General features: G+C 48.7%; 6 protein-coding genes and 3 long non-coding RNA genes across 31 annotated transcripts; 5 read left to right on the top strand and 4 right to left on the bottom strand.

Moving 5' to 3' along the window:
* Positions 1–28,540: 28,540 nt before the first annotated feature.
* Positions 28,541–74,596, bottom strand: UAP1 (UDP-N-acetylglucosamine pyrophosphorylase 1). 11 transcript variants are annotated; one of them, XR_006707032.1, is made up of 13 exons: positions 74,348–74,578; positions 65,976–66,305; positions 55,430–55,634; positions 52,970–53,145; positions 50,970–51,142; positions 46,276–46,469; positions 45,222–45,362; positions 43,969–44,157; positions 42,810–42,860; positions 38,252–38,318; positions 36,871–36,986; positions 33,014–34,776; positions 28,541–32,774 (listed from the first exon to the last, which is right to left on the bottom strand). XR_006707032.1 is itself a non-coding variant. In XM_045456608.1 (12 exons), the coding sequence occupies exons 2-11, from the start codon at positions 66,253–66,255 to the stop codon at positions 36,894–36,896; spliced, it is 1,569 nt and encodes a 522-aa protein (XP_045312564.1). In that variant the 5' UTR covers positions 66,256–66,305; positions 74,348–74,578; the 3' UTR covers positions 36,407–36,661; positions 36,871–36,893. The 11 variants fall into 11 exon arrangements, 8 of the variants coding, with proteins under 8 accessions (XP_045312564.1, XP_045312568.1, XP_045312563.1 ...); XR_006707033.1 differs by having other exon boundaries at positions 42,810–42,857; XR_006707034.1 differs by lacking the exon at positions 42,810–42,860 and having other exon boundaries at positions 74,348–74,590.
* Positions 74,597–78,251: 3,655 nt separating this feature from the next.
* LOC123586955 lies at positions 78,252–103,732 on the bottom strand. The gene is made up of 3 exons (XR_006707035.1): positions 99,590–103,732; positions 81,587–81,709; positions 78,252–78,564 (listed from the first exon to the last, which is right to left on the bottom strand). It is a non-coding gene; the product is annotated as an uncharacterized LOC123586955 (long non-coding RNA).
* A 1,055-nt stretch (positions 103,733–104,787) lies between these two features.
* UHMK1 (U2AF homology motif kinase 1) lies at positions 104,788–123,569 on the bottom strand. 2 transcript variants are annotated; one of them, XM_045456616.1, is made up of 8 exons: positions 123,113–123,569; positions 121,399–121,691; positions 120,444–120,635; positions 118,060–118,154; positions 114,060–114,136; positions 113,811–113,909; positions 111,413–111,501; positions 104,788–106,915 (listed from the first exon to the last, which is right to left on the bottom strand). In XM_045456616.1, the coding sequence occupies exons 1-8, from the start codon at positions 123,378–123,380 to the stop codon at positions 106,769–106,771; spliced, it is 1,260 nt and encodes a 419-aa protein (XP_045312572.1). In that variant the 5' UTR covers positions 123,381–123,569; the 3' UTR covers positions 104,788–106,768. The 2 variants fall into 2 exon arrangements, with proteins under 2 accessions (XP_045312572.1, XP_045312573.1); XM_045456617.1 differs by lacking the exon at positions 111,413–111,501.
* A 22,491-nt stretch (positions 123,570–146,060) lies between these two features.
* SH2D1B (SH2 domain containing 1B) lies at positions 146,061–172,537 on the top strand. Its single transcript, XM_045456606.1, has 4 exons — positions 146,061–146,328; positions 165,345–165,408; positions 167,797–167,962; positions 169,898–172,537. The coding sequence occupies exons 1-4, from the start codon at positions 146,165–146,167 to the stop codon at positions 169,933–169,935; spliced, it is 432 nt and encodes a 143-aa protein (XP_045312562.1). The 5' UTR covers positions 146,061–146,164; the 3' UTR covers positions 169,936–172,537.
* Positions 172,538–185,928: 13,391 nt separating this feature from the next.
* Positions 185,929–470,250, bottom strand: LOC123586948 (carboxyl-terminal PDZ ligand of neuronal nitric oxide synthase protein). Of its 9 annotated transcripts, none has more exons than XM_045456603.1 (12): positions 470,006–470,250; positions 392,798–392,869; positions 269,461–269,553; positions 257,935–257,993; positions 227,702–227,810; positions 218,641–218,782; positions 211,897–212,063; positions 210,097–210,276; positions 202,973–203,138; positions 201,378–201,768; positions 188,054–188,350; positions 185,929–187,069 (listed from the first exon to the last, which is right to left on the bottom strand). In XM_045456603.1, the coding sequence occupies exons 1-12, from the start codon at positions 470,108–470,110 to the stop codon at positions 186,595–186,597; spliced, it is 2,256 nt and encodes a 751-aa protein (XP_045312559.1). In that variant the 5' UTR covers positions 470,111–470,250; the 3' UTR covers positions 185,929–186,594. The 9 variants fall into 9 exon arrangements, with proteins under 9 accessions (XP_045312559.1, XP_045312550.1, XP_045312552.1 ...); XM_045456594.1 differs by having other exon boundaries at positions 188,054–188,360; positions 201,616–201,768; positions 257,935–258,008; positions 470,006–470,248; XM_045456596.1 differs by having other exon boundaries at positions 188,054–188,360; positions 201,616–201,768; positions 470,006–470,247.
* Positions 192,997–195,938, top strand: SPATA46 (spermatogenesis associated 46). Its single transcript, XM_045456604.1, has 3 exons — positions 192,997–193,104; positions 194,344–194,457; positions 195,308–195,938. The coding sequence occupies exons 1-3, from the start codon at positions 193,002–193,004 to the stop codon at positions 195,826–195,828; spliced, it is 738 nt and encodes a 245-aa protein (XP_045312560.1). The 5' UTR covers positions 192,997–193,001; the 3' UTR covers positions 195,829–195,938.
* LOC123586951 lies at positions 329,936–332,130 on the top strand. The gene is made up of 2 exons (XR_006707031.1): positions 329,936–330,935; positions 331,966–332,130. It is a non-coding gene; the product is annotated as an uncharacterized LOC123586951 (long non-coding RNA).
* Positions 470,251–470,726: 476 nt separating the features above from the next.
* LOC123586950 lies at positions 470,727–472,155 on the top strand. The gene is made up of 2 exons (XR_006707030.1): positions 470,727–470,941; positions 471,908–472,155. It is a non-coding gene; the product is annotated as an uncharacterized LOC123586950 (long non-coding RNA).
* Positions 472,156–510,319: 38,164 nt separating this feature from the next.
* OLFML2B (olfactomedin like 2B) lies at positions 510,320–546,963 on the top strand. Of its 4 annotated transcripts, none has more exons than XM_045456590.1 (8): positions 510,320–510,754; positions 513,126–513,389; positions 515,632–515,739; positions 528,299–528,475; positions 533,626–533,851; positions 535,791–536,303; positions 545,253–545,429; positions 545,889–546,963. In XM_045456590.1, the coding sequence occupies exons 1-8, from the start codon at positions 510,578–510,580 to the stop codon at positions 546,488–546,490; spliced, it is 2,244 nt and encodes a 747-aa protein (XP_045312546.1). In that variant the 5' UTR covers positions 510,320–510,577; the 3' UTR covers positions 546,491–546,963. The 4 variants fall into 4 exon arrangements, with proteins under 4 accessions (XP_045312546.1, XP_045312549.1, XP_045312548.1 ...); XM_045456591.1 differs by having other exon boundaries at positions 510,341–510,754; positions 535,794–536,303; XM_045456593.1 differs by lacking the exon at positions 515,632–515,739 and having other exon boundaries at positions 510,338–510,754; positions 535,794–536,303.
* Positions 546,964–561,581: the final 14,618 nt, after the last annotated feature.

The raw sequence follows: 561,581 nt of genomic DNA, 5'->3' as shown, positions 1-561,581 counted from the left end.
TCATAGCTGATGGTGCTAGAATACATGTTCATATGGTATGTGCTTTGCTGACAATCAAGTGTGTGTGTTCACGTGAAGAGGAAAGATGTTCAGAGGGTGGGAAAGAGTCAATTCTCAGGTTTTCAGGGATGGAAGTCTTATTATCCATATGGAGAATCATCTACGTCATTTTCCTTCCCATCCTTCCCCCCCCCCCGAAACCCCTCCCTGTGTCACTGTTTCTTAGTACATCCACTAGAGAAAGAATGAGAAATTAAAAAAAAATTTTTTTTAACATTTATTTATTTTTGAGAGACAGAGAGAAACAGAGCATGAACGGGGAGGGGCGGAGAAAAAGAGAGAGAATCCGAAGCAGGCTCCAGGCTCTGAGCTGTCAGCACAGAGCCCCACGTGGGGCTCGAACTCATGAACTCATGTGGGCTTGAACCCACAAACTGTGAGATCATAACCTGAGCCAAAGTCAGATGCTTAACCGACTGAACCACCCAGGCGCCCAAGAAATGAGAAATTTTTTTAAAATGAAAATCATTCTGGAGGCACCTGGGTGGCCCGGTGGGTTAAGCGTCCGACTCTTGATTTCCGCTCAGGTCATGACCTCACGATTCGAGGGATCAAGCCCCGCACTGGGCTCCGTGCTGACAGCGTGGAGCCTGCTTAGGATTCATTCTCTCTCTCTCTCTCTCTCTCTCTCTCTCCCTCGCTCTCTCCCTCAGTCTCTGCCCCTCCCCCACTCACTCTACCTCTCTCTCTCTCCTCTCTCGAAGTAAATAAACTTTAAAGAACATTAGAATCCCTCTGCCTGTGACTCTTGCGTGGATGGGGCGAAAAGTCAGGCGAAGAGGAAGTCGAGGTTAATGGCCGAAATGAGGCTCTTAGTCGCCTGTGTTTTTAGCAATGCCGCGTGTGCTGGTTCGCAGTTCGTGGAGTGCTTTCACAGACATGACTTCATCGGATCCTCACACATCACCCGTACGCGCTCGTTGCGGATATTAATATCCTCGTTTTACAAATAAGGAAACCGAAGCCCAGGGAAGGAGCAATGGACTGCAGGGTGTTTGCTGGTGGACGTGTGTGGATTGTCACTGCTCTTTCTGCCCATTTAACACTAGCACCAAACCCTCTCAGAGCCTCTAAGACTCCATCTACACCCGCTTCTAGTGAACCGGGTTATCTGGTTTCCCTGCCTGATTTCCTGTTCTTCCACGTCCTTCTAAACCGTGGAGAGAGAACAACACATCCTCACCTCGGCAGAAATTCTGAGATCAGGGTGTGAGTGTGTTTGGGGGGGGGGGGGGTGCAAAACCAGGCACAGCAACTCAGAAACGCAGCTCGGCTCCCTGTCCCCCGATGAGAGGGAGGGCTACGAAAAGAGCTTTTAAAACAATGACTTTCACATCCTCCTCCCGGGAACAGAACCCTTCTCCAGGCTCAAGGCTGGAAACCTAAACCGTCCGGGTGAGATAGGAAAGCAGCCTACTTTCCAGTGTCCCCAGGGAACAGGATCTCTCGACAGCCTGAGTGTTGATCAACACCGGTGTCGAAAGTCCTGCTTTCCATCTGTCCTGAACCTCCCCTGCCCCCACTGGTGAGGGAGCCCCCCCCTGGCGGGCGCTCGCAGCGACTTAAACTGCCCCCACCAGCTCCTCAGGCACACCTGCACGCATTTCGGAGCAGAGTGGACTCAGAGAAGCCGTGTTTTGTTCCACACTGGGGGCCCAGTTTGGGGCAATCACCTTCTACATGATGATAACCCTCTTCATGAAATCTGATGGCCCTCAGCTGTCTCGCTTCCAGGCTGGGGCCTTTTCTGGCGTCTGGGAGAGAAACAACATGATCCCCACCGACTGCGCTGTTAGGGATCCAAGAAGCTTGGGACCTCAAGGGACGTTTAGTTCATTGGAGTCTTGCTTTTGAGGGATTCATCCTTCCTTCCTCATGTGCCTCGACGGCATCGGGAAGTCTGAGAGGTTCATATCTGTGAGCTCCTGTTGGGAAGGAGCCTCTCTATTATTATTAAATATATTTTATCCTCTAAAACATCTCCCTTTAGAGACTCTGTTTGCTTCGTGTCCTATCATTCAGCTCTCAAAGCATAACTCCATCCCATCGCCCTGAGTTACACCATAAACACCACCTCTCTGTTTCTAATACACAACATATTTCAAAGCAGAAAGGAATTTATAGCGCCAATGTTATTTTTCCATGTACAATTCCAGTTTGGAATGTCCAGCAGGGCTCGAATTGCCTTTCAAGATAAAGACCAGATCCTGATTCTATGTAATCCTTGCGTGCTTCTGGGAAGGCTCAGATGTTCGTCTTATGGATGGAATATGCATTCTCCAGGGCCCATCATGCCCCCGAGAGGAACCATTTACGCCAAGCCAGTCTCCGACAGAATTCTGCAGTGGCCTTTTGCCAACGTTCTCACAACCCGAGAGGCAAGTTTCAGTCCTGGGACCCGTGCAACACAGAGCAAGGGCAAGTCCTTCTACCCTGACCTCGGGTGCACAGTATGCTGGAAGGAGCCTTGGAGGTCAACCAGCCTAGTCCCCTGGTTTCATAGCTGAGCCTCAGCACAGTAAAGTGACTTGTCCAAGGTCACACAATACAGGAAAGAAAAGCACAGCAAAACAAAACAAAACAAAACAAAACAAAACAAAACAAAACCATCTCTCTTAAGTCCCCATCCATTAGTCTTCCCAAAACATCATGCAATTGCACAAAATACTTTTTATTTCAAACATTTAAGAGATCTGAGCCAACAAAATAAACAGGAAAAAAATAGGTAAAGCATCCCTAGGCCAATGCGGGGTTCCAGGAGTGGCCGGATGGGAATGGAGTCTACAGGAGATCACCCCGTGGGATGGATGTCAGCAGTCTCTGAGAACACAGATCAAGTCCTGAGGGCTCTCGTTCTTTGCTTAGCCTGTGGGGAGCCCATTTCTTCAACAGAATGAAGGTTAGAGGTAGAATTTTTTTTTTTTTTTTTCACAAGAATGCTGGAATATGCTTCAGAGACATCTGGCAGAAGAGAATGGAGACATGGGTTCTGAGTCTGCATCCTTCCCACCCCCTACTGTGGACGATCCCTGGATCCTCCCCTGCAGAGTCAGTCTTCCTCCCTTCCCCCACCTTGTTAGAACCACTCCCAGCCCGAAGTGAGAAGATCCGGCTCATCTGTCTGGGATTAAAGACTTAACATCTGGCCATGGCCCCGATTCCAAGTTTTATCAACGTTCCTGAGGCCCAGGATAGTAAATACTTATAGGTCTGCTCAATCCACAGTGACCTCAGTGCTGGCCCTCCCTTATAGGGGCGTGCTACCAGACTCCGTGCTCATATTACATAACCTCCACTTCCATGGCCATAATTGCAAATCCAATCTGGACTAGTTTCACGGAAGGAGGAGATACTGACTTTACAACCGTAAGCGGTCATTTCTCTGCATTGCATGGACTGTCAAAGCAAAGACAGCTGGTGTGCAGGAAGAAAAGAATGAAGCCAACGTGCAGAAAATGCAAAAACAAGTCAGAATCCTAACAGGTTTCTAGTTTCCAGGCCCAAGGTCTTCCCAAGGTCAGTGTGCTCTTCCTATTCTTGGATCCCATAAGACACTCTGCAGCTATCAGATGCATTCTCGTGTGTTCTTTAAATTATGTCAGGTGGGCTTCTGTAACTTGACATCACACCCCTTTCAGATTTCTGTAGAGGCACCTCTTCTGTCAAATTAACTACAAGGTAGGTGTCCTTATTCCAGTTACAACAGACAAGGAAACCAGCTCAGAGACTCACACAGGCATGCCCAGTACCTGTGGTTCTCTGTTGACCAACTAACTTGCCTGGGTTCCTGAGCATTACCTTTCTCTCAAGTTCTGTCCTCTGAGGTCTACTCTTACATCCATCTAGGATCAAGTCAGGAAAACAGACCCCACACTAGGGATTTCAACAAAAAAGATTTAATAAAAGGAATGGATCACATAGGTGATGGAGGGCTGACTAATCAGAAAAAATAACTGCAAAACGAGCTACCACCTGAAGGCTAGGGGATAAAACAAAAAGATCCTGTGACTGTAATTTGCAGAGAGCCAACTGCAACATCCCAGAGAAGAGTGCAGAAGAATGGATTAGGGCTAAGAGACAACAGGCAAATTGCCATGCCTATTTCTACGCACTTGTCGGAGACACTCTCTCCACTCACGACCAGCCTCTTTACATTGCCACCCATGTGTGTCCTTCTTCCTTAAATGCCAGCCTTGGCTGTGCCATCGAAACTTTCTTTCAATTGCCGTATCTGGTGCAGTGGACCAGGTCCCAGTTCAGTGGTTCAGTGGTTCACCATTACTCTCCACAAGGTGTTTCTAGTCCCGTAATTGTCTTTCCTTGTGGTGTATCAGAGTATTGCTGACCTCATAAAATGAATTTGGAAGTGTTCTCTCCTATTCTATTTTATGGAAGAGTTTGAGAAGGGTTGGCATTAGTTCTTTAAATATTTAGTAGAATTCACCAGTGAAGCTATCTGGCCCCAGGCTTTTTTCTTTGTTGGGAGGTTTTGATTACTGATTCCATCTCCATACTTGTCATTGATCTGTTCAAACTTTTTTTTTAATTTTTTATGTTTATTTATTATTAAGAGACAGACACAGAGCGTGAGCAGGGGAGGCTTAGAGAGAGGGGGAAGACACAGAATCTGAAGCAGGCTCTAGGCTCTGAACTGCCAACAGAGAGCCCGACGCGGGGCTCGAACCCACGAACTGTGAGATCATGACCTGAGCCGAAGTTGGTCGCCCAACCGACTGAGCCACCCAGGTGCCCCTCAAACTTTCTATATCTTCATGATTCAGTCTTGGTAGGTTGTATATTTCTGAGAATATATCCATTTCTTCTAGGTTGTCCAATTTGTTGGCAATATAATTGTTCACAGTAGTCTCTTATTTCTGTCTTTGCTTTTCTTTAGTATCAGTTGGAATGTTTCAAATTTTATTTGAGTCTTTTCTTAGTCTAGCTAAAGGTTTATCAATTTTGTTTATCTTCTCAAAAAAACCAACTCTTAGTTTCATTCAAATTTTTAATTGTTCTCCTATTCATGATTTCACTTATCTCTGCTCTGATTTTTATGATCTCACCCCTCCTACTAACTTTGGGCTTAGTTTGTTCTTTTTTTTTTTCCCCCTAGGACTTTGAAGTGTAAAGTTTAGCTGTTTATTTGAGACCTTTCTTTTTTCTTAATGGAGGCATTTATTGCTATAAATCCCCCTCTTAGAACTGCTTTTGCTGCATCCCATAAATGTTGGTATATTTCCATTTTTGTTCTTCTTGGGGTATTTTTTATTTTCTTCTTGATTTCTTTTTTGAACCATTCATTGTTCAAGAATATGTTGTTTAATTTCCACATGTTTGTGAATTTTCCAATTTTCCTCCTGTTATTGACTTCTCTTTCATACACTTCAGTCAGAGAAGATACTTAACACAACTTTAATCTTCTTAAATTTGTTAAGACTTGTTTTGTAGCCTAACATATGATCTATTCTGGACAACTGATCTGTGTGAGTTTAAGAAAAATGTATATTCTGCTGTTGTTAGACAAAATGTCCTATATATGCCTGGTAGGTCCGTTTGGTCTATGGTGTTGTTCAAGTCTGCTGTTTCCATATTGATTTTCTGTCTGGATGATCTATCCATTATTGAAAGTGACAGTTTTTTTTACTTAAAGTCTATTTTGTATAATACAATTATAGTCACCCAGGCTCTTTTTTGGTTACTATTTGCATAAAATACCTTTTATGTCCTTTCTATGTGATAAGTTGTTTTTCTCTGGCTGCTTTCAAAATTCTCTTTGTCTTTGACTTTTGCCAATTTAGTTTTAAAATATCTCAATGAAGACTTCTTCATGTGCACTCTATCTGGGGTTCTTTGGGCATCAGGAACCTGAATGTTCATTTCCCTCTGCAAATCTGGGAAGCATGTCTTTCTTTCTTCTTTCTTTCTTTCTTTCTTTCTTTCTTTCTTTCTTTCTTTCTCTTTCTTTCTTTCTTTCTATTGAAGAATGGTTGACATACAATGTTGCATTAGTTTCAGGTGTACAACATAGTGATTCAACATGTCTTTACATTATGTTATGCTCACCACAAATGTACCTACCATCTGTCCCCATATAATGCTATGACAATAACATTGGCTATGTTCCCTGTGCTGTACCTTTCATACCTGTGACTTATTCATTCCATAACTGGGAGCCTGTACCTCCTACACCTTTCACCCATTTTGACCATTCCCTCAATCTCTCCCCTCTGGCAACCATAGTGTGCTCTCTGTATTTATGGTCTGCTTCCACTTTTTTTGTTTGTTTTGTTTTTTTAATTCCACATATAAGCGAAATCATATAGCATTTGTCTTTCTCTAACTTATTTCACTTAGCATAATAACCTCTAGGTCCATCCATGTTGTCACAAATTACATGATCTCATTCTTTTTTTTTTAAGGCTGAATAATATTCCATCATATATATACCACATCTTCTTTATCCATTCATCTATCAGTGGACACTTGGATTCCTTCCATATCTTGACTATTCTAAATAATTATGTAATAAACATAGGGGTGCATATATCTTTTCCAATTAGTGTTTTTGTTTTCTCTGGGTAAATAGCTACTAGTGGAATTACTACATCATGTGGTATTGCTATTTTTAATTTTTTGAGGAATCTCCATTCTGTTTTCCACAGTGGCTGCACCAATTTATATTTCCACCAACAGTGCATCAGAGTTCCTTTGACCTCTACATCCTTGTCAACACTTGTTACTTCTTTGACATTATTTCTTTAAATAAGCTTTCTGTCCCTTTCTCATTCTCTGCTCCTTCTGGGACTCCCATAATGCATAGATTAGTTCTTTTGCTGCTGTCCCACAAGTCATGTAGACTTTCTTCTCTTTCCTATTCTTTTTGTTCCTCTAATTGGATAATTTCAAATAACTTGCCTTCCTGTTTGCTGATTCTTTCTTCTGCATGATTAAGTCTGCTGTTGAAACTCTCTATTGAAGTCATTGCATTCTTCAGCTCCAGAATTTGTTTGGTTCTCTTTTATGATTTCCATTTCTTTGTTAAACTTTTCATTTTGCCCATGTATTGATCTACTGATTTCATGTAGTTGTCTGTATTCTCTTGTTGCTCACTGAGCTTCTTTATTACGAATTCTTTGGTAGCCATTTATGGCTATTTCTTTAAGGTTGCTTACTGGAGTTTTATTAGTCTCCTTGGGTGGTATCATGTGTGACTAATTCTTTCTTTTCTTTTCTTTTCTTTTCTTTTTCTTTTTCTTTTCTGAGAGAGAGAGCAGGCAGGGGAGGGGCAGAGAGAGAGGGAGAGAGAGAGAATCCCAAGTAGGGTCCACACTGTCAGTGCAGAGCCAGACGTGAGGCTCAAACCCACGAACCATGAGATTATGACCTGAGCTGAAATCAAGAGCCAGATGCTTAACTGACTGACCCACCCAGGTGCCCCACATTTACCTAATTCTTAATGACCCATGTAGTCTCGCATTGATGCCTGTGCCTTTGAAAGGCAGACACCTCTTCCAGTCTTCACAGACGAGTTTTGGCAGATCTTTTCCTGCTGGGTCTCTGGGCTGATGAGATTACCTCCAGAATTATGGGCAAGCAGAGCTGGAGCCAGGTCTTGTGGCTGTGGTGGGGTGTGTAGTCAAGTCTGCAGCTGGCAGGTCTTTTACGGGGGGCGAAGTTGGGCATGGCTCCTGCCTACGCATGCACCCATCAGATGGCTGATCTCTGAGGATTAATCTCTGAGGATTAATCTCTGAGGATTAATCTCTGAGGATTACAGGGTTTAAATCCAGTGTCTGCCATTTTGCCCCAATCTTTATTGAGGTATAATTGACAAATTTCAAAAAATGTATATATTTAAGGTACATGTCGTATGTTTTGACATACATGCATCAGAAAATGCCACAATCAAGCTAATTAACATATCCATCACCTCACACAGTTACTTGTGTGTGTGTGCATGTGTGTGGTGAGGACACTTAAGATACACCCCTTAACAAATCTGAAGTATACAATACAGTATTGTTAACTACATTCACATTACCATACATTGGATTTCCAGAACTCACATATCTTATGCAATTGAAACTTTGTTCCCCTTGACCTATTGCCTCCTGCCTATTCTGCCACATAGTAACTATGACATTTGGGCAGGACTTTTACCAAAATTCTCACAATGAGCAAAGCGAGTTTCCATTCTAGGGTCCCATGCAACATAAGAAGAAGCCATTCTACCCATGACCTAGACTTTTGATGCCTCAGTTTTGTCATCTGTAAAATGGAAATATTAATAGTATCTATCCTGTGGAAACGTTAATAGGAATGTTATGAGTTAGTACATGTCAAGAGTTTATAATAATGCCAGCATTCCTCAGCATTAGCCATTATGATCATTATAATTATACCATTATATGTTATCTTTATAATTATTATTCCTAAGTGCAATGGTCCATCTGTTCACTTCAGGCTCCCATCTTCCATTTATTTCAATCCTACACAAATCTAAGTTCATCAGAGTGTCTTAATTCTCCCTCAACTGTTAACTGCTTCTACCTGGAAACTATTAAACAATTACTTTCCTAAATAATTCCAATAAGCCACAAGAGCCTCCTCCAGAAAATTTCCCAAGAAAGAAAAGAAAGTTGTTCTACACAGTTACAGAGGATGATGACTAACTGGAATCTCCTAGCTTCTCCAGGAAACCCTCCCACAGAGGTACACTGGCAGTGAACCTTGTTCCAGTGCCCCTGACTAACATAGTTCCTGCCCCGCTCCTCCCACCTCTGCTTTGAATAGTCAAGCAAGTATCTCATCCACCAGCCTCAAAACCTCTCAAAAGTTGGTGTTATGTCTTATCCATCTTTATATCCCCAGCAACTTCAGCTCACAGAGAATGATCTGTGTGAGACTGAGAAGAATCTATATTCTGCTGCTGTTGTATACAATGTCCTGTATACGCCAATTTACAAAAAAAGGTTTCATAGGAATGCTCTCAGATAGTGGAGGTTACATGTACATAGAAAAAGGTAGGCTATCAAGAAAATCAGGAAAAGTCAAAAGCACTGCACAATTAAGGCTTATATTGCATAACCATAAATATTTCTCTTTTGAGTCATACTTGAACCTCATTGATCCCAGCTTCTCCCCACACATACTCTGTTCTGTTCTATAGAAGAGGAAATCTGAGGCTCGGAAAGAATGAGTAATCTGGCCTCAGGTCGTTCTGGTCAATAACAAGACAGAATTAGGACCCAGGTATCTTGATTCCCAATCCAGTGGAAAGAAACCATCTCATTTAAAAAAAAAAATGCTGTAAATATGACCCAACCATTTGATCAAAATCTGAAGTGATTTATCAAAAGAATACGTGGGGCACACAGAGAAGTTAAGAGGTGAAGCTTACTGAGGACCAACTACACTGAACTAGATTATCTCTCAATCTTAATTCTCCAGCAGTTTTATTTCTATTTTGAAATTGGTTTAAAAGACATTGTCTCTAGAAACAACTGACAAAATATCCCAATCTGAAACACAATATTATATAATTATAATCATATCCTAAAATGTACATTTGGAAATCATGTCACAAAGAAAAGGAAGTTTTAAAAAGCAACCACACACACACACACAAAACTCACTGTGGGGTTATAAAAATAAAATATTAGTTAAGCTTTTAATTTTCCACTTTCAAATTTCACCAAATGATATGATACAATTTCAGTGTGTCCTTTGTTGTACTAACATCTCTGTTACCTATGGAAAGCTAGATGAGTATGTTTCAGTCAGAGATTGAGATATATCTTTCTCAGATATATTAGACAAAATTTGGTAAACCAATAGGTCAGATTATGTTTCTGATTAAACAGCTTGCTGGTTAAATATAGGACTTAAACCAGCAGCAGATTACCCGTGGTTTGCTATTGTTTGGTTCTTCACAAAGAAGCAATTATTTGAGAAACCAGGGATGGAAAAAAGAAAGGAAGACTGTTTTTAGAATAATATAAAGGGAGTTAATTTGTAGTTTTCACAGAAAAGAAGAATCAGATCAAAATAAAATTGGTGCTCTGGGTTTGGGGACCTAAACAGCTCAATATAAAAAAAGAAAGGGAATACAGAAATGTGAAACTATCATCATAACTCCAGTTGCACATTTGAAAAAAATAAGGAAAAATGTCTAAAAAAGAACTTTTATTTGGCCTCCCAACTGAAAAATGATATTTTCATTATGCTTTCAGTCAAAGGTTGATTTGTAAATACTAGGTAGAGTTTTGCTCCATGAGTTAAACAGCTTTTTCCTATGGAGAATCTTCTGGAGAGTATAGGAAGTAAGAAAAAGAATCTCTTGGGAAATTTTTAAATGATGGCAGAGATAGAGGGCCCTGGGTCTCATCTCTTGCATTTCTATAGGATGAAGCAAAGTTCTACTTCCAACTTCACCACTCATTAAATCCTTTTTGGTTCGTCCACCTAAGTCAAGGAAGATGAACAGAGACTCAAAGAATCATGGTCCTTAGCTAACCACTGGTTATAAATTATTCTGGTCTGAACCACAAAATTTGATACCTCAGCTTTACCAATAAAAATAGTACCCTATAAGAACAATGCCTGGATATGTTTAAGGAAACTGTCAAGGCAGAAATTTATTTGTATCTGCTAAATGGTAACCTTTAAACATAAGATATATGGATGTGTCACCATCCACCGGTTTCTAGTCTCTCCAAAAATCAAAGTCACTGGGATCACTCATGAGATCTTTTTTTTATGTGTGCTTTTTTATGCTAAAACTCCAGGTTTTGAGGTTAGGTTCATAAGCCTTGAGACATGATTATAAAAGCACTTGCTTGTGTGGGATGTGTTGTGATGTGTTATGACCAGGAGGAATACTAATGTGGCAATCCAACATTTCAAAAACCAATTTAGACATTTCAAGGTGATATATTTACATGCATTTCCATGCCTTTCCACCTGAGTTTGCATCCGAAAGTTAGAAAAAGGAGAAGCTCTTTCAGAATGGTGGAGTAAGCATGCCTCCCAAAATCTGCTCCTCCAGAAAAGCAAAAGAGCACTGGGCAAAGGGTCAAAATGAACTTTCTCAAAACTCGGGAAATTAACCAAAGGCTTATACCCATCTGAGGAGCATTTATTTGAAGAAAAAATAGCTGAATCTAGGTAAGAAACTAGGTGAGGTTTGGGGAGTTTTAACTTACTCTATTCTCAACCCCTTCTGCCCAGCTCTGCAGTAGCCTTTAAAACAAGCAGCCTCAAAACCATGTTGTCAATTGTCAAAAACAGTCAATGGCGGGGTGCCTGGGTGGCTCAGTCGGTTGAGCATCCGACTTCGGCTCAGGTCATGATCTCACGGTCTATGAGTTCAAGCCCTGCGTCGGGCTCTGTGCTGACAGCTTGAAACCTGGAGCCTGCTTTGGATTCTGTGTCTCCCTCTCTCTCTGCCCCTCCCCCGTTCACGCTCTCTCTCTGTCAAAAATAAATAAACATTAAAAAAAAATTTTTCTTTTAAAAAACAGCCAATGGCAATGGTTTAATGTTGCAATGATGTAAGGCAGCAATACCAGTTGGGGCAAAAAAAGAGGCTGGCCAAAAAAAAAATTAAAAGGAAAATGTGGGTGTGCTGTGACCATAGAAGACCTTGCAAAGTCCCAATGTATTTCTGGTGATGTAGGAGGCCCCATACATATGTCTGTAGGCATACTCGGAAAAAATCTGAAAAAGATTTCAGCTCTCACCTCTGGCCAACCTTGAAGTTCTGTGCAAGTAGGAAGTGAAGACTAGGAAGTCTTGTGAACTGCTGGCCAATGCATTGAAGGTGGGCTCCAAGACAAAACCCCTCCATACAGGTGGGAGACTTCCTGGTTCAAAGTATTTTTTTAAAATCCCTCTCTGATCATTGACTGACCACTAAGTTAATATAGCAGAGACTCCAGTGGCCACACACACAAAGAATACAGACTGTAGAATTAGTCAGGAAAAGTCACTAAACAAACAAACCGCAACAACAAAAAACTACAACAAACCCTTGGGAGGGAGGGATGCTGACTGCTATATTGCCACAGTGTATTATGTGATTTGTACAATTTAAAAAATAGAAAGACACATGCATACAACCAGGAAAGGGGAGCCCACACAAGGAAAAAATGCAGTCAACAAAAACTATCCCTGAGAAAAACCATGTGTTGAACTTACTAGTCAAAGACCTTAAATCAGCTACTATAAATATTTTCTAATAACTACAGGAAATCATACCCAAAGAATTAAAAATATGAAAACAATGTCTGACCGAAGAGATAATAGAAATAAAGGGGTAGAAGCTATTAAAAAAAAAAAAAGAACTAAGAAGAAATTCTGGAGTTAAAAAGTGCAACAACTGAAATAAAAAAATCATGAGAAGGGCTAAACAGAAGACTTAACCTGGCAGAAGTAAGAATCAGTGAACTTGAAAATAGATCAATTGTGATTACCCAGTCTGGGAAACATAAAGAAAAGAAAAAGAGAAAAAGCAACCAAGCCTCAGACCTGCGGCACACTACCGAGTGTACTAGCGTATGCATGATGGCGGCCATGGAAGAAAAGGAAGGAGGAAAGAGCAAAAAAGAAGATATGAACAGGGGTGCCTATGTGGCTCAGTCAGTTGAACATCCAACTCTTAATCTCAGCTCAGGTCTTTATCTCAGGGTCATGAGTTCAAGCCCCACATCAGGCTCCACACTGGGCATGGAGCCTACTTAAAAAAAAAAAAAAAAAAAAAAAAAAAGAATGTATGTTCTTGGGTATTATTTGTTCATATATATATATATATATAAACAAATAATACCCAAGAACATACATTTAATGACAAACATTAATCTACACAGCCAAGATCAAAGAACTCCAAGGAGAATAAATCTATATGTATCTATACCTAGATACATCATAGTAATACTGTAGAATGCCCAAGACTTTTAAAACAGAATTTGAAAGCATCAACAGAATAATGACCCACCATAACAAGAGATCTAAATTAAGATTACATGTTGATTCCTCATTTGATACCATGGATGGCAGAAGGCAGGGGGATAACATATTTAATGTGCTGAAACAAGAGATTGCAACCAAGAATTTTATGTCCTGCAAAACTATCCTTCAAAAAATGAAGGAAAAACTAAGACACTGCCAGATTTTTTTTTAACTGAAAAAAATCATTGCTAGCAGATGTTCTCTGTAGGAAATACTAACAGGAGTCCTTCACCCTCAAATGAAAGGACTCTACATAGAAACTTGAATCCTTATGAAGAAATAAAAAGCATTGGTAAAAGTAACTACACAAGTATATAGGAAAACAGTATAAATGTATTTTTAAAACACTTTTCTCTTCCTGATTCAGACAACAACTGCATAAAGCAAGAGTTATAAAAATGTGTTGAGAGGTTTATATTTTATTAAGATATAACTTGGGTAGATAAGACAGCAGAAAGGAGTGGGCAAGGAGATGAAAAGAAAGCTTTTATAAATTAAAAATATATTTCAGTAGAAGAACTCTACAGATGAGAAAGTTAAAGAAACTGTGAACACAGAGCTAAAAGTCAAAGAGACATAAAATAAATACTTAAGTCAAAGTCCAGAAAAGGAAAACATCTAACCAAAAGGTGGTCCTGGGGCACCTGCAGTGGCTCAGTCAGTTAAGCATCAGACTCTTGATTTTGGTTCAGGTCATGATCTCATGGTTCATGAGATCGAGCCCCACATGGGGCTCTGCCCTAACATCATGCAGCCTGCTTGGGATTCTCTTTCTCCTTCTCTCTGCCCCTTCCCCATCTGTGCTTTCTCTCTCTCAAAATGAATAAATAAATAAAAAGTGAATGAATGAATGAGTGAATGAATGAATAGCCATCCAGAAAGAGCAAGGAAATCAAGAGGAGGTGGATGGTAATTAGGTTCCACTTCCTGGAGGAGAAAATATCTACATATTTTACTTGAAATTCTTCTCTAAGAAAGATTGTCTCTTCTTCTCTGTTTATTTAATTTCTTATTTACTTACATACTTATGTATATATATATATATATATATACATATATATATATAATTTTTTTTTTTTTAGAGAGAGAGAGAGAGAAAGTGGGCAAGAGGAGCAGAGGGAGAGAGAATCCCAATCAGACTCCTCACCCAGTGTACAGCCTGACATGGGGCTGCATCCCACAACCCTGGGATCATGACCTCAGCTGAAATCAAGAGTCAGATGTTCAACCAACTGAGCCACCCAGGTGCCCCACTTACATACTCATTTATTCATATCAGTATGAACTCATGTATAGTTACTTCACACTGTAGGTTATAGTCCTATACTGCATTATTTAGTTACTCCAATTATTCCAGCTTTGACCATTAAGAGCTCTTTCAAGGTGACTCCTGTGTTGCTTTGGCATGCCCCATCCTTTTGGTTGCTTGTGCACTTCCTTACTGGTACTACAAGATGCCCCAGGCTCATCTGTGGTTTCTCTGCCCCAGCCATAGCATCAGCTGTTTCTCCAAGGAACCCTTGGGAATGGTATTTGGAAACCGAGATCTGGATACTGGGTACGCTTATTGCTACTGGGTCTACCGTACTTTTATAAGTTTCATGTATCCACATTTTGTGCTTTCTTTTATAGCTATAAAAAGACTCTAATCTTTGCCTCAATCCTGGGACTACTCAAGATCTTATAGCAACCTCAATCTCTGCAGTTGCTACTGAGAAGGTATTTTTTAGTACCTTTCCCATGAGTATAAATATTAACTTTTCTTCTCAAATGTTATTACTAGCACACTACTCCTTAAAATTTATCTCTACAAAGGAATTTTGTTTGTACTTTGAATTTTTTTTCTTAGAAAGTTGGCATATGACGTTCTTCATTTATCATTCACTCCTGGGGTGCCTGGGTGGCTCAGTCAGTTGGGTGGCTCAGTCAGTTGGGTGTCCAACTTTGGCTCAGGTCATGATCTCACGGTTTGTGGGTTTGAGACCCCCATTGGGGTCTGTGCTGACAGCTCGGAGCCTGGAGCCTGCTTCAAATTCTGTCTCCCTCTCTCTCTCTCTGCCCCTCCCCTGCTCATGCTGTCACTCTCTCTCTCCAAAAATAAACATTAAAAAAATTATAATTCACTTCTAATTCCTCTCTGGGTCAAACTGCCCTCATTCATTCATCTGGTTTCTCTAAAAAGACATTCCTTTTCCTTCTAAACTACTAAGAGGCAGCAAACAAAAAGGTTTTATTTTGTCTTGTTTTGTTTTCAATAAAGATTTCTTTAGAGACTCCCAACACCCAAATCTCTATTTCTGAAAATACACAATTAAGAAATTCTTTCTCTGACTTAAAGTTCTGTCCACTGCTAAGATATAAACACAATACTTGCTAACTAAATGTGGTGGATTGACCACATGGGAAAGGAGGCACAGTGAACAGGGATTTCCACAAACTTTAGGAAGATAAATTAGATTGGGGATTGTTAACTCTCTTAGCAGAGCAGAAGTTTCATTAAAATTCAAGTGCCCACACAGGGAGAGATGGATGAGAAGTGGGCCACGTGGTCCCCCTGGGGCCTTTGAGACGTGGGGCTGCTGAGCCCTGCAGGGCCAAGCAGGCAGGGAGGAGGAGCAGGGCTCACAGGAGAGTTAGACTCTCCTCCACGACACACAGAACCTTCAAGATTGTCAGTACTGGGGCATCTGGGTGGCTCAGTCAGTTAAGGGTCCGACTGCAGCTCAGGTCATGATCTCCCAGTTCGTGGGTTCAAGCCCCACACTGGGTTCTGTGTTGACAGCTCGGAGCCTGGAGCCTGCTTTGGATTCTGTGTCTCCCTCTCTCTCTGCTCCTCCCCCACTCAAGCTCTGTCTCTCAAAAATAAACAAACATTTTTTAAAAATTTTTTTAAAAAAGATTATACCCAGCAAACGATCTAGCAAGTGTGGCATTAAATTAAAATACTTTAAAGTATGCCAGGACTCAACAAATTTATGTGTCACGCACCCTTATTTCAGAAGGTACTGGAGTATGTGCTCCATCACCACAGAGGAGTAAGCCAACGAAGCCGACATTCAGAGAATCCAACGTAGAAAAGGTGCCAAAGGGAAAACCTGAACGAAAGCCGTGGAGCAGGCTTACAGAACACCCAGCTCAAGTGGGAGTACAGAGAAAAGTGGAAGGGAAGGGATGTCTGCTGTGTTTGAACATTTTGAAAATACAATTGCTTTGCAGTTGATAGATCTTTTGGGTCATTTGCATCGAATAGCAGTAGGTTAATAGACAGCTAAGCAAGTAGGCAAAAGGAGGAAATTATTAACTGTAAGCTAAACAAAAAGTTGTATATATACAGAAAGCATAATCATAGTATACTATCTCAAGCAATTGTGGGATGCATTTGTATACTCGAATACTGCAAATGCTAATATTGACTTGATCGATTAGTGTGCTATAATCATACAGAGAGGTTATTAGCAGGATGAAGGAAGACAGTAAGAGAAGGTACTAGAAAGCTAAGCCCTCATCCACCATACAGAAACTTAATAATGCCTAAAACTGACAAAGAAATCATAGGATATACATATGAAAATATGGAAACACATACATAAAATATATACATGTATAATATATATGAAAATATGGAAATAAATACCAGAAGAAAAAACTACGAGAATAATATAAAGTGATTACTTCTAGGCAACAGGACTGGGAGAAGGTTGAGTATGAGTGGGGCAGGGGATTAGTATTTTTTAAATAATCCTTTTGGGATTTAATTTTCTAAACACATCAAGAGAGGTAACAAAATTAAATCTGTCAAGTAACACTTTAGTACTAATGAATTTATCAGACCCTTTTTTTCAAATGGACTTTGTTGGAGTGAAATCCAACACTAATTTCTTTTTAAGTTCTGAGAGAGAGAGAGAGAGAGAGAGAGAATCCAAAACAGGCTCCGCACTGTCAGCACAGAGCCCAACTCAGGGCTCAATCTCAGGAACCATGAGATCATGACCTGAGCCAAAATCAAGACTCAGATGTTTAACTGACTGAGCCACCCAGGCGCCCTGGAAGTTTCACTAATTTCTATAATCCATACTGTTGGCAGTCTTTCTCGGACTGGGTCCTGGGCCCTGTCTTACCCTGCCCATTCTTATCTTAGTCTACTGTCTCTCTCATCCACACCAAGACCTTTCATTACTCTTAATAAATCAGTGGCCCCTAAATTCTAACTCCAGCTCAGATCCAGAATCTAGTGTGAATTTTGTCACTAACTAGAATTGTGACCTTCAGGCAGTCACTTTTCTTTGGCCCTCGGCTGCCTCTCCTGTAAAATGAAATGCTCGGACAAAGTGATCTCTGAGGCCTTCGGCACACGGGAGTGGTGACAATGAAGAGAGACACATGCATGTGGGCCAAGCTGGGGCGGGACCCCTCCTGAAATGTTGATCTACAGTGGAAAGTGGGCTCATGGCGCAATCGTGCTGGCATTCTGGGATAAGCAGACAGAGCCCGACATTCTAGAACCTCCGGTTCCCAGTTTTGTCCTAATGAGTGAGCATTTGAAACTGCTGCCCTCTACTGCACAGAAATAAGCCTACCAGGAAGGCTAGAGGGGCCTCCAGCGACTACAGCCAGCCTGGACGAGGCCCCCAGGGAGGCGGTTAACTCACAGGAAGCAGCTATAACACACGCAGAGAAGAAGTGAGAAATCCAGCCAGAAAAATCTGCTTAAGCAAATACATTCTGTTCCGGGGCTTCAGCTATGACCTCATTACTATCAAGTGTCTCTGCCTCCAGCCCCCCTTACAGCAGGGCAGACTAAGGTGGGACAGGCAGGGCCAAGAGCCACTGTCACGTGCCAAAGTACTGGGACAGCTTCAGAAACAAGTCCCCCAGAGGGCCACTGTCGGACGGCCTCCGAAATATGGATACAAGGATAGAAGAGTGAGGCAAAAACAGGTTTTCCTAATAGATGCTGGTCCACAGAGGGGTCTTTAATTGGGTCATCATTTGGATATTCTCATCTCTCTGAGACTAGACCCCTACACAAAGCTGTTAGTCTTACAACTTTATTCTCTGCAGTGGTGAAGTTTTCAACTTTCACCTGCAACCCAGGTCACAAATTGTAGGCTGTGTCTTTTTCTTTTCAATCCCCAGCAGCATATTACCAAGATTCCCATCCCATTTCCCAACAACTCAATAAATGGGACTGAACAGAATTTAGTGTCCTCGGGCCCTTTGCTCTGGGACTGACGAGGGCCAAGTGCAGCCTGCCAAGTGCACTGCCCCTCAGTATGTCTTTTATGAGCAGTGGACAGATGTGTGCTGAGAATACAATGAAGGGAGGGAGACAAGTATGAGAAAAACTTTTCCACTGAAACAATTATGCTTATCTAAATATAGCCCGATTCTACTCTCAGATGTTGATTAGTTATTCCCAGAACTGCTCTTTGGTGTTCCCTGCAGCCACACACAAACACACACACACACACACACACACACACACGCACGCACGCACGCACACACACACTTTCCTATAAATAAGAGAAAATGTAGCAAAGGCTCATGAACAGTAACTGACTTGGGGCTGGTGTTGCATAACCTTGTCGTGATTCCCCTTACTTCACAGTAACCTGAGCATGGCTCTCGTGGCAGCCATCTGGTGCCGACATCATCTGGTCTCTCTCTTGGGGTGCTTATGACCCTTCCTGCTTTGAGACTGCAGACCAAACCAATCTCCTACCAAGTTGCCTTTCACTTGAAGCTCTGCCTGCTTCAGTTTCCATTCCCCCTCGACCTTGAGAGCAACACACAACTATTTCTTTCCCTTTCTCTTTCAAAATCTGTGCTTGGTGGATCCAGCATTTTTCAGAATGATGTTGGGCTCGGGGGGAGGGGTACGAGGAGGCAGACAACAGAGTAATTAAAATCACAGATTTTTAGAGTCAGATTGACTTGGGATTTTAACCCCTACTGGGCCATCCACTAAAGTTATGGAATTATGGAATTGTAGGTAAGTTGTTTAAACTTTCTCTTTGATCACTGGATTATTTTTAAGTGTATTTTAAAACTTCAAAATACACAGGAGAGCAAAGTCCCTATTTTTCTTCTGAGGCATAATTTCAAAAGTAAGGGGCGCCTGGGTGGCTCAGTCAATTAAGCATCTGACTCTTGATTTCGGCTCAGACCATTATCTTAACATTCCTGAGTTCGAGCCCCATGTCGGGCTCTGGGCAGATAGTGCAGAGCCTGCTTGGATTCTCTCACTCTTCTCTCTTTGCCACTCCCCCATTCACTCGCTCTCTCTCAAAATAAACAATTTTTTTTAAATGAACAAATCTTAAGCATTCAGCTTAAATTTTAACAAATACATGCACATCTGTAACCACCACTCATCAAAATGTAGAGTATTTCCAGCACTCACCAAGCTCCGTAACTCAGTAGATATCCCTTCCATAGATATTACTATTCTGACCTTTTTCAGCAGACTCCTTTTGCTAATTCTTGATCATCATATATAAATGGAATAGTATAGTGTGCACCCTTGTGTCTGTTTTTTTTTTATTACTTAAAAAAAATTTTTAATGTTTATTTTTCAGAGCTAGAGACAGAGCACGAGCAGGGGAGGGGCAGAGAGAGAGGGAGACACACACAACCTGAAGCAGGCTCCAGGCTCCAAGCTGTCAGCACAGAGCCTGACGCAGGGCTAGAACTCACAAACTGTGAGATCATGACCCGAGCCAAAGTCGAAGGCTTAACCGACTGAGCCATCCATGCACCCCATGTCTGACTTCGTCTTCCAACATTATTGCTAGGCAACATGGTCGATTTATGTGTAACTTTTGAAGAACCTTCTAAACTATTTTTCAACATGGCGGCACCATTTCATACTGGCACCAGTCAACATATAAGAGTTCCACATCCCTGCCAACTTTTACTGTGGTCAGTTCTTTTAATTCTATTAGATGTGACCTGGTGTCTCATTGTTCGGTTTTCATTTCCATTCCCATAATAACTTAATGATGCTCAGCATCTTTTCATGGACTTTTCTGCTATCAATATACCTTCAATACATCTTCCTTTCTGACGTATCTGCTCTAACTGTCCATTTTAAAAGATAGGTTGTTTTCTTTTTATTGAGTTTTGAGAGTTCTTTATGTATTCTGGAAACAAGTTGTTTACCAGATATGTGATGTGCAAACATTCTCTAACAGCCTATGGCTTATCTTTTCATGCTCTTAACTGCCTGGCAATGAACAGAAGTTCTTGGTTTTAATACATTTTTGGTGTTTTCTTCTATGGATTATACTTTGGTGCTATATAAGACATTTTGGTCTAACCACAGGTCACAAGACATTCACCTGTTTTCTTCTAGAAGTTTTATAGTTTTAGGTGTTACATTTAGGTCTGTGATCCATTTTGAGTTAATTTTTACGTGTAGAACAAAGAATAGATACAAGTTTACTTTTTTTTTGCCTATGGATATCTAATTGATATCCAGGATATCAAATTATCCTGGATCAAATTATCCAGGATAATTTGTTAAAAAAGACTATTCTTTCTCCACTGAAATGCCTCAGCACCTTGTTGAAAATCTTTTGACTATCTGCGTGAGGGTCTACTTCTAGACTCTATTCTCTTATTGATCTATTTGTCTACTTGTCATTATTACCATACTATCTTGATTACTGTAGCTTTATAATAAGTCTTAAAATCAGGCACAAGTTCTCCATCTTTGTTATTCTTCAAAGTCATTGAGGCTTTACATTTCCATATGCACTTCAGAATATTGTTAATTTCTGCAAAAAAAAAAAAAGTAAATTAAAGGCTGCCAGGATAGATATTAATTGGGATTAAGTTGAACCTATAGATCTTTTCATGTGTCTGTTAGCCATCTGGATGTCTTCTTTGGAAAAGTGTCTATTCGTGTCTTTTGCCCATTTCTTCACTGGATTATTTGTTTTTTTGGGTGCTGAGTTTGATAAGTTTTTTATAGATTTTAGATACTAACCCTTTGTCTGATATGTCATTTGCAAATATCTTCTCCCATTCCATCAGTTTTACTGACTGTTTCCTTCACTGTGCAGAAGCTTTTTATCTTGATCAGGTCCCAATAGTCCATTTTTGCTTTTATTTCCCTTGCCTCTGGAAACATGTCAAGTAAGAAGTTGCTGTGGCCTAGGTCAAAGAGGTTGTTGCCTGTTTTCTCCTCTAGTATTTTGACGGCTTCCTGTCTTACATTTAGGTCTTTCATTCATTTTGAGTTTATTTTCATGTATGGTGTAAGAAAGTGGTCCAGTTTTCCCAGCACCATTTGCTGAATAGGCTATCTTTTTTCCATTGGATATTCTTTCCTGCTTTGTCAAAGATTAGTTGCCCATACGTCTGTGGGACCATTTCTGGGTTTTCTAATCTGCTCCATTAATCTATGTCTGTTTTTGTGCCAGTCTTGATGATTACAGCTTTGTAATAATACAGCTTGAAGTCCGGAATTGTGATGCCTCCAGCTTTGTTTTTTTTCAGGATTGATTTGGCTATGTGGTGTCTTTTCTGGTTCCATACAAATTTTAGACTGATTTTTCTAGCCCTGTGAACAACGCTGGTGTTATTTGTCATTTAAATATTTTAACAATATTTGTTCTTCCAATCCATGAGCATGGAATGGAATGTTTTTCCATTTCTTTGTGTCTTCTTCAATTTCTTTTATAAGCTTTCTATAGCTTTCTTTTATCTCTTTGGTTAGGTTTATTCCTAGATGTCTTATAGTTTTGGGTGCTATTGTAAATAGGATCGATTCCTTGATTCTTCTCTCTGCTGCTTTGTTACTGGTGTATAGAAATGCCACAGATTTCTGTACATTGATTTCATATCCTGAGACTTTGCTGAATTCATATATCAGTTCTAGAAGTTTTTTGGTGGAGCCTTTTGGATTTTCCATGTAGAGTATCATTTCATCTTCGAAGGGTGAAAGTTTGACATCTTCCTTGCCAATTTGGATGCCTTTCATTTCTTTGTGTTGTCTGATTGCTGACGCTAGGACTTCCAGTACTATTCTGAACAACAGTGGTGAGAGTGAACATCTGTCGTGTTCTGACCTTAGGGGGAAAGCTCTGAGTTTTTCCCCATTGAGGATATTAGCTGTGGGTCTTTCAATATGGCCTTTATGATGATGTTGAGGAATATTCCTTCTACTTCCTTGAGGGTTTTTTGTTTTGTTTTGTTTTTATCAAGAATGGATGCTGTATTTTGTCAAATGGTTTTTCTGCATCTATTGACAGATCATATGCTTAACCTTTCTTTTATTAATGTGGTATATCACATTTGTTGATTTGTGGATATTGAACCAGCCCTGTAACCCACTTGATCATGTGAATAATTCTTTTAATGCACTGTTGAATTCGATTTGCTAGTATCTTGTTGAGAATTTTGCATCCAGTTTCATTAGGGATGTTGGCTTGTAATTCTCCATTTTAGTGGGGTCTTTAGTTTTGGAATCAAGTTAATGCTGGCTTCATAGAATGAGTTTGGAAGTTTTCCTTCCATTTCTATTTTTTGGAACAGTTTGAGAAGAATAGGTATTAACTCTTCTTTAAATATCCGATAGAATTCTCTTGGGAAACCATCTGGCCCAGGACTTTTGTTTGTTGGGAGATTTTTGATTACTGACTCAACTTCTTTGCTGGTTATGGGTATGTTCACATTTTCCAGTTCTTCCTGTTTTAGGTTTGGTAGTGTGTGAGTTTCTAGGAATTTGTCCATTTCTTCCAGATTGCTCATTTTGTAGCATATAATTTTTCATAGTACTCTCATAATTGTTTGTATTTCTGTGGTGTTGGTTGTGACCTCTCCTCTTCCATTCGTGTTTTTTATCTATTTGGTTCCTCTCTTCTTTTTGATAAGTCTAGGTAGGATTTTATCAATTTTGTTTATTCTTCCAAAGAACCAGCATTTAATTTCATTGTTCTGTTCTACTGGGATTTTTTTGTTCGTTTCTATATCGTTTATTTCTGCTGTAATTTTTATTATTTCCCTTCTTCTGCTGGCTTTGGGCTTTATTTGCTGCTCCTTTTCTAGCTCCTTCAGGTGTAAGGTTAGGTTGTATATTTGGGACCTTTCTTGCTTCTTGAGATAGGCCTGAATTGCAATGTAGTTTCCTCTTAGGACTGCCTTTGCTGCAATCCATAGGTTTTGGACTGTCACATTTTCATTTGTTTCCATGTTTTTTTTTTTTTTCATTTCTTCTTTAATTCCTGGGTTAATCCATTCATTCTTTAGTAGGACATTCTTTCATGTATTTGAGGGTTTTTCTTATGGTTGATTTCAAGTTTCATAGCGTTGTGATCTGAAAATATGCATGCTATAATCTCCATATTTTTGTACCTGTTGAGGGCTGATTTGTGACCCAGTATGTGATCTGTTCTGGAGAATGTTCTATGTGCACTCAAGAAGAATGTGTATTCTGCTGCTTTAGAATGAAATGTTCTGAATATATCTGTTAAGTCCATCTAGTCCAGTGTGTCATTCAAAGTCATTGTTTCCTTGTTGATTTTCTGCTTAGCTGATCTGCCCATTGCTGTAAATTGGGTATTAAAGTCTCCTACTATTATGGTATTATTATAAATGAGTTTATGTTTGTTATTGATTTATATATTTGGGTGCCTCCAAGTTGGGGGCATAAATATTTACAATTGTTAGATCTAGATGGATGATAGACCCCTTAATTATGATAAAATGCCCTTCTTCATCTCTTGCTGCAGTCCTTTTTTATTTATTTATTTATTTTAAGAGAGAGAGAGAGTGGGGAGGGGGAAGGACAGAGAGAGAGGGAGAGGGAGAATCCAAAGCAGGCTCCATGCTTTCAGTGCAGAGCCAGATGCAGGGCTCAAGTTCATAAACTGTGAGACCAAAACCTGAGCAGAAATCAAGAGTTGGACACTTAACTGACTGAGCCACCCAGATGCCCCACAGTCTTTATTTTAAAATCTAGTTTTACTGATGGCCGCCTGGGTGGTTCAGTTGGTTAAGCATCTGGCTTTGGCTCAGGTCATGATCTCATGAGTTCGTGAGTTCAAGCCCCACATCAGGCTCTATACTGACAGCTCAGAGCCTGGAGCCTGCTTCAGATTCTGTGTTTCCCTCTCTCTCTTTGCCCCTCCCTCGCTCATGCTCTGTCTCTTTCTCTAACACTGAAAAAAAAATAACATTTAAAATCTAGTTTGTCTAATGTAAGTATAGCTACAGCAGCTTCCTTTTGACATCCATTAGCATGACAGATAGTTCTCCATCCCCTCACTTTCAATCTGCAGGTGTCTTTAGGTCTCAAATAAGTCTCTTGTAGGCAGCATATAGATGGATCTCTCTCTCTTTTTTAATCCATTCTGATACCCTATGTCTTTTGATTGGAGCATTTAGTCCATTTACATTCAGTGATTATTGAAAGATATGAATTTAGCGCCATTGTATTACCTGTATAATTGGTGTTTCTGATGATGTTCTCTGGTCCTTTGTAGTCTTTGTTGTTTTAGTCTTTTCTGTTTTTCTCCACTCAGAGTCCCCCTTAAAATTTCTTGCAGGGCTGGTTTAGTGGTCAGAAACTCCTTTAGTTTCTTTTTGTCTGGGAAACTCCTTATCTCTCCTTCTACACAGATTAATTTTCAAATGTTAAGTCAACCATGCAATTCTAGGATAAACTCCACTTTGTTGTGGTACATCATCCATTTTATAGATCACTGGATTTGACTTGCTAAAAATTTGTAAAGGCCTTTATACCTATGTTTGTGGTAGCCAGCCTTTAAGATGATCAGCCCAATTACCTCTGCTTCTCTTGAGTTGACCAATACAATAATGTAGAAGAGTTGCTATATCACTTCTGACACATTAGCTTATAAAAGACACGGTGGCTTCTATCTTGCTTGCTCTCTCTCTCACTTGGGTCACTCACGCTGAGAAAATCCAGCTTCCATGTCATGAGCTGCCCTATGCAGAGGCCCACATGGCAAATGAACTAATAAGGCCTTTTGCCAACAGCCAAATGAGTGAGTTTAGCATCAGATTCTCCAGCCCTAGTCAAGCCTACAAATGACTGACACCTTGGCTGACTGACTGCAACCTCATGAGAACCTGAGCCAGAACCATCCAGCTAAGCCATTCCATGGATTCCTAATCCCCAGAAACTGTAAAAAAAAATTAAGGGGGCTGTTTTCAGCAATTCAAAAATAATAATAATAATGCAGACACCATTACACAGGAAGTTTGATCCTTTCAGGTCTTGCTTTTAAGCTTTGTTAGGTTGGACAGGAACCGCATTTAATCTAGGTAGGCCCTTTCTTAGTACAACCCAACACCATGTGAATTACGAGGATTTCCACTCCACACGCTGTTCTATTTTTTTCAAATGGTTTTTCCTCAGCCTCAAGTGTTTTGTTTTTTACCATTAAAAAACTTTTTTCTTATTGAAGTACAGTTGATAGACAATATCCCATTTTTAGGTGTACAATATAGTGATTCAACAATTCAGACAGAAAAAGACAAATGCCACATGATTTCACTTATATGTGGAATCAAATAGTTTCTTTCCACACATGTATGCTGATCACACTCAACTGAATATTCAAAGGGGTGCTTTTGCAGATCTCCAGCCTTTTCTCTGCGCACCCTCTCTGTTCTCTAGTATGCTACCCTATGACCTCTAAGCCACCTTGGCTTCCCCAAGCTCCTACCTCCACCCTCTCAACACAGGGAGACTGCCAGATATTTCCTGGTTCCTCTGTGTTATGGTATGGCCTGAAAATTCTCTCCAGGCAGCAAGTTGGGACAACCATAGGGCTTGTTCCATTTGTGCCCTGTCTTCCAGGGATCACAGACCTTCACTGCCTTATGTCCAATGTCTTTTGTGCCATTGTTTCATTTGTTTTTTTCTGGTTTATCAGTTGGGAGGGGCAAATCCAGCCTCTGTTTATTCTGTCTTCGTGAGAAGTGGAAGTTACAATAAGTTTCCCTTAAACTCCAGAGAAATAGAACCAACAGGATGTGAGTATATAAATTTATTTTAAGGAATTAGCTCATGGAATTTAAGTCAAAAATCTGCAGGGTAGGCTGGCAGGCTGAACATTCAGGGAAGAGCCAGTGTTGCAATTCAAGTTCAAGGGCCATCAGCTAACAGAAATCCTTCTTGCCCGGGAAAGGTCAGTCTTTGTTCTGCTAAGGCCTTCAACTGATTTGATAAGGCCCACCTACATAGTGAAGGCCAATCTGTTTTATTCTAAGTCAAACAATTTAAATGTTATCCAAAACCCCCTCAGAGAAACATCTGGAATAACATTTGACCAAATATCTGGGCACCATGGCCCAGCCAAGTTGACACACAAAATTAACCATCACAGTAATATTTTTAAAATAAATAATTACATTGTTAGGAACCAAGATTTTCAGCTTAAAAGAGACACAAACAAAATCAAAGTAGTACCTTATTTTTTAAAATTGGAATTATCAGTTTATACTGATGTCTTTTTTTGTTTTTTTGTTTTTTTTTGTTTGTTTTTGTTTTCAAAACAAAATGGGGCACCTGGGTGGCTCAGTTGGTTAAGTGTCCGACTCTTGATTTTGGCTCAAGACATGGTCTCATGGTTGAGATCAAGCCTGTCAGGCTCCACGTTAAGTGTGGAGCCTGCTGAAGATTCTCTCTCTCTCTCTCTCTCTGCCCCTCTCTCCTATTCATGCTCTCTCCCTCTAAAAAAAAAAAAAAAAAAATCGTTTAATATATTTTTTAGCTTGGTCCTGTAAAAAGGCCTAAAACCTCTGGCAATACATATTCCTAGTGCCCACGTTATAGTATCTAAATACCATATCCTATTAAAAGGAACCAAAGCTTCTTGGAGAAATGGCTTCCTTTGACAAGTTGGACTCTTTCCAGTACGGGTACCACTGAGTACTTCTCTCATTTAAAGGCGACCCCTGTGGAGTGTGTAAGAATCATCCACACTTAACTTGCATGAGGTTGAGTCACAGACTCTGGGAGCACAGAGACAGGAGTGTGAGGACCACAGTTCCTAGAAACTGACTCCTGGCACATCCCCTAACTACAGTCATTATTTACACTCTCATCCCAGAGCAGACTGGATCTTTCTAGAATGTAGTCTCAGTCCTTCAGTCCAAGAGTGTAGGCTTGATTTCACAAGTAAATTTGGATTTACAAATCTAAATTTTCATTGCACGGTTTCCCCTAAAGTCAGAAAAGTAAAATGTGTCACAATAAATTAGTTCATAAATGTATTTTATAAAACATCTAAATCAGTATTCAAAAAAACAAGTATCTGTCTAGAGTAGGGCTGGAAATGTTTAAGTTGATCCTGAAACATAAAGAAGCTACAAAAAAATATTGGAGTTATGTCAGGACACAGGAGCCAATTCAAAGGGCTCACTGGCCCAAACTAATAATGACTGTAACGCATGGAAACACATCAACCATCAAAAATCACTGAGTTCATAATAATATTCAGGATTAGGGAGGGCTTCACTGGCCACCTCTGGAGAGAGCTGGGGCAGAGCTCACTATTCTGGAAACTGGTAAAGATTCAAGGATTTAGACTGTTTTTGCTGTACTAGGTAAACAAACAATTGATGGAAATATTTCTTTATAAAGAATTCTTGCTAATCAGTACAAAAGAAGTGGTAGGAAAATCTCATTTTTCAGCCCCTAATGAAATAATGGATCTTGGAAACAAGACTCAGTAGCTGTTAAGACATTAGATGAAAGGTTGGAGGGGGCTTTAAAATGGCTGGATTGGGCTGACAATACCTACAGAGGCAGAACAAACGATCTTTAAGAAAGCTAATTAGGGGTGCTTGGGTGGCTCAGTCGTTTAAGCGTCCCAACTCTACCTCAGCTCAGCTCATGATCTCATGGTGGTTTGTGGATTCAAACCCCATGTGGGACTGTCAGCGGGGAGCCTGCTTGGGATTCTCTCTTTCCTTCTCTCTCTGCCCCTCCCCAACTCACGTCTGCATTTTCTCACTCTCTCTCTTTCAAATAAACATTTTTTTAATTAAAAAAAAATGCCAATCTTCACATCATGGACACACGCCTTCTAGTGAGATTCAATAGGAAATACACAGAACCATCTAGAAAGTGGTTTTTATGGGGGAAAAAAAATGAATCTGAATCTGATCAAGTCTCAGACACAACTAGTTTTCAAGAAATATGGAAGATAGAGGAAAATGTTAACATGGAAATGAAATCCAAAATCTACAAGACTGGAAACATTACCAGTTTTTTCTAAAGAAATAAATATTAAAAAAAAAAAAAAGGACATGCACAAGTTAAAACCATCTAAGAAACATCACAAAAGCAGTTAAGTGGACTTTAAACCCTGATCCAAATAAATCAATACTAAAAAGGCATTTATGTGATACTTGGGGACATTTGAACACTCGTGGGATCATATCAGATGACATCTTCATCCATTCAGGCTGATATAACAAAAATGTCACAGACTGAGGGACTTCAAAACAGAACTTTATTTCACACGGTACTGATGGCTGGGAAGTCCAAGATCACGGAAGATTTGGTGTCTGGTGAGTTTCTGCTTCTTGATTCACAGATGGATGGTGGTCATCTTGCCATATCCTCCAAAGGTGGAAGCGGTAAGGGAACTCTCGGGGTCTCTTTTATAAGTACACTGATTCTATTTATGAGGACTCCACCTTCGTGACCTAATCACCTCCCAACCCACCTTCTAGTATTATCACATTGGGTTAGCATTCAACATAGGAACTGAGGGCGGGGGTGGGGGGACCACAAACATTCAATGCATGGCAGATGACAAAAGGAATCATTATTAATTATTAAGGTTTTTAAGTTGTGTGGATACACACACACACACACACACACACACACACACACACACACCTAGCTCTTAGATGTATACTGCAGTATTACATCCAACACGATGAACTGATTATGAAATAATTCCATGGGGGCATTGGAGGTGGGAATTAAATGAAACAGGATTAGCCGAAGTTAATTGTTAGAAACTAAGTAACAGAGGGCTGTTATTCTGTTCTCTACTCTTGTGTATATTTAAAATTTTTAAATAAAAAAAAATGAAAAAGAGTAAGTCTCTGGATTCAGACATTGGGTTCAATTTCCAGCCCTGCTTCTTACTAGTTTATGGACTGGACAACAGAAGTTCATACTTCATAGGAAAGTAGTAAGGATTCAATGAGACAATGTAGATAAAGTGCTTCAAGCAATGCCCAGCACACGGTTAAGTGCCATCGTAAGGTATTAGCCATGGTATCTTTACTTGATACTCACTATGTTATGTTCAGGAGATTTAATGTCTTTGTCACAATCCCCATCAAAATACCACCAGCATCTTTCACAGAGTGAGAACAAACAATCCTAAAATTTGTATGGAACCACAAAAGACCCCACATAGCCAAAGCAATCCTGAAAAAGAAAAGCAAAGCTGGGGGCATCACAATTATGGATTTCAAGCTGCATTACAAAGCTGTAATCATCAGACAATATGATATTGGCACAACCACAGACACATAGATCAATGGAACAGAATACAAAACCCAGAAATGGACCCACAACTATATGGTCGACTAATCTTTGACAAAGCAAGAAAGAATACCCAATGGAAAAGAGACCATCTCTTCAAATGGTGTTGGGAAAACTGGACAGCAACATGTACAAGAATGAAACTGGACCACTTTCTTACACCATACACAAAAATAAATTCAAAATGGATCAAAGTCCTAAATGTGAGACAGGAAACCATCAAAATCCTAGAGGAGAACACAGGCAGTAACCTCTGTGACCTCAGCCATAGCAACTTACTAGACACATCTCCAGAGGCAAGGGAAACAAAAGCAAAAATGAACCACTGGGACTTCACCAAGATAAAAGCTTTTGCACACTGAAGGAAACAATCAACAAAACTAAAAAGCAGCCTGTGGAATGGGAGAAGATATTTGCAAGTGACATCTCAAGTAAAGGGTTAACATCCAAAATCTATAAAGAACTTATCAAACTCATCACCCAAAAAACAATTAATCCAGTGGAGAAATGGGCAGAAGATATGAATAGACACTTTTCCAAAGAAGACATCCAGATGGCTAACAGACACATGAAAAAAATGTTCAACATAACTCATCATCAGGGAAATACAAATCAAAACCATGATGAGATACCACCTCACACCTGTAAGAATGGCTAAAATTAACGACACCAGAAACAACAGGTATTGGCGAGGATGCAGAGAAAAGGAAACCTTCTTGCATTGTTGGAATGAAAACTGGTGCAGCCACACCAGAAAACAATATGGAGGTCCCTCAAAAAGTTAAAAGTATAATTACCCTACGATCTAGCTATTGCACTATTAGATATTTACCCAAAGAATATAAAAATACAGATTCGAAGCGGTACATGCAACCCAATGTTTATAGCCACACTATCAACAATAGCCAAACTATGGAGAGAGCCCAAATGTCCGTCAACTGATGAATGGATAAAGATGGTACGTATGTGTACATACACACACACACACACACACACACACACACACAAATGGAATATAATTCAGCCATCAAAAGGAATGAAATCTTGCCATTTGCAACAATGTGGATGGAGCTAGAGTGTATTATGCTAAGGAAAATAAGTGAGTCAGAGAAAGACAAATATCGTATGATTTCACTCATATGTGGAATTTAACAAAAAAACAGATGAACATATGGGAAAGGGAAAAAGAAGACAGAGGGAAACAAACCCTAAGAGACTCTTAAATACAGAGAACAAACTTCAGCGTTGCTGAAGGGAAGGTGGGTGGGGGATGAGCTAAACGGGTGATGGGTACTAAGGAGGGCACTTGTGATGAGCACCGGGTATCACATGTAAGTGATGAATCACTGAATTCTCCTCCTGAAACCAATATCGCACTGTATGTTAACTAACTAGAATTTCAGTAAAAATTTTAAAAAATGATAGTAATAATCTCTTTGTCAAATTTCAGACCTCTTAGAAGTACATAAATTAGGAGAAATTTTAAACTTTAAAAGGAAATTTATCAAGTCCCATTTCGATCTCATACACATCACCTACGTTAGTCTATATTTTGCTGTATAGAATATGTACGAGTTCTACACATCATTCTGTACAACAAAACTAAACAAAACAAAAAAATGTGCCCACTAGAAAAAAATCTAAGAAGGAACACTTTCTGAGAAGAATTACTGAGATAGAAATGAGAGAGCTGATGTGGAAACAGTGAGTCACACAACTATAATAATAGACTTTCTGTTCTTACGTTGTCTTCTAACTCGGTTCAGAAGTTTGAAAACACTATGTCTACATAAACATATTTGGTGTCACCACTGACTCACTGAGCTTCTGGCAAGCCTCTTAGCCTCTCATCTTTAAGAGGGAGTAAGCAGATACTAATTCGTATATTCCACCAGAGGACTCCTGTTCAGCCTCGCAGAAAGGCTTTCGTACCAGACATTTGCTTCACACATCCCTCCAAATTAAGACATTATCATGCATCGCAAAGGAGGAAGCTCCAAGTAATGGCCAAGGTGAGAGATAACAGCATACAAAGACCACGGTGCCTTACACTCCAATGGTGCGCTGTCCACACTCCGTTATCTGAAGGTACGTCTACACTCTGCGGACCTCATCACAGCCAATGTTACCTCTGAGTTCTCTCACAGAAGCACCTAACTGGTCAATGTGAATACGCTTGGTTTATTCATCCTTTGAGACTTTATAAAGGATAAAACTTTTTATCATAAAATTACTAAGAATGCATCATCCAAAAATTTATGAAATACAGAAGAAAAACCCACCCATAATGCCATCACCTTACCACATTTTTACTTTTTATTTCTCATTCAGACTAAACTCCTATTTTTATTTATTTTTTATTTTACAGAGGGTGAGCGAGCGGGGTAGAGGAGAAGAGGGAGAGAGAATCTCAAGCAGGTTCCACAATCAGTGTGAGCCCAATGTGGACGCCATCCCACAATTGTGACATCGTGAATGGGGCCAAAATCAAGAGCCAGACGCTCAACTGACTGAGCCACCTAGGCGCCCCTGAAACTCTTATTTTTAAACCAAATTATTCCTTAACTTTGTTTCCCCTACTACCCTCACTCTAGCTGGAAGAAACGCTCTGAATTGGAGAGGGATAAAATTTAAGAAGAACCCAGTGTAGGGTGGCTCTTTCTAGCAATCTGAGGCGTTTGCAAAGTGGAATCGTCCCCAGGATGCATGTTCCCTGGCCCTGCCCACCTGTTTGTGCTTCTGTTTGCGCTCTTCCTCTCAAATGATATGTTCTTCATCTTTGGCCTCCCTTGTCTGATTTTTCAAAGCCAGAACACATCCAGACTCTTGTTCCCCTCACCCTTCGCTAAGTCTCTACCCGCAAGTCAGTGATTCTCACTCCTAAATGCTTGCTAGAATCATCCAGTGCTTTTTTACAAATTAGGTACCCAGGCCTTCCACCAGACTGAGAATCACAATCTCTAGAACTGGAGTTGTTTTTGTTTTTTTGTTTTTTTTTGTTTTTTTTTTAAATCTCTCCAAGCAATCCAGAGAATCCAAAGGGTTTAGAAACCATTGTCCTTCGCAAGTACAAGCGTCCAGGTCAGGTCTCTCTAGCTCCGTCTTCTACTCTTACCACCACCGCCACCATTCCCTCCGTCTTTTAAAGAATAAAGCTCACCTGGGGCGCCTGGGTGGCGCAGTCAGTTAAGCGTCCGACTTCAGCCAGGTCACGATCTCGCGGTCCGTGAGTTCGAGCCCCGCGTCGGGCTCTGGGCTGATGGCTCAGAGCCTGGAGCCTGTTTCCGATTCTGTGTCTCCCTCTCTCTCTGCCCCTCCCCCGTTCATGCTCTGTCTCTCTCTGTCCCAAAAATAAATAAACGTTGGGAAAAAAAAAAAAAAAAAAAGAATAAAGCTCACCTAAGCCAGATCTATTTGGTGTCTGGCTTCCCCTATTCTTGCTCTACACACACGGGCCTGTTTCCCCTAGGGTATGTTCTTTTTGGTACTGCCCCTGACCTTTTGGTTAGCCTTCTTAGAGCAATGGTTCCCAAACTTTGGTATACATCGGAATCACCTGGAGGGCGTGTCAGAATAGAAGTTTCTAGGCCCCACCCACAAATGCATAACGGAGTGATTCTGAGAATGTGTGTTTCTAACAAGTTTCCAGGTGACACTGATGTACCCGGTCAGGGGACCACACTTGGAAAAATCACCGTTACAGGTCTGCTCACCTGGCAACTGGATGCGGCTAAGTAACCCCTCCTCCCCACAATCGCCAACTCCCATTAATAATCCATATCTGAATCACAATACACGTTTGATTTTAAGGCAACTAAATCCAATAGAATCAGAGCCAAATTATTTGAGAGCTTACTATGAGCGAAACATGGTTCTGATGAGTAAAAACCTCACTGGTCTTTCATAAGACATGGTAGAACTATTAAGGTATGTCTTCTTGTTGGAACAGAAACTTCTGACCCTAACATCCCCTCTCTCAAGATAACAGGGTTTGTCGTGGAGAAGTTCTGCCGTACCAAACTCCAGTCCATAACGATGACCCTTGTTCACCTCCCACTGACCTTGCTTCCTTGCATTTTGGTACTAAATCATCCTTGCGTTATTTAAGGGGGTTACTTTTATCCCCTGAACCAGAACGCAAGCCGTGTAAGGAGAGGGCTCTGTGCTTTTATCCCAGGGAGTGCTGGGCATGTGACAGGCACTCAGACCTCTTTGGCTGACTCACTCCATCACTTCCCAGCATGCCTTTCCCAAACTGGGGCTCTCTGGAGGGCCATGAACTGCAAAAGCATCAGTCTCGTCTAGTAGGAAACTACACTTCCAAGTCAACTGAATGGCTTGTGTTTTAGTCACTCTCTTGGATTATGTGTTTGTCCTCGCCTCGTTTTACCTAGATAACTGAGATCTGACTGTGCCGTGATGAATCACCAAGAGGAAACACTGCAGATAGTAAGCTGCGGTTAGCAATGAACCCACGTTGTTACCAATAACAATTCAAACTGGGGAAAAGAAGGGCTAGATTGAACATAAAATTATTTTTGTTCATCTTTCTGTAGATATCCCTAGTAATTCCTTTTTAGATACCAAAACTGCATCAATTTCAAGAAGCAAGAGGGAAATTGAGGAACAAAAATCAAATATTCAAATAACACAGCCTATTTGGCTTATATGTTCATCTGTGACTATCAGTAAAGTTATTAACATACTTGCAAGGGTGATTTCAATGACACTCAAAGTGATTATTAACTCTCATGTAAATTCTACCACACTGTTGCCAAATGAGTCTAGTTCATGTTTTTATAACCATTTTACCCAATTCTGTATTTTCTGAATTAGAACAATTATTTACCAAGGACTTGTAAAGGTGTATAATGCAGCCACCTCGTAACGTCACAGCTCAGTGGCTCCCAGACCCTTTGCTCTCACTGCACCCAGTGTCCCTCAGCCGCCGCTCCTCTCCAGTAACACCACTGCCCCCATCCTGCCCATCCTCCCCTTCCTGAAATTAGCCATAGGAGCCTAAAGATGGGGAGAGAGGAAACCGCAGATGAAGGTCCAGGAAAAAGGAAATGAAGCGTACCATTCAGGTGCTAACGCTGAGCAGTTCTGTCCTCACAATCCACTCGGAGCCCGTTCTGATGGAGAACTCAAACCTCACAAATCTGAGAAACGGAATGGATAACAATAGCAAAACTGGGCTGTTATTGAAAGGAAAGAGAAAATACGCTGGACACACTATCTAGACCTTAGCACAAAAAATAAATTTAGATAGATATAAATATTACATACTTTATAGGGCACCTGGGTTGGCTCAGTCGGTTAAGCGTCTGACTTCGGCTCAGGTCACGATCTCACAGTTTGTGAGTTCGAGCCCCGCATCGGGCTCTGTGCTGACAGCTCAGAGCCTGGAGCCTGCTTCAGATTCTTGTCTCCCTCTGTCTCTGCCCCTCCCTTACTCACTGTCTCTTTCTCAAAAATAAATAAACATTAAAAAAATATGTATTACATGCTTTCTTTAAAAAAGTAACTCTTAAAATTTCTCCTTTTAGAGAAAAGCCCCACCTATAATATTCCATCTTGTGACCACTTGTCAGTAAAAGATAAAATTTACTAATTTCTTCTCTAGACCTAGTTTTTAGAATTTTTCATTTATCCAGATGTTAAATTTTATGCTTTGGTCAAGACTTAAATGCTCTATAAAATGCATTTATAGAGCTCAATATTTTCATGCAAACTCCATCTTAACCTAGAGAATGCTTCCTTTTTTTTTTAATGTTTATTTTTGAGAAACAGAGTGAGAGAGCGAGCGAGGTGGGGGGAAGGGGCAGAGAGAGAGGGAGACAGAGAATCAGAAGCAGGCTCCACGCTGCCAGCACAGAGCCCAACGCAGGGCTCAAACTCATGAACTGTGAGATGGTGACCTGAGCCAAAGTCAGACACTTAACCGACTGAGCCACCCAGGCGCCCCAAGAACCCTTCCTAATGGCCACTGAACTATGCCCCATATCTTAAGGACCCACCTCTGTTTGCTCATCCTCTAGATGGAAAGAAAAAAAAAAAAAAACCTGCATGCTAGTGATTAACTTGTCTGGGGAAACACCAGAACCATGTTCTTCTGAATTTCTGAGAGCTACCAAATATGTGGGTAAAAGAGAACAAACCAATGACGTGAAACAAAGTTTCCCCGCCTTCACAGTACTGACATCGTGGGCCAGATCACCCTTTGGTGCAGGAGGCCACCCTGTGCGCTGCGAGTCCAGCGGCATCCCTGGTCCCTCTCGCTCACTCCTAGCCGGTGTCACCCCCCCACCCTCCTAGTGGTGACACTGCCGAAAGCCTTCCCAAGCAGCAAATCGTCTCTGGTTCAGAGTCATTGTTATAAAGTGGCAGGAGGACGAAGTCCAAAGACAAACATTCATCTAAAAACCGCTGCTGCGGGGATACCTGGGCGGCTCAGTCGTAAGCGTCGGACTCTTGATTTTCTACTCAGGTCACGATCTCATGGGCTCGTTGAGTCTGAGCCCCGTGTCAGACTCTACGCTGACACACCAGAGCCTGCTTGGGATCCTCTCTCTCCCCTTCTCTCTGCCCCTCCCTTGCTCGCTTGCTCTCAAAATAAATAAACTCAAAAATAAATAAATAAATAAATAAATAAATAAATAAATAAATAAATAAATACCACGAGGCTGCAATTTCCTGGAATTGCCAATTTGGTTTTCTGCATTATGGCCAAGTTTCTCCCAAGTTTCATGTTTTTCTAGCAGAATAATTTCCTCAAGGTACAAATGCCACTCCAGAGACAGGAAGAAAAGTTTATTTGACTGTCCAATTATTTTCTTAAAAAAATTTAATTTCTGATAAAATAAAACACACTTTTAGTACCGTAGAAAGCTTTTGACACATACGAGGCCATTATTATTACTATGTACAACTTCAAAAACAAATGTTTCCAGCTCCAAGTACAGTGATGTTGAACACCCTGACTATGCCCCAGCTGTAGGAAATTTCCTGGTTGGCCAACGTCTTCCTTGGCTCGGAAAACAAAGTCTACAATTGAAAAATAGAAGTAAGACCTTCAGTGAGGTGAGAATCATAAAAATGCTTTCTGGAGTTCAGTCATCTGGATCCTGGGGAACACGCGGGAGTTGTAAGAGTTCAACAAGCGAAAGGAAACCCCGTGGACATTCACGGGTGAGTATTCCAGGAGAGGCCCTGAGGTTCACAGTTGCTCTCTCAAAAGTAAAAGCTATTCTTACTGTGGTGGAACTTAGTCTCCAGTTCATAGGCCGTTCTTCACCAGCTCATGGACTCCGTTCTCATCAATGATTAAAGGCGCGTGGAATTCTTTATCTGCCACGTAACTTTCTATTCCCTGAAAGAAGGGTTGGAATCAAACACAGAAAACCAGCAGGCGCTAGTCATACGATGCAGGACGCCATGACTATACCAAAGATTTAAAGCATGGATGCCAAAAAGTGGGGTTGAGATGCAGAATTTAAAAGTCGGTAAAAATCTACTTAGTATACTTTTTAAACTGAGCTTACTGACCGATTTACAGAAGCGTAAAACAAATAACAATGAAAGGAAAATTACTCTGATTATAATTCTTGAAGTAAGTAAGGTGTTAATCATTCTTCCTATCATCATCAACCAACAGAGTCAACTTTCTCAGCAATGTGGCTGTCTCTGATGCTGGAGCTAAGCAATCTGACAAGGGTCTCCAGGAAAAATATCACATATTAGAAGAGGAGAAACCCCTAAATCCCCCAGTCCTGAAAGTGAGAGTACCAAGTATACGAACAAAACCACCCTTGGGGAGAAAAAAGTACACTGCATTTTAAAAAGCCAGATAGCCCCCAAACCCAGAGAACAATCTGACAGTGGCCAGAGGGGAGGGGTCTGGGGGGGGGGAGGGGGAGCAAAATGGGTGAAGGGGAGTGGCAGGTGGAGGCTTCCAGCTATGGAAGAAGTAGGTCATGGGATGAAAGGTCCAGCAGAGGGAGCACAGCCAAGGGCACGGCGGTAGTGCCCTATGGTGACAGACGGCAGCTACACCTGTGAGCACAGCAGAACGTACAGACCTGCTGACTCACAAGCTGTGCACCTGAACACAATGCAACACTGGGTGTCAGCTATATTTCAATTAAAAAACAAAAGAGCTGGATAACTTATCTTAAAAAAAAAGCCAACTGTTTTCAAAGACCACCGCATTTCAATGTGTAAATGAAATGGACTAACTATTAAACATTCTGTTTGTGGCAACTAACCCCATTGTGGGACAGACGCAAAGCCGTAACAGGAATTCTCAAAGAGAAGAATTTGGAACAAATGCAACCTCTTTTCTCATTCCCAGGATGAGCAGCGCAGAACACTTAAACATAAAACAGTATCAGAATCAGAGACGCCTGGGCGGCTCAGCTGGTTAAGCATCCGACTTCAAGTCAGGTCACGACCTCGCGGTTCTTGACTTTGAGCCCCCCTTCAGATCCTCTGTCCCCCTCTCTCTCTGCACCTCCCCGACTCGCGCACATGCTCTCGTTCTCAACAATACACATTTTTAGTTAAAAATAAATAAATAAAAACGGTATCAGAATCCTACTTTTCAAAGAATAAGAAGACAAGGAAAATCAGACTTACTTCTCCAGCATAGGAGATAAGAGGAGAGATTTCACACTGAATTGGTACATCGTTGGCATCCTTCAAGCTAAGAAAACAAAGCAGACATGTTGAAGGCTCTGCGTCTCATGTTACTGCCAGAGTGAAAGTACAGACCACCCCTTCCCTCTGAGAAGCTTGCAGGTAACCGAACTCTCCCAGTGAAGCAAACAGAACAGCCGCTACCCTGATGGCCACCAGATTCCCTGAGGATTAAGGTAACGTGAACTTGTCATGGTCCAGAAGACACTATGGGGGGCGAAGGCCAGTAATGACCGGCAGATCTTCAAAGCACTTCACCTGTATCGTCACACGTATCCCTCTAGCGCACATCTCATCTTTTACCATGGTTAAGTTTGAATGTCATAAAGAAGGGACTATTTATGGACTATATACTATAGAATATATACTACAGTCCAGGCCCGCTAAGTACTCTGAATCCTTCATATTTCACCTTAATCCTGACCACGACCTTGAGAGTTAAGTACTCTCAAGTAAGTACTAACATGGACAAGCATTCTAAAGCTGTACCGTCCAACATACATTGGCCACCTGCCACTTGCAGTTCCTTAAATTTAAATTTTTGAAATTAACTAAAATTCTAAGATTCAGTTCCTTGGTCACAAAACCCACATTTCAAGTGCTCAGTAGCTGTGAATGGCTAATGACTGCCCAATCAGATGGCACATAGAACATTTCCTTCACTACAGAAAGTTCTACTGGACAGCGCTGTTCTAAAGGTCAGTTATTTCCCGGTATACATTTTCCGTGCAATCCAAACCTCCTGGATTAGCTGAGCTGATTCATTTGATGTTTCAAAGTGCTTCTCTGCTACTTTCACCAAAGTCTCTTTTCCAAGAGCTAAGGCAGAATGCAACCCAAGCAAAGACAAGGCCAAAGTCACCATTTGCTTCCCCTAGGTCACATTCTAACATATATATAGCTACTCGATCCTGAGTTTCTAAAAGTTTCTAAAGTTTTTAATGTAAAAGTCAATAAGCAGTGTTTTTAATATGCTTAAAGGCATGAGACCTCTCTCTAGGTTTTTCCACCGGTAGGACTGAGAGCACACAAAAACTAGTCTTTCACAACCTCAAATGGCAGCTTTCCTTTGTTTTACCAAATATGTATCCGAAGCTTTGGCGGAGTCAAAATCACAGGGCGATGCCCAAGCTTCCTTTTCTACACAGAACCATGTGGGGGCACCTGGGTGGCTCAGTCAGTTGAGCACACATCCACCTTCAGCTCAGGTCATGATCTCACAGTCCGTGACTTTGGGCCCCACCTTGGGCTCACTGCTGCCAGCCTGTCAGCACAGAGCCTGCTTGGAATCCTCTGTCCCCCCACCCCCTGCCCCTTCCCTACTTGTGACCTCTCAAAAACAAATAAATATTAAAAATAAAGAAACAGAACCATGTGGCTTGAGTTCAAGGTGTTCTAGATCCTTCTCCAGCTTGCCCTGCTACTTTTCACTCAAACCAGCCAGCTGCACACACTTTGGATTATTCCAAGTCATTCTCAACCATGTCAAATAAAAATCTGGACTATCCAAATTATACCCATCCTCCAAGATTCAGCACAAGCCCCAACCTTCCCTTGACCACTGCATCTCGTAGTGATTGCTCTCATTTATTTATACCAAAAAAATATATATATATGAGAGACGTCTGCTAGGTCACTGCCTCCTAAATAATAATAATTACTTATGTCATACATTTAACACATTAACACACACTGCCTAATGATGTTACTTAACTTTTATGCATCTTGACCTCCCAGTAGGCTTAAGAAAGGACCCTTTTCTCTTGTGAAAACTACTGCAGTAATGAAGGTCTGTGAGCAGGCCTACAAAGGTTTGCTGGCTGAACGAATAAATGAAGTACGGAGGTAGATGGCTGACAGACTAATTTGGAGAAAAGACGAATTTAAAAAATAGGGCACACATCTATCCAGATCTGTGTCAGATTCTATCAAAAGAGCTCAAGAAATCTGGTCCCGACCCTCCGGGGCAGCTCGGAGTCATATTAAACCATATGGGAAAAACAAGGACCCGTCTCACTGATGAGAGGCACACAACAGCCCCGTCCCACCAGAACCCGTGAGGAATTTGACGTCTGCCACGATCAGAAGGTGGTTTTGGACCCAAGGAACATATAGCTGACCTAAATGTAACTTCTCTTCACGTACCACAAAGAAAAGAAAGCCACTTTGAATAAAGCTGGATGCCCAGAAGGAGGAAAGACAGAAGCTCCCATCACCAAATGCAAAATCGCAGGAGATCGGCAACTTAAACCAGTGACAGTACTGTTCCCCAAGTCTTTGGCCAAGAGTACTTTTGGTAACTAACTGCTCCATAGGGGTTAAGATGAAAGCTAGAACTAATGTCACCTGGTCAAAACTCAGCACCTTGTTTCCATTCTTTCAGAGTATCTCCCAGCTGTTTCCTTTATACAAAATACCTCCTTGTCACCTCTCACTTGCAAGTAATCTTTTTCTACTCACTTGAGGACACCCTTTAGAGAGAAGAATTTCAGCAGGAACAATTTTATTTCTAAGTCCACGATCTCACTGGGGGCTCAACTTTGATTTCAGTTTAATTATTCTACAAATGGCTAAAAGGACGTCACTGGGGAGACACGTACTATATAAAAGAACCCGAACAAGAAATAGTGTTTAAAACATTTGTATCTCAACGGAGGTAGCTGGCTGCTGATTTCAGCTCTGTCATTAAGAAACTATTTCACTTTCTGAGGTTAAAAGCTGTGGCTCAGGGTGCCTGGGTGGCTCAATCGGTTAAGCCTCTAACTTTGGGACAGGTCATGAACTCAGCTCATGAGTTCAAGCCCCACGTCGGGCTCTCCACTCTCGGCACAGAGCCTGCTTCAACGCCTCTGTCTCCCTCACTCTCTGCCCCTCTTGTGTGTGTGTGCTCTTTCTTGCTCCCTCAAAAAACATACATTAAAAAAAAAAAAAAAAAGGCTGTGGCTCAGTGAGAAAGATATTTTGGGTCAAAACTCTATTTCTTAAATTATAAAAGCACCTTGCTCCTGCAGCGCCTGGGTGGTTCAGCTGGTTAAGCGAGTGACTTCGGCTCAGGTCATGATCTCACCGTTTGTGAGTTCGAGCCCCACATCAGGCTCTGCACTAACAGCTCAGAGCCTGGAGCCTGCTTTGGATTCTGTGTCTCCCTCTCTCTCTGCCCCTCCCCTGCTTGTCTGTCTCAAAAATAAATAAACGTTTAAAACAAATAAAATAAAATAAATAAATAAAATAAAAGCACCTTGTTTCCATATTTTAAAAATGATGGATGGGGCAGAAAATAACACAGTGTTCTGCATCTTGGTTCCCAAAGGCATGAAGGGCAACAGTCACCTTTGGTTCCTATAAGAAACTAGCCAGATCTGTGATCCCACTTCCTTGTCTACGGGCAAGGAGACACCGACACCGACAGGGACCCATCTCCATAGGGAAAAGGTGAGTGACACAGGCAGGAAAAAAAGGAAAAACAACCACAAGGACGAAAAAGATATCACATCCCTGTGGCTACTTCTTTTTAAAAAAAATTTTTTTTTAATGTTTATTTATTTTTGAGACAGAGAGAAACAGAGCAGGAACGGGGGAGGGTCAGAGAGAGGAAGACACAGAATCTGAGCAGACTCCGAGCTATCAGCACAGAGCCCAATGTGGGGCTCGAACTCACAGACTGTGAGATCATGACCTGAGCCGAAGCCAGACGCTCAACCAACTGAGCCACCCAGGCATCCCCCCCACCCGTGGCTACTTCTCAGATAACTCTCATCTCCAGATCCTCCACCCTGTACGTTTCCCAAATTATCTTCAACGCTTAAAACTTCTAACTAAATAACTTTTCAGACGTAGCAAGAACACCAGACTGCCTCTTTAGCTATAAGGATAATGGCTTTTGCAAACGCTATCAATACCCCGATGAGAGAGGATATGTGTTACTTCTAGCTGCAAATTATCTGCCATTCAGACAAAAAGCTTCTTTCTTTGGGCGCAGGATAAGAACTGACTAAAATTAACACACAAAATTAACACACGGAAGGGAGCTGTTAGTATGAGAAAACACTAAAAGAACAGTTTTCTCTATGTTAAGAGCCATCCGATACATCGGAGGCCGCCAGCTTTATACTGAGAGCACATCTCCAATTCAGTGAGACACCTCTTCAGAATGCTCTTCTTATCTAGCTGATGCTGGGGTCTCAACTTGCTCTCCCGGCCTGGAACTTGCCCAAGGCCTTACCCATCACTAGTGGATCTGTCACTACAGACTCAAACATCCACGTCAGATTCTCTAGTAGAGCATGCTCCCCACTGCCAGCATGCACGGAGACTCTGAGTTAGTGTCATCCCGACAGATACCGGCCACCAAGTAAGCGCAGGACACCCCCACCAAAGCTTCAACCATCCACCCGCCCCGGACCACCAAAGGGCAGAGCACTAAAGCTACAAACGCCAGTTAGTATGGAGGGAAGCACAGCCCCGTCACCATGCACTGCGGGCAGGCTGGGATATTTACTTGAGATTGACATCAGTTGTGATGGTCTCTGACTTCCCATTTGTAGCACTGCTATGTAGGAATAAATAAGCATTAATGGGAATGGAAAACAAATCAAACAATAACAATGAAGTGGAAATGCAAAATATACTTGACTGAAAGGCATGTCGATGTATGGTAAATTATAAACTTGGCAAAGGAAATCGGAAGGGGTAAAAAAAAAACTCAACGGCCAGCGACGAAGCATGAAGGACAACTGACGGGCCACAGAGCAAATCTGTTGACGAGACAGAGCCTGAATGTGGCTCCGGGCTGTGACACAGCCCAGCCCCGGCCCTGCTGGTAAAAGCACGCTCACGGACCAGTCAGCTGGCGGATGTTCTAACGTTCCCCAAGGCATTCTAGCGCTTTTGAGCATGCAGCCGGCCATTTTATCCGTTACGAACATAAATTACACGGCAGCCTGTTTTGTACGTAAGTGCACAAATATCAAATGAGTTTGAAGGGGGTAATTCTAGGTGCCGGTGAGGGTTTGATCATAAAATTCAAGAGTTAGCTTGAAAGTGCTTTCTCTTAGACTTAAATAGCTAAAAGTGCCTTCTTTTTTCTAACTTTTAAATCCCAAAACATGTCTCAAGTTTGAGTATCAGTGAATGCCAGTGCCACCCCCTTCCTTTCCCGGCGCCTCCCCCAGTGACCGTGAAGGAGCCGCGGTCGGAGGGGCAGCGGGCCGACATCTCATAGGTCGCATGTGGGTGGCGGGTCTCTGGCGGGAAGTGGCAGGTGGGGAGTCTCACAGATGGCACAAGTAGTGAGGCCACGGGCACGAGAGTGGCAACAAGCAGTGCTCTCACTCTGCGGTGCAGTGTGCCCCCGGCGGGCTTTACCCATATGGCATGCCAACAGGATTCCCTCCTGACCGCCCTTCAGCAAGAGTCATACACGGACAGGGTGGACGCGTATCCAAAACGAGAGATTCAGAAGTGATTCCTCTTTAATGGGAAGAAAAGCTATCACTCTCTTTGTAACGGGCAAAAGCCACCATACACTGGGAACTGCCCACGTCAATACTATGCTTTTTGAAAAAACATCTAGGAACAGTCAGAGGGAGAGGAGAAAGGCCCGAGGAGACAAAGTCCAGGAAGCGTCCACACACACGAGATCAGACACACTGACTTACCGAGGAATGGCTGGGAGGCGAGAGCCGTTTTCGTCTATGAAGTGGCCCCCCGCGTTGAGGACCCAGCAGTGATGAAGGGACAGCAGGGCGTGTCGCGCGGTAGTAGGATTGTCCTTCCCGTTCTGACTGTCCGCGTTCTTCAGCGGGGAAAACTCATCTTCACGTAGTACTTCATACACCACAAACTTCCTGGAGTGGAGCCATACAGGAACCACTTTATCACAAAGTTTAAAACTGCAAACACAGCTGTGATCCGTCTACACAGCTAAGCCCTGGTCCTCAACAGCTGGTCTTAACCTGATTCCAGACGAACACTGAAAGAAATCCTGCTCGTCCCTAGACTAAAGCTGGAATTCTTTTCTCCAATGCAAAAATGAGAAATTATTTTCACCCCAAACTACAAAACACTTCATCTTAAGTCAGAAAGGTCAGAAATCTTAATGCAAAACCCATGAGTATCTGTTCTGGGGGTGGGGAAGGGGGAGGCAAAAAAAGATGCCTTAGAAGCCCACAGGGGAAGATGAATCTTATACAGCTAATTCGTCTTCTGCATTTGTACACTGGCCAAATTCAGAGCCACATACCTCAGCCTCAAATGTGATCTCTGATGGAGAGCTATAGAATCTAAAGTCATGTTCTCCGAAACACGTACTTATAGGTCAGTAAGACAGCCTACGCACAAACTGGGCCAATTCCCTAGCTCAACCTTTTAGTCTCTTAGCCAAAGTAAGTGACAATTTTAACAAAATTTAACAATTTTGCAGGAGAGTCAGACAATGGACTAACGGGTGTAAAGAAAACATACAGGTTGGGGCGCCTGGGTGGCCCAGTTGGCTGAGCGTCCGGCTTCAGCTCAGGTCATGATCTCACGGTTTGCGAGTTCGAGCCCCGCGTGGGGCTCTGTGCTGACGGCTCGGAGCCTGCAGTCTGTTTCAGATTCTGTGTCTCCCTCTCTCTCTGACCCTACCCCGCTTGTGCTCTGTCTCTCTCTCTCTCAAAAATAAATAAACATTAAAATTAAAAAAAAAAAAGAAAAAAGAAAGAAAGAAACCATACGGGCAACTCAAATCATACTCCCAGGTTGGCGCTTTGAGAGAAGGATAATGAGTCTCGACAGGACACTCACAGCCACAACGCCACACCTCACATACATGCTCCCGACTGTTTGCTGAAAACAGCGTCCTGGCCTAACGGAGTGAAAAGCAACATTTCAAGACCTGTAGCTAATCTTACTGGTGCTGCTGAAAACATACTTTGCAAACTGGAAGATGTCAAAGACGAATTTTTCCATCTTTATTCCATTTGGTTTGTCTGGCTTAATTAACTGCCCCTGGGAATCCACGTAGGGAATCTTCTTTTGAGCCACATGGTGCTGCAACTGAGGTTCATAAATACTGAGTAGGGGGAAAAAAAAAAAAAAGACATAATCACTTTCCGAAGTTAAAATGCCAGAAAATCCGATAATCACACTCAGGCACAAATGCACCCACAACCTTGCTAAGACTGTCAAAGTGAAGCGCATCTGGGAAGTTTCGGTTCATGTTTAAATATGAAGTGAACAGATTTCCCTATCCACCTCCTTAGTTTGAAAAGAATCCAGTAACGATCTCCACGTTTAAGAGCACACACCACAGCTCACACCAATGTCTCTCCCGGTTTCCATGTCTTCCAAAAAAGGTTCTGTTCTTTGCCCCAACTTTCCCAACCGAGAGCCCCTGAAGTGTGGAATGGGAAGATGAGGATTGACAGTTGTTATGGACAAATCAACCAACACAGCTACAAAGCGCAGAGTGGAACGGGAGATATTGTGGAACTGGAGTCGATACCCTACAGTAAAGCTCAGGAACTTTTTGAGAAGTAAACCATCATCATGAATGTCTAAAAGCTATCACATGAAGCAGACAGTGAGAAGGTCCTTCCCTTAACAGACCGATGGATTAAAGAAGCTTCTGATGTTATGCTTTTATCCCACCATGCTGATTTCCACCCAGGCCTCTGGTTCTTTTCCCTACTGGTTCCTGAATGCTAGTCTGGGAGCCAGCTAAAATTGGGCGGGCAGCTTTTCAAAACTAGATGACCTGCGTCCACCAGCAGGAATTCTGAGGCCCTAGACGCAGGGCAGACAGGCTCCTAGAGATGTGCACCCTATCATGTGAAAACAACAACAATGTGAGATAAATTTCCACTTGATGAGGGTGATCTTCAGGGGAGAAGATGAATTCCACAGAAAAAGGACTTGGGGTGTCTTCCTCCTTCTCAAGTGACTTAGTTCCTGAGTAATGACAGAAGAATCTATCTTGCTCATACTTGACAACATCTCTCAGAAACGGGACAGTGAAGAAGTGGTTGGCAATGTTCCCCGCGTTGAACAGCAGTCGCCCGTCCGAGCTTCGTTTCTGAGCTGTTGCCAGGGAGATCTCACTATATTCCACCACCTGGTAGACTCCGTCCACTCGGCAAACCACTCCCACGGGCTCCGTAGGGTTCGTTTTCTCTACCACCTGCCCAAAGAAAGACAGCAGCAGGAAAAGGAATATAATCAAATGCGACATTGGAGATTTGCCATTTTCAAAAGCCACATCTACAGTTTTGCTTATATTGTCTTTAAGGCATTAAGTCAAAAGGAATCTCTAACTGCAGACCACCACCTACCCATCTTTATATTCTTTGACAGACTACTGTCCAACTGGAAATGAAGTAAATTATCTCCTTCCTGTTTATCACCTAACTAAACCATGGAATAGAAATGCCGTCACACACACACAGCCCAGAGGAAATCACATTTGACTGGGAATAATTAAATGAGGAGTCTACTTCCCCACAAATACCTTATTTTAATTAATTTACCCTTAACGACACTCAACGGTTGAGAATAAATGAAATGAAATTTCTCTGGGATTCATTAATACAAACATAAGGCATTTGGTCTCTCATTTTGTATTGCCTGAATCATTATTTCATTTGAAAATGGTGCTTCTTTTGTTTTCATTCATGAATACAGCATGTTCCTTGTTTTTCCAGGAGTTGGCGAGGAGATAGGGGGCGTCAAGGCAGGCAGGTCACTGGGATCTGGCTCCAACTTCAATCAGAAAAGCCTGCCCAATACTTATCTGTTTTGCATGTTAGACTTTGTCTGAAGTTGATTCTATGCTTTAAAGAAAGTTTGAAAACCAGTGACTTGATCATCTATCAATGGTTCTAGGCTGGGGGGAGCTGAGAGAAAGGTGTATACCTAAATCACAGGAAAATGTAGAATATGTAATTTAAGAAGAAAAAAAAAAACCCTCACAAGTGATTGTGATACCCCACCACCCTAATCCAACACATCACTGACCTAAATGAAATGTTCAGAAGAAAATTACGTTAAGCACTGTGTGAGATGCGCTAAAATAAAATCAAGATTCAGACGAGATGAATACCCGACAGAAGATTCAAACAACGGGAAGGTTTTAAAGAGACTGCTGTCTGCCCTGTTCAACTAGCAATCCAGCATGCTTTGGAGTAGTTTGAAAAATCTGTCCCCAAACTAAAAAGTCTATCCTAAGCATACATGAAATCCACATCAATAAAGTTAAAACTTTTCCTCCGCAATTGATTTCTTAAAATAAACCCGGCCAGCGGCAGTCTCCTCCAGACAACTAAAGCCACCATTGAGGACTTCGTTTACACAGCAATTACAGCGACAGGCGCAGAGTCTAGCTCGGTGAGGCAGGGCTACCGGGCACGGAAGTCCGCTGTGTGGTTTCACTGTTTGCCACCCTGAAAGGAGCACACTGTTCAATTTTCTACCAAGGAAGTGGATTACACTGGGGGGAAACATACAACAAAATGATTTCCATCAATCACAGGCCTATGTGCAATTCTAATCTCTCAACCCCTCACCCTCACCACCTCCACAGTTGGGGGTCTCACTAGACACGGAATTTGGAATGGAGTCCTCTCGCTCCCATTTAAACCTACACACACACACACACACACGATTTTCCAGTCACCTCTGTGTGCCCCTACTCCGACCAGCCATAGAGAACAAACCTGAGCACATTCACACTTTACGGTTCCCAAGCGTTAATCTGTCAGTGAAAGATGTACTTCTATGACAACTCTTGACCCTCCAAATATTACAAAAGTCTAGATTACAGAAGAATGCATTTGCAAACTGCGTAAACGGAAAGTCAGTTTCCATTACACAGAAAGTTATACAGCACAAAATTAAGAAGTTTGCTTGACTTTCTCCAAGGGAAATCCTGAAAAGCTGAGTTTGAAGTACCACTCCAAGCTCCAAGTTCAAGCTCAAAGCTCAAGCAACTGCTCTACAGAGTGACGACCTCCAGTTAACAATGGTTCCTGCCCTGTTAGCGCTGGGCTTCTGCAAACCACCGCTCTGAGTCTTTTCTCAAGGTTCCCACTCCATGAAAAATACTGAATTCCTGAATTCACAAAGATGGGAGCCTTTTAAAGAAGTAATGAAAAGAATTCCACTACCACACTATGAATAACTCCCTAATTCAGATGTTCGTAAAAATATATCTCGACATCTTGGTTTTCAATTAAAACAAAAAGGGTGGGAGGGCAGATTACATAAAGGCTTTCTGCCATTTCTAAAAGTTTTTAACATACACCCAGTCTTACCGCAATTTGACAACGGAGTAGTCCATCTGACTACATAGTCACTCACTGAGTGACTTCTGCATTATGTTCCAGACACAGAACTAAGCAGGAGGACTCAGAGTCCTGGAGAACCCACAGGTGGTGGTGAAGAGGGACAGGTTATACCTGTATCTCTGTGTGACCAGTATACTCACAAATAGTAGCACATCTAATTTCAAGGTTTTTAAGCTGTCGGCAAAAACGTAATCACTCCAAAGAGTTTGGTTTTATAATGTGATAGCATACTACAACTAGGAGTTGGGGAATGTGAATTCTAATCCTGTTTCTGTGAATGGGGATGAATGACCTTGAGCCTGGAGCTCACTTAGAACTGGGCCTCAGAGTGCTCGTTTCTGTGATCAAAGGGGCTGATGAGATGATCTCTGAGGTTCTTTCCAGGTTCACCACTCGGATCGTATAGAATTTAAATTGACCTGAAGCCCAGAGCAGCAAAATTAAAGTTTCTGTTTTAGAAGGAAGAGTGACACCAAGCGGAGCAAAGTCAGAAATACAGTCTAGTTATTTTTTTTTTTTTTAAGGCTCAGCTACTTAAAATGCCCTGTTTCTATTATAATTTAATAATCATTTACAATACAGTGCAGATACTCATACAGTATTAAAACAGAGAGAGGTCTTAAATAACAGAACCAACTTTCTATTTTCAGAGTCTAGAAGAGTCTTACTGGGGTCTACCAGTTTAATTTCTCTAAACCCGCACTGGTAAATTTAAAACTTCAGCTTTTATGGCTTTGCATTAGATTTACAGATTAATTTTAAGAGAAATGACATCTTTATAATAGAAAATATCTCAAACCAAAGCTAAGATATGCTTTTTATGGTATGCTTTTTAAATCCAAATATTTCAAATTTACATCTAATCTGTTTGTGTCAGAAGCCTGTATTATATAGCTTTTGCTTTTGGCAGAAAGGTCTTCCCTTCATGTATTTTTTTCTTCTAACATTTTTATGGGTTTTTTTTTATATTTAACTTTGTAATCCATTTGAAACTGATTTGGTATGAGCTTTGAGGATGAGATTTTACTTTATTTTCAGCCAGTTATCTCATTCATTTCCCCCACCGATCTGAAATGCCATGTGTTTACATACAGCGTCCTTACGTGTACATGGATTGATTTCTGACTGCTCTATTCTGTTCCATCAATCCGTCACTCTACTCTGGTTTCAGGACTCTTTTTTTTATGTACAACCCATTTTAATACCTGGTAGACTGTCTCCAACCCTCCTCCCTCCTTCTCACCTTCTCTCAGCATTTTCCTGGCCATATTTACATGTTTTTTCCAAAGTTTACGATCATTTTGTTAAGTGTCCCCCAAATAGTCTCACTGGGACTTTGACCAAAATTGTGTTATACTTTAATTTGGTGAGAACTGATACTTTTATAGATTTCCAGAAAACAAGTATTGGTATTAATATTTTTAAATCTTTCGCAGTGTTTTCATGTTCTCTATTTTTTCCTAGAAACACGACACGTTTTGTTCACTGCCACATAGGCATGCCTCCTATATCATCATCTGTGCAACTAAAACAATGTTGAAAAGAAAGTGGCAAGACCAGTCTTGTCACATGGCGATACAGACCTCCCCGCTTTTTCCCACCCACCCCGTCTATCTTAATATTAATGTGTTATGTTGATGGCTGTCAAGCAGTTAACAATCTCCTTCATTGCCCTTCTCTGCACATTTCCATCTTAATCATAAGATTACCACGAGGTAGCTTGTCAAATGCCTTGCTGAAATCTACATCTGCTATTCCCACCATACTTCCCTTCCTCCTACTCCAGCAACTTTGTCACTGGAAGAAAGTAGGTTAATCTGATCAAATACAACTTGATATTTTTTTAACTTTTTTTAATGTTTATTTCTGAGAGAGAGAGAGAGAGAGAGAGAGAGAAGGCGCAAGTAGGGGAGGGGCAGACAGAGAGGGAGACAAAGAATCAGAAGCACGCTCCAGGCTCTGAGCTGGCAGCACAGAGCCCGACATGGGGCTCAAACCCACGAAGTGCAAGATCATGACCCGAGCCGAAGTTGGACACTTAACCCACTGAGCCACCCAGGCGCCCCAAACACAGCTTGATATTAACGAATCCATCCCAGGCCTAGTGATGATCATTCACTTTCCCAGTACTTAACAAATCATCCACACACAAGCACAGAACATTATTTCAAGAACCAAAAGCTGCCAATTTAAGAGAAAAAGTAGGTGGGGGATAATTTAGTTACTGGAGAGAGAGAAAATATTCCAATCACCCTAATAATTCTAGTTTGAGTCCTGGAATATACATTCTGACAGAGCAAATCCACCTAGAGCCTCGCTACGGTTGGGAAAGGTGTTACCTTTGCACCACAATCTGCTCCTTTCTGGATGCAGAAGCCAATGAACCGGGGGTCTGCCACTTTCACTAGGATGTTGTCAACACAGTAGACGTGAATGCTCCAAATGCCTCTCTGTTCCATGTCCTCCACGATATTCTGGGCTGCAAGCGCCCGATAAAGACCACCATTCCCATCTGGGAAATAAAAGAGCCCATTAGTAGCACACCAAAACCCATTCAGAAGGTACCCCCAAACTGTTACCTGGGTTAATGCCGTCAAACTGGGGTGAAGAGCTCTGAAAAGCAGTTTTACATCACAGTGTCAAGAAAAGTATCCGTAAGGAAGAATGGGGGTGTCAAAATATTAGACTACATGACTGTGAAAGTAATCTAGCAGAACTGAGAGAATAACATTAATGCAGGGCCAGGCAACCCAAAGACCATACTTCTCTTTTTAACTCAGCCCTTTTAACCATTTAGCCCATAATACATTGGGAAATGTAAAATTATTTATCAAGTAATGATGATTTCATCACATCTCAAGCGTTGCTAATATTTGTACGATTCAAGTTAGCTCTGTGTTTACAGCGCCATCACTGACAATTTCCCCCATCTCAAAAATAAAAATACATGAGCATATTATACCAAATAACTCATTAGGAAACCAGGTTAATATGAAGGTCAGATTTAAAACAAATATAGGTAAAAGCCTCTTCTTTCACATCTATTTTTAGTGCTGCTTTAATGTACTTCTTCCATCAACACTCGCAGCCTCAGCTTGAAAAACTGGACAACTCTGGGGCACCTGGGTGGTTCAGTCAGTTAAGCGTCCAACTTCGGCTCAGGTCATGATCTCGTGGTTTGTGGGTTCGAGCCCCGCGTCAGGCTCTGTGCTGACCGCTCAGAGCCTGGAGCCTGCTCTGGATTCTATGTCTCCCTCTCTCTCTGCCCCTCCCCTGCTCTTTCTCTCTCTCTCAAAAATAAATAAACATCAAAAAAAAATTTTTTTTTAATTGGACAACTTCACAAAAATAAAGCTAAAAATAAAGTGTTCCATAATTAAGAAGGAAAGAAAGCATTAAGATGACACAAAAATCTATGACTGGAGACTACCACCGTTAACACTATTATTTGTCCCCTTTCAACCTTTCCTCCAAGCAAAGATTCACATAGATATGAATCTGTCCACACGATTATTTTCTAGTGGGGATCACAGTCAGGGTCGCTGCATGTGTCTACACTGGCAGCGTGCCGACGGGTCTAGGATCCTCTAGCAGGCTGCAGCGGGCACACGCCACCTGCAGGCGCTCAGAGCGGTGGCCCAGCCATACTGGGCATGCAGCGTCACGCTTCCCATCGAAAGTTAACCTGAAACTACTTCTCTGTGTCATTTAGGTCTCCACAGTTGTTTTAGGACAGTTTGAGAACCATTACTATCGATAAACGACAATTTAACCTCTTATTTATGAAACAGCAAACGGTTCCCAATCTTTCACTACGAGAAGTAATGCAGCCATGAACTCTGCTGATGTAAAACACTGGGCAAAGACACCGAGTACCCCGCACGCTGCCCAAGTTGCTCTCGCGGGCAGACATTCACACTGTGACAGTGTACCATGTCACCCGCTGGTATTTTCAGTTTTTTTAAATCATTACCAAATGGGGATACAATTTTAAATATGAATTAAACATTGATTTTTTTAAATCCAAATCACTGGGGTGCCTGGGTGGCTCAGTCGGTTAAGCATCCGACTTCAGCTCAGGTCATGATTTCATGGTCCATGGGTTCAAGCCCCACATCAGGCTCTGTGCTGACAGCGTGGAGCCTGGAGCCTGCTTCGGATTCTGTGTCTCCCTCTCTCTCTGCCCCTCCCCCACTCATGCTCACATGCGCGCGCACTCTCTCTCTCTCAAAAATGAATACACATTTTAAAAACTTTTTTAAAAAAAGGAAGAAAACCAAATGGAAGGACTTACGTTACTACCATTTCTAGTCACCCTTAAATAAGCATGCTTACAAACCTGGAGCCATAGAAACCTTGTTCTTGTCTTCCAAAATAATCTTCCCATCAAAACTCATAGCAGGGAGCATTCCCTGCTGAAAAAAGATTACATTCTCTTTTTTCAAACCAAAGTACTTGTGCTTTGTGAAGAATTCCTTTGTAGATTCCATTGTTCTGCCACTGGTCATTATATACCTTGCAAGAGAAAAGTAGACCTTCTAAGCCATAGGGTCATGTGAATCAGGGCACAATTCAATCTTGTCTATTTTCTAAGCTAAAAAAAAAAAAAAAAATCACTGAGCACACTGCCTCTTTGTTCTGACCTCCTTCATCCTCTTCCTGGATAAGGGAGCATTAGCGGCTACCCATGGGGAATTTCTTCCAGTAATTTCATCAACCTTTACATGTAAAATACGTCTATGTGACAATATTACACGTACCTCCTGCAACAGAGAGCCTGTAACTGGTTTAAATAAACATTTTAGAACTCTGTGAAAGGTATATTCTAAATTTAAAACTCCTGTTGTAAATAAATAGGGAGAAAAGGGTAAATGTAATACAGTGTGATGATCTCTTTTGGTTCTTTTCACTAAAGTTTTGAAATGTAATCTGGGCTCTGCTCACCCTCCATTTAAAATCATAAAAGTGTAATTATACTCTCTGTTTTCACAAAAATCCAACCCCCGCTAGTATGGCAAAGGAGAAAAAAACCCTATCTAAAACCACAATTAGTGACTATAGTAGCTCCTGCCCTTACTAAAATGTAAACCACATACATATAAGGAGGGATTTTTGTCCGTTTTGGTTGCTGGTCTATCCCCAGTACCTAGAAGGAGGTATGCAGTATCTGTTGAATGAATAAAGAAAATGGTATAATTTCCCACCATACTAGGTATCTGTCTACTTAACAAATTATCCTGGGTATTTTGAACTTTGACTACAAAGAGGTGGCTAAATCACTCTGCAGCAGAAAAGCACAGAGATCCTGAGCTGTGAGGAAGAAGAGGGAAGAAAATCCAACACGATGGTGGGAACCAGGGCCTTAAACAGAATACCGGCCACTCAGAACACAGACGTCCCGCAAAACCCCCCGAAGGACTCAAGATGAAATAAACAGTTTATGGCCAATACTCATCTTGAGAAGAGCTAGCAAAGCTGGGAAATTTACCAACAGCCTATTTTTAAAGGCATCACAGAGCTACAGAAGCAACATGGATGGGAACTAAAATTCCAGACAGTGAGAATCTTTCCAAGAGGGGCTAAGGATACGCAGCTGCTGCCTTTTCCTGGGGGTATTTGCCGACTTGGGATACAGGCTAGTGGTAGGAACTCCAGCTTGGACCAGGCAGAAGGAGAGAGAAACCAACAGAGCTTTGGTTGGGTCACATGGGGCTAAAATAACAAGATCAGGGACTTGAGGGATCTCAAACACACAGCTGGTTTCCCCCTCAAAATGTATTTGCAAAGCTGCTCTGGGAAAGAGATTTAAGAGCCAAATCAAAAACTTTTACAAAGCAGAGCAGAATTTCCCATAGTCTCTTGGTGCTCAGGACACCGACACTGGCCAGCAGGCCCTGGGGATCCAGCATGGCCCCCAGCAGAGAAATCAGTGGGGCTTTCAGCTGGTGTTGTGTGGGAAGGGTGGGCTGTGGGGAGAGCGAGATAGCCTGGTACTTAAGGATAGGGGTTTCTAAACTGTGAGAACTCCTGGAGTGCCCAGAGCAGCGACTAAAAATAGACTTGTATCACATCATCATGAAATTTCAGATGCCGTAGATAAGAAGAGACCTTAGATGCTGGCCGGGGGGGGGGGGGGGGGGGGGGGTGTGCAGGGAGAGACCAGGAAACAGAATGACAATGGACCTGTCAACAACAATGATGGAAACAACACAGCAAGACCTTCAAATTTCAGAGGGAAACGGATTTTCAATTAGAAATTTATACATAGCGGGGCACCTGGGTGGCTCAGTCATTTAAGCATCTGACTTTGGGTCAGGTCATGATCTTACGGTTTGTGGGTTCGAGCCCCGCATCGGGCTCTGTGCTGCCAGCTCAGAGCCTGGAGCCTGCTTCCGATTCTGTGTCTCCCTCTCTCTCTGCCCCTCCCTTGCTCGTGCTCGCTCTCTCTCACTCTCTCTCACACACACAAAATAAATTTAAAAAATTTCTTTAAAGAAATTTATAGTCAAACTACCAATCAGTATCAAGTTTCTTTTTCTACACTGAGAAAACCCAATGAGTCCCTAGAGGTACTCAGGTAGGGATGTAAAAGTCGGAGGTGAATATATGTTGTGCATTAAGGCTACAATGATCATCTATCTAATTATACTACAGATTACTTTTAGACAGTAAATTACAGCTCCTGGGAAAACCATTAGTAACAGGAAACATGTCTGCTTATGAATAAAGTCTACGTGTATTTTGAATATCATAGACCAATACATGTTCACACACTCTCCCTTAATGAGGCATATCTTACCATGGAATGATACATTTGCTGCCATGGTATTTTTCAGCTAACTGTTGAAGCTTCAGGATACGCTCCGCCTGAATCTGAAAAAGCGTCTTGTGAGACGGCAAACCAACATCATACATTCCCTTGGGATATGCAACACCAAGTCTCGTCCCCTGCCCGCCAGCTAGAAGGAGAACTGCCACTTTGTTCTGAGAAATCTGGAAAAGTCCTGGAAAAGAAAACACTTGTATCACAAAACCTCCATAATTCAGCATTTAGGATTTCTCATATAAAAAGTAGCAGCAAAGAATCACCCTATTTGCCTAAGGCAAAAAGAACAAGAAATAATCATCAATAACTATAGCTATCTTGTTAATGAAAACATTTTTACTATTAAAAAATTGTAGAACTCGGGGGGCACCTGGGTGGCTCAGGTCATGATCTCACAGTTCATGAGTTCGAGCTCCGCATCGGGCTCTGTGCTGACAGCTCAGAGCCTGGAGCCTGCTTCGGATTCTGTGTCTCCCTCTTCTCTGCCCCTCCCCCACTCACACTCTGTCTCTCTCAAAAATAAATATACATCAAAAAAAAAATTTTTTTTTAATTATAGAACTCAACCAGACACCAAATAATGAATAATATGCTTTAATGAGTTAATAACTTTTTTTCCAGTAACATCACAAGGCAAAGCCCAACAGAAGGTCTTACAAGTACCTGACCACTTATTAGATGTGGCAAGTCAAGAGAAAGGATAAAAGAAGATACCCAGGCTTCAGGATAAATGATGATGGTACTAAATTACCTCCAGCCCTATAAATCGATCAGTAATAAACAATTAACTCATCAATGAGCATGCAAACTTACCAGACACACCAACCTCCAGTAAATGTACAGAAAAGAAACCCGCAGGAAAGCAAGGCAGTATGGTCGTCAAGAAGGCAGGACGCCTGGGTTTGCAACCTAACTCAACTGAAAAAGCTTAGAGGATCTGGCTGCAAAAAGGCAGCAGGAGGCTGTGGGGGGTGATGGAAATGTTCTATATCTTGACTGGGGTGGAGGTTACATGAGTGTATAAATACGGCGAAAGCTCCTAAAACTAGTGCATTTGATTGTATGTAATTATTCATTAACAGAATGGATTAAGATGCACCTGTGTTGGAGGATTTTTAAGGGCCATCTACACCAGCTCACAAGAATGTGAAACTCAGTCTTTCTGTTGATGATTTAGTTCTGTTGCCTGCAAGCCTGTCGGTCTTCATCAGCTGAATACTCAGCAGTAGGTAAGAACCAAACATAACGCCTGGATAAGAATATTATTCTCTGAATTAAAGTAATTCAAGATGGATTTAAGATCCAAATGCAAACACGTAAAACTGTAAATGTTACTAACCACAGAGGCTCTCGGTTTGAATTTAAAACAAAAAAACCAAAAACAAAATCTTGCCCTCTGTGGTTTCTAAGAGCCATCTCATTATGCGAAGCCCGGACCAGGTCAGCATCACAAGGCAAAGGAGCTTGTGGGGAGAGGCAACACAGAAGCTGGGTCTCTGGGAAGCGAGAAAAGCCGGAAAATGCCAGATGAGATAAAGCAATGGTTGATGGGTTTTGTTCTTGTTTTCTGAATCTCACACTTGCCTTAAAATCCTCAGACCTGTGCACAAAGCTTGTCACTACCCAGAACTGCACACCGGCCCAGAGAGAGCAGTGGTAGCCAGCATCTATTATTATTATTTTTATATCCCTAGTGACACAGGTTTGTCTGATTCACCAACTTTGTCTTTACACTTTTGATGTATTAATGAGGCCTTCCGAAAGCTAATATGCTAGTATATCAAGAACGTAAAGAAATATTCTAAACAAATCCACTGTAAAATCCAAACTTTCCCCAGTCCTAATTCTACAACCTATCTTCAGTAGGAAATACGTATAACCCAAGGATAGGATACAGCAACTATCCAGCTATCAAAAAACTTAAAAGGACATTGGATATCCCCATAACTTTCACTTCTGATGTGAAGCTAACCTCAGCTACCCGAGACCTAATTTTCTCTCTTGCTTCCTTGCCCAGAGACAGAACTGTCTTTTTTTTTTTTTTTTTTTTTTTAATGTTTACTTTTGAGAGAGACGGAGACAGAGCACAAACAGGGGAGGGGCAGAGAGAGAGAGGGAGACACAGAATCTGAAGCAGGCTCCAAGCTGTCAGCACAGAGCCAGATGCGGGGCTCCAACTCACGAACCTGGAGATCATGACCTGAACCAAAGTCGGAGGGGCCGACTAAGCCACCCAGGCGCCCCCAGAACTGTCTTTTTATACTCTCCATGGCATTTCATTGTACCCTATCAGAGTCTGATAATAAGATCTGGAGTAACATGAGACCCTAACTAGTAACCGTAATCGAAGAGGTAGGTCTAATTTCCCCCACGTCAGAGATAACAGGCTCAGAAAAATTAAAGGTCTTGCCCAAGGTCACAACACTAGGAAAGCTGAATAAGGCTTGGAACCTCACCCTGTATTCGCCACGCACTACACTGCCCCCAGCCTCTCTCTTCACACCCAAACACTGAACAGATAGATACATTACAGCGCCGTAATTTTTAGGGTGTAAACTTCCCTTCCTATCTCTTTCTCGCCCTTCTCTTTTCCACTGAATTCATGAGAAGTGCACTTTTTTTTTTTAATCTCTCTTACCTACCACCCCACAAGGAAAAGCCGCAGGGTCGAGCCCCACATTCTCCAAAATTTGCCAAACACTGACATCTCTAACAGCACCCCACATCTGTGTCCCCCTGAAGCAAGCACCACAGCCCCCAATGTAACAAAGACTGAGATGAAGTGAAGCATTCCGAAGGGAGCAGGGACAACACAAGGCAGGTTTGAAAACGGTTTTACATTTGGTTATTCCCTGAGCTATCAAAGAAACCACGGTTTCTAGGGAAGAAATTTAATTCTGCTGTCACTGACCCAAAAAGCATTATTTTAATGAAATACAGGGCCATAATCCCTTACACCTAATTCCGTGGGTCAGATTTGCTGACTCTTGACTTCAGCTCAGATCATGATCCCACGTTTCAAGGGTTTGAGCCCCGCATCAGGCTCTGCACTGGAGCCTGCTTGGGATTCTCTTTCTCTCCCTCTCTCTCTGACACATGTGTGCATGCTCTCTCTCTCTCAAAAAAAAAATAAACTTTATCAAAAAAAAAAAAAAAAGATCTGCTTCAGAAGGCAGAACTCTTCAAACTGTAGAAAATGAAATATAGTATATACACAGCATTCTATGTTACCTCCAGCAAATCTGAGACTGGACCCTGTAATCCCATTAAGTGGGATAAATAAAGTTCATCAATAGTTTTGTGTCTGTTCGGGGCGCCTGGGTGGCTCAGTCAGTTAAGCGTCCGACTTTGGCTCAGGTCATGATTTCACGGTTCGTGGGTTCAAGCTCTGCATCGGGCTCTGCGCTGACAGCTCAGAGCCCAGGGCCTACTTCAGATTCTGTGTCTCCATTTCTCTCTGCCCCACCCCTGCTCACACTCTGTCTCTGTCTGTCTCTCAAAAATAAATGTTGAAAAAAAAAAAGTTTCATGTCTGTTCAAGTTTGGTTTTGCTGCAAACCAGGCTTTGCACCATTTCAGAACTGCAGATAAATAACTTTGGTCTGTCAGAACCCTCACATACCTCCAAAGGTGTCAGAATCAGAAATATTTCTAAACATCTTCAAAAAAAGTCCCAGATAAATATTGTGGACACAGAGGCCTTTGTTCTCTTTGTCGTATTTATTTTCTTCACGGAGCACATGTGTTTTAAGTTGTTTCATTGTTAATGTGGCTCTAGTCCTCCTTTCTGATGTCTTTCTTTTATCTTCAGTCCCAAGGTCAATTATCTCCCTCAGCCACCTTGCCCATGAATGGTAAGAGACTGCTCCCGGAGCCAGCCCCAAGTCCCAGCCCCAAGTCCCAGCCCCATGTCCCAGCTCAGGTCACCTGATGACCACCCAACACCTACCAGTGCTTTCCACAGGCTCTAACCAGTTATCGCAGTATCACGGTCTACACTTCTCTCTTCCCTGGATGAGTTCCCTAAAGCACTGCTTCATTCCAGTTCTCCAAAGTGTTCAGTTTTACAGCTCTCTACACAGCAGCTCACAATGGCCTCCTTCTTTATTCAAATACATGCTTCCTAAGCCCCAGCCTGCCATGCTTTCTTCAATCTTTTTCCCGTCTGCAGACCTGATTACCCATCCCATCACTGTGACCGAATAGCAGCACTGAGATTATGCCCGCGGGGTGTACGACCGTGGGCGGATCCACGTTCAAGTCTCATCTCCGTGGGACCACAGCTCTTCCAATGAGTTACAACACAATCCGCACGTATTTACAATAAACAGGTTTCTGCCTTAACCTCTTCCTGCTTATGCATCTCACTGATGAGCAGAGAAAAACGTGAGGACAGAAAGAAGCCCGTAGACCAGCTGCATTTCAAGAACCAAACGCAGCTACAGATGCTGAGAGCAGTATCAGATCGTGCGTTCGCTGGCTGAAGCCCTTCTCCACCTCAGCTGCGTCACTGCAATAAAAGTGCAATGTTTAAAAAGTGTGTATGGGGCGCCTGGGTGGCTCAGTCGGTTAAGCATCCAACTTCGGCTCAGGGCATGATCTCGTGGTTCGTGAGTTCGAGCCCCGCGTCAGGCTCCGTGCTGACAGCTCAGGGCCTGGAGCCTGCTTCTGATTCTGTGTCTCCTCATCTCTCTGCCCCTCCCCTGCTCATGCTCTGTCTCTCTCTGACTCTCAATAATAAATAAACGTTAAAAAAATTTTTTTTTAAGTGTGTAACACATAAATTAGTATCTGTCTTACAATGACAGATAAAACACTGCTTGAAATTAAGCGGGCCAATAAAATTAGGTAAGCTGTTTAGTTACGTGGCAAGAATACTTGATTTCCAACTGTTTTTGTCACAGCATAAATTTTACGTGGGCACCGCTGCACCTATCGGAAAAATGTTAATTATTAATGTACTTAGCCCATGTGACGATTAGGAAGTTATGAGCTTCTATCCCCAAACTTCTTATGCAGAAATATAGACAAAAAAGGAGAAAGTATCATCTCTCCATCCTTCTACTGCAGGGCATTTAATGACTTTCCCACAGAGGGGACCTAGTACAGACCAAATCAGAGGCTTAAAAAAAAGAAAATCAAGCCTGAACGAGCAGTTGCCAGGGCTGGAGGACATCACTCTCCTTGGAGAGTCAGGTGTCATAGGCCCAACGGCCTGAGAACTCTTCCTGCTAACATTTATTTATTTATTTATTTTTTAATTTTTTTTTTCAACGTTTTTTTTGGTTATTTTTTGGGACAGAGAGAGACAGAGCATGAACGGGGGAGGGGCAGAGAGAGAGGGAGACACAGAATCGGAAACAGGCTCCAGGCTCCGAGCCATCAGCCCAGAGCCCGACGCGGGGCTCGAACTCACGGACCGCGAGATCGTGACCTGGCTGAAGTCGGACGCTTAACCAACTGCGCCACCCAGGCGCCCCTCTTCCTGCTAACATTTATAAGAAACAAAGAGCAGGGTGTACAGCAGCCTGAAATAGGTCAAACGCTTCCTGGATAACTTCCGGCTTGGACTAGTTCCTCTCACACACTCTGACTTGGGCACGCGCCCGAAACAAGGAGGACAGCACAGGTGCAGGCGAGGCAAAGCACCTGCCAGAACTTTCCATCTAAACTGTCAGCACTCCCAGGACGATGAGTCAGGTAAACAGGCTATTCGACAAGTAGAAATAAAGGAAGACTATCCAAGAAAGTTACTCGAAAAGATATTTTAAGTCTTTAACTTTTCAGAATAGTAAAACTATTACTTGGGAGATTAACCATTTCCCAAAAATGTCAAGTACAAAAAGCAGACTAATAAGGGAAACCGCTATTTGAACCGGTTTTAGGTACTGGGAGGATTATTGTGAATCTCATTAGGAATAAGAATAGCATCGTGAGTAGCAGGAGAATATCTGTATACACAGAGATGAATACTGAACTCAATCAGGGTAAAAATAACATGATGTTTGAGATTTCTCTTAAAGTATTACAGCAAAGAAAAAGAAAAGGAGAGATAGATGGAGGAAGAGTAGCAAAATTTTGGTATTAAACAAGGTGATACATATATGAGAGTTCGTCATACTGTTTTCATCTCTAAATATTTGTTTCAAAATATGCTTGAAACTTTTCATGACAAATTCATAAACAAGCCTCAAAATTACACACAAACCATAATCCCAATGTGTGTGTGTACATAAGAAAATACAATCAAATAATACTAGTGAGTATTTATCTCTGACTTGTGGGATGGCAGAGATTTGTATTTTTTCCTTTATAATTTTTAGTTATTTTTCCAATTTCTCTAAAATAAGCATGTTGCTTTTAGTCTTTTTAATGTTTATTTATTTGTTTTGAGAGAAAAAGAGTGCAAAAGCTGGGGAGGAACAGAGAGAGAATCCCAAGCAGGCTCCATGCTGCCAGGGCAGAGCCCTACGTGGGGCTTGATCTCATGAACCGTGAGATTATGACCTGAGATGAAATCATGAGTCAGCCGCTTAACTGACTGAACGACCCAGGTGCCCCGGTACGTGTTACTTTTAAAATAAAACAAATCTACTGATAATATCACTGCACTAGATTCCAGAAAACATAGGAGGTAATGTTATGAATATATTTTTCTGAACACAGTGCTACAGTAGAGAAGCACCATTCAGATTGATTTTATAAATGTCTCACAGGCAAAAGAGGCTAATACTAGATATTAATAGGCTATTATAAAAGTGGAAGACTCTTTTGTGCTCGGTTTAAGCACACATTTCTTTGATAAAGATGATTCTTTTCATCAAGCAAACATATTTTCTCAACGTATCTTTACTAAAATGACATTCTCATAGAAGTTGCTAATTACTTCTCTCTCCAGATCTCAGCTTTGTAAAAGAGAAATTTTTCAGTTACTCCTCTACATTCCATTTTCTACAACTGGCCGGAACACCTTAAGAACTAAATTAAAGGGGGGCACCTGGATGGTTCAGTCAGTTGAGTGTCTGACTTCAGCTCAGGTCATGACCTCATGGCTCGTGAGTGCTGGGCTCACTGCTGTCAGCTCACAGCCTGCTTCAGATCCTTCGTCCCCCACCCCCTGTTCCTCCCCTGCTCACATGCTCTCTCTCAAAAATGAATAAACATTAAAAAAAAAAAAAAAAGAATTAAAGGGGTGCCTGGCTGGCTCAGTCAGTAGAGCATGCGACTCTTTTTTTTTTTTTTTAAATGTTTATTTTTGAGAGAGAAAGAGAGAGAGAGGGAATGAGCGGGGGAGGGGCAGAGAGAGAGGGAGACCCAGAATCCAAAGCAGGCTCCAGGCTCTGAGCTATCAGCACAGAGCCCGATGCGGGGCTCAAACCCACAATCTGCAAGATCGTGACCCGAGCCGAAGTCGGATGCTTAACAGACTGAGCCACCCAGGCGCTCCTGGAGCATGCCACTCTTGATCTCAGGATTGTAAGTTCAAACCTCACACTGGGTGTAGAGATAATTTAAAAATAAAATCCTAAAAAAAAAAAAAAAAAAAAAAAAGAGATGAAATTAGAATCCGATCTCTCTTCAACAAAAAGCACAGTGGTCACTTATGTATCGATCCTTCAGAAATAATTTTCCACCCTAGGTGCGAAAATGTCCATCTTCGTGTCAGTAACCACCAGACATTCTGAAAACACTGTACAATGCTTTAATCTCCCCCATCCTAAGGAGGGGAAGCAGGGGGCATTGTCTTTGACACAACTGCCAGGATCTTCCTCCTATCTGAAATATAATGATTAGAATCTCCCCAATGGCAACCAATCTCTTCCCCTTGATAACTTACTGCAAAAACTTTACTTTGTGATCAATTTGCACACACGTGGAAGTTTCTGGCTAGTGAATGAAGAGCGACAAAGTCTCCTTCTTCACCCCTACTGTTTAAACCACAAATAAGTATCGTTCCCTTGACAGTCAGCCAAAAGGCAGTTTGTTTTGTACTTGCTTGTAGTGTAGTTGGTTCCAATAGTTCCAGATTTCAGTTTAAATGGAAAGTCATACGTGTAGACTACTAGTCCCACGGATTCCGGCAAAAAGATCATAAAGAAGACTCCAGTTATAGGAGGCTTTGATCGCTGCCCATGGTCCCCATTACATAAAGTCAAAGCTCTGGCTTTTCCATAAAAGTTACTTGGAAGACTTCATCTGCGTAAAATCACAAAGAGAAATCTAGGCAGCTGGGATACCTGAGGGTATAAAGAGCCCCGCGTGACTTCTGCTCCGTTGTAGTAGCCTTTTTGAAACCCAGGGATGGAAGCAGAGGATTAATGAGCCCAGGGTTGGTAAAGGCCAGAGGATCACTACAGCTCCCCATTCAGAAGGATCCACCAGGAAGTCACTCTCTCACAGCTTAGTGGCAGAGCCCTATTCTAAAAAGAGAGGTTAGCCAACACCGAGCACTTCAGATCTAAAAGGGCACCTCTTAGAGACCACCCAATTATTTTCAGTATTTTTTAAATAAAACTTCGTGTAAAGATCAAATACATAAAACATGTCAAAGGAGAACTGCTCTTAGTGGGGAGATGAAGGCATTAGAGACCAAGCTGCTTAGTATCCATTCCCCACCACCCCCTCCCCCCCCCCGCCACATGAGAAGTCTCCCCAGCAGTGGAACCCCTTCCAAACACAGTTTGGAAATCAGTGAATGTGTATGCCCAGAGAAAGATATGGAGAGGTATACAGAGGTTGATGATGGCAATCATCTTTCTTTTTTGTGGGGGCAGGGAATGCCAAAGAACGCAAGACAAAATAGGGGTGCCTGGGTGGCTCAGTCAGTTAAGCGTCCAACGGCAGCTCAGGTCAGGAACTCGCGGTTCGTGAGTTCGAGCCCCGAGTCAGGCTCTGTGCTGACAGCTCGGAGCCTGGAGCCTGCTTCAGATTCTGTGTCTCCCTCTCTCTCTGCCTCTCCCCTGCTTGCTCTCTCTCTCTCTCTCTCTCTCGATCTCGATCTCTCTCAAAAAAAAATAAACATTAAAAAAAAATTTTTTTAATAGCAACAGTATGGTACAAGTACAGACTACAAGACTGTATCTACAATATTATTACACATCTATAAAAGTAAATATACATATAATCAAGTACTAGGTGACAATGTGAGCAAATAAAAATAGATTTGATAAGATTTAGGGCAATTTCTCTGCAGTGTTTCTGTTATTTTCATATGTAATAAAGTAACATTTTTTAAAAAGGAAAAAAAAAAGTATCAGCCGCATCTGTTCATTCCAGAGTTGAGGAAATGAGGTTTGACAAGGAGCATGTACAAACACTCGAGGGCCGAGCTGTACCATGTAGTCAACTCTTACTCACAGAGGGGCAGCGGCCTACAAAAACCACAGCTCTTAACTCCACCAAAAATGGCACACTTCGGCTATTCTGCCATTCTGAAGGGCAGAAGTAGAACTAGCTATGGGGACAGACGTTATGATACACTTTAGGAGAAGAAACACTGAGACGATGCAACTAACATTTATCAACCAACGTGTGACTGCAAAACCCCGTTCTAAATGCGGCGCAATGTACATGGGCAAGGAGGACACGGGCTGTTCTTTAGGAGTCTACTATGTAACGTCGAAGACAGACACAAACAGCTCGTAATCTAAGAAAGAACGGAAGCAAAGCGAAACACGAACAAGGAACTCCAACATGGCTCGCTGAAGAAGTCATGATCAAGGAACCTTAAAGAATGAGGACACGTTGTCCACACGGCAGAGCCACCACACTGCACAGCACAGCTCGGGGAGATGGCCTTTCAAGGTGATCCAGCCACACAGAGAAGGGGCAGAGGCCGGTCCAAGGTGCTTCTTTTTAGAAGCGCAAGCAAAGAGCAGGAAAGACATAACATTCAGGGAGAGGTGAATTATTTGGTCCAGCTAAGATGTGTGGGACAGGAGGCATGGATGGAAGTACAGGAGACCAGGCTGGAAACACGGGCTAGGGAAGGTTTTTAGAGTAAACCAGCATAAACTGAAACATTTAACTTGTGCTTCAGGATGGGAAATGTAGAAGAAGCATGGAAATGAGCAAAGAGACTAGAGGCACATCAACACTTGAATGAGAAGACCGGGGAACGGCAATGAGAAGGGGGGTGGGATGACGCTGCAGAAGTCTGGGCAACATCATCTGTCACTTTCTGATCAGTCACCTGGTTGAAGGGAAGAGGAGAGTCCGAATAATAATTACATGATCCGGCTACTTTAATACCGCTGGTGTAGCTCATTACAAACTTACTTAATTATTTATGTTTATTTATGTTTGAGAGAGAAAGACAGCAGGAGAGGGCAGAGAGAGAGGGACACAGAGAAAATCCCAAGCAGGCTCCATGCTGCCGGCACAGAGCTCCACGAGGGGTTCGAACTCACAAACCGTGAGATCACAACCTGAGCTGAAATCAAGAGTCGGACGCTTAACCAACTGAGCCCCCCAGGCGCCCCTCATTACAAACTCTAAAATGAACATTCCATGCCCATACCTTCACTCTCCCAGGCTTGCAGCCGATCTTGGTCCCTGGTGGCACTGCCCAACACCTCTCGAGGGACAGGTTCCATGCGGGCATCCATTTTCTCTTGCTGAGACGACTGGTTAAATCCTTCAATGGCCTTCTGGAAAAAGAAGTTCAGCTCCTCAAAGTTCATGGCCTGGAGCTCTGCATAAAGTTCTACCTGTTGGGCTTCATCCAGCTCATTCCAGAACTGTAGCAGGTGTTCCTGTCCAGCTTTGGACAACCTGACTTTGAGATCATTAACATTCATAATGCTCTGGTGGTGGTGAAGACAGAGGTATAATCTCTGGGCCTGTAAACCTACAAGAAAAGAGGAATCAACAGCAGGTCAAAGTCCAACCTCAAAACCAGAGCTTTTCCTACTACAAATAAGTACATTAAAGAACACTTGATATTAAAGAAGTTAACTTCTGCCTTTCCCTCACAAGATTTGTGACAGATCCAACTTGTAAAGAGGTAAACAAACATTTCTCCAAAGAAGACATCCAGATGGCCAAGAGATACGCGAAAAGATGCTCGGCAGCACTCTACGTCAGGGAAACGCAAATCAAAAGTACAGTGAGATATCACCTCACACCAGTCACAATGGCTAAAACAGAAAACACAAGAAACACAAGTGTTGGTGAGGGTGAGGAGAACCCTTCCTTGTGCACTGTCGGTGGGAATGCGAACTGGTGCAGCCACTGTGGAAACAGTATGGAGGTTCCTCAAAAAGATAAAATACAACTACCCTATGGCCCAATAATCACACTTCTGGGTATTTACCCAAAAAATAGAAAGCCACTAATTCAAAGGGATACATGCACCTTATGTTTACTGTAGCATTACCTACAACAGCCAAATTATGGAAGCAGCTCAAGCGTCCATCCACAGATGAATGGAGAAAGGTGTGGTGGGGCGTGCGTGTATACATAAGTATATATAATGAAACGTTATCCAGCCATTTGCAACAACACGGATGGAGCTAGAGAGTGTAACACTAAGCCAAATCAGTCAGGCAGACAAAAACAAATATCATATGATCTCACTCATATGTGCAATTTAAGAAACAAAACAAACAAGCAAAGGGGAAAAAAAGAGAGAGACACACACAAACCAAGAAACAGGCTCTTTCTTAACTGAAGAGAACAAACTGATGGTTACCAGAGGGGAGAGGGGTGAGGGGATGGATGAAATAGGTGATGGGGATTAAGGAGGACACTCATTGTGGGACGCCTGGGTGGCTCAGTCGGTTAAGCATGTGACTTCGGCTCAGGTCATGATCTCGTGGCTCATGAGTTTGAGTCCCTCAGTGGGTCTCTACTGTCAGCTCAGAGCCCACTTCAGATCCTCTGTCCCCCTCTCTCTCTGCTCCTCCCCTGTACGTTCTACCTCTTTCAAAATAAATAAATAAACTTAAGGGGGAAAAAAAGGAGTGCATTTGTCATGATGAGCACATGATGAGTACAGAATTATTGAATCATATCGTACGCCTGAAACTAATATAACACTGAATGTTAACTATACTGGAATTAAAATTTGTTTAAATAAAAATAAATGAAAAACTTGGAAGACAATAATCATTAGTATTACATACCAAGTACTGTACTAAGAATTTTACCTATGTGGTCTCATTTGATTTTTGCCAGCTATACAACACAGGTACTGTTATCTTGATTACTTTACCAGGGAGGAGACTGAGGCACAGAGAGGCAACACAACAGGGCCAACAGGCAGAGCAGGGATATGAGCCCAGGCGGTCTAATTCCAGGGTACACACTCTGACTAGCCCACTCAGTTGCCCCTGACCATGAGCTCCCACTGAAAGAACACCTGACTTCTTAATACACCAACTGTTCTCCTTTTTGCACTAATGATGGAAATGATTCTGTTGTATTCAGAATATAACAAAATTCAAGATGGGACTACCTATAATCATGAAAAATACGTTTTATTTCAATAACAACTTCTAGAGAATTTCTCTACTAAGAATTGAACCCTAAAGGGACAAGCAATGCACACATATCAACAGATAAGACCATGTAATATATATAGCAAAATGTTAAAGTGCGTAGTACTAAACAAAACCAGAGGAAGAAGAAATATTTAGTCTTGCCTACTACTACTTGCCTACTACAGATAAATGTAAGAGAAGGCAGGCATTGTCTAGAAAGAGTTCACAAAGGACGCATGATCAGCTGTATCTCAAGGGCTCGAGCAGATTACAGATAAGATGAGAAAGCGAGCAGGACAGGCATGTGTGACAGAGCAGTAAAGAAGCTGGAGCTTTCTGCAGAATGATGGGAAGTGATGGAGGGCAGGGCTAAACCACGAAAGCCTCAACCCAAGCGAAGGGATTTAGACCTAACAGTAACGAGATGCCAACAACGGATTACTCAAAGGGCAGTGTCACCATACTTCAGAGAAAGAGCAATAGCATAAAACAGATGGTAAGGAGGGACAACGAGAAGCAGGAAAACAAGTTCAAAGACAATCACAGGGATAGAAGGCCAAAGATCTGAACCAGACTAGTTGCAAAGGAAATAAGTGGAAAGGGGAAAACTTTGAGGGTCGCTGTAAAGAATCATCACCCCCTTACAACTGCTTAGAAGTGAAGGACGGGAAAGACAGGTACCGAAGAAACAGCCCGCTACCTTCTACCTTCAGAACAGTGGTAGGTAATATACATGGTAGTTCAGAGCAATATTCTGGAGTTCCGCTCAGTTACTTAATGTCCCTGGGCCTCACCTGGATTAATGACGGGATCTATCTCATCAGGACTCTTAAACCAAACACCATTTACAAACTCAGATGCAGACAACCTCCAGTAGGGTTCCCTGAGGTGGTGATCACACCGCCCACCGCTCGCATAGCGCTTATGACGGTACAATACTAATTGCTTTACGGATGCTTATGCAGTTAACCCTCAAAACAAGGCTAAGGTACAGCTACTGGGATTACTTTACAGAGGAAGTACTGTGCCACAGAGATAACTTGCCTGAGGTCCCAAACTAGTGAAGTGATTGAGCCCGGATTCAAACCCTGACAACCTGATTCTTAAATTCACACTCTTAACCGTTATGCTATATGGCCTCTCAGGAGAAAGACTGTGAACGTGAGCGTGTGTGTGTGTGTGTGTGTGTGTGTGTGCGCGCGCGCGCACGCGCGCGCGTGTGTAAAAGAGGGGAATAGTGAGAGAGAGAGTACATTATTTGTATTTTATTCAGAAATACAGACACAACTGATGTTCTGACACCTCACTTTGCAGAAAAGAGTTCACAAACCAACAGCGTGCAGAAAGAAAATGCACAGGACAGGGAGATGAGGAACTTCACAGCATGAGTAAAGACGTCAATTTAAAAAGCATTATTACATAAAAAGTCATTGGTATTGGCAATCGGTATTGAGCATGTTAACCCAAACCAGAAAATTCTCAGTAGCCAGTGCCCACTCCAGAATAAATTCAGGAAAGGTATTATCATCCCAAAGAAGACAGGCACATAGCCTCTATAATTTTTTCTTTAAATAAGGTGCCCTCTCAAAGTGAACCGAAAGACTGGCTTCCTGATTCTTCTTATAAAATCAACTTCAAATTAGATTAGCACATAAGATTGAGTGACTTATATTCCCCACTTTTATTTGGGGTTTGTTATTTAGATTTACTTCAGGGATGTAATGTTTCAAGGGTGAAATGAATGGTACTACTTACGAAACGCACTCTACAAGTTACCAACAATTCCTAACGAAATTAAGGCTTCCATATGAAACAAAAATGAAACCTTATTATCAGGGTAGGACACAATTCTACCTGCTGTCACCTAAGACCTTCATCCTTACCTCCAAGAACTTCCTTTAGACTCTCCTATGTACCGAAATCTCACTCATCCTTAAAGGCCTGCCTCACATACTCTAGCTTCATTCAAGCGAATCTTTATTGATTAAGGAATCAAACAGAACTGACTTTTATTCCTGGCTCTACTGCTTAGGCCAAGTCATAGATAGCTTCGACTCTGTTATCTGCATCTGCAAAATGGGAACAATAGAATTTTCTTCACCAGGTTCGGAGGCGTAAGTGAAATTACAACCAATGAGAAAACGAGGCTCAAAGAGATTAAGTAATTTGCCCAAGGCTACTTACCCAGTAGGTAGAAAATCAGGAATTTTAACCCAGATAAACCTGACTCCGATGCCTATGATCTTTCCATCAGACAATAATAACTTCCATACACAGAGGAAAGAGAAAGAATTCAACCCAAGGTCTCATTTAAGAGGGTCAGTGTAACTGGTAGAAACTGGGCTCAGTCAGCAGGGCTGAGTCCAGACCCCCGCGCCACTATTTCCTAATTCTGTGACCTTGAGCAAGTTACTTAACTTCTCTGTGCCTCAATTTTCCTCGTCTGTAAAATGAGGATAAAAACAGTACTCACCTCTAAGGTTGAGAGGATTCCTGAATTCAAATGAAAAGCATTTAACACATAAAAAAGCCCTCCATGAATGTCATCAGCTACTATTATAAAAGTGAAACTGCGCTCCAGACCACCGACTACAGCCTCCAGAACTGGAGGAGAGCTGCTGAGTCGGGCACTGTGGGAGAAAAAGAAGTCTGCCAAAAGTGCAAGAGGAAGAAGAAATTCCAGCCAGTGGGAAGAGCACGAAAAACGGCTCTGGTAAATAACCGTATTCAAGGAACAAGGCACAGTGTTGGGAAATGGGCGGATGAGGCTGAACTTGTCTCAGCGCTACTTCCACTGAGAGACAGATGACGAGCCTACCCTCCAACGAACAGGCTGCTGCTGAAAGTTTCCTTTTCACATGCAAAGATACATCAGTAGACAGTTTATGGAGGAACATTATTTCACGGTCACGTGCCATTGTTAATTCCCTGAATAGTTAACGAGCACTCACTGTCTGCCAGGCGCTCATGTAGGTGACACAGACACGGCAACGCACAAGGTGACAATGCGCATGCCGCGTTCCAGTACGAGGGACAGGCATAAAACGTCAGGCAGACGTGGGCTAAGGGGTGAAAGCCCAACAAGGTGATGGGGGGTATTTTAAATGGGGTAGTTGGGGAGGACCTCTGGGACATCTGACAGTCCGTACGAATGAAGAGAGAGCAAGCAAGTCAGAATCCTGGAGAGGAACATTCTAGGGACAGGAAGCTGTAATTGCAGCAGTTGTAAAACAGCAACGTGTGACGTACATGGAACAGCAAGGTCAACACAGCAGGAGCAGAGTGAGCCCCAGTGACTGAGGCGGACGGACACTGAGCAGATCAAGTAGGCCCTTGGGGTCAAAGTAAAAACTTCGGGTTTGAGGAAGCCACTGGGGAATGTGGAGCAGGCGAGCATCATGGTCTGACTGAAGTCTCAGAAGGATCATTCCATTCCAAGGTGGGGGGGAAAGACTAATAGATGGCAAAAGTAGAAGCAAGCAGATGGTTGGTGTCTCAATCAGCCGGGCGTCTGATTCCGGCTTAGGTCATGATCTTGCTGTTTGTGAGTTCGAGCCCCACATCAGGCTCTTATGCTGACAGCTCAGAGCCTGGAGTCGGCTTCAGGGAGATTCTATATCTCCCTTGCTCTCTGCCCCTCCTCCCACTCATCTCTGTCTTTCTCTCTCTAAAATAAATAAATATAAAAAATTTTTTTAAAGAAACTTCCACAATAGTCTAGATGAGATGACACTGGCTTAGAGCAGTGATGAAATGTGGATTCTAATCCTACAGGATTCGGTAATGGATGGAATGTGGAGACAGAGAGAAAGCTAGGAATCCAGCAAAGAGGACTCTTGAGTGGTGGTGCCATTTGCTGAAGTGGGGAACAGTAGGAGGGGGGCAGGTTTAGGACTAGGTGCCTAGAGTGGGGGAATCAATACTTCACTTTTGGTTACGTTAAGTTCAAGATGCCTATTAGACATCCAAATAGAAATGCCGAGGAGACAGCAGAATGTAGTAGTCTAAAGTTCAGAGGTACTACTGGAGCTAAAGATAAAACTTCCAAGGTCATCACCATACATGATATTAAGTTATCAAACGAAAGAGATCCCTGGCAAGTGTAGACAGATTAAAAAAAAAAAAAAAAAGTTAGAAGACTGAGCCTTGGCCACGCATTAGGAGATTAAACGGCATTTCTGTTGATTGATCAAAGGTTTCAACAGACATAACATTATTTTTTAATTAAAAAAATACATCATGTAGGGGCACTGGGTGGCTCAGTAGGTTAAGCTCAGGTCATCTCATGGTTGAAGAGTTCGAGCCCCACCTGGGGCCCTGAACTGACCATGCCAGAGCCTGCTTGGGATTCTCTCTCTGCCCATCCCCCCCTCGCTCGCTCTCTCTGCCCATCCCCCACTCGCTCGCTCTCTCTCAAAATTAACAAATTTTGAAACTTAAAAAAAATACATCAAGTAAACAAACAAAAAAAAAAAACCAGACAGTTGAGAGAGTTTTACATCAAACCATTTTCCAAGGAATGGGGGCCTTGGTCGCATCTATACTACGGTATTTAAAGGAGCTCCAGATGTAAAGGAGCATACTGTAGTGGGAAGATCAGGGAACCATGTAACTGAGGACCTGGGAGTCTTAGTTCTTGGTCCCTCCCCATCACTTGATCCTGTGTAAATCGTTCCACCTCCCTGGGTACACATTTCCTCATGAAGACGATAGAACCAGCCTTCCTCACACACCCTCAAAGGAGAGGCAAGAGTGGAGAGACCTCTGCCTATTAAAACACATATGCAAACATAATATTATAACATTTTAAGATATAAATCAATCTTTTCCTAAAAAAGTCACTAGACAGCCATCCACCTTCAGATGCCTGGGAAAAATGGATCCATGCAAATAAGACAACTATAGGTTACATTTTCCCCCCTATAAGTTAAACTGTGATCCCTGGCCATAGACCACCACTGGTGGTCTGCAAAGGTTGACAAGATCACAAGTGCCAAGTTATATAACTGTGTAAATGCTCCCGACAGAACAATCATACTTGGGTTTTGAGTAAGAATAATTTATCCATGGGTTTTTTTGAAGCAAAAAAATAACCACAAAAATAGTAGCTTTTTCCCCAATGATTCTGGTAAGAGAGAAGTGTGGATGTGTGTGTGATGGTAAGCAGTCGTAAATACAAGAGTTAGACCAGGATTTTTATTTTTACAAGTCTGAAAAAGTTAAGGATCTGCTGTAGAAATTATGACAGAATTTGGTATATGCCCATAGCCTAATACATCTGCATCAAAAACAATGACAAATTTGGTAAAACTCTGCCATTATCAAATATACCTTTATTAGAATTTACATGCCACTATGAAAGAAATTCCTCTCCTTTTCTGGTCTCCTTCCTGCCCCTATCTCCGCTGCTATATTATGCCCCCCAAAATTGATAAGTAAACTTCTTAGAACTTTAGAAAAACAGCCTTGGACTTGAGCCATAACCACTGAATCCTATAAATGCTTGGCGGCACACCCTACGGAGTCTTTCTTAATCCCAGCTAAGTGAGCCAACTCACCAACAGTCAGGGTACAGAAACTGCCTTCAGCTTCCTGTAAACCCCTGGTCCACACCTAAAAATTTCACCTTAAAAGTCCTTAAACGAAAAGCACTGCATAATGACATCCTATTACCATCATCGCTGCTACCTGATTTCACGTTTCACAAACCGGGCACAAATAAACATAGAAGAGCATCAGGCCAAACTTAATAAAATCTTCAGGAAGCCATATGTTCAGCACATGTGTGCTCTCAGCCCTCCAATCCCCACCCTCCTGCCTGGCCAAGCCCGGGGAAAGCCCGCAATCTCCACCCTCTCCCACTACCAGCATTCAAACCAGCCAACCAACCAACCAACCAAAAGGGGCAAGCAGGCTTTGTCCCCCGCTCACGTCCCCCCGCAGGTGTCTCCACTCCTCCCGTCAACGCCCTCAGAATTCTCTCCCTCTCATATGCCAGCCAGCCCGCCCCCTTCCCAGCGGACAGTTCCAACGACCGCTTGTCCCCACCCCGCGGTCCCCGAGCTCGCCGAATCTGTCCGCAAGGCCCCGGCCGCAGAACCTCAAGGCTCCCGCCCCCCATCCAGGTGAGGCCCACTCCCCGCCGCTCAACAAACCCCCGACTGCAAGCACTGCCCCATCCGGGTCCCCCCCCCAAAGCCGGGGGAGGGGCGCCCTCCCCAGCGGGGTCTCCGAGCTCGCGAAGCGCCTGCGGGTCGCGCGGGGCGGACTCCTCCGCCAGGGCCAGGTTCGGGCGCCGAGCACGACGTGGCCCCAGGAGCGTGCGCGTGGTGGGGCCGGGCCCCCGGCGTCCCCTCCAGGCTGGCGGGTGGCGGGGGAAGGAGACCCGACTGGGCGGGGAGCCGCTCACCTCCCTCAGCGTGATCGCGGCTCCGCCCGGCTCCGGCTCCGTGCAGCCACTCCTAGGCGTCCCGCGCCAGCTCCGAATATATACCCTCATCCGGGGGGCCGGGGCGGCGGGGCGGGCCGCGAGCTGGCCCCGGAGAGCGCGGCCCCGGCCACCCCGCCCCTCTCTCGCAGCGACGAGTGGCTGCCGGCGCCGGGAGGAGCCGCCACCGCCCGCCCGGACACGTCAGCGCCGCAAGCGCCGGCGTTGACGCCGGCGCCGGGGGGCGGGGCCTGGCCGGAGGCGTGGCCTTTGCGTCAGCATTCCCTGGCCCAATGGGGACAGCGCTGGGAACCCGGTCCGCAGGCAGCCTCGCCCCTCGGCGCGCAGCGGGCGGGGAGAGGTGTGCGCAGCGTCAGCTGTGGGACGTGACCGGAGCCCCGGGGCTGTCGCTCACCCCCTGCTCTGAGCGCCCTGGCGTCACCGGCTGGTCCCGCGAGGTAACAGCCCGCGGCTCCTGGTCCTCGCCTGGCCCTGGCTCGGCCGCACCCCGTAAGCACAAGCGGATCGCGGAGTTGGGCGGAGAGCGGTGTCATCCAGCAGCTGGTGGATTTCCGACCGCCCGTGCGGCGGGTCGCGAAATGTGGACGTCGCTCCGCACGGACCCTGGAGGGCGGACCTGGGGCACCCTCCGACCTTGGGCTGGCCTTGTTTCGTCTCGGGTTCGCCGGATGCCCGGAAGGGCCCCGACTGGCCTGCTGCTTTATGGCATTTTAGGTCCCCAGCGCGGGAAGCCAGGCCCGCTTACTTTTGCACAGTCACGAAAAGAGAGGACTTAGGTAATGAAAAGCGCGCTAGTGAGAATGAGCCCAGGCGTCCGTTTTGTGTGATGGTGCACTCAACCTCCTCAGTATTCGACACGAAACTGTTGGTTGCTGGATGACCTTCATGACCATTGCACAGCCGCCGTTTATAATTGCCTGTTGCATACCGTCAGTCCTGTTACATACCTGATGTGGGTGTACACATGGCAGTTTATATGCTCAGCCCTGGGCTCCTAAAAGCTGCGTTTACATTTTGAGCTGCATTGCGCTTTGCACGGTGTTGCAAGAAGTCCAAATGTTGAGAATAAAAAAAACAAAACAAACAGATATAACATAGCACCTTACATAAAGAATATCAGGCATTCGGGTGCCTTTCTTCTACCTTATCAAGTACCAGGGTCTTTTCATTAACTTTGTCGTTTGCACAATCATCCACCACTTTAAGTAACTGAAAAAAAGTAATGCTGGTAGATTCATATTTAGGAGCTAGAATATTCTCCATTTTTCATGATCCCAGAATGTCATCCATTTATTTGAAAGATTTATAGTATAGTCGTTAAGAGCAGGGGATCTGAAGACAGAATTCCAGCTTGTTTATTGAGTGTGATCTTTGGCAAGTTCATTAACTCATGCATCAATTTTCTCACCTATAAAATAGAAACAATAATAGAAATGCCCTTAGGGTTGTTGTAAGGATTGAACCAGTGAATACAAGCAAAGAGTATAGAACAGAGTGAATGAACACTAATAAACATCAGTGATTGTTATTTGAGTGCTTACTCTATGTCAGTTGCTAGTTCTAGGTCCTGGATACCTTTCCATAGTATCACCATTGCATCTTGTTATTTGGATTCCCAGTACCATAAGGAACATTTCTCTCAAATCCTTCATAACTGAGAAGAACAAATTCACTCCCATTAATACGCTCAGGTTCCACTTAAAGAGACCTAGAAGCCTAACCACAATGACGTAACTGAATATAGATAGCATTGTGACCTTAAATGAAAGGAAGAGAATTTGCACAGTTGCTTTCTAAAAATATACTAATTGTCAGGCGCCTGGGTGGCTCAGTGTTTTGAGCATCAGACTTCGGCTCAGGTCATGATCTAGTGGGTGGTGAGTTCAAACCCCACGTCAGGCTCTGTGCTGACAGCTCAAATATAAATAAACATTAAAAAAAACATTAAAAATAAACATTAAAAATTTTTAAAAATATACTAGTTGTTACTCTCCCATGTTTCTACTCCCTGACAAATATAGGAGAGTTTAGAAAAATGCAAACTGGGAGATGCAGATTCAAAATCACAGTTCAGGGGCGTCTGGGTGGCTCCGTCGGTTAAACATCCTACTTCGGCTTGGGTCATGATCTCACGGTCTCACGGTCTGTGAATTCGAGCCCCGAGTCAGGCTCTGTGCTGACAGCTTAGAGCCTGGATCCTGCTTGGGATCCTGTGTCTCCCTATCTCTCTGCCCCTCCCCAGTTCGCACTCTGTCTCTGTCTCTGATTCTCAAAAATAAATAAACATTTAATATATATATATTATATATATATCACATATATATATATCATATATATATATATATGATATATATATATCACATATATATATCACAGAACCTCAGAGGCTATGTGTCAGCTTAGAAACTCTTAACCTCAATTTTCTGCTTATAAAATGAGGATAATACCTACTTCACATGGGTGTAGCACAAATTAAATGAGAAAGAATCTAAGAGTGTCTGGAGTATGACGGGCATTCTATACATCTTTGATGAATGAATGAATAAAGAGCAAAATCATTATTAAAGAGTCCTTTAAATATAAAAGGTAGCATTGGGGCCCAGCACAGTGTTTTCAATGAACTATTATAAAATCAAATTTTTACTTTTACCCTTTCTGCTCAATTTTTTTCCTACTTACTATGCATAAGAAGGGCCTTAATCTCATCTCGCCAGATAAACATCCAGAAACTTGTTACTCTGAAGAGCTATTTCTGTCCTTTAAGGTGTTTTTTATATACAGCTGATCCTTGAACAAAGAGGTGGTAAGGGGCACCGACATCGCAGGCAGCGAAATCCTCATATAACTTTGACTCCCCAGAAACTTAACTAATTCAAGGTTCAACTGTACATGGTCCTTTAGGAGACAATAGCACCCAAATTAAAAAATTCAGAAGGGCATACAAAAGAAGGTCTTATGTTTGGGTCTTTTAGGGACAATGGGATTATAGTACTTTTTATATTCTTTTGGATGCTTTTTTTTTTCTAAAATGTTCCCCAAATTCCTAAATTTTTTCTAACTTTTTTTTTTAAACCTCTAAAGTGAAAAGTATTTGATAATTAGAAGAGTATATTTTTCTTTTAATTTCAGAAAAGCAGGTATGCTGGGGCTCCTGGGTGGCTCAGTCGGTTAAGTGTCCGACTTCAGCTCGGGTCATGATCTCGCGGTTTGTGGGATCGAGCCCCGTGTCGGGCTCCGTGCTAACAGCTCAGAGCCTGGAGCCTGTCTCAGATTCTGTGTCTCCCAGTTTCTCTGCCCCTCCCCTGCTCACACTCTGTCTTTCTCTGTCTCTCGATAATAAATAAATGTTAAAAAAAATTTTTTTTTAAAAGAAAAAAGCAGGTATGCTACTTAACAACTAAAAGAACCCGCTTGTTTTTCACGCAATTGTGTGGGACATGAGCCCACCTGTCCACACTTTCCTGTGTTGTACAACCAAGGATGAGCCACCCAGATTTTTCAAACAGTGGACTGGATTAGTGGGGCACCTCCAAAGGTGTCCTCCCTCTTTGCCCTGAATGCAAGGGCCTCCGCTAGGTCACTGAACTTCCAAAAGGACGCAGGTTCCTTCTCAGAAGTACATCCAATCACCAGGAGAGTCTGGCTCAAAGAAAAGTTCCATAAAGTAGGTCTGAGCATTCATGAGATCACTGTTTCCAAGAGACAAACACATGGGCGGTGGAGGGATTAGGGCTTTGACTTTCCTGTTGACAGCTTCCTAGGACATGAGTACTTGTTCCCCCAGGAGATCATCCCGACTTACTCAGCTCACCACTCCTCCCAAGCCCTAACTTTTCTGTAGCACAGGGTGTGCTTCAAAATACTGTGAAAGAACAGATACATCCTGTTCGATGACTTTTTTTTTTTACTGAAAGTACAGCCCCTCAAAACCGACTGCAATCGAGGAAGTACGAAAATAACAAAGTGGAATGAGCTGGGGAGAAAGTAAACAAGAGGGTGTTGGTGTGCAATTAAGTATGGAGACGTACAGCCTCAGTATTCCGCCTTAAGAAGGTCTGTATGATGCAGGAGAGTGGACTTGACATTCCTTTGCGGTGCTGTTGGCTAGAGATTATCCGGTCCACCTCCCTTAATTCACAGATAAGGAAACCAAATCTCCCAAAAGTGAAGTGGTTTCCCTAAGGACAGAATAGAATTAATAGGTAATTAAGAAGCAAGATTAGAAGTCAGCCGTCTATTGCTATGTAATGATACGAATGTCTCACTACCATTAGGGACCCTGGGTCAAATATTTAATGCCTACTTTGGGGGGCCCATTGGAGTGGATCTTTCTAATGCACAGTTGTACTATCCCCAGGGGAAATCCCTCAGAAACTTAGCCCGAAGTGGCTTCTGACCTACACTGAAACCAGAACCTTAACATAGTTTGTTCCAAATCTGCCCCCCACCCCACCTATGGCTGCATGACCTTTAACACCACGGTTTCTCAGTTGTGAAGGATTTTTTCAAAATGTGTCTTCTCAGCTCTACTGGTAAGGGCTGCAGGTTTGGATCTACTGTGCATTTTGTCTCCCAGGCTTCTCAGCTCACTATGCAGGACCCACAAAGGTCTATCACAAGTCATTAGTGTTGGCGATGTCTCCGATCACCTATTCTTTCTTTAGGAATCTACAACAGATGAAATTTGCTTTATATGTTCCAGGTAAATAAGGAAAAGATAAAATGGGACATCGCCTCCAAGAAATCGCAGGCACAGCAAGTCCCTCCTCATTTTTTTTTTTTTTTTTTTTTTTTTGTTCCAGGCTCCACAACTCCATTTGGCCTGTGTTACTTCGTGTTAATAGAAGAAAGACCCCGTATCTCAGTGAAAGTCTCTGAAAGTGCCAAATGGCTTGGTTTAGAAATGGAGTTACAAAAATATAGACTCGAAACTTGGGTGGCGCCTGGGTGGCTCAGTTGGTTGAGCGTCCGACTTCGGATCAGGTCATGATCTCACGGTCTGTGAGTTCGAGCCCCGCGTCCGGCTCTGTGCTGACAGCTCAGAGCCTGGAGCCTGCTTCGAGTTCTGTGTGTGTGACTCTCTCTCTCTCTCTCTCTGCCCCTCCCCGACTCGTGCTCTCTCTCTCTCAAAAATAAGTAAACATTAAAAACAAAGTTAAAAAAAAAAAGGGTTCTCTGACCTGCTGGGTAATTATTTCCTGTGTCATTGATTCACTGACTTTGTTTTTGACTTAACATAATAGAGAAGAGTATGGACTTGGAAGGCAGAGAGCATGAGTCTGAGTCCCGGCTCTGTAGTTACTTAGCTGAGAGGTCTTAGAGGTGTTCATTGATATCTCTGTCCAGTCTCCTCCCGTAATGGAGATAATAGTTGGGCCTACCTACTAGGGTTGCTGTGGGGATTAATATTTTTAAAGTGCTTAGAATAGTTTCTGACTCAGAATAAAAACTCTTAAGTTTCAAAAAAAAAATACTATTTCCTGGGGTGCCTGGGTACCTCGGTCACGTAAGCATCTGACTCTTGATTTCGTCTTGGGTAACGATCTCACAGTCATGACATAGAACCCCATATCAAACTCCATGATGGGCTTGGAACCTGCTTGGGATTCTCTGTCTCTCGCTCTCTCTGCCTTTCTGCGCCTCCCAGCTCACTCCCTCTCTCAAAAAGATAATAAATAAATAAATAAATAAATAAATACTGTTTCCTAAGTTTGGCTTACTGGGTATCAGGTATTGAGAATTGGATGGTGTGCCAGACAGACTCTAAGGTGACACCCATGATTCCTGCCTCCTGGATTGTATAATCCCTTCCCCTTGAGCATGGGAAGGACCTGTGACTTGCTTCTAACTAACTAAGGAGAAGGTGATGGATGTCACTCCCGTGAATACATTATGCTATATGACAAAAGTAATGGGTCCCATAACTGGGTTACATTAAGACTTCTTGCTACAGGACTCACTTTCACTCTTTGGCTGGGCCTTAATGAAACAAAATGTCATGAAGCGAACTGCCTACAGAGAGGCCCATGTGGCAGGAAACTTCACACATCTTCCAGGGCTGACAGTGGCCTTGAACTGGCAAAAATAGAGGCAAACAAATAACCCCCCTGGAGTTTTCAGTCCTACAAGGAAATAAATTCTGCCACGACCTGAGTGTTGGAAGTGGATTCCATCCCAATCTAGCCTCCGGATGAGAATGCGGCCCAGCTGATACCTTGAGTGCAGTCCCGTGAGCCCTGGACGCAGAAAACCCACCTAAGCCCCGGCTGGTATTCTGACTGCAGCTTTTTGAGAGACCCTGAACCAGAATAGGTTGGAGAAAAATGTGCGACCATTCTGACTGGTCTCACTTTAAATTCATAACCACTATGCCAATACTAGACACTATCTGCCCTTGTCCACTCATGTTGCCTTTCTTCTAGGTGACTATTTCACACACGTTGTCTCTCAGAACTCTCTGATTACCTTGTACCCCACATTCACTCTTAGCTCTGATATTCTTGCTTCTCCTCATTGAGAAAACAGAGAACTTGCACAAGCCCTTGCCACCCCATCCATTCATCTCCCTCTACTATGCCCATATTTTTATTTTATCTCCAAGTATTGGGAATAAACAGTCCGTGGTCCTGTCCCCCACCTATGAGCCACAGCCCATCTCCTCCTGCTGACCCAAGGATATCACTCCAGGATGTGGCTTGCTAATAGGTATCTCAAAATTAACATGTCTAACTCAACTTCTGCTCTATTCCTATTATTCCTACACCACTCCCTCTCCCTCCAAAAAACCCAATTTCTTTCAATCTTCCTTATCACTATAGTAGTTCCATGGTCATGGTTGCTCAGGCCAAAAACCTGAGATTCATCCTTGGCACTTTCTCTCATCTGGGATCTGATCCACATAGATCCTATGGGCTCTGTCTTCGGCGTGGACACAGAATCCCACCAGTTCTGCCCATCACCTTCTCCCATTCTGGTCCAGTCACCATCACTGCTTACCTGGATCGTGGCAGTAGCCGCCTCCCAGCAGGCCTCTTTGCTTCTACCCTTGCCCCTCTTCAGGCCGTTCTCAATGGAGTAGCCAGAACGATCTCTGCTCAAAGCCCTCCCATGGCTTCCCATGTCAGTTGGAATAAAATGCAACATGGTCAAACAACCCACAAAGTCTGACAGGGTCTCCCCTACACACACTTTTCTCCTGACCTTTTCCCTTTGTGTTCTCCATATCCTGCCCTGGCTTCCCAGACTCTAGTCACACTGGAGCTTAAAATTGGTCCCGAGAGTGGTGGGAAGTTTCTGATGAGTTCTCTAAGCCATCTTCTCTGCCTGTAGAGTGGGGCAAGAGATAGAAGCTGTCAAAGGCCTGCACACCAGGCTCTTATGTTATACAGTTGTTGTGATGAGCCTTGCTGACACCCCAGCAAGGGCACAAAGGACCTCTTTGCACAGCTGGTATTGCTTGAAACTCCTTTCTTATTTTCCTTTTTGTAGTGAAAAAAAAAAGAGTAAAAGCAGAAAATTCAAATATTAGAAATTTTTAGTATTTTTAGAAGTTTTTCTTTTTTTAAATTTTTTAAATGTTTATTTACTTGAGAGAGAGCGTGCACGCGCAAGTGAGGGAGGGGCCGGGAGAGAGAGAGAGAGGAAGACACAGAATGGGAAACAGGCTCCAGGCTCTGACCTGTCAGCACAGAGCCTGACACAGGACTCGAACTCAGAAACGGCAAGATCATGACCCAGGCCAAAGTCAGACGCTTAACTGACTGAGGCACCCAGGTGCCCCTAGAAGCTTTTTCTTAATTTTATTACACAAGTATTGCAAACATTAAAATTCAGAATACGTAAAAGAGAGAAGGCAGGAGGGGAGGGAGGAAAGTCAGGGGGAAGGAAAGCAGCGGAGGGAAGAGGGAGAGACAGAGGAAGGAAGGAAGACAAAGGTAGAGAGAAAAGGAAATGAAAATTACCCCAAGGGCCTGCCACATAAAACAGTTCCTATTCACAATGATGGTTCTAAGTACTATTTATTTATTTATTTATTTATTTACTCATTCATTCATTTAGCGTGCATCAGTGGGGGAGGGGCAGAGAGAGAGGGAGAGTCCCAAGCAGGCCCCGTGCTGTCAGTGCAGAGCCTGACTCAGGGCTTGATCCCACAAACCATGAGATCATGGGTCGGTTACTGACGCCCCTGTGGTTCTCAGTACTTCTTAAACTACCACCACCCTCACCCGGCCCAGGAGACCAGGAGGGGCAGCACCTTCTCAGAAAGTTGGATTTCACGTGGCCTATCACACCCCGCCCTAGCTGAGCTCATGTCTCACCGCCAAGTTTTAGAGCAGACACCCTGGAGTTTGCTTACAAACCCATGACTCTTGTGGCATTTCCCTGGAGTAACTTCTGACTAGCATGTCTTGGCCATAAGGCTGCCATTAAAAGAGATTCTTTTCTTGATAGGAAAAGAGTAAACACAGTTGTGCTGTATTTTCTGCAGTCATACTGAATAAGCGATAAAATATAAACAGGTCACCCAAGAACAGAACAAATCCTTTCCACTCTTCCACTCGCAAAAATCCATCGTTAAACGACATCGTGATACGATTCTACTGATACCCGTGTGTTTTTATTTTATTTTTTTTGAGAGGGAGAGTGTGCGTGCAAGCGTGCACAAGTGGGGAGGGGCAGAGAGAAAATCCCAAGCAGGCTCTGCACTGTCAGCACAGAGCCCGATGCGGGGCTCGAACTCACAAACGGTGAGGTCACGACCTGAGCGGAAATCAAGAGTCCAACGCTCAACCGACTGAGTCACCCAGGCAACCCCCGTTTGTGTTTTTTAAAGGCTGGTGTGTTCTTTTATTTACGTGTCACTGAATATACTTTTCTATTAATATTAGCTTTTATCAGGTTCTGTTATCACTATTATTTTTTAAAGTTGTGATATTTTGTTTGGAACTCCCTTTTTATTAAATAACTGTTTAAAGACTGTTGTTTATTGTTAGCTACAAAAGACAGGTTTAGGCCACAATTTGGTACACAGAAATAGTGATTTGCTAAAAAGTAATTTAGAAAAATGAAAATATAAATGGAACTTAGCAAATGGCAGTTGGTGAGTCACATGATTATAGCTGGTTTCCATTGTTTTTAGGATGAAGAAAGCAAGCATCAAATTAACCCAACAATGTAAATTATTTCCAATTATGCACTTGAAAGTGTTCTGACCACAAAAATTAAGAGCATTTTCTGATAATTATTTTGGCCATTTTTTTTTTCATCACCCATTTTCTTCACAGTCCAATAAAAGCATCTATGAACTATGTGCTAAACACGATTTACTGTTATAAGATGGGCAGATTTCCAGGGGCGCCGGGGTTGGTCGGTTAAGCGTCTGACTTTAGCTCAGGTCATGATCTCACGGTTCGTGGGTTCGAGCCCCGCGTCGGGCTCAGTGCTGACAGCGCGGAGCCTGGAGCTGCTTCGGATTCTGTGTCTCCCTCTCTCTCTGCCCCTCCCTCACTCACGCTCTCTCTCTCTCTCTCTCTCTCTCTCTCTCTGTCTCTTTCTCAAAGATAAACATTAAAAAAAAAAAAAAAAGAAGGGCAGATTTCCAGAATTTCAATATTAAACAAATGGACTTGACATTTGCTAAGCACAGTGAAGGACATTTTGGACAAATTAAGTCCAAAATTTGCTTAAATGATGTATGCAAATCCTTTAGTAATTTATAAACTAAACTATAGATAAATTTCCATTATTTCTTAGGTGCTTAGAAACATGAAGTGACTTTTTCCTGTGGATTCTCCCACCCCACGTCACCTCCTTACAGCCTGAAGTACATCTTTTCTACTTCTTGAAGCAGGCCAGCTAGCAACAGTTTCTCTAGGACTTTTTTTTTTTAACTGGGAATATGTTTATGTTTTTACTTTTATTTTTTTTAATGTTTATTTATTTTTGAGAGAGAGTGAGAGCGAGCACACGTGGAGGAGGGGCAGAGAGAGATGGAGAGAGAAGGAGAGAGAATTCCAGGCAAGCTCTGCACCACCAGCATAGAGTCCCACGCGGGGCTGGAACCCGTGGGTTGTGAGATCATGACCTGAGCCAAAGCTAAGAGTCGGTCGCTCACCCGACTGAGCCACCCAGGCGCCCCTATCTGGGGATATATTTTTTTTTAATATGAAATTTATTGTCGAATCGGTTTCCATACCACACCCAGTGCTCATCCCCACAGGTACCCTCCTCCATGCCCATCATCCACTTTCCCCTTTCCCCCACCCCCCATCAACCCTCAGTTTTTTCTCAGTTTTTAAGAGTCTCCTACTATAGATGCTGGAGAGGATGTGGAGAAATGGGAACCCTCTTGCACTGTTGGTGGGAATGCAAATTGGTGCAGCCACTCTGGAAAACAGTGTGGAGGTTCCTTAAAAAATTAAAAATAGATCCATCCTAGGACCCAGCAATAGCACTGCTAGGAATTTACCCAAGGGATACAGGAGTACTGATGCATAGGGGCACTTGTACCCCAATGTTTATAGCAGCACTCTCAACAATAGCCAAATTATGGAAAGAGCCTAAATGTCCATCAACTGATGAATGGATAAAAAAATTGTGGTTTATATACACAATGGAGTACTACGTGGCAATGAGAAAGAATGAAATATGGCCCTTTGTAGCAACGTGGATGGAACTGGAGAGTGTTATGCTAAGTGAAATAAGCCATACAGAGAAAGACAGATACCATATGGTTTCACTCTTATGTGGATCCTGAGAAACTTAACAGAAACCCAGGGGGAGGGGAAAGAAAAAAAAAATGAGGTTAGAGTGGGAGAGAGCCAAAGCATAAGAGACTCTTAAAAACAGAGAACAAACTAAGGGTTGATGGGGGGTGGGAGGGAGGGGAGGGTGGGTGATGGGTATTGAGGAGGGCACCTTTTGGGATGAGCACTGGGTGTTGTATGGAAACCAATTTGACAATAAATTTCATATATTGGAGAAAAAAAAAAGAGTCTCCTATGGTTTGGCTCTCTCCCTCTCCAACTTTTTTTTTTCTCCTTCCCCTCCCCCATGGGTTTCTGTTAAGTTTCTCAGGATCCACATACGAGTGAAACCATATGGTATCTGTCTTTCTCTGTATGACTTATTTCTCTTAGCATAACACTCTCCAGTTCCATCCACGTTGCTACAAAAGGCCATATTTCATTCTTTCCCATTGTCACGTAGTATTCCATTGTGTATATAAACCACAATTTTTTTTTTTAGATTTTTTTTTAATGTTTATTTACTTTTGAGAGAGAGAGAGAGAGAGAGAGCACAAGTTGAGGAGGGGTAGAGAGAGAGAGGGAGACACAGAATCCGAAGCAGGCTCCAGGCTCTGAGCTGTCAGCACAGAGCCCGACGCAGGGCTCGAACTCACGAACCGTGAGATCATGACCTGAGCGAAGTTGGATGCTTAACCGACTGAGCCACCCAGGCGCCCCAAAACCACAATTTCTTTATCCATTCATCAGTCGATGGACATTTAGGCTCTTTCCATAATTTGGCTATTGTTGAAAGTGCTGCTATAAACACTGGGGTACAAGTGCCCCTATGCATCAGCACTCCTGTATCCCTTGGGTAAATTTCTAGCAGTGCTATTGCTGGGTCATAGGGTAGATCTATTCTTAATTTTTTGAGGAACCACCACACTGTTTTCCAGAGTGGCTGCACCAGCCAGGCTTCTCAAAAAGAAAAGGGAGATGACTCAAATAGATAAAATCATGAATGAAAACGGGATTATTACAACCAATCCCTCAGAAATACAAGCAATTACCAGGGAATACAATGAAAAATTATATGCCAACAAACTGGACAACCTGGAAGAAATGGACAAATTCCCAAACACCCACACACTTCCAAAACTTAAACAGGAAGAAATAGAAAACTTGAACAAACCCATAGCCAGGGAAGAAATTGAATCAGTTATCAAAAATCTCCCAACAAATAAGAGTCCAGGACCAGATGGCTTCCCTGGGGAATTCTACCAGACATTTAAAGCAGAGATAATACTTATCCTTCTCAAGCTGTTCCAAAAAATAGAAGGGGAAGGAAAACTTCCAGACTCATTCTATGAAGCCAGCATTACTTTGCTTCCTAAACCAGACAGAGACTCAGCAAAAAACAGAACTACAGGCCAATATCCCTGATGAAGATGGATGCAAAAATTCTCAATAAGATACTAGCAAATTGAATTCAACAACATATAAAAAGAATTATACACCATGAGCAGGTGGGATTCATTCCTGGGCTACAAGGCTGGTTCAACATTTGCAAATCAATGAATGTGATACATCACATTAATAAAAGAAAAGAACCATATGATCCTGTCAATCGATGCAGAAAAAGCATTTGACAAAATTCAGCATTCTTTCTTAATTAAAACCCTCGAGAAAGTCGGTATAAAAGGAACATACTTAAACACCGTATCTGGGAATATTCTTCACGTGCCTTCATTTTTTGAGGTATAACTCTTGCAGCATAAGAAGGCCACCCATTTATGTCTGAGCAAATCTGCTAAGTGTAGGGATAATGCCATTGGATGTGGGTTTCTCACTTTCCACCCAAAACGAAGCAGCTCCCTCCAGCCCTAAGGCTTTCATAGCCACCCCGCCTCAGTCACTGCAGAATCAAGAGGGCTGGGAAGGGAAGCACCACCCACCCCCTCCCCAAAAACACAGCAGACGCACACTGTGTGTGCAGAAGCTCAGCAGAGTCTCCTAAATAAATGCTTCTTTTTTTTTTTTTTTTTTTTTTTTTCAACGTTTTTATTTTTGGGACAGAGAGAGACAGAGCATGAATGGGGGAGGGGCAGAGAGAGAGGGAGACACAGAATCGGAAACAGGCTCCAGGCTCTGAGCCATCAGCCCAGAGCCCGACGCGGGGCTCGAACTCACGGACCGCGAGATCGTGACCTGGCTGAAGTCGGACGCTCAACCGACTGCGCCACCCAGGCGCCCCAATAAATGCTTCTTAATTTGTTTTTTTTTCTTCACTCTTTTCCCAGAGCCCTGAAATAATTGTGTTTCAAAATTCTTGTCTACTTTTAAAGTTGTTTTAGGGGGGGGGAAGGATTTGCTGCTTGAAATGCTGCTCTCTGAATAATACAGAATAGATTCTCAAAGGGTGTAACTCTTAGAACAGCCACTGATTTATAATTTTGGCTGCTCAGGGCAGCAATGGAGATGCTCCCATCCTATCAAAGAAGGTTATTGCTCTAGAATGCTCATTTTTACTTGGTTTTTCTTGCCGGAAGTTCCTTTTTTATCAGAGATAATAGGGGGCTTACATTTACTGAGCAAATACCAGGTTACTGGCATGATACATTCTCACATGTACAATTTCTCTTTGAAATAATGATTTTAGGGGCGCCTGGGTGGCTCCGTCGGTTGGGCGTCCGACTTCAGCTCAGGTCATGATCTCACGATTTGTGAGTTCGAGCCCCGCATCAGACTCTATGCTGACAGCTCAGAGCCTGGAGCCTGCTTCAGATTCTGTGTCTCCCTCTCTCTCTGCCCCTCCCACGCTCATGCTCTGTCTCTCTCAAAAATAAATAAAACATTAAAAAATTTTAAATAAATAAAAATAATGGTTTTAAGCTTTTTATAACATATAAATGCAATATGTACTTGGTTTTTTTTTAATGTTTATTTACTTATTTTGAGAAAGAGTGCGTGTCAGCAGGGTAGGGGCAGAGAGAAAGGGAGAGAGAGAGTCCCAAACGGGCTTCTGCACTGCCAGCACAGAGCTCAACATGGGGCTAAATCTCACAAACCATGAGATCATGCCTGGAGCAAAAACCAAGAATCAGGTGCTTAACCGACTGAGCCACCCAGGCATCCCAATATGTACTTTTTTTTTTTTAATGCTTATTATTTATTTTTTGAGATAGAGAGACAGAGCGCAAGCAGGGGAGGGACAGAGAGGAGAGGGAGACACAGAATCTGAAGTAGGTTCCAGGCTCTGAGCTGTCAGCACAGAGTCCGATGTGGGGCTCGAACCCACAAATAGTGAGATCATGACCTAAGCCGAAGTCAGACGTTTACCCGGCTGAGTCACCCAGGTGCCCCTCCCTGGTAAGAAGTTTTTTTTTTTCATGGGAAGAATTCTTGTTCTTAAGGCTTATACCTAGGATCATAATCATCCCATCTAGAATACATATATTTTTAAATTTGGTGGCCCTTTTTATTAGAAACAATGTCTTCGGATGGGAAATATCCAAATGGGAAATACAACTTTCCTATATCATCCAAATTCGCTGAACTAGAAAGCGAGGTAGCCAGCAGGCTCAGGCAGGACGTGCCGCTGGGCTGCTAACTCAGCGTCACCAGCCCAACCTGCCCTCTTCTACCGGTGGCCTTGGAGCATTCATCGGGTTGTTAAGTTACTGGACTTACCCTTTACTGAGAAGTTTATTTTTCCATAAAAAGGCTGTGGTTTCAAGTTGCTACGGAACTTGGGAAGGGCAGAACACCAAGGGGTGCGGGAGTAATGAGGGGCCCATGAACTCGGGCCACCACGAGGTTGAGACGCGTCACAGTCAGATCCAACTCATGCCCGTCATTCCCAGCCTCTTGCTTTCCCTTGGAAACTAGAAAATTAATGTCCCAGATCATGTTCCTGGAACTCAAAGAAATACCATGAGTAATGAGCAAGTGTGAATTTTATCAAAGAAATGTAGTCAATCTACGTGGAGCATACGGACGTGGGGCGCACCCAGGAAATCATTCGGTTTCATTGAAGCCGGTGGTGAAAAGTATAATTACAGAGAGACTTAGGGTTTGAAATTCAGGCCACCCTGGGGATAGACTGAAGGAGGCCACAGGATTTTACTCCTGACATATTAAACAGCTTCAGAACCATTTGGCCCCCACAGGGTTAGGGATAGGGTTAGGGTTAGGGTTTTAGGATTAGGGTTAGGGTTAGGGTTTTATGGTTAGGGTTAGGGTTTTAGGGTTAGGGTTAGGGTTTTAGGGTTAGGGTTAAGGTGTTACAGTTAGGGTTAGGGTTTTAGGGTTAGCGTTAGGGTTTTAAGATTAGCGTTTTAGGGTTAGGTTTAGGGTCAGCGTTTTAGGATTAGGGTTAGGGTTAGGGTTAGGGTTAGCCCACACCTACATCCACAGTGAAATATTCCTTGTCAATTAATCATAGCCCCCTTACTGAGTTTCTCATTTGTAGTGATAGTCTTCTTTCACCTTTTCACAGAGCTTTACGTTATAATGTAAATGAAGGGTTCATTGTCTTGGAAGGAAAATATACTCTTACCATCCCAAGCCAGAATCTCGTCCAAATCCACACGTAATACTGAGTGTCATATTGTATTCATGAGGTTAACTATAATATATTCTCATTTTCTTACTTAATAAAATGTTGGCAGGTGCCATATTTATTTTTCCCCACAACCTGAAAGAGTCAACGATATATATTTTATATTTTAATTATTGTTTGATAGGCTTGAAAATTTAATGAAAAGATTTAAAACAGCTATAACAGTCAGAACGAAGCACAGAGATTTTACAACTGTGTTTCCAGATCCTTTGTAGTTGACACTATTTCCACAGTTGCAAATAGAAATGGGTTTTTTTTTTTTAATGTAATGTTGTTAGAAATGAAAAGTATAGGGGCGCCTGGATGGCTCAGTCTACTAAGCTTATCTTGATTTCGGCTCAGATCATAATCTCACAGTTGGTGGGATCAAGCCCCGTGTGGGGCTTCTCGATGCCCTTATGGAGCCTGCTTGGGATTCTCTCTCTCTCCCTCTCTCTCTCTCTCTCTCTCTCACTGCCCCTCCTCTGCTTTCTCTCTCTCCCTCTCATAAATAAATAAACATTAAAAATAATAATAAAAAGTATGGATTTTCTAAAATTCCCTGCTCTTTGGGATTTTCCTTCTATCAAATGTGGTCAGGGTGACCTGTGTAATCAAACCAACATGGTCAGACAAATAGAGCTAGCACTGTAGGGAAAAAGTTCTAAAAAGATCAACTTGCAGCCAGAAAGGATCAGAGTAACTCGGGGGATGAGGAGAACGAGGCAAAGAGGGAAGAAAACCCACCTCGCTCCGGTGTCCCATGTGAACTGGCACATTCGGTCAGCACAGTGTCGGGGCACGAATGCAATTATTATCTCTCACAAACGAGGAGACCAAGGCTTGCAGTCTTTAAGCAGCTGTGATGGGGTCTCTCCTTCAAAATGACAGATGAGTCATAGGGTCCCTTTAGCACTCGAATGTGCCTTACTGTCTTCACTTCCTAGTCACTTCCTCAGTTCTGTCAGTCTGTCTGCCTCACACACACACACACACACACACACACACATACGTTTGGCATCTGATCATTTCTGTCTTTCACCTTAGTAACTTGGTCTTTGTAAGTCAGCAAATGGCCCTAATGCCCTGTCCAAAAAGATATTGGGGAGGGGGGCGGGGGAATAGCATTAAAAAGAACAGGCATTAAAATTGAAAAGAACCTTCCATTCCTTCCTTCATCCTTGACCATCTACGTCCACTTGTGATGCTAACCAATGTTGTGCGGGCGACCAGCCCTTGCCAGACCTTCCTTGTTGCCTAACGATTAGCCACGTAGCTGACTTCCCTGCCCTCTCCTTTGGAGAGGAAGACGAAGATAGTTGTGTCATGTGCATGAACAGATACCCGAATAATGGATGGAAGCCATTGCGAGGGGCAGAATTACAATTCGCCAAAGCCACAGAAGTGACCCTCAAAACACCACGTTGGAACAGCCTAGCTCAGGGGCTATAGCTGCACGTTACCCATCATCAAAGCACTGACGTCTAAGTTCTCTTTCTTGACTATAATCTGAAAGTCAGATCCTGTCCTTGAGGGGTACACAGCAATGATAAGACAGTGTTTTGTTTTGTTTTCCACACTTTTTAAGTTTACTTATTTATTCTGAGAGAGACAGAGAGTGCGAGCAGGGGAGGGGCAGAGAGAGAGGGAGAGAGAGGATCCCAAGCAGGCTCAGCACCGCCGGCACGGAGCCCAGTGCAGGGCTGGAACTCCCGAACTGCGAGATCTTGACCTGAGCTGAAACCGAGTCAGTCGCCCAACGGGCTGAGCCACCCAGGCGCCCCGAGACAGTGTCTCTCCACGAGCTGGGAGCCGCTCTGATTCCAAGTGTTGAGGGGGAACGCTTCGTCCCCACTCCGGATGCTCTGTGTGGCTGCTCCTCACACCCCTCTGCTCATTTCCGGAGGAACAGCCGTGAACTGACTGGTCGAGCGGGGAGGGGTGTGCCTAACTCTCGGTCCTGCAGATGTCAACCATCGGGTAAGCTTAGCAGCAGGTGCCCTGCACCTGTCGGGGGGAGGGGGGCTGTCACTGCGTGTTAGGTCTGTGAAAGTCTCTGGTGCAACACCAGGAAGCTTGCTGTAGCCACGCACCGAACCTACACTCTCCAGCTGTGCTCTCAGCAAACAGGAGCCATTTGGTCTCCACTGGCCTGACGACGTCACACCAGGAAGCTCAGGACTCGGCTCAGAGGGGAGGGGTATCTCTTTTGGGTCTCTTCGTTTTTTTAGCTCCCTCATCCCCTGGCAGAAGTGATTCTAGCATTCTCATTATCACAGATGTCCTTTTCTCTACAAGATGAGTAAGACAGTCACTGCTCTTGAGGTTCTCACACTAGGAAGGGGAAGAAACAGAGAAATGTTATTTAGTGTGAAGAAATTCTGATGGAGGCAGAGCGCAAGAGTGGACGGGGCCTGAACGAAGGAGTGGTTGACCGGGCCGGGCAACCACCAGGTTACAAAGATCGCGGTAGGCGGGCTGATTCTGAAAGGGCGAGCGGTTGTTGGCCAAGCAGTGACGCGCAGAAACAGGGAGCACTCTCGGTGGGTCCTGAGACCCAGGGCAAAGCTGGGGAGGAGTGGGCAGGGCATACGGACAAGAGGTTGGCAAGCATGGGAAGCAACTGGCATGCATGTTAAAAACACAGACGACCGGGGCGCCCGGGTGGCTCAGTCGGTTAAGCGTCCGACTCTTGGTTTTGTTGCATCCACACGACTCCTGAAACAGAATGCTACGGGCACCAGTGACAGTCACAACAAAGTTTATTACAACGAGAGGCAAGGCCAACCGATCGGGACCAACACTCTTGATAGACAAGAGTGTGGCCCCAAACAGCCGGGGTACAGAGTTTTTAAAGCTGACCACATCGTTTTATCATTACCTGGGAACAGAACAGAGAAACAGTTCCCAGATGAGTTAGAAACAGTTGCCAGATGAGTCAGAAACAGTTATCGAATGAGGTGATTATTTTAGACTTTCTGCCGCTAAGTTGCAACCAGTGGATCTCCTTGACCTTGTCTCTGATGCTCTTTTTCTGAGCTTTTGTTTCCTTCCTTGGTAAAGCCTGATTCACAAGAGTATGAAGTATGATTTACAAGAGTAAAAGCAAGGCTGTTATCTTTTGACCTTCAGTGTCAGAACAAAGTTGTCATTTTTCAAGCTAAGCGTTAAGCCCTACACTATAATTTAACCCTTACACTTTCAGCTCAGGTCACGATCTCGAGGTTCTTGAGTTCGAGCCCTGCATCAGGCTCCACGCTGACAGTGCAGAGGCTGCTTTGGATTCTCTCTCTCTCTCTCTTTCTGCCCCTCCCCTGCTCATGCTCTCTCTTTCTCAAAAATAAACACACACACACACACACACACACACACACACACACACACACACAACCAAAGGGCACCTGGGTGGCTCGGTCGGTTAAGCATCTGACTCTTGATTTTGGCTCACATCATGATCTCACAGTCATGAGATCAAGTCCCTCATCGAGCTCTGCACTGGGCACGGAGCCTGCTTAAGATTCTCTCTCTTTTTCCCTCTCTCTCTGCCCTTATGCTGCTCACGTATGGGGTCTCTCTATATATAAAAAAACAAGACAGAACAAAACCACAGATGACCAGGCTCTACCACAAATTTACAATGCCAGAAGGAGTAACCGGGAATGTGTGTTTTTCATCAGCACCCCAGATAATCTTTTGATCCAGAAAGTTTGGGAATCACTGCCTACATTGGAGGCACTGAAGAGCTTCAAGACATAGAGGAATCTGATCGGAACAGGATTGTTAGCTCTGTTGGCACAGCGGAGCTCGAAGGCAGGAAGTGCTCTGTAATAGTTTAAACAAGAGACAGTGAGGGTCCAAAACACGCTGCTGACAATGGGTACAAAGTTCAACGACAAAATTTAAGAGATATTTAAGGTGTGAGGGGCACTGGGTGGCTCATCCGGCTAAGCGTGAGACTCTTCATTTCAGCTCAGGTCACAATTTCACGGTTGGTGGGATCGAGTCCCAGGTCAGGCTCTGGGCTGACAACACGGAGCCTGCGTGGGATTCTCTCTTCCTCTCTATCTGCCCCTGCCTCACTCTCACTCTTTCTCAAAATAAATAAATAAACTTAACAAAAAATGTTAAAAGATATTTAAGGTGTTGCCTGGGCAGCACTTAGCTGACTGCATGCTGACCGTGAGGGAGACACAGAGGTCGCCTACGTTTCTGATGCAGGGCGCTAGGTGAATGGGCTATTACCGGGAGAGAGTATAGTCGACGTAAGTCTTGAGTTAGATATCTCCCTAGCTAAGGGGCAATTGTCCCTTCTGTGAGCACCATCCCCTCTCCAAAGGAAGAGTCCACAATAATCTTTGCAGAGTGTAGTTCAATATCTGGTCATAGCTTATTGATCTAGAATGGACACTTAAAAACCTTGTGCCAATTAAATACTGTCTTCTGGTAATTTGCGACTGGACCTACAGAAAGCCAGAGTTTTTAACTGCGGCTGGAATTTTAACTGTGGGTGGGCAACCGCACTCCATCAGTGGATGGAGAAGCAGAGGGAAGAGAGCAGTATAATAATAGAATTAGCAGGAAGAGGAGGGGGAGGAGGAGAATAACGCAGGCACACCCCCAAAAGAGCAGAGAGGAAGAAACGAATCAGAGAGCGCCCCGGCACCTTCCCAGTTTCTGGTTCCTACCCCTGCGTGAGACCTGGCTACACTGTGACCTTTGTCCTCCGTAAACTCAACTGTGGCCTCATATAAATGCTTTGGGTTTTGATATATTCAACTCTGCTAGTACTCTGCAACAACTATGGTTTTTTGCCCCACAGGCATAAAGACAGCATTTGGGGTTGGGTCCTATCGAGATTTTAGGGGTCCACAAGTCATTCGAATGGAATCATCCAGTAAGATGTTTGACATGTCAGTCATGGGATGAAATAATCTTTTGCCTGTGCTTGGCATAAAAGTTGAAGCTAAATGAGAAGGACTATGGTCACCTAGACCATAAGAAAGAGCATGAGGAAAGAGATAAAAAATAGAAGCTATCTAGACACTACAACGATTGTAGAGGAAAGTTAAAGACTTGCTATTCCTGACGGAGTAAGAAATGGCCCTTTGGCTATTGTGGCTAAAAACAGAATTTTCCCTAGCTCTTAGAATTACTGAGTATGATCAAGGTCCATACACATTATGATTAATCTAATAATACCAGAAGTAATGAGTAATGACAGACATCATTAGAGAGAAACCTCCACATTCGATGTGACACACTCATATTATTCCAAGCGAGCCACAGCTGTGCTCACGCCCTCCTTTTCTTTCGGGAACAACCAACCCCGAGTGGGCCACTTTGATGACCCCACCACCGACTTCCCAGAAGGCAGAGACGCAGGATGTAAGACAACAAATGGGGACCAGAATGCCTCATGGAGTCAAAAACTTTCCCGCACCTCATAAATCAGCAGCGGTCCTGAGGTTTTGTCTGGGATGGTTTCCAAACATGGGGTAAGTATTATTTGTCATGGAACTCTGTGTACCGGAAAGTTCATTTTGTTACTAATGATCACTGGGACATTTGTCAATTTATGATGGTTCGTTGGATCCTACTTTCTCTTTCCTTTTCCTCTTAAGGTCACATATTCCAATTAAAATATCTTTTTAGAAGTTTGGGCCCTGAAACATATACCATTCCTCTGCCCCAACATCCATACTTAGTGACACAGTGAAAAGACAGGAAGGGGACACCAGGGTGGCTCAGCCGGTTAAGCGTCTGACTCTTAGTTTCGGCTCAGGTCACGATCTCACAGTTCGTAGGTTTGAGCCCCTGCTTGGAATTCTCTCTCTCTGCCCCCTACTCCACTCGTGTTCTCTCTCTTTCAAAATAAATAAATAAACTTAAAAATTTAATCTTACAAAAAAAAAAAGACAGGAAGGAAAATGCCGTTTTTTCCAAATTTTCTTTGAGCATGGAACTTGTAAGAAAAAAATGTAATTAGAAACAGCATTTTTAAAAAATCTATCATGGGTCTGTCTGTACGTGGTTAGCAATGAACGTATTAAATTTTCAGTGCATCGTCATGAAAAGAGTTGGTTAACTTTTGTATATTTACTATTTTGTCAGGCATGTTCAGGTACTTAGTAACCATACATCTGCTTTTGTCTGGGGCGCCTGGGTGGCTCAGTCAGTTAAGCATCCGACTTCGGCTCAGGTCACAATCTCAAGGTTCGTGGGTTTGAGCCCCGCATCGGGCTCTGTGCTGACAGCTCGGAGCCTGGACCTTGCTTCAGGTTCTGTGTCTCCCTCTCTCTCTGCCCCTCCGCCGCTCATGTTCTGCCTCTCTCTCTCTCTGTCAAAAATAAACATTAAAAAAAAAAAAAAAAACAAACTTAAAAACAATAAATCTGCTTTCATCTGCAATCGTAACTGGGAGATGCAAATGACAACATATACAGTCAATATTGTCTCCCCCAAGAAAACGCCTTTTTAAAGAAGAGCTAGACTTATTAAATTGCAAGGATAGGGACCTTTAGTTATACAATCCAAACTAGGTTTTCCCAAAGTATTCTACAGAACACTAACATCCCACAAATTTTAAATAGACGTTACATACACAAGAGTCTTGCCTGGGTCCCAGGTAGGGGAAAAAGGTTATAAAAGATTGAGACAATGGGGGAAAAAGGGATACAAAGTGGGCACTGGGTATTTCTGTATCGATGCTAAAATCTGAGGCTGTGATAAGGTATCACGGTTCACAGAGGGCAATGTCTACCGGCAGGAGAGGCATACTGAACTCTTTGACTTGGGGGTCAAATGTCGGGATACCGGCAACTTTCAAATAGTTCAGGGAAAAAGGGTTATATTTACCTATGGACATAAACGGGAAAGAGCAAGAGATAAAACAAATGTGGCAAAACGTTAACAATAAGGGAATCTAGGCGAAGGGTGTTTGGAATCCATTGGTACTATGCTTCCAACTCTTCGTTTAAATAGGCTTCTGTTCAAGACTGCCCTGATGGGGCGCGGGGGGTGCCTCAGTGGGCTAAGCATCCGGCTTTGATCTTGGTTCAGGTCATGATCTCATGGTTCGTGAGTTCAAGCCCCACATCAGGCTCCACACAGATAGAGAAGCCTACTTAAGATTCTCTCTCCCTCCCTCTCTCTCTCTCTGTCCCTCCTCTGCTCATACTTTCTTTCTCAATCAATCAATCAATCCCCCGCAATTCTTAAAGCTTCATCTTCGACAGGTTATTACAAAATCTCAACTTTATCGGGGCGCCTGGGTGGCTCAGTCAGTTGGGCGCCCGACTTTGGCCCAGGTCGCGATCTCACAGTTCGTGAGTTTGAGCCCCGCATCAGGCTCCGTGCTGACAGCTCAGGGCCTGGAGCCTGCTTCAGATTCTGTGTCTCCCACTCTCTCTGCCCCTCCCCAGCTTACACTTGCACTATCTCTGTCAAAAATAAAAAAACTTAAAAAAAAAAAAATTCAAAATCTCAACTTTATTTATTTTCCTCAATGTGTCACTGATCTCTCTTTAAAGGATCATGGTCTTAAAAATGTAGATGTTCTAATTGTAAAGTAGCTATCTTTTGCTTCTGGTCTGGTATTTTCCAACGGGAAAAATCACTACGCTCCCCCTGCTTTACAAGTTCAATTGAACAGGTTTGTTTAGAGGTCCGTGTCCCATGAGCCAGTGGCCCGATCTTCGTAACTCTGGGAGACATCTGATTTAGCTGGTATTTAAATGTGCAGCCTTCATCACTTACTTTCCTTTGAACTGATCTGAGTATTACTTTTATTTCATATGTAAATGAAGATATTAAAACATAACAGATATTATATGTAATTTCTAAAACACAGGCAGATATAATTTATTAATGTAATACTAGGTATAGTACATGGAAAATGGACCTTTGAAAATGGGTTAATAATTATGTGTTGCAAATCCCCTCACATTCCAACCTGTAAGTTGAGAAGTCTTATTAAAAATTGCAGAATGGTGGAGAAAACTAGAAATTACAATAAAACACCGCATGTTTTTAATTTTTTTGTGTGATGTTTGTTTATTTTTGAGAGAAGGAGAGAGAAAGTGAGAGTGCGAGTGGGGGAGGGGCAGAGAGACAGGAAGATAAGAGTCTGAAGCGGGCTCCAGGCTCCACACTGTCAGCACAGAGCCAGATGTGGGGCTTGAACCCACGAACTGCGAGATCATGACCTGAGCCAAAGTCAGACGCCCAACCGACTGAGCCACCCAGGTGCCTCAACACTGCATGTGTTTCAACTGGAAAGTTGCTTATTAGCAAATTCACTATACTCATATTAAGAAGGGACTCGAGGATTTCGACTGTTCAGATACGCAATGTTTTTTAGTGTTTATTTTTGAGAGAGAGACAGAGACGGAGTGCGTGTGGAGGAGGGACAGAGAGAGGGAGAGAGAGGATCCAAAGCAGGCTCTGAGCTGTCCGCACAGAGCCCGAGGAGGGGCTCGAACCCCTGAGCCGTGAGATCCATGACCTGAGCTGAAGTCAGATGCTCAACCGACTGAGCCACCCAGGAGCCCCAGATACGGAAGTTTAAGCAGATGGGAAGGTAGACAGTGACAACCGAGCAGTTTTAAAAGATTAACCTGATTTCATCACACAGACCACCGGCAGGGACACAGAGCCGAATGGCATTTTACTAAGAGGCTCTATGTACGGCAGAGAGCCTGGGGCTTGCAGAAGTACGGGTCATCCGGTATAGACGAAGGGTAGAGTAGAAGTAGGGACAGAGACGGGAGACGCAGGATTTATAGGTGCAGCCCGATTGTGAAGTCTCACGTGCCAACCTAAGGGGAATTAGGGGTGACTCTGAGGGCGAACGGGAGTGGCCCGATCAGGCTTTCTTCATCGGGAAGACGGTCAGCTCTACGAAGGAGGGACTGGAGGACACGAGACCGGACCTGGGGAGCCTGTAAGAAGCCACGGGAAGGAGAACAGATCAAGAACTAGCCTAAGTGGTAGGAGAGGAAGGGAAAGACGATCTGAGAGGAGTCGCCAGGTTGACTGGAAGGTGATCCGACAGGGGGAGGTACGACCAACCCCAGGAAGCAAGAGAATCTAAACGGTTCCCCAACCGTAAAAATGGAAGGAACACTGGCTACCCTCCTCACGGGATTGTCGCGACGACCAAGGCGGGGCGAGGGGTGGGGGTGGCAACACGCTAAAACCATTTAGTACAGACCCTGGCAGGAAGTTAAGTGCTCAGTTACCACCATTGCCGCAGCCATCAGGGAGAAGGGGGATTGAGAACGAGTCCCAGGCGGCGCTGGGGTCCGGCCTGCTTGACTCCAGTCCTACAACCGAGGCCGTGGTCTCCACACCAGCAGCCGCAGCCGCCGCGTCACCTGGGGATTTGTTAGAAACGCACATTCTCGGGCCCCCCCGAGAACTACGGTCGTCATCTAGGGCTGGGGTCCGGCAATCCGTAATCCAACAAGCCCTCCCAGGTGACTCGTTCCACGGGTCAAGGGTGCAGTTGTGGATTTAAACGTTCATTTTCTCTGGTCCGTCTGAGCTCTTTAACTTCTAGTAGGGTGTGCCTCTCGATAGCACCTTTCACCTGAACTGCCGTCCGGACCGGACCAGTCTGGAGGCTTCCTGAAAGGGCGATGCTCGCAGACAGACCAGGGTGTGACCACCGCTCCTAAATCTTACGAGAAACTGGGCGAGTTTGCGTAGTTGCGAGTTTGGGGCCTGAGGCTCCATCTATAAACTACCTAAAACAGCACCATCGTCTAGGAGACGCTCCTAACTGATGACGGGATTACTGTTGAACCTACTATTTCATTTGATTCCAGTATAAAAACAATGGCAAGAAAATACTGCTACTGTCAGAAATTAAGTCACCTGTCACTCGATGAAAGCCGTCCGACTTGAGAAAAGAACCAAGATCAGAACACCAATCTTCCAACTAAGAATTCTGCTTCCTTCCAGGAGAGAAGCCTGTTTCTACGGTATCAAGAACATGTATTCCAAAATGAAAAGTTACATTTCAGCCCCATCACGCTACTTCTGTAAGTGAAAAACCATCTTCTTCAGAAATGGTTGAGGCTACATGGCAATTTCTCAATGGTAGCTCCTAGTAAAAATGAAACCCCCAAATAAGCGTATTTACCTATTATCTAAACTGGATTATTTACACTAAATGCAGGAATAGTTGAAATGAAAACACAACTCCTTTATTTTTAAGCTTTATTTTATCACCCTTATCAAACACACATCAGAAAGCATATCAACAGTGCATCTTACGGTAAGTCAGTTTACAACAAAACTGAACAAGGCAATTGTGTTTACAGAAAAAGTTTTCGGCAAAAAACTACGCAACACGGTCCATTGAAACGCAGTGTCCATACTTTTTAGGTATATAGGAAAGTGAAAAATAAAAGTTCTTTGCTACTCAGCAAGAAAAAACAAGTTTAAAAGACTTGAGTAGGAATCAGGAATTTAGGGATTCCAGAAAAGGACTTCTTGGTACTGATACACATCTACATTTATAGTCCCGTTTAGTTATTAAAAGAAAAAAAAAAAAAACACCAAAAACAAAACCCAACCAACAAAAACTCACAAATAATAAGACATCACCAAGGACAGGGAACCACAGTGCCAAGAAATGCCAAGACCGATATGCTACTGAAAACCTGGTAGAAATGTTACAGACTGTTCACTGTGTACTGTAATATCCTTGTAGATCCGAGGTGGAGGTAAACCAACAGGAGAGAATACTCCTTTGAACTGGCTTTGGTTTGAGTGATCTTTCACATTCTGTCCCACCAAACCTTCTTATCCAAAACACGGCAAGTGCAGGTTTCTGAGGGAAAAGAGTAGCAGATGATAACCTTCACAACCAACCACTCCAGTGCCGACAGAGGAAGCCATCGACTGTTAAAATCTACTGATCGTGACCGGATTTCGAAGAGTGACCAATGGGTAACAAAGTTTTTCCCTTTTTGGGAAAAAATATCCCTTCGGCCCCACATTTGACACTGGTAAGAGGATATAAAGGAATGTTAAACCATTTAAGATTTTCTCAATAAAGACTTAAGAGTGAAAGAGTCAATCCTGCTGGAAAAGACAGAACAGCTTCACTCTGCAGAGTAAGTATTCTACAGAGATGCAGCTGAACTTTTTTCTTTAATTATAATAAATAATCATGACTTACTTCCATAAGGTGCTAGAACGTTGCGGCTGGTGCATACTAATACCCCCTGTACCCAACGTGCAAAGGGAAATGCAGAGATGCTTAATCCCCGGTTTCTTTCCGATCCTTGATCTGCACGACTGTTGATGTATATCAAAGACACAAAAACTGGAGTTTAAATATTTGTTTTTAAAAATTAAGCCAAACTGAATATGGATATTTAATCTGGGTTTATAAACTCTAAAAATAATTTTCTGGGGAGACAACGATGAGGAATGTGTAGGAAACGCAATGTTCTACTCTATGCTACCTGGATTTTTCAAAATAAATGATCACTTTTAGATCATAAGCTACATGGGAGATTACTAACACCAGTAAGGAAGCCATTTTCCTCCCCTCGCCTCTTTTATTCCTTTTCTTTCTCTTCTTGACTCTTAAATTTGGCAGATTTCTGACAACCCACGCTAACAAAATCACACAGCGATACAGAATTCCAACAACCGAAGAGATTCTGCATCCGTACGCATGATTTACAACACCTCACCACGTCTGCTTTTAACACAGTCCTGACTTTGTGAGTACCAGTAAGAGGGGAGCCTGGAAGGGAAGGCAGCTGCAAACTGGGAGACAGTGACTAGATATAATTCTCTTGCTGACAGTCAAGGGTCTAACAAAATAAGCTCTCTTCTGCACAACAAGGATTAATGGTCGGGTAAGGCAAGCAAGATAGAATGCTTCTCTTTGCCTCTAAATGAAAGTACTGGGAACCTAGGTCATAAAACACACACCAGTTTCCTTTAGGGTACTGTGGAAGTTACTCTGTTGAATAGGAAATAACACCCGGGCAGTCATCTGATCAGTTTCCCATGAATCCCAGCATTTATGGGGATATAAACATAACCGCACGATTACGACAAGTCTCTGAAAAGCACAAACACAGCGAATTTAAAACATTAATCCTCATAAGCAATATAAGGGACAACAAAAGTGCTGAGCTGTATATAGGAAGATGAATAAAAACTTTACATCAGGAAAACAAAAGCTGCATAAACTCTCTATCTTATATCCTGAAGATCACCTTAATTACCACCTATAAAATATACAATTTCCTAAATGCTCTCTGGTTTATAGATATTTCTTTTATAGCCCATTTCTCCTATAAAATTGCAGCAAAAATAGTTACAACTGTTTATCTCCTTCTTAAATACCCACAGTACCTGTTGATTACATGCCACTGTGTCAATCTACTGATCATCCTACAATTAAAAACAACAGTGAAAAACACTGAGGTGGGAGAGGTGGCTAAGGGAACAAAACACAACGTCCTGCATGATCAGGCAGAGAAGCAGCTAACCTTAAACAAAACAAATTCTTCAAATTTCTGGATACTCTAAAAATGGAAATATGCATGTTCCCCTGTAACTAAGAAAATGTAACTTATCCAAATACACCACAAGAGGTTCAGAAGAGTTCCACGTTATAGAGACTCAACATCTTCCCACTCATGGTGAAAGCTTACTAGTAACACTCACTTGGAAAGACTACCATCTCAAGTAAAGGTGCCTTACTGAGCACCTGAAGAAGAAATGGAAATTCCTTTGAGCTAATCATGACCAAAAGCTGGTCGGCGTGTGACCATACCTGCCAGGAAATAAATTCTATCAGAGAGCGAGAGCAGTAGGATTTGAAGGAGAGCAGAAGGAACCTAGCGTTAAAAATGGAACGAGGTCCCAGGAAGAATTAGATTCTGCCAGCTAACTCTGGCTTTCCATCATATGCAATATTGGGGGGAAAAAATCAAATATGAATAGTTTCACACATACATAAAAAGGTAAACCAAGGACATTCTGGACTTTTATACTATGTGACTCCATCCAAAAGTTCTTCCAAGGAAAAGGCAGAGGTGCAAGAAATTAGCATCATCTGGGAGCTTTCACCCAAATGAGTTTTAGTATTTTCCAGGAAACACAAGGCACTTGCTTAATTCTTTGACTGTCTACACACCCACCAGACTAAAATTTAGTCGTGATACGATTCCATCTGTACCCTAATCTGAATAAAGCCACCTAGCATGGACCCTTGCATAAAACTCTAGGGGAAACACACAGTGAGAGTGTCTCTCCCACGCCCTCACCCAGTAACTATGTTATTGTAATTACCATCAGTTCCTCTGGCGCTGATTTTCATAATAAATTACACCAACTGAAATGTCATGCTGAGGAGGAAAACGGACGGTAGAAATGATGTAAGATACGCCTAATAAAGTCAGAACACAAGACCTGAGAAGAAAATGATGACAAAATGGGAGTTCCCTGCCTCTGATGAACACACCCAAAGGAGCCAGGAGGCAGCACCAGAGTGCCAGGACTGTTTCGGTTATTCCAGAAGGGTAACTGATGCCCTGAGCAGGGGGTAAGCCCAGCGTGATAAAACCGAAACAAACCTTATGGCCATAGTCTCTCTTCGACTTCCTCCACCTGGCAGCATGGTTTCTGGCAGCCGGCACTCCCTATCACAAATCTGCTCAGAGGTTAAAATATCAGTAGAAGGAACATGAATCTAGAAGGCAAGTTAAGAATTCAAGGATATTTTTTTCCTTTAAAGGTTAATTTAATGTATCTCTGCACGCTTTAGCAGCTGGAGTACCAAAAGGAAGGCAATACTTGTCTCAGTGAAAACAAGGGAAAGGAGGAGCAAACCTGTATTTTACGGTTTTTTGTTCTAAAAGCAGCCAGTTTGGGCTCAAGGCGGAACAGAGAGGGAATGCCTCTACAGAGTTGCTACACGGATGGCCACAAAAAAGGGGAGACATCCAGTGGTAACAAGGGCAATCTCTTACTGCAAGAGGGCAACTTTATTTTTATTTATTTTTTTAACACAGGAATAATAAATAAAATGCAGCCAATTATCTTTTAACGAGGTGTGTCTGACTCCACCTGCTCTCCTAGAAAGAGAGCATTCAAGTTTTCAAAGTGGCTAGCTGGCCACGTCCCCCAAATGTTTCCAAAGGACCAAAGATTTCCTCCAGATAATCAGTTTATATGTCTCTTCTGGGCCAAGAGTGTATCGTGACGATACCACAGAATAATGAGGAACCAGCAAGGCAAGAGGGAAGGAAGCAGAGACACTAACTTAGGGAAAGAAAAACTACCTGAGATAAAATTTGCCCGAAAGAGTAAGGTTTAAGTGACAAAAAGCCGCACCTCTTTACCCTACCTCTCAAAAAGAAAATTCCTAGCTTTTTAATAACTTCGAGGAATCAAAATGTGTGTATATATTTCACCCTAAAAGAATCATAAAAATCGCATCTTTTGATAATATTTGGTTCAGGTTTGAGAAAGACAGTAAGATTAAACTTCTTACAGTATTGGGGGAGGGAGGGAGGATCTGCAAACGTCATCTTTGGTAGTAATGGGCTAAAAGCTATAAAATCACAATTTACATCACAGGAGGCATCTTTTTTCAATTTGGTGGCTTTAATATAAAATATTTAATTCAATGCACGGTACTCAGGCTCCTCAATTAGTCCCTTGGCCCCCTGAAAATCTAGTTAGGATCTTCTGTAATAAAGTTCTACAGTGTTAAACACCACGTATGGGTATGAATACACTGGCAATAAGAGGACGAAGAATGCCGCGAACTTCAGCATCACGACGCTAGCAGCACATGGCATCGCCAAGCTTAGGAGCCTCCCTGCAGTTTATTTGTGAGGGTTTCTTCTTTGTGGGGGTGGAGGCGGATGAGAAGGGTACAGGTGCCGACCTGGGATGCCTGCTCTTAAAAGAATTCACTTGGATTCCATGTTCATCGGCATGCACAGAAGGACCTGGCGTTTTTAATCACCACGGAAGCTGCTACCCACATAAACATTTATGTTTCAGGAACGTTTACCTTTCCAGAGTACTGGTTATACTCTCTTGAACTTGTATTTGAAAACAAACCAGCTAATCAATTTCTGAGACGGCCAGAATGAAAAACAACACATCTTCCTTCTAAGGGCACTTACGATTTAATCTTCCCTCGGGGACGATGCCACAAGGCCTTCAGGCAATTCATAAATCCGCCTCTTTATACCAAATTCGGCTTCGTAATAAACATTAAGGGAGAGTCCTGAATAATTATGATAACTGTAAATAACTCAAATGTCAAATAGCAAGTGTTTGAATAGGGTAAAAGAATCCTTCCTCTAAAATGTAAATTCTTAGCTGGGCTCTCGTTCACACACACACACTGTACGAAGCGGCTCCCAGCAGGGAAAGCTACTAAAGGCTTTTTCCTTAGGAAAAAACATTTTTAATTTCATTTAGATAAGGAAACAAGAAAAAAATTCATAGCCTGTATCCCCCTTTTTTTTTTTTTTTTTTTTTTTGTATAATCAGTGCTTTAAAAAGGTTTCCCAAGTTTTAAACCTTTAAAGTCAACCTACCATAACGTGGGAGGAATCCATGATTACCACTCCTAAAACCACGTAATCAACCCATGTCCACGAAAGCGTGCACACGAGCATCCTGTGCTCAGGGACACAATGGATTGCTGTAAATCCTTTCATGAATTCTTGATGAGTTTTTCTTCCTTTCTCCCTCCATCTTATGAGAGCTACACTTTTTTCCTAACTTCCCTGCAGTCAGAAGCCAGACGGTCTGGGATGCCACCCCTCTGGCTTTCCTTCGACCACGAAGGCAGGCAAAGAATGGGGAAAAGGCAAAGTAGTAGAGGGAGGACGATGGCAGAGAAAGAGAGGAAGGAAAACAAGAATCCCGGATTATCCACTTTCTCTTTGCCTAGTTTTTTTCTTTCCCTTTCCCTTCACTGAACATCTAATTCTTTCTTTTTGACCCACTTCAATTTCCATCATAGTAAACAGAACTCGATCTTGAGAAATCTTACAATGATCACAGGAGATTCAGTACAGAAAAGATGAGCTAATACAGGTTCTAAAGGAGCCTGGAGGATGGGGCAAGATACGCGTAGCAAAACTTTTGCTTCGTTCCAACCAATTTAAGAGTTTCAGTTTAACCCAGTCTAGACTCATTTGTTCTGAGCCTCTCAGGAATGAACTATTTTCTCATTTACATTCTATGAGACCAACTCTCAAAAAACATATATCCTAAGTCTTACAGACATGAAACAGCTAGGAAAGAGACAGGTACAGACTGTATGAGCTCACAAGACTCACACTAGAAAGCACGCCGACTCAAATCTCCTGTAGTCTTTCACTCCCGCACACTCACTCAAACATACAAACTAGACATAAAAATTGTGCAAGATCAAGCATCAGCTATTTTAAAAGCCTTAATTAAAAAAAAAAAAAAAAAGTAGATAGGCTCACTGCAGTTTCTTTAAAGGAATATTCAGGACTACAGTACTCCTTTAAAAAAATTCATAACTCAGTGTTAAGAACACAGTAGGTAATTGCTGCTGGACAATCACTTAACAATTACTGGGAACATCCAGTGCCAGCTATGAGTATCAGTGATAAGGAAGAACCACCTGACAACATAAAGGAATAATCTGGAAGTGATGTCACCGACTCTAACAAACTTGTTAATGTTCACTATGACATGATATTATTCATCCTTGCTTCATGATCATGTGAAATAATTAGTATCTTTTTAGGTTACATACTGAAGAGCAGCACTTGGCCTACTGCACAAAACAAAAGGTTGCCCATATGGATGCTCTAAAACCCCTCAATGTATAGCTGAGAGGTCTTGTCCTACTCAGCGCCAAATGTTTGCAAGGCAGTCATTGCTTGAGCACGTTAGTAGGATTAAATAAATGTACAAAGTGTTCCCTTAAACTGGTAAGGGGGTACTTCTGCATTCAGATGTAGAATACAATAACCCAGGAAATGGAGGAGAAACAGGAAAGAGTCCTCAGGTTACTGATTAAAGCAAAGTTTGGTACAGATATCCCCTCTTGTAGGCACTCAGCGGGTAGAATGTGGCCACAACAAACTTCCCATCAAACATCCTTCCAGTCAGTAATTTCTGAGCAGCTTTGGAATCACCGGCATTGGCATACTCCACAAAGACCTGTAAGAGGACACAGAAAAGTGGCTTCAATCCCATCAAGACTGCTTTCAAACAGGGCTTCTTCAACTCCAGGGAACACGCACGGGTCATTTAGGGCACACGTAGGGATCACACCTCGTTACAACGCAGATGTGGTTGCTGGAGCTCTAAGGTGGGCCTGAGTCTCTACAACAGACTCCCAGGGGCGCCTGGGTGGCTCAGTGGGTTAAGCATCCAACTCTTGATTTCAGTTCAGGTCATGATCGCATGGTTTGTGAATTCAAGCCCCACACTGGGCTCTGTACTGACAGTGCAGAGCCTGCTTGGGATTCTCTCTCTCTCCCCTTCTCTCTGCCCCTCCCCCATGCACTCTCTCTCAAAATAAACAAATAAAGGGGCGCCTGGGTGGCTCAGTTGGTTAAGCATCCGAAAGGTCATGATCTCATGCCCCGTGAATTTGAGCCCCACGTCGGGCTCTGTGCTGAGAGCTCAGAGGCTGGAGCCTGCTTTGGTTTCTGTCTCCATTTCTCTCTGCGCTTCCCCCACTTGCTCACTCTCACTCTCTCTCTCTCTCAAAACACTTAAAAAAAAAAAACCTTAAAAATAAATAAATAAACTTTAAGTAAATAGACTCCCAGGTGATGCCAATGCTGCTGGTCCACAGACCACATTTTTTTTTTTTATTTTTTTTTTTTAAATTTTTTTTTTTTCAACCTTTATTCACTCTTGGGACAGAGAGAGACAGAGCATGAACGGGGGAGGGGCAGAGAGAGAGGGAGACACAGAATCGGAAACAGGCTCCAGGCTCTGAGCCATCAGCCCAGAGCCCGACGCGGGGCTCGAACTCACGGACCGCGAGATCGTGACCTGGGTGAAGTCGGGCGCTTAACCGACTGCGCCACCCAGGCGCCCCCACAGACCACATTTTTGAGCATGGTTTAGAATATTTCCCTAACTCAGTTCCATTCGGAAAAATCCACAGAAGACAAGTTGGGTGAAAAGTGTACATCCGTTTGCCATGTTCAGAGGTCAAAGAGAGGGCCGAGCAGCCCGGAGACCAGGTGTGCTCCCACGGTGTCTCAAAGACAACCTACGCGTTCAGAAGCGGCGGGAGGTAAACCTGGTCACGATACCTACAAGACTCGTAGGAACCGTGACTACAATAAGGAAGAGTTTTAAAACTAGGTAATTTCCTTTCCCAGAGCCTCAGATTTCCTGAGACAGGTAGAGGGTACAGCCTAATAACTTATGTTCTTTTTGATGATCCAAAGTAAAAGTTACTGGGAGACGAAATAATTTGAAATGATATGTCCTCAATTACCCACGAATTTGTGAACCAGAAAAAGAACAGCCTCATCCTCCTCAGTTACTCGCTCGTTTGTTAAGTCAACAGTCTTCAAACTGGGGTGCGAGCATCCTAGACACTCAGACTCTCAAAGGGAAACCAAAAATAGGCCATCTGAAGGAAATCAATTTCCAGAGTCTCAGCATTCTCTTATACCTGCTCCTAAAATTGGATCCACCAAGAAGTTCAAGGCAGATTCTCCTTTTCCATTTCCCCTTCCCACTTGACAAAGGTGCTTCGGAAGGGTATAGAAACCTCCAGGGCATGAAAAGAGACAATTCCAAATATAGTACTTTTGAACTGAATCTTCCTCCATGGGTAAACAAAGCACTATGCCCAGCCTGTGACTGCTCACTCCCCCCCCCTCCATTTTTTTATGTTTATTTTACTTGTGAGAGACAGACAGACAGACACCCAAGCAGGCTCCATGCTGTCGGCACAGAGCCCACTGTGGGGCTTGAACTCATGAAGCCATGAATGAGATCATAACCTGAACCGAAACCAAGAGTCAGACACTTAATGGACTGAGCCACCCAGGCACCCGAGTACCAGTTAGCTCTAGTGACATAGGCCTTTGCATTGAACACAAAAGAAAGTTAAAAGATGATGTCCAATGACAATGCAGCTCTTTCTGATTTTTTTTAACCTGATTCTCAGTAACTTCCAAGTCCACACACCAGCGTTCAGTGAGCAGACGTGCACTTCCAGAAGGAGAGCCATGCTCTCTGTGATGCTCCTGGCTTCACAGGTAACCGACCTCCAGTTTTATACATTGCAACATTCCAAACTAAAGAGGAAAAACATTTTTATAATTTACTATGAAATTAGATAACTATATCAATTTAATCTTGACTACTTTTTCTAATTACAAGACGCATTCCATAGTTTAGATTTTAGTGACTTTTATAACATTCTTTAAAAAAACAAACAGTATCGTTAGTTTGAATCGATTATTTGAATGAAGACTGACTTTGCCAACCAGGTAACAGACGTATCAATAACCTACAGAAAGGGGCGCCTGGGTGGCGCAGTCGGTTAAGCGTCCGACTTCAGCCAGGTCACGATCTCGCGGTCCGTGAGTTCGAGCCCCGCGTCGGGCTCTGGGCTGATGGCTCAGAGCCTGGAGCCTGTTTCCGATTCTGTGTCTCCCTCTCTCTCTGCCCCTCCCCCATTCATGCTCTGTCTCTCTCTGTCCCAAAAATAAATAAACGTTGAAAAAAAAAAAAAAATTTTAATAACCTACAGAAGTTCCACCCGAGATTCCACGAGTCTATCGGCTATTTTCATTCTCCTCTAAATGTCAGCGAGAGCTTGTTAACACAGCATATTTCCTCTCGCTGACGAAGATCTGTTTTTCCATATCATCTGAAGGCTGGATGCTTCTTACCCAAAAACATTCCTCCTGTTTCTCTATTCTGTGCCTTCCATCTCATACTGACTGCTGAGGTTCATGTCGAGTCAGATCACGTTAGCCCTTAGTTCAAAATCTCCAAAGACCTTCCCCGCTGGTTTAGAGTAAAGGTGTCTGGAGTCCCACGAGGCTCACTGCCCCTGATCTGCCCCTCCATTAAGGCAGACGTGCTGTAATGCCCCCTCTTTCTCACTCTGCTGGAGCTACACCAACCTCCTCAAAGCTGCCAGGCAAGTTCAGGGCCTTGAAACTTGCTGTTCCCTCTGTCTGGAACTCTTTTCCTCATCCCCTTTGTCTTTCAACTCAAATGTAACTTCAGCTTGCCCCTCCCTACCACCCAACAGAAAACTGCACCCCCCGACACACACACACACACAGAGCAACACACACACACACACACACAGAGCACTCCTTAAACCTCTTCTCCTTAGACCTTTTCTCCACAGCACTTATGGCTACATATCCTTGTGTCTGGTTGTGTCACTATTGTATCCCCCGGCCCAGAACATAATAATACGTGCTCAATAAATACTCCTTGACTACACAAACAGCAATGATGCATTTAGTATGCTCCTGACCCTGAAAGAGGTAAATGTTGTTACTACTACCTTGGCAATGATTTTTCGCTAAGATCCGAGCGAAATGTCTTTCATTCCTTTTTTCAGTTGCCAAGAATTTTCATATAATATTGAACCAAAAGATAAAAGTAATAATCCAGGAGCGCCTGGGTGGCTCAGTTGGTTAAGCATCCGACTTAGGCTCAGGTCATGATCTCACAGTTCATGAGTTCGAGCCCCACGTCGGGCTCTGTGCTGACAGCTCAGAGCCTGGAGCCTCTGTTTCTTCGGATTCTGTTTCTCCCTCTCTCTCTCCGCCCCTCCCGTGCCTCTCTCTCTCAAAGATAAGTAAAAACATTAAAAAAGAAATTAAAAAAAAAAATCCACAACCAGAGGTGACTTCACCCAGCAGGGGACATGTGGCAGTGCTGAGAGACACTTCTGATTGCCACAGCTGCAAAGGGGGGTGGGAGGAAGGCATCCGCTGGGTAAGGGTTGGGACGCTGCTAAATACCTATAGTGCACGTGACAGCTCGCCCAACGAAGGACTATGCAGCTCAAGCGTCAATGGCGTCGAGGCTGAGAAACCCTGAATAAAATAATCCTCTGTTCCAGAAAAGCAGAAATACTACAGGTAGAAGAAAGATCTTCAAAAGACTTCTCTAATAATCTTAGTCAAAAATTTTTGAATCGTAGTTTTAGCCTGTACATTTCATAGATGAAAAAACTAAGGATCATCGTCACAAAGCTGGTCACACGGAGACTGGAACTCAGGTTTCAGGATTCTCGGGCGGTGAACTTTCCTTCTTTAAATTGGCACCAATAATTCCATTATAATGAGACCCTAACCTAAATGGTTTCCTCACCCTACCTAATCGGCACAAAGTAGGCCACGGTATTTCTGTAGCTGACCGTGACCTAAATTAGCCTATGGTACAGCTCGTGTCACTGGTGCTCACAACGGCTCAAAAGTAGATTTTATACTTTTGAAGAGAAAAGTTGTAACTGATTAAAAAAAAAATGCACGCCTAGTGCAGAACCTTTGGAAAAAAGCAAAAAGTATAAGAAAATAAGAACATCCATAATGCAAAACTCATAATTTCTAGCAACGTTTCTGGGTACATCTTTCGACAGAACTAAACAACATTTGTTCAGAATTTTAGTGATCTCTGAGTAATTCTGAAATTATGAAAACGTCCACTTACTTGTCCCCTGCCAGGATTTTCCTTTGGAACAAGGAGAGAGACCACTGGTCCATATTTTTGACACTCCTCTTTTACATCTTCTACAACATCTGATTATGAAAACACATTACAGTAACCACATTGCTGAATTACTAAGCACTCATTATTTAAAAACTTTAAATCATCAAAGAATTCAGGAATCCGTACCTAAGTAATGAGGTCATTTTCTACACCTTCTAAAATTAAGCTTAAGGATAATATAAACTCAAAGCATTTAATACTTTTCCAATTGCTTTTTTCTTCCCCTTCCTGAAGACAACAAAAATTATCAGTTTCTTCTGTATCCTTCCCTAAATATTATTAAGCTTATACAAGCAAATATGATCATATATGCTTTTTTTCTAAGTAAAAAATTCCAATCTTGCCTTTTTTTTTTTTGAAGTTCATTTTGAGAGAGAGAGTGAACAAACAGGGAAGGAGCAGACAGAGAGGCAGAGAGAAAGAGAGACAGAGAGACAGAGAATCCCAAGCAGGCTCCACACCGGCAGCATGGAGCCTGATGCGGGGCTCAAACTCACAAACCGTGAGATCATGACCGGAGTCGAAATCAGAAGCTTACTGACTGAGCCACCCAGGTGCCCTCACTGTGTGGTTTTAATGAGCATTTCAGTAGATGAGAATGAAAGATAGGAGACCGACTCACATACCCTTTACTGTAGTATCCAACTATATCCTTTACCCACTATTTACTGGGCCAACTTGTAAGAGCTCTGTGTTAAGAGCTATTAAGTTAAATAATTTTTCCCTTTATTCTCTTGATTTGGAATCTCGATCTTAATCCTGATTTGGAATTTATTTTGGTCTAAAAGGGAAGGTTTAAATCCAACGTCCTGTCCCACCCCCACCCAGATTCCAAGACAGTTGTCCCAATACATAGGATTTCTAGCTAAGCAAATTTATCTAACACTAGTGAGCGTTACCTGATGACGACCTTACTAATCAGAGCTAACAAAGGTATTTAATGCTACTATGTTGTCTGTGACACTTTAGTTCATGAGATTCTTAAACACTAAGATTTAATAGCAACGTGTAAACACTCGATGTATTTACGTGCAGGAATAAAGCGTTATACAACAAAATACAAAGAAAAGAGGAGGCGTAATATGCCCAAGATATATTCAAGAAAGCCCAAGCCTGAGTTTTACAAACAAAACTAGGAGACGGAAGTAGGTGCTGAAGACAGTAAGTAGATCGGCACGAAGGACGTAAGTGGTATTACCAAGAGATTATTTAGAGCCCCTGGTACATCATGACCTGATTAAAACAATGTTGAAGGCAAGACTATTCTTTCCGATTAGCAGGCATCCTGAAAAGCTGAGGCTGCAGATTCTCACAACTATTACAGATTCAAACAAATTACACTTGTGTCATTCGTCAAATAATGACATAGAGCCCAGGGACATAAAATAATTTACCCTTAAAGGCACAGTGTGATCAAGTTAGCTTTATCTGTAACGGTTTTAATTTTCCACAAAGAAAATGTTTACTATGAAACAACTGGTATTTTTAAATTGGGTCCTGCTTGAGCCCATTCACTGCTCTGCTTCCACAACACTCTTTCTAAAACAGAAGTCTGACTGTATCACTCCCCTATTTTAACTTTTTCATGGCTCTTTATTGTATTCAACCGAACACAAATATTTATTGAGTACTTATTTCATAAGCCAGGGACTGTTCTATCCCTGAGGTATAGGTTCTCTTGTGTCATATTCCAGTGTTACTGTCTCTGGGATAAAATCCAAATTCTTTAACACAGCAAATGAGTTTGTTATAGATCTGTATTCCTGGCTATTTCTTCAGCCTTGATTGACTGCTCCCCAATAAACATCCTAAGATACAACCACACCAAACAGTTTGTTATTCTCAGAACATGCCACGTTTTCTCTCATCTCTCACCTTTATGCCATTTCCTCATCAATCCCTCAACTCTTAGCCAAGCAAGTCCGGTTACTAACAAGGCTCAGCCATCACCTCCACAGAGACACCCTCACGGGTCACTCAACCTGGGTTAAGTACCTCTCCTCTCTGCCTCTGTACATTACCCCACTTTCCGATTTATCAAAACTGTAAGCATTTGTTGACATAAATGTTTCTTGCAGGGGTGCCTGGAGGGCTCAGTCAGCTGGGCATCTGACCCTTGATTTCGGCTCTGGTTATATCTCATGGTTCGTGGGTTCAAGCCCTGCATCAGGCTCTGCGCTCACAGCGCAGAGCCTGCTGGGGATTCTCTCTCTCTGCTCCTCCCCCATTCGTGCGTGCTCTCTCTCTCTCTCAAAATAAACAAATAAATATGCTTTATAAAGAGTTAAAAAAAAAAAAGATACGAAAAAAATTAAAATGTAATTTAGGAAGCAGTTACCTTCATACTCCTCTTCATTCTCGAGATAATCATCATCCAGCACATTCAGTAGCCTTAGCACTGGAGTTGGAAGCATCACCAGATCTTCAATATGAGGGGCTGTTGAGGTTCATACAACATGGTTAAGTGTAAACTCCCCCAAATGAATGGATGAACACTAGGCAAAGGAGCATGGGAACAGAATGTAAGTGAGTTCTGATGTCTGACCGTCAAATGACCAAGGAAGAAACAAAGACGCAGGCAGCTTACCGAAAGGAATGCTAAAGAAGGGGCTGCACAGTGCCATCTCAGCAGGGATTCTTCTGCCTGGGTCGTCGTGAAGCATGCTAAACACACAGACAGGGATCTTTGTGACTATCGTCAAGTCTTAAGAAAACGGAACCACTGAAGACAATTAAAATGTCTAATGTTCACCGCAACATTAACTATGTCAGCATGGCTTCCTGGAGCATTCATCTACAAAATACATGAATGCTGTTTGCAAGTAAATGGTTCAATAACTCATGATACATACCTAGGACACAATATTATGTTTCGATTATTTATTATTTTTTTTTTTTATTATTTTTTTTTTTTTAATTTTTTTTTTTTCAACGTTTATTTATTTTTGGGACAGAGAGAGACAGAGCATGAACGGGGGAGGGGCAGAGAGAGAGGGAGACACAGAATCGGAAACAGGCTCCAGGCTCTGAGCCATCAGCCCAGAGCCCGACGCGGGGCTCGAACTCACGGACCGTGAGATCGTGACCTGGCTGAAGTCGGACGCTTAACCGACTGCGCCACCCAGGCGCCCCGATTATTTATTATTTTTTGAGAGACAGCGCACACCCCCAAGTGAGGGAGGAGCAGAGAGGGAGACAGAGAATCCCCAAGCAGACTCTGCCCATTAGCGCAGACCCTGACACGGGGCTCGAACTCACGAACCGTGAGATCATGACCTGAGCCAAAATCAAGAGTCAGACGCTTAACCGACTGAGCCACCCAGTCACCCCCAGATACAACTATTTTTCAAATGGAGGAAGAATGGGAAAAGCATACGCAAAAATAACCATTCTTAGTAATCTTCCTAGAATATTATTATCCTGAGACTGTTTTAATATAAGGTGGAATAAAGCAAATGAGTAATTATAAAATATTCTAACATTCCCCTTGTCCTTAAGAACCAGAATTCCTGACATAGAAAGAGAAAGAGATGTGAAATAAAAGTTACATAAAACTGTGGTCTTGAATTTGAATGTGGAATATTCATATGAACTCTGTCCACTTAAAAGGCCTAGAAACAATGACCATCCCAGTAGCAACGAGTATTCCCACACAATTTCTTTTAATGTTTATTTACTTATTTTGAGAGAGAGAGAGAACCAGCAGGGGAGGGGCAGAGAGAGAGGGGGACAGAAGATCCAAAGCCGGTTCTGCATCGTTTCTCGGCCTTTCGGCTAAGATCAGGTGCAAAGCAGGCTTTACGCTGACAGCAGAGAGCCAGATGCGGGACTCGAACTCACGAACTGCGAGATCATGACCTAAGCAGAAGTCGGAAGTTTAACCAACTGAATCTCCCAGGCACCCCAGCAATGAGTATTCCCAAAACTCAGATTGTGGTTTTAAAATACTACTTCCTACTAAAAGAAATCAGGCTTCTCGGAGAAATGGCTATTTCCAGGTCTGGGGCAGGAAATGTAGAAGATGAATTGGGAACATCTTGTTACACCAGATAGCAAGGAAGCTATAAAAGATAATAAGGTCAGGGGCACCTCAGTGGCTCAGTTGGTTAAGTTTCCAACTTTGGCTTAAGTCATGATCTCACGGCTTATGAGTTCGAGCCCCACATCAGGCTCTGTGCTGACAGCTCAGAGCCTTGAGCCTGCATCAGATTCTGTCTCCGTCTCTCTCTGCCCTTCCCCTGCTCATGCACAATATAAACATTTCTATCTCTCAAATATAAACATTTCTAAAAAATTGAAAAAAAAAAAAGATAATAATGTCTGCAAAATCCAACTTACACATGCTGACATTCATCAAAGATGGGCAATTTTAGCTTCAATTAGGATAAGAACTGCAATGGGTTGCAGTTACCAAATAATGATACTTTGAACTTTCAAAAGGGAATGATCCCCTTTGGAGGATGACAGAGAATCAACGCATTATGAAAACCAGTAAATAGAGAATCAAGCATTTACTTTGTCTTTGGTTAACCAAATGAAGCACGAAGGACAGAATAAGAACATCACCATTCTACAAACCCTAAGAAAGTAATGGATCTGAGCACTGAATGGTAACAGTTTCTAATAGCTACGTTATGCGCCTCCTTAATGAAAAAACACAATACTATCTGTAGTCTTGCTCCCCCCCACACACCAAATCAACCCTCTAGATACAACTACCAATTTACAAGAAATAAACAGATATTCATTAAACTATACCAGGATAACACTGTCAGCAAAATGCAGACTGTGGACAGCTATAGCAAGCCAACAACCCAATAAATAAGGGAACAACAAGTAAATAAGGACAAAGTGGGGTAGGAAATGGAAAAGGACCTTTCAGATTAAAAGAAATTTAAAAAGGATTTTTTTAGAAGAGCAGCACTAAACCATAGTGTTTAAAGATGCATACTATAATGAAAACAAGGAAGTAATTGCCATAATAGTCAGGGTAGTGGCTGCTTTTAAGGAGGAAGAAGGGTTTAAGATTAGAATGGGGACAGAAGATTTCTGGGGTAGCTAGCAAAGTTCTATTTCTTGACCTCAATGATAGATACAACAGTATTCCTAAGGATTCATTAAGTTACACATTTGTTTTCAGTATCTGTGTTCTATTCTACAATAAAAAAGGTTCAAATAATTTGCATGCGTACATAGCAAAATATGTGGGAAAATACCGAAAAGAAATATACCAAGTGCTAACACTAGAAAGTAGGTTTATAATTTTTATTTTGCTGATCACAATTCTCTGAAGCTTCCAAATTTAGTATTTGCTTGTTGTACAATCAAGGGGAAAAAAATCCCAAAGTCAATCCCAGAATTACATGATCTGATCTGACTTCCAAGTTACAACCTATTACACAGTCTCACAATGCCATCTTTTCTATGAAAAATGCAACTTGTAAATCTAATACCAATCAGATAGTAACAGCTATTTAAAACCAATTTGTAAAACACACACACACACACACACACACACACACACAAATAAGTGCAAGTAAAATTGTAAGTCCTTATCTGGGTAAATTCTGTGGACTGTAATGTTAATTTCCTGGTTTTGATATTGCACTACAGTTATGTAAGATGTTACCACTGGGGGAAACTGGGTGAAGAGTACACAGACCTCTTTGTAACATTTTTGCAACTTCCTTTGAATCTGTAATTATTTCAAAATAAGAAGCTGTAAAAAAAAAAAAAAAAAAAACCAAAAACCCAAAACCTACTTGGAAGGTGGTAGGGTTAATATTCTAAAGAAAGAATACTGACTTGATCAAAAGATCTACTCTTTTGCAACACAGTAATTATCTTGTTCATTTCTGGCCCATAATGAGAGAAACGTGAAAAACCAACTACCTGATAATACACATGATGTCTTATTTTAAAATATCTAATGTCTTGGACCTACTCAGGAAACAAAACCATTATCTCTGTCCCCACAGTTTTCCACGGTAATTATTTAAAGTATAATGCATAGCTACCTTATTTTAAACGCTTTTTGGTTTAAAAGCGTTTTGGTCCAAAAGCAAACTCAGTCTTTAGTTAATAAACACTCTCTTTAAAAACCTACTTTCGGGGGGCGCCTGGGTGGCTCAGTCGGTTGAGCGTCCGACTTCAGCTCAGGTCATGATCTCGCGGTCTGTGAGTTCGAGCCCGGCGTCGGGCTCTGGGCTGACAGCTCAGAGCCTGGAGCCTGTTTCAGATTCTGTGTCTCCCTCTCTCTCTCTGACCCTCCCCCGTTCATGCTCTGTCTCTCTCTGTCTCAAAAATAAATAAACGTTAAAAAAAAAAAATTTTTTTTTAAAACCTACTTTCAAAAAGACCCTAGAAGAAACAAACAAAAAACAAACAAAACCCTAATTTCCATCAAGTATACAGGACTGCCAGAGCTACAAGAGGACCGACGTACGGCTGCCGACAAGAGCCTCTACGCGATCACCAGAAATAATGTAAATCCTGTCAGTAAAAGCAAACAAGCAAACAAACAAAAAAACCCCACATTCATGTGGTACGTGTACACATTTAAGAACTTTAAAGTGCACATAACGTACCTTTTGATAAGGTCTCTTAGGTGATAGGCTGGAATTGCGGCATTCACCACGGCTTTACTGGCAAATATGTGATCGATAATAGCAGAACTGTTTGCCTAAAAAAAGAGAGAGAAGACTTCCTTTAGTTATTCCGCTCAGTCTGTATTTACTGAGTACCAGGCACACAGCACTGTACTATTTGGTAGGTAAAACGCAACAGAAAACACTTCTGAGGGCTTACCACCTGAATGTGCGTAACTCTGAGCTTCTAGAGGAGGAACTTTTTTTTCTCTATTCTCAGCACCCAGCATAGTACCTGGCACTCTCTATGAATATTTACTAGATGAACAAACACGAACAAATGCCAAAGCAACCACATAAGAACATAGTTTAATACAAAGTGAGACAATGAATGTGTGACAGTTGGGCTGGAGTGTCTTGGTGAGGAGTCTTTAACTGGTTCTCAGATACAAATAATTATGAAAAGAAAGCAACGTGTATTTAAAATCTGGACCTGCCATATTCATAGTTTAAATCCTGGGGAACGTTATGAGTTCTCAGAAGGTGGAAGTGTAGACACGAGTAAAAAGGCCTGATAACATCCTTATCACTAAAATTTTCTGAATACTTACTACAGGCAACATGCTATGCTAAGAAGTGGTATCATTTATTTTTTAACCTCAACATTTCTGTGAGAAAAATACTATTATTATCCTCGATTTACAGAAAGTACACGGTGGTTCAGTTGCCCTAAATAACTTAGAAAGCAGCGGAGGCAAGATACGAATAGTTTGTCTTCAGAGCCCAGACTCATACTCGTTTGGCAATTTTGCCTCCACAGAAGGTGATTAAAATACAAAATACTGTTTTTATTTAGGAAGGGTGAACACGGGATTTTATTAACGCACATCATGCCTCCAACTTGCATACAAAATGCCTGAATGTGACCTAGTTCTGATCAGCTCTGGACCAAGCAGATACAGCGTAACGGTCTCAAAGACAGTCAAAACTAACACAAGGATGGGGCGCCTGGGTGGCGCAGTCGGTTAAGCGTCCGACTTCAGCCAGGTCACGATCTCGCGGTCCGTGAGTTCGAGCCCCGCGTCAGGCTCTGGGCTGATGGCTCGGAGCCTGGAGCCTGTTTCCGATTCTGTGTCTCCCTCTCTCTCTGCCCCTCCCCCGTTCATGCTCTGTCTCTCTCTGTCCCAAAAATAAATAAACGTTGAAAAAAAAAAAAAATTAAAAAAAAAAAAAAAAACAAAAAAAAAACTAACACAAGGAATTGATCTGTATCTGGGATAGCACCGAACAAAGACTGCTGAGCCTCTTGATTGTCTGAAAGTACCGACGTGCAACAATGACTCTGGTTTTACTTGCATGGCAGCATTTTTTGCCAAAAGTAAGCATTAGGTACACCCGCAAGACCGTGAAAGCATTCCTTCCACGGATACTTCCGGAAATAGAAGACTAGGGGTTGAGAAGAAATAAACCCTATGTGGTACAAGAGCCATTCACAAACTATGTATTACAAGATACTCAAAAACACTTGTTGCATAATATCAGAACCAGTGATTCCTAAACATGGTATTATTTATCAAACCTCTAGCCTAAAGGGGAATGATACCCTCACAACACTGCAGCCCCACAGTACGTTTGAAAACACAGTTAATTCCTAAGTTACGAACATACATAAAGTTCATTCTTATGCCAAGGATTTGGAATTTAGAACTCATGTTTCCACAACAACAATGCTCTAAGCAGCACTCACTTTACCGGCATAGTTCATATATGGAACATAAGTAAATCTAAAACACTGTGGAACTGAGCACGTTCAGAACACTAAACTCTGCCTAGGAAGAAGAGTATGGGGCCCAGGTCTGAACATCCAGGTGTACGATCTGCCCCAAGTGGCTTATACGTCTGTGCCTCCAGTTTGTCATTTGCAAAAGAATGACCAATATGCTCTCTGATGATCCACACAGAACTGCGGGGAAATTCAGCGAGGCTGTGCATTAAAATACTATGAGGCATTAACTATAAACCTTTATGTAAACATCATTTCACTTATAACGTACTGTTGCATTAGTAATAGTTCAGGATGTAATATAACTAAATTACTAAACAGAAATCCCTTCTGCCTTTTTGGAAAAATGCATGTATTCATTTTATCGAGCACTTTCCTGGTAGTCTAGGCACCGGGCCCCAGGCTAAGATCAGCAGGCGTGCAATACTCACGAGCACATCTGTATCTATGAGAATAAATAGTAGCACTTAAGGCACCGAAAACGCAGGAAGAGGAGGACGTGAGAGATGAAGTAAAGAGAGGCCCCGGTGAGACTCATTATAAACTGCGTGCTTTTAAGTTGGAATTAAGGATCCCGGACGAAAGCACTGGTGCAGTTTACCTTCCATTCCTGAGATCTGACCGTATGTTTCAGTTTCATTCCTGAGAACATTTCCAGTAAAATGATTCCTAGGCTCCAGAGATCCACGGCTGAGGTGCACTCCGTGTCACTCTGCAGGCCGGCCTGGGCCAAGCAATTCTGCAGCTCTGCTTCTGGAGCCCGGTACCCGTCTGTCTGAATATACTTCACATCCTGAAGAAGAGGGTAAGTATCGCGACCAATAAAAGACTGTTCACTTTCCTGCCATCTCTACCACGTATTTACTTCTCTAAACGTGTAATAAACCACTGCCAAACCATTTGCCAAACCAAATTTTTAGTCCTTGCCGACCCTAGTTATTTGGTTCATTAACTGGGCAGTTCTCACAGGCAAACTGCACGCTTTCCACACAGCTGCTCATTTCTTTAGATAATCTCTTGCCTGTTGGGCACTGCTGATAAATAAGAACACTCTGCAAAGAGCTGACAAACCGTGGAGAACGGAGGGTCTGCCAGAACTGTCACATGCGTTCTGCCACGAGCCCCAACGCTGGGGACGCCAGTGATAGTAATGACCTGTTCGGTCCCCCACCTAACCCAAATACACGTCCTTTTTTTCACATGGGGGCAACGAAATTCTTTTTATTTGCGTGACCCCAAGCCACTTCAGTATTTTAGAAATATCTCTAAGAGTCAGGGCGCCTGGTTGGCTCAGTTGGTTAAGCTTCTGACTCTCGGTTTCAGCTCAGGTCACGATCTCACGGTGGCGTGGATTCGAGCCCCCTGTGGGGCTCTGCACTGACAGTGCAGAGCCTGCTTGCGATTCTCTCTCTCTCCCCCTCTCGCTCTTTACCCCTTCCTCCCTCCCTCCCCCCACTCTCTCAAAATAAATAAACTTAAATAAAATTAAAAAAAAAAGAAAAAAGAAATACTCTAAGTGTCTACCAAAGCACTCCTATTATTAAAGTATTTCTTACCTGATTGCCTTCTTTGAAGCTAAGTCCAAAGTCAATGAGTTTAAAACATTCATTCTCTGCACTCCACAATATGTTCCGTGGTTTGAGGTCTGCATGGACATAACCCTCATGGTGAAGAAAAGCAAGGGCCTCCAGAACATCCCTGGCACAATGCTGTATCATCCACATAGAACAACCCTGATGACTGGAATATAAAAGCAATTCCGAAACACTGACATCCAGGAGTTCAAGCAACAGACAGCGTGATGGCACATTCGGAGAGAAATGGATTGTAAAAACTCCATACAAAGTCACTAAAAAAAAGAAACAAATTATAATGCTTTCAAAACCAGACTCAGAATAAGTTGCAACACAGATAACTGCAGAACAAATTTGGGATACCCTAGATAAGGAGAACTCTGATGAGCAATCGAGCTTCCACTGTAATTTCTTTTTCCCCAAAATAAGATTTTTTTTGGCAACTGGATTATTTTAAAATGAGAAAATCTTCAACAGCTCATTACTGTTCAAAGATATTAAAGACGGCACATTAATTCAAACTGTATCACTAAGCATTCAGTGATGGGTGAATATGCACTCAGGGTACCAAGCAAAAATGATTAAAAGTAAAATCCAAATATTATGGATTCTTAAGACAGATGTGACACCATGTGAAAACAAAATTGCAGATTGGTTCTTGATCCAAAACAGCACTCTGGGGTTACAGGTCAAGGGTAAAGCATCTGATCGCAATATAGTACTCTATAATCTAAATATTAAAAACAGAATAAACAAATAACATTTAAAAGAGATTGAAAAGGCTTTCAAGATGACAACTTAACCTAATCTTGCAAAGACGCAACAAGTCCTTAAGCTTGCAAAAACTGCAAAATAATTTCCCTCTCAAATACCAGGGTTATATACATCATCTAACAAGCTTTAAAAAGGGGGGGGGGGGGCGGGGAGGCAACACTAGTGGTGAAGAAATTCTTCTCCAAAATGGTAATATGAAAAAGGTCACTCTTCAAATTACGTATCGATTATGCTTGCCGGGAAGTAAGGCATTTATTTATTAGCCAAAGCTCTAACTAACTATATACACTCTGTTAACGTAAGGACAGCCAAGGCTGTTTTCACAGATCGATCATCAGTAATCATTACCTATCTTACCTATCTTATATTCTCAATACCTAAATCGTGCAACATAGACTTACCAGGGTAAAAGTATAACGTGTTCCTAATTCTCATACTTCCATAAGGGATCCTATGTTAATACTGAGTCATTTCTCCCAAATCCATGCTAAGTATGTACCAGGTAACATCTGTATGAGTTAACAGCATTTATCACAAGCCCGAGAAGTATTTCTCATCTTGCACTGGTATGCGAAGATTCAAAAATTTCCATACAAGACATGAGACATCTAGCAAAGATGGGCCTCCTTTCACTAGGAAAGATAACTCTATGCTGATAAGTGCAGCATTTTCTGATGAGACCCGAAGCAAAGCAGAACTTAACTGAGCATCTATTACGTGACACTGGGCTAGGCAGACCACCAACTCCACCCTCCTGCAGACAGAGTGAAGGGGGATGGGAAAAGGGCCAGGATCGGGGGACGAGAGGGCCAGGCCCACGCCTCCCGCCTTAAGGACAGAAGACGGAACGCCAGGCTGAGAGAGGGGGTGTACCACCGGGCCGGGACCTGGGCAAGAAGGGAAGGGAGGCGGCGGCAATTACCGATGTTCCTGTGACCCTGCAATTGCTCCAGCGCCGCCCTCTCTTTGCGGAAACCATACTCGGCGGCCGAGGCCGCAGCGCCGGTGGTTCCCGGCGGTAAGAACTGCTTGAGGGCGCCGGGGGGCGAGCCGGGAGTGCCGCAGCAGCGCACCCGATACACCGAGGCCGAGGAGCCGCTCCCCAGGCGGCTCTGTACCTGCCACAGCCGCCCGAAGGCTTCCAGAAACCGCGGCGGCTCCGCGCCCCACGCGCAGCCGGACCCCGCCATCGGTGCGGACGGAGGGCGCTGGCACGGGAGCTGAGGCGACGCCCGGGGCAGGCCGGCAGGGCCCGCGGTCACATCCCCGCCTGCCGGACCAGCGGCTCCGCAGGGAGGGGCCTGCAGCCGCCTCGCCGACTGCCGAGACCTCAAGCCGCCATGACACCGGAAGCCGAGAGCGCCGGGCTCCAGAAACCGGAAATGCAGGAAGAGCCAATCGAGCAGGCCCGAGGAGGCGGGCCCAGAAGGGGCGGGTCTAGAGCTGAGCGGAGGAATTAGGTTTTGGAGAAAAGTCTGGAGCCTGAGCTGCTCAACTCTGCGGGGTGCTCCCTGCTTCTCAGGCCGACGCTAAGTGCCTTCACGAACGTTTCCTGAAACTGAGACTGGTCCTTTTTCTTGCGGAGGCGCGTCCCTCACCACTGGGACCCTTAGGAGAATAAAACCCAGCCTACGTTTCTCCTAGACGGCAGCCCAAGGGAAATAGCGCGGTTACTGCAGGAAGGGGTTTGTCACGGCCCCCACCCCCTTGCCTGTGATCGGAGCAGGCACAGTTCTGGAAGCCCAGGCTCCGTGCCCCTTAGTCCACCTTGCCTGTGACTGCCTCATCAAAATGCATCTGCCCTGGGCGAGGCTGGACCTTATACAAATTTTTACGTTTTATGTATTCATTCTCTTGTCATTTAATAAATGTCTAGTAAGTAACATTTAGCAAATATCAGGAGTATCAATCCACAAACTGAGGTGTGCAATAAATGTAGCCTTCCCTATTTTTCTGTCGTTCAACTTTCCCTATTTCAAGCTCCATTCAGTTGGGGTGGCAGAATTGAGTTTCAGACAATTTACCCCCATCTCCTTTTGCTCAGGTGTTGTCTAAGTTCCCAGGCGGGTCGGGTGGCTTATGTGGTGCAAAGTGGAGAGGCTGAGGACCCATCTGCTCTTTGGTAACCTGGGTCATCACCTTGTCTGCTTGCTGCTGAGATGGGCCTTATTTCTGTCTACACGGCCCTTTTGGGGTCTGGAGTAGGGAGAACTATGCATTCTCCCGCAATTTCTAACAAGCATTTTTCTCTATGGGTAAAGTCCATACTAATCTTGGGTTCTTGAAATACAAAAAAAAAAAAAAAAAAAAAAAAACCAGAAAACAAAAAACAACTCACAGGCTTCTGCTAAGGCAATGAGCACAGCTGTTTATCTGCTCGTATAAAGGGAAGAGAGGGGTACCTCGGTGGCTCAGTCTGTTAAGCACTGGACTCTTGATTTCGGCTGGGGTCATCATCTCACTGTGGGTTCAGCCCTGCATCAGGCTCTGCACTGGGAGCCCACCTGGGATTCTCTCTCTCTCTCTCTCTGCCCCCCTCCCCGCCCCCGCTCACGCGCCCTCTCTCTCTCTCTCTCTCTCTCTCAAAATAAATTCTCTTACACTGTGATGTCTTCTCATTGCTCCTTTGCTGACATACAAGGTAAAGGAACTAAATTGTATGATTGAGCCACATTCAAAAGTGGTACCCCACCAACAGAGCCACCCAGGCACCCCCTATTTACTGCTGTTTTAAATTGCTAAGTTTTGGAGTAATTTTTTAGTAATAAAAGACTATAAACTAGAAAGGAATAAATAATTAATATCTGCAAAACTTAATCTTATTACAGATTTTTTTTGTAGACAAGTTGCATACATTTATGCTCTAATTAGCAAAGAGTACATCACTTGTAATACCCATATCAGTATAAGGCATTATTATTAAAATTTTGTCTTTTTAATTTTATAAGCAAGAAATATTTTGATGCAATTCTGTGGTTCTTATTAGAGTATATGTTTTTCTTTTTCTTTTTTTAAAATTTTTTAGTGTTTTTATTTATTTTTTAGACAGAGAGAGACAGAGCATGAGCAGGGGAGGGGCAGAGAGAGAGGGAGACACAGAATCTGAAGCAGTCTCCAGGCTCTGAGCTATCAGCACGGAGCCTGACGCGGGGCTTGAACTCACAGACTGTGAGATCATGACCTGAGCTGAAGTCAGACGCTTAACTGACTGAGCCACCCAGGCGCCCTGAGTATATCTTTTTCATACTTTTACTAAATATTTTTACTTTCTCTCCTGTAAATTTTCCTGCAGGATCCACCTGGTAGATTTCCTTTTTCCCTGTTAGTTTCCCTCACTCCTGTTGTCTTTCTGCTTAGATTCTCTTCTTTCCATGAGGTTGGAAAACACCAGAGAATCACTTGGAATTCTAGTCTGTAACTGAAGAGAATCCACTGCCCCTCTCCAACCCATTCTTTCTTCTCTTATGAACAGTATCTCTTTGCAATGTGCTATGTATAGATTGAATATTTGTGTGACCTCCCCCCCTAAAAGAATTCTTGTGTTGAAACTCAACTCTAATCCCTAATGTGATCATGTTTGGAGATGAGGGTTGGGGAGGTAATTAGACCATTAGAGTAGAACTCTCATAATGGGATTAGTCCCTTTATAAAAAAAGATACCAGAAATCATGTTTCTACTCTCTACTCTCCACTGATGTGGGAAACAGAAGCAGGAGGAAATGGTAGATAAAATTAAATTTCCTTCTAATCTGAAGCCCACTGACAAATACTTGAGGCCTGCAAAGTAGGACATTCTTCCTGGAACTCGAAAGTGTCTAACGTCAATCCCTTGCTAGAGGGAAAAACAACCTTGGCTTGACAATAGCAGAGGCCTGCATGATCCTCAGAGCCTTCTTTAGCATATGAAAGCCCTTGTGGAAACTTCCCTTGCCTTTACCTCCCCGCAGATCCCAAGTATATAATCAATCACTCCTCACAATCCCGGGGTAGCTCTTTCTGCCCATGGGTCCCATCCCGGTGCTTTAATAGAACCACCTTTCCGCACCAAAGATGCCTCAAGAATTCTTTCTTCGCCAGCAGCTCTGAACCGCAGCACTTCAAACCACATGCTCCACCATTGAAGACACTATGAGAAAAGGGCTCATCTGTAAATCAAGAAGAGAACCTTCACCAAGAACCCAGCTGTGCTGGTGATGTGGTTTGGAGTGTTGGGGCTCGGAGCTGATGGCCAAGAAAAGGGTGGTTTTATTAAAGCATGGGGACAGGACCCACGGGCAGAAAGAGCTAGCTGCACTGGGGTTGTGAGTGATGAGGTCTTGGGGTGATGGTGGGGTGGTCCGGAGCTAATGGCCAAGAAAGAAGAATTCTTGAAGACGTCTTTGGTGCAAAAAGGTGATTTTTTATTAAACCACGGGGACAGGACCCGTGGACAGAAAGAGCTGCACTGGGCTTGTGAAGGGTGGCTAGTTTTCCCTTTCTTTCGGGTTTCTGCACAAATGTCACTGAATCGGTGAGGCCTTTCCTGGCCACTCTAACACAAATCGGCAATTCCTTATGTCCCTGGATTTCCCTGTTATCCTTACATTGCTTTCCTATTTACCTATAGCATTTTTATTTAGCACAGTATATATTTTCTTCCTTCCTTCCTTCCTTTCTTTCATTCTTATTAGTAGATTTCTCTGCCTAAAATGTAAGTTTGATGAGGACAGCTTGGTGTGTGTTCACAGCTGTATTTCCAGTGCCTACAACAGTGTCTGGCACATAGTAGGCACTTAGGAAATATTTTTTATTTAATTTAATTTAATTTTAATTAAAAAAAATTTTTTAAGGTTTGTTTTGAGAGAGGCAGGCAGACAGAGCACGAGCAGGGGAGGGGCAGAGAGAAAGGTAGACACAGAATCAGAAGCAGTTTCCAGGCTCCACGCTGTCAGCACGGAGCCTGACACGGGGCTTGAACCCACGAGAGTAAACGGCCTGTCGTTGGGGTTGCGAAAGAACAAGTAAGATTCCCAAGGAAAAGTTCGGTCTGCTCCTGGGGTCTGAGGCTTTATCTGGGACTTTATTTCATCTCATCCCGCCCCGTGCTGATTGAGGTGAGAACTTCCTGCACAAGGGATTCTCAGGTGACAGACACTGGAGGGCTGGGTGACAGTGGGGGTGCAGTTTCCATCCGGAGCCTTGGCTCCGAAGGAAGCCCTAAGTCCCCTCTGGAATGCCAGTCTGTCCCTTTCTGTATTCAAGGGACGGGTCAAGTGTAGGACTGTGCTGTGGGGCGAAGTCTTTCCTGGCATACCAGGGCAATGAAATGTTCGTTAAGATTTGCTTTCCCCCACGGAACCAGTCTTTTTTCTTTGTACCTCCACCCTCCTGGTTTGCTACTTTGCTGTCAAGCAGATCAAGCAGAAGCGTCTGTAACATCTGAAGGGAGGACCTGGGCCCACGGCCATGCCCTGCAGGACCCTGGCCCTGGAGCCTTCTCCTAGGCAAGGAAGCCCACAGCTTCTCTCATCCTCAATCCTGGACCATGACTCTTCCCTAAAGGACTGAAGGACACGGCAGGATGAAATGGAAAGGCAGATGGGGAAGCGAAGGTGATTGGGAAAGAGGAGGCCGAAGAAAAGAGGACTAGGCAGATCAGGCCATTCATTTCATGCTCTTCCTTCCTTCCCTTTCTCTCCCAGCACCGAGGAATCCCACAAAAGCCACATTTACAGACAACGCCTTCTGCAGAATATGGACTTTACAACCTCTCTGCTCTATTCTCCACCTTCTGGCAGGAGAGTTAATAAACAGAAGAGATGACCAGCAAAACTAAGGAAAATCCTTGATAATCCAGAAACTGCACAACCATTCCATGCAATTAAGAATTGTCTCGGATGCCTGAGTGGGGCAGTCGCTGAAGCGTCTGACTCTTGATCTTGGCTCAGGTCATGATCTCACGTCATGTGAGATGAAGTCCCGCATCGGGCTCTGAGCTGAGCTGACAGTGCACAGCTGTCAGTGGGATTCTCTGTCCCTCTCTCTCTCTGCCCTACCCATCTCACAGTAAATAAATAAACTTAAAAAAAAAGGGGGGGGATTGTCTCCAGATTCAAAAGTGTTGTGTTTTTTATTTTTAAGTTTATTTATTTGAGAGAGAGAGCATGAGCACGAGTGGGGGAGGGGCAGAGAGAGAACCCAAGCAGGTTCCACACACTGTCAGCCCAGAGCCCGACTTGGGGCTCGAGCTCACCGTGAGATCACGACCTGAGCTGAAGTCAAGAGCCAGACACTTAACCAACTGAGCCACCCAGGTGTCCCCAAAGTGTTGTGTTTTTATTCCTGATCTTGAAATAGTGAAAGTTCACAACAGACATGTATAAACTCAGATTCTTTCATCATCTGTCACTGTTTTACTTCGTGTCACAGACTAACTGCCTTAATTAGTAATTTGCACTAAGAGCTGCAATGTTATTATTTCAAGCAGTTTTCCCCTAAAAATTTAAGATTCTACTTATGAATTATCATTCTGGTTCTTATAGCCTGAGCAAGTTTCCATTAAATCCTTTCTGCTTCATCGGTACAGGTATGATGTTAAGGTCCTAATCCTGACTATGTTAGTATGTCCTAATATAATATGAGTACTATATATTTTAATACTGTATCTTTAAAAAAAAGTTTTTTTAAGTTTGTTTATTTATTTTGAGAAAGAGAGAGAGCAGGGGAGGGGCACAGAGGCAAGAAAAGAGAGAATCCCAAGCAGGGTCTGGGCTGTCAGCGCAGAGCCTGATATGGGGCTATGATCCCATATACCATGAGATCATGACATGGGCCCACATCAAGAGTCAGACATGTAACTGAGCCACCCAGGGGCCCCAGCACTCTATCGTTTGTTTTTTTTTTTATGTTTATTTTTGAAGGAGAGAGAGAGAGAGACCGAGCGTGAATGGGGGAAGTGGAGAGAGAGAGGGAGACACAGAATCCGAAGGGGCTGCAGGCTCCGAGCTGTCAGCACAGAGCCCGACGCGGGGCTCGAACTCATGAACTGCGAGATCATGACCTCAGCCAAAGCCGGTCGCTTCACCGACTAGGCCACCCGGGGCGCCCCTGTGCTCTTTCAATAGATTTTCATATTGTATTAATTCTTTGGCGGGGAGGGATGGATGCAGAGAGAGATTAGTAGGTTGAGGGGTTTTAGTGTCTGTTTGGGTCACTCTGGAGCTGTGTAATAATATAAAGTATTGATAGGAGGCAAAGAAACCCGACTGCTGTGCAGTGGAAGATAGTAGACTTTCACTCCACCCACCACCTGCCAGTTCTCACGAGAAACAGCGGTGACAATTGTCGTCTGCAGCCTGACTTCCCTTATTACTTAAAACACAAGACCATGGGGCGCCTGGGTGGCGCAGTCGGTTGAGCGTCCGACTTCAGCCAGGTCACGATCTCGCGGTCCGTGAGTTCGAGCCCCGCGTCGGGCTCTGGGCTGATGGCTCAGAGCCTGGAGCCTGTTTCCGATTCTGTGTCTCCCTCTCTCTCTGCCCCTTCCCCGTTCATGCTCTGTCTCTCTCTGTCCCAAAAATAAATAAACGTTGAAAAAAAAAATTAAAAAAAAAAAAAACACAAGACCCTTTGATTCGTTTCCTTCCCTCCTGACATATTTGTGATAACTTTTTACTTCTTTTTGCCTCTTGAGTCGAGATTTAATATTCCTAATGAATATCACAGATTTTGCCTTATTTCATAGCGATAGAATAGATTATTCCTCTCTGAATATTTTTACATATATTAAGCACTCTTTATAGTCTCTTTTTGAGCATTTAACGCATAGCTGAGCTAATCTTGATTTTTGAAGGTATCATCTGTATGCAACAGATTTGTGGTAAGACTTGCATAATTTAAAAGTCCTATGAGTTGAAACTCATTTTCCCACAGAAGTAGAAGTAAAGTGGGAATATACACATTTAGGGGACATAAATCCACAACTCTCACCATGTGATTTTGTATTAAGGCTGCTTTGTCTGTTATCATCATTATCTCTAGAATTTAGTAGAGCCCTTTCTTCCAAGTTAGCAGTATTTTTGTCACATCGAGTGGGCATGCCCGTATTATTTCGTCTTCACTCATTTCTTCCCCACAGTGGCTAGTGTTTCAGGATCCCTTTACTCTAGTGCAAATTACTGAAGTGTTAGAAGAACTTAAAAGTATTTTAAACTATGCATTAGTAAATGCTGACATAAAAATCATAGGAATAGGAATGCATCGTAAAGAATGATGTCAGATCAAGAAACAGGAACTCTGAATGATTATGGATTAAGGAAGAAAAAAATATATGGTATTTTATTACGAATAGTTTTGTAAAGATGGCTGCTGACACTGATTCAGTTACTCAACTACCGTGGCAAGCTCCTGGGCTCTTTCCGTTTTCCCCGGGGCATTTTCAGTGGGTCAGTTTTTGCCCTTGGGCTTGTTCTTTCCTCAGTGCCAAAGTCTGCTCCCTCTCTGGGCACATCTTTCCCTGAGAGCATTCAGAAGCAGGCAGCAGGGATGTGGCCAGGGTAGTCAGAGACCTCTCTTGCACAATTTTCTCCTCTTTTATCGGGGAATAAAATATTTTTAACTAAACGGCCCAAACTAACTTACGAACCAATCACCGGTGAAGGAAGAATACTACTGTCCTTGATGCAGCGCAGGTATGATTCATCCCCTGGAACTTGCATAATGCTTACGGGAATAAAATCAGGTTTCTATTAGAAAGGAAAAGGAGGAGGATAGTACTTGGGCAGGCAACAAATAGCGTATGCGACCTCCGTGTACCATGTACCATAGAGCTTCACATCATATTTCAATTATTTATTGCTCCGTAACCTAACACTTTAAGAGGTAGGGGCTTAAAACAGCAGCGTACTCTTACTTCTCCTGGTTCCGAGGGTTGACGAGTAGTTCTTGCCTGGGGGTCCCTCCTATGGTTGCAATGAGAGAGCAGGTGAGTCTGACACCTCGGATGTTGGGAACAGCTGGAGCTAGGAGCATCTGTCTCCAAGTGACACAGATGGGCCGCGTCACGGTCTGACAGTCTCAGGACAGCCGAACGGTTTCACAGTGACTGGTTACCTCCTGCACAAATATTCCAAGAGATCTAGTTGGAAGCCGCAAGGCTTCTTAGGACCTAGCTTTGAAAGTCATACCGTGTTACTTCGACTGTATTTTGTTGTCAAAGCAGCCACACTGCAGCTCAGATTCAAAACGTGACAGTTTTGTAATGGACTGAAGTTTGCATTCGCCCCCGGTTCACATGTTGAAACCCTAACTGATAACGTGATGGTGTCAGGGGTTGGGGTCTTTGGGAGGTTGGTTAGGTCATGAGGAGCTCAGGAGTATAATGACTGCGCCCTAGAGAAGAGACCCCAGACAGCTCTCACCCCTTTTGTCTTGTGAGGGCACATCGAGAAGACTGCCATCTATGAGTCAGGAAGTGGACTTTCACCAGACACCGAACGTCCAGCATCTGGATCTCAGACGTCCTGTCTCCAGATCTGTGAGAAATAACTTTTTATTGTTTAAGCCACTCTGTCCATGGCATTTTTGTTAGAGCAGCCCTAGGGGACCAAGACAGGGTGACAAAGTATGGCAAGGGATGGCTGATATCTTCAATATGCTGGCTAATAGAACCTCCCAACGTAGCACTCGCATGAACACGGTTTGTGATTCATGTTCATTGGTGTTGTAATTGTCCAACTGTTGATGAATCTTTCCAATTTAGAGAGATTTACACTGATTGAAGTTTTAGAGAATATTTAATCATTCATGGCATACTCTTTAATTCGCACTGTTCAAACTATCATTTTGGGGCAGCGCCTGGGTGGCTCAAACTACTATTTTGGGGGGCACCTGGGTGGCTCAAACTATTATTTTGGGGGGCACCTGGGTGGCTCAGTCGGGTAAGCTTCTGGCTCCTGATTTCGCTCAGGTCATGATCTCACAGTCCATGGGATAGGGCCCCCACATGGGGCTCTGTGCTGGTGGTATGGAGCCTGCTTGGGATTCTCTCTCTCCCTCTCTCTCTGCCCCTCCCTTACTTGCTCACTCTTGTTCTCTCTCTCTCAAGATTAAAGAAAAAATATACATATATCTATCTATATATATATTTAAGTTTGTTTATTTTGAGAGAGAGAGAAAGCACGATCGGGGAGGGGCAAGAGAGAGGGAGAGAATCCCAAACAGGCTCTGCGATGCCAGTGCAGGGCTCAACACCTAACACGGGCCCCAAACCACTATTCAAAATATTATTAAATATAATCTCACTACATTTCGTATGCAACTCAACAGTGTAGCCTTTTCGGAGTTTTCTTTTTTTTTTTTTTTTTTTTATTTAAAAAAAAATTTTTTTTTTCAACGTTTATTTATTTTTGGGACAGAGAGAGACAGAGCATGAACGGGGGAGGGGCAGAGAGAGAGGGAGACACAGAATCAGAAACAGGCTCCAAGCCATCAACCCAGAGCCTAACACGGGGCTCGAACTCACAGACCTCGAGATCGTGACCTGGCTGAAGTCGGATGCTTAACCGACTGCGCCACCCAGGCGCCCCCGGAGTTTTCTTATCTCCTTTCCCTCCTGTTTTGTTTGCTTGTTTGATTGATTGATTGATTGATTTGCATATCATTGGGTACAAGGAAGGGGGCTGAGAGGCTGCCTGGGGGATGGGTTGGGTGAAAAGGCACTCTGGGGAATCTGAACATTTAAATGGATTTCTGTTACTTGCTGTGGAGCGTTCGATGTAGACCTCTCCTCCTCCACCTCCTCTGCCAAGTCTTCAGTAAATTCGACTTTGTTCACTGCTGCTTTCTTATGAGTGAGCGTTGATTTGGGCAGGGAAGTGCATTGGCAAAACTGTTGCAATGTTGCTTTCTAGGGTCACGTGGGGCAGTGCTGGGGAAGGACGGGAACCCCAGGTGGGATGGGGGCCAGTGGTGGTGGTTGGGGGCTTGCAGGCAGAGGAGGTCATGAAAAAGTATGTCCCTAGGAATTTACAGAAACTTTACAGAACTTTCCTCAGGGCATGATCTTGGGGAATTGAGGTAATTCTACCTAAATTTCAAGTGCTGGGGAGGGGTCCACCGCAAGCTGGGTTAGCTACTGGAGTGACTCCTATGTTAGCCAATCAGACAGCTGCATTGGCCCTGAAGTCCCCACGCAAAATAACATTTTACACTTGGGAGAAACCCCTTAGATTTCTATCAGTAGTAGTGCGTTTGGGTAGATTGAGTAACTAATTTAGGCAATGGCCTCCTGTGCAGAAAACCTCTTAGAAGTAGCCGTGCTGACCACTCATTCTCTCCAGTAAATCAAACAGATTTGCTGAACAGCTGCATTAAACATGTCTTTTTATTTTCTGTACCCTAATATTTAAAAAAAAACTTTTTTTTTAAATTTTTTTTTTTAACATTTATTTATTTTTGAGACAGAGAGAGACAGAGCATGAACGGGGAAGGGGCAGAAAGAGAGGGAGACACAGAATCGGAAACAGGCTCCAGGCTCCGAGCCATCAGCCCGGAGCCCGACGCGGGGCTCGAACTCACGGACCGTGAGATCGTGACCTGAGCTGAAGTCGGACGCTTAACAGACTGCGCCACCCAGGCGCCCCTAAAAAAACCTTTTTTAACGTTTATTTATTTTTGAGAGAGAGACAGAGCATGAGTGGGAGAGGGGCCGAGAGAACGGGAGACACAGAATCCGAAGCAGGCTCCAGGCTCTGAGCTGTCAGCACAGAGCCCGATGTGGGGCTTGAACCACGAACTGTGAGATCATGACCTGAGCCGAAGTCAGACGCTCAACCGACTGAGCCACCCGGGCACCCCTGTATTCTGAAATTTTGACATTGAGGGCCTTGCTGACCTTGGAGGACTGTCCCTCCCAGGACTAGCCAATTGCTAGAGGTAGGAAACAGCTCGCTCCTCTTTTCAAATGCAAACCGGCCAATCCAGAACCAGTACCCTTAATCCCTTTCTTTATTTCACTAATCACCCCGGAGCCAGGTGTCAGAGAGGAGAGCCTGGCAAAATCCCTCTGGCCCGGAGATGCTGAAACGATTCAAACCAGCCCCTCTTACACCCACTGTCCCTTCCTTGTCTATCCCGTCCCAGGGAAATCACAATAAAGACTCGGGCCTGTGGTTCCTTGTCTTTCTCTGGCATGAACGACCTGTGCCGTATATTCCCCCGCGTCCCCCTGCTCTGCCTGCCACAGAGGGCATGACCCCTCCCCTGGGAACTGTGAGGACTGTAGTGGTTTTCAGCAGCAATTGTCTGCTGCTCTGTGAGCCTTACCGAACCTCAGTTGTCCATGAGCACGCTTGATACCAGACTTGGATGCACCAGATTCCTCAGGTACCCGGGATCACAAGGAATCAACACACTTTTCCCAGGAGAATCCACATCATCGGGCGGTAAGAACCTGCAACTGCCTGGAAACCTGAGAAAGGGGGAGACTGGCAGAGATCAGAGCACTTGTGGGGTGTGTGTGCTATGTGTGTATGTGGGGGTACGTGTGTGTGCATGGTGGGTATGTGTGTGTGCTGTGTTGTGTATGTGCGTGTACCACTTTCTCAGCTCTCCCCACACCTCTCAGAGCATTTCTCGGGGGGTCCTGGAGATGCTAGAAGGGCTGTCGCCTGCCCGAGGCTGCTGGGCAGGGATGTCAGGAGATATCTCCCGTAGGGTTCAAGGCTGTGCAGGTGCAGATCTGGTCCAGGTTGCAGAGGCTGAAGAGTCAGTAAAGACAGGCTCTTCCTGGGACACAGACCACCCCCCGCCCCAGGCCCACTGGCATCCACCTGCATGTATGATCTCTTCTCCTCCCTTCAAGGAACCCTCTAAGATAGGACCCTTTTCTCAAAGACACTGGATTCCAGTATAAATGGAGGCCCTCTTAGCCATCCTATTGGAAGCAATAGTGTCTAGAAACTGAAAAGAGCAAACAGGGGCCTCTCTAGGCCATCCTAGAGGAAGACGACTTAGAAATGAAGGGAAAAGAACCACAACAACGATCCCAGACAGTTCTGGAGACTCTTCTAATCCCAGCCCCTGAGACACTAAATGGAAAAAGAAACAGGTCATTTGAGGTTACTGAACCATCAGCCAAGGTCCACCCATAGGTGAGTTTTGGTCCCTGAGACAAATCCCTTGTCTTTTCTGGAGTTTCTCTGAGGGCCTTGGGGTTCACTTCTGCAGTTTGCATTTAGGTGGAACTCATTTCTTAAGCCAGCCAGTGGTTTAGAAGAGGAAGAAGGAGATGAAAGGAGAGGCAGAGGGGAGTAAAATTCATGTCCTGCCTGGAACCTCAGGGTGTGGCCTTCCTTATATATAAATAAGTTCATGGCAGGAGCACCCAGGTGGCTCTGTCGGTTGAGCCGTTGAACGTCTGACTCTTGATTCCGGCTCAGGTCGTGATCCCAGGGTCATGGGATCAAGCCCCATGTTGGGCTGAGCGTGGAGCCTGCTTGGAATTCCCTCTGCCCCTCTCCCCCGCTCTCACTCACTTTCTCGCTCCCTCTCTCTCTAAAATAAAAAAGAAAAGAAAAGAAATAAGGTCATGGCAGATGTAATTAATTAACATGAAGTCATAGTGGAGTTAGATGGGTCCTTAAGCCAACGTGGTGTCCCTGAAGAAGACGAGAGGAGACGGGGGAAATAGAACCCCATGTGAAAACACACAGGGAGAACACCTTGGATGACAGAAGCAGAGTTTGGAGCGATGTGTCCACAAGCCAAGAAATGAAGGATTTCTGGCAAACACCAGAGGCTAAAAGAACGTGGAAAGATTCTTATGGGTTCCGGGGGGGCATGGGCCTCACAATACCTCGGTTTCAGACTTCTAACTTCTGTCAGAAAATACATTTCTGCTGCTTTCAGCCACCCAGTTTTTGGCACTTTGTCATGGTGGCCCTAAGAGATTACCACAGGGAGGAAACAAGATTTTGGACCCACTGGCCATGTCAGTGAAACCGAGGGGCCACTTTCAGTAAGAGTCATTCAGTCCCCAAGGCCCGAGGGGACCTTCCCAAACTTTTCATCAGTGATGTATGTCCCTTATATCCCCTTGTACTGAAGACCCTCAGAGTGAAATGAGAGAATGTTCTAGAGGTCTTTGAAGTGCTGTGGGCCCTTTGGCACAATTGGAATGCACAACTTGGGGACCGTCTGTAGTCTATGGGTATCACTCATGCTGACGTTTGCCGTTTTTCTTCTTCTGGTCTGATGAGGGCGAGAGATAGAAACCTAAGACACCAGGGGCGCCTGGGTGGCTCAGTCAGCTAAGCATCCGACTTCGGCTCAGGTCACGATCTCACGGCTTGTGAGGTCAAGCCCTGCGTCGGGCTCTGTGCTGTCAGTGAGGAGCCTGCTTCAGTTCGGTTCCTGGCTCCCTCTCTCTCTCTCTGGCCCTCCCTAGCTCGTGTTTTCTGTCTCAAAAAATAAATAAAAACATCAACAAGTTGAAAGAGAGAAAAAGAAACCCAAGAAACTAGGCGATGGTATTAAGCCGCTCTCCTGCGGGAGCCTTTGGGCAGGGGGGCGGGGGACGAGATGCCAGCTCCTCCAGACTCCTGTGCCCTGCAGGAGGGATTCAGGTTGTGAAGTGATGTTTCCTGGAAGCTCAGAAAGTAAACTTGTACAAGACCGTCGCTTGCTACCCTCCCTCTCACCCTGGAGCCCTGAGAAATGTCAGACGAGAAGCCACTATTCGCAGTCGGGACGTGGCCTGGCCGGCGCTGGCAGTGGCCAATAAGTATAATCGCCTTCCTGCTGAGATCTCTCAGGGGGTGCATCCCTGCTCCCCATCTCAGGGGCTGGGCTTCTACCGAGGGCCAGCAAACTCAGCTTCTCGACAGAGAAGACGAGACCCTGCCACACGCCCAGGCAGCAAGGCAGATATCTGCCATTTCCTTGGGCTGACAACCACCAAATTTTGTTTTCTCTTCTCATGGTCCCAGACACTTGCCTTGGTATCTTCTTTCAACTCTGGTTCTTCCTTCGGTCATGTCCCTGATGTGAAAACTGAATAACAACCCCCCGAAGTCCTGGATCCTGCGTCTATGTTAAGTTCCTTGACAAAAAGAACTTTGCAGATGGAATGAAAACTGACTGCTGATCAGTTGACCTTGAAGGAAGGAGGGTATCCTGGATTGTTTGGAGGGGTCCAATGTAATCCCAGGAGCTCACAAAAGTAGGAGAACACAGTTGGTGGTTAGAGATCGGCGGTAGAGGAGGGAGGCAGAAGAGAGGTTTGAAGTGTGGGACAGACTTGACCTTCCAATGCTGATTTTGAGGATGGAGGAAAGAAGTCACAAGCCAAGATATAGGGGAAGGCTCTAGAATCTGAGACTAGTCCTCAACTGACAGCCAATAAGAAACTGGGTTGCCATTCCCACAACTGTGTGAAGCTGAACTCCACAACCGTCTAAATGAGCGGGCACGTAGACTCCCCTCCCAGAGCCTCCAAGAAGGAACACAGGCTGACGTCTTGATTTTGGCCTTGTGAGACGCTGAGTGGAGACCCGGTCAAGCCTGCCAGACTTCTGACCCAAGGAGACTGAGATAATGAATTCGTGTTGTTTTCAGGCACTGCGTTGGTGGTAATTTGACAGTGGCGATAAAAAACGAATCGACTTAAGGCATCCGGCTCCCTCAGGAAGTAAACCCAGGTTTCTCCTGTGGAGAGTGAGGTAGATTTCCTAACCTTTTCTCACCCTACTCACTGGCCTTTACGTTGAAGAGGATGATCCTCTTTATTGCAAATTAGCCCAGCAACCAAGCCTTGTTGCAGGAAGAGGGTTTCAACCTGCTTCTTTCACGGTGCTCCAAGAAGACTCAAGCCTGTTCACTTAAACCAAGTTGCATGGAAAAAAATAAAGCTGCCTAACGTTTACTTGCATAATGAGCAAACTTCCTGATCATACCTTCGCCCGAAATTTATACTCACCAAGTTTACCTTTTATGTTTGATTGGAGTCTCTTAGACCCTTTTGAGATTTTTGTTTGCACTCTTTGGGGATTTCTTTTTCACTTTGTTGGCTCCTAAATATCGCAATTGTAAAATAAAGTGAAGCATATAAGATAGTTAAACATATAAGATACTTAAAGCAGTGAAATGAGTATACAGTTAACCCTTGAACAATATGAGGGTTGGGGGTACTGACGCCGCCCTCCACCCCATGCAGTCAGAATCCAAATATAACTTTTGGTTCCCCCAAACTTAATTACTAATAGCCTACCATCAACCTGAAGCCTTACCTGTAACATAGACAGACGATTAACACTTGTTTTGTATGCTTCTATGTGTTACACATGATCTTCTTACAATAAAGTAAGCTAGAGAAAAGAACATGTTATTAAGTAAATCATAGGAAAGAGAAAATACATTTATGGTATGGTACTTACTTTTTTTTTAATGTTTATTCATTTATTATTTTTTAAAGAGAGAGAACACAAGTGGGGGAGGGGCAGAGAGAGGGAGAGACACAGAATCTGAAACAGGCTCCAGGCTCTGAGCTGTTAGCTCAGAACCCGATGCGGGCCTCGAACCCACGGACTGTGAGATCATGAGCTGAGCCGAAGTCAGATGCTCAGCCAACTGAGCCACCCAGGCCCCCCTAGTACTTGCTGTTTTAACGAAAAAGTATGCACATATATGAGTGGAAGAGCGCAGTTCAAACCCATGCTGTTCAAGGTCAACTGTACCGTCTGTATTCACCTCTTAAATAGCTCAGAAGTTTACCTCTTATTTATTTTTTTTTTAATTTTTTTTAACCTTTATTTATTTTTGAGACAGAGAGAGACAGAGCATGAACAGGGGAGGGGCAGAGAGAGAGGGAGACACAGAATCTGAAACAGGCTCCAGGCTCTGAGCCATCAGCCCAGAGCGCGACGCAGGGCTCGAACTCACGGACCGCGAGATTCGTGACCTGAACCGAAGTCGGCCGCTTAACCGACTGAGCCACCCAGGCGCCCCAGAAGTTTACCTCTTAAATAGCTCAGTGAGTCGTAGGTACACTCATGCTAATTTAACATCTAGCTGTTCTTTTCAATAATCAATAGTTATAACATGGCTTTTAAAAACTTATTTAAAGAATGATATCAGGAAGAATGAGGTCTAATCTGTGGAGAGGGTCATCAGGGAAGCTGATAGTTCAAGGTTGGAGGAAATCAAAAAGTAGTGGGAGTTCAACATGGTTGTGGAAACATTTACACGCTATTCGTAGATGGTGCGATTACATTCCAACGGCTAATGAATGACAATGACAGATGAATAAGTAATTTTAATTCCAAAATCAACGGAGATAGTATTTAAGCTAATTAAAAACCCCAATGCCATACGTCTGTGTATCTACTAGGATCCCTTTTGCTGCAACAATGAGTCCCAATTCAAATGCTTAAACAGGAAGGAAATTTATTCTCCAGCCTGACTGGAAGTCCAGAGGAGAGGTAGGTTCTTGGGTCAGATGGTAAAGAGGCTCAACGTCATTGTCAAGGACCCAGATTGTCTCTCTGTCTACTTTGCCCTTCTTAGCAGCCAGTCCGGCTCCTACAGTCCCAGGATGGTTGCCAAAGGTATGTTAACTAACTGGAATTTAAGCAAAAACTTTTTAAAAAAATGACAAAAAGCCCTAAAACAAGAGTGTAGCCAGACCTAAGAAATCACTGGATCTGGGAAATAAAAATCCACAGAGAACCTAAGTAGGACTGTCTCTCTCTTTTTCTTTTTTCTTTCTTTCTTTTTTTTTTTTTTTTTTTTTTTTGAGATATAACTGTTTTGTTGAGATATAATTGACATGCAGCATAGTGTAAGTTTAAGGTGGACAGCATAAGGACTTGACTTACGTATGTTGTAAAAGGATTGCTGCCAGAAGCCTAGTTAATATCCATCATCCCATAGACACACACACACACACACACACACACACACACAGAGGAAAAGAAAAAATGTCTTTTCCTTGTGATGAGAACCTTTAGGATTTACTCTCCTAACAACTCTCCTATGTACTGCACAGCAATGTTAGAGATGGTCACCATGTTGTACATCACACCCCCAGTACCTACTTATCTTGTAACTGGAATTTTGTACCCCCCTTCATGTGATTTGCCCACCCCTTACTTTTGGTAACCACCAATCTGATCTCTTTTTCTGTGAGGTTTTTTTTTTTTTTCCCCCTGAGGTTCCATATATGAGTGAGATCATACAATATTGGACTTTCTCCGCCTGACTCATTTCACTTAGCATAGCGCCCTCAAGCTCCATCCATGTTGTTGCAAATTAGAAGAGTTACTTCTTTTTTATGGCTGACTAATATTCCACTGTGTATATATACCACATCACCTGCATCCATTCATCTGTTGATGGACGCTGATGTTCTTTTCACGTCTTGGCTACTGTAAATAATGCTGCAATGAACATGGGGACGCAGATGTCTTTTCAACATACTGATTTCATCTCCTTCAGATATATATCCTGGAGTTCAATTCCTGGATCATATGGTCATTCTATTTTTAATTTTCTGGAGAACCTCCACACTGCTTTCCATAGTGGTTGTAGCAATCTATATCCCCACCAATAGTGTACAAGGATTCCTTTTCCTCCACAGGCTCACCAGATCTGTTATCTCTTGTCTCTTTGATGATGGCACTTCTAACAGGTGTGAGGTGATACCCTGTGGTTTTGATTAACGTTTCTCCAATGGTTAGTGATGATGAGCACCTTTTCATGCACCTGTTGGCCATTTGTATATATTTTTTTGAAAAAAAAAATGTTTGTGAATGTAAGCAGCCACTCTGGAAAACAGTATGGAGTTTCCTCAAAAAACTGAAAATAGAACTACCCTATGACCCAGCAACTGCACTACTAGGCATTTATCCACGGGATACAGGTGTGCCGTTTCAAAGGGACACATGCACCCCGATGTTTATAGCAGCACTATCGACAATAGCCAAAGTATGGAAAGAGCCCAAATGTCCATCGATGGAGGAATGGATAAAGAAGATGTGGTATATATATATATACAATGGAATATTACTCGGCAATCAAAAAGAATGAAATCTTGCCATTTGCAACTACATGTATGGAACTGGAGGGTATTATGCTAAGTGAAATTAGTCAGTCAGAGAAAGACAAATATCATATGACTTCACTCATATGAGGAATTTAAGATACAAACAGATGAACAGAAGGGAAAGGAAACAGAAATAATATAAAAACAGGGAGGGGGACCAAACAGAAGAAACTCATAAAAACTCAGGAGCACAAACTGAGGGTTACTGGACGGGTTATGGGAGGGGGGGATGGGCTAAATGGGTAAGGGACACTAAGGAATCTACTCCTGAAATCATTGTTGCACTATATGATAACTAATTTGGATGTAAATTTGAAAAAATTAAAAATTAAATTAATTTTTTTTAAAAAGAAAACATTGCCTATTTAGGTCCTTTTCCCATTTTGAAATAGGATTGGTTGGGTTTTTTGCTGTTGAGTTGTATGAATTCTTTATATATTTGGATATTAATTCCTTATTAGATATATGGTTTGCAAATATATTGTCCCATTCAGTAAGTTGTCTTGGTAGGACTGTCTCTTGATTCGGCTTCTCTCCATGAGTCTACTTCTTTCTTCATTTTGTGGACCAATTCTCTCTCTTCTCCTGTCTGCTGGGTCCACAGCAAAAAAAAAAAAAAAAAAAAAAAAAAGTACCCATTTATAGCCATTCCTAGAACTCGTTTCCATTCTTATCCCCACTCTCCATCTCCTGTGCCTCCCTCTCGTTTCTTAATTTCCTCCAAATTCCTTGGTTAGGGTCTTGGACTAGCGCATCTTGGATCAGAAGCCTACCATTGGTCCAATCAACTATGGCTAAAGGGTTGGAGTCATGTTCCACAAAACTTGACAATAGGCTTTGATTGTCATTGATGAAAGGAAGGGGAGTCCATGTAAGAAATTAAAGATGTTGGGGCACCTGGGTGGCTCAGTGGCTCAGGTCATGATCTCCTGGTTCTTGAGTTCAAGCCCTGCATTGGGCTCCATGCTGGCAGTGTGGAGCCTGCTTGGGATTCTCTCCCTCCCTCTCTCTGCCCCTCCTCTCCCCTCATCTCACTAAGTTAATTCAAAAAAAGAAATTAAGGACTTTGTTGTGTAATGTGCAGCTATTCTCAAAGGTGACGTGGATCAGAATAACATGAGAATGGAAAACTTTTTATCATAAAAAATTTCAACACATGCAGAATCAGAGCCATTAATATAATGAACCTTACCATCACCCAGCTAAGGATGTTTACTCACATAAGCACAATGCCATCACCACACCTAACAAAATCAACAATTTCCTTGGTATCATCTACCATCCCGTCAATATTTAAATTGCCCCAATGGCAGGAAACTTCTTTGTGTTTGTTTTTTTTTTCAAACCAGGATCTAAACAAGATCCTCATGTTACCTTGGTTGTATGCCTCAGCAACCTCTTTTAACCTAGAGCTGTCCCACCCCACTCCCTGACTCCATTTTTATGACATTAGCCTATGAAGAAACAATGTTAGTTGTTCCTGCCGAATGTCCCACATACTGGATTTTATCTGTCTGCGTCTTCATTATGGGCTCATAAATAGAATTTCTTTCTAAGGGCTTGATTTACTGCAAGGTCAACATTTTTTGAAAGTACATGTCACTAGTGGTGCTGCATGCTTCCTGATGCCTCAAGTTCATGGCCATTCAATGTCTAGTGTCCCGCTCTTAGTTATGCTAAGACTGACCAGGGGGTTCAGGTGGTGACAGCTTGATTTCTCCCTTGTAAATGTCATTATCAAACTTTTGCCTAAAATGCTCACCCATTGACTACCTTTGCCTGAATTATTTATTTCATTAGGTACTACAAAATGGATGTGAGAAGATCCAACCAGGGGGCAAGTGCATATGTAACTTCCCTAGGTATTGCCAGATTCTCTTCCGCTGGAATTGTAACCATTCTTAAAATTTTGTGTGTGTGTTTATTTATTTTTGAGAGAGGAGGGGAGAGAGCAGGAGGAGACAAGGGAGGGGCAGAGAGAGAGAGGGAGACACAGAATCTAAAGCAGGCTCCAGGCTCTGAGCCATCAGCACAGAGCCCGATGCAGGGCTCGAACCCGTGAACCATGAGATCATGACCTGAGCCAAAGTTGGACACTTACCTGACTGAGCCACCCAGACTCCCCATTGTAACCATTTTTTATTCCAATCAGCAATGTAGGAGATATTATCATATCTCACCCCAGCATGTTTTCAAAGTTTTGGTTTTCCTTGATATGATAGACAAGAGGTGTCACCTCAGTAAGGATTTAATTTGCATTTCCCTTATGATGAGTGAGCATGAGGGCAACTGGGTTTTGAAAACAAACAAACAAACAAACAAACAAACAAAAAAGGCAAGAAAGCCCCAGTGATGATGATGATTTTAAGCACACACTAAGTTATTGCCTCTCCTTTTGGTCAAAAAATATCTTCCCATCAAGCTTGGTAACCGGTTTCCTCTTTCCCCAAGGAAAAATTCTCTCCTCACCTGTCATAATTCTCAGGAAATTCAATAGCATATGGGCCTACGCCACATAAGAAAAAAAATGGGGATTTGAAAGCATAACTCTCTGATAACAAGTTTCTTAATGAATGTCACTCCATTACACCAACAGCAGAGCAGTGTGATTTCCAAGGAAGCACAAAAATCTGCTACAAGGAAGCTTAATGTATGACAGTTTTCCACGAGTAGGTGGACTGCTTAAGCATAGCAGCAAGATGAAATAATCATCTGCTTAAGAAGGGATTAAGAGAAGTAAGGATGACTCATGAGCACATAGTTCTTTTTTTTTTTTTTTAAGTTTATTTATTTATTTTGAGGGAGACAGAGACAGAGCAAGTCGGGGAGGGGCAGAGAGAGAGGGAGAGAGAGAGAATCCCAAGCAAGTTCCACACTCTCAGTGCAGAGCCGGACACAGGACTCAAACCCACGAACTGTAAGATCATGACCTGAGCTGAAATCAAGAGGTGGATGCTTAACCAACTGAGCCACCCAGGCGCCCCTTATTTTCATAGATACACACTCGAGATGTGTGGCGAGTCCTATATACAGAAAGAAATTCACATATAGTTTATTCCAACTGACATTGTACCACAGTAATTGTGGGAGATAAGTAAATGTGATCCAATTTAAAATGTTGGATTACAGATTGGCTCACATGGCTTATTCTGTCTGAAATTAATTAATTAATTAATTAATAATATGTCGACAGGTTGGTTGTTCATAAAGGCCTTAGAGGAAACAGGGAGATGTTGTTCAGAGGGTACAAACTTCCAGTTATAAGTTGAATAAGTTCTGGGGAGTTTAATGTACATAGTGATAGTTCTACTGTATTACATACTTGAAAGTTGCTAAGAGAGTGGATCTTAAATGTTCTCATCACAAAAAACAAACAGTAATTAGGTGGCAAGATGAAGGTGTTTGCTTATGGTACAGTGGGAATCATTCTGCAAGGTAGAAAGATAGCAAATCAATGCATTATACACCCTAAATTTACACAATGTTATATGTCAATTATATCTTAAAGCTGGGCGGGGGTAAGGCCATAGAAATTACTCTTAAAGCTAAATCTGACTCTCAGATGACCGAAGTCCCCCTTCCCAAGAATATCAGCTGATCAAGGCAGAAAAGGCTCAGCTCAGAAAGAGAGAGAAAGAAAGAGAAGGAAAGAAAGAAAAGGAAGGAAAGAAAAAAAGGAAGGAAGGCAGAGAAAGAAAAAAAGAAAGAAAGAAAAGGAAGGAAAGAAAGAAAAGGAAGGAAAGAAAGAAGGAAGGAAGGCAGAGAGAGAAAAAAAGAAAGAAAGAAAAGGAAGGGAAGAAAGAAAAGGAAAGAAAGAAAAAAAGGAAGGAAAGAATGAAAAGGAAGGAAAGAAAAGGAGGAAAGAAGAAAAAAGGAAGGAAGAAAGGCAGAGAAAGAAAGAAAGAAAGAAAGAAAGAGAAGGAAAGAAAGAAAAGGAAGGAAAGAAGAGAAAAAAGGAAGGAAGGAAGGAAGGCAGAGAAAGCAAGAAAGAGAAAGTAAAAGGGTTTGCTCATCAATACCAGCAGACTAAAGAGGGCTCAGTGTCTCCGGATGGATAGACTTTTCTTGGTCTTTCTTCATGGGGACACATCATGCTGTCCTCCAGGACAGGAACTTCAAAGGACCCAAAGGTATTCAAACCAAGCCTGCTATACTCCTTTCTTGTACCTGGAGAACTATTCCTGAACGATTTTGCATACCCAGATATCTCTCCCACCTGCACCAGCTCCTTCCAAAAAGCATAATGCTGGAAGATGTTAACAGTGGCCTTTGTTCATCAACGGCCGGGAGCCTTAACCAGGGGCTGGGCTGTCTCCCCACATTGCATTCAATTGCCTTCTGTTCCCACTAATGTCTTCTGATTTTCATGCCATTTGACCCGTGGAAGTCCTACCTTTTCAATGGCTCCATTACATCTGGACAAACCTGGCTTCATTCAGCATCTGAACACTTTCTGAGCACCTGTTATGAGCTTAGCGTAGCACAGTGATGGGCAGCTCCAGCCAGAAATGGGCAAGAGTCACAGCCAAAGGTAGCGGTGTGCTCCCTGGAAGGAACACCAGCAGCCGGAGAAGGAGAAAACAGGTGATTTGGGTGATATTCAAGGCCGCAGCCCCGTCCTGGGGAGCTCAGCTTCGGCCTTGCAGCCCACCCACGAACATCACTCAAACTTGCTCTCACTCACTTCTGTGAGTCACACTAGGGCCACTCACAGGCTGAAATGTCATGGTCACTTCATCAGCCCCACCCCCTTTCATTTCCTGAATCTTTCGAAACAGTCTGGGTCCCGCAAGGCAGCGTCACCTCACTGCCACCAGCCAGCTGGAGAGGTGCTTCCAAAGGCCCCTCAAGGCCACTCCTCTAATTCCCTCCTCAGAGCCGTCCCCGGACTTGGGGATGGATTTCGGGGATACCAAAGGGCTCCCCATGGATCTGCCTTGTTACCACGGCCCTCTGTCCAAGAAAGACTGCGAGACTTTGCTGCTCAAGGATGGGGTGGATGGCAACTTCCTGATAAGGGACAGCGAGTCCGTGCCGGGAGTGCTGTGCCTCTGTGTCTCGTGAGTAGTCTCATCTTGCGCGCACGCACACACACACACACACACACACATCTGGAACCTCACACCGAGCGTAGTAGAAGCCCAGTGAGAAAGACATTGTATTTCATTCCGACCTTGCAGCCCAGATGAGCAGAATGAGAAAAGGCTAGGCTCTGCTTGAAGAGGGCGCAAGGAGTGTGTCCTATCCATCTGACCACGGCACGTACGCGACCCCAGGGGCCCCTGTGCAGCAGCAGGGAAGGGGGCGGGGGCAAAGGGAAGGGCTGCAGGAAGTATGAGGGGCAAAGGGGCATTGCGGAGGCAAGGGGGTGCACGTGAGAAAGGAAGAAAGAGGAAGAAAGAAAAAGGATTTTCTCATCAGTGCCAGCATATCTAAAGAGGAGGGCTCAGGGTAGAGGTCGGTTTGTTTGTGCTGGGAAAAGGCTAGATGCCCTTCAGGGAACTTTAATCCGAGAGATGTAAGTTTTCACGTATATTCTGCCGGCTCCACTGGTGATACTTAAAATACGATTTCAAAGTTTGTTAGGTGGGTAAAGGGCCTCCACATGCATCCTTTCCTTTCATCCTTAGAGTCAGTCAAGGCCAGCAGAAACAGTCACCATCTTCTAGACGAAGAAACAGAGACCAGATTTCTCAAATGCCTTGCTTGTGTTGAAATTTATCTGGCATCTCCAAAGAGTTCAGGCCAGAGTATCAGAGCTCCCCTGCTAAACAAGCTTGTTCAGTCCCGTTTAGAAGGCAATCCTGAACAGGTATCAATGGCAACCTAACTATCTTCAAGTGTTCTGTTTGGAGAGATCACTGAAATTTTTCTTTTGCCTGTTATAGGAATTAAAACCCAAGTGTCTCTATGGATGTGCTTCAGTGCTTCTTAGAATGAGGACAACAGGGGGGCGCCTGGGTGAACCGTCTGACTTCGGCTCAGGTCATGATCTCACGGTTCGTGGGTTCAAGCCCCGCGTCAGGCTCTGTGCTGACAGCTCGGGGCCTGGAGCCTGCTTCGGATTCTGTGTCTCCCTCTCTCTCTGCCCCTCCCCTGCTCATGCTCTGTCTCTGTCTCTCAAAAATAAATAAATGTTAAGAAAATCGTAAAAAAGAGAAAGAATGAAGACAAAAGGGACTGTCATTACTAACAGAATTGGCAGAGATAGATTTCTTTTTATTTATTTTTTATTTATTTATTTTTTTCAACGTTTATTTATTTTTGGGACAGAGAGAGACAGAGCATGAACGGGGGAGGGGCAGAGAGAGAGGGAGACACAGAGTCGGAAACAGGCTCCAGGCTCTGAGCCATCAGCCCAGAGCCTGACGCAGGGCTCGAACTCACGGACCGCGAGATCGTGACCTGGCTGAAGTCGGACGCTTAACCGACTGCGCCACCCAGGCGCCCCAGATTTCCTTTTTTATATGATGCCAGGGATGTAGGTAAAAGAAAGATAGCCTTAGGGGTTAGCAGTTTGAGTTTTCAAATTACCAGTGATGACAAGAGTGTATTCATATACTTCTTAGCCATTGGTAATTCTTCTTTTGAGAATTGCCTACTCACATTCCTTTTTAATGTTTATTTATTTATGAGAGAGAGTGCAAATGGGGGAGGGGCAAAGAGAGAGAGGGGGACAGAGGATCCAAACTGGGGTCTGCCCTGACAGCAGCAAGCTCTATGCGGGGCTTGAACTCATGAACAGTGAGATCATGACCTGAGCCGAAGTCAGACGCTCAGAAGACTGAGCCACCGGCCCTGACCAATCACATTCTTTACCCATTTTTAGCTTGAGTTGTTTCTCTGCATTGTTTTTTCCTGATTTCTATGTATGAAGGCAAAACTTTTTTTTTTTTTTTTCAAAAAGGACACAGGCACAAAGGAAATCTACAGACCAATTTCAATTTTAATTAATGCCACTTTTCAGTAAACTACTAACAAAACAGAAGCCAGGAACATATTAGAGGAGAAAGTACACGGTGCTCAAGTCTGGTCCATTCCAAGACGTCAAGGACGGTTCCAGGTCGGGTAAATTATTAGTTTAATGAAATATTAATTAGCCAAAGTTTACGGACGGCATAACTCATTCAGATTTGGTTAAAAGTATTAGGTAAAATTCAGTATCCATCCCTCAACTAAATACACACACACGCACACATGTGTGCGCTTACACACTCCTAAACATACAAAGCCAAATAGGTACTTTCTTCACCAAAGGCTGGGTGAAGCACAGGAAAATCGCAGCTAAAATCATGAATGTAGGAGCACCTGGGTGGCTCAGTCGGTTAAGCGACAGACTCTTGATTTCAGCTCAAGTCGTGATCTCACGGTTTGTGGGATTGAGCCCCGCCAAAGTCGGGCTCGGCACTGACAATGCAGAACTTGTTTGGGATTCTCTCACTCTCTGCCCCTCCCCATTCCCCAATTTTTTTTTTTTTGAAAACGTATAAAAAGGTAGTGAATCCCTACTATCTATTCAAACATGGGACTAGAGCCTAGGGAGATTCTAACAGGGAATTTGCAATTTTTTTTTCAAGGAGATCCAAAACACGTAAATAAATTATAAAAGGGCAAAGGATAAATTTAAGAAGAGGCAGTTTTATGCAAATTCAAGGGCAGAAAAGATGAACAAGAGGGTCTTTTTAGAGGAGGTGGCATTTGAGCTGGGACTGGAAAGAGTGGGTAAGATTGGATTACAGGGAAGTGGAATGGAAGGCATACCTAGAGGTAGGATGTTTGACAGGGTTCGAGAAAAGTAGCTTGGAAACGGCTTTTGGTAGAGTAGGTTTGGGATGATGTCATGGGGTCTGAAACGAATGACTGTGTAGGTAATGGGGAAGCGCAGATGGTTTCCATGCAGGGAAATGACCAGGCTGGAACTCCTCGAACTCCCCCAGACTAGAATTTTCGGAGCTCCAGTGTGATATGGAAGGTGCTCCGAAGCCGACAGGTGATGGCGGTTGAGGGTGTTGTGTCTCTGGATGGGAGATGGCGAGGAACTAGCTGTGGCAGGGCAAACAGCAAGAATGGGAAAAGCAGGTGCCAGGGATGTCATAGAGACAGGAAGACCCTGACCCAGACCTCAGGGTAAGTAGTCTATCCTGGGATTCTCTTTAAAAGTCGACGTTTCTTTTCGACAACTTTGTGGAATATCCAGCTAGGCTGCATATTCATCTAAAGCGAAAGTCGCTAAGAAATGGAAAAAGAACACTAAATCAAATGACGAGAGAAGAGTACATATTTTTGCCCGTGCCCATGTCCCTGAAAGGCAGACCTATCTCAGGTGCATCAGGCTTAAGGCTCAGGTCAAATGGCCCCATCTCAATGGCCTTTATCATGATCCCTGTGAAATTTTGTCACCACGCAGATCAGCACTGACCGTTCAATTCTAGTTGTCCAACGGGTGTTGAGAGTCTCTTAGATGCCAGGAGCTATGCTGGGCACTAGCTTGGTGCCCTCAACACAGCTCAGAGCCTCGTGGGGAAAATAAAGAAGTAAACGGACACTCAAAGTGTGTGCCGATGACCGGACTCACATTGGGGTGTGTGGGAACTGAGAGCAAAGAGCGACTCACTCATCAAGGTGTGGAGAGCTTTAGTGCAGCAGGTATTTAGAGGATGAATGAATAGAACCTTCACGCATTCATTCAACAAGCATATACTGAGCGCTTCTTATAATGCGTATTCCAGACACAGTTCGAGGCATCGGGAAAATAGCGATGAATGATACGGGCATCCGTCCTGCCCTTGTGAAAGTACATTCCGGTGAGAGGAGACAATAATGATGAAAACAAAACAGAGTCATAGTACAGTAAGGGATAGAGAGGCTACTTTAGGTTGCCCGACGTGAGCAAAGCCAAAATGGTCTCAAGAATTAACCTATTTGCCTGTAACTATGCATTTGGAGCCACCGTGAAGGTCCTTTTTTTGTTGTTTTTTTTTTGAGAAAGGGAAAGAGAGAACATGTGCATACATGAACAGGGGAGGAACAGAGAGATTCCACGACCGTGAGATCATGACCTGAGCTGAAATCAAGAGTCTGATGCCCAACCAACTGAGTTACTCGGGTGCCCCATGAAGGTGGTTTCTAGGAGCCAAACATCGTGACAGGCACGTTGTATTTGTTATCTCACTTGCCCTTTGCAAAGCCATTTCTAGTAGGTGACGTTACCCCTAATTTGTGGGAGAAGAAACTAGAAGTGCTTCTTCTTCTTTTTCCCCTTCTCCTTCCTCTCCTTTTCCTTCTTCTCTCCTTTTCCAACTTGTTTATTAAATATATAATCTCTACCCGCAAGGTGGGGCTCGAACTCATGACTCTGAGACCAAGAGCCACATGCTCCACCTACTGAGCCAGCCGGGTGCCCCAGATACTGGAGTGTCTTATTAGATAACTTGTCCAAGCCCAACTTGCCAACACGTCAGTATGTTCCTTCTTACCCATGTCCCCAGTGCCCCTGACGTATGTTCAAGGCACTCGCCTTGGAATTGTGTTATAAAGTGCCCAAGCCGAGGACCGGAGGTCTTGCCAGCAGACCCTGATACGTGGAGTCTTACCATTCTGCTTCCCAACATTGGGGCTGCCCCTTCTTTGCTGTTAGAATGGCAATATGGCAATAGGCCACCTTCCACGCTTTCACAGACCTAAACAAAAATATCTTAGGAAAGTTTCGAACTAAAGGAAGTCACACGGAGAGTTGGCCAAGCAGCACCTAGTACTGACCAGAAAGCGATGTGGTAACTCTAGACAGGAAATGTTACTTGATCGTGTACCCTGATAGAGCTTTCAGGAAGCACCAGCATGCAAAAACACTGCCTCTGTAGTGTGACCCTGTGAGTGTGAGAAGTTGGACGTGGGTCTGCCTTTATAATCAGTAGAGTCAAAGTGGAGTGGTCACGGGGAGAGCCGAGGCTTCCTCTGTGGGTCTGAGGGGAAAGGAGGGACTTTCTGTAGCCGTGGGAAGGCTGCCGATGAGAAGAATCCGGGCCCTGACTTACCACATGTCCTCACTGAGGAGAAAGCAGAAATAGAAAGGAGTGGAAGAGCCCCGGGTGGAGGGGGGGGGTGCAGAAGAGAGGGTGTCATTTCTAGCTCCCAGGTTCTGAGATCTTTGGAAAGACTCTAGAGCTCACAAAGGAAAAAAAAGAATTCAAACTTTTTTGGTTATTTTAGAAAAACCAAATGTGGAGAAAGGTATAAAAAAGAAAGCAGAAATGTTCTCAGTTTCACCACATGGAAATTACCATTTCTGATATTTCAGTACACATGTCTCCAGGCTGCTCTCTATGCATATGCGTGTATAAGGAAATACGTATATGTACACAAATCGTTCGTCATACACGAGGGTTTGCACACTGGTTTTTTTCAGTGCATCGTTGGCATCTTTCCCCATCAAAGAAAGGCAACACACACCATCTTTTCGTGATTGCTGGCTGTTTTGTTGATTGGATATATCATAATTTATACATAATCAGACATTTAGGTTATTTCCATTTTGGTCCGGCGGACCCAATATAATTTGAGACTATTAACATTTTCCAGATTTTAATAGAAATCAAATCATAAAGTAGTAGCCCTTTTTGTCTGACTTCTTTCTTTTTTTTAAAAAAAAAATTTTTAAAGTTTATTTACTTATTTTGAGAGAGAGAGAGAGCACAAGCAGGGGGGGAGCAGAGAGAGAGAGGGAGAGAGAGGACCACAAGAAGGCTTCACGCAGTCAGCGCAGAGCCCGACGTGGAGCTCGAACTCATGAGCCGTGAGATCACGACCTGAGCCAAAATCAAGAGTCAGATGCTTAACGGACTGAGCCATCCAGGCGTCCCCTTGTCTGACTTCTTTCATCCAGAATAATTATTTTGAGATTCATCGGTATAGTTACAAAGTGCATTCTTTTCATTGCTGAGTAGTATTCCATTACCCTATTGGTTTAGCTCATTCGGAACTATTACACCTGAAGTGGCTATGAATATTTGTGACCAAGTCTTGTGGACATATGGCTTCATTTGTCCCAGGAAAATAACTGCTGAGTCATATGTTCAATGTGCGTTTATATTTCCAAGAGACTACCATGCTGTCTTCCAAAGTGAATGCACTATTTTACATTCCCACTGGCATTATGTGAGTTCTGACTGCTCCACATTCTTGCAAACACTTTGCTTGGTCTGCTTTCTAAGTTTAAGCCATATTAATAAGTGCAGTGGTATTTCATTGTGGTTTTAATGTACGTGTAGCTAATGAACAACGATACTGAGTATTTTTCCATACACTTTTTTGCCATCCATATATCTTTTTGATGACGTATCCATTCAAATATTTTGCCCATGAAATTTTTATTTTCCTATTATTTATTTTCTTAGTCTTGATAATTCTTTACCTATTTTGGTGCAAGTTCTTTATGAGACAGGTGGTTTGTGAATATTTTCTCCCATTTTGTGTCTTGTCTTTTTATCCTCTTTAACCAGTGTATTTCAAAGAACAGAGATCCTTAATTTTCATGAGGCCAAATTTTATTAGTTTTTTCTTTTGAGGATCACAATTTTGGTGTGTATGTAATAAATCCTTGCCTAACTAATTTCCCAAAGGTTTTCTCCTTTGTTTTCATCTAGTTTTTTTTTTTTTTTTTCAACGTTTATTTATTTTTGGGAGAGAGACAGAGCATGAACGGGGGAGGGACAGAGAGAGAGAGGGAGACACAGAATCGGAAACAGGCTCCAGGCTCTGAGCCATCAGCCCAGAGCCTGACGCGGGGCTCGAACTCACGGACCGCGAGATCGTGACCTGGCTGAAGTCGGACGCTTAACCGACTGCGCCACCCAGGCGCCCCTCATCTAGGTTTTAATAGTGTCAGCTTTTGCATTTACTGCAGCCCATACTGATTTAATTTTTGTATCTGGGGTAAGGTTAGGGTTGGAGTTCATGAGGTATGGCTACCTCACTGTTCCAGCTCCTTTGTCGAAAAGATTATCTTTTCTTCTCATGAATTGCTTTGATGTCTTTGTTAAAAAAAAAAAAAATCTATTGAGCATGTAAGTTTGGATCTGTTGATCTATTGATCTTTTTTCTATCTTTATGCAAATTCTATATTGTGTTGATGACTTTCTTTTTATAATAAGTTTTGAAATCACGTAGTGTAAGTCCCCAACTTTTTCAAGGTTATTTTGGCTGTCCTAGGTTCCTTGCATCTCTGTACATATTTTAGACTCAGCTTTTCAGCTACCACCAAAAAAAGCCTGATGGGATTTAGGTTGAGATTGCATGAACCTATACATCAATTAGGGGAGAACTGACATGGAATCTTACATGTATACTTCTGACCCATGAACATAGTTTAATATCCCCATTTATTTAAGTCTTTTAAAATTTCTCTCAGAAATGTTTTGTAACAGGTCTTGTATATCTCTTGTCAATTTCATCCCTAAGATTTCATCTTTTTGTGTTGTTTGACATGATGTTACTTTAATTTCACATTCCACTTGTTCAATACAAGTCAATAAAAATACAGTTGACTTCTGTATATTGATCTTGTATCCTGCCGCCTTGTCGAACTCACTCGCTAGCCTGGTGGCTTCTTTGTAGCGCTCACGTGATTTTCCCTATGCAATTAAAGATGGGCATAGTTCTTCGATTTCAATCTTCCCATTCCATTTCTTTCCTTGCCTTATGCACTAGCCAGGACTTCCACAGCAACGCAGAATAGAAGTGACAAGTGCCAAAACCCTTGTCATCTCCTGATCTTCGGGTAAAAGTATTCAGTCTTTTACCATTGTGATTTTAGTCCTTCTCTTCCTAGTAAGGTTGAGGGTTTTTATTAGAAACGTATATCAAAGTTTGTCAAATGCTTTTTCTGCATTGATTGAGAGTCATATTTAGTCTGTTAATTTCTCTCTTTTTTTTTTCTTTAAGATTCTACATATACGTGATACTGTACAATATTTGTCTTTCTCTGTCTGGCTTATTTCACTTAGCATAATGCCCTTAAGGCCCATCCATGTTGTTTCAGATGGCAGTATTTCCTTTCTTCTCATGGTTGAAAAATATTCCATTGTATGTGTGTGTGTGTGTGTATATATATATATATATGTGTGTGTGTGTGTGTGTGTATATATATATATACACACATACACCACATCTTTACCCATTTATCTGTTGATGGACACTTAGGTTGTTTCCATATCTTGGTACTGTGAATAATGCTTCAATAAAAATGGAAGTGCAGATATCTCTTCAACATACTGATTTCATTCAGTTTGGATACCCAGAAGTGGGATTGCTAGACCGTATGGTAGTTTCATTTTTACGTTTTCATGGAATCTTCTTACTGCTTCCTAAATAGTAGCTGCACCAGCTCACATTTCCAACAACAACACACAAAGCTTACCTTTTCTCCACATCCGTGACAACACTTATTATCTCTTGGCTTTTTGATGATAACCATCTGACAGGCGTGCGATGGTATCTCATCGTGGTTTTGATTTGTATTTCCCTGATGATGAGTGATGTTGAGCACTTTTCACGTACCTGTTGGCCATTTGTATATCTTCTTGGGAAAAATGCCTATGTAGTTCTCCCCATTTTTAAAATCAGATTATTTGTTTGTTGCTATTGTATGAGTTCTTTATATATTTTGGATATTAGCCCCTTAGCATACATATAATTTGCAAATATTTTCTCCTATTCAGTAGTTTGCCTTTTCACTTTGTTGTTGGTTTCCTTTGCTGTGCAGAGCTTTGTAGTTCAAAGTAGTCCCACTTGTTTATCTTACTTTTGTTGTCTTTGCGTTCAGTGTCACAAAATCATTGCCAATACGGATGCCAAGGAGTGTATCCCCTTTGGTTTCTTCTGGGAGCTAGTCAACCAATATTCATTAATTCTCAAATATTAAAACAACCTTGAAATTAATCCTGACATAAATCCCATTTGATTACTATGTGGAGTCTTTTGTATACATTGGTTAATTTGATATGCCAACATTTTGGTAAGAATTACTGAATCTATGTCATGGGGAATATAATCTGTACCTTAACTTTAAAAACATGTCTATAAATGGTTTTCATATCAGAGAAATGCTAGCCTCATAATATAAATTAAGAGTAGTCTCTTTAATTTTCTGAAGAGTTTATTTACAATTGGTATTATTCCTTTCTTAAATGTTCAGTAGAATGTATCAGTAAAGTCATCTGGGCCTAGAATTTTCTTTGTGGGAAAGTTTTTAAGTACCAATTCAAATTCTTTAATAGGTACAGGGCTATTCAGTCTATTTTTTTGAGTGAGGTCTGTTACTTTGTGTTACCAAGTAAGTTGTGAATTTCACTGATGTCAAATGAAACTTTAATATATTTTTTGAATGTTTATTTATTTTGGGGGGGTGAGGGGGAAGAGGCAGAGAGAGAGGGAGAGAGAGAGAGATAATCCCAAGCAGGCTCCACGCTCAGCATAGAGCCCGATGTGGGGCTCAATCACATGACCCCGAGGTCATGACCTGAGCCGAAATCAAGAGTCGGACGCTTAACTGACTGAACCACCCAGCTGCCCGTGAAACTTCATTAATATTATTTACACTTTGAGAGAATAACTTTCTCTTTTGTTTATTTTCTGTACTGTTTTTTTTTTCCCCATTTGTATTTCAATGGTTTCTTCATTTCACTTTTGGTAGTTTCTGTCATGTCACTTTACCTCCAAGTTCACAAATTAATTTTTTCTGCAGTGTGAAATTTGCTGCTAATCCCATTCAGCATATTCTACATCTTAGACAATGCAGTTTTTACCTCTAGTATTTTAATGTGGGTGTCTCTATATTCCATGTTTCTGCATAACAAGCTCTATCTTTCTTCTAGATTCCTGAGCATCTGAGATAATAACTATATTAATGTCCTTTTCTACCCAGGTAGGGCCTTATGGTCTCCCTCAATTGATGAGCTAGAGGTAGAAGTCCAGGAAGCCTGTTGTGCCTAGAACTCATGGGGGATCTGCAGAAATCTCCAGATCTGCAGAAATCTCAAAGATCTGCAGAGATCTGCAGAAATCTCAAAGATCTGCAGAGATCTGCAGAAATCTCAAATCTTCAGCTTAGTGGTGAATAGCTCATCCACATGAGGAAGGTACCCACAGCCAGGTTAAAAAAAAAATCACTCAAAAGAAGCCAATAGAAAAATCTCTGGGACTCTCATTAGTCTGCAAATGCTTGTGCTCTCACCAGACAGAGTAGAAACTCTCATAGTTCATGGACATCAGTTAGGATATTGACGCGGTAGTGGGATAGAATTCGCACAGGTATAAAACTGGTTTTGAGCATACTGGATTTGAAACACCTAGTGGACATTTAAGAGATGTTAAGTAGTTGAATAAGTGAGTGGAGTTCAGGGCAGGTTGGAGCTAGGGGTGCCAATTAAAATATAATTTGAGGGGTGCCTGGGTGTCTCAGTTGGTTGAGCATCTGACTTCAGCTGAGGTCACGATCTTACGGTTTAACCCCCGTGTTCAGCTCTATGCTGACAGCTCAGCGCCTGGAGGCTGCTTCAGATTCTGTGTTTCCCTCTCTCTCTGCCCCTCCCCCGCTCATGCTTTGTCTCTCTCTCTCTCAAAAATAAACACTCAAAACTAATATATAATTTGATAAGAATTGTTATTTTTCACAATACTTAATCTTTCCATTCAAAAACATTGCAACTCGTGTCTCTTAGTAAGATTTCTGCATATAAGCTTGGCACATTTCTTGTTAAGATAATTCAATGCAGGGGCACCCGGGTGGCTCAGTCGGTTAAGCATCTGACTTTGGCTTAGGTCACGATCTTGCAGTTCGTGGGTTTGTGCTGACAGCTCAGAGCCCGGAGCCTGCTTCAGATACTGTGTCTCCCTCTCTCTCTGCCCCTGCCCCGCTCACGCTTTCTCTCTCTCTCTCTCTCTCTCTCAAAAATAAACATAAAAATTAAAAAAAAAAAGATAATTCAATGCAACTCAACAAATATTCACTGAGCGTAACTATGGGGCAGGCAAAGTGCAGGAGTGAGCAAAGCAGACATGAGTCTGGCCTTTCGGAGCTCACAGCCAAGTGTGAGGTGCAGGGGAGGAAATGAGTAATTGAAATTCGGTATGATCAGAGGTACATTTGACCAGTAATGGACAACTTTTCTCAAAGTTTCCCCTCCTCTCCCCCTGATGGAGCACCCCACCCAAGGCGCTCCACCTAAAGCACTCGGTGCCCTGAATCATCAACTCAGCTGCCTTGCATCACCAGGTCTTTGAGCAAAGCTTTGGATGGCAAAGATGACATGTGGCTGCTTGGCTGCTATAAGCTTAGTGAGGACATTATGATATCAGTTACTGTAGCTTTAAGAGACTTGAGAAGGGGTAAGACAGGCATCTGCCAAGCGCACCCCAACAGCCATTGCCCCTCTTTGGTCCCTGTGGACATCAGCAGGTAGGCACCTCTGCCCCTTTCCCATCCTCAAGGCATGGGGGGAGAAATCGGGAGACCAATTTTTATACTACATTCATTTTAGGTCTTTTTTTTTAAGTTTATTTATTCATTTTGAGAGAGAGAGAGAGTGCGCGCATGTGTGAACAGGGGAGGGGCAGAGAGAAGTGGGGGAGAGGGAATCCCAAGCAGGCTCCATGTTGTCAGCACAGAGCCCGACTCGGGGCTCGATCTCACCAGCCATGAGATCGTGACCTGAGCTGAGATCAAAGTCCGACGCTTAACTGACCAAGCCACCCAGGCGCCCCTGGGTCCGTTTCTTTGAAGCACAACTTTTTTTCTGATGACTGAAAAAAGTAAATCCTTCCTGAAAGAGAATCACTAGAGAATAAAAACCTAGCCTTTACTGCAAAATAGTGTACTTCAAAAGGGCCGAGGATGTCACGCCTGCCAGAATGGCTAAAATCAAGAACACAGAAAACAAGGGTTGGGGAGGATGTGGAGAAAAAGGAACTCCTGTGCACCATTGGTGAGCATGCGAACTGGTGCAGCCACTGTGGAAGACAGTCTGGACGTTCCTCAAAAAATGTAAAATACAGGGGCGCCTGGGTGGCGCAGTCGGTTAAGCGTCCGACTTCAGCCAGGTCACGATCTCGCGGTCCGTGAGTTCGAGCCCCGCGTCAGGCTCTGGGCTGATGGCTCAGAGCCTGGAGCCTGTTTCCGATTCTGTGTCTCCCTCTCTCTCTGCCCCTCCCCTGTTCATGCTCTGTCTCTCTCTGTCCCAAAAATAAATAAACGTTGAAAAAAAAAATGTAAAATAGAACCATCCTGTGATCCAGTAATTTCATTATTGGGTATTTACCCCCCCAAAATATGAAAATACTGTGTACACACACACACACACACAGTGGGACTTTATTCGGCCAAAAGAAAAGAATGAAATCTTGCCACAACACGGATGGAGGTAGAGTGTATAATGCCAGGTGAGATAAGTCAGCCAGAGAAAGACAAATATCCTATGACTTCACTCATATGCGGAATTTAGGAAACAAACCAACAAAGGAAAAAAAAAAAAGCCCAAATCAAAAAACAGACTCTTAACTATAGAGAAGAAACATGGTTACCGGAGGGGAGATGGGGGAGCGGATGGGGCAGAGAGGTGAAAGGGATGCAGAAAACACGGTTGGTCGTGACGAGCACTGAGTAACGGATCGAAGTGTTGAATCACCATATTGCACACCTGAAACAAACACAACCCTGTGCGTCCACTACCCTGGAAGGAAAATTGAGCCCCTTTTTGACTGTTGGTTGGTTTTTGTGTTGGGATAAAGTCTGTTTCAGAGTAGTCAGTAAGCGTGCGGAATCTTAGAAAGCTAACCCTTGACATTCGGAAGGGCTTGAAGAACAAACTCTGCTTTCAGGAAAAAGGTATTAGCTCCTACGAGGATCCAAAATGTCCAAAACAGATTTGTTTAAAGTTGCAGAGCAAGAGAGGAGATTGTTTGAAGGTGAAAAAACTCAAAGGAAAGTGGTCAGAGTGAGCGTAAACTTACCCCAACTAGTGTCAACAGATAAGGCTCTTCCGACAGATGGAAGTGTTTGCGTAAAAAAAATCCTCAGAAGCCAGTGATGACTCCAGTGATTCACCCCCCTCCCTGTCTTCTTCCCTCCCCCTCCCTTCATCCTCACCTCTCCCTTTCCCCATTTGCGCCTCAAAATTACACTAAAAATAGCTATTGTACTTTACACTTTTCATCATTAATTTAAATTTAATGAGGTTTACGGAGTGCCTGATTTGTTATTTTTGGGACACTATATGCTAATTAATTTCATCTAATGATGGTTTGCATTAGAAAAATGGTATTTATTTTATGTCTTGTCATTAGTTTTACACTTTGACCTAATATTTTATCATATATTTATGATTTTCTTTGATTGTAAATGTGTTTAAATGTATTACATATTTAGTTTCTATGATCTTTGCTTTTTAGTAAATAATAAGATATTGGCATTGTCAGTTTTGTGTCAATATTACCAATCTCGAAAGGTACACATTGAGGCTTATAGAGTGTACGCATTTCAGCTTTACTAGATTTTGCCAAATTGTTCTCCAAGACATTAGTATCTAATTACATCCCGTTGGTTGTATGTAAAACTTTCTATAGCTTCACATCACAGCCAATATTTTCCATTAGTAAACTCATATGTCTTTACCAGTTTGGTGTGAAATGATATCTAATTGTGGTTCGTATTTGTATTTCCCTGATTGAGAGTGAAGTGAAGCATCTTTTCCTATGTTTATTGGCCATTTTGTTTGCCTTTTTCTTACAGTAAATGAGTGTTCTTATTACATACTAGTGCTGCAATATCTTTTCCCAGTTTGCAGACTTTTTCGCTTTGCTAATATATTTTGATAATTAGGAATTTTGATTTAAGTAATTAAAGTTTTTGAGGGAAAGCATGTGCTTGCATGTGAACGTGTGTGAGTGGGGGAGGGGCAGAGAGAGAGAGAGAGAGAGAGAGAGAGAGAGAGAGTCCCAAACAGGCTCCATGCTGTCAGCGCAGAGCCCAAGGTGGGGCTCGATCCCATGAATTGTGAGATTATGACCGGAGCCAAAATCAAGAGTTGGACACTTAACAAACTGAACCACCCAGGTGCCCCAAGAAATTTTAATTTGAATATAGTGAGTTCATTAATCTTTCTTAAGGCTTATACTTTTTGTGATGGAAAGAAACTCCTTCCTTCACAAGTCACTAAGTTGTTCCTTCATATTTATTTCTCCTAAGCTCACTGTTTTGTTTTTTCACAGTTAGGTCTTCAGTTAGAATGTGAAGTAGGTGGGGTACCTGGGTGGCTTAGTAGGTCAAGCTCCCAACCTCAGCTCAGGTCATGATCTCATGGTTCGTGGGTTCGAGCCCCGCATCGGGCTCTGTGCTGACAGCTCGGAGCCTGGAGCCCGCTTTGGATTCTGTGTCTCCCTCTCTCTCTGCCCCTCCCCCACTCGTGCTCTGTGACTCTCTCTCTCTTTCCCCAAAATAAATAAACATTAAAAAAAAAAAAAGAGTGTGAAGTAGGGTCCACTTTTACTTGTTTACACGTGAGAACATCACCATCACCATTTAACAACTAGCCTGTCCCCTCCTCACTGCTCCGTTGTGCCAACCCTATCATAGACCAAGTTTTCAGACATATGTGGATCTGTTTCTGGGCTCTCTATTTTATTCCATTAATATCTTTTCTACCCTCGAATCAGTTCCTCGCTGTCTTAATTATAGCTCTATAAGAAGACATGAGATGTGTTAAGACAGAAACACGCCCTGCCGGCCCTTCACATGCAGCAATCTTATTTTTCTTATTCAACATTGACCAGATTTGGGGCACCTGGCTGGCTTGGTCGGAAGAGCATGAGACTCTTGATCTCGGGGTTGTGAGTTTGAGCCCCATGTTGGGTATAGAGATTACTTAAAAGTAAAAAAATTTTAAAATAAATTGACCATATTTTTGTGCAGAGGAGGGACATAGCCTGACTCACATTTTTTTTTTTTTGCACAAAAATTCAAGGCATTTGTTAAATATTAGAAGATATAAGAGTCAATGACAATTGCTACTTGACGATTGAAATCAAAATCATCTTGGTGCAGATAGATGACAAATATTTATGCTATTTATCTGTATAGGAAAATCTTTTGAACAAGTGGAAAAAGTTAATAAATCTCTATAATTAAAACAACACATCTGACTCACAGTTTTTAAAAGGGCCACCCTAGCTGTGGAAAGAACAATAATTAATGACATCAGGGAGAGGGAGGAAGAAATTTCTAGAACTATGTCCTTGAATAGATGAAAATGGATAGCATCTAGTGGAAGTAAGAGGGATTACTTACTTACTTCCCAGAGTAACATGCAAAGTTCAGGCATGGTAATTAAGGCAGAGTAGGTAAAAAGTTCAGGCATGGTAATTAAGGCAGGCTAATAGCTGTGGCAATTCAGAGACTGGTGGTTTCCTTCTGATTGCTTGAATCTCTGTGAAGTCATCAGTTAAGCGTGAGGTGTTCAGGGTTTAAGAAGAAAGGAGACAATGTAGAATCACTATGGAGGGAATAGGGAAGGAAATGCTTGCCTGGGGTGGGGGCACTAAGAGCCCACTGGAGGTCTGTGGTCATTAATTCAAAGTGAGACCAGTCAGCATGCCAAGAGTGACAGCAGTGAAAAGTGGTAGGGCCAATAGATTGGAGGCTCTATGGTCAAGGGATTGATGGGGTCAGTGAATGGAGGAAAGGGTCTAGAAGCGGGAGCAAGAGAGTGGGATGTGTGAAGGTCACATTACAAAGGGTTACGGTTAGTGGCAATCACAAGCTCAAAGTTGAAAGCAGGGCTGGCTTCATGGCTTGCCACCCACACAGTTGCACAAAGCCCCCCGTTCACAGGGCCCTGTACTTGGTTTAATGCTCTGCTGTCGCCATGTTGAAATTCCTAACCATTTTTTAACAAGGGGCCTTGCATTTTGATGTTGCCCTGGGCCCCCCAGTCCTGGTTGTTGGACATAGGAGCACATGGCTGATGGAGGTGGAGGGTGAGGCCCCTGGAGAAGAGCTGAAGGAGGTGAGAAACTGGAATGTCTCGGGGGAATGTACGTGTGGCCTACAATCATGGAGGCTGAGGCAGGAATAGCACTGAAGACAGTGACGATGGGCTAAGAGCTAGGCCGTGCCATGGAGAATCGAGTGGCAGTAAGGCGGGGCACGACATGCCGCAGCAGGGAGGGGCAATAGGTAGGCAACATAATCTAATGATGTGAAACTCAAAGCTGAGGGTTTGGAGGAAGGAGGGAAACAGCTGAGAACCGGGACACGGGTGTCCCCCTCAGGCCCTGCAGGGGGAGGGCTTTGGAAGAAAGAAGCAGCCTTGTAGATGAGGCAGGGGGGCCATGTCCTGGGGCAAAGCAAGGTTTCCTTTAGAGCAAGGTGGACGGGGATGATTAAAGAATAGGTCAATGACCTGCAAGAATGGGGTTCTTGTAATGATGACAGCAGGGACAAAGGGCATGATGAGATTAGGCCAGGGGACTGAAGGCAGAGAGTAGAGGCAAGACTGTAAGCTTTGGAGCCGAAGAAGGGGCTCCCCCGTCACCATTGGTGGTGGGGCGAAGGCCTAGGATAAACATGGTCTTTTTATGTATCTTTAGTATAAATGTATGCTGGAAGAACCATGTTTCTTTTATAAGTTTTTAAGTGGCATTTATAAAATAACAGTTAGGGGCACCAGGGTGGCTCAGTCGGTTAAGCGTCCAGCTTTGGCCCAGGTCATGATCTCATGGTTCCTGTGCCATCAGCACAGAGCTCGCTTTGGCTCTTCTCTCCCCCCACCTCTCTCTCTGCCCCTTCTCCGCTCACGTGCTTTCTCTCTCTCTCTCAAAAATAACAAATTTAAAAAAAAATAATAATTAGAACAGAGAGTATTAAAAAAATAAGTTTTTACATTTACCCAAAGACCCTATAGTCATATAAAGTATATGCTCTGTAATCTCTTAGCGAATTTTTTCCCCTAAACATTCCAAAATCAATGCAGGTAGGTATCACAAGTTCAAAAAGTCAATTTCTTTGCAAAGCAATGTGGCAACATGGCTCGTTATTTCATTTAAAATGCTTTGCAAAGGGCACCCGAGTGACTCAGTTGGTTGTCTGACTTCAGCTCAGGTCATGATCTCACAGCTCGTGAGTTCGAGCCCTGCGTCGAGCTCTGTGCTGACAGCTCAGAGCCTGGAGCCTGCTTCAGATTCTGTGTCCCCCTCTCTCTCTGACCTTCCCCTGCTCACACTCTGTCTCTCTCTCCTCAAAAATAAATAAACATCAAAAAAATTTTTAAAGTGCTTTGCAAAGAAAAAGATCAAATTTGAGCAATGTCTGTCTTTACAACTTGAAGTCTATGGCTTTCGGACTCGTTAACGTAGAAACTCCATTTGCTTTACTCTTTCACATTCCTCTGGCGGAGATTGTCTTAGCTCATAAGACAACAGTGTAATTAAAAATGAAGTCATTTAAGAACTTAACATTTCATAGTTGGGTCTCTAAGGACTGTGTGATCAACCAAATGCAACATATGGACCTCGTTTGGATCCTAATTTGAACGATACTTCCGTGAAAAGAAATATTTGAGACCTCTTCCCAGATGTGCGCTACCTTATCACATGTGGACAAGGACTCATGTGAAATGTTGTGTTGCTTCCCATGTGATTTGGGGACACCCACTGGCTTATTCCAGCCTCAGGAAACCCCACAAAAAGGATTGGGATTTGAAGTCAATTGCCAAAGCCTTCAGACAAACAGTGATAAAGTCTTCTGTAAAAAGCTTCTGTTAACGCTCTAAGTAGCTTTCTAAATTCTCAATTCAGTCCAATGATTCTTTGGCACAGGTGCAAAGTGGTGGTGGGAGAGTCATCAGATAATTTGAACCTCATGTCAATGCCTTTAATCTCTCGCTCCCTCTTTACTTTTCAAACAAATGTTTATTCATTTTTAAATATATAATTTATTGTCAAATTGGTTTCCATACAACACCCTGTTTATTCATTTTTGAGAGAGGGAGAGCATGAGCAGGGGAGGGTCAGAGAGAGGGCGGGGGGGTACAGAGGATCCAAAGTGGGCTCTGTGCTGTCAGCAGTGCGCCAGATTTGGGGCTCGAACTCATGAACCCTGAGATCACGACCTGAGCTGAAGTTAGACACTCAGCCAACTGAGCCACCCAGGCATCACTTTTTTTTTTTTTTTTTTTTTTTTTACATTTTAATGTTTGTGTGGGATCAGAACATGTTGAACGGTTGGTAGAAACATTTAACATATGCATTTTTCTCCTGGAAAGCTATTGTTAATTTGACACTTTACATTGATGGCATCTTGGAGTTGCAGAAATACGGTAATGTTTGTATGCTATATCTTGCTTTGGAAGTTGTTAGATTGGGTCTGTTGTGTAGATTCCGGTTAGATTACTTAGCCAGTGGCACCAATTCCAACGAAGAACAAAAGCACAGCATGTCACCTCCCTGGACAGAACTCTCAACATTCTGTTTTAATTAACACTAACTATCTCTGTCGAGGTCAATGACACATCGTTTGGCAAACAGTACAGGAACGGCTCAATGGCATTTTGTATGTTGCATCAACTTAGAGCTAAGTGAAAAAAACTAGAGAGAAGTACCAAGACCATGGAAACAGAAAATTCCCTCTCCTTACCCTCTTGGCCACAAGCCCTGATGTCCACCAGCAGAATTAGGGTCCCCATTTCCAAACCTTTGTCTCTTTCAAATTCCCACAGATGAGAATGCCTGAAAATGATCAGTTTCTTTTTAGGACTCAAGAACGCCAAAGGCACTGCACGCATAATAGAGAGGTACAGGCTACCCGGATTTGCCTATGAGAACCTTATGTTGGGGTGCCTGGTGTCTCAGTCGGTTGAACGTCTGAGTCTTGATTTCCGCTCAGGCCATGATTCAGAACCTGCTTGGGATTCTCTCTCCCTCTCTCTCTGCCCCTCCCATGCTCTCTCCCTCTCTCTCTCTCTCTCTCAAAATAAATAAATTAACTTAGAAAAAAAAGAATATAATGATTCACACAGTTATCTTCCCACAGGTTTAAAAATTTCGTCTACACATACCGAATCTTCAAAGAGAGACATGGGTTTTACAACATACAGGTAAGAACGTACCAGAACTACTGTAAAAGCAGCAACAAAAGGTGGGGAGAAGAATCTGAGATCATCTCTTGAACCTGAGATGTGGCCACGTAGAGGCATTTTAAAAAGGGAAGCAACATGCAGAGTTTGAGTCAAATCAATAGTTAACCCTGTCTTTCTCTGAGGGAAATAGGGAGAATTTTTGAATAATCAAGGCTGTTATTCAGACCCGTAGAGTATGCATGACCCTGGATTCCCCAGGGTCAAATGCACCAGCCTGGACTCCATACGGGACCACTGTCCAATTAGAAGACGATGCAATGACCAGGGCGGGATGGAATGGGAAGGTGGGGAGAGGTCTGAATGTATAGGAAGCCATGTGAGCCCCATGGTTGTAGGAAAATATAAGGGGAGCATCAGTGGACTAGCAGTCTTGGGGGTTTCTTTAATTTTTCTGGTTTACTGAGCACTAAGCAGAAAAAAACCTTTTTTTTTTTGTAAATGATTTCTCTGGCTTAGGAAGTAGAGTATAATAAATTTAACTGAATCTTCACTAACAGGGAATCCTGAAATAATCTTTTTGAAACACTTGCAGACAAGATTAAGCAGATCTTTTTACTGCAAAATATCTCAGAATCTTCAATATGTTAATGTTCGTTGTGCATATCTAAAAGAAATTAGAATACGCAATGATCCTCAAGCACACACACATATCACACACACATATATAGCCATATCTATATGTGTGTGTGTGTGTGTGTGTGTGTGTGTATGATGTATGGTGTGTGTGTGATGTGTGTGTATACATATAATTTTTCATTTCCCTACAAAGAACATTATTAAGGCAATGGACAAAATTTGAATAAGGTCTGTACTACATCAAGATTAATTTCCTCATTTTAATCATTGTAGTGTGGATAGGTAACGTCCTTGCTTTTTTTGGAAAAATTGAAGCATTTAGGGTTAAAGAGCTATCGTGTTTGCACTCAATCTCACCATTAAAAAAATATATATATGTATTGCTATATATGCACATATATCTATACACATTTAGAAAGAGAAAACGAAAAGCAAATATATACAATAAAACGTTAACCTTCGAGGGGTAGGTGAAGGATATATATATATATACAGATTTTAAAGAAGAGTTTTGCAACTTTTCTTCAAGTCTGAGATTATTTCAAAATAAAATGTGTTCTAAAAAGCAACTTATATTAAAACTTTTTTTCTTTGTTGTCCATGCTTTGGGAGATTGTGATAATTCCTTAATACCATATTTTATCTCTTGTCTGGACAAAGCAGAGAGGCACGGAAATCAGTTATAACTCAGATACAGGAGGCATCTCACTGAGGGGTAGCAAAACTCTCGGGGGCCTGTAGTGAGTGGATGGGGGCTTGGGTTGAAGTGACGGCCTTATATGGAACTTCCCTGCAGTCTGCTGCAGAGTCTGCCAGAATCTCTGATGAAGGTTAACCACACCCCACGTCAGAGAAACTTCCGGTCACCACACCCGTCTGCAGTCTGACATGGAGCCATCTGAGAACCACAGTGATCATCAAGAAAACCATGAACATAGGATGAGGGAAGGACAAATAAGATAAAAACAGAGAGGGAGACAAACCATAAGAGCCTCCTAAATACAGAGAACAAGCCGAGGGTTGCCGGAGGGGCGTTGGGTGGGGGGACGGGTTACATGGGCCGGCCCTTGTTGGGATGAGCACTGGGTGTTCTAAGTAAGTGAGGAATCACTAAGTTCTATTCCTGAAATCATTATTAAGCTATATGTTAACTAACTTGGATTTAAATTAAAAACAAAAATTAAAATTACATTTAAATTTAAAAAAAAGACACAAGGCACCGTGTCTGACATCGGCTCCCAGAGGGGTACCCTGTGTGGTACCCCAGACAACTTGCCGAGGTTGGGGCTCACTGCAGACCGAGGTGGGACGCCTCGGTCGTTATTCTCTTTACTCACAGTAGCCCAAGTCAGAGGCCGGTCTTAAAAACAAAGGTTTCTGTGTATTTCCATTGCTGTGAGCTCTTTTTTCTTTTTCTTCTTCTTCTTCTTTTTTAATGTTTTTAAATTTATTGAGAGAGAGAGAGAGAGAGAGAGAATGCACAGGGGAGGGGCAGACACAGGGAGAGAGAGAGTCCCAAGCAGGTGTGGAGCCCGTTTCAGGGCTCGAACTCACAAACCGCGAGATCATGACCTGAGCCGAAATCAGGCGCTTAACCCGCTGAGTCCCCCTGGGGGGCCCCCATCGGGGTGAGCCCTGAAGCTTGAACCGCCAGCCACTTATTTTCAGTTTGTCAGCTCAGAGGTAGCCCTGAAAACCACGTCTTTGACAAGTAGCACATTTCACTCACAGTTGAAGGTGACGAGCCATCTCCTTCTTGTATCTTGGCAGACCGCGGAAGGCGCTCCCAAGAAGATCTTTCCAGACCTACAGGAATTGATCTACGCATTTGAGAAACCAAATCAAGGGCTGGTGGTCCACCTTGTACGGCCAATAAAGAAAACCAGCTCCCGCCTGAGATGGAGACGGTCACGGATAAAGTTGGATAATATTTACGGTAAAAACCCTTAACAGGGGGGTCCAGAAGGAACCTTATAGTCCGTTTCTTCCACTGGCCGACTTTGCCCCATGACCTTGTGCGAACCACCATTCGGGGAAGGGATGGACAAGCAGGCAAAATTTTCAGATGAGAAAATCGCTCCGAGGCCCTCTCCAAGGCTCATACTGTCACATTCTGCTCGATAAGTGCTAGGGGACAAGTGATTTCAGATACATCCCTAAAGGAATGGAAACATGGCGGAACATGAGAGATGGTCAGTAAATCTAAGTGCCGAGAATCCACGCTGAGGCCTCTCAAATTGTTACCATGAACAGCCGCAACTACTCTCTTACCCCCGCCTTGAACCTGCTCTCAGAAAATAATCTCTCTTGTCAGGTACAATGTGGCTGGAATTTAGCTCAGACCCCCTGAGACATTTTCGGCTCACCTCCGTTTTCTCATGGTGGCGTGTGTGGCTACGTTCCCAAGCAGAGGGATTTCAGCTATGAGTGGCCAGATTGGGGGTGTTGGTAGGAGAGTTCCAGGCCGGCTAGGGGAGCTCCAGGGAACCTGAAATCACCCCACATTCCACTCTGTCCACAGCAAAATCACCCTCCGGAGTGCCAGGGCAAGCTTCTCACTCCACCCCCCCCCCCCCCCCCCGCAACAAAACTAAGCATGGCTTTTTATTTTATTTATTTTAATAAAGTTTATTTATTTTGAGAGAGAGGCAGTGCAAGCAGGGGAGGGGCAGAGGGAGAGGGAGAGTGGGGCTCAAACCCACGAACCGTGAGATTGTGACCTGGCTGAAGTCGGACGCTTCACCGACTGCGCCACCCAGGCGACCCGAAGTATGGGTTTTTTTTTTTTTTTTAAAGTTTATTTATTTTTGGGACAGAGAGAGACAGAGCATGAACGGGGGAGGGGCAGCGAGAGAGGGAGACACAGAATCGGAAACAGGCTCCAGGCTCTGAGCCATCAGCCCAGAGCCCGACGCGGGGCTCGAACTCCCGGACCGCGAGATCGGGACCTGGCTGAAGTCGGACGCTTCACCGACCGCGCCACCCAGGCGCCCCGAGTTTTTAATGATTAAAATAAACCCCCTTGGGGGCACCTGGGTGGCTCAGTCCCTTAAGCGTCTGACTCTTGGTTTCAGCTCTGGTCATGATCTCATGGTCATGGAATCGAACCCCACGTCTGGCTGTGCACTATTAAAAAAAAAAAAAAAAAAAAGAAAGTAATGAAAGAATGAAAACAAAAACCCCTCCTCCGCCACTGTTTCTCTGCCCCCTGCCCCCTGCACACACAAAGTCACTTCTTATATAGGTTCGGCTACGGGTGTCGTCCCACGGCCATGGTCTACCAAAAATTATAGAAAAAAAGCACAAAGTGGGGGGTGGCAGAGGTAGAAACCCAGGAATGTACGTGTGCCGAGGGTGGTTGGGGCGGTGGTAGTATCTGTCCAGCAATGATAAAAGAATCACAAATGCAAGAGGAGAGCCCTTTGAAGATCTTTCCTAAGAACTGGGCGGGAGTCTCACCTCCCCAGCTGCCCATGCTTGATTAGTCCTGGTGGGTGACCCCCCTGGAGTCTTCAGCTTTCCCCAAAGGGGAGACAATCCTCTCCCCAGCTCGTTGCCTTCCTCCATTCCCTTGGCCTCCTTAGAATAAGCTTCAGACGCTCTCAGTCTCAGGGAATCACAGGTTTTCTGCCAGGGGGTGGAGGCATCTGGGTTGGGAATCTCCGACACCTAACCTTGTAAAGAGACCCCCCCCCCCCACATTTTGTCAGGAGGGCTCCCTGGGGTACCCCAGCCCTTGAAGATGCCACTGTGATGCAGCAACCGAGGTTGTCCTGTGCCTGGAGAGAGGTCTTCTTTCCCTGGAGTGAGGTCGGTCAGTGAGACTCCTGGGCACTGATCCTCATGGCTGGTCTTCTGTTTCTTTCCCCAGAGAACAGTAACAGTGAATATGTGGAGGTCTTGCCTTGAAGACAAGGAGACTGAACAAAGCAATTCGAGAAGACGTCAGGTGTCAGCTCTCACCGGTGACCCTGCTTCTCCTGCAGATGTGGACCTGGAATGCTGAGCTGTAAGTGAGCTATTCAGACTCTCCCGGACTGGGTGACTGAAGATGTTCTGTCCACCAGCCTCAGAGAACTCGCTCCCCATGTCCCCACCTCCCATGCATCCACCACGAGCAGCTTTGAAACCCCTTTCCCCCTGAGCACTCTTCTTTCTTGGAATAGGACAGCCTGAACCTATTCTCCCTGACTTATCAAAGATACCACTACATCATGGGTGACGCCCTCCTTTAGACCAGGCAATCGGAAGCACAGCTTCATACAGAAGAGAACACACTTGGCCGTGAGCTAGGAGCCTGAGTTCCAGCCCTGTGGCTACGTGACTTCGGATAAACCTCTTCCCCAGGCTGGCTCTCCATTGCTTCATCTGTAAAACAAACACTGCCCCTGCCCCTGTGCTGAGCCCAGCTGTATCTGGTGGAGTTGAGGGGTCCTGGGGTGATGGAGATGTACGTAGAATTGGCATGGGTCTCCATCCTCCCAAACAGCCAACATGGTCTCTGCACCTGCCTGTCCTGGGCTTGGTCATGATATGGGGGCCCCGACCCCTCCCACACCCTTCTCCCCCTTCATTCTAGCTCTTCTCTTTCTTACTAATCTTGATATTCCTGCCAAACACATCCATGGATACATTATCTCCCTGGTTTTGTCCAATTTCACTAATGCACGAACCACTTCAGCAGCATGGATGTAGCTATGTACCGCACTGAGAGCTGTGGGGATTTTACAGGTACCCTCCTACATGTGACTCCTGTTCCCGCTGGATTCTAAGTGCCCCCCCAAAGCACGCTTGGGTCTCCCTCCTATTCCCCAGCGTGGAAATGTGTGCTGTGTAGAGCCGTGCCCGTTCACAGAACTTTCTGACCGGAAGCACATTCCTGAAGGGTTTGTTGAATTGGTTCTAAGTCCTTTGAATTTTTCTGCTGGTTCGACATTCTAACTAAGACCTGATTAGTGTGGAATGTGCCAATTCTATGCCCATCCTCTTACCTATCTTCAAGCCATAGTGATTCATTGTACCCTACTGGTCTTATCTTTCAAAGTTATTAAAGAGAGGAGCTCGAGATTTCCAGATGACATGAACAGACATTGTGGTTGGAGTCCCAAAGTGTAAGCCATTCTGAGTTTCTGGCTCATAGAAATCCAGAGCTATTACCAAGTAGGTAAGAACTGAAATGCAGTCACCATATTCAGAGAGCTGAGGGCACCAGAAGCAAGCCTGCTTCTTGGGGTTCAGTCCCTAGTCTTTGATTCTATATCCAAAGAAGCATGTGTCAGTTGCCAGAGTCCCGAGCAATCTTTGGCACAGAAAACATATTCAGGGCCAGTGAAAATATATTTATTTCTTGAACAAATGACTGAATAAGTCAGTAGATAAAATGTAGCCACTCGTTCCAGATAGCAGAGATTTGTTTGAGCTTCATTCATTTCAGAACCTAGTAGAACAAGACTGTTAGTTCGAGACCTTGCAGTCGTAATTCTCGTAGAAGTGATTTCCTTTTTCTGAGCACCCATGCATAGCACTTTACATGATGCTTGGTCCCCCGTGGGATTTCACCACATTTCTCAACCAAGCAAGCCACACTGAGTAGCCGATGTGGATGCCATGCTATAATTTGCTGAAATTTGTTTAGAAGACCTTGAACAGGTCACGTGAAGGACAGTTGCAAGATCCTGGTAGGTGGGACTGGAAGCAGTGTGGGGGGGGGAGGGGAAGACCTGAGAAACAATAATGGCAGGTGTATTAAGTGTTTGGGGTGCCATTCTGTGACAGAGGATACAACGCCTACCAGCAGAACTCACACCAGTGCTGGCTCTCTATAGGAGGGCAGTTTTAGCCGTATGGCAAAAAGAACTCTGAACCCACTAGAACAATCTTACACTAAGAGCCTGCCCTGTGTTGTAGTTTAGGTGGAGGGTGATATTTTCCAAGGATATGGGAGAGATGCGTCCTGCCCCGAGAAGAAATTAGACTGCCTGAATGCTAAGGTACCTTCCAGTTCAAGGATCGTTGGATCCTATGGTCATCTCTTAACAGTTTAGTGGGAATCTCTCTCCCTCTCTTTCTTTTTTGGACTTCCATATGGAGTGGTGTTAATCACATCCCTTAATTCTTAACTCATTATCACCATTAATCCACGTAAGACCTTTCTTCTGTTTTATTTCATTGTTATCCTCTTCGCGCCGCATTCCAAAGATCACACCCTTCCCCATGGGAAGTTGCTCAATACTATTTGATATATACCTTTGATATGTATGCACCCTTGTAGAAGGTACAGCATTGGTTGTGAATACAGGTCTTTTATATTTACATACACAATATTCTATTGTTCCAATTATGTTATTACTTTTCTCACTGAACACCATGTTTGGTTCTAGTCTATATTGTTGAGTGTAATTCAGTCTCTTTTTTTTTAAGTTTATTTTTTTGAGAGAGAGAGAGAGAGAGAGAGAGAGAGAGTGTGTGTGTGTGTGTGTATGTGAGCAGGGGAGGGGCACTTGTGAGTGAGAGGGAGAGAGAGAATCCCAAGCAGGCTCCACACTGTCAGCTTGGAGGCTGATGCAGGGCTCGAATTCATGAACCCAGAGATCATGACCTGCGCTGAAATCAAGAGTTCGACCTTCAAACGACTGAGCCAGCTGGGTGCCCCAGAGTGTAATTCAGCACCTTAAATGGTGCATGGTATTCCGTAGTGTGCTCTCACCAGCTTATCCTTTCCTCTAGAGATAGACATCTAGGTTGGTTCCAGCACAACGGTCTGTGGGGCAAGCTTGAACGAGTCCCCTTATGGAAGTGTAAGAGAGTTTCTCTGAACTGTATGATCCTAAGATATGCTCAGGTTTAATTATGATGCAGTCAAACCCATCAGTCAAACCCATTATTCTTCTGTAATAAGCTCTTTACTCCAAGATCATGAAAAAAAGTTATCCTGCATTTTCTTTCACTTGCTTTTATACCTTTACCCTCTGCAGGCAAGGTTTCAGTGATGGCAAGGTCTCTTGTACTCCTCACTGACACTTTCCCAGTAACGAGAAAAGCCCTTCACACATAGTTGATGTTCAATAAATATTTCTCAAATGAAGGATGAATCCAGGGTGAACCTCTGTCCATGGTAAGAGGTATTTCCAACTTTGTATTTCTCCATATAGATTGGAGTAGTTTTCCCATTTCAACCTGCTTAATAGTTAATGTCCCCTCTGATTTACGGTTCCTCCTTTATCCACAATGGTTCCAATGTTCCAATCTTATTGTCTGGTAGGATAGGCACCCTTTTATTTTTCAAACCGACTGAGTTATCTGTGGACCTTGGTTCCTCCATATACATTTAAGGATAAATATGTTACATTGCTCAAAACATCTTGATGGGATTTTGAGTGAATTTGCAAAGAGTTTGTAATTAGGGAAAACAGACATTCTTGTAATGCTGTCCCATGCATAAACATGCTACATCAATTTACTCAGGTCATTTTTTTTTTTTTTTAACTTAAGTAGGCTTCATGCCCAGTGCAGAGCCCAATGTGGGGCTTGAACTCATGACCCTGGGATCATGACCTGAGCTGAGATCAAGGGTTGGAGACTTCACTATATGCTAACTTGGATGTAAATTTAAAAAATAAATAAAATGGTAAAAAAAAGAAAAAAAAGTTGGACATTTAACTAACCAAGCCACCCAGGTGCCCTGTCTTTTTTGTTCTTTAATGGAATCACAAATTTTCACTAGAGAAGTCTTGTATATTCTGTTAGATTAATTCCAAATTGTTTTTAGTTGTTACAGATTCTGTCTTATGTTTTATTACATTTCTAGCAGCCTATGGAAGCGGAAAAATGTTTACTCTCTTGTGTGGATCTACTGGTTTACCCGTTGATCAAATTGTAAATTCTATGTAAATTATTTTGTCGGCTGTAAATAACACCACTTTGTTCTGTTTCCACACTTGTGAATCTACTTATTTTCCATGTTTCCATGCTAAAATCTCTAGTATCCACTAAACAGTAATCACAAAAGGGGTCGTTCTTGTGTGGGTCCCAGCATTGCATGGAAAGTTTAGAAACTTTCTCCATTTCGCCACCACATTTGCTGTTTTCATCAGAAATGTTTTGAAATCTGTTAAGTGATTTCTGCATCTACCGAAATTGTCGCGTTCCTTTTGTCTTCATTCCATGAGAGGTAAATTATTGTAATAAAATTGCTGAGATGATCCCATCCTTTCATTGCTTCCCTTGACCATGCTGTATTATTTTCAATAAACTGTTGAACTTGGTAAGTGAATACTTCATTTAAGAGTTTTGCATTAAAGGGACGCCTGGGTGGCTCAGTTGGTAAGCGTCCAGCTCTTGATTTTGGCTCAGGTCATGATCTCAGTTTTCTGAGATGGAGCCTCCTCTCGTGGATCTTCGCATTGACTGTGCTGAGTCCAAGCTGGGGAGGGACAGAAGGAGAAAGAGAATCTGAAGTAGACTTGGGCTCCAAGCCGTCAGCACAGAGCCCAATGTGGGGCTCAAACTCAGGAACCATGAGATCATAACCTGAGCTGATGTCAGATGCTTAACCAACTGAGCCACCCAGATGCCCCAGTCTGGCCATTGATTATGTGTATATGTGTGTGTGTGTGTGTGTGTGTGTGTGTGTGTGTATGCTGGCTTATTTCCACATTTTGTAATAAATACATATAAGGCCATTATTTTAGCTCATGGTACTATTTTAGTAGTATCCCACAAATTTTAACATGAATAGTATTTATTGCTGTGTAGGTCAAAGTAGTTTTAATTTCTATTAAAATGTCCTCTTCAATCCAAGGACAATTTAGTAGTTTGTTATTGTTTTTACACATATATTTTAGCTTTTATTTTTGTGTCAATTCCAAACTGTAAAGCATTAAGAGTTCAGTAACATGGTTTGACTTGATTTCTGATGCTTCCGTGGTGAACATTCTGTGAATATTTCATTTGTTTGAGAATTGTTTTTCCTTGTCATTTTGAAGTTCATTCTCGTGACCCATCCCATATATTCAAGATTATGAATCATGCCAAACAAATATTTTATAGAAACTAATTACAATAGTTGGTATACAGATTGGCCCCCCCTAGTTTTGCCATACCTGTTTTAACTATTTTAGTGTTATATTTTTAGGTGTATATCTTTTAATAATTATTTTATAATCCTCTTAATCTATTTCTTTTATATGAAGTGCTTCTCTTGGTCTCTTAGGATTTTTTTTTTTGCCTTTAATTATATTTTGCTTCATATTAAAATTGCTGTCCTGGCTTTCTTTTCATTCATACTTTCCTAGTATACAATTTCCTCCCTTTGTTTACAAGTTTTCTCGTATCTTTTGTGTTAACTCTGTCTTCTGTAAACAAAATGTTGCCGGATCTAATTTTTCCCCAATATTGTCTCCTTTTGTTTGCCAAGGTCAATACACTTACATTTATTACAATTTGTCTATTGGAATCTATTTCTGCCATTGTTATGAGATGAATGTTTATGTCCTTCAGTCCCCACATATGTTGAAGCTCTAATCCCCAAAGTGATTAAAAAAATTTTTTTTAATGTTTATTTTTGACATAGAGCACGAGCAGGGAGGGTCAGAGAGAGAGGGAGACACAGAATCCAAAGCAGGCTCCAGGCTCTGAGCTGTCAGCACAGAGCCCCACATGGGGCTCGAACTCATGGACCATGAGATCGTGACCTGAGCCGCAGTCGGATGCCCTACCGACTGAGCCACCCAGATGCCCCTCTAATCCCCAATGTGGTTTAGAGGTGGGGCATTTGGGAGGTAATTAGGTTGAGAGGAGGCCATGAGGGTGGCCCTAATCCCTCTCATGATGGGACTAGGGCTTTTAGGAGAAGAGACGACAGAGTGCTCTCTCCATGCGTAAGTGCCAAGAAAGGCTTGGTGAAGACACAGTAAGAAGGTGGCTGTTTGCACTGCTGGCAGTGACCACCACCACATACCAAATCTGGGACACCTGACTTAGGACTTCCCATCCTCTGGAACGGTGAGAAATAGATTCTAATGCAATGTTTGTTGTTTAAACCACCCAACCCAGGGGCACCTGGGTGGCTCAGTCGGTTAAGCCTCCGACTTCAGCTCAGGTCATGATCTCGCAGTTTGTGGGTTTCGGGCCCCGCGTCAGGCTCTGTGATGACAGCTCAGAGCCTGGAGCCTGCCTCCCATTCTGGGTCTCCCTCTCTCTCTGCCTCTCCCCCACTCATGCTGTGTGTGTGTGTGTGTGTGTGTGTGTGTGTGTGTACGCCTCAAAAATAAACATTAAAAAAAATTTTAACCACCCAATCTACGGTGTTTTGTTATAGCTGCCTGAACTAAGATAGAAATCTTATTAGCCTGTATATTTACTATGCATTTTGTTTCCTCCCCACCTCTCTTCTGCTTTCTAGTGAATAGATCACATTTACCTGTGTACCTTGAAGGCTCTATTTAAAAAAAAAATTTTTTTTAACGTTTATTTATTTTTGAGACAGAGAGAGACAGCATGACTGGGGGAGGGGCAGAGAGAGAGGGAGACACAGAATCGGAAGCAGACTCCAGCCTCTGAGCCATCAGCCCAGAGTCCGACGTGGGGCTCGAACTCACGGACCACGAGATCATGACCTGAGCTGAAGTCAGATGTTTAACCGACTGAGCCACCCAGGCGCCCCGGCTCTATTTTTTTTAAAAAACAGTTTTTGGTAGTCACCTCTACCTTATAAAGATGTATATTTTTGCTTTTCTCTACAATATTTAAGATAGATCAATTGTTATAATTAAGCATACTCTCATTTCACTTCTGTTACCATCATCACTCTTATCTTGCTTTCGGATATTATCTAAACTTTGAATTATTATCTATTCCTTTTGGGTCCTTCATCATTTAAATAAACTATAGAGTTAATTTCTCATCCTTACTTCCTATACATTTCCAAACTCATAGCAGTCTCCGGAGTTTATTACTTTTCTTACTAGAATATTTCCTCCAAGGGTATTTGCAAAGAGGGTCTTTGAATAGCAAACCTTTTACAGCCTCACATACCTACATCTTCCTTTTACGTCCATTTAAACAATAGTTGAGCTGAACATACAATATAGGCTTAAGGTGATTTTCTTTCAACAACATAAAAATCTTAAGCCATTATCATTTTGTATCCAGGATTCTTATTGACATGTTTAATGTCAATCTGATTCTCTTTATTAACTGATTGTTTTTTTTTTTTCCTGGAAACTTTAAAGGTGATCTGTCTTTATGATCTTAAATTTCACAGTAATACGTCTGAATATAAGTTTTTCCTTTATCCTGTTTGAAAGTCCATATGCCATTTTATTCTCAAGGTTTTTTTTAAAATGTTTTATTTTTGAGAGAGAGAGAGAGAGAGAGAGAGAGAGAGAGAAGGTGAGGGGCAGAGGCAGGGAAACACGGAATCCGAAGCAGGCTCCAGGCTCTGAGCTGTCAGCACAGAGCCCGATGTGAGGCTTGAACTCACAAACTGCGAAATCATGACCTGAGCCAAATCGGACGCTTACCCAACAAGCCACACAGGCGACCACTTCATCTTTCTATACTTTTGGAAATTATTCTTTTTTTCCAAGATAACCTCCCCTTTATCTTCTCTCGCCTACTGGAATTTAGTTAAGAAGTGTCCTCTATTTTTTCCCTGCATTCTATTTGTTGATGTTAGGGAATGATCTGAGGAACATGAAAAGCCCCTCTAAAACGGATATAGTGCTTTTCTCATAGTTAGCAGTAGCACGAAAAGTTGCTCTTTGCAGAAATTAGTTACCAGAAACTGCAATGGCTAAAGTCAGCCACAAGAGAGCAGACAATCACCAAGAAAACAAAGTGTGTGTGTGTGTGTGTGTGTGTGTGTGTGTGTGTGTGTGTGTGTTTTAAAAAAAGCACCTCGAGGAACCATCATAGCTATAATGAAACATTGCTCGGAATAATACTCATCTCTCCTTTGGATGTTTAATCTCCAGTGTCGATAAGAGGATTAGTGTCCGAGCCAGGTTCCCCGCTGGCATTTGAAACGCAGTAGAAACACTGTTGTCACTCCTGCCTGGGGCTGAACTTCTTACAAATCATAGAGCAGATTCATACCAAAACCCTCGTGAATCAACGTTCTCAAGAGGCAGGACGGTCAGCTCTGTCGCTCACGGGCAGAGTGACTTGGGGCAGGTGGCTGAAACTCCCTTAGCCTCCGGTCAGCCGCGCCTAGAAAACGGAGGGATCAGGGGCGCCTGGGTGGCGCAGTCGGTTAAGCATCCGACTTCAGCCAGGTTACGATCTCGCGGTCCGTGAGTTCGAGCCCCACGTCGGGCTCTGGGCTGATGGCTCAGAGCCTGGAGCCTGTTTCCGATTCTGTGTCTCCCTCTCTCTCTGCCCCTCCCCCGTTCATGCTCTATCTCTCTCTGTCCCAAAAATAAATAAACGTTGAAAAAAAAATTAAAAAAAAAAAAACAAAAAACGGAGGGATCATTCTCACTACATAGGGTCTTGTGGGGAATCAGAGACCACGCCAGCATAGGTGAACCTTGAAACAGTAGAGTCTTTGCTCTTTCCTCTTCTGTGCAATGAGGGGGGGTTGGTGAATGGGTCTCTAAATTCCTATCCTACACAAACATTCAGCGTTTAATGAAAATGCATTCGCCCCTGGAAAAGGTCCAAGTCAAAAAGACATTTCTGGGCCATGACCATTTCCTGAGAGTTTTTACCACGCTGGTGTGATGGAAACAGAGAAGAGCCATGTGGTGAGGAAGACGCCTGCTCCTCAGGTCTAGAGACCCAGGCCTCCGGGTCCTGTGCTGCCCATTCTCTGCCCCAAGTCTCAGGCTCTGCTTTGTCTCCGTCCCTAGCCTCAGTTTACCCATCTGTGAGATGGGGCTGAAATAGCGATGCCACAAGACGTGAGGATTCACGAGATCATGTGTGTGAATCTCTCTGAACGCAATAAGAAACTCTGTGTCCGAGGGATGGGCTTCGTTGGACTTCCCAGCGGGCTCTTGAGAGACACACATGAGACAATGGATGCCAACTGATGAGCACAATTCCTGGAACGCGCGGGAACTTCAGAAACGTAATAATACAGCTCCAGTAGCAAAGCCCGCAGTGGTAAAGCAGAAGTATTGAGAACTGGAATGGGATGCAGCGGTTGGAGAAGCGGCCGCAGGAGCCAGGCAGGCGCCTGGCATCGAAGTGTGACCCTTCTTACATCAGGCAGGATGCAGCGCGGCTTCTGCTGCCTCTGTGACAGGGTGGCACCTGTCCAGGGAACTGAATTAATGGAGGCTCCGGCTGGAGACAAATGGCCCACACACTGGCCCATTAATCATCCTCCACTTTGAGAGTGGCCCTCCCTCGATCCTCTGAAGTCGGTGGTCAGGTGCAGAGACTGCGTGCGGGTAGGGGGCCCCGAGGAAGGGGCTGAAAGCCGTGGCGTTGGTCTAGGCCAGGCCTCAGAGAAAGCCTGGTCTAGTCCGTTCCATGCAATTTAGCACTTGATTGTGTGTGTGTGACAGACGTATAAAATTTCCTGAAATAAGCGAGAAGTTCTTTGACCTCAGCTCACAACACATCTCTGTCGAGCTCCTGAGATGAGCCAGGGGCCGGGCTGCGGACTGAGGCGTTAGAGGTGAACGTGGTGTGGCCCCCGCCCTCGAGCTCAGGGACCCGCGGGAGACCGGGCGGGAGCTCCGTTCCACGTCACTCGACAAGTGCCAGGGTGACGGATGCATGGATGCCACGGGTGGTGCAGAGGCGGCTGGGGGTGGCGAGCGGGAAGGACTCCCCGGGGAGGGGGGAAGCGATGCCTGAGCCGAAACGTGAAAAGACAGCCTGGCCAAGTCAGAGGAAAGAGAAAGGCAGGCAGACAGACAGCCCTGAACAAACAAGTCATGGAAGCAATCCTGAGAAGTTTGGGGACCGGGGTATGGAGCGCAGCGGCAGTAGCCGGAGAGGCAGCTGGCAAGGGGGGCCGGGCTGGGGGTGAGCTCGCGACCCTGCCTCAGACCCCGGCCGCAGTGTCCAGCACGCACATCACTGCGGGGTGGTGAGCAAGGTGTTGGCGAGAGATGGGGCTGGAGGCTGCAAACCGCAGCCTCAACCTCCGGCTTTTCTCACACGTGGGATCACTTCCCAGGCGGCCTACACGCCCTGGCCGGAAGCCCCACCTCCTGGAAAACGGCAGACCTCGGCCCGGTTTAGAGAAAATTCACCAGGTCTGCTGCAAAGACCATCTATCTGACAGTTCTTGACACACAGGACCCAGCACTTAGAATGGAGTAAGGAAGACTGAAACAGAATTTACCAGGTCACCTGGAGGATGCTGGGAAGCTAGTCCAAGATAGGTAGTCCAGACTCGTTCTGAGCTTTCCTATCCAGCAACCGGTGGGTCCACTGGGGGCTCAAGATGTGGAGGGAGCTCAAGCACTGGCTGAAGCTGCATGCCAGTCACAGGAACGATGGAGTTCGCTTCCCTCCATCTCAAAAGGCCAGGCTGCTCCTTCACGGGCCTCACGGTGGTCTGGACCAACCTGAACCCTCGCAGGAAACCACAGGGAACATTTGTTTTTAAATGTTTATTAATTTTTTGAGAGACAGCGCATGAGCAGGGGAGGGGCAGAGAGAGACACACAGAATCTGAAGCAGGCTCCAGGCTCCCAGCTGTCAGCATAGAGCCTGACATGGGGCTCGAACCAACAAACCACGAGATCATGACCTGAGCTGAAGTCAGATGCTTCACTGACTGAGCCACCCAGGCGGCCCCAGAGAACATCTTTTAAGTTGCCATGACTTAGCCCATGAAGGGGGGGCATACACGCCAGACCAACAGGAGTTACTCAATAAACAGGAACCCAGAAAGCATAAGGTGGTAAACGTGGCGGGTGCTTTAAGGAAGAAGGTAGCAAATGGCACTGAGAGCTTCTAGAAGGTTTAAAGAGTAAGAGCAAAAAAAAAAAAAAAACACCAAAAAACAAAACAAGTTGCAATTTGTTGGGAGGTTGCTTTTCGTTTTGTTTTCCTTTCTGGCCTATCGCAAGGACAAAATGCTGGCAGTTTCCTACTCTAACGGCCCGGTTCCTCAGGCACCTTTCACGAGAGAGCAAGCAGCCTGGGGTTGGTCTTTGAACATCTTGAGCTCGCCTCCCTGTCTGTGCAGCCTATAACCAAGGGGTTCGCTTCGCGGGACAGGCCTACTCCTGGCTCCCTTGAGTTGGACCATTTATCATGGCAGCAGCTGGAGATAAGCTGGACACAAAGAGGATGTGTCTCTGAGGAGGGACGAGCCCTAGATACCAACGCGGAGGAATTTTCTCATTAGCAGGAAGTCAGTGGTGGGGACTGTGGGCTTTCACGGGGTGCCCCAGTGCAAACGGCAGCAGGGAGGGGGAGCGGGCTGGGGGGGGGGTAAAGTACTCAGAGATGCTTTCACTGAACTTAAAGTTTCCAGAGTGGATTTCCTTGGGAGAGAGAAAAGACATGAAATGCCATCTGCCCTTAGGACACGGTCGGGGGGAGGCGGGGTTCATCTACCAGGCTGCATTTCTTTGTGCAGACTTAATTATGTGTTCCCACTCACAGGGGGGCCGCCGTGGGGGCTCCGCATGGGGCATCCCAAATGCTGCTTGTTGAGTGAAGCCCAGGGGACCCTGAGGGCCAAGAGCTCAACGATAAACCATTGCTGAGTCATCAGCAGCCGCTGGCCGGGCTGGGACCCTCTGCAGTGGTAGAGACAGGGAGTCAAAGCACAGAGAGTTCTAGAACACTCCCAGGATTCACGGACTTGAAAGGGATGCCAAAGCCTGGGAGCAAACTGAACGAGAAGGAGTTCTTGGAGTTTGGAGCAGCATCTGAGGCACAGTCCTCGATTAGCTAATTCCATTAATTCTGAATACCAACTGGGGTTCCCCCACCAGCACGTACACGGACTTCAGGAATGAAGCGGGTTCTGAATGGCCTCTGATTTGTTCGTTTTCTTCAGCAATTATTGCAAGAGCAAGCTCGGAGGAGAAACACTTCCAGGTGAAGTTAATTGCCTCCCACGACCCACCCCCTCCCCCATTTGGTGCTTCTGTTGTATTTTGATATCCTGCTAATGTAGCCTGTTAGGGGGGACAGGCCCACGGCGTCTTCACCCACTGCCAACACGGAGAGAGAAAACCAGGCACCCCTCTCCCACCATGTCACCACTGTGTCACCAGACGGCTCTCAGCTCATGCAGGGGGGCTTGGTTACATTGTCTGAGTACATGCATCTCTGTACCTCACTCTCTAGACCATCAATCAGCTCAGCTCAGAGAACAGCCTTAGGAGTGACCTGTGCACATCCATTTTTACACTTAAAAGCTTCAAGAAAATTTTATGCTATCCTTTTTCCTAGTTGATCTTTGCCAAAAATAACTACCCTGCATAATAGCGGAAAAGAAAGGCGTATCAACGGCACATTTCACACCTGAATGCCCGAGGAGGCCAACCCCGGAGCCATCCGATGGGAAAAGTTGCCTGAAGAATAGTCATTGGAGCTTCCACTTGAAGAAAAGGTTGCTATTGTAAGTATTTTCAATGCCTTTATTTATTTAAATTTTTTTTTGCTTTTTTCCCCCAGGCATAGAACGGGCTGGGTTGGTTTTTGCGTTTCTCCTGCCTCCCCAGGACAGTGCTCTGTGCCCACTGCAGAGCGAGCAGGCAACCTGAGAGCACCGTCTTTTCACACATCTCGAGGCACGGAGTGGAATTCAAGATGGAAAAGGCTGGAGCCTCCTGCCCCAGACATTTCTGATGTGGAGCCTGGGACCCCGCGTGCTGTCGAATCCAACCACTGGGCCTGGTCGTGGGGGCAAAGGACAGAGCTGGGCGGGAAGGCGCCGACCTTCCCCCCTTTACAAACGTGTCTGGCTGCTGTGAACAGACTGAAGGCCTTTTTCTCCCCCCTCCCGTCTGTTCTCGCTTCCTCCCTTTTAAAGTGGTTAGAGGTCTGGTGGGTTCTCAGCTGTGAGAGTCCTCTGGGTCCCTGGGTCCGACACCGGCCTTGGGGGGGCAAGGCTTCCGGCCAGCGCCGCTCCAAGCCACGTTCTCTAAGCAAGCCAGAGCCAAGCTCGCCCCAGTGTGGGAAGTACCTCTGTCCGCAGCTCCAGGCAGTTGACTGACATCTGCTGATGGTGACTCTGAGAACCTGACCGCAGATCTGGTCCCTCTGAAGGTCTGTGTGTGTGCAGGCCTCGGTGTCCCCTCCTTGGTGGGAGAGGGCCATAGACCCCAGGTCAAGTCCTTGCCTGGAGGACAATCCAGGGGTCCACTCGCATCGCCTCCTGAGGAGGGGGCTCGCCCACGCATGTCATGTTGAAGCCCCTGAAACAGCCGCAGGTCAGGTGGGAAGGGGGACGCTTAGCAGCCAGCCAGTTAGGGGAGCACATGAGAGCCCCCGAGGGCCCCAGGTGGGAGGTCGGCCAGCAGCAACCGCCCCCCCCCCCCACCTCGCCTCCCCAGGGCAGGCTCATAACCCTAAATGCCAACGCTCTCCACCCAACAAGCGAGCCTCGAGAAGACCAACCACTTCCCATCAGTCTGGAGAAACCAAACGAAACCAGCAAAACCGAAGCCGATCGTTTTATTCTGCAGTTTCCTTCTACCGGAAAACTACTAAAAATATAAATATAAAATATCTAGAAAATACTCAGAATAGATCTGTAATCTTCTTCCTCTCCCAGACTGGGGCCGACCTCTTTGCTCTTTCAAAGTCGATGGATCCCGTGCGTGTCTGTCTTCAGACCATCCATGCACAGAACAGACGCGTTTCTCTCTGTGCGGGGGGATGTGCCACCCACCTGCCAGGTTCTGGAAGCTCACCTGTGATTTATCAGGGGAAAGCTACGTGTTGACTACGGGGGTACAGTGGGGTTGGGGGAGTATCGGGGAGAGAAAAGACTCCGTGCCCCCAACTTCCTTATGCAGACATAGAAGACGGTCCTTCACTCTCGGTATCCTGCCTTTGCGTAACTGGGCCACCCAAGGGCCAAGCTCCCAGAGAAGCTCCCAGAGAAGCTGGGTGTGTGTGTGTGTGTGTGTGTGTGTGTTGGGGGGGGTGGGGGGGTGCCGGTTGCCATGCTGTGATCACAGGAAGGTCAGGCTGTTGAGACAGACATGGGAAGCCAAATGGGGCTTTGGATGGAGAACTGGTCTTCGCCCAGGCCCTCAGCAGGATTGGAAGTTGCCCCTGCTGCTGTCCCGGGTGGCACTTAGCCCCTAGCACCGGGTAGCGTCTGTAGCACCTAGGACGGGATTTCAGGCTCGACCCCCCTCCCCCGGGTGGCAGCATCGCCTCGGCTGGAGGACAATGGCCAGGGTAGAGATCACAGAGAGGCCGAAGATCCGAGCCTCGTTTGGTAGCAGACACGAGTCCAGAGAACTCTGGGGTCATCCTGGCCGTGGCAACGGGACAAGCTGGTAGGGTTCCCGGGCTAACCCTGAATCTGAGGGCCAGGACCTCAGCAGTGGCCGGGTGTGGTGTGCAGAGCAAGGTGCTTAAGCCAGCCCGGGCCTGCAACCTCTGCACACATGGCTGCCCCCATCACCTGGCCGGGGCCACCCCGATCTCCGGAGGAGGAGCCCCAGAGCACAAGGGCCTGCCAAGTTCCCCACCAGAGGAGCAAACCGAGCTTCCCGTACGGAGGCTCTCCTGGAGCTGTGTGAACTCCCAGCAAATGTGTTTCGGCTCTCTGCCCTCGTCCCCTCCTGCTCTGTGTCTCCTGCAAAACTCCAAGCCATTCTGGGAAAACTCACAGGCCTCCAAATGTGGCCCCGAGAACTTTTGAGCCTCGGGGTCAGGTTAGCACATCGTCGTGATGTTCTTGGCGTTGAGCCAGGACCTAGACCTCCAGTCACTGCCCACTGCACCACGGCCCTTAGGGTGCCCGACATGTGCAGACCCTCGTGGGGGACACGAGGCTCCGGTGTGAAAACGCAGCGAAGCCTTGCTTTCCAGAGCAACGAAAGACGGGGTGGGAAAGCTGTGGCAAGGTCGCAGCCGCTGCAGAAGGACGCAGGAAGGGCAACCAGCTTCCTGGCATCCCCCCACCCGCCGCCCCCAGGCTTCCAAGTCTACAGGAGTTAGCTTGGATGTTTCTCCTGGGGGGGGTGGGCAGGAGGAGCTGGGTGATGGGAGGTGAGCACTGTGGGGGGCAGCGAGGGGGTAGCTGAATGATGGACAGAAGAGGGGAGGCAGCAGGAACCCTAGGGGGAAGACGGCCCGACAGTCTGTCAGGCCATGCTGTACCTGCCTTCGCCCGGGGAGCTGGCCACCCTGTTCCACAAATCTTCTCGCTGCAAAGGCCCCCGGGGTTGGGATCACCCGCCCCGCCCCGCTGACAGGGGCTCCTGGTGGGACAGAGGAACATAAAATGGGTAAAGCCAGGAGGGCAGGATGAACCGGGTGAGTCCCTGGCATAGATCCCAAAGGCAGGGAGCGAGAGGACCGTGCTGCATCGGGGCAGGGAAAGGCAGGGCGGAGGCCTCTCCAGGGAGACCCAGGCAACTTAGCAGAACACAGCGCCTCCTGCCCAGTGGAAGGTGGCTTTGTGCCTCGTTCCCAGTCTCCCTGGTCACTCTGGCTCTCTCACTCACCACCACGCCCAGACCCCAGAGCCGCATCATTTCAGGCTGTGGGCGCTCCCTCAAAGCCCTCTCTGTCCTCACCCTGTCTTCTCTGTGACTTCTGCTCTGGGTTCTCCTGGGGCCGGCTCCCTGGAGGCCAAGTTCCTGGGCCCTCCCCCCAAAGCAAGGTGCTAATCTGCTCAGCTGCTTCCTCTGCTTCCTCGGGGGCCCGCCTCGCCCTGTCCTCACACACAGCAAGGGGGGCCCTGGCCTTTCCTTCTGCGCACGGAGCCCACTAGCGGCTGGTCGCACGGCTTTCCCCAGCGTCTTCTCAGTGGTCGGCCCCGGGGGGCCTGTTGTGTCCCCCAACAGGGCAGGTGGAAAATGCCCTGAGAACCCCTGGCGACAAGGCTGCGCCCAGGTCTCAGGCCCCCAAAGGGTAGAGGCGAGGGGACAACACACGGTCTTGGGACCAGGAGGAGCAGGGTGTGTGGCTTTCCAGGTCTGGGCCCGTCGTCAGCCCAACCCGTCAATTCTCCATTCGGCCCGATGCCCCAACCAGAGGCAGAAGAAACGAACCAGGGTTTGAAGGGAGAAGAGTGTGGGGGGGGGGGGTGGGCACAGGTGGCATGTGGGGGGCAGGCAGAGACCATTCCTGCAAGACCCTTCATCCTGGGCTGGTGGCCCTGCAGGCCGGTGGGAAGTCCGGGCTGCCTGGGAACAGCGATGCTCCCATCCCCCAGTGTGGCAGCCGGCCCCGGAGGGGGGAGCTTCTAGAAAATGAGGCTCAGGAGCCACAGCCCAGCCCTTTAGCATTCGGCAGACAGAGGCTCTAACTAGGGTGACTCAGGGAGCCTGGCCCCGGATCGGCGCTCTGATCTCTGCACAAGGGGGCAAAGGGCACGCAGAGCGGGGGCAAGGGCCAGGGGGCACCAGGGACGGAGACGGCAGAGGGGAAGGGGATGCCCGGCAGGGAGAAGGGGCCCTACTCAAAGGACAGCAGGTCTGGGTGCGGGCCCTCATTGTCAAGGCTGGAGGTCCGTGCCCGAGGCGGGGGGCCACTGTCCTCCGGCGGCTGGGCCAGGCGGACGGGGCTCAGGCTGCGCTTGAGGCCGTTCCTCTCGAGGAGGCCAGGGGAGGAGGCCCTTCTGCACTCAGTTATCTTCGGTTTGGGTTCGTCCTGGCTGTTCTGGTGGATCAGGTCGGGCACTGACAGGGAGACCTCTCCGTTGGGCAGAGCCTCGCCCCTCTCTGCCGTTTCCGCGGGAACGTTGGGCTGGGCGGCGGGAAGGGGTTCCCGGGGCTGCCCAGGAGGCAGCTCTGTCCCGTACTCCAGGCTGCTCAGGACTGGCTGCGGCGAGATCAGCATGTCCTGAGTGGTCTTCAGGGCACGAGGGGTTCGCTTCCTGGTAATGGGAGGCGGGGGGTCCAGCCGAGGGAAGGCGTCCTGCAGGGCTGACCTGTGGGGTTGAGGTGACAAGCACGTGTGCTTTAAGGATGGCGACGCCCCAAGCCCCCCAGCTGCCCACCCGGCACACACCTCCCTGCTCGGGCCCCGTCCCCAGTGTGGTGTGTGGGTCGTGGCAGCCGACAGAGCCGGCCTTCCGCCCGTCACACCCCCGCTCAGTGCTGACAGCAGCAGAGTATTGCCGCTGGGACCACAGGTGAACCGAGTCATGTCAGAGCCCGTGTGATGAGCCCTACGAAGGACCTGCCGGCTCAGGAGCACAGCAGGTGTTTAAAACAAGGCCTGGGGGGAGCCTGGAGGGCTCAGTCGGTTAAGCATCCAGCTTTGGCTCAGGTCACGATCTCGCGGTCCGTGGGTTCGAGCCCCGTGTCGGGCTCTGTGCTGAGCGCTCAGAGCCTGGAGCCTGCTTCAGATTCTGTGTCTCCCTCTCCCTCTACCCCTCCCCTGCGTGCCCTCTGTCTCTCAAAAATAGACATTAAAAAAAAAAATAAATAAAGCAAGGCCTAGAAGGGGCGTGTGGGCATGAGAACAGGAAGCCCACCATAGCAGGCTTCTCCCTCGCCGGCCCCAATGGGTCCCACAGACGCCCACTTTCCTCCACCATCATCGGCCGGGGCCGGGGCTCAAAGGTGTTAGAATCCACCTGGGCAGCTGCAGGCAACGCCTGGGTTCGAATTCCACTCTGCCCATCACTAACTTAGTAACCTTAAGCTCCTCACGCTACCCACCCTGCCCCCCAACCTCAGTTACGTGCCAAGTGGTAACAGTGGGATCTACCTCGCAAAGTCGCTGCAAGGGACGGGGAAGCACATAGCCGGGCGTCTGCTGACACGCGATGCTCAGGACGCCTTAGCTGCGGTGGGGTGGCAGTCAGCAAGCAGGAGCATCGCCCCGGCCATTCCCCGCGTGACAACCTCATGTCCCCCGGAGACACGGGTTCGGCCTGGAGCTCTGCGAGCAAGCCTCCTGTGCTCACCTGTCAGCCTCCACGGCCCCGCCGTCCAGCCGCGCCCCCGCCGGCCTGTTGATCTCCATGGCGCCCGCACCGTCCAGGCTCGAGGGCTCTTTTCTCCGCAGGAAGTCGTTCACTTTGGCCCCCACGGCTCTGCCCAGGTTCTTGAGGTGCTGGCTGCCACCCACCCGGAGCCCCGGCCCCCCAGGCTCCGCAGACCCCGGGGCGGCAGAGCCGGGGGCCGTCAGCCTGGACAGGTGGGGGAGGGAGCAGCCGGGCTGCAGCTTTGGAGGAAGGGCCGCATTCAAGTTCTCGAACATGCTGTGGTCCACTGCAAACAGAGGGGAAGATGGGAACGGTGAGTGGAGGCACGCGGGGCTCTGGGCCACGTCACTCTGCTGCGTTCCCTGATCCCACGCCCACAGCTGTCCCTTCCCGAGGCTTTGGGAACATTCAAAAGAGCCGGCACACTCTTGAGCCTCCCGATCCGGTTTTCTGGATGGGAAAGTCCATCCATCGCTAGAACTAGCCACTCTAGTTCTGCCCCACCCAGTTAATGAGGGGCAAGCTCCAGCCATAAACTTAGAACCTAAAGGTAACTCATCCCGTGAAACCTGCCTCCTTGACCCACGGCTTGACCCCTTACCTTGGGGTCACCGAGCCCTCTGAAGAAGAAATGATGTACGGTATTTGTATGTTGCTGTGAACACAAGCTGAGGGGACACAAGCATGGGGACAGACACAAGCATGGGGACAGACGCTGGAGGTCAGGCTCAAAGTGGAAGCCACCTGCGTGGCACATTTTCACGGTGGGAAACGGGCCTCCTTACTCCTGAGGAGGCACTGGGGACAATGGGCAGCTGCATGCTCAGATGCGCCGTGGGGACTCCGGCCGGGCTCACACCAAATGCGTACGAACTCGGGGCCAAGGAAGTCGGGGGAACTTGACCGACACCCTCACGACAACCTGGAGGGGTGGTGGCAGGAATTCTATTTATACATGAGCAAGGTGGGGCTCCCAGTGATAAGTACCCGGCAGGCCTGAGGTCACGGGGCCGATTACTGGTGGGGTGGAACCAGAGCTCAGGTTTTCTCTCCCTTTCCACCACCTCGCTCTGCCTGGGATCGTGGAACACACCTCACAGAAGGCCCTTCTCTCCGGGATCTTTGGTTCGAAAGATGAACTCCAACCCACCGGGTTGTGAACATCTGGAGGGTGAAGGCCATGTCTCGTTCACTTCCGTGTCCTGAACGGCTAGCCTGGTCTGGTATACAGTAGGTGCTCAATGAATATCCTGAGTTGAACTGCTAAACCCATTTTGCAGCTGGAGACTTATGGAGGCCGAGATCATAACTCCAAGGAACGGAGCTCAGGGCTGTAAGCCACGTGGTCTACGCACTGGCAACAGGGACTCCTCCCCGACCTGGAGATCCAGCTCAATCCTCAAGGGAGCTCCAGATGCACCCCGGGGGGCCTTGGAATCACTCGTGAGGTTTCTGTCCTTACCAACTGCTCCGTATATTCTGTCAATCTTGGGGAAGGAGAGGTTATACTTGATCACAGACTCCAATCTTCATCAACGCCTCTAAAGGCCTATGCATGCGGAGCCTTCCCAAGAGTAACTGAGGTCGGGGGGATGCTTTGTCTTCTGCTGAACTCGGTATAAAGTAGTTCTCTCTGCCCTGCACTGCGGAGTCCTGGGACAGGGGACGCAGGTCTCTTTACTGTGCTTTCAGCAGCCGTATCCCTTCTGTAACTACCTAGGGAAGCCCTATTGTAAAGGTCTTTGGGCGGCACAGGACGCGGGGGACGAGGGGTGGATGAATCCCCCCAGTGTGCGTATCTACCGCACACACAGGGAAAGCACCACTTCGGGGGCCGTGAAGAGCTGGGTGGGGACAACCCTGGGGGCCGGGGCACAGAGCTGACAGGTTCAGGCTGCCTGGTCTCCAGGTGTAGACACGTCACACTAGCAAGAGCTCCAGCCGAACCCACAAGGGGGTTATCAGCTCCTGACTCTCCTCCTAAAGGCGTTATCTTGCCACGTCACCTGCTTTCGCATAACTTGCCTATCACATCCCGCACCCTCCTAATTTTTCTTTGATCATAACATCTGTGAACTCAGAGTGGCCCTCGGAAATGAAAGCATTTGACTCTTTTCCCCCAAACTAGAACGTATTTGGGCCACCACGAAACCAGGGCAAATGTTCAAGAGAGGTTCGCAGGGGAAGGAGATCCTGATCCCTCACCACTTCCTGGCTCAGATGTTTCCGTGGTGGTTTCCTTCTTGGTTTAAAGTGAACTTTTAGTGCAGACATGCTCATTTCTGAATGTGTAAGTACCAAAAACACCTGTCAAAGTGACTTGTAAACGGTGAGCTCCTCTTAAAAACACATTCTAATAAAACATAAATAGCTTCTGGATTAGGCACCGTTGAGGATTTTCTACACTTCCTGCTCTCTACCTTTTAGGACGCAGGTACTGAATTCTTAAGAAGTTTAAAGATAACCCATCATTTGGTCTCTTTACAATGCTCTAAGTCTTTCTGGCCAACACACCTTGTCTCTATGATAAAACGGTCAGCTCTTCGAGGGGATGGAACATCTTGACTTTTATTTTCTACAATGCTCAGCATGGAACCTGGCATGAGTCGGCGTTTAAGAAGTTGGTTTCATTGAACTGGCTTTTTATACGAATACTTAAAAAACCGACCACATTTTGGGCAGACATTGTAGAGAAACTGCTCCTGGGCCTTTTTCCATTTACAAAAGCCACTCAAGACCGACCCTCTTTCGAGGTCAGTCCGGGAGCAACCACCCTTCTGTCTGAGGTGGGATTCTGGCTGGGGGCTTCCTGCATTTCCAGACCTGAAGGACGAGCAACGAGCCCCCTTCCTGCTGATGGCACCGATGACCCCCACGCTCTGTCCCTCCCTTTGACCAGAGGCTTGGTGGTTCAGAACCTAATGGAGATGGTTGAAAGGTGATAGGATCCCGACCCGGTGGCCCGCCCAACAGCACCCCCAACATGCACACATCCAAGCAGAGGGAGACACCTGTGACGTGGGTCATCTGTAAGAAAGACGGTATCTTACCTGTCCGAGAAAGGGGCTCGGAAAGCAGGTGGGAAACAAACAAGAGAGAGACACATTTTATGTAGTGACCGACCACTTTGGGAGTGTCACCTCCTGCCTGGGGGCCACCAGCAACAACATACCAAGAGGGTATAGCGTGCAAGACAGAGGCCCTGCTGTCAGGATTACAACCAACCCTGGGCGACCAGGTTCCCATGACCTTTTCAATAACCAAACCAAAAGAGTCCTGTTTTTGAAAACTCTACAAACAAGCACGGACACGGTCTCCCATGGGCACCCCAATATTTTGAGCCCCCTTCTCAGGAAGTCTGTCGGAAGTTCCCAGCTGGCAGTGGGAAGAATTCAATGACCCACGGCAGGAGGAAGTTCAAAGTCTTCTGGACCCCTACGTGCATCGCTCATTTCTATGCTGTCCCACCTCCGCACATAAATCACCAGGTTGTCGACCAGGAAGATGTCCATCCATTCCAACCGTCTAAGTTAACAAAACAGGAAAACACGGTGGCCGGGAGGCATGCCTAACACCGCACAGGGAGCGAACGGCAGAGCGGGGATAAGGACTTACCCACACCGACTCCCAGGACCCCGTGATTTTTCTCTGCACCACGAGGGCCAAATCAAATCGCCGATACCCTCAAAGCTGCCAAAGGCCAGGGCATCAGTGACATTCCAACTCATTCTAAGCTTCCCAACCAGGCTCCGAGGTGGGCGGGCAAGGAAATCAGCTTCTCCACACTGTCCCACAAGGTTTCAGCGCTCCGGAGGAACACCGGCAAGACGACAACTCCGGGCCCTCCTACACAGACGCTTACACACACGCCCGCTTGCTCTGCACGCTGCAAGGGGAGGCTGCCGCTGCTCACAGACCAGACCAGATCTTTCCACGCTGCACAAGCACACACATTTAGATCCAATACACCGATGTACCTAGTCTGCACCTGTTGTGACGATTAGCCTGGAGCATTCTCACCTTTCACCCTTCCCCCACTTCCCTCCAGCGCTAGGTTGTCACAGGAGAGGGTAGCAGGGACACAGAGGCAACCTTGTTACTCTGGAGTTCAGTGTCACCAGGAAAAAGGCTTATAATGGTGTTAAGCCACCCATTTGCTGAAAATAGCACCAACCATTTAAAGCATTATCTGGTCCCTGTTCTTGGGACAGACACACTGAAGTATTTCGACACAAAGGGACAGGACGCTTGTAACTTACCTTCAAATAGTTCAGAAAACAAAGCATGCTGGGGGCCGGGGCGGGCGGGGGGGGGGGGGGGGTGGAATTGATAAAGCAAATGCAGTAAAATGTTAACAACAGGCAAATCTGGATACAGAATGTATGGGTGCCCTTCATACTAATTTTATTTTTGCAGTTTTTTCTAACTTTGAAACGATTTCCAAGGAAAATGTAAAAATCACACACCAAACTAAAAAACAGAAACAACAAAAACATCTGATGGCAGAGGTCAGGCAGGTAAAGGAAAGCAAGAAGGTTATCCAGAGAGGACAGAGGTCCCCAGAGCTGGGGGGGGGGGGGGTGACAGCAATGACACAAAAATGACACCAAAGATCAAAGTCAGGGGGCGGGGGGCTGTCAACAGATTATATCACCATCACATTTCTGCCATATGCTTCCTTCTCCCCTCCCCCACCCCCCGCCCCAGGTATCCTCAATCCAGGCCAGCCAACGAGGAATGACAAGTCAAAAGAAATCTTTACAGAACGTAATAGACGCTATCCATCTTTGAAAGGGATACCCTAGCTGGGGAGTGGAATCAGGTGACCTTGTGATGTCAACGGCGCTCAGAATGTTTATCGTCTGGACAACCCAAACAGCCTCTTGGGAACAGGTGCATAATCTCCATACCCTATGGTAGTCACAACATGGAGAACTTCTCACTCCTCAGCATTTCTGGACCCCGAATCTCTTCCTCTGCCCTGAGCGCGTTTCCTGACATTATGTCCTCACATGCCACCAGCTTGCCAGGTAAACTCCGGTGCCACTAGGGCCACAAAAATGTGGTTTTTCGGAAGCTTTTAATTGAGTCCTCTACCAGATCATGTTACAGGACTACGATTTAGTGAGACAGGCAAATTACACACGGGGAGAAAATAATTTTTCAAAATGCTGCATTCATGGTAAGTAGTCCCTGCTGTTTATTCATTTCCGGCAAGGGAAGGATGGGGAAACATTTGTTCTCAAAAAATTCTTTTTCTTCTAGAATCTCAGGTGACAGTCTATGTAGGGTATGTGCCAGGTTCAGGCCTGTTTTGACAAGCTGGAGAAGACTCTCCAATCCATCAGTAGGAACCTAAGAGGCAGGGTCACTGAGGACATCATGGAATAAACATGGACCTCTGAGGACTCACTACTCACAGTGCGGTCTGTGGGGCGTCCACGTGGGCATCACCTGGGCACTTGTTAGAAATGCAGAATTTCAGGCCGCCCCCAGGACTGCTGAGGCAGAGCCTGTGTGTTTAACAAGACCTCCGGGTGATCCCTGGAGAAGTGTGCACATTAAAGCTTGAGGGGGCCGTTCTACGGAGGAGCTGGGTCTCCTCAGTATCTATATGCCTGGGCAGAGGACCCTTAAACGTTGGTTTCTCAAACGGAGCACAGATACCACTCTGGGATTTGAAGCAGGCTGGCTTATTATCAAGCGCTAGCAGCCATCCAGGGGCCACCCAAGCGCTCCCTGCCTATGGGTGAGAGAGGTTTCGTTCGGAGACACTGGCTTCTCATCATCAAAGGGACCATGTAACCTATGCGGGATATGGGGTCCATGACTAGACTCCCTCCCTTGGATCCTGGAGCGAGCCCAGAGGCTGGAATGAAGACAGACACACAGGCAGGCAGGCAGGCAGGCAGACAGATGCACACACGCACGCACACACACACGCACGCACGCACACACATGCACACAGAGCGAGCTGCAGGAAGGTCAGGAGAAAGGCGGGCCAGGCAGAAAGCTGCCCATCGGTCTGCATCTCAAATTCTCCTTTGGAGAGAATCTTCCCCAGATCAACAAAAATGCCCCATTTGGAATTCCCCGGGATGCCACCCAGAACAGTTCTGCCTATCTGGGTACAAAAGAGGGCACGGTTTCTCTTTGGCTTTGCGAGGTCATAGGGTCCCAAGGTGGAGCCTCTAGGTATGTCGGGGAGGGGGGTCACCAAGACGAGGACTTCCACATCAGCTCACCAGAGTGTTTCTTCTGTAACCCAGACATTGCAAAGACCGCGTTACTCACGGAGGCGTCCAGCCCAGCTCAGGCCCTGTCACCCCAGTACTTCGGCAGCGCTCTCCGGCATGGGGTGCAGAACATGGTTCTCTCTCCAGGTGAGGCCTTCTCTGCCCCGGCGGGCACACGGGCGAGGCTGGAGGGGCAAGGACTGCGGGAGGGCGCCTTTTCCCCTGTGGTCTCCTGCCTCGTCCTTCCTGGCGTGGACACCCCACAGGCCTGGAGGGGCCCCGCTTCTCCTCGCCTGCCTCTCACGCGGGGGTGGCACAGGGGCCTCGGCCTGCTCGGGTTGTTACGGGAAGACAGGTGTTGGGGCCGGAAAAATGGCCACAACCATGGGTGGTGGGAAGCAGACTGCAGGAAGCCAGACATCTGGCTGTTGGCTGAGCCCCCTGCCCATCTCCTCGGAGGCAGAGGAAAGCTGTCTGCAGGGAGGGAGGCACCTGACAAATGTCAAGGCTTAGTGAACGAAGGCACTCTCCACCGCCCAGAGATCAAGCCGCCACTCGTGGATCTGCGAGCGGCAGGAAGGAATGCCTTCAAGGGCTACCCCCCACCCCCCACCCCGGGTGCCACCTGCTCTCAGAACAGCAGTCGGTGGGGGGGGGGGGGGGGCGCCTGGGTGGCTCAACCGGTTAAGTGCCGACTCTTGGTTTTGGCTCAGGTCATAATCTCATTTTATTGAGTTCGAGCCCTGCATCGGGCTCCCTGCTAACAGTACAGAACCTGCTTGGGATTCTCTCTCCAAACCCCCCCCCCCCCCACCTCTGCCTTTACCCTGCTCACTCTCAAAAATAAATGCACTTCAAAAAAACAACAACTGCAGTCAAGGTGGGACAGAGGCCACCCGATCCCAGGCCCGGCCTTCCTGCCTGCCTGTCTGCTTCTCCCGTGGCCTCTGGCCTCTCCGGGCCTCCCGCTCACACCCACCCCTGTCTTCCTCTGCAGACTGCCTTTTGGGGGACCCCCAGACCAGGGAGCCCTGGCGGGGCTGCACTGTCTACCGGCCCTGGTTCTCCCCTTACAGCTACTTCGTCTGCACGGACCAAGAGAGCCCCCTGGAGGCCTACAGCTTCCCAGAGGTGCAGCGGGACAAGGGCAGGGGGGACGGCTGCCTGCCCGAGGACCCGGCTGAGAGCATCTGCTCGTCCTCTTCCTCCCAGGAGGACGCCTGCCCCCGGGAGGCCGCCAAGAAATTCGGGCACGGCCTGGCCTCCACGGACGGCATCACATCCCAGGACATCCTGAAGGCCGCCAGGTGGCACCCCGCCCAGCAGAGCGGCTACAAGTGCGCAGCCTGCTGCCGCATGTACCCCACGCTGCACTCCCTCAAGAGCCACATCAAGGGGGGCTTCCGGGAGGGCTTCAGCTGCAAGGTGTACTACCGCAAGCTCAAGACCCTCTGGGGCAAGGAGAAGGCGCGGCCGGGGGACAGGCTCTCCTCTGGCAGCTGCCAGGCCTTCAAGTAGGCCCGAGGGATGGTGAGCGGACGCCTCGGTGAAGAGGCGACGGAGCCTGTTTCCGCCTCCGGAGAGATGTCAATAAACCGACACTGGCCACGGCCTTCTGTCAAGTCTGAGGTCGCCTGGTCCGCCTGCTGTCCTTCCCAGGGGCCCCGCCCCATTTCCCTGTGGCTAACGGTTGTTTAGCAACAACCAGGCCCACCTCTCCACCCCTCGCCACCCCCCTCCCCCGCCCGTCTCCTCCTCAAGGTTGGGAAGAGCCTCTACAGGGTGCTTTTCAAAGCGAGGTGCCCAGATCCGCAGTGTCAGCATCCCCAGGGAATTTGCTAGAAATGAAATCTCAGGCCCGTCTCAGATGCACACAATCAGAAACTCCAGGGGTAGGCCAGCCATCTGTGCTCTGACCAGCCCTCCAGGTGACTCCAGTGGAGCTCAGGTATGAGAACACTGCCCTCAGATCCTGGCCCCCTTGCGGGTCAGTCAGTCCCTGCCCCACCCCCCAAGAGGGGAGAGAGTTGCCCACCCTTTCCTGTTGGCACAGGGAAGCTTCCCCGGAAGGACTTCCGCACAGTCTGAAAGCTTCTCAGGTGTTCGAGCTCCTGAGGGGAAGAACCGGGGGGACACAGGCCCCCCTGCGTATGGACAGGTCAGGGTAGAGGCTCTCCCCTTGCCATTCCGGTGATCATGTAGGAAGTTTTCCCGAAGCCTCACCTTCTGGTTCAGGAGAGCTGTCTCTGCTTAACCCTGTCCTGCGAAAATATCATTTGTGGTTCTTTTGAGAGAGGCTGGGCTCAAATCCCATCATGTCCCACACCGTGAGAACATTCCCCACCCGCTCTCCCCCGCCCTCCACCTTCTACCAACCCAGCCAGAGTCTAAGAGTGTACTTGAACCGTGGACTCCAGGGTCCCAGCCTGTCCACTCTGGGGTTGGTGGTCTTTCTAGGCAGCCCTGACATCACTCCCTGGACCCCCCAGGGGAGAGACCAAAGGAGTCCTCACTCTGACTTCCTGTTTCCTTAAAGGGAAAGGCCACCCAAGCCCTTGAAGATGCCCCTGACATGCATCACTGCGCATGTGTGTCCCCTCGACGGGGCTCTTGAGGGAGTAAGGGAGGGGCCCACACGGGGGCCTTGTGGCCTTACCTTGGTCTGTGGGAGAGTCAGGAGAGGAATCAGCTTTTGTCTGGCTGCACACCCTCTGTCCAACCCGCACTCCCTCCACCAGGGCGCCCATATCACAGGCACAGGGGATCGAGCTCAAGGGCCATGCACATGCTACCTGTCACCTTGGCAGGTGCTTGAGTGTAAAGACAGGTGCTCTCTGCCTTTCACGTTTAATAGCATCGTTGCCGCCCCCCCCCCCCCCCCCCACTGCCCTGCTCTCTCAAGGCGGAGGTCTGAGTAACGCTTCAGCGCACAGAAAACACAACCCAGCACACAACTGCACTGACCAACGGGTAACGGGTACAACCTCCCCTCCCCCAGCCTATCAGAAGGTAAGCGCTAGGGGTGCCCTGAGCCCCTGCCAGGCGCTCTGCCTTTAAAATGCAACCTCATTTACTCTTCGTTATCGCTTTACTTGGCAGGTCCTATCCCCATTTTACAGATGAGAAAACGAGGCTGCGTTCCATTCGCTCAGTCAGGAAGGGGCTAAAGGGCGTGAGAAGCTGGCGGGTCGGACTCTCAGCTTTCCCGCAGAGCTGGGCCTTACAAAGTACCAGGGTCAACAAACCCTCTGCCTTCCGAAGGGCTCAGAGCTCTGGCCAACGTAACTGGTTTCCAGGACGGTGGCTTCTAGTTCTCGGACGCTCTTCCCTGGCTAGCATTGCACCTCCCTTTCGTTTCTACGCCTGGCAGGAAAGCCGAGAGCCCACGAGCCAGGGAGGGCTCTCCCACTGAGCTGTGCTGCAGTGACATCATATTTGCAGGTAGGTGTGCGGAGGGGCCAGCTTTGACTCCAGTCAGAATCCCATGCATATTTCAGACGTGTAGTCAGGGGGTCAATGAAATTTTACACTCTGGGTGATTGGAGTTATATCCGAAAACATCTATGATGTACTTTCTCAAGCACCCAACACTTGCTGATATGCCAAGGATGCCTGGAGTTTCAAGAGACCCGGGGTTGGGAGAGTCTGAAAACACGGGCACAAGCCCAGGGTCTCTCAGCCTCAGCACTACTGACACTGGGGCTGGATGCTTCTGTTGTGGGGGTGGGGGGAAGGGGTGGGGGAGGGTTGACCTGTGCATCGTAGGATATTTAGCAAACATCTCTGGCTTCTACCCACTAAACGTCAAAAGCATCCTTCCCCCAGTCGTGACAAGCAAAGGTCACACGTCCCCCGGGGGAAGCAAAATCATCCTCGGATCGTAACCACCGTAGAACCTGATCCCGCAAGGCTGGTCTATACAAACTGTAGCCGAAGGCACCGCTTTCCTCCCCTCTTTGTTTTCTGAACACCACAACCCTTGAGAACCGTGTGTCGCAGAGCTGATGGCCGCTGGCTTGGGAAGTGGGGTGGGAGGGAGGGGAGGTCGGGCAGCAGGTGGGATAGAAGAAGCAAGAAAAGACCATGGAAAAGCTTTTAGAAATCAGAAAGGTTTATTTAGCAAAAGCCACTAGACGAGTGACAACATCCAGGGAGTAAGTAAGTGCACTTACATGAACAGAGAATCTTTTCCCAGAGAGTTGAACCAACAGAGTTAATGACACAACGGTTTTAGAAAGTAGAGGGCTCAGGGTTGGTGGGGTGAGAGGAGGCAGTCAGGCAGAGAGGAAATAAAAGGAACACGAGTCCTAAACAGGAGCCATTGGGAGAAGGGAGGCTACGAAGGGGCTTCACAGAGAGCACTGATACGAGCAGGGATATAAGGAATATCATTTTCATCGCAATATACAGTCCATCCCGTGCAGAGAAATTCTTTGCTGGCTCTGCAACTGTGATAGCCCGGAAGTCGGCTGGCACCCGGGGTAGGTTGAGGCAGGCACCAGTAAGGTAGGCGCCCCTGGCGTCCACTTGTCCTCCGTGGGCAGAGGAAGGATAAAAAGAGGAGGGCAGGAGTTGAGTGAGCAGAGCAAGAGGCAAGGAGGGAGAAGGAGAGGGGGCCATCGCTGGGAAATCAGGTCTGCGACGTTCTCTTTCCTGCCCAGTGGCTGGTGAATCGCCAGGGTCCCTAGATCCGTCCCGTCATCTCCACACGCCCCGTGTGCTGCTGTGGCTCAAACTGGGGAAGGCGCCGGCACGCAAACCAGTCTCCGGCAAAGGCCCCGTCCGGGGGAAGGCTGGGGCCGAGGCAGGCGGAAACCACTACGGAGCATCCGAGGGCAAGGGTCCCAAACGGGTCCTGAGTCAGTGGTACAGAAAACTCGTCTCTCTGATTCTTTCATCTCTCCTAAATTTCCGTTCTTCTTTCGCTTTGCAAGCTTTCCTAGACCCTTCAGAAACCGTGCCCCACCCATTCCTCACCCCCTCTCCTGCCACGTTCCACAAAGCCAGTCCACTGGCCCCCTGGCTTCCCCCTCAGCTCCTGCTGACACGCAGGGGAAGGCAGGGGAAGCCTCAAGAAGCCAGACCTTTCACGCTCTGGAACACTCAAAATTCCCACGCTCTGAGAGGTCGCACCCAGCGGAGGATCTGGTGAGCCGGCCAGGCTCGGCCACACCAGACTCCGGCCGTCGCTCCTTCAGTTTGTGGCTCTTACCTTCCTGGTTCTTCCTTCCCTTGTGTATCTGGACCTACCTTCCATCCAATGGTTAATTAGAAAATACGGTAAAACAAACACAAGCACCCCTCTCCAACTAAATACACGTTAGGAAAAGAACACAATTCTGCTTCGTTCAAAGACCCTGAAGATTCCCCGTCTCTTCTCTCTGGCCACTTCTTACAAGCCCACACACCACGTACACACGTTCCCTCGCATGCCACCTGTGCATATACGTACACACACGCGCAAACACACACGCACACATATGCACGCGTGTGCACACACACACACTCACGCGTTATCCGCACACACCCCATCCTATTTCTGCTGATACCCTGACGCACCAAGGGAGGCTAACATAAAGCTGCGTTTATTTCATTTGGACTTTCTAGCTAAGAGGGAATCCAGCTGCTTAAGAGAAGGGCTACACTTTCACGTATCAAAACTGTAAAGCTGAGTCAGGGCCGAAGCGCTCTGTGTTTTGGATCACCACGTCCTTACCAGCTAACCCTCAAAGAACACTGCAGGCTGGGTCTGTCGCTCGTTGTCCCGGATGAAGGCTGATTTCCCCAAACACGTGACACTAGCATGGCTCGGCTCTCGCTCTTTAGGCATCGTTAAATCTGTTCACAGGCGCTAGAGTCTAACGGTCACAGAAGGAACTTGTCCTCCGTGCCCCCATCAGCATGCAGTACCGGGTGGTAATCTCTAGACAAGGCCGAGATGGTCCAAGACGAGACAACTGCACACGGCACTTTTTATAGGTGTGCTCGAGGCACGCACCCACAGGGACGGGTCAAGGGTGACGTGGCTGTGGTCCCTGACCTAAGTGGCAGTGATTCTGAAGAGAGGAAATAAACAGTCTCAGCTACCGGCCTGTATTTGTTTGCAGTAAAAAGGGACCACAACTGCCCAGTGGAGGGGACAGGTTGAGAGGTAAGGCTTGGGGGGGGGGGTGGCTCTGGGTCTCTGAGGCTTTCTCCGAGGTGAGGGTGCCACGAGAGGCCTCAGCTGGCACAGCCCCCTGAGGCAGGACGCAGAGGAGGGAAGGGCGAGCTGGGCTTGCAGGATGGGGGCAGGACTTCCACAGCGAAGAATCAGACCTAAGGCATCTGTGGCAGCAAAGAGACTGCCCTCCCCGAGGGCTTTTCACAGCCCCGGCCTGACTGATGTTAAACGCTCAATGTCCCTGGAAGCAACACCTAACATCCAGCTGGAGAAGATGTCCAGATTCAACTCATCCGGAAGCTTCCCCGATGTGACACATCCCAACACGGCGCTCACACCGAAAGCTCTACCCTGTCACTTACAGCCCAGAGCATTCAGCCTCTGTTCTCTCCACGAGGGCCTGGAGAAGGAATTCGTCCCATAAGGTCTGGGGCGGGTGGTCAGGCAACGGGTATTATCCTGGACACCCAGATGCACAGTACCCCAGAAGGTACCCAACGGCTTCCCTTCACAGTGGGGCCTTGAGGTGGGGCAGGAGGGGGCTACCCGGGCATCACAGGCCAGGCCAGGGCAGAGGAGCCTGATGAAGCAGCTGGCGCCAGCAGTCCTTCAGCAGCCCGGTGGTCCTCGCGAGGGACCCTCTCCCAAAGCCACGGGTCCTGGAAGGCCCTGCCCCCCCTCCTCCAAAGTCACAAATAGGAGAGAGGGGCCGAATGACCTGTGGGAGTCCCAGTGCTCCCCTGTGTCACCTTCCAAAGCAAAATCCTAATCCTTTCCTGAAACGGCAGGCTCTCCGGTCGCCAGGGTCCTCACCGCCCTCCACCGCGCGGGCATCCTCGGCGGTGCGCCCAGCCCACAACCCCCCGGGCCCCGCCCCCCGCCCCTGCGCCCCGGGCCGCCCTACACGGCGATCTCATCGTCCAGGCTGTCGCCCAGCTCCTGCCTCTGCAGGACGTTCAGCAGGCGCGGCAGCTCCTCCTGGGACCACGAGTCGCGCTCCTCGCTCTCGTCCGTGTTGGACTCGTACTCCGAGGCGATGCCCGACTCGCGGAACCGGAGGAGCTCCAGGCCGCCCAGCAGCGGGCCCGCGGGCGGCGGCAGGAAGCGGAAGCACTCCAGCTTCACCAGGCGATCGCGCCTACCTAGGGGGCTGCCGGCGGGGTGCGCCAGCTCGGCCAGGCCCGCGCCCGGGGGCGGCGAGGGCAGGTCCTCCGGCTGCGGGGTGGTGGGGTCGCAGAGCACCGGCAGGCCTCCAGAGCGGAAGGTGATCTCCAGCAAGCTGTCCTGGGAGCCCACTGGAGGTGGGGGGGGTGGGGGGGGGACAAGAGCACAGGAGGCCGGGTCAGTGAGGCAGCCCGCCAGGCTGGTGGGGGGGGGGGGGCGGGAGGGGCACGGGGGACACCAGCCTGCGACCCTGAAGGAGGTACCCATCCAGAGGGCCAGACTTCTGGGGCGGTGAAGTGCCGCGGGTCCCAATCTAGACCTTGGTGCTGCTTTAACAAGGGCCCCAGCCCTGCCCAGACCCCCCAGTCGTGATCTCCATGGGTTGGACCTGGGAATATTCATTCTTTAAGAAGTTATGGGATAGTCTGGGGGAACCACTGGGCGAAGAGGAAAAGCATTGGTTTGGCAGTCACACCTGGCTTTGAATCTCAGTGTGACCCACACCTTGCTGGTCCTGTAACCTTGAGCCAGCTCCTTAACCTGTTTGAGTCTGTCTCATCCATAAAATGGGCGTAACAACATCTACTACTACAAGGATTATAGGAGATCATGTGTCTGAAACTCTAGCATCGTTTCTGGCACAAAAGAGGACCAGGGCATCTACACTGGCCCTCAGCCTACACACATCTGGAGAATGCTTACAGGCCACGGATAAACAAAAGGAAGGCCCGGAGATGTGTGCTGCCTTCTAGTACCTCCCAGTCCAGCCTGGAGGCGGCCGGGCTTCTCAGGCCGGGTGCCGGGCAACTCTGTCACTCACCAGCAACGCTCTCTGGCCAGTTCTTTCCTGCCCTATCCACTAAGTAGACGATGGCTACCAGCCTGCTCTATGCTACAGAGGTGTGAAATGTATAGTGCAGGGTACGTAAGCCCCGTACGGCGTGAGGTCCTCCCCAGAGCCCCCAGACAGCAGGACATGATAGGTGCTCAGTAGATTTCAACGGAAATACACTGAAACGGGCTGCCTTAGGACGAGCGTCCGAGCCCTTTTCGAGGAGGGGGAGCCTGGATGAATTCGTGGCAGTGACTCCTGGGGACATTCAAGGTCAAGTCTGGATGCTGGATGAGAAGGGGCCCAGACCCTCGCTAGCCCTGCCATTTTGCAATTCCACAAAGCGTGTGGACAGGACAGACAGAGCTGCCTTATGTTTCCTGCTGGAACGCCGGGGCGGGTCAGGGGTCTAATAAAACACCACCAAGAGCTTCAGAGAAAAGCCTGTGGGTTTTCCAGAGCCTCCATGGAGGGCGGGGAGGCTGGGCGGGGCCCTCACTTACTCGCACTCTGTCCCGATAGCTTCAGCTCCAGCTCCTGCACCTGCTTGACCAGCAGGGAGATGTGCTGGAGCATGTCCTTGTTCTGCAGCAGGAGCTGGTGCACTCGGGCCTGGGCCTCCAGCCGCGCGGCGGCCTCGGCAGCCAGCTGGTCCTTCAGCAAGTGAACCTGCAGACGGGAGGGAGAGAAGAGGCGGAGAGGACAGGACAGAGAGGAGAGAGAGAGATGAATGCAAACGAGAGTCACCGGGGGAACGGCTGGGACCAGAGACACCTGCCATGTTCCATTCACGAGGAAGAAGCCCTTCCGGGGACACGTGGGCACCTGGGCTCGTCATTCGGAGCAGCAGCCCAAAGAAGCTGGGTCACTGGCCGCCCCGTGCGCCTCTTTGCATCTCCCGAGGGAGGGCTGTGGCTTGTCACTCAGATACCACTCAGGGCCCGGCAGCAAGCACAAGAGGAAGGGAAATGCTGAGCCCCAGCCCCTGCGCCCCCATCAGGTGTGACAACTAACATGTGACCGCCACGTGGACGGAGGTGCCTTTCGCTCATCGTGTCCTTTAAGAAAGGAAAACAGACACTGATACGCTGAGCCAGTAGCTAAGAACGGTGTCACAGCAAACCCCTCCTCGGGCTTTCCTCTCCTCTTCCTCGTGCCCACACATGCTGGGAAACCGGAAGCCCTACAGAGTCCCCTCATTCGTGAGGCGGTTGTGATAAAGTCTGTTCTTTCCCATCTGGGGGTACCGGCCTCTTTCCCTGACCATCCAGCCCCTTTTCCTTGCTCACAGCACCTTGGACTGTGCCTTGCACCTGGTGGGGGTCACACGCCTGCTGACTGATTCACAGCCGGGCCTCCTCCCACAAGCCCAGCAGGGTGGAGGTGAACGGTTTACAGAGCCGCCCACTGTGGGAGAGAGAGGACCCTCATCCACTGTCCTCATACACGGTGGAGCAGCTGGTGAGGGCACATACAGTGTGCTCGGGGCCCCGGAGGGTCTGCTCTCGGTGCGTAACCGGGTATGGGGAGAAAACCCACGGGAACAGGTGGAATGATCGTAACAGGAGCCCAGCTTGAGGCAACTGAGTCACAAGCCAACAACAATGTTCACCCATTTGATTTCTGTACCAAGTGGCGGATAAAGGGGCCTTCGCAGAGGGTTTCAGAAGGTCCCTGAAGAAACGGAGCTCATGAATTTTGGCCCACACCAAGGCCGCTTGTGGGAAAGAGGGTTTTCCTGGACCAGGAAATATGACGTGGATAAAGTGGAGACACTGAGGCAGGCTGACTGGGGCGAGTCAGGTGGGGGCAGGAGAGGGGTCGGAAGAGCCAGCCGACTCTTGCTCAGACAGTAACGGCTCGGGCTTTTTCCGAAGAGCAGTTTGCTCCAAAGGGTTGCACATTTTGTCGGAGAGCAAAGGACCGTATCGGCTCCGTGGTCCGTCCAACCGGACCCAGCGACCTGCCGAACCCAGCGTCTGCCCCTTCCGGCCGCTGACGCTTGGAGACTCCCACTCTTGGATTCAGCAGCTGCTTCCTTCCTGGCAGATTTGAGGACCTGACCATTGCAGTCGGTTATGTGGGAGCCGCTAATGAGATCAGTTGCCACTTTCCATTAGTGGCTCCCGAGGCGGGGCCTGTCTTGCCCCGGGGGGCGGATGTGTAAGGAGTCTAAAGTAGATCTGTCCTCCATAAGGTGCTGCTGAGGACGGACGTGACCGTTTGGTTTAGAAATCAGCCTCATCTGCTGCCTCATGGAAACTAAGGAAGGATCTAGAGAGCAAGGAGAACAGGGAAAGAAGTGGCAATAATATTTGCAGCTGAGTATCAGGTGGTGGGGTGGCTGTTAAGCCTTTATTTTCTTTGGAAACTGAGACGTGGAGGTATTTCCCCTGAGAGTCCCCCAAATCTTGCCGATTCTCAGAAACAGAACACCTGCTGTGGGAAGGCTCCAGAAGTGCCTCCTGAGAAAGGGCCAAGCTTAACCTCCCATCTGTGAGTAAGGTAACGTACTCCAACCAAGAGTATCGTTGAAAGGCATCTACGGTACAGGTGGGTTAATTATCCCATTTTCTATTTCCTTTGGACTGAGATAAACATGAGGCAGAAATGTGGGATAAAGTTTTCAATGCATATGAACAGAAAAAGCAGAGAAGTCTAGATGCTGCTAATCGGCATCTACAGCGGGCTCCCTGCACACACACCACGCCAGAGGCTCAGGCAATCCAGGATCCCACATCCTGGTGAACACAGGCGGCAGTCAGCGCTGGGGGCCATGTGTCAAAGGCTCACTGAAGAGAATCCCTAGATTCCCATTCTGACATCACAGAATGAGGACTGGGGACAAAAGAGGAGTCCCCTCCTGCAGAGGCGAGGTGGGGGGGGGGGGGAATGTTGGAAGCTTCTTTTTGCAGGTAATCCAGTTCCCCTGGCGGAGTGCCATCAATACATAAAAGGCCCTTGAATCTAATGCTTCCCTCAGGCAGTAAGCGCCAGGAGAAAACGCTCCTGAGTCTGAGAAGTGCTCCTCGAACAGAGTAAGAATTTTAGCTTTGCAAATGCAGAGTCAGAACATTTCCAGTGTTTTCAAACCCCAGGAATGCAAAAGCACACACCGTTCCCTAAAGCCAGCGCCAACGGGCCCTTCTGCAGCCATCAGAAGTGACATCAGGCAGAAGGATCACTTTGTCCGTGGCAGTCCGTGCCACGGCAGAGCCCAAACCAGGCCAGGCTGCGACGAAACAGCCTGGGCTCCTTTTAAATCTGAGGCCACTTAATAGTCCCTGTGTTTTGCACATACAGGTCTGGCCTCGAGGCACTGAAACGGGGCAGCACGATTTTCAGCCTGGGCTCTGGGCAGTCTTCTCTAGCTGCGTGTGCTCGCTTCCTCCACCGTGAACGTGAACGGGGAGCAGACACCGCTCCCTCCCGCCTCCCAGATGGGACAGTTCTTTGTATTCGGCATGCTTTTCTTTCTGAGAATTCAACACCTTTCGCAAAAGCAGGCCGTATTAATTTCTGAAAAGGCATGGGTTAGTCTCTCCTTTCCAGAACCACAGGGTCTTTGGCAAACGACCATCCCACTTCACAGACGAAGTCCGTGGGAAGGTCACGGCTGGGGTGCGGTGTCCCGCTCCGCGTTCCCGCCACAGCGCCCCACGTGGGAGTTGAACCCTGCACCCTCCAGTTCGGACACCCTCCCTCAGCCCACCCAGCGACACCAGACCACTGCCCACTCGCTCTCCAGCCTACTTGCCTGGACTCCAGCTCCTCCGTGAGAAGTGGGGGCAGGGCCAGGCTGAAGTTAGGGAGCAGGCACATGGAAATGGCGTGGAGAGAACCACAGCAATTTGCCCTCCCCCCCCCCCCGCCCCCCACCGGACGCACCAGCGGAGGCAGGTGACGCTGTCTCAGCATGCATAAGGCAGGGACTGGGCAGTGCACCCGGGGTGCTGGGGACTGGCAGAAGCCACGGCGACAAAAGCTCAGTCTAGGGCCTGGAGGTGGGGTGTGGAGGGTTTTCTGTGCGGCTCCTGCATCGACAGCATACGCGATGGCGAAGCAGAAGTAACCAATCACGGGTTTCAGAATAAGCACCAGGGGCAGCGGGTAGAGGAGAAATCTTTAGATAGCGACAGTGCACTCAACAAGCTAGGCCAGGAGCTGGCAAAGTGTGGAGGACTCCGGCCTACTTAACTACTGCCAGTCAGCCGAGGTGCCCAGGCCGATTCTGGAGCTCTAGGGGCCCAGCTCATGGCCATGCAGGTGCCAGCGATGTCCCAGCTCTGGTTTGGGGCTTGGCTATGCCCTCATTCACACCCTTGAACTTCTGGCCCAGCTGAAAGAAGAGGAAGCTAGTGCAGCCAGGCAAGCCTCATGCCGGGTGGGGAAAGCGGTCAGAGGGGCTTATTCACACACTGAGGTCCAAGCTAGAAACGCTTAAGAGCTGGTTGAACAACTCCTTTGCCCCTGTACCTCTAAGGCCAGGGCAGGCTCCCCTAGAGAGGCTCTGAACCAATTAGAGAGAGGCTGGGAGAGATCTTAAGGTCTTAGAACAAATCAGAACACTGTTAAGGAGATCCAAGCCCGGTCCCAGGACAACAGCAGAACGGAGTAGCCTGTGAAGAGTACATGGGGAGGGGGGCATGCATACAGGATGCCACAAGGGACCCCAAGAGTGAATCTGGTTGCAAGGAACTCTGCCTGGACCCTTAGCTCCACCCAGAAGTCACATAGGAGGACTTGGATGCTTCCAGAGAGAAAGAAACTGTGTTCCTACCTGAAGTGCTGAGGTCATGGTATTCTTGCCCCCTGGAATTTTGGGCATTGTGGCAGGGTTTTTTTTTTTTTTTTAAATGTTTGTTTATTTATTAGGAGACAGAGAAAGAGAGTGAGAGCAGGGTAGAGGCGGAGAGGGAGAGGGAGAATCCTAAGCAGGCTCCAAGCTGTCAGCACAGAGCCTGAGGCAGGGTTTGAACTCACGAACCGTTATGATCACGACCAGAGCTGAAATCGAGAGTCAGACGCTTAACCGACTGAACCACCGAGGCGCCCCCCCTTTTTTTTAAATTTTTTTTTAACGTTGGTCCGCCCTATTTTAAATGCATGAAAGATGTCAAGAAGGCCTATTGATCCACTTCTATCTCCTATACAATAGTTTTCACCCAAAGACATGGAAACTAATACGAAGCCCACTCTTTCTAGAATGGGAGAAAGAGGAACGTGCAGAAGAACTTGTAACAGAAGGAGGGTGTAGGGCCCAGTCGGCTGGAGGACACAGGATCTGAAAGCCTCGGCTGCGACACCACACCTCTTCTGCATTCCCAGGCAGCAGAGGGGGAGAGATGTATGTTCAAGAAGCTATCTCTGACCTCAAGTTCCCCGTCCAGCTGAAGACACCGCAAGTCCCCGGCCCTACCTGTCACCTCGCCAGGACCGATGCACAATGCTGGCCAATCAGCCACGTCACTGCGGGAACCAAGGGTCAGGCAGGACACCGCCAGCCACAATCCACAGACTGTGAGTCAGAGCCCGTGGGAGTGGCAATGAAGTAAACCCAAGCACCACACTCTTCCCTTCCCTGAGATCCACTGTCTTCTAGGAGAGAGACCATTAAAACAGGGCAGTGCTGCCCCACTGAGGCAGATGCCTGATTCCCTACCGGAAAACCACTTTTAGGGTTTCATGCTGCTTGTGGCAAAGCCACGATCAGTTACAGGTCTTGTGGCTTTGCAGACTGAATGCTTCTCCAGACCGACACAACAATCTTCTTGTTGTGTAGATTGTACGTTTGTGTCTAGTTTCCCTTTAGCGTTTAGCAGTGACTTCAAATTCAAATGACTCGCTGGTAATATCTATCATGAATATGCATCAAGCCCTTTCTTAGATAAATAATAATTACTCGGCAATTGATATGCTGCAAGAGAAAAGTATTATGGGTTGGAGAATGGATTTGTATTCAAGGGGAAACTTCCGGAAATGATGTGAGTCGTGGAATGGCCCTGTGCTGGAGCACTGAGGCTTTGTGATCCTGTCACAACGGGGAGGAGGGGACGCTAGGGACTGCCACACCGCCATTAAGAAGACGAGATGAAGTCTGTTATTTGACAAAGAGTAATGATTCCTCGCCCCCCCCCCCCACCCCTCCCAAGTATAAGAAGCCATTAATGACATTGCCTTCTTTTTCTTGCTGTTCTGGAAACACCTGCAAATGCTCCTACCATTAGCACACATCCTTTTGTTTCACCGTCAGAATTTTTTAAAGGCTCCAATCACCTAGGAGCCATGGCACGCTCATTCTACTCTCTCCAACCTGGCTGCACAAGTCCTCTGAGAGGCTTACGTCTCAGGACCCGTCCTTGTGAGACTGTGTTAAGAGAACTAAGTCTTTTCAAGAACTAAGTCGTCGCAGATCCCGCTCTGGTTAGGCGGCCGGTGCTTTCTCAAGGTGTGCATATGGGAGAGCACAGCTGTGACTGGGCCACCCCTCCACCCCAAGGGTCGTGAGAAGAATAAGCAGGAGAAACACAGGGATTAGGGAGTGCTCCCCAGAGAAGTCTGCTCCCTGCCGTTCTAGAACGCAGAAAGCCTCAGAGGTCAGCCTAGTCACACAGATCGAGAAAGCCTCAGAGGTCAGCCTAGTCACACAGATCGAGAATGCCAGCGCGTGGAGCTGCCTGGCCAGATGGCACACCACTCCCCTGCTCGGGAGGCCCCGCCCTCCTCATTGCCCTTACCCACGACCCCCTCCCCACCCCACCCAAGAGCCTGACCCATCCCTCAGTCTCAGAATTCAGCCTATGAATGGGATGAGCCTATGAAGGTCAGACTCACAAGTCCCAAAGCAGATGTGGATTAGAATCCCCTCCAGATGTGGATTAGAATCCCCTCTGTGGAAAGCAAGCAGAAGGAATCCTTGCCGGAAGCAGCAAGGGAAACCAGCTTGGTCCTCTGCAAGGCCATGGCCTGACAAGCCTTTGGGGCCCAAACAGCACTTCGCTCCTGAGATCGAAGCCAATTCTCACGTAGCTCACATACAGCACCTAACATCCTGTAAGTTAGATCCCATTGGGACGAATTCCAAGGCCAGTTCAAGATCAAATCCTGCCGGGAAGAAGCTGAGCACTGATGGAGGTGTGGGGATTTGAATGGACAAGGCAGTTAGGATGCCAGTAGGGGGCGGGGTGGGAGTCTTGGCAAGGGTGTTTGGTGCAAATTCGTCCTTGAAGCTCTCTTAAGACTGGTTGCACAAGGTCACAGCTGTCCTGACTCCAAAGGCGTCCCTTCCCACCCGAACACCAGGAAAATGAGGCAGGAAGGGGAGGGGGGCTCTGTGTGCACCTCCTTCCTTGGTGAGCTCAGGTCCTTATCCAACAACGTCCAGCCAAGCCAGCCAAGCCCAGCTCAGAGCGGGGGGGGAGGGGGGGCACGCGGGAAACCAGAACGTTCCCTCCTAGCCCAACCGCATCCCCCTCGCCCCCCTTCCCCAACAAGCAATGACCCAACAGCGTGAGCGATCCCTTACGGCTCCCTAGGCTGTACACCTGCCCCTCGCCCCCCCGCCAGGGAAGGCGCGTCAAGCCCATGAGAGTGGAGCCTGAGGGGGAGGGAGGAGGCGGAGGAGGACCTGGGCCACAGCCACTTGCGTCTGCTGCTGCTGCTGCTGGAGGAGCTGCTGGAGGAGTTGCATCTGGTGGTGGGAGGACAGCGGCGTCCCCGGGCCCAGGCCCGGGGGCTGCGAGGGGCAGGAGGGGAGGAGCATCCTGGGCGAGGCTGCCAGCACGGGCTCCTGGGGGTGGGGAGAAGCCTGGAGAGAGAAGAGAGCACAGGGCAGTGACTGCTCTTACACAGACGGCACGGGCACGGGTGGAGGCAGATGCGGCGTCCCCGGCAGCCGTGTGGACGGGGCCCCGGGAGGAGGTGGTGTGGCGGCCGGGGCCACCTGCCAGGACACCCTGCCTGGACCCTCAGTGACTGACCCCCTGCGATGGAGGCAGACGGCGGGCACCCGCCTCTCGCACCATATCCAGCGACACCACACCCGGCCTTTCGGGCGCCCGTCTCTGGCCACCCGCCAGCCCACTATGAGACCCGGAAGGGGACAGTTCCACCTTCACTCCGATGGGTCCTCGGGGTTCCCTCCTCCAGGGCTGTCCCCGGGGCCCCGAGGCTTGAGGGAGGCTAGTCCAGCAGGGTGTGCCTCGCGGGGAGGGCCAGGCTGCACGGCATCTTTGCGCCCTCCCTCCTGTCTCCCCCTGGGCAGGTGGGAAGTGTCACGAAGATGGCTTATGGGATCCATAAATCAACTAACTGCAGGGAGAGCCATTTCGTTTCCGGGAGGTCTGCTGCTGGTCCTCTGCAGACGTGCAGGAGAAAGGCACCCAGTGACAGACAGCTCTTGCCGCTTGCGGGGAACAAATGTCACCAAGAAAGCATCAGGTGATGACTTGGGACCATCCCACCCTCCAGACCAGACAGGTTTCTCCCTCCTCCTGATGAGCTGCCCCACAGCCTGCACCGGAAAAGGCCGACACCGGCAGGAAGGAGAGGCGGCCGTGATACGGGGAATCTAGGCGGAGCCCCCTCTCTTAGCATTGTCCTTCCGGGTTTTCTGCTGTGTCTTCGGGTTGGAATGTGCTCTCAAGTTATCACTTTCTCAGTCTGGATTCTTTTGTAAAAAAATTCTTTTTTTAAGTTTGAGAGACAGAGCAGAGGAGGGGCAGAGAGAGAGGGGGAGAGAGAGAATCTCTCCCCCGATGTGGGGCTCGAACTCATGAACCACGAGATCATGACCTGAGCTGAAACCAAGAGTCGGACAGTCAACCGACTGAGCCACCCAGACGCCCCTCTCGGTCTGGATTCTATCGGGATCCTCTCGGGAGCCCTGCCATCTCAGCTGTAGGATGTGAGGTTGGAGTTGATGATGCCTCAGGTGGTCTCGCAGTTTCCGGCCCCCAAAGGGCACACTGCCAGCCTCTGTGGCATCAGCAGGAGGCAGTACCAAAGTGCACAGTCGCTGGCCGCAGGCAGAGGGAGCCTGGACGAACTCCGCTCCAGCAGCTAAGCCCCAAGGGATCGGTCCTGGTGCTCGAGGCTTAGCTCTGCACAGGTATCAGGCTGCCATGAGGAGCCACTGAGGGAGAAGGGGACTCAGGACAGAGGGGACCCTGGAGGGTGGCGCACGTCAAGGGTAACTCTGTGGTGTCCCGACACACAGCAGGGTCGAGCGCCGGCCCACCGGGCCCATCTGCAGGAGCCGGGCCCCCGCAGAGGAGATGAAAGCCACTCCGCTTGGTCGTAGGCACCGCACGCGGAAGCTAACCCAGCGGGTACAGGAGGGGACTCTGACGGTGGCCCAGGCCACAGCACATTTTGCTCCAGGAGGCAGCATGCGTGCAGACGGTGTGACGGGTCACGTCCTGCCTACCTTGGGGTCTGCGTGGGAACCTCCTTCCTTCCCTACGGCGTCAAGGTCGGTCACACCTCGGCTGAATTCCAGGACATCGTTCCCCTGGAGCGGGGTCTCTACTGCATCGATGTCCGTCTCCTCTGCGGTGGCTGTGGAGGCCCTCTCGGCTCCAGTGAGCTGGCGGCCTGTGGGGATGACAGAGAGGGAGGGAAGAGAAGGGCACCACCGAGGCCAGGGTCCTCCCTTCCCGGCACTTCACCTTCAGGTCTGTCATGTCTAGAGAGGCCACTGGCTCCCTCATGTCTCTACCCCCCCTTCACGCCCAATTCTCCCTCTTGGCTGAGAAAACAGCTGGTTTTCACGATCGCTGACTGTGGCTGATGGGCGGAGGTCAGTACAGTAACTGATCCGTAAGCACCGGGAGGGTAAGCTGGGGTGGACGGAACACCGTGCCTGTTAGCACATCGGGTAAGGCAAGGTCTAGAGGGTGGGCCTGTTAGCACATCGGGTAAGGCAAGATCTAGAGGGTGGACCCACAGCTAACGATCTTCCTCAGGTCCTAACAGACAAGAGGGGGATCTGGTATTTGCCACTTTCCTGGGACCCAGAAGCTGAAAGGACAAGAAATGATATTTAAAAACAAAACAAAACAAAACAAAACAAAACCTTCTAGCAAACTGGGAGACAGGAGACTGGGCTGTGTGGATTCCCACCTGTGCAAGGGTGAGAGGACTGGACCTGGAAATGGAGAGAAGTGCCACTTTCTGACTTGCTTATTTAAACCACGTCTACTCGATGCAGTGAATTGTAACTAGAAGCCGCAGGACATATGCTGATTTCATTTGTTCAATGAGCATTCATTAAGCACCTGTATGTGACAGAAATCTACCGGGCATGAGAATAAATAAGCCAAAGCTGTGTTTTCCAGGCTTCCCCAGCCTGAAGGAGGAGACAGACACACAGCACGGATGCAGCAGGGGGCCGTGTCCCCTGTGATCCGGGGTGCAGGGCAACAGAGGACGGACAGCTAACTCAGGCAGGGGTTAGAGCAGCCCGTCCAGAGGGCACACCACCACCTGGAGAAGTGCCAGCTAAGGCAGGTGAGGAAGCAGGCACGGGATGGGGAGGCAGGGGCAAAGATACAGGCGATGTTCACTGCAAATGGCTCTGTAGGGAGGGACCCAAGCAGGAAGACTGCGGATCTCATCTGGGAGGACTGGAAGCAGGTGAGTAATACCAAAGGCTTTCGTTCTTTCGAGTTTCACCCTAGAGATGATGTGGAGGACGGATCTAGAAGGGACAAGATGAAAAGCAATACCCCGGGTGAGAAACAGGAGGGCTTATGCTAGCCGTAGCAGACAAGAGGGGAACAGATGTCAAAGATTTTCAGGGGGGGCAGAAATCACAGGATGTGGCAGAGAGAGAGAGAGAGAGTGGGAGGTGGGAGGAAGGAGGGAAGGAGAGAGGAATATGCAAGGACGTTTTGAAATTTCTGATTTAGGTGATCTGGTAGGGGCTGGCGTCCTATAGGGAAAATTCAGGAGGAGCGGGGCCGTGGGTAAGAGGATGCATTGGGTTTTAAACCTGCTGGAATCACAAGGTCTGTGGCAGCCAAGTGGAGATACCCCTCAGCTATTGGGTACGTAAGTGGAGAGTTCAGGGGAACGGCCTGGCCTGGAAATAAACATCAGTTGAAACCAGTGAAGTCAGAAAAGGGCGCCAGGAACCAGGAGAAGCACAAAGGACGTTGGAAAGCAAGTCGCAGATAAAGAAAGGTTGTGTGCGCGTGTATACGGGGTGGTGCCCCAGAAGCCAGGGAAGGCGAGTGCTCCGTTCCCCATGATGAACCCTGCACAGAGAGGCTGGTTCAGTTTGTTAGCTGGGGGCCCTTCAGTGACCTTGACCGGGGTCTCCGGAAAGGCCAGCAGGCAAGGCAACCAACTGGAGGTTGAAGGAGTAACAGCGAGGGTGGGGGGCTAGGAAGAAGACACGAGAGTGCAGATAAGTCTGGCAAAGAGCTGAACTCTGAAGGAAAGGAAAGAGATAAGGCTGGGGGGTGGGGCGGTGATGCAGGGGCAAGGCTGGGGGGAGCAATGCAGGGGCTAGGCTGGAGGGGGGAAGCGACACAGGGGCAAGGAAGACTGGATTTGGTTTTGTTATGGAGAAAGGCTTGATCTTGTCTGTCTGCAGCGGGGAGGAAGTCAACATAGCAAAAGACTCAGGAGGGGCAGAAGTGGTGGCTTGGGCTCAGGAAGAGGCAGGTGAAGGGTAATCCTGGACTGGGGGACACTGGCCACAAGGCACAAGCTGGGGACAAGCAGCCTGGCAGAGCCAGGTGACCCCAGAAGCGTAACTCTGGAAGGCGGTTTCAGGGGCTAAATGGATAGGTGCTGCTGAATCAATGCAGAACTTTTCACATGTCAATTATACCGTAATAAAACGGTTTAAAAAAAGAACAAGGGGTTATCAGCTCGGGCGCAAAGTGCTGGAAATGCCCATTTTTTTTCTTTTTCTTTTTTTGGTCTCAAAACTGCAATAGTAATAGCTTAAAATCAAATAGCACTTACTAGGGCACCTGGGTGGCTCAGTTGGTTATGTGCCTGGCTCTTGGTTTCGGCTCAGGTCGTGATCTCACGGGAGATCGAGCCCTGTGCAGGGCTCCAAGCTACCACTGCAGAGCCTGCTTGGGATTTTCTCCCTTTCTCTCTCTCTCTCTCTCTCTCTCTCTCTCTCCCTGCCTCTCCCTCCCTCTCTCTCAAAATAAATGAACATTAAAAAAAAAAAAATAGCACTTAGTACATTCCAGGTACAATTTAAGGGTTTTACCTGTATAAATCATTTGTCCTTACAACCGTCCTAAGAGGCAGGCAGTGACAGATAAACTGAGGCACCGAGCTGGTAAGGCTGCGGCTGGGGCTCAAAGCCTGCCAGTCTGGCTCCAGGCCTGGTGCTTAAAACCAGTGCCACCCTGCTTCCCAACTGGCCGGCTGCTTCCACCTGCAAAGCCCCCCACCCCGCTTCCCTGCATTTACATGCTCTCAGATGATCTCGTTTATCTGTCACGTGCTTGCACCACCTCCCCCGCCCCCCCAACTTTGAAAGCGAGCTCCTTGCCATCAGGGACCCTTTTTTTTGTTTACAGCCTACCCAGAATCAAGCCTGGCACATCAGGGGAACTAGATACACATCTGTTGAAGGAAGGAGGAAACTAAAACCAAGGAGAAACAAAGGATCAGGCAGTGGTTGCCAGGGACGGAGGGGTAGGTGAGGTGGGAGAGCAGAAGGGTGAGGTGAGCAGCATGCTCGGGGGTCCTGATGGAGCAGGAGGCCCAGGAGCTGCAGGTGTAACAGGTACCCCAGCCCGTTGCTCGCTGTCTAGATGACGAGTGTTCTTTTTAAGAAGCTCTATTCCTCCTAAGGGTTCCAAGCCCTTCCCTGCACTGGATTGCTGCCGTGGGAGGATGACGCCTCCAAGGGAACGGGAGCTCTCCCAGGAAACCCTCTGCAGGAGTCAAAGAAACCGCACCAGGCAGAGGCGGGCAAGCGGAACAGGAGCAGCGGCCCCACCTGGCTCTGAGCCCCGGGGACCCGGCCTACAGCAGCTGCTGCCAAAAGATACACAAGATACATCTCCCCGAGGGTCGGGAACAGTGGAAAGAATGAGGGAGGCAAGAAAGGCAGGCAGGGAGGGCATGGGAGAGGCGAGGTGGCTCCAGTGGAAAGATAAACTGTGCATTAAATGACAAGTCCCTCACATGGGAGACTCCTATCGACAAAACAAAAATACACACAAACAGCTACCGATCAAGAGTTCTAGTCCGGTGCTGCAAGGTGCTTCGTTAACAGAGACAAATCCTAACGCGGTAGATAAATGCTTCCGGGGGAAGCACTTATGGAAAGAAGAAACGTGTATCCTAGTGGTTTGTAGGCCGTAAGCAAGCAAGCAAGCGGGGGCCGTAAAAAGGAAGTGACTATGGGGCTGGGCGGTAAGCAGCTTTCCTTGAGGAAGAAATGTTTCCCATCCCAGATCTGTGGCATCCCACCCACTAACACTACTCAAAGGAGGCTCAGCTGCATGCTGCAAATACTGTGATCAGAGGGAGCCCTGGTTAATCCTTTAACTCAGACCTATGGGACTTGAGAGATCCCCTGGCTACTTCCCACACTGCAGAGACGGGCTGGGTCATGCATTTCAGAGCCTGAGCTGCAAACCAGCTCATAAGTAATATGCACTTAGAGTGCAGTACAGTTTACCCTTGAACAACGTGGGGATTAGGGGCTCAGACCACCCCAGGCAGTCAAAGATCCATCCATGTGTAACTCTGGCCTCCCCAAACACTTAATGGCCTACTGTTAATAGCCTTATCAGTAACAGTCAACTAATACGTGTTTTGTATGATACAGGTAATACACTGTATCCTTTTTTTTTAAGTTTATTTACTTATTTTGAGAAAGAGAGAGCATGTGCATGTGCATTGTGTTTCCCCCTCTCTCTACCCTTCCCCTGCTCATGCCCTGTGTCTGTCTCTCAATAATAAATAAACGTTAAAAAATTTCTTTTAAAAGAAAAACTCAACAAAGTATCTTGGACAGACTTTGTATCATTTCATAGAGAGCAGACTCATTCTTTTTAAAGTTTTTTTTTTTTAACGTATGTTTATTTTTAAGAGAGAGAGAGAGAGAGACAGAGTGCGACTCGGGGAGGGGCGGGGACGGAGACACGGAATCCGAAGCAGGCTCCAGCCTCTGAGCTGTCAGCACAGAGCCCGATGTGGGGCTCAAACTCATCAGCGTGAGATCATGACCTGAGCTGAAGTCAGACGCTTAACCGACTGAGCCACCCAGGCGTCCCAAGAGCAGACTCATTCTTTTTAATGACTGTGCAATATTCTGCTATTTGTACCATAATTTATTTGAAAAACCCCCGCATGCTGTTTCCAGTTCTTTGCTTATGTAACTTTACATACGCATGTATGGGTTTACCCTTACGATAAATTCGGAGAGGGGAATCTGGGGGTCAAAGGCATGTGGATTTTTAAACTTGATTTCTATATTTTTTTCTGTAGGGCTTCTATTTCTACGGTGCCCTGTGTTAGCGTGTGTTTCTGGGTCTATGTCTGAACTTTCCATTCTGACCCCCCGTCAGGGAAGCAGTCCTACATCAGCAGTTTTACTATTAGAGCTTTATGTTTTCATGTCTGCAAAGCCACTCACCTGTCATTACTCATCTTTTCCAGAAATTTTTCTCTTCTTGCCTTTCCGATCTTTCTGTATTTATGTTAAAATAATGATAGTGAACGCGGATCTGGTGTTTACTACGGGCCAAACACCAGACTAGGCATTTTTCGCGTATCTGCTCACCTAATTGTCACAACAACTGTATGACTTATTGCTCTACCATTCTTTCTAGTTTCTTCCAAAGCGGAAACAAAGGCCCGGAGAAGTTATGAACTTGCCCCCAAATCACACAGCCAGGGACAGGTGCAGCCGGAATGAAATTCAAGGGTCTGCTCTCAAGCACTTTGCAGCGTCCCGAACTGGGTGCTTAGCTAACTTGATTTTCATAATTGGTTATCGGTCTACAAATAAATAGTTGAACCTTTGGATGCTCCTCAACCCTGCCTTATCTGTATCCTGCAAGTTCTGAAGATGACAGCTTTCCGATGTGCCCCTTTTGCCATCAGAAATCTGCACTGTGCTGTTAAATTGAGAGATTCACAGGAGAATTGGCTTTTTTTTTTTTTTTTAATAAAAAGGATGGTTCAGGTTTCCCATCCAACAACCTTCCACTTGTTTACAACTTTCTTCACGTAAAACGTAGACATCTTATTACAATCATTCACGGGTATCTTATCTTTTTAAATTGCTATGCTAATGACTTTTTTTCTTCTGCTAAGACTTCCAAGTGGTCGTTGCTGGAAAACACAACCCTGAGTTACTGGTCGTACTACCAGACCTCACCTCCTTAAATGAATTCTCCTGTTTCTAACAGCGAGTAGTTTCTTTTCTTGGGTTTTCCACATTAGAAGTTGATATAAACAATACTGACTTTCCCTCTGCTCTTGCCTGATGCTCATACTTTCCCCACATTTACTGTGCGATGATCAACATGACGGAACACAACTCTGCCTTCTTCCTGACTCTCGGTGACACTTCAAAGTGAGAAATACTGGAATAATGTCCACGTGGAACGTCTACAGAACTACAGAATTTAGAAACAGGAAGAAAGTGGGGCGCCTGAGTGGCTCAGTCAATTAAGCGTCTGACTTGGGCTCAGGTCACGATCTTACAGTTCGTGGGTTCGAGCCCCACGTCGGGCTCTGTGCTGACAGCTGGGAGCCTGGAGCCTGCTTCGGATTCTGTGTCTCCCTCTCTCTCTCTGCCCTTCCCCCGCTCACACTCTGTCTCTCCCAAAAGTCAATAAACATTAAAAACAATTTTTTAAAAGCCATGAAGGTAATTATAACTTTATCTTCTTTCTAATTTGTTTTATGAAGGTGCTTTTGTACTGAAATTTTCTTTGGGGTTGGATTGGGTAGCATAAAGCAGCTTAAATGCTTCCATGTTCGATAAACATCTTTAATGGTCTATTATAAAAGCCACACACGTTCCTTAAAGAAAATGTAGACTCCAGAGAGAAAGAGAAAAAAAAAATAAATGTGTTTTTTAAGTGGGTTGACGGTCTGGGGCTTGGTGAAAGAATGCACTGTCCCATGCTGGTGGCCACCCCCTCCCACTGCAGCGACCCGCCCGGGCGCCTACCTGGCTCCCCCGAACTGCTGCTGTCCCTCTCGCCCTCACCGTCCTCCTGGCCGTCTGCGTTCTGGTGCGTGTGCTGCAGGCTTAGCTTGTGGCAGACCTCGAAGGCTTGCCCGACCGTCCGCACGATGCGCATGGCTTGGCTCTGGGAAGGAGAAAGGAAAAGAGCAGGTGAAGGGCGTGGGGACCCTCTGCAAAGGACACAAGAAGGGCCCGGGACGGGAGGGGATGCGCGGGGGGCCACGCGGACAGAAACCCATGAAGTCGGCAAAGGAAGAGACGGAAAAACCTAAGGTTGCTCCGATGCGCCCATGCTCACAAAGAAGGGTGTGGAGATGTTTTCCTTCCTGAAATGGCCCAGGAAGTAGAAACTCACCAGTTCTAGAACAATCAGTCAACTGGAAGGACAGACGGCACTGAGCCCAAGTCCCCCTTCCACGTTTAACAAAAGTGGTCCAGACGCTCCAGCATCCTTCGCCGACCACAACTGAACGTTTGGTGGGTTCGCCACATGAAGAGAAACTCGGTTCCTCCAGGTCTCCCAGCTGCTCCTGCAGACCAGGGACTGGGAAGCCACCGTCTAAGCAGCAGAGCCGCGAACCCGGAGTCCAAGTTCCCCTGGGATGCCAGTGGCCGCAAGCCTAACCCAGGTGAGCCTTCCCAGTCTTGCCGTAAAGACATAGCTCACTTGGGTCTGTTTTTGGCCACTCCTCTTTCTTTCCTTCCCTCCTTCCTTCTCCCCTCCCTCCCTTCCTTCCTTTCTTGGGGCAGGGGTGGGGGTGCCGAGGAGCTACTTAACCATATCTTTTAATAGCCCAAGAACAGAACTTGACCCTAGCTCTCGGTATTCCACTACTTAACTTGGAGAGGAGGACACAGGACAAGGAAGCCTGTTCCCCTACAGTCCTAAGCAACCCACACAGGCTGTGAGGACGAACCACAGGCAATATTCTCAGGGTCTGGCCTCCAAAGAGGATAGTTGACCGACTGCAGAATCGGTCAGCTCTCATTTTCTTCCCAAGACCGAGTCCGGTGTAAGCTAGGTGGAGTTTAAACGCACAGGCTGGGTGAGCTCAGCTCACTGCTCCTTGCCCCCAGTGCTCCCCGAACATCCCACCGCAGACAGTTTATCTAACTGTGGCTGTCACCCTCTGCCTGCATCCGAGATTAATCACATTTTGGATGGTCTGACTCCAGGACAGCTGTGTCCACCTAGTGAGTCCCACATTCACTAAGTGCCTGTTGCTATAAAAGCTCAGGTTCTCCTAGGAAGGACAGGTTACAAACTCCACCATCCCTGTAAGCCACAGACACTTTCCTTAACTAGCTTTTCAGATGACGTTAAAAGTTGAGGGGTGCCTGGGTGGCTCGGTTGAGCATCTGACTTCGGTTCAGGTCTCGCTCTCACGGTTCATGAGTTGGAGCCCCACACCGGGCTCACTGCCGTCAGCGCCGACCCCCCTTCGGGTCCTCTGTCCCCTCTCTCTGTACCTCCCCCAGTCGCACTCTCTCTCTCTCTCTCTCTCAAAAATAAGTAAACATTAAAAAACGAAAGACGATGTTAAAAGTTGAAAGGTCTTCGAACAAGTGCCCCCAAATCCACAGGAGAAGACAAGGGACGGGGACAGGATTTCTAATCCTCTCTTGGAAAGGAAGCGCTCAGACTTAAATCCAGTAGGAAATGACTTCTCAGAGGCCCCGCATTTCTCAGACATCGCGAGCTGGGCGCTGGATCACACACTCAGGACTGACATCGGAAGAACCCAGACTATGGCTTCCATCTCTGTCACCTTCATCAAGGACGAACGCGTGGAACACGCCTACCAGTTTCAACCAACCATCGAGAAGCGACAACGGGAGTCGTCAGCGTTGAGTCAGCCATGTCCACAGCCTCTCCTCCACCACGCAGAGGGGTAAGCGTATGACGAACACCTCCCCCAGGGCTTGGCATACGCTAAGCTCTCGAACACAGGTTTTTGTGCCGAAAGGCAACGAGGACAGAAAATAAATAGGAAAGGCTGGGCTTGTTTTTATCGACAACAGAAACCTACAGATATTAAGGGGACTGCCTCTTACATACGGATGTAAGCATCAAAGAGGCGAACCCACCCCCTCCCCCACCCAACTCATGACAGAGGAGAACCCAGGGGCCAAACTGTCTCTGGTGGGAGCCACCATGATGGTTTCCACCATGAGGAAATTGCTGGATTCCAGGTCTAGATGTGTACATTCACCAGTAAATGGTTTCCTTTCAGTGTTCGCTTTACTCCGCTCTGATGTAGGTTGTATTTTCATTCACACTAAAAGGATACTGTGGTAGCATGTTCCACGGAGAGCGCTCTGAACTTGAACGTGGAATCAAGCTACGCTGCTACCTGCTTTACGGCAGGAGAGAACCGGCCTCCCCACTCCCCACTGTAGCAGTGGGAGGAGGCTGGATGGCCTCAAATTCTCAGAAATGGCTTTGTGAGTTCAGGGGCCCCCTGACCTTTTGGGCTTGCCTCCCTTCAGCAGTGAAAAGTCTACTTCGAGTAGATTCCTATGTTAGGACTTTGTTGGGGGAAATTACCTGAGCCTGCACACCTGGTGGGGCCGTCCCTCCCCTCACTGGGGCCGTCCGCTCTCTGCACAGCCATGCTGGTTCCCGCCTGCTGGGCCTGCCCCCTCGGGGACTGGGCTTCTGGCCTTCTGAGCAAGAAAACCCCTTCTGCCTGCCACCTTGGAGTGCAGGATCCACACGTGCTAAGACTTAATAGTTAATAAGCCACGTCTAAGCCTACAAGGGAGAACTCTCCCTGAAGGCAGCTTTCAAAAGAACCCTTTTCATAGGTCCCCATGGATCACGAGGAGCTGCTCATGTCTCGTGACCACACACAGGCCTTCGGAAATCAAAGCAGAGTTTTAAAGATGTGAAGGCAGCCAGGTACGAAGCACGACAAACGGGTGGCATGTTGGGAACACAGCCTTGTCCAGCTCCGGGATCTGGCCATCCTCTGGAATTTACCAGATTTTTTAAAACATCACCTACTGGATTATTTCAGTACAAACCCAGTTAAGTTCCACAAGAGCCCTGAAAAGTACTTGGGCGCAGGGATCAAATCTTCCTGTCCAGAAGCCATTTTCCATCAGCAGCCCTGAAGCATTGGTTGGCTTTGAGTCGTCAAGGTTAGGCTGGATACGGTGGCTTTGATGTTTTCTAACCTCAGAGGGGCTCTCAGCCGCAGACGGGGAGCAGCGTGGCAGCTCAGGGGAGTGCCGATTACAGGCAATTTCGTACCACGGGCCTGGAAAGGGAGCAGTCTGAGAACTTTATACCACTTACCCTCACGACGCACGGAAATGCTTCTTTTAACCACCTACTTATTCATGCCGACAAAGCCGCCTTCCTGCCCACCCCCCAGGCCGTCCCTCAATGCAGCACAGAGGTCAAGATGTAACCAACGGCCGTCCTAGAGCGTGCCTGCTGTGGGTGCTAAGTACACGCCGGGCGGGTGTTGGTACCTGCTATGTGGCAGCAGCGACCGTGAATTAACACCATGCTCCCAGCCAGAGTGGGAGGCCCGCCCTGGTAGCTTCGGGAAGACAGAAATCAAAAGGTTGGTCCCTGTACTTCACTGATCCAGGGGAAAAGTCCGGTCAGTCATGGTTTTATCTGCTGTTCTCATTTTAAGCGACCTTGTCGTTGGCTGGCCCTGGGAACGTTGGGAATCTTCCGAGCGTAACGCACGTGGGAAGAATGGGAAGTATTTGTCTCGTGCTGCAGCTGACTTCATAAATCACCGTGGGCGCCGTTCCGAATTCCATTGTCCTGGAAAAAGCTGTATTTCACGATTCCAGGAGACGGAGAGAGGCGTCTTCAGATAAGTAAGGGAAGTGAGGAGAGAATACAAGGCGAAGACGGGGGGTGGCAGTGGCGACAGTAAGAAGAGAAAGAGAAGTGGGGCACGCTTGCTACGAGGAAGGCTCCTTATTCATCTACCCGCTCTGTCTTCTCATCTACTGTCCCTCAGCCCCAACGGGAGCTCTGTCTGCCACGTGCTTCTGAATTCCAGGGGACTGAAGCCCAATAAGTCAGCTCCAGGACAGCTCCTGGGTTTCTAATTCTTCTCATCTACCACAGCAATAACGTACAGCGCCCTTCCCTTGACCTGAACCACCACGGAGTCTCAACAAAAAAACAGAACCGAAGGTCATGTTTCTTTAATGTGCTTTTGTGTGTGTGTGTTTGAACCGCAGTAAAAGATTTAAGCTTCTATCTTATCAAATGACTGCAACGTATGGAATTCGCAATGCTGAAGCAAGGAAATATATTTGGACTCCTATACAGAGACAGATCCAGAGGTTACTAAGGCTCTGAGATGGGTTAGGTTACCGTCCGACACGTTATGTAATAGCCTTGATCCTCGAGTTTGATTGAGGCAATGCCTTGGACACGAGAATATTGCTCGCTATGGGGAAAGTTTAGCTTCAAAGTGGGTAGGACTTTCAACACTGACAGGAGATAGGGGATCTTAAAATTTCCAGTAGACTGCTGGCTTCTTCCTTGTACTCTGCTATGAACTTCTTCCATGAACCACAGTACCACGGAGAAAAGAAGGCCGAGTTATAACTTTAGTACTGCCAATAACCACCTGGGTGACCACAAGCAAGTAAATTCACCTTTCCAGGCCCCGATTTCCTCATCCATCAACAGAGAGGTTTGGACCAGACGAGTGCTGAGATCTGTGATTTCTCTATTTTGACTTCCCAACCCCATCTGACCCCAACCCTTAAGATACAAAGCTAGGCTCTCTCTCTAAGGTTAGGACCTGTCTCTCCTTCTTATCCTAAACCTGGCCAGGCAAGCGACTTATTCTTTCACATGGGACCGTCATCATCATTCAAAATCCATTTCAAGCATTCGAGGACGGTGAAACTGCTCAGCTGTGGCCCCTAATCTGATGGGGACAGCATTACAGGAGGAAGTAATTTCTCCTAACCAAACCAATTGAGCTGTGATTCCAGGCAAATGATTTCAAGGAGCTGCCCCGTGAAGATAGCGGGGAGATTCCTGCAGCTCTCGTTAATCACCAACACTTCACACACTCTTGCACTAATGAGTCCAGTCACACTTAATCAGGGCCGACAGCCTCATTCTCCTGGGGCCGGGGAAAAAATGACAGCAGGGCAATGTCCTCTCCACAGGAGAGGTCAAGAGACCACGCAAGAGGCAAGAGGTCTTGCAAATGAATACTATCATTATACCCCCCAGGTTGGGCGGACGGGGCGGTGGGCGGGGGGGGGGGGGGACACAGAATGCCGTAGTTTTGGGAAACGTCTCCCCTGGATGCTCTGAGTGAGGAAAAGACCCTCTCTCCGCCTTCCTTTCTAACAGTAGTCTGAATGATGCTGGGATGGTCACCCCATCCACAGACACATTCTAACAATCCTGGCAATCCTTCCCAGTCACACAGAACTTGTTCCTGAAGATCATATCGCTTCACACATGACGACCTGCATTCCTGAGATGCCTTTCAGCTGGCTTGATGGCTGGAGAAGCTCAGGTCCAAAGGCTCGTGTTCCTTTTGTGAGTTTCATGTAACAGAGTTCAGCGGCCAAAGCTCTGGGCTGGGAGGCAGGAAGCCCAGTTCTAGTCTCGGTGGCACTGCTGAGCTGTGGGACCCACGGCAACCTACTTCCCCAGACCCTTTCCTTCCTCAATTATGCAAATGGAGTCAATACTGACCAAAGACAGTGAGGGAAAAAGGGACAATCTAGGTCAGAGTGACTCGGGTCATTCAGAGCGAAGGAGCTCTTCGTACCCAAGTGACAAGTGCTGTAGGTTCTCATCACAAATAGGTCCTGGGGAACAAGGCTACTCCCGATCACGTGACTTCCTGATGGAAAATAGGATGTGGGCTCCAGGGTCACACTCTCTGGGTTCAGTTCTACTTACTGTGACTCATGTCCCTTAAGCTTCTGTTTTCCCAGAAAAAGTACCTATCTTTACATACCTGCCATAGGAATGAAAGGAGGACTCACACAAAGAGTCCCAGGCGCAGGGGCCCCTGGGCAGCTCAGTCGGTGGAGCATCCAACTTCGACTCAGGTCGTGATCTCGCGGTTCACACGTTCAAGCCCCACGTTGGGCTCTGTGCTGACAGCTCAGAAACTGGGGCCTGCTTCGGATTCTGTGTCTTTCTCTCTCTCTCTCTTCCCCTCCCCATGCTCACGCTCTGTCTCTCTCTCTCTCTCTCTCTCTCAGAAATGAATAAACGTTAAAAAAAAATTAAAAAAAAAAAAAAAGAGTCACAGGCACATAGCAGGTAACCAAACTAGATGACTTCCCATAAGGCTTGACTTCGTAGAAAGCTAGAACCTGGGTAACCGAAGACCTAGATGACTAGCAGCTGGTGATATGTTACTTTCCTGCAATCTTTTGCTACCTAGCTCGCGAGGAAAGCCCAAGAGGAGAACCACGCTGGCTGTATGCGTGAGCGACCCGTGCGAAGAGCCACAGATACAGAACTGTGGCCGTGCCGGCGGGGAGGCATGGGGACCTCCACCAGGAAAGCAGAGACACCAGACCCATATTCTCAAACGACAGAAGAGGTGAATCTGCTCCCCTGGGTGAACTGTAAGGGAACGGCGACAAGCACACCGGGGGCCTGTCATGGGGAACGGGCCATGGGGACACACACAGGGGCCATGGCGTGATCTGAACGGCAATACCCAAAGCCCTGACAGAGCGAGGAGCTCATCTGAGGTTTCCACACTATGATCGACACGAGAGCATCCAGGTCTGCTGGCTGCCAGTCCAGAGGTCTCCCTATTGACCCCCATCAATCCAGAAACATCCCTGCAACACATTTCCTCCGGGCATACGGTCTTACCCCCTCACTTCATGAGTATTCCTATGACTCGCCAATTAAAACTCTTTCCCAAGCTATGGTCTCCCTAGACCAGAAGTGTTACAAAACAGCACATCACCATCTCCAGAGGCTACCTGGGATAAATGTGCAAAACCTTGCAGGCACGGTCCCCACCCTCCTCAAGTCTGCTTGCTTTCCTGCACAACTCCCTCCTCCTTACTGGCTGGGAAGCTGGCCCTTCTGCCCATAGTTCGGCAGCAGTGGGGCTCACGGGCCAGGCTGTCTGGAAACCATTCTTTCAGTGATGTGGCTGCAGGCCAGCAAAGGGCCTGAGAATCCACCCTACCCAGAGTTACAGGCTCAGTAGGTGCGGGCAAACGGGACGTGGCATTTTCAGAATGAGCTCCGAGGGCTAGGAGACACGGAAAAAGCGGAAGAGATAGGGAGCCGGGTGACCACTCCCTGGTCTCTGGATAATAAGAACTTAATTCCGTGCTTTACTTCAAGCTCAAAGTTCCAGTGGGCACTGCTCTCAGACTCAGGTTTTGGCAGAAGGACGAGGCCACCCCACTGTGTTCGCATCGCTATGCTAGCTCTGACAGCAAAGCAAACATAATGACAGCCCTTGCCTAGGTCTTTGGCTCAAAACTCATGCTGTCTGCACGTCTCCCTGCCTCTAGCCGGGGCCTATTCCCGGGACCGTGGGCAAGGCATCTGATCTCTCTGAGCGTCAATTTACTCATCTGCGAAATCGAAGTACCAGTCTTAACTTCTTCGCATAGGTTTTATAAGGATCAGGTAAGCTTAGATATTAAAGCGCTTGGAAAATTATCACGTGCCATGTGTAGCTCTAATAAATTCCAAGGTCTGGACAGAGCTGAAGTCAGATGCACAGTTGAACGCTCAAAATGAATTACATGGGGATTCCAGTCTTTAGTTGCACCTGTCAAAGAACATTACCGTCGATCCGATTCATAAGTCCCGGGAACACACTGCATTTCCCAGACGCCCTGCACCTCAAAGCTGCACAAGAGCCGCTCACCCTCCCAAGCCCTACATGCCTGTCTGCAGCCCTTCCGGCTTTTCTTTCTCTCCCTCACCCTCCTCTTCTTCCTATCAGTTCTTCAACAGGCAGCTCGCCTTAGGCCCATTTACACACTTTCGGCTCAATCGTACCATCTTCTAGAAGGGAAGCCTGGCAACTTGCGCGTTTTCTTTCCACCTTTCCAGTTCTAGCTCTTTCCATCTAAATTCCATGATTTGCATGAAAAAGCCTGGGAACAGGAGGCCAAGGGCACCGCCAATCCTGAGAGGAAGAGGCAAAATCAGCAAAGTAGAATTTTCGAGGTAGAGCCAGGGTAGGGGATGGGACACAGGTTAGCAAATCTTGACCCTGCAGAAAAAGTAGTTCCCAGGATATTAGACGGATCACTTGGAAGAAACATGATTCCATGGCTGAATCAGTTTGAGAAACGCTGGGTTAAACAGAGTTCAAGGGCTTCTCTTGAACTTTAGGGCTTCCCAACAAATTCAAAGAGGATATTTTTAACACGAAACGTTTTGGACGGTAAGTATTTTACAGGAGACATTTTAGGAAACTCTGATTTTGTCTCTCCTCACTTTATAGACAAGGAAGCCGAGACCCACATAACATCTCTTGGGCTTCCAGCAGAGCGGGGACTAAACCCCGGGTTTTGTGTGTTAAATTCCTGGAGAAATGACAGGAAAAGCATCTCCCGAGTGGCCAAAGCTGCATTTACTCAAGCATCAAGGTTACCACACCAAAATAATTGCCCAGGACAACCAGCTTCCCACAGAAAGTCTAAACTAGATTCCGCATGTCGTGATTTATAGGCCCCCGACCGATACACAGAATTATGGTGAAAAGTCACGTAAATAAACGGCCATGCCTCTTTCCCGCCGCACACCGAGGGGAGCATCACTCCTGGTGCTATCTACCTGTCCCGATCCAGAGCCCTCATCCAATGGTCGAGCTCTTCCCGGCTGTCTCCATGTCAGAGGACAAAACTCAGATAAAACGAAAGGAGAATCTCGTTACGCAGGAGCACTGACGGACTGCTTGGATGGCTCCCCCGTGCTGCGCATGCAAACAGCCACGTCAGTTCTTGCCTCTCAACAGTGGCCAATGGCGGGGGGACTCCTCTGGTTCCATCAGAGGAAAACAAAAACAATGACTGATGACTGCTCATTTACCTTCTTCTTGGATTTAAAGACGTTACACCTGAAGATATTGCTGGCACCATCTCGGGCGATATAGCTGAAGATCTTCAGGTCTTGGGAATCATGAGAGACGTAGAAGATCCTACAGAGGGAGCAACAGAAAAACGCACTGAAGATGGCTTTAGGGTCAAACCCCCAACCAGGGAACCTGTGTGCAAGGACACGCTCGCTTCTTCCTACGAGAGCCACAGTGCAGGCGGCACTTTCACCAGGACACTGGTGAAACAGTGACACGACGCTGGGGGACCTCCACATCTAGAGGAGCGGGCATGGGTAGGGGACGGACCCCACGCTGTCACCAGGCCGCAAATCTGTGCTGGTAACTTGTGTGCTAGAGGGACAAAAATTGTTGCTATCCTCATCAGAGCAATCAACCTGCATCTAACCCACGGAAACGGGGGCAAGTTTCCGGATACCTGTTCCCAGTGGTCTCCCAACAAGGAGACTTGGGAGCCGGCAATGTCGGCCACGCCTGCCCAGACGAAGACGCTCGGTCTCGTTACCGTTAAGTCCCTCGGTGGTAGTGACCTCGCCTCCCGTCCTCTCTGGGTAGTGACCTCACCCCCACAGCCTCCGTGTGTTCACTCTGCTGTTCCTCCCCCCCAACCAGCATGCACACCGTGGGCCGGGCGCTAGCCCAGCCCAGCCCAGATACGTAAAGGCGGCAGGACGCCCTAAACTCTCAGACCTCACGTACAGATCTCCACAATGAAACAGAAACCGAGTGCTCTGAGGAAAAGCAGGCAGAGTGAGGGACAGAGCGCGGTGGCGGCTGCTGTTTTAGCCAGGGAGGCCGCAGGGCCAGCACGAAGGCGCCACGGAGAGCCAGAGGCCTGGGTGTGAGGGGCAAATGCGGTGCAGGAAGTGGGAACGGCAAATACAAAAGCCCAGTGGCATTCGGAAGGTGCTAGAAGTGTTCAGGGAATGGCCAGAGGTCAGTGTGGCTCAAGTGGAGGGATGTGCTGACAGGGTCATCCAAGCAGCCAGAGGCCAGAACATGGCAGGGTGTTGGGCGGGGGGGGGGGGGGGGGGGCCCTGAAGGGTGGAGCTTGCTTTCCAGGTGAGGTGAGAAACCACTGGAGGCTTCTGAGCGGAGGACTGACTCCCCGACGCTCCGAACGGAAGGATGTCTCTGGGTGCCGGGCGCCAGAGGGGAGGCAGAGGGGAAGCTGGGGAAAGTCATAAGCAAGGCCGTGATGGCTGAGGCCACAGCGGGCCTAGACAGGGTGCCACCCGGCCCTCCAGGTCCCAGCGCTGCTGGCATGGGGCAGGGGAGGGAAGTAGACGGGGTACATCAGTGGCACCCGTCTTGGGAGATCCAAGGAGAGGATCGCTCCAGACAAACACTTCCGGGGCCGCATCATTTCCATAAAACACCTCTTCCTCAGTAACAACTCCCATCCAAGGATTTAACAAGTCGATCCGTTCTGGTGTATGTCAGGGCTGAGTACTTGGCAGAAAGAGAACGGGATTTAGAGTCGTACCCTCAACTTCACCACTTATGAGGCAAAAGCCACGTAACCCTCAGAGGCTGTTACCTGTAAAATGGGCCTATTTGTTCTTCATACCTCATGGGCTTACCTGGAAGGTGAAATAATGAGCAAAGTGCCTTTGTACTTCTTACTGATACGGTCTCTCGATGGCCTTTTCACTGAGATTCTCACCAAGGACTCCAAGAAGCCCGGGAGGGGCGCTCAGAAGGAAAGTGGAGACGGAGACGAACAATCCTGGCAAGAGCGCTAAGTTCACCTTGGGGAGCCACTCCTCTGCTCACTGTGCTAGAAGTCAAGTCAGTACACCTCGCATGTCCACCCAGCGTGAATGGCACAGACTGGACGTGCCGATGTTTAACGCGGCTTCCGAGAAAGAAAGCGGTCAACCAACTTCTGTAACTCAGCACCTTCCGCCTGAAACCCAGGCCCACCTGGCAATCCTAGAAATCCCCTCTTTTTCTTATTGTTTAAAGTTTTAGTCACTTGAGAGAGAGAGAGAGAGAGAGTGCACGCAAGCTGGAGAGAGGCAGAGAGAGAGAATCCCAAGCAGGCGCCTCACTGTCAGTACAGAGCCCGACGTGGGGCACAAACCCTCAAACCGTGAGATCATGACCTGAGCCAAGACCAAGAGTCAGACGCTTAACCAACTGAGCCCACCGGGTGTCCCCATAGACCTCTCTCTTGAACATCTCAAAGCTCCTCAAATTTATCGTGCCCCCCCACCGAATTAATCATCATCCTCGCAATTCCCCCAGCATCGATACTTTCCTTCTCCCAGGAACCATCTTGATGAGGAACACTGGATCCACTCAAGCCAGAAGCCTGCACCATACCCTTGACCCCCTTCCTTGTTCTCCATTATCTGTTGCTCATGACCAAGTTCTTTGTAGCCCGTCTCCTCAATACGGCTTAGGAATGTATTTCCTTCATCTCTACGGTACTGCCTTAGTTCACAGATCCTTCTTTCTCACCTGGGTTTTTAAAATTTTTTTTTTAATGTTTACTTTTATTTTTGAGAGAGACGGAGACAGAATGCGAGTGGGTTAGGGGCAGAGAGAGAGGGAGACACGGAATCCGAAGCAGGCTCCAGGCTGTCAGCACAGAGCCCGACGCGGGACTCAAACTCACAAGCTTTGAGATCACGGCCTGAGCCGAAGTCGGACGCTCTACCGACTGAGCCAGCCAGGCGCCCCTCACCTGGAGTTTTGCAACCCATCTAGTGTCTCTCTCTGCTTCCTAGCTCGCCTATGGCCAAACCATTCTCTACACAGCTAGCAAACTGGGATAATCAGAAACACATCTCATGATTTCCCTCTAAAAACCACTCAAAGGCTTCCGACTTCCCTCAGAATAAAGTCCGATCCCCTCAGCATGGAGTATCCACCTTCCTGCTCTTCTCTCTCTCCAGAGCCCTGACCTACATAGCCCTCCGGAACTAGTCATGTGCACCCACCTGCCGCTGCCACTGCGGTGACACCCTTGGCATCCTTCAAGACTTGGTTCAGAGACACCTTCCTGCCCACCCCGCCCCCCAAATATCATTGGGCTGCTGAACCCTCTTGGGCTCACCGTTGCCACAGCACATCTGTTACATGATGCTATTTAGGCTCGAGCTCCTTAAAGGAAAAAGGACTACATCCTGGTGGCCCCCGTGCCAGCATGGCAACTGGCACATAGAAAGTTCCTAATGCCAGCTGAGGAGGGAGAGAGGCATCCATGCTGTCATTAACGAGCACCCACGACGTAGTCTGGTTATTTGCTCCCCGTCCGCTGGAAGGAAAGTCGGTCGGTTCAGCTGTGTCCTACATAAAATTCCTTCCATTTCTGAGTTTTTAATTATTACGGAATGCCCTCAGGACAGAGAAGTAGCTCTAAAGCTGAGAAGGCGATATGAGTGTGGAGAGGCGTGCCAACAGGACACAGACGGGAACGGCGGCCAGGAACGGCGGGAAACACAGGTTACCTTTCCCTTGACGGACAAAGCCCCTTTCCAGAAACCGTGAGGACAGCCTGTGTGAGGAGGCAGTCTCTGCGGACTGGAGCTCTCTGGAGAGGGTTCTGTGACGTCTGAGTGCAGAAAACAGAACCACCTCTGGCGAACCAAAACGTCAGCTAGTTAGAGCTCAGAAAAGCATCTGCCGACACAATCGAGGGGCACGTGCGACCTCGTTCGCCACGTAACGCCGCAGGTCCAAAATTCCGGATCTAGAAACATATTTCTAGACTCTTCTAGACTCTTATTTCTCTATATCTTGGCGTGTGTTGGGGGCGGGGGAGAAGTCTGGGGCAGGTTTGATCCTGCTTCCAAAACGTACCTCCAAAAAAAGTACTTCCCAAAAAAGTACGTCAATTTTCTCAACTTTCAGTGTAATCGCCAAGGGCAGGATATCAGAGTAGTCTGCATACTGTAATAACGAGTGCTAAGGTTTTGTGAGGTTTTGTTCCTTCCCCCTTCGAATTTCTGTATTTTCAAATACGCACAGAATCAGAATTTTCACCTCCTACTGGAACTGTTATACTATCAAGCCACAGCGATAAACTTTTCTACAGATTGTTATACCCATAAACTTATGATAAATGACCGAAACATAAAAAGTACCGTGGACAAACTGGATTTGGAGCTTATCCGGGAGCTCAGGTGGATGGAGTGATAAAGAACCGCCAGACCCACCATCAATAACCCCCCTTCTCTTTGACTATGAATCTAAAGTAAACTTGTCCCTCTTAAGATCACAGGAGAAAAAAAAATCAAACATAGAAAGACACCTGTGTGGTTGTCAGACCTGGTTCCAACCCAGGGTCCTGCCACTCAGGATTTGTCGGCAACGGGCAATTCGCTCCCTGACAGAATAGTCTCTTTTTGGGAGCTTCTCATCACTTGGGAATTTTCACACAGGTTGGAAATCTACCAACAGGATGCCTGAGCGGCTGACTCTCGATATTGGCTCAGATCACGATCGAATCCTGCACTCGGCTCTGTGCTGAGTGTGGAGTCTACTTAAGATTCTCTCTCGGGGCACCCGGGTGGCTCAGTCACTAAAGTGTCCGACTTTGGCTCAGGTCATGATCTTGCAGTTCATGAGTTCGAGCCCCGCGTCGGGCTCTGTGCCGACAGCTCGGAGCCTGGAGCCTGCTTCCCATTCTGTGTCTCCTTCTCTCTCTGCCCCTCCCCCGCTTGCACTCTGTCTCTCTCACTCTCTCTCTCAAAAATGAATGCTAAAAAATAAATAAATAAGGATTCTTTCTCCCCCTCTGTCCCTCTCCCCCGCTTGCGTGCTCTAAAATAAAATTTAAAAAAAGAGCGCGCGCGAGAGAGAAAGAAGTCTAGTACCAGGAATAGAGCGGAGGGAACTGGTTGAAAATGCTGGCCCTGGTGTGGGACGGACCTGATTTTAGGCCCAGACTCTGCCACTCGCTAGTGGGTGATCCCCGGTCATGATCTCCCCGTGGTTCTTCGCCAGCGAAGCAGGTTTGATCGCAGGGCTGCACCTCACCCCCGGGGGTTTACAGAGCAAATGCCTGCAGCGAGAGGAGCCTACAGCAAGCGGTTAGCAAACAGGACCGGCGACCGGCTCCCGGCTCCGGTCGCTTCCACACCATTGCCCTGGCTCCCCGCCGTGGGGCCTTAGAGACCAGGCCCGTCTTTCCTCCAAAGGGCAACCTTTTGAACACCCGGCAGCTACCTCTTCTCTCAACAGTGCTTGAAAGGGCCCATTTTCATCCCTCACTGCTCAGGCAGGCCTGCCCTGGGGGCCGCGGGGGCAGAAAGATCTGGGTTCAAGCCTTAGCGTTTCCAACTTCCCAGCTGTTCACCTCCGGCAAAGGGCTCAGTCGACACAACCCTTTCCTTCCTGAACAGGGAAAGGAATAATCTCTTCACGGGATGAGGGGTGAGAAAAACACATCCCCACATTTAACACAACTCCCGACACATGTGCTTGCCCGGTAAGGAGGACCTCCCTCTTCCCTGTGCACCTTTGTGCCTTCCGGGACCGCTCCCCAAGCAGTTCACAGAGCTGAGTCGCGTTCCTGAAGGGATGTGAACATCACCGAGCGCACTCGGAGAACTATTTTCCACGCCCCAGAATGCAATTTCTAGCAAAGCGCCTCCGAGGGTGGCTTTTTACTTGGTTACAGCCTCTCGCTGCTGCTTCTGCTTTGTGATCTCTTCTACAAGTTCACTAGCGTGTAGTCCCTGGACCCACACTTGTCCCCTTTCTACAAAGTGGGATGTTCTTACCCTGGTCATCTTCTCACATTTATGACCCACGGTTGGACAGACTCATTCATTAGGACCCCGAGGCGCAGACACACTTAGAGGAGGGACGCCTTTTTTTTTCTTTTTAACATTTATTTATTATTGAAAGACAGAGTCAGAGCGTGAGCAGGGGAGAGGCAGAGAGAGGGGGAGACCCAGAATCCGAAGCAGGCTCCAGGCTCTGAGCTGTCAGCACAGAGCCCGACGCGGGGCTCGAACTCACCAACCCTGAGATCATGACCTGAGCCGAAGGAGGACGCTTAACCAACTGAGCCACCCAGGCGCCCCAGGAGGGACACCTTTTTCTTCATGGTTTTTAAACATTCTATTTTTTTTAAGTTCTAGTGTTCCTAGTTTGAAGATCAGATAGTTCTCCACTGAAGGAAAGAAAAAAAAGAGAGAGTTAGAAAAATGGAATGGGTGTGGGGGGGGGATGCCTGGGTGACTCAGCCCGTTAAGCATCAGACTGTTGATCTCAGCTCAGGTCTTGATCTCAGAGTCATGAGTTCAAGCCCCATGTTGGGCTTCGTGTAGAGTGAGGAGCCTCCTTAAAAACAAACAAACAAACAAACAAACAAACAAACAAACAAACGTTTACCTCTGATATTTTCACTGCAGCCATGACTTTAATATACGGGTATTTCCCCTTTCACTGTTCTCTGACCCCTGCCCCGTCCCCACTCGTTCCTCCCCTCCGTGTGTTAGGATGGGACCAAGTGACCTGTAAGGTTTCCCCTCTGGTGTTTCAATATGTGGAGACTTCTTCATTCTAATTGTGTTTGAAGACGGGACGAGGAAAGGTGGGGATGTACACTGAGGCTTGGGAGCCTCCCCTCATCGTGTGCCACTGTCCCCTGAGCCTTTTCTCTCATCCTCAGCCTTTTCCAAGGGCTCGCCGCACCCAGACGTTCAGGGCTCTCAGCAATGGCCGCTCCCTGCCTACCACACTGTGTATTTTTAAGGAATGCTATATAAAAATCTGGGTAGCCACATGATTTTCCTTCATGGCCTTGCCTTTTTGGGACCCACTGGAATCACTTATGTCGCCCTTCTGTCTTCAGGTGCTCGTCCCTTACGGCCACTCAGTCTCTGGCTTACTGTCGCCACCTTCTCTCTGAATATCATGGCCTCTAAGAAATGACGTGGCCGCGCCCCCAGGTACTAATGCTGTGCCCGCTGCCCTCATCTCCATGGGGACTGCGCCTGCTGACTTTGGAACCTACTAGCTACAGGGAATGCGAAAAGTCAAGAGTAGAGTCTATGTCGATGCTCCCCCTCATCTGAGACCCACAGACGCAGAGCCCCCCTCCTCCCCAAGGGCCCCCACACCTCCTCCTGCTTACAGGAGGTGAGGCCTGCCGGGTGGGTCTCACTAGGCGGCCTGAGGCATGCCACAGAACAACAGCACGGAACCCCAGGGCAGAGGGTCTAGACCCGGCATGGAGCCCGGGGCACAATTTTTTCCTTCTCTCCTAAGCCTTGAAATGAGCACGCAAAGATCTTTCCGAGTGGTTGTCAAAGTTGTGGGATGGGCAAATCCTGAGAGTGGGTGAGACAGGGCACGGGCAGATCTTCTGCAACCATAAGGTGCTGTACAAATACTTTTAGACCGTGAAGGTGCAAATGAGAGAGCAAAGAGAAATCGTCACCGTCCCCCAATATCATCGTCTTTTGGGGTGTGTGTATGGGGGAGGGGATCTCCAGCTGGAAAGCAGCATAGGTTTTTCTCTTGAGGTCCCCCAAGTCTGGGCATTCCTAACCCCAAAGACACCCCAAAAGGACAAAGGGAAATGAACTTGACTAAAAAGCTACCAAGTGACGTACAGATGGCAGAGACAGAATCCACTGGGGTCATCCCCGTCTGCTTCTCTTTTTGAGATTTCTTTTTTTTAAGTAATCTCCACACCCAATACGGGGCTTGAACCTACAACCCCGAGATCAAGAGCCGCATGCTCTACTGACTGACCCAGCCAGGCGCCCCAGTGGGGTGCCCCAAGGCAAAAACCTCTGGAAAAGGACCAAGCACGACGTGAAAAGAGCAGAGGACAGAAAACAGAATCGTCCTGCTGCGTCACACCAGCCGCGTGGAGAGACGGTCCCGGGAAAAGCCAGCCTGACCCCTGCCCACGGGAGCAAGATTCCCCCAAGCAGCCCAGCCGCCCACGCCCACACCAGTGCGCCATCCGCCGAGGGCCTGGGGGGAGACTGAGAAGAGACGGTAGTTTGGAGGGAGCCCCCCAACGCTTTGCTGACGGGACCACACGAGAATCCAGGGCAGTGAGTGCCCCCCTCCAGCCCCTGCCTCTTACCCGAGTACTGGCGTGTCCCCCTCCGCCCGCCCGGCCCCGCGGCACTCACACGCTTCCAAGCTCCCGTCCCTGGTCACCACACTTTTTCCAGGCCTCTTCTTTCTTTCTTTCTTAAATGCTTGTTTATTTTTGAGAAAGAGAGAGAGACAGAGTGTGAGCGGAGGAGGGGCAGAGGGGGCGGGAGAGGGAGACACCGAGTCCGAAGCAGGCTCCAGGCTCCGAGCTGTCAGCACAGAGCCCGGCGTGGGGCTCGAACTCATGAACCGTGAGATCATGCCCTGAGCCCAAGTCAGACGCTCAATCCATGGAGCCAGCCGGGTGCCCCCGCCCAGGCCTCTCATTTCTAATGTAATCTTTAGATAAAACTGACGTTCACGGTGATCATTTCTCTCTTCTTACCGCTTTGGTCTGATTACCTTTTCCTCTCGCTGGATTTCCAGGACTCTATCCCTTCAGTTGGTTTTCTTTTATTAGAAGTTACTTCAGTTTCTGTCTTTTTCATCCCTCATGTTAGCCGTTCTTGACGTGAGGACTGCCTCCCTCAGACGTTTCCTCAGGCCGCCATCTGGCGCGAAGGGACGGTGATGAGCTCACAAAACGGTGCCACAGTTCTTCGGGGAACTGATCTGCTTACGTCACGTCCGCCCTAGGTGCTGGGACACAGCGTCCATGCTCTTTGTGTCGCCCTGCTGGGCCGTCTTCACAGACCTGAGCCCCGACAGCGCGGTCTGGAGGAAGCCGGGGGTTCCCGGGCCAGGAGAGACCTCGAGAGCCATCTAGCCCATCTACTCAACCGCAGGCAGAGATTTGCAAACATCGGAGCGGATTTCTAAGGTTTCTTCAAGGAATTAAAGTATACGAATGTCTAAGTGATTAGTATGATCTACGGTGTACCTAGGGTAAGAAATGAGCAATCCACTGAGTTCTAAAATCCAGTGAGAGTCAGGCACACACGCATTGCTCTTTGGAAAGTCGAGTTAAGGCGCCCTTGCGGCCCGTCTCAGCAGTTAATGGATGTGTTAATTTCACAGCTGTTAAATTCTTTCTTCCGTCCCCGAAAATCTCCCCTGCTTTGCTCGAGTCGACCACAAACCATCACACAGCACTTTCTAAATGCCCAGCACCACGATAAGCTCATTTCCTCTAGTTCAGTGCTTGACAGGCAGGCAAAAAACCAGGCCAGTGTCTCTTAGCCAAAACCCCTCCATACGCTTCGAGGCGAACTTCTCTCTGACGCTGGTAACTTCTCCAAAATAGCCGTCACCTGTCGTCGGCGTGCAAAGACAAGCTTCACACGGGTTGCCAATTCTGTCTCCTCTGTTCCCGTGTTTGTTGGCTGGGTTTACCCACGCGGTGTGTTCATGTCTTCTGGGGTCAGCTCAACCTTCCCACACTTCGGAGGATCCTCAGGCTTCCCGAAGACGTCTGCTCAGAGATGCAGCTCCCCTTCCAGAGCCAGAGAGCAGAGCAGAAAGGGGGGGGGGGCTCCCGTATAAAGCTGTGTCTTCCTCTCCTTCCCCACAAACAACTGATGTCCTTGCTTTCAAAACCGTGAACACTTCTCTTGTTCGAGTTGTGTGTTAAGAGATGAGTCACGCATAGGTCTTCCCAATGCGAACATCAATTACAGTCAGTCGGAAGTTCACGCCCTTCCTTCCCCACTCGCCTGTGCAGCTTGAGACCCCCGTGATTTCCTGGAACAACAGAACGCACAGAACAGAGCCACAAAGCCTCAGTGGAGGCCGCTGGCCCTTCTGCTACTCAGAGCCACTTACGACTCGGAGCCACAGATAGTTTCCTCAACTGCAAACTGGCATGAGAAGAGGCTCCCAGGACTGTCGTGCGAATCAAATGGAACGATTTACGCACAGCGCCTGGCACTTAGTAGGTGCTCAAAAGACTTCACTAAATTGATCAGAGCACCTGCTAGTCTGCGGTGCGTCCCTCCTGTGCCAGGCTGTGCTCTAATCGCTTTACGTGTAAAGTCTCCATTTCAGAGAGGAGGGAACAGAGGGGTTCCCCGACTTCCTCAAGGTCACACAGCTGGCCAGAAGGTATCTGTGTTCATTTCCCAGGGCTGTAATAAATTACCACATCGGGATGGTTTAAAACAACCATGATTTAATCTCTTAGTTTGGGCATTCAGGAGGTAGAAATCAAGGTGTTGGCAAGGTTAGTTCCTTCCAGAGGCTCCGAGGGAGAATGCGTTCCACGCCTCTGTCCTGGCTTCCAGCGGCTGCCGGCGATCCTGGCATTCTCCGGCTTTCCGCTGCCTCCTTCCCACGGCCGCCCGCCTTCTTCGTGTGTCCTCTGTGTTTCTTTCTCCAAAACCCCCGCTTCTTATGAGAGCATCAGTCACGAGATCTGGGACCCTACATCCGCCAAGTCCCTCTTGTCAAATAAGGTCACAGTCACAGGTATCCAGGGTTACGACTTGGACCCATCTTTTTGAGGGACACAACTTGACCTGCTCCGGTCTCTGAGCCAGAACCTGAACCTCAGCAATCTTAACCAGGTTCCTAATTTCTACGTCACCTGCGCGTCTCCTTGGCTGATTACAAACTGGCAAATGTCATTTGAATACTAGATTGTCATTACTATTATCTCTCCACCCAGCTAGAAGGGGGCGGTAGGGTACATTTATGCCACCCAGGAACTCTGGATCTCCCTCTTCCATTTAGCTTTCCACATCCTCGGTGCCTTCACACTCTCTCCTCACGTGGGTCAGATTTCAGTGGACACTCGGGGGAGGGGTGCTCGGTTTCTCTGCTATCCCCGGCTGCCCACCTTCCACCCAAGTTTCTTCAAATAGACCAACCCAGGAATTCAGATACTATAAATGTCAGAAGCTCACCCTAGTTTCTCCAAAGGCAGTCCTCAAATCACCCATCTGGAACTTCCTGGGATTCGTCCCCTAACACCCTCTGTCCCTCTAGTTCCGCATCCCCAGGCCTCTGGCTCAGCACATGGGAACTGCGTGTGCCCAACGGGAAACGAGGAGAGGGCACCCACCGCCCTTCCCGGGGCTCACGGCGCCTGGCTGGCACGACCAGGTACTTTTTCCCCGACTGCTCCCACCTGCCCACCTGCTTCTCCATCAGAGCAGACCTAACGGCACTTCCTCTCAGGACAAGGGAAGCTGCTGCTGGGGGCGGGGGCAGCAACCTACCTCTCACACACACCCCAGGACGATTTATCCTAGGACAGCGCCCTCTCAGTCATGACTCAGTGTCTTTTTTTTTTTTTTTTTTTTTTTTTTAACTGCAAGGGACCACATATCTTTACTTTCAGGCCACAAACAGATCTGGCGGGGCGGGGGACTGACACAGTCTTGATCCCATTTCAATTTCCAATCCCTTTTTAACGTTCTTTTCTTTTCACTTTTTTTTTTTTTTTTTAATGTTTATTTTTGAGAGACAAAGAGAGCGCCAGCAGGGGGAGGGCAGAGAGAGAGGGAGACAGAATCCGAAGCAGGCTCCAGACTCCGAGCTGTCTGCACAGAGCCTGATGCAGGGCTCCAACCCATGAACTGTGAGATCATGACCTGAGTTGAAGTCGGACGCTTAAGTGACTGAGCCCCAACTTCAATTTTCACTTTGGAAGTTTGGGGAAGCGGTGGGTTGGGAGGCTTGAGGAAGCCAGGTACGAGGGTAGGGGGATGTGAGAAGGTTGTAAAGAAAGAAGGGTCCTGGCTTGAGAATTCTTTTCTTCCTGCTGCAGGCCAGAAGCTCTCTCCTGCCCTTGTCTGTCTCCCCACTACCCAAGAGCAGCTCTTGAGGGGTTAGAGGGCCTTGGAGGTGGTTTGGCCTAATTTATCATCCTAAGAAACACATGTCTCACTCTACCCACTCCAACCGCGGCCCCACACTGCATTGTCTCGGGAGGCAGAATGGAGCCCTGTCCAGAGCCTGTCCTTGAGGAGCTCGGGGTGCTTGCTGGATAGTGGGGCGAGCACAGGGCGTGGAGCAGGGCACCGGGCACGTGTGCGACACGGAGCCCGCCTGCTTCCAGTAAGGGTGCACTGGGGGGGGGGGGGGGGTCTGCCGTCCGAGCAGCGCCTTGAGTATGTGCAAGGTGGCGGGGATGACGGAGAGGAACGCTGCAGCCTGGGGCCTGGCAGGAAACAGATCACTGGAGCCATCCAAGGTGAGCTTCAGGAGGGACTATTTACAAAGGCGAGGGCACCGTGCAGGGAAACCTGAGGGCAGCACGGGGCCCGAGGAGCTCTCGGCGCCCCAAGGCCTGAGGAGCAGGGCAGGGGGCGGCTGCCAGGACCCAGAGAGAGAACTGTGTGCCACCCGGCAGGAGCTCTTGTGAATGGAGGTGGGGAGAGGGCAGCCCACTGACGGTCCACACAGGCCAGCCTCTGTGGGCACCTGGCCCGGCGGCGGGTCTGGAGGAGCAAAGGAAAACCGCCCATCAGACACAGAGGAAGGGACCACATCCCCTGCAAGGCAATCTGCACATAGAAAGGCACGGAGTCCTGACACAGCACGGTTTGCTTTGGCACCAGGAACAGGGGACATGCGAGGGACCAGCAGGAGACGGAGGCAGAGGGAGGTCAGGACCTGCTGCACAGAGCCCAGCTGTCACCTTGTGTGCTCATGGCACCGATGGGAATGACGTAGTTGGTAGTCACGGTGGTGGAGGGATGTAGTCTGCAGGAGGACAGGAGAAGAAGGGAGGCCAAAAAGAGGCCACTGCGATCTGGAAGGTCTGGGGGAAGAGGAAGAAGCAACCTGGACCGGGGCCTTGCCAGTCAAAGGAAGTGGACTCAAATGTCTGCTTCGCTGCTTCCCATTGTGAGACACTGGGGGAGTCTTCTAACCATCGAGTTTATTTTTCGCATCCACAAACATACAAACAGTCATGAGAATTAGACCGGGTGAGTCAGGTGCCAACCATAGGGCACGGTGATCAACACAGCCCGGACTTATGCAGTGCACATCCTGTGCAACCAGGCTGGTTGGCCCCGAGTCCAGGCAAGAAAAGCTGAAGGTCTATGTAAGGCAGCAACAGTGGTGATGGGTAGCAGGATGTGGATTCCAGAGCCATTTCTCTGGATGCGGGGATAAGGAGGGGGAGGGAGAAGATCCTGAGCTGTATGACTTGGCTGATGGGGGGTGTGGACTAAACACAAAGGAGGTCGAAGGGAAGGACGCAGGGGCAGCTGAGGGCACAGGGAAGAAGGGTGTGGTTCCACACATGTCAACAACCCCGAGGGGCCACCAGAGCACTCAGATGGCCCTGCCTAGGAGACAAATGGGAACAAGGGATCAGGGGAGAGGCACAGACTTAGAAGTCACCAGGACACAGAGGGTGGCAGTAGCCGTGGGAAATAGGAGATTCCCCCGAAGCAAGTAGAGAAGGAAGGGACGGGGTTCACCGAGAATCCTGTGTTAACAGTACTGATTGAAACGAAAGGGAGAAGAGGGGGAGTCAGCAAAAAAAAAACAAAAAAAACAAAAAACAAAAAACAAAAAACAGGAAAAGACCAGGAAATAAGAGGAACACAGGAATCCACCATGGATGCGCGGGAGGAGAGAGTCTCCGGAGGGAGGAAAGGTCCACGGCATTCGGTGCTCTGGAGGGACCAAAGGGGACGAGGATGCAGAGGGAGCCACGGATTAGCGATGGAGACATCCCTGGTGACCGCAGCAGGGGCGATCTTGGCGCGGGGCACAGAAGCCCAAATATAAGGAGCTGAAAAACGAGTGGGGTTTTGGAAATACATGCGGAAAAGCGCAATCATGCCCACGAGTCTGGCAGTGAAAGAACAAGATAAGAAGGGAGGCTTTGGGAGTAGCTTTTCTTTTCAGATGGCAAAACCTGAGCCTATTTATAGGCTAAAAAGGAAGAAACAAAACAGAAATAGCCTCAAGATCCAGGGGAAATCCAGGGAGAATGAGGTCTGGAGATCCAGGCAAGACGGCAGGAGACAGGGTCCAGGTGCAGAGCCAGTGGGGGAAGAGTCAAGTGCACGCGGGACTCTGAGGCTGCCAGAGGTGGGCCGGTCCCGCCCCGGCTTGTCGCCCCCTCCTGTCGTAGGGTGGCTTCGCCCCCGCTCAGCAGAGGCAAGGCCGTCCTGACGTGCGCGTAGGAGTCGTCTGACTGAGACAGAGGCTCAGTGTGGTTTTTTTTAAGTCAAGTGTCCTGGTTAGAGCAAAGGCTGACTTAACTGCTCCCGCCTGCATTTTACCTGTTAATTCCCTCTCTTTCTGCAGGGCGAGGACGTCTCTCGGAGATGTGACGTGGATCCAGACGAGGCCAGAAAGAGCCGGCTGCGTCTTCTTGGAGCGGAGACGTGCACACATTCATCCTGGGGCGGACGGCCCGAGGGACGGGGCTCCCGGAAATTCACGGGGGCGGCGAGGGTGGGAGGCCTGGCCGGGGACACGGGAGGCTCTCCCGGGACCTGGTTTAGGAACACTTGCAGTTTCTCTCTCGCATTTAGCTTGTCAGATTCTTCTTTGTCAGCTGAAGCGCCCGACAAGCTTAATTGTTTCCTTAGGGCTTTGTCCTTCCCATCAGCGAACAAAGGCAATTGGGAAGGATTTGGGTTTGGCTTTTTTGATATTAAAAACAAGCGAACAAAATAACACAACAACAACAACAACAACAAACAGGGGCGCCTGGGTGGCTCAGTCGGTTAAGCCTCTGACTTCGACTTCGGCGCAGGTCGTGGTCTCACGGCTCATGAGTTCAAGCCCCGCGTCGGGCTCTGTGCTGACAGCTCGGAGCCTGGAGCCTGCTTTGGATTCTGTGTCTCCCTCTCTCTACGTCACACTTTGTCTCTCTCTCTCTCTCAAAAATAAACATTAAAAAAAAAATTAAAAAAAAACTCTTACCAAGATGGAGGTCTGTATTTACATGTGCACCCACACGTGCACATCCATACACTCCTAGATATTTCAACCCGCGTTTGGGTGTAGCTATAGGTACAGCAGATCAGACCACTGGCCCACCGCCTGGACGGCCGCTCTGACTCTGAAAGGCGATACACCAGCAATACCCCACCTGTTCCCGCAGTCAGGAGCCCCTAACGATGAATTAAGTGCCATTGGAAGACGACAAGCTGACGTGCAGGTGATATCCATCAGGGGTTACCTCCTGAGGCCCCTCTTGCTCCTCCCTTCCCCAAAAGCTTTTATTGCGGCCGGTGCTAAAAACCAAGATGAGCACATTCGCCGTTCAGTATGGTTTCATTTCTCCCATCCACCCTCTGATAGTTGCGAGTTATCGGTAAAAACTGCAACAAATTGGACAAGAGGTAAAGCCAGAGACCAAGATATTGCACGGACAAAGATTATTGGTCCCGTAAGCAAAGAGCTAACGGTACAGCAGTACCAGGGGACAGGGCTGGCATCTTTGGCCAACTGGAGGAAGGAGGCAGATTTTTGAAGGCGGCCTTGCCACGTGGTTAGTCCCACAGTAGGAAGACACGTTTGGCTTGCTCCCTGAGCAGAGCTGAGCAAGGTCACGTGACCTCTCACTTCTCAGGGCTCCCGACTGCACTGCTGCCTTTTTAACGGTCGTCTGTGTGCTGTGTATTATCGTCCATTAGAACATATGTTCTTGATGGTTTCTGGTTAACGTTTTTTTTTTTTTTATCACCGTCTCCAAACACCTTCACAGACGGGTAGCATTCGGCGCTCAACAAAGGTTAGGTTGGCTGGTTGACTCGACTGTCCGTCCACCCATCCGATCAATCCTAGATAAAAGTCTACAGAATAAATGTGCCCACTTCCTGGGAATTGTGCAAAGACTTAAGAAGAAATCAATTCGATTTAACAAATATGCATCGAGCACAATTATGTGCAAGACAGCAGTCAAGGAGACAAAGACGAGTAAGATGTGGCTCCCACTAAGAAATATTAGATAAATAGCTGCAATACAAGATTGAACTTAAGGACTACAGAGCCTTGGGTACAAAGAAGAAACGGAAATGAGATCCCCACTGTGGGGGTGGGGTTGAAAGCAGGAAACAGTTCCTGGTGGATGTGGTATTTAAAAGACACCTCAGGATTCTTATTCGAGAATAAGACAGAAATGTTATTGAACCCAGAAGACTCGCTCAATCGTGGTTTGACTGTGACTGCCACCAGCCACTGGGGAAGGCTGTCAGTCCTCCACAGCTGCTTCTCAGGGTCTCCTAATAAAGGTGTGGGGACTTGCCGACAACTTAGCCTAGTTCCTGAATTCTACGCCTCACCCTCTGGGTCTCCCAGTCATGCTCATCTCTACAGTCTGAGGTCTGTGCCAGCAGAAAAGCAGCCCAGTTCACAACTGGCTATAGTCTTCCTAGTGGTGGGTCATCATCCTCTTCCTAACTGTGCCGAGATGCGAAAAGGAACCCAGAAAGCTTCCCAGCCAGGACCGAGGGACAGGGCATGACAACACAGAGTCTAGACTGCTGTGTAGTGCGGAATGCCCAAGCAGTCACTGGGGGATGAGCTGGGACAGCGTCCTTCTACGATCCTGGAGACCATCTGTTGATAGTAAGGGCTGGTCGGACCAGAGCTATCGCTCCAGACCGAAAGCAATCTTTGCTTGCCTTTGGGGTTAAGGTTGGCCACACAGTGGTCCTTCCCCTGGCCCATCATATGGCCCTCCATCCCAGTGTCAAACACAGATCCTACGCCAGGTTTCCCACATCCGCGTGAATCCAGAAACACCTAGTGTACCATAAAGGTTCTTCCTAAGCAAATCCTCTCCCTTTATGTGATCTGAAACCCACCGATCGATACGAGATTGGTTTGTTTTGAAGATGATGATTCCTTTAACAAGATGCAAATGCTTCTTGGGCTGATAAAGTAAACTCCATCAATCATTCAAACACTAAATTATTAAGCAAGCTAGAGATTGTTCTCCCTCCTCCTACAGAAGGACGCCAATGATAAACCTTCCTGGCTTGAGAAGCAAAATATTCAAAGATAACTTACAATGATTATTGACACCAGAGGGTCTCTCCTTGGAACCAATAAACCATAGGGCTATGAGGCCCATGTATTGTCCCAAACTAAAAATTCTGCAAGCGTGTACATGAATGAATTGTTACAGGGAGAGAATTCAGTTTTACCAGACTCTCAAAAGTATTTGTGTCACATAAAAGGTCAACAGCACCCTACGGATGCCCAGGCCAGTGTCTACCTGTTAGCAGGGAAAGGGGTCAAGGGCAAGATGGCTGGTTTTACTTTGCATACACTCTCCCATCTGGGCCTCTTCAAAGCTTTGCAAATTCCAAACGGATTCCCTTTATGCATGTAAGGAGGAGAAAATGAAACAGGAATGGAATTTCAAAGTAAGAAATCACTTAGAAGTAGAACTGGGACCAGGCCTGGATTCTCGGTTCCCCTGGTTCTTCCTCCACAGGGTGATTCCCTTCCCGGTAGACAGTGTTTAATGATGTGAAGTCTTCTAAAGTTGGCCTAATTGGATGTTCCATCGTAAGGGTAAAAGATGCCTGCTAAGGTCTGGCACAGAGAGACTGATGCAAAGGTTTAGCTTTGATCATTCTGGAGGCTCTTCAATTTTCTGCTGTCAGTAGATCTATTCACTATCTGCCAGCTTTGTGCTTTAGGCCGTGGAGAAGGGCAGAGGATGAGGCCACCAAGAAAATAAGGAAGCTTAACGGCCTTTTCGAAATGAACATTCTAGTACAAACAAGTGGATCGAGCCTGCCCTAGCTTTGTCACGTGGCATTTATGGAGCACCTACGACGTACAAAGACCCTTCCGGGCACCAGGGATAACAGTGCACAAAACATGTATGGTTCCTGCCTTCATATTTAGAGTTACCATGGTAAAAGTTTCCGTTCTTTTGCCATGAGTGAATTTAATAATCAAGGAGGATCCACCAGAGGCAGAAAGCCAGCGGAAAGAGCAGAGGTAAAATTACCAGAGAGCCAAGTTGAGGTCATGGGAGGGGCCGCTGCCAGCACCTCCCCAAAAGAGGGTGCTCCTTCATTTCCTCTCTATTCAGACTGTCACTAGTCTGAATGACCCAAGCCTGACAGACTGACCCCCGTCTGTGCCTCCAAATGCTGTCAGCTCTATTGTCCAGTCTGCCCTTTATCCTGACTCCTGGGCAATGTCTCCCATGTCCGCCTCCCTGACACAAGTCCCTCTGCGAGTGGGGTGTTTCCCTAAAACCCTACTGTCAACGGCCACCCTGGAACCCTGAGTCACAGCCCTCACGGAAGGACTGTAAACATGGGTGCGGAAGAAGGTCCTGATAATATTACCAAGAGAAAAACAGGGTCATCGTAGAACTACTTACAGGACAACGCTGGGTTTTGGAAAAACATCTGAGGGCACATTTGCATGTGGAATGTTCCTAGAGGGAATATGAAGGAATATTTGACTCTTCCTTTTGTAAGACGTCTTCACTGGGCGCCTGGGTGGCTCAGTCGGTGAAGCGTCCGACTTTGGCTCAGGTCACGATCTCACGGTTTGTGGGTTCGAGCCCCACGTTGGGCTCTGTGCCGACAGCTGGGAGCCTGGAGCCTGCTTCGGATTCTGTCTCCCTCTCTCTCTGTTCCTCCCCTGCTCTCACTCTGTGTCTCTCTCACCCTCTCAAAAATAAATAAAGATTAAAAAAAATTAAAAAAAAAAGTCTTCACTACTCTTAGTGGCAAGCATATATTACGTGGCCATTTAAAAACTTATGCCTCAGCCGTATTCCTCTGAACACTTCCTGAAAAATGTCACAGAAAGGAGTCACCTTGGGGACCATGCAGAGCCGGGCTATGCCTTACCTGTCTCTGCATCTACACAGGGCACACAGTGGCCTCCAGAGGAGAAGAAGAGAGAGGAGGAAGGACAGAGGAAAAGGTAGGTCTTGGATGTGTGCACCAACACGTGCATGTGACAAAGAGCCCCGAGGTGTCAATAAATGACAGGCCAGTGAGTCCCCCGGGGGGACTTACGGTGCTTCTGCGTGTTTACCGAGACTTCCCGAGCTCAAGGGACTTTGCCAAGCCCACGGAGAGGTATGAGAATTGAAGCACAGAACCTGCTTTCAAGGAAAGAAAGAGGACAGGAACAGATAAAGAATGCATATAACTATGTAGGACTGCAAGCCACAGAAAGGCAGGCAGAAAACTGGAAAGAAGAGGAGAATCGATAGGTGGGGGAGGGTGTGAAGTCAGACCACGAGGAATGGCAGGGTGGTGGGCACCGGGCTTTGGGAGGGAGCCGAGGGTTGACAGATGTGCTCTCGCACAGGGCAGCAGGGGTGAAGGAGGTTATTTCAGGATAGGGGAGAGCTGAGCAGACAGGCAGGGAGGCATGGAGAGGCTATAGAAGGGCAGGCCCATGGGGAAGAGACCGGAGAAGCCGGGTCTGGAACACAGGAGGGCAGGGCACAGAGGGGCGATGACGGTAGGCAGTGACCCACGATGTGTGGAAGGGGAGGCGGATGCGGAGGAAGCTCACGGAAGATGGGGGTCACCTAGGGAGAGGGAGGGTGCACAGAGCCCACAGGTAGAAGCAGGTGAAAAGGACTTGGCACCGAGGGGAATTAACGCCGGGGTGAATGAGGGATCACAGAGCACCCCCGGGGAACTAACTGAAGCCGGAGAGCACGAAGGATACTCTTTCCCCTCCTACTTCGTAAGTTTCTCCATGCAGAAAATCGGGCAATTCCTACTCATGCATATGTATGAAAAGGCACAGTCTATGAAAGGTTCTGACACCAGAGGGAACAAAAACATCAACTCTACATGAAACATTACTCGCTGCAGTGATGGATACTCCCATCCCTCCACGGGTGGGTCCAGAAAAGACAGGAGGAGCCTGGGAGAGATCTATAGGTCAGGCTGCCTCCAGATCCCTGGTTCCCGTCCAGCAGGGGCCCCTCAAGGCCCTCCCATGCTGGAAGGCTGGAGGAGGCTCAATCTCAGAAAAACGTGGGAAGATGTAGGGGTGCCTGGGTGGCTCAGGTCATGATCTCACGGTTCGTGAGTTCGAGCCCTGGCTCAGGCTCTGTGCTGACAGCTCAGAGCCTGAAGCCTGCTTCAGATTCTGTGTCTTCCTCTCTCACTGCCCCTCCCCGATTCAGTGTTTGTCTCTCTCTCAAGAGTAATAAACATTAAAAAATTAAAAAGATACATGGGAAGATGCAATCGCCCTGTCCCTTGTACAGCACACAGCACAAATGGGACCCAGGTGTCTGAGCTCCAGATCTGCTCATTCTTCTCTGACCTTCCAGGACCCCCGGTACCCGGGCCCCCTGTCCCACTCCTGCGGCAATGGAGCAGTCTGAGGTGGGGACTTGGGCGTGTGGAGCTACGAAGGGAGGGAGGTTGGAGAGTAGAACTGTCTATCTGAGAGGTCTTGATCCGATTTTGTGGGGGGCAGCCTGGATGTTGGAGAGCCATCTCTAAGAATCCTGACAGCTTTTCTGGATCCACAAAACAACAGTGTAAGTAATTACTACGTATTCTATCTTTTCTCCTAATTACGGGATTCTACCTATATATTACAGGTTAGGATAGTATCTGATTCCATTAAAAAATAACATATTTTTTAAACCTGTTATCTTAATCCCATGGGACCTCGACTTTCTGCCTTTCTAGGGGTATTATTATCTCCTTTTAAAAATGTCAATTTGTTTGATTCCACTGCTGATTTCCAATTTGTGGCCCCGTGCTTCTCCCTTCTCTCCCTAGCAAGAGGCTGGCAGACCCTGTCCCCTCCTCTGATAAAACTTCTCCTTTATGAGTCACTATGCATTCCACCCTCCTGAACGCCAGCCTTTCTCCTGTCCTGACTCTCTCTTAGGGTGGATGCGCTCTCGTTTATTTGCAAGTCTTTAAAAATGCTGCCTAGGATTTTTTTCTACCCCGCTTTCATAAAAACAAAGTATGAGAGGATACTTTCTAAGCTTTGGCACTTAACCCAACCCCCCATATTCTTAAAGATAATCCACTGTCTTCTGTCTTCCAGTTTTGCTATCAGCCTAATTGTGTTCCTTTATAAGCAATGTATTTTTTTCTGATCTGGATGGTTTTAAAATCGGTGTCTTCCACATTCTGTGGTTTCATTACTAGCAGTCTAGAGTTTAAGAATCAAACTCTTTAAAAAAAAATCAAACTCTTTCGGGGTGCCCGGATGGTTCAGTCAGTTAAACGTCCAACTTTTGATTTTAGCTCAGATCATGATCTCACAGTTCATGGGTTCGAGCTCCATGCCGGGCTCTGTGCTGACATTGGGCTGTGTGGAGCCTGCTTGGGATTCATTTTCTCTCTTTCTCTCTCTTTCTCTCTCTCTCCCTCTCCTGCTCACATGCACTCTCAAAGTAAATAAGTAAACATTAAAAAAAAAAATCAAATTCTTTTTCTTTACTTTGCTTGTCGTTTAATGTGATTCCTGAATCTGAGGGTACTCACGTCGCCTTCATTCTGTCTGGTTGGATCATTGCAACTGTTGGCTGTTAACTAAGTGAAATATGCTACCACAGTCCCTTTTTTTCCAAGACACTCCCAAATGTCACAGGTTTATCAATCCCCAGGAGAGAAAACAGTTCATTCACCTTAAAATCCGGGGCTTTCTGTCCTGCAAAACGTTCTGCATTTTGATGGGTAACTCTGAAGCGATAAAAACATGAAGGCAAATGAATGTGTGGGTTTATCTTAAAAGGGGGATGCCACTGAACAGAGCAGTGTGCCCACCCTAAGGACAGAAGCCCGGGGAGGACAGTCCTCCAACGATTAACTAGTTCGTGATCACGGGAGAGTCACCTACGACGTCGGAAGCTTCATTTCATCCTAAGAACGGGGATGACTGGGGTCTACACATGGGGTTGCCTTTAGGATTGACGTAACCTTGGTCCGGTCTCGTCTGACTGTAGATCCTTTGAGGGCAGGGACGAGGTCTTGCTCGACCAGATAGGGTCAATTTCTTGCTCTTTCAATAATACTCGATAATGGACAGAATCCCTCCAAGCACGTCCTTTCCGGCAAGCAGGCCGTGCGGGTTTGTCTGTGTAGGTGAAGGATGTGTGGGAGGAAAGGGCTGGTCTTGTTGGTGGCAGGTGCTACCGAGTTAATCAACAGCGTGGGTACGAGGATATCGGGTGATGTTCTGTCCCAGCCACGGCCCCTCGGTAACCTGGCATCCCTGGTGATCACCTCCCCCCAGCCCTCCCAGAAAAGACTCTGGCTGCTCCAGGCCTCCAACCCACAGGGATGCCCCGATTCCCTCTGTGCACCTGCTGCCGCTCTGGACCCAGCCCCCAAAAGGGACGCTTTCTATTTTCCCAGCATCCGGGGACCAGCTCTGGCCTCGGCCACTCAGCAAGCCTCTCTGCTGTCCAGTGGCTCTAACACACCTCCTACAAACGAAAATGAACTCCAGCCTGGGGGAGCACCCCCCCCCCAAGTTTGTCCTTCCTCGTATGTTCTCTTTCAGCTCTAGAGGACTGTTCAGAGTGCTCTTTCCAATTTAAAGGTGCTGTTTTGTTACAGCTGAACGATTCTTTATAATTCTTCTGTGTAAATCACTGTGTGAGTTCTGTCTTCCGATTGGACCCAGACTGATAAACCACTGTTTTCCTCGGTGCCTGGCACAATCAGCAATACATATCGGAGCTCTCCAGGCGTCCTTTCCTCCCTTCCCCAGCTAGCCCTGAATAATCTATCTCTGACTTGTTCCAAATCACAGCCCAGCTCAGAGTGGAGGGCCCCAAACTGGAACGTGCCTCCTCTAATGTCTCCTCTCACCAACGGCTGGCATGTTAATTAATGACATTTCTGGGAACTGGCTGGACACCCTAGGGGGACCCTACTTGGTTTGGTCATTGATACTCAAAACTGGAGACCTTCTCCCAGTCTGGCTCCTAAAGACTTCAGGTCAATTAATTTACTTCCTTGGGTTAAAAAGAAGGATTTTTGTTTGTACGTCTGGCCCCCGGTATCAGAAACCTCCAGGGGACGGGCAATTCCCTCGGTTCCTAATAAGACTGAGGAATTTCAAAAGCACAGTGACTTCTGTAATGGTACCACTACTCCAGAGCTATTTTTTAACTTAAAAAAGAAAAAAAAGCATGCCATTAAACCAGAAAGGGTAAAATATGGGATGTGAAACCTGAAACAAGGGAAAATAAGACATGAAGCCTTCATTTTTCAGGCCTAATCCTGTTCTATTCGACAGCCTTACCGTATCACTGACACGGTATGAAAATGTTCTTATTCAAGTTACACTTGACTGAAAGCTCAGAGGGACAGTTCACCTGTTACCATCTGGTGTGATGGTTTTACAGTGGGTCAGTTCCGCTAAACCAGAACTTGGCTCTCCTCACACTATAGAGCTGCTGTGCAGGATGGCTCATGAGAGAAACCTGTGTGGCATTTGGGCGGAGGAAATAAAGCAGGAACAGCTACGCTCTGAAGCATCATCCCCGGCTACAGTGGGAAGAAACGGACATTGAGGTATCGGCGAACCAAGGGTGGCCTCACTCTCCTGTGCTCCATAGCCGGCTCTCCTTCATAAATGTCCTCCTTCGTAACTGCCAGCCCCCCTGAACATCAAGGACCCTGAACAGAAGCATCTCAGCTAACTAAAAGGCGGCAGCCAGGAAGAGTCAACAGCCTTCCGCAGAGGTCTGCACCTGTCCCCTCTGCGATGCCGCTCTCGCACGTGGCCCCGCCGGGCATCCTGTGAACTCTGACTCATAAGCCACAGCGGGGCTGGCTCATGGCTCCTTTTGGGTCTTGTGTGGACTTTTTACTTCCTGGGTCCTGCTGCAATGGTGTAGGTCCAAATCCGGTAACAACTTCCTTAGGCCCAAACACTCATAGTTGCCTGCTTCCCTACTCGATAAATCCTGATTCACATACACACACACAAATCAAACACTCTGAATAACGGGTTCAAAAGAATTATATCTAATATGGCGACGATCTATGTAACTTCTTGTATTTAGGTTGAAAAATAAAACAGAGAAAACTGTAGGAATAAAGAATGAGTAAAAAAATCTGGATTAAAGGCCATGACATAATCCTAAGGAATCTGGACAATAAATCCATCATGACCCAGGTCCTAACAGTATGTTAAACAAGAAAAATATAGTATGATGTCATTCTTTAAAAATGAATGCAAAAGTCCGTATCAGGAGAGTAAAACTGTTCTCTGTATTTTACACTGGTAAGACAACATCTGGGACTCGGTATTAAATTCTAACATATTTTGGGGCGCCTGGCTGGCCCAGTCGGTGAAGCATCCAACTCCTGATTTCAGCTCAGGTCATGGTCTCACAGTTCGTGAGTTCGAGCCCCACACCGAGCTCTGTGCTGACAGTCTGGATGGAGCTTGCTCTGGATTCTCTGTCTCCCTTTCTCTCTGCCCCTCTCCCGCTCACAGTCTCCCACTCTCAAAAAATAAACATTGGGGCGCCTGGGTGGCTCAATCGGTTAAGCGTCCGACTTCGGCTCAGGTCACAATCTCGCGGTCCATGGGTTCGAGCCCCGCGTCGGGCTCTGGGCTGATGGCTCGGAGCCTGGAGCCTGCTTCCAGTTCTGTGTCTCCCTCTCTCTCTGCCCCTCCCCCGTTCATGCTCTGTCTCTCTCTGTCTCAAAAATAAACGTTAAAAAATAAAAATAAAAAAAAATAAACATTAAAAATATTCTAACATATTTTAAGAGGAAGTAATGTGTTCCGAAATCAGGAAGTCTAGAAAAGAAAAGCACAATGAAGAAAGGCTTCGGGAACGTTGGGGAAATGAGGTCTATGTATTTGTGGCTCCAGAGAAGAGAGCTAGGATCAAGGGGACAAAACTTACATAAACATAGTGAAAAGCACGGTCACAGCAAATCAACACAGAGGACGGAGGTCTCCTGCAAGCGGGGGAAGCTGGACTACAAGTCCACCACAGCGCGTTTAACCTCGTAAAATTCCATGAATTTAGAGGTCGCCTGGGGCTTGGCGAGGGGGAATAAGGGGTCCCTGCTGATGGGGACAAAGCTCCTATTTAGAACGATGGAAAGGGTCTGGAAGGTGGGGACGGCTGCACATCACTCTAAGTGTAATCGATGCCACTAATCTGTACACTGAAAATTGTTGAAATGGCAAATTTTATGTTCTATATATTTCATCACAATAAAAAAAAAAAACCCATGCTTCTATTATTCTATGTGAGAGATGCAAAAAAAAATTAAATTTAAAATCTGAGTCAATAAAAGAGGACTCCGTTACCGATGTGGTAAAGGCATTTCTTTTGGCTGGGAAGAATGTATTGTACCACAAAGGGGTTTTCCGCAAGCAAATGCTGCAGCGACCCAGTGTTTCTGCAGGGGCGCCTGGGTGGCTCAGTGGGCAAGCGTCCGACTTCGGCTCAGGTCATGATCTTGCGGTTCGTGAGTTCAAGCCCCATATCCGGCTCTGTGCTGACCGCTCAGAGCCTGGAGCCTGCTTCGGATTCTGTGTCTCCCGCTCTCTCTGCCCCTGCCCCACTCATGCTCGGTCTCTCTCTCAAAAATAAATCAACATTAAAAAAAAAAAATAAAGACACATAAAAACCAAAAGCAATTATGCATTCTTTGGCAATGCCAGTCAATCAAACCAGAGGGGTTCCTGAGGGGAAGAAACAGTATGCAAAGAAAGCGCATTTGTAAATGTCCCCATATTATCATGATGATAAATGTCCTTAGTGATGATGAAATGGGGCACACAGTTTAGAATAAAGTCCTCTTTCATCTACCCATAACACACAGACATACAAATTTACAAGTACAGGGGCCAAAAACACCCAACTTAATACATAAGTGGGAAAGAAGTATCTAGAAACCTGGGACGACACTGGGGAAACTTCATGCCCTTGTTCATACATGTGGGCTGCTGAATTCTGATGGGTTAGGAAGCTATCCAGGAAAGACCTACAACCAGAAAGTCTGCTGCAGGGGGTTTCTTTATGGCGGGGGGAGGCATTGCCCAACAGATCTGAGGGTTGTGACTTCAAGCCCTATGCTGGGAATGGACCCTACCTTAAAATTAAAAAAAATTTTTACACCTGTTGGGATGAGCACTGGGTGTTATACACAGGGGATGAATCGCTGGAACCTACTCCTGAAATCATTATAGCACTATACGCTAACTAACTTGGATGTAAATTAAATAAATAAAATTAAAAGATTTAAAAAAATTTTTTTTAATTATTATTATTTTAAGTTTATTTATTTATTTTGAGAGAGACAGAGACAGTGTGAATGGGGGAGGGGCAGAGAGAGAAAGAGATAGAGAAAAAACCCCAAGCACCCACAAAGCTGCAAGATCATGATCTGAGCCAAAACCAAGAGTTGGTCACTGAACGAACTGCACCACCCAGGCGCACCCCCAAAAAATATTGTTTAAAATTCACTGTAAGATTTAAGATTTCTTTGCTGTTTTCTACCCTCCCACCAAAAAGCATATATATATTTTTAAAGTTTTCATTTTTTTTTTTAATTTTTTTTTTTTAACGTTTATTTATTTTTGGGACAGAGAGAGACAGAGCATGAACGGGGGAGGGGCAGAGAGAGAGGGAGACACAGAATCGGAAACAGGCTCCAGGCTCTGAGCCATCAGCCCAGAGCCCGACGCGGGGCTCGAACTCACGGACCGCGAGATCGTGACCTGGCTGAAGTCGGACGCTTAACCGACTGCACCACCCAGGCGCCCCAAAGATTTCATTTTTAAATAATCTCTATACCCAACATGGGGCTTGAACTCACAACTCCAAAGTCAAGAGGCACAAAAAAGCATATTTCTTCTTAAAAGTGAATGAATGAAAAAAGATGCGCCATACTAATACTAATTGAAAGTAATCTTTATAAAAAGAAGAATAGAAGATAAACTACCGGATTTGAAAAAATTACTTTAAGCCTATTAATTCTTTGAGAGAGAGAGAGAGAGAGAGAGAGAGAGAGAGAGAGAGAGAGAGAATCCCAAGTAGGCTCTATGCTGTCAGTACAGAGCCCGATGCAGGGTTCAAACTCATGAACCATAAGATCATGACCTGAGCTGAAATCAAGAGCTGGATGCCCACCCAACTGAGCCACCCAGGCGCCCCCTCTCCCAGGAATTTTTTTTTTTTAATTTTTTCAACGTTTATTTTTTTGGGGACAGAGAGAGACAGAGCATGAACGGGGGAGGGGCAGAGAGAGAGGGAGACACAGAATCAGAAGCAGGCTCCAGGCTCTGAGCCATCAGCCCAGAGCCCGACGCGGGGCTCGAACTCACGGACCGCGAGATCGTGACCTGGCTGAAGTCGGACGCTTAACCGACTGCGCCACCCAGGCGCCCCCCAGGAATTTTTATTAAGCTACAAGACACTGTGGTTCTGGCATCATGACAGACACCTGGATGGATGGAACGGAAGAAAGAGCTCTGAAATAAATTACACAGAGAGGGGTAATGGATTTTCAACAATGGTACTTCAGCTAAGAACAGTCTCTCCAACAAATGAGGTTGGAAGTGGACGTCCGCGTACAGGAGGAAAAACAAAACCTTTGATATATCCCTCACATTACATTAGCAAATGAATCAAAGTAGATCACACACCTAAATGTAACGCTTAGAAGAAAGTCTTTGTGATCTTGAGTCAGTCAAAGGTTTCTTAGCTACGACACCAAAAATGCAATCCATGCATTAAAAAAATTGATAATTTGGACTTCATCAAAAGCAAACGTCTGCTCTTCAAAAGACATTGTTAAGAGAAAAGACAAACCAGACTTGGAAAAAAAATATTTGCAAACCAGATACCTGATAAAGGATATGCATTCAAAATTTACCAAAAACTCTCAAAATTCAGTAAGAAAACAAAACACCACGATCAAAAAGGGGCTAAAGATTTCAACAGATGCTTAACAAAAGATACACCAAGGGCACAGATGAAAAGATGTTCAACATCATTAGTCATTAGGAAATGCAAATGAAAACCACAGTGAGATACTAATCCATACCTACTTGAAGGGCTGAACTTTAAGAAAAAAACTGACAATATCACATGTTGGCAAAGATGTGCAGGAAGTGGAAGTCTCAAACTCCACTAGCAGAACCGTTTCATTAAAAATACATAAATAAAAATAAATACACACCCCTACTGTATAATTAGTCATTCGACTCTTGGTGTATTCTCCCAAGAAACACGAAACTGTATGTCCATACAAATACTTGCAGTGAACACAGAAGCTTTCATTGTAATAGCCCCGAACTGGAAACTACCAACAGGTGAATGGCTAAGCACACTGAGTTATACTCATATAGTGGAATCCCATTTGGTACTAAAAAGGGATACGCTACTGATACATACAATGACAAGGAATGATTCCTTAAGGAAAGAAGCCAGGCCCCCCCCAAAGGCTACACTGTAGGACTCTGCACAAAATTCGAGAAAAAAACAGACTCATCTAGAACAACAGAAGGGAGATCAGTAGTTGCCTGGGGATGTAGGGGGCAGGAGGGAGGGAGGTGGGGCCGGGAGGGGTGGGAAGATTATACGTGGGCACACAAGGAAACTTTTGGGGGCAACATATACCCCTCATCTTGACCAAGGTGATGGTTTTAGGTTTTAGAAGTGTACACGTAGGTCAAAACTTACCAAATTAATCACATTTAAGTATGCTCAATTTAAAGCTCAAAATAAAGCTGTCATAAAAAATAAATAAAATTGACAGCTTGTTTGGGTAATGTCGTTAAAACTTTGGGCAAAGTCCTTTCAACCAAGCGAAGGCAAGATTCGAGTCCATGAGGAGCGTCCACGATGAGGTGCCTTTGTATGTGTAGGTGCCACTGCGGGGGGTGGGGGGAACCCAACAAACAAGAAATTCTTCCTTTTACAAAATGCAAATGGCAGGGAGGGGTTCATCCATTCACACCCTTCGAGCCCAGTCCTGATGCAATCTGTTTCTTTCCTTATCGCTCAAGTAGAAAGTGATTACTCCCCTCTGTGAATCACTCCAACACTTTAAGTTAATTTTCAGGTATCAGCTCAGTGCTTTTCTCCAACCGCCCATCACACATTTATTAAATGACGCATCTAGGCCAGATACACAGAGGCCTAGTGCTGGAAATACAAATGTGAGCTGGGCGTAGTTCTTTACCGGCAAAAGCCTCGTAGTTTACTGGCAAAAGACTTGGACAATAACACAGTGTAACATGTCCACAAACGTTTAAAAGTAAAACAGGAACCTGGAGAAAGAAATTGGTGTTGTCAGGCGCGTGGTCTTGTGCTGTAGTGACTGGTTCGGGACCCCATTTTCTTCTAGACCAACGCTCCCCAAGAACAAGGGACCGTGACTTACTCACTTGAATCATCCACTCAATCACCCAGCACGGCACCTGACGTGAGAGTTTTCACACTTGTGTATTTGTTTGAACGAATGGAAATTTCACTTCATAGGCATCCGCTCTTTGACTGGAAGGCAGGGCCACCATGTTGCCAACTTGTCGGTTGAGTCCCAACCTTTATCCATTTTGTCATCCAAAGCAAGTCATTTGAGGGGAGATGAAACACTGAAATCTAGGTTCCCCCAAATCCCAAAGGAAGCGCTCCTACCCATTCTGTCAGTGAAGAAAACAAGGAGGAGGTAGGGGTGGGGTGGATGGGGCTCGGTCAGCGAAGTCTGGGGCACCAGAGTCACACGGTGAATCAAGGTCCCACCGAGGGTCTAAAGCAGGCCCTGGCGCTCCGTGTTGTGGCCATCAGGTATTCCCCTGCCCAGCGAGCACACATCTGATCTCTAGAGGAATCCTACCAGTCTCACTGTGAAAGCAATTTCTGGGGATTATACGTGGGACTTTCTGCTTTTCCAAAAGATCACAAACCCTTTATCTGCACTCAGTTTCTGAAGGGGCAGAGAGGTGGAACAGATATGCAGTTATGAAGTTTCAGTTAAGATAAAACTAGCACAAAACGGAAAAGTCTCAAACTACAACCAAAAGATTTGGCCTAAACACCAGGCAAAAATCCTTCACCGTTTCCAGACGGCGCAATTGAGCCCAAGAAGAATTTTCCACTCAGTCTTCAAGACGAGGTCGATTTGCTTCTTGTACTTACCTGTCTAGAAACCACAGGTCTCAGCAGAGACATGCAGTAGAAATTTATTTGGACTTGTCTGGACCCACCAGCCTGACAGCTCCAAGGGACAACAGGTAGGGATGGGGCTCTTACCTGTAGATGGGGTCCTGCATCACCAGCATCTTGCTTTCATCCCACGTCCACTCCTTTTTCTGCAATAAAAGAAGCTGTAAATGAATAAGTTAGGCTTGTCCTCCGCTACAGAACCAGGGCAGACATTGAGCTACTGATGCCTATGCAAACGCATGTACTTGCTTCTGGCCTGACTTCTTCTAAGAGGCCTGGCGCCCAGGGCTCCAGAGGCCAAATGGAAAACATCGTGTCTGGTCTGAGCGGTTTCCTTCAAACACTTTAAGGAGACTGTGTCTCCGGGGCACAGGAGGCAGGTGGGAGCCAAGGCCACCCCAGGCGGCCACAAGCAGACTCTAAATCAAAATGTCATGGAGAAATCGCCGAGGGGAAAAAAAAGATGATATATCACTCCAGAGGAGTGGGAGAAGCAGGAGGAACAAAAGGGAGAAGGAGGGGCACCCGGGGGCTCAGACGGTTAAGCGTCTGACTCTTGGTTTGGGCTCAGCTCATAATCTCATGGGACGTGACTTTGAGCCCTGCGTCTGGCTCTGCACTGGCAGCGTGGAGCCTGCTTAGGATTCTCTCTCTCTCTCTCTCTCTCTCTCTCTCTCTCTCCCTCCCTCCCTCCCCTGCTCACTCACTCACTCTCTCAAAATAAATATTTTTTTAAAAAGGGAGAAGGGGGCAGAGCTGTGAATGGTGCTGTCAAAAGCAAAGGAAGTGTAATTCTCACCCTCCCTTCCTCAAAGGGGACAAAGCTGGATACAGGCCTGGAGAGTTAACTAGAGCATTTGTAGTCACCCAAGAGGACTGTCGTGCTGGCTGGGAACCTAACTCACGGTGAACACAAAGGACACCCCTGAGCAGCTGGGGACGAGGACAGGATGGGGGCGAGGGCTAGGGCAGAGGACTCAGGGGCGGTTCCAGAGGCCCCAGATGCTTGATGAGGGGAGGAGCACCCCCACCTCCCAGGTCCCCAGGTGCAGGGACAGGGGCTCCTGCTGCACCTTCACTGGCCTCTGCCACAGGGGCGGTGCTGCCCAGGACAACCTGGGAGTCTCACAGTCCTCTCTCTGTCGATGGGGATCAAGCAGAGTGAAAGGCAAGCAAGTGTATGTTGGATTAATCACCGTGGAACGAGCACCGTCAGCTCTGGGGGGTTGTCAGAGAGCACAGGGCAGTGGCTCTCAAAGCGCTGGGGGTGTGAAGACAGAGGCCTCCCCAGGGGCCAGCGGGGGGGTGGGGAACTATATTAAGGCCCCTTCGGCCTGAAGCATTTCTCCAGCATGAACACTCAAACACAACCCCGTACTCACCTGGCAGGTGTATGGACGTGCGCGCGCGCGCACACACACACACACACACACACACACACACACACACACACACACGCCATTTCACCCCCAAACTCTTATTCAATACCAATCCAACCCACAGAGGTGGCTTTTCGACGGGCTTACAAGCATTAGGTATCAAACGCTGTCTTACAGACAAGGAAACTCAGCTTCAAGAATTAACTGCTTTGGGGGGACACCTGGATGGCTCAAGCGGTTAAATCTCTAAGCGTTGATTTGGGCTCAGGTCCTGATCTCGCGGTTCGTGAGTTCAAGCCCCGCATCGGGCTTTGTGCCGACAGTGCAGAGCCCGCTTGGGATTCCCTCTCCCTCCCTCTCTCTGTTCCTCCCCAACTCTCTCCCTCAAAAATAAATAAATAAACTTTAAAAAAAGCAAAAAAAAAATTTAACTATTTCTTTTCAAAAGTTACCTTCCTGTAACTGCTACTCATTGCCCTGCAAGATTTTAATACAGGAATGGCCCATTTGGAGCAAATCCAGAAAGAAGGAGAGTACATCTTTTTCTAAATAGGAACTCTCTAGATGCGTATAAACACAGCCAATCCAGCCTGTCTTCTTTAAACTAAATCACCCCAGGCTTTGTCAACATTCCTCAGCAGACAAGTCTTCTGGATTTCTCACTACCCTAGCTGACCTTCTTTGTACCCCTCTTAAAAAAAAATTTTTTTTTAATGTTTATTCTTGAGAGAGAGACACAGAGGGCGAGCCAGGGAGGGGCAGAGACAGAATCCGAAGCGGGCTCCAGGCTCCGAGCTGCCAGCACAGAGCCCGACGCGGGCCTCGAACTCACAAAATGTGAGATCACGACCTGAGTCCAAGTGGGACGCTAAACCAACTGAGCCATCCAGGTGTCCCCTTCGTACCCACTGTATTTGCCAATGCCCCCCTCAACACCTGCTACTCTGGCCTGAATCCCATCCTGATTTACATGTGGTCTAATCTGCAGACACACATTCCTATCTCTGTTCTGGCTGTGATACTGCTCTTAACCCAGCAAGGATCGGTTGATAGTATTTTTAGCCGCCTCCTACCCTTCCTGGCACATGTTAGGCCAGTTTCCAACGGACACACTGAGAGTTCTCAGAGGCAAAGTAACTCATAATTTGGATGCCTGTATTTACTTATTTATTCATTCATTCATTCATTCATTCATTCATTTATGAGAAAATGAGAGAGCGCGCGCGTGGGCAAGCACAAGTAGGGGAGGGGCAGAGAGAGGGGGAGACACAGAATCTGAAGCAGCCTCCAGGCTCCAAGCTGTCAGCACAGAGCCCGACTCAGGGCTCAAACTCACAAGCCGTGAGATCATGACCTGAGCTGAAGGCAGAAGCTTAACCGACTGAGTCCCCTGGGCGCCCCATGGATGCCCATTTTAAACACACACTATAAACGTTCACCACGGGAATTCTTTACACAGCAAAATATAAGGTTTCAAATACGGCTTGATGTGGGGGCAAAAGCATAATAGAAATATTAAGTAATCAAATATTAAGTTAAACCACATCTATATTTAGGACCACATGTCCTGCCGGAGGTTAATTTAATTCATGTCTGGAAAGCACCACCTCTCTGCTGCTAAGCCTGTTTATTTACATCTGATTTCGGGAGTTGCAGGCTTTAGTTTTAACATTTCCATTTGGTTCTGCTTTCTTCTACGTCTTTGCTGAGACTTTCCACTTCTTCTGTGTCAAGAGCGTAACTGCTCATGGAAGCATTTTTACGACGGCTGCCTTAACGTCTCTGTCACATCATCTAACATCTGTCCTCTCGGTATTGGCATCTCTTGACTATCTTTTGTTCATTCAAGTTGAGATTTTCCTCACTTCTGGTGTGGCAAGTGATTTTCAATTGAAACCTGGACATTTCAGAAAACACTTTTTTTTTTTTTAAGTTTATTTGGGGGGGGCAGAGAGAGTGGTAGTTTCAACGTTTATTTATTTTTGGGACAGCGAGAGACAGAGCATGAACAGGGGAGGGGCAGAGAGAGAGGGAGACACAGAATCCGAAACAGGCTCCAGGCTCTGAGCCATCAGCCCAGAGCCTGACGCGGGGCTCGAACTCACGGACCGCGAGATCGTGACCTGGCTGAAGTCGGACGCTTAACCGACTGCGCCACCCAGGCGCCCCAAGAGAGAGTGGTAGTTTCACTGTCTTCAGAAACTCACATGCCTCTCGCTTCTATCTGAAAGCATTTTTTTTTTTTTTTAATGCTTAGAAATAAGGTCTTGGGAGTCTTGGTAGCTACATGTAGGAATTTTCAGTTTTGTTTACCCACTGGCTGTAGTCTCCAAGATGCGCCAGAAAAGGAAGACATTTCAAGTCCAGATGGGAGTGGAGAGGAGAAAGGAGAAGAGCGGAGGAAGGGAGAGGGGTGCGTCCCTGAGGCTGTCAACACCTCTTCGAGGCAGGGTTTGCCACCATCAGCCCAGGAGGACCAGCAGGACGGAACGAGCTGGTCTTCAGCCTCCTTCAGCCTGAGGCCCAGGCCCAGGCGGGCCTCACTGGCACCATTCAGAGTCCAAGCAGGTACGGCAGTGAGGCCCATAAGCGAGGCCCAGGGAGGCAAAGATCAGCCCCCTCACCAGCTCCATAAATATAAAGGGATGGGGGAGAGGGGGAATGTTAGCGGAGAGGGAGCACCCTAGGGGCAGCTGTCTGGCCGTCTGCCAGCCCCCCAACCTGTACCTGTACACACGTAACTCCTTTCTCTTGCTTGTTGTCCCCTCTGCACCTGCCAAGGACACTCTCAGCACGGTCGAGACCTTCAGGAGGCCCCTGAACTAGGGTTCGCTAACCCATGTCTCTCTATGCCTTCCCTCCGCCATCAGTCTCCCCTCCCCCTTCTCTTCTTATCAATTCCTTACTCCAAGGGAATGTAAAAAGTCAACAGGATAGAGCAACTTGACGTGAGGGAAGGCTCTGCGTCATATTATTGGCTAGTCAGAATTTTCTGGAGTTAAGTCGTCGTCGCAAGGATGTGCCCTACCGATCTCCCATTACAGGGAGTTTAACCAAGATCCCAGGGGCGGCATTCTGAAGCCCGTCCTCTTGCTTCTTCGAGGGGCCCTGCTTCCGGGATGCTCCCGGCCCATCAGGGATGCTCAGGGGTGCACAGGGCAGGCCCGTTTCTGGGAGACACAGGAGTCCTCCCACATGGGACTTTGCCTTCACAATCTCCTGACAGTCTTGCCAAACCTTCCTCAGAGCACACCGCCATCTACGAGACTTTCATCCACCCTTCCTTCCTTCCTTGCTCTCTCCTCCCCTTGGAATCAGACCCACTCAGAAATGGGATAGCTACCAGCCTCTCCCAGGGCCTCCCCCATTTTCTCTCACAGGAATTCAATCCTGTCTTGGCATGTGCTTTTTGGAGGACCTAGAATAACACAAAGTGAGAAAAATACAGGAAAGTCATTTTATAACTGCTTCATTTTCTATCCTCGCAAGAAATTCTCCAGTTGATACGGGAGAGAAGTCTTCCTTTCATTTAACGATGTTTACATAATGCTTCCTTTGCATTATCAAAATTGATCTCAACCTTAAAAGATAAACACTAAGTCTCAGAGATGGTAACTTACTTCCATCTGAGTTCACCTAGTCCAGTGGTAATTGAACCCAACTCGTATACCCTCCACGACCCATGTTCTCCTTGCTACTCCAAGTGATGGAATCAAAGAATGTCCCTCTCCGTCGCCTACAAATGGTAAAGGGCTTACAGGGTATGTTCCTATAAGACCACTGAATGGGGTAAGCACGTCCTGTATCTAGTGGGTGCAAATGGCCAGTCCTCTATGGAAAGTTACAGCCATTTTGACGTTCCAAAATCTCCCGGCAAGGAATATTATTACCTGGGAACTAGGTCAGACGTAGGTCTGCCTTGAAGGGCCAAAACCACAAAAGAGAGTTAGGGATAATCATCATAGCTGTTCTCTCCCTTTGGAGCCCAGAAATGCATATGGCATCTCTGAAGCTCCTCCCCAAAAGTGGAGGAAGGATTTGTATTGAGATTTATTTCCTACCCTTACTGGAAATTATCAGTAGGCACATTGCAAAGTCTGTAAGCTTTACCATTATTCATGTTCCTGGCAGCAATGGGGATTTCTCAAAAACCAAAACCAAAAACAAAACAAAAAAATCAAAGAGCCCAAAGCATAACCTTGCAAAAGTCTCATTAACTCAGCTTGACAAGTTCTCTGTGCTTCCAGAGGGAACAGGATTAGTCCGAAAATATAGCTATCACTCATCTTCTGGCATAACCTATGGATACTGGATACAGAAAACACATTTCAAAACTGAAGTGCTTGCTAGTAAATTCTCACGCAATGTACGCAATTCCTAATGTGCATGTCTTAAAGTTAGCAGAAAATAAAGAAGGCCTGGAAACATAACAGGGTAGAAAGAAGACCAGACCAAGTTTAGTCCTGGCTCCATCAGCAACTATGTACCCTAGTTATCTCTGGGTAACCCTAGGACAGTCACTGTGCCTCTCTTGTTGATTCGCTTACTCATCAACCAGGGGATCAGATCAGATCATTTCTGAAGTTCCATCTCCTAATCCTGCTTCTATAATTCTAAGCGCCTCCTTTTCTTATTCAATTAGATTTGAGTTCTGTGTTTCCATGATAGCGAATGCTTCTTTTCGAACAGGGAACCAGTTTTCCCGCAATGTGATAGGCCAGTTGACAGAGTACAGGCTAGAAGTTAAAGACCCTGGATTAATTAGTGATGCGTTTTCTATGGAGTAGCTTTTCTCCAAGCAGCCTGAAGAGGTAAGTGCACACACGGGAACATGATACTGGGAACAATCTACTTATCTGAGCAAGACAGACCTGGTTCAAACCTTGACTTCACCTCTGATGGGATGTGAGGTCTTGGGTAAGTTGCTACACCTTCTTTCACAAAGAACGGTACGTACCTCAGAGGACGATGGTGACCATTTCCTAAGTAATACAGTGCGTCAAACAGCCCTGGCAAATGGCAGGGGCTCAGTATCAGTGTTAGCCATTACTGTTAGCTCGTCTCATTACCATCTTAGAGTGTCATTACTTTCACGAATTTGCTCCCTCTCGTCTGCTACCTTCCCAAACAGATGAAACGGGATTAGAGAGAAGACAGGGTCCCTGCCCCTAATGGCTCACAGCCCATGGGGGAAAGATATAAATCACCATCATGCAATTGTGTAGGAGCTATAGGCCTACGTATACAGATAGTGCCATTAAAAATAATTTTGCTGGAAAGGGTCTGTGTCTAGTACCCTTACAGATCCTAGTCAGTTCCTTGAATATGGTAGACATACAACGAACATTTGTTAATGAGAACGATGGAGCCTTTCTAGAATGTTGCCGTAGGAGATCCCAACTAAGTTATTGGTTTAGAAGAGAAACCACATGAAACTGAGGCCCTTCAGGTCCTTTTGTAGAAAAATCCTTTGGACAAAGTTCAAGACTAATCCTTCTTATTGAGAAGTCCGCTCCCTAGCAAAGAGTGCTATGGTGTGATTCCGGGATTGTAATGAATAATCATTATTATATACACAGCAAAACTAATTACTTGGGTTTGGCTGGGAGTTGAGGAAAATGTACTGATTGGAAGATGACAAAGCCACTTAATAGTGGGGTTCACACCACAAATATAAACCAAGAGTCACAGCAATTTGAGATTCATTATCTGCCGGCATCGGTTCAAGACGGCAGCCTTTTTTAGACACTTGCGAATATAACCAAAAAGACACATATTTTTTTTATGTCTCAGGGAGAGATAATCACAAAATATCTGGCTACCGCCTACACTAGAATCAAGCAGCACAGACCAGAGTCACTGAGCAAGTCCGACTCATAATACCACCGACGTTAGTGACTTCCACGGAGGCCTTTCTGAGCTTGGGGAAGGCTCTTGTCTCTGCTTCTTCAAACGGGCAAATCGAGAGGAGGAGGAAGAGGGAGGGGGAGGTGATGGCCCAAAGTAACAAACGAGACTTCATTTGATCCAACTGCTAAGTGTTTAGCTCCTCCTGATCTGAGGATATCACCACACACAAATCCTGTTCCCTCATCCAGCAAGCCGACAGCCATAATAACTGAAAACACACCACATGCACCAGGCCCCCAAGTAAGTGCTGAGCTTACAACAGTGGCCCCTGCCCTTGGAAAGTTCCTGGGAGAACAGAGAATCCCTGTAAACACACTTCTCTCCCCGCCGCCCCCCCGCCAGGATGCATTGCACTGTTCCCCAGGCCCAGACAGGCGGTGGGGGGGGTGGGGGGAGAAGGGCGGCTGCCTTGGGAAGTGTTTGACCTCAGAGGATCAGGAAGCAACAACATGTAAGCCCGCTTGGCCTCTAGGGTCTACTTCATCCACAGCTCAGTAGGCTTCAAGGACCTAAGTACAGGTGACCCCCAAAGACATACGGGAGCGGCCAACAGCACGGTTCCAGGGCTGGTGCAGAATATTCCAGCTGGTGAAGTGAAAGTGGTCACCTAATCGGACTCTCGAGAGTTGAAGCTCAAGACGGCGAAACAACCTGCCCACGGCCACGCAGCGAGGGAGGGAAGAGCCAGGGCTCCAAGCCAGGTCTTCCTTCCTCAGCCAAGGGCTCCTTCCGGCACGCACACGAACCCACGGAAGGTCAGTGTGTTTGCAGGAAGTGGGGGCTATTCGACATTTGGACGGACCGCTGCAGCGCAGACACGGACTCATCAGTGGAGCACGTCAGGCTGTCCCGACACGGGTGCCCACGGCTGAACATCGGCCGTGACTTTTTCTGCACATTCGGCTACCCGGCAAGAGCTCTCGTTCTTAACCCGATGAGGACGGCCATCACCCAAACCTGCAGACCGTCCCATGTCCGGGGAGGCAGGTGTGGCAGGTTTCTACCCAGTCCCTCTCCATTCTAGACACAGACAGGCACACAGACATCGGGGCGGTATCCGCACACTCGGATCGTAGAGGACGGTCCCGGGGGAACAAGACGCCGCAAAGGCTGATGGCTGTTAGCGTGCACAGTCTGTCCGAGGCAGCACACGCAGTCACCGTGCTTATCGGCAGCATCTGACTCACAACCACCACCTGGAACAGACACCAGGCAGGGGCGGAGGAAACAGGTTGGGAGGCTTCCCTTCCGTCCCGAGCCTGGCATCAGAAGAATCGGATCGAGGGAAGGCCTGTTAGATCACCTCTTCCCTAGGCCAGCTGCAGGGGGGACCCGCACTAGCAATTACCAGGGATGGAGTTTCAAAATGAGTCACAAGGCCCCACGGGCTCCCCAGGGAAGATGCTTCCCCCGCTCAGCTTGCATCACCCAGTGGAAGGGGGCCGGCGTCTCTGCCGGGTGGCGTTCCGCACACAGGTGTCCTTACGTGTGGCGTGATCTCGGGCCAAATATCTAAGGCTCTTTGACATCATTTTTTCCCCAGGTAGAGTGGGGGTGATGCTGCATGTGGTACAAGACACGGGAGGGGCACAGCGAGATGGCAGTAAGACCGTCCCCGAAGGGCAAAACCACAAAGTGCCATCATAATGGATCAAATCAGAGGTATGCCAAGTTACCCGAAAGGGACAGACAGAAGAGGCCCCAGGACAGCAGACCTTGAAACGGAACCTAACGGAAAGTAAAGGTGATGTCAGCCAGAAGTGTGCGTGCATGGCGGGGGGCCGGGGGGGTGGTGGTGCCAGGAAGGTACCAAAGTCAGTGATGAGCCTGTGGAACAGACCCCCGGACAGCATGCGCCCGACAAGGCCCCTCCCAACATCCCGGGGACCTGGGTACCACGGAGCCAGAGACCAGGAAACGTTCCCACCACACAGTTAGCGGGCTCCCTCCGCGTCACGCTCGCCGGACCACCCCTGGCAATCTGCCTTCTCACATCACTTGCCCCCGATGGAGAAAAACCGAGATTTGCAGGCTCGTCGGGCTAACGTGAGTGTAGCTCACCGCTCGACGTCTCAGAGCGAATAAAGGAAGCGGTGGGCTGGTCCACCCATCAGCCTCTTTTGACCTCTGTCAAGTACAAGTCAGCGTCCGGTCAGGCTCCTAACCTCGAAAAGTGAGGAGAGTCTCGGACTTGGAAAGGCCGACCGCCTGGAGCCCGGCCGGATGGCGGTTCGGGGAGGACACGGCAAGAGTGGCTGCCTTCCCCAGGCGACCGGGTGCCGTGGATGGTGATCACGTGTCCACGAGACCTTCCCAGCGGGCCTGACGAAGGGATGGATGGAATGGGCGGGAAGGCATCTTGTGATGCGGAAAGTGCCCTCACATCACAACCGTCGCCTCGTCAGGTAGGACCTGAGGGCGCTGAGCCACAGGTTCCTGCCCACCCCCCCCCCCCCCCCACACACACACACGAAGGGCCGAGCAAAGCTCTAGGACACTCGTGACAAAAGCCAAGCCGGGACTCAGCCCGGCTGCCTGAATCATGAGCTCAGGTGGCACCGACCCACGTTTTTTCCTGAGGGTATCTCTCGCTTTTCAACCCACATGGTTGTCATCCGTAATTTATTTAACTGGGGCCCAGGGACACCACCACCTGATGGGCCTCAGCTTGCTTCAGCCACTCTCCTGCTCAGGGACTCCTAAGAGGACGATATTCTAAAGGCCGTCCCACGGTTAACTACCGTGCACATGTATGTGCGGTGGGGGAAGGGCAGAAAAGAGACCCTTGGAATAAGAACAAGACGAGGACTGTGGCCCCGCTGTGGAGGTTTATAAGGTCAAAAACATCCAAGACGCCATTACAAATTCCCTACCACTTGTGAATTTTTAAGGCGTTCTTTACAAACAGTATCATGTGCTATTTTTTCCTATATACTTCCAACCTCATAGCCATAACACTTTCTTGAACCACCCTTAAAGATATTTAGGGAGCATAAGAGAGCAAGTTTTAGTACACGGGAGACCTTTGTAAACTCCAGCTGTCCAGAGAAAAAATGGGCTACCTAAGGAAGCAGTCAAGTCCCCACCACTGTGTGGCATCTGGTCACACGCTGGGTAATGTCTTTGGTCGAGGACACAGAGCAGATTTAAATCCTTGGATTGCCAACACCCTTCCACACCCCTCTCAACCACTCGATTCTCCGAGCTTATGTCACCTACAACCAGGCCCTTGACTTTATTTACTTCCATATCCCCCAGACTCAAGGCCTGCCTTGATTCCCATTCGAATTAACAGCATCTTAGGTTTGGAACGAAAGGCAGCTTGAGAGCTCAGGTCATGATCTCACAGCTCGTGAGTTCAAGGCCCACGTCGGGCTCTGTGCTGACAGCTCGGAGCCCGGAGCCTGCTTCCGATTCTGTGTCTCCCTCTCTCTCTCTGCCCCTAACCTACTTGCATTCTGTCTCTGTCTCTGTCTCAAAAATAAACAAACATTAAAAAAATATATACGTATAAAACAAAGCTATCGTAAATTAAAAAAGTATCAGCAGAGTTCAGAAACAAAGAAACAAGAAGATTCCTCATGTATCCTCAATCAACCAAGCCCCTTTCCGTTTCTTTCTGGAAACATACACTCCACCCTCTGCCAATATGGACACCTAGCTCTTCCCAGGGGTTAGTAACATCATTCTCCCACGGCACGTACAACTAACACAAAAACAGCCACGTGTTGAGGCAACATACACCCACTTGCTTGTCTCAGCCCAGCTCAGAGGAATGCCCCCTGAACGGCTCAGTCCCTCCTCCCTTTCCTCCCGCCTTGGAGACCCTTGGCCCAGCCTCCCGCACACTGAACAGCCGCGGCGGACAGGTCTCGAAGGACTGTTCAAATAGATGGGCTGTAACAGCAGCAACAGAACACACAATGGGGCTGGACGTCACCTCAGGTGGGACTGAGGGTCATTCCTGGGACAGAAGGCGACAGCTGCTAATGGAGCTTCCTCATCCGCTCCCGCCAAACCCTCTTACCCGTCATCACTTGAATTTAAAGTATCTCCTGAGATCAAGACTGCAAGGTACAGTAACAAAAGACAAGGGTGACAGGAGGTGGGCCCTGTCACCCAAGGGACACAGGACTCATGGAGCCGATCGGCTGCCCGGGCCATGGGCCTCAGCCTCACTTCTCTCGACACCATGGCTGGTCCAGGCAGACCGCTCCCCAGATGAGGAAGGATTCTGTCCAGAGAGCGGCCTAGAAGGAAAAGGAGCCCCACGCCTACATTCCCTGCTCCCCTCCTTCCTGCTTTCTGGTTCAGAGTCACTTACCTTTTTCTTCTTCTTCAGAATCACTTTCACGCCATCCACTGAAACCATAATGCTCACCTTCTTCTTCTTGATGTTTTTGGCTTTAAACTCGTACTGCAAGAGAGGAGACAAAGAAACACGATCCGGTTAGGTCAGGGTATCTGACTCCGGCTAGCCCGTGACCCAGAAAAGAGGGCCACAGATGGGCACAGGGAGACCCGGAGCTTCTTGGGGGTGTAAAAGCAGGTGGGGGAGGGGGGTCTCGGTGTCGGGGCCCAGCCATCAGCAACAACCGAGGGATGGAGGTAATCCATCCTGACGAGATGAAGACAGAGCCCGCTTTCAAAATCTCATCAGAAACCAGAACCCTCCCTCAAAACCTCATTCTGATGTCTCATGACGTTCACTGCCAGGTTTTTCCTGCATCCACCCAAACTCTGGAAACCTGATTCCATCTCCGGTGAAGATTAAGAAGAATTGGTACCTGTCTTCAAATCGGGATTTTTTACATATTAAAAATGTGGAATTCCAAGTTGTTCTAAGTTTAAGTCCCAAATTCCTTTATCTGTAGGTCAGTTTCCAAGTCTACCTATAGCCTTATCGGCCTGAAATAGTCTAGAGTATTCCCCTATGGCTGCTTCAGCCACAGCCCTACACCACTGAGGGACGCTGGCCTCACCCTCAACCCCAGACATTTTTCTGTTACATTTGCCCATTCTTCACCATTTCTTCTGCTTCTGCAGGCGTTTGTAATGGCTGGTACAATTCTGTTTTCCTCACTGAACTTCATTCTGAGCACTTATCCGATTTATTAATACCATTTTCATTTGCTCCCTATCTTGGTAGCATCAACTGGCAAATTCACCTGCCAAGCTAATGAAACATCTGGGCTACAGGTTAATAATAATACAAGACCCGAGGCCAAGACCTGTATTCCAACCCACAGCCCCTCTCCTCTAGGACTTCTTATACTCAACACCCTCCCCTATCATGCCACCAGCCAAGCTTGGTGAGGCATTCGGCTACCCGCCTGCACATCTAGAGCCTAATTAATTCTAATTAGTGTGGGAATAGAAATTAACCTAACCCATCCTAACATGACGAAAACATAACCTACTTTGAAAATCTCATCAGAAATCCGGAACCTGGGCCATCTGGGTGGCTCGATCTGTTAAGCATCCAACTCAGGTCATTATCTCACAGTTTGTGAGTTTGAGCCCCGCATCGAGCTCTGCATTGACAATGTGGAGCATGCTTGGTGTTCTCTCTCTGTCTCTCTCTCTCAAAATGAATCAAAAAACTTAAAAAAAAAGAAAACAGAAAAAGAAATCCAGAACCTTCCACTCCATTAGCGATGCCTTTAAATACTCTGATTTTAGGGGTGCCTGGATGGCTCAGTCAAACATCTGACTTCGGCTCAGGTCATGATTTCATGGTCCGTGGGTTCGAGCCCTGCATCGGGCTCTGTGCCGACAGCTTGTAATCTGTCTCCCTCTCTCTCTCCAAAATAAATAAACATTAAAAAGATTTTTTTTACATACTCTGATTTTAAGGACTCCACTTAGAGCTTCCAACCTTGTGTGCATCCCATCCCTTCCACTGACATCTGAGCTGACCTCACTCTGTTGCAGTTAGTGCTGATGCCCTCTGGCTGTCTGCTTCTTATAGACAGGGACGCGACCTAACCAAAGCACAGTATTTTTCTTTACGTTGTCACAGCAAAGGTTCTGGCTTATGGCTGATTTGAGTTTCCAGGTGACAGCAACATACATCACCCCCCACTCCGGAGGTCACTCTTCCTACCCTGTCGACAGCTGTCCTTTTTATCAAGGGGGCTCGAAAGAAAAAGCAAGCCAGATCAGCGGACGCACAGGAGACAGCAAACATCAGGCTCAGACTCTGCTTCCAAGCAAGCATGTCCGATGGCAGGGAGAAGCGTGTTAGACCGGCGTGTGGCTCAGGACAGGACCTCAGCCGCACGACCCGCCTGCTCCGGGGCCGCGGCTGCTAGCTGGCGAAGGCTGGAGCACGTCTGGCGTGCGCCTCGGGGCCTGGCTGCGACGCGCAGCGGGTCCCCGGACTGCGTTCTGCTCAGGGGCCGTGCTCAGCAGGGGGCAGGAACCACCCGGGTGGGAGAGCCAGCACGGGTGTGGGCAGGTCAGCCGGCTTTGGCCCTGTGCCTCCCGGGTGAAGCGAACCGGCTTCGTTTCCCGACCACACCTGCATTTACCTCCACTCCCCTGGGCTTCCAGTAAACACAGCCTTCCGCTGTGCCTCCCGTGGGACCAGGTCGTTAGGTCAGGGCTGTTCCTGCCAGTCAAAGGTGTGCAGAGGGGTGTGTTGCAAAGAACTCAGGCGGGGGGTAAGAGCCAAAGAGTCCCAGAAGCACCAGATGTGGACGAACCCTGCCCCATATCGGTCAATCCCTGCCGGCTTCACCGTCTTTGGTTTCTTCCAAGAGATTACTCACAAGCTCCACATACTTTTGTCTTCTGCTTTTCGGCCATAATATCAAACCAGGAAATATTAAGTGTCCACGTCTGCAAGGCACCACGTCACTCTCCCAGCCCTAGTTTTATTAATAAATTTTTATTTACTGTTTATTTTTGAGAGAGAGAGAGAGAGAGAGAAACAGAGAGCAAGCAGAGGAGGGGCAGAGAGAGAGAGAGGGAGACACAGAATCTGCAGCAGGCTCCGGGCTCCGAGCTGTCAGCACAGAGCCCGACGTGGGGCCCCAACCCACGAACCACAAGATCATGACCCGAGTCAAAGCTGGACACCCAACCGACTGGGCCACCCAGGCACTGTAATGTTTATTTAAATTTGTTTTCAGTGTTTGTTTATTTTTGAGAGAGCATGAGCAGGGGAGGGGCAGAGAGAGAGGGAGACACAGAATGGAAAGCAGGCTCCAGGCTCCAAGCTGTCAGCACCAAAGCCCGACGTGGGGCTCGAACTCACAAACCATGAGATCATGACCTGAGCCGAAGTCGGTTGCTTAACCGACTGGGCCACCCAGGTGCCCCTCCCAGTCCTCATTTTAGAGAGCATGCTGTCTGCTGAACCACCTTAGCGGTCCTCTATTTCCAGAAGAATCTGGTAGCTGATCATGTCTTTCTTGTTGGGTCGGCCTCCCTATGGACTCCACGGTCTCTGGGAGGTTTTTATTTAAAAAAAAAAAAATTTTTTTTTAAACGTTTATTTATTTTTGGGACAGAGAGAGACAGAGCATGAATGGGGGAGGGGCAGAGAGAGAGGGAGACACAGAATCGGAAGCAGGCTCCAGGCTCCGAGCCATCAGCCCAGAGCCCGACACGGGGCTCGAACTCACGGACCGTGAGATCATGACCTGAGCTGAAGTTGGACGCTTAACCGACTGCGCCCCTCAGGCGCCCCTGGGAGGTTTTGAAAAATCAAGAATCCCCCCCGCCCATTGCACACCCAAGGCTGGCCAGAGGCACCTGGCCGGCACCTTGCCTGTGCGTCTGAAACATTATTTCTATACTTCGTGATTTTGATGAGCCAGGCCTTTTAATACCCTAATCTTCAGAGTTGAAGATGCAAGTAAAGGTTCTCTTCAGAACAGGACAACAGCCTCGAATCCCATTGCTGTGCAGGACCTCCCAGGCGGCTCTTACAGGGTCTGCGGGCTCAGGGGCTACATGGAAAAGCATGACCAAATGGCTGCAGCGGAATCTCAGTGACACAGGGGTGCCTGGGCGGTTCCATCAGCGAAGCGTCCGACTTTGATTCAGGTCATGATCTCGCGGTCCGTGGGTTCGAGCTCCACATCCGGTTCTGTGCTGATAGCTCGGAGCCTGGACCCTGCTTCAGATTCGGTGTCTCCCTCTCTCTCTGCCCCTCTCTTGCTTGCGCTCTGTCTCTCTCTCTCAAAAATAAACAAACATTAAATTAAAAAAAAAAAAGAAAGGAATTTCAGTGACAGTGGCAATGCAGGTGTCCCTCCGTACAACAGCTGGTGGAATGCTCTGGAGTGCTTCCAAACAAAGGGGGGCAAGACAGGCATGAAATAGCCCTGGTTACAGCTGCCTGTGCTGCCCGAGGCCCGTCTATCAGGGCTCTCGGGTCGGACACATTCCCCATCGACTCCACCTGCCCGGTGGTCGGATGTTCCGAATCCTTTCCAACCGAAGAGGAAGGACTCAGACTGCAGTCCCGTCAGAAACCGCGGAAATCAAAGGAAACAGAGTATCTGAAAAGGCTTAAACATTTATTATCGTGAAACCGTTTGTTTATACGGCAACTGCACTTTGCTTGGACAACCACGTTTTATCGTGCTCACTGGAGGAGAGAAAACGGAGCTGGAGGCGGGAAAGATCATGGGAGTGACCAAGAGAACAGAGAGAAGGGGCTCACAGGGGACAAACACTCCTTCCCCCCCGGCTGTGCTCCTCCAAGGGGCAGACAGGCTCAGGAGGAAGCATCTGTGTTCCGCAGGATAGGAATCCAGTCCACTCAGGCTTTGCCAGGGGCTGAGGAACAAACAGGACTGTCAGGGCCACCGTCTGTGACTCCGGCCAGCCTCCCTCAAAGCCCATGCCAGCTCTGGCTCTCCCCACATGTGGCCAGGCTGACCTGATAGATTTGCTTTGCCAGCCAGGGCTCCCCCAGCAAGGACAGATTAAGCTCTCTAGGACCTGACCTTTCAGGAAACGAAACAATACAAGTCCTGGAACACTAACCGCTGACTAAAAAAGGCCATGGTGATGTGCCAGGGGTTCATAAACAGAGCCTTGGGACCCCGTGTGGGAACAGTGGCCCCAGAGCTCAGTGTGCTGTGCCAACCGGCGAGGCCCATGAAGGGGAAGCTGGGAAGAGGGAGGGGTTCAGGTCCGGCAGGAACCAGGAGGAAGCCCTCAGCAAGTGAAGGAGTCACGGTGGCTGGAAGGCTGAGGGCGGCTGACAGAACAGAGCATGTCCTGAGTCCCCGATGCTTCCCTGTCCCCCCCAGCTCCTAGAACTGCTTCCTGACCCCGTGTGTCTCAGTCCCCGCCACTGGGGGTCCACAAAGGGGAAGGAGGAGGTCTGTGGCAACTGAGCGTGCTCAGTGAAGGGACGAGCCCTGCCCTGGGCTTGAGGACGTATTGCAGAAACAGAAGTAACAGAAGGACTTTCTCAGGAGTCAGGGGAAGGGTTGGGGCCACACCCCTTCCCCAGCAACACACACAATAGTCTACGCCCACGACAACGTCTAGCTCCCTGAAGAGCCCCAGGATTTTCCACAGGGTCCTCGGTTCCTTGTCTACCCACAGTTTGCCTAGCGATGTGCTCTCTCACCAGCGACATCAGAAGCTGGCCCCACATGTCACCAGAAAATCCATTTTGTCCCCCTCTCTACCCTCACTGACCCCACCACGCGAACAGTCGCGAGTCAAGGTGCCCAGGGGCAACTCCACCAGGAAGAGAGATTCCGTTTGCAAAAGCGGATGGTGATGCTCTCGTCAGGCAAGTCCTTGGCTTACACTGGGCTGTGGTCACTGCCTTTCTAGAACGAGTCTGCTCTGCTTCCTGCGAACGATCGCGGGGAATTGAAGAGTGGGCTCTGGTAGCGCCATCGGGTCGGGCATCGTAAGCATATTCCGCCGGTCTTGGTTTCGTGAGCGAGAACCCATCTCTACAAGACCGTAAGCACCTCAACCAAAGGGGGGTTTGTAGGAAGCCCCTTTGCGCTTACCCACCAATTACTACTGAGGTGGTAAGATACAGAACTGGAGGACACCCATACCCATAGGCAGCATGGCTGACGACAGCCAAGAGGCGGAAGTTAACCCAAGCGTCCATCGACGGACGAACAGATAAAACACGCTACAACATGAAGCTCGAAGACGTTACCCTCAATGACGTAAGCTGGCACAAAGGAACAAGTATCGCACGGTCCCGCCTGTACACGAGGTACCTGAGGGCGGTCAAATGTTTGTCGGGGGGTGGGGGGGGGCGGGGAGGAGGAGGAGGAAGAGGAGGAGGAGTTTAACGGGGACAGAGTTCCCATTCTGGAAGCTGAAGAAAATCTGGAGGTGCCAGTGATGGTTACACAACAATGTGAGTGTTGTCTGTGAACGTCCTCGAGCTGTTTTAAGAACAGTGGAAATGGAAGAGGTTCTATTTTACCACAATAAAAAGATAAAGATCTGTAAACACTGTGCAAAAATACATTTCTCCTCATGGCAAGTCCACTTTACTTCTGCCTGCACGTTATTTCCGGCCCTCTCCCACAGGCAGGTTAAACATGCCCTAATCTCCCACAGTTCCGTGCAGTTGTGTTTGCTACTGCCTGTGCCTGGGATGCCCTCCCCCCACCATCTGCTTGGGGAGCTCCTGCTTATCCTTGAATTATCTTCTCCACAGCGAAGGCTGGTAGGCCCACGTCCCGTGTGCTCCCACCGAGCAGGGCCATGCGGTCATTACAGCCACTATAATCACCGGCCACCGACTGGCTGTGCGCTTCCCCGCTAGGCCATGCCCTCCCCGGGAGCAAGAAATAGGATATATTTGTGTCCCGGGAAACAGCATCGGGACACAAGAGGGTGATCGATGAGTGTCAAATACATTAACGAACTCAGTGGACAGTATTTATTCACAGACCCTGGGAAAACAGGACACTGGCCGCAAGGGTAAAATAAATATTCCAGAAGTTAATTAATCAACAACGGAAGTGATTAAAACCACAGATTCCATTCTAGGGGCAGAAGGACTTTAAGATCTGACTTCTGTAATTCTTCCATACCCCACAGCACACGAGGCATCTTAATTTTTTGTTTGATCCATACTTGGTTTAATAAAATAATTTAGCTTCCATTACTGGTCAGGGCTGTTCCCAGTCATGTGATGGCACAGAGGTCACACATGGGGGAAGGATCCCGCAGATGAAGCTGTTTTCTGGGCTCCCCTGCTGCTTCCCTAAGTAAAAGCTCCTGTGCCTGTGGAGACAGAATCCGGGGGACGGGATGCCCAAGAGCCATGACCGCCCCCGACACTGCTGTGTAACTCGGTGATTTGTAGTGCTCGTTCATATGAAATCACAGAAACGTGAGCAAGACAAAGACCAAAGTCTGTACTAAATCCAAATTCTGGAATATCTGTGCGGTTTCTGGCAAACACTAGGTGGAGACATTTAGTTCCTAATTATCAACCTCAAGCCCAGCGTAACAGACTTATCACTGAAAGTTGGGGTGTAAATAAAATCTCTATAACTTGCAAAATACCAAAAAGAAACCAGAGGAGCTACTATTTAAGAAAGGAATATTCATTGCCGTTTTATCATAAATGTAGAATTTAAGTATTTACCCACCTCTGTAGATCAGGCGATCAAAAACTCAAGTTTTAAATCCCATCTGGCACACCTGTTTTTTTTGGTTTTTTGTTTTGTTTTGTTTTTGTTTTTTAAAGGCAAAATTCCAGACCCAGCCCTCAGAGATGTTTAGACTGGTTGGGCCAGAAGTTGGCATTATTTGGATCTAGGCGGTAATACAAATTGCCTTGCTCAGAAACACCACTCTGGGTCCCCAAACCGTATTACAATTAACTCCTTCATATTTTCATTTGCATCTAGAATTGCCTTAGATGAAATCAATGTGTCTTGATCATCTGTGTACTGTTTTTTTAAAGTGTGGATACTTTTTTTTTTTTAAATGTTTGTTTATTTTTGAGAGAGATCAAGTGTGAGCAGGGGAGGGTCAGAGAGAGGGGGTGGGCAGAGGATTCAAAGCAGGCTCCATGCTGCCAGCAGAGAGCCTGACGTGGGACTTGAACTCACAAACCATGAGATCATGACCTGAGCCAAAGTCGGACGCTTAACCAACTGAGCCACTCTGGCACCCTTATAGTGTGGATACTGCCATTCGCAATTAAAATACAGGTTCTTATAACAGCACCACGGCTGCTTACGGTCACCCGTTTTCTAAATCAAAGGCACCTAAAATTACCACCATTATGTTGGGAGAGAATACTGATGTGTGGTAGATATGAGATGTTTGTACACTGTGTTTTATGCATTTTGTAGCTCTGAAATACGTCATTAACAAAATTCTAGGCGAATACTTGTGTTCGAAATGGTTGGGACCACAACTGTTGACCAAACCATCTCATGAAAGATGGAGGAAAAAAAAAAAGGAAAGAAAAAAGTTGTTTAGGTTCATGAGCAGAAAACCCGAGTCCGGAAGCCACATCTCTGACTCCTGCCCTGTGCTCCTGATGTTGCCAACATCTGTTCTTTTCGCTGTCCTGGCATCCTGGCTCTAGGAAATGAAGTTATTCGTTTATTCCCCCATTTATTCAATATTCCCTGTAACAAGTTCTTTGATGTACAGGTAACCCATCTTGTAACAGACAGAAAAAGAAATTAACTTCACAGGGGCGCCTGGGTGGCTCAGTGGGTTAAGAGTCTGACTCTTGGTTTCAGCTCAGGTCATGATCTCCCAGTTCCATGAGTTCAAGCCCCACGCTGGGCTCTGTGCTGATGGTGCAGAGCCTGCTTGGGATTCTCACTCTGCCTCTCTCAAAATAAACTTAAAAAAAAAAAAAAAAGAAAAGAAAGGAAATTGACTTCACAGAATCTGGAATATTCTCAGGCTGCTCAATGGAAAGCCTGCAATGCCCCGCTCCCCCAATTCTTTCCCACACCATTCACACCGGCTGCTCTCATTTCCTTTGTTGCTTCCTCTACCCTGTTCCACACCCAGGGACACAGTGACCTGGGAAGGTCACAGAATGCCAATGAGGTCACAAAAACATGGCAGAGGGGCCCTCTGAACGTAGGGAGGGCTTTGGAGCAGGAAATATCCAAGTTCTTGCTGTTTGCAACATTGAGGAAGGGGACGGAGGTTCATCCAAACACAGATGTTCTGGGGGAGGGAGGCATTTTCAGTGTCAAGAGACTGTCACGATAGCAGCGGGCAAATCAAATGGGCCCTTGGACGGCAGACAGAGGCGGCCTCGAGTGTGGGCAATTGCGGGCTGTGTACACAGGGGAGCCTCTGAATGGCGGCTGGTCCCCGCAGAGAGGAGACAGACAGGCCCTGGAATACAGCCATCACTTTTTCCTACTGGGAGCACGCTGACAGGTCACGGGGAGCTGAACAACAACCCAAATGATTAAGGGGCCCGAAGGGGTGATTTATGGAGCAAGATAAATACCACGACTAATAATAATCTACGGCATTTGGGTTGCTTTTCCCTCTGCTAGCTCTCCCAGCACGTTGCAAATACGTATCAGAACCTTTGTAAGTAAACACGGAGGCAGAGGTGGGTAAAGAGGCACAAATAAATATAGAGCAAGCCCTACTATGACCGATAATGACCAATTCTGTCTTGCCCGCGAATATCTAACCCGGAGGCTCCTCTAAATGTTTGTGTCCCGTGTAAGCAGGAAGACAGGAACGTTAACATAGCCTTTCAGAGGAAGAAAAAAAAAAATGCTCCAACAGTATAATCTGTACCTACACACACACACACACACACACACACACACACACACACACACACAGAAGGAATAAAAGTCTGCTGGTATTTAGTAGAGCCATGAATCGAGGATTTAGGGTTTTCTTCCTCAGACCACAACTGGTTATGAGACAATAATGAATCCTTCTAGGTTTCTAAGATACCTTTAAAAGAAGGCAATTGATGATGTGTCGTGACCTCCGTGGGCCCCCTGCCTTCCATCATGCACATCCCACACCCACCTTGTAAAATTAAATGAAACCGTTCACATCGAGGGTTATCAGGTCTCCTGCAGAAGCCACACGTGCACTCTGAGCTGTGGGCAAAACCACGTAACTGGGGCACCTGCCTGGACTTTGGGCAGAATACTTAAACGCTCTGGGAAGCACCCTTCCCTTCTGTGAAATGAGAGTATTGGGTTAGATGATGTCTATGAACCTGCCCAGTTCTCAGTGCGAACGCTATGCAATCAAGCCTTCACAGCCCGTGTAGCAGGCGTTCATGGATGGGCCCAGGCCCAGCCCAGAAGCAAGGGAAGAGAATGGAAAGGAGAAAGCATGCGACAGACAGGGAGGGTTCTCAACTGGAGAGCAAATTATTAGAATTTGGCACAGAAAGTCAGGGGGGGTGTGTGTTACATTCTTTAGGGTTTTGAAGAGTGAAAAGCAGAGGGGCAGAGGCTGGACATGACCTTAGCACCAGCACTGAGGATTCCAAAAGGACACAGAGTAGAAATGAGAACCCCGAGGAAGGCCAGGAGCACGTATCTAGCACTGGGTTGTAAGAATGAAGAAAATACGCAGATGAAATCCCTGCACACACTGAGAAGCAAGATGAATACGTGGTCAATCCCCTGCCTGGAAAAAAGAGCAATGCTTTCAACGATGACAGCACAGGTGAGCACAAAAGATGTTTTAGGTGTTCAAGGAGGTACCTTGTACTGGAGAACCAGGGCACAGGAACCAGCAGGGAATTTGCAGGTCGTGGAGCCATTCATGTGGCGCTCCCCTTCTTGGCTCTACAAAGCCTTTATTCCGGAACTCTCCTTCCTAAGCTTAGACCTATCAGCACAATGTGGCGGCAAGGAGATGTGAGAGACCCGTGTTTGCGCTCATCCACCAGGGTCGTAAGTTTCCAGGTATAAGGGGGGAAACAATGGAAAAGCCACAGGCAGCAGAACACATGATTGCAATGAATGTTCACAATATAATGAAAGGTATGAACGAAAGGGTCATTCTTGGGAAAACTGAAGACACTACTTGAGAAGGAGGAGTTGGGGAGGGTTCTTGGAGTAATCGCCTTGTCTCTGTCGAGTGGTCATCCAGCTAAGAGGCTATCTGGCCGTTGTGTTTAAAAAGCAGGTCCTCACAATGAGTCTGAAATCTACTCTCAGAAGCTTCCACTTATATGCTTCTCTAAAGCAGTGCTTCTCAGACCTGAACGTCCATATGATTCACGCGGGGATCTTCCTAAGTTACAGCCTGGGGAGGTGGGGGTGGGACGTGGCCGCGTTTCTAACCAGATTCCAGGTGATGTTGACACTACTGGTCCCGGGACCACACTTGGAGGAGCAAGAGTCCTGGTATTAGAACCGGAGTATGTGTGAATCCGAAAGGTATTTGGAAACGTTAACCGTCTGAACCAATGATCTCCAAGGTTATGTGTATGTGTTTAATGCCAATAGTCTAGGATTCCTACCAATGGTGATGTCAGTTATTCCGGGCTGAACGGAAGTTGAGACAGGACATTTCTCATAAACAGCCACCTTTGATGGCCAAAAATCAAACTCCAATATGATAAAAATGATAAAAACAGTATCCAGAGCACAAGTTCCCAGAAGGGGACCCTCTGAAGAGTTATTGACTGGTTTCCAAGCATAGTAATTTCCCACTGTCAGCTGGTGGCAATAATTCCTTGGGGTCCAAGGGACTGCAAAGGGCAAGAAAGGTTCTCAACCTTGGCTGTGCAATGGGACCACTCAGGACTCTGAAAACATACTGGTATCTGGATCCACCCCCAGAAATTCTGACTTCATTGGCCTGGTGTGTAACCTGAACATTGGGACTTTTTAAAAGCTCCCCAGGTGATTCTAAGGTACTGGAGTAAAATGTAGACCCAGAACAACCAAGAGGAAAGGAGGACTAAGAGGTAAATGCTGGCCATCCCATCACCAGAGCAGACTCAGACGCATCACACCATCCCCATTTTGTTGCTCCTTCCAGCCCATTACCAACAGGTTACTATTCCAAGGCTGTGCCAGATTTTACTTCCTCCAAATTCCTATGACAAGATGATGGTGAGTCGAAAGATGGCAAGATGGTTTATGGTTTATGCTATCCTTTGTTTTCTACAGGACTCCATGATAACCACAGCAAAGTGACCCCAAGACTCACTCCCACCACCAGCCTTAACTCCAGAGGTTGGCAAAATTTTCCTATAAAGGGAGAGACAGAGTACGAGCAGGGGAGGGGCAGAGAGAGAGGGAGACACAGAAGCCAAAACAGGCTCCAGGCTCTGAGCTGTCAGCACAGAGCCCCGGACACAGGGCTCGAACTCACGAACTGTGAGATCATGACCTGAGCCAAAGTCAGCCGCTTAACTGACTGAGCCACCCAGGTGCCCCTGGGCCACAGGTTTAAATAAATGTAAAACTAGAAAACTTTCAGGGGAAAATCATAGGGGAAAATCTTCACAACTTGGGCTTATACAGAATTCTCAGGGATGACACCAAAGACATGATCCAGCAAAGAAAAAAGTTTGAGAAACTGGACTTCATCAAAATTTAAAACTTTTGTTCTATGGAAGCCAGCCTGAAGTGAATAAAAAGAAAGCTACGGACTAGGAGAAAATATTTGGGAATTAAACATCTCACAAGAGACACATCCAGAATATATAAAGAACACTCAAAACGCATTATTAAAAGGCATGCCTGAGTGGCTCAGTCAGTTAAGCAGCCAACTCTTGGTTTTGGCTCAGGTCATGATCTCACGGTTAGGGGGGTTCAAGCCCCCGCATTGGGCTCTGTACTCCCAGTACAGAGCCTGCTTGGAATTCTCTCTCTCCCTCACTCTCCGTCCCTCCCCCACTCTGTCTCTGTCTCTCTCAAAATAAATGAATAAATTAAAAAAATGGTTTTTAAACACCTCATTTTAAAAAATTCCAAGTCAAAAATTGGGCAAAAGACAAACAGAACTTCATCAGAGGACATAAGGAAGGAAAAGAAGCAGATGAAAAGAAGTCAAGGTTTAGAGGTTGGTCCAGTGTTGCTGACCCATAACTGCAGTGACTCCCGCCTCAGAAACTAGGATACAAATTATTTGTGCCCACTAGAACTTCTGAGGTCTGCATCTGGAGTCTCAGGGGGTAGCAAGACATGTCCATACCTCATTACGGCTCCCTAAGACAATAGCGCATTCCCCCAAGGCAGGAATAATGGCTTCCCCATGACACGATGTTCAACATCATTAGCCGTTAGGGAAAAGCATATGAAAACCACGAGGAGATCCCACTACATACTAATTAGACTAGATCAAGTAAAAAAAAAAAAAAAATACTACCATCAAGCACTAGCAAGGATGGGACACAGCTGGTCCTCTTGTTGCTCTTGATGGAAATGTGAACTAACACCCCGTTCTGGAAAACGGTTCTGCAGTTTCTCGTAAAGTTAAACATACACTTACCCTCCGGCGGGAAATACCTCAACCAGGTATTTACCCTAGAGAAATCAAAACTTATGTTCCCACAAAAACTTGCGTGTGAAATGTTAGCAGCTCTATTTATAATCACCAAAATTAGAAACAACCCGAATATCCTTCCAAGAGGTAAATAAATGGCGGTACATCTGTAGAATGGAATACCACTCAAAAAACCGTAAGGAAGATATATGGTTCAAGTGTGACAGGTATTGTTATAAAAAAAAAAAAAAAAAAAAAAACCACACGCAAACTGGTGCAGCCGCTCAGGAAAACAGTGTGGAGGTTCCTCCAAAAGTTAGAAATAGAGCTACCCTCTGACCCAGCAACTCACTACTAGGTATTTACCCAAAGGATACAAAACTACTAATTCAAAGGGATACGTGCACCTCAATGTTTATAGCAGCATTATATACAACAGCCAAATTATGGAAACAGCCCCAGTGTCCATCCACAGATGAATGGATAAAGAAGATGCGGTACATATACACAGTGGAACATGACTCAGCCATGAAAAAGAACGCAGTCTTGCCATTTGCAACAACATGGATAGACCTAGAGAGTATTATGCTAAGTGAAGTAAGTCAGAGAAAAACACCACATGACTTCATATGTGGAATTTAAGAAACAAATGAGCAAAGGCAGGGGCGGAGAAGGAGGGAGGCAAACCAAGAAACAGACTCTTAACTACGGAGAACAAATTGATGGCGGCCAGAGGGGGGGGCAGGTGGAGGGATGGGTGAAACAGGTGATGGGGGTAAAGGAGGGCACTTGTGATGAGCACAGGGCGATGTAGGGAAGTGTTGAATCATTGCATCGTCCACATGAAACCAGTATTCACTGTTTACTGACTGGGATTTAATTTTTTTTAATATTTTTGAGAGAGACAGAGACAGAGCGTGAGTGGGGAAGGGGCAGAGAGAGAGGGAGACACAGAACCCGAAGCAGGCTCCAGGCTCTGAGCTGTCAAAACAGAGCCTGACGCGGGGCTCGAACTCACTGACTGAGATCATGACTTGAGCCAAAGTCGGACGCTTAACCGACTGAGCCACCCAGGCATCCCTACTGACTGGTAGTTAAATTTAAAAAATATTAAAAAAAAAAAAAAGAGAGAAGTTAAGTTTTTACGTATTTACTTTGAGAGACAGAGAGAGTGAGTGGGGGAGGGGCAGAGAGAGAGGCAGAGAGAGAATCCCACGCAGGCTCCACACTGTCAGCTTGAAGCCTGATGCGGGGCTCACTCACCAACCGTGAGATCGTGACCTGAGCCAAAACCAAGAGTGGGGCACTTAACCAACGGAGTCCCTTAAATTCATAAAACTACACCATAAAATCGATTTTACCCTGTTAATTTTTAAAAGAAATGAAATTTTAGGGGCGCCTGGATGGCACAGCCGGTTAAGCATCCGACTCTGGATTTCGGCTCAGGTCGTGATCTACAGTTCATGAGTTCGAGCCCACGTTGGGCTCTGTGCTGACAGCACGGAGCCTGCTTGGGATTCTCTGTCTCCCTCTCTCTGGCCTGGAGGTCCAGGAGACCTCACGCCGGCCTGAGGAGACGCGGGAAGACTGTCCCGCCACGGGAGTCCCGGCTGCCTGCACCCATCCCATCCAGGCACCGGCTGAATCACGGGGCTGGGGCGGCAGATACCCTGAAGGTCACCGCACTGCTATGCGCCTGAGCCTGGTCAATTCTGTCTGATAACTGGGCCCCTTTGGGAGGCCGCTACTTCTGCCGGGGCAAGGGGGATAGGGCGGGGGGGATAACCATTCCCTTCGTGAACCGTAGTCAAGACCGGACGTGTCTCGGCAGGCCCTGGCACTCAGGGCCAAGTTCCAACGGGCAGAAACCGTTTTTCAGCCTCATTTCCCGGGCATGAGTCTGCCACAGGGCGACACAAACCTTGCTGGTTCCTGGACATCCCCTGGTCACCGAACCCATACCAAGCAAAGGCTGGCACGCGTGGGATCAGACAAATGGGTAAGCTAACCAACGAAGGCACGAGAGACAGCCAGAGGAGGGAAGGCTCACAGGGGAGCACTGGGGAAGTCGTGTGGCCATCAGCAGGTGGAGAGGAGGGGGAAACCCAGCCTGCGGGGTTTTCCTGGCACCCTCCCTCCCTAAGGCCTCTGTTTCCCGTGCCACCTCCCTGAGTCTGTCTCTCCTCCTCGGGCCATCCTCTGTCTGTGCCTCTCCCTGCACAGAGCCCTCCGGGGACACAGGAGATCTACGAGGGCGGCAGCGTCCCCAGCTTCAGACAGCCATGTGTCTTCCTGCTCTCCACGCCGGCCGCAAGCGGGTTCTTAGAGGGAACCAAGGAGGTCCTCGGTGTGGGAGGAAAGTAGCGAGCGGCCTGCTTGTCCTTGTCACTGATCTGAATGCTAAGCTCGTGCCCCTGGAACCGGCGGGCACGCAAGGCTGAACCACTCTCCAATTCAGAGGCCGCCTCCCCTCCCCGACTCCGCCGCAGCATCATTACTGCTGAGAGATGATTCGTCCTAACTCGCGTGCTGGCGTCTTTCATAATAGCTCGGAGTCAAAGAGTACTTTCCTACGTGTTAGACCATTTAACCTTGACCAGCGCTCACCAGCTTGGCCTCCTATCTCTTCTCGGTTTCTCCCCTTATTTCAGGAATAACAGGATGATTCTCTGTTTCTCCCTTCAAGGGAGAGGGGGGCCACAGAATCTGCACCCTGCCACCGTCCTAATCCTCCCGAAACGCTATGTGTAAATAGGTTCTAACCAAAACCTTTCCATAACGACCCACTGCCTAAATAAACGCAAAACCCGATATTCGACCCTTTCCACCGACTGCCCCAAAGCGGCCGGTTTCCCTTCTCCCACCAAACCACCCCCTGACAACATGTGTTGTCTCAGTTCGATTCTTCACAGCCTTGTGTTTGGTCACAGGGCCTCAAAGATCCCTCTCTCGGCCCAAGAAACCACACAGGCAGACACGTGCAGCCCTCTCCACCTGCAGCCTATGGTGGTCGTGTTTAATATGGGGGGTTCCACGTAATATTGTTCGACAAACGAGGTCTTGACTTCTTAAAAGAAAAATCTGAAAGTCACGGACCTACGTTAAGTCCTATGTTGCAACACTTCCAATACACCGTGGTCTGTTCACTGTCTATTCTGAAGGTACTCGGATTTTCTCGTGTCTGCACCATTATTTACACAATTACCACCTTACAACTCCTTCGGTCCCTTTATCTATCCAAAGTGTTCTCTTAGGTTCTCCTTCCAAGAGCACTTCATGAAAGCCTGCCCCGACTACTGTAACCTGAAGGAACATCTTCCACACTGCTGTGGCAATTAGCACACAGGGGGCTGGTTTTATAACAATGCTATATACAAAATGCATCTAACACTCTAATTTGAACAGGTTCTTTCTCGTCTTCTCAACCAGACTAAGTTCTTTGAAGGCAGGTGCTATATAGGTTCAGCCTTATATCCGTGTAGTATCTATTATAGAATATTCCAGCAAATACACGGACCGGATCTGACAAATGTAGAAAGATCACTGTGACTGCAGCACCGAGAATATGAGGGCAGGGGAGGAAGTAAGGAGAGCTCCAAAGAGACCACCTGTCCTAGCAAGGTGAGAAAGTGTACAAGTAACTACCCCACCAGGCTTGTAAATACTACCCTCACCTACAGGCAGACAGATCCTGGGCGGGAGGAATGCTCCAGGAGGCAGGCTCTTGGCTGGCTGCCATTTGTAATTCTGGAGGAAGACAGTCTTCCAGATACAGCCAAGTTCTCCTTCCGTTTATTTTTCCTTTGTAAATATTTGGTTACTCTAATGGCTATCAAGAGGAGAGTCACAGCATGATCAAATCTCAGAACCGTAGGTTTACGACCCTTGGACTCTGAGCCCAACGAACACTTGGAAAAGTTACTTCAGTTTAAGAAGCACAGACTCGGCCCGCTTGACCTACTTCTCTCTGCCTAAGAGCTTAACAACTTTTAGGACATCAGGCTACTGGCTGGACCGCAGGTAAATCGCGCTCCTTCCTACTCTCTCAAAAGAAAATTGAAAAAGAAAAAAGAACAGTAGCCACGGATCCCCTTAGAAAATTACCTCTAACGGCCACCTTCCTTCATAGCAATCACTACATTCTGAGTCCAAATCAAAGGCTCTTCTAGGACTAAGTTCCAAAATAATATGTCGTCTTCACAATTTATTGGCTTCGAATAATTGTGCCAAAAAAGAGAACTATTTTTCTCCAGGCTAAAATGAGCCGAGTTCCTTTTATTTTCCCCCTATCCCTTTTTCGATCAGGATGATACTCAGTTGTAACCAATTACATTCGGATCACTGCTCAAAAATGAACACTGATTTTTTTTTTTTTTTAAAGCTTGAATGTGTTTATCCATGCCCGTTCCCAAAATATCAGCCATTATCTCTTTCTTAAAATGCTTCAAATTACTTCTCAAAAAGGTGTAAAAAAGGTCCCTCATTTCATCTCTCTGTATCTTTCCATCCCCCCTCCGGCCACTACAAAGATAAAAGGAAATCCAATTTTAAAACAAGGACATTTTATTTGATACTGAATAATTAAGAGAACCAAGGAACTGTAAAGGGGTATTTTACCCTCAGAAACTGGCCGCAAAGTAACTGGCTAGTCCCAGACTCAATGGGCTTAAATGACAGAGCAGGAGTCCTCCCTGGTGACAGACCGTGGTCCCTTCCAAGGTCAAAGGAGACAGCCAATGGGCAGCCCTGTCGCGTAGCTACATTTGGACCCAGGATGGATCCCGGAGGTGCCCTGGTCTACCTGGGTCTGTCTGGCGTACTCGGTTTCAATCTGGAAACTGAAATCTATCAGTTGGCAAATTTTTGTGTGGCTTCCTCGCCAATCTCCTATTTTTTCTGTTTCAGAACTCATCAGATGTTGACCTTCCTAGAGTAGCAAATCAGAAAATTAATCTTTTCTCTATTTCTATTCTAATGTTTGGCTGTCTTTTTGTTTGTTTGTTTGTTTGGGAAACTTTCCAACTTTCTACTTTTCCCTTGTCAGTTTTAATTCTGGAGCATTCTCTGATTAGGATGCAGTGTCTTAATTCTAGGGGTGAGTGTGGTTATTTTTCAGGTTTCCTTCTCGTCTCCACCATCTCTGTTTTCTTCAGCTTCCTCCTTCCCTTTATTTTGGTCTCCAGTATACTGGACAGTTTCTTCCAATATCTCATGATTTGGAGCTGCCCACCCCTATTTAAGGAGGAGGAAGTCAAAAGCTGGCAGGAAGTGCTCTGTGTGGGGGTGGGGCTAATTGCCAGGAAGGCCTCACAGACCAGCGAGCTTCGAGCTTCGCTGCACACTGACCAGGATGCAAAGTGACCTTCTAGCTGCTGAAACCAAATGTCAAGGCCTAAAGATCTCTTCTCTGGGACCTTTCAGTTTCTCCAGAGAAAAATCTTACCATCAATATTCCAGAAACAGGAGGGGGAGCTCTAGAGCCCCACCAGTTAAATATGAAGACTTCTACTTACAAACTTAAAAAAAATTTTTTTAATGTGTATTTATTTTTGAGAGAGACACAGACAGAGTATGAACAGGGGAGGGACAGAGAGAGAGGGAGACAGAGAATCCCAAGCAGGTTCCAGGCTCTGAGCTGTCAAGCACAGAGCCCAGCACGGGGCTTGAACTCACAAACCGTGCGATCGTGACCTGAGCCGAAGTTGGATGCTTAACCGACTGAGCCATCCACGTGCCCCTCTACTTACAAACTTTTAAAACTTGGGGTACTTTACCAGGCTTTTGCAACAAACGGTACCTCCACATCTTGAGCCTGTCCGGAGTTTTCCCACATCAGTGAACTTACCTGTCACCTGAAGCTGCCTCTGTTCAATCAATGCCATCAACACACCCACGAATTCCATCTTTTTTTTTTTTAAGTTTATTTATTTATTTTTGAGAGACAGAGAGAGCCACGGAGGGGCAGAGAGAGAGGGTGAGAGAGAGAATCCCAAGCAGGCTCCGCACTGTCAGCGGAGAGCCTGACGTAGGACTGGAACTCACGAACTGTGAGATCATGACCTGAGCTGAAGTCAGATGCTTAACCGACTGAGTCACCCAGGCGCCCTATGAATTCCATCTTTTAAAAAGTCATTGAAATCTTTTTATTAAGAAGACCAAGAACAGGAGAAGAAATGGTCATTTCAGTAAGGCTTCAGAGAGAAGGGAGATAAATACATACAATCAATCTACCAGATTTCACTGGCTATTCCTTAAGCCCGAGAAAATTCTATAGGATTCTCTGCACCAATTTTAGTGATGCTAAAACTCTAACAGAAGCAGCCTCTCCTCTCTTCAAATATTAGTCTGGAAGGACTGTTACCTTAACGGGGCAGATACAGCTTTTTTAAAAAAAATTTTTCTGTTTATTTTTGAGAGAGAGCGTGCACGCACACGCACACACACAGACACACACACACACACACACAAACACACAAACACGTGGGGGAGTGGCAGAGAGAGAGGGAGACACAGAATCCAAAGCAGGCTCCAGGCTCCAAGCTGTCAGCACACAGCCCAATGCGGGGCTCGAACCCACGAACCGTGAGATCATGACCTGAGCCGAAGTCGGACACTTAACCGACTGAGCCACCCAGGCGCCCCCAGATATAGCTTTTGGACCCGTCTGCTAGGCCTACCACACATAGTTCTTTCTTTGTGCCAAAAATCCCAGTAATTACTCGCTCCATGTCATTACGACCTGCCTGTATTTTTCTGATCACCGCCACAAAAGTCAGACGAGAACCAGATGGACCCCCTCCACCATATTACACCACAGAAGAGAGACGCTCTCATGCACAGGACCTGGTATTATAATGTATCAACAGCACTCTCTTCAGAAACTATAAAAAGGGTTTGAGTCCCTCACATGCCTTTCTAACAAGCCACTTTGCCACCAACTTAACAACTACAGAAGGGCGCGTGTCACATCGTGGCCTAACATTCCACGGCTTACTACTTTAATACGTGTCCTCTAGGAAGAAAAGGACAAAGATCAGAATTCAAAGCCTCCTGGTCAAATGCTTTAACAGTTAATAGGTTCTTCTGTCAGGATTAGTTAGAAACCCAGCATTCAAGAGTGGCAATGCAGAATTATTCCAGAACATGAAGACAGCCATTTAGTCAAGGACTTTAACAAAAGGAACCATATGTTTAAGACTCAGTAGTGAGGATATGCCAAGAATCAGAAGGCAAACAAAGTCCTCACTGACAACAACGAGATTCAAAAGCAGGAGCGCCTGGGTGGCTAAGTCGGTTGGGCATCCAACTCTTGATTTGGGCTCAGGTCATGACCCCAGGGTCGTGGGACTGAGCGCCGCGTTGGACTTCACCATGAGCGTGGAGCCTGCTTGAGATTCCCTCTCTCCCTCCGCCCCTTTCCTCCATGAACTTCCTCTCTCTCATAAAATAAATTTTAGAAGTAATTTTCCTATAATCAGTGTTAGAGTGCTGGTAAAGATCAGTTACTACCAAGTGTCGATATCATCAGAAAGATTAAAAAATTTACAAGGGAGTAATTTTCTTACCAGGCAATTCATGGTTATGGACTGCCAAGCCCACAGAACACCCGAAACCTTCCTGGGTACCACCAAAACTCATGTGGTATCTCTGTGCCCATCCCACATGTTTGGTGACATTCTATTACTGGTATTCTTTCACCGGTATTCCTCTTTTGCTGTTAACTCTTCCCTTGTTTAATATTTTGCTTCCCAAATAAAAATGGAGATCCTTGAGGCCAGGCATTTACAGCCAAGGGATCAAGAACCTGGGTTTCAGAGTCCATACTGAGACTGCTTCTCCGTCTACAGTAAGAAACTCCAAGTTTTAGCTACCACAGCAATGACTTTATTTCCCAGCCTCCCTTGCAGTGAGCCAATGGGACATAAACACGAGTGCCCTATGGCAGCTACAGGAATCCTTCCTGAAGTAACCGTTGGCATTTGTCTTCTTTGCCCCCCACCCTGGACTCAAAGTCACGTTGGACCACAAGGTCAAGGTCATACTAGGTAGAGCAACACTCAACAGGAGCCAAGGTCTCTAACACCATGACATACACCAACCTACCTTGGGACATTATTTATATAAGGAAGAAAAACTCCTACCTTACATGGACTTAAGTTATTTTAGGTTTTTCTGTTCTTCAGAGCTGAACCTAACACTAATAAATATGGAGTCACAGAGATCTGGGGCCAACTCCCGGCTCAGTCACCTGCTAGCTGCATGATCTCAGGCAAATCACCTGCCCCAGTTTCTTCATCTGTAATATGGGATCAGTATTACTCAGCTCAGAGTTATGAGGAGGTACATAGCAAAGAATCATGCAAATCTATACAAATTTGTAACTGAAGATTTTCACTAAGTAAATGAGCTTACAACAGGGAGATGTGACCTCGCCATAAAAGACAAGGAAGGCTTCTCTGAGGAGTAACATTTAAAATGTAAAACATAAATAGAAGCTAAGTAGGGCAAGAAGGGAGGAAAAGTTTCAGGCAAAGGTCATTGTCATAGCCAAAGGCCCTGGACTAGGGGGAATATGGAGGCCACGAGCAACAGAAGAAAAGCGTGACCCCAGGAAAGACGAGGCAGGCAGCAGCGAAGGGTGAAGGGGTAGATAAGGGGCCACCTTGCAAGCCTTATGGGCCAGGTCAAGAAGTATGACCTTTAGGGGCACCTGGGTGGCTCAGCTGGTGAGTGTCCAACTCTTGATTTCAGCCCAGGTCATGACCACAGGGTCGCGGGATCGAGCCCCGCGTCGGGCTCCTAGTTGACGTGGAGCTTGCTTAAGAGTCTCTCTCTCTTTCCCTCTGCCCCTCTCCCCTGCATACGTTCTAACATAATAAAAATAAAAATAAAAAATATGGCCTTTAGTCTGAGAAAAAGGAAGCAGTAGACATGTTCAGGTTGGGAGGATGAGGTGGGCCATGGCTAAAGACTCTGATCTCAAATGTTCATTCTGGCAATAGTATAAAGAACAGATCAAGGGTGGGGGACAAGGCAGGCATAGATGATCTAGACCTTTCAGGTGCTAGATCAACAGTCCACTAGAACTAGGAGGGCAGTGGAGCGGGAGAGAAGTCGTTGGACTCAAGACCTAGTTTAGAAGTAAAAGGGACAGGGCCTAGAGCTGGACCGGATATCGGCCAGGAGAATGAGTAAGGAACCAAGAGCGAGGTTTCAAATGTTTGTGCAACTGTATACATGGGGCTGCAGTCACTGGATCAGGATGACTAGAAGAGAAACAGATTTACGAGGAAGAGCTGGTTTTTGGACGTGACGACTTTGAGGGGTCTTCGAGAAACCCAAGAGGAGAGGTCTAGTAGGCTAGGGGGAAAATAATCAAACTTTGTAGTCAGAGAAGAGGTCTACGCCAGAAATAGAAATTCTGGATTGTCTGCGTAGAGCTGTAAATGTACAAGAGACTACCTCAAGGGAGACTAAAGAGAGACAGAACTCCACTACTCACAGACTATACTAGGAAGGTCCACCTCTCTGCGAAACCATAGGAAAATGCCGTTTTGTAGACGGAAATGGTTGACTGCCAGCAATTTCTGTACGGTTCAATCCCACAGAAAGAACCACAGGTCAGGTGGGGGGGGGTGAGGGCCAAGAAAAAATTGAAAAGAGGTGATGATGGTCAATGGTGACACATGTTCCTGAGAAATCAAGAGGGATGACTGAAAACATCCAACAGGTTTGGAGAGAATGATCACCAGTTGCTTTAACAAGACTTAGTCTGGCAGAAAGATTGGGGTGGAAGTCAGTTTCAGAGGAGAGAGCGACGAAAAACTGGGGTATGGGCAGTAAGTGAGCACTCTTCCAAAGATCAAACAAGATAATATATCTAAAGAGATTAGAAGGGTTCCTGGCTCATTTAAAGGGCTTGATAAATGGGTTTAAATAATTAAGTGTTTTGGTTTTTTTTTTAAATGCTACTAGTAAGATTACTGGTAGCTTTAAACCTCCCACAGCACTTTAAACAAAGCTTTGTACTTAGCTGGTACTCAATAAATATTTTGGTTGTGATAACTGTTAAGTAGGAACACAGGGATGCTAAATCATTCCACATGATTTGCAATTAAAAGTGGCTATAAATTCTTGGCGAACCAGATGCCCTTTTTTCCCTTTGTAAAAATATAAGCTAATCTAAATACGATTCTGTAGTCTTTATTCCCTCATGCTATGAATTAAGGAAATCTTAGTGTATGTGCTGCCGAAGCGAGCACTGAATTAAGGAAATCTTAGAATGTCACTATATTACCACCGTGATGAAGCTCCTCCCCCCTCCTGACCCCCTCCCCCCCAAATTTAGCTTAAAAGAGAAAATGGTTATGTTTTGCAACACTATTCACTGTGGGGAGATTTAACGAGGGTACCACTGAGCGCCTCCAGCGGCTGAAAACAAAGCTGACCTTAGAACCAGGAGCTGCTCCTGGCTGTGGTCAACGCAAGAATGAGATCTTCTGGAATAGTCCAGAAAAGACACTGGCCACAAGTTAAGTGTTCCTTTGGTTTATATTCATAGCAGTTAATGCTTCTCCTACCCACAGGTGCAATTTTGCAGCTCGAAGGACCCGATATCCAGCCCCGACATAGGGTGAAGAGGACCTCAGAAACCCAAAGCGGGGGTGGGTCCCTGCGGGGGTCTTCATTTACTTCCCTTTAGGGCAAATGCAGGGTGATTTCTGCTTTTTGCATTACCTGGAATGGTCTTTGCCCACCTACCACTTTCTCTAGCAGGCAAGCCCCCTCTTTCACACCCCCTCTCTCTGCCAAACACACGTACACTCATTCTACAAGGCCCAAACATTCCGGATCCCACTAAGTAAGCGTCACCCCTTCGTCTGAATTCCTAGCACCCTTTGTGCATAGTCCAATGTGAGCATCTCATACACTAATTCCAATTATGTGTTTAGCTAGCGTTCCCCAGTTCTAGCTCCCCACTGGACCACGTGCATGGAGGAACCGAGGTCTGAACACACATGTCTTACCTCACTCCGAACGCCTGACACATAACTGATAACAAATGGTTGTTGGAGAGATGGTATTTTTCTGACAAATTTAGTAACCTGATTTAATGCATCAAATTAGGAGGGGGATGACTAGCGCAGTAGATTTGTTTCCTACAGCTGCCGTAACAGATTACCACACGCTGAGCGGTCCAAAATAACACAGATTTAATCTTATATAATTCCGGAGACCAGGAGTCTAAAATGACTTCTGGAAAATCTGTTTCCTCCACTTGTTCAGCTTCTAGAGGCTGCCTGCATTCCTTGGCTTGAGACCTCTGCCTTCAGCAAAGCATCTTCGAACATCTGACCCTCCTCCTGGCTCTCGTAAGGACCTCTGTGATCAAACGGGGCCCACCTGAATAGTCTTGGATGAGGTCCCCTCTGGAGATCCCTAACTTAATCCCACCTGCAAAACTCTTTTCTCCCTATAAGGTGACATCAGGATGTGGCATCTTTGAGGGGCTGTTACTCAGCCGAGCACAGCCAGCCACATGGACAGCTGCAAAAAGCAAGGGCCAGCGGCCTACAAGCAAGGGATTAAACAGAAAAAGATGGAAAGTGAAGGAATGCTAAAACAAAAAAAAAAAAATGGGGCAACCTGTGTCACAGAAAGTGGGAATAAATTAGCACGCATTCCCTCAAGGACCGCTGAGGGGGGCCGTTTCGTTGTCTTGGTCCAATATTACAAATAGAATTCAAAAGAATGACTCTGAGTCATGAAAGAAAAGTTAATGTCATTCTGTAAAGCTCATTTGAAAAGAAGCATGAGAGATCATGAAATACTTCAACTAAACGACCATTAATTTTGAAAGGTAAGACTCAGAGCTGGAAGCTTGAGACACTTGGAAATTTTATTTCTACGGAAAATCTTACTCTCTGATGCCAAAAGGGATTTACTCTGTTATGGATTTCATGTTTGGGTCCCTCCAAAATTCAGATGTTGAAATCCTGCCTCCTCATGTGATGGGAGGCTTTGGGGAGATGATTGGTGGTCTCCTCAGGAATAGGACTGGTGTCCTTATTTAAAAAAAAAAAAAAAAAAAAAAAAAAGACCCAGGGGCGCCTGGCTGGCTCAGTCGGTTAAGCATCGACTCTTGGCTTCCACTCAGGTCACGATCTCACAGTTCGTGAGTTTGAGCCCTGCTTTGTACTCTGTGCTGACAGCATGGAGCCTGCTTGGGATTTCTCTCTCCCTCTCTCTCTGCCCTTCCCCCAGTCGTGCTCTTTCTCAAAATAAACAAAAGACCCCAGAGAGCTCTCCTGCCCTCTCTGTCAGGAAAGGATACAGTGAGAAAACGGCTGTTTGCAACCCAGGGAAGGGCTTTCACTAAACCTGACCGTGCGGTGCCTTGACCTTAGACTTCCAGCATCCACAACCATGAGCAACAGCTTCTGGTGTTCAAAAGCCACCTAATCTAGGGTATCCTGTTACAGCAGCTCAAATAGATTCAGACAATGATTACCAAGAGGTATGGATTTCTGTCAAGTATATCCAAATAAATGTTAACCCTCCAAGCAGTCGCCTTGGGAACATAATAAATTTCTATAAATAATTACTGCCTGAAACTCTGAGGGAATCTCTCCTTAAGACGTGTAGAACCCAGGGGCGCCTGGATGTCTCAGTCAGTGAAGTGTCCGACTCTTGGTTTCGGCTCAGGTCATGATCTCACGGTTCATGGGTTCGAGGCCTGGCGTCAGGCTCCGTGGCTGGCAGCTCGGAGCTCGCTTGGGATTCTCTCTCTCTCTGCTCTTCCCCCACTAGTGCTGTCTCTCTCTCAAAATAAACAAAATTTAAAAAATGTATTAAAAAGAAGTTCAGAACTCCAATATATAAACCACATCATTGCCAGTCTCATTGCTTTGTAACCACACCTCATTTTTTTCTTAATTTTTTAAATGTTTTATTTATTTTTAAGACAGAGAGAGACAGAGCATGAGTGGGGATGGGGCAGAGAGAGAGGGAGACACAGAATCCGAAGCAGGCTCCAGGCTCCGAGCCGTCAGCACAGAGCCCGACTCAGGGCTCGGACTCAGACCGCGAGATCATGACCCGAGTCTAAGTCGGACACTCAACCGACTGAGCCACCCAGGCGCCCCACACACCTCATTTTTTAATTGGCATTAGCAATAAGGTATGTTACCAAAGTAGGCAATCATTAGACTTCTCCACGTGACTCCACGTGGCTCCACGTGACTTCTAGCCATTAAAAAAAAATACCATCTATCCTTTTGATAGTCAAAAGAATGAGCCGCAAGATCCAGATGTAGTTCTAAAATAGTACAGCCTAAATAAATAAGTAAATAAAAGTGGGAGTTATCAATGAATTAAGGGTTAAACCTTTCCAGACCACCTCTTTGGGCAGGACCACATTCTTTGGGTGTGTAAGTTATAGTATGGCTGCTTAACTTAAGGACTCTGGCTCTGATCAATTAGTCACAACATGTATGTAGTATTTACCACATCACACTTAAAGAACATTTAAATGCACACCACCTAAACTAGACTCTAGGTCTACATACTATACGCATTACAAACTCCTGTTTGTATTAAAGTTGACATTGCAGGTTTTCCGTATCAGGATTCCAAACTCTGGAGACATATTTTTTTTTTTTTTTTCCCTCATTCCTTCCGTGGACTGGAGGGACTTGATTTCATAGGTTTCAAGTTCCCACCCTACAGACCTGGGAATCCAGATGATCTACGGTCAAACCGTGAAGGATTTATTTCACAATCAAATACACATGGCTTCACACACACACACTCACTCCATATGGGCTGTCCAGAACTGCTACACAAATGTACTTTCCTCCCAGCCATATATATTTCAAGTTGCTGACAACAGAGCCCCATTAGCAACTTCATAGGTAAAGCTGGGCTCTATCACTGGCCTTGATATATGGCACTCTGGGTGGTCACTAAGCCCCCATTCATACCCATGACATCACTGTTTCCATAGAAACAACATCGCTACATTTTCAAAGGGGGAGAAACTACAAGAGATGGTGAAAGAAGAAAAAACCCAAACAATGCAAGTGGAATAGGCAAGCTATTAGCTAACATGCTTTCGAAAAGATGCCTTAGTTTCTCTGCGAAGAACACGACCACAAAGTGCAGATTTTAAAAATTGCGAATACAGGGGGAATAAGTGTGGCTAGAAAATGCGATTGCTGCATTTCTTTTGGAAATACAACCCACTTGACTTTGGCCAAGTTAGTTTTAAGGAATTTAACTCCTCTTGAAATAAGTCCTGCAACCCTACTAATGGCGGACATGTCAATGTTTGAATGCCTTTAAAAACATTTTAAAGTTTTTTTTGGGGCGCCTGGGTGGCGCAGTCGGTTAAGCGTCCGACTTCAGCCGGGTCACGATCTCGCGGTCCGTGAGTTCGAGCCCCGCGTCGGGCTCTGGGCTGATGGCTCAGAGCCTGGAGCCTGTTTCCGATTCTGTGTCTCCCTCTCTCTGTCCCTCCCCCGTTCATGCTCTGTCTCTCTCTGTCCCAAAAATAAATAAACGTTGAAAAAAAAAATTAAAAAAAAAAAACATTTTAAAGTTTTTAAATGCTTTTTGACTCAATGCGGTATCGACTTAACATAATTGAAAGTAAATTTTAGTGATTTTTTTTTTCTGGTGGTTCAACTAAGAGAAATAATTTCATATGTGGCCAAATTCCACATGCCAAAAAAAAAAAAAAAAATGTGAGAACCAAGCCACAATCGTGGGAACGCTGAACAATGGAATTTTATTTATGAAACTGGACACAAAGGCAGGCAAAGTCACAGATAATATTTGAACAGGATCTTTTCAGGAACGATCGCAAAAATGAAAAATTCATGGAGACGAAAATCAGGCACCAATACCATCCTCTAATTCTTTCCATAAACATAAGAGACTACACTGGTATTGTTAGAAATAGCCCACTGTGCTTATGGAGAGAAACCAGCATTCCTTCAAGTGTTTATAATTAACAGTCTGATTTACAACTCCAGAAACATCTTAGGAATGCCTTTCTCGATGTGGGATAGTCTTTTCAAAGACGGAAAATGTTGCCCAAATCAGTCACCCAAAAGCAATCTAACTCAGAAAAGATGAACAAAGTGCACAGGGGAGCATTCTCAGGGAGAGACCGCGTGTGTGCAAATATGGGAGCTCTCTGCCCCCCAGGAGGAGAATCCCAACCAAACAGCCGCATCCGAGGTCACAGGTTGTGTCTGGTCTCCCTGAGCAGCGAAGGAAGGTGACAGCTGAGCAGTGGCCAGTACGGAAACCGCAGCTTCCAAGCTGAGGGAAAGGGTCCTCGTAGAATCAACCAAGCACCATCCTACGCACACCACCGTGAACCCCCACGGCACACCCTCCCAACCCCACGACCGTTCCTTTGTTACTGACCTATGTCAAACCCACTAGGGCTTATTAAGCACGTTTAAGTGTAGTGTAAGTGTTTAAGCACGTTTAAGCGTAGTATTTAATGGTGAGAAACCCTACAAAGGCTCATTTACTTATCCTAGTGGCCTTGTCTGGGGGCACCCTTCCCCCTCCCTGAAACTCACACGCAGGAAGCAGCGAAAGAGCAATACTGATGGATACAGGGTGGCCGGAAACACCTCCCAGAACATCACCCGGTCCTGCCGTAGGTCAGACAGGCGTGACTGTCAGGACTGCCGCCGTAGACCTTAAGGGCTGGGCCCAGGAGGAGGCACAAACATCTAGAGCCAAGAATTGAGCCACGGGATAGAAGACACAAGGAAGTGCCAAAGGCCACTTTGTGTCAACCTAGGAAATCAACCAGGGTAGGGGGGAAGGGCACAGAGGTAGATTCTGGAGGAGGAAAGGATCACAGGCAAGACAGGGCAGAGGCTGCGTCTACACCACCTACCCAGGTAGGCTGTTCTTGAATCGGTTGTCCCCACCCACCCCGTCACCACCTCTCACTCAGAGCCCCGCAGGAGGCACAGGGGTAAGGAGTGACGGTTCCACAAGACAGAAACTTAAAAGACGTGGTTCTGCTCTCACCGGGCTCACAGAGGAGAAAAGCTAGGTGTCTGATCATTCGAATTCAGTGTTACAAACGCTGTGTGATAAAGTGGAAGGGTGATAAGGGGTGCCCGGGGGGACAAGAAGAGGAGGGCTGGAGGAGACTGGGGGACAAGAGCACGTGCGGAAGCCCCCAGATACCAACTCGGTGTTCGGGAAATGCGACTGGCCCTGTGCATCTGGAGGAAGTGAGCACAGGGGTGTGGTCAGAAATAAGGCTCAACATTTAGCCAGGGGACAGTTTGTGGTCAATTTTTTTAATAGTCAAAACAAAGCGGGGTGCCTGGCTGCCTGTCGGGAGAGCAGGAGACTCGTAATCTTGGGGTGGGGAGTTTGAGCCCCATGTTGGGTGTGGAGCTTACTTCGAAAAAAATAAATAAATAACCAGGGCCCCTGCGTGGCTCAGTTGGTTAAGCATCCGACTTCAGCTCAGCTCATGATCTCACGGTTCGCGAGTTCGAGCCCCACGTCAGGCTCTGTGCTGACAGCTCAGAGCCTGGAGCCTGCTTCAGATTCTGTGTCTCCCTCTCTCTGCCCCTACCCCACTTACACTCTCTCTCAAAAACAAAAACAAAAACAAAAACAAAAAAAAAAAAAGCAATAAATCTGGTACATTTGATTAATGGCGTTGCTTAAAGGCAGAGATGGCCTCTCTGAAATTTAGATAAAAAACAGAAACATCTACGGCCAGTGGAGAAAATCTGAAGAGACAAATGGCTACGTCGGCCCCAGAAATCAGGGGTTACGATCATGGCGATCCAAGGCACTAAAATGGCGTCTAGGCCTCAAGATCCTACACAAGCCAACGGCCACCTCCCCTCTGCTACGGCCTCCACACCACATCACTACAGACGACGTGGCCTTTGACAGTTTTTACGTGTGTGCCAGACGTGAACCTGGCTTTCTTACTGCCCAGGAGCGGTCTCGGTGGCACTTAAACAATCACACACACATGTGAACAGAGACCCACCGGCTTCCCCTGTCCTCCCAACATGTCAATGCCCTGGCTTCCATCAAGTTCCAGCCAGAGCTCCCTCTCTAAATACTCCTCCAACCAGAAGCTTCTGTGGCATCTGTCGCAGATCCAAGGCCTAAATAGGGGAAGCTGTACCATAAGCCAAGAGTTTATCATCCTTGATGTTTCCCCTACCCTTTCAGTGCCCCTATCTCCCATCCACAGAGGCCCATTCCCCTCCAACACCCAAACTTTCTGACCCGCCCTTGGGAAAGGCCTGAGCCAAAGTCAGTTTCACCTGGGAATCATCTGAAGCAAGAGAAGAACACCCTAGAAGTAGAAGATGCTTAGAAAGTATTACATCACCAGCAGGCCTGGAATCATTAAGAGATCATCTACAACAAGCCGTTTCCTGAATGAGGGACTCATGGACAAACTGCTGTAAGCACGTGGCTCTCGCTGCTGGGGTAAAACAGCCCAAATCCCCAATCCAGACCAAATGCATGCGGGATCCTAAGATTCCACGAGAAATGAGTTTTACATCATCAACCACTCTATTCTTAAGAGACACTGGTACTCCATATAACAAGCCACACATTGTGTGTGTGTGTGTGTGTGTGTGTGTGTGTGTGTGTGTGTGTCTTGTGTGTAAGAGGAGGAAGGAAAGCAGAGAGGTGAAGGAGGAAGAGTGGCCCAGTAAGACACGCAAAGCTGGTGTTCAAAGACGGTTATTTACGTAGTCAGGTCAGAGAGGCAACAGTCCATTAAACAGGGTCCACATCAATGTAGTTGTTTGGCCAACAAATGAAAATCCCAAAGACTCACAGTTGATAAAATATAATAAAGTCCTTTTTGAAGGGAACGAGATCCATTGGGAGGTTAAGTTTAGCCCCGAAGCCAAAGTAAGGACAACGACAGAGGAACCACCAGCCCGATGCTCTCGCGGTCTGTCCACACTGGACTGCTATGGCCAATGCTATTTCCTCAGTCTCACCTCTATTCCGACGTATTCGAGCCTCATTCACCATATTCCTACCATGAGCGTCTGGGCTAGCTTGCTCACACAGAAAATAATCAAGTGGCACAGGTTGGTTTTCAGGGTTTCTCTTGCATGTGAAACAGGTCACGCATTGAGTTTATGATGCCACCGAGGTCCTTCCCCAAAGAATCTATCTGACCTTGTTCATTCTGCAGCCAGGACTGCAGCTCGCGTATCGGCGGGATGGCTGTCCTGATCAGCACCTTACACACAGCAACAGAAGGTCAGGGAAAGAGGAAATCAGAAAATGTGGGTAGCGCTGAGAAATTCATGATCTATCCTGTAAAAAAAAACAAAATCATCTTCAGCAAATGACTCACACCTGAAATCCCTCTCCGAGGCCAGCCACTGAGGTTTCTCAGCACAAAACAGTAAAAGGAGCTAAGGGGAGGAGAGAGAACAGTTTGGGGAAGGGTCTAGGGGGCTGACCTCAGTGGGGCCAAGGCCAGCACAGAAAAGATGCAGATCCCAGCTTCCAGAGTTCGAGCCACTGTCCTTAAAAGCTCCCGGAGAGGCTGGGACCGGGGGGAGGGAAGTGACCAATCTAGGGGCGCCTGGGTGGCTCAGTCACTTAAGCATCCGACTCTGGCTCAGGTCATGATCTCGCGGCTCGTGGGTTCGAACCCCATGTTGGGCTCTGTGCTGATGGCTTGGAGCCTGGAGCGTGCTTCGGATTCTGTGTCTCCCTCTTTCTCTCTCTCTCTCAAAAATTAAAAAGAAAAAAAAGTGACCAATCTATAACATAAACTCTGGAAGCCACCACAAAAACGGCTCCTCAAGGTGATCTTGAGCCCTTCCCACTGCTTGAGAACAGCCTGACAGACGCTAATTAACCCTCCTGATTCCACACCCCAAGGGAGATGTAAATGTGTTCAACTGATGAGCACATTCAATCTGTACTATTCCTGGCACTCTAACAGCTTTTTAAAGGGCCTTTTGAAGAAAGGCATTCTGACAGCATCATTGACTGTCCCAACTGAAATGGCCACAAAGAGCCTCTTTGGAGCGGAAGCAGGGACAGTGCAGAGAATATGGGCTTGGAGGAAGATCTGGATCCAAATCCCGGATGGGGCGTCTACCAGCTATGTGATCTACTTCAGTCTCTTTATCTGCAAAATGGAGGAGGAGGGGGGCCTGGGTGGCTCAGTCAGTTAAGCACTGACCGGCTCAGGTCATGATCTTGTGGTTCGTGAGTTCAAGCCCCGCATCGGGCTCTGTGCTGACAGCTCAGAGCCTGGAGCCTGCTTCCGATCCTGGGTCTCCCCCATCGCCTGCTCACGCCATCTCTCTCCCTCTCAAAAATAAAAGAAACATTAAACATATTAAGAGAGAGAGAGAGAGAGAGAGAGAGAGAGAGAGAGAGAGAGAGAGAGGAGGACACTACCCACACCACAGATCTTGTTGGCAAAATGCCTTGCCTATCCCCACTTTACGGTGGGCTCTAGTTTATAGCCTGCGGTGTATGGTCAACTGCAGTATGCTAGAAAGTACTATAGCAGTTTGTAATTTAGAACATACTATCCTCATGGTCCCTTCTCCTTCGTAACCACACATCAATCCCAGCCTCTTGGGACGTGCCAGCCACTGCAGAAAACACGTTCATGAAGATTCTCTGTCCCTGACTGTGAGACGACCAACACGTTTGCCTCGTCCTAGCCAGCAAGGTGGGGTGGAGCCTCCCAGGTCCCAGCTTCCCATGCTCCAAGTCACCCGCCAGGAGCCCTGCTGGGCCCCTGTCGGCTCCCTTCCCTAGAGCCTACTTCAAAGCCAGTGCCTTCGACTGCAATTCTCACGTGTGCATCTCAGCAGCAAGCTGGTTTTCTCTTTCAAGGTCCAAAAAAAAAAAAAGCAAGGAGGCCCAGAGTGGTTTCTCTACACTGTGAAATCTTAAGGAGAGGACTCCATCAGCTTGAACATTCAGGTGATTTTCAAATTATCAACATTTGTTAGGGGCAGCATGGAGGGGGGTAGCTTTTGTGTTTGTCCATTCATACCCATGAGGACATGTCATTCCCAGCCAGTGGCACCCTGCTAAGCTGCTGTGGGTCACCAGAAATCCCAACCCTATGAGGTGCTAACTTCAAAATATTTAGAGACAATGACACAAACATTTCATGAGAAGAAAGTGGCTCTCAATATACATTTTATAGGGGCACCTGGGTGGCTCAGTTGGTTAAGCATTTGACTCTCGATTTTGGCTCAGGTAATGATCCCACGGTTGGTGGGAGGGAGCGCTGCTTGGGATTCTCTCTCTCCCTCTCTCTCCCTGCCCCTCCCCCCGACGTGCACACACTCTCTCTTTCAAGATAAACTTAAAAGAAATACACACACACACACACACACACACACACTCACATTTTACGAATGGAAAGCCAAGTTGCCCCAAATCACACAGTTCCAGAATCCCGGAATCTTACCACCTTCCCCTTTCCCTCCTCAACCTTGAAGGGGCCTCTGTAGGAGTGGACATGGTCTCCCCAAGACAGGAATTATTTCCTTGGAACAGGAGATGCCTGCTTATTTTCTGGATTTGTGCATTAAAAAAAAAAAAAAAAAAAGATAAATCTTCAACTACTTATCTGTGTCAGCAAAAATGTTTATTAAAAATTTGGCTTGGAAAATAAAAATCAATGTCTCTATTTAAAAAAGTAAGATCAGTTTGTTCATGGTAGAAAAACTGAACTGTCTCGAAATTACATCCACAAAGATGGTGACATTTCCTCAGATCTCAGCATCAAAAAAGACAAGGATAACACCATTTTAGCTAGGGAAACCAGGATTAAGGAAATGCTAAGCTCTGTTCTGACAATTCTTAATGGTGACAGGGCAAAATACCAGGTTTCCCCCATAACTGTAACTGCCATCAGCTTCACCCATGAGAAATAGCCTTTCTTAATCCTTGTTATTTCCTCCACAGGAAATATTTGTTGGGGGCAATCAGGTGTTGATATGTGCCAGGTGTTATGGAACAGAACTGTCTGACAGAATTTTCTAGAATAATGAAAATATTCTAGATGTGTGTTGTCCAACAACCAGCTCCTGGCCACATATGACTACTAAGCTTTTGAAATGTGGGTAGTCCAACCAAAGAACTGTGTTTTTTATTTTATTCTATGTTAATTTTTTTAATGTGTATATTTTTCATTTTTGAGAGCGAGCGCAAGCAGGGAAGGTGCAAAGAGAAGGAGACAGAGGATCCAAAGCAGGATCCAGGATGACAGCAGAGAGACTGACGCGGGGCTCGAACCCACCAACTGTGAGATCACAACCTAAGCCGAAGTCAGATCCCCAACTGAATGAGCCACCCAGGTGCACCTCTATGTTAAACTTCCACTGCCTCGTGTGGCCAGCAGCTACCAGGTTAAGTAGCACGGCTACAAGAGACGCCAACATACGAGAAAACAGTCGCTGCAGGACATAGAATCATGTTTCTAGAAGAACAAGATAAGGACATATGAACAACTAATTCAATCACGGTACCTTCTGTAGGAAAAGATGCCGAGTGACTGGCATGGGGAGCAAGGGCGATGGGAATTTGAGGAAGTGAGGGGCAATGTTAGAGACACAGCAGAACGTGAGCTGAGAGGGCCTACTGGGGCGAACGGTCTTGGTCACAGACAACACGGCGCCATATTGCTTTCCTCAGAATATCTATATTCACACAGGTCCTCAGCCAAGTGTATTAGCTGATCTAATGCTAATGAACTTACAGGGTACTGGGACACCACCAAATCACTTCCCCTTGGCAGGACAGGCAGGGCGGCCCCCTGGGGCCTTCAAAGAATTTGCCGGAAGCAGAAAGAGACCCTGAGATGAAGGGAGTCTGGCAGGGCTCTGAGGGGTTTGGAAAGCAGAGGCAGGAAAGCAGAAGGAAGCTCAGATCGGAGTTATGAGCACTCAAGACAGAGATCTCTGGCTGACGGTGGTGTCCACAGAAAAGGAGGAAGGACACCATGATAGGCAGAAGGAAGGGGGCAGGACTACCCTGACTCGCTTTACACACCCAGCAACCAGAGCAGGGGGACAGCATTAGCCACATTTACATCCTCGGGTTTTAAAAAAACGTAACAAGCAGGCAGAAGTCTAAATCTGGACATTCTGCACAGCCATCAGGGCCCTGGGGGTGGTGCCCTTTCACGTGCCTCGCCCCCTCCTTTCCAGAGACAGTGGAGGCCGCTCCACTCCTCCAAGGACACGGCACACTCCTCCCCACCCTTCCACAACGGAAGGGTGGAGGGAACCCTAGGGAAGGCGGAAGAGCCCGGGGATAAATGAGACAGAGCTGCTCCGTACAGATGCTTTGCTCCTAGATGTTGGTACGAACCGTCCTAAGGCCCATCACCCTCCACCAGCGGATGTTCTCACCTCTATCCCTTCCTAAGGGGGCTGGGAGAAAACAAAACTTTGAGCCTCGGAGTCCTGTGGTTCGAGGTCCACAGGGCCAGGCAAGCTGCCTTCATCAGTTACCACCTTGGAGGAGAATGTCCACGTAAAAAGAAAATTCCTACAATCGTCCCCCCGAGCAAATAGGCAACAGGCCCAGGCCTGAGACGGCGGGCAGAACTCGGGGAGGAAATGGGAGAACACCTCCTTGGCTATCAGGCCCGAGACTGACCCTAGGCTGTGCTCGGAGAGTCAGCAGGAGGGGACAGACAGAGCCTGGGATCGGACCCCTGGACTGTCAGTCAGCAGTTGGTGTGAACGGGGTTGGGGGGTGGGGGAGTCACTTCCCCCTGCAGGTCTTCACTTCCTCATCTGCAAGGGGCACTGCTGATCGGGTGTCAGCGTGACCATCACCTCTTCCAGGAAGAGGTCTCCAATTGGTCAAATCCCTCTCTCCCAAGACTCAGCCCACGGACCTGCTCCTTTGGCGGAATGTGGTTGAATGTTCACATGTGTGCGATGATCTGATTAGCCCTTGATTCTCTTATCCGTACACTTCATCGGGGCAGGGACTGTGTATTTTTTTTTTTTTTTCTCACGATCGTACCCCAAGCTCCTAACACAATTATGCGACACATAGTAAGTTTCAAATTAACATGTATTGACAATTGAATAAATGATTAATTGAGCTCCTGCGTGTGAAAATGATCTATAAAATAAGAAGCACAATGAAAGCGTTTGTGATGGTTACTTGGTGTGGATGATGACAAGAGAATTAATCCTCTTAGCTGCTGGAAACCATTCTGCTTTGACTTGAGTAACAAAACTGCTCCATTTGAAGGACACCATAAGGAAAGGGACTCTTACAAGCTATCCCATGGTGCCCTATTTCAGGATTCTCTTCAAGACCATGCCAAAATATCCAGCTCATCTGTGTTCAGATGCATTATTGCTTTATCCTGATTCATTGCTGGCCACTGTGGGAGACTTGGTTGAGTCATCTGAGCATTTCAAAACGTAAGAGGTTTACTGGCTCGGTCTGCTGGGTATCTGGTGTTGGACCAAAGACAATGCAGCCCGGACATGGGCTAGGCTGAGAAAAGCACCCCAGGACCCACCAACCCCCACGTTTGGTTGAATCCAACTCTATACCCAAACTGCCATGGGCATCAGGAGCCAAAGGAAACTGCAGTGGCCAGAGCCCGGGAGAGTTTGCTCCCCCATGCTGACACATTCATGGGAACAAAGGCCTTCCAAGTTGCACTGAGCTGGTCTGGAGATGGAAAGTCTTTATGCCGGTTTCCAAGGAGATGACTCAGATGCTGTTACCATAGAAACCGTTGCTACCATCTATTGTCCATCACCCCTTGACAGAAAGGCAAGGGGGGGTGCGGTTTGATGGAGAAGGAAACAAGAAGAGTTGGATTTAAGTCAAGATGAAAACACACGTTGAGATGGGTCTGCCTAAAGACTTCTTTGGTGTAAGTAACAAAGCCTCCGGTCTCCAAAGGAGATGAATTTGGGACATGAGTGTTTACGGTGTGATGTTATTTGTGTTGGGGTCGGGGTGAGTACTGTAACACAGGAGAATGACCTCCACCCATCTGTTGGGCCCTCCAAAGAAAACACTTGAGTCTAAGGGTCATCAGCATGGTCCAGGCCATGACCCCTGAAATGGCAGGGCCAGAAGGAAACGGAGGGGAGCACTCTGTCCCCTCCCCTCTTCCCTTCTGAAATGTTTTTTCAGGTAAAAGGGGGACATAGAAGTCCCTCAGATTTTTGCTACCATTTCATAAGACCTACCACCAATAAAGTGCTAATTTCTTTTTAATCTGACAAGAGAAGCTCACAGGTAAATGAGAAAAGTTCCATTCACAGCAAACACATAGAAATGCATACGGGTCACGGAAGACATACCAGACTTGGCACGAAGTCTGAAGATCAGAATTTGAAGTTCAGTCTCATCCCTTATTATAGGCATGACCTTGGGCACTTTACTTGCCGAGTCTCAATTACCTGTTTTATTCCACAGAGACAGTAATTGCCGGGCTACTTCATACGGCATAAAGCCTTATCAAGGAATTGTCCCTCTCGTGCAAAAAGCACCATGGTGTTGGTGACCTAAAGATGTCACACCCATATTCACAAAAGGCTTTTTGTTTTTACTGCAATTACTCCAGGCAGGCCTGTCATAACCCTTTGTGTTAGCCAACTTTTTGTTTGGAAAGTAACTGGTAACTAGCCAATTACGATGACATGAAAATTAGGGGTGACCCAACAGAGTATGTCCCCACACAGCTTTCGGATTATTTTCTCATCTAGCCTTCCGATTACTTTCTGGTCAAACCATGCACGGGCATCAAGTCTGACAATTAGATGTCTTTTCCCCTGAAGGGGTCTTAGGAAGTCAAATTTCAATTGGGAAGAAGATGTGGAAGTGAGAGGAGGAATTCTTTGGAGTAACGGGGATGACAAGTAGACACCGTGTCGGGGAAAACAAGGAATAATCCGGCAAGCACACTGTCAGACCCAGTACATGGAATTTAGGGTAGCAAATCGGAGTGGGGAAAGATCTGGAGTCCAAATAGAGAAAGGACAGAGGCGCCTGGGTGGCTCAATGGGTTAAGCGTCCGACTTCGGCTCAGGTCATGATCTCGGGGTCCGTGAGTTCGAGCCCCGCATCGGGCTCTGTGTTGAGAGCTCAGAGCCTGGAGCCTGCTTCGGGTTCTGTGTCTCTCTCTCTCTCTGCCCCTCCCCTGCCCACTCTCCATCTCTCAAAAATGAACAAACATTAAAAAAAAAAAAAAAAAAAAAGGACAGCAGAGGGGCACCTGGGTGGCTCAGTTAAGCGTCTGACTCTTGATTTTGGCTCAGGTCATGATCTCACATTTGTGAGTTCAAGCCCCACATCGGGCTCTGTGCTGACTGTGCAGAGCCTGCTTGGGATTCATTCTCTCTCTCTCTCTCTCAAAATAAATAAATAAACATTAAAAAAAAAAAAAAAAGAAAAAAGAAATGAGAGCAGAAACAATACACTGCTGCTACCCCAGTCTGGAAAGTCTTCCCACCCTTCACATGCTTTATAAAGACAACGCCGAGGTTGAAACCCATCTGACAAAACACGCACTTGCAAAAAGCTGCCCGGTGGGCCTGCAGTCACCCAGGTCCTGCTCCAGGAAAGGAGCCCCACACATCAAAGGAGGCATTCAGGTAGTACCGGATGGGGCAGAGAAAAGGACGTGCATTCGATTCCTCCAATTCTGCACAAGTTCCTTATTTATGTTTTTCTTTCCAAGAACACTGCCGTGCATTGTTGGGACACTCTTAGATCAGGAGCACATGTCTTGATGTATCAGGAGGAATTAAGAAAGAAGGAGGCGAGAAGAGAAAACGCCTTCCCAATCATGGGATCGGTGGCGCTGGCTACTCCTACGTGCCAGGAGAGAAGGCGCCAGGACAAGACAAAACATGCTAGCTACTCTAGATCTGGGGCACAGGTCCCCTCTTGATAACGACCAGGAACCCAGCACCAGTCCAAGACCACATCATCAAAAAGGAGTTGCTGAAGGACAGAGGCCGGAGGGACTAATGCCCTTGGTTCCAGCAGTGAGACTCACACTTTGCTTCAGCTTTAAATAGGATTCCCACAAAGTGACTTCCGGAACTTTAAAAATCCCTGATTCCCACAGTTTGCCCAACCTAATAACGGACCACACTTCTTCTCGTCAACAGCTTCACTGCCAGCAGTTCTTTCCAGTGAGAATAAAATGGTCAAGATCTCCCCAGATCTCCCCTTGATACACTCACAGCACAGAGAGGGCTGGAATGGACCGGACATATCCTACCCTGTTATCCAGGCTTCTCTTTTCAGAATTAAGAAGACTGAGGCCAAGAGACCCAAGTAAGCGACTTATCTGGGGTCAAGAGCCACCTAGGAGCAGATCCCAGGCTGGAATCAGTTTCTCTTGACATTCACGGCAGTATTGTTTCCAACACATTATATCACTACCAACACACGGCCATCGTAATCCTATGCATACTGACTTTATTTCAGCTAGACGAAAATCTCTGACAGCAAGAACTAGATCTTTTCCTAGTCGCCTTTGGCCTTCATGCTAGAACACTGAGCACCGAGCTAAGATATCTAGGAGGAATGCTGAGGAGTCTCCTGACCAACCCCCACTTCCCTCTTCATTAAGGATCTGGTCTGCGTGCTATGCTAACAGCACCAGAAGCCCACCCTCCACTATGGCGTGCCTCATTCTGGACTGTCCTTGGGCACTGATCGATCTTTCTCTTCTCTAGACCGTTAACATCTCTAAAGACAAGACTGGACCATGTCTTACCTCCTGTGTGGATCTCAATGCCCAACACCTATAAGGAGCTCAAAAGAAGATTAAATTAAAAAATGGATTCTAAACCAAGTCTCAACCCACCCCCACGCATCACAGGACTCTTGGCTACTTCAGGGGCAGGAATTGATCACTCCGCCCTCCCGTGAAACAATTTCTTTCCTTGGCTCCCACTCGTGACTTGTAGGGAAGGATTCTAGCCACAAGGGCATCTGGCCTCCCATCTTTCAGAGAGATCACAGTGACCAAGTACATCTTTACTCCCTAAATGTTTTAATATTGGCATAAATAGAACGCTTTAATGGAGCCAGTCTTTGAAGCTAGGTGTCATCTTTTAAACCTTGAAGTTTAAAGAACTCATCATCACCAAGCACCACGTTAAAACTGCCCAGAGGGGACCTAAAGAAGAAAGATTACCAACCCCACTGCCAAACTCCATGGCCCAAAAGAACACAAGTGCCACCTGACTTACTCTAGTGATACTGTGACACACTCAGAAGGCAACTCAGTATCTGGACCCAATCAGATGCTCTCAGTCTGACTCCCTTCTCTAACTAAACCTGATTCGCTGGCAGGTTTGGAAAACTTCTCATTCACAAAGCAATGTCCAAAAAGCAGTGGCTGTTGGAGATCTGGGCTGTTTCCAGTTGGGGCTACGACAGTTAAAGCTGCCATGGACACACGCTTTCCTCTGTCTTGGGTAAATACCTACGGGTGGAAAGGCTGACCCACACGGCAGGTGTATGTTTCACATTTCAAGGAATTGCCCAACCATCTTCAGAAGTGGCGGGACCATTCTTCCCTCCTGTCAGCTGCGTGCCAGAGCTCTGGGACTTCCGCATCCTCACCAACGCCTGGCACGCTCCGTCTTTTCCACCTGAGCCGTTCTTACAGCGGAGCGGTGGTACCTCACTTCGTGTCCACCTGCATTTTCCTATGACTAATGACACTGAGGATCTTTTCATGGTCTTGTCATCTGTAGATCTTCTTTGGTTTAGTGTCTCTCCAAATCTCTCGCCCACCTTCTAAAATGGTTGTTTGTTTTGTTATTAGTGAATTTTGAGTCCTTTATGGATTTTGGATACAAGGCCTTTATACAAGAATGTCTATAGCAAGTGGTTCCCATACCGACCAAATATCCTACCGCCTTCCTCTAACCGTTCCCTCACCCCACCAGCCTCTCCTCCCCTCCCCGTGAGGCCACGGTCTCTCAAATACAAATAAACATTTAAAAAAAATACACTAACTCTAACCTGGAAACATCTCAGCCCCACACGGAACATTTGGCAAAGCCTAGAGACGTTTTTGCCTCTCACATCTGGGTGGGGAAAGAGTCGTTCCTGACACCTGATGGGTAGAGGACCAAGATGCTGCTAAGCGCCCACAAAGCCCAGGTCAGCCCCCGCCACGAAGAATTATGTGGAAACCCTGCGTTAAACCCACTTGCAGGCACTGTTTTCAGATAAAGCAAGAGAGTGCCAAAGAAATACCGATTTAAGAGCAGGAAACCTGGAGGGGAGGCGGTGGGTCCTCCGACCAGTTGCGTGTCCTCAGGCAACGCAAGTAACCTCTCAAAGCCCCCCGAGTCCTCATCTGGGAAATGCACAGGCCGACCCAAAGTATCTTTAAGGTCTAAGAAATACGATCTTCAGGCTGTTGAGAGCCTGGGGCGGTGACAAGTCGTCCGTGGGTTTTTTATGCTTACAGAGCTTAACAAGATGGTGACAAAGGTTGGTTTGAGGCCACGGTCTCTTAGAATGTGTCTGATAAAGGAGGATGGGGAGGTTGCCAGAGCGGAGGGGTGGAGGATGAGCTAAAGGGGTGAAGGGGAGCGGGAGGTACAGGTTTCCAGTCGTGAAATGAAGAATCAAGGGACGAAAGGCGCCGCATAGGGAAGGCGGTCAATGGCACCGTAATAGCATTGTATAGGGACAGACGGTGGCTTCACAGGTGAGCACGGCACCACACCCCATTGTCAAATCGCCCTGTTGTACACCTGAAACTAACTTAACATCGTGTGTCAACTAAACTTAAAAAAAGCAATAAAAACATGTGGACCAACTACTGGCCTCAGCAGGGACCTTGCGTAAACAGGGCATGGCAGATGACACAGGGATGCCAGGACCTCCCCAGCAGGAGCTTCCTAAACAGAACCTGCCCCGCTGAGCTGGGCCCTGGGCCGCCCTCCACTCCACCCCCCCCCCACACCCCCACTCAGCTTCAACAATAAACACGAGCTTCGCTAAGTGCACGTGGGACTCCACAGCAGAGCAGGCGAGAACCTTCCGGGGCCGATGTGCCTCGCAGAGCCAGCCTCCAGCTCAGGGGAGAGATGATGGCACCGATGACGGGGTGTCTCTGAAAATCCAGACAGAGCTCCGGCAGGAGGAGAGTCGCCTCACGAAGGGTCCTGGGACTCCCCTCCGCACGACACCGGGCTTCCCTGGGGGCCCGGGCAGAGTATCAACTCGGAACGTGCATCAAGTTTCTGTCACTCGGGCCCTGTGGGGGAAGAAGATCCTGCCCCAATTCTTACGACAGCTGTTCCGCGGGTTAAATGGGGTTGAAAATCGCTCCTGTGGGTCTCTGCAAGAATGCACGGACAGCTAACATCTTGGACAGCCCAGGGGGGAGGTGCTTTCGTTGCAAACTGACTAAAAATGAGAAATGTTAATTCAGAGAGGAGACTCACCGGGAGCACCTTGCCTCTCGGAAGTAATCCCGAGAGCGGCCAGGAGGGCTTTCTGGCGAAGGCATCCTGTCTGCTGCCAGGAGTGACAGACGAAGGGGAGGGGCAAGGCCGGTGCTGGTGGGGAAGAGATTCTGCTCTTCCTGCGACAATAAGCAGACCGTGCCCTCCCTGCTCCTGTCCTGCGGGGTGAGGGTGACAATGGGGACGCGCTATCCACCACCCCCACTCCGTCTTCCGTGAAGACAAAGGAAGGCTTCCCACGGCCTAGCCGCGGGAAGGGCTGAGCAAAGGGGAGCCCCCCCCCGCACGTAGGAAGGCAATGTCTCTGATAGGAAACGCTCCCAGGCCGGGGCCCACACCCACCGCGCTCACCATCACCTTCCCTGCTGGCCTCCAACTACCCCAGCGCGTGGCGGGGGCTCTGAGCAGCATGCTTTGGCTCATCTCCGTCCCCCGCCCATCTGCCACCGCAGCTACTACACGGCCGAGCCTTCGTCAAGGCCACCGCAGACACTTCCGTGCGCTTCATCAGGGCGCCGGACCCAAATAGAGCGGGGAGCGCCATTCATTACCAGCTTAAGGACGGAGAACAGGAGGCTCCATTAGCAACGCCTGTAACTGCCGGTTAATCAGGCCCCTGCACGGCCTCTGGGTGCGTGTGTACAGGTGCATGTGGAGCGGCGGACGTCAGCTCCAACCCAGGCCTCTTTATTAAGCTGCCCATTTCACGTCTCCGGCTGGTGCCTGCCCCCTCGTTCCCAAGGACCGATTAGCGATACAAGCAGAGACGCAGCTGGAATTTTGACTGTCGCTGTCCAACCAGTTTCCTCTCTCAGGGCTCGAGCCCTGTCTCCACTGGGCGCTGCTCCCCTCGGTGCCGGGGACGACGTCTACCCGATGAATCACACCGTCTCCGATGGCATCACCACCTTCTTCCGCTCACACCTCTGTGGGCTGGGAACACGGGAGAGGCCGGGCTGGCAGCCCTCGCTGGGGGGTCCTCGCGACGTTGCCGTGGGATGTTGGCTGGGGCTGCGGTCCTCGAAAGGCCAGACTGGGGCTGGGCGTGCAAACGATGGCTCACTCACCAGGCTGGCAGATGTCGCTGGCTGCTGACCGGGAGATCGGCCGGATCGGCCGACCGGAGTGCCCACGCGTGGCCGGAGCTGGCTAGCCAGACTCCTTGGCAGCTGGTTTCTCTCAGAGTGAAGGATAGCCGTCCGGCCTTTTTCTGGAGCTGGCTTCAGAAGCCCAGTGCTTCCACCACATTCTTCGGGCTACCAGGGAGTCACTAAGCTCAGCCCAGAATCCAGGAGGAGGTAGTCACAGACCCCATCTCTCTCAACCATGTGAGTGTCAAAGATTTTGCAGACATGGTTTTAAATCCCCACGCTGGTTTAATTTTTTTTTTTTTCAACATTTATTTTTGGGACAGAGAGAGACAGAGCATGAACAGGGGAGGGGCAGAGAGAGAGGGAGACACAGAATCGGAAACAGGCTCCAGGCTCTGAGCCATCAGCCCAGAGCCTGACGCAGGGCTCGAACTCATGGACCGCGAGATCGTGACCTGGCTGAAGTCGGACGCTTAACCGACTGCGCCACCCAGGCGCCCCATAATTTTTTTTTTTTAATTTTTTAAAATGCTTAGACTTGAGAGAGAGAGAGAGAGAGAGCAAGAGTAGGGGAGGGGCAGAGAGAGGGGGAGACACAGAATCCAAAGAACGTTCCAGGCTCTGAGCTGTCAGCACAGAGCCCACTGGCAGGGTTTGAACGCACAAACCTTGAGATCATGACCTGAGCTGAAGTCGGACGCTTAACCAACTGAGCCACCCAGGCACCCCTGACCGCTTTAACTTTTAAAGTCCTCGTCCACTTGGGGTCAGGGAATGTGCCTCGTGTGTTACCCATCATGCCTAGCAGAATGTCGATGCTCGATAAATAGCTGTTGAATGAATGAACAAAAGAACAAAGGAGTTCAGAATGAGGATCTGTTCTCTTAAAGTTACCTTCCTTGAGACTCATTTCCTCCTCCACTGCTCCAGTGGAAATACTACATTCAGCTGTCATGGGATTGTGGATAAGAATAAGCGAGGTAACTTATTCATTTTCCCTTGGCTGTTGGAAAAGACTCGAACCGGCACCACGTGGCCTGTCCGTGTCCACAGAGCTACGGTGCTTCCCCACCCCCACCCCGCCCTTGCGGAGATCTGTCATCCTGTCTGGCGCCTGGCTCTCCCTCCTCTCTGCTGCCCGGTCAACTCTTGACGGACGGCCTGTCTCTATCTCGAGCTCCTCCTGGACAGGCAGGGTGGGGATCAGAACCTAGTGCCTTCGTGCGAATCTGTCTCTCCCATTCTACAGAGGAGCCTGGGGCCGGTCACTCGAATCTCCTTGGTCTCATCTGCATCTGCAGGAGGAGGGTAAAATAATATTCGCCTCGTGTAGTTGCCGTGAAGGTTAAAAAGGAGTCGCTGTGCACTCCGCGTTCAGGTTACCTAGCATGTAGCAAGTGCAGTGCAAGTGTAATTAGCTGCAATCATCAGCCATCAGCCTCCCCTTCACGGAACTCCTTTCCCTCTGAACGCCAAGCTCTACCCACAACGAACATCTTTCAGAGTCCGAAAAACGCCGTGTTTTCTTGCACTTCTGTGCTGTTCCACATGCAAATTCCTCTTACGAGGATTAACGCAAAGCACGCAGCCCAGCTCCCGGCACACGGTAATAAGCACCATCCCAGTGCTGGCAATTAGGACTCTGTGCAAAATGTTCCTTCCCACCTCTCCTCTGCTCCCCTTGGCTAATAAGCCTTAGTCAGCTTTCAAGTCTCAGTTCCGATGTTTCCTTCCAAGCTCTCCCTTGCCCCACAAATCCAGGTCAGGGGTCTTTCCAATCAAGGTCCCTGCTGGTTCCTGGGGGCCTTTCTGTACAGGAAGGCTCCCCTTCTCTAAGGCAGCGTGTGTCTGGCGTGGAGTGTGGACTGGATTGCAGCCTCTACTCACCCCTTCAGTCAAGAGCCCGTGAGCAACCCCACCCTAAAAGACCACGTGGGCTGCCATGCTTCTGGGGTGCACCCACTGCATTTACCACACCCCCTCAGTGAGATCAGCCCTTGTCCGCGTCCCTCCAGAGGACTCCACAAGGGCATGGCCACAACTGCCCCCAAGGAAATCTCCAACACCTAGGACACCACTCTGCACCCCACAGGCGCTCAGTAAATACTTGCCAAATAAACAGAAGGACCACAAAGGACGGACCACGGCCTTCTATGCTTCCCTTGTGTTGGCTTACATCTTCCGGTGGCCAGTGGAAACACAAAGCACCCCAAGTAACACATGCTGTTTGTCATCACCCACATGCTTGTGGGTTTTGTTCCGAGTAGGTGGAACAGGGAGGGAAGCTTCCAGATCCTTTGATCACGCAGGATAGTTCATCAGGCTCCAGCTGGATAGCGTGGTCTGCTGTAAGGGCCTTCCCTCCAGGGGTCCTATCGTACCCCTGCAAATGCAACCCTCCCTATGAAACAGCAAAGAGCTATCGAGGGCCCAGCTGAGTCTGCCCAGGAGGGGACAGAACGTGGAACCTAAGGTTTCCTTGAATGGCTCGGAAAGCCCTGGATAAGGGCACTGCCCCAGCCGCTGTCCACGGGGCCAGAAGACAGGAATCCTCAGCCATGTGCCCAATAAGCAACTGTGCCCCACCCCCATACACACCCTGTGTGCCGTTCAGTGTGACGGGAGCTTCTGGGCCAATCTGGAAGTCAGCGGGGCCCCACATTTACTAAGTTGGTAGTAGTTGTGGCTTATTAAAAAGGAGAGACAGGGGGCGCCTGGGTGTCTCAATCAGTTAAGTGTTCAACCCTTGGTTTTGGCTCAGGTCATGATCTCACCGTTCGTGAGATCAAGCCCCGCATCCAGCGTCATGCTGACAGGGCAGAGCCTGCTTGGGATTCTCTCTCTCCACCTCTCTTCCTCTTGCTCTCTCTCTCTCTCTCTGAAAAAATAAATAGGGGTGCCTGGGCGGCTCAGTCAGTTGAGTGTCTGACTTTGGCTCAGGTCATGATCTCATGGTTCATGCATTCAAGCCCTGCATTGGCTCTGTGCTGACAGCTCAGAGCCTGGAGCCTGCTTCTGATTCTGCGTCTCCCTTCTAAACATTAAAAAAAAAATTTAAGTAAACATATACATTATGTACAGATACGTGTATATATATATATATATATATATATATATATATATACACACACACACACACGTATACATATATGTGTACGTATATACATACATATACACATGTATATACATATATATGTAGTAAATTGTCCATACATATATGAAGGAGAGCCAGTAAGGCAATAAGACCATTGAATCTGGGCAGTTAAGGTGCTGGTCTCAAAGTGTCTCTAGGGTGGCAGAGAGGGGAGTGAATGTGGCAGGAAGGTGCCTGGTGGTGGGGTAGAACCAACGGAAACACCAGGAAGCCTGGTCAGAGCTCTGGCTCCCATTACTGAGACAAGCTGCCTTCCCTCTGTATGCGTGCACTCAAGTGTCAGTTACCAATACAGCAGTCTTTCTACTCCCTGAAATTCTTCTGAGAAAAAAAATCAGATAAACATAAAAGCAATCTCAAAGTCAGTAATTCCGGAAGTTGCCGTGAGTTGTACAATTCCTCTGTTTTGTCACCCCACTTCTCCACTGCTTTTCCTATTGGGATCCTCTCCTGCTGTCTTCATCCTTCATAATGGCTTCTAAGACCCCACCTGTCTTAGCCAGTCATGTGTGACTCCTCTAGACATATCTCCAGGCTCTTCAGGGAAATGGTCACATCAGGTATTTTCTTGGGGCCTTAAGGCTCACAGCCCCCAGCACCTGCCACATGGGCTCACTGAGTTATTTGCTTAACTGAAGATAAGCCTGTGTGCATACACATGCAGGTGCATACGTGTTTCTCCTTGTAATCCTCAGAGGAACTGACCATTGGAACAGCCAACAAACCTCTTCAGTGACAGACCGCAAAGGGCAGTGTTATCTCATGTCACATTTCATTATCCTCAAAATGGAGCTCCAAAAGCTTGGCTGACTCAGTGCACGGAGTTGACAGGTTAAAATCCAATCCAACCCAGTAACTAAGAAAAAAAGAAACTTGCCATAAGAGAACAGATCTGGAGACCCCAACGGTGACTTCAAAGAGCCGCAGCAGGTCACCTGTAGGCACCCGCACGCGGACAGGAGCCACGCGGGGCTCATATCTGATTGGCTTCGGTAACTTTTATAGCAAAAGACTGCTTATCCAGACTACTATGGTCCATTAATTACAACGGACGTTAAAGCAAAGAATCACAGAAAACGAAATGTGCGTACCTTGGGCCTTTTGACAGAAGCCTATAAATGTAGGTCTACTCGCTGACATTTTTTTTTTTCAACGTTTATTTATTTTTGGGACAGAGAGAGACAGAGCATGAACAGGGGAGGGGCAGAGAGAGAGGGAGACACAGAATCGGAAACAGGCTCCAGGCTCTGAGCCATCAGCCCAGAGCCCGACGCGGGGCTCGAACTCACGGACCGCGAGATCGTGACCTGGCTGAAGTCGGACGCTTAACCGACTGCGCCACCCAGGCGCCCCACGCTGACATTTTTGACGCGGGTGGGTGATCTCTCCTCTAGGTATGGGTCCACAGATTAACTGCCCGAAGTCTTTCTTGCATAAGTGCCACTGACCCTGATCTCTAGTTGACTTTCTTCCAAGTAGATGCAGAACTCGAAGACATCGCCTCAGCAGACACCAAGACTTTGGATGCTTCCTGCCCTGTGACTGTTTTACTGTTACCTTCCCCGCTTAACATCGGCAGCTTCTTTTGTAGCAGCTCACTTGGGCCAGTTTTGTTCAAGATGACTTAAGTTTTATAAACACAGCAATTACGGGAGACTAGATGTTAAGCGCTCGGAAGAAGAGTGCCTAGCACACGGCAGTGCTCGATGTAAGTCAGCCGTCTATCCTCCGGCTCGTTGGTCATGATTAAGTTACTCGGTTACAGTAGCAAAGTGGCCTGGCGGCAGACGGGTTTAGGAACTCACGCCACTGGCTCTAGCTATGCATTCAGCCTAAATGGAGGAAGGATGAGCGTGGCCTACAAAAGTAACAAGAGCGTGGAGGGACAGAAGCCATTGATCTTTTACAAAAGTACGTACTAAGTTAAATGGAAGTCACTTAAGAGAGTAGCTTCTCCGATGAGGTCCCTCAAACCCCTACCTTCCTCCCAGCTGTGGACACCATCGCCAGCCAGACGCAACGTGTAAAGTAACACAGGCCGTGACCTGCACAAATGCTCCCGGCTGAGGGGTTAAGTGAGGGTTAAACGCACCCACGCTCCCCTCTCCCAGCTGTACAGCCGTGCATGGCGCTGCAGGTGCCCAAACGAAGAGGTGCTTTCCCAGACTCGGACACCCACTGTCGCTCCTTCTCCCCCAGTCCCACCTTCTGCCCTGTGTTCTCATTCGTGCCCAGAAACCAGGCGGGATTATTAGATTGAGCCGCTCCCTGCACGTACGTAAGTGATGCCTTCATTGGAAACGACAGCACAAATAAAGAAATGCTTGCATATGGAATGTGATGAATTCTCTCAGGCCTGGTTCACACACACTGGGGCTGCACGGCACCCGGCCACGCGTGCCTGGCCACGCACCAAATGCTTCACACTCTTCTCATTGTGCCCTCAGAGGTGGACTAAGAGCAAAAGTCACAGCGACAATAACAGTTTTTATTTGCACAGTAGACTTCGATGTTTTCAAAGCATTTCCCTGCAGAGTCTCCCTTTAAGTGCAGTGGCAGATGACGTGTGAGAACAGGTGACCTGTGTCCGCTTGAGTCGCACATTCGTTTAATGAACAACTTGGTTATGCTTTAATTCTTTAGACCTCATTTTCATTCCTGTCAGTCAACTCTCAATTGCCCGCTTAATTTCAGGCAGGGGTAATCCAAAATCCTATGCGCCTTAAAATCCCATTTGAGGGGCGCCTGGGTGGCTCAGTCGGTTAAGCGTCCGACTTCAACTGAGGTCACAATCTCACGGTCCGTGAGTTCAAGCCCCGCATCAGGCTCTGGGCTGACGGCTCAGAGCCTGGAGCCTGCTTCGGATTCTGTGTCTCCCTCTCTCTCTGCCCTTCCCCCGTTCATGCTGTTTCTCTCTGTCTCAAAAATAAACGTTAAAAAAAAATTTTTTTTTAAATCCCATTTGACCAGCAACCACACCAAACCAGGCACCGCACTGAAAAAGGGATTGGTCCCCAGTGGGCCTTAATGCTCACATAAGTCCCGGTGCAAAATGGGGGAACAGGGACAGGACGTGAGTGGCCCAAGGTCTTGGGTGAGGGTATGGTTAATGGAATGCTGGAAATCAAATCCTGATCTCCTGACCTCTGGTCCCAGAGGCCACACTGCCTTCCCAGGGCCCAGTGTTAAACAGCATACCAAGGGCTTTACTAGGGGGAAGTCAACATTATAAAAACGGTTCCTACTGGCAGAATCCATGGTCCTCTGTCTCTAATAAGAATTTGCCCCCATTGGCGCCTGGGTGGTGCAGTCGGTTAAGCAGCTGACTTTGGCTCAGGTCATGATCTCATGAATTCGTGAGTTTGAGCCCTGCGTTGGGGTCTGTGCTGATGGCTCAGAGCCTGAAGCCTGCTTGGGAATCTGTGTCTCCCTCTCTCTGCCCCTCCCCTGCTCGTGCTCTGTCTCTCTCAAAAATAAATAAACATTAAAAAAAATAATAATCATTTGCCCCATTAAATAAAAAAATAGGGCTTACTGCTCAGAGGACTTAACTTTCAGCTGTAAGTTTTTGAAAAGATTGACTCAGGAGTTCCTACCACAGCGGAAGAGTCAAGAATCCTCTCTAGCAAAGGTGAGCCGGCCTCAGCAGTAAGTGGGAAATACCCGGTTTAAATCACCACCCTCTCACCAGGCACCAAGATGAATTTAATAGCGCAGACACGGATCGCGTTTCCTTGAGGGCCAGAGGTAACCAAGGCTCTGATAAACATGTTACCATCAAGACGACACCACTTTGCTCCCAAATAACTAGTGGTTTAGCTACAGGAGGCTGCTCTCATGGCTGTGGTGAGGGGGCCAGGCCAGGGGACCCACGAGATCTGCACGCAGAGCAAGCCCTGAACCAGCCAGCCTCTCTGCAAGGCGTGGGCCAGGCCGTGGGCTGCGGGTTTAGATTTCGAGAGACTCCATCTCGGAACAATGAGAACAAGAAGCAAGGAGAATGGAGGAACGAGAGTCCCACCCACCCCACAAAAAAGAGAAGGCTAGAATACTGTTTCTAGAAGGAGAAGGGTGGAGAGGAGCCAGAGAACCAGACAGACAGCCGTAGACAGACAGACCTGCCCCACTGCCTCAGGGTTTAGCAGGGCCGCATATGGGGAAAAGATGTGCTTTAATGCCAGGCAGGTAGAAAGAGTAAGTCAAGAAGCTTCTCCCGGGGTATCCTCGGGCACACTGCTCAAGCTTTCAGTCCTTCAGCTGCTGCTATGAACGGCCTGTTGTGAGGGATGAGTCAGCTAAAAATACTTCCCTGGGGACGAAGGGAGAGAGCATCTGCAAAATATCGAACACAGATTCAGGCATTCCTAAGGGCTCAACAGAATGGTAGCTTGTGTTGCTGGTAACTCAGGAAACGTTAGCACAGTGCCTAATATGGTAGGTACTCAAATCTGCCGGTCGGTATCGAAGCTGGGGAGATCTGCCAGCACAGGGAACGTGGGGTGGAACGGTCCTGCAGCACTTAAGACGGAAAGGAGCCCGATGAGCAGGTCACAACGAAATCCGAAACAATAAAGACCTTGGCTCATAGCCGGCGATGGATAAACCTCTTTGGAATGAAGGAGAACCCATACAGCTAACATATCTGTCCTTTACAACATGACATTAAGCTGGGACTAGGAGGGGGGCACCTGGGCGGCTCAGTCCGTTAAGCACCCGACTCTTGATCTCGACTCAGGTCATGATCTCATGGTATAGGAGCTCGAGTCCCGCGTCGGCCTCTGTGCAGAGCCTGCTTGGGATTCTCTCTCTCCCTCTCTCTCTCTGCCCCTCCCCCTTGTTCATGTGCACACTCTCTCTCTCAAAACAAAAACTTTAAAAAGCATTTTAAAAACTATTTTAAAAACTGGAGAAGGGACGTGAAAGATAGGCTCTGTTCCCCACCAGCTCTGAGAATCCCTCTGGCCTCAGTTTCACATTTCCGTGGGACGGCACCAAATGACCTCCATGTCCTTTCCAGCGCTCCGATCATTTCTAGGATCCGTTCGACTGATGAGCGAGAGGTACCGGTAGACGACGTGACCTCACGTACGCGTGTGCACGCGCTGTCCTGGGAATGGGTGAGGTAGGCTAGCCTTCCTCCCACACCAGCCCCACCCCCGTGGGCCAAGAGACAGAATGCCGGGCATTAACCACCATCACCTTTTTTTGCAACTGCCTCTTTGCTTTTAATCACACTGCCGCGCACACGGGCCTGGTTTTAATTAAGCAGAGCAGCGTCTGCATCCGTCTGGCCACTGAAGCTTTGATCTCCCCATGGGGCACGCTTCTGCACTGCTGATCGTGCTCCAGGAGCCTGAAACATACACCAGCGGGAGCCTTTGACAGCTCAGCCATTGACGAAGCTCCCGGCGGCCCCCGTACAGGTGTGCACAAGGGCGAGGGCCCACCGAGGCACAGGGGCGGAGCAGAGGGAGGCAGGGAAGGGCAGTGACAGCCGGGGCGGGATTCTCTGGCTCAGGGACGCCCCTGAGCAAATGCCTGGTGCTCCGTGAGCCCGCAAATCGAGACAGGGAGAAAAACGTTCTGTTGTGGGGAGACAACGCCAAGAGTCTGCGCAAATTCAGGTGAGCCGTGGGAACCTCTCCGCGAAGGGAAAGCTCTCAGAGTCAAGTCCCCGGCGTCTAACCTCAGGACCGCTGACACGTTTTTATAAAGTTGAAAACTGCGGGGCACCTGGGTGGCTCAGTCGGTTAAGCGTCCGGCTTCGGCTCAGGTCATGATCTCGCGGCTTGTGGGTTCGAGCCCCGCGTCGGGCTCTGCGCTGACAGCTCGGAGGCTGGAGCCCGCTTCCGATTCTGGGTCTCCCTCTCTCTGCCCCTCCTCCCCTCGTGCTCTTTCTCTGTCTCTCAAAAATAAACGTTAAAAAATTTTTTTCTTAAGTTGAAACATGAAAGGTCCACGTACCCTGCCCAGCACCTCTTCCCCGTGTATTAAGGACTCGCTGAAGGAATTCTCCGATTTACCATTAAAAGTCGCCGCCCACATCTACGTGAACAGGTAGGCTGAGACGGTTATGGGTGGACACGGGCCGGGCCCTGCCAGGACAGCGCTTGGACACAGCAAAGAGGGGCTAGGATCAGGGTACAGCTGAGGGGCCCCAGGAGGGCTGGCCTCTTCTCCTGCATGAACACTCCTCCACCCCATCTGGCTAAGAACAAGGGGCAGTGGGTGTGGGGAGGGGGTGCTCCTCTCACAGAACACCGTGAACCCATGCCCGCACTTTCTGGAATGGCCTCAAGAGTTAGAGCAGCACCCACTCCTCCCATGATGAAGATCTCTTCAAACAGACTGGGATCGTGGAGGGAAGGGAGGCACCATTTTACAGGAGGGAGGAAGCGGGAAGGATGGGGACGGAACATGACACAGGGTAGAGAGAGAGAGGAACAGACAGGCTCTGCTTGGGCGAGGGGGCGGTTAGAAGAAGGTGGGGCCCTTGGAAGCTTGGGGAGAACAGATGCCAAAATGATCCCGCAGACTTGACAAGAAAAACGCCTCCCCGTAGACACATCCTAGAGCACAGCTCCCACACGGACACTCTCCTGTCCAAAAACCAGAGACCTTCCACCATCTATGGAATAAGATCCACACTCCTCAGTGCGACATTCCATGCCTTCTATGGCAGAAGCCCCATGGAGCTTCCCAACCTCATTCTACTGAACCCACTCTGTTCCAGGGACGCCCTACCACCTCCCTTAAGTCAATTCCAAGGCATGGTCAAGTTTAAGAACCACTGCACTGGCTTAGTTCTTAAGGGCACAGACTCTGAAGCGAGACTGTGTGAATCTGAATTTCTATGAGGTCAAAAGCAAGTTACCCAACCTCCAGGCATAGGTTTCCCTCCTAGAAAATGGGAGAAGCAGCCACGTCCACATATCATAGGGTTATTATGAGGATTACAAGAACCTCTCCACGACAAATATCTCACGACGGTACCTGGTTCGTAAGAAAGTCAAAAAGCATCTGCTTCTTCAAAATGCATATAGTCAAGGGGCGCCTGGGTGGCTCAGTCAGTTGACGGTCCAACCCTTGATTTCGGCTCAGGTCACGATCTCAGGGTTGATGGGATCGAGCTCCACGTCGGGATCCGTGTTGCAGAGCCTGCTTGGGATTCTCTCTCCCCGTCCCTCTCCCCCGCTGGTGTGCTCCCTCTCAAGATAAATTAACATTTTTAAAAAGGTGGTCTCGTGGACTTGGCCTTTCTAGACCAAACCAGCATAAAGCCGAGGGTCAGAACCCAAGAGAATCCCACAAAATGAGCAAGTCCCAGAAACGGTCATGCAGCCGTGTCACCAGAACCAAGCCCCCTGCCCCACGCAGCACAAAAGATTCCCCATTTCAGCTTCCCTGAGGAGACAAAAGAACCTCTACTTTTGCTGACAGAGCAGAGGGGGTAAAACGCGCTCTTACAGAAGAGGCAAAATAAATCACCTCCAGTAACGGCCTTTTAATTCCCTGGTCCCCACGAGGAAGAAAAGAAATGACCAAAGACCAACATTCCGAGCAGCTTTTAACGGCAACGGCGTAAAGCACCTTCTCTTGTCCAGAAATTCAGAGACTGAGGTTTCTGCCACCGGAGGGACTCCTGGTCGTGAGTCTTCAAACTCAGCACGACAGAAGTGTCGTACCTTTACGATGCTAGGTTCGCGCACTTGTTGGAGACGACGTCATCTGTCTCTGAAATTGTGACCAACTGCGACTCAAGGGCCTGGGCCCCCACAAGCCTCTGTGCTGTGAGAGCATGGATATTAGGTAAACGAACTGTGTGCTCGTTGAAGACGATCTGAAAACACCGAAGTGTATGAAGAAGAAAGCCAACAGCCCAGTACTACTTCCCACGGTAACCACTGGGTTTTTTTGCTTTTCTTTTTTAACGTTTATTCATCTTTGAGACACAGAGAGAGACAGAGCATGAGCGGGGAAGGGGCTGAGAGAGGGAGACACAGAATCAGAAGCAGGCTCCAGGCTCCGAGCTGTCGGCACAGAGCCCGACGCGGGGCTCGAACCCACAAACCGCGAGATCATGACCTGAGCCGAAGCCGGACGCTCAACCGACTGAGCCACCCAGGCGCCCCCCAGGATAACCACGGTTAATATTTTAGTGCATTTCCCTATCCTTCCTAACACACCGGTTTCTGTTTTGAGTTTTCTTGCTATTACAAAATGGACATCCTATTCAGGTGAATTCTACATGCTACTTGACCTCCCCCCCCCCCCCCAATTCTTGCAACTTAGGAGAACATCAATCTTCCATTATGTGGCCACATAATTATTATAATTATGGGCTAGTTATCCATTTATAGCATCGAAGTTCCAAATCCACGACGCTACCACAGGCTTTCTCTCTGATACTGGAGCTGGACCCTGCAAATTGTTCTATCCACCATGGTAGCCGCCAGCCAAACACAGCTGAGCATTCGACACATGGCTGGTGTGAACAGAGATGTGCTCTAAAGGACAAAACGCACACCAGATTTTGAAGAATTAGTACAAAAACATAAAGTATCTCGATAATTTTATACTGATCACATGTGCAAATGCTATTTTAGATATACTGGCTTATCAAAATTAATGCGACCTGGTTCTTTTCACTTATTTATTTTTTTATTTATTTTTGATTTGTAGGAGAGAGAGAATGAATCCCAAGCAGGCTCCCCGCTCAGCACTCAGCCTGACACAGGGCTCGATCCCACGACTCTGGGATCCTGACCTGAGTTGAACGACTCTGGGATCCTGACCTGAGTTGAAATCAAGAATCCAAAGCTCAATCGATTAAGCTACCCAGGCGCCCCTGGTTTTGTTTTTTCCAATGTGGCTACTAGAAAAATTTAAATCACATATGTGACTTGCATTCTATTTCTACTGGACTCAGCTGCTGGGAACACTCCTTTGCCAGCTGGCACAACGTTGGTCTCGTCAGTAGAGGGTGCTGGAAGGACACCGTGGTAAGAAGGGTTTCTCTTTGAGGTTCTAGTGCTTTTGTTCTTGCTTCCCTGACACAGCAGGTGACTTCCTGGCTCATGGAATGTGGGAGGCTCGGTGGCATATACCCTCCCCTCACCAGTCCTGCTGGTGCCCCAGTGACTTCCCTACCACCCGGTGGCTCCCCCCCCCCCCCACACACACACAGACACACACACACACACACACTCTCTCTCAAGAAGTCTAAATCTCAACTTGGGGGGACTCTCCTTCCTAGCTGATCCTTCCTTGAATATTCTCCCTTAGCCCTACAGCTAGAAGTTGCTCTTGTATTCTGAGAAATTCTCTTTACCCCTCTTATACTTAGTTCTCATATACTACTTAATTTTTTTTTAAGCTTGCTTATTTTGAGAGAGAGCACGGGAGGGAGCACAGTGGGGGGGGAGAGGTGGGAGGAGAGAATCCCAAGCAGGCCCTGCTCTCCGAGTGAGGAGTTAGATGTGGGGCTGGAACTCACTGTGAGGTTATGATCTGAGCCACCCAGGCGCCCTTAGTTAATAATTCTCTATATTACATTTTCCCTGGTCAAATTAATGGTGCGGTTTCTGTCTCCTGACTGGAGCCTACACAGATGAAGTAGAAGTCACTGTCAGACTGCCGGCGGGGCTCCAAACACTTGCTACGTGCCCTCCGCTCACCTCCGTCCGGTCTTTTCTCCAGTACATCTTCCCTCTCCCCCACTGTCCATTCCCTAAAGGCAGAAATGCTCCCCGCTGCACCACCACCCTGTTACCATCACTTGGGGAGCATCTGAAGAGCTCCAGTGAATAAGTCAATCAAGAGAAGGGGCACCTGGGTGGCTCAGTCGGGCGTCCGGCTTCAGCTCATCTCGCAGTTTGTGAGTTCAAGCCCCGCGTCAATTCTGTGTCTCCCCCTCCGTCTGCCCCTCCCCTGCTCATGCTCTGTCTCTGTCTCAAAAATAAATAAAAATATTTAAAAAAAGACCTTTAAAGCATAAGTCAATCAAGAGCTATGCCTTGTATTCATGCAGCAAATATTTACTTAGCTTCTGTTACATGAGGGTAGCGTGTTATTGGGTGGAGGATGACTGTGGGAAGAAGGGAAAGGCCACACGCAGGAGAGACAGACGGACAGACGGACGGACAGACGGACGGAGGAAACAAACTGAGGCTTCAAGCACCTACCAGCCAAGCCAATAAAAATAATGGATGCTACAAATCACTATAATATAAAACAACAGGGAAGTGAATAATTACAAAAACAAACAGCCACTAATCCACTCTGTGGCTGGACGGGCTCACCTGTCCTTCCCAACGGGCCACAGGAAAATACATATAAAGGAAACAAAAAGAACTTTGGAACTGGCTCTCCTCACCCCAGGCTGCCCTCTCCCCTCTAGGCACCCAGCCAGCCTCTTCTTAATCAAAGGTTCCGCTCTTCATCATTAGCTCTGGATCTGTGTCTGCATAGACCTGGCCCCTCCTCTCACACTGGCCTCTGCCTTCCCTCCCAAGCCACGGGCAAGCTACACACCCAGGGACCCTCCTGGGGACAGAGGCATCAGAATCAGCGCCCGACCCCAACTTCACCCCAACTCCTATCGTTAATAGAACATTATTACCTGCTCCCACAGAAATCAGAGCTCTAGAATTCCTAGGATTCTTTCTAGTAGACTCCAGTTCTCTGCTAAAGTTCTCCACCTCATCTTGTCCCTGAAGCTTACTCATCACGGTTCTTTTCAAGTCCACGTGTGGCAGCCACAAGGCACCAAGATCCTGAGCAGGCCTATTTCTTCTGGGTTTTAGCTTGTTTTTCATCTGGTCAGACTCTCTAACCATCTGGTCACGTTTCTTTGACTGTCCCACATCGTACAGGAAAAACTAGTGCGTGAACGTGAGGCTCTGGAAAACCTGATCTTCCTCCAGACAGGAAGGATGTGCTTTTCGCAGGCAAGTAGCTAGAGAGGCACCACCTTGATCCAACCGAGCTCATCAGAAGCTAAGTGCCCACCTTGTAAGGGCTGGTCTACTTCCCGTTTGCCCTCGCTCCCAGCATGCAACCTGTCGGGGCTCCAGGCTCAAAGCAGGCGGTGTTTACCAGGACCCCTTGGTAAACTCCCCGTCTTGGGCAAGCCCTGAACCACAATTTGTGTCCCCACTTGCACGAGATCGCTGAAAGCCCTGTGTACCTATGTGGCCTCTGCCACAGGACAGCAAACAAGTGACAGGAAAGTAGAGCCTGGTGTCGGGTTCACCTGTCCTTCCCTCTTCCCCAGGCCTCACGGCCTCTGCAGCCTCCAGACCTTCCTTGTGTGTACACACACACACACACACACACACACACACACACACACACACAGTACTCCTGGTGGAAGGACTGGTGGGATACAAACCACTCGGACAAAACCAGGAAAACCCCAAGAAGCAAACAGCTAGCCATATGCAGAGCTCCTCAGTCCAAACTCCAGGCTCTTCTCTGTTCAGACGTTCCAGCCCTTTCCATCTCTGGGCTGCCTCCCTTCTGTGTGCAAATGCATGGTTTCTTAGTTATACCCAGTCTGCGGTGGCCACCGTGTCTCAGTCCCCCACCTTCCACCCTGAGCACAAACCTTAGGTTTGTTTGTTTTTTTTTTTTTTTTAATTTTTTTTTTAATGTTTATTTATTTTTGAGACAGAGAGAGACAGAGCATGAACGGGGGAGGGGCAGAGAGAGGGAGACACAGAATCTGAAACAGGCTCCAGGCTCTGAGCGGTCAGCACAGAGCCCGACGCGGGGCTCGAACTCACGGACCTCGAGATCATGACCTGAGCCGAAGCCGGCTGCTCAACCGACTGAGCCACCCAGGCGCCCCAGGTTTGTTTTTTTTAATTTTAATGTTTATTTATTTTTGAGAGAGACAGACAGTGTGCGAGGGGGGCAAGAGCAGAGAGAGAGGGAGGCACAGAATCTGAAGCAGGCTCCAGGCTCTGAGCTGTCAGCACAGAGCCCGATGCGGGGCTCGAACTCATGAGCCGTGAGATCGTGACCTGAGCCAAAGTCGGACGCTTAACTCACTGAGCCACGTAGGTGCCCCACAGACCCCTTATTTGTGTTGGCAAAACTCCTGCTTGAATTTTGTTTAAAAACCTACGTTCATCTTCCCGGTGCTACGATGCCTGTAGTTCTCTGCAGTTCTATACACACACACTGTGAAAGACGTCTGCAAAGGGAGCGCCTGGGTGGCTCAGTCGGTTAAGCGTCTGACTTCGGCTCAGGTCATGATCTCACGGTTCGTGAGTTCCAGCCCCACATCAGGCTATGAGCTGCCGGCTCAGAGCCCAGAGCCTGCTTCAGATTCTGAGTCTCCCTCTCTCTTCCCCTCCCCGTCCATCATTTAAAAAAAATTTAGAAAAGAAAAAAGGAAGACATCTACAGAGTTGCTCCACTGCTCGAGTGGGGGGCGGGGGCCACTCACGGGGTAGGGGGGCTGCTGGGCTGCTTCCTGTCTCTCAGGGACATGGTTTTCCTGGAATTTTGTTTGCAAACTCATCTTGGGAGTCTTCCCTCCTTATTTGCTTCTGCTGACAGCAAGGCTGGGCCTTGCCCTATCGGATATGCAACTGTGAACGAGGCTGGAAGGCAGGCTTTTAGGAACTTCTCCTTTATGGACAACAAAATGCAGGATATCAGTCATATCTGTGGTGCCATGCAGTCCGGGTCCCATCGCTGAGGACCACCGTGATGCCTCCAGTGTCCCAGCAAAGACCACGGCCCTAACGCCACCTTCCTGCCGGAGTCGGGTCCTGCTCTCCCGCCATGTGTTAGAGGCACTGACACCCTTTTCTGGGGCCGGCTGTGAAGTCTGAGACATCACCACCAACCCCGCTTCCACTCCTGGTCCAAAAACTGTCCCCCTCTTGGTTTTGAATTCAATTATGTTTAAAAAAAAAAAAAATGTTTCCATGTGTTTGGGACAGAGGAGAGACCGTTCTCAATCTGTTTACTATATTTGTAAAAAGTCCACAGAGAAATGTTAATATGGCCCTCTTAAGTATTAAAAAACTTGTATTCTTTTTAAAAATGCCATAAAGGGGCACCTGGGTGGCTCAGCTGGTTGAGCGTCCGACTTTGGCCAGGTCATAATCTCATGGTTCATGGGTTCGAGCCCCGCGTCGGGCACTGTGCTCACTGCTCAGGGTCTGTGTCTCCCTCTCTCTCTGCCCCTCCCCCGCTCAGATTCTGTCTCTCTCAAAAGATGAATAAACATTTAAAAACAAAAATGACAACTCTGAACGTTAGATAATTTTACTTTTGGCTTAAACACATTTTCTGTAATCGTTAATATGGTGTCCAGGATGTTTTGCTTGAGCGCGCAACCCAAAGGGAAATGAATGATACAATTTCAGGCAGTTTGAGATGCCCCCCCCCACCTCCCTGCTCACAGCCCCCAGACAAATTGGCCCTTGAGGGCGGACAAGCTACTGGCCTACGGGAGAAAAGAGTTAAGAGCAGAGGCCAGGCCTGTCGTCAGAGGCTACTAAAGAGGGGAGGATTTAAGAGCTCCCTGAGGACAGCACCAGCTTAGAAAGACACAAAGTGCTAATGGGCATATTTATCACTCCCTCCCTAACAGCCTGAAGGAGGGAAAGTGAGCTGAATCAGCCTACAGGAGAAAGTAAGCACAGAAGAAAGCTAACGATCTGAATAGTAACAGCTTCAACACAACTTCCATAGAAAGGCCTTCCCGAAGCCCCAAACTACAACAGCGTGCTGGTAGGTTCCCACCACGCCTCTTACTATTTCGTCACTGCACCTGTCACAATTCACAAGTTCATGAAACTGCGACAATGTTCTGGGTGTATTTAGGTCCCTGCCCGCCCCTGTGTGCAAGCCCAGGAACTCCAGGACCGTGTCTATCCCCTTCCCTGCTGAAGACCCCAAGCCCAGTAAAGTTCTCTTAAATGAATGCTGCGTACAAGCAAAAACATTACTTTTAATATTCCTTGTTGCTAAGCAAACTTTATGTACCTTCATTTTGTGAAAAGAAAATAACCCGAGCCATTCGTGGTCTCTGGCTAAAGTAGGGGTGACCCCAGGGCCTCATCTACCCCAGGGACACGCTTAGTGATCCAAGGTGCCAGCGGAAGGCAGACAGCACAGGGAAGTCACCGCCCTCTCCCCCTTCAAGCAGACAAGACAGCACAGGTGGCAAACTGATGACCTTAACCTGGATTAGCTGGATCCACAAGAGTGAAAACTTTAAGGAAATGGAAGGCGGGACATCCTGTTTGAGGCACCTGTGAGTCCTTTAATCCTCTTTAGAAAAGCACAGGCACATCATCATGCACGCAAAGTGTTCCCACACACACAGATCTGGTCTCTTTACACAACCTGTCTGAACAGGGAGGCCCTGCAGGGAGGGACTCTGCCCAGTTTACAGGCTGGGGAAGGTAAGCGGAGCCCAGAGGGACAACTGGGCCGGAGCGCCTGCTGTGGGAGCCGCAGCCCTGATCTACGGAGCCCGGAACAGGTTGAAGGAAGAGGAGGGACAGACCAGAAAGGACATCTTTCTCATGATTACTTGGGCTTTGTGTTGTGACAACAGTCCAGGCCTTCGGGAAAGGTGAGCGCTTTGAATAAAATAAAACTAATGAATAAGAAATAAAGGGAGTGACCTCCTAACCTGACCCCAGGGTTCAGAAAACACTGAAGTCTGTGCTGATCATTATCCCTGATGGCTCCTGAGGGACGAGAATTAACGTTTTGGTTTCAGCGAGGAGCACACGGGCTCGTGGAGGGATGGACAGTCATTCCAGGCTTCTGGGTCTTGGGTCTATCATTGGGAAGAGATCATTTCCAATGGGAAAACTGCTTAGAACCTTATTTTTCACTGAGATGCTTCTTACTGGACACTGACTTCTCTCCGTTTGAGTCTCCCCCGGGCCCTGCTGTTTTGCTCCTGACCCATTAGCCCCTGGCCTCCCTCTGAGAAGGTCACTCTGGACCTGTGGTCCCGTCCCGTGAACACCATCAGTCTTAGCCAAAGCCATGGGGAGGATGCTGGCCGATTCCTGGGGCAACAAAGACAGTCAGCTGCCCTAACTTCTCTTTCTCTCCCACCTTCTGCCAAAGTTTCTCCGGATAAAGTCAGGTTCAGGGGATGGGTCCAGAGCATCGCTCCTGTCTTCCTATTCCATATACTCTTCATATTTTATTTTGCTTCGGTTTTTGTTAAAGCAAAACTTTCTATCAGAAGGACCGTCCCTCTTCCTGTCACAGCAGCCTACCTCCAAAACAACACATACTTTTCTCCTTGACCTTTCTCGGGGCTCCCAGGGTTCCAGTTCTAAGACCGTGTACTTAGAAAGCCCAACCGCCTAGGGGCGCCTGGGTGTCTCAGTCGGTTAAGTGTTCAACTCCTGTTTTCGGCTCAGGTCATGAACTCACGGTTTATGAGTTTGAGCCCCACATCTGGCTCTGCGCTGACAGCACGGAACCCGCTTGGGATTCTCTTTCTCTCTCCCTCTCTCTCTCTGCCCCTCCCCCACTCACACGGTCTCTCAAACTTAAAAAAAAAAAAATACTAATAAACTCATTAAAAAAAAAAAAGCTCAACCACCTTGAAAACCAAATAATGCCCTTGGTTTCCACAGGCATGTTTCCCCTGCTAAGTTATTGTTCTTCAAGAGTCAAGCCTCCACCAGAGAAGAAAAGAATGTGCAAATGTCAGAAGCAGGAAAAAACTGCCAGAATACAGGCAATCCTAAAAATCAAACAGTGCCTTCAATGGAGAGGCAGGCAATAAATACATGAATGAATGAATGGTCTCAAGAATCAATCCTCACCTTATTTCCTGAGTGGGTCCCTGGGCTGTACACATCCCAAGCCTCAAAGCTGTCTACTGTGGACTGAGAAAGGTATTTTTGTCCCCTCTCCTCTCCCGCCTCCAGAAACACTCTGAGATCATGAATGGAAGGTGTTAGGAGTGCCAACTTTGTTAATTACAAGGTAATGATTCTACTTCCTTTAAACCTGCAAAGTGCCAGGGAGTACAAATTAAAATCGTTTAAACTTCCTAAAAGTGAATTTAGAGACTGTCTTTAGTAGAGTAACTCTCTGGTTAAAAAAAAAAAAAAAAGAAGAAGATACTCTCCAGGGCACCCAGGCACAAGTGAAAGGTGCCTTTTGGGTTCAGAAATAAATTTTGTGTGTGTCACGTAACCACGTGTGGCACTGAAACGTTTACCTTGAGTTTGTCATCTCAGGTTCCTTTAAGGTCCCACCTGCAAATCGGCCACAGTACAAATGGGAAGCAGGGCCTCTGCACTGCAAAGCTCTGAAATTTTAATAATTTCCTACATGCTACTCAGCTATGACTATTAAAGGAGACGAACTTAGAGGATTCATAAAGAAAATATTTATGAAAACAATTACAAGCACAATTAGGAATTTTTCTCAGAAATCTCTTAATCACTGTTTAATTGAACCCTGATCTCAACATCAGATTTTTATTAAACTTGTTTCTGTGCTTGGGGCGCCTGGGTGGCTCAGTCAGTTGAGCATCTGACTCTTGACATCGGCTCAGGTCATGATCTCACGGTTTGTGAGTTCGAGCCCTGCATCGGGCTCTCTGCTGGAAGCATGGAGACTGCCTGGGATTCTCTCTCTCCTTTTCTCTCTGTGCTTCCTCTGCTCCCATATGCGCGCGCTCTCTCTCTCTCTCTCCAAACAAATAAATAAACTTTATTTTTTTTTTTTTTAATTTTTTTTTTTTTCAACGTTTATTTATTTTTGGGACAGAGAGAGACAGAGCATGAACGGGGGAGGGGCAGAGAGAGAGGGAGACACAGAATCGGAAACAGGCTCCAGGCTCTGAGCCATCAGCCCAGAGCCCGACGCGGGGCTCGAACTCACGGACCGCGAGATCGTGACCTGGCTGAAGTCGGACGCTTAACCGACTGCGCCACCCAGGCGCCCCAAATAAACTTTAAAACAAAACAGTTTCTATGCTTTGACTTCGGAAAAACAACCCCTTTTGGACCCTTCTGCAAACATTAAGCTCAGCTTGACTCCAGAAGCCTTTGTGAGCCTGCTTTTCCTCAACCGTGGCAGTGCCTCAGCCCCTGCCCCCCATCCACTTTGGGGCAAGAAGGAAACTTCCCTGGGGCTGCTTTCAAATTACCACAGGACTGTTCTTGGTTGTTTTCCTGTCCTTTAACGAGTTTCTCTGCTTTCTTAACATGAGACCAAGGGTGGGTGGGGGGGGGGGGGGGGGGGAAGGCAGCTGGGGGAAAGTGTGGGGTTAGGGAGGTGGGCCTGTGAACGACATGTCTAAGCTGAAAGCAAAAAATTTCATAAGTGGATTCTAAACAAGGTATTTTTTCACTGAACTCTTACCCAGAATAGGAATAGTCACAACGGCCTTGGATAGAATTTCCAAACCATTTTCTCAGAGATTCCACATCTCTTGTACTCAACATCCTGGATAAAATGTGGAGAAGTCTTTGAACGGAATGCTCAGGTGGCATTACAACCAATGAACAAGCTGGTGAGGCGACCGATGAGGGTCTCCCCGCGGCTGTCAAAGGCCAAAATGAGGTGCAGCGCGATCTGCAAGCAGTGTCCTCGGCCACACTCACGTTCTTCCGCTCTCTCCTGACCTCCCCGGTCACGTGGGGCCTTCACCTCACCCCAGGAGGAATGCCAAGATCCATAGCGACAAGGGGAATTACTTTTCTTTTCTCCTCTTGTTTTCAGTAGTTTCAGGTGCTCGCCATCACGATTAACAGGAAAATTAAGGAGTCCCCAAAGAGGTAAAACACAGCGTAGCCTCATAACCCCCCAGCAACATCAACTGCGATGGGCCGCCATGTTGGGCCGTGTGCCTGTCTGGCTCAGGAACTTGGGTGAAGAGTAAAAATCACAGTTGAGGCTGATGTACATCCCATTTTCACTAAAATTTATCAAAATGAAAACAAAAACCCCTGCTTGGTGAAAGAAGGACCGATGTGTGCCTTTGGTACATAAATAGAACATCAAACCATCCCCATACTATACAGGATCCTGATAATGCAGGGGGCACCCACGTCATAATAAGCTCCTTAATTAACACCAGTCAGGTAAAAAGGGCTCTCAAATGTCCACTAATGCTTGAGGAAGAAAGGTCTGAGAGTGGCCACTATTAGCGTTCCTTGTTTATCACATCAATACTGCTCAGTACGGGGCGCCTGAGTGGCTCAGTCGGGTAACTGACCGACTCTTAATTTCAGCTCAGGTCACGATCTCGTCATTCGTGACTTTGAGCCCTGCATCGGGCTCTGTGCTGACAGTGTGGAGCCTGCTTGGGATTCTCTCTCTCTCTCTCTCTCTCTCTCTCTCTCTCTCTCTCTCTCTCTGCTTTTCCTCTGCTCTCTCTCGCTCCCTGTCTCTAAAAAAACACTGTTCAGTCATACTGCGTAGGCTGAAATTAACAGCGGGCACTGAAGCAATTTGATAGTCCCTGAAACACTGGCCCAGCCTCCAATTTAGCTATTCCGCATCTAACAAAAAGGTGTGTAGAAATACAAGGTGTGGCGAGACATACAATCACAGCCACTGCAACATTTCTTTATAAGAGCAAAGAATTTTTTAATTCACTGGGGAAATGATTATATTAATTATGATGTAATCAATACAATAGAACACTGTGAGGCTCTTAACAAAGGAATGGGGATTTTCTGTATATACAGGCATGAAAGGATGCCCGCAATTTACCACAGAGTAAGAAGAAAAGCTGAGAAAGTATGTATTGTATGATCCCATTTCCCTTTTAAAAAAATCAGTAGCTGGCATTTGAAGGCTCATGTTCCAGCGCTATGTTAAATATTGACATGGTTTTTAAATTTAACATTACTAACAGCCCTAGGAGTTACTTAATATTCTCCATTTGAAAACAGAAGAAAGTCAGGCTTGGGGTGTAATGATTTGCTCAAGGTCGAAAAGCCAGTGAGCTGTGGGTCGAGCACTGACGTGTGTTATGTGCATGAAAAAAAACAAGAAGAAATCAAAGATTCCCAGAGGTGTTAATGGTGATAAGCTCTCTAGATGGGAGAATGGAAAAGGCGATTTCATTGTCTTCGCTATAAAGTGGATTTTTTCTTTTTCCCCAGCAAGAAATTTTAGCTATAAATTGGAAAAGAAGACAGAAAATCAGCAGGCCTTCAATGGGAGTCCCTGAATAGGCGGGCGCCATTGCCGTCAGGCAAACCATCGCCTCAAAGACCAGTGTTTAAAGGGTTTGGATTGGTTTTTCCTGGAACAGAGCTCTGATGGGTCGTCAACCAATTCTGGATAACAAGACTCGTCATCCAAAAGACACGTGGGAGTGGTGAATGGTATCAACTTTGACCCCTCCCCCCCCATTTGGCCCTAAAGATTCCAAGCATATGCAATACGTAACTAAATAAACACCCGTGTGGAACACGACAGCAGGCCCTTGGCACGAGGCCACAGGGAGAGGCTAGGTTTGCTTGATGAGGTTACCAAAGTGTGAGGCTTTAGAGCCAGAGTGGAAAACACTGACCAGAGCAATCCAGAGGGGCTCACGGAAGCTTCTGTCCTTCAAAACGCAGCAAACACTGGGCCCTAGAAGAGCCACAGGAGCTTAACTGACTGAGCCACCCAGGTGCCCCAAGAGCGGTCATTTTAAAGAAAGGCAGAAGGACCAGATCCCTGGGGACCAGGAGATGGAAAGATGATGAAACCAGACCTAAACAAACAATTCTAGGGGACAGCCCACATCCCCGGGGACAGCCACTCCCAGTAGCTAGTATTACTGAGCACGTGCATGCACCCCCCCGGTGGAGGCTCCGGACATACTGTGTCACCTGTCATGGCAACGCAGTGAGGTGAACGTTCTGACCCCCCACCCTACCAGCAGAGGCAGGGCTGGAAAGTTCAGGACCTTGCTCGGGGAGACAGATGGCAAATGACGGAGTAACGCCCCACACCCAGGTGTAACTGAATCCCCACCCCCTCCCACACCCCCCAACCCTCCATTAAGCACTGCGTAACCCCGTGCTTCCACATGAAGCTGCTGTCACCCCAGAGACCCTCCCCTGGGCCCTTCGGGACCGTCCTGAGACAAACCAAAAACTAAGCGAAAGACTGGCTGAGGCCAAGCCATCAACAAATGCTCTGGCGATATGGAGCCTAGCAGGGCAGAGAAGAGAAATTCCAAACTGGCTGCAGAAACAGTGTGGAACCCACAGTGCCCAGAGCTGTATCTGCCCTCCAGCAGAGGAAGCTCCTGAAAGTGACCCCACATGCGTGGGCCACTGGAGGGGACAGGGCCGCTCCTGCCATCCTGTCTGTTGCCTGATAGGCTGGGCTCCAGGGACAGCAGGGGGCTGGAGTAGGGGGCCACTCAGTGAGGCAAACTGGCCTTACAGGTGTTTTACTGCTCCCAGCAAACTACACGTGACGGTGGCCCCCAGAGACCAGCAAGCCCCTCATCAGTCCTGAAGACACTCTCTCAAGACCGCAGGGTGGTGACACCTGCAGGACTTGGCTCAGGGGGGTGGTAGGAGTGGAAGCCATTGACAGTCACAACTGCATTATTATGGAAACTTCCTGGGATCCCTCAAGGGCATAACCAGAGAGGCTTGGTTTCAGATGGGTCCGAAAGCTCAGAGCCAGTCATCAAGGCAGTTTATTCATTAACCTGATGTTTGGGGGCTGATGATGCAGCCCATTTGTACAGATTCTGGGGAAACAGAGGCTCTGTAGGGACAGGTGACCTCATTTCAACCCAGAGTGAGACCTCAGGTCACCAGGCAAGGAAGATTCTGCCTCCCAGTGATTTTCAAACTTTAAAGTCTCGGGACTGCTGCAAATAGAATCTTCCCAGGAAGCTCAGACTTTGGGCTGGTCAACAGTAGAAATGCGCTCGTGGGCATAGAGGTGGGGCCTCCAGGAACAGGAAGACCCAGGTTCTGATCCCAAGGCAGCCACATATCAACTGTGATACGTTCAGGAAGTGAGTCTCTCCACAACTCGGTCTCTTCATCTCTAACGAGGGGATCATAATGCTTCCCTCGCGGTGATTTGTGAGAAATCAACGAGACTACATGAAGGTTCCGGATGCTGAGCCCATGACAGCATGATCGTCCCTGCACCTGCGGGCGGAAGCGGCTGTGGCCCAATGGCTGGCAGGATGCCACCAGTCAGTCGTAAACCAAGCGGCAGAACAGAGGTGCTTTAAAACAAGAGGTGATTTAAAAACTGATGCTGAGCAAATCAGAGAAATGTACCGAAAAGGGGAAAAGAGAAAGAGACGAGTGTACACACGAGTTTAATTACATTCACAGGGTTAATGCCAAGGTCACGTCCTTTGCTCTGGCATTGGTGAGTCAGACACATACACTCGCTCTGCCTGGTTGGCACCAACAGTAATTGGGACGCCACACTCATGTGATCATACAGAGGCCAACAACAGATGTGGACCCAAATGGGGAGCGGTCCAGTATGGTGAAAAACACCACCAATTTGGAGCTGGACCAAAGGGTCTGTCTGGATCTTGCTAGGTCTTGCCCTGAGCCTCAGTTTCACCTAAAGGAGACGACACAGGTGCCGGGGGGGGGGGGGGGCTCAGTAGGTTAATCGTCAGACTCCTGATTTCAGCTCAGGTCACCATCTCACGGCTCCCGAGATCGAGCCCCACACTGGGCCCTGTGCTCACAGCGTGCAGACTGCTGGAGATTCTCTCTCCCCCCCTCCTCTGCTGGCATGCTCTCTTTTCGCAAAAGAAACACTAAAAAATAAATTAAGTAAAATTATAAGTACTCTAAAGGTCGCCATTTGAGCCAAAAGGGCCCTGGAGGACTCAGGCCTCTCTGGGCATGAGTGGAGGACTGCGGGGCCATTCTGGCCGAAGACGTCCCAGCGGTGCTCAGAAATAACGCAAGCCAGCGGCAGGGCTCAGTCCAGGGAGCAGGGCAATTCTAAGCAGAACACCGTGTCCTGTGGCCTGGCAGCCACGGATTCATATTTGCATCTTAGGAAAAGACCACAAACAGCACGACTTCACAGAGTAACAGAAAAACACCGCCCAGGGCTGTCCAAGCTGCAGGTAAAGGTCTCAGCACGCCGGAGGAGGGCACAGCAGTGCAGCTGCCCCAGCAGGTGCCGGTGCATGACCAGTGTGGCCCGGCCAGGCAGCTTCACGCAGCACGGGGGCAGGACTGCAGCGGCCCTCAGCAGGTGCTGAGTGGCTCGACTCTGGTCGCAGGGCCCTAGAGGGGCACTTCCTGGGACGTGTCGGGGAGCATGTTCAGAACAGTCACGAGGACGTAAAGGCCACGGGAGGAAAGCGGATATAGGGCCCATGAGACACCTCCCAGGGGTGCTCAGAAACACCCGGAGAAGCTTCAGGGCAAAGCAGCATAAAAGTCTCACTGTAGAGGGGACACCCGGGTGCCTCAGTTGGTGAAATGTCCAACTCTTGATTTCGGCTCAGGCGACGGTCTCACGGTTCGCGAGCACGGCGTCAGGCTCCGTGCAGACAGTGCAGAGCCCGCCTGGGATTCTCTCTCCCTCTGTCCCTTCACCTTTGCATGTTCTCCTTCTCAAAATAAATAAATCAATTAAAAAAAAAAAAAGTCTTACTGTAGTGCTAGGGGCAGAACCAGAGGAATGTTTTGTTTTGTTTTTTATACTGAAGTTGCTCTGTCTTTGTATTTTTTTTTAATTTTATGATGGTTTCTTTAAGTAGCCTCCACGCCCAACGTGGAGCTTGAACTCATGACCCTGAGATCAAGCGTCGCATGCTCTACTGACTGAGCCCGCCAGGCGCCCCAACTTGTTCTGGTTTTGATGCTCCACTCGCTGATATGGCCCTGGAGGGGGTGGCGGGGAGTGATTTGCAAAATAATTTTAAGATTCAAAGATCATAATGGTGACTGAGTAACTCCAAGCAACTAGAAAGGGCAAGAGAAGCAGAGGAACAGAACTCATGAACACGTTTGAGCGCACACACGGAGCTCCCGCGTGGTGGGAGGTGGCTGACGAGGAAAAGGACGTTTCAAAAAGTCAGCAAGATGGACGGGACGGCAGAAGAGGTTCATCAGCCATCTGACTGGGGGTAGGAGGAGAGAAACACTGAGGATTGCTTTTGATCAGGAGACAAATTGCAAAGTAAAAATCCAGCCGCTCCTTCGCATGGCGGCCTACCCTTACCACGGGGGACAGCGTTTCGGCCATGCGGGCTCACCTCCCTCTTTATTATTCTCTCCAGCTAGACTGTGAGAGAACGGAGGGCCGTGTCTTAGGCTCACCTCCTCGTCGCAAGCGCCTAGCCCAGCTGGCAGGGAGGAAGCACCAAATGGGTGTTTCCTGAATGAACAAAAAAACCGTTAAGGGAACTGAAATGGAAGCGGGCCCCTGGACCCCATGGCAAGAGAAAGCTCTGGTCTCACGAGGTCGCCAGAGAAGGCCCCTCACGGGTGTGGCGTTTCCTTGAATTCCATTTTATATACAGTAAAACCTTGCATAATTTGTTCCAGAAACATGCTTGTCATCCAAAGCACTCCTATATCCGAGCGAATTTCAAGAACCATTGAGTCAGTGGTGATCATGTGACCTTCGGGGTCAGGTACTACTCGCATCGCAAGACACTGCTGGTTTATCAAGTTAAAATTTATTAGACACGTTTGCTCGTCTTGCAAAACCCTCGCAGAACAAGTTACTCTCAATCCAAGGTTTCACTGTGCTCTTTCATGGTTTCTGAAGCACGCGTTCTGTGTCCAGCCAGAAGCCTAAGGTCCTAGAGAACAAGGGCCCCAAATTTCGACACCCCCAGTTTCCAATGCCTGGCACCACAGTGCAAGATTTGGGGTCTTCGACAGTTATTCCTTAAATAGGCTTGAATAAAGGAGACGAGAAGAGGCAGATAAAGTTGCTCCTAGTGGGCAAGTTTCTTTCATGTTGATTTACAGGAGAAACGAGCTGGCTGTTTATCAGGCTTCATTGCGACAGGCATTCCGCAGGACAAAGGCGGCCTTTCAGAACGACAGGAGTGGCCGCACCTTCTCCAGGGCTCCGGGCTCGGTGTTTCCACGGGAGAGCTCGGGGTCGATAGTAAAGTGCGCTGGCACAGGCACATGCCAGGGAAGTTGGCAGGGCACCTGCCCGGGCTGGGACTGACTCCAGGCAGCCTGGCGAAAGTCAAGAAAGCTCGTAATTCATCCAGAGGAGAATTTAAAAACAATCCAATTAGTGGAGTATGACTGCAGATTGGGCAACTGAACGTCAGCTAACTTCAACAGTCAGGGCAGGGAGTAGGGGACGGGCCCATCCCTCTCTCCCCACAGCACGTGACCCAGGTGAAGGTGAAAGGTCTCCCGTCTCTTGGATTTGACAGCTCCGGCCAGATCAGCCTGTCAGCAAAAATGCCTGCACAGGATCAGTGGGAGAGCCTCCTTGCTTAATACAGAAATTCCTAGGCAGGCAGCTCCCTGTGCAACTACTGCTAGATTAAAGGGGCAAGACAAAGGAGCTAATTAGTAGATAAGGAAAGGCCCTGAGACAGGAAATGCGGTAGGTTATTACAGCTAGTGCTGAAGAGGAGAGTTGCCAGGGTATCTAAATATGTACACAACAAGGCATCAGGGGCCACGATCACAAGTTCACGTCCCTCCTAAGGAAACATACATGCCAGGGTTTTCAGGTCACTGCCTAACTGCACCTAGGTTCCTCACAGTTGGGGAAGTAGGCAGCCAGCCCCGCCCTGATCCCCACCCCCCACTCCAGGGGCCCTCGATCTCCGCCCCCGCCTCGATACAACTCCACACTCCCCCCATACTGTTCAGCAAAGTCAGGGATGGTTTTGCTGGGCAACAATCAGCAGCTTGCCATCTGAGCTCAAAGTAGTCAAGGCACAGACTTCCAAGGGACAGCCTCCAGGCTCATCTGGTAGCTGGTAATGCGACATACACGTGCCCTGGTCAGCGGGATCCACTGCCCTGCCTGAGAGAGTTCGGAAACTAGACGTTCACAAACACAGCAAAAATTAATTCTAAAATTCATATGAAACCCCGAAGACCCCAAAGAGTCAAAGCAATCTTGAGAAGGGAGAACAAAGCTGGAGGCGTCACCCTACCTGATTCAGAACGCGATCACAAAGTCACCGTAACCCAAACAGTACGGTACAGGCGTAGAGAGACAAACACAGACCGACGGAAGCCAACCGAGAGCCCAGAAATAAACCATGCGTACATATATGGTCAGCTAACCTTCGACAAAGGGCACCAAGAATATACAATGGGGAAAGGGTGGTTTCTTCAATAAATGGTTTAAGGAAAACTGGATATCCACCGGCAGACAAAAATAAAATAAAATTGGACCCTTCTCTTAACGCATAAAAATCAACAGAAAAGAGAAGGAAGACTTAAAACCCCAAACCGCAAAACTCCTAGAAGAAAACAGGAGGGGCAAGAATCTTTGACATTGGCCTTGGCAATGAGTTTCTGGCTAGGACACCAAAAGCTAGGTAACAAGAGCCCAAACAAGTAGAACTACAACAAATTAAAAAGCTTTGGCAAAGCAAAGGAAACCGTCCGCAAATGAAAAGGCACCCTACGGGTTGGGAGAAAGTAACTGCAAACCATGTATCTGCTAAGGGGTGAATGTCCAAAATGTGTAAGGAGCTCCCGACAACTCAACAGCAACAAGACAAATAACCCAATTAGAAAATAAGCAACGGGCCCGAACAGACATTTCTCCAAAAATGACGTACCAACGGCCAACAGGTACGCGAGAGGGTGCTCAACATCACTAGGCACCAAATAAACTTCGAAACAGAAAGAGATATCCTTTCACACCTGTTGGAAGACTCTTCCCAACAAAAGTGTTGGTGAGGGTGTGGAGAATAGGGAATCCTTGCGCACTCCTGGTGGGAATGTAAACTGGTGCAGCCACACCGGAAAAACAGTCCGGAGGTTCCTTAAAAAATTAAAAATGGAACTACCACATGACCCGGCAATCCCACTTCTGGGCGTGCACCCAAAGGAAATGAAGTCAGTCCCTCGGAGAGGTATCTGTGCCCCCCACCTCACGCACCATCATTCACAACAGACAGTACGTGGAAACCACTGAGGTTTCGGCAAACGAAGGGATAAAGAAATGATGGTGCGTATAAACACATCGCGAACTACCGTTCAGCTTTAAGGAAGGAGACTCTATTTCCAACAATGTGGATGAAGCCGAAGGACATCGTGCTAAGTGCTATCAGCCAAACACGCAAAGAAAAAACCCGCATGACCTCACTTATATGTAGAATCTTAAAAAATCGAATACGTAGAAGCAGAGAGTAGTATGGGTGACGAGCGCCTCGAGGTGGTGACAAGTGGCATAAAGACGTCCGGCCAATGACAGAGTGGAGCGGGTGCTGCACGGAGCCTGACAAAAATGCTCTCGTGGAAAGCAAGGACGTCACAGAGAAAGGCGGTCTCAGAGAGCCCAGTGATGGGACAGTCAAGGGCCTGAAGCAAACAGTTTCCGGAGAAGGTGGATTAATTGTGGTCCTCGGTCACAGCCAACTCCCTGGACGGCGGAGTCAGAGCCGCGCGGAGACCGACACAAAGCAGCAGGGGAAACCACGTGGCTCTTGCTTGCCCCTCAGTAGGGCAGGACGGCTCCCAGGGACAGAGCTGGGCAGAGCTGGGCCCAGCGCCGGGGCCGGTCACTGGCCCCAGAAGGTCAAGCCAGGACCCCACGGCCAGTAAAATCTCAGATTTACCACGGCCTCTCCAGGCTCCCCCGTGGCAGCCCGCTTCCCACCCAGAAGTTTCTGAAGAAATGTAACAACAGCGATGCTCTCTGCCCATCAGTGTCCTCACTTGAACACCCATCCCACCCACCCCAAGAAACTGGTCTTTAGACAGCAGCTCTGTCCATCTCCCTTCCCGTTCTCTTCTCAAGGATGTCAAGACATAAAGAAAAATTAACAATATAAAAATATCTTTTTAATGCATATTTATTTTTGAGAGAGAGAGAGAGAGAGAGAGACAGAATCCGAAGCAGACTCCTGGCTCCAAGCTGTCAGCACAGAGTCCTACGCGGGGCTCGAACTCACGAACAGCAAGATCACGGCCTGTGCCGAAGTCGAACGCTTAACTGACTGACCCACCCAGATGCCTCTAAAAATTTTTGTTTCATGCACAGGGTGAGAAAGGACTTGGAGTCACCCAGTCTGGCCACTGATCTGATAGCTCAGTTTCTGCCGAGCCAGGATCAGCCTCGGCAAGAGAACACCGCCAGTGCCTAGAGCGCTTTCCCTCTGCGGGCTATTTCACATTCCAACAACCCTGGCAGCTAGAAAGTTCTCCCGGGCCAAGTCTGCCTTCCTACCACACCTGGTTCTGCTCTCGGCTTCCTGACAGTCTGTCCAGAAGCTGAAGACGGACGGCCAGCAAGAGCCTGGTCTCCACTAAGTGTTGGGAAGGCCCTGGCCCAAGCCTGCTTCATCCATTTCTCTTCCAGGAGCATGAAAGAAGTGAACTTCGGGGTAAAGGAGAAGTCGCGTGGTGGTCAGAGGCGGAAGGGATGGAAAAGATCCTTTAAATCCTTCTTCTTCCTTCAAGGGCGAGCCCGGGCCTGGAGAAGAGAAACTTCCTCGCTCAGTCCTCACAGCCACTGGGTGGTAACGTGAGCTCTCCTCAGTTCTGGGTCTGCTTGTACTGAGTTCTCCTGGGGTACGCTCCTTGCTTTCCCAACAACACCGTGGGCCACTCTCACTACCGCTGTGCACACGCACACACATTCAGTCCAGCGCTGCTCCCAACATACAGGCCTAGACCTCCGGCCTTTGGTTATCCTGGTCCAACCTTACAGGTAAAACTGAGCCCTGGGACACTCGGGCCCCATACTGGCGCCCACACTGGGAAGGGCACGGCAAACCTTTCTGGAAACTACTCCCCAGCAAATTTAGGACCAGCTCGTATAAAAATGGCCAACACGCAGTCCCCGCAGAGGTGTGATGCCGTGAGTGAGAATCCAGAGGAGGAAAAACTTTACCCATAAGCCTAGTCTATTAATCAGTTTCTCCAACACAAATCTGAACGAGGGACGTGCTACCCGTCCACTGCCTCCCAGTGCTGGCATTCTGAACATAAGGCACTCCGGACCCAAGAGTCAGCAAGGAAAGCAAAATGAAAACCAGGAAATTGTAAGTATTTATCTAATACACGCTGACTGACGATGATGAATACGGCCTCAGACTTTCGGTTCTCCCCGGCCTCAGCTGGAGGAGGTACAAACCAGGAAAATGAGCTGAGCCTATCAAAACGAACGCTTATTAAACATTTACTCTATCGTCTGTATACAGGCATCGTGGAGATAATGAAAATTCTCCCCCAAGGTATTTATAACCTAACTGAGGAGACGAGATACATGGCACGTCTAGAACACAGTAAATCAGGGGTTCTCAACTAGGAGTGATTCTGCCCTTCAGGGGACATGTTTCAGCGTCTGGAGACATTCTGGGTCGTCACAACTGGAGGGCGCTACTGATACGAAGCAGACAGAGGTCAGGGATGCTGCTAACATCCTATAGGGCACAAGATCCCCCCTCCCCGCCCCCCCGACAAAGATTTATCTGGTCCAAAATGACAGTAGCGATGAGGTTAAGAAACCCTGAAGTAGACGCTCACCAGAATTCATCCAATTCAGGGACGCCTGTGTGGCTCAGTCGGTTAGGTGTCCACCTTTGGCTCAGGTCATGATCTCACGGTTCGTGAGTTCGAGCCCCGCGTCGGGCTTTGTGCTGACAGCTCGGAGTCTGGAGCCTGCTTCGGATTCGGTGTCTCCCTCTCTCTCTGCCCCTCCCCTGTTCACACTCTGTCTCTGTCTCGCAATAATAAAGAAATGTTTTAAAAAAACTGCTTTAAGAATTCATCCAATTCAGTATTTATTGAGCACATGCACGTGTCAGGTTACAGGCAGATCGTGAATTGGAAGTAAGACACGTCTCTTTTCCGAAGGCTACGTAAAACAACCATACAATGCAAGGTGTGAGGCAACCCAAAGTTACACTGGGTGTGTAAATGCTTGGGGATTCTGCTCAAAGGAAGATACCCAAAAGCCAACATGACTCAGGAAGAAGATGGGTCCCCAGCTTGGTCTTGGAGGAGAGGGGAGTCTGGGGTGGGCAGGCTGAGGGCGTTCCGGCAGGTGAACGGGCTGACTTAAGGGACAGCATCAGCCTCACCGGCCTCGCTGTGAGAAAGGCGTGCCTGGTGGACCCACGCGAAGCCCACCGGCCACATCATCTTACCAGCTACAGAAGCCGGGAACCTATGTGTCTTCACCAGTGCCTGGAACAGCATGCGGACTTGATGGATAGGATATAATTAGGAAATGACCACAAAACCATGAACCACTGGGGCTCCTGGGTGGCTCCGTCGGCTACGCGTCCAACTCTTGATCTCGGCTCAGGTCATGGTCTCCCCGTTCAGGAGCTCGAGCCCCGCGTCGGGCTCTGGGCTGACAGCTCAGAGCCTGCTTGGGACTCTCTCCCTCTCTCTTTCCCCCTCCCCTGCTCACACACTCTCTCTCAAAATACACAAACATAAAAAGAAAAAATAGGAACTGCCATCTAATGGCCATCTGCTCCATGCCAGACAGCCTGCTTAACGCCGTCTGCGGAATCTCCTTCGCTCCTCACCACAACCCTGGAGAGTGCACAGGGCTGCCGCCCTTAGAAGGAGGAAACCGGGCGATGGAACGCACAGATAAATCAATCAACGGGTGGGTAAAGAAACGCCCTGAATGGCCCTGGTCTCTCCTCCTAACCTAGAATCCTCCCTGGTCTACTGTTCCCCAGCTTTCCGGCTGGCCCCCCCACATCGGTGCATGTACACAACGAGGCTGACCGGCAGCCAGTGTGCACAGCAGAGGCGTCCGGTGGGTGGCTGGTGATTTTACAGGGGTCCCCTAAGGCCTGTGTCACTGGCACTAGGCCTAGCTCTTCCCAGAGTTTCTGCTGGCCAGAGCCGGCCCCGTGGAAGGAATGAAGCAGGAACGTGGTCCCAGGACATCCTCAGGGAAAAGGCTCGAGGTCCCTCGTCCGTGTTCACACAGGCAGCAGGGTAGGGCAGCTTGTCACCAGCACATTTAACAGAGCCTCTAATTATGTGATAAAAATCCTACTGGCGACTGCTTTTCCCGGAGCGGCACGTTACCACCATCCAAATACTTCTCAGTCTCTAAATAATAGGGTAGTTTTACAAGGCACGTATCTACAGCAGCTGCTGCAGCACAAATAGGTACTGGTTAATCCCTCCTGTTTATACAGTCTTCCTACCATTTATAGGATGCTCTTGTGGCTTCAGTTGACTGGATCCAAGCAAGCAGGTTAGGAGACAGGCCCCCTTATGTTCCATTCCACAGCGGAAGAGATCAAGGCTCAGAGACGTACAGTGGCTTTCCCGTGGTGACACAGCAAGGTCCCAGCCCAGCTACCTTTTCCAGCAAACCCTGGTGTGTACAAACCACTTGGCAGGACCTCCTTGGCCATGGGGCAATTTTCGTCCTCCTTTCCTATCCTATGTACTCTGTAAACAACAAACAATGCCCACTTGTATGCCAACGAGAAGAAATCACGGATGCAAAACCTGATAATCCCTTCTCTTCTTACAACAAGGCTCACCCAATTCTGGGGTTGGCAAACTTTTCCTGTACAAGGCCAGGCGGCAAATATCTTAGGATTTTGGAGCACAGACTATCATAACCACTCAACTCTCCTCTTAATAGCGCAAAAGCCGCCACAGACAATTTATGCATGAATGGGTGTGGCTGTGTTCCAGTCAACTTTACAGAAACAGGTAGATGAGACTAGTGTGCTGACCCTTAAATTGTAAGATCTTCCTATTTGTTAAGGATTGAAGGGCCACCCCCCACCCCCCACCCCCCGACCAAAGTCATACGTTGAAGCCCTAACCTCCAAACTGTATTTGAAGACAAGGCTTCAAGGCCTTCAGGTTAAATGAAGTCAAAGGGTGGAGCCTGATCCCATAGGGCTGGTGTCCTCAGAAGAGGAAGGGACACCAACTGTGTGTATGCACAGAAGAAAGACCAGGTGAGGACAGAGCAAGGAGGAGGCTGCCCGTGAGCCAGGGAAAGAGGCCTCGCCAGAAACCAACCCTTACGGCAACTGGACCTTGAGCCTCCAGAACGCTAAGAAAATAAATTTCTGTTGTCTGTGGTTTTCTGTTGCGGTGAATTCATCTGCAGCCCAAGCAGACTAAAACACCATGCTCCAACAAATCTGATCAACCCATTAGGGACTCAGAAAAATAAGGAAAAAACAATTTTAATGGAAATAGGTTTCAAATGCCTCAGTCCACTTCCCTTTCCAGAGCTCCCTGAATTAAAGAGCCCTTTATTCTAATCCAAAGACGTGGCTCCACACTGCTCCCCCACCACCCCCAATTCCACACCCCCGTTTCTCTGAGCTTTCCAGTTACTTATGTCACATTCCCTGAAAGGCTGTATGCCGCTGTTTTCCCTTTCCAAATGTAAATAGAGGATCCCCAGGTTGCTTAAAAGTGGTTTTCACGGGGCGCCTGGTCGGCTCCATCGGTCGAGCATCCAACTCTTGATTTCGGCTCAGATCATCATCCCAGGGTCATGGGACCGAGCCCCCAAGTGGGCTCCATGCTGTGTGTGGAGCCTGCTTCAGATTCTCTCTCTCTTCCTCTGCCCCTCCGTCCCCCTGCTCTCTCTTAAAAAAAACAAAATAAAATTTAAAAAGAAAGAAATGACGACAAGAAAGGGGTCTTCACTTTCTCAGCTGAGAAAAAGTGGACCGAAAGACAAAGAGGTAGGATCCCTGATACGCACACACTCCTGGTCAGCATCTTAGGGAAGCAAATACGGGTCACATGCATCAGAAACAATCCTCTGAAAGTGAGGGAGAAACAAACCTTTAGGAAATAGTTTGAGGAGACCTCTGAGCAAGAAGAATGAAGAACCACCAACAGGCTCCCAAAGCACCGCTCGCTCGCAGAACGAGGTCGTCTGCAGAGTTGGGAATTTTGCAGGGTGGCTCACAGCAGAACTAGCGATTCGCACAGCACTGACCTACGGCAAGGCGACTGCCAGTCCCAAACCTGCAATTCAGTGCCGATCACGCCTTCCGCCCATCCCCACAGCCTTCCTTAATAAAAAGCTCCGCCAGCGATGACACCAGAAGACTCCCCAGAGAAGCTGTTCATGTTGTTCTGGACGGAACGCAGAAACGGAAATGCGAGTGTGGCAATACGAGCGTCGTGTTTAGAGAGACGCAAGGAAAACCCTATAACTTTGAGTCCCATTTCCAAGAAGCATCCTGCTTAACGAGTTCTGCTTTCTCCATTCACTTCACAGTTACTCTCTGCCAGAAGGGAAAGAAAAAAAAAAAAAAAAAGGCATGGCAGGTGGAGAAAGAGCCAAGCTCACTCTTAATGCTTTGTCCTACCATCAGCCAGTACAAGTCCACACCGCTCCCCATTAGACAAACATCCACGCCTTCTAAAACAAATCCGAAGCTCCTTCTTAAAAACTCCTAAAATAGAACTCAAACCGATCCTGGAACTGCGAGAAGAAATGAGGTAACGCGTGTGCAGGCACGAGCAGGCCCAACACGATAATCAACAAATGTTTTGCTCAATAAATGTATAAACAACCACCAGGAACCAGCTTCTTGGCTGGGGTTCACAGGGCTTCTGGTCACATTCTCATCCTTTAAGAAGTTGGGCACCATCTTGGGGCGCCTGGGTGGCTCTGTCAGTAAGCGTCCAACTCTTGGTTTCAGCTCGGGTCATGATCTCATGGTTTGTGACTTCGAGCCCCACGTTGGGCTCTACTCCAAGCATGGAGCCTGCTTGGGATTCTCTCTCTCTCTCTCTCTCTCTCTCTCTCTCTCTGTCTGCCCCTCTCCCCTGCTCACTCTCTCTCTCAAAATAAATAAACTTAAAAAAGAAAAAGAAAAAAGAAAGAAGTTAGGCGTCAGTTCTGTTTCATCTCCAGGACAAACTGATGAGCACTGGGATTTCTGGCAATACATTCGTGCCACGTAAAGTATTACAAAACCCTGGGGCGCCTGGGTGGCGCAGTCGGTTGGGCGTCCAACTTCAGCCAGGTCACGATCTCGCGGTCCGGGAGTTTGAGCCCCGCGTCGGGCTCTGGGCTGATGGCTCGGAGCCTGGAGCCTGTTTCCGTTTCTGTCTCTCTCTCTCTCTCTCTCTCTCTCTCTGCCCCTCCCCCGTTCATGCTCTGTCTCTCTCTGTCCCAAAAATAAATAAACGTTGAAAAAAAAATTAAAAAAAAAAAAGTATTACAAAACCCTTCGATGCCACGTGTCATTCAGCCTCATGAATGCTCGGCTGTGCACGGAGCCCAGTTATCTTCCCATCCACTTCTGCAAAAATCTTGGGTACATTTTAGTAGCTGCTTCTCAACGTTCCCGGGTCCTGCCCTGTAAACAAATCACCACCCATTCACATCCCACGCGAGCACCCACAGCCACACGTGCGCACATAGAATCCCCAGAAAATGACAGCAACGACTGAGTGATTCAGATTCGTGATCGTTTCCAAGAATTAAGGAAAGCTGCAGCTTGACATCTACATTCTTCCATTCCACTCCCTTCTGGAAACCACTCCAACAGCAGCCGAGGGCAGCTGCACCGATCGCAAGCTGGGACTCCACACCAGAGAGCAAGATGCACTAACCCCGAACGTGCCCACAGCAGGCATGCACGGGAGCGTGCCAACGGGACAGGAGGACACGGGGCACCTTCCTCCCGGCTCCCACTGTGAACTGTGCTCAGGGTGAGCACACCATTCCAACACCTGCCAGCCACTCGTGGGACCTGGGTTTTTTCATATCCGAGAGGAAGCAGATACATGAGCCATAAGTTTTAGTCTCCCCATCATCGGCGACTAGCCCTTCAGTCTCCCAAACAAACAATGGACAAAAATCGAAGGAGGTGACCTGTAATCTGAAATCTGAACGACGACTGATAGCTCTGGGGTGGGGAGTAAGGACAAGTGCACCATGCATGGCAGGTCTGAACGCAAGGGACAGCACGGTGTAGCTGAAAGAAGGTGGAGGGGCCAGCGGGAGTCCCACCATTCTTGCGTGCCCTTTCCGGCTATGACAAAAGAGTCTGTATCATCCCAAGAGCAGGGTTGGCGAGAGTGGCAAGCCCACGTTTACTGTATACTTTTCTGGAAGTCCTGATCTTTACGTACGGACCCTCAGCGGCCCTTGAATCTCCTGCCAACCTTCCCTCTGGGCTTCTCTACCAAAGAGGGGAAAAAAGGCCAATTCCTCTGGGGCCCCTTGGGTGGGATCGAATGGCTCCTCTCGGAAGCGAGGTGAACTAGCTTTGATGTTCTAGGTGCTCAGCACTTACAACATCATCTTGCATCCGTGTGGTGCTGTTGTGTGCCATTTCAGGTGCTCCCTGGTGAGCCCCTGAGAGCACAGGGGACTGCAATTAGCCCCCTTGAAGTAACGAGGAAATATGCAGAAAGCAGATACAAAGCCAGGTTCTGAAGTCATGGTGAGCGGCCTGGGGGTGGAGTCTGAAAATCAGGGGGAAAAATGAAGGGACTCTTTGATTATCTTCCCTGGTGGCTCCCAAGCCTGGCTTCCGTTGCTTACTTCCTCTAATGCCTTTTCATCATAATGTTGCCTTTTAAAATTTGTCACCTTTGAAAAAGTAAATGCTTTTGAGGACGCGCCCCATCACGGCTATGCTTTGGTCATTGCCCTTAGGGCACAGTGCGTTAGGGGGACGGTGCTGGAACCCAGAGGGAAATCCACTGCGTTAGGGGGACGGTGCTGGAACCCAGAGGGAAATCCACAACCTTTCCTCCTAACCCGAGGCTCGCTCCACTCCCTAACCTGGGTCAACAAAGAGACAGACGGACGAGCACAGAAACAGAGGGATGAACCAATGGACAATCCCTTGATGGCTCCACACTTACCTGCTCCGTCTAATCAACCATTTCTCGGGAAAATGGTTTCATGTCAGCAAAAACCGGATGAAACGGGACCAAAGAAAGAAGCAGGTTCCTGTGACGGCCTCTCTGTGCTCGGGCGGTCTGTGCCAGTGGTGAGGACACTTACCCCTCAACTATGGCCACCCAGTCACACACACCCCTTGGCCACCCCAACAGGGGTCTTTGGTAGTCAACAAAGCCTCTGTGATGGGGAAGGGCGGGGAGCCAAGTCCTAGAGACCCAAGTTGAGCCCCTCTGTTCAGGCCCAGCTGAAGCTAAGCCCTGCCCTACATCTTTCTTTTCCCCGGTTATATAAGGCAATACATTCCTTTTCTATTCAAGGCAGTTGGGCTTAAGTTTTCTGACTATTTGGGGAAAAGCTTCTTAAACTGATACCAAGTGTAAGTGGTAAAACATTTCTGTAAAACCACATAGCAGTACGCATCGATAATTTAAAACCGTCCCTTCGCTTTGACCTGGCGAAGTCATTTCTAGGACCTTAACCCAAGTAATAATCCAAAACACACGCAAAGATTTATACTTAATGACGTTTGTTGTAAAAGCACAAAGCAGGAAATCAATTACGGCCCTCACTGGAAGAAATGTTAGATAAAATCATGTTTTATCTTTGGGATAGAATATTATGAAACCATGAAAAGAGTATGCAGACCACAAACCATTAACGTAAGGTTAACCATTAAAGTATTAAATTAAATTAAAGTATTTAAACCATTAAAGTAAGGTTCCCTGTAACCTTACTTAGAAATTAAGATTCGAAATTGCGAATGCACTATGATTTTAACTTTGTCAAGAAAGGTAAAATGCACAAAAATAGAAGACAATGGGCCAAATGCTAATGTGGCCGCTTCTGAATAAGGGGTATTACAGACATCTCGTGGATTTTTTTTTTTTATTCCCTCCTCTTCAAATGCTGCACAATGAATACATCATTTTGATGGACAAGCGGGGGGAAAAAAACACTAAAACTACTCCTCTCCTGTTCCAAATGAAAGTCATTCTTCTTCCTATTAAACAACATTTCTTAAAGCCTCCATCCAAGATTTCTGTGATTCCAATGTAAGGACCTCTGGGATCCTTCCACATGGATCCCCAGGACAGCCTTTCAGATATTTAAGAGCCTGCCACAACCTGCGTTTTGCCCTCTGCAGGTTCAAATCCATTTTCCCAGTCATCCCCACAAACCAGGGTGGCCCCTTCCACCCTCCTCTGAACACGTTCCAACGTACCCGTATTTCTTCCAAAAGGGTTCTGAATTCATCACAATGCTCCAGGTATGACCTAATAACTATGCCCAGAGAATGGGATTCTCACCTCCCTTCTTCTAGATATAGCATCTCTATTAATGCAGCCTAAATTCCCACTTCCCTCCAGCTCACAACAGGAGGGAAGAGAGCAGTTCTGGTTCCAGAGACAAAGATGGAATTCACCACAGCAATACACACTTCCTCTCTCTCTCCAGAGAGCTCCTGGTTTTCCAAAAGTCCTCCCACAACCCCCAAAGAATTCCTCAGGGGTGAGGTCACTCTGAACCAAGTCCAGAACTTTCTAAAGCTCAGGGGAGGGGTGCCAGGAGAGATGTAGCAGAAGCCCTGAGCTTCTAAGCCCTCTGAAGGTAATCCCCTGCCTCCAAGGCCAGGCCCCCACGGACTCACAAAATGCATGGGCGCTTCGGTCAGATTTCTTCTGTTCAGCCAGTTTTCATGGGCCTGCACCCCAGGGAGCTAGAATGCCCTGCCCCAAGCACAGGCTTTTGGGAGGTAAAGTGGAAGGTTTCAGGACCCTTCCTGTGTCATCAGGTCCTGAGTGAAGGTCAGGGGGAGGTTTAAAAAGCCAAATTCTGGGCCTCAAGGGTGAAAACTACCCAAGATCCACACGCAACTACCTGTGCCCAGATATGTGCACTCACACACCGGCTTTTACCCCTGCCTGGGCAGCCAGCAGATCCTCCCCACCCCCCACCCCCGCCGAAGCACAACTTCTGGATAAGGTGGCACCAAGAAAGGGAAGGAAAACAGCCAGTAACTTTTCCTCCCCATTCACAGATGGAAAAACCGAGGCGAAGAAGGAAAATGGGCTCACTACGATCTCACATGGTGAACCCCCGCCACCACCCCCGGTACCAAACAGCTTCCGCCACGAGCTCCTGCTTCCTCTTACAAAGCCACCCCCTGTCAGCTTCCCTCTGGGCTCTGGGACCAAGGAGATCATCTGTATCCTGCTTAATTTGCATCTGCATATGGAACTCACCGTTCTTAATTTCACGTGGGTGAGTCAATTAGGCCAGTCCTCCGCAATCGTCCTCAAACCCAGAAATGATGTGTTCTGGCCACAGATGACCTGGGGGCTGGCTTGTAAGGTGGGTGGTTTAGCAGAACTCACTCTAGAAACAGGTGAGCCTACAGGGATTTAGACACACACAACACAGGCAACCCATGGTCTGCTCTCCAAGGATTCTCAAGGGAATTTGTAGGAGTTCCCATCTCCCAGACACTTCTGGGGAAGGGAAGGCACAACAAATCACTCAAAGCTCCTGATTTCACCTGCGTGTACATCCGTACACGCCCCAGAAGGGCTAGAAAAAACTAGAAGAGGACACAGGCACACGGGCTTCAGCCAGTGCTCCTGAGTTATCTTCTGCACATCCTCAGCAAAACGGGGATCACACGATGCATCTAGCGATCCCTACAGAGGTTTGAAAGATTAAATAAAACAAGTGCACTTTGAGGAAGCAAACAGCACCTGCAGCATAGCAGGAAACCCCGAAATGATGCTGTTCCCTCCTCCCCCTCTTTTAAGGGACATCTTTGCAAGACATCTTTCCAACAGTAAAATCTCCATCCTGTCTCCTCCTGCCTCAGGCTCCCTCTGGGGGACGTGATGGTCCAATGGAACCTAGAGCCAACCGAATGGTACATCCCAGGCCTACCTCCCCTGAGGCAGGGGCCTGGAGCCTCCCGGGTGAGAGGAAACAAGACAGCGGAAGCCCGCTGTAAGGAATGCCCCTGCCATGCTTAATCAGTCCTTCCATATTCGCAGAGGGGCCACTGCTTGCGGGGCAATACGCAGAAGGCCAAAACCTGATCCCACCCTCCAGCAGCTTGCTATCTACCTGGGAAAGTGAGGCCCATAACCCTGAGACTAAGACTCCTCCCCTCTCCAGCCTTGGGGGGGGGGGCACATCTAAATAGGGGACAGGGCAGAGGAATCTGTCCAGACGGTCTCAAGACAGGCACTGCAGCCTAGGGCCACAGGCAAACACTGAGTGCCTGGTTTGCCATTTACCTCCGGTGCTAGCATAGGGAAGGCTCTCAAAAAATATTAGGTCGGTAAATAAATCAACAGAAGAATGAGTTAATTAAATGTGAGTCAGAGGCACTGCAACCACTTGGACACTGGCTGCATACAGACACCGACAAAGCCCAGGCTGGTGTGACCCACTTCCGAAGCCGAGGGGAGAAGCGGTTCCCAGGTCCTCCCGAGGCCCACCTCTCAGTCGGGTCAGCAAGAACCACCCAGAAACCTCACCTCGGCTTCAAGTTTCTTTTTGGGTTGGTCTTTGCCTCAAGGTTCTTAAAAGCTGTTCTAGAAAGAGCTGGCTCCAGCCTGCTGTTCACCAAGGGCAAGATGACAAAAGGTTGGACTGAGAGAATATTACAAAGATCAGAAGCTTCAAGCCTCAGCGCCCTGGATTCATATGCAGAGGACTCTGAAGACGGGCAGATAAGGACCATTAGGGAAGATTACAGGTCTGACAACTCAGTCCTTAATTAAAATGTCATTCTCTGGGTGCCTGGGTGGCTCAGTTGGTTAAGCGTCCGACTTCAGCTCAGGTCACGATCTTGCGGTCTGTGAGTTCGAGCCCCGCGTCGGGCTCTGGGCTGATGGCTCAGAGCCTGGAGCCTGCTTCTGATTTTGTGTCTCCCCTTCTCTCTGCCCCTCCCCTATTCGTGCTCTGTCTCTGTCTCAAAAATAAATAAAAACATTAAGAAAAAAAAAATTTTTTTTTTTAATTAAAAAATGAAATGTCATTCTCTCTCTGCCCCCGCCCCCAGCCCCTAGAAGAGTACCAGGACAGCCCGCTCTCTCCTAAACCCCCGGCTCTTTCCTCCCACCGCACCTTCTCGGAAAGCCTACCAGGTCAGAGCCTGCAGCTGGGGGAGGGGAGGACCCTGGGAGACAAAGTGTCCCCCACACACAGCGTGTGCCCTGAAGCTCTCTCCACTGGAGCCCTCAAGAGCAGCCCTAGGGCCACAAGTTAGCCTGAGGACAGTGTGACCCCAGGCAGGGCAGGGGCCAGGAGGGCCAGGCATCTCTCTCTCCTTCCTCCATCAGGGGAGCCCTGCTGGAGACAGCTGGTGCCCGGCGGTGGGAGGAGCCCAGGGAGGGCCGTACAGCACATGCAGGCTCTAGGTCTGGCCCTGAGTGACCCAGAGGCAAGTGTCTCCTGAGCCTAAAAGGACACAGAAGAGACCCTACATTGCCTTTGTTTTTTTTGTCTTAAGTTTATTTATTTCGAGAGAGAGAGAGCATGGGCAGGGGAGGGGCAAAGAGAGAGAGTGGGGGGGGGGGGGGCGAGAGAGAATCCCACGCAGGCTCCACAGCGTCAGCACAGGGCCCCACTTGGGGCTCAAACTCATGCTCAGGAACCGTGAGATCACGGCCTGAGCCAAGATCAAGAGTCGGATGCGTCACCGACTGAGCCCCTCTAAGCGCCCCTACATTGTCTTACTCCTAAAGTCTGCGTCCCAGGCTCCGTCCCCACAGGCTTCCCACTGAAAAGCACTTTGCTTAGTTCTCGAGACTTATTTTTTAAGGACAGACCAGGCTCGATCCACCTGTTCCATTTCGCAAACAGACCAGAAAACTCGCGACGAGACCCGGCAACGGCGGAAAAGCCAGCAGCCAGGACACCCAGGCCGCGCTGGGCACCCCCCGCCCCGCCAGGCCCTGGGCTCCTCACTGGGCGGCCCAGCACCGCGTGCCCTCCACCCGCATGGGGACACGCAGGGGAGGCCCGCAGCGCGACACCATTAAACACGGCGACCCTCTGTTTCCGCTTGTATGTAGTCATAACGCCACCTTTCAGGTTTGACCGCGTGTGGTCTTTGCGTTGGCCCGAAAACACTCATCGGAGACGGGGTGGGTATTTCTTGATTATTTACTATACGGCACCCAAGACGATGTCAATGGTGGTTAATGATTACTCAAAGAAATGGACTCTGCCCTCGAAAACGCGTTTTATTGCACTTGCCCACAAACGTCCGCATCGTATGTGGCCTTACTCACGATGGAACCGGGAAATAAAAGGAAAACCACCCGTAAACTACTTCAACCTGTCTGCACGATTGCTCATCAGCTTGCGGCTGGCAAAGAAAAGCTGCCGCCTGAACCAGCAAAAGGGCCGGGTGTGCAAAGAAAGACGCCCCCGGGGCCTCCAGCCCGGATTCATTCATTGGACCCCTCGTCTTCACCGGCCACCTGCTAAATGCCAGGCAGCGTGCTCCCTCCCAACAGCCTCTCTGCAAGTATTTCAATACTTATTGTAATGGGATGCTCTGCATTCTGTCGCTTGAGGTGGGTCAGAGGCGGTCGGTGTGCTGACGGGATGCTCCCCCGGTACCCCCTTCCCGCTGCTTCCCAGCGGTTCCCTCTTGAGAGCTGGTGCCCTCATCCCTGGCTTCACCGCAGCCCCCGACCAGGCTGCTCCTTCCCACAGAGCGTTTTCCAATCCCGACATCGGCCACACGTCTACTCCGCTGTACACGGCAGCCCCTGAAACCCCGGCAGCCTAGAGTTTTCTGCTGTCCTTCCAGCCTCAAAAAAACAAACCAAAAAACCACATTGAACCAATCGATCGTTCCGAATCAGTCAAGCTCCCTACAGAAACAGCCTGGAATCAACCCGATGAGGAAATGAACAGAGCGTGCGTCGGTAAGACCCACGATGTCCACGTAAACGCCCCCACGTTGCCGCGAGCCATTCGCGTCGCCTGGATCGCCATCAAAGATGCCGCCTCCCTCCCCAGGGCCAGCGGACGGGTTTTCATTTCATCCCATTTGCCTTTGTAACCTTAAAGAAAGCTGAGACGGGCTCACTACGATCTCGCACGGTGAACCCCGGCCACCACCCCCCGTACCCAACAGCTTCCGTCACCAGCTCCTGCTTCCTCTTACAAAGCCACCCCCGTCTTCACACAGGGTGAGAATCATCAGGAGGAAAAGAAAGTGAACACCCGGCACTGAGCAAGACGATGTGACCCTGAGCCCAAGAGACTGACTAAGGCGCTCGCAGGGCCGCAGCTCCGCGATTCCTTGGACAGGACTCAGCCATCTGAGAGCCAGCTTCCATCCCTTTCCAGCCTCGGTACCCTGAGCACACTGGCATCTCAGGACATGCCTGAGGTCAGGCCGGGAGAAGTGGCTGGGAGACACGAGACCAGGAACTGGGAAGACAATGTACAGAAAGCCCAAATCTGGGGGCACCTGGGGGGCCCAGCGGGCTGAGCGTCTCTTGATTTCGGCTCAAATCCTGATCCCAGGGTCGTGGAGTCGAGCCCCGCTCAGCGCAGAGCCTGCTTGGGATCCTCACTCGCTTTGCCCCTCTCCCCCACTCGCTCTCTCTAAACTAAAAAATAACTTTAAAAGCCCAGATCTAATTTTTTTTTTTTAACATTTATTCATTTTTGAGAGAGAGACAGAGAGACAGAGTGCAAGCAGGGGTGGGGCAGAGAGAGAAGGAGACACAGAATCTGAAGCAGGCTCCAAGCTCCAAGCTACCAGCACAGAGCCTGATGCGGAACTCAGGAACCATGAGATCATGACCTGAGCTGAAGTGGGATGCTTAACCGACCGAGCCACTCAGGTGCCCCAAACCCAAATCTAAACAAAACATTTAGGCTCCAAAACCTGCCCCTGCCCACCCCCCACCCCAGGCACATGACCAACTCTCAAGACTGTGTTCCATCAGCCAGGATATTCTTATCTCATTTACCCCTTTATCCAACCGTCTCATTCATGGACCTATTCTGACCCTGCCTTACTTTTTATTTAAAAATGTTTTAATGTTTGTTTATTTTTGAGAGAGAGTCAGAGTGTGAATGGGGGAGGGGCAGAGAGAGAGGGAGACACCAAATCGGAAGCGGGCTCCAGGCTCTGAGCTGTCAGCACAGAGCCCGACGCGGGGCTCGAACCCACGAACCGTGAGATCATGACCTGAGCCGAAGTCGGACACTCAACCAACTGAGCCACCAGGCACCCCTGGCTTTAGTTTTTATTTAGGACCAATTACATACCTGGCCCTGGTCCATGACCTAGAGTAGAGAGATACAATGTATGGCAGCTGGCTGTTCTCAAGACGCTGACAATCTAGTTGGAAAGCTAACATTGTCACACAAACATTCGATCCAAGAAAAAGGGCTTATGGGTCATAAATGAAATAGGCCTGCATGAATGGGATATGGGATTACTATGGCCTGGAGTGGCTGGGAAGGAACACAGGAAGGAAGGAAGGAAGGAAGGAAGGAAGGAAGGAAGGAAGGAAGGAAGAAGGAAGGAAAGAAGGAAGGAGGAAGGGAGGGAGGGAGGGAGGAAGGACGCACGCAGAATGGCAACAGAAAAGAAGAATGACATTTTAAAACAAGAGGGCGAGCATGAATAAAAGAAAGGGAATGGCAAACAAAACGGTAACCGGGGAAGCAGAACACAGTCCAAACAGGTACCCGGCCTGCACGAAGGCCAGCGCACGGCAGTGTAGGGAACAGGAAGTCTGAGAGCAACAGTTAAACAGAGAAGTCAATTAGAGGCGTTTGTTCGTTTATTTACTCAAAGCCTGTATACTGAGCCCGTCCCATGGGCCCGGCATTGTGCTGGGTACCGGAACGTAATTTCAACAGGTCGGGGATTTCAAGGACCTCGGAGTATAGCCTCAGGGAGATGGCAAACGGCCTGGCCATCAAAGGACAGAGTGATACACACTATGAGCACAAAGTACGATCGGACAGTAAAGATGGGGTACCAGCTTCATGCTGTTAAGAAAGACAGTAGTGGGGTGCCTGGGTGGCTCAGTCGGTTGGGCATCTGACCTCAGCTCCGGTCATCATCTCACGGTTCATGAGTTCGAGCCCCGTGTCGGGCTCTGTGCTGTCAGCTCAGAGCCTGCTTCAGATCCTTTGTCTCCCTCTCTCTCTATGTCCCTCCCCCACTCATGTTCTCTCTCTCTCAAAAATAAACCTTAAAAAAATTAATATTAACCATTAAAAAAAAAGTTATTCCTTTTATTATTATTATTAACACTAGGTGGGTTTTTTTGTTGTTAACTCTACCCCTGATGTAGGGCTTGAACTCATGACCCCGAAATTAAGAGTCACATGCTCCTCCGACTGAGCCAGCCAGGCGTCCCAATACTGTTATTAATGGCAGCTTCCATTTACTGAACCCCTAATGCGTGTCAGGCACTAGAGTCGGTATCCACGTGATCCTGAGAGCCCCCCATCACTACCCACCCCCTTTCATCCAAAAAGGAAGCGCATTTTACAAAGATCACAGAACTACTAAGTCAGTGGCAGCCAAAGGTTCAGAGAGCACCATCCCTATTAGGCAGGAGCGATTTCAATGCAGACGAGCTTCCTGGCATCAGCAGGGCAATGCACCCAAGACGGCCACCGGCCAAACCCTCCAAGACGATGCCGCACATCAAACTCCACTTCCACAAGCTTCTCCAAGACTGAGTACGTCAACCCAATTTCGAATGCCTCTGCTAGAATAAAACACAAGTTAGACTTCCTCGCGGCATTAATATCCCCCTCCTGCCTCCCCGCCCTGTGTCTCTCGGGCCCCAACCCCCAAGGACAGCCAAGGACCGCTGGCCAGACACTGTCTCAGACCCAGCAGCCCAGACCGAAGGTAAAGAGAACACTGGCGATCTTGCCAGCCCCACGGCACACTTTTTATGTGCTTCTTTTGATCATCTGTGAGATCATTTTCAGAAAAAAAAAAAAAAAAAAAATTCCATTTCCAAGAGCCCCTTTGGAACAGAGTACAAACCTTGAAAGGTTATACGGAACTTTCCGCAGACACAGAACTTCCAAGAGGGAAGCAGAAACCACAGCGCCCTTTGAGAAAAGGTCTCAAAACAAAACTCGGGCAGAGCCAGCACTGAAGACTGAGTTCAATATGGACAGGACTCTCCTCAGAGACGGCCTCCCCGACCCCACAACCTGCACAGACAGACCCAGCCAGGTTCTCTCGAATCCCCCAGGCCAGGCAGAGCAGGCTTGCAAACTGGTCATGGCCAGGGGAATATATATAACCCGCTCTACACTCAAGCAGTAAAGGGTGCTTCGGTTCTTTATTTTGCCGGGGAGGGGGAAAGAAGAAAGGGAATACAACAGGGGCCTAGGGAGGTAGCGACTGGCAAGTTGGGAAATCCTGTCTTCAGAAAGGGAGTCAGAGATGGGAAATAGGGCAGATCCGTCTGGGATGTTTATTTAAGGCCATGCATGGGGAGCTCCGCACGTAGCGCGGGTCTGTCTGACACTTGTTGAAGCGACAGCCTCGCATCTCCGCGGAGCCTGTGAGACGGGCGGCCCCGAGCAGCTGGGTCGCGCTCCAGTAAGCCGGCAGCTTTGCCTTGGATCTCCCGGCAAATACTTGCCACTAGCTCAGATGGAAAGGTAATCTCTTAATTAAAGAGAAAGAAACATCCATCCAGAAATGGAAAAGAGCAGGAAGCTAACATTCGGTGAGGGGGCGGTGGTCGCCGGTGGGAAGGAAGGGCTCCGGGCGTTGGGAAAGGAGTCTGCAAGAAACAGGAAAGGTCTGGCTCGCTTTCTGAGCAGTGCCCCTTTTCCCTGGGCCCCTCTGCAATCAGGAGAGAGTCTTTAGGGAGTGGTCGGGGAAGGGAACGGACGGCCCAGCTCAATTCCAACAGCGGCCAAGAAAATGCAGAGCCTTTTGGCTGCTATTCAGCAAAACAGACAAACTCCTAGCAAACGGGGAAAGAGAAAAAGGAAGCACACGTAATTATCCATCAGCACAAATTCTTAAACACCTTCTCCTTCCTCTTACTCAGTCCTCATTCCTGATCTAGTTCCCTTTCCAAGCCCTGGGGCCATTGCTGCTTTATGTGTCCTGGAGGCTTTACAGACCCCCCTCCCCCCCAACATGCCATCAGCTCTGTGCCCTGGGCTCCTCCCTTGAAGCCCAGGCCCTGGGACATACTCTGGTACAGAATGACCCAGCGTCCTATCTCCCTTCACCCCCAGCGTACCTCTGCCTCAGGCTGGGACAGCCCTGAAGTTGGCCTTAAGAGATTCGCAAAGGGACCTGTTGGCAGAATTAAAACGGGGCGTCTAAAGCCAACACCACTTCCAGAACAGTCCAGGCTCCCAACTTTAGCCGCTTTCCAGCCACATCAGCCCTGCGTCTTAAGGCATTTTGGGTATTTCCTGATAGCCTGAAAGACCTCTTTTCAGTAACAGTTAAGAGAAGCCCGTAACTGTCAGAATTTCCCTTCAACGTCCTGAGTGTTCTCCAAAGGTAGTGTGCTCTCTCACACTGGAATTTCTCAGCAGGGGCTGCGGGTTCCGGGCACATGGGCACATCGTCGTCACGCACCGGGGGTCAGGGTGGGATGTTAGCGGGTCTGGCTGCCCTCAGGACACTGGGCCAGACACCTTCTCAAGTCTCTTCCGTGGTCTGTATGCATGCGAAGGACGTGGGGATACCTTCTGCCCTGTGAAAAGGTGGCAGTAAGCCAGTCTGTCCCCAGCTGAGCATTTAACTTCAAGTTCAAGTGCATATTGGATTTACACAGAAAGATGCAAGATCACCTAAAGAAAACAGAGACGGGTGCCCAGACTGGCAAACCTGACTGCTAAAATCGATTTGCTCATACCCAAATCACAAGGGGACTGGCCATTGGCAGAAGCACAGAGAAGCAGAGTCTTACAAGCAAATATCTACTGTCCACAGAGGCAGAGACCCGAGGAGCCTTGGCCCAAAGACACTCTGCCAAAGCCACACGACGAGGGACAGCCTTTCCGTGGGCGTGAAGGTAGCCATCGAGCCTCTCAGCCTGGTTCCCTGACACGGGTGCTGCCTGCACCTCTCATTCCGGCTTTACAACCCATAACAGCCCTTTGCTCATCACTCGGCTCCAATTCCAAGCCTGCCCCACCAAGTCTTGCGCCACGCCCCGAAGTCTTCCTCCCAACCAGCTCATCGCCAAAACCAAACCGCGTGTCCTCGGTTTAATCACGTAACCAAGCCACAAACCACTCCTCGGACCTTTCCCACCTCAAGAGAACCGCCTTAAGCAGCGGCAAGTGTCGCGCTGGAGTCTGAGAGGGATCCTGAAAACTCCCTGGGAAGGGTCACGCTGAAGGCCCAGACCCGCGGTTCTCAAACTTGAGCTGTGCCAGCATCACCTGGAGGGCTTGTTAAAGCGCGGACCGCAGGCCTTCACCCCGGAGCTTCTGGCTCAGCAGTTCTTGGGTAGGGCCCAAGACTCTGCATGTCTACCGCAGTCCCGCCGCATTCCCAAGGGGCCTGATGATACCACTCTAGCCACCACACTTTGGGACTCACTGGCCTAGGCCATTCAAGTGATGTACGATACAGAGCCGGGAAACCCAAGACACGGTCGTTGGCTGAAAACTCCAAACGAGTCCCCTCCTGTCTGAGCAGAAGTGAACCCACTAGTCGAACACCAATCACATGCCAGGATCGAGACAAGCGCCTGGGCCCATAGCATCCAATTCTCAATCAACAGAGTAATGCCTCAGCCAAAGGAATGGTGTAATTCCGACAACACGAATTATTATCAAAATTAATGGGCCAATAAATCATCCTGATCAGAAGGATCAAGAGTCCGTGACAAACATCAAGAGGTCAATTACAGGATCAATCTGGGCTCAACGCTCCCTGGCCCCGGACCTCTGCAATGGAGGAGGAAAAGGAAAGGAATTTAGCCAGCTATCCGGGAGAAAGCAAGAATTCCTGGAATTTCTTATCTTCCTCTGCCAGCCCCAACACAGATCCTCAAGCAAGTCAGTAAATCAAAGAATACGAGTGAAGAGTCCTGGGAGACCACCGAGGTCTCCTTCCACTGTACCTCCAAGCTGAAGCCTGCAGCAGAGGCAGCTGGGCCAGAACCCCGTCATGGCTGATGTAGGGTTTGCAGAAACAGAAAGACGCAGTCCGAGTGGCTGTGCCCCCAGACTTCTGCACTGCAGGGTGTTGTGAAGCACTTTCAAGCAGGAAAAGATCCCCCCCACCCCCACCCCGCTGGAGAATACCACCCAGAAGAGAGTCATGAGGGCCCGCACTACCCAGGGGAGAGGGTTGGCGAGCTGAAGGGGGCAGGGGCGGAAGGATCATCTTCCACTCAGGGGTCCTTTCCAATCTGCATGTGGTGGGAACAGTTCGGTGGTATGGGCACACCAACACGCTAAAAGAATGGGGGCGCCTGGGTGGCTCAGTTGGTTAAGCATCTTCGACTTTGGCTCAGGTCGTGATCTCACGGTTTGTGAGGTTTGTGAGTTCGAGCCCCGTGTCTGACTCCGCTGACGGCTCGGAGCCCGAAGCCCGCTTCGGATTCCGCGCCTCCCTCTCTCTCTCTCTCTCTGCCCCTCCCCTGCTCACGCTCTGTCTCTCCCTAAGATAAACAAACGTTTACAAAAAAAAAGAAATGCTAAGAGAAAATTAATGAGGCCAAGAAAAGAGCTGTTTTACTAAATAACGTTGGTGCGGGCAAGTTCAGCTGTGGGGTGGTGGACGGCCTTGGTGGGGAAACACCTGAGTCACGTGGGGGGGGCGGGGCAAGGTGGGGCCCCTCCCATTCAGGACTCCAGAACAGCAACACCACGGAGATTCCTTTGCTTCCGGAAACAGTTTTCAAAGACCCTGGCTAGGCTTACGGTAACGTCACATCCCTCTCTTCCACTGCCAAGCTCACAGCACCAGAATTTTAGCCATTCCTCGAGTGTGTTCAGAGAGGACTTGCCCATCCACGCAGGACAGGCCGGCTCGTAAAACGAGGGCTTTCAGCCTGGAGGTCGGGGAGCCAAGTACCTGCAGGGCCGCTACCACAGGAAAGAGATGTGTGCATCGCACCAGCCAAGGGCAGAAGGTAGGAGCGAGTGCTGCCAAAATCACGTCATTTTTGTAACCGTCACAGACAGTCAAGTGCCACAAAACCTCACCACGTGCCCACAGGAAGCCCTGGATAAAACGGGAAACTCCTTCCTGGCCGTGGCCTCCACATTCCTACACACTCTGGGCCTGCCCATCTCTCCAGCCTCCCAGGGGTCACACGCCATGTGAATTTTCCTCCTGTCGCTGGAAGAGGCCAAGCTCACACCTGCCTTCCAGTCTGGTGTTCGCTGATCTCTCAGCCACGGACAGACCGAGGCAAGGCCGGCTCACGGTCAGCATCCAGGCTTCTCCAACCGGTCTTCCCAGAGTGCTCCAAGGCAGGCCACCCCACCCTCCCCACACATCGCCCTTGGCCACATCCTCTGTTTTCCTCGAAGGACTGACTTACCCCTACCCGACACTGCTTTGTTCGTTACGTATCCGTACCGTAACTGGCGTTCCCGCCTCAACAGAAGCTCCATGAAGACTAGAGACCTCACCCCATCTGCTTCCCAGTGCCCGGCGCACCATCAGATAAAGCCACTCAAACATTCGGTGAGGAAATACTTGTTGAAACGCTGGGCACAGCCCATTTCTTTAAGTATGAAAAGTCTGGCTCTGTACGTAAAGGTGTGTTCTTTTGCACCTAACCTATAGAAAACCAGTTTGCTGAAACCAAGAATTAGCAGGGGCACCTGGGTGGCTCAGTCAGTTAAGTGTCTGACTTTGGCTCAGGTCATGATCTCGCGGTTTGTGGGTTCGAGCCCCACACGAGGCTCTGCACTGACAGCTCGGAGCCTGGAGCCTGCTTCGGATTCTGTGTGTGTGTGTCTCTCTCTCTGCCCCTCCCCCACTCACACTCTGGCTCTCTGTCTCAAAAATAGCATTAAGAAAAAAAATCTTTTTGATGAGGTAGCAGACCACTGACAAAAAATACATCAGGATGTCCATGATAAATCGTTAGAACTAAATGAGTACCTTAAACTTTTTCCATGTTTTGAATAAAGCTTGCCTAGATATTTTTGCTTTTTATAATGGCAGGGTTGTGTTTTTTTTTGTAATAACCTATTTTTTTTTTTTAAGAGACAGGAGAGTGCAAGCAGGGGAGGAGTAGAAAAGGAGGAAGAGACTCTTAAGCAGACTCCCCACCCAGGGAGGAGCCCAAGGCGGGGCTCTCACAACCTCGCAATCATGATCTGAGTCGAAATCAAGGGTTAGATGCTCACCCAACTGAGCCACCCAGGTGCCCCATAATGGCAGTTTCAAGTGATAAGGCTGGGTGGTTATTAATACCTAAAATGTCCCACATGTGCAAGATCATTCTTAGACCTTCTACGGTAAGGCAGGAGGGCAGGATATAAACGTATCACAACACATATACTAGGATTCAAATCCAAACTCAACAAACCGTATTTGTGGAAAATACCGAAATAATCTTAGTATTTTATCACACGGGTATTGTTCAACAAAACTTTCTGAACTTCAGGGATGACACATAATACCTCTACGATGCAGTCGACCTTCAAGCTACCGCCATCGCTCCTCCCAAGGATTCGACAGTAACCAGGCAGACTGCTCTCTTACAGCCATTCTCGGTATTTGCCGGAGTTGGGTCTCGGGGCCACGTGACAAACAGGAGCGGTGTGCCTGCGCTCAAAAAATCCCATTTCAATAAACCCAGTGGTCCAGGTCTTATAAAGGGGCATTAACAGTGGAGCATTAATCAAGCATCATGAAAACGGCCTATAAAGAGTCTGCATATGGGCCCAGCTCCAGCAACAAAAGTCTAGGAAGAATTCTCATGGAGAAGTTTGTGGAACAGAATACTGAGCAAGCTTCCCAACAGGCCACAGATAATTTGCTAAATGATTGCAAAGGGCATCATTTGCTTATACAAAATTGCATCTTTTTTCTGAAAACTCCAGCTTACCATCTGACCAGAGGCCGTTTCTGTTGAGATGCTAAATAGAAGTGGGAATCCGTCCCAATTCTCTGCCCCTTTTCTCCACCAGGCAGGTGGGAAAGCCATCAAAGGGTGATGAGATCGGTTGTGACTTGGGCTGCTGAGAGTTCTCCCTGCTGCAAGAGGCCTCCTCACAATACGAATGGCAAGCCGGGGAAGCCGGGCAGGGGGAATACAGCGCCGAGATGGCTCAATCAGTGTGCCTACTTGGGATCAGAGCCTACTTGGGATTCTCTCACCCTCTCTCTCTGCCCCACCCCTGCTGGCCGTGCTGAGCTCTCGCTTGCTTGCTCACTCTCTCTCTCTCTCTCTCTCTCTAGCATTAAAAAAAAGAACGGCAAGCAAGCAATAAAGACTACAAGATGGTATACCACCATATTTCCATGGCCCCGGAAACTTCTCCAAATGCTCTTCTGAGTCTCATCTCTACAACCACTGCATGAGTGTGGCTGAATCAGGCATGGGCACACACAGCCTGTTTTCCATCCAGGACATCACATGACATCTCAGACACTGGGAAATTCCAAATCAGGGCCGCAGACTAGTGGTCATGGGCTCTGGACACCTTCTGCAAGAACAAGACCACTCTGAATCAGATTCTGGCTCACCATCAGGGACCCATGTTTCCATGAACTAAGCTCTTCAACTAGCTTCACAGACCAGCACCAAACGTCAGCACAGTGGAGAGAGAGAGACACCGAGAACCCAGCACACTCTTACACCCAAAGGGTATGATGGGGGGGGGGGGGGGGGGAGGGACAATTTGGCAACCTGTATATCAAAAGCCTTAGGATTCTACATACCCTCGATTGCAACAAGTCCTTTTAGTAATTTATTCTAAAGGAGTAATTCTGAAGGTATTCAATGACAGAACTACAAGGATATTGACAGGGAGCTATGAGAATCTAGAAACAAGCTAAATGTCAAACAACATGGTCCCGATTAAATAATGATGCTATATCCATTTCCTCCAATGTAAATATATTTGCCATTCAGAACAATGCTGTATTACAGGATTAATACCATGAAGCAATCTTATAAAATATTAAGTGAAAAAAAAGATGGCAAAACCTTCTTCGTGAGAAGATCTCCTTTCTGTTAAAAGCGTTCCATTTTTGTTCAAATTACATCTTATAAGATATACACCAAAAAGCTTTACAGCAGCTTTTTCTGCCCAGTAGGATTACTGGCAAGTTCTGATTTTTTTTTTCTCCTTAGCTTTTAAAAAACTCTGATACAATAAATGCGAAACAGGCTGCACATCAAAGAGAATAGGGGTTATTATTTAAAAATAATTCAATGCACTGTGGAAACATCTCACAGGCTTTAAACACTCATCTGTGGGAGACAATCACAACATCTCAGAAGCAACCACGGTGACATTAAGATTTCTGCCCAGCGACACGCATTATAACATGGTGCCAGCCAGAATGCAGTTTCACTGTGTGTCTCCTGAGGTCTTAAAAAATGATGCCAGATATAGACCCATCACACTAGGACTGCCCTATCTCGATGCCGTAATTACAAGTGTTATTTTAACATTTGCATATGCACACACACACACACACACACACACACACAGTTAAGAAAAGCAACTATGAAAGAAGGAAAGAACTTGCTTTTCTGGTCTCAGGCAGAACTCATCATCAGGCTCAGCCCCTTTCGGGATGTACTCCTAGCGAATCCTGGGAACAACCTCAGAGCCTCTCTGTCTCCTGGAAGAGGAGACAGGAACGTGTCAGCCAAAGGTCCAGAACTGAAATCTGATTCTAGAGAAGGGAGGTGATGTGCACACATTCTTTCTAGAAACTGCAGGCATAAGGTTTTATACGTCCTTCTCCACAAATCCCAGGGCATTCCTCATTATTATCTTGGCTTTCATGTTGCGCATATAGGTACAAAATTATTACTAGAAATTACACTATAATCCTCTTCTCAGTGATTCTAGAGGCACTGGGAGATAGGCGAGAAAGCGGAGACGTCTGGAGAATCAGAAGGCGGTGTAGTTGGGACGTGCTGTCTCAATGTGATCACCAGGTGACCGTGCATCAGAGCCCAGGACTGAGGAAGCAAGTGCTGATGTGGCAGCCTCCCTTCAGGCCAGCCCTTTGCCTAAATGGCTGTTCAGATAACCCCCATCAAGATTCTAGAGTTCTTCAGGGCGCCTGGGTGGCTCAGTCGGTTGAGCGTCCAACTTTGGCTCAGGTCATAATCTTGCGGTTCATGGGTCTGAGTCCTGCCTCGGGCTCTGTGCTGACAGTTCGGAGCCTGGAGCCTGCTTCAGATTCTGTGTCTCCCTCTCTCTCAAAAAATAAACGTTAAAAAAAAAAAAAAGACTCTACAGTTCAAGTCACCAAGCCATTGAGCAAAAGACAAGAGTTATCCATTAAAGCAACAGGGTCTGGGGAGTAGGGTGGAATCATTTTTAGCATAAAATGAACACAGGCTGCCAACTAGTGTCCCCAAATATACTGGGATAGGCAAAATAACTCCCCCACCCCAACAAGGATGTCCACATCCTAATCTCCACAACATGTGAATATGCTACTTTCCCCGGCCCTTAAGGGTCTTGGCAGACATGATTAAGTCAAGTATCCTATGGAGACATTATCCTGGATTATCTAGCAGCCCAATGTAATCACAAGGGTCCTTAAAGACGGGAGAGGAAGGCAGGAGTGTGAGGGAAGCGTCTATGGAAGAATGAATGGTCAGAGATGTGACCATGTTGACTTTGAACACAGAAGAAGGGGCCCCAGGCCAACAGATACCAGCAGCCTCTTAAAGCTGGAAAAGGTGAGGAAATGGATTCCCCTCCAGAAGGGACACAATGACCCTGCAGACATCTTGATTTTAGCCCAGAGAGACCCGTGTCTGACTTCCGACAGCTGTAAAATAATAAATTTATGTTAAGTCGCTGAATTTGTGGTAATTTATCACGGCAGTAGGAAATAACAGAGACTATCTTGACTGGTCAACGGTTGGGATCCCGTGACTCACTGCAGGATGACCAACAAGGCTGCAGCCTCCCTGTCACCCAAGCCGCTCGTCTCTGTCCGGCTCGGGGAGCGGTGGGGAGACAGGGCGGCCAGGCTCTCCACAGGCATCCTCTGGGGCCCTTTCCTACTAGGCTGGGCACAGTGCCAGGGGTGCAGAAAGGACAATCGCTGGAACGCCCCGCAATGAGGAAAGAGGTGTTGGAAGTGAGAAGAGCAGAGTTCAAATCCCAGCTCCGCTCACCAGAAGCAAGCGGCCCATCCAAGCCTCAGTTTCCTCCAACCTCACAGCGCTGTGACCAACTGGAACGATTACATACATGTGAACGTCGACAACCGAACGTCCCATCAGAGAGCAGACACTGTCCGCGGAGACCCTGTAATAGCAATCGCGGCTACTAACTGATCTCATTCGGGGCCTGCGAGTCACAAACATGGCACCGGGTTCTGGTCTCTCTGGGCCGTGGCTTCCTTGGCGAGTCCATGAGGAAGGCTCCCCACCCGTCTCGCGCTACAGCTCTGAGGATGAAAACTAAAACGGCTGTGGAAACAGTGGGAAACACACAAGCCCAACGCAGATGGGAAGGGGGACCTTTTCATTTCCATTCGGGGTCCCTCGTCAGGGCCTGCCCACATCAGGTCGTCACCGGAAAAGATGCTACTTGTGCTTGAGGAAAATACTAAGCAGAAATCCTAATGCATCAGAGTCACTGACGGCTCACAAGCCACGAATGAAGTAAACTGGACATTCTGGGTCCCTTCCCAGAAGTGAGAAGCCCATAGTCCATCCTCAGATGTCACTGGCTGTCGTGAGGGGCTCAGAGGAAGAGTCCCCCGGTACGGAAGGCCCTCCGCAAGGCTCATCTGGGGCAGCCGGTTCTATTCCAGGCCCCCGGAAACAAGAGCCAAATCTTACAGCAAACAGTGAAAATATCTGAAAAATATTGCAAAGTGTTGAAAAAGTAAAGGAGCTGACCAAGACTTCATCTTTTAAAATGAAGTCAAAAAGTACATAAACGCGCTTCGTGAAAACGCAAGCCACTGTATCAAGACGTGAAACGCCGAGGTCGCGGCGAGTTTTGACATCTTCCGCTGGAGCGAGCGTTGATTATCGATTTACCGGTGTACTTTTTCCCCTTTGTTCCAACGTAACGACAACAGGGTGAACCCTTCACCTCTGACTTGCACACACGCTACTTACTGTAAGAGGGTAACCTTTGCAAAAATTATTTCAGGGCTGGGGCGCCTGGGTGGCGCAGTCGGTTAAGCGTCCGACTTCAGCCAGGTCACGATCTCGCGGTCTGTGAGTTCGAGCCCCGCGTCGGGCTCTGGGCTGATGGCTCAGAGCCTGGAGCCTGTTTCCGATTCTGTGTCTCCCTCTCTCTCTGCCCCTCCCCCGTTCATGCTCTGTCTCTCTCTGTCCCAAAAATAAATAAACGTTGAAAAAAAAAAAAAAAATTAAAAAAAAAAAAAAAATTATTTCAGGGCTTACGCTTTCTCAGAGGTATTTCCTAATATCCAAAGATATTCAAATCCTCTTTTGAAGCCAGTTTCTTGTCAGCGTGCTGGTTGTTTTTCTCACCAATTATGAAAGGATCTAACCCTGTCTGGGCCTCATTTGTCTGGTGTGAGCCGTCCTCCAGCAATCCTTATTGACTATCTGTAATCCCACATCTTTTGCAAGATTTGCGATTTCACATGTTAATACATTTGCATGGAATTTGCATTGTATTGCGGTACAGCCCTTGAGGACGGGCCAGGAGAGAGGCCAGTGTTGAGGGGAAGAAACCGAATGGGGGCGACAGGAGTTTTCTGCTGCCTCCTAACAAGTTACCACAAACTTCAAGGCTTAAAACAAACCACATCTATCATCTCCCTGGTTCCCCAGACCCAGCTGGAGTCCTCTGCTCAGGGTCTCACAGGCTGTTCCCATGTGGCCTTGGTGGTGTTCCATTCCGGACTCGGGGTCCTCTTCCAAGCTCCCAGTTGTTGGCAGAATTCAGTTCCCAGCAGCTATAGGGCTGAGGCCCCCATTTTCTTTCTGGCTGTCAGCTGGGGGGGGGGGTCACTCAGTTCCTACACACCTGTCCTGTCCACATGACCCCTCGCTTCCTCAAAGCCATCAGGAGCAGCTCTTACTCCAAAAGTCTGGTTTTCTATATTTTTATATTTGGGGGGGGGGGGGGCGGGCGGCAGAGAATCCCAAGCAGGCCCTGCGCTGGCAGCACAGATCCCGACACAGGGCTTAAACCCACAAACTGTGAGATCGTGACCTGAGCCGAAATCAAAAGTCGGATGCTTAACTGACTGAGCCACCCAGGTGCCCCCAAACACCATCTTCTACAAAGGGACACAATCTCGGTGGGGTTGGGGGGGTATTATACAAGAGCATGATGCCCTGGAGCGGGGGGGTGTCAGGTTAGGGCACATTTACCATCAGGACCATCAGATGTTACAAACGCTGTTGCTTTCCTAGGTGACCCCGTAATTCTGGAGCCCGCTGGTCCCCACCCTCAAACGCATGCTCCCAATTTCCACCGCCAAGGCTCTGCTGGGTCCAGCACTTCCTGTCACAGCACGAATGAAATGGCATCCAGTCTTGTTCTCCCCCGGATCCATTCTCTACTCCGCCCCTAGAGAGGGCTCGGTAACACGCACACCTCACCGTGTTCCACTTAAAAGGCATCCGTAGCCCCCTGGCAGCAGCAGGATGAAGTCAATGTTTTTTCACAAGCAAGGCAGTGCCTTCACGGTCTTGGTGCCCGAGGAGTCCACTGCCCCGTGCCTCTCTCTCCCACTCTCCCCTTGAGACCCAGGGGGTTCCATCAGCCTGGAGTTCCCTGCCCCTTACCCATCCCCTCCTTTTTTTTTTTTTAAATGTTTATTTATTTGAGAAAGAGAGGACGAGTGTGAGCTGGGGAGGAGCAGAGAGAGAGAGAGGGAGAGAGAGAATCCCAAGCAGGTTTCTCATTATCAGTGTAGAGCCTAACACGGGGCTCGAACTCATGAACTGTGAAACCATGACCTGAGCAGAAATCAAGAGTCGGACACTTAACTGACTGAGCCACTCAGGTGACCCCCCCCCCTCCCCGCCCAACCATCCATCTTTCTGGAGAACAGCCTCTGTGAGGCCAACCCTGGCTCCCACAGGGGGTCCTGCATGATCTTTCATATTCCACACGACTGTTACACAGCACTTACCTTCTTTGCTACAGCTACTGGTTTCCAGATTCTTCTCCCCACCATACTGTGGGGGGGGGGGGGGGGAGGGTAGGGGCAGAGTCTGGAGGCCAAGAGCTCATTTTTTTCCTTTCTGAATCTGAAGTACCAGGAAAAAGAAGTACCAGGAAACAGGAAACACTAATGGCATGTGAATTAACCCTATTTCTAGCACAAGGTGGCAATTAAGAGCCCGGGGTTATGAAACCACACAGCCTGGGTCTGAAGGCCAGTGACACCACTTACTAGTAGCATGACTCAGGGCACGTTACTCAACCTCTCTGCACCTTGGTTTCATCATCTCCAAATGAAAAATCTTTATCCAAAAAAAAAAAAAAAAAAAAAATTAACTCTAGAACTTCTCTAAATTAAAAAAAAAAAAAAAGAATACCTGTTTTATAAGATCACTAGAAGGAATAAACAGGTTCTTATTTGTGAAGGACGTAGAAAAAGGTACGGATGGGATTGTGACAATACAAATATTTGTTCAGTAAAATAAACACCCTGCAGCCTCGTGATACGCAATGGTGAGAAATTCATCCAAATGGAGGAGAGACATCACACAGACCGGGGAGAGGAGCCAATGGTAACCCCGTTGTCATCAATGTCATTCTGAAACACTCTTGGCCAAGAGAGAAAGGGAATGAAGACTAAACGAGGACAGAACAGAGAAGGCAGAAATTCCGGTACGTGAGTGATGACGGGCCTAAGTAACTCTTCGGGTCAGCTTTCGCATGTTCCGTGATTTCCCGTAATGAAAACAACGGAAGGCTGAGTAAGCCAGCACCGGCCCGGCGTCCCGGGAGGAGTCACAGCCCGTGGGCCAGGGCCCCATCCTTCCTGCGGCAGTGGCCACCCAGCCGTGCGGCCGTGTGAGTCTCCAGCCCCGCCAGCCCATGGATATCATCTCCTAGGGTCATCCTTCTCTCCAGAGATGGCCATCCAGAGACGTCCTGGTCTCCAGAGACAGAAATCTAAATGCTAAGTCTGTCCCTAACTATTCGACCTTCTCTGCCTCTCTTTGCTCAGCTATAAAATGGAAAACCCTACCTCCTAAGGTCACTAAGAGGATTAAATAACGGATGGAAAAAACAGACACGGCGTTTGCTACCTGGCAAGGTAGTCAGTACGAGTGTCTCAAAAATAAGAGTAGGTGAACTTTAGGATATGTCTCAACCTAAAACCCGTGCAGGCCAGCAACCTGCCTGCAAAGTGGGTGTGGCTAACCTAGGCGGGCAGGTGCACAGCACTGATCCTGGGGCTGGTTGTCCTCAGGCAGTGACTCGGTAACCCAGCCACCCACAGAACACATTCGCCACCCTAAGGTGACCCGGGTCAGCCACGTGTGAGCCAGCTTCTCCCCCTGTGTCACAGCAGGGTGGCCGGCTCTGCTGCGGGGAAACTCCCCCGGGCTTGGTGGCCTTCCTGCCACACCCAAGGAAGGTGAAAACAGCTTCAGGGAGCATGTTAAGCTCCTTTCCGATTCCTTCAGGGCTGCTCCAAATCACATCATCACCGCCCTGTGCGCCCACATCACCTCCCAGAATAAAAAAAAAAAGTTCTCAGCAACACAGGGGGCAAGGCTCACCGCTCATAAACAAGGGAAGAAGAAAAAGAGAAGAGAACGTCAGCATCTGCGCAGCTCCACAAGAGAACTAGTCCGTTTGCAGAGGCTGCTGACATTGTCCGGGTGAATGAGGGCAGGCAGATCCCTCCAGATTATTTGTCCAATTGGCTTGAAAACTTAGGTCCACGTAAAAACCTGCAGGCCGTTTACAGCAGCTTCATTCCCAAACCGAACTCTGGAAGCAACGAGGCTGCCCTTCAATGAAGAACACTGAACCGGTGACCAGGAAGTGGTAGGTCAATGGCTCGGAACGCTACCCAGCAGTGAAAGGCAAGCCACACAAAGACATGGATGAATCTTCTTTTTTTTTAATACCTTTTATTATCACTTAACATTACAGCCTAAACATTTCTTCTTCCTAGAAATATTTGAACACAATTTTAGTGCCTACATTATAATTCATTTATGGATGGTCTGTAAATCAAATATTTTCTTACTGCTAGACATTCAGTTACATCCACTGTTTTACAGTGGACACATTTTTCATATTTTGGTTATGTTCTATTTTTTAATCAAAATGTATTTTTTTTTTCAGGAATAGAACTTGGTGATTCATCACTTACATAGGACACCCAGTGTTCATCCCATTCAGTGCCCTCCTTAATGCCCATCACCCCTTTAGCCCATCCCCCACCGACCTCCCCTGTCAGCAACCCTCAGTTTGTTCTCTGTATTTAAGAGTCTCTTCTGGTTTGTCTCCCTCTCCATTTCTATCTTATTTTCGCTTCCCTTCCGTTATGTTCATCTGTTTTGGATCTTAAATTCCACGTATGAGTGAAGTCATATAGTATTTGTCTTTCCCGGACTTACGGACTTATCTTCTTAGCATAATGCGCCCTGGTTCCATCCACATTGTTGCAAATGGCAAGATTTCGTTCTTTTTGATTGCCGAGGAATATTCCGCTGTATACATATACCACATCGTCTTTATCCATTCATCAGTCAGTGAACATTTGGGCTCTTTCCATATTTTGGCTATTGTCGACAGTGCTGCTATAAACGTTGGGGTGCATGTGTCCCTTCGAATCAGGATTTTTGTATCCTTTGGATAAATGCCTAGTAGTGCAATTGCTGGGTCGTAGGGTTGTTCTATTTTTAGTTTTCTGAGGAACCTCCATACTGTTTTCCAGAGCGGCTGCACCTGTTTGCGTTCCCACCAGCGGTGCAAAAGAGATCCCCTTTCTCCGCATCCTCGCCAACATCTGTTGTTGCCTGAGTTGTTCACGGACGTGGATGAATCTTAAACACGTATGGCTAAGTGACAGAAGCCGGTATGCCAAAGCTGCCCACCGTGATCGTGACCCTGTGGCATTCTGGCAAAAGCAAAGCTAGAGAGACGGGCCCCGCAGTGGTGGCCAGGGAACTGCAAATACGGGGAGCTGAACAGGTAAAGCATAGGGGCTTATTTAGGGTGGGAAAATCACTCAGTGTGACCCTGCAATGGTAAATACAGGACATCTAAGCGTTCGTCAAAACCCCGGAGAACGTCACAGCACTGGAGTAACCCTTAATGCACTCAATTAGGACTAAAACCATGTGGCGGGCGCAGGGAGGGGGAGTCCCGGGCAGGAAGGCAAACTGGGACCCAAGAACCTAAACGTATCACGAACGTATGAAACGGCGTCACTTGAGGTGGGGAGTAAGGTGCTGACCCAGGTGACGCTGGAAAGGTGTGGGGTCTGTCACACCAAAGGCGGGAGGAGGCGTACGTCCACATTGCGTGAGAGTTGACCCAGTGCTTCCCCGCAGGTTCACGATTCTTAAACCACTGCATTGGAACTGGACGACGAAGGGAATGCATGGAGGGAGTTTTCTCACTGCTAGAAAAGGAAGTCCCAGTTAAGCAAAGGGAGAAGGCTAGCATGAGTCATGTGGGGAGCGATTAGACCCGGAGGCCCCGGCAGGAATTTACATCGAGCTTAACACAGATACAAGTGGTTATGCAGAGAAAGTGACGGAGCACGGTATGTGTGCACACACTCTTGTACGCCTGCCTGTGTTGCTCTGACAGCTGAGGGGCCTAGGAGCAAAGTTGCATCAGGAACACACACGCGCACCTGGGGCCCACATCTCGCTTTCCCGGCACCATTCTCCAATGAAAGGAGTCAAGGCTCCTTACAGACGTGATGGATTCTAGAACCAGGTCAGGAAATCTACATGAGCCTAAAGCACCTTGTAGTGGGGGGGGGGGGGGGGGGGAGCACTCAAAAAACCCCACAAAGATGGGGTTGTATCCAGGGGATATATGAAAAAGGGGAAGAGTGCTCAATGGCAAAGCAGAGACAATGTGAGCAACAAACTAAAGAAAGTTATTACCCAGAGTGTGAAATAAGGATCAGCGAGTCCACATGGAAATAAACGCTTGAAGAAGCAAAGGGAGGGAGGACAGACAAATCCCCAGGCAGCATTCCATGCAACTTGCTAGATACTCCGTCCTTAGGAACCTAACTCTTCACTCTGTAACTATGGACTACGTGTGACTTTCTTCCAGAGAGGACAGTAAAGAAAGTGGGAAAGAGAAAGACTAACTTCCCAAACGCTACCTCGAGCCATGTAATTGAGGTTAACGTTAACCGCAATTAAGTCATAGGGACAGAACAGGCCTGTGACAGAATGTGCTGAGAAACGACCCTTCACCTCTGTGCTTCCCCAAACACCCTAGTTCACTCATGACACCAGACAAATCCCAGCTGAGCGGCCTTTTTTTTTTTTTTTACGCATTTATTTGAGAGAGAGAGAGAGAGAGAGAGAACCCACACAAGTATGAGAGGGGCAGAGGGAGAGAGAGAATCCCAAGAGGGCTCAGCACTGTCAGCACAGAGCCCAACACAGGGCCCCATCCCATGAACCATGAGATCATGATCCAAGTGGAAACCAAGAGTCAGACGCTTACCCAACTGAGCCCCCCATCCTATACAACACGCCCAACAAGGAATCCTCAAAACTATCAAGGTCATCAACTACGAGGGAAGGCTAAGAAACCGTCACAGCCAACAGGAGCCTAAGGAGACATGATGACTTAATATCATGTGCTATCTCAGATGGGATCCTGGAAAAGGGACATTAGGAAGAACTAAGGAATCGCCATCACGTATGGACTTCAGTCAACAACAACGGATCGAACTTGGTTCATTCAGGTTTCCCAACGTGCCATGCCAATGAGAGGAGAAACTGGGTGGGGGTATACAGGAACTCCCTCTACTTTCTTTACAATAATTCTGTAAACATAACATCTTTAAATAAAAAGCTTATTAAAAGAAAAGAAAAAAGAAAAGACTCCCGTTGGGCAGGGGTAAACTCTGCTCTGTGGGTTCACAGAAAAATAGCACTCCGTTAGCGGGTGGGGTAGTTCACGGCCTGGGTAGTGGACTCTCAACCCTCAGCGTCCGTGCCAGCAAGGTGACTCAAATGGCTCCTGACTTCCCCCGGCTGGCCCTGAGCTGACAGAATGGGACTAAACACAGCCTTGATCTTCGAAAGCTCCGGCGAGGACTAGCGCACTGAACACGGAGGGAACCCCTCCGGAGATGCTCGGTGTCACTCCCCCAGGCACGGAACCCCACACTGCCGGGACGCGTGTGACCAACAAACAGTTGTCACTTGCTCTCACCAAGTCCCAATTCAATATGAACGACCGATTATAACACAAAGCAGGCTGAAATCCCTGAGGGGAGAGGGGGAGAGAGAGACAGACAGACAGACGGCGGCTGAGTTGAGCCACGGCTCAGAAATCGCAAGAATTTCCTAGCAAAGGTTTTCATCTGACGTGGGCCTTGAAGACGAAGACGATAGGCAGGCAGCAAAAGGAGAGAATTTCAGAGACAGGGAAGCACGTGACAGGGGGACACATCGGACACCACACGTTCGAAGACTAGTTATTCTTAAGTCGGTTTGCCCACAGAACTGGACAGCAATGGGAGAGAAGTTTTGACAGGCACAGCTGGTCCCTGCCCGCCCGCTGAGAACTCCGGGTTTCACTTGCTGGCCATAGGGAGCCACTGAAGGCGTTTGAGCAGGGACGTGATGGACCTCCGGCTGGTCCAGAAGCCACGCGCTGGGTGGACAGGACAAGCCCTCCAGCCCTGCCAGCATAGCCTCCTCCGTGAGGCCGGACGCACGCCGGCCACACGCACACAGCGGTCCTGCACGCACACTCAAGAGAATGTCTCTTCTCTGTGGGGACAGGACACTGGGTTCTATTGCTTGTTTTTTTAATTACAGGGAGAGAGCACGCACGCGTGGGGGAGAGGGCCAGAGGGAGACAGACACAATCTTAAGCAGGCTCCATGCTCAGCGCCGAGCCCAATGGGGGGCTCGATCCCATGATCTGGGCCAAATTCAAGAGTCGGACGTGCAACCGACAGAGCCACCCGGGCGCCCCAGGGCACTGGATTCTTTAAGGGAGCAGCCTGAGTGCCCAGCCAGGCAATTAAACGCAGGGGTGTCTGGGAGTGGATTAAAGCGAAAATCATAAATCAATATGACATCTTTCAATAAACGACCCGGCTACCGACTCCCCACTGGCCCGTTGGCAGGGTGCAGTTGTGTAAAGGCAGCCAAACTCTTGCTCAAATTAAGTGTCATGCCTGCTGAAGGAAGGAGAGGGATCTCTGTAGAAAACTGGGGGCGGGGGCGCAAGAAGGCAGGTGCCGGGAGAAGAGCCAGGGCCCCGGGGCAGCAGCGCGGAGAGGCGGAGGGGTGCCCGGCACCCCCTCGCGGCGGGACCCGGCACCCTGCTGGTTCGCGTCCTGCGCTCCTTCGGAAATCCCGGTCAGGAGAAGCCAACCTTTTCTTCTGACCTCAAAGCCCGGTGCTTCAAAGACGGCCCAGCCCGGCTCCCCCGCGTGGGACAGAATCTTGGGGTCCGAGCCTCACACCAGGCAGGCGGCCTGACCCCAAAGCAGGCCCGGTTTTGCCGCTGACGCCCGCACTGAGCCAGACTGGATTCCAATCCCTCACGGCCTCAGCCCCTGAAGCCCCTTATTCGATAAGCCGCGGTCTCCACCACCTAGAGGAGACCGTGGTTGGAGGCTCCGAGCCTCTCTCCCCATCTTATCCTCACCACGACCTCCTCTTGGTGCTTCGGTGCATGAAGGAAGGAGGCAAGAGACACAGACCGACCTTTCTGCCCCCAAGCCCGAGACGGCGCCCACACCAACGGCATACGGGTTCTCGGCCTTTGCTCTTCCGAGCCAGCAGGTCCCCTGCTGTCCCCTCTCCCTCCGAGGGGCCTGACCCCAGTTAGCAGCTGTTTCCGAGGCTGTGCCAGTGGAGCCCGGCCGAGGACCGGGCAGGAACGGGTCGGTTTGGGACCCCCACCTCGGCACACTGGCTCACCCGGCAGCTCCAGGAAGCAGAGATGGGACGGGACCACTGTCAACGGGAAGGAGCGAACACAGACCACTGCTGAGCCGGCGCAGGGGGGAGCCCGGCAGGGAGGCCAAGGCTGCGCTCTGTGCGAACACGTGACGTCCAACCACAGATGATCTCCAAAGGGCGCACTTGGTGGGGATGTAGGTCTATCCTAGAGAAGCAGCGGGGAGCCCAGGTTCTGGAGCCAGATTCCTGGCCAGTGAGCGAGTGTGTGACCTTGGGCACGCGACCGGGAGGGTTCGGGAAGACACCGCAGGCCAAGCGCGCAGAACGGCACCTGTCGCGTGACAACTGATGACGGCGACGTTCGACTCGCTGCCGTTGCTACAGTTGAACCAGGCTCTTAATGCCTGCGCGTCTAGGTCTGGGTGCCCGGGGTCACCTAGAAGAAATCAAACCATCCCCTCCCTGTTCTTTGCCGGATTTTCCAGGACGGGGCTTTCAGGTTCATACCTCTGAAGAATGAAGAAGGCGCCGAGTCCGATTTTAAAATATTAACACATACCTTGAACTCTGCCAACTGCCTTCTCTTCCAGCATCTCCCGGGCCAGAGTAAACAAAGACCCACTCTGCAGGAGAAAGCCAGGATTGTGCACTTCACCCACCTATCAAGCCCCGTGGAGATGACACCATTAAAAAAAAAAAAAAAAAAAAAAAAAAAAAGAACGCCGCTTCTTCTCAGCAGGGTTAGCAGTTAAGGAAACTGCTAAGATCACACTCAACAGCAGGGTTGAGTTCACTAAGGAGAAGCGATTCGTCACCCCCGCAGCCGACTGCCACGTGGACCTCTCCGGGGGAACAGCAGCTGCCCCATTATTTTTCACACTGTTGAAAAGCCAAAGGGCCGGCTGCCATACAGGATAGGCAGGCACAACACGTTTTCCATCGAGATCCGGGGAGGGAAGCACCAGATTCAACCCGGGGTTGCGACACCAGGCGGGAGACCGCACCGGCGAGGGTCCGGGGCCGCCCGTCTCGCTGCCTTCTGGGTCCAACAACCGCCTGTCTGCACGTGCACGTGACAGTTAACAAAGCCTTTCACGCGGGGTCTCTCTTTTTTTTTTTTTTTAATGTTTATTTTTGAGAGAGACACAGAAAGCAAGCAGGGGAAGGGCAGAGAGAGGGAGACACAGAATCCAAAACAGGCTCCAGGCTCTGAGCTGTCAGCACAGAGCCTGAAACGGGGCTTGAACCCACAAACCACGAGATCACGACCCGAGCTGAAGTCGGATGCTTAGCTGACTGAGCCGCCCAGGCGCCCCTCATGTAGCACTTCATTTAACCTACACGAAGCAACTACTTCGTGTCCCCGTCACATCCCCAGCAGGGCTGGAAAGGAGACGCCCCCAACTACTGGATTATCGACCACAGGCCAGCCCGCGCTAAGGACCAGACACCCATCAACTGCCTTTAATTCCTGCAGGGTTGCCCTGGTTTAAGAAGAGCTAGCAGCTGAGAAACTTCCCCCTTGACTCTCAGGATGATGATCACAGTCCGAGCCCTCCAGGAGACAAATGCGTCGTGGTAAATGCAGAGACAGAGGTCTCCAGAGAGGGAGAGCCTCCAGAAGGGACGAAAAGTCCCCCTGTCTTGTAGAAGATAAGCAGAAGTTCAGTTGAGTCCTGATTGAAAAGAGGGTGCTTCTCAGAGGGAAGAGCAGAGGTGGACCCCCGGACAGGCCACACGCAGAGCCCTCCGAGCAAGAGGACCACCGATGTGGCCTGAGCTTCCCAGCAGCACCCCGTGTGTCTTGCACGGAGTTGAGGCTCCAGCCTGCAGGTGAGGAATCATCGCCCAATGGTTTTAAGCAAGACAACTCTTTTTTTTTTTTTTTAATTTTTTTTTTTCAACCTTTATTTATTTTTGGGACAGAGAGAGACAGAGCATGAACGGGGGAGGGGCAGAGAGAGAGGGAGACACAGAATCGGAAACAGGCTCCAGGCTCTGAGCCCTCAGCCCAGAGCCTGACGCGGGGCTCGAACTCACGGACCGCGAGATCGTGACCTGGCTGAAGTCGGACGCTTAACCGACTGCATCACCCAGGCGCCCCTGAGCAAGACAACTCTTGCAGACTGGCCTTTAGACAGAGGAGCTGGGCAGCCGTGTGGAGGACGGATAGGATGTGGTCCAGCCGCCGTGTGAACGGCTACTGCAGCCGTCCAAGCAGTAAGAGGACATGGTCCTCCCCAGGCAGGGACTCACGGGGAGACACGCATTTGAGAAATATTTCAGAGGCAAAGCTGGTAAGGGTGACGAATGTGGGGGCAGACACAGAAAAGAGTCTATGACCCTGAGGTTTCTGGCTTCCGCTCCTGCATGGATAAGATGCCTGCCATGAGGTAAGAGAGCGCGAGGAGCGAAACGACCCCGGGGAGAGGGTTCCCAGCAAAGAGAAGAGACCACGAAAATGATGAGCTCCGTTTCTGACACAGTGAATTTAAGGAGCCTTTGGGACATCCAAATGGGGGGTGTCGCACAGGATGTGCGAGTCTCCAACTCTAAAAAAGTCGTTTCTAAAAATCAGACGATGGCCTTCTTGACATCTCACGCTGTACAACGTCTGGCAGTGTGCCCAGACTAGAGAAAGGCACAATCAGGGACACGGACGATGCCGCCTGGAGCGACACGCAGTAAAGCAGGGCCCGGCAGCACATTCTCGGAGGTTCCGAGCAGGATGTCTGAGCCGGGAGTGAGCAGGCTGCAGCCTCATCTTGGTTCTGATACCACAACCATACCAGCCCTGTGACTCGGGACGAGTTAGTTAGCCTCTCTGTGCCTCAGTTTCCTCATCTATAAAATGAGATGACGATCGTACCTATGCCACACGGAGCTGTGGTAGGATCAAGTAACACTTGTGAAGCACTTTGCATGGAACCTGCCACTGTGACAGCAAATGGTACAATCTATATCCAAATTTGGTTATTACTGGTAAGGACAACAATATCCAGGGGCGCCTGGGGGGCTCAGTCAGTTAGCGTCTGACTTCGGCTCAGGTCATGATCTCGCAGTTCGTGGGTTGGAGCCCCGCGTCGCGCTCTCTGCTGTCAGCATGGAGCCCGCCTCGGATCCTCTGTCCCCATCTCTCTCTGCCGCTCCCCTTCTCACACATTCTCTCTCTCAAAAGTAAATATTTAAAAAAAAAATCACTATCATTAGTTTGAGCAAGTTACTTCTCTATGATCATTCTTACCTGCAAAGCAAGGGTAATACCTGCTTTTTACAGGGTTACTAGAAACCAAAATTTGAGGACAATGCACGTGAACACTGACTTAACTATAAAGTACTCCTGTGTAACGGATCGGACCTCTCCACAGGGGACAGGGATTTCCCTCCCGGCGGCTCAGGTCCTCAGCTGCCGGTTCTGAGGTCTTGGTCTGGGGGTGTGCATCGCTCTCCTGGAGGACACGGCTTTAGATCCAAAGAGGAAAGAGCCACACACTAAAGCCTGTGTGGTGTGTGCAGTGCAGAAAAGATACTAGTCAATTAAAAGGAATCAAGTGTTTGACATACGGTACAATATGGATGGTCCTTGAAAACACCTTGTGTGGTGAAATACACGAGAGAGAGGCAGACACGTGTTGTAGGAGATTCTACTTAGGGGAGGAAGCCAAAATAGGCAAAATCATAGAGACAGAAGGCAGAATAGAGGTTACCAGGAGCTGAGGGGAAAGAGGCAGTGATGTTTAATGGGTACACAGCTCGCGTTGGGGTCGATGAAAAGGTTTAGGATACAGGTAGTGGTGACGGGTACAGAGTTTTGTGAACGTATTTAATGCCACTGAGTTGTGCACTTAAGAATGGTTACAATAAGCATCATGGTAGGTAGATTTAAAAATCCACAGAAGCCATCAAAACAAGGAGCAGCTGGTCAGTTACACACGGGTCCCCAAAGGCTGGCTGCTGTGGCGGCAATGAACTTGGGCTCTTCATATCCTCCTGGTGTGATGGGTAAACATTGCTGGCTTTAGGTATTAAGTGGGCCGGTGCAAGAATCTGTCGACCGGGCTGGGCAGCAGGCAAATGCTCCCGTGGAAACCCAATTACATTATTTCTTACTCTTGAGCATGCACGGCTGTAATAAAGACAGGTGTTTGGCTTTGGTAACAACGGATTCTTACTAACTCCTCTGCTGATGGATAACGCATTTGGCAGTTCTGCCCCAGTTTTAAAATCCTTCCCGAATCACTCACTTCGGGAGCAGAATCACTCACTTCTTGTGCAGGGTGCGTTTTCGGTCTGGTACGGATTCAGGGGAAAGATAAATGCATTTTCTCACGTGTGGTCAGGCACCCAGGGATTCACTCGGTGAACCAGATTCTCACCAGGTATAATCTGCCTTCCCCGCGTGGGACTCTTGAGTCTCCAGCCACACTGACGACCTTCTCCCTTCTCGCAGCAAAACCCACTCCTGCCCCAGGGCCTTTACACTACTTCCCTCCCTCTGTCTGGATATCTTTCTCCAGAGATTCACAGAGTCCTCCCTCCCTTCCGTATTCACACCTCTACAGACTCCAAGGTCACCATAACCCAGAGGCCTTTTCCGGCGATCTGTATAAAATAGCACCCATCCTACCTCCTGACACCATCTACCCTGTTTTGTGCTCTATCTTCCCGGAGACAAGTCACATGTGACACGGTAGGGTAACCATCTCCTACCTCCATCTCAACCAGAATATAAGCTCCAGGCAGACAAGCCCTTGGTCTTGTAGACTGCCGTATCCCCAGAGCCTAAAACAATATTGGCTCACAAAAGACGTTGATACCTTTTTCTTTTCTAAATGAGCGCAGAAAAAAAATGAAGTTACGCTATCAGCATACTATTCTTCATATCGATGAGAATGCCTTGCCCCAGCATCCCTAAGAAAGCAATGATCCCTTTCTCGTTTGGCTGAGAAAAAGCCATAGTAACCTCCCCGTTACACACCATTCAAGCCACATCAAGTGTTGTCGGAAGTTAATAAAGTCTGGCCCGCTTTTAAAGAAAAAAAGATTTTCACAAACAGCATTTGAATAAATGACACGTGGTACATCCGCACTATGGAATATTACTCAGTAACAAAAAGAAATGAAGTGTTGATACGTGCCACAACATAAATGAACCTCGAAAACATCACCCTAAGTGGAAGAAGCCAGACATCAAAGGCCATGTACTGAACGATGCCATTTATATGAAATGTCCAGAACAGACAAATCCATAAAGACAGGAAATAGATTAGCAGCTGGGGGCCTCAAGGGAGAGACTGAGAAGTGCTGGCTAAGAAGTGGGATTTCTAAGAATGAGATCCTGCCATTTGCAACAACGTGGATGGAACTGGAGGGTATTCTGCGAAGTGAAATAAGTCAGGCAGAGAAAGAGATCATATGTTTTCACTCACATGTGGAATTTGAGAAACTTAACAGAAGACCACGGGGGAAAGGAAGGAAAAATACGTTACAAAGAGAGAGGGAGGTAACCTTAAGAGACTCTTAAACACAGAGAACAAACTGAGCATTGATGGGGGTGGGGGGAGAGGGGAGAATGGGTGATGGGCACTAGGAGGGCACTTGTTGGGACGAGCACTGGGTGTCGTAGGTAAGCGATGGATCACGGGAATCTACTCTCGACGCCAAGACTATACCGTATACGCTGTATGTTAGCTAACTTGACAGTAAATTATTTAAACGAGAAAAAAGTGGGATTTCTTCTCGGGGTGATAAAAATGCTCTAAAATCGACTGTGGTAATGGCAGCAAAACACCAGAAATAGACTACAACCTGATGAATTATATACACTTTAAACGGGTGAATTGTAGGATATGTGATTAGGTCTCAACAAAGCAGCTACCAAAACGAGCGCTAACAAATCGTGCTTGTCACATCATTCAATACGTAGGGCCTAAAACTACACAGCAAGTACCCATACATCCACAGCCTGCACACATTTCTCAATTAAACACAACTTATACGCCCCGTAACTTCAGAGAAGAGTTTATTTCACTGAAATCCCGTCCCTGCTCACAAGGCGACCAAGTGACCACCTCACCCAAGTTCTTCTAAGTCTGGGGTACGCAAACTCGGGGGTGATACTCGGAATTTTGACAACCAGGAAAGCTCAGGTGCCAATGAACCAGAAGAGATGCCGGAACTAACCAGGACAAGCGCCAGTCCCATCAGCCACGAGCATCTCAACCAGCGCCCCAGGGACCTGCCTTCCGTCCCAGGCCCCACACACCGAACCCATTCTCTGCCACTTTCCTCCGCTCAAACTGCCACAAGGTCTTAATTCCAAATCAGGGCACGGCACAGTCATGTGTCCCACGCCTTACGGGAATTCATCATAGACATATTATGAACTTTTCTTTCTCCGCAGCACATGATGATGACGGAAGAACTATTTGGTGCCAACGTCAGCAGACAAACACAACTGCGGACCATAAATTAGCTGAAGGCGCTGGGGCAGAGGGGGGCCCTCCCACAGGCCGGAACAGGCTTACGTTACTTTACCAGGATCAAATGAAAACGGAGATTTTCTAAAATTCTTACAGAGGACTCTCAGACCCTGGAGAACACACCCATGGGTTCCAAGAGTGCCACGGATCCCCCTCTGAGAAACACTCATCTACAGACTAAGGGAAAAAAGTAACTTGATGCACAGAGCTGACGAGGTCTTTTCTAGCAAACACTTACCAGGCGTCTGTGTGTGTCCGGCAGCCATCTTGTGCAGTCTTCTCACCCCACTGTCCCTCCCCGATACACACTAGAAAGGAGGGGAAGGAACTATATTTACAGAGCACCACCCACATGAGGGCTTTGCTCAGTGCTCTGCACGCACACACGTAACCGTAACATCTATCTGCCAAGAAGATATCCCGATTTCACTGAGGATCAAACAAAGGCCAACGGGGTAAGAACCTTGTGCATTCGTTCAGGTAGCACACAGAAGGCGGGACCTGAGCAGACGGCGTCCTGGCCCCACGCAAGGGCACCTCAGTAAAGGGGTGGAATCTTTCCAATCCCTGCTACAAGCCTAACGCTCCGACCCCTTTGTGGTCGGCAGAGTAGGGACACCGCCACCCATGAGGTCCCCAACCTCGTCTCCAAAACCCGTGACTAGGTTACCCTACACGGCAAAAGGGGATCTGCTGGGGCTCTGAGATGGGAGATAAACCTGGATCGTCAGGGGAGGGCAGGAAGGAGAGGCCTGTGTAAGGACAAGGGTCCTGACCAGGGAAAGGGAAGGCAGGGGGCCCAGAGCAGAGGGCAGTGTGCTGTGGCTGATGGCTCGGGAGATGGAAGGGGGTCCAGGCCCAGGAATCCAGGCAGCCTCTAAGCTAGACAAGGAAGCACACAGGTGTGCTCCTGGAGCCTCAGGAAGGAGCGCAGTCCTGCCAATTCCTTGATTTCAGCCCCGTTTCAGATTTGTGACCCCCAAGCAAGATGATCACCTTGTGGCGTTCTAAGCCTCTCCATTTGTAGCCACTGGTTACGGCAGCCACGGGAAATTAACAGGGCCAGGCTAGGGTGGCGAGTGCTAGTTTTGTGTGACCGGTGTTCCGAGGAGGACGGGCCAGCTCCCAGCCCGAGGAGGAAGACCATGAACAACAAAGGAGCAGATGCTGCTGCGGGAACCACGTTACACGCAGAGGGTTACACACAGTGAGGATGTGACTGCTGGGACTTACTGGCCGTGGGGAAGGAGACCCGGGCAAGGACAGGAGACCCTCACCACGGCAGACGCTGCTCCATAAAGCCCACCAGCCCCCAGGACCCGGATGTTCTCTGGACGGCATTTCACTCACGTTCTCCCAAGGGGTTGTTTTTTTTTTTTTTTTCTTTTCCCTTGAGAAAAAGTTCTGGAAGAGTCGGCAATCCCAGAAGGGAGCTGTGGGCGACTGGAGGACTTGGCCACTTCCTGGTCACCAGCCCATTCTGTTCAAGGCCCCATGACCACACCACCCCTGAGCAGCCACACTTGAGAAATCAAGCCACGATTAAACCAAAAACTCTGCGGGAGCCTGAGTGGCTCACTCAGTTAAGTGTCCGACTTCGCCTCAGGTCACGATCTCACGGTTTGTGAGTTCGAGCCTGGCATCGGGCTCTGTGCTGACAGCTTGGAGCCTGGAGCCTGCTTTGGATTCTGTGTCTCCCTCTCTCTCTGCCTCTCCCCTGGTCATGCTCTGTCTCTCTCAAAAATAAACATTTAAAAGGAAAAAAAAAAAAAAAAGCAAAAACAGAAAACTCTGGTCCCCTGCTGGGCCACTGTAAAAGCTGTCTGCCATGTGGCCGGGACTTCATCCAGCCCACAGCCAGAGGGGCCTCAGCGGGAGACCAAGCATCTCTGAACGCATCTGGATACAAGCAATACAAGTGACTTCAGGGCCAGGAATCACAAGCGGATACACGGCTGTGGGGATCTGTCCCCTGGTGTTTTAACAGACAGACATTCGGTCTCTGGCCACAAAGACGGCTGTCTGTCCCCTCTCCAGCACCAAAGGCGCAGCAAGATGCCTCTCCCCTTCCCCACCTGGGGCTTCCCTTCTAGAAGCTACTACACGTTCCAAAGGTGAGGAGGTAAGGCGACACCAGGTGCCACGCTGGAGCCCCGCCTGGCTCCCCACCCACCGGAGTCCAGAGCATTCCTCCTTCCCGGCCCCCCCGCCCCACCCCCGTCTTGGCACAACCCCTCCTGGGTTTCCCTGCTTTATGCTCACGTGGTTATCATCTAAGATTAATTTTCTGAGTCACTCAACAAAAGTCTACTGAGCACAGGCTGTCATGCTGACAGATTGGAAAGTCACTCAAAAACCACGGAAGAGGGGAGCCTGGGTGGCGCAGTCGGTTAAGCGTCCGACTTCAGCCAGGTCACGATCTCGTGGTCCGTGAGTTCGAGCCCCGCGTCGGGCTCTGGGTTGATGGCTCAGAGCCTGGAGCCTGTTTCCGATTCTGTGTCTCCCTCTCTCTCTGCTCCTCCCCCGTTCATGCTCTGTCTCTCTCTGTCCCAAAAATAAATAAACATTGAAAAAAAAAAAAAACCACAGAAGAGAGGTGCCCTAGAACACAGGAAGGAACAAAACGATCAGGTGGGGGAGGGCCGCCCCAAGGCAGCGAGGGCTGCACTGAAATCCGTGAAAAGATGTTGCCGGTTTTAAGGACTTACACGAAGCAACTGAGGGTCTCTCGGTGTATTTACCTGCGCTTCCAAAATGCTTCAAAACTCAGGTATAAAAGTTACTGCCATCCACAACCCCAAGCCCAGTCCTCACAAGTACGGTATGAGGAGCCTGCATGCCCTGGCATGGGGACAGTTCGGCCAGGAGGACTCTGTGACAGCAAGCAACCTAGCAGTCACTGGGAACGCATGCTCTGCTTCCTGAGGCCCCCCCGCCCCCCAAGACATCCCGTCCAGAAAAGGAAAGCCCATCTATTTAAAGGGCCAGCATCAAGAAGTTGCGTGTGTTACTAAGGAGAAAAAAAAAATCTTGAAACCCTCGCGTACCACTGGTGAGAGTTTTAAACGGTACAACCATTATGGAAGACAATACAAAACATTAAAAATAGAATCGCCATATAATTTAACAATTGCCCATCTGGGTAGAGACCCAAAATTATTCAAAGCAGGATTTCAGAGATATCTGCACATCCATGGCCACGGCAGCACTATTCACGACAGCCAAGAGGGGGAAGAAACCCAAGCGTCCGTCAACAGATGACTGGATAAAGAAAATGTGTTCATTACACACATACAATTGAATACTACGCAGCCTTATAAAGGAGAGAAATCCCGTCACGTGCCACAGCATACAGGAACCTCAGGGACGTTATGCTACAGGAACTAAGCCAGTCACGAAATGACAAATACAACAGGACTCCATTGATGAGGTATCCAAGCAGCCAAAATCATAGAAACAGAGTATACAGGTGGTTGCCGGGGCGCCTGGGTGGCTCCGTTGGTTAAGCGTCCGACTTCAGCTCAACTCACGATCTCACGGTTCACGGGTTCAAGCCCCACATCGGGCTCTGTGCTGACAGCCCGGAGCCTGGAACCTGCTTCGGATTCTGCGTCTCCCTCTCTCTCTGCCCCTCCCCCCCCCCACTCTCTCTCCCAAAAATAAACATTAAAAACAATTTTTTAAATAGTCACATTTAATGTTTTTTAACCATTGTTTTAAAAAATCTCGAAAGCACAGTACAAAAGAAAAAAAGATGCCAAAAACACATGACATAAATTTTAAGAGAAAATCTGTATGGCAAGACAAAGAAGCAGCAGAGAGAGGGAAGAACAAAACACAGGTCACATCAACAAAGTCCAAACACTCAGTGGGAAGCCGACACTCCAGTGTGGGACTGAGGAAGGGACGGGGTCCATACACCTGCTGCGGCCTCAGCTCTGAAGGTGCATCTGGCCCCCCTCAGGCCGGTCGCCTCTCTCTGATGCCCTATCCCCTGTCCCGTGCAGAGCTCCGGAGAGATCAGAGAGACTGGCAGGTCAAGGGCTTGGCAAGACACCCAGGTGTAAGACTAGTCATCCTTCTATAACCTGAGGACCAGCACTCCGCACCGGCCAAGCTGGGAGGCCTGCGTCTCTGGATCTGCCAGAGCAGCCAGCAACCCAAACCCCAGAGTCTGCTGCCCAGCGCTGGCCTGGCACCGTTCCACAGAGAAACAAAGTCAGGGACGGTCATTTACACAGAAACCCCATGCCTTAGGTCCTTGACAACTGTAATTACAACCAAACAGCTTGTGAAAGGGAGAGCAGAAAATAGCAGCCCGGACCTAGCCGTGAATTGGAGGTTTCGGGGTAAAACACACACCCAGAGCGCTTGCTGTCATGGCGGCCAGTCTAAACAAGCGACTGGCCAGCCAGACCAAGCCGCTTTCTGGCCAGTGTGTTTCTCCCTCTGATTTAATGAGCTGCTTGCTCATTAAGTGCTAGAAGCAGGTCACAGGGAAGGGACTTGCTGGCACAAGGCCACACGGGCTGACAAGTGACAAGGGCAGAGGAGACAGGGGCCACTCCAGCCCCCAACACATGGCCAGTCCTGCCGGATGCCCCGGGGCCTCCATAGCTTTGAGGTGATGCCTTCTGCAGAGGTACGCTCTGTTCCTTCCACAAAGTGGCGTTTCTGCCATGGACTCCCTCGCTAGGGAAGTTCCACGTCCTAAGCCTTGGTTCGCCAACTGGGCCGATCACCCAAAAGATCATTCGAGAGCAGGGTCACAGAGGCGGCAGCACCGTCCTGGGCGTGAGCCCCAGCTCCACCTACTGACAGCAGCTTGACCTAGAACTACCTCCCCCAAACTCTGTTTCCTCACCTACAAAATGCGATCGTATCCTCGCCTCACCTAGAGTAGTCGCGAATCATTATTTCTAGACTAAAAGGCCTAATGAAGCACCTCACACATACTTCGTGCTGAGCGGTAACTATTTCCATTGACGGCTAATATTAACAGAGACGGGACTCTAACTATGATAAAGGTATTAACGACAACATAGTCCCCCATGAAGAAAAGGGGCATTTTCGGTGAAACCCCAAGGACAGGCCAGCCCCAGGCTGCAATAACGCCAACCATAGTGAGAGCACAGGCCATCCCAGCACAGGGAACGCCTCCCCCAGACGCCCCCCAACCAAGGCTGCTGGGCTTTCTATCTGAACAGGAAGATGAAGAAAGGAAAGACCTGGGAATATACTTAATGCCAAGCCTGAAGCCACAGGGATGAAGAATCTCACAGTCTCTCGAGAGCGAGGGGAGAACTACAGACAGGTCACATGCCCACCATGTCCTAGACCCCAGGATTCCTCAGGACCCCTCTCTCTCTGAGCGTTAATCTAAAAAAAAATGAGGGTAACAGGACCCCCCCCTCGACAGCTTGCTGTGGACATCAAATGAACCCACATGAAGGTGCTTTGAAGCAACTCATTCCATTGGGAAGATCAAGGCAGTGAAAAAGTGGTTTGTTGTTGTTGTTGTTGTTTTTAACGTTTTATTTGAGAGACAGCATGCACCAGCAGGGGAGGGGCAGAGAGAGAGAAAGAATCGCAAGCAGGCTCTGTTCTGGAAGCTCAATGCGGGGCTCAAACTCACGAACCGTGAGATCATGACCTGAGCCGAAATCAAGAGCCAGACGCTTAACCGACTGAGCCACCCAGGCTCCCTGAAAAAGTTATTTTAATAGTCTAACGAACTGCTCAGATAAACAGGGACAAACATGCTAATTTTCTTCCCAAATCTGCTGTCCCCGACCTGAGGTTTCTGCAGGGGAGAGGAACTGGCTAGAAGTAAAATTGGTGAGCAGCCAACTGGAGCTCCCAACATCTGCTACACGTTTTCCATTTAGGTGGTAGATTCTTCTGCAAACAAACAGCCCAAAACAGGCTGCATCCTGGATGACCAATCCAGCCACCTCCGACACCCATTCTCTCCAAAAAGTTATGCAATGCCATTTGACCAATCGCTTAACCTACCTCCGAAACGTACAAAATTTCAAGTAGCTCCTATGTCAATGCAGAGCACACAGACAAATTCCTTCACGGTGATCAGAAGGCAGCTTCGTTTTTGTTCAGTCTCTGCTCTGTGTACCAGAGTCGGAAAGCAACGGGCTGGAATGTTTTCCAGACGCTGCTAGAAGGTGCCCGAAATGCCACAAGAGAACGCACACACACCCTTTCGGGGCCCAAAGCAACTGATCGAGGAAATTATGCTGAAATCCCATGTTTGTTCTTAAAAATTCAAGTCAACCTTCTCACATACCACAATAAATTGCTTTACTTTTTTAATGTTTTTGAGTCAACTAACAGCTAATTATCAGACATTTCCCCTAAAATCCGAATTAAAAAGATACGTCAGCATTCTCTCTCACTCCCCAGCAGACCCCACACACCCTCAAGGGCACGTGCACCTCCGTTTCAGGAGCAGCGGGGCAGCGGAAGAGTGGGGGGGATAGTGTCCCTGCAGCCACCACATCAATTTAATCCTTGGCCTTTAATCCAGATGAACCACCCGACTCAGAACAGCTTCCCTGGAGAGTGGAGGGAGAGGGGTCTGCGGTTTGCGGTGGGCGCAGCCTCCCACCTTGGTACCCCCAGCACATCTAAAAGGGCACCAGCTAAGATGCTCGAGTTGACCCCACCCAGCCCCACCTCCGGCCACTCACCCGTATCCGGCGCATGGCCGCCACGATCTCCACTCTGCTATTGGGCCTCGGCACATCCAGGCTTCCGACGTACTGCGGGGAGGAAGCAAGCACTCGTTGAGAAGAGGGACAGCAAGGGACCCCGGTCACAGAATGTTAGCGGAGGGAAGGAGATCCAGTTAAGCTATTTTGTGGAGGAGGAAACCGAGGGCCAAAGGGGTGTCTCGTTCGGGGCCTACTTCTAACTTTATAAAAATCAACGCAAGAAACCAATGCTTCCTTTGTCATCCTGCTCCCCATCAGAAATGAGGCCGAGCATGGTGTTCAAGCAGGTTCCTGAATCAGAAAGACTTGGGTGGGATGAATCTCCCACCGCTATCTTTGGGGGGAGGCGCTTGGCCTTTGTCTCAATTTCCTCACCTGTAAAATGGGATTCCAGTAAAGATCAAATGCGAGGAGATATAAAACGTCTTACACAGATATGCTTTGCTTATATTAAAGCAGACCCCCCCCCTTCAAAAAAAAAAGGAATATGTGCTTTTTTCAATTAACGGCACTTCATTGAGTTAGCCCTCGATGTTATAGGGACCTCACACACTTGATTAAGTTCCTAACTGGAGGACAGGAACACGCTAATTATGTTTTATTTAAAATGTGAATCTTCTAAAAAAGAAAAAAGAAAACTTAATCTTCTGAAACGTTTCAAAACACAAAATGACATCCAGGTTAATGTTTAATACATGGATACTTCCTCACGGTATACTATTCTAATAATGTAGAAATATGCTGAGCAAAATAACCGCCCCCCCCAGCCCGTTGATAGTCTGACATACTCTTTTTGTATGCTGATGGGCACATGTATTCGTAGACACAAAGGAATTTATTTTACGTAAAAAGGTTCGCTCTTCGCACTGTCCTACAACTTGATTTCTTTTTAACTTTTTTTTTAACTTTATTTTTATTTATTTTGAAGGGGGGGGGGACAAGCAGAGGAGGGGCAGAGAGAGAGGAAGACGATCCCAAGCAGGCTCCGCGCTATCGGCACAGAGGCTGACGCGGGGCTCGAACTCACAAACCGTAAGATCGTGACCTGAGCCAAAGTCAAGAGTCGGACACTTAACCAACTGAGCCACCCAGGCGCCCCTACTTTTTAACATTAAACACAACTCGGACGTTTTTCTCTGCCAATGCGTACAAGTCAGTCACGTTACGCGTGGTGGCCACCAACCCTACCTATGTCACTATTAACAACACTGCTTCCATTACGTCCTCACCTATATAACCTCCGAGCTCATCCAGAGCTCTGTAGGCGGGGCTTCTACAAGCAGGACTGCTGGACCAAAAGTACAGAAAGATCTTGAGATCATTCCTAAGTAGGATGAAACAAGAAAAGCGGGGGGGGGGGGGGGGGGGGGGGGGGGGACGTTTTTAAGCACATGTATTGGTTCCTTCACATACACCATCTCATTCCATACTGATATTGGGGTACGCCTTCCCTTTTTTCATCCAAATTATATAAGATAGCCTGGGGGATATCCTAGAAATCAACAGCTTCTAAATAACTTAAAAGTCTGCCTGAGCAAAAATGGCATTAAAAGAATTAAATGCATTTCCTGTGGTTATATAGGAATAGAAGGTTCTTTCTGAAATTTTAGAGTGAAGGCTAGCCCCCAGAAGCAAGGTTCCAAGAGCTAAAAACTACCAAAGGTTTCCCCTAGGATTGGTCCAGTTTGTGCTAATCCCCTGAGGAGCACAGTCCCAGCAGCCAGTGGTGAGTTGTGAGCCCACTGCATTGTGGGCCCAAGGCGGACAGCCCCACCACGGCGGGCGGGAAGCCATGGACCTGTTGAAAAAGCGTCTGGCAACCCACTTGGGTGAATGAGGCCCCCTAGATCTAAGAGTGTGGTCAGATTTAAATATGGATGGCGCTTCTCCCCCCTCCGAGCGCTGCTGGGACCCCACAGCATCAGGCAACGTGTCCGTGACCTCCACGGCCCAGAGCGGCAGCCCGGGCTTGTGACCACCCATCTTCGCAGAGCCCCCAGCCAGGGGCAGTTTCCCCCTCCCTGTCCCAGACCCTGCAGGCCCGAGGGTTCCTTCCCTGAACTCCGAGCAGTCAGACCTCCAGGGGCTCGTGTTCCCTCAGCCGTCACGTGAGAGCCAGGACCTCGAGACCGAGCAAGGCCGCTCGTTACAGGTGAGCCCAGGGACCCGGCCCATCTTCCCACGCTGATCCCTGCCACACCAGGAGGGCACGCTGCCTGGTGAGATCCACACCTGAGCGTGAACACAAATGCCCAGAGGGGACCTGTCCCCACTTGCCTCCTTCGCTCCATCAGCCACCACCCGTGCACACACCACACACCTTCACACACGTACGGTGCACGCATGCTCACACCCAGGTGGTCATCGCACATACTAGCCTCCGACACTCAATTCACACCACGCACGCACTCACTGGTCTGCCTTCCTTCCCAGTCCCACGAAGTCACAAATCCGCCCTCCTGACAATCTGTCCGGAGGAGGGAACCTACGAGAGGTGTAGCTCAGGGTCAAATTCCCCACTACAGATGTCCCTTAGGGTCAAAGAGATGAAAAGGACACACGAGGTAGGGTTCAAGCCCACATCTAGGCAACACCTAGATATTCACACCAAGAACGTGAGGCAAAAAGCAGAACCGCAACGCCAAAAGCCGGAGAGCGGTCAGGTCAGAAAGCCCATTCCTCGGGGCAAAACCCGAGGGCCAAGAGAATACGATGTCCCAGTCTGGCCTCGCAACAACCCGTCTCAGGCACGAACATCACCCCCTCCCCAACGAACTTCAGTCCATCTGAGTATCTTGAGACGGAAAAAGTGTAAGACACGGTCTGAGACCAGTCCCTCCCCCCCTGCTGGATGTGGGTCCTTACATCCGCTCAACTTGCGCTCGACTGCGGTCAAGTTGGCCCTCATATCCGTGTAAACGGAAGAGAGGCTTCCCACTCACCTTCGGGAAGTCGGCTCCCAGGCCTGAACCTCATGCGCCTGCTGAGCTAACAACCTTTGAAGATCCTCACTTCCGTCACCTCCTGTGGGGATCAGGCAAAAGTCTACTCCCTGCCTTCGGTCAAAGGCTGATGCACAGTGACGGGTTCTCGGTCAGAAAGGGCATCCCCTTTATCTGCCTCTCCTGCAGGACTCTGGGTGCCACAGGCTCGTTTCCAGAAGGGAAACGTGCCCCAAACGCCGTGCCCCAAACGCCGTGCTCACCTCGGCTTCTTCATCTTGACGAACAGCCTCCAGAACGTCTACCAGTCGTTCAAGCCTGAGATCTGGGAGTCATCCCCAAAAGAGCTTCTCCCTTGGCCACCACAGCCAGTCGGCGCGGCCGACCAGGACCTGCTGGGTCCCTCTCCTCCCACACTCACCACCTCATCCCCCAAAACCCTTCCCTCCATCTACACAGTGGCTCCTCACGGGTTTCTCCACTGTCCCCAGGGCCCCTCCAAACCAGTCCCCACAAGGCCGCCACAGTGCTCACTCTCAGATGCAAACTAGACCGTATTCCTCCCTTAAGACCCTCGGGTGCGCCGCCAACTCTGAAGGTGACCGTCAAAGCCCTCGGTGGGGCTTACACTGCCCATGGGCCCGCACGGCACAGCTCCCTCTCACACCACAGGCCTCTCCGTCGTTGGGAAGGGCCCACAACACATCCTACACCCAAGAGCTTCTACACGTGGGCCTTCCCTGTGCACCGATCTACCCTCCCTCTCCAGCCCTCCAACATCCACGGGCCCTGCAGACCTCTGCTCACCTCTACTTCCCTCTGCTGACCGCCAGGGAAGGCGGCCCCCTCCGCAACACTCCCGCGATTCCCCCGCCGCCCCCCAGTTCTCTTGCAGAACATCGACACGCGGCTCCATAAGGGACGCCCTCCTCACGGGTTAACCGCGCCTACCTGGCTGGAATCCTCCAAGAATGAGCATATTCGCACCCGCCCCGTGCACTCCCCATGGACAATCACCACACTGAGGAGGGACGGGAGAGGCCTGAGCCCTGGATCCTGACCCGTCTTCCGACATCACAGGCATCAGCCATCCCACCCTGGACAGTCCCTGTGGTGATTCTATCGAGTTACCTATTTTGTGCCGGTACCTGAACTGGACCTAAGCCAGATGCTCTCAAGCCAATTCCTGGCTTGCCGAGAGATGAAGTACGTGGGGTGCCCGGGGGGCTCCGCCGGCTAAGCATCCGACTCTTGATCTCTGCTCAGGTCACGATCTCGCGGTTTGTGGGTTCGAGCCCCGCGTCAGGCTCTGCACTGACAGCGTGGAGCCTGCTTGGCATTCTCTCTCTCTCCCTTTCCCTCTGCTCCTCCCCCACTCCCCCTTCCCTCAAAATAAATAAATAAAACTTAAAAAAAAAAAAAAAAAAAAAACAGATGCCAAATAGAAAAATTAAAAAAAAAAAAAGGAAGATGAAGTACATCCCACCTTTGCATTGGTGGATTTTTTTTTTTTTTTTAATTTTTCAACGTTTATTTATTTTGAGGACAGAGAGAGACAGAGCATGAACGGGGGAGGGGCAGAGAGAGAGGGAGACACAGAATCGGAAACAGGCTCCAGGCTCTGAGCCATCAGCCCAGAGCCTGATGCGGGGCTCGAACTCACGGACCGCGAGATCGTGACCTGGCTGAAGTCGGACGCTTAACCGACTGCGCCACCCAGGCGCCCCTGCATTGGTGGATTTTTAGTCACCTGGCATTCTGCTTGACTTCTGCCCGCCTTCCAGAAACCCCCGCGGTGAGGCATCTCCTAGGGCTCCTATTCAGAAGAACACCTACCACAGAGCTTAAGGGGAGAATAACGGCGTTTTAAAATACCCAGGCCTACTTCTTTTTCATTAGCACAAGAAAAAAAAAACTAGAAGGAAGATTCAAATTGCAGTGGTACTCAAGATACAAATGACCTGTGTCCAATTTATCTGCGGCTTCATCTTCCAGATAAGGAGGAGTTAGCTGCAAATGAGGTTAATCAGACAGACTTCAGGTATTTTTTTCTTTTGAAGCTTCTGGACAACCTCAGCGTCGTGCTAGATTAATACCTCATGAAATTACTTTCATTTTCTTGCTTCCGCTTCCCAGAGATGAACTCCTGGAGACACTGATAAACTGCACCGTAGCCGTGTCTCCCGGTGATGTGCATGAATCACAAGGCTAAAAGGCAGCAAGACTTAACAGTCACCCACGGAACTTGCTAGACTTTCTGCCATCACGTTCCTCAGGAACTCCCTTTATTTACAAGGCTTCCGTCAACTGTTTCCAGAGACCAACCACCCCCCCACCCAAAAAAAAAGGAGAAAGACAGAAAGACAGACAGAAAGATAGATAGACAGACAGATATAGGAGTGAAAAATATTTATAAAAATAAAAAAATGTATCAGATGATTCTGCTTCTGATAATGTTGGAGGAACTATATCACCGGACTAGGCCTCCAACAAGCAATAAATAGGAAGTCTGGAAAAGATTATTTAAAAAAAACAACTTTGCAGAGAATGTACAAAGAGTGAACCGTAATATAAACTGGGACATTAGTTAACAATAACGAATCAATATTGACTCAGTCATAACAAACGTACCACCCGATGCAAGGTGTTAACAGGGGAAGCTATGTGTGTATGGGGATGGCCGGGGGTGGGGGGTGGGGAACAGTAGGGGTATATGGGAATTCTGTCCTTGCCACCCAATTTTTCTGTAACCCTAAAACATCAAGTCTGTTGGTTGAAATAATAAAAATAACTTTGAAGGCACTGGACAAGAACAGGCAGGGCTTGGCAGGGAATCGTCCCTGAAAGAAGGCCACTGCCCTCAGTGATGCTTGGTTTGTGCTGTCTCCCACCCAGTGGTACAAAGTGCAAACACGGGGCCAGGGAGCTGGAGGTCAGGCCCAGAGACCCAGTCAGACAGCCTGGGGGGTCCGGACACCAGAGTCGCAATAGCCTGAGGAACCGGACGGTGGGGGGCAGAAATCCCCAGCAGAAGGGGGTCGTAGAGGGGGCTCCCAAATCGTGTCAACCCCACCCAGGCCCGTAGACGACTTCCAAACTACACATTTGCGAAGCAGATTCCAAGGAGCCCAGGAGAAGGGGGCAGGGGCCCACCCCAGGAGCGGCAGATTGAGGATTTAAGACCAGCCACGTTAACCATCATGAAGAACAAAATTCAACACTCTTCAGAAGAGAATAGCAGAATGTTGTGTCACAGGGCCGTTAAAACCCTACTGACTGACCAGTGCAGGCAAGGCCATGGGCAAAGGCCACGGGGCCACGTTTTCCCGGCGCAAAAGGACAAGGGCCCCCATAAAGGGGCAGCATGTAAAGGTCCCTAGACTCTGCCTTCCCGGTGCTCCTCTTCTCTCCAAAGACCACTCGGACAGCCCCAGCCCACAGCAAAGACCCTGTGGGATTCGGGAGGAAGCCCCTCCTGCCCCAGAAAAGGACGAAGGACCCGCGTAAGGCGGGTCCAAACCCTCCTGCCTGCATCTGTGCTAACTCACTCCTTCCAGGTCCAAACCCAGCCTGGCTTCTATTCTGCCACCCTGCCCACCCCTTCTCGTATCCCCCACCAGTCTCCTGGCCACACTGTGTCCTCTCCTCAGACACACGCACAAGCAGTATGATATCCTGCTGGAATCCAGCAATCCCCAGTGGGGGGCCCATCTCAACTAGTCCCTTAACCAATCCTGCCCCGATTACCTGCTAAAAACTCAGAGTCGTAGAGGCAGAGGGTGTCAAATCCAAAAGGGACCTTAGGAGTCACGTCCTAGGAGGGCGTGACCAAACAGCAGTCAGAGAGGCCGGGTATCCTGCCAACACCTCCTACACGTCCACCGTCACGACCCACCTACGTTGTCCTTTTTCCCCATCACCCTCTGGTTTCCGTCCCAGCACTTCCATGGTCTGCATGTGTGAGGTGCGCCTCCTTCACGGGGTCCCCCTCCGCCTTCCCCGGGACCCTGCCCTCCCCGCGTCCGCATCCCCAGCCCTCGGAAGAGGGCCTGGGAGACAAAGGCCCGAGCATCTGCGGAATGAATGAGGGGGCCACCTGTCCGAGACCCAGCGTACGGCAGCAATGGGGCCAAGAAGCCCACTCTCCCGCCACCGCTCCAACGGGAAAGGTTCTCCCAAGCCTCAGAAACTGCCCTTGGTGCACAGCTGAGCGTCCTGCTGAGCGGGATTATGAATGTGACCTGGGTGAAAGTTCTCGCCTCATTTAGCATCGAACAAAGCAGCATTAACTGCAGGCAGCAGCGGCCCCAGATTCCAGGGCACACACTCAGCCAATGACCTTCCCCCCCCACCCCCCAGATGCTCTGGGGGAGGGGAAGGAAAACGTGGCCTCGGGGCGGCACACTCCCCCTTTCTGAGGCCGGTTCTGTGTTCTCTGTGTTCTCCAGGTGCCGAGGTGTGCGGGCGGGGGCAGGGGGGACTTAGAAGGACCCGTATGGACATTTAGCAGCTCAGGGCAGGTTACCCGCACCCCTCCTCGCCCTATACACTCACACCACCAGAGAAGCTTCCAAGATGCTTGAAATGCAGCTGCATTTATTTGTAGTCTAAGAGGAAAGAGGCATTTATATTTCTTCCCCTCTCTCCCAGCCCATCCAAAAAAGGAAGTACTATTTGAGGGCCATCTGATGGGACTGTGTCACTATTGATCAGGGGCTCAGCGGGGGCCGATGAATGTGCCGGAGATCACAGCAGAATCCTTCCTGCTCAACATGAAGGGGCTGGGTGCAAAAGAATTGTGGTGAGTCGTCTTTATGCTAATGCCATGCGACTCTCTACAAGGGACAGAGGGTAGGACTGAACCATCCAGCACACCCGCCCGTGGAGAACATGGGTTCTGTGGGTTCTTTTAGTCCATTAGCAAAAGCTCAGATGGGTTGGCCTGATTATTTCTCTTTATTATGAGGATCTGAGAGATCTAGCAAAGGGGAGAGAAAAAGCAGGAAGGTAGAAAAAAAAAAAAAAACGTTCTGGTCTTTCAACTATCAGTTCCCGAATAAAAGCCTGAGCTCTGGCTCGCATCACAGAGGCAGGCGTGTGGGAGAGGCCAGGGAGGCACTTTCTGCCCTGCCCATCTGGGAGGCTTACTTGCCCAGTGGGTTACTTCTCCTCTGGGGGGGGCGGACAAGGGGAAACAGGCAAAGAGAAAAACACTGACCAAGGCGACGTGGTACTTAAGTCGTCACCTGTACATCAACCAGGTAAACCAGCGCTGGAGAGATGGACAAAGAACACCACGAAATCAGAGGGAAGGCAGACCGCAATGACCAAGCGTTAAGTGGCCATAAAGGTCATTTGATCCAAATCTTCATTTTACAGAGGGCAAAACGGAGGCTCAGAGAGAACCGAATCACAGCGGCAGGATCAGAACCAAAGTGGGTCTTCCCTACCGCACACCGCCAGCCCGATGCAGCAGCAATGAGGGCGAACCCGGGCCGATGCCCCACTCAGGGCTGCTTCACTACATTAACCTTGGATGGAGGTGGATGAGAGGGCCTGTGCACCAGCACCTGAATGGTCGTCAGCTCAAAAACAAACCAGTCGACAGAGGCAGGGCACCAAGATCTGCAGTAAAAGGACAAGGGCTCACTCTCTGATTCATCAAAATATTTAGGGGATGGAACTGTAGAAAAAGAGAAGACCCCCTCCCCACCCCCCAGGGGTCCCCTAATTCTTCACATCAAGAACAAAGGCATTTGCCTTGGGGCAGCAACATTCTCTACCAGCTGAACTCTAAGTACTTAACCTCTCCAAGCCTCAGTTTCCTCCTTGGAATACAGCTAGTATCTGGACTGCCTCAAGGTCAGGGTTGTCCTAGAATCCAAATTAGATAATGCAGATAAAAGTTCCAGAGCTTCTAAAATACCACATAATCATAAAGAGGATATTCCTTGTATCATTATGTTCCTGCTTTATGGGCCAACAAGACCTTGAGGATACAGAATTTGTAGCTTTACAATAATCGCCTCTTGGATTCTCACAGACTAATGAACGGACAAAGCAAGGTGATCCAAAATGCCATGGGGTCAGTGGAAGGCGGAGTCGAGAATTCAGTCCAACGGTCAAGCAGGAGTGAGGAGGGAAGGGGTGAACCCTGGAGCAGAGAGTGTGCCCGGGCCACAAGGACCAGCCCACACCAGTAATGGCCATCACACTGCTCACAGAGACTCATGGGGGGGTGCAGTTGGGGTGAACACCCTGCCACTTTTCCTTCCTGACTGAATGAGCTGTGACCAGGAACAGCACCTCCCTGCCAAGAGCTGGGGGTGCAGCATCATTAACCCAGTCACTTATCAGTATCACCGAATGAAACCCCACAACCAAGTAATATTTCCAGATCACTGGCTGGTACCCCATTAAAATACCCAACTCTTCTCTACGTTGGACTGTTTGGAGTAGGACCTCCCTACAATGTATTATACTCTGCCCTAACAAATGAGATTCTGTAAACGAGCACTCAATGCATTTCTTCAGGATTCAAAATATATAAACATTATACACGTCATTTAGTGTAAAAGCTCTAAAGCAATGAGAAATGGCTCCAGACTACTATTATGCCTTCTGAGTCCTTGAGGCTGATTTTAGAATTTAATGCTTCCTACACTGTTAGTGGCAAGGATGATAACAACAGGCTATAAATATGCTTCTGCCTTTAACAATAACTGCCCCCAATCTTCAAAAAAGTACTAGCAATACAAACCCAGCAACTTATAAAATGGATTATGCACAGTGCCCAAGTGTGATTTATCCCAAGAATGTAAGGTTGGTTGAACACAGAACAGTTAATAGACCATTTAATAAAATAAAGATTAAAGACCATTTGATCAACCCAATTGACAAGAGGTATTTGATAAAATCCAACACCCTTTCATGATGAAAATACTCAACCAACTATGAATGGTAGGAAACTTCTTCCATCTAATAAAGGGTGATAAACCAACAAATGAACCCACAGCTACTATCCTACTAAATGGTGAAAGGCTGAATGTTTTTCCCCTAAGATCAGGATCATGTCAAGGAGGTCTGCCCTCATCACTTCTATTCAACACGGATCTGGAAGTCCTAGCCAGGCAATTTGGCAAGAAAAGTAATAAAAGGCATCCAAGTTGGAAAAGCAGCCGCCAAACTATCTCTATTCATAGATGACATGATCTTGTATATAAAACATCCCAAGGAATACACACACACTATCAAAATCAATGAATGAGTTAAAAATGAAATTAGGAAAACAACTCCATTTACAATAGCATCCAAAGAAATACTTAGTAATAAATTTAACAAAAGAAGCATAAGACATGTACCTTGAAGATTATAAAACAATACTGCAAAATTCAAAAAGACCTAAATCAGCAGGAAGACTGCTCATGTTCATGGATTGGAAGGCTTAAGATAGAAATGCTCCCCAACTAAAAAAAAAAAAAAAAGAAAAAAAGAAATGCTCCCCAACTGATCTACAAATTCAATGCAATCTCCATTAAAATCTATAACCTGTTTATAAACTGGCACTTCCACTACCAAACGTGTGGGTTTTCCACACCAAGTAATTCTCCAGTTCTCTGCAAACACCAACTGGGTATCCTACAATTTAATTCAATTCTGACGCTCACTACGCAGAGTTTGCACATACCCGACCTGTTAAGAGCTCAACTTGGGGCGCCTGGGTGGCTCAGTCGGTTGAGCGTCAACTTCAGCTCAGGTCACGATCTCGCGGTTCGTGAGTTCGAGCCCCGCGTCAGGCTCTGGGCTGATGGCTTGGAGCCTGGAGCCTGTTTCCGATTCTGTGTCTCCCTCTCTCTCTGCCCCTCCCCCGTTCATGCTCTGTCTCTCTCTGTCTCAAAAATAAATAAACATTAAAAAAAAAAAGTTTTTTAAGAGCTCAACTCCACAAAACTGCCCCCCACTTCAGAGGCTGGTCAAAAATCCCGAGCCTCCCATACTTCTGACCAACCACCCATAACTCAGGGATTCCCATGATCCCTCACAGGTTCCATAATTTGCCTTTATCAGCTCACAGAACTTAGGGAAACATTTTACTTACTATGACCAAATTATTATAAAGGATGCAAATGAACAGCCAGATAAAGAAGTACACAGGTACGTGGGAAGGGACACAGAGCTCCAGTGAGACTCTCCAGGAAGGCCACCCAAACCTCAAGGTGCTCACCAACTTAGAAGCTCTCCAAATCCACTGTTTAGGGTTTTTATGGAGGTTCCACCACACAGGCGTAAGTCACTGGTCACTGAGACTGAATTCAGTCTCCAGTCCCTCTGCCTTCCTGTAAGGTTCAAAGTTCCAACCTTCCAGTTACATGGTTGGTGTCTCTCTCACAACCATCCCCCATGCTGAAGTTACTAGGGACCCACCAAGAGTCACCTCATTAACATCAGCTCAAGATAAGGTACAAAGAGGCTTCTTCCGAAAAACAAAAGATGTTCCGCTCACTCTTACCATTCAGGAAATTCTAAGGGTTTTTAAGGAACTCTGTGCCAGGAACTAGAGACCAAATACATATTGATTGCATTACAGTATCACAAAATCCCATCGGTCTTTCTTGCAGAAATTGACAAGTCCATCCTAAAATTCATGTGGAAATCCAAGGGACCCAGAACAGCCAAAACAATCTTGGAAAAGAAGGTCGTAGGACTCAGACTTCCCAATTTCAAAAAGCACTACATAGCTACAGCCATCAATATAGCGTGGTACTGGCATAAAGCTAGACATATAAATCAATGGAGTAAAATTGAGAGTCCAGAAATAAATCCTTGAATTTATGGCCAACTGATTCCTGACAAGCATGCCAAGACAATTCATTGGAGAAAAAGTGGTCTTTTCAACAGTGGTGCTGGGACAACTAAATATCCACATGCAAAAGAATGAACTCAGGACGCCTACTACACATTATTATGCAAAATTAACTCAAAATGTATCATACATCTAAGAGTTAAAACTATAAAATTCCTAGAACATAGTAAATCTTCATGACCTTAGATCAGGCAATGGTTTCTTAGGATAAACAAAAGCACAAACAGGAGGAAAATAAATTGGACTTAATCAAAATTAACAACACTTTCGCTTCAGGGTGCCTGGGTGGCCCAGCCAGTTGAGCATCCAACTCTTGATGTTGGCTCAGGTCACGATCCCAGCATTGAGGGATCAAGCCCCACGTTGGGATCTGTGCTGAGTGTGGAGCCTACTTGGGATTCTTTCTCTCCCCCTCTGCCTCTCTCCCCCACTCACACCCTGATGGATGGGTAGGTGGGTAGGTAGGTAGGTAGGTAGATAAAACACTTGTGCTTCAAAGGATATCAAGAAAGTCAAGGGACAACTCATGCAATGGGAAAAATATTTGTAAGTCATATCTGATAAGGGACTTTCATCCAGAATATAACTCTTACAAGTCAACAATAAACGACAAACAATCTACACAAACAATGAGCAAAGAAGGGGAGCTTGGGTGGCTCAGTTGGTTGAGTGGCCGACTCTTGACTTTGGCTCGGGTCATGATCTCACAGTTCATGTGTTCGAGCCCCATGTCGCACTCTGCACTCACAGCGCAGAGCCTGCTACAGATCCTTTGTCTCCCTCTCTCTGCTCCTCCAGCGCACACGCTCTCTCTCAAAAATAAACAAATGTGAGATCATGACCTGAACTGAAGTCAGATGCTTAACCGATTGTGTCACCCAGGCACCCCTGTCAAAAATAAACAAATGTTAAAAAACAAAAAGGAGCAAAGGATATGAACAGACACTTCTCCCAAAAAGATCAATGGCCAATAACCACATGAAAAAAATGCCTCATCATTAGTCATCAGGGAAATGTAGATCCAAACTACAATGAGATACACTGCACACCCACTAGGATGGCTAAAGGAAGACCGATAATAACGAGTATTGATGAGGCGATGGAGAAATTAGGATCTTCATACATTGCTGTTAAAAAAAAACAACAACAGTGCAACCACTTTCTCAAGAAGTTATACGGAGTTAACATATGAACCAGCAATCCCACTGCTAGGTATGCACCCCCCTCCCCCGCCAAAAAAAAAAAAAAAAATGAAGACGTAAGGCTACACAAATACTTGTGCATGAACGCTCATAGCCACATTATGCATGATAGCCCCAAAATGGAAACGACCCAAGTGTCTACCAATGGAGGGATGTGCAAAGAAAACGTATTGTTATTCGGCAGTAAAAAGCACTGGGGTACGGACACATGCTACCTCACGGATGAACTTCAGCATCATGCCGGGTGGAAGCAGCTAGCCACCAAAGACTGCACCTTATAGGAAACGTCCAGAACAGGCAAATCCATAGAAACAGGAAGTAGGTAAGCAGTTGCCAGGAATTGGGAGATTAGGAGCAATAGGGTCCTTTGGGCGGGATACAAATGGTCTGCAATTCGATAGTGGTGGCATTTGTGCTACAAGGTGATTATTCTAAAAACCACTGAATTGTACGGTTAAAATTCACATACCATAAAACTCACTGCATCTTCTCAGTACAGCTGTGATCTTAAAAACCCACACACGAAAAATAACCGTCCTTCTTTTGATTTGCTGTGGACAAGAAAGTGGAATTACAACCAAAATGGGTTCTGAGTGAGCCTCTGAAGTGCTGTCTTTCAGGCAAGGCCATGACCCTCGACATCCACTCTGGCTGCCCAAACGCTCGTCCGTGCGAGTCCACGCTGCTGGCTGTCATCTAGCTGCTTAAATTCACCAGACAAAGCATTCCAAGGGAAAAAATATGAGCTATAACTGTACTGAATTTTAGTGCTAGTTCTAGAAGATATATTTCCCTCCCCCAAAGAATACGCATTTTTCCACACTGTAAGAGTATAGCAATCTCATTTCACATTCCGACTCTCCAATGCAATAAAATGAAACAGAAGCTCACAAAATAGATTATTTCTGTATCACGCTGAACCTTCTAAAGCAAAGAGTCCAAACACCATGACATTCCTGGGACTGTCTGGGTGAACCAGGCACGCAAGGGCGATCCCAAAACACAAACAGTGCTCATCTTCTAGGCAGGAATAGATTCTTAAAGACACGCCAAGAAAATAGATAAAATAACGTATCCCACGTTTTGCAGCTTAGAAATTTCAACGTTCAAGACCATGAGTGAAAGGGGGAAAAAAAAGAAAAGGTCAGGCCACAGTGAGACTAAGAAAAGGAAGTAGATTTCAGGGTTGGGAGGGACAGTAAATACAGATCATGTTGCCTGACCCCCCACGCACATACACACACCTGGAATTTTAATCTCTTCTGTAGGTGCCCGCCACATCGTCAACCAGCCTATGCTTAAATACCACCGCCGATGAAGAGATCACTCCCTCAGACGACAGCTGCTAGAAAGTTCTCCCTTTTATGGAAGGTTAAAATTGGTCTCTATAAAGACTCAGACTCCAGCGGTGCCTGGATGGCTCAGTCAATTGAGCATCTGACTCTTGATTTCGGCTCAGGTCATGATCTCACGGTTTGTGAGTTCGAGCCCCCATATCAGGCTCCGCACTGATGGTGCAGAGCCTGCTTCCGATTCTTGCTCTCTCTCCCTCTCTCTCTGCCCCTCACGTGCGTGCGTGCTCGCTCTCTCTCTCTCTCAAAATAAATAAGCTTACAAAAAAAAAACCAAAAACATTCAGACTCTACTCTGTCCTCAAGATGTTTCTCATCACCCGGCAGCCATGGGCCTGCTCTTGTATACATTAGAGCTCTTCTCCTCTTTCAAGTTCAAGTTATGGGTAAGGCCTCCCCACCCTCCTCAATAAGGGGTCCCAGGTGCTACCAGCTCCATCAAGCACCACCATGGGTGCCCTCTGGCAGGCTTAGGCTGAGGAGGGGCAGTCTAGATCAGAATAAAGCGAGGAACAACAAAGTAAGTGAGAAGAAGCACAGGAGGGACACCAGAGGCGCCTGGAAAGCCAGCCGCCCCAAGAGGCTACGCTTTCGCCCCGACACCACCCGAACCCTGAGCAGCAGAAGCTCGAGAACTCCAGCAGACGCCTGAGCCGCTCCGCTCTGGGCTCAGCCACGAGGCTGCACTGGTCTCTAACCCGTGTGCAACGGAGGCCACGGATACCGGTTCCTTTCTCCCCCACAAGAGCTGAGAAAACAAAAGGATCGTGCGCTCCATCTCTGAAAGGAGAACTAACGCAGAGACAGACCGGTTATTGACAAGAACAAGGGAGGCAAAGCTGGTCTCCAGTGACCTTTTACTCCTCATTCTCGATCCCTTTCCTCACCTTTCCAGTTACCCTGTATCCAGCCCTCCTTCCAGGGCGGCAGCCGTTCTCTCCGCGATCTCCTTGCCCCCTTCCCTTGTCCCCACCAAAATTCCCCTGTCCTGGGTTCTAAGTCCCTCTCCCCACTCCGCACACAGCCAGCTGATTAGATAAAGCAACCCGTGGTAGGACAACACTGGTGCCAATGGCCGGACTAATGAGCCTGCCTTCCTAGCATCTCACGGAAACCCAACATCCTCAGCAGCTATTCGCTGGCCAGAGTTCCCAGCACGGAGCATCAGACCATACAGTGGCTGTTTGGGGACCGAGATGCCTTTTCACCAGCCCCTTCAAATCACGACATGGAAGCTTCCGTGTTTTCCACCCAAAGACAAGCAGAGCCTCTGCACAGAGAATTACAGAGGCTGGGATCAAGGACCGGTCAGGGAGGGAGCAAGGTAGAGCAGAAAGAACCCGGACTTTCGAGTCAGATCTGGATTAAAATCAGCTATGGTTTCTTCTTCTACAAAACAGGACGAAGTCTACCCTCCTTACAGAGCCACCATCAATGAGACAGGGGCGCCTGGGGGGCTCAGTGGGTTGAGCGTCCAACTTCGGCTCAGGTCATGATCTCACGGTTCGTGGGTTGGAGCCCCCCGTCGGGCTCTGTGCTGACAGCTCGGAGCCTAGGGCCTGCTTCGGATTCTGTGTCTCCCTCTCTCTCTGCCCCTCCCCTGCTCATGCTGCCTCTCAAAAATAAATACATGTAAAAAAAAAAAAATTTCAATGAGATAACGCACATAAAGTGCTCGGTTCATACGTCTTTTCAGGTCTCTAGGTTAGCTCTCCCCGTTGTACTTGGTTCATTCATGAGTCGTGAGTTCTGTTTGATTCTTAAGATTAACTGTGCCCTCCCTAGCTAGACTGCAATAACTAGGAGCTGTTGTTATCAACACCGTTTCTGAATACCTGGCACAAAGCCTGGCCCATCAAACAAATGAACAAACACGTGGCAGCTTTTCCCGTGAAGCAAAATCTTTAAGATGTTGTTCTCTTACCTCCCTTTAGGCAATCCCAGACTGCCGGCCTGCATCTAATGACCCAGCTTCCCATGGTGATCACCCAACAGTCCTCCTAGCAGAGTAATTAATCACCACCACCACCCACCGCACAGCAAATACTTTTGCAATGACTTTTCAGATACGGTCATCCAGGTAACCTAAAGGAGGCAGGAAGTCTAGGAAATCAAAAGTCACAGTAACAAGTCCTCTTACCAAATGGTAGAGGGTAAGCCGCAGAGACAATCAAGAAGTCTAATCAAAGAGAAGAGCCCACAAGGGTAGCCAGTGAGAGGAGGCAGAAACGAGGAGAACACCTTGGACTGTGGAGACAGTTTCCCAGAGACAAGAAAGGACAGAAGTGAAGCATAAGCACAGGAGGGCACCTCCAAAGGCTTTCACCCCCACCTCTTGTTTTACTCTGACAAGGCAGGACACAGGTGTCCAATGATCAAGTGCTTTGCTCTAACTTACCCAGTTAGAGTCAAGATGGCACTACGACCCGGGTGTCCCGGCCTCCAAGTCAATGCTCTAAAAACAGCATGACAGAATTGAATCAAAAGACTGGGCAGTCCCAATCGCAGCTAAACTGGTCTACAAAGAGGAGCCAGCTGGTCAACCTCCTTGCATCTCGTCTTCTTCACGGGAAATGGAACTTTGTCAAGGGGAGTAAACGAGACTATGGAAGAGCATACAGTAGCCTATCAGAGAGCTCCAGGCCTTTATTAAAAAGTTAAAGAGTACTTTTTATCTGCCAAAGATCAGGGAACAAGAAGAGATTGTAAGGGGGGTGGGGGGAGTGGGTTATAATAATAATAAGGAATAACCAAGCTCTATCCTAACAAAGAACTAGGTTTGGAAGGTATTGTCCGGAGAACCTTGAATGAATACAAGAGGAATCAGGTTACAGAAAAGGAAGTGGTCTGGGACAGGGACAGAAGGGGCTGCAGGCAAAGGTCCCTCTGGGACCTGGAGAAAAGCTTTAGGAAACAAAAGACTCTGCCAAACCAGGCCTAAAGCTGAACTTCAAATCACACTCTTTGCCTCCCATTCTGAGATGCCAACAAAGCACAGCCAGTGTCTAGATTTTTAAGGAGAAATGGGTATTTTAAGTAAAGATTTTTGTGGAGAGGTGGAAAAGAGCCACGTTATGTAGCACAGAGCTAACTAAAACCTGTTGGCTGTCCTTGTTAGCGGTCTACCGGATCCTTGTTGTTCTGGGAGATTCAGAGAAGAGAACACTTAGGGAGGGGAGGAGCCAAAAGCCAGCATGCGTGGAGAGGGAGCCACCGGGGAGAGGACCCTCATCCACAAGGAGCCTTCCCACCAGATGCTCACCCATGATGAACCATGAAGTTCCTGGAGCATGAAGGGTAGGGCGGAGGATGGGAAGGGGAGGCCAACCAGGTGACCAGCCATCTCCATTTATCTAGAGATATCCTCGTTTTTACTTTTTTTTAAATATTTATATTTGAGAGAGAGCACGCGTGTGCAAGCAGGGGAGGGTTAGAGAGAGAGGGGGAGACAGAATCCAAAGCAGGCTCCAGGCTCCAAGCTGTCAGCACAGAGCCCGACACTGGGCTCAAACTCACGAGCTGTGAGGTCATACCCTGAGCTGGAGTTGGATGCTTAACTGACTGAGCCACCCAGGTGCCCCTACAGCTGTCCTGGGTTTTAGCACTGAAAATTCCACATCAGAGAAATCCCCATTCCAGGGTAAACCTGTCCTGGTTGGTCACCCCAGGCGCCGTGTCCCCTTTCCCCCTCTATCCTGGTTTGCCCAGCAAGATGGTGAAACACTCCTGACCTAGCAGGAGTGCTTCAGGTGCCATTAGCCTTACCAGCTAAGCACACCAACTCTCCCAGAGAATGGCCTTCTTGCTGCCTCAGCTCCTGGAAAAAGTTATAGCAAAGGAAGGAAGAATGAAGAGCAAAGAAGATCAGCCCCTTGGGGTGTCTCCCAGACCCCCCATCTTGCCAGAGGTACAGGGATGTCCTCTGAGAAGTAGTACTCAGCCCCACCAGCTTCTTCCTCTGCCTGGGATGGACTGGTGGGGGGAGGGGGGTGCAAGTGAACAAAATAAAATGCTCTAGAGTATAACGATTAATAACCACATTAATATTGGGGCACCTGGGTGGCTCAGTCAGTTAAGCGTCCGACTTTGGCTCAGGTCATGATCTTGCGGTTCAAGAGTGGGAGCCCCGCAACGGGCTCTGTGCTGATGGCTCAGAGCCTGGAGCCTGCTTCAGATTCTGTGTCTCCCTCTCTCTGCCCCTCCCCAACTTGCGCGCGCGCGGGCGCGCGCGCGCTCTCTCTCTCAAAAGTAAATTAACAAAAAAAAATTTTTTTAACTCTATTTAAAAAATGACCACAGTATCAATGTACATATTTCTGTACAAATCCCAAGAACTGCAAACTCCTCACCCACTATGACCACGGTGTCATCCTCTTGGGCCACTCTTCCCACGCTTACAAAACCAAACCAAAGGAAAACCATGTGCCCCATCACCACCACCACCCCACTACCCAACAGAAGGGTGCACTGATTTCTCTGGGCTTCAGCCTCCCTAAACAGGGGTCAGAACACCTGTTTTTCCCGGGCAGAGAGTGTTTGTGAGGCTCAATGGAGTGATCGATGGGAACAGATTTTGCAAATCACAAAGCTCTGCAAGAGCTGATATTATTTTCAACGTTTGTTTTTGAGAGCGAGCGAGCATGCGCATAAGCAGGGAAGGGGCAGAGAGAGAGAGAGAGAGAGAGAGAGAGAGAGAGAGAGAATCCCTAGCAGGCTCCGTACTGTCAGCACAGAGCCCGACGCAGGGCTCGAACTCAAACTCACAAGCCGTGAGACCGCATCCGGCACCAAAACCGAGAGTCTGACGCTTAACCGACTGAGCCACCCAAGCGCCCCAAGACGTGAAGTTATTATAGGGGCTCCTGGGTGGCTCAGTTAAGCATCCGACTCTTGATCTCAGCTCAGGCCTCCATCTCGGGGGTCTTCAAGCCCCGCGTTGGGCTCTGTGCTGGGTACGAAGCCTACTTGAGAAAAAACGGTGAGGGGAGGGGGCGGGGCAAAAATCTTAAAAGGTGATATTATTGCGATAGAGTGGAAATGTGGCACCGGCTCCCCGCCTGCTAAGATGGAGAGCAGGAGGCACATCAAAGGGAGAAGGGAGGGTGGAGCCAAACCAAAGCACCAGCCTTTCTGGGCGGGGGGGGGGGGGGGGGGGGACCACAGACTCTCCCTTTCTACAGCCCTACCTGCTCCCAGGACGCAGAGCAATGTGCTCCAGTCGGGGGCTGCCCTCAGTCACCACCCCTCTCCTGCAAAGGGAGAAGCAGAGCCATTCTCCAGATGCCATGGCGCAAGACTGGAACCGTAAAGATCACCAGACTGGTTAGTACTATCGGTTTCCACTTTGGGATAGCTCAGAGGCGGCCCGGCATTGAGTGAGCCTCAATTTCTTCATCTGAAAACGGAGATGATACTTCAGTGAAGGGCTTCACGTGAAAAATAAGACATGGAAAGTACAGGGTGTACCTCACTACATGGGAAGTCTTCCGCGAAGAGCTTTGAATTCAAAGGAAAGGCTTCGGACATATCCATGCCCTTCGGTTGCTGAAAACACACAGCTTGATGGCATTATCTAACCCCCTTCGCGAGATCTTGTGAGTTCTGGCCAATACAATGTGAATAGAAGTGATGCTCACCACCACCAAATCTGGTTATTAAAAAAGATTCCCACGGGACATCCTTGCTGTCTTTCCCATTCAAGGAGGATAAACTCCTTGATGGAAAGGGTCTGGGTCCGTAAGGAACTAAGGACTGTGCGGTGAGAAGTGAGAAATATTGACTGATAGAAGTCACTGAGATTCGGGTGTATGTTAACCAGCCTCTGAGATGGCTCTAGATGATTCGTTTCCTGGTATTCACACCCCAGTGTAGTTCCCTCCAGGCGTGAATAGACTGATCTGAGGAACCGGTAAGATGTTACAGGAATGACAGAGTATGAATTCTGTAGTTGGGTTTTTAAAGAGAGTAAAGTTTTTACCCCTCTCTGTTCAATTGCTCTCGGCAAAGCCTACTGCCATGTCCTGGAGCGACCTGAGCAGCTCTACGGACAGATCCGTGAGGCCACAGCCAGCTCCGATCTGCCAGCCATTCAAGTGCACCATCTTGGAACTGGATTCTCCAGTCCCATCAAGTCTTCAGATGACTGCAATCTCCGAAGTGCCTTGGAACAAGAGCCCCCAGCTAAGCTGTTCCCGCAAACTTGACCCACAGAAACTATGTGATGTCATAAATGATTATGGTTGTTTCTGGGAGCTAAATTTTGAGGGAACTGGCAACTAATACACAATACGTTTGTTACGTTAGCTGGAGTTGTTTAACAAATCAATGTATTATGTATCCAAAGAAACTGTCCAATGCATTCTGTTCCTTCAGGTTATTTAATGTGAGGGACAGACAGTGGGCTCCCCTGACCACACCAGCACTCCTTCTTACACACTTGCACAGTTTCTCACTCACAGATACAGATATGCTTACACACACGCTCCAAGCCAATCCACAGCTGTTGTAACTTTCAGTTAAGGAGGGTGTTCTGTCTATGATTTATGGATGGAGAGGAGCCTGAGTAACCCCAGGAGAAATGCCAGCCTGCGTATCTAACACGATAGTAAGAATCGTGTGTGTATGCAAGCACATGTGCGTGTGTTAAGGCACAGGACAGGGGCGCCTGGGTGGCGCAGTCGGTTAAGCATCCGACTTCAGCCAGGTCACGATCTCGCGGTCCGTGAGTTCGAGCCCCGCGTCGGGCTCTGGGCTGATGGCTCAGAGCCTGGAGCCTGTTTCCGATTCTGTGTCTCCCTCTCTCTCTGCCCCTCCCCCGTTCATGCTCTGTCTCTCTCTGTCCCAAAAATAAATAAACGTTGAAAAAAAAAAATTTTTAAAAAAAAAATTAAAAAAAAAATAAAAAAAAAAAAAAAAAAAAAAAAAAAAAAAGGCACAGGACAGATGTCGAGCAATCGCGGTAGAGAGAAGGCATCGGGTTTTGATTAATGGGACAGCAGAACGGGAGGCAGGCAACTGAACAGGCTGAAGAATGGGGTTAGAAATCAAGGAGAAAGGGCGGAAAAGGGTCCCCACACACAGACTTCTAGAAAGAAGAGAGAGCTCTGCAGTTTATCTCTAGGGCCTCTGCGTCCCTGGACCGCCTCATCTTTAAAGAAAACACAGCAACCCACCATGCTGCTCCTCCCCCCCCCCCCCCCCCGAGAGCACTCCTAGAAACGATGGTGATGGGTACCATCAAATCAGATCAATAGATATAAAAGCATCCGGAAACACACGCCAACCCAAATCCAGTTAAATTGCATGCAAATGGCAAATCAATAGCCTTGCAGAAGCACGGAGGGACAGACACATGGCTCTGGGGGTAGCAGGAGTGGCCCAGAATTTGAATGTACACAACAGTGTGGCTGAGAGGCTGAAATTGACCAAGAGGAGATAGATGGATAGGAAATGTCAGGAGGCGGTTCTGCCGTAGGAGGCGGTGGTGTCCAAGGGCCAACCGCGCCTTGCCTCCTAACTGGGGGTGGGGAGAGCATCTGTACGTGACAAAGTCAAAGAAGTGAAGGAAGATGGCACTCCAACGCTCAGCTTCCACCTGTATCACCAGGAGCGAGGGCCCTGAGGACTCGGGGTAGGGGCAAGATTCAAAGACCAAGTCCCAAGACGCCCAGGACCTCCAAATCCTCGTACGCTTTCCCACGCGTCCCCCAGGAAGCTGGCACCTGCTGCGCTGTGACCCGCGCTCTGGCTGGCCTGACGCAGTCCGCCGCTTCCACAAGTCCCAGGGCGTGTTTAGGAGGGCAGCACCCGTCCCGCAAAGGCCAAGAGGCACTTCTGTCTGCTCAAAGGCAGCTCCCTTCATGCCAGCTGAGAAGCAATTAAAGACAAACGCTATGGTTCTGCCACCAACTTGTCTCCTGAACTTTGGCAAGCCCCCCAACATGAGATTTCCCACCGGCGAAAGGTAAGGCGTGCACCCACCTCCACGGCATGGGGCGGGGCGAGGGGCAGAATATCTCCAGAAGGCAGTGGGGAAATGAGAGCGTGAGCCCAGGGTGCCATACCAGGAAAACAGAATCTGAGGTTCTAATTTGACATTTTCATTTCAAAATCTGCAGTGGATTCCACTTTGCAGTAGGAGGGAGTAATTCACAAGACTGAAGCTCCATAAGGAGAAGGACACGATCTTGCATTTGTTTTCATATCCAGCCCAGAATTAGAAGAGGTTAGATAAAAGAGCAAGGGGGCGGGGGTAGGGGGATCACGAGCCCAGATTTCTATAATTAAGTACTTGGTTGCATCAACACCGTAACTTTTTAAAGTATTAAAAGTATGAAGGATCCCCGTCTGGTTGGCTTTCCACGTACAATTTTCCTGCCCTGGAACTCTTTCTTTTCTCTTAAATCTCTTCACGTTCCACCCTCTTCACGACATGGTTCGATCTCATTTTCTTCCCTACGCAACGTTCTCCAACCCCCTCCAGCCCACAGCAGAATCTCCACTTCTGAAGAGGTTTGCAGCATTTGTTGAAACCGACTGTCACAGTACTAACCTGGGTTGTTTTCATGTTCTCACTTGCTCATATAACAGTTTTTTTTTTAAAGCTTATTTATTTTTTGAGAGACAGAGTGAGACAGAGTGTGAGTGGGGGAGGGTCAGAGAGAGGGAGACACAGAATCTGAAGGAGGCTCCAGGCTCTGAGCTGTCAGCACAGAGCCCCACACGGGGCTCGAACTCACGGACCGCGAGATCATGACCTGAGCTGAAGTCGGATGTCCAACCGACTAAGCCACCCAGGTGCCCCTCATATAACAGTTCTCACTAGACTCCCAAAATCTCAGCATCCTAGATTGCATTGCGTGCCTAAATCGCGCCCCCTACGACACTTAATCACCTATACACAGGCAGGCAAGTATAGAAGTTTTCAAATTAAAAAAAAAAAAAAAAAAATGTTTGGAGTTCCCACCTCAAAAGTCAATTCAGGGGCGCCTGGGTGGTGCAGTCGGTTAAGCGTCCGACTTCAGCCAGGTCACGATCTCGTGGTCCGTGAGTTCGAGCCCCGCGTCGGGCTCTGGGCCGATGGCTCGGAACCTGGAGCCTGTTTCCGATTCTGTGTCTCCCTCTCTCTCTGCCCCTCCCCTGTTCATGCTCTGTCTCTCTCTGTCCCAAAAATAAATAAATGTTGAAAAAAAAAATTAAAAAAAAAAAGTCAATTCATAATATTCCATTTCCTAAACAAATTTAAGGGACACGGACAAACGAAATGACATGCAGTCCACTTAATGAACTAAATTAACTGCTAAAGCACTTTAGCTAGACGTTAAATGCACGCTAAAGTTCATTTAGGATGAGGCCTTTGGTGTTCTAGAAAATAGGTCTGTTTGTCACCGCTGCTCTAGAAATTCAGTTACCCTTCCTGAGTTTCCACAAAGGTCAGAAGTATCCCCGACATCCTCATGCTTTAAGGCAGAGCCCCAGATGGTGACAGTAATTGCCAAGTTACAAGGTAAACTTGGGTCTGCCCCCTCCCCGCACGACCTGGCCGTCCCCCTGGGAGACAAAGAAACGAAGGCTTCCGTTTCTCAGAGTCCCCAGTAAATGCCAGTTCTGTGGGGAGAACAGGTGTTCCCCTATCAAGATCATATCCACACATTCAGGACATTTGTACCAACTGTTCTTGTCCTCCAGTACTGGAAATCTTCCAGAATGAGAAAGAAATTCATCTTCCCACGATTCCAAGAGCCTGTCTTTCCCTCTCGTGATCTGTAAAAGTCAAAAGCCTTTGTAGATACTCAGCACGCACACTGTCCTTGAGAAGCCTGCAGCCCGAAACCACCCGGCCGGTCCTTCCTCCGTCACCCAGCCCGCAGCCACGACCACTGAGGATATGAAAACTCGAAGACACAACACCGATCTTCTACGAGAACCCAGGGTACAAGGACAGACCTCCACTTCAACAAGACAAAGTACTCAGGTCACCGCTGTGATGAGCTCCTACCTACGAGACACAGTGGCAGCACAGAAGGACAAAACCTAAGTTGATCAGGTCAGGTCAGACGTCTTCACTGAAGAGTCAGCTTGAAGGAGAAATGTCACACGGCAGCTGAGGAGGAGCCCGTTCCCGACGGGAGCACAGCACGCACACACAGAGCCGCGGTCCACATGGTTTCTAGGGGCCGCACGTCCTCTCACCCGGGGACAGGAGGACTTACGCAAACTTTGTTCAGATGCACATGGCCGCTTCGTGGAGGACAGACCGGTGAGAGAGAAGGACCTGAACCAGAGCAACAGAATCAGGGCAGGAGGGGGGGGATACCCACGAGGCATTGAGACAGGCCCGGGAAACTCCTCAGATGTGGCCGTTCGGGAGGGGGACAGAACCAGGATGATTTTCGGGACTCCTCTAAACATCTGCATCTCCGCTTGTCACCCTCTCCCCACCGCCCACCACCCTCACCTGTTTTTGAAAGACATTATCCATTACACCCGCACTCGCTATGACTCATTCCTCGGATTTGTGTAATTGACCATAAACGCAATATTGATGGCGGTGTCACCTGTCTTTTATCCCATTTAATTCCTAAGGTGTCCTTCTGAGCTGATTTCATTTTCTCTCCCTTTTCGAATACATACGATTTAGGGAAAATGTCTCCCCTTCCTTCCCTCCTCCCTGCCCAGCCCACTTCGCATCAAGTTCATGGGGCAGGAACTAGATCTGCTTCCGTGTTCTGCTTCACGCCAAGTAGGTTCTTGGCACTCGGTGAATGCTGGTTACTTCTACCAACCACGGAAATAATAACAACAATCTATAAATACCTCGGCTTCCTGCAGCGAAGAGGAACTAACCACACTGCAATTAAGGAAAAGCTGGAGAAAACATTTAGTTAGCAACTTCTCAAGGCAGACAACAAGATTAAGGCAATAAATACCAGTTCCAACATATTTCCTTGGTGGAGTTTCATATTAGTCCAATAAAATGCTGAAGACCACCCACTGCCACAGCAGAATGCTAACAACATATGAGTCACCCGATGGCTAAAACTGAGCAGATTCATCTATCACGTAAAAGAGAATAATAAACATCAATAATTTATACTGCTGTCGGATTACAAAAAGGAGAGATCGTTCTAAAATCTCATTCGTATAAAATACCACTTTTAGAACAAGAGAACAGCACGAGAGCATGACCTCTTTTATAGACTTGAGGGAAAACTATTAATGGTCCCTGGGTTCAGACACAACGGTAACCAAGAGGGGTATGCAATCTACTAGAGCTGCCTCTATCAAAAATAGGTAAGACACACAAGGGATATAAACTGTTTGGTGGGATTAAAAGGTCCCCTGTGGCCAAGTTAGGAAAATAGAACCAAATGCTGGGAATCTAAGATAACAATGACTTGCCTCTGCCGTTAAAGAGTTTCATGACAAGTGTCTAAGGCTTGAACACCAAGAACATAGACAAATTAAGTAGACTAACATATAACAAGCACACACCTGGAGAGCAGTTTAGGTAAATGGCTGCTAGAGAGTGAACACAGATGGAACTGGAGTGACGAACCCGGAAATCTCAGCCAACGCGTGACCTCGTGATATTCCATCAACTACGATCACTGTACCTTGTTAACACCAAAGTTTCAATTAGGTGCCAAGTCAAGAGACCACAAAGGAAAAGACAAAACGCCTACAGCTCAGAGAAAACAGCCAGAGCAAACAAGGAAACCGGGACACCTTCAGGCAAAGCCGGAAACCTTACCTAGCGGAGAACTCTGGTTTCAAGAAAACAGATCTCTACCCCACCATGGATCACCCAGAGAGCACTGGGTATACTGGGTAACTGGGGTCAACCAAAGGGGAATTGAGCCCAGGAGAGGCCGCTCACGGCCCACAGGGCTGAAGGACTCAACATGGAGACATGCGCGCTGGGAATCAGATCATCATCAGAATATTGTACCCTAATGTCAGTTTCAGAACACAGTTACCACCACTTTCCATATTACTTTAATAAGCTGAGATTACACTGAACACCTATTAAGTGCTATTATTAAATAATAGTCATCCCATTCCCGTGATCTCACATCACCAGGTAATTCTGTCCAAAGGTAACCTTCCGTGTTCCACTGTCCCTGAAGCTCAGGGAGGAATCTAGGTTTTTTTCCTTGGCTACTACTCTCTACACCAAAGTCATTTCTCCTTTGATCTGACCAAGGTGGATAGGAAATGATCGCACGGTGTCACTGCCTTGCACCCATCTACCTAATCTCACCGGACATAAATCTCCTATCGTGAGCTTCCCACGGATCCCCTGTTGGAGGAGACATCTGTGACTTGGGCTTTCTCCAACGGGCTTCACGTCCCAAAGAGTCTGTGGATGCCCTCACTTCCTGCTCAAAGGAGTATTGTGTTTGATGTAATACACCCGGTACTTAGCTGAGTCAGGTGTCCCATGACCTCCTCCCTCCCGGGGACTCCACCTTGTCCCATCTCCCTCCACCACGATTAGAAGGCTTTGGGTCCACCTTTTCATGCACACCTCAGGTCAGCGTGTCTAGAACACACATGTGCCAGTGCCACCAAATTAGAAGTCCTGACGGTCACAAAGGGCTGCATTATGCAGCTCACAATTTTCAGAGTAGTTTCACACCTTGTTTCACTGGATCCTGCTAACACATCCTAAAACACAAGCAGACAATGTTGCTGGCTCTATTTCCCAGGTGAGAAGCCTGAGGATTGGAGAAACGGAGACCCTTGGCCAAAGTTTCACAGCAGTGCAGAAACTGAAAGGCAGAGATTCTGACTTGCTGTCTGGTGCTCCTTCTACCTCTAAATCTCAATCAACAAAAAAGATGCCAACAGATAACCCTGGAGCCCAGGGACTAGTCCAAGAGGCCCATAAAAAAAGGGGCTGTTTCTGCTGAGCTTGGACAGCAACTAAATCAAGTCACCTCTGAATACTTTCCAACCTCCCAGGGAAATGTCCCCGCAAGGACATTGTACTTTGGGTCAGCCTGTTTACCGATCTAAATTAGAAGCCTCTTTCCATGGGAAATCACAAACTTTAACTGTTTCTGGCCCATCTACCCCAACAGCTCACATAACGAAGACCCTTCTGTGTTCCCCCTCACATCCGGCCCCCTGTCGTGGAATCAGCTTTAATGAAGTCCTTTGCTCACCTACTTGCCCCTCACTAAATTGACAGACCCCAAGACCAAAGACCTCACGAATCCCCACACCTAGCACCTAGCAGAGAGCAAGCAGGCATTCAAATGTGCAAATGCAACACAGACACGAGCCCTGAGGGAACGTGCTTCCCACCACATTCGTTGAGCCCCCACCGCAGAAACTGCTCTGGCCGCAGAAAACAGTAAGAAAATAGGAAAGCATTCCTGCTTCACTCACAACCAAGACTTTTTCCAAATCCATTCCCCCAAGTCTCAATGTTCTCTTCTCTGGAGAAAGATGGAGAAGGACTAAATTTGTGGATGGTAAACCCGGACCATCAGACCTACTTGAGCCCAATGAAGAGAATTTTAATCTGTTAGACCTTGGGTGGGGCCTGAGAAGCCACAGTTTTTTAACTCACTAGGTGGTTCTGATGATCAGCCTCAACCAACAAACATCATGGCACACAGTGGGCACTTGACAAGGTGCCTGGTTTTACTTTAGTACAGCCGACATGGCAACTGCCTCGTGAGGCCAACTTCCAGAGCCCAGTGTGGAGATTTTGGACTAACTTATCCCTGCAAGGTCTCATTCTGCTCAATAGCAAGAGCGCCTCTGGAAAGGCCTCCTCCCTGCCTTGGACGTTGTACCCTGGTGTAAGCCGCAGCAGAGAGGGCCCAAAGCACTCGGTTTCTCCTGTTCTTGGGAGGTGACAGAAACAGGGCTTTCAGCAAGTGTCATGTGGTTATTGCCCGAGAAATAGAGCAGAGCAGGTGAACACTCATCACCTGTAAAAGCGACGCCGATAAACAGCTCCGGAATGGTAACGTAGGAAGTATCTGCTGGGTGCAAAGCGCCACAGTCAATTCCGTAGGAGAAATGAAGACTCATGCGATAACGTATTTGTTACTGAGCCTTGTGGCCTCAAAAGTTAGAAAGACCTAGGTTCAAATCCCAGCTCTGCCGCTTACAGGCTGAGAGAAACTGGGCCGGTTACTTAACCTCTCTGTGCTTCTGCCTTCTCATCTGCCAGACGGAAGAAATGCCACCCGCCTTCTGGGGCTATCGTCATTACAGCCGGTATCAGAAACGGCTGTGGGCTCCCAAAACAGCTCAAGGAAAGTAGCAGGTATTTCCATATTGCAAGACTAGATCTGGCACTAAGATGTAGGGAGCCTAGCACAGCATCTCCCCTACCGAGGGGCTTATAGGCAACAATTCTGCCGATATATTCGTGACGGTGGAGAGGTCTCTGACCTCAAGGGACTCACTTCAGATGGGAAAAGTTAACACGCGTCAACCAAGCCAGACAATACGTGCACGACACTGCGTTCAGCTTCGTCACCAACTCTCTCAGCAATGCCTCGGTCAGGGGAACCCCGGGTGGCTCGGTCGGTTAGGCGTCCAGCTCTCGATTTCAGCTCAGGTCACGATCTCACGATTCCTGAGATCGAGCCCCGCGCGTTGGGCTCTGCGTTGGCAGCACGGAGCCTGCTTGAGATTCTCAGTCTCTCTCTCTCTCAACAAATACACTTAAAAAAAAAAAAAAAAAGCCTCAGTCATAGCAAGAGAAACAGTCCTGCAGGGGTGGGAGCCAGACTCCGCAGTGGCTGAAGATCTGGATTTACTCATTTCGCAACACGCAGGGATCGCCTGCCGTGGGCCCAGCACAGGCTTCCACGAGATAGGACACTTTAACGACATGGGATCAGCAGCCTGAAGGAACTCACAGCCTCTTGAAGACTGGCATTTGCATATGAAGGGTTCTACAGAGACCGTGCAATCTGCTAACGAAGCCGAGATCAGGGGCAGCTCCAGAGGACGTAGCGTTTGAGCTCGGCCTGTTGGGACACACGGATATAAAGAAGTGATAAGGGAGGACACTTCGAGCTGGGGAAACGGGAGACAGGACACGTGAGACAGAGGTAGGAAAGCATCATGGTGCATTTGTGGCAATGACAGGACACTGAGGAGGAGGGAGAGGAGGGAGTCAATGCTGTGGCCACGTGAGCAATGATGGCTGACCAAAAAAAAGAAAAAAGAAAAAGGAGGTCAGATGACAAAGAGCCCAGTTTATTCAATCGGGGGAGGAGACCTAGAGAAACAGTTATACAACAACACGTGGCACACGTGACCACAGGGCAAAGGGGGGAATTCTGAGAAGAGAGGGAGCACAGAAGGCAAGAATGGTCAGATTGTAGCCAAACCAGAGAGAGGTATGCACACACAGACAACCACAGACAAAGAGAGAAAAGCTTAGATGGGGACCCAACACACCCGGGCGTGAGCTGATGGGAACTTTCACAAAAGCCAGTACATTTAGGGGCACCTGGGTGGCTCAGTCGGTTAAGCGTCGGACTTCCACTCAGGTCATGATCTCACGGTTCGTGGGTTCGAGCCCCACGTCGGGCTCTGTGCTGACAGCTCAGAGCCTGGAGCCTGTTTCGGATTCTGTGTCCCTCTGCCCCTCCCCCACTCATGCTCTGGGTCTCTCTCAAAATTAAATTAACGTTAAAAAAAAAAAAAAAAAAACCAGTACATGTAGCATCTTCAAGTCGTCATGAATCCCGGTATGCAGAGTAAAGTGTAAACTTCAGCCAGGGGTCATGGGGGCCCAATGAGAATCCCCCGGAATGGGTAAAGAATCAGTGGCTTCATCGGGACCCATCCTGTGGTCACTCAACAGCCCTCCCACCAAAGTGATCAGCTGACCGGAAAGGGAAGGCCCAGGCTGGCCTCCCAGCCCAGCAGCTGATCCCTGGTGGGGAGTCTCAAGGCTCAAATGGACTTTCGCAAATTACGAGAGGAAGCAGGGGTTGAACGTGGGACAAATTTTTCCCTGTTTGTCCAATTTGCAAACTCCATTGTACCGCCTAAGTAAATAGCACATACTTCTGTCTTTTGGAAAGGAGAGAAAACAAAGATAGTGGGGAAAACCAGGAACCTCTACCCCTTTTATACAAAGTGGAACAGATCAACTTCAGTTTGGAATACAAAATTTTTTTTGAGGCATTTTCATTCAGGGATATTGGATAATGTTGAAGAAAATGATCAATATTTAAAATACCACTGAATATTTCATTCTGATATGATGAACTTTTTGTAAATATGCACAAGGAATGAATTCTCCGTGAGGAGAATGAGCCACAGGGTAACAGATTGTGGAGTGAAATGAAATACAACTAAATGAATACGTCTCTAAAAGACAATGCAAAAGACAAGTGCCAAAACCCCCCAAGTGTATACGGAAATCAAGTGCATGATAAAGGCAATATTCCCCTTCAGTGGTAGCGGGAAATTTACTTTAAAAAATAGTGCTGGGGGCGCCTGGGTGGCGCAGTCGGTTGAGCGTCCGACTTCAGCCAGGTCACGATCTCGCGGTCCGTGAGTTCGAGCCCCGCGTCGGGCTCTGGGCTGATGGCTCAGAGCCTGGAGCCTGTTTCCGATTCTGTGTCTCCCTCTCTCTCTGCCCCTCCCCCGTTCATGCTCTGTCTCTCTCTGTCCCAAAGATAAATATTGAAAAAAAAAAAAAATTTAAAAAATAGTGCTGGGACTGCCAGAATGCATGTAGAAAGCTATAAAATCAGATCTGCCCCTCATCTCAGACACTAGGGTAAATAGCAAATGAGAGAACTGAATTAAAACCATCCAAATACTAAAAGAAAACATAGACAGGGGCGCCTGGGTGGCTCAGTCGGGTAAGTGTCCAAGTTCGGCTCAGGTCATGATCTCGTGGTTGACCAGTTCGAGCCCTGCGTCGGGCTCTGTGCTGACAGCTCAGAGCCTGGAGCCTGCTTCAGATTCTGTGCCTCCCTCTCTCTCTGCCCCTCCCCTGTTTGCACACTCTTTCTCAAAAATAAACATTTAAAAATTTTTTCACTAAAGGAAAACATAGATGAATTTCCTCCCATCTCTCACAGGAGAAAAATCTTATCATGCTTCAAAATCCAGAAGCACTAAAAGATAAATTTAACTCTATAAAAGCATATAAACTATATGAAACTATAGCAGAAACAATTCGATAACCATTAATTTTTTTCCAGTACCTTATTATAGTTACATAGAGGTGTGTCCTTATTCTTAGGACAGGGATCTCTAGTATTTAGTGAGAAAGAGTCATAATTTCTACAACAGACTTTTAAGTGGAACAGCAGTACTGTGTAAAAAAGAAGATGTAACAAATACAGCAAAATTATTAAAAACTGGTGAACCTAGATAGAGTTTAGAGGTTCACTGTACTGGCGTTCCAAGTTTTTAATTTTTCAAACACAAAAAGTTGTATGCAGTTGGGTGGAGGTGGGAGGCACAGAACACCATAAAGAGTCAAAAACAAATAACAAAGTAGAAGAGATATTTGCAACTGATCTCAAAGGACTTGTGTCCCTAATAGGCAGTGAGATTCCAAATTTTAAGAAGAAGACCAAAACTCTGATAGAAAAATGGCAGAAGATCTTAACACTTTACTGAAAATAAATGCTGGTGGCCCTTCTACAAAGTAAAGGGTGCTCAATCCCACTCAAAATAGATGCAAGTTAAAACTACACAGGGATACGATTTCTCACATATGAGATTAACTCAACTCCATGCTTCATGACACTGTTGGCCAGGGTATGGAATGTTAAATGGTATCATCTCTATGGAGAGAAGCCTGGCAAAACCTATCAAAAATGCATATGCATTTCCCCTTTGGCCCAGGAACTCCCCCTTCTAGGAACCTATCCCCAGAGCAAAAAAATAGCAAAACTGTTAAAAGATTTTTGCCTAAGGTAATACATTGTGACACAATTTTTAACAGCAAAAGACTAAAAATGATCTAACAGTCAATACGGAAGGAGTTGACAAATCATGTTCATCAGGATACGATGCCATACAGCTGTATGGAAGGAAGAAAAAAAGGAAAACAAAGAGGAGGAAAGAAAAGAAAATGAAGAAGAGCTCCATACGCTTACGTGGTTTCCAGGATATATTGTTAAGTGAACAAAAACAATATGGAGAAAACAAGGTTAACATCACCCGTAATGGAACAAACCAACATCGTGTACCTCCCAGTAGGACGCACCATGAAGGATAGAACATCACTTCTGCAGCATTCCTGTCCCAAATGGTAACCCTAAATCTAATCATCAGGAAACATGAGTCAAACCCCAAATAAGGGACACCTGCAAGTTGAGCTGTAGTCTTCAAAAATGTCAAGGTCATAAAAGAACAACTGAAGAACTATTCCAGATTAAAGAAGACTAGAGAGACAGAACATACCATACCATCCAGGACTAGATCCTGACTGTAAAAAAAAAATTATTTTAGTGGCAACTAATGGTAAAATTTGTAGATAATGTGTGTGTGGATGGATGGATGGGTGGGTGGGAGGGAAGGAAGGAGAAGCAAGGTGAAGAATAAATTGCAATTCTTCCTTCTGTATTTGCAACTCTTCTGTTTGAAATTCAAAGAAAAAAAGCCAACATGGCAAATGGTAAACAGAGTATGTTCCCTTTTCTGTTGGGATTTAGGGAAGAGAGGGACACATACACACAGATGAACAACGCAGGGGCTGGGACACCACCTCCCCGATCAACAAAGTGCGTATAACTTTTGACTCCCCCAAAACTTACCTACTAATAGCCTACTACTGACCAAAGCCTTACCAGTAATAGTCAACTAACATATGTTTTGTATGTTTGGTTTTACGTAGTATATTCTTACACTATGTGCAATAGTGAGCTAAAGAAAATCTTAGGATAAAATACATTTACAGTAATGAATTCTATTTACCAACACCCACATCATCTAATTGGACCCACGGTTCAAATCCGTGTTGTTCAAGGGTCAGCTTTATATTACATACATTTACATCTGCAAAAGAGAAACACCAAAAAGTGTGTTATCCAAAAACTAATAATGTTGTAACATTCATTAAAATAGGAAATGGTAGTATGAATTTTTCAAAACTATAGGTTTCCTCATTTTAACGATGAAAAGGCCTAGAAGCAAGCAGTGAGTACCCCCAACACCCAAACTATGGTCTCTAAAATCCTTTTCTATGAAAACAGGTCTCCTTGAAGACGAGGCTGCTTCCAGGTCTGGGTTGGCAAATGTACAGACCCAGCCAGGAAATAGATCAGCCTAGGATATCTCCATGAGCCACAAAGCAGGGAGGCCATAAAAACTAATGGGAAAATTGTTTTTTTGTAATGAATGGGGTCATGTCAAAAGGACGCTAGAGTGGAAGAATCATCCCTATCAAAACAGGACACAGCAGGAGCATCAAAATGAGCAATGGCTGTAAAAGTTGTGAAACACACTGAATAGATCATGATATAGGTGTTCAGGAGTCCCCAAAATTCCAGAGTGGAAGGACATTCCCCCAGACAACTGAACCAGTTTCTTCAAAGTCGCATCACAGGGGTAAAATAAAGGAGGCAGGGGGTCTACTTTTGCCAATAGTCCAGAGTCCTAACCACCCAGTGCAATGCATATACCTGCATTCGGATCCTCGTCCCAACAAACCAAGTATAATTTGAAGACAACTGGAGGAAATTCAAAGGACCAGTACAGGGATTTTGTTGCTAACTTTTGTAGGTGTGTAAGAGAAGTCCCCGTTTTTATGCAGATTCATATTCAAGGATAGAGTGGTGAAACGTGATCTCATGACTTTACATTAAAATATTTCAACAAAATAATGGAAGAAGGTTGTAGATAAAGCAGATGTGGCAAAATCTTAAAAGCAATTAAATCAAGGTAATGAGTATTCAGAGGCTCACTATATTACCCTCTCTACTTTTGTGTACCTTATAATTTTTTCAAAATAAAATGTCATAAAACAGACTTCCCAAAGACCTACTACATACATAGCACAATGTGACCTTGGAATCTGGAGGGTTTGCTAGTCTTCCCAAAAATTCAATTTAAGATTTATGGACAACCTGTATGGAATAAAAATTAAAACAGTGATTCTCATTTTCTTACATGCCCACCAGATAGTTTATTACACTTTCTAGCATCAGGATTTCTTTTTTTTTTTTTTTTTTTTTAATTTTTTTTTTTCAACGTTCATTTATTTTTGGGACAGAGAGAGACAGAGCATGAACGGGGGAGGGGCAGAGAGAGAGGGAGACACAGAATCGGAAACAGGCTCCAGGCTCTGAGCCATCAGCCCAGAGCCTGACGCGGGGCTCGGACTCCCGGACCGCGAGATCGTGACCTGGCTGAAGTCGGACACTTAACCGACTGCACCACCCAGGCGCCCCTATAGCATCAGGATTTCTAAGCACCATTGAAAGTTCAGAGCACAGTTTCTGGACATTTATTCCATCATCAGAAGGCAATTTTAGGGGCGCCTGGGTGGCTCAGTCGGTTAAGTAGCTGACTCTGGATTTCGGCTCAGGTCATGATCTCAGGGTTTGTCGGTTCAAGCCCCGCGGCAGGTTCTGCACTGAGAGGGTAGAGCCTGCTTGGGATTCTCTCCCCCTCTCTCTCTGCTCTTCCCCCACTCGTGCCCTCACTCTCAAAAATAAACTTAAAAAAAAAAAAAAAAAAGACAATTTTAACAGATATCATGTCTTGCTTTACATCATTTTCATTCTGCTAATTATTGCACACGAGAAAACTGTCCATGAATAATCTCGTCATACTCAATAGGAGGTTCTCTACTTCAACACAATGACCTTAACTGTTCAGGAAGGGGTTACTCCACCCTGACTGTAAACAATTGTTGCCTTATGTCTCCCACGTGGGGACATTATCTGAACAATGATCCCACATCCCTTAACAGGAAAGGGTTCCACTTTCTGAGAAGGTACACACAGTAACAGAAAACTCCTTCCTCTTTAGTAATAACAAGAAAAATTACTAACTTTCGCTGTTATTTTTATTTTCATTTTTTAGAGTAGATCCACTTCATACATGGCAGACACCTCATAACCTCCAGTTTACAAATGCACCCCCTGGGGAGCCTGGGTGGCTCAGCTGGTTGGGGGTCTGACTCTCGATTTCAGCTCAGGTCACGATCCCAGGTCAGGGACTCGAGCTCCGCGTCGGGTTCCGCGCTGAGCATAGAGCCTGCTTGGGATTCTCTTTCTCTCTACCTCTACGCATCTCCCCTCCTTGTGCTCTCTCTAAAATTAAAAAAAAATTTTTTTTAAATAAAAAAACGCAACCACCGAGATGCTCAGATTTTTCGCCCAAAGTGACACAGCTGATAAGTCAGCGTCCTCCTCTGTAAAAGGGAGGAGGCTCACCTGTCACCACCAGCCGCGCCATTCCGAGCACATCACCAGGCCTCAGTTTCCTCACTGGCAGTATGAGGAAGCCGGACTACAGACGCCCTCAAACTCTGATTAGTCTACCCCTTTTCAAACACAGTTTCGTAAATAGAAAGAATCCTCAAGTTCCAAGTCCTTTGGCAGAGAGGCATCTCGCTATACCCCAACACGGCTCCACAGGGATCCTTTGTCTTAACCCCGCAGGAGGAATTCTGCCCTGGAGATGCGGGTAAATAGAAAATTACAGAGCAGGGAGCCTTTTGAGAACGTGTACCCGAGAGAGGAACTCGGGGATTAGAGAACAGAAGCATCGACACTTCTCCAAGAGCCGGAGGAGACAGACAGACTGCGGAGGAGTGTGGTGGGCAGATAAAGGAACTGGGGGGAGGGGGGCCAAGGAGGGGGGGTCTACATGGAGAATGTGCAGAAGCACATGTTAAAAAGTACGAGGGGGGCGGGAGGACCTGAAAGGATTCTCCCCTCCTCTCCTGCACCAGATCGCCAATCTTTCCCTTGTTTCCCCACTCCTAAGGAGCATCACAACTGCACAAATGTCCCCCCCCCTTTGAAGGAACTGCCAACTTGCATAACAATTCCTCAGTTTGTACTCCCTTAAAGCTGCCTTTCACTTTTTCACTGGGCTGAACATGAGCAAAATCACTTCTGTTTCTTTAGGACAGATCCCCAGAAGCAGGAGTTACTTGGCAAAAGGGTAGGAAAATGTTGAAATATCTATATACAGGTGCACATACACACATGTATATAATCAAGCTGTGTTTTTTTCTTTTTCTTTTTTTTTTTTTTTTCCTTTTTCTTTTTTGAGAGACAGAGTGTGAGCAGGGGAGGGTCAGCGAGAGAGGGAGACACAATCTGAAACAGGCTCCAGGCTCCAAGCTGTCAGCACAGAGCCCGATGTGGGACTCAAGCTCAGGAACCGCGAGATCATGACCTGAGCCGAAGTCGGACACTTACCCGACTGAGCCACCCAGGCGCCCCTAATCAAGCTGCTTTCTCAAGGTTGTACCAACTGATGCTCCTACCGGCAGCAGAGGAGACCTTCTATTATTCGTGGACTAGGATCACATTTGTCACCTCGGCCCGTACACCGGCTTATCAGCACGCCCACTGCCTCCGCGATGCCCTCCGTCTCCCATCCAACAAGCCCAGGACCCCCAGCGTATTTCCCTCTCCGAGACTTCAGAGGGCCACTCTAGGCAATTTCCAAATGGCTCCGCAAATCCCCTCACCAACGAGAACACCCTTCCCTACCCTCCCATACCCACAAAGACAAGACAGAGATTCCTCAGCCCTGGCTGTTAAGTGCCCCACGATCCAAGCGAAACCTACAGCTGCAGAACAGAGTAGGGGGACTCACGTACTTTTTGTGCGTGTATAATTTTATTACTTTTTTTTATTTGAATTCCAGGATAGTTCCCACACCGTGTTATATTAGTTTCAGGTGTATCACGCAGGGACTTAACACTTCGATACATTACTCAGTGATCATCGTATGTGTCCTCTTAATCCCCATCACTTATTTCATTTTTTTAATTACTATTATTATTCTCAAGTTACTTAACATACAGCACAGCCTGGGCTTCAGGAGTGGAACCCGGTGTTACATAGGACACCCAGCGCTCATCCCAACAAGTGCCCTCCTTAAGGCCCATCGCCCATTTAGCCCATGCTGCCACCCCCCTATTTCCTGTGCTTTTTAATTTAAAAAGTCACACAAGTAGTTCCTGCTAAGGCTGACTGAACCCTCTTCGCGTTGCCAATTTTTAAATAAAAAATGAACAGCAGCAGTATAAGTTCGTTGCTTATTTTTTGCCATTTGGTGTTTTGTTTTGGTTTTTGGCTTTTCTGAGAATGTGGAGTAAACCCAGCGACGTCAGCTCTATGTAAACAGAAGCTGAAACGCAGGGACATCCCCATACGGTCCTCGGGGACGTGCGGGCACCCAGGCGCGCTGTCTGCGGAGCAAATCCCTCCCTATTACTCAGACAGCACATCGCCCGTGTCGGGCACTGAGCCCAGACCCCGTTTCCAAACTGGAGGAAGGTGAAAACCTCTCTGGAATGTCCGGACCTCCTAATACCTCTCCCTGCCTTCCCTCAGGGGCTAGTGAAATAGCTTCCCCACCCCACCCCTTCATGGACTCCAAACAGACCCTCTTCTGGTTAGGACAGTGAAATGGTCCAGTTTCTAGATTTTTCTTTAAAAGGAGAATATGATGTGAGGGTCCAGAAGTTACTATCCCTACCTCCCAAAATACCCATGACAACATATTACCAGGCAGCTTTTAAGAGACTGATCGGTCACATCATCAAGACAAGGGGCTCCTATGTTGGGGTCCGAGGAATCCCCGTGAACTTTCTCACGGGCTCCATGGACCCCCTGAAATGAGATGCTAGGTTCAGTTCACGAGCAGTTTTCGGAAGAGAGAGGCCAAAGAGCTCATTAGATTTCCACGGGGTCCGTGACTCAAAGGAACCAAGCGTCCACCGGGTATGGAGTCCTGACTCATCCCCAGCGAACCCACACTCGCCCCCACCTCTCGCACAGCCCTGGATACACAGCGCGTGTTCAGGACGTAGGGAGCAAATCCAAAAATATCGAGTGACTCCTCAGAAACCAGTGGTTACACAGAAGGGCTCTACAAATACTGATCAATCACGCAGGAAACACTGGAGGCCAAGGACGGTTTGGGTTTTTGGGGTTTTTTTTTAAATGAAGAGTTGACGGAATATCAGCTAGGCACAGTGCCCACTAAGCAAGCAACTGTCATTGATGAAATAGCTCATTCTTTTGATCTCTATCTTCTCCTAACACCACTGGGAAGAGGGACCCTAGGATGTGCCAGGGCCTGGAAGGCAGAACAACGTTCACGGACTCATGTCTGGCGAGAAAGCGTCCCCTCTCGGATGGGTCTCAGGCTCCCAGGAGGCTGTGAAAACGCCTCCTGTGTTCACATGTACAAGCGCACATACACGTGTATGCACATACGTGCCAGGCAGCTTTATCTGCACAGGACCTTCCCAGAGGGCGGGAAGGGTGCAGCCCCAGCAGCTGTCCTGGGAGAGCCTACAGGGGTCTCCCCGTAGCGGCCCGACAAGGTGCATTCGGGACACCAGCCCCTCTTTTTATTCCAGGAGCACAAGGGCACATTGTTCACCGATGGGTTCGACGACCTGTCTGAAAGGCCAGGAGGGAGGAGGCCAGCAGTCCTGACCTGGAGGGCGACTAGGGCTCCGTGGGGCTCGGGGTCCTGAGCTGCCAGGGCCCACGATGTGTCCGTGGGCTTTCCCATGTTCCCTTCCCTTCCCCTCAAACAAGAAAGATGAGAGTACTAGGTTGCATGAGTTCATACCCCCGTGTCTAGAGAAGGAGAAATCTCATGATGAATTACCTGGCAAGAATTCATCAGTTAAAAAAAAAAAAAAATAGCTACCAAGAAGTTGGCACTGAAGCATCAGACACGGGCTGCGATCCGTTTAAACAGGAGCAAGTAAGTCCACACATGCATCTCGTCGCTACTGGCCGAGACCGATCTGATAAAGACGGGAGCCATGTGTGGAGAAGGGCAGTATCTGGAGAGACAGCCGATGCAAACAGAGCAAAATGCACAAAATGAGCTCCTATCCCCGGGAAACCGAAGCCAGCATTTTCTGATTAGATAATGCCCCCACAATGGATTAATGCTGGCCACACGGGCACTTTCAACGCCTGTCCTCCTCCCTGGCGCTGTGGTCTATAGATCGGCAAGAAGCTGCAGGAGAGCTCGAGAAACTTAAAAATGAAATGGGTTTCACTGTGATGCAGGCACTGGAACGAAGGCTGCCCCTCGTTTCCAAAGCTGATGAAATACACGCTTAACCCGCAAAGAAACTACGGGTCTATGTGGGAACATCAAGACAGCCCTCTGATGAAGCTCTTAGTTGTTAAAGAAGATGCTGGGGGTGGGGGGGCGGCGAGAAGGGTGGCAAGGGGGTGAAGGGGTCTTCACATCACACATGGCAACTTCTGAGACACCCACCTGTCCCGGATCAGCAACCAAGTCAACAAATCAGAATGCTAACGTGGTCAAATCACAAACTATGCCTGCCCTCTGCCTGCCTGGTTGACTTTTTCCCACCTGTCACCTCTGGGACACAAATTCTTTTTTTTAATGCTTTTATTTATTTTTGAAGAGAGACAGAGAGAGAAACAGAGCACAAGCAGAGGAGGGTCAGAGAGAGAGACAGAGGGAGACACAGAATCCGAAGCAGGCTCCAGGCTCTGAGCTGTCAGCACAGAGCCCCACGCGGGGCTCGAACCCACAAACCGTGAGATCGTGACCTGAGCCGAAGTCAGACACTCAACCGACTGAGCCAGTGAGATGCCCCAAGACACAAATATTGTTTAAAGAAACCCCTACAGCTTCTAGTCGCCACTAACTAGAATGGATTTCAAGGTGAAAATACTATGAATTGATCGATCTTATTAAGCTACCAGCCCACCCAAGAACTTTCTAAGCTGTAGCTGGCAGAAATACAGGCCTCAACAATGCCCAAGGGAGAAAGGTTTGCCCTCTCAGGGACACGGCACATGAGAACAGACATCCCATGGGTCAGGGTTAGCTGTTGACGCAAATTCACTGGGCCGCAGCCTATTCCGGAAACTCGGACAGATGATGCAGTCAACTCCCACAAGGCATCAAAAAGCGGTCAACCTCCAAGGCGATCAGCACACTACAGTCCGAGAGTCACAACTACAGTGGGAGATAGTGACACGGGAGCCCGCACATGGAGGTGAGCCCTCACCCAGCCTCCGGAGAAGGGGACGGTGGCTATGTCAGCAGGCCGCACGCTGGAAGCTGGGGCTGCTTGCGGAAGGCTGCAAGATCTCAAAGGGAAGCACCCCTGAAGCCGAGGAACAGGGTACACCCAGCCACGGCGGCCTGAACAGCCTTTGGATAAAAGCCACTTCCAGCTTCTGGATCCTCTCCGCACAGCCGCCCACTTTGCGTATCCGACGCCCGGCCACCAGAGCAAATGCCCACTATTTGCCTCCTGTGATGATGTAACCAACTGGCAATCCCGGGAATAAGGCAGTTTCCTACCAGTCCATTCTTCACGGACGGACCTCACTCAGGACACAACTGGGAAAACGGACCCTCTGCGTGCTTTCTTTCCTCCCCGTTTCCCTCCCGAATCCAAGGATTTCTACGAGTTGCTCTATCAGCCTCTGAAGCACCCTCAGCCTCTCCGCTCCGTGGGTCTCAAACTGGAGTCTGTGCACAAGTCGCCCGGGGGTCTTGATAAGATGCAGACTTGACTCCGTGGGTCCCGGACAGGGCCTGAGAGTCTGTGTTTCTAGCAAGATCTCCAGGGACGTAGAGGCCAGCTCTGCAAACCACACCCTGAGAAGCAAAGCTCCTACCATCCCAAAGAACTCCTAGATAATTCATCTTCCTTGGGCCTCTTCTCCAAAACCTACAACAGTCACCTCTCCCCGAGGCCGCCCAGGCTCCCAACACCTGAGATTCTTATCGTAGACAGAACGGAGGCTCACAGAGATAAAGGAATCTGTCCCAATCACACAACTAGAAAGTCATTATTTGAACTCAGAAAGGGACCAGGTTTAGTCCCAGCAACCTGCTGTATGTACGTCCTCAACGCACTCAGCACCATCTGACATCGGCCTGTGTTTCGTTTGTATGGCTGTTTGTTATTCTCCCTCTTCCCACATCCCCAACACCCAGGCCAGTTTGTAAAGCTCCAAAGGAGCAAGGATCATGTTGGTCTTGTTCGTCGCTAGATCTCCGGTACATAGAAAAATCCCCAGCTCATAGGGGACACTTGAAAATATCTGTCGCGTGAACAAAAGCAAACAAAACAAATTGCTTTTTCTTCCAAAGGGAGACAGAGCAAGAATCTCGGCCGTTCTGGGACCTGCAGAAGGGTCCTCAGTTTCAGTCACGGAGAAGCCTCTCAGGGCACTGTGGCATGGGTTCAGACCAGACACAGACGAACACGACAGAAGCCTCCACCCACCCTGGCAAGAGCTCCCAACTTAGTCACGGGGAAATGCCACAGACACACAAGGCTTAAGCATACTTCGGAAAAAGTATGATGGGCGCCTGGGTGGCTCAGTCAGTTGAGCGTCTGACTCAGGTCATGATCTCACGGTTCATGACTTCGAGCCCCACATCCGGCTCCTCACTGACAGTGTGGAGCCTGCTTGGGATTCTCTGTCTTCCTCTCTCTGTCCCTCCCTGCTCTCTCTCTCTCTCTCAAAATAAACAAACTTAGGAGGAAAGAAAAGAAAAGAAAAGAAAAGAAAAGAAAAGAAAAGAAAAGAAAAGAAAAGAAAAGAAAAGAAAAGAAAAGAAAAAATATAACCAAGTCCAAATAGGACACAACATTCTGAGCACACAGGTCCAGGTGAGACCAGTAGGATTCACATTAGAGCTGGTAAATCAGGGAGGGCTGCAGGAGGAGGGGTTGGGCTAGCAAGGCAAATGATGCACCCAATTTTCCAAATTAATTTTCAAACAGGATACTTGACCAAATGATTGTTTTTTTTTTTTTTTTGTTTCTTTTTTCACAGCTTCTTGGCTAAGATACAGCCCCCAGTCACTCTACCCAACACTCATCTAGGCATTGCTGTGAAAGTGTCCTGGAGATGTGATTAAGGTCTGCAATCCTCCTTAAGGAGGTTACTCTAGATCATCCGGATGAGCCTGATGCAAGCAGTTGAAAGGCCTTAGGAGGACAGCTGCCACCCGTGCCCAAGAGCTCCAGCCTCGGAGCCGACCCTGTGCGTGTGGGACGTGCCCACCTGCCCCTTACAGTAAAGCTTTTCACACGCCTTTCCAACCGGCCCATTTCTCGGGTTGAACCCTGGCTGATACTCCTGCAAAGCGGGGTGATCTTGCCCCGCAGGAGAGCAAACGTGGCCTCTTCCAGCCCGGGGGTGGGGGGGTTAAGGTGGAAGTTCTTTCCATTCATACTAAGTACTGCCTGAAGTGCCTCAACGTCTGGCACATAAACTGAGATTACAGAGGGGTCGAGGAAACCCCATTTGCCACCCCACCACTTGAAACATTCTCCCACTGACTTATGTTTTTCTGCATAAGCTCTAGGTTTTCAAGCTGCCTGTGACAGCATTGCCTTCAGAATAAATCAAAATAAGTCAAAGAATAAAAGTAAGAAAATAAAACAGATTTGTAACTCTCCCGCCTTGGAAGGGCACACGAGAGCAACCAGAGGCAGGAGCTCTACTGTGGCTGCCTCTCCACGGCGGGGAGGATGGGCAGGAGGGAGGAGACGCCTTGGCAGCCTCAGCCCCAAGCACGTTCCACCGTGGGGACGACAGGACTCCACGGGGCCACCCGACACGCCTTTGGACGCTTGAGTCATAGACGTCCCGAGAGCTAAGCCGCAGACTGCCTCCGTCCTGCTGCGACAACCCTTGGTTCCAACAGGAACCAAGACTACCCACACCCTACCTGCTGCCAGCCTCCAGCTCCCTCCCTCCCCCCCCACCAAGGCCACGGACAGGAGAGGCAACAACTCCCTCTCGCCCCCATTTCCGGGCACCCGGAACGCATACTTGTGATCCTGTCGCAACCTGCCTTCTTCAGGGACCCCCATGCCCCCCACCTCCCAACCGGACACCCCCAGCAGGACACGCTGTCCAGACAGCGGAAAAAGCCACCAGCACTCAAGTGAGACACAAGGGAGGGGCCACGTCACCTTCGGAAGGCTACTTCCTCTCTCTGAACGCGAGCATCTCTTCGCTGGAGATCAGAGCAGCTCGCCCTGCAGAGTTGTTAGGAAGAACATAAATACTCTATGTAAAAAGCGGCTGTTTTGTCCTGGACGTGCTCACGGAGCTCACATACGCAGCACACGATACACGCACGCCTGTATTTGAGGGAGTTCTTAGGGGAAACAACGTAACCGAAGCAGTGAAAACCCAAGCAGACACACACATCCTTTTCTGAGAAGTGACAGCTTCATCATGCCATGGACAAAACCGGCCAGCCACCTGTCGGGTGTCCGTCTTTAAAAGTTGTGCACGTGTCAGACCATCCTGGGTGGCGAGCTCTGACAAGTCAGGACCCGAGAGTCCAATTATGTTCCCGACGGTGCAGAGCACGGGCCCAGAAAGTTTCCGACTGACCCAAGAGCTGGACGGGCCCTCCCGAGAGCCACAGGTCTGATCTCGCCAACTTGTTCAGAGAAAAAACCGACAAAACCCAGTGACAAAGGAACTGGAACCCAGAGCCGCCTTGCAAGCTCAGCATACTAGGAACCGGGATGCTCTTACCCCGAGAGGACAACGCAAGCCCCGGCTCCAAGGCTTTCGCCAGCTTCCGCAGATGCCGTGAGGTCCCTCGGTGGACCGTGCCAAGTGCAAACTTTAAAGCACAGCAAGGACAGAGACGCAACCAGTTCCTAGCCCGTCAGAAAGGCAGGCAGGCTGGTGACAAGGAGGCAGCTCCGAGAAGTGTGACTACAGACAGATGGTGGCGGTGAGCTGGAAAATCTAGAACTGCACCAAACACCACTAAAAATAATAGGGATCCCAGAGGAAACCAGGGGCCTGGTGTAGTCGTGCAAGGGGAGGGAGCCCCGGCCTCCAGCGCGAGGCAGCCGGCAACAAAACGCGTCTCCCGTAAATTGCTACTAACTCTCATTGCCATTGACCTCCACCCCGGTAACGGTAACGAGGCTGCGGGGACTACTGCGGCGTGGAAGGCCCACAGCGATCCCCCCAGGCCACCTCCTCCCCTGCCCCCAGCCGCGCCTGAGTCATCTCGAAACACTCCGCACGAGGGGCCGTCTCGGAGCTCCGCATCAACCGAGGGAATGCAGCAGCTTCCGAAGAAGCCTCTTCCATTTTTGGCTGGGACCGCGCTCCTTACATTTGGCAGACATCTACCCCTGCTGACATCATCCGTCGAGAAAGCCTCCGACCGCAGCAACTTTTCCGGCAACCAAGTCACGCCGTTGACGTTACTTCCTCCCGATGCCATTTAAGACCCTGGGATCGTTTTCACACATTTTGGGTCTCTGCATCTTGGACCTGTCCTACTGGTCTTGAGACGAGAGCGCCAGGACTCTTGAAGAGGTAGACCAGTTCTCCGGGAGGGATCTTGTCTCTTCCAAAAAATGAGACCTGTCGCAGGTCAACGAGCGCCACGGTCAGAGGCAGTCAGCAGACGCGGCGCCGGTCACGCCTGGGTCACCAGAGACCAAGGACAGGGAATGTGGGAAGTTCACTGCCAATCTAGACCCGCTACTCTGAGCAACCCCTCTTCTCCAGTGGCTCCCACGTTCTCTCCCGCACACTCTCTGTTCTCTCCCGCAGACCCACCAGGCAAGTTCCCGCTCCACGACCTTTAGTGGTCACTCGCGCCTTTTGACCAAAACGCTCGAGTCCTGGCTAACCTCAGAGAAGCCCCCTGACCAGCCTACAGCAGCAACCCAGTCATATGCTCAAGACATTCTGTGTCACGTTACCCAGTTTCACTTCCTTCAAACCACTCATCATCGCCTAAAAATATCTTGCTTACTCTGTCTCACCCCACAAGTTGTAAGTGGTTTAAAGACGGGAGAACGAGTCTGTCTCGTTCACAACTACATCTCCAGTGCCTGGAAAGTACTCAGCATAGAGCGGATGTTGGGGGGGGGGGGGGTAAAAAAATCTGTTAATTGAATGAATGTCAGTGAATGATTTAATGGGGAGACAGCAGGCCCTGGGATCAGACCCGCCTGGGTTCAAACGCCAGCCCGGCTCTTTATTAGTGCCGTGACCTCGAGAAAGTCACCTTATCCAAGATCGCACAGCTGGTAAGGTTTCAAGATGTATGCCACGGGGTGTGGATGAAAATTAAGTTTTAGGATTTTTAAGTATCAGGACTCCAGCTTCTAAACATGCCTAACAGACACTAAGTCGTGAGAGGACATTAGTGGTAACCTTGACTCATTTGATAAAGCTGGTGGCGGTGGCGGTGACAGCAGTAGCCTACGCCGTAATAATGACAGGCCATTGGCACCTCAAGATAGCATCTGTTACCATTTTCAACTTCTGCTAAAAGAAGGAGGCAGCGCGACAAAGCGGCACTGGCATGGTCAGAAGACCCTGACTGGAGTCTCCAACTTGACAAGGCATTCCATCACCGATAACAGCAGGTGCAAAGAACAAACGAGATGGTAGAGTTACATGAAGCACTTTCTAAACGCGAAGGCACGATATTTATGAGTATTAGCAATATTAAAAATGTTCTCGTCCCCAGTTTAACATTCCTCACACCCTGGGAGGCAGCGCTCACTTCCCTGGGCAGGTTAAGAGTTATCTGGCTAGGGGCGCCTGGGTAGCTCAGTCGGTTAAGCGTCCGACTTCGACTCAGGTCACAATCTCGCGGTCCGTGAGTTCGAGCCCCGCGTCGGGGTCTGGGCTGATGGCTCGGAGCCTGGAGCCTGCTTCCGATTCTGTGTCTCCCTCTCTCTCTGCCCCTCCCCCGTTCATGCTCTGTCTCTGTCTCAAAAATAAATAAACGTTTAAAAAAAAAAAAAAGAGTTATCTGGCTAGTGAACGTACACTCGGACAAGCACAGTGGTGTGTGAATTATTCAGGGCAAAACCTCGCTCTAAACAGCACAGCACAGGCTCAAAGAATGCAGTCACCCCTCATCACCTGGGGAAACATCAGGTAGCAGTTAGCTTCTCAGAGAAGAGGAAAGCATCGAGTACAGGGCAGTGGAGGTCCAGAGACTCAGGTTCGAATCCCAGCTATCCCATAACCGGCCAAGTGATGCTGGGAGGTCACAGACCATCTCTAGGTGCCTAGCGTTTCAAAGGCCCTTAAATATTTGCAAACAGAGCAACGGGCCCCTTTTCCATCAAAGAGACTATAGCCTCTTTGGCTGGAGGTGGTGAGGAGAGAAGACAGAGCCAGATTACAAGAGCATCATCATCCACACCGGCAAGCCATGTGACGAATGGTGTTCCAGGGAGCGAACTTGGGTTGCTCCCTCAGCAATCATGGGCCTCGGGGTCTTGGTGGGAGGCTAAACCACTGAATCAAAACCAGAACAAACTCCAGTCCCTCCAGGACCATCCCTCTCATGTACGAGGATAGGAAAATCAAGTTTAATAGAGACTTCTCATTTGACAACACTTTTCAGAAATTCACCTCCTCGGAGCCACATTTATGCGAATTCTTCTTTTGTTGAAGGCTTTACCATCGAAAACACAAAAGTAGAGCGAGAGCACAAATGAACGAACTCCCAGGAACTCTTCACCAGCTTCGGTCACCCCCAGCTCAGGGCCACTCTGGTTTCATCCATACCCACCTGCTTCCTCTTTAACCCTTTATCATTTTTAATTTTTTTTAATGTTTGTTTATTTTTGACACACAGAGAGACAAAGCATGAGCGGGGGAGAGGCAGAGAGAGAGAGGGAGACACAGAATGCGAAGCAGGCTCCAGGCTCTGAGCTGTCAGCACAGAGCCCGATGCAGGGCTCAAACTCACAGACCGCAAGATCATGACCTGAGCCAAAGTCAGACACTCAGACGACTGAGCCACCCAGGTGCCCCAAGCCCTTTATTTTATTTTTTTAAATTTTTTTTAATGTTTATTTTTGAGAGAGAGAGAGAGCGACAGAGCATGAGCAGGGGAGCGGAAGAAAGAAGGGGAGACACAGAATCCGAAGCAGGCTCCAGGCTCCAAACTGTCAGCACAGAGCCCGATGCGCGGCTCGAACTCACAAACTGTGAGATCATGACCTGGGCCAAAGTCAGATGCTTAACCGACTGAGCCACCCTGGCGTCCTTGGTTATGTCCCCTCTAATGTTGTCTGGCACTGCTGATCACTACCTGGATCACAGAGTTTACCAAGTATAATAAAATAGTAATGATTTCATCATTCCTTCATTTCTTAGCTATACTTCTGTACAGAGAAACTCCCCTCTTCCCTACACCAGCTCTCTGGTCATCCTAAAGCACCATTTATAAAATGTTTGTGTTCATTACTTTTCCAGTTTTCAAAACAATGAGCTAATTTCAAAGCATCCTACAAAAGTGATGGATGTTCATCCTTATCATTATAAACTCCGGTATTTAGTCCCGTGTGATAGGTTTCAATCTACTGCAGTATCATCCCTAATGATGCTCCAGGTGTGCTCTCTTGGGCCAATGGGAGCCTCTTCAAGTTGGTTCCTGGGTCTTTTTTAATTTTTTGGTTTTCTTTTTTTACATTTATTTATTTTTGAGAGACAGACCGTGAGCAGGGGAGGGGCAGAAAGAGAGGGAGACCCAGAACCCAAAGCGGGCTCCAGGCTCCAAGCTGTCAGCACAGAGCCCGATGCGGGCTCGAACCCACAAACCGCGAGATCATGACCTGAGCCGAAGTCGGACGCTCAACCGACTGAGCCACCCAGGCGTCCCCAGATTTGAAAGCAGCCATTTCTCCAAAGAGCCCTGATCCCTTTTAATAGAAAATGGTATTTGGCAATCATGATCTGGACACCAAGAATGCTCACTGTCCTGGTTTCTTGGCCTTGCCAGTGGACAAGGCTAGAACATATTTTAATAATGAAATGCTTCATGAGTTCATACTTCACATCCAATTCAAAATCAGGACGGTAGGGATTTTACTTGACCTCATTGTTCGTACGTTAGTGTTTTCTTCCCACCAACGTAATTGTTCTCTCTATCCCACCACAAATATAAAGGATCTCAGAACACCACCACCAACACCACCATCACCAGTGATATTAAAAAAAAAGTCTACAAAAGTCTATTTTCTGCACGTCTGGTATCTTTATGGTATGCACCACCAACAATGCACAATCAAATCACTGTGTTTTATAGCCAGTTGGCAGGGTTCCTCGCTTTCTCTCTGCAGGTTATGCCAACTAGCTCGACGCAGCGAGATTCACTTGGTTTTCTCAGGGATTGCTTCATTTTTAAATTTAAACAGAAAAGCATGTTAAGAATTTACACAATTCCAACTTCAAACTAGCAAGGAATCTTGAGAGAAGACAAAGTTTTATTCCTTTTCCCTCCAGGCTGTTTCTTTTCTCCTAAGAGATTTAAAAAAAAATTAAACGATAATTAAAGGTTTTTTTTATATTTATTTATTGAGAGAGAGAGAGAGAGCACGCGTGAGCCAGCATAAGCAGGGGAGGGGCAGAGAGAGAGGGAGACACGCACAACGTGAAGCAGGCTCCAGGCTCTGAGCTGTCACAACACAGAGCCTGACACGGGGCTCGGACTCCCAAACTGTGAGATCGTGACTTGAGCTGAAGTCGGACGCTCAACCGACTGAGCCCCCCAGGCACCCCAACATTTTAAGTTATCAGTACACCCAACATGGGGCTCAAACTTACAACCCCGTGATCGAGTCGCACGCTCCACTGACGGAGCCAGCCGGGAGCCCCCACCATTTTTTTTTTTTTAATGTAAATAAATACATACTCTCTCTCGTTTCAGATAAATTACCTTGCCCTTTTGCTCAATAGATCTGAGAGATGGCTGCATTACAGATACGCCCTGGATTCCTTTCTTCAGCTTCATGTTCTCCATCATGTGGAGCCACCATAGTTAATCCTCACAGTGCTGCTCCAGGGAAGGGCGGGTGGGTCATGGTCGGCTATTCCAGAATGAGCCACTGGGCGCCCCGGTGTTTTGTTTCTTTGTTTTAAGAGACAGTGCACATGCACGGCATGAGCAGGGGAGAGGGGCAGGGGTAGAGACAGGGGCAGGGCTAGGGGAGAGGGGCAGGGGAGAGAGGGAGACAGGATCCCAAGCAGGCTTCATGCTCAGCACAGAGCCCAACGCGGGCTCGATCCCACCACCCTGGGATCATGATCTGAGCCGCAATCAAGAATCGGACGCTTAGTGGACTGAGCCACCCAGGTGCCCCCAAAGGTCTATTGTTGACCAGCCTAAGAACAGAGACCTCTGCCACTGGGGAGACGGGAAGCATTTAGGATGGCCCACCCGTGAAAAAGAGCCATGAAAGACAAGCGCAGAATACCAGCCCCCAGTGAGAAAAGTTTCAAAAAGATACCTTTTATTGTAGCAACGAAAACTATAAGGCACTACAAGTCAATTCAACAAAAGGCAGATGAAAAATTCAAAAACTATACAATTTTATTAAAAGACATTAATGAAGATCTAAAGAAAGAGATATGCCATATTCATGAACTGGAAGACTATCATAAGGATGTCCGTAATCGCCAAAATTATTCTAGAAGCTCAGTTTAATTGTGATTAAAATAAGGATCTTTACATCAGTGTTTCCTTTACTGGTATTTTTTTTTTTTAACATTTATTTATTTTTGAGAGAGACCAAGACAGAGCTGGGGATGGGCAGAGAGAGAGAGGGAGACACAGAAATCGCAAGCAGACTCCAGGCTCTGAGCTGTCAGCATAGAGCCGGACGCAGGACTTGAACTCACGAACTGCGAGATCGTGACCTGAGCGGGTCGGATGCTTAACCCACTGAGCCACCCAGGATCCCCTGCTGGCATGTCTTTTTGTCTTAAGTAAGCTCTATGCCCAACGTGGGGCTTGAACTCATGCCCCCAAGATCAAGAGTCATCTGCTGTGTACGGACTGAACGAGCACACCCCTGATTTGTTTTTTGGGGGGTTGAGATTTTTAAAGAATTTACTCAACTGGGGCGCCTGGGTGGCGCAGTCGGTGAAGCGTCCGACTTCAGCCAGGTCACGATCTCGCGGTCCGTGAGTTCGAGCCCCGCGTCGGGCTCTGGGCTGATGGCTCGGAGCCTGGAGCCTGTTTCCGATTCTGTGTCTCCCTCTCTCTCTGCCCCTCCCCCGTTCATGCTCTGTCTCTCTCTGTCCCAAAAATAAATACACGTTGAAAAAAAAAAATTAAAAAAAAAAAAAAAAAAAAGAATTTACTCAACTAATTCTAAAACTCTATTGAAAGAGCAAAGTCCCACGAATTATCAAGACCATAAGGTTGGGAATCATCCTACCGAATGACAAGACTTATAATTAAAATAGATGTTCCGGGGCATCTGGGTAGCTCAGTCGATTAGGTAACCGACTCGGGATTTAGGCTCAGGTCATGATCCCAGGGTCGTGGGGTGGAGCCTGCTTAGAATTCTCTCTCCCCCTTTCTCTGCCCCTCCCCTACTTGCACTTTTGCTCTCCCTCAAAATAAACATTAAAAATAATAATAAATGTTCTAAAGGAAGGAGAGACAAAGAGACCGGGAAAACAGAGCAGGAAGCCTTGAAACCAACCTCTACATTTTACAGACACTTGATATAGGACAGCAGCGGTGGAGCAAAAGTAGTGAATAGACCGACTAACACGGTGCCAGGGAAACTGGTTATCTACATGGAGGAAAAAATAAAATTAGACTCCTATTTCAAGCCATGCATAAAAATAAATTCTAGAGCTAAATGTGAAAGGCAAAGCTTATAAAACTTAAAGCTATAGAATGGCACCATTATGATCTCCGAGTACAGAGAATTTTTTTAAAAGACAAAGCATATGTGAAAAGGAAAAGATCAATACATTTTATATTAAAACATAAATCTTTCATGCATCAAAAGATACCACAAGGATGGTGAAATGACAAGCCAGCGTAGGAAAAGAGAGTTGTAATACGCATAACCGAGCTCAGCATGCAGATAAAACTTCTACAAGTCAAGAAGGCAAACTCTGAAGACTCCGCTGAAAAACAGACAAGAGATAGGAGCATACACCTCACGCGGGGAAAAAAAAAAAAAGAGAGACGAAACAGAAGAGCTGATGCTGACTAGTGATGAAGGAAATGCAAATTCTGAAAGCTAGCTCACATCCAGCATATTTGGCCAAAAAAAAAAAAAAAAAAAAAGTTAAGGCTAAGAAAACCAAGTGTGAGCATGGGTGTGAGGCAACTCACAAGTACACGCTGCATATCAATTCACCTCCCTCCAGCAATCTTAACGATATTTCACAAAGCGGATAGCTGTGTGATCTTGCATAAGTCACCAAACTTATCCAAAAGGGAGCTTCAACCGGTAAAAAGTCAAGAAGAAGGAACAGATGACCTCAAAGAACACAAGAATCTGCCACGTGTCCATGTCTGCCTCTGGCCAGGTTCAGGTTCAGGACAGGCCCAGGACATGCCTGCAGAATCAAGTCAGGTGCTCAGTGGATATTAAGCCATCCATCCATCAACAAGACCGTTTATGGTTAGCCCTAACAAGCACAATTAGGGACTGGTTCTCTAACTCTGTTTTATGGGTTTTGTGGGCTCCAGGGGAAGAATAAATCAAGCATGAGTTTACCAAGTCTGGCCCAGCACACACCGCCAACGTTTAAATGAGACCAAGAGTCTCCAAAAGGGTCAGAGACCACCCTCCCCACGCCAAGCCAGCTGCTGTCCCGGTGGGAGAGTACCGTCAACGGAATCACGAGCATGAGGGAGAAGGACCAAGGGACTCAACGCATGTTTATGAGACCGTCAGGGCCGCCCCATCAGAGAGACAAGTCCACTTTCAGGGGGACGCAAGGGTACGCCAAGGCCTTCTCCCCATCCCTAGGGGTAACAACTCAGCCCCATCCCTCAGCCGAGAGCTGAACTAACACGCTGCCGCGAGCAGAAGTCCCTCGGTCGGTACGCACGAGGACGTAACAGACTTTGAGGAAGGCTCCAGAGCAGCACTTTAACTTAACCTGCCGAGTTCTCAGTCACAGAATCACCAGAATGCAGAAACGAACTTCACGGCCCATCTTCCCGGTCACAATCAGCCCAGACGAGTCCTAGAGGACAGAAGTTGTATCGTGGCCCCGTCAGTACTGCCCAGCTGTTTGGTACGGCTGCGTTTTTCAAGAATGCCCCCAGCAACTCCACCACTAACCTATACGGAGCCTGAGGGAGAGACAAAATGCCTAACACGTACCTGGCGTCCCCACGTGGAAAAACACTACTCACGCCTGCTGCCTGGGCAATCCTGAAAAGTCCACAGAATCGGCCGCCTCTGCATGATGCCCCATCTAGACCACACGACCCTTGCAGGCAGTCCGATCTCATTCAAAGTCATCGCCCTAAAACCCAGCGCTGTGCCAGACTTGCCGGAACACTCAGCGAGTACTTACTGGTTGCAGTCACGAAACTACCTTCCGTGATCCTCTACTCTCAGCACGTTCCCACTTGTCCTCTGCTGGGGTGCCAGGTTGGGGGATATTTTTTTTTCAGAACCAGCTCCGAGAGATGGCCAGGCAATATGGCAGGGGCTCTGGCGTCCCAGCTCCACTGGGAACGGCCTTTCACTAGCCGAGGGAGGGAAAACGCTTGGAGGCTAGGACCTACTTTTCCAACCTATAAGAGGAAATAACAGTGACAAAGGACCTCCATATCAAATACAGTAATTTAAGAGGTTGAGAAACTGCAGAAGCAAGCAGGCGGGGTGAGGGAGGAAGAAGCTGGGGCACCTGGCTGGCTCAGTCAACGGCACGTGCAACTCTTGATCTTGGGGCTATAGGTTTGAGCCTCACATTGGATATAGAGAATTCTTTAAATTTTTTTTTAATGTTTATTTATTTCTGAGACAGAGCATGAGTAGGGGAGGGGCAGAGAGAGAGGGAGACACAGAATCCGAAGCAGGCTCCAGGCTCTGAGCTGTCAGCACAGAGCCCGACGCAGGGCTTGAACTCACAGACTGCGAGATCATGACCTGAGCCGAAGTTGGACGCTCAACCAATTGAGCCACCCAGGCATCCCTTTTTTTTTTTTTTAAGTTTTTTTAACTGTTTATTTTTAAGAGACAGAGAGAGAGAGAGCATGAGTGGGGGAGAGGGGCAGAGAGAGAGAGAATCCGAAGCAGGTTCCAGGCTCCGAGGTGTCAGCACAGAGCCTGACTTGGGACTCGAACTCAAACTCACGAGCTGTGAGATCATGACCTGAGCCGAAGTCAGATGCTTAACTGAATGAGCCACCCAGGTGCCCGAGAATTCTTTAAAAAAAATTTAAGTAAAGAGGGGTGCCTGGATGGTCCAGTCGGTTAAGCATCTGACTCCTGGTATCAGTTCAGGCCACGATCTCGTAGTTGTGGGATTGAGCCCCGCATGGGACTCTACGCTGAGCACCGAGCCTGCTTAGGATTTTTTTTTCCCTCCTTCTCCTTCTACCCCTCCCCTGTTGTCACGCTATCTCAAAATTAACGTTTAAAACAAAAAAAAGTAGCTACTGAACTTGCCTTTCCAAGAAGCCACTTCTTCTCTCTGATGGCAAAACACGCTTTTCCTGTGGTCATCCCTTATTTACCGTGACTATGACAGTACGGTAGTTGTGAGGGCTGGTGCCCAGGAGTGTAGAAGAAGGACTCGCATTCAAATCCTCTCGACCATTTCATCCAGGAAGGCTTGCCCTACTGCACCTTCTAAGGATCTGTGGATTTAGGGCTCAACAATGCACGGAATTTTGAGTATTTTTTTCCACCTACTAGTTTTATTTCTCCAGATTCTGCCCATAATACATACAGAAATCATATACCAGGCACTGGGGACACAAATGTGACTTATGATCTCCTTGGCCAAAGAAACAAGTCAACCATTAGGAGAGAATCTGTGGAGATGAATCAATGTCAATTCATTAAATCATCAGTCGTCAACTATTGTGCAATGGACAGCACAGAGCTTTCAGAGAAACATTTCCTTTTCTTGGAAAAGTCCACAAACACCAGATTTATCATTGGTGGAGTGAAAAGTTCAGTGGGACGAGGTCAGGCCCTCAGGTTCTGTTCTTGATTCTGCCATAGGAAAGCAGAGATACCGTGGATGAAATCCTCGGCTCTGCCCCTCAATTATTCCACACAAACCCCCAATTATATGTGCCTCTATTTTAAGAAAACCTACTAACCGAAACACGGAACTTCTTAAAACAAGAGATTGAATACCCTTCAATTTACTCTACAAAAGGCCTCTTCACTTGACAATACTCCGTTTACCCTTTCCGCAGCAGGGAGGCCAGGGTCTAGGAGATGGGATGCGGCACACAAGAGCTCTGGAAGCCTGCAGAGCCAACCCTAGCCTTGGATCAACGGCCTTGACCTTGTCACTTTCATCCCTTTGTACTCTGTCCCCTCGCCCGTAAAATACCAGAGCTGACTCAGAACCTAAATCTTACATGACCCCGGAGGTCCCTTCCCACACGAACGCTCAGAGGCTCTTGTATTCTTCCCGTTTCTTCTACAGACCATCCCCCCTTTCCTGGTGAAGTCACATTCCAGTTACCTAATGTCCACATCCTGGCAGACGGATCAATCCGAGCAACCAGCCAGAACACAACAGGACTGCACGTGGCACTCACCACGTCCCCGGCTGTGGAGGTGCCCGCTCTCTGAGGCGTGGGAGGTGGGAACTTGTGTTCTCTCTTCCCTTAACTGTTCATCAATATGCTGCTCAAGCATAACCACCCTTAAGCAGCATTTATTTGTTACTTGTCCTATGTCCTCAAATATTTACACCTTTGGCTACTCCGTGGGGAGGAAAACCCCTTTGAACAATCTCAGCAGTGTGCCCTATTGTAGGGGAAACAAAAAGATGGCATCCCGGTTTGGGGAAAATGGCGGCAAAGGTGACCATATTTTTTGGGCCCTCCGTGATCCTTAAAAACAGAGCAACTATGTAGCAGAATTAAAACCTCATGGATGAAAACTCAACTCCAACAGGGCCAACAGAAGACCACTCACTGAAGACCACAGAAGTGGAGAACTACAGCAGTTGTCAGGGGCCGACAGCAAGGGCTGAAGGCAGGGGCAGCCCAGCCCCTGTAAACACTCAATTGACTCACCAGGACTGGATCCCACAGGGAGGAGAAACCATCTGGAGCAGAATCGAAATTGAGCGGGACAGGTAACAAAGGAAAGAAAAAGGTTCAGAGAGAGAGAGAGAAGGAAACAGAGACACCACATGTTCTAAATGAAATTGGAAAAGGAACTGTGAAGTCAGAAATCCTCCTGGACTTACCATCCTCTTAAAAGTTAAGGAAAACAGGGGCGCCTGGATGGCTCAGTCGGTTACGTGTCCAACTCTTGATTTCGACTCAGGTCACGATCTCACAGTTGCTGGATCGGGCCCCACGGTGGGTTCCACACTGAGCGTGGAGCTTGCTTAAGATTCTCCCTCTCAAAATAAACATTTTTTTTTTTTAATTCAGGAAAACAGGTTCCTAATAAAAATTAATGAAAGTATCAGAGTCAACTCCATAGGCAGTTCTGAAAGAGAAAGAGTAAGGACCAAAATACCTCTGGAGATGTGGGACAATGAAAACACGCCAAAAAGACATTCAAGAAACATTAAAATGTAACATCGTTTCAAAATGAGCTAAAAATACTGTAAATTATGCAAGACATGAAAACAAATTAGAATTATGAAAATTCAAAAGTGACTAAATTCAAGGAAGAATCAAAAAAATTTTTTTAATCATTCTAGAAATGAAAACTCAACTAGAAAGAAGAAAAAATAAATCTGACAACAGGCCTGGAAAGTCAGGAACATACGCAAACGAAAAACACAGAAAGATCAAAGGGATTTGAAAGCGGCAAGTACCGAAAACGGGCAAAGAAGAACCAATATAGGGATAAGAGGGGATCTTGCAAAACAAAATAAACCAAAGCAAGGGAACAGAATTCTGAGAATAGTAATTCATGAAAACTTCCCCCCCTCCCAAAATATATATATCGAAAACTTATGAAGAGCATACTATGTGAACACAGACTCAGAATTAAGACATATTCTAAGAAAACTAGAAGGCATGTCTATACCTGGGAATATTGTCCCATGCATGAGCTTTTCCTCAAGATCCTAGAGAATGAACTTCAGAGGACCGAATGACGAGACGCATGGATAGAGGTATCCAAACTATTAACCAAGCAGTTATAAAGGAATAAGGCTAAGTGAGACTTAAAAGGGTCTATTACAGGGGCGCCTGGGTGGCTCAGTCGGTTGAGCGTCCGACTTCGGCTCAGGTCACGATCTCGCAGTCCGTGAGTTCGAGGCCCGCGTCGGCCTCTCTGCAGACAGCTCAGAGCCTGGAGCCTGTTTCAGATTCTGTGTCTCCCTCTCTCTCTGACCCTCCCCCGTTCATGCTGTCTCTCCCTGTCTCAAAAATAAACATTAAAAAAAAAATTTTTTTTTTAAAAAAGGATCTATTACAATGTGCAACGACTATGCAATGGTATCCGCTTCCTATGGCTGCGATGACAAATTATCACAAATGTGGTAGCTTAGAATGACAGAAGCGTATTCTGCTATAGGTCTGGAGGCCACAAGTCCAAAATCAGTTCCACTTGACCGCAATCAAGGTGCTGGCATGCTGTCCCCCTCTCCAAGGGTTCTAGAGGAAAACTCCATTCCTTACTCGCCAGCTTCTGGTGGCTGCATTACTGGGTCTCTGTCTCCAGGATCACATGGTTCTTCCCTTTCTGTGAATCATCTGTCTCTGCTTCCTCCTTCTAAGGACATCTTTGGTGGCATCTGGAGCCCACCCAGATAATCCAGGATAACGTCCCCTCTCGACATCCTTCTTCCTCACCTCTGCAATCCCTGCCATTTATGGGCGCTAGGGATTAGGACCTGGACACCGTGAGGGGCCACAGGTTATTCAGCCAACCACAGTGATCTAGGGCAGCCATTCTCTTCAATGGTGGAGGACAGGGATGGCATAGGAAAACAAGGTTTTTTAATGTTTTCAGCATAACAACTGATGCTGGTCTTAATATTGCTATTCTGAGGTGGCAGACTGGGTATTATGGGATAGAGCAAATGAGTAATTCCAGGATACTCCATTCCATCGTTCCCTACGCTCTTGAGAACCAGAAAGTGGTGTGGCAGAAAGAACAGAGGAAATACAGAAGAGGTTAAGTAGAAACCTCGTAGTCTTGAGTTGTAGTTGAAAATAGGAGTATGTGGGGCACGTGGGTGGCTCAGTCAGTTGAGTGTCCGACTTCGGCTCAGGCCACGATCTCACAGTTCGTGGGTTCGAGCCCTGCGTCGGGCTCTGTGCTGACAGTTCAGAGCCTGCAGCCTGCTTCGGATTCTGTGTCTCCCTCGCTCTCTGCCCCTAACCCACTCACATTCTGTCTCTGTCTCTCTCAAAAATAAACAAACGTTAAAAAATAATTTAAAAAAAAAGAGAATAGGAGTATGAACTCACAAGTATGTTTAGATCTGTCACATTCATTCTTGTGCTCTCTCTTTATATTCCAGATTCAAGTCTGAAGCAGAAAATGTATCAGGAGTCAAAGAGAGAAGGGCAAGAAAGCAGGGGACGGGGGTGGAAATCTCCAAGGCCCAGTAAAGATGTCAGCTACCAGACTGTATGTATGCATAAAGGGAAAGAAAGATGGTGTCACAGGACAGGGAATGAGGCGTTGATCGGCCCTCATCATGGTCACACACAACACAGAAAGGCAAATACTTTGGCCTACAGACTTGGATACTCTGGCTTCACCACCGTGTGGGTGGACACCTCAGAGCCCCTAGGTCTGCTATCAAACAGATCAACCCGCCTTCTGATGGAGAAGGTGGCCCCTTGAACCCCCACCCTCTTACCTGCAAGGAGGCAAGCGCTGGGCATATCCAGTCACTGATTCAATTATGCATCTCATCGTAAACCCACAAAAAGGCATTCTGGTCCAATAAATCAGCTTGTCAATCTGAATAACCTAGGTCTGCTCATACATGTGCCTCACTGCGTATACATCGGTTCTCCTGGCTGCACGCGGCAGTCACCTGGGAGCTTTTAAAATCACAGTGATGGAGGGACACCTGGGTGGCTCAGTCAGTTAAGCATCTGACTTCAGCTCTGGTCGTGATCTCACGGTTTTTTTCAAGCCCCACGTTCGGCTCTGCACTGACAGTGTGGAGCCTGCTTGGGATATTCGCTCTCTCTGCCTCTATCATATATGTTGTGTGTGTGTATATATATATGTACACACACACAACATATACAATAGATATGTATATATATACACACACACAACATATATGTAATATATATTTTTATATACAATATATATTTATATGATATATATTTGTATTTATATATTTATATATGTATTTATATATTTATGTTTATATAACTTATATGTATATATTATACATTTATATATTATATACATGTTATATATGTTCATATATTATATATATGGTTATATATACTATATGAGTGCTATATAAACATATATGTTTTTATATATTATAAATCTTTATTTTATATATGTTATACATATAGTAAAATAAAATTACAGTGACAGAGGAGTGCCAGGGTGGCTCTGTCAGTTAAGCGTCCGACTCGATTTTGGCTCAGGTCATGATCTCCTGGTTTGCAGGACTGAGCTCCGCATCAGGCTTCACAGGGTCAGTGGCGAATCCTCACTTGGGATTCTCCCTCTCCCTCCCTCCCTCCCTCTCAAAATAAACACACACTAAAAATTAATAATAAAACAAAGTTACGGTGATGGAAAGACCCCAGCCCAGGAAGATGAAACAAGAAACTCTGGGGAAGCAGGATCTCTGCTTTGAAGAGCCTCACGTGATCCTGAGGTACAGCTGGGTGGCAAGGCCCTGTCGTAATACAGGCCTAGGCTTCCGCAGCAGCAGGACCGAGGGCTAACCCCCGAGCAGCGGGCAGCGAGGCTGTGCCCTTGAAGGCCACGGCCCTGGCCCCCAGAGCTGTCAGCACCCGGAGGCCTCTTCCTGCATGAATTTCTGCAAAACCCAAGACCGAACTCAGTCTTTTTTTTCTTTTTCTTCTTCCATCTTCCTGCAGAATGTGACCCTGTACGGTTCTACAGGTTTTCAAAACTTCTCTTTTGACCGCATTAGGGACAACCCAACAACCATGACTTAAAGGGTCCCCCCCACCCAAGGAGGAGTGAAAGGTGTAAATGTTTGAGGACACAAGACAAGTAACGAGTAAATGCTGCTTAAGGGTGGTTATGCTTGAGCAGCATATTGATGAACAGTTAAGGGAAGAGAGAACACAAGTTCCCACCTCCCACGCCTCAGAGAGCGGGCACCTCCACAGCCGGGGACATGGTGAGTGCCACGTGCAGTCCTGCTGTGCTCTGGCTGTTTGCTCGGATTGATCCGTCTGCCAGGATGTGGACATTAGGTAATTGGGATGTGACTACCAGGAAAGGGGGGATGGTCTGTAGAAGAAACGGGAAGAATACAAGAGCCTCTGAGCGTTCTGTGTGGGAAGGGACCCCCGGGGTCATGTAAGATTTAGGTTCTGAGTCAGCTCTGGTATTTTACGGGCGAGGGGACAGAGTACAAAGGGATGAAAGTGACAGGGTCAAGGCCGTTGATCCAAGGCTAGGGTTGGCTCTGCAGGCTTCCAGAGCTCTTGCGTGCCGCATCCCGTCTCCCAGACCCTGAGTACACCCTCTTGAAGAGGCACGTCACTCCCACACGGCACACCCAGTGCCAAAGCCCTCTCCCGAAGAAGAGGGGAGTCAGCAGCCTCCAGTGTGCGCTTCAGACATGTGTGTCACGAGAAACAGGTACAAGGCCCTGCTGGAAAAAGGAAATCATCATGAAATGCACCACGGGCAGGAGGCACCAGACGTCTAAAGGACGCTAAGGAGCAGCCTAACCTTGGCGAACTAAATCTGTGAATTCCGCGCCTGCTTACGTGTGTTTAGGGAGCAGCTACTACGTGCCAGGCCGTCTGCCAAAAATACAGAAGTTCAACCACCTCTTACAGAGCCTATGCTACGGACACAGACGACAGATTATATGTGAAGTGGTGCTTAGCAATCCAAGGGAGGGCAGCAAAGCTGGGAGACCAGTGGAGAAACCAGGATTTGAGGAGGTAAGCCCCACAAGCGGACCGTGGGGAGGATGCGTCCATCCCAGGTGTGCGAGAACCGAGAGAGCTTCGGGCCGCAGGCTGCATCACCTCAGCGGAAGAAAAAGGAGTCTCGTACCATAGAGATCTGCAGCATCTTGAAAGGGAAAGGCTGAGAGGGCAAAGCCAAGCAGCACATTCTCTTCGCAAAAACCAACACAACCCAGGCGGCAGCTGGGCCGGGCCAAAGAAGAGTTACTGGCAGCAAGAGTCACACTAGGGACCCCACGTCAGACACGGGCTTCCAGGGAAAGGTAAGGGGGAGCAGAGCCGGGCGAACCCAATGGTGTTGGCTTCATGCATCTGGTCAAGATCAGTGGTGCACCTGCAATGCATCAGAAGCAAATCAAATATGGTGCTCGTTTCAGGATCGCACGCCCCCCCCCCCAATGGGTACCATGGGGGGGGGCGGGAGAGGCCATAGAAGACAGAAGTCCTTGCAGGACAGGCAGTGGGTGTTAACAGAAAGCCTTAGGGACACAAGGGAAGTTGCTAATACCCCTAACAACCTAATTAGCTTCGGGAACCCATTACCGACTTGTCACCAGAGACTTACAGAATCCCTGTCTGAACTTCTCATGTTTCAGCAACTTCCACTCCCAAGAAAAGGCTGGCGGGAAGAAAGGGCTGCCCCTTTGCTGCGATGGTCGACTGTCCAGGGGCTGTGTTTTTACAGCCCTTGCAAGCATCCCACTCAGCGTTTCCCCGCATGTCACAAGGGGCTCATACGGCCTCGGTCTCGTGCTCATCACTTTGCCTCAACAGACCTTCAAGTGCCAAGTCTCTACAGCCTGACAACGTGCTCCTTCAATTCGGAGGTAGTGACAGAGATCAGGACTGCTCTAAGAAGTCGAGAACGCCACACGGGACCCGAGGACATCGGGCAGCTAAGGGCCTAACCCCTGGCGACCAGCTTAGGACCAGATACAGAGAGGAGGCACCTTAAACCACCTTTCCAGCTCATGCAGCTCAGGTATTAGAGGATCCTGCAAACGGATGGCATCCAAAGCTTTGTCATGTGAGTTGTAACGATCCGATCCAAGTTCAGACTATTTAACTCCGCATCTTTTCCGATTCTCCTTCCCAAACATGGACTGGCCCAGAGGACACAGTAGATGTTGTCTTTGTAGTTTCTCCTGCATCTACCCCTTCATTTCCACGCGCCCCCCCTCCCCCCCCGCCTTGGTCATCCTGGGCCAGGTCCTACACCTGGGCTTTAGCAATGGCCCTCACTGCAATTTTTACAAACAGCTCTCATCCCTTTCCTCATCCTAACACAGGACACCTGTGTGTGCATACATATACACACACAGGTACGCAGCTCATCCCCTAAAAATATTTTTTGCTCCCCACTGTTTACAAGATTAAGCCACATTGCTCAAGCCTGGTACTTAAAGCCTCCTGGGATATAGGTCTTCCTACCTCAGTCATTTTTTCCTTTCCTTTTTTTTTTTTTTGGTCTCTCTTTAAAAAAAAAAAAAAAAAAATACTAAACCCTACCATATAAACCCTCCTCTCCCCTACCCCAACCACAGGACCACCCTTCCCTGCACTTACCTAAAATCTGCCCCTTCCCTTCATCACTTTCACATGTGGTCGTTCCAAACCGAAAGATGCCTTGCGCCTCTTGGTAACTTCCGGAGTGGCCCACGCGCCCTCGTTCCAGCCACTACCAGCTCTCATCTCGAGTACGTGATGAGCCACTCTCTGGTCCATTATAACCCACCCACCCCCTGCCACAACCCACTCCTCACAGAACTAGTATAGTGACATTTTTTTTAATATTTATTTTGAGAGAGAGAGAGAGACAGAGCACACACATGAAAGCAGGAGAGAGACAGAGAGACAAGGGAGAGAGAGATTCCCAAGAAGGCTCCGCGCTATCCGCACACAGCCCGACACGGGGTTCCCTCTCACCAACCTCGAGATAATGACCTGAGCCGAAATTAAGAGTCATTTAACGCCCCTGCAAGACCCCTTCCAAAGTCACAGACCAAGCCACTCACAGCTGCCTCTGAAAACCGTCCTGGGAAAGAATATAAACAGATAAGCTCTCCCCCAACACAGCAGAACCCACAGCTCATGAGGAAACCTCAGTGGAACATTCCTTTGGGAAAAGCAAGGCCTTGTTTCAGCAAATTTGTGGTCCAATTTTGTCTCAGATTTGGACATGGAGCCAGCGACCTTGGACAAGTCACTTAATACCGAGCCTTCAAAACCTCCATGGTAAAAGGGAGAAGAAAACGTCTATCATGCAGTGTAGTTCAAAGGCTTAAATGAGAAAGCTTAGAAAACAGCTTGTAGAATACCCAGCACACAGTACGTGCTCAATACATAATCCGGCCATTACACCTGTCTTTCCATCTACCCAGACCTCCCCATCTACATGGATTTCCCCAAAGTCACCATCTGGCCTTCTGACTCTCTGACCTCCACACCAAGCACTGTGCCCCAAAGACAGAAGCACAATAAATACTTCTTATAGGACCGGATCAATTTCTACATCTGCATTTAGGAGCATGTATTTAGGGAACCCAAGTTAGGTTCACAAAGGGCTAAACAGAGGGGAAAAATAAATCTACGGAAGGAAAGTGAATGTAAGTACTATAAGGACTTGGGAGGGAGGACACGATGATTCATAAAGACCACCACTTGGGGAAGAGCCCAGGTCTTTCTGGTCTTTCCACCCAAACTGCCTTGGCCTGCTCCAGCGCTGACCCTGAGATTCTCAATTGTGCGTCTTGATTTGATCACAATCACCTCGGGAGCTTTACTGACGTCTGACAGGGTTATAGTTCCAGGTGTGCAAGTTGTTTCGACAATTCCATACCCCATGCTCACCAGGACAAGTGTGTTCATCTAATCACCATGCAACTTTATCACAATATCATTGACTGTGTTCCCTCTGCCGCATTGCTCAGCTCTGACTTATTTTTTGTAACTAGAAGTTTGTACATCTTAATCCCCATCACCTGTTTCACCCACCCACCTCTACCTCCCATATGGCAATCGCCAGTTTGTTCTCTGCATTTATGAAGCTACGTGTTGTGTTCTTTTCCAGATTCCACATATAAGTGAAATCACATGGCATCTAACTCAGCACAATACCCTCCACGTCCATGTTGTCACAAATGACAAGATCTCATCCCTTTTTTATAGCTGAGTTAATATTCCACCATGTGTGTCCATGTACACACACACACACACAACTTCATCATCCATTCATCTTTTTGGTTTTTCTTAATTTTGAGAGAGAGAGAGAGAGAGAGAGAGAGAGGGAGCTAGCAAACAGCTAGCAGGAGAGGGGCAGAGAGGAGGAGAGAGCGAATCCCCAGCAGGCTCTGCACTATCCGCACGGAGCCCAATGCAGGACTCGAACCCATGAACCAGGAGATCGTGACCTGAGCCGAAATCAAGCATCGGTCGCTTACCCGACTGAAACATCCAGGCACCCCTATTCATCTTTTAAAGTGCCAAATGTGCAAAACTCCTATTTCCAGAAACATGGAAGAGACAAACTTTTCTCTATTCCTCCTGCTAATAACCAGCAAACTCCAGCCATTACACATAAAACAAGCAGAAGGGGACTTGGAGAGATGGAAAGAAGGCCAGCCAGCCAAGGACCTCAGCACCCAAGGCATAACGTGGCACCCTGGCTTCCCTGGGTTTTCCTTCTGCCTCACACATCCCAGACCGGTTGCTGGAGAAGCCAGAGACCCAGAAACGCCAAAAGACAATTTAAAACGTCCCGGGGCACCTGGCTCAGTCAGAACAGCATGCGACCCCTGATCTCAAGGTTGTGAGTTCGAGCCCCACGCTGGGTGTACAAATTACTAAATAATAATAAACTTAAAAGAAAAAGAAAGGTCTAAGAAGAGACTGCTTTCTCCAGCCAAAGGACCAGGACGGGGCAGCGTCACAAGACAGACACAGCTTTACTCCAGCCCAACGCCATACAAGAAAACCGTACCTCCCACCCTCACTCCTACCTGCGGGGTCCAGAAACCCGACTTCGGCCTTCACCAGGCTGTATGGTGACGCCTGCACCCTTACCTTCCTCCAGGGCTATCAGGGAAGGCTGAACGGAAGCTGGGCCACGGGGGTAACACAGCCTCCTCCCCTCCTTGCTCGGGGGCAGAGGAGGCCTAGGGGAGAGTCCAGAACTTTCACCACCTCCCAGCAGTTAAAAAAGGCAGAGCATCAGGGGTGCCTGGGGCGCTCAGTCGGCTGAGCGTCCGACTTCGGCTCAGGTCATGATCTTGCAGTCTGTGAGTTCAAGCCCCACGTCGGGCTCTGTGCTGACAGCTCAGAGCCTGGAGCCTGCTTTGGATTCTGGGTCTCCCTCTCTCTCTGCCCCTCCCCCGCTCATGCTGTCAAAAATAAATATACATTAAAAAAAATTTAAAAAAAAAAAGGCAGAGCGTCAGCGGAGGCCCCATAAACGAGGCAGGTGAGGCCCTCCTGCCCACCTCCAGTGTGGGATCAGCCGAGGCCCAGGAGAAGACTCTAGACTTCCGCCTCCACCTGACAGTAATGAGCCAGCACTCCCCGCCAAGGACAGAGGAGCCTCGCTGAAACAGAAGATTTAATTAAGATCCAGAATCTCATAACATAATACCCAAAGCGTCCGGCTTTCAATCAAACATCATTCATCATTCTGGGAACCGGGAAAACCTCAACATGAATGAGAAAAGACAATCAAAAGATGCCGACACAAGAGGACAGACATATTAGAATTACCTGACAAAAAATTTTAAGGCAGCCTTCATTTAATGTGCTGGAGACCAAAAAAAAAAAAGTCTCAGCAAAGAAATCAAGGACATAAAAACTGCAACTCCCAGGCTACAACCCTGTACTAGCTGGATTTATTTTTTTTAATGTCTATTTATTTTCGAGACAGAGACAGGGTCTGAGCAGGAGAGGGGCCGAGAGCGTGGGAGACAGAATCCGAAGCAGGCTCCAGGCTCCGAGCTGTCAGCACAGAGCCGGACGCGGGGCTCGAACTCATGAACCGCGAGATCATGACCTGAGCCAAAGTTGGACGCTTAACCGACTGAGCCACCCAGGGGCTCCTGTACGAGCTGGATTTAAATCGCTGGGAGCCTCCAGTCATCAGTCTTTTTTTTTTTTCCTTCTTTACCGCCCCAATGAGCGACGATGTTTCAGACCCAGGGCGTCTGTCGGCATTGCCTGGGAAACATGATCAAGACAGAGGTCAGGCCCTCTCACTACTTCAACAAGCCTGGGCCTCCGTATTTTTATTCGTTTCCAGATGATTCCGAGAGACGCCAAAGTTTGAGAACAGCTGCTTTCACTAATCAAAGGAATCTGCAGGTGATTCTCCTCATTGAAAGACGCTGCAAAATTCTGGGCCTGGAGGAGGACAGAGTCGCATTTCAATAACCTTGAGTCCAGAAGTAGTTTCCATCACACTTTGGGTACGGGCGCCCGGGACATAACGCGCTTCACCTGGGCGGCCACATTGAAAAAAACGAAAATCCAGGGGCGCCTGGGTGCCTCGGTGGGTTAGGCGCTCGACTTCAGCTCAGGTCATGAGCTCACAGTTTGTGAGTTTGAGCCCCGCGTCGGGCTCGGTGCTGACAGCTCAGAGCCTGGAGCCTGCTTCAGATTGTGTCCCCCTCTCTCTCTGCCCCTCCCCTGCTCATGCTCTGTCTCTGTCTCAAAAAATACATAACATTAAAAAAAATTTTTTTTAATAAAAGAAAATCCACACACAGCGAGGGCCGGTTAGCAAAGAGAGCTACAGCCCGGGTCCAGGTTGTGTGTGTTTATGTGGAAATAGCACGGGAGTGAGAGATTATGTTACCTGTCACTTGGCCCCTGGGAGACATTCATCTTCCTCTTGGCAGAAAAAGAAATGCTTCCACATGAGCGCCTCTCCCCATCCAAAGAGACCAAAACAAAAAGGGAAGAGTTTATAATCAAGAGGGAACAAAAAGACACAACTCAGGGGCTTCTCTGTCGTGCACGGAGATTTCCAAGCCAGGGCAACAGCAGCTCCCAGGCTGAAGTTTTCCAGCATTTGTAGTCTCCTGGGCGGGGGTGGGGGGGCCTCAGAAATGCAGGAAAAGGCAGGGAAGGGGGCGTGGAAGTTGCTGGGAGGAAGAGGTGTGGTAAGGGGGGTGGGGGGGAGAGGAACCCATCGCTAGACAGGAAGTGCGTGGCAAGAGCCCAGCAAATAACACCCCTCTCCAGGAAGGAAGGGCCCCCAAAGCTCCTCTCCCCTCAACTGCTATCCCTCTCACTAATGCCTCATGTCCCTGTCTAGAGCTCAGCCACACGGCCCACAAGAGCGGTCTCGGCAGATGGCCCGTCACCTGCTGGCACGCAGCAGACCAGTCCCTGGGCCACAGGCAAGAAGACCACCACCTTTAATGACCATTTGCCCATTCAACCTAACCTAGAAAGATGTGCCTCAGTTTCCTCATCTGCAAAACGGGTACAATAGCACCTACTCTCACGGGGCCGCTGTAAAGATTAAGTTAGTTCACATACGTAAAAGGCTGAGAGGGGCGCCCGGCTGGCTCCGTCGTCGGGAGAGCGTGTGACTCTCGATCGCGGGGTTGTGAGTTCGAATCTCACACTGGGTGTAGAGATTACTTCAAAAGAAAACCTTTAAAAACTAAAAATAAATAAATAAAACGCTGAGAACCAAGGGTAGAAGGTGGTAGTTGACAAATATTAGCTCTTGGTATTTTGAAAGATATGCAGAGATGCCTTGGGCCAAACTGCCTGGCTTTGACTGGAAGGTCTGTCCCTTACTAACTACGGACCTTGAGCAAGTTACTCGGTCTCTCTCTGCCTCGGCTTCCCCATCTGTAAAAGTCGGCGAGAGAACCTTAACTCAGGCAGCTGTTGAGAGGATTAACCATTTCACAGAATGTGAACAGTGCCTGGCACCCAGTAAGTGCTTTTAACGTGATAATGGCGATTCTGTGAGCTTTCTCTGATGCGGACCATACGAGGCTGAGGTAGGGGGAACCTCCCCTTGGCCCTCGAGCAGCTCATAGCCCAGATCAGGAGATGAGAAATGCACAGCCAGAGCCAGCAGGGAACAGCACCCAGAATACAGAACATGGGACAATTCTGCAAGCACACAGTTCCCACCCACGTGCTCACCCACGGGCTCAGGGAGCTCAGACTCTTCTGCACACAGGGTGCGCTGGATGGCAAGTGCCCCCCTCCCGGACACCCCTTAGTAGGGAGTCCCAGGTCTCCCTCACCTCTCAGGGCCGATCATTTCACCAGTTCTCCTGGAAAGCACTGTAACCTCTAGAGCATGTGGGGGAGAAGCCACGGCCCTCAGTTCTCATGGATGGACCACAAGGGTGTAAGAACACACAAGTCTCCGAGAAGCACTGCACCAAACCAACCGCCTTGCCCGCAGCAGGAGAGGCGTAGGGGTCTGAAAGCGTTCCGACACTCTGGGCACGGAACTTGCTGGAAGTGCCATTGTAAGTCACTTTTAAACCAGCTGCTCTGGTGCTTAAAAGGAAACATGATGCTGAATAGAAAAATTGAAAAGGGAAATGTAAGCATCACAAGATATTAATTAATCCCATGATGCGAGATTCCTTCTGCTCAGATTACCCCTGCTTAAAGAAATATTTATCCAAGAAATTTCAGAGAGAGACAGGGCAGACAGACAGCACACCGCACTTAACGAGATTCTGTGATTTTTAGTCCTAACGAGGCTCACGGGCTGGAACAAATGGGATGGGGGCATGCCCCAGGAGCTAGTTAACCCTTCTTTACTCCCTCCCCAGGAGGCTGACAGCTATTTCAAGCCCACAAAGTAGTCACGCTGCCTGACTTGCAACTTTGAGAAGCACTCTGGCCGACTTGGCTGGATCTTTACCCCGTGTGCAGAATGGGGATGGTGCACCAGGAGGCCTCTGACTTATCAGAGAATGAATCTGCTAACTCCACAGATTACAACCAGATGAAACACACATGAAATTTAAGGTGCAATTTGTCGGATGAAGTAACAATAAACATAGCCGGGCCTGAGCCAGGCACAGCACCAGGCGTTTCCACGTGTCACTCATTTACTCGTGAACCCCAGAAGGTACGTATTCGTACCCTCTTTGTTCAGACCAGGGTACCACAGGAGAGAGGCTAAGTAACTCCCACGGGGTCACGCAGCAAGACAGGGCCAGGATCTGAACCCAAAAACAGTCTGGTTCCGGAATCCATGCCATGCCGCACGTCAAGCAAATTCATGTCACCAAACTTACCAAAGAGCAAGTTAAAGGAAACAAAACAGTGAATGAGGGGGGAAAGGTGTCGATTCGTTAATGAGAACACAACAGGCTGAAAATATGTTTTTTACTAATAAATGGCAATTAGGTATTCCTGAAACCGGCCATATGTTCTGTAATCAAAGATTCTAATTCCACCGCATGCGCATCACAGGAATTCCATTTAATGCAGGAAAAAATGCTTACTCGGCACTTCCCCTGGGAGGAAAAGCCGCTCTGTGAGGTGGGAGTCCGGATGCGTCCTGGGAGGCCGGGGAGGCCCTGAGGTCCCCAGGGACCCAGGCAAAAAGCACGGGAACTGTGCTTGAGAGGGGACTGGAGCCAGCTGAGACAAATGCATTTCTTGGGCTCACAGCAGGGCCCTCCTGGCAGTCCTCGTAGCGAACATCCCAGAAATCATGTTCCTTCCCTCCAAATGCACATTCTATATGCAAGTCGCTGCCTGAGCACGGCAGAAGGTACAGGCATTGGGGGGCAGAGTGACAGGGCCCCCGATGACGACATGCGGAGAAAAAAATCAGAGCAAGCAGCTCAGCACCACCGTGGGGTCTCGTCAGTCCCTTCCACACAGAGGAGGGGCCGGTAACATCCACCTCACCAAGTGACACTGGGTGGGACGTGACAAGGGGGCCTAGGGAACGGGGTGTGTTCTGATTGGGTCAGAGCGCAGTGTGATAAAGGGAATTATTCAGAAACAGAGAGCGCTGAATATCATGCTAAGAATCGGGACCTAATATAGTAGGCCTAGGAACTCACTGTGTTTTGGAGGAGGAGGGACAACATAATTATACTTCGGGAAAATTACCAGAGCACAAGTTTATAGGATCAAGTGGAAGCCTCCAGAAAGTTACTCAAACAGTCCGGGGAGAGGCGGTGAGAGTGTGAACCGGCCAGAGGTGGGAAAGGATGGAATGGGCGGAGGTGCGTGGATGGAGGTCACGGAGAAGATTCAAGAACACAGCAACTGACTTCATGTGGAGGCTAGCGGAGGGAATAGCCTGGCCACGGTAGGGACCCAGTGAACAGCCAGTGAGTTTCGGCTGTTATATGACAGGGTCCAGGCAGTGCTCCCAAGTATCAGGCCTGGGTACCCGAGAGCATGCTGGGGTCGCTAACAGAAGTCCCAAGTCAGAGAGGTTTGCTATCCAGCTTGTTGAGGGGAAGGAGCCAGCAACCTGTTCCTCGGTGCAGAGACCACGAGCAGGAAACAGAAAATGAAGATCCAGACTCTGGACTGGAGTTAGGGATCCAGAAGCCAACCCGCACAGCAATCAAGCCCTCACACAAGAGGTCCAAGGGAGAAGAAAGAGCAGCCAGCAAAGAGGAGATTCTGCTCAGAGGGCAGACCACGGAGGACGGGCTGAGCAGGAAGAAAACCCAGGAAGCACAAAGACACAAAAGGGTAACAGTAGGACAATTTCTTTTTTTTTTTTTTTTAAGTTTATTTTGAGAGAGCAAGTGGGGAGGGGCAGAGAGAGAGGGAGAGAGAGAGAGAGAGAGAGAGAGAGAGAGAGAGAATCCCAAGCAGGCTCCTACACCCAGCATGGAGCCCGATGTAGGGCTTGATCTCCCCACTCTGGGACCGTGACCTGAGCCAAAATCAAGAGTCAGACGCTCAACGAACGGAGCCACCCAGGCACCCCGCAACTCGGTAACTTTTTTTTAAAAAGACAACCCGAAAAATGGGTAAAGGATCTGAACAGGCGTTTCTCCAAAGAAGATATATAAATGCCAAATAAACGCGTGTTCTATATCATTATTCATCAGGGAAATGCAACTCAAAGCCACAAGGAGATAGCGCCTCACACCCACTAGGACGGCTAGAACCAAAAAGTCAGACAACTACAAGTGTCGGTGAGGATGTAAAGAAACCAAAACCCTGCTGGTGGCCAAGGTGCAGCCATGCTGGAAACCACCTGGCAGTTCCACGAATGGTTAAACCTGGCTACTACGATATCTAGCAATTCCACTCCTACTTACCTACCCACAAAAAATGAAGCCATACCTCCCTACAGAAACATGCACACCAGTGTTTGCAGAAGCAGTATTCACAGTAGCTAGAGCATAAACAACCTTGGGGCACCTGGGTGGCTCAGTCAGGTAAGCTTCCGACTCTCAATTTCGGCTCGGGTCATGATCTCGCATTTCACGGGTTGCCCCATGATGGGCTCTGCGCTGACAGCACGGAGCCAGCTTGGAATTCTCGGTCTCTCTCTCAAAATAAATACGCTTAAAAAAAAATAAACAACCTTAATGTCCGTCGATGGATGAATGGATAAACAAATTGTGGTATGTCCATACAATGGAATATTATGCAGCCATAAAAAGGAATGAGGCTTTGACGCAGGCAGTGTGGACTGAAAACACTATGCTAAGTTAAAGACGCCAGTCACGCGCACATGTGCACACACATAAATCATACTTTATGATCCCACTGATACGAAATCTCCTTTCTAGAGACAGAAAGTAGATTAATGGTTGCTTAGGGCTGGGATGGATGGAGGGGTAGGGGGATTATAACCAGAGGGTACATAGGTTCCTTATCTGTTTGTTTGTTTGTTTATTCTTTTTTTTTTTTTTTTTTTTGGAGAAAGAGAGAGAGGGAGTGCAAGCAGGGGAGGGGCAGAGAGAGAGGGAGACCTAGAATCTGAAGAGGCTCCAAGCTCTGAGCTGTCAGCACAGAGCCCGATGCAGGGCTCGACCTCACAAACTGAGATCATGTCCTGAGCCGAAGTCGGACGCTCAACCGACTGAGCCACCCAGGCGCCCCCAGAGGTTTCTTTTTGAGGTGATGAAAATATTCTAAAATTGACTACAGTGATGGTTACACGTATCTGGAATATACTAAAAACCACTTAACTGTCTATTTTAAGTTAGTGAATTGTGTGGTGTGTGAATTATGTCTCCATAAAGCTATCAGAAAGCAGGGGGAAAGGAAGCTCACTTTCCAAAAAGAGGAAGGAAGAAGGACGGCGAGGTCACTGAGGAGCTAAAAGCAGCCTTGAGGCAATGAGGCTGTGAGGAGGCAGATAATTATAGTCAAAGAAAGCATTCTGAAAGTTTGAGTTCTTGGAAGTAGCAGCATTATGAGTAAGCGATAATAAACAGTGCATCTGATTAGGGTCTTGGAGGTAATGACTGTGGCAAAGGTCAAATTCCGTGTGGCTGCACGATTCGCATCACTAAAACAACTGGGACGTTTGGGGCCAAGGAGACCAGACCGAAAGCCATCGATTCGTGAAATGTATGGCCAGGTAGAAATAGACTTGCCCATCAGATCCCCAACGCCAGCTGTGGAAGAACACCCTGGGACACCTTGACGCATAAAAAAAAAAAAGGCATCATTTCAGAGCAGCGCTGTATCTTTGAGACTTACTGCCCCCCAAAAGTGGTCGGAGAAGATAACAACGGGAGGGGCGACCAGCTGCCTCCATCCGTAGAGCATGGGACTCCTGATCTTGGGGCAGTGCGTTCAAGCCCCATCTTGGAGGCCAACTTAGTTTAAAAAAAAAAAAAAAAAAAGATAACAATCAGTTTGAAAGCATCTGGACAAATACACAAGAAGGTGAAATAAGCCATGATGGTATCCGTGTATACAGCAGGCCCTGCATCTGGATCCCCGCTGGTCCAGAACCCTAGAAAAACAGGACCCTGGAGGCAGAGTTCACACACCCAGGATCTAGTGAAGTCGATGGGAGCCTTTGCCACGCTGCAGGCTCAAGTGTGAGTCAGAACACCCCTTTTATGGCGAGCCAATAACGTTATGTCCTAATCTGGAAGCCCTCCCAACAGCATGCTGTTCAGGGTTACCGGCATCTCTAAAATCCGCATCATGGAAAACACCAGCCAGTGAAGCCATTTAGCAAGGAGGGAAGGAAATAGGGCCACAGAATTGAGTTCAGATTTGACCAAGAGCTCCCAAACTGCAAAATCACTCCTCAGGGTGACAATATATACCTACTGCTTTCAGACTTTCTACAACTGGACATTGCTTGCACTTGACAAAGGATTTATTATTGCTGGCTATGTAGGTTCCCGATGCTGGGGAAGGGGGCTATATACAGAAGCAGGAGACAAGGTCCTCAACACTCAGAACACTGGAGAAGGTGTATGCAGAGGGAAAAGAACACAAAATTTTGTGGCAGACCATGACCCAAAGACAGCTTCGGCAATCTCTCCCGCCCCATGGGCACCCCTGCGATGTGACCTTAATACCCCCCCAAGAATGAAGTGCATTTCTCCCCTTGAATCTGAGCCAGCCTATGGCCTGATTTGACCAACAGAATACAGAAACGACCCTCTGTAACTTTGGAGGCCCGTCCTTAAGAGCTTCTACCTTCACCGCTTGGAACAATGTCTCTTGGAAGCCAGCTGCCAAATACAAGCACCATCAGGCTGTGAGGACATCCAAGCTACCCACTGGAGAGAACCATCACATGGAGGACCAGCCATGTGAGTGATACCTTCTAGGACCTTCCAGCCCAGCCCAGCCATGAAGCCAAATGAGTGAGCCAGTCAACATAAGAACGGCCCAGCCAAGTCCTGCCTGAATTCCTGGCCCACCAATCATGAGCCAATTAAACAGATACTGTTTTAAGCCACTGAGTTTTCAGGTAGTTTGTCAAGTGGCAACAGATTCCTGAAACTAACTTGAAGCCAGGAAACTAGGCCAGAGTCCTGGTTCCCGTTCGCATCTAGCCAGGTGACCCTGGGTCAATGACTTCCCCCTGGACTGCAATTTCCTCATCTGTAAGATGAGAAGGTTGTTGCAGATGCACTGAAGTGCTATCCAGTTGTGACCACGGGGGAGGCCATCAGTGCTGTGGATCTAGAGGGGCAACTACTTCAGCATCAGAAGGAACTGTGGACCAGGAGACAAAAGTACTGGATGGTTAACAGAGGGGATAGCTACATGGCTCATAGTAAGTGCTCACTAAATACCAGCTCTAATCATATTGTCTTAGCAGTTCTGTGACTATAGACAAGTTAATCCCTCTGATCCCCAATTTTTTTTTTCATTTGAGAAATGGAGATAAAAACCAATGTTTCTGTTTCTACGTGAAGAAAACTCTTTGTATGGGAAAGTCCCATGCAAATCAAAAATCACCTACAAATGGAAGGCATAACTATGTTAGTAACACTTGTATTGTTCTTTGTGCCAAAACCATTAGCAGTCTCCTCCTCGCCCAGCAAGGGGAGAGAGTCAGGAGATGCCACTGGCCCCCAGGAAGACACCCCGGGAAAGGGAGAGGCTGGTACAGAAGGGCCATACAAGCATTCAAGCCGAGTGAGATTTTTACCACCCACCCACCAGCAATGATCAATGGGCGAGGCACCCATGCTGAACACGGAACACAGGTGATCCCTCAGGAGCCACTAACAGTCCATGGGGACATCTGGAAACAGCCCAGCACTAAAAATTTAAGTAATTCCTACATCAGAGTCCAAGAGGCCAGCAGCCTGAGGATGCCCCACCAGTGAGCTGTGAATGAGGCCACTGCCCGGCATAGAGTGAACACTCCATAAAAATGACTAAATAAGCAATACCTTTGGGAGTCTGAAGCCAAAGTTCCCAGGTTGAAATGCTGGCTTTGCCATCCACAGCTGTGTGCACCAAAGCAGGCAACAACCTCCCTGAGCCTAGATCCTCATTCATAAGACATGAGGAGACCCACCTCTAGGGAAGGGGTAAGAATTACACGATTCAGCTTAATAATTAAATGCACGATGTTGTTTGTAAGTGCCCAGACCCTCTGACTCCCAGACGCCCTTCAACCCCAGCCGCAACCTTTCAAATCTCTGCAGAACCCTGAAAATGAGCGGCATCCATCCAAACAGTCACTTCACCCAGTGTTGATTCTGAAAAGCTGCCAGCCCTTGGGACAGAAAGACATGGGCTCATTTTCCAAGGGTATCTGACAAGGCAGCAAGAATACATTTACATTTTACAGCCTGTGATTTTCCAAAACAAGAGACGAATGTGGTGTGGATTTAACCCTGAAATCCCAGGGACCACGCAGGCCCACAGACACTGCTCTGGTGGGAGGCGGAAACCAACCAGAGGCGGCGCTAGCCCATGGGACAGAAAAGCTTCCGCTTCCAACTCTACTCGGGTCTAGACTGACGGGGTCTGACGGTACTGGCGTCCAGCGTCAGTTACAAAGGGCTGGGGGTTAAGACCCAGCTCTGAGCCCCGCCCTCGCTCCTCTACCTTGCAGAACTCAGAGCAGGCCTCCTCGGTCCCCTAGGTCTCAGGTCCGCATTGGGAACACCGCCTGGACCAACTGTGAAACCCCCTCTAATCAAGCACCACTGCGTGTGAACCCAGGGAAGTTGCTAACGATCGGCACTACGTCATGCAGCCCCCAGGCGTTCGCTTAGGAAAAAAAAAAAAAAAAAAAAACTGCATATGGGGAAAGTGAAGGTAAGATCCAGCAAGCTGGAGGCCAGCCTCAAGCCCCATGCTTCTCAAAGTCTGGTCCCAGTCACTTGCATTAAATCACCTGTAGCAAATTAGACTTGGGAGGGGGGTGGCAAGAATCAGACTTTTCAGTCCCCTCACCTGGTGATTCTTACGCATACCGGGTTCTGAGACCCAGTTGGGACCAAAGGCAGAGACTGAGAAAAGAATAAAAAGGATTTACTTTATGTACTTGTTTATTTATGTTGAATAAAAAGGTTTTTAGAACACTTTAATTCTGATCCCCGTTCTTGCCCTCATTCTTGTGGAGCACTGGTGAGCCACACAAGGCGAAGCCAATTCGCCAGTTTCAGTACATCCAAGAAAACTGAGTGATGACCGTGATGAAAATTTCATACTTTAACATGAAAAACTTGCTCACCAAAGCAACAGGCCTCGACGAAAATTAACCCAAACACCCCATCTTAGACCAACCAGGTCTATTCCGGGAGAAGCAAGATAAGATCTCGGCCACAGCCCCACTCTGGTCCCAGCCATACCCAGCAGTTCAGCTGTGCAACCCACCGCAGGGTTTGACGGGGGGTGGGGGGCAGGGGGTGTCCTAGCGCTAGCAAATATGGCTGGGAGAAGGTTCTTCGGGGGGATAAAAAAAAAAAAAGGTTAAGATTCACCAAGTCACACAACTCCAGGAGAAGGAAAAAAATCTAAAGATAACTGACTGCATGGGGCGCCTCTCAGACACTCCAAAGATGTTTCACAAATTGAAGGAAAAAGCCACCTGACAGAGTCATCCTTGCCGGAAATCACACCCTGCATCCACGAAGTCATCAAGGAAAAAAAGAGAACGAAGAGTAAAACTGCCTCCACATCGGAAGTACTGTCTTTTCAAAACCAGCAAGAACCTAAAAAACAACCCACTCAGAGGGGCAGTACTTTCCGTCACTCATCAGTGGCAGGCACACTGAGAAACCCTGGACCTTTGGGGGCGGGCGGCAGAAAGAAAGAGCAGAAGCGATGGGCAGCGGGAGCCCCAGCTGGGATCGCAGAAACCAGAACGCCTCACCCCGGGGAAGTGCATCCCAGGGGGCCAGCCTTTATCCCGCACCTACTGGTCCAGTCCCGAGGCTTGCGCCCCGCCCCCTCCCCGAAGGACGGACCTGCTGGGGCTCCGGCCTCGGCCCTGAAAATTCCAGTCATCCCCGCTAAATTCTTGAGCAGCGGTTCCCTGCTGGCTGCTGAAACTTAACATTACGCCACAAAACTAGCAAATGGGCAGCTTTCACCCCTCCCCCCTTCAATGACTGGCACTTGCAAAGGAGTCGTGGCAAATCAAGCATTTAAGAAGTGACTGACACTTGGACCCGGTTACCTGGAATTTAAAAAAAAAAAAAAAAAAAAAAAAAAAAAAACCACTCCGGTATTATTTTCCTCGATCAGGAAGCAGGCGTTCCCCTTTAAAAGACCTTCCTGAAAACACCTCTCCCAAGGGATCCCAGCAGGTAAATAACACCAGAGCTTCCCTAAAGCGATTCTAAAGAACCAGGGGACCTGGCAGCGCTCCCCCGCCGGCTTCTCCTCCGCGGAAGGAGGGATCGGCAAGTCGAGCAGTCCCGGGAGGTGAGGATGGGGGAGTCTGCAGGTGGGAGGAGGGGGCGAAGCCATACCGCCCAAACTTCGCAGCTGCTCTGTAGCAGTTCTGGGCAGGAGCCCGGGGAATTCAGTCCCGAGAAGGGAAGTCACCTCCCTAACATTAAGGCCCCCCGCCAGCCCCGCGTCCGCTCGGACGTGCCCCCTCCCGGGCAGCGCCCCCTCCCCCCGGGACCCCTCACCTTGGCCTCGAAGCAGATGCCGTGCTGGAAGGCGTCTTCGTTGTGCAAGGGGATCCGCAGGTCGTGCCCATCGTCCACAAGGTTGTACTTGGTTTTGCTGGGCATGGTGACCCGCGGTGGACCGGCTCCTCCAGAGGCGGCAGCGGGAAGGGGCCGGCCAGACCGGGCAGGGGAGCGGAGGGGAGGGGCGCGCGGCGGCCGCGGGAGCCGGGACCCGAGCGGCGCCGAGGGCCGGGCGGCAGCGGGCGGCGCGGCTGCGGGCGGCGCTGTGGCCGCGCGATTTCTGCGGGCGAGGAGGGCGGCGGCGGCGGCGGGAGCGGGCGAGAGGCGGCGGGCCGGGGGAGGGGAGCGGTGGGCGCGCGGCCCGAAGCGGGACCCGGCGCGGCGGCTGCCCCGGACGAGGAAGAAAAGGCGGCGGCGGCGGCGGCGGCGGCGGTGGCGGCGGAGCGGGGTGCCTGTCACGGAGACGCCGGATCGGCAGCCAGCGAGCGGCTCCTCCTGCGGGGCGGGCCCGGGCCGGCTCCTCCCGCGGGCGCCCAGGCCCCGCCCCGCGCCCGCCCCGCGCCGCCCGCCCGCCCGCCCGCCGAGCAGGTGAAAGTCCTCGGGAGCGCCGCGCCTGCCCTGCCCGGCCCGCGAGCCCTGCGGCCCGGCCCGCGAGCTGCGCCCTGCTCCCGAGCGCGCTGCTGTTTTTACGGTCATGTTCGGGGCCGGGCTGCTGAGGGTTAGACGCGGTAGCAGCGCCTTGGATGTTTTGTTTTTGTTTTTTGGAGGGGGGGAGGGGCGGTGTTTACGGTCGTGTGTTTATGTTCTACCAGGAAGGCCCCAGTCCTGGCCCACATCTGTGCAAATCGTGAATTCGGAGAGTTCCCTTTCCCTGGAGAATCAAGACTGTGCTCACTGGGGGCCCATCGCAGGCGCCTTTTCTTCCTTTGAGCGGTGATTTGTGACTTCTGTCATACAGTCTTGGGGGCGGGGGGGTGGGGGGGGAGTGCCTTTTAGAATGGTTGTAATATTAAAAAGCCATCAGCCCGTGGAAATGGGGTAGGCCACAAAAGGAATACTAAAGACAAGAGAATCCTCAACGTTTTTGTTTTTCTTAATTAAACCTTCTGTAACTGGGTATGGATAAGGTGAACTTCCAAGTTCTTTCTTTTTTAAAAAAAAAAAAAAAAAAAAACATTTATTTATTTTTGAGTCAGAGAGCACGAGCTGGAGAGGGGCGGAGAGAGAGAGGGAGACACAGAATCCCAAGCAGGCTCCAGGCTCTGAGCTGTCAGCACAGAGCCGGATGTGGGGCTCACAACTCATGAACAGCAAGATCATGATCTGAGCCAAAGTTGGGTGCTCAACCGCTCAATGGACTGAGCCCCCCAGGCGCCCCGCCCCCCAAGTTATTTCTGACTGTTCTTTCCACTTTGGCAAATACTTCAGTCTATTTGCCTGTTGTTAAGAAGAGACCCATTTACTTCTTTCCTTTACATCAAGTGCTTCTGCTATGCGCAATGTGCAAATGAGGGGGTCATAGGATTATCTGTGAAGCATTATAGGTCGTGGTCCATGAGCTATGATCACCGTGCCTTCAAATTATTACCTCCCAAAAGCTGGTGCCAAAGCCAGTCCAGCCTGAGATCACTGAGACCAAATGGTCAGCTCCTCTGTAGGAGGAGGAATGATGGTTGAACTCATCATCTTAAACCTGCTTTTGGTGCCCTGTAGACACATCCGCCCGAGACAACTCCCAAACCAAACAACACTGATTGTCATAGAGGCAAGGCTGGGAATCACCACAAAGCAACACAATGTGGCTTGCAAAAGGCATAGCTTCCTAGACGATTTCCATGATAAATTTATATAAGAGAATGCATTACTGCCATAATTGTATTTCTCATTTTTGTCTCCTAGTGCTAAAGTACAATTGTCCTTTCCTATATGTTGCCTGCTTCCAATCTGCTGAAATTCCTGGCCAAGATACAGCATCTTCTGAGATATCCCCTTAAATAAAGGCAAACTGATGACTAGAACAAATTCATCACCTACTTTATGCTGTATAGACTTTACTACAGACATAAATATTAGTAAGAGCCAAAAATCATTTGCACTGAGGAAATGCACCACTAACATTTTTATAAATACAGAACATGAGAATCTAATCGGGCATGTCTGACTCTTTGAATGTCATGGTGGTTTTAACATGCATCGTAATGTGCTCTCTAAAAGCTGGCATCAGAACTCGACCACTTCAAGGCAAGACCCTAAGCAACTACCTCACTTACATCTCCTTTTCCCTCCTGAATTTAAAGTCTTTTGACTCCAAAGGGCCTTCTTTCTAGATTTACTTGGGTCCCATTGGACTGGCTGAATTTTTGGAATTTCCTGTCTAACTCTGTAACACATTGTAGACCAGACACAAAAAAGCTGAAGCCCCAAAGATATTTCAGGGTCTACTACAGTGACCACTACATAGTAGGTAGACCTCTAGTAGTTATGTATGGAATCAATCACTGTGGCTAATATGCATTGAGCTTTTTCTATGTGTCAGGCATTATTCTTAGAGCTTTACGTGTATTATCTCATTTAATATTTAAAACACTCCTAAGGTTCATCCCATTTATGAAGAAACTGAGGCACAGAGAGGTTATGAACGTACCCAAGGTCACACACTTAGAAAGGAAAGGAGCCAGAATTTAAATCCTATGTCACATGGTGTTTCCATCATGGCCTGGATTGCCATGAAAGTCTTCTTTATTGTAAATGAGACGCCCGTCAAATTCAGGGTCCGCGTTTTATTTAGATGTGTATTGTTGCTAAGCTGTATTCGGTCCATTTCAGTTAGAAGAAATGGTCCAAACAGGAGAGGCCTGTTCTCTGTTTTGGCCTCCATTTAACACGTCAGAGCCACACAGGCATGAAAACACCCTTCTTCCAGAAACAATGGGCGTCCAAAGTAAATTTCCTTATTTTTTAGCAGTGATTTCAATCTTGTTTTTGCACCTTTAAACATCATTGAATTTCCCACAGCATTTCGAAATCTATTTTTTAAATGAATCAAGCTTTATCACTCTCCATATCCTTCTGTATTTAAAAACTGCTTAACACAATTTTAATCTGAAGTACATTTAATTAAGATGTAAATTGCTTAAGCGTATAATACTTGCTATGTTAAATTTTATTAAAACTTTGTTTAAAAGTGTTTTTAAAAATTCCTAAATCCCTTTAGAAGTGGAAGTTACTAGGGGGTCCTCTAATTCAGCTCCTCTGTTGGAAAGACGAAAAAAACAGAAACCCAGGGAGATGAAGTAGTTTGCCTAGTCCTCCCTGTAAGCTACAGCTCCTACCTCAGTAATCTTTTCATCACACAATGATGGGTTATAAGTAAACTGACAGCAAACTGTAACACATATTTGGAACTGAGAAAATTGATTTGCTTTTGGTCGTAAAATATCTGCTTTACAATGCATTTCCTGTGCATTGTCTCACTTGGCCATACGGGATAAGTATGATCAGTATACCCATTTTACAGATGAGGAAACTGAGGCTGAGAGAGGGAAGGGTAGGTCATAGAGCAATAGGTCCTGGGAATCCTTCTGTGAGTTTAACCAACAAAGAATAAAGATTGTATCAGCTTGCCTAATACTGCTCAGATGCATACCTGAATAGAACTCATCAAATCTTTGCATAAATAATATAAAATATTAAGAACACAGAATGATTTCCTCCTACTAGGTAACACTTAGCTTCAAAAGGTTGATTCTTTTTTCATGCTATTGTTTTTAACCCGACAGTGTCTCCTGGGGCATAGAGAACTAGAAATCATTAGCCCCCCCTTCTTTTTTCCTCAACTGATAAGGAAGGTTTTATTCAAGGCTATTGCAATAGGGGAGAGAACTCAGAACTCACGGTTCAGAACTCAATCTGAGCTCAAATCTACTGAAACAAAGGACTGGAGAGTTGTTTTTTTGTTGTGGTTTGGTTTTTTTTTTGTTGTTGTTGTTTTTGTTTTTACTTTATAGAGTAGTGAATTTATTCCTGATAAATAGCAAATGAAAGTTTCGCATAAAGAACTTGCAAAGATACCTAGGGTGGGCCTACAATGTATACATGATAAAATAATCTCAGCATAAGATTTTCAAGCTGGAAAAGCCATTACTTGAAGATCCTTTTAGTCTCTTATTTGATAGCAGAGAAACGGAGACCCATATTGCCTAAGATGTCAGTTAATGAGTGGCAAAGGCAGGCTGAGAGACCTGGTTTTAAAAAAAAAAAAATATCTGGGGGGCGCCTGGGTGGCTCAGTTGGTTAAGCGTCCGACTTCAGCTCAGGTCATGATCTCGCGGTCCGTGAGTTCGAGCCCCACGTCGGGCTCTGGGCTGACGGCTCAGAGCCTGGAGCCTGCTTCGGATTCTGTGTCTCCCTCTCTCTCTGACCCTCCCCTGTTCGTGCTCTGTCTCTCTCTGTCTCAAAAATAAATAAACGTTACAAAAAATTTTTTAAATAAAAAAATATCTGGTCCAGTGTTCTATCTGTCACACTGTGCTATCTATCAATCACCTGCTCATCAGGCCATTTTAAGCTGGATTTTTTTTAAGTTAATTTATTTTGAAAGAGACAGAGACGGTGCAAGTGGGGGAGGGGCAGAAAGAGAGGGAGAGACAGAGAATCCCAAGTGAGCTTGACACAGGACTCAAACTCATGAAACCGTGAGATCATGACCTGAGCCAAAACCAAGAGTCAGACGCTTAACCAACTGGGTCACTCAGGCGTCCTAATCATCAGCCCGTTTTAAAAGGTGACAGTAAAAATATTAAGTAATTTTTCTGCCAAAAAATAATCCTTCTATCACTAATGGTGTCTAATCCAATGGTTTATTATGATCTTTTATTACATAAGCATTAATTTGGGTTGTTTGCCCTATAAAAAAGCTTACCCTACAAGGTATCACATTTTCTGATGCTGGCCTGCATCATCTTTCGCCCTTAATTGAAACTGACTCCTGTGACCTAGGCCCCTATACCAAGGGCAGGTCACATTTCCCATTTATTTCTTTTAAAGGCAAGCCTCTCTGTGCACACAATTATGTATATTACGTTTTTATAAATTAAGTACTCTTTCAAATCGACTTCCACGAGGAGGCTGGTGCTGGTGCCTTCCCCGCCCCCCCCCCCCCCCCCCCCGCAAGAGGAACACGGTGGGAAGACACGATTAGCAAGGAGCCTACACCCCCGCCCCCCACCCCCACCCCCACCTTCTGGCCTTCTCCAGCACTTTCCCCCCCATCTCCCTGGACCCGAGAGGCAAGAAACAAACCGTATTGAAGGTTTGAGACATTCTGGGAGGTTCTGGAAGAGGCCTAACTGCCTTCTTTCTCTTGGAACACTTGTGGAATGAGATCTGGAGAAAGGAGCAGGGCCTACTGAATTTTGACTCCAAGGGCGTGAGGGCTGAGTGCTGTGCTGGGTCTGCCCGTCCTTTCTCATGGAGATTCTTCTAAGCTCTCCCTGACTATGGGACCATTGCTTGCTTTTTGAATTCAGATTCAAGTTAACAGCCTTGTTTCTTGGCCCTGCCTAGTATCTCAGGAGAGAAATATTTATTAATGCCACACCTTGTCGCCACAAAGCCTTTTGATCAAAGGCAATAAAATCATATTTAACAAAATCTAACAAAAGTTTCTATGGGCGGAGAGGCGGGAGGTAATGGGTTTAAGGGCAGGAGGTAATGGGTGATCTAAGCTTAGGAGAGGCGTCGTCTCTAAGGGTCATGGCAGGGAAGGGAAGGCTTCAGGAAGATGAGGCTTGAGCCCGGTCTGAAATAGGGAAAGAATTCAAGAACACAGTAGAAGGAGCGCAGAAGACGTGGAGACTGGGTCTGCAGTGACACTGATCTACAAAGGGTCTTCCGGAGTCAGTGAGGAGACAAGCTCCCCGGAGGGAGAATCCTGCAAGATGGATGGAGCCGAGAGCGCCGCTGGGGGTGACGCAGGCAAGCAGAGGCTGGGGGCAGCGCGCAGGCGCCTTCCACACGCAGGCTTCCAGGATTGCGCTCCTCCCCCGTGGGAAACATCTGAACTGGGATGGGACCCCGGGTGCTAATTCAGAAAGAGCACCCCCCGGCCCGCCCTTCAGAAAAGGAAAAGAAAACGTATGTTCCCTGACCCTTTTATTTGAGCTACAATTGAAAAAAATGGCGCTAAAGCAGATGATTGGATTTTTCCAGATCGCAGGAGTGAGTTCTTCCGCACCCAGAAATAAAAGGAAAACAGAGCGGCAACCGGTCACCCCTCAGTGTGGCGCCTCCAAAGTACTTCCGCGCGGCTCACTTCCAGATGCTTCCTAATCCTTCCATTCCACTTGGGCGTTGGGCCTTGTCACTGGGTGGCATTGAGTATTCCGTAGGGTCCTCTGCTTGGTTCCGCGTGGTCTATTCCTTTGTCTTGGTGTTCCTTGATGGCAAGGAGAATTTTCTACTCCGCTCAAAGTTGGTTTTAGGCCTTTCACCATCATTCCTCCAAACTTAGATCCCTGCTCCTAACTCTGGGACTATTTTCCTTCGTTATCTATTTAAAACAACAAAGTAAGCCCAGCTGTTCAAATTGGAGCTTATCTGTTCCACTAAATCTACTCTGTCGCTGTAATCGATCTTGGTTCCTCTTTATAAAACCCACATTCTTAAGATAAGAAACCATTGGGCGGGGGAGCCCTGACCATTGGGGAAGAGTATGGAAACACTTGGAAATGCAATGTAAGTAAATAAATGTTTTTAAAATGTTTGGTTATGTTTGTTTATTTTTGAGAGAGAGACAGACAGAGCACGAGAAGGGGAGGGACAGAGAGAGGGAGACACAGAATCCGAAGCAGGCTCCAGGCTCTGAGTTGTCAGCACAGAGCCCAAGCCCAACACAGGGCTCTAACCCACAAACCTGAGCCGAAGTCAGACGCTCAACCGACTAAGCCACCCAGGTGCCCCGATGTTAAGTAAATATTTTATTTTCAGAATCTCTTTGGAGGTGCAAAGCTGCTAAGCAGCTTTTATAACTGCTTACAAAAGTAAAGTTTCCTCCAGACCCCCGACTAGTGTGGTTTAAAAAAAAAAAAAAAAAAATGAAAAAGAAAGGAAAATACAGATGTGCAATGCACCCAGGTGTGTTTGGGCATTTAATTTTCCCTCCCAGGTCCCGGATCACCCACTTTGGGCTTTATGTCTTCTGAGAGCTCAGTCTCAGTTACCCTAGACTCTGATCCCCCTAACCGCCCCCCCCCCCCCGAACTTAATGTTGTCTTTTGAACCACATGTAAAGGGAGTGGCACAAGATGTTCTTTAAACATCGCAAGCGTTTCAGGATAAGTAGCATAATAAGGGTTGGGGACTTATCCGGGGACGGTGTTAGTGGTTCCCAGTTAGCGTTTCCCAGTCGTCAGCAACTGCCTCATTCCCTTAAAAGGTCTTGAAATCTCCTCTATAAATCCCTTGACATCACCAGCTGGCCCCCCTCCACACCACTCTGAACATTTTCCCTGAAACAGTGCTGGAGGGGCCTCAGAAATTTCCAGGTCTCTGAGCAGCCAGTCTCTGTGCCATTCCCTGGCCCAAGGTGGCCTCTGTAATTTGAGCTTTACATACATGATAACACTTTAACTGCAGCCAAGCTTAATTCAGAACAAATGTTCCTCGACTTCTTACCTCTCTAGAAAAGCTGCCCGTCTAATAGCTGGGACACCGACAGGGTGGGGGAGAAGGTGGGGGTGGGATGGGATTGCCTGACGCAGACCTGGTTGTCCACACCGCGTGCCGGGCACACTGCTGGTGCCCGGTCATCTGCCTCCTGTGGCCCGTGTCCATCTGTGAGACAGACACCATCACTGCCCACGGCGCTTCTAACACGCGTTTCGGGAAGTCCTTACAAAGCCTAACGGGGGAACGGACTATTCTAACGAGTCCCATTTTCTGGTTAGTGGGAAGTTACCATGGATATAGGATTTTACCAAGGACAAAAAGACTCTGATACAAAGCACATTTCTGAACAGATATTTGTACACCTGTGTTCCTAGCAGTATCAGTCACCGTAGCCCAAAGGCAGAGACAACCCCAGTGTCCATCAACAGATGAATGGGTGAGCAAAACGTGGTCGATACGTACAATGGATATTATTCGGCCTTAAAAGGAATGAAATTCGGACACGTGCTACGGTCAGCCAGTCACAAAAGGACAAATATGTGTGATTGCATTTACACAGTAGAGACAGGGAGTAGAATCGGGGTTACCAGGGGCTCAGGGGAGGGGTGCGGATGGGGACTCGTGGTCTAGTAGGTAGAGTTTCTGTTTGGGATGATGAAAAAGTTCTGGAGATGGCCAGTGGTGGTGCTGGTACACCAGTGGGAATGTGCTTAATGCCACTGAATCGTACATTTTATTTCGTAGTGGTAGTAATCTCCACACTCAATGTGGGGCTCAAACTCACGACTCCGAGATCAAGAGTCGCACGCTCTTCCGACTGAGCCAGCCAGGCGCCCCTGAATTGTACCTCTTAAGAGGGTTTTTAGGGGTGTCTGGGTAGCTCGGTGGGTTGAGCAACCGACTTCGGCTCAGGTCATGGTCTCACGGCTCCTGAGTTTGAGCCCCGCCATCGGGCTCTGTGCTGACAGCTCAGAGCCTGGAGCCGGCTTGGGATTCTGTGTCTCCCACTCTCTCTGTTCCTTCCTCACTTGCACTCTGTCTCTCTCAAAAATAAATAAACACCAAACAAATTTAATGGTTTTTAAAAAGCGCGTTCCTGAAGACGTTGTTAACACTTCCTTAAGGTATTTGGGTTTCTTGTGGAACTGCAGGGTCACTCCTGCGAGTATCCGTCATTGTTCTACTGATGAGCAGAAAAGTTCTGGTTAATCACTTGTTCTAACGGAACATGTACTCTGTGCGGTTTCAGGTTCCTCTGGAGACAATTTTTATGGTTATTTTCTTGGGAGTTTTGACAGATTTTAGAGCTTGAAGGATTAGATGAAAATGATTTCCATCTGAACATCGAGGGCAGGGAAAAAAGGCTTTTACATTTCCTGGCTGTTGGAGATGGATGTTGTTTCATTCAGTATGCATTTACTGAGTGCCTACTGTGTGCCGTTGTGAGACACATCACTTATTCAACAGACATTTTTTTTTGAAGTTTATTTATTTTAAGAGAGAGAGAGAGAGAAAGTGGGGAAGGGCAGAGAGAGAGAGACAAAATCCCAAGCAGGTTCTGTGCTGTCAGCACCAAGCCCTACATGGGGCTCAAACTCATAAACCGTGAGATCACGACCTGAGCCAAGATCAAGATTCGGATGCTTAACCAACTCAACCACCCAGGCGCCCCTCAACAGACATTGTTGGTCGCTAACTGTGGGTGCTGTGAACAGTTCTGATCAGCAGAAGGAAATAGATCAAATGATTCCTCTTCTGTGGCCCCGGGTTGGCTCAATCAGTAGAGCATGTGACTCTTGATCTCAGGGTCACGAGTTCAAGCCCCACATTTGGTGTGGAGCCTAATTAGGGGGAAAGAAAAAAAGGTTTCCACTTCTCGAAGAACTCACTTTGACCTATCAAGGAGTTAACGGAGTAAGAGAAGTCACTTTGTATGGCAGCCAGGGGCGCGTCGTGGTGGAAGGTGGGAGGCGACGTAGGGAAAGCTTTGTGGGGGGGCAATATTTCAGGCTGGCATTGGAGGACTGTAGTACGTCCATGGGCAAGAGCAGAAAAGGGCATTCCAGGCAGAGGAAATGGCCAGACTCTCGCTGTCACTGGGTATACTTGAGGCAGCAGTGCCCCTCCCCCATCCTCCTCTGCAGGTGATGCATTGTGGGATTCCCCCGAGACGCCTCTGTGGTCAGCCGGGGAACCCTGTTCAATCGTCCGCAGAGCTCTGCTCTCCCTTCCCAAATTAACTCGAGGGGCTTGGCCCTTTGAGAGGGGGATGAGCAGAACTTGGCAAGACCTGTGTGAGCTCAGACCTCCTTCCTCTGGTTCTGCATTATCGGGCCAGAAAATGATGGGGTCCCCACAAAGGGCATTTTCCTCCCGTTTAAGCCAATAAGAGGAAAAAGGGATAGAAAACGTGGTTGTGTATTTAAAGGTCACAATTACTTACAGAAAAGAAAGACAACGTCACGCTCTGGAGCAGAGAACGAAACCGAGCTTGTCCGTGGGCCTGTCTTACCCATTTGTGTGCACACACATCCACACACGTCCGTGATTTCAGGGACAAGAAGCAACCATACCGGGGTGCCTGGGGGGGGGGGGGGCACAGACGGTTAAGCACGTGACTCTTGATTTTGGCTCAGGTCATGATCTCACGGTTCGCGAGTTCGAGCCCCGCATCGAGCTCTGTGCTGACAGTGCGGAGCCTGATTGGGATTCTCTTTCCCCCTCTCTCTTTGCCCCTCCCGTGCTCGTTCTCTCTCTCTCTCTGTCTCTCTCTCAGTAAATAAATATTGAGAAAAAAAAGGACTCAGCACTCTGTTCTGTACTCACCGACACCCCACACCGCAACGTGAAAGGATAGAATCCTTCCACTTCACGAGACAAATCCCCCAGCAGCAATGACACGCTGACCTCCACGAGTCACACTCTGGGAGTGTGTGTTTTCTTGACGTCTGCTCCTGCGGAGGGAAGCCGGGCGCCCCAGGCCCAGGAGGGAAGGGAAGAGTACACAGAATGACCGTTGTGGCAGGCTGCTAGGTGCCCAGCGCTGACCTTATCTAATTCTCACGCAACCCTGGAGAGTGGGGACCACAGACTCTTGGAACTGAAGACTTCAAACTCAATGCCTGTCTGTTCCACACTCCACACGGCATCCGGGTGTGGGAAAAGATGTAAGAAGAGGCTCCAGAGGCAAACTTGTCCCGGTGTACAAGTTTGCCCAAAGTTGACCTGATGCACGTGTATATGTGTGTACAAGAACACAAACACACACACACACACACACGCAGAGTTGTGACAAAGGCTCAGGAGTACAGGCCCATCTGTCATACAGAGGTTTTTTTGTTTTGTTTTGTTTTGTTTTGTTTTAATATTTCTTTTTCTTCTTTTTTTTTTTTTAAAGTAAGCTCATGTCCAACATGGGGCTTGAACTCACCACCCGGAGATCAAGAGTCGTGTGCACTCCTGACGAGCCAGCCAGGTGCCCCCACGTGCCTGAGTTTCAATCCCAGCCCATTGTTCACGAGCTCTAACTTTGGTAAGATAATTCATTAGACTCCCTGTGCCTTAGTTGACCCATCTTTGAAATGGACGCAGTCACGGCAGGTATGATGTTTGAGACCTGCCTCAGAGTAACGTGGGATGAGAGAATTAGATGCGGATACAGATGAAACACGATGGGCCATGAGTCGATCATTGTTGAGGAGTTGGTAATTGTTCTACGTAAGGGCTCATTATATCTTCTGTCCACTTTTGTACATGTTTGGAACTTTCCATTTAAAAAAAGCTGTAAGCAGTATAATTCGCAAGAACCAAAAGGCGGAAACGACCCAAATGTGCATCAACAGATGAATGGATAAATAATATGTGAGTAAAATATTATCCGGTCCTAAAAAGGAAGGAAATTCTGATGCATGCCCCAACACGGATGAACCACGAGGAATTATGCTAAGTGAAATAAGTTGGTCACAAAAGGGCGAGTATTATGTGACTCTGCTTATAAACAGTACCTGGAATAGGCAAATTTATAGAGACAGAAAGTCGAATAGAGAGTGTAGGGGCTGGGAGGAGAGGGGGATGGAGAATTACAGGGGTCTATTTGATGAAAGACTTCCGGAGTCCGGTAGTGGTGATGGTCATACCACCCTGTGAATGTACAACTTCATGCCATTGAGTTGTACACTTTAAAATGGTTGAGGAGCGTCCGGATGGCTCAATCTGTTAAGCACCCGACTCTTGATTTCAGCTCAGGTCATGATCTCACAGTCGTGAGATCAAGCCCCGCAGGGACCCTGCTTGGGATTCTCTCTCCCACTCTCTCTCTCTGCCCCTCCCCCACTTGCGTGCAAGCACACTCTCTCTCTCTCAAAAGAAATGGATAAACATTTAAAATAAATAAGGGGTGCCTGGGTGGCTCAGTCAGTTGAGCGTCCGACTTCGGCTCAGGTCATGAACTCACGGTTCGTGGGCTCAAGCCCCGCGTCGGGCTCTGTGCCGACAGCTCGGAGCCTGGAGTCTGCTTCAGAGTCTGTGTCTCCCTCTCTCTCTCTGCCCCTCCCCCGCTCATTCTCTCTCTGTCTCTCAAGGATAAATAAATGAATATTAAAAAAAAAAATTAGATGATTGTTTTAGCATGCCCTCCTCACGGTTTGCCAAGCCCTTTTGTTTCTATTGCCTCATTGAATCCTCATGAGACCCCGTGGAGGAAGGTGCGTGTACCGCTCCCATGGTGCAGGTAAGGAAACTAAGGCAAAGGAGGTTATAGGGTTTCCTGGAGAGCACATACGCATGGGGCATGAGCATAAGCACAGAACCAGGTCTAGAGGGTGAGCCCCCCACGCCTTACCACACGCCCCCTATGCATTCCTTCTGTTTAGTCCTTGACTCCCATACTCCACTGTCAACCCATCTGCCTTTATGAGAGGGACTTTGTGGAAAGGGGCATATTTGCAAAGCCAAGACCAAAGACAAGGTCCTTGCCATCCTCATGGCTCCTCGGGAAGAGTGATGAACTCTTCTGTCTCTAAGCCATCTTCCCCAGACTTCTGTCTTACTTGACTGAGCCACGTCCCGTGTGGCATCCCTAGAAAACAAGTAGTGAAGTGTCTGATGTTGCCCCAGCAGAGGGATAACGTGGTTCTCCAACATTCAGAACATCCTCTCTATCGTCCGCATTTCCCACCGAGTGTCTTTAGGGGCCTCTGCCACACCCTGGACTCTACGTCTGACCTACGTTCAAGCACTGCTTGGGACAGCTAATTACACCCCATCGGCTGGCCGCCATGTTCTCTCTGCTCAGAAGCTAGGTTCTGCCACCCCAGAGGGCTCTGCCTCAATCAGAGTTGCCCTTTCTCTCCTCACAGCCAACACTCCCTGTCTATGCTCATTCTTTCTTCCATCCGTTGATTCACTCATTCATTTATTCGGGAAAAATGCTACATACGTGCCTTATCACACAGAACTCAGGAGTGGAAATGAATTGTCAAGGAAAGCTCATTGGTACCTCAGAATACCATGGACACCACTACCCACATTGCAACGGGGCTGGTGAGTGGTACTGACCACCCCCCCCCACCCCGGGCAGGCCTGGGTCATACTGTGCCTCTTACCTGTTCCTCCATACACAGCAAGGCAGCTGGGGATGGTTACAAAAAAGTTATTTAATCTTTGTCCAGGTTCTGCTCCCAGCATTGGCTGGGATCCCAGATGAGGGACACCTTGTGAAATTTCCACCCCCAGTTTATCTCCCGAGCCTCATTTCCCTATGTTGTCATTCACAGTTCTGACGTCACCGCCATTCCCAGCCGCCTTGCCATTCTCGCTCCCAGTCAGGGAGGCCAAGACAGGGACGTGTTCAAAGGTTTTAGGAAATCAGAATCTATACTGTTCTATCATTTCCCATTTTTCCTTATTATTTAGAGCAATTTAAAACACTGAAGGAAGACACTTTTGGGGCTGGCTCCTTCTACCCCCATCCTTTTAAGACAGGAGGAAACTGACGCCCAGAGAAGGTAAGTGACTTTTGAAAAGACACACAGCTAGCTGATTGCATGGCGGGAGCTAGAACTCGGGCTTCTGGGTCCTTCCGTGACCCCAGTAATTTAGCTATTATCTATCTGCCATGCAGAACTCTGCAGGGCTATGCCTGTGGCAGGACTATCCCGGCAGGCCAAACACTGACTGCTCACAGGTCACACGGCTGATGGCCCCCTGGCTCCCCAGAACCTGTCTGCTTTCTAAGGGCCGGTCTCTGTACGGTAAAGCAGTCTCTGGTGCCCTCAAGGGGCAGAATCGAGTAGTGGAGAATTACTCACACGACAGGATCTGGAGGCCGTCTGAGAAATAAAACCCTCTGATTCACCTCCACCCCAATTTTACAGAATGTGTTGGAATCACCTTTTCATTTCAAAGATCATGAAACATGTTTAAAACCATCAAAATATGTTTGAAACACAAATTGCCCCCAAACACCTTTAAAAGCATTGACCAGGGACGCCTGGGTGGCTCAGGCAGGAGTCCAACTCTTGATTGTGGCTCAGACCATCATCTCATGGTTTGTGAGTTCGAGCCCCGCATCCGGCTCTGTGCTGGCGGTGAGGAGCCTGCTTGGGATTCTCTCTCTCTACCCGCCTCTGTCTCCCTACCCTCCTGGTGCTCTGTCTCTATCTCTAAATAAATAAGTAAATAAACGTTAAAAAAAAAAAAAAAAAAGCCTAGACCTGATCCCTGTTTTTTTAATTTTTAATGTTTTTGACAAAGAGACAGAGCATGAGTGGGGAAGGGGCAGAAAGAGAGGGAGACACGGAATCCGAAGCAGGCTCCAGACTCTGTGCTAACAGCTCAGAGGGGCTCAAACTCGCAAGCCCAGAGATCATGATCTGAGCTGCAGTCGGATCCTTAACCACCTGAGCCACTCAGACACCCCCAGATTCAGTGACTTTAAAATCTTGGTTTTCTTTTTCATGTTTATTTTTGAGAAAGAGACTTAGCATGAGTGGGGGAGGAGCGGAGAGGGAGGAGACACAGAATCCGAAGCAGGCTCCAGGCTCCAAACTGTCAGCACAGAGCCCGACACAGGGCTCAAACTCACATACCTGGAGATCATGACCTGAGCCAAAGTTGGAAGCTTAACCGACTGAGCCAGCCAGACGCTCTCGATGATATAGTTTACATTAAGGGACAATTCAGTGTTAATCGTTATATCCCAAACAGACTGCTTCTGTTTTGGATATAACAATTAATGCTTCTCTCCTCAATCAAAAAAATAGATACAAATATTGCCCAAGGCTAAAATCCTGCCCAAGCAGGCCCTTTGGGTGGACCTGGGAAAGAGGAGGAGGGGAAGGGTCAGTCCAAGGGCTGTATGGTGAGCTCTGTAGAATGAACCAACTAACTAGTGAGAAACGGGCCCCCTAGAAGTAAGGGGGATCCTACAGTATGCACCCACTCCCTTCCCCGGAGCTTTATACCAAAAAGAGGGGCCAGAAGAGATACCGAAGTCACTGAATCATCACTCTCCATGCCTAGCTCTGGCTACGGACCTGTGGATTCTAAAATTCTCGCTGAACGTGTGCAAGACTGATCCCAGAACCTAGTGGGGACTGACCTGTAAGTAGGGACTGAGTTAGCTCTAAGTATAAGGGGTTGAGAAGCAAGAGCTCAGTGGACATTACATGACCATCGCCAGAGAGTACAGTAAGAAGCAAGCACCCTGTGTGGTTGGTGGTGTTTAAACTAAGATTAAACTGTCCTTCGGGGGCGCCTGGGTGGCTCAGTTGGTTAAGCAGCTCACGGCATGATCTCATGGTTCTTGGGTTCAAGCCCTGCATCGGTCTCTGTGCTGACAGCTCAGAACCTGAATCTTGCTTTCGATTCTGCGTCCCACCCCCCTCTTTCTGCCCCTCCCTTGCTTGCCCTCTGTTTCTCTCTCTCTCTCAAAAATAAATAAACATTAAAAAAAAAAAAAGAACTGTCCTCCAGGCTGATGATCTAAACTTAGTGCATGTAAGTATCATCCTGGGAGTAGGGAGGAGAATGTGTCAAAATGCAAAGTCCCAGGGCCCCAACTAGAAGGGTGATTTGGGGTAAGACCAGAAATCTGCATTTTTAATCAGCATGACTAAGTATTTCTCTGGTATGTGCTGGGGACTTAGCTGAAAACAACTGTCAGCTAAGAGGCTACAGTTTGGTGGATTTGACAGAAATAAAAAAGATTTCCATCACCCTCCAAGAAAAATTAAAACCTTTTTTTAAGGAAAATATTCACGTCACTCGGTATACTCTTATCATAGAGCTTTCAAAAGTTGAATATGTATGTTTCATTTGTTGGCAATGCACATTTTAAATTTTAAAGCAGGGATCCCATTTTTATACGTTTGACTTTTTGTCTCAAGAAAGCGAAATGTTGGGGCGCCTGGGGGGCTCAGTCAGTTGAGTCTGACTGCAGCTCAGGTCATGATCTCACGGTTCGTGGGTTCGAGCCCCGCGTTGGGCTCTGTGCTGACAGCCCAGATCCTGGAGCCTGCTTCGGATTCTGCGTCTCCCTCTCTCTCTCTGCCCCTCCCCTGCTCACACTCTGTCTCTCTGTCTCTCTGTCTCTCTGTCTCTCAAAAATACACATTAAAAAAATTACTTAAAAAAAAAAAAGACTGTGTTGAGTCGCTCATTTAGGTGCAGATGGGTGGAGTCCCTGGGGGTAAAGGTCTCCCGGGTGGCAGGGGAGTCACAGGTCCTTTAGGAAACAGGTGGTAGCATTTCAACACGGATCTTACAAAACACAAACAGTTGTACAAAAGTGTTTTGTTTCATTAAAACGTGCGTATGAATTCTGAAGAAAAACTTCTTCAAAGGCGGTAGTGATTCTAATTAAACTGGCCTATAGTTGATTTTTTATTTTCTTATAAACTTATTTTTAATGTTTATTTATTTGTTTTTGAGAGAGGGAGACACAGAATCCGAAGCAGGCATCAGGCTCTGAGCTGTCAGCACAGCCCGTCGCGGGGCTCGAACCCACGAACCGTGAGATCATGACCTGAGCAGAAGTCGGAGGCTTAACCGACTGAGCCACCCCTGTGCCCCCGGCCTGTAATTGATTTTTTTTAACTACTGTTTTTATTTTATTTTATTTTATTTTATTTTATTTTATTTTATTTTATTTTAATTTTATTTTATTCTATTTTATTTTAATTTTTTTTTTAATTTTTTTTTTCAACGTTTATTTATTTTTGGGACAGAGAGAGACAGAGCATGAACGGGGGAGGGGCAGAGAGAGAGGGAGACACAGAATCAGAAACAGGCTCCAGGCTCTGAGCCATCAGCCCAGAGCCCGACGCGGGGCTCGAACTCACAGACCGCGAGATCGTGACCTGGCTGAAGTCAGACGCTTAACCGACTGCGCCACCCAGGCGCCCCTATTTTATTTTAATTTTTAAGTGATCTCTATGCCCAACGTGGGGCTCAAACTCACGACCCTGAGATCAAGAGTCGCATGCTCTACCAACTGAGTCAGCCAGGTGCCCCAAAACTATTGTTTTTAATTTGAAATGTTTCTTTATTCAGAGAGAATAGCATGAAATATTTCAAATGTTAGTTTTTGTAGGAATAATATAAAATTCTAAATATAATAGGAAAAATAATAAAGGACTCTGAGTTGAAAGGGTCCTTTCTTTTAAATTTTTTAAAATAATGTTTATTTATTTATTTGGGAGAGACAGAGAGAGAGCGAGAGAGCAGGGGAGGGGCAGAGAGAGAGGGAGACAGAGAATCTGAAGCAGGCTCTGAGCAGTCAGTGCAAAGCCCGATGTGGGGCTCAAACCCCCGAACCGTGAGATCATGACCTGAGCCAAAGTCAGATGCTTAATCAACTGCCTGTGGCTTACGTTTTTCTGGACTTCAATGTCCCCATCTGTAACATGACAGGGTGACCGCCACTGTCTCTTTCAGCCCTAACATTCTGGGAGTATTGTCTTCTGACAATCTTTACTTTCCTCCTCGTATTTATTCATAATCTGAAGAAGAAAGATGAACTGATTTCTTCTTTGCAAATTGCCCCTCAATTTAGAATGAATGGATTAGAACATACATATGTACAAAGATTTTTTTTAGAGTCTGTACCTAAAATCAAAATGTCCTCATCTAAAATGCCTAAAATGTGAATAAATTAACTCCCAATAAACTCAGAATGGAAGAGCCGTCCCTGATATAATGCTTCAAGCAGACAATGGCAATCACCCACATCAACGATGCTGTTCCTGGAATAGGATGTGTTTCTGATGTAGATGTACATGCTCCTCAAAACAGATAAATAGGGCCATCAAACACATAGTTGTTATCACAGATGATCTCTGGAGATCATTCTTTGAGAACTAAAACTCCAGGGCACCTGGGTGGCTCAGTCGGTTAAGCATCCGACTCTTGATTTCGGTCCAGGTCGCGATCTTGCAGTTCCTGGGTTCAAGCCCCAAGTCCGGCTCTGTACTGACAGCACAGAGCCTGCTTAGGATTCTCCCCCACTCGCTCTCTGTCTTTTTCAAAGTAAACAAATAAAAACTTAAAAAAAAAAAAAAAGAACTAAAACTCAGCATCTCTTTGATGCTTAATGGGAGGCACCATCCTGACTGAACACGAACATTTCCATCAGTAAAATGGCTTCCTTTTATCTTTCTAAGCAATCTGTGTAAGAATATCTTACAAACCTTCCTTAAAAGATCACAAGGGTAATCACCTAAAATTTAAAACTATGAATTCAAGTAAATAACTTTTGTTCAGTGCCTCGCACTGGTAAAGCACACCGTATGAGCTCATTGAATGATTGAAATTGAGTAAAGCACCAGGCAGTCGACAAATTGGATCATCGGTACAGTTGAATCAGCCCTGGCATCGGAGTCTTGACTGCCTCTTGCTAGCTGCATGATCGTAGAAATTTACATAACTTCTTTGAGCCTCAGTATTCTTATCTATAAATGGGACTAGTTCTACCCGAACACTAAGCTTAATGGGAGAATTAAACAGATAATATAAAAAAGGAAATCTAGGAAAACTTCATCTTACTTTTTTCTTATGGTGAAAGTTTGATTTCTTTTTTCCCTAATGGGTTCTGATCACCAATGCTAACATGTGGGGCTTTCTCCCCGCACGAAACAATTCTCAGACACCAGTTTGTGTCCTATAATTCAACTCAATTCTGACACTATCTATCTGGAGATAGTGTTAGATTCTGCAGGTTAAGGCTTCGGTCCTGTAAGACTTCCCCCACTCTACTTCACGTGCTAATTGCAAGCCCAGATTGTTACCTGTCCCTTCTGACCAAATGGCTATAAATCAGAGGCTCCCATCACCCCCTCTTTGGGTTCGATTAATTTGCTAGAATGGCTCACAGAACGGGTAGCAACATTTTACTTACCTAGATGGTTTTTTATAAAAGGATATAACTTCAGAGCAGCCAGATGGAAGATGCATAGTGCGAGGTGTGGGAAAATGCATAGAGCATCTGCCCCTTTCCAGGTGTGGCCACTCCCCCCAAATCTCCATGTGTTCAACAACCAGGAAATCCTCTGAACCTGTCCTGTTGAGTTTTTATGGACGTTTCATTACGTAGGCATGACTGATGAAGTCATTGGCCTTTGGCAACTGACTCAGCTTCTAGACCCTCCTCATCTCCGGTGGTCGGAGAGGTGAAACTGAGAGTTCTAACCTTCTAGTCACATGGTTGGTCCTTCTGGAAACCAGCCCTGCCTTAGAATCATCTCACCAAAAAAAGACCTTTATTGCTCTCATTACTTAGAGAATTCCAAGGGTTTTAGGAACTCTGTACCAGAAACTGGGTGAAAACCAAATATATGTTTCTTATTATAAATCACAATGTCACAGCCCAACACTGGCAACAAGTCCACTCCCATGTCTATTCAATACCATACTGGAGGCCCTAGCAATAAGGCATGAAAAAGAAATAAAAGGTATATGGATTGGGAAGGAAGAAATAAAAATTCCTTATTTCTCAGACAATAGGATCATCTATGTATAAAGTCCTGAAGAATCTATAAAAACTAAACTAGAGGTAGTAAATGGGTGTAGCAAGCCACAGGACACAAAGTGAATGTACAGGGAGGACGTAGGAGGAAACGATGTTATTGGGCAGCTCAGAAATCAAAGCAATAGCAGATAGTGTAGATAAAAAGGACCTAAGACCAGACAGTCATGGCACGTATCCCATACTCTAGTTTCACGCGAATGTGTGCACCTGATTTTGCACATGGTATACTTTCATAGGCTTGTCTTGAAAGGAACAATTTAAGTTGGGTTTTTTGTTTTTTGTTTTTTTTAATTTTTTTTAACGTTTATTTTTGAGACAGAGAGAGACAGAGCATGAACGGGGGGAGGGTCAGAGAGAGGGAGACACAGAATCTGAAACAGGCTCCAGGCTCTGAGCTGTCAGCCCAGAGCCCGACACGGGGCTCGAACTCACAGACCGTGAGATCATGACCTGAGCCAAAGTCTGCCGCTTAACCGACTGAGCCACCCAGGCGCCCCAAGTTGTTTTTTATTTTAATGTTTATTTATTTTGAGAGAGAAAGGGAGTGTGAGCAGGGGAGGGGCAGAGAAAGAGAGATAGAATGGGGGGAGGGAAGGATGCCCCAGCAGGCTCTACGCTGTCCGCGCAGACCCCAACGTGGGGCTTGACCTCACGAACCACGAGATCATGACCTGAACGGAAATCAAGAGTTGGTCTCCTAACCAAATGAGCTACCCAGGCACCCCCAAATTTAAATTTTTTAAATGATCAAATATATTTGTGAGATGTTAGTCCTAATCATGCCTACTGTCTTACAGGGTGATGGGTTCCTTCTAGAAGTCCTGAAGCTCTTCTTGCAACTTGAAAAGACAAAAGAGGGCTTTTTCTTGTGACAGTTACTAACATTCAGTATGAAATGAATATTGCTTATGATCACCACCTATCCGAGAAAAGAAATCAAGAATTTGTTATAATGCAGATGAACATAGGGGAAGAGGAGGAAAAATAAGATAAAAATGGAGAGGAAGGCAAACCATAAGAACCCTTTTTTTTTTTAATGTTTTTATTTATTTTTGAGACAGAGAGAGACAGAGCATGATTAGGGGAGGGTCAGAGAAAGAGGGAGACACAAAATCTGAAGCAGGCTCCAGGCTCTGAGCTGTCAGCACAGAGCCCAACGCGGGGCTTGAACTCAGGAACTGTGAGATCATGACCCGAGCCGAAGTCGGACACTCAACCGACTGAGCCATCCAGGCGCTCCCATAAAAGACTCTTAAATACAGAGAACAAACTGAGGGTTGCTGAAGGTGGGTGTGACGGGGGTTAAATGGATGGTGGGCATTAAGGAGGGCACTTTTCGGGATGAGCCCTGGGTGTCATATGATAAGAGATGAGTCACCTGGGTTCTACTCCTGAAGCCAAGACTACACTGTGTTTTTTTTTTGTTTTTTTTTTGTTTTTTTTATTTTCGAGAGAGAGACAGAGTACTAGTGGGATAGGGACAGAGAGAGAGGGAGACACAGAATCCGGAGCAGGCTCTGGGCTCTGAGCCATCAGCACAGAGCCTGATGCGGGGCTTGAATCATGAGATCATGACCGAAGCCAAAGTTGGACGCTCAACCGACTGAGCCACCCAGGTGCCCCTACACTGGACGTTAACTAACTTCAAGAAAAAAAAAGAATTAATTATAACGGGATTGACGTGACACTTTTAACAGATTTGTTAAATCTTCACGCAGTTCTCTAGTGGAAAAGACTTCCCTGTGGTTACAGCAGGAAGTAAATTTTTCTATTGCTATAATAGATCCTATATGAGAAATAAACCTTCTTATTACTCTTGCAAATAACTGGGAGTTTCTGGAACAGTCTTCGATATTTTGCCGAAAAGGATGCAAACACTCATTATATGAGAAGCCATATAAGTGATCTACGCCGTCTCTAACATCAGTAATTTTCTACAACAGAAGATTCAGTTACTGGAATTTGGCAACACCCACATACTTGCCGGAGCACGTCCTGTGTTTTAGGAGTTCTGACCGAGATTTTCATGGCACTCGCTACTTTAACCCCTGTCCCATGCAAAAGCCTGAGTCATCAAAGATTTGAAATATAATTCATTATACTTTCTAATAGGTGGTTAACTAAGACAACTGTTAAAATAAGAATGTCTTCCCACTTGTCACGTAAGGTTATCAGACATCTCACCAGCAGTGTGTATGCCAACTTGGGAAATACTCTTACAAGGGGGAGGAGCAATTAGAATTGGAGCCAACATACCTAACTTCAAATCATGGTTCTGATGCTTGGACCTTGAAACGCTATTTGACCTTGAAACATTACTTAACATTTCTGAGCCTCTGTTTCACTTTCAGAAAGAAGATATGCAATAAAGAGTGTATTTGGGGATCATCCAGAATGCCGTCGTATATGACCAAATACCTCTACTTACTAGCAGTTCAAATAGAGAGAAATGCGGGAAGAATTGAGTCACAGGGCACAGGCATGCTGAACTCAAAATCGCTGCATTTTAGGCATCAACACTATAATTCAGGAGTTTTATTTCTCTAAAAATATGAATAATGCTTCATGCCAATGGAAGACTATATGATGTTGCAGCATGAATTATCCTTGCAGAAGAAAAGGTTTGTCCTTAAACCATTAGGAGAACTCAGGGGTGCCTGGCTGGCAAGGTCAGTAGCACGTGAGTCTGTTGACCTTGGGGTCGTGAGTTTGAGCCCCATGTTGGGCATAGAGTACTTCAAAAAAAAAACTATTAGAAGAATTTGCCGTGGTAACAATCATGGGTCATGTGGGACAAATAACAATCACAGGCCAATTATCATTTGGACATTAGAACATATCAGACTTTATCTTAACACATTAAAAATCAAGCACTGTCACTTAGGGGATCACCGGGTGGCAATGCAACCATCAACAGAAATGTAACTATCATTTTTCTTCTTATACTCATATTTTATATTAAGCCTTTTTTTTTAAGGTTTTATTTTTTAGTAATCTCTACATTCAACATGGGGCTCGAACTCACAATGCCAAGACCAAGAGTCTCATGCTTTACTGACTGAACCAGGCAGGCACCCCCTACATTAAACTTTTTTAAGGGTTGCTTTGTTTATTTTTTATTGTATGGGATAATCTATATATTTTTCCCATTAAATCTTAAACATATTTTATTTATTTTCATTATTTAAAAAAATTTTTAATGTTTATTTTTGAGAGAGTGAAAGTGAGAGTGGGGGAGGGGCAGAGAGAGGGAGACACAGAATCAGAAGCAGGCTCTAGGCTCTGAGCTGTCAGCACAGAGCCTGATGCGGGGTCAAACGCACAAACCACTTGATCATGACCTGAGCTGAAGTTGGACATTTAACTGACTGAGCCACCAAGGCGTCCCAATTTTCGTTATTTTTTAAGTAATCTCCACACCCAATGTGGGGCTTGAACTTACAACCCTGAGATCAAGAGTTGCATGCTCTACTGACTGAGCCAGTCAGGTGCCCCTTGAACATATTTCAAATATATGTTTTAAAAGTTTGTGTACTAATTCCATCTGGGTCTGTTTTTTTAATATAATTTTTTATGTTTATTTATTTGTGAGAGGCAGGGAGACCGTGAGTGTTGGGCAGGTGGAACAGTCAGAGAGAAGGAGACACAGAATCCAAAGCAGGCTCCAGGCTCTGAGCTGTCAGCACAGAGCCCGATGCAGGGCTCAAACTCATGGGCTGGCCCGTGAGGTCGTGACCTGAGCTGAAGTTGGACGCTTAACTGACTGAGCCCCCCAGGAGCCCCACTCTGGGTCTGTTTCTATTGACTTATTTTTCTCTTGGGGATGGATCACATTTACTTCTTTGTGTGTTCAGTAGTATTTTTTTTTTCATTAGATGCTGGACATTGTTGATGATATTTTATGCTTTTTTAAAGATTAAAAAAAAATTTTTAAGTCATCTCTACACCCAACGTAGGGCTCAAACTCAGAACCCCAGGACTCATGGCCTCCACCAACTGAGCCAGCTGGGTACCTTTTCGCCTTTTTTTTAAAAAGAAAGTTTAGAGTTTATCTATTTATTTTGAGAGAGTGTGGGGAGGGGCAGAGAGAGAGGAAGACAGAGGATCCAAAGCAGGTTCTGTGCTGACAGCAGATGGGGCTCAAACCCATGAACTGTGAGATCATAACCTGAGCCAAGTCAGACTCTCAACCTATGGAGTCACCCAGGCACCCCCAAAAATGAAAGCTTAATTTTGTGTTCAGATGTGGTTATTTTTAGACTACCTTGAATCTTTTAAGAATTTTTTTAAAGGCTTTCTTAGGGTAGACTTTGTACAGTCTTTCCTCGGTGGTATTGAGAAGTTTTTTTCCTCTGACGCCAACCAATTCTGACATCAACTGGGTGTCTTATAGTGCTATTCAATTCTGTCACTAACTACCTGGAGACAAGGTCAGACTCCACAGGTTTCAGGGCTCAGTCCCACCAGAATGTCAGCAACAAGTATTGGGTCCCGAGGTTATCCACCCTTCTGTTCAACGTGGCTCCAAAGTCAGAGGTTCCCGCAACCCCTCCCCACCTTCAGGTTCCATAATTTGCTAGAATGACACAAAACTCAGGAAAGCACCTTACTCACTATTACTGGTTCATTACGAAGATGCAACAACTCAGGAACACCCAAATGGTAGAGATATAGAGGGAAAGGTATGGGGGAGCAGTGTGGGGCCGATCACACCACCCTCCCCGCACATCGATATGTTCACCAACCCAGAAGCTCTTCAAACCCCATCGTTTGGGGGTCTTTATGGAAGCTTCGTTATGTAGGCACAAATGATTAAATCAGTGGCCATTGGTGATTCACTCAATCTCCAGTCTATTTCCCATCCCCAGGGGTTGAGCAGGGGGAGTCTAAGAATTCTAAGCTTCTTTTTTTTTTTTTTTAAGTTTACTTATTTACTTTGAGAAAGAGGGAGAGAGAGAATCCCCAGAAGGCTCTGCACCATCAGTGCAGATGCCTGACATGGGGCTGGAACCCACCAACCATGAGACTCTGACCCGAGCTGAGATCAAGAGTCAGATGCTGGGGCTCCTGGGTGGCTCAGTCGGTTGAGCGTCCGACTTCAGCTCAGGTCACTATCTTGCGGTCCGTGAGTTCGAGCCCCACGTCAGGCTCTGGGCTGATGGCCCAGAGACTGGAGCCTGCTTCTGATTCTGTGTCTCCCTCTCTCTCTGCCCCTCCCCCGTTCATGCTCTGTCTCTCTCTGTCTCAAAAATAAATAAATGTTAAAAAAAAATTAAAAAAAAAAAAAACAGAGTCAGATGCTTAACAGACTGAGCCACCCAGGTGCCCAAGAGTTCTAAGCTTCTAATCAAGCCTTGGTCTTCCTGGCAACCATCCCTCATACTGAGGCTGTCTAGGGGCCTGTCAATAGTCACCTCATCAGAACAAAGGATGCTCCTATTACCCTTATAACTCAGGAAATTCCAAGGGTTTTAGGAGCTCTGGGCTAGGAACCTGGGGCAAAGACTAAGTCTCTTTCTATGATACCAAAGGCATGCTGGTAATCCTATGTGAATTCTGAGATTTGCTCATCAAATATCTCTCTCCGGTCATGGCTCCTTCTCTCGGATTTTTACTCGCCTGGCCTTCACGGGGTTTTATTCACATGTACAGCTCAGCATCCAGGCAAGGCTTCACCTTATGCAGGTTGCTGAATCGTTCTCTTTTTACCTCCCTTCTCCCTGGCACTCTGCTTCGTGCACCCGCACCACCTTCACCTGCCTGAACGCCCTCTCCTCACCTCCGTGAAATTGCCGTGGGCCTCTTGGGCTTCCCACCTCTGTACCACATTCTAGAAAGGGCCTCCAGGCCGGAAACTGTTCGTCGTAGCACTTACTGTGTTTGCTCCCTTTCTCTCCGGGACCACGGTTCTATGTGGTCTTACCGGCCACCGTCTACCACAGGCGTTTCTCACATTGTGTCCAGTTTTCTAGTTGTTGCCAACAGGAGTGCACATCTGCTGTCCATTACTCCAGTGCAGCCAGAAGAGGGAGTCATCTTCCTGTTCCCACTTAAGCAAAGCGGATTCCTTTCCTATAGGGAGATACCACATTTCGGATTTCATATTTTCCTGTTACAGAAAAGGAGCTTACTTTAGCCCTGTCTTCCCAGAAACCATCAGCTTGCTACTCTTGCTTTAGTGGATGGATTGCCCTCACACTCTGGAATACCTCTTGCAAAGCCAGCATTCTGGAAGGGGCACATTTCATCCGGGTTATCCAACCAGAGCACTGCAATCTGAGGAACAGACAGAGATGGCTATACTCAGGTACCACTGGGACCAGCATCATCCGTAACGATACCGGGAGGACGTCTTTACCTCAGGAGATTGTGAAAATAGCACGAGGACTGATTGAAAGTAACTGAATTCACATCGCAAACAGGAATAAAGGACTACGTGTTACAATCAGTCAAGCATAAAATAACAACCGCTCAACATTTGAGTTTTGTTTATATTACCTTCAAAATTTTCCTTACGAGGCAGGTGGAAAAATCTTTAGCCAAGTGTGCCTAAAAGGCTTGTGCCTGTTCTGGAACAATGTCGACCTCCCTTTTTCAGCAGCATTGTCTGGCTTGGCCGATCCCCTTCTGAGCATCCCATGCTGTTTCTGCCTCACGGAAGGGTGGGCTGGACGTCTGTCCATCAGTGCCTTTCCTGCCAGAGGCACAACTGATGTTTAGCCTCTGTCTAAAATTGCTCATTTCTACTTTGAATGTCAGGGTCTTTCACAACCAAATCAGTAGTGATATTTTTCTTTTTTTTTTTCAGCGTTTATTTATTTTTGGGACAGAGAGAGACAGAGCATGAACGGGGGAGGGGCAGAGAGAGAGGGAGACACAGAATCGGAAACAGGCTCCAGGCTCTGAGCCACCAGCCCAGAGCCCGACGCGGGGCTCGAACTCACGGACCGCGAGATCGTGACCTGGCTGAAGTCGGACGCTTAACCGACTGCGCCACCCAGGCGCCCCAGTAGTGATATTTTTCTTTCTTCCAATAATAATGTTCTTCGTGCTCTGCTTCTGCAAAAATGCCCCCCGCACCCCCACCACCAGTGTTACTTGTCATCAAGGGAATGGCTTGTCTTTTTTCACCGGTGTCTCGTATTAGTCTCCTATGGCTGCTGTAACAAATCGCGACACATTTGGCGGCTTAGCACGACAGAAAAGTAGTCTCTGGCAGTTCTGGAGACCGGATGGCCGAAATCGGCTCCCCTGGACCCACATCAAGGTGTGCAGAAGGCTGCATTCCCTCCAGAGGCTCTAACAAAGAATCTGTTCCTTGTCTCTTTCAACTTTCAGTGGATGCTGGCTTTCCTTGCCTTGGGGCTGCCTTGCTCCAATTTCCGAAGCCAGCACCTTTAAATCTCTCTCTGTTCCTTCATTACCTCTCTTTCTCCTCCGTATGTAGCAACTCTTCCTCTGCCTCTCACCTATGAGGACATTTGAGATGGCGTTTAGGGCCCACCTGGAGAATCCAGGTAACGTCCTCATCTCAAGATCCTTGAAAATATCTCAAAGCCCCTCTTTCCAAATAAGGCAACATTTACAGGTTCCCCGGATTAAGATGTAAAGGGGGAGGGGCATTTTCAGTCTCCTGGGTGGGGAGTTCGTGTCTGTGTGTATTCCTTCAGTTACTGCTGAATTCTGTGAGCATAGTCTTCTGGTGGTGGCACTTTGAGGACAACATTTAAAGAAAGAAAACCCTAGAAAAATTGAACTGAGTAGGAATACGATGCCATGGGCCCCTGTGGACCGTCATTGAATGAAATACCCTTTCTGTCTGCAGCAACTAAAGATTTTTCTTTCGTCCGTTTTGGACTCACTCTAGCCAAGGTTACCCTGTCTCTGTAAGAAGGCTGGTGACCTATCTCAGAGCGTGTTCAGGGGACATTACTATCTCTAACTGTCACACGATCTTCATTTATTCTAGAACTGCACAGTCTCCTAGCCTCAAGAGAACCTAGATCAGCAAGGCAATGCTCCCGGCCACCCTTAGTCACCTGAGAGTTTACATGGGGAGGAAAAACTAGAAAATGCAAAAAGAGGGGTTCCCCGGGCGGCTCAGTCGGTTGAGCATCCAGCTTCGGCTCAGGTCACGATCTCACGGTTCGTGAGTTTGAGCCCCACGTCGGGCTCTGTGCTGACAGCTCGGAGCCTGGAACCTGCTTCAGATTCTGGGTCTCCCTCCCTCTCTGCCCTTCTCCCACTCGCCTTCTGCCTGTCTCCGTCTCAAAAATAAATAAACATTAAAATTTTTTTTTTAAAAAGAAGGCAAAAAGAGACATCCTGGGTCAAGAGAGATTGAAGGAGAAGAAAGAATAATAAAGAAGGGAAAATAAAGGAAAAAGTAGCCTCATCGCAAGGAAAAGAGTCAACCAACAATTTAAGAAGCGTTTAACGAGCAATCATAATGCAGCGGAATGTGCTAGGCTCTGTTAAGGGAAAGAAAACAAGTATGACATCATCCTTGTCATCAGAGGACCTCCAATCTAGGAAGACAGAGATGAATTTATGAGTCCCAAAGAGGCAGTGACAAGAAGGGGCAAGGCACACAAACTCAACGAAGTCCAACTGGCAGACCGTGGCAACAGAGGGGTCTCGGGAGAGGAGGGAGGAGAAATCATCGCCAGTGGCCCTGACGTGTTCAGCCCAGTACTGGGCTGCAGGCAGCGGAACAGGGGAGTGGGGGGGAGGAAGAGCAGCCGGTGTGGGGATGGAGACGGGGAACCGCTGGGTTGGAAGCGTGACACCAGACAGCAGGTGTCACTCTGCTCCCAGTCTGAAAAATCACGAAGCAGCCACTGAGCTCCCAAAGGATCATAAAAAGCTGTGACCTTTTATAGCCACCTCCTGGTCCTGACTGCTGTCCTGACTTTGTCTCCGGCAGGACTGGTACAGAAGCTTTAGAGACTCACACCGTGTTAGTGACATCCACGCTGCTGGTGGCTCCCGGGAGCTCTGGGCTCTGAAGTCCCCCTACTGAGGATTTTGATCTCGGGGAAGATAAGGCCTTAAACCAGGGGTCACAGGCTCATATGCCTTCAGGGGCCCGGAGTTACCTACCTCACGTGGAGGTGGGGTCTGTGCAAACCAGATTGGGTGCCGTCCCTGAAGACATTCAAATTCAGAAATCGACAACAATCACTGTGTTGGCCTAACTAAATACATCTTCGGCCAACCACCTTGCAACCTATGACTTCGGCCCTTCTCTAAGGGATATGTTGACAGATACCTGACAGCAAAGTCTTGGATGCATCGGAGACATGGGGGGGGGGGGGAGGGGGGGCTGGGGGAGTAGATATGAGAGTATCTAGACCAAGTAAGTCTTCCGGATACACAGTTTGTTTCTTTCCCCCCCTTCATTTTTCTTTTTCTTTTTCTTTTTTTTAAATTTTTTTTTTAAGTTTATTTATTTTTGAGAGAGACAGAGACAGAATGCGAGTGGGTTGGGACAGAGAGAGAGGGAGACGAATCCGAAACAGGCTCCAGGCTCCGAGCTGTCAGCACAGAGCCCAACGCGGGGCTCGAACTCATGGACCGTGAGATCATGACCTGAGCTGAAGTCGGACGCTCAACCGACTGAGCCACCCAGGGGCCCCTCTTTTCCCCCCTTCAAAGGGCTGCCCAAGAGCTGGAGACACATTACCAGGTGCTCAGGAAGAGGCCGTGGTTCTGCTCTGTCTTCATGGAACCAATGAACATCGGAATATATTTATCTGATTCAGCGGTCCCCAAACCTCAGGCATTTGTAAAAGTCCCCACCTTCGCGATTTTTGTCATATCACTTAGACGGACTTAACCCTTTTCTTTAAATAGACATTAAATTAATTCACGCTTTAAATTTAGACTCTTCCTTTAGACGTTTCCTAAGAAAGCCTGGATGTAGTTAGGTGTTTCAGAGTACTGGCTTTGAATAAATAAGACCGAGTTCCAACCCAGACGCTGTGACCTTGCTCTAATCACTTCTACTTTCTGAGTGTCGGTTTGTCTCATCTATACGATGGAGAAAACTGTACCTGCTTTGAGAATTGCTAGCGACGTTCAAGCCAACTGTGTTTCAGAACACACAACGGGAGGATCAATAAATCAAGTCGCTTGGACTGAGGAATCCAGAATGTTTGGGCTGAAAGGCACCGCCCTGGGAATCACTCAGTCCAACCAATTCTCTTGGCAAAGAGGCAAAACTGAGGCCCGTGACTTCCCAGAGAGGCCAAGGACTTCCCGAGTTCGCATCCACAGCTGGAGTGGCAGCGTTGTGACGGGGAGCGGGGTCTCCCGACGGGACATCTCCCGGCCCGCTTGTGGCTGCAGCCAGTTGTGTTCCCAGAGGTGTGCCACTTTGCACGCCAGTGGCCCGAGAACCTGAACTACGGGCTTCTAGAAGAAGAGGTTGCATGTAGGTGAGACGCCGAAGTTGAGTTTTAAAAGTTAAATGTGGGAGGACGTGTGCTGGGTGTGATTCATAGCATGAGCTTGGAGGCAGACAGACCTGAGGTCAACGCTGGTGGACCCCTCACTAGTTGTGCAGTCTTGTCCCTGGGCAGGTCAACCTCCCTGCTTCTGTTTCGTCCACCCAAGCGCAGGACGGTGGTGAGGATGATGTAAGATTTCTGCACCCGGCTTTACTTAGGGGCGCAGACCATCCTGAACCCCAGAGGACAGACGTTACACTGCCTGGCCCCCCCTGGAGTTTCGCAAAGGCAACAGGTCACGGGACGTGCGAGTCTAGGTCAAGAAGAATCGACCCTCAGATGCTGAAAATCTCCAGTGAAGGAAGGAAACCACACCCGTCACTGAGATAATGGTTCTGAGTGGCTCTTTCCTTGCAAGCAGAACGGGAGGGAAGCAGGGTGTCATCGATGGGGTGAAGGACGGTCGGGAACAATGGGTGGAAGAGGGGGACGGGGGAGCCCCAAGGTTAATCGGAACAAGCTTGAGTTGGGTTTTCAAATGGGAGAAAGTAATTTCTTAGAGGAAGGGGGAGAAAGTTGGGGGAGATGGAAACCCGTGGCGCTGCCTCTCCGTCCAAGCGTGTTGCTGCTATTTTAGGTGTCTTCTCCTTGGACGGGAGGGTTGGCTCTCAGAGCACGGAGCTGGCTTTCCTCCTGTCTGGAGTGAGGGGTCCCTTGGGTTTTCACTCGGGACTCCGCGTCAGGCCAGGGATGCCTCGCTCTGCTCACTGCCTAGCTCCAGGCTATGCCGCTGGTCCCCCCTGAGGACCCCCCGCCCCCGACCTGGGCCACGGCAGCCTCCAGATGTGCCTGGGCTGTCCGGCCAACAAAAGCAGGGGGGTTGGCAGCTGCCTCCAGAGCCCAGTTGCTGAAGACACTTCAGGAATCGTTCAACTTTCAGAAAGTGACCTGGTTGAACTTTAGTCCCCGGAACAAAGCAAACCCCCAAAAGGGAAAAACTTCAGTTTGCCTAAACCATTATCCCCCGGTGGAAGGAACAGAGAATCAAAAATGATAGTTTCCTGGGGCGCCTGGGTGGCTCAGTCAGTTGAGCGTCCTACTTTGGCTCAGGTCGTGATCTCATTGTTCAAGAGTTCGAGCCCCGCAGGGGGCTCTGTGCTGACAGCTCGGAGCCTGGAGCCTGCTTCGGATTCTGCGTCTCCGTCTCTCTCTGACCCTCCCCTGCTCCCTCTCTCGCTCTCTCTCAAAAATAAATATTTGAAAAAAAATGACGGTTTCCTTTTTCAGCTAAAGAAATCGAGGCACAGAGTTCCTACTAAGGCCACATAGTAAATCAGAAACAGGCATAATAATATCGTAGCATTTAATGATTCCTATGTGAGCAGCCACTCACCATTCAGCAAACATTTGTGCACGTGGCAAGCCACGGGCTAGGCCTTTTTATGTATCTCTAATCGCTGCAACAACCTAGTAATATTAGAAAAGTGAGGTTTAAGAGAGAAAACTCGCCCAGGATCACCCACTGGATAGGTGGCAGGATTAATATCAACCCAGGTCTGTGCTTCTGAAGCCCCTCCAAAGCTCAGGCTACAATCACTTCTCTTGCTCCCAAGTAAACCTTCACCTTCGTATCAGTGTCTGGGTTTCCTCTCGATGCTCAACACGAGACCTTTTTTTTTTTTTTTTTTTCAACGTTTATTTATTTTTGGGACAGAGAGAGACAGAGCATGAACGGGGGAGGGGCAGAGAGAGAGGGAGACACAGAATCGGAAACAGGCTCCAGGCTCTGAGCCATCAGCCCAGAGCCCGACACGGGGCTCGAACTCACGGACCGCGAGATCGTGACCTGGCTGAAGTCGGACGCTTAACCGATTGCGCCACCCAGGCGCCCCAACACGAGACCTTTCTTAATCCACCTGCGATTTGTGTATTTCTCATTATTTTTAGCATTGGAATTGGGGGGTGGGGTTCATTCCTCAAGGGGTAGAGAAAGCAACGTTGCTGAGAACATAGTAAGCACAGGATGGTACTTGCATGATTCCCATGTTGGAATGAAGGCACCAAGGCTCACAGAGGGGAAGTGACTTGTCCACTTACTTACTTACTTACTTGCTAGGTCACTAGTAAGTTTGGAAAGGCCAGATTCCATAGCCCATCTGTCTGAGCCCGGAGCCCGGGCTCCCCACGGCCCCTGGCTGCCTGATGAGGCTAGGATTGAAAGTTGTTCAAGTGCCCCAGTGAAGGAAAGGGAGCATCCTGAAGAGAACGTGTGTGGATTAAATATTTTCGGGGGCTATTCTGCCAAGTGAAGTGTCTGTAACGAGCTGAGAGCTATTGGCTGTGGTTGAACCTAGTGAGAAGTCACATCTGGACAAGTTTCACGCCAAGCTGGAAAAGATATCTCCTGGAGATGTGGACACACAGAACAATTGCCTTTGACATTCCTAGATACTAATTTGGATTCTCTCTCTTTTTTTAGGCAGGATGATTTGGATTGTCTCTTATAGAGAGATATTTCTGCTTTCCTGTAAGATGATTACTTTATGTTAAGTAAGTGCGTCTTTGGAGGTCGAGGGGACACACAGAGAGAGCCAGCCAGCCACGGGCAAGAGTGCAATGGATCCCCTTTGACTTGTCCGGTCCTTCCTGGGGCCTGCGCCTCTCCCACGTTCTTTCTACAAAGTTACCTGACCCCCTCGGCACCCACCTTATGTGATTCATTCAGGAATAGGTACCTGACCATGTGAGATAGGACTCCCTTCTTTGGGCATTGGGAATTGGCCCCGAGAAGGAGAAAGCCTTACTCTTCTCTTCACGTTAACTCTGTCCTGGACATCTTCTGTCTCTTGTATGGACCCTACTGACCTTAGAGACCTCGGGTTCTGTGAGACACTCCTGTATCTTTATAATAAGTCTCCTTCTTTGCTTTGTTACTGACCACTAAGGATTCTTACTAACATCCCCAGCCTTCTGTCAACCCTCCCCTGCCGTGCACACGCACGTGCTCTCTTTCCCTTCTAGAGACAGTTTTTCTGTCTCCCTCTCTCCCCGTAGCCTTTGACTTCAATTCCAAACTCCCGGCATAGTGCAAAGGCCTCGTGTGATCTGGCCCCTGTTCTCACCTCTCTCTGTTTCCCCTTCTCTTCCTTCCCTGTAAGCCCCGTGCCTGCATTTCCCAACCTGGCACACTCCTCTCCCATCTCTGTTGAGCTTCTATTCATTCCTAATGATAAGCAACAAACGTGAGTCCTTTAGACCTCATGTCAAAGTCCAAGACCTCTGGGATTGTCCCATAATGACTTTTTTTCCCGAAGATTTTTAAAAATTTTTATTTATTTATTTTGAGAGAGAGAGAAAAAGCACGTGCAAACAGTGGGGGAGGAGGGAGGGCAGAGAGAGAGGATCCCAAGCAGGCTCCGCGTTGTCGGCGCACAGCCTGATGTGGGGCTTGAACTCAGGAACCGAGAGATCAAGACCTGAGCTGAAATTAAGTGTGGGAGGCTTCACCGACTGAGCCGCCCAGGCCTTCCCCCGTAATGAGTCTTTTTAACTTCCCAGTGTCTTCCCTCTGTTACTTCCCTAGCAAAACCTGTTACCAATTATTTATTTCCTGGTATAGGTTTAAGGCAATGAGTTACCTCTACCGGGAGTATTTGCCTGGAAAGGCTCCCCACTGAGGCAGAATTATTAAAGCCACATTAGGCATGTGTGAGAAGGCAGGGGAGCCACACAGCCTGATGCACATTATCGGCATCAGAACTGCTCTGTTTGTGATCACAGAAGACGGGGCACCGGGAGAAGAGGGAGGGAGAGGCTGGGGTGGGGGTGAGAGAGGGCAGGGATACGATGCTGGGCAGGAAGGAGCAGGCTGTCTGCAGTGTTCCTGACCTGGCCTGGTTGGGGGCTGTGCCTGCCTGATTCTTGGGGGGCGGGGGGTCCATTCACACGGACTGTGGTGTGACTGGTCTCTCCCGGAGCTGTGCCACAGAGCAGAGCTGGGAAATCCCACGGGAGGGCAGAGGGCCTCTGTCCACCCGGCCCTCCCTAGGTCACCACAAGGCAAGGGCGCTCCTCTCTGAGTCAGAGCAATGACCCATTCAGCATAGGCAGGGCCACCCTGGGAGGCCAGGTGGTCTGCAAACAGAAAACTGTGTTTGCCGTCTTGCCTCTCCCTCTGCGCTCTGCTCTCCGCCGCCCTGATCAACCCATCTGGTCTGCCCAGCTGACCGCGGCACCCTCCTCCCGGGCCCAAACCCTTTCCCGGCTCCTCCCTGCCTACCAGACACGCTCCCATCCCTCCCGCAGGGAAGAAAAACGTTTTGCTTTGCTAAAATACCTCGAGGGGAGTGAAAGCTCTTTTGTGTGCTTCCCCAGAGTTCCGCATCTATAAGCTTTAGCATAGGAGCTCCTGAAAGCAGGGGTCTGGCCGTCTTCATCTTTGTGTGTTTGGCAGGCCACAGGGCACCTGCCTCCTAACGTACGTTCAAAAAGTGAGCTAAACTGAATTAAAGAAGAGAGAAAACGTGGAAGATCAAAGACGAACTAAGAAGCCGAGAAAGCAGCAAGGCGAGGTGAACGGGGGTCGGGGGGGGGGGGGGGCGGTGGTGGAGAACTCTTTTCCAGCCAAGCATTCCATCACCCCTTTCCAGCTTTTTATGGCAGTTCCCTGGCAGGGCTCCCACGCTGCAGCAAGCCAGGAGAGGGGGGCGGCAGAATGATGTTGCTCGTGGGATTGTGTCCCGTTCTTTGATTCTGCTGCTGTGGGGCAGGTGCATATGCTAAATTACCCACTTAGGTGGCAGGTCATTTATAGCCACCCCAGCCCCACCTGGCAAATGGAGCCTTGGTTTTTCTACAGGCAGACATTTCAGAGCGAGGCCAAGAGGCTCCCAGATGAACTGGAAAACAGATACTCTTGCCAGCAGCAGACTTGGCTGGGGAGGCCTGGCGGATGCAGCCGCTGACCAGGGATTCCTGGGACCCGGCAACCTGCTGGAGAAGGGTCCTGGGTCCCAGGTGGCTGAAGTGGCACGTTCGGGCCTTTCTAAGACCCTCTGAACATTTCCATCTTTGAGCCTGCTTTCTCATTTGTAGAAGGGGATGACACTACCTACCCCAGGAGTATTTTGAATACCAAATAATGTCCGCACATGGGAAGCACTCTGGGCAGAGTAGCTACAGTACATCTCATTGCCTTTTTTTTAAAGTTTATTTATTTATTTAAAAATTTTTTTGATGTTTATTTATTTTTGAGAGAGAGAGAGAGACGGAGTGCAAGCAGGGGAGGGGCCGAGAGAGGGAGGCACAGAATCTGAAGCAGGCTCCGGGTTCGGAGCTGTCAGCACAGAGCCCGAGGCGGGGCTCGAACTCACGAACTGTGAGAGCATGATCTGAGCCGAAGTCAGACACTTAAGCGACTGAGTCACCCCGGTGCCCCTAAAGTTTTTTTTAAGTTTATTTATTTATTTTTGAGAGGGACAGAGACAGCACAACTGGGGGAGGGACGGAGAGAGAGAATCCCAAGCAGGCTCCTCACCGCCAGCACAGAGCCCGACGGGGGGCTTAAACCTACGAAGGAGCCATGAGATCATGACCAGAGCCGAAACCAAGAGTCGGACGCTTAACCAACTGAGCCACCCAGGCGCCCCTAAAGCTTATTTATTTATTTTTGAGGGGGGAGGGGGGCATAGAGAGAGGGAGAGAATCCCAAGCAGGTTCCGTGTTTACCAGCACACAGCCCGATGTGGGGCTCGATCCCACAAACCGCAAGGTCATGACCTGAGCCGAAATCAAGAGCCGACACTTAACCAACCGCACCACGCAGGTGCCCCCACCTCATTATCTTAATGCCTCAATGTTTCCACCTGTCAAACAGGGAGCGTAATACCTATTTGACGCTCATCTGCTAAGGATCGAGTGAAGTCGAAGCTGTAGGTGTTTAGCAAAGGGTCCTAAGGAATTTCCAGTACATCGGCTTGGATGTTCGAAAGCCAAAGCAAGCTCACTTCAGGATCTTCAAATCAGGCTATCAGACCGGCAGGTGGAAGGAACACCATGGGCAGTGTCTTGATTTCTGAAAGGCAGGTGCTAAAAGTCTCTTGAGAAACGCTTGTAGATGTGAGGAAGCCCTGGGGGCTAGGCACCAGCACCTCCGACTACCCAAGCAATCACACACCAAAGGACGTAATATCAATAAGGAAATACTTTTTCTATGGGTATAGGGCTCTAGAATCTAGCTGTATTCGAATGACTATGACTTAATAAATTAATGATTTGAATTAAGACAGAAATCGTGCTTATTTAATCCGGAAAACTTAGACAAGATTTCAACGGGGTGAAAAGAGGGGCCAAAAGCATCATGATAATCAGTGGGAAAAAATGTAAACGTCTGTACTTGGATTAAAAAAAAAAAAAAGAACATAGCTGGAAAGGACAGGATGGAGGAAACCAGTATAAACTTCATGTTAAAAACAAAAAGAAAAGGGAAAAAAACTATATTAAAAAAATAAATTAATGTGAATCATTGGTGCAATGTAATGCCAAAAAGGCAAAGTCAATCTTGGGTTACAGTAATAAAATAACAGTGCTTGGAAAAAGAGAAAAAATGGTTTCAATATGCTGTAACATCTACTCAAACCTCTCTAGAGAAAAAAAAAAAAAACTGGAATAATAGGGGGTCCAAAAGACCATGTGGTCTGAGAAACAGGTGAATAAAATGGATATATAAGGTGAGTTAGTTATCTGGTTAGTTAGCTTGAGAAAGAAGGAGATCCAGAAGGTACTTAGCTTCTATATTTAAGTGAAAGAAAAACTCTCTCGTGGGAAAGGTCTTAGATGTGTTCTGTGTATGACCATGGGACTGAACTTCATTTTAATTAAAAATTAAAAATAGGGGCGCCTGGGTGGCTCAGTCGGTTGAGCGTCCGACTTCGGCTCAGGTCACAATCTCGCGGTATGTGAGTTCGAGCCCCACGTCGGGCTCTGTGCTGACAGCTCAGAGCAGAGCCTGGAGCCTGTTTCAGATTCTGTGTCTCCCTCTCTCTCTGACCCTCCCCCGTTCATGCTCTGTCTCTCTCTGTCTCAAATATAAATGAACGTTAAAAAAAAAAAAAATTAAAAATATTTTTTTTTTTTTTAGAGCTGGTGGGGTGGGGAAGAGAAGGAGAGAGGGAGAGGAGGAGAAGGGGAGAGGGGCAGAGGGAGAGAGAGAATCTCAAGCAGGCTCCTCACTCAGCACACAGCCTGACCTGGGATTTAACCCCTTGACCTTGGGATCATGACCTGGGCAGAAATCAAGAGTCAGATGTTCAACCGGCCAAGCCACCCAGACAGCTTGAGCTTTATTTTATTTTTGAGTAGGCTCCATACCCAGCATGGGGCCCAATGCATGGCTTGAACTCATGACCCCAAGATCAAGACCTGAGCTGAGATCAAGAGGTGGACACTTAACCGACTGAGCCACCCGGGTGCCCCAGGACTGAACTGAAAAAGAAACTTTCAAAGTACATCTATTTCAGTTCAATAGGAGAAAGGCCTCATGGTCGTGAGATGGCTGCCACAGCTCCAGGCATCATGACTACAATCTAACACAAGAAACGGGGGCACCAGAAAGCTCCTCTCTCTAATTTGTTTCTTTTATCAGGAGGCAACATATCTTTTCTAGTCTCTGTAGGTTTATTTTATTCTATTGACCAGAAGTGAATCACGTGGCTGCCACTAGCTGCAAGAAAGATTGGGGAATTGAGTATCTGGCCAAAGACAATGGCAGAGGGGTAGCGAGGACTGGCTTCCACCACGCGTGATTAAGTACAAAAGCCAATACCCTAAGAATAATAGTTGGGAAAACAGAAAAAGCGTGGGTCCTTGATGACATCATTGAGCTGCTGAACTAAATTTAAAATGGCCAACTTCCAGTCTTCTTAGAATGACAGAAAAATAAATGCGTATATAATTAAGCCACCGTTGATTTTCTGTGACTTGCGGTCAAATGCACGCTAATAGATACAAAGGCCGTCTTTGTGAAAGTACCTGGGATGTGTCCACCCGGACGGTTTGTAGACCCCATTCATCCAACCAGTTTTGCAAAGTGTCTACTTTGTTCCGGGCACTTGGCTAACCTCTGGGGCTGTAATGGTGAACAAACCCGGACAGAAGCCCTGCCCTCATGGAGGTTACATTCCAGTGGAGAAGACGACTGAAGCAATCCACGAAGGAGTAGAAAAATGTAATTCCCATAATGCTGCGGGGCAAAGGTACAGGGGCTACGGGAGAATACAATGTAGGAATGGCCCAAGTGAGCAGTCTGAGATCTGAATATCCGCTTCAGGCTTGTGTCTCTGCCCACAATGCCCTCTCTTTCTTGCCTATATCTTGTTGGCTTATCTTCTCCCTTGAAGCCTTTCCATACACCCAGACACCTCCAGCGTCACTCTCCCACGAAGCCCTGACCTTTCAACGACACGTGGCCTATACCTCCTTGAACGCCCTTGGCCAATGCTCTCACCCTGCCTTACAACTCGAGCCCTTATTCTGCTTACCCCCTCACTTCCACCCCACCCCTTCTGGAAAACACGGACATTCTTATCTTCCCATTAAAGATCTAGCAACCTAGTTTGTTGTCTTGCGCTTAGCCAACATTCAACACTTACTCGAACTGAATTTGAAAACTATATTTTATGGATGTTTACTACCGTCTAGTTTCAGAAAACATTTGCTAGCTCACACAGAGTACTTTGCATGTGCATGTGTGTGTTTGTGTGAGAGAGAGTTTTCCACAGGCCCAGACACCCAGAACCTTGGACTTTTGTCCACAAACTGAGATTACAAAAAACAAAAACAAAAACAAAACCCTATTTAAACATTAATAAAGACAATCATTATATGTCTGTCAACTATCATCACTTACATGAGCTGAAGCTCCTTAGTTCATGACTTTGACTATTGCAACTTACTCCTTAGCGTGACAGGAAAGGTGTTTGTACTTCCCCAGACTCGTACTGACACCTTTCACATCTTCGAAGGGGTCTGGCTCTGTTCAATATTTTCAGGATGACAGTTGTCCCGGAAGGCACTGTGCCTTTCCTTGAATTCACGCAGTATTAATCTTCACACTAGGTTCACAAAAGGGACACTAAATTTTTTAAATGTTTATTTTTGAGAGGGGGGATGAGCGGGGGATGGGGGGGCAGAGAGAGAGGAGGACAGAGGATCCAAAGTGTTGGTGGAGGGGGGAACAGAGGATCCAAAACCGGCTCTGTGCAGCCAGCAGCGAGCCCTGAGGGGCGCCATGCGGGGCTCGAACTCACGGTGAGATCATGGCCTGAACTGAAGTCCCCCGCTCAACCGACTGGACCACCCAGGCGCCCCCCAAAGAGACACTAATTAAGGGACACTGTAACATAATCGTACGCTGTTGAAAGTGGACGCCCTCTTGGGGATCACGTAGCGACAGACTCTGACACCTGTCCCAAAGCAGGAAGCTAGCTAAGGGCTGTTCCCTTGGACAATCACCGGCTTCTCGGACAGCCGCTTCCCCCCCGGGGACCCGCAGAGCGTCCGCGATTGACAGTCGCGGTCTTCGTATTCGATAGTCGCACAAACCAGGACCCACTCCGGCAGGGAGTTCAACGGCCATCCTCTGGGTGGAGGTATTGCCAGGGTGTGACGCGGCGGCGGGCAGGCAGGCTACCAGTGGCGCTAAGTTCAAAGCTGCCGGAGCTCGCGCTGCGAGCCGAGTCCGGGAAGAGAGACGCCGAGGGCAAGGCTCCTTCTCCCCGGGGGGGGACGATAAAAGGAGCGCGCGGAGGACAGGGGTCGGGCTCGCAGCGAGCGCCCGCTGCCTGCCTGCCTCCCGCTCGGGGGGAGGCGCGCGGCCGCGGGCCGGAACCGCACGGGGGACCCCAGACTTCACCGGGGCGGGGGTGCGGGGAGCGTGATGGGAGGGGGCGCGCGCGCGGCGGCCACGGGGGCGCCGAGAGGGCCGGGAGGGGCGGGCCGCGCGCACAATGGAGGCCCCGCCCCCGCCCTCTCCCCCTCCCTCCCTCCCTCCGCGCCGCCCCGCCCCCCGGCGCCCCGCGCGCCCGGCGCCCCGCCTGCCACCTGAGCCCCCGGGCGGACGCCGCGCTCGCTCCCGGCGCCGCCGCCCCCCGCCCCCTCCCCCCCTCCCCCCGCCCCGCGCCGCCCCGCGCCCCCGCCCCGCGCCCCGCTCTCGGCCGGGGCCGCACAGTCGCGGCCGCTCGCGCCGGGGAGGACATGCGCCGGGGCTCGGGGGCGCACCCTCCCGCCGCGCTCAGCCGCGCCCAGCGTCAGCAGGCGCTCTGAGCGGCCACTCCCGGGCCGCGGCCGCGCCGCCCTCCGCCTCAGTGCCAGCCCGCAGCCCGAGCCCGCCGCTCTCCCACGGGCGCAGCCCCTCTGCCCGCGTCCCTCATGGCCAAGCCCCTGCTGCTGGTCGTCTGCGGCGCTCTGGTGGTGGCCCGGGCCCAGTGGGGGGCCAGCGTGACCCCCGCCGGCACGAGCGAGCCGCCGGACGCGCCGACGGTGGCGCCCACGGAGGACGAGACCCTGCAGAACGAGGCGGACAACCAGGAGAACGTTTTGTCGCAGGTAGGCGGCGGGCCCTGGCCACCCCCGGGCCGGGGCGCTGGGTGGAGGGGGGACCGGAGGTGGCCGTCGTCGCTGGCGTGCGGCCGGCCGCTGCGCCCCGTTCCCGGAGGGAGGGGCGTGCGCGGTGCCCTCCTCGCTGCGTTTCTCCGGGGACGGGACGGGTACTTCAAGGTTACCGAATCGGGAGAAAGGAGAGAAGGAAGGGAAGACTCCGCGCAGCTCCCTGGAAAGAGGGACGTAAACGGACAATAATAATCCAGACCTAGTTTCTAGCTCAAGGGTTGCGAAAGTGTGGTCGTGTCTTGCCTGTGTGGCTGTTCGTGGGAATTGGAATGTGACAACAGGCGGGCACGTTGGACTGGGGCGGGCGGACGGCTGCCCCAGGGGGAGGCACTTGACGGGCCCGGAGTGAGACACCCACCAGGGAGAAGCGGGGTCGAGACCCAGCAGCAGCTGCAGGTGGGACGCGTGGCAGGTGGCCCCGCGCAGAGGGGCGGCGGAGGAGACCCCGTGTGTTGGTGAAGGCAGGGTGGAAATGCAGACCCACTCACCTCTGGCGCATGGTCAGTGGGGGGTGAGTGACAGCTGATAGGGACCGGCTTCGTCAAGTGCCCCTTTACAAAGTACTTGGCTCGCTTTATCTGACTCGATGGTCACACACGCCCTGGTTCCCCGGCTGTAGCTCCAGGTGGGTAGAGCCAGGTCTTCCGACAATCTGCAGCCCAGGTGACTGGAAGGGACAGTTCTCTGGAGTGTTGCGTTCAGCATGATGACGTGTGGTGGGAGTTGCCGTCATCCTCAAGATGAGGGATGGCTGCATCTGGAGAAGCCTTTGCTCTGGGTCCTGTCTCCTTCCCGGGGGAAGAACAATCAGGTCCCCTTCCTCGGGAAGTTAGGCTGCTATCTATCCCTAGAGCCACCCATAACCTCTCATTGTCCCCTAAACCGAAAGGACACGAAAACCCTTCATGTTGGGGCTCTGGAGGACCATCCACAAGTGTTCTTGAAACCGGAGTCTGAAAGGAAGGAATCCCCCCGGGGCCTCAGCGCGGGCTCCGGCAGAAATCTAGGCAGAGTCTCAGAGAGCAGACAGCCACGATTTACTGTCAGCCCCTGAGGACCGGCCGCTTCAGTCACCCTGCACTGCTACCCCTTAGCCCGCTGCGCCATTCTGTATTTGACAACAGCTCTAAAGCAAATATTAGTGTTAGAAGAAACCCAGCCTTTGCAAGAAAAACATTACAAGCCTTCTCCCCCCCCCCCCCCCCCCCCCCCCCGACAGCATCCCAGGAACATTTCCACTCCAGCTAGGTCTGTGCCTGCCTGCCGAGGTCATTAGGCAAGTGAAGGGAACCCTTCCCGGTGCCTAGAAAGGCTTTGGGGGCCCCCGTGGCTTTGGGGATGCGGGATCTGTGCAGAGGAGGAAGGAGGCTCCCCCCCCCCCCACCCCGAGCAAGTGCCCAGAATGGTGGCTCCAGAAAGCCTGCTGCTGCTGCTGTGTGATTTCCAGCCTGGGGAGGCTGGCAGGGGCCAGGGCTCAGAAGGAAATGTTTCGCATCGTAGAAGCAGCAACCACTGCCAGTTTGCTCTCCTGGCTTTGGCCTAGGGTTTGGGTTCAGAAGCTGTTCAAGGAGCCAAATGAATCCCTAGGCTGCGTAAACCTTACTCAGCCTCTCTTTTTCCAAACTGAAGCCGTCTTTCGAGGGCCAGATCAAATACCACTTCCTCCAGGAAGTCTCCTCTGATGCTTGGCCGGAGCCCCTCTCGCCAGGTTGAGCGCCCCCTCCCCCGACTGCCCTGCATCATCACGCCAGGGCACTTACCACCCTTTACCTGGCATGGCTGTGATCTGTGTGCCTCCTGCACGGAGAGCTCCCACGGGTGGGCTCTCTGGCCCGTCTGTTTACCTGGCACAGCCCCGAATGGGCATTCAGTATGTGGTCACTGAGTGAACAAGGATCAAAGCAAGTAGCCTTCAGATTGGAATATCAGCTTTCCAATCCTCCCTTTAGCCCCTTCTCCTTTTCCTTTTTTAATCTAAATCTGGATGTCCGCTAAGGCAAGGGCCGTTGGAAGAATGATGGGGCTCATTTGTTTTTTTCCTTGAAATGATGAAAGGCTAAGGCCCCCTGAGAAGCACACAGCTTTCCAAGACAAATGAAGAGAGCTGAACTCCTCGTGCCTTCAAGGAAATTTCAGAGTCAGCAAATTGTGTTCTGATGACCTCTTCTCTCCACAGTTCAGAGTTGTCTGAGGTCTTGGGCTAGTGCAGGACATTCAACAGGGTGAATGGAGAGCCTTCCTAGGTGCTGGGCTGATAGGCGCCTGTATTTGCACACCCAGCCCTTTCTTGCTTTATCTCTGTGTCTAGTTGCTGGGAGACTATGACAAGGTCAAGGCTGTGTCTGAGGGCTCAGACTGTCAGTGCAAGTGCGTGGTGAGACCCCTGGGCCGAGACGCCTGCCAGAGGGTCAACGAGGGGACCTCCAGGAAGGAAGACTTCTACACCGTGGAAACCATCACCTCGGGCTCGTCCTGCAAATGTGCCTGTGTCGCACCCCCGTCGGCCCTCAATCCCTGTGAGGGAGACTTTCGGCTCCAGAAGCTGCGGGCGGCAGACAGCCGGGACTTGAAGGTAGGACCTGGTGTGGGGGCGAGGCCAGGGGTGGGAGGACGCCTTCGGGACCCAGGCCTCTGGCAGAAGCTGTTGCAGGGATTGTAAGGCCTTTGAGTAAATGGGACGTGTCTTAGCCTGTAAAGGTCAGGCCCTGGCATCTGGAGTACTGTGTGTGTCCAAGGCTGGTCATGTGACAAAGCGGTCGTTCGCAATCTGGATGTCTAAAGGGGATGCCGACAGCAAAGTGTGCCTGCCTCTCCCTATGGAGCCAGGGAGGCTGGGCCTGGGAGCCACTGCCAGGCCCGGGGGCCAGAAGAACTCAGTGTTCTTCTCCCGGAGAGCTGTTGCCACGATTTACTGTCAGCCCAGCACGCACCCTAGAGAGGCGAGAGACACGGAGGGGCGAGCCCGTCCGTCCTCAGCCCGCGGGCTGGGGTGACCCAGGGTAGGAGGGGCCTGGGGCCGGCTGTGGATCGGCATCAGACTGTGATCCTGGTGGGGGGGGTGGGGGGAGTGGGGGAAGCTCAGGCCTGCCTGAGGCTGCTGCAGGGGTAGGCTGAGGGCTTTGTCCGATCTCTGCCCTCCCCGCTTCATTGCAGTGGGGGCGGCAGGGGGGAGCGGTGGCCTGGGCCCGGTTTTGCAGTCACACAGACTTGGGTTCAGATTGTTGCTCCGCTATTCTTTGCCGTGTAATCCTACTCAAGGTGCCTAACTGCCTTGCCCGACCTTGGTCTCCTTGAGTAGCAAGTGGGGATAACAACGTCTGCTTTGGGGGGTTGCTTTGGGAACCGATGGATGACCCTGTGGAGTACTTGGCACGGTGCCTGATACGCAGTCAGGGTCAGTAGACACGCGTCCTGTTCGTGAATGACCAACGTGAAGAGCTGCCTCTGTGCCCGTGCCTGGTACGCGCTCGGTAGCTGGCGGTCATGGATGCCCTTCTCGCAGAGCAGGGGTTAGCAGGACAGTGCTTTAACATCCTGCCCCGGGATCCAGTGTGCCTCAGAGCCGCAGCCCCACCATCAAGCCACTCTCTGAACCACCCAGTTACAGGATTGGACTCCTGGGGGCCTTCTGGAACAGCAGCAGGCAAAATTTTCTATTGGGAGCCACTCAGAAAATCATCCCAGTGTGTGCCAACAAGATGCCTTTTTGCGGCTCTCACCCACAGTTCAGCTACTTTCCTCTGGTGGGGAGGAAGGAGGGCTTCTGAACACAAGTGTCTCATGACACGGAATTCTTCATCTACCAGCAAGGCTGGGAGACGGGTGGGGAACAGAAATCGCAGAAGGGTGTCCAGCAGATTCTTCCAGGGACTGGTCCTCGGCAGGGAGGCCCAGTTCAAGCATCTCTCACCTGCCCCTTTGCCTGCGCTCCGGGTGACCTGGATGTCACCAGATATTCGGCCACCGTCCTCCCAGAGTACTGGCGGGAAGGACGGCATTAAAAGCACTGAGAAGGCTCGCGCCCTACGATGGCATGCTATCGCAGAGATGGGTCATGGGGCCTCTTTTACCCCGTGGTTAGTTTAGTTTTAGTGCTGAGGGAAAACTGTTGGTATCTCCCAGGGTAGACAACGAGGTTGGGTATTTCAGGAGCACATCCTCAAGGCATCGAAGTTTATGAGCCGCTTTGTTGAGTATTTATAGATCACCTCTTGTGGGCCAGGTGCTGTGCTAGAGATCTTGGGGAAACAAAGATGGGGCACCACTTTCAAGGAGCTCAGCGTCTAAGAGGAAAGACAAGCAGGCATACACCTAACAGAAGAAAAGGGGTCTGAGCGATTGGGTGAAGATGTGTAGACTTGTTTCACTTGTTCTTCTAGGATTCTTTCTTTTTTTTAAATTTTTTAAAATGTTTTTATTTATTTTTGAGACAGAGTGAAACAGAGCATGAGCGGGGGAGGGGCAGAGGGAGAGGGAGACACAGAATCCGAAGCAGGTTCCAGGGTCTGAGCTGTCAGCACAGAGCCCGACGCGGGGCTCGAACTCACAAACCACAAGATCATGACCTGATCTGAAGTCAGACGCTTAACCGACTGAGCCACCCAGGCACCCCTGGATTCTTCCATTTTCTTATCTGAGTATTCCAGGGGGCACAATACTTCCCACCTACAAAACGCCAGTTTCCAAGAGCCCCCCTCTCCGTTCCTGGCCAGTGGCCTCTCTGTTGAGCCTCCAGCTTGGGGGTCTGACAGGAGAAGTCTCGTCTTGGGTGTCACACCCCAGCCCTCGACTAACCTGCTACTCACGTTCCATAGCTTTCCACCATCATAGACATGCTGGAAGGAGCCTTCTATGGTCTGGATCTCCTGAAGCTGCATTCTGTCACTACCAAACTGGTTGGACGGATGGATAAACTGGAGGAGGTAAGGAAGGTTCTGGGTTTCCGTATCTTTCTCTCCATCAAGCCTGAAAGCATATCCAACTTCCCGCAGTATTTTTTTTCAGAAAGCATGTATCCTGACTAGACTTCACCTATCCTGTGCTTTGGGAAGAAAACATATACATAAAACACCCATTCAAACTCATGCCAAATCGTGGGTGACAAAGAATTGATGAAATATAAATGTAAATACTTTCTTTTTTCACACACAAGAACCATATAATCAATGTATTTCTTTTTTTTTTTTTAAGTTTATTTATTTTGAGAGAGAGAGTGTGTGCGTATGTGTGCTCAAGAGGGGGAGGGGCAGAGAGAGAGGGACAGAGAGAGAAAGAATCCCAAGCAGGCCCCACGCTGTGAGTGCAGAGTCCCACACAGGGCTCGAACTCATGCACCGTGAGATCATGACCTGAGCGCACATCAAGAGCCAGATGCTTAACCCATGGAGCCATCCAGTGTCTCCATCGTATTTCTGTCTTTACCTTGACTTCCAGGGAACTCAGAGCTAAATGAAATGTAAAAGTACAGTAAGCCTCTCACTTCCGGTTTTAAGATGGCGGCGTCTCCCTTCTGGGTGTATGGCTGTTCGTTTCTTCTTCTGGTTTTGCTTTGTCATTTTAGCCGTTCTGCTTTCTGTCTCTGTACGTGTGCGTGCATTTGTGTGGTAACGCATCTCCGGTTCACGTGAGAGGAAAAAGACGTGAAAACGGTTACTGACGCATAATATTCCCCGCTGGAAAACATTCAGGCTCTTCACCCCCTGGGAGAACGGACTGATAGTGTCATTTCCACAGACAGGCATCACATGGTTATGACCGGGCTCCAGGGAGATGTGTGGCTGGCACCATGGTTTCCAGGGGGTGGTGTGGGGGTCGGGGTGCGAGAGAGAAATCCTCCCACACCACAGTAACCTGGACACCATTCCATTGCTGTAATGCTCTGACACATAGATAAGTCATTTAATCACCAGAAAAGGGACATTGCCCACTCACCCTTCTTGGTCGGGAGCTTACATAGGTGTCATTGACTGGCATCCACGTCTTGAACTGATACCTGAAACGGTGACTCAAAAAATTAGGTCTGTTCAATCTTTAGAATGTTACTGTAAATGGCAAGTTTAATAACGGGATGATTAATAGACCAATATTCCTCATGAAAAAGTGGGCTTTGGGGGTGGGCTCTCATGGAGGAGCTGGGGTTCCATGATGGCTGAAGAGTAGCCGCAGGATGTGAGAAAGGTGAGACTCTCCAGTTTGGCAGAAAGAGCGCTCGCTGGGCCGGGAGTCAGGACGGAGCGGACGCCTCTCTGTTGGCTGCTCCCCAGCGGCTGTGTCTCACCTTCCCCATCTGTAAAGTGGGAGAGGTGCCCTACATACCTTGCATGGTTGCTCAGGGGATAAAAAAGTGAGCTAATCATCTTGGAAACACTTTGAAATGGTTAAACAAAACAAGGCGCTCGGGGTATGGCCAGGGAGTGAGCGGGGGCAGCATCTCTCTGCTGTTCTGTCCGAGTCGCTGGGATGCGGATGATGAAACGTTGCCCTGGCGAAGCTTGGTTCCAGCCCCTTCCTTACACCCCAGTGTTCCCGGAAAGCGAACGCCGCTTCCTTGTCCGCCCGTCTTTAGGCTTGACTCCCCCTGTGCTGTGATGAGCGTTTTCTGACCATGGCCACCAGCCCTGGGAGGCTTGGTGGGTCCCCAGCCTTTCAGTTACCAGGTCTGATGAGAAGCGTCGGGGCCCTGGAGCCTGAGCTTCACAGGCAGTTCGAGGCGGCCCAGGGGACCACATCAGCCCACTCTTGCTGAGGGCACTTCCCAAGAGAAGCTGGCCTCATCTTCACTCTCTCTGTCCCCAGCATTGGCGGCTGGTGTGGAGAGACTGGGGATGGTCAACGCCACCCTTCTATCGAAGGGCTTCATGCGGGCTTGGGATTCTTTCTCCTGATTCTTTCAAATGGGCTCAAAAGAAGTTAAACCAGGACCCAAGTCGTCCTTGGAAATTGGAAAGTGCTTTAACCCTTGGCGTCCAGCACCGTCCAAATGTGCAATGCCCTTTCTGAAAGAGGGTTGCTTTTTTTTTTTTTTTTTTTTTTTTTATAGAACAGGGCGGGCAGCCGCTTCCACTTTCACCTGGTTTTCATTCTGTCTGCAGAACAGCCTGGAGCCTGGGAAAGACAGCTCCGGGGTAGAGCACAGTGCTTGTGAGGCCAGAGTCAGGCGCTGGGCCTCCGAGAGCTTGGTTCAAGGGCTGTGGTTTGTTTGCAGCCTGTTAGCAGCTGAGCCCTTACTGCCGGCACAGGAGAGGAGTGGGTTTAGTGGGTGAATTTGGTGCAGTCACACAATAACTGGATTTTTGCCAAAATTGATCCTAGTTCTTTCAGCAAGAGTGATCTCTTTTCCTTTTTCTTTTCTTTCTTTCTTTTTTTTTTGAGAGTGATCTCTTTTTCTTTTCTTTCTTTCTTTCTTTCTTTCTTTCTTTCTTTTTTTTTTGAGAGTGATCTCTTTTTTAAAACCATGGTATGTTTAGTAGCAAAAACTGGCCCTTCGTATTAATAATAATAATCCCCTATATTTATATAGCAATTATGGTTTTTAAACCACCCCGTATACATTCCGTACATTTGTCCCTGTGAGCTGGGCAGGATGTGAGGCCTGTGGAAAGTGCTAGGGAAACGTAGGCAGGAGCTCAGGCCTTCTGGCTCCTGGGCTGGGGCTCTTTCTAATCAGCCCCGTAAGTTGCTTTGAATCATTGCTATCTGCCCTGGAAGCATCAGTTTTTCCTAACTGGAGCTGAAAACAATAGCTCTTCCAAGGGAACTTCTAGGCAGAACTGTGGCTGTGTCCCAGAATTCCTGTTAAATAGGATTAGCAGGAGTGAGAGGTTCCGCACAGCAGGCAGTCCAAGGCTGCAGGGTGCTGTGGCGTGGCAGTTGTCACAGATGGGTCCGGGCCCTGGGCCCACGGAGCAGAGCACCGTCTCCCGACATGACATCCAGCCTCTCGTCTCCCGGCTGGCGCTGGCTGAGTGTCTGTCTGCATTCGGTGGAGAGGCACGGTGTTGGGTAAATGGGGAAAACACTCCTTCTGCAGCCGGGCTCTGCAGGAGGAATGGAAGTACAATCCTGCTCCTGGTCTTTGGATATTCTGGAAGCCCAAGGGGAGTGCTTCGGAGGTCAGACCGGACAAAGGGGGCAGATTGAAGGGGCGTCTTGCCCAGAGTAGGATCAGGGCCTGGCAGTGGGAGCGGGCACACGTGTGCATCCCAGCCCCTGGGATGTAGGAGGACGCAGGAATGGACACTCCATTTGCAGATAAAAGAGGAAGGAGAGAGAAGTCGAATCTAAACCGTTGGAGTCTCGCCTTTTGGTAAAATCAACTCCGAGAGCTCTGCTTCGTGGAGCGATTTTGGTGAAGCTGTTGTTCTGAATTGTGAAAATAACACACGCATAGAAAAGTACATACACGGTGAGGGTACAGCTTAAATTATTATAAGGCCGGGCATCTGGGGGCTCAGTCGGTTAAGCGTCCGACTCTTGATTTCGGCTCAGGTCATGATCTCATGGTTTGTGAGTTAGAGCCCTGCACTGTCTGTGCGGAACCTGCTTGGGATCCTCTCTCTCTCTCTCTCTCTCTCTCTCTCTCTCTTTCTCTCTCTGCTCCTCCCCTGCTTGCATTTTCTCTCTATCTCTCTGTCTCTCTCTGTCAAAATAAATAAACTTAACAAATAAACTTAAAAAAAGATTATAAAGCAAATGCCCATGTAACTACCACCCAGCTCAGGAAAGCTCAGCGCCCCCCACATGGCCTCTCCTCACACCCCCTCCCTGAAGTGAACCTCTGTCCTGACTTTTATGTTAATCATCTTCCTTGCTTGTTTTTTTTTTAAACATTTTCATTACCTAAGGATGCATCCCTAAATATACTAGTTTTGTCTGTTTTAGAGTCCTACAGAATTGTGTGTGTCAGTGTGTGCACACACGTGTGTGTTAGGCTTCTTTCACTCATTTGTGTGTTTTTTTAAGATTTTATTTTGTTGGTTTTTTTTAAACATTTATTTTTAAAATATATTTGTTTATTTTCGAGAGAGAGGGAGAATGTGAGCGGGGGAGGGGCAAAGAGAGAGGGGGACAGAGGATCTGAAGCAGGTTCTATGTACGCCGACAGCAGAGAGCCCTGGACGTGGGGCTCGAACTCACAAATCATGAGATCATGACCTGAGCTGAAGTCGGACGCCTCACCGACTAAGCCAGCCAGGCGCCCCTCAATTTTGTTTTCAATAGTTTTTAAGTAAATTCCATGCCACTCGAACTCATGACCCAGATAGCAAGAGTTACATGCTCTACCCACTGAGCGAGCCAGGCACCCCTTGTTTTTAATAGTTACCTACGCGGTTTTGTGTCCTGTGGTTCATTTACTTTTATCGCCGTGTAGGAGTCTATTGTGTGAATGTTCCACGGTCTATCACTCTGTTGTACTGATGATGGATACGGGGTGTGTTTTCAGTTTTATAATTCACAGTAGCCCAGGAGTCTCCCTGTACATGCACGTCCCTGTCTGTGTCCCTGGCCCACAGGCGTGTGCATTTCTCTGTGGTGTGTAAGTAGGAAGGGAGCTACTGGGACGTTAGTTACGCTCATCTTCATCTGTAGGGCAGGGGGTTGCCAAGCTGTGTTCCCAAGTGGTAGTTCAAGTTTACGTTCCCTCCAGCGGGGGGAGTGCCACACACGTCCTCGCCAGCACCTGCTGTGGTCAGACTTTCTAGCTTTCGTCAGTTTGGAGAGTGTAGCAGAGCAGGGCCATTTCACTGTATTCCGGAAACCTAACCCCCCACACATCTTTTCTGTTCGCCTGGTGGAGGCCCAAAACCCCACGGGCGTTCCTCAAGAACTGGTCCAGGGAGAAGTAACATCCAAAGTGGTCAGCGGTCCAGGACCTTGGATGTGAACCCACAGACTGCGAGTAAGGCTGACCCTCTCCTGGCAGTGGCTGGGAAGGGGAAGGAGATCTAGGAGTATGAGTTACATTAGAGTCAGGGGTGGGTGGGCACAGAGAATAGGTGCCAGCAGAGGTGGGAGTCGGAAGTCTAGAAGGACAATCTGTGGCTTCCAAAGGCAAACCCTGTTCATTGCGTCTAGGCCCGGCAGTGACAGTGATTCCGCTGAGAAGACTTTTACCCTGAGCTCTGAGTGCACCCGGAGACCCGAAACCTCATAGGCTGCCCAGGCCTGGGGATGGATTCTGAAGGCAGCGGGACAGAGTCATGGGGTCCTATGCCCAGTGCCAAATACTGCTTCCAGGAGCAGATTGATTATCAAAGTGGAGAAAAGGACAGAGGGACAGGTCATTAAAATAATCTCTTCTAGCATCAGGGTTTTAGTATGATTAAGTCATTCCTACACAACTTGCAGGACTTTGTGAAGACGTGCCCCACTCCCGCGTGGCAGCAGGACACCTGTCAGTGCTCCCAGGTACTTGGATATGCGTGTGACTGTGGATACGTATGTCCACGTGTACGTGTGGGTGCACAGCCCCTGCTCTTAACACAGCTGCGTGCCTGCAAGCTGCCCGGAGTGTGCTTTCTGTTGCGGAAGCCCTGCATCTTCTGGAGAGGGTGACCCGACTCTTCTCCTCAGACGCGTCTGCCGGGGTTTGTAAAACTTGTCCGTGAGCACAGATGGTCACCGTGGAACCCTGTGTGTTCTCCGAAGCCTTTTCCCCTGATAGCTCTGTGTCCGAGTAAGATTCAAAATCTGTGATGCAAAAAATAAATAATAAAAATGGGGCGCCTGGGTGGCTCAGTCGGTTGAGCATCTGGCTTTGGCTCAGGTCATGATCTCGCGGTCTGTGGGTTCGAGCCCCTCATCGGGCTCTGTGCTGACAGCTCAGAGCCTGGACCCTGCTTCAGATTCTGTGCCTCCCTCTCTCTCTGCTCCTCCCCTGCTCATGCTCTGTCTCTCTCTCTGTCTCTCAAAAGTAAACATTAAAAAAATTTAAAACTCTGTGATGTAGTTACCAGACTCAGAACTGGCCTGCTCCCCAGAATGTGCCAGCACAGGCTTTGCTGAGGCTTCTTCTTCAAACCAAAGGATTCGGTGGCCTTTGTGTTTCTGGTCTGAAAGGCACGATCACAGGAGCATTCCTGACTCGAGGGGATGTATCTTTTCATCAACTAACAGGAAAATGTAATTTTCGTCTGTGCAGGCCTGGCCGTGAGTTAGGGGAACTGTCTCTTTCCAGGCCTTCCCTCTGTGCCTGCCTTCCATGCCCTTCTAGACACCCCCAGGATTCACTGTTTTTCCTGAGCAAATCTGCTTTCGCAGTTGGTCACGTCCTGCCTCTCCTACTCTTGGAGAGAAGTGTCCCCCACTCTGTCCGACCACTGTGTTGTCATCTCTGAAAGGGGAAAGGGTTGGAGATATTTCTAAGATAAATTTCGGCTTTAATGTTATTTAATTCATTTACATCTGAATATGGGTTCGAGTGAATATATTCCATCTCCTGGGCTTGTATGTACTTCAAATCGAATTTGTCTCTGTGGAAAGAAAGGTTTTCTTTCGGCTAACCACACTAAAGGTGTGAGAGCCCGCCCTCCATCTGCTGGCCTGGGAGCAGCTCGTAGGTGCCAGGACGTGAAGGTGGCTGTTTTAAAGGGGTGAGGTTGCCCCTAAAGCAAATTCACCAGCAGAGGCCTGGGACTTCTTGTTCTTTGCTTGGTTGACTGTCCTTCCGGGCTCTGGACTTTTGAGGGCAACCTGGGCCTGAGCCATCTCTGTTTCCGGGTCTTGGCCCCACAGCTGATGCGAGCTAGACGCACAGCAGCTGTCTGGGGCTGGGCGGGGGGAGTGATTGAAGGCGACAGCAGGTGGCCCCTGCACCCAGGCGGCCTGCCCAGCTCCGTCATCCGTGCTCCAGGATCACTCCGGGTCCTGTCAGCTGGAGCATCGGCTGCTTCTAGCTGCTCTCCCCGCCCCCCCCCCCCCCCAGCTCTTTCACCAGGGGCTGGAGACAGCTGTCGGCTGGGGCGGCTGTCCCAGGCCACCTGGTCCTCGCTGTGTCCTGGACGGCTCAGAGGGGGGAAGGGCAGGCGAGTGACCAGGAGCCGTGAGTGGGCCACCCCATCCAGGATCCGGTCACCCCCACACCTTCACCCCTCAAGGAAGGCCAGTGTCTGGGCCCCCAGGCTTGCCATCTGCATCGGCCCTGTGTACTCCCAGCCAGCGAGCGATGGGGTCAGGTGGCCTCTTGGGATGTGGGGACACGTGCCTGCTGCATGACCTGGGCCCAGGCTTGGCCCAGCTGCAGTCCAGCTCTGTCTCCTCCTGCAGGTGTCTGGTGCGTCTCTTTAAGACCCAGCAGTCTCGGGGCCGTCCCCTTCCCTCCTGCCCAGCCCACCGAACCTTAGCTCACTTGCCCTTTCCCACCTGCCTGTCTGCTGCTGGGGTCGCAGGGGTCCCACTCCAGCTTTGCCGGGCACACCAAGTCCTACTCCGTGCCTGGCACCGTGCAGGCAGCCCCTGGTTCATTCTCCACGCCAGGCCTGCTTGGGGGGGGCGGGGGCAGCGTCATTATTCCCAGAGCGGTCCCATCACCTGCCTTCCGGTGGCGATGGCGGTGTGGGCTGGTCCCTGGAGCCAGCACCTCCCCTCACGGCAGCGCCGTCCAGGGCTCTGGGCAGGGGGAGTGAGACCACAGCGAGCGGCCAGAGCCCTGCACCGTGGTGTCTCTTCCTCAGGTCCCAGCAGGTCCCAGCACTGCCGGCTCACGCTCTTGCTCAGTCTCCCCCTCGGCCCTGGCCCCTGCCCCCATCCCACCCACCTGCACCAGACCCTCCATGGCTCTGGCTGACCACGTGCCAGCTGTGCCCCCGACTTCGCCTACACCCAGCCCTTCGCCTGGTTCCTTCCTCTGGTATCTGCGCATCCAGCCGTAGTCAGCACGGGATGCTGGTCTCCTTCGCGCCCTGGGCTCGCACCCTCCCGTGCCCGGTGCCCGACCGCGTGTCCCTCCAGCACGAGTGTCCTGCTCTGTGAGCGCCTCTCAGGTCCTTGGCTCTGCTCAGGTCTTTAAGTGCTGCGCCTGGCTGCACCCAGCCTCTGGTGCCAGCCTTCTGTCCACTGGCTGCTCCGCCCTCCTCCCCACCCTCCTCCTCATAGCACCGGGATCCTTGGCGGCCACCGTGCGGTGTGCCAGCCCCTGCCAGGTAGACCCCCTGCCTGCCTCCTCAGCCACATTGCCAGCGCTGCCCGTGAGCCAAGCAGCACTCACCACGGACGTCACGGTTGCAGCTGTCCCAGGGGAAGAGCCCAAGGCATGAGGTCATGGGGTTCACTCTTCTGCCAGGGCTGAGTCTAGAGGGCCCTGTGTGGGCAGCCTCCCCCGTACTTCCTGAGAAGTGCCCCACGGGGAAGCCAGACTCTCAGGGGGGCCGTGGGGAGCCCTGCAGGGCCAGCACCCCTGGGGAGTGGGGAGGTGGCCGGGTCAGCGGGTGGCTGAGGAGGTAGAGCCGCTGTGCCATCCTGGGGGACACCGCCTGGCTCAGCCTGGCTGGCCGGTGGGGTGATGTCACCGCCAGCCGGGTGTTGATTCAGGGGAGTAAACTCTTGTTCCCGTGGGCGCTCAAGGCCGTGCCATGTCACCCCTCCCGCACTGAAACCCAAAATAATGCTTCCTCACTGAAATCAGAAAGGGTACTGGGGACTCATACATCAGTGAGAAGAAAGCCCCTCCAGGGACCTAGAACCCCCGGGGTCTAGGGAGCAGGTGAATCTGGGGGGCCGCCCCTTTGCCTCCCAGTGAGCGCACAGGCCGATGCAGACTCTTGCAGGGTGTTCAGGAATCAGGCGGAATCTTGTTTTGGCCGTAAGGCTATGCGGGCCCTGCCATGGGATCCACCCAGAGTGGAGTCCGAGGGCCTCAGCCCCCACCTTAGAGACAGAGTCATTGACCTCGTTGAGGAGTCAGAAGCTACCTCTGTCACCTCGCCCTGCCTTCCACTTGTCACTAGTTGGCACTTTCTTGTTTATTGCTTTCTTCCCCTCAGTGGAGGGTGGTCTTTATCAGAGCAGGATCCTGGGCTTTGTGGCTTCTGCTGGACCCCTTGGTGCCCAGCACTGAGCACATTAATGCATTAATGAAGAAGTGACACTCTGAACCGCTGAGCCTGCTGGGCTGTGATGCCTCAGGATGTGGAGAATTCAGGGGGGAGATGCCTGGACGCTGCTCTTAGCAGGTGCTCGTGGATGTACAGGAAGGCGTGAATCCCGGGGCGCCTGGCTGGCTCCGCGGTAGAACATGAGACTCTTAATCTCGGGGTTGTGAGTTCAAGCCCCACATTGGGTGTAGAGATTACTTAAAGATAAAATGTTTCGGGGTGCTTGGGTGTCTCAGTCGGTTAAGTGTCCAACTTAGGCTCAGGTCATGATCTCACAATTCGTGGGTTTGAGCCCTGAGTCACGTTCTGTGCTGACAGCTCAAAGCCTGGAGCCTGCTTCGGATTCTGTGTCTCCCTCTGTCTCTGCCCCTTCCCCACCCATGCTCTCTGTCTCTGAAAAATAAACAAACATGTAAAAGAAATTTAAAAAAAATGAAATCTTTAAAAACAAAAAAGAAACGTGTGAATCCAAATATTTGGCTCCGGTAAAACAGCCCCTTTCGTACATTTTGGCCCTGTTTCCAGCAGATGTACCCCAAGCTTCCAACATTTGAGACAGCCCTTCTCAAACTTTGATGTGTATGCACATCGCCTGGGGGTCTTGTTAAAACGCAGGTTCTGATTCCGCAGGGGCCTGGGCCGGGCCCCGGACTGCACTCCTAACAGGCTCCTGAGACATGCCTTGTGGAACAAGGACTTGGGGGAATCCACCATTGCTGCATTTCTCTGCATATGCATATTCTCTCATACACCCTGAGACCACACTGCAACATTCACAGGCCCCTCTGATGGGCTCCCCACTGCTCAGAGAACTGGCTGAGCTCCAGGACCCTCCCCCCGGCCGTCTTAGTGGTTCCACAAGTGAACTGCGGAAGCAAGGGCCAGGAGGCTGGGTGCTGGGCTCAGCTCTGCCACTTTTGTGTCTATCATCTTGGGAAAACCACATCGTTCCTCTGGGCCTCAGTTTCCCCATCTGAGAAGGGCTTGAATTCTGGGATCCTGCAGGGGCCTAGAACACCCAGCTGTAACATCCTATCAAAAATAATCACCATGTCCCATGCACTTCCATATATATTCACTTATTTACTCCTAATAATCCGTAGGGAAAATCCTAGTATTACTCCATTTTACCCCTGGGGACACTGCAGCTCAGGAACTTTGATTTGTCTAGGATCAAAGAAGTAGGAATAACATTGACACGTAAGCCAGACTGTTCCCTCCAGAATCCATGCTCTTAACCATTGCACTTGACCGCCCCTGAGAACACCTATCGGGAATGACTGCCCACCCGGTAAGACTGCTCATTCCGGTATTCCTTAAGGAAGACTTCTTTCTCAGGGGCTTTCTCTCTCACAGTTAACTGCCATTTAGAGACACGAGCTTAGCCTGAGCCCCACAAAACACATCAAGCCCTTCCAGTGCTCGAAATCTGCCGTGAAATGAAATGCCAGGAGAATGGCATGGCCGGTGGCTCTGGGGCCTAGGAGACTGGTCAGGGGAGCCCCCATGGGAGCCATGGGAGCCACAATGCCGGGGGTTACTGCCGGCCTGGATACTTCTACACCCCACTCGGAGCTACGGCGGCTTTCCTCTAGGACTTAGTATCCTGCCAGGCTGCAGGGCTGTGCCTGTCAACGTCTGTGCTTTTATGGTCCCCAAGACAGAAAGCAAATGCATCTTCTGTTTTACATGGTGGCTTCCTCTACCCACGTCGTAAACACGGCCCAAGGAGAACATCACATCTGAAAACTCACGGGGCACCTGTCTGTGCTGACAGCTCAGAGCCTGGAGCCTGCTTCGGATTCTGTGTCTTCCTCTCTCTCTGCCCCTCCCCGGCTCGCACCCTGTCTCTCTCTGTCTCTCAAAGATGAATAAACGGGGGCGCCTGGATGGCGCAGTCGGTTAAGCGTCCGACTTCAGCCAGGTCACGATCTCGCGGTCCGTGAGTTCGAGCCCCGCGTTGGGCTCTGGGCTGATGGCTCAGAGCCTGGAGCCTGTTTCCGATTCTGTGTCTCCCTCTCTCTCTGCCCCTCCCCCGTTCATGCTCTGTCTCTCTCTGTCCCAAAAATAAATAAACGTTGAAAAAAAAAATTAAAAGATGAATAAACGTTAAAAAAAATTAAAAAATAAAAACTCAGATGCTCATGCAAACTAGAATGCAGGCCAGAGCAGGACAGTGTTGGGTCTCCGTGCAGTAAACCAACCTCCCTCAGAATAACCAGAGGAGAAGGGCCCCTCTGAGCCTGTCGGTACCCATCCCTGGTTCAAATCCCGTGCTGCGTCACCGCCTCTGGGGCCCTGCTTTGTGCCCATTCCCTCTCTGCTCTGACCCCCAGGAGCCCCACACTTGCCACCTGTGGAACCCATTGGTGCCTGGTCACCTTCCTCTTGCCATGCAGACCTTCTTCCCAGTTATAGTTGGCACTTCCCCGGCACCCCCAGACCAAGAACCCCAGGGTATCATGAGGCTTTGCTCCTTAGACGCGCAGGAGGTACTCACCAGTGTTGGTTGGCTTAGATGTACCTTTGGTCCCTTCCGGTGTGAACCAGGACTGGAACACCATTCCTTTGCCAGGTGGAAGTCATTTAGGGAATCTGTTTTTATGGGTAAATAGGAAAGTTTAAAACCAGCCTGTGGGTTTTCTATGTAAATAATGCTTTCCAAGTGTTGGGGGTTAGTTTGTGTTCATTAGAAATGCAGGTTAAGTAGATGTCTTCAGCCACCTCTTCTAAAATTGCTTTAAAAACCCTTCTTCCGTTCATTGAGCTGCTGGTACACATGTATGGGGTATGAGTGGAAGTTTTTGTAGTGTTAGTTCTCACCGCATAAGGACGACCGTGTGCAAATGACAGAAAAGGAGCCAGGTGTCTTGGTGACCTAGAGACAAGGCAGTGTCATGACTAGGAAAGCTATGGGAGTTTGGGGTAGCATGTCCAGCAGTGGGACACCCCAGAGCCATATTGGCCCAGAAATACTGCCTGGGATCTGGCCCTCAGCACAGGGCCGGACCTCTCCAGAGCCCCAGTCACTTCTTGGCCGATTTCTCAGCCTGCTTTTGCGTTTCTAGCTCTGAGCCGAAGATGGCTGCCAGCTGCCTTCTGCTCATCTTTAGAGCACATTAATGGATCTTCTTTTTGTTTCTTTTTACTGTGTTTAACATTTATTTATTTTTGAAGGAGAGAGAGACTGAGCAGGGGAGGGGCAGAGAGAGAGGGAGACACAGAATCCGAAGCAGGCTCCAGGCTCCGAGCTGTCAGCATAGAACCCCATGCAGGGCTCGATCTCACAAACCGTGAGATCGTGACCTGAGCCCAAGTCAGATGGTTACCCGACTGAGCCACCCAGATGCCTCATCATGGATTTTCTTTTTTACATGTTTTCTCTTCTCAGGAAGTTTCCAAAAACCTCACCAAGGAAAATGAGCAAATCAAAGAAGACATGGAAGAAATCCGAACGGAGATGAACAAGCGGGGGAAAGAGAACTGCTCTAAGAGCCTCCTGGACAGCATGCCGGACGTCCGCTCAGCCTTGCAGAGGGACGCGGCGGCCGCCTACACCCACCCCGAGGTACGGCCCCGGCTCCCTGGCCTCCGAGCACAGCCTGCTTTGTGCCCATTCCCTCTCTGCTCTGACCCCCACGAGCCCCACACTTGCCACCTGCGGAACCCATTGGTGCCCGGTCACCTTCCTCTTGCCATGCGGACTAGGCATGACTCTCACGCGTGCACAGAGCTTTGCCAGATTTGGTTCTTTCACGGTCACGGTGTCATTTTATCTAGGTAGCAGTTCTGTGGGTGTGATGGGGCAGGGTTGACTCTGCAGCCCAGAGGGGCTCCGTGAGTGAGTGTTGAAGTGTTTCACCGGGCCAAGAGTCAGTGGTGGATGGCAGAGCCTGGATGCCAGGTGTACCGCCGAGGTGTCCCCTGGCAGGGTGTTGGGGGGCAGGCAGGGCGCAGGGCCTTGGACACTCAGAGCGTCTGAGCCGTTGCTGTGCACTGCGACGTAGAGAAGGGCGAGGCATTGCCGTGTAGGAGCCTGTTGCCTGGGCCACTAGGAACTGGGGTAAGAGAGGAAGTCAGCCGATGCTCGGAACGCTTGGAGACTCGTAAAAGAGATGCCAAGCAGGCGGCAGCTGTGGGTTAGGGGAAATCCTGGGCACATGTATTCCGAAGGCAGGACAGTGGGCAGATCAGGACTGTGGAGGCCAGAAACCCTGAAGACCATACGGTGCTTGCACCCTGCCCAAGAAGGAATTGAAAATAAAACCAGTTCCAGACCAGAAAATAAGTATAAGGAAGGCCAATAATTTTCTGGCTTTGCCCATGATGACTGCTTTGATGATTTTTTGGAAATACCATGTTTCTTAAGCAATTATTTTTATTCTCATTTTTAGTTGTCCCCAAGGCACTAGCTGCTGAGCATGTGTTTAGTCAGCTTAGTGGGTCATCCTTGAACAAGTCTGAACTTACAAATTTTCTTTTGACGTTTATTTTTGAGAGGGAGACAGACCGAGCATGAGTGGGGGAGGGGCAGAGAGAGAGGGAGACACAGAATCCCAAGCAGGCTCCAGGCTCCAGCTGTCGGCATAGAGCCCAACGCGGGGCTCGAACTCACGAACCGTGAGATCATGACCTGAGCCGAAGTCGGACACTCAACAGGCGCCCCAAATCTGAGCTTCTAAACCAAAAAGCTGAGGACATTTGGGCTAGAAGGGAACTTGGAGGTACCCTTTCCCCGCACCTGGGACCCAGCCACTCCTGTCTCAGCCCATCTGGCATCTTGAGCTGGCCCAGTGCCCAGTGGAGTCCGGCATTCCCTGCCCTCTCTGGCTTCCAGTTTCCCAGTCGGCTGAGCCTGAGAACCCGTCTGTTGTCTTGATGATACATTATGTGGTATGTTCAGCAACCCGGCTCATATTTCCTGAGGGCAAACAGTAAACCAAGTCAAATGCACCAAACCCGTTTTGTCCTTGCTCAGCAAAGCCCTTTCCCCTCCTGAAATCCCCGTTCAGCACGCTGCTGAGGTGAGCACAATCCTCCCGTGCCAGGGGGTAGAGCCTGGGCCAGGGAGGGGTGGGAAGGGGGAAGGCCAAGGCTAGGATCTTCCTGCCCCCCCCCCCGCTTCATCTTTCTGTCTCTGTAGTGAACCCCATGACTCCAAAGGGGGCAAATGGGGTGCTGGGTTCGGTGGTTATTTTCAGGGTTCTCGTCGATGACGTTGGGGTTTCTCGGCATGGTGAATGGCCATTTGTTGGAGGCCTCTCTCCAACAAGGTCGTTGCCTGGAGGGCTGGCAAGGGGCTCTGGGGGCCGGGTTGGGAGTGGGGACACAGGGACGCCAGGAGTTGAAGTCATACAACAGACTCTTGGATTAACAGAGAGAGGAAATCAAAGCTTGGTGGGGCAGCGGCCGCCCAGCACAGCCTGTCGCCAGCGGATCCAGGGAAATTATATGTTCTCTGGCAGAGGCCGCCATGGTCTTACTCCATCTGCTTGGCTGGGAGAAGGAACTGCAGTTCCCGCCTGTCCCGGAGAGCCTGGAATTAAAGACAGTTCCTGGGGTTTACCATGAAGAAATGACAACCTGCTTTTGCAATGCGGAGGGAGGCCAGGGTCCAGCAATTAGCCGGCCCACGGCGTCTGAGTCAGGCGCTTGGGGGCCTCTTCTCAGCTTCCCAGCCTCCTTTCCCAGTGGGAAATGAGGGATCCCCAAGTCTGCTGGGCAGTAGCCAGACCATGGCCTTGTGGGCTTGGGGGTGTAGACGAGTTTTTGGATGGCAGACAAGTCCGTCCCATGGTCACTGGTGTGGGCAGTGTGGCTTAATGTAAGGAAGTGTGCAGGCTCTAAAGACAGCAGCCCTGGGCCTAATTCGGAAGTGCCCCTCTCAGCCACTTCACTGATTGACCTTCAGCCGAATTTCTAAATGACCCCGAGCCCCTCTGCTTATTTGTACAGTGCTCCCTACCTTGCCTCATTGTCGTAAGGGTTAAAAAATGCCATAAAGGGACGTGTCTGGTCAGAATGGGAGCCCACTGAAATTCTTCCCCACAGGCCACGTATCCCTGCATCTCTAGTCCAGCTCAGCTCGCCAGCAGGAAGTGGGAGTTGAGGAGGGGGCAGGTGGCAGGAGTGGGGGCTCCCCTGGGCACACGCCTGCCCCTTTCTAGAGCGCTGTCTGGCCCCAGCCAGGGGAGGCTGGCAGAGAGGTGCCCCTGCTTTGGAGAAGTCGGTCCCCACGGGATGCCAGGGAGCTGGAGCTGCCATGTCTGCTCTGTCACCTGGTTCAGCTCTTTTGTCACGGGAAAACCCAGTACAGCCTTGGGGGTGCGGTTGGGAAGGACTCCAGGTTTCCTCCAGGCCAGATTTTTAAGGTCAGAACAAGAGCCTTATTTGCTTCTTTCTGTGCAAAGTGAGAAAGTTGGCCATTCGGGCTGGCTTTCCCCCAGCTCATATTCTGTGACCCTGAAGGCCCTGCCCTGCCTCTCAGGACCCTGGGCCTCCGGGGACAGAGGTGTTGTTTCTCAGTGGGCTCTGCTTCTCTGGGGGGATGTCACTGGGGTCTCAGGTAACGGGATTTAGGGGCGCTTGCCCACCTCGTCGTGGTGAGGAGGGGGCTTCCATGGCTCGGGGGCGACAGGAAGCCTCCTCTTCATTATGGAGCCCCCGGAGCCCTCCTCCTGAGAGCAGGGCAGGGCCACACCCCTCAGGAACTGGACCCACCTGTGGGCGGCCCTGGCTTTGAACTCAGCTCCCAGGAACCTGTGCCCACAGTCTGTTGTTTTCAGTGGTGGGTGATCGGGATCCTGGGTTGGGGGCGGCTACGTGACCGGATGGACCGAGGCAGGCCCCAGAGAGCGTGCCACGCCGTGGACACAAGAGGCCATTCCCTGGGCAGCAGCTCCACGGAGGACAGGGTGCTTCTTCCGCTGGACCAGAACCAGCACGGCCGCGTCCTCAGGGTGCTGTCAGGACGCCCAGCTCGGGGCGCCTGGCAGGCTCCGTCGGAGGGGCGTGCGACTCTTGATCTCGGGGCCGTGAGGTCAAGCCCGGTGTTGGGTGAGGAGATTACTTAAATAAACGAAACTTAAAAAAAAAAAAAAAAAGAAAGAGGCCTGGGTCATGGGCTGCCTACTTTAAAGCATCATTTGACAGAACCCCAGTGCCAGTCACAAATGTAGACTGTTCCTCGGGATTTGCTCTGATTAACAAATTCAGCGCAACGGGGGGTGCCTGGGCGGTTCAGTCAGTAGAGTAAGCGACTCTTGATCTTGGGGTCATGAGTTTGAGCCCCGTGTTGGGCACAGAGATGGGTACGGGAAATTCAGTGTAAATATTAAGGAGCGCCCAGCCGGGGGCATCAAAAATGAGCCAGAGGTGATTGCTGTCCTTCTATTCCATATGGTCTGCAGAGGCAAATTCTTAAATAATGCCCATGGAAGGCAGGCTGGGAGAGGTGCTGTGGTAGAAGGGATAGACGTGTGTCCCTTAGGAGCCGTGTTCGGCATCGTGAGGAGAAGGCCCGAGTCTGCTGTTCTTTCGTGTAGAAGGGCTCCAGGGGCAGGCAGACCGGGGTGGGTGGTTAACTTCATGGTGCCATCAGTGGCATCCATCCTCCAGACCCCCTCCCGGTCACAGGAGGGCTGCTCTACTCTAGCCGCCCGTCCGCATTTCAGGCCAGACCAGTCAGGAAGAGTGCGAAAGATGCCGTCCAGCTGACTCAGCCTCCCTTTTAAGGAGCTCTTCCAAAAGCTCTTTCCGCCAGCTTCTACTTATACGCACCCCCCCCCCCCCCCCCCCCCCGCCAGGACTTTGTCCCGTGGCCCCTCCCACAAAGCCAGCTTCCCATTAGAGAGGAACAAGGAGACGGGATTTACGTGGTCGGTTAGAAGTTTCTGCCACAAAGTGCAGAGTGAGAACTGGGAAACAAAGATTAATTATGAACGAGAAGGGCTGGGACTATTTTCTTAAGGACGTGAGAGGTTAGCGGGGCCTTGAGAAATGGGTACATTATGATAAGTAGCTAGAGGGGGGAAGAGAGGAGGCCTTCCAGATGGAGAAAACAGTCCGAGCAAAGGCCCAGCAGCTCAGGAGAGCCGAGAGTTTGAGGAGTCAGCCAGGTGACTGAAGCACCAAGGAAGGGTTGGGGCTGGGGGTGCAGAACAAGACAGGGGGATGCTGAGCTGGGTCCAGGTCCGTGCTTAAGAGGGTGGAAAATGCCAGGCCAGGCACTTTGGACTTTATCCTGGATGCATCAGGGAGGCTGTGGAGCAGTTCCTTCTGATCGTGGAAGGAAAAGCTTCATCCCGAGGGGTGCATCTTGGTTCTCGGGCCTCATGTCCCAGCCTGGGCACCGTTGTCCACACACAGACCTCCCCGGAAACAGCTGAGACGAGATCTAAGTCACGCGGCAGCCCTAGGCTGGGAAGCACAGCGTGGACGTTACAGAGACACGTGCTGGAGCCAGAGGGCCTGGGTTCAAATCCTGCTGCTACCACTTACCTGCTGTGGGACCTTGGGCAATTTACATGATGTCTCTGTGCCTCAGGTTCCTGATGTGTACGTGGGAGTGATAAATAGCTCCTACCTCGTGGGACTCAGGGGAAGATTGGTTGGCGTCCGTAAAGCACGTAGGACAGTGTCCCGGCTCCAGCACTGCCTCCTCCTACCACTGCCTGTCCGGCCAGTGACCTGACCTTAACTTGTGTCCCCTCTGAACAGTATGAGGAGCGGTTTCTGCAGGAAGAAACCGTGTCCCAGCAGATCAACTCCATCGAGCTCCTGCAGACGCGGCCCCTGGCCCCGCCCGAGGTGGTGAGGCCACAGCGGCCCCTACAGAGGCAGGTCCCCCTGCGGGGCCGGCCGGCCTCCAAGCCCACCGTCATCCGGGGCATCACCTACTACAAGGCCAAGGTCCCAGAGGAGGAGAACAACATCGAAGAGCAGCGTGAGTTGGGGGTCGGCAGGGTGGGGAGGGAGGCACCGTTTGCACCCTGCGTATCTGCACGTCCTCTGAGCCACACGCCCCTTCTGGGGTCCGATTGCTGCCGTGGCCTCTCCGGGCCAGCCGGGTCATGGGAAAATTGCCTGCGGTTACGAACTATCCAGAGTTCCTGCTGTATCTTCTCACAGTTTGCTGAGCAGCTTTGGGCAAGTCACTTGACCTCTCTGGGCTTACAGAAGATCACACAGCAGAGCTTTAAGGGACTTCTGTGCACCCCCCACCCCGACCCCCCAGCCTGGTTTCCCAGTTTGCAGATGAGGACACTGAGGCTTGGAGGTGGGATGATGTGCTCAGACCCCTGCCCCTGCCACACCTGTTCCTGCCTCCAGGGTACCTGGGCTTCTCCCCTGTCCCTCCTCACAGTTGATGCTCACCTAGCTGTTGGCATAGTCATTTTGCCCATGTAATAGAATTTTTTTTAATGTTTATTTATTTTTGAGAAAGAGAGAGAGAGCGTGCGAGCGTGCAACCAGGGAAGGGGCAGAAAGGGAGACAGAGAACCCGCAGCAGGTTCCAGGCTCTGAGCTGTCAGCACAGAGCTTGATGCAGGGCTCGAACCCACGAACCATGAAATCATGACCTGAGCCGAAGTCGGACGCTCAACCGACTGAGCCACCCAGGTGCCCTTTGCCCATTTTTAACCATGTTTGTTGCCTTTTAAAAAAAATTTTTTTTAATGTTTATTTATTTTTGAGACAGAGACAGAGCATGAGTGTGGGAGGGGTAGAGAGAGGGAGACACAGAATCCGAAGGAGCCTCCAGGCTCTGAGCCGTCAGCATAGAGCCCGACGTGGGGCTCAAACCCACGGACTGTGAGATCATGACCTGAACTGAAGTTGGACACTTAACCACCTGAGCCACCCAGGCGCCCCTGTCTTTTTAAATTACTGACTTATGGGATTTTTTTTTCTTTTACATATTCCGGAACAAGTCCTTTGTTCATTGTATGTACTGCAAACGTTTTTGCCCTGCCCATGGCTTCAGTTCCTTAATGGTGGTTTTAACAAACAGATGAAATGCAATTCTCTGTTTATTTCATCTGTGGTTAGACTTTGTGTCCTAAGAGATCTTTGCCTCCTCATATTCCTTCTCTGCTCAAAACCATGCACAGTCCCCCATTTCATGCACAGGAAGAACTCAAGTCCAAACAGCAGCCAAACCCAATGTGACGTGGCTCCTGTGTCCTCCCTGATGTCACCTGTTACTCTCCCCTCACACCCTCTGCTTCTTCCACACTGGCTGCTCCTCAGCCTTTGCAGGCAGGTTCTGGCCTCAGGGCCTTTGCACTGCTGCTGTTCTCCCCAGAATACTCTTCCTCTGATGGCTGCTTGGCCAACTCTTTCACCTCCTTAGGGCCTCTGCTCATCTCCCTCCTGACCACTTTATCCATTACTGGAAGTCTCCTTTCGCCTCCCTGCTCCAGGGCATGCCTCACCCCCCTCGACTTTCTCCCCCAAGCACTGTAAGTGTGCTGTCTATTGTTTAGTGTCTGCACCATTGGACAGAAGCTCCATGAAGGGGAAGGATGTTTGTTCTGCTCGCCGTTGTTGAATGTGCTCCATATGCGTCTGCCAGGGGAGTGGACAGGGGTGGGGTGACTTCCTCCAGCTCAGGTCGTGGCTGTGCGTCCTCTCGGTGCCCCGGAGACCGGGTGGAGCTCAGAGGCGGTCTGTTCAGAGACCCTCCAGGAGATGCAGAGCCCTCCCATCTCTGCTGCTTCCCACCTGCCCCTTCTGCAATCCCAGCCGGGCTGCATCTCTGAATCAGGCCGTCATGTCGAGGAAAGAAACCTTGTTATTAATCTGCCGAATATCGCATACTCTTGCCCGCCTGACAGTGCTCCTCCGCCCGAATCACAGATGACCTTCTGTTTGTTTCCCAGAAGACGAGTTTTTCAGTGGGGACAACGGAGTGGATCTGCTGATTGAAGATCAGCTTCTGAGACACAACGACCTGCTGACCAGCGCCCCCCGGAGGCCGGTGGCCACCCACCAGGGCACCACCGGCACGACCCACATGCAGACCTCGGCCCCGGCCTCGCCCTCAGATCCCAGCTCCCCCGACCCCACCCTGTCCCCCTCGGCGACACGGTTCCCAGACCCGCTCCAGACCTCCTCCGTGATTCCAGGTCCCACGACGGGGGCAGGCCTGGAACCTTCCACTCAGGTACCAGCCACCACCGTGGCCCACACAGCCACCCAGCAGCCTCCGGCCTCGGCTTCCATGCCAGGGGCCTCTGGGGACGCATTTACCGAGGCTCCACCCACGGCCCTGGTGCCTCCCACCACAGTCCAGACAGACCCACTGGGGAGAGACGCTGCCACGGGGCAGGGCGGGGCCTCCGCCAGCCCCACCCTGAGCCCGGAGGAGGAGGATGACATCCGGAATGTCATAGGTGAGTTCCTTCTGCCTGGCCCCCGTCTCCCGCTGGCACGGTAACAGGCTGAGCCTGGGGAGAGGGTGAATGGAGAGACAGGAGCCAGATGGTCAGACTTCTCTGGAAAGGAGAGGGAGTGGAGTTGCGTCTTCGGCCAGTGCCGCAGGTTGACCCTGGGTTTATGCGTTCATAGTGTGGCCGGCGAGCCCGGTGGGAAGCTCCTTTCCAGAGTAAATCGAAATCAGCGGAGCCAGGGCCCCGCCTGCATTGGTCAGTTTTGTAAACACTGGTGTGCTTTCCTGTAGTGGGGACTGGGTATTTGGCAATGACTGAGTTAAGTTTTCTGCAGGAGGTTTACCAGGCCGTGAGATAACAAGGGGTTCCTATTTGTGGGGTCAGGGAGGGGGCAGGGGAGTATCTAGTACAACGGGCCCCAGGGCCAAATCTCACGAGCGGCGGCCTTGGAGAGCGTGGGGACATCGCAGCACCGTGTGGCAAATGCTCTCACAGGGGAGGAACAGAGGAGTGGAAAGGGGGCACCAGCTTGGCCTGGATGCCAAGAAGGCTGGGGAAGCTTTCCTGAGGAGGGCGTCATTTGAGCTGGGTTTTGAAGGATGAACAGGAGTTTTCTAAACAGAGAAAGGGAAGCGTTCTGGTTGTTGGGCCTAAAGGAGCAGAACGTGTCCCAGAAGCATGGAGGAGTGCAGCCCTGTTCTGTGCCCCATTCTGGGGGCTCCGTGGCCACAGGAGGACTCTGGGAACCGCGGGACACGGGGTGGGGGAAAGTCGACAACAGAAGGAGGTGGGAGCCACAGGTGTCTCTCCCAAAGAGAACGACACCCAGCTTTAGTTAAGTCACCACGGGTAGTGAATGAAAACACTGTTGAATCATCGTTTCATCAAAATGCCTGTTGAAAAGTGCACGAGCTTTGCAGAAGACATGGTTTGCCCTCTGCCTAGGTCTTCCTTCTTCCCGTTCCCTCCTCCCAACAAGGTGCTGGTAGCTGCTGTCGGACCAGGTGGTGGACAGAGCACCTGCCGGGAGCAAACACCTGGGTTGTAGTCTGGTCCCGGCCACTGACAGCTGTGTGACCTTGGCCAAATCCCTGCCTTTCTATGGGTCTCACATGAAATCAGAAATCTGCTAAAGACTGTCGTCTGCGTGAAATCCTATGGCTTTTTTTTTTTTTTCAACGTTTATTTATTTTTGGGACAGAGAGAGACACAGCATGAACGGGGGAGGGGCAGAGAGAGAGGGAGACACAGAATCGGAAACAGGCTCCAGGCTCTGAGCCATCAGCCCAGAGCCTGACGCGGGGGTCGAACTCACGGACTGCGAGATCGTGACCTGGCTGAAGTCGGACGCCCAACCGACTGCGCCACCCAGGCACCCCTCCTATGGCTTTTTGTTGTTGTTTGCGGTAGGTTTATCAGGCCATGATACGGCAAGAGATTCTTCTTGGGGGAAAATCCCAGAATAACGGCAGAGTGGGAGCAGGGAAAAATCCAGGAAAAATAGACCCCAGGGCAAAATTTCATGAACCTTGAGAAGAAGGCAGTTCTTGGGCCGCAGAGGTTGGGGTGGGAACAGGAGAGAACGTTTTTTTTTCCTTCCCTTCCCTTCCCTTCCCTTCCCGTCCCGTCCCGTCCCGTCCCGTCCCGTCCCGTCCCGTCCCTTCCCTTCCCTTCCCTTCCCTTCCCTTCCCTTCCCTTCCCTTCCCTTCCCTTCCCTTCCCTGGTGGAAGCAAGCTGACCACAGTGTAGACGGCAGCTCCTTACTGCGTGGAAAGTCCATCCTGAAGCCACAGGTCCTACCCAATTTCTGCAGAACGTCCTGGGGTCTGAGCCCGAGCTTTCCACTTCCGCACTGGCTCTGGGCGGCCTTGACCATGCTCATGGGACCACAGGCCCCGAGATCAGCACTGTATACCCCCCCAAATGGAGTGAGCTCCCCGGTGCCCCTGTACCCCCACCGCTTCCCCATTGAGTGGGAGGGACAGTTCGTCCAGAAGACTTGTCCCTCCACGGGTGGCTCAGATACTGACGGTGAAGACAGGCTACAGGTGAACCTGCACACCTGTGTGCCCTCAGCGATGCTATTTATCAGCCTGAGAGCTCTTCCCTGGGTGACTTCCTAGCCAGGAGTGGGGTTCTCTGCTGTGCCTGCCTTCGCGGGTGGTTGCCCCCAGTGTAGCTGCCAACACGTGCCTTTCTGGGGCTCTTAGGACCCTGTCCACCTCCAGTAGCCTGTCTGAGATGCTGAGGCCCAGACGGGAGAAACCTGGCGTCCTCGTGGCCATTTACCTGGTGGGAGCCGGAGGTGGGAAATCATTTTCTCTTGCTGTTCAGTATTCTGTTTAACCAGAATGACATCAGCACGTAGAGGATAGAAGGGTCTGCCTAAAGACTGGCCCAGAGGGTTTTCCAGAAGAAAAACCTTGCCTCTGCAGTCCACTGCAGAGAAAACACAGGGATGTGAACGTACATGTGGTGTTTTCTCCGAACACTGAGGGGTGAAAAGAGAGGGGGTTACAGAGAGAGGAAAGTTCTGTGTCTCCGGTGGCGTGGTCTTGGCTGGCTCATTTTGGGGGATCATTTTTAATCGTTTATCGCTGTCAGGTGGCTCCCTCGAGCTGTTGTTAGTGTGGATGGGATTTCCTTTCCAGAACCTTCTCTGCAGACCCCTGCTTGTCTGTGCCCGGCTGAGTTAGACCAGGTTGCACCCACGTGTCCTAGTTGCAGGTAAATAAAAACCATTTGGCTGAAACTGACACAGGCTCTAGTATGCTGCCCATGGAGGCTGTTTGCTGGTTAATGAGTCTGGCAATTTTGATGTTGAGCTATTTGAGATGCAGTTTTAAATGGGGCTGCTTTTAAAAGGAACGTCCTATGCCATGTTTTCCAAATCTGATTTTGTGATGTCCTAAAATGTGTACCATGATCCTCAGGAGAATTGTAAACCTTTCAGAAAAACTCCAAAAACAAGTAAATCAGAATTAACTTTTGGTTATGAAAACAAGCCTTGGCTAAAGTCTACTCACTGTAGGACCAGGAGAGGAAAGATGCTGCCAACTCTCCAGGGAAGGGTCAGCCACCATCCTGGGGCCCGGGGAGGGGTCAGCCACTGTCCCTGCAGCCTGGGGAGGGGTCAGCCACCAACCTGGGGTCTGGGGATGGCTGTTGAGGCTCCTGCAGAGGAAGAAAAGCCTATGCCACGTGGGCCAGGCTCTGCAGAGCCCCAGACTCCAACAGCTGCAGCTCCTGATTCAAGATTTTCCATGGGGCTGGTTTGGGGTGGGGAAGGAGAGGGGAGGAGCAGACAAGGGGACCGTCAGGATGATGACAGTACCCATGAGAGCCCGTCTCCTCGTTGAACCCAGGAAACCCGATCTGTGAAGACCGGTCTCCCCCACGAGCCCGAGACACTAACAGTCCCCGAGGTCTGGCGGCCCTCTGGTTATGGGTGGGGTGACCAGCCCTGCCTGCCACGTATCAGGGGGGTGCCGGTCTGGGCTGCGTGAGGAAGGTGGTGCTGACGGGCCAGGAGCAGTGCTGGCCGGACCCCCCTGCAGCACCCAGACAGGAACTGCCCCAGTCGCCACCTGCCACCTAACAGGCTCGTTCCCCGACCCCACGGGCACTCTGCTGTCAGTTGCTTTGTCCCCAGTCACCTAAGCGGCCCCCTGAAGCCACAGGGAGCTTCAGTCACAAGCAGGAGCCCTGGGCCTAGAAGCAGGAGTATGCAGTGCAGGCTTCCTTGTAAGGGGCTGAGGAATCCAGTCCTCACCTCTCTGCCAGGAAAAGGCTCATTTGGTGCCCGAAAGGGCGGGAGCTGTTTTCACGTCCCAGGGGGACTAGGCGGGGACAAGTGGCTAGTGTGGCCTGAGGGAGCCGTGCACATGGGGATGTTCTTGGTCCGGCCAAGGCCAACAGCAGCTCTGACTGTGGACCCCCATCTCCAGGCGTGGCCCCCCCAGCATACGGCCCCCCGGGGTGGGGGGAGAGCAGCCCCTGCAGGCAGAGCCACCTGCCTGGGGGGCGTGAAGGAAGCCCCCCAGGCAAGGGCACATGCTAGGGGGGGACAGGGACAGGGGCCTGATGACGAAAGGGATCGCAGCCTCAACTCTGAAAGTGGTAGGGAGCTGTTGAGGCGGGACCTGAGATGCCCAGCGGGAGGCAGGTGTTCAGCAGGTTGGAGGCAGGTGCAGGAGGCGTTCACAACTCAGGCGAGGTAGTGTCCCCGCTCGTGTTTGGGACCCGTGAACATCGTTCCAGTTCTGGCGGAGGGATGCATGGGGTGCTGTGGGTCCGAGGGACTCTCTCCTGGAAAGAGAGCTGGACCGGCCGTCCCGAAGGATGGGGAAGAAGTGGCTGGGCCGAGCAGGAAGGTGGGACTGCGGGAGCGGCATGGTCGGGGCTGCCAGTGACTTGTGGAGCCTCGTCCCGAATGAGAGCGCGGGGGGTGGGGCGTCACGAGAGGTAGTGAATAGAAGCTTTTCCCTTTCTTCTGCAGTGACTGTGTCTCTCTCTCTCTCTCTCTCTCTCTCTCTCATGCTGTTTTTCTTTGCTATTTCGTGCCAGTGTAAGTGAAGAAATACTAAAGATTCAAATTACTCGCGTGAGTTTTACCATTCACATTTACATTGTGAAACGTCAGTTTTAAACGCGAATATAAGATCTTTTAACTCCCGTGTGGAAGTCACCAGAATGACGCAATTCCTACGTCACAGCCCCTTCATGCAGGCGGATTCTGTTCTTAGCAGGACGGTGCAAGGCCGCACGGAGCCCGCTCGGCTCTTTTGTTTTCCTTCCTGGTAGGTGCGCGTGATGGCAGGACGCGCCATTCCAGCCCGCTGGGTGGGGAAGGCTGACAAGACCGGCCGTCGGTCGTTGGCTAATCCCAGGAAGTAACACAAGAAATAACACAGGGCCTTTTACTCGGTTTTTCACGTTTCTGAATGCGCCACTGTCTTCTACGTTCCGCTAAGTCCTGGCTCCCGGGGAAAGCACGGCCTCTGGGGCCGCGGGTCCCCCTGGCTCCGCCGTGGGGCAACGCGCTCACCTGAGTCTGGCTGAACCCCCCGCGCACGGTGGGTCCCCCGGAGTCCTGTGTCCATCAGACCCAGCAAATGCCGCGTGCAAACGGGTGACGAGGAAGGCAGACACACACGTGTTGCGTGCTCCTGTACATGTGCACGCGCTCCACGGTCCTGTTAGACTTCGCTTCTAGAAACAAGGTCACGGGTAAAATTATCAAGAGCGTCAGGATGGCGACAGCAGAGCGTTAAAGCCAGGGCGGCCCCTTCCTAGCGGGGGCCCGCTGTGATGGCACAGAGATCACAGGCCACGAAGGCAGCCCCGGGCGTGCACCCCGAGAGGGCGGCCCGTGAACACAAGCAGTTAGTGTGGCGGCCAGAGGGCTGAATTCATCCCAGGATGTTCTTACAGCCTTGAGTTTGGATGCCTTCGGGTCAGCTGTTCTCCCAACCCGCCACGGCCTCTATATTGCTGCCTGTCATCCCACACCCCCCCGCTTCACCTGTTTCTGTCCCCGCCTGGCCCCCGGAGCCACCAGAGTTTGGTGGGAATCGGCGGGGGCAGGGATAGACTGCAGGAGGACAGGCGTGCCGGGATAGGGGCTGAGTCAGCGTCCCACGGTGGCCGGTGATGGCGATGGCGGGTTAAGGGTTTAAGCAGAAAACAGCTCGTGACCACGGGGCAGGGGAGGTGGAAACGGGCAGAGAGGAGCCAGAGAGGCCAGCGGGGTAACTGGAGTGACCCCGGAAACAGGCAGTGAGGTCTGAACTAAGCCACAGTGGTGGGGAGGGGAAAGGCGGGCAGAGGGAGAGGTGGGAGACAGCCACCTGCGGGTGGGGGAGGAGGAGACAGCAGGAGGGACCAGGACCCTGGTGTGGCGACTGGGTGGTATGCGGTGCCTTTCTGGGGGGCGGGAGGTGCATGTGCTCAGGGGAGGAGCCCCTTGTTTTCAGCCCCTGGGACCCTGCGCAGGAGAGCCACCGAAGTGTCTGATTAAAGGGGCTGATACCTAGAGAGGGTTTCGTACACGTTTGCCGTCACTCAGCGCGGGGGACGCTTGCAACGTGAGTCACAGATAGCCCGTCTCCCCTGTGGCTCCTTTGAACTTCCTCCCGCCTTTCTCTCCCTGTCCTTGAAGAGAGTTGTTAACACGAAGCGTCTTCCCTCCGAGGCTGACGGTTTGTTGCCAAGGGCAGGAGCGTCCGAACGGCCCCAGTTCTCAGGCCGTGGTGATGGGTCTGGGCCTCATGGTTTTACTGACCTTGAACGTGTTTTCAAGGGCTCTGAAACCACGCGTGTGTGCCCACTGTTTCTGCCCTCCTGCCGGCCCGTGTCCCTCTATCTGAGGTCCTGGGTGCCTGCCAGCTGGGACTCCGTCTAACTACAGAGGTAGGGATGCCTGACTCCAGAAAACCGACTCCATCCGCCTCAGTGTCTATGTCTCCTGTAACAAATTGCCACGAACTTAGTGGCTTAAACAACGGAAATTTGTTCTCTGACCATTCTAGAGGTGAGAAGTCTGGAATGCGTCTCACGGGGGCTAAAATCAAGATGCCGGAGGGCTGCTTCCTTCCCGAGGCTCCAAGGGAGAATCCATATCTTGCCTTTCCTGGCTTGGCAGCTGCGTCCCTCCTGCTTCCTCCTGTCAAATCTCCTGCCTCCCCGTTATGAGGGAATTGCTGAGCCATTGGGGACTCACTCGGATAATCCGGGATATCCCCATCTCAAGATCTTTGACTTAATCATATCTGCACAGTCCCTTTTGCCATGTTAGGTCACATTCACGGGTTCCAGGGGTTAGGACCTGGGTGTCTTTGGGGCCATGACTCAGCCTACCGTGCCGTCATCGGAGTGGATTCTCTCCGAGCACCTTTGTGAAGTAGGTAGGACATATATTACGCTCGCTTTACTGCAGAAGAAATTAAGGCTGTATGACATTTTGGAGGTAACACAGACTCTGGGGTCAGTAGCAGGGCCAAGACCAAGGCCAGGCCTCTGGCTCCAAACCTGGGACAGATTCTAAAGCCTCCCCCACCCCCGCCCCCACCTCGGGAGCCGCAGCAGAGCCTCGGGGCTCAGACGGGACCTGTAGGGATTTAGTGGGCTGCCCAGGGCACCCTAGCGTTTCAAAAAACTCAGAGGAGTCCTGGCTCCCGGGAGCTCATCGGCAGTTCCTGAGTCTGGTCAGAGAGGGGACACGAGAAGTGCTCCTCCCTGGGGGTGGCACACGAGGGCTCACCTCTGCGCAGAGGAAGCACGGCCTCCCCACCTATCAGCCGGCACCCCCCGGTCGGCGCCAGGGAACGAGATATTTTCCATCAGACGCCGCTGCCTGGGCTCAGCTCTCGCCTTCTGGTTTATTGTCTTGAACAGATGAGCTCAGATGTGGGGGAACGAGGCTTTGGCTGGTCGGCTCTGTTGTTTGTCTAACGGAGACCGAATCCCTCCCCGCTCTGTCAGGTCGGGACCTAATGAACCCCACGCAGAGCTGCCTGAAGCCTGCCAGTTGCCCCCCACCGCGGGGCCCGCCTGGGAAGCAATGTTCATCCCACCTCCGGCCGCCTGCTGCCCCGGGCCCGGGGCCAAGGGCACTGTGCCTGCCTGTCCTGCCAGCTCGAGCTCCTTCCTCAGACCACTAATGGGGAAGCAGGATGGATGGAACGGATCGGAGCAGTTTGGAAATGAGGGTGCCCTGGAATCGAGAGCACCCCGAATCTGAACTGTAGGCCTTTGTTTTTTGTCCCAGGTGAACGTCAGGGACCAGTTACTCTTAGCACTCTCGCCCATGCGCATGCCAGTCTTGATGGCAGGTGGGGGTGTTCGGCCGGGAGGAGCAGGACGGGGGGCGGTGTGAGGGCTGGATTCACCTTCCCACCTCCTCCCTAACCCACCAGTGCGGGGACAGAAAGAACACACGTTCTCAGTGGTCGCACATCATTTCAGTATCTGGGAGGGCTGTGCTCACTACATAACAACACTACGTATTAAGCACGGCAGGCTTTCCACTTGGTCTAGAACTCAGCGTGGCTCCCGTGGCCTTTTAGGGTTAGGCACAAGAGGTCACTCCAGAGAGCCCATCAGGGGTACGTTACTGAGCTCCTGTCCCACGAAGGCAGACTTGGCTTAGAAGGGGCGCCTACAGCCAAGCAGCTCCTGACGTGGAGCTGGGTCCCCTGTTCCCCCAGCTCCCCAGAAGGGGACCCTGGCATCTTGCCCACCATAGCGACAGGGGCAGGGGCTTGAGGACAGCTCTCCAGGACCCAGGGGGTGGGCCTCAGGGGCACCGACAGCCACTGCTCAACCGGGACTGACCTGGCCCCAGACAGCCTGGCCAGACGCCTCTGGGCGGCTCAGTGGCTGGTGGAGCCCCGCGTCCCTGTCACAGGCAGTAGGCAAGTTGCTCAGCTCTGGTCGGGCTTCCCCAGCTGCCATGTATCCACCCAGATGCTGTATCCTGAGGGCCGTGGGGGAGGAGGAAGCCCCCTGCCTGCCTCCCGCGGTGCTCGCGTTCTAGGTGGGGGAGACCTGGAGGGCGGAGCCGGAGGCACCAGGGTCACTCAGCAGAGAAATGACGTCCCGGAGAGGCTCGTTCATAGCACGGTGGGAACAGATGGAATCCAGTAGAAGTAGGATGGTTTTTCACAGGAGGCTGTGGTGTCAGAAGAGAACTCTGGAGCTTAGATCCTTGAGGGAGGAGTCTGTAGGGCTGACAAGCCCGCACGGGACACTAACACAGTGGGGATGGTGGCAGCAGGTGGCTCGGAGTGAGTAGAGCGCAGGACCGACGGGAGGCGGAGCGGACGATGTCGAGGCGTCTCGGCTCTGGGCACCTCGAAGGCCGCTGAAGCCGCACGGGGTCAGACCCGGGAGGGGGGCACTGGCTTCGGGTCCCCCTTCACCCCTGCCCCTCGTCCCTGTCTCCGCCGTCAGGAAGGTGCAAGGACACCCTGTCCACCATCACGGGGCCGATCACCCAGAACACGTACGGGCGGAACGAAGGGGCCTGGATGAAGGACCCCCTGGCCAAGGATGAGCGGATTTACGTCACCAACTATTACTATGGCAACACGCTGGTGGAGTTCCGGAACTTGGAGAACTTCAAACAGGGTACAGGCGGCGGGCCCCGTGGGTGCCTCTGCCCCCCACCCCTACTTCCATCGCAGGCCCTCGTGGGTGCCCTCCCCCCCTCCTGCTTCCATCGCGGCCAGATCTCCGGAAGCAAGGGGCGGATGAGAAGGGCCTTCCGCCTTCCGGTGGCGAGAGGTCCTTCCTGGTCGCGGGAGGGCCCACTTCTGCCCGCCCCGCATTCCCTGCGCACAGCTCCTGGGTCGTGGACTGGAGGGGGCCGGTGGTGACAGCCCCTCCCCCTCCCAGGGCGCGGGGTGGGGTGGGGTGCGGGCCGGGCTCTCGAGGGTTAGCGCCCTGGGACTGGAAACCGCGGGTGGTGGGCGGGCGTGCGGAAGCTCGGCGCGTGCTGGACGAAACCCCTAAGTGGCAGAGCGGAGACGCAGCCCCAGGTCCGGACCCCTAGCCGCTGGCGGGTCCCATCACACTCCCCCTCCCCAGGTCGCTGGAGCAACTCCTACAAGCTGCCCTACAGCTGGATCGGCACGGGTCACGTGGTATACGGCGGCGCCTTCTACTACAACCGCGCCTTCACCCGCAACATCATCAAGTACGACCTGAAGCAGCGCTTCGTGGCCGCCTGGGCCATGCTCCACGACGTGGCCTACGAGGAGGCCACGCCCTGGCGGTGGCAGGGCCACTCGGACGTGGACTTCGCCGTGGACGAGAACGGCCTGTGGCTCATCTACCCGGCCCTGGACGAGGAGGGCTTCAGCCAGGAGGTGATCGTGCTGAGCAAGCTCAACGCCGCGGACCTGAGCACGCAGAAGGAGACCACGTGGCGCACGGGGCTGCGGCGGCACTTGTACGGCAACTGCTTCGTCATCTGCGGGGTGCTGTACGCCGTGGACAGCCACAACCAGCGCAACGCCAACATCTCCTACGCCTTCGACACCCACACCAACACGCAGATCGTGCCCCGGCTGCTGTTTGAGAACGAGTACTCGTACACCACCCAGATAGACTACAACCCCAAGGACCGCCTGCTCTACGCCTGGGACAATGGGCACCAGGTCACCTACCACGTCATCTTCGCCTACTGACGCCCCGTCCCCACGTGCGGAAGTGCAGAGGGGCCCCCGGCGCCTTGTGTGCGTGCGTGCGCGTGTGTGTGGGTGGGTGTGTGTTGTTTAAAAAATATATAATATTTTGTATAATATTGCAGTTGTAAAATGACAGTTTGGGTCTATTTTTTTTAAGTGGATTGTAGATCAATCCATACACGTATGTGCTGGTCTCATCCTCCACGGTTTATATTTGTGTGCAAATGAACTTCTTCTGACCAGGAACCACCTTCCTTCAAACCCTCAGCCCCTCCAGCTCCCGGATCTTGGCCGTTGGAAAAGTTTCTCCATCCGGGCCTTGCAGGCCGAAGGCCCCAGGAGCAGGGGTGAAGGAGGCGAGAAAGAAGCGTTAAGGGGCGGGAAAATTTTTATGTATTGGAGAAGTTTTAAAAACCCAGAAAAATGCTTTTTTTTTTTTTTTTTTTTTTTAATAAAGAGGAAATGTAAAACCATCCCCCAAACGCGTTATTGTTCCTCGTGGCTGTGTCCGGCAGGGTCGATCCTGTCCCTCGGAGCTGTACCCGCCCTGAGCCACCTCCCCTGCTGAGGGGGGTCTGGACGGAGCCGGATCGGTCTGCTCAGTCCGCCTCCCCCTCCTCATCCTCGTGGTGAATGTTCCCATTCCTCGGGGCTTCCCTGCCCACCTTCCCCTGAGGGGGGGACTCGGCCCCGCTCTGAAAGCAGACCCCCCCCTTGCCCCGCCGGGAAGCGTGTGCAGGAAGGGAAGGCCCGGCCCCTCTCCAGACGCCGCTGAGCCCACCGGCCTGCGCTCGCCTTCTCACGACACAAAACAGACTGAGAAGCCTCGACAGGTGACTCCTGAGTTTGTGGGAAGAGGGCCGACCCTAAGGATGAGGTTGGAAGTCAGGCACATCATGTCACCACGCTGTCCCCACCTCCCCTGCCCCCCACCGTTGGGGGAGCAGTTGCCCGGAGAGTCCTTCTGTACAGACCTCAGGTGCCCCCTGCGCGCGAGCGTGCGTGTGCGCGCGCGCACACACACACACACACACACACACACACGGCCTGCGTGGCCATCCCCGGGCTGCGGCCAGCCTCCCTGTGTGGCCAGGTGGTTCCACCCCCACCCCACCCTCCGCTTGCACCCAGTGACTTCTCTGTCCCGGGGCTGCGTGGGTAAAGTTTCCTCAGCAAATGCAGGTGCCCGTCAGGTTTGGCGGCCGCAGGAGGGTTAGAGGGAGAGAGGTGGCGTGTCCAGGGTTCAAACAGATGGCGGCTGGTGCCCGTGTCCAGAGCCCCGCTCGGCGGGAGGGGGGCACAGGTGTTCTGGTCGGGCCCTGACTTGGAAACCGTAGCAGAGACTCGAGCCCCAGGCAGGGCTGCTCTGAGGGACCGGGGTGATGCATGAAAACGTCCGCTTCTCCGTCCGTCCCTGCAAAGTGACGTGCTGACGGTTGCCAGCCTGCTGGACCGGGGCCCGTCCCACCACCCACTCCTGGCGACCTCGCTGCTGGGCGGCCGGCCGAGTCCAGTGCAGGATATCTGTCCCCTGTGACCTATGCCTCGCCCTTGGCCTCGGCTCTTTGCTGCTGTCCTCACGATGCCAGGGCTCCCCGGGCTGCTTCCTGTCCAAGCCTCGGCCCTAACCTCAAAGCTGGCCTGCCCTGCGGTGTCCGGAAAGGCCTCAGACCCCAGGGTTCCGGGACGGGGTGGCCTTTGGGGCCGGGCGACAGGACCAGCAACCCGGGGGCAGTCAGGAGGGGTGGAGGCTCCGTCAGGGCCCAGCTGTGGTGCCAAAGAGTTAATTCCCAGGGGCCCAGCTCGCGAGGTGGGGGCGCGGGATCCCGGGACACAGGCCGCATCCCCTGGCCAGCCGGGCCCTGGCCTGAGAAGCCTCTAGGTGGGAGGGGACAGTGGTGCTGCCTGGGCCGGGGGAGCGGCTGCCCTGACTGGCCACGTCGAGGTCCGGGGCCCCGGGGGGAGGTGGTCAGCAGGTGCGAAGGGCACGTCCCCGCCCCCTTGCTGACTCTCCGGCCTGGAAACACCTGGCCACGGACCCAAGCGGCACTCTCCCGGCCCCTCTGTGGGGCGTCCTCGCCCGCTGGCCCTCCAGCCGAGAGCCTCGAGGACCGGCCCCTGGGGTGCCAGCTGCAGCTCGTGTGTGTGAGCTCATTACCCTCGGGCCCCACGGCCCATTGGGGCCAGGTGGGCGGCAGCTCAGCTCCCACAGGCCGGAAGGAGGATGAAGAGGAAGGTGGTCGGGCCTGTGGGGAGCGTGACCCCGGCCTGAGGCCGGGTGGTCGGAAGAGGCTTCCCTGAGCTCAGGCAGGCAGGACTCCCCAGGCCGCTTCCTCATCATGGGATCCACCTTTGGAAACGCAAAGAATCAGAGAATGAGTTTCTCAGATGGTTGCAGAGAGAGCAACGGCCAGGTGAGTTCTGACCTTGGCCTTCCCCTCACCTGTAGAAGAGGGGGGGGGGCCTTCCAGCTTTCAACCCTGCTGAGTCTCCTCTGGGCTCTGCCACCTCTGGATAGTGACAGTGACGGGAAGACAGATTTACATTCGACCCTCCAACAGGCCGTGGGTGGGGGTGGGGAGTAGGACTGCCCCCCTCCACCCCGTGCAGTTGAGAATCCACCTATAACTTTTGGCTCCCTCAGAACATGGCTATTAATAGCCTACCAATAACGCAGACAGTGGATTAACACATATTTGCTATGTTATATGCGTTTTATGCTGTATTGTCACAGTAAAGGAAGCCAGAGAAGAGAAAATGTTAAGGAAATCGTAAGGAAAATACACGGGCAGTGCTGTATTGTATCGGAAAAAATGCACCTCCGTTCAAACCCGTGTTGTTTAAGGGTCAAGTGTGCTTCCCCCCCCCCCCCATTACAGTACTTCCCAGCAGCGTGATTTTCTCAAGTAGAGAAAGAAATGACTAACATCCCTCTTTTTACATTCATTTATTCGTGTGTGCGCATGTATTCGTTCGATAAATATTCATGGAGCCTCCGGGGCTGGCCGAGTCCTGACTTCATGGTGCTTCTGTTCTAGAGCGGGAGGGAGAAGGAAATGCGTTTCTGTGTAAGGTGACAGGTGGCACTAATCCCAAGCAGGGAAAGGAGCCAGAGAAAAATGGGAGAAGGGGAGGGCGTGGCTGTTTGTAAAGGCAGCTCGGGGGACCCTCTGTGTGATGAGGGGACATTTGGGCGGAGGCAGAAGACGGTGAGGGGCTCAGCGGGCAGACCTCCGGAGGCTGGCAGCGGGGGCCGGGACGGCCCAGGCCTCGGGCGCTCGGTGAGGCCGCCGCACCTGAGGCCGACCCAGCACCGCCTTCCCCGACGGCTACCACGCGGTGAAGCCGGATGTCCGCTGGAGGGAACCGTCCCCAGTGCCTGGCGTGAGTTCTGGCTCCCCCACTTGGCCTTCACATGACCTGGAGTCAGCCTCTCTGAGCCTGGCTGCCCTCTCTAAACAGGAGCACCCTCCAACTGCATGGGGAGAGCGTTCGCGGAAGGTTCAAACAAGGCAGTGCGAGGAACCTAAGTGAAAAATACCGGCCGCTGTCACCCCCCAAAGCTAAAGTCCTTGATTCCTCAAGTCTGCTCTCCTTTTGGACTTCCCTTGATGGTCCCCTGGGATATAAGCTCGAGGACCCTTTTTAAAAAAAAATCTGTTTATTTTTAGAGAGAGAGTGAGCCTGAGTGGGGGAGGGGTGGAGAGAGAGAATCCCCAGCAGGCTCCATGCTGTCAGCACAGAGCCCAACGCGGGGCTCAAACCCACGAACCGTGAGATCATGACCTGAGCCAAAGTGGACGCTTACCCAGCTGAGCCCCCCAGGCGCCCCGGTATTAATTGTTGTCAAATCTCTTTTAGTCCAGATTTGTTCCCCGCTCTTCTGCCCCTTTCCGTTCCTGCCATCGATTTGTTGAAGAAACAATGTTGGTTTTTCGGCAGAATATCCCTTGCTGACATGACCTGACTGCTTCCTTCAAACGTTTCTGTTTCTCTCTCCCCTGTTTTTCCTTTAAACCAGAAGTTAGATCTAGAGGTTTGATGACATCCAGGTTCAGTATTTTTGGTGCAAAGACTTCACGGTGATGCTGTGCGGCTGGCTCTTGGTATTTTCCACATCCGCCCTACGAGGCCGTTGGCCTTCTCCAGCCTCCCCCCCCACCCATGATGGTGTCTCGCAAACACCCTATACCAGTTCCACCTGCCTCCTGGGTCCCCTCCCACAAACCTGTCGAGCCCACTGCTGACACATCTTGCTTTGATGATGTCCCTGTGACTGTCAGGCTGAGAGGAGGGCCTCCAGGGCCGTGATCATTAAGCAACTTTTGTTTTGCTTTTCATGTGGACGAAAGCGTCCCCATGCTGCCTGGTTGCCCACCCCTTCCCCTTCCCCTGGGAATTTCGTGAGACCCTCCAGCAGCATTCTGCTAAAATCACTGTCCCTCTACACCAGACCTGAGACCCCCCACGTGTGGCCATATCTGGTCCGCAGACAATGTCCAACCCATTTGCCCTGACCAAGCCTGGAAGCGTTGCCCCCACTAAGTAATCTTTGCTGAAACGTAACAGCCAGCCTACCTTCCCTCCCTCCCAGCCTATCCCAAATGGAGTTCGTCACTCATCCGCTGTGACCCCCAAACTATAAGGGACAGGGATGAAGTGTCTCAGTGGGTCCACCTAACGCTCTCCCCGCTTAGCCTTGAGGAGACCGGCAGGCTCGCCCCACCCCAGGGAAAGAGTAGGGATCCAAGAAGCTCTCTCCCAAGGAATCCTCCTCAAACATCCCCTTTGAAAAAAGTCCAACTCCATTTTTATTTTGCACTTTTAATGTGGGTGAAGAGTTGAAAAGTCTCTACCCAGTTCCGGACGTCGCCTTGGAGAACACAGCATGCGGTCTGGCCCCGTCTCGGGAACGTGGGGTCTAGTGTCTCCTGGGGCCGGGCCGAAAGCTCCCACCCACTTCCTGTAACACCCCGAGGTTCTGCCCTTCTAGAATACCTTCCCCACCACCCCCTCCTCTCCTCCACACTCAGACCGTCGTCAAGGTCCCCCCACCGCCAAAGGGGGCCTCATCCAATTCCCCAGACAGGGCAGCAGTAGCCCCGAACGCTGTGCGTGCAAATGAAAGGTCCTGGATTGTGACTTTCTAAGACAACTCAAGATGAGTATTTGCTCTCTGAGAGCATTCTCCTCTTCCGCGTGAATTCATTGGCACCCATGTCTTTAGGAGTTGTGGGCTGTCAGCAACAGAAAGACTTTCGTGAGCTTAAACGAAAAAGATTTTATTGGAAAGAATCTGGGAAGTTCACAGACTCCAGGAAAACCTGGAAACTCAAGATATGGAAAAGAAGAACGAGGTCAGGTCTGGGGCTCTGCGTCGCTGGATGCGGGAGTCGTCTGGAGATGCTCTCGTGACAGACTCGGCTTTAACCACCTGTAGCCCCCAGGTGTCTCCATTTCAGGTCGCAGATGTCCCGGAGAGGGTCCAGGGTCCGATGTGATGGGTGAGCCGGGGTCCACAGCCTGCCTCCCTAAGGGGGCGGGGATTCTGTGACTGACACCACACCCTGATGACACCAAGTGAGGAAAGGCCTCTCCCCTAAATGAAGGGCTGCCCCGCAAAGACAAAAAACGAACCCACAAGTCCGCCCCAAACATCTTCTTGAATAGCAGCTCCACTCATGGATTTGAAATAGGACTCCGTGTCCCAAAGCTCAGTGTGTACGTGATGCTTTGGGAAACTAATCGAATTTCTCTGTTCATGCTAGCTGCTGGGGAGTTTACGGCCAACTTGTGTCTCACCGTAGCGAGCACATTGGAGTCTTAGGGCATCCATGCTGTCTTTGACTCTCTCCCGGCTCTATTTTATATATGTATTTTTTAATTTTTTTTTTTCATTTATTTTTTGAGAGACAGAGCACAAGTTGGGGAGGGGCAGAGAGAGAGGGAGACACAGAATCCGAAGCAGGCTCCAGGCTCCGAGCTGTCAGCACAGAGCCCGACACGGGGTTCGAACCCACGAACCGTGAGATCATAACCGGAGCCGAAGTCGGACCCCCAGCCGACTGAGCCACCCAGCCGCCCCTGTTTTATATATTTTAAATTACATTTTTCATCTTAATTCCAGTATAGTTAACACACAGTGTTTTGTTAGTTTCAAGCATACAATATAGCGATTCAACACTTCTATACGATACGTCACCCGGTGCTCGTCGTCCTAAATGTGCTCTTAATCCCCTTCCCCTATTTCCCCAGTCGCCCCGCCATCCGCCTGTTCTCCTTGCCTGTTTGTTTTGTTTCTTAAATTCCACATGTGGTTGAAATCATACGGGTGCTTCTCTTTCTCTGACTTATTTCATTTAGCTTAATACACTCTACCTCCATCCACGTTGTTGCAAATGGCAAGATTGCATTCTTTTTGATGGAGTAACATCCCCTTGCATGTATGTGCACGTCTGTGTGCGTGTAGGTATATATCACGCCTTCTTGATCCATTCACTGGTCGATGGACCCTTGGGCTGCTTCCATAGCGTGGCCGTCGTAGATAACGCTGCTATAAACATACGGGTGCGTGTACCCCTTCGAGGTGGTGTCCTTGTATCTTTGGATAAATACCTAGTAGTGCAATTGCTGGGTCATAGAGCAGTTCCAGTTTTAATTTTGGGGGGAAACTCCACCCTGTTTTCCAGAGTGGCTGCACCAATTAGCATTCCCACCAGCAGTGCACGAGGGTTCCCTTTCTCCGCATCCTCGCCAACGCTTGTTTCTCGTGTCGTTGATTCTGGCCGTTCTGACAGGTGAGAGATGACCGCTCCTTGCAGCGTTGGTTTGCATTTCCCCGGTGCTGAGTGATGTTGAGCATCTTTTTCTATTTTCTGTTTCTAATGTTCCGTTTTCTAACTCGCCGTCTTCGTGTTTGCTGTGGTTTTGTGTTTTGTTTTCCTGGCATAAGGCAGAGCAGAAACGATTATCTGTGACTCTTCAGGAATGTGTTCTGGTGTAAAGCAAGGTTCATCTGCCCCGTGAGCTTTCCCACTGGAAGGGCTTGTCGTCTGGAAGCCAGCAGTTACACACGCCTCGTGGCATGGTGTCCCTGGAGTTCTGTACTTGTCAAGCTCTCCCAGAGTCGCCAGATGCAAACGAGTCGTATTAAACGTTTACTGCACGGCGCCCCTATGCGTAGGGGCATGTGATGTGACCTGTGGGGATGTTCCCTGTGCGTGGGGTAGGGGAGGGAGGGAGGGAGGGCAAAGGGAAATCAGCTACAGCAGCTCGAAGCAGGGCTCTCCTCGGGGTTATTTTCCATGTGACCTCAGCTGAGCTCTCTCTCTGGAGGAGGTGGCCTGGCCTGGGAGCACCAAGGAAAATTTGGTAGTGCCGGGGGGGGGGGGGCGGTTAAAGTGCAGCCAACAGCAGCAGGTGCCAGGAACGGGCCGGAAAACTGGTGAACTTCCCAGAGTCACATAGCAGCCTCACTTCGGGGCTGGAGAGGAAGCCGGGAAGTCCAAGTCCACCCGCTGCCCTCAGAAGAACCCCGCTCCTCCCTCCTCCCTCCTCCCTCCTCGCTCCTCGCTCCATGACAAGCTGGCTTTTCCTGCCTGAGCCCGGAGACCCGGAGGGGAGGGCGTTCTCATCGGGGATCTCTGGCTCCTAGGCGCTCAGACACAGGACAGTGGTTGTAAGGACACAGCAGGTGCCCCGGCAGATATTGGGTGGGGGGAGGTACCACAGTCGTTTTCGGACGGAGACAGAGAGTTCAGGAACCGTCCGTCCTCTGCCCACGCACCTTGTGTGTGCCCCACCCCCCACCTCTGCCTAAGAGGCCTCAGTGAGACCCCTGAGCTTGAGTGCTCCTCGTTTGCTGGGTCTCGTCGTTCGGACCCCTTGGCCGGCCCGGCTCCCCCGTTCATGCAGAGCGCGTCCTCCCCTCGTCCACCAGCCCCAGCTGGAGAGAAGGTCTCGATCACAGCTCCGCTGGCTTTGCCGCTTGTCAAAGGGCCCCTGAGACGCCCCTCCAGACCTTCAGAGCCCAGGACTCTTGTCAAAAGTGCTGTGGAAGGCATCCCTGGACCCCAGGGCCGCTGGGCCCAGTGAGTCTGAGATCCACGCGGCGCCTTCCGCTTGTTGGAGAACAGCGACGCTCTTGACTTTCCGCGAAGCACAGACTCCCTTTTCGCAGGTTGACCCTTCGGTCTTTCTAGGAAACTCCTCCGAGCATGACATTCTTGAGAGAGAGCCATCCAAGTTCAAGGGACCAGTTGGGGTTGTCCAGAACCAATCTCTGCGTCAAAGTGGTGCTCTGAGATCCAGGAAGTTACCTGCCAGCCGAGTTGGCTCCCCCTGGGCACAAAAGGCCTCCCACACGGAGGCCATGCCGGCTGGAGCTCACCTTTCCTGCCTCTGCTCAGGCTGTTCCCTTCCCCTGCAAGGAGGCCCTGGCAGGTGATCCCCCATACCTCCCCCAGCACTACCTGAGTGAATTCCCCCCCCCCCCGCCCCGCCCACGGCCTTGCCCAAAGCCACCTCCCTCCGGAAAGCCTCCTGGGCTCACTGGGCACAGCGCCCTTCCCCTCCACCCTCTTCACCCGTGTCCGAGCCCGCACCACATCTGGCCACCTCCCAGCCACTGAGGCCTGCATGCGTGTCCCTGGCCAGCCTGGCTGCAGCCGGAGGACGTCTCTGCCTCTGGGTGCCTGTCCGGGCTCCGCCGGGGCCTGGCTCAGAGTGGCGGGCCTGACGTGACGGGCTGACAGGCAGGCTGTCACCAGAGGGCCCCATTCTGGTTGCACAGAAGGACCTTTGACCCTCAGGCTGTGGTTGCCCTTAGTCAGCTGACCCTTCCGGCCGCTCTGTCGGCAGAGGAACCCCCTCCTTAAAGACCTTAGCCGAGTTCTGACTCCTTTGTGTCTCCTGTTATGGACAGGCCACTGCCCTCCGTGCTGGATTTCCAGAAAAGACGGCCTTCACGGGGACACCCTGGGGGTTATGGCGTTCTTGTCGGACGCACTGTCCTACACGCTGCCACTTTGCGGGAGATGGGATCCTGACCCCGGAGTCCCCTCCTCTCTCCTCCCCTCCTCTCCCCTCCTCTCCCCTTCGCTCCTCTCCCCTCTCCCTTCCCCTCTCCTCCCCTCCCCTCCCCTCTCCTCCTCTCCCTCTCCCCCTCTCCCCTCTCTCCCCCACCCCCTCCCCTCCTCTTCTCTCCCTTCCTGTCCTCTCCCGCCTCTCCCCTCCTGTCCTCTCCCTCCTCTCCCCTCCCCTCCCCTCTCCCCTCCTCTCCCCTCCCCTCCTCTCCCCTCCCCTCCTCTCCCTTCCCCTCCCCTCCTCTCCCTTCCCCTCCCCTCCTCTCCCCCTCCCCCTCTCCCCTCTCTCCCCCATCCCCTCCCCTCCTCTTCTCTCCCTTCCTCTCCCCTCCTGTCCTCTCCCTCCTCTCCCCTCCTGTCCTCTCCCTCCTCTCCCCTCCCCTCCCCTCTCCCCTCCCCTCCCCTCCCCTCCCCTCTCCCCTCCTCTCCCCTCCTCTCCCCTCCCCTCTCCTCCTCTCCCCTCCTCTCCACCTCCTCTCCCCCTCCCCTCCCCCTCCTCTCCCCCTCCCCTCCCCCTCCCCTCCCCCTCCCCCATACTCTTCTCTCTCCTCCCCCCTTCCCTCCCCTCCTCTCCCATCTCTCCCCATCCCCTCCCCTCCTCTTCTCTCCCCTCCTGTCCTCTCCCTCCTCTCCCCTCCCCTCCTCTTCTTTCTCCTCCCCTCCTCTCCCCCTCCCCTCCCCCTCCCCCATCCTCTTCTCTCTCCTCCCCCCTTCCCTCCCCTCCCCTCCTCTCCCATCTCTCCCCCATCCCCTCCCCTCCTCTTCTCTCCCCTCCTGTCCTCTCCCTCCTCTCCCCTCCCCTCCTCTCCCTCTCCCCTCCCCTCCCCCCTCCTCCTCCCCTCTCCTCATCTTCTCTCCCCTCCCCTCCCCTCTCTCCCCCATCCCCTCCCCTCCCCGCCTCTTCTCTCCCCTCCTGTCCTCTCCCCTCCTCTCCCCTCCTCTCCCCTCTCCTTCTCCTCCCCTTGTCCTCCCCTCTATCCTCCCCTCCCCTCCCCCTCTCCCCTCCCTCTCCTCTCCTCTCCCCTCCCCTGAAAACTAAGGGCCAGCGGCGGGTCACAGCCCCCAGGCTTTCTGCCGCTCTGCCCCCCAGGGAAGCCAGTCCACTTCTGTTCCTCTGCGAGGCCAGGCCGGTGGTTAGGATGAACGGGAGGCAGAGAGGGGAGAGGGAGGCCTTCCAGTAAGTGGAGAGCCGAGGCCGTGGCCTCTCTCCCACAGGAAACCGCTGACCAGAGTCCCCGAGGCGCTCAGAGGTTGTGCGGATCCCGGGGCACCTCGGAGCTGGCTGGCGAGATGCCCCAGGGGAAGGGGACGGCTGGGGCGGAGCCTCCGGTGGTGTGGGGGTGGGGGCGTGCAGCCTGGCCTGGCAAGGCTGTGCCCAGGGAGGAGGAGCGCCGGCTAGGGAAGGACATTCCGCATCTCGAAGCACTTGACGTTGAGATCGGTTTCCAAGAACCCCAAACGGCGTCTCCTGGAGCCCCAACAGCGTCTCTGTTGACACCCTCCGGAAGGAGCCCTGTGGGGAGAGCATGAGCCCCCAGACGGGGTGGCGGGGTCTCCGGGCCCGCTCCTCCCGGCCGTCACACTGGCAGGGAGGGGACCTGCCTGCCCACCTCTCGGGACACGCCAAAGGGCGCATCTCGGGGGCCGCGTCACATCGTGCAGCCCGGTTGGCACGTTTACCCAGCAGACGGCCGTCTCGGGCGCGTGGGTCGCAGTCACTCCGGGGCTCGGGAAGTCTCCTGCGTGCACAGAGCAGGCAGAAAGCCTTTCACCTGGGAATTTAAGAGCCTGCGTGATTTGGTTTTATCTGCAGGGCGTTTTTCTCCGTGTGACTTAACATGTGGATGGCTCTCCCGGAGGGAAGGGTGAGATCTAAGAATGAGGGAGACTGCACCCCTACACAGGAGCCCCGACGCCTGTGCCCGGGACTTGCCCACCTGCCTCGGGCCTGGCTTCCTGGTGGCCTTGGCCTGGGGCCCGGTGCCCTCCTGAAGGGGTGCACTGCCCTCTGCTGTGTCTCGTCCCTTCTGGAGGGGCTGCAGGGCGAGAAGCTGGCCGCTCAGCCTTGTCATGGGAGCCCCCCATGCGGCCCGGAGCTGGGTGCGTTTTTGTTTTTTTTTTTTAATGTTTCTTCATTTTTGAGAGAGAGAGAGAGAGGGAGAGCATGCGCACAGGGGAGGGGCAGAGAGAGAGGGAGACACAGAATCGGAAGCAGGCTCCAGGCTCCAGGCTCCAGGCTCCGAGCGGTCAGCACAGAGCCCGACGTGGGTCTCGAACCCGCGAATGGTGAGATCATGACCCAAGCCGGAGTCGGATGTTTTCCGGAGCCGCCCGGGCGCCCTTAAGTCCGTGTGTTTCTTAGCACCGATTCCTCCTCTCCCTCCTGGCTTCTTCCCTCTGGGGCTTCAGCTTCCTCTGGTCGGCAGCTGCCCTCCCGCACCATCCCTCGTTATGTCCACCCCCCTTCTCCGGAGGCCGGGAGCCAGTCTCCCTCCGGCGCCCTCTCTGGCCCGGCCCTCCCCCTCCCCACTCCCGCTCCTTCCAAGAATGTGCCATTTCACAGAAAGCCCCGTCTTCACAGCCATGGTTATTTTCATGCGTTTCCCCAGTTCTAGCATCACGGGGGAATGTGTGACGTCATCTCCGCAAGTGAATCCAATGTTCACCAGCCGCCCCCCAGCCCTCCCTGCGCCCCCTCTCTTCTTTACCAGCTCTTTGCTAAGTCCCGCTTCTGTCTGATGACGCGGACACGTTTGTTCCTCGTCCCTGGAACCCCGCTCCCCCCTCCCGCTGCTCCATAGACATCAGAACACGAGTGAGGGTCTGGCCTCGAAAGACACTGGTCATGGGTCCCCGGACCTTGCCGCACGTAGGAATCACCTGGGCAGGAGTCCCCGGCACCACCCTCGGCCGGGTCACACCCTGTACCAATGAAGTCACAACGTCTGAGGGTGGGAGGCGGGCAGCGGCCGTTTTCAAAGGTCCCCGGGTGATTCCAGTGTGCAGAGTTTGAGAAGCAGGAACACGGCGCTGTATCGAAGGGGTCAGAGCCTCAGCTGGCCCACCTTGTCTTCGGAGCGGTGACGGATGGGGACGAGGGGGCACGTCACGTGTCGCCGGCGGGGCCAGGGCGTTCTTGCTGGGGCGTCCAGAGTTTTTCCCTGCCCCGGGGAGGGTTTCCGGTGGCCCAGGAGACTTCTCCCTTCCAGGCGGGGGGACCCCCAGGAGCTCGGTCCCCGGGAGATCCGTGTGTCCCTTTCCCGGGTGTAGCCCGAGCCCTGGGCCTGCTGACTGAGCGGGTGCACCCCCGTGATCGGGGGCCCCTCTGCGCAGCCCCGATGCCCACGCCCCCCCCCCCCCAGCTGACAGCCGGGCCACCAACAGCAGGGAGGGGGGCAGGTGATGCCACCGGGGGTGCGAGGCTGGGGATGTTCAAGATGTGACCCCCGTGGACTCCCAGAAAGGGAGTGACAACGGGAACATCTTTCCTGGTGTTTCCATAAGGCCCCGGCGATGGGGCCTGGGGAGGTCCGGCTCCGGCGGATGCCCGGCCTTCTCCCTCCCCGGCCTCTACGTGGCATCTACGTGGGTGGTTCCCAAACTCCCGCCACAGTCCTCTGGAGGGCTCGTCGAGACGCGGGTTGCAGGGCCCAGGCTCGGTGGCTGACTCAGTGGGTCTGGGCTGGGGCCAGAGAGGTTGCATTTGTAGCGGACCCCAAAGAGCCGCTGCCGCCGTGGGATGGGGGCCGTGCTTGCAGAGCCACAGCCCGCGGCCTCTTCCCGGGTTCGCCTGCCGCTCGCCACGGACCGGCCTCGGGGGGAGTCGAAAGGCGAGGAGGAAGGCTGCCGCTGCCGCCCCTGCCGCGGGGAGGCGGGCCCTCGTGCGTCGCTTGCGGTCCCGCCTCAGCATCCGGGCAGCGGGGCCCCGAGTGGCCCAGGCTCCGCGAGCGCCTGCCCGGGGGCGACGTAGCGAGGATGTGCCGCCGCCAGCGACAGGTGCCGGTCCGTCCCGTCCGCTGGAAAGGCCGGGTCTGTCTGTGGCCTGTCAACCGCTCCCTACTTCAGCTCAACCCAGAAGTGCCGGGTCAGCCTGAGATGCCCCCAAGTGGCACGTTCCAAGCATGCCGTGGCGTTGGTGGCCTGGACGCAGCCCGGCTTCCCGGCCTCCCGGAGCGCCCCGCCCCGCCCCGCGGGGGTGACGGGCACACCCAGGCCGTTGCAGGGGAGAGTCTGGGAAGGAGAAGGGCAAGATGCTGCTACGGGAGCCCCCGAGCCCCCCAGCTGTCTTCCTAAGCGTGGATTTTCCCCTGCTCGGACTGTTCACGCTTTGCTGACTTGCACCAGGTTACGGATCCGGGGGAGACGGAATTCGCCGGAACGCGCTTCTAGTCGCGTTCGTCTGAGCCGTGACCCCTAGAGCCGCGTAACGAGCGGCTAAATGTTCCGGCACCTTCGCTGCTCCTACTGTTCCAATTAAGATGAACTTCGAGTCCCCCTCCTGCCGAGGATCTGATGGAAGCGGCCGGGCTGGGGGTGCGAGGGTTGCCAGGCCGGAGGGGGCAGCGTGCGGGTCTGCTGTGCACAAGTCGCTTGGCAGAGCAGAATTCCAGCACCGCCGGGAAGTCAGAGACCGCGTGGGGAAGCGCATCGTTTGGATCTTAGGACCGGCAGCCAAGTGAGTGGGTGAGCCCTGCGGCCACGACAAAGACACCGGCCAAGGACTCTTCCACCCCAGCGCTCTCCCGGGAGCAGCTGTTGTGCGTCTGAGCTCATTTTTCAGGCTGTCCACAAATCTTGCCCCCGTCCTGGAAGTTATCTTCACTCTTCTGTGGGAACAGCAGGGCGACCACACAAACCCACGGAAGAGACATCATTCCCACGCCTCTGGGGGCGAGGGGATCGTCTGATTCATCTGTATGGTTTCCCACAGATCCATGGGACAGGTCTGGGCCAACCCTGAGAATCTGCGGCGGACTTTCAGTTCCGGGGTCGCACCCTCTCGCCCGCTGGCTGTGCGGAAACGCGCCCCAAGAACGCAAGTCGCGCTGGAAGCTCAGGCCGTGTGGATAAGCCTGGAGGCCGTGGAAGTCAGGCAGGATGCTGAGGAAAGGAGAATCGGGATGGCTCTGGGGGCTCTCGGGTCTCCCTTTGCAACCAGCCGATGCCCACCGGTACGGGGCTATGCCCGTCAACAACTGAGAGTACCGTATAGTACGTTCTGCTTGTTAGCTTCGCCGGGTCCCCCATCGACACGCGCAGTTTTCAGGAGTGACAGTGCTGCCGATAGTTACTCTTACGAGATGACCCATTTCTTTCTTTTTAAAAAAAATTTTTAACGTTTATTTATTTTTGAGACAGAGAGAGACAGAGCATGAACGGGGGAGGGTCAGAGAGAGAGGGAGACACAAAATCCGAAACAGGCTCCAGGCTCCGAGCTGTCAGCACAGAGCCCGACGCGGGGCTCGAACTCAGGGACCGTGAGATCATGACCTGAGCCGAAGTCGGACGCTTAACCGACTGAGCCACCCAGGCGCCCCCCAGATGACCCATTTCTTAATATGGCCATGTGGCTGGCGTCTCTTTTCTAGATCTGTCCTTCACTTCTGGATCCGGTTTTGCATCTGGAGATCCGTGATCTCTTACAGAAGCATCCTTTCCCGCCTCAGGTCTACATCCACACTAGACGTGAATCCCGCAGCGAAAACTTTGTAAAGACAGAACTTGCGACCCAAGGAGTAGGCACTGAATGCACCCTGGGGACGGGGCCCAACGTCCCGCTTAGGCTCTTGGACATGAGCAGGGTGGGAAGGTCAGCTGAGCCTGGGGCTTTCGATCACAGGAGCACCAGGCTGGTCTTCACCCCGCTGGGTGGCTCACCTGGGGTGGAGACCCCGGGGGTCGAGGTGCAGGAGAAGCAGGGCGGGAGCCCCCCGTGCGCTCCACCCACAACCAGCACAGAGCGTGTGGCTTCGCAGGGAAGCAGCCCGTGGAAAACCCGCCGGCGTTGT

The sequence above is a fragment of the Leopardus geoffroyi genome, chromosome C3, assembly GCF_018350155.1.
Source record: "Leopardus geoffroyi isolate Oge1 chromosome C3, O.geoffroyi_Oge1_pat1.0, whole genome shotgun sequence".
In the NCBI taxonomy this organism is placed as follows: domain Eukaryota; kingdom Metazoa; phylum Chordata; class Mammalia; order Carnivora; family Felidae; genus Leopardus; species Leopardus geoffroyi.
This window is presented reverse-complemented; position numbering and strand designations above follow the sequence as displayed.

Excerpts from the sequence above, each read along its gene's own strand:
- UAP1 (XM_045456607.1), bottom strand. The coding sequence starts at position 66,255 with ATGAATGTTAATGATCTCAAAGTCAGGTTGTCCAAAGCTGGACAGGAA. Across the intron at positions 44,158-45,221 it reads GACATCTTCCAGTTTGCAAA|GAAGTTTGTGGTGTATGAAG; the intron begins GTATGTTTTCAG and ends GCTCCACTCCAG. Across the intron at positions 38,319-42,809 it reads ACAACTGATGTCAATCTCAA|CTTGAAGGATGCCAACGATG; the intron begins GTAAATATCCCA and ends TTGTTTTCTTAG.
- UHMK1 (XM_045456616.1), bottom strand. The coding sequence starts at position 123,380 with ATGGCGGGGTCCGGCTGCGCGTGGGGCGCGGAGCCGCCGCGGTTTCTG. Across the intron at positions 118,155-120,443 it reads TCAGATCTCAGGAATGGAAG|GCAAACAGTTCTGCTATTAT; the intron begins GTAAACTGCACC and ends CTCTTTTTTTAG. Across the intron at positions 113,910-114,059 it reads CTTCTTTAGCATTCCTTTCG|CCCCTCATATTGAAGATCTG; the intron begins GTAAGCTGCCTG and ends GAACCTCAACAG.
- SH2D1B (XM_045456606.1), top strand. The coding sequence starts at position 146,165 with ATGGATTTCGGGGATACCAAAGGGCTCCCCATGGATCTGCCTTGTTAC. Across the intron at positions 146,329-165,344 it reads GTGCTGTGCCTCTGTGTCTC|GTTTAAAAATTTCGTCTACA; the intron begins GTGAGTAGTCTC and ends ATCTTCCCACAG. Across the intron at positions 167,963-169,897 it reads AAAGTTGGATAATATTTACG|AGAACAGTAACAGTGAATAT; the intron begins GTAAAAACCCTT and ends TTCTTTCCCCAG.
- SPATA46 (XM_045456604.1), top strand. The coding sequence starts at position 193,002 with ATGGAGAACTTCTCACTCCTCAGCATTTCTGGACCCCGAATCTCTTCC. Across the intron at positions 193,105-194,343 it reads ACATGCCACCAGCTTGCCAG|ACATTGCAAAGACCGCGTTA; the intron begins GTAAACTCCGGT and ends TCTGTAACCCAG. Across the intron at positions 194,458-195,307 it reads GAACATGGTTCTCTCTCCAG|ACTGCCTTTTGGGGGACCCC; the intron begins GTGAGGCCTTCT and ends CTTCCTCTGCAG.
- LOC123586948 (XM_045456603.1), bottom strand. The coding sequence starts at position 470,110 with ATGCCCAGCAAAACCAAGTACAACCTTGTGGACGATGGGCACGACCTG. Across the intron at positions 269,554-392,797 it reads CGGCCATGCGCCGGATACGG|TACGAGTTTAAAGCCAAAAA; the intron begins GTGAGTGGCCGG and ends CCTCTCTTGCAG. Across the intron at positions 203,139-210,096 it reads CGCAAGTGGCTGTGGCCCAG|GTTCACTTGCTGAAGGACCA; the intron begins GTCCTCCTCCGC and ends TCCCGTCTGCAG.
- OLFML2B (XM_045456590.1), top strand. The coding sequence starts at position 510,578 with ATGGCCAAGCCCCTGCTGCTGGTCGTCTGCGGCGCTCTGGTGGTGGCC. Across the intron at positions 533,852-535,790 it reads GAACAACATCGAAGAGCAGC|AAGACGAGTTTTTCAGTGGG; the intron begins GTGAGTTGGGGG and ends TTTGTTTCCCAG. Across the intron at positions 536,304-545,252 it reads TGACATCCGGAATGTCATAG|GAAGGTGCAAGGACACCCTG; the intron begins GTGAGTTCCTTC and ends CTCCGCCGTCAG.